The sequence below is a fragment of the Notamacropus eugenii genome, chromosome 1, assembly GCF_028372415.1.
Source record: "Notamacropus eugenii isolate mMacEug1 chromosome 1, mMacEug1.pri_v2, whole genome shotgun sequence".
NCBI classification, from domain to species: Eukaryota; Metazoa; Chordata; class Mammalia; order Diprotodontia; family Macropodidae; genus Notamacropus; species Notamacropus eugenii.
The window spans coordinates 396,288,710-396,865,425 of record NC_092872.1 but is presented as its reverse complement, the minus strand read 5'-3'; the positions used below and the strand labels follow the sequence as shown (position 1 = coordinate 396,865,425).

General features: G+C 35.8%; 1 pseudogene; it reads right to left on the bottom strand.

Moving 5' to 3' along the window:
* Positions 1-345,477: 345,477 nt before the first annotated feature.
* On the bottom strand, positions 345,478-346,509 carry LOC140517937 (farnesyl pyrophosphate synthase pseudogene; annotated as a pseudogene).
* Between the last annotated feature and the right edge of the window lie 230,207 nt (positions 346,510-576,716).

Here is a 576,716-nt window from a genome sequence, read left to right as displayed (position 1 = left end):
TTACCTTACTCAAAGCAAACTACCTTTTTCTTGCTGATGTTCAGGTGTTTTTTGGTTGTGTCTGACTCTTCATTTTCCCATTTGGAGTTTTCTTGGCAAATATACTGCAGTGGTTTGCCATTTCTTTCTTCATCTCATTTTTACACATGAGGAACTAAAGGGGTGAATGACTTGCCCAGGGTCACACAGCTACTAAGTGTCTATAGATTTGAACATAGGAAGATGAGGCTTCTTGACTCCCAGCCCTGTACTCTATCCACTGTGCCATTTAGCTACCCCTTTTTTATATATGTTTGATTTCTTACTCACTGCTACAGATATATATGCATATATATCATACTTAAAAAGAGTAAAAAAAATCTTTTTGACTCTGCAACTCTATCCAGTCATCATCCCATATTTCTCTTCCCACGGATCAGTCAGTAAGCATTTAATAATTACTAACTACATACAAAGTAAAGCAAAAAAAGAAATGTTCCTGACCTCCAGAAGCTTCCATGATATACACAAAAGAAATGTACAGAATAGGTGGAAGGTGATCTGAAAGGGGAAAGCACTAGCAGTTACGCTGATGGCACAATGCACAGACCAGTGGGTGTGTAGTCAGTTTAAATCCAGTCTCAAACAATCACTAGATTTGTGACCTTGGCTAAGCTACATAACCTCTATTTGTCCAAGTTTCATCTACTGTAAACTTGAGGTGATAACCCTGCCTAAAAGGGTTACGGTGAGGTTCTAATGAGATATTTGTAAAATGCTTAGCACAGTTCCTGGCATAAAATTATCCTCTCCCCCTCTCCTAACAACTGGGGCAAAGGGGGATCACTGAAGGCCTCCTGCAGAAAATGAGATTTGACATGAGTACTGAAGGAATCCAGGGAACCCAAAGGGTTGAGGTGAAGGGGGAAAACATCCCGAATGTGAGGGAGAAGCTGATGCAAAGGCATAGAGATAGAAGACAGAGTATCACATGTGAGGAACAAGTAGGCCAGTATGACTGGACCTCAGGGTATGTGGAATGGAATAAAGTGTAAGGAGATTAAAGAATGAAGAAGGTGACAGGTTATAATTAAACTTCTAAAACAACTGTCTACATCTATTATCTCTACTTCATCACTACCAACTTTTTATTTAACCTCTTGCAAAGGAGCTTCTACGACTTTATCCCTAAACCACTGATAGTTTCTCCTAATTTTATAATTCAAGGGATGTCAATATTGACCTCTTCCTCCTCCCCTACCCCATTGCCTGATGGATACTCTTTTTTTACTTGAAATCAGAGATGCTCAAATCTTGGTTCTCTTTCTGTCTCTGAAACCCACTTCCCTCTTCCCCCATCCTTTCTCTAATGTCTTAAGTGTGAATATTCTCCAAGGATCTGCCTTTGACCTTTTTTTCTCTCTGTCCTCCCTCTCTCCCTGTGTCAACATGCCACAATGAAAGTCATACTTTAAACTCTGAGGTCATGAGTTTGATCATTGCTGTGCTCTTCATCACAAATCACTTAATCTTCATGGGTATTAGCTTACTCCCTTATAAAATAAAGAGGTTAGATTACAATCTCCAAGATCACTTATAATATGAAATTCTGTAATGTATATACGGAATTTTTTGATTCAGAAATATAAGGCTTGTATCTCACATTACTAGGCATTTTCATCAGAATGTATCTCAGGGAACTAATTTAACATGGCCAAAATCTACTTATTATCTTTTTTTCTGAAACTGCTCTTCTTTCAGGCTTCACTGTTTTTGTTTTTGGCATCTCCATTCACTAGGCCCACTATAGGTACTTGACTATCATTCCTTCTCTCATTTTTCAATAAATCATTGTCTTATTGTTAAAGATCGTAAGATCTTAGATGTCAGTCACCAATGTTCCAGACATCATAATAAGTCCTAAAGATAAAAAGAAAAACACTGAATTAATAAAGATTGATTAAGTGTCTACCGTGTGAGAGGCACTGTGCTAAATGCTGGTGATACAAAGAAATGCAAAAGATAATCCCTGTTCTCAAGAAACTCATGATCTAATGGGAGAGAAAATACTCAGATAACTATGTAGAAACAACCTATATAAAGAACAAATTGTAAATAATCCACAGAGGGAAGGCATTAGAAATGTGAGATTAGGAAAGCCAAAAGCAGTCTCTTAAAAGTGGAAGTTAAGTGAGAGGTCATCTACCTAAACCCCTACATTGGGGGGGAGTGGAGCCAAGATGGTGGAGTGAGAACTCTAAACTTTCACTCACCTAAACTCTAAAACAAAATCCTTCAGTTACCTCTAAAAAGAGAATCTGACCAAATTTTAGAGTGATAGAATCCTATAGGAGACAGAGGGTGGCAGATTTTCAGCCCAGGACAGCCTGCAAGGTCGATGGGAAGGATCTGTTGCACGGGATCGGAGGAGCGCACAGTGCAGAGCTCCCAGTGCACAGGTTGTACCAGGGCGGACCTGCCACAGTGAAGCTCAGTAGGAAGTCCCAGGTGGTCTGAAGCAGCAGCAGCACTGTGGATTATCAAACCTATCAGCCCAGGATGGGAGTCTAGTGGAACTGAATGAGAGAGAAGCACAGAACCTCAGCAGCAGCTGCTCCTGAGATTATCAGCCCACAGATTAAATGTCTGTAAATCATCTACTTGAATTTCCAGGAACCAAGATGGCAGAGTAATCAGTAAATGCTATCCCCTTCCACTTGTTGACCTTGAAAAACCCAGAGAATATTTCCCCAGGAAAAAATCCAGGAACAGTGGGATTAGCTGAAGGAGTAAAGAGTCTTTTGCCATGAGGTTAGGAAAATCTCAAAGGGGGGCCCCTCTTGCTGTGGCTGAAGGGGACCAGTGCAGGACTGGAGCTGTCCCAGACAGCCCCACCTCAGCTAACTGGGAGAAGATCCTGAGCCCCAGGGGGGTGGAGCCCATAAGCACCAATAGCAGGACCCCAGGTTCTGTAAGAAATGACGAACAGGAAGACTTCAGAGAGGCCTGGAAGGACTTATATGAACTGATGCTGAGTGAAAGGAGCAGAACCAGGAGAACTTTGTACACAGCAACAACCACAGTGTGTGTGGACTGTTTCTGGTAGTCATAGCCCTTCACAGCAATTCAAAGACCTGAAAAATTCTCAATGGACTTTTGAGGCAAAGTGCCTTCCACATCCAGAGCAAGAACTATGGAACTGGATCTCAGAATGAAGCTATCTTCTCTTCTGTTTTGTTTTGTTTTCATGGTTTCTCCCATTCATTTTAATTCATCTATGCAACATGACTAAGGTGAAATATTTAATAAGAATGGATATGTAGAACCTATATAAGATTGCATGCCTTCTCTGGGACAGAGGGGCAGGGAGGGGGGAGAAGAAAGGAGAAGAGAGAGGGAGAAAATCCAAGATATATGGAAGTGATTGGAGAAAACTAAAAACAAATTTATTTTAAAAAAAGAAAAAAAACCCTTCATCTTACATATGAGGTAACTGAGGCCAAGAGAGTTTAAATGACTTTTTCAATACCACATGGATAGTGGAATACAAAGGTGGAATTTTTCCCTAAAGCCAGATTTTTTCCTACTGGAGCCCTGTGCCTCTCATCTCCCTAGGCACGATCTCTCGCACACAACCCAGAATTTCTATTTACCTTTATTATGACCTACAGGTTTTCCTTACCTCCCACCTGTATTATCATGCCCTAATAGGTTTTCATGCTGCTGCTTTCTCTATTTTTCCAAATTTTTATTCATCCTTATCAGAATAATCCTTCTAATCTATGTTTGGTCATGTTATTCCTCTGGTCGAAAATATTTAATGGCTCCATATTGTTTCTGAATACAATGTGCAAACTCCTTTGTCGAGGATTAAAGGACTGGGCAATCTTTCAACATGGTACTTTTTCATATTGCTTCACTTTATATACACTAAGTTAGTCTAGTGAAATCAGACAGTTTTCATTATCCATGCTTTTGATTATGCTGGTCTCAGTCCCTTGAATGGGTATACCATTCGCATACTGCCTACAGAATTTCTAACCATCTGAATTTCTGGCCATCTCTAAAAATTTATTTAAAATGTTACCTTTGTGAAGAAAAAAAAGTCTTGAAAATTCATTTTAAAGAGCCACAGAAGTCATATAAAATAGTATTCTAACTTTCTAATTCTAATTTTTATCAAAGATTCACAATCTAATCAGGGAGAAAATAATTAAGAATAGTATAGACAAAAGTTAATCAATGTTAGGAAACAACCAATATTATACAGCTATAAGGGACCTTGGAGGTACTCATATCCACCATCCTCATTTTAAAAAATGAAGTAGCAGAGGCTTAGAAAGGTAAAGTAACTTCCCCAAATTCACAAAGGTAGCAAGAAATGGAAGTAGGATTCAAACCCAAATTGTTAAACTCCAAATATAACACTTTTTCCATTGTACTATATCATGTGCAGTAATGCGGTGCATCACATTATTCTTATAGTACAGATACATGCTTTTTGTTATTAATATTTTAGAAGACATGGCAAAAAATGCAATTCACTCTTTAAAAAGCAAAGCTATTACTAAAAAGACATGAAAAGAAAAGAAAATGAAAGAAAGAAAAATAAAAAGGAGAAACAGAAAAGAAAGGAGGAAATAAAAGAAAAGAAAAAAGTTGAGTATCTTGAAGGTAGCAGTTACACAGAAGTGAGGAGGGAACCACACTTCCCAGTCACTCACACACTCTTTACATAGTCCTTAAGTAACACACAGTATGTGTCTCACATTTACTCAAATAAATTGGCCTGAAAATGTGTAAAAGTGAATATTTCATTGCTTGCCTCTGAGAATGAAATAAGTTGCACAGCATTCTAGCCCTGAGTACCATTTTAGCATTCAGCTAGTGCTTCCTTCATGGGCTGTAACTTAGCTCATTCATCAGTCTGAAATGGGCTAATTTAAAATAGACTGAGAAAGAAAAGGGGAAAAAAGCTAATTGTCTGCAAAGAGGTGTTAAGAATGAAATAAAAATATAGGAAATTAGGAGCTGAAGAGGTATCCTTTACAGCTGTTTCAGCTAACTGTCTGAGGATTTTTTACCAGCAATTTGTGAAGATGTGTGGGTATTGAATTACTATGTGCACAAAGCCAGTGTAGTGAATGATAACTTCAGTACCAGCTTTGACTTGAGTGGATTAGGTGTTAAGTGGGCTTAACAAAATTACCCAGAGCATTACATCATATTCCTACCACTTTATGTGACATCAACTACTCTTCCTGTGGGAAGAAACTGACAAGAAAAAAGAAAGAGGAAAATCCTTCTTCTCATCCCCACTTTGGAAAATGAGGACTGCTTTCACTAAATTCTGAAGTGCCTACTTTTAATTATCTTATGATTTTTTTTTTCAGGAATGAAGGGGATTCGCAGCAGGTTCTTGCAGAAGACCTTGTAGATCTTTCTGCTCCATAAATATTTGGGATAAATGAGTGATAATGTCAATATTTATCTATTATATTTATTTTATTATCTTTTATAATAAACACAACAAGCCTGTAAAGCATAAGAAAATGACTTGCTGGGCATTGGATGATAAAATAGTGGTCTCCAGGTACTTGAAAATACCTGTGATCAGTGACAATTCTATTGTTAAATAGATTAGACAATAATAATTACTCAATTTGCATAACACATTAAAGTTTGCAAAACAAAATTACTTTCCTTGTAACCACTATGATGTAACCACTGAATTATTATCAGCATTTTTGTTTCCACTCTAGACCTGTGAATTTATTAATTTGTAGAATTTTCTTTTCCAGTGATGCAGATCAAGAACTGGCCTGTAGTTTCTAATCTTTGAGCACTGACTCAGGCATTGAGAAGTTAAATGACTGGACCATTGTCATAAAGTTGGTATGTGTTAGCAGGAAGACTTGAACTCAGGTCTCCCCAGGCTGTAAGGATGGTGTTCCATCTATTCTATGTTATATTTCCACTCTTCCTAATGTTTAAAGATGAAAAAGAGACTAGCTGAATTTCCCTATGACAACAGATGACAAAAGAAAGTGTAGAATTCACTTAAACCTCATTCTACTATACCAGGTTGCCACTTCAACAGAATTAACAGAGCTTGTTGCCCAAGGTAGTAGTAATAGAATTAGTATTAGTTAGCAGACTTCCCCTCTAAGAGAAAGACAGAGGTATTTTCCACAGCAAGAGTAAGTACAGTTGGTGAATCTGAATTTATTGGGACTAAAACTTATAATGTTTATTGTCCTTTTCTTTATATCCTCACATTCTCAGTCGCTTTTTGCTGAATCCTTGAGCAAGTGGCCTTTGAATTTTAGGTTCTGAGACACTATCTCATTTGCAGTACTCAGTCATACCAAGTACCTTCTAAAATATAGGAAGTGATCCCAGAGACTTTATCAATCTCACCTAAGGCATGCTGACTCTAGACCTTGCTTCCACCACAGCTACACCTGAATACCTCTAACAGATGCTATAAAATATCTATGGAACCTGGTCGTTTCTTAATCTAAGAGCCAGCAGAAGATAAATTGACTCCAAAGAAGAAGAGGCAGCTCCTAGATAAGATATTCTTTTCCACACTATTACACGACAACTTCACTACAAGTTAAAAAAAAGCAACAATTATTTCTCAAAATGTAAATAACATGATATATTGTCATAGTAGCTTCTGATTCATTGAATATGTTAATGACCACTTAAGAAATGTCTAGCATCATGTAATTGATACATACTTCTTGGATTTCCCTAACTTTATCACTATATTCCACTAATTGCCCATTTGCACTATTAAATCAAAATATTGAAAGCTAATGTAATATCTCGCTGCTCCAAACTCCTGCCCTCACATCCATGGAAATTGAGTGATAAAACAAAGAATTATGTACCTTTTATGAAACACATGGTTGACAATGGGATACAAGAGTGTCATGACTGATTTTCTGAGACTTCTTATTTCTGCTTAGAATGGAGAGATGCATAAGACAAGGGAAAACGTTAATATTTTTCTTGTCCAAGTTATTTCATAGTAACATAACGCCAGAGCTGAAGGGAACCCAAGAAACCATCTATTCTAATCTCCTCATTTCACAGATGAGTAACCTGAGGCCCACTATTGACTTGCTCAGGATAACACAATGAGAATGGCAGGATTGGGACTTCAACTCAAGTCTCTTGACTCCTACTTCATTCCTCTTCTCCCCACAGCATTCTGTCTTTTGGATGGTTCTGTGTCATTATATGATTTCTATTTCCAAGAACTGCACTACTCTAGGAAAGGTTTCCCAAGATGAATATAGAAGAATATTCATTGATCCTAATTAGTTACTGGCTAATAGCTGTAACTTGGTAAAATACTCTATTCCAATTTTTAATACTAATCTAAATATCTACATTGTTGTTTTGGGGAAGCCTAGAAAACAACAAGGAATTATTATATAACCTTACTTCATTATGACAAGTTTGGGTGCATCCATCAGTGAAATGGGTTTTAGTTTCTTTCAAAGGAAAAGTTAGTGCTTTCCAAAGAGTTAGTAAAAAAAGACGAGAAATGCTTTATCTAGTTTTTTAGCGCAACTAAACAGTTGGAAGAAATTTATCCTATTAACTTAGTTGTGTTATTTTGGAAGTAGTTCTTCAATTTGAAACCAAGCTGTGTTTTCTCGTACTTCATAAATCAGCATTATTTTTCTGTAATTACTGCTTTTCCTATTTCTATTTTTTTTTCTGTGTAGAAAAGGCAACACTGAGACAAAATGTCACAACTAATGGAAGAAGAAATGATTATTAGTAAGAATTCTGCAATGCCGAATCAGTAACATGCCCAGAAATAGCTTCATGTGGATGGGGAATCTTTCTGCTGCCAGTGGTTTAACCATTACTGACAGAAATCCCCTAGGGCCATGCAAGTGATGAACAGTACAAGGAGCGGGCACAGCATAGCTATGGACAAATGCACAAGCCCTTGTCAAATGCAAAAACTGCCCAAATGCATCCATGTGTAGGAGCCCAAAGCTGTACCCCCCAGCCCACCCAACCTGATCAGTTTAGAGATCACACATCAATGTCTCTGATGCTTTTGTTGCCAGAAGAAGGCATCAAGCTCCTTGACGGATTCTGACCATGGGAATGACACCAAAGAGAACCCTTTGGGTTAGGCTACATCATTGCTTAGCCAATCTGCCTCTGTCATCCCTCAAAATAAATGTTCCTGTCTGAAAAAAGGCAAGCTAACCCTGTAGTTCTATGAAAACCTAAGGAAGGAAGAAGTGAATACTCATCTAAAATGAACCATACTACAAAAATCTTTTCTATTTGCCAGTGGTGCTGGGGCTATACTTTGGCATCTGCCTCTACTTAATTCTTATCCACCGGAGGTAAAAGGAAAAGTAATCATGAAATAACACCAAATGATGACTCTTATACTTACTGGACTATTTTTTATACTTTTATACTGTTTGAAACGTTGTTGATTATATTCATAAAGGAAGGGGACATTCCCACTGAGTATATGAATACACTAAGAATTCATGTTTTCAACAGTGCAAGCAACACTGAGGGTACAAACTCTCTCTACTCATTATAGTTCGCTTTTAAAAAAGTTTCTTGTAAGTATACCTGGGGAAAAAGTGGAAAATGAATCAAGTTCAGGGAATTCTCAATAACTAAATAGAATGGAGAAAACTGGTGTTAAGATTTCCCCAAAATGATAATTCAATTTGTTGGAAATTAACAAAAAGGAAGAAGGTAAATATCTTTTCACAGCCATTTGATGAAAGGTACATGGGTGCTATTTAATCTAAAGCATAACTTGACAGAATTCTCTAAAATCATTTTAAGTGCTTTCAATTTTAATTGTAAAGCTTTATATCTTATCTTGTAAACACAACGATGTACAGAGCAAAGAGCCTTAATCCTAACACTGAAAGATCTGGAGTCCAGTTACCCTTCTGATAGTTACTGTCATTTAACCGGTCATTTAGGACCAGAGAGTTTATCTGGTCCTTAGTTACCTCATCTGTATTAGAGAGTTGGATTCCATGAATACTAAAATCTTCCATCTCTACATCTGTGATTCTATAATATCTTCTCTCATACTGGAAATTTCTATTTCATAAACTTCTCTTTGATCAAGTTCTCTAAATATCATATGATTCTGAACATTCAAGTGAGGGAGGTAAATATTATGGTCATGAAGTTTAGCAACGTTATGAGTTCAATTCCAGCTACACTGATTTGTTTTGATTTATGAAAGGACATTTGAATAGATGTTTCATTCTGGAAAATAAAAACATCTTACACAATCATGCCACTGGCCACAAAAAAAAAAAAAGATGAATGGTCTTAGTGTAACACCTTTCCAATGCCTTTGGGGTGGGGAGATTCAAGATTGAGGAAAGAAATAAAACTGCAAAGCACACAACCAAGTCATAGTGGATCAGGAAAAGAATTTCCATAGATGAAGGACAAGCTTGTAATTGTTACTCTGCTGAGGAATATGTGTGCCCCAAGGCAGGTATCTACAGGTGTGTTTGCCTGCAGGAAGTAGGTGAAAGTCAATCAAATTATGCCAGTTCTACTAAAGTTAAGATGAATTTTTGAGTGTCTTGTCAGCACTAGAAATGGGATAGCCTTATTCTATTTGGATCAGATAGATATCCTTATTTTATTTTTAATAGGTAGAAAGGAACACTAATAAATACATTTTCTTCTTAAGCAGTTTTCATTTAACCAGGGAAGTGGATTGAATTACTTTCAAATTGAAGAAGAAAATATACTCTTTACAATCAGGGACTAGTTGAAGGAGCTTTTTTTTATTATAGCAAATATTCAACAAATTAACCTTACCCAAGTAAAACTGGCAACAGGAGAGAAGAAAGTGAATATTTTCTGAAAGATCAACTAGATTTAAATTATTTTCAAATTGGCTCTACCTTCTAGAGACTTCAGCACAATCAAGAATATAAAAATTGCTTGATTTAAGTGGAGGGAGAAAAATGAAGGCAGATTCAATGGTCAAATGCAGAAATATTGAATACAATATTGACATGAAAATGGGAATTGAGAATTTCAAAACCCAGGAAGCAGAGGAAAATTTTGAAATACATTTTTACATATTGATAAATCTGAGTTCAAATTCTTCTTAATAAAAGAAACTGAAATAATTTTTGTGAAACTCATTTGCCATCAAGATAAATCACCTCATGTTTGTATCATGCTGTAGATACTTTGGGATTAGCCTTTACAAATCAGTCAAGTATCTATTAAGCACTGGTATTGTGCTAAGTATTAAGATACCAAAGATAATAAAAAAAAAATTTCTACAGGCAAGGAACTTGTGGAGCATGAGCCAGTTCAAGAGCACACATGTAGGCATTTGGTTAATTCAGATGAACAAGGAGCAATCAGGTGGTGAGTTGCAAATAACAAGAAACCAGAGAGAAAGCTAGCTTTCCATCTTAGATTTCATGATAGTCAAAGGGAAAGATGAACACAGATGTATATATAAACATTTAGAGGAAGAAAATTCAGTTGAGAGAAAAGATCGTAGGATCATAGACCAAGAGCTAGAAGATCCCAAATGGCATCTAGTTCAATATCTTTATTTTCCAGATGAGGAAACTGAGGTTTAGGGAGACTATGGCTTATCTAGGGTCATAATAGGTAATGTTTGATGAGCAATTTAAGCTGTGGTTCTCAGATAAAATGTCATGCCCTAAGGTACTAAAAGGGAGTTGAAAGATAAAAAATAGATGTTTGTAGAATTATGCATATATTCAGACACTATTAATGAGTTTGAAATGTTTTCTTCCTTTTATTTGTTTCAAGGGAGATCTTAGTAGATAGGGAAGGGGAAGGGGGATCCATTCATCAATGAATGTGATGTAAAAACAAAAAGGGGTCAACAAAAAAGAAACTGAAAAAATATTATATGGTTAATTCAATGAATTATGATCATCAAGAGGAAGAAAAGGAGAAAGAAGGTAAAGGAGCGATCAGGAGCTCTCAAATATGAAAGGGACACTGACAAAATGATCAAAGTATAGTTATATAATTTAGTTGGGTTTTTTTCTTGTCCAGTCCTCCTGCCATTTCTTTGATGTTAAGAAACTTCCTAATCAATAAGTTTTTAACAGCTTCTCTGCAACTCTAATCCTGTAAAGTTTCTCAAAGAACTGAGAGGTCAAGCATCTTCCCCAAGGTCACACAGTCAATATGTTTGAGAAGTTTTACTTGAACCCAGGTCTTCTGGCTCCCAGACTAGATTTCTATCTGCTTCATAAATGACTAACATCTATGAGAACAACAACTCACATTCATATGATATTTTAGGGTTTACAAAATACCCTGTGTACATTTTTTCATTGGTTACTCAGAATAATTCTGACAGATGGACACTGTTATCTTCTCCATTTTATTGGTGAGGAAACTGAGAAATGAAAAGGTTCCCTGAGTTATTAGGGCTATATAATAATTGTATTTAGAGACTGAATTATTGCTTTTCCCAGACTGGTAAGTAGTGTGTAGTAAGAAAAATGGATTTAGGATCAGAGGACAAGGGATGGAATCCTGGCTTTGCCATTCTCTACCTATACGATTCCTTTGATCCCTTTGGGTTCTCTCATTTATAAAATGAAGGGATTAGATGACAGCTGCGGTTTCAAACACTTGACCCACTAGCTATATCCAGCAACAATACCCTAAAGAATCAGATTAAAATGGAATTAGGAAATGTTTAATAAAAACCTATAATACATATATGTATGTACACACATGTACACATTTACATACATATGTATATACATGTAAACATATATGTATATATGTATACCCATATATATATATATACACACATAATGTGATTTTCTAAGTCAATATGATGCTCACAGGGATCCTTATGTATGGTTTAGTGGTCCTCATTTCTATTTGAGTTTGATACCACTGGCCAAGATAATCTCAGAGGTCTCATTCATCTCTAAATCTATGGCACTATGTCAAAGAATTGATTCATAACTCTGGTTGGGGTCAAAGAAATAACCTTGAAAGTACTTTCCAATTCAAAGATTAGATGATTCTGTTTCATAGAGTCAATGCTTCTTTCATCTGGGACAATTTTATTCACAGTCTCACTTCCTCCATTCAGAGATCAATCAATTCATGCATAGAAAAGCTAGATACTATTGCATTTTTCAATATGTTCAGAGATGTTTCCACAACTTCCATTAGAAGCCCATTCCAGTCCTTCTTTTTACAGGATTTGTAATCTTTTCAGCTAACCAAAATTCATATTTCTGCAAAATTAAACCTCTTTCCAATCATAGCACTAATAGTGGAGATGGGAAAAAAATAATCATTAGCATCCTTCATATAATACTGTGACATATTGAATGACAGCTATTGCCATCATTCAGACATATCAAATCTGTTACCCTTTATGCAAGTCTGTCCATCAGCAACTGCAGTGCTTCCCTAATGTTAGCATGACAAGCCAGAGAACTTCAGTCCTTCCTTTTATAAAAAGTAAATTATTCTAAAATGCATTCTTTTAGTTAAGTGTATCAAGAGTAATTATATTAATGATATTTTGGCAAAGTGTGAAGATGCAAGTTTCCTTTATTTTGATATTTTTCTTGTCACCTAATAAAACAATTTACACTTAAAAAATTCCCATCCTGTGTCATATTGTGTTCATCATAAAACCAATGTTTAAAACCTGGCAGGCTGTCAATGAGCACCATGGACGTGACTATTTTTAAATCTTTCACCTAGCACATGTATCAAGTTTGATAGTTAACATTCTGAATCAGAAGTAAAGCATGACAAACTCATTATATTTCTAGAACAAAAGAGAACAAGAAACAACTGTTTTGTTTAAAAACACGAGAAAGAAAAAAAATCACACTATTAACTTGCAAATAAAAGAATTCTCCTTATTCACATTTTCCATTTTAGCAAGTTTAATGGAAATGTGTAATGGCTTAGGTAAAATTAATGGGGCATGATTAGTAGTCTGACACTTTCTCTTAGACAGTAATTATCAAACTGTTGTCAAATATTTGGTTTATTTGATGTTACAACAATGAAATGGCCCTCTTCATTTGGGCGTTTCTTCTTCCATAAATTGTTAACACATTAGATGGTGCTCATTCCCACCCTACCCCAAGATGAAATTTATTTTATATGTTCTTTATACTTCCTTTGTATAAAAATAGGGACCTGCCCATGAAACATGCTTGGAGCATTCCTGGATCTGCTTGACCACATGTGAATCCTTGTTAAAGAGTTTCTTTAAATTGTGAAAAGACAATCTCCTTGTTGGCCTAGATTAGCCATTATAATCAATGAGTTAGTCAAAAACATTTATTAAAGGTCTGCTATGTGGTAGTAACTAAGCTAAGCACTAGGGATACAAAATGAGGTAAAAGATAGTTTCCATCCTCAAGGAGCTCACATTCTGAATGGTGAAGACAAGCAAACATATATGCAAAGCAAGCTATATGCAGGATAAATAAGCAATAATTAACAAAGGTAATGCACTGGAATTAAGAAGGGATGGGGGAGATACCCGTAGAAGATGGCTAGTGTCACTGGATCAAAGAGTGTGTAGTATGGAATAAAGTATAAGAAGACTGGAGAGATGAAAGAGGGCTACATTATGAATTTGAATGCCAGATGGAAGGTTTTATATTTGATCTAACAGCAAATGGGCAGACACTGGAGTTTACTGAGTAGAAGGTGAAATACTCAGACCTGTACTTTAGGAAAATCACTTATGTAGTAGAATGGATAATGGATCCAGGGAGACAGTTGAGGCAGGTAGACCCATTAGCTGGTACTGAAACAGGGCACTTCTGATGATGAGGTTCTGCCTCAAAGTGGAAATTTAGAAAGGCAAATGTACTTTAGAGATCTTGCAAAGGTAAAATATTTATTAATAAATGTTTTTTAATTAACTAACTATACTGAATAAGAGGCAACTAAGTGACATAGTGGATAGAGCATAGGCTGTGAAGTCAGAAAGACTTTAATTTAAGCCCCACTCCAAAAGCATTGTAATGAATGTATTGTAATAATATAATACCTTTCTGTTTTTTACCTCCTTGTGGTATATTCCCAGTGAACAGCACGATTCTCTAGGTCAAAGTACATAGATGTTTCAGTGAATTTTTAAGTAGAATCCTATATTGATTTCCAGAAATTTTGAACCAGTCCACAGCTCTGTCAACAGCATATTTAGAATGCCTATGTTTCTGTAACAAACTGTTGCATTCGTTATCTCCATTTTTAATTATTATTGTCAATTTGCTAGGTATGAGATGAAACTAGATCTCTCTCTCTCTCTCTCTCTCTCTCTCTCTCTCTCTCTCTCTCTCTCTCTCTCTCTCTCTCTCTCCCTTACTGTTAGTGATTTGGAACACTATTATATCTGTTAACATATTTTAAAGTAGCTATTATGAACAGATTTATTGGGGAGACTATAATCCAAATCATTATTCCAACTAATAAGTTGGGTAGAGGAGGGCTGGCTATATGTATCCTCTCCCCAGGGTTCTCCAGGGGTACTGAGGGATAGTGGATTATTTTTTCAATGCCATTGACAAAAGACCTAATTCTTGTATGTTGCCCCCTCTCAAATTAGCCAGGATGGGAAAAAGAGGTCATTTGTTCCCCATAGTTTTATGTTTTAATGTTTAGTTGTGGCTCAACAGTCAATAGGAAAACCGTTACTCACAACACAATAAATTGACAGGAAGCAGTCCTGTCATATGCATACATGCATATGCAACAAAGTTAGCATAAGTCTTCATTACTCATGCCTGGAAACTGACTCACCAAACGTCCACATGTTTCCAAGACTGAACCTTCATTAGCTCTCTCCTCCCCTCCCCAATCCTCTACACACACAAATGTAGGTATGAGGACAAAAACAAAATAGCCCCATATCCTCAAAAAGCTTGTAGTCAACTCAAAGAATATAATAATTGCATTGATTTATATATGTATATATCATATATAAATATATGATATACTAAATAACTCCATTTCAGAGAAATAACTGACATCTAGGAGGAGGAGATGGGGACAGAGAAGATAAGATACCAAGAAAAAGCTCTTATAAACTGACGACTGAGCTGTATTTTGAAGAAGTGGTAGGGATTGTAAAAGTAGACGAATTTTGAAGGGGAGCCTGGAATGCACTGCAATGCTTAACCAAAACAATGGGTATGTATATAATGTCAGAATTTCAATCTTTAGCTGCAGTCCAGGAGGAGACATCTATTCTAAGGACTGTTTATAAAGCGGGAGATATTCACAGAGTAACCCTAGAGTTGTAGCTGGCATTTAAGGAGGCAGAGGATGAAGTATCTTTGTAACTATAAAAAAGCAAATAAACAAACAAAACCCTCTATGCACTCTTAAAGCTGAAGTTATGAGTCTAAGAATGAAAAAAAGAATGGCATGAATGTTTCCCATTTGGCAATGTGTGAATGAAACATTAGAGAAATTGAACACAGGAAAAATTTATGAAGCTTACTAGGGATACCATGTAAGCTTCCCTTAAAAAATAACCTTTAAAATGGGAATTGAAGAAAATAGAGACAGTTGTAGGGGCTTGTGTAGTGATTAATTGGCTGTGGCCATTTCATAACAGCATGGTCCACTAGACTTTACCAATAGAGGAATTAATTGTCTGGTACTTCTTCAAGGATCTCACTCCATGGAGTCCCAGAAATCTCTGAGATATGCAAAGTGCTAGGACACAGCTGTGCAGAGCATTGACTGCTGAAAACAATTGCTCCCTCAGAAAAAGAGCAATAATACTGGACTGCGCTCTTCAACATAAATCTGAATCATGGAAAAAGAGGAATTTTAGTGGAACATCTTAATACCCCAAAAAAGTAACAAATGCATAGAATTTCTAGAATATTACAGGTCGGGAAACCATAGCTTTAGAATTGGAAATTACCCTAAAAGCTATCTAGTACAACTCCTTCATTTTACAACTGAGGGGAAAAACAAGACCACATAGGTTAGGTCACATGACTGAGGTCACACAGGAAGAAAAGTAAGAGAATCAATATTCTTTCCCTCCTTATCACAACCTCTTGGTTTCCCCTTAAATCTCAGGTAATTTATACCTTCTACAAGAAACCTTTCCAAAGTCCTCTTTAATCTTAGTATGTTCCCTCTAAGATTATCTACAACTTGACTTTATTTATAGATAGGTCATAATTAATGTCAATAATGAATTGTGGGAAGTGCAGGTATTATTTGAGTTCACACCAGAATCAATTACCACATTTTACATATATTTATACTTTGAATACTGTGAATTAGAATTTATGCAACCACTTCATGAAATTTGTTGTTAGCACTAACGGGTCCTAACAGTCTCTTCTTTGTTCATTATTACTTGTGTGTTGCCTTCCCCTTGTGTGTTGTGAGTTCCTTGATAGCAGGGACTGTTACCTTTCTTTGCAACCCAAGTATTTAGCACAGTGCTTGTCAGTGGGCACTTAATAAGTGTTTGTTAATGAATTAAGTCAAAGGATTATAAGTTAATAGGCATTTAGGTCCTAGAGTGGACCAGAGCTCAAATTTAGCCTCAGAAACCTAGTACCTGGGTAAGATACTTCACCTCTGTCTATCTGCCCTAGAATCCTCAACTGTAAAATGGCGATAAGGATAGAACCTACTTCCCAGTGTTGCTGCAAGAATAAATTGAGATTTTTTAAAAAAAAATTAGTATCTTACTTTTTTTAATTAAATGTAAAAACAAATTTTCCATTTATTTTTAATTGATTTCCAAATTCTCTCTTTCCTCCTGTTCCCCCTACCCCATGCCTCGAATCAGAAATAACAAGAGATTTGATATAGATTATATATGTGGAGTCCTGCACAATATATTTCCATGGGAAAGAAAACATAGAACAAAAAATAAAAACAAAAGAAAACAAAGAAAGTTAAAAAAATAGGGCATGCTTTGTTCTAAGGTGGATAGCATATTTCATCATGTCCTTCAAAATTGTTTTATATATTTTGTATTGTTTAGGGTAGCTAAGTCATGCACAGCTGGTCATCATACTATGTTGCTGTTACTGTGTACAATGGTCTCCTGGTTCTGCTAATTTCACTTTGAATCAATTTATGTAAATCTTTCCAGGTTTTTCTGTAAGCATTGTGTTCATCATTTCTTATAGCACAATAGTATTTCATCACAATTAATAAACTACAATATGTTTAGCCATTCACAACTGATAGATATCCCTTCACTTATCAATTATTTGTCACAACAGAAAGAGTTGCTATATTTTCCCCCTTTTTTTATCTTTTTGGGATACAGACCTTATAGTGGTGCTGCTGGGTCAAAGATTATGCACAGTTTTACAGTCCTTTGGGCAGAGTTCCAAACTGCTTTCCACAGTGGTTGAATCAGTTCACAACTCCACCAAGAGTGCATTCACATCCGTATTTCCCCATATTCCCTTCAACATTTATCATTTTCCTTTTCTGTCACACTAACAAGTCTGATAGGTATGAGGTGGTACCTCAGAGTTGTTTTAATTTGTGACCCTTCTAGTGATTTACATCATTTTTTCATATGGCTTTGTATAGCTTTGACTTCTGACAACTGCCCATTTATATCCTTTGACCATTTGTCAACTAATGAATGACTTGTATTCTTAAAAGTTTGACATTGTTGGACTGTGTTCCACTCCCACTGCAGTGAGACAGAACTTTCCTGCCGACCTGCTAAGTTGTCTTGGGTTAGAAAATTATTTTACCCTGTCTTTTTGTTGCCTTGTTTTGAGGCATTAGTTCAGCATTGATGGGAGGGGGATTTTAAAGATATTTCTAATTATTTCTAAAACTCTCCTCACAATACCTGGCACATAACAAATACATGTAGTATAATAACAAAATAATAATAATGTCACAGATTTAAAGCTGAAATTGATATTAACAGTCATTAGGAAAGTCCTATTATTTTATAGACTAGAAAACTGAGAAATAGAGAGTTAAATATTAGAAGAAAGATCTAAACTCTGATCTTCTTGACTCCAAGTACAGAGCTCCTCTTCTCTGTCACCTAGCTGCCCACAACCCTTAGAGTTATTTATTTTAACCCATTCTATTGAAGAAAGATCTTTTCCCCTTTCCTCATTTTCTAAAAGTCTGAATTTAACTTTGTACAGGTCACCAGACTGTAATACTTTATTTTCCCCCCTCTTCCATCACATACCCTGCTACTATTCACCATATGGCACATTGTAGTTGTCCAGCGAAGCACATCTGTCTTTCTCTGGGATATGATAAACAGATTTAAATCCCTGAAAATCTGGCTTTTCTCAGGCTTTTAACAGAAGGTATCACAAGATTGAAATGTGCCATTGCCTGGATATATCTGGTAAGATTTCATTTGAAGATGTTCGGGCACACTGTCTCCACAATCTACATTTATATATTCTGCATTTCAAAGGAGTAATAGCGAAGTCCAAAAGAGACCCAAAAAATACTGAAGAAAATAATACTTTTAAAATAAGATGAACTGAAATTGCAAAAGAGGTCCAAGAAGTCAATGAGGAGAAGAATGCCTCACAAGGAACAAAGACAAAATACTGGGCATCTGAGAAAGCATACCCCCAAGATTTGAGGAGTTATCTATATTTATACCTGTTGGTTAAAGTACATTTTCTTTTTTTTTTGTACAAACATCAATAATATTAAACAATTTAAGAAGAAGAAAGAAAGGCAGTAGTTCATTTCTGTGTCATGAAGTGAATCATACGTGAAGTCAGGGACTGCTTTGTAGGGATCTTGAGTTCCTACCAGATAATAATTGCTATCTTCATTGTTTCCTCCAGAAGGTATCTTTTAGTCTATCCCAACCCCATGCCCACCTTGTCTTTTTGTTTTTTATTAGATGGGAAGGAAGAAGAAACACAAAAGCTAGCTGTAAATGAGAAGCCCTGTCTCAGACATCAATCATCCTAAGAAATGAACGATGGCGATGGCTGGACCATGATGGTGAGATAAAAATGGGGACCTGATTGAGCTCTTTCCCCAAACCCCTCACAAAATCTGTAAAAATGACTCTAAACAAATTCTAGAACAATAGAAGCCACGAAATGACAGAGTGAAGCAAATTTCCAGTCCAAGAAAATCTGGAAGGTTGATAGGAAGGGTCTATTCCACCAAGCTATAAGAGGAGCACAGTTCAAGTGTGGGCTGTGCTGGCAGCATGGACTGAGCTGGAGCAGGCCTTAGGGAAGTGAATCACTGGTGGCTGTGGGCAGTTTCCAGACTTCTCAACACATAAATGCCAAGGACAACTTTGGAGGTTAGCGGAAAGGATCTCTCACCTGGCTGAGAGGGGAGCATAGACCAGTCAGCCCCAGCCCCAGCTGTGGCTGCTTCTGGAGTCCTCCACTTAAGAAAGAGCACAAAAGTGAAGTAATTGACTGGGAAAATGAACAAATGAGTAAAAATGACAGACTACAGATAATTTCTCAGTGAAAAGGTATTTTCATATATCATTGGTGAGAAAGAAGATCAAAACGTACAACCAGAAGAAGACAACAAAGTCAAAGCTTCTGAATCAAAAGCTTCCAAGAAAAAAGAAATTATTTTGTCTCAGGCCATGGAAGAGATGAAAAAGGGTTTTGAAAATTGTGTAAGAGAAGTATAGGAAAAACTGGGAAGAGAAATGAGAGCGATGCAAGGAAATCATGAAAAATGAGTCAACAGCTTGCTAAAGGAGACCCAAAAAATACTGAAGAAAATAATAGTTTTAAAATGAGATGAACTGAAATTGCAAGAAGTCAATGAGGAGAAGAATGCCTCACAAAGCAGAATGGGACAAATGGAAAAAGAGGTCCAAAAGTTTAATGAATAAATTAATTCTTTAAAAATTAGAATGGAGCAAATGGAAACTAATGACTTTATGAGAAATCAAGAAGTTATGAAACAAAACCAAAATAATGAAAAAATAGAAGACAATGTGAAATATCTCATTGTAAAAACAGCTGACCTGGAAAATGGATCCAGAAGAGATAATTTAAAAATTACTGGACTACCTGAAAGCCATGATCATAAAAAAGAGCTTAGATAACATCTTTCAAGAAATTATCAAGAAAAACTTCCCTGATATTCTAGAATCAGAGGGAAAAATAGAAATGGAAAGAATACACAAATAACCTCCTGACAGAGATCCCAAAAGGAAAACTCCTAGGAATATTGTAGCCAAATTCCAGAGTTCCTAGGTCAAGGAGATTATATTACAAGCAACCAGAAAGAAACAACTCAAGTTTTGTGGAAATAGAATTAGGATAACACAAGATTTAGCAACTTCTACACTAAGGGATCAAAGAACTTGGAGTATGATATTCCAGAGGTCAAAGGAGATAGAATTAAAACCAAGAATCACCTACCCAGCAAAATTGAGTATACTGCTTCGGGGGTAAAATGATATTTCAACGAGGATTTCTAAGTATTCTTGTTGAAAAGACCAGAAATGAATGGAAAATTTGACTTTCAAATACAAGAATCAAGAGATGCATGAGGCGGAGCCAAGATGGCAGAGTAGAAAGACGCAAATACACATAGCTCCGAACCCACAATCCATACAACATCGGTATAAAGTAACTCACAGCGAATTCTGGAGCAGTGAGGCCACAGAACAGTGAAGAGAAGGAGATTTCTGTTCCAGAGGGACCTGCAAACCTCTTGCAAAAGGTCCGTCGCGCTGCAGATGTGGAGCCCAGCCCAGCCCAGACCTGCTGCGGCCGTGGCACCAAGAGAAACAGACCCAAGCAGGCTTCAGGGACGGGATCTCCAGTGGGCCGCACAAGTCCCTCCACCCACAGGTGATGGGGGTCGGTGAGAGAGTCTCTTTGGCGGGTCGAGAGGGGAGTGGGGTGCCCCCATAACTCGCCCCCCCCCCGGGAGGTAGAGGCTGGGAGGCTGCTGCAGAGCCTGGATCCATTGTTGAAGGTCTGTGCATAAACTCCCTGAGGGAACTGAGCCTGAGAGGCGGCCCTGCCCTTACCTCAGCACCTGAACATAATCTAACACTGAATAGCTGCCCTGCCCCCACCCAAAGCCCTAAGGCTGGAAGCAGCATTTGAATCTCAGTCCCCAAACGCTGGCTGGGAGGATCAGGAGGCGTGGTGGGTGTGAGGAGAATATTCAGAGGTCAAGTCACTGGCTGGGAAAATGCCCAGAAAAGGGAAAAGAAATAAGACTATAGAAGGTTACTTTCTTGGTGAACAGGCATTTCTCCCCGCCTTTCTGATGAGGAAGAACAATGCTTACCATCAGGCAAAGACACAGAAGTCAAGGCTTCTGTGTCCCAGCCCACCCAATGGGCTCAGGCCATGGAAGAGCTCAAAAAGAATTTTGAAAATCAAGTTAGAGAGGTGGAGGAAAAGCTGGGAAGAGAAATGAGAGACATGAAGTCAAAGTATGAACAACAAATCAGTACCCTGCTAAATGAGACCCAAAAAAATGTTGAAGAAAATAACACCTTGAAAAATAGGCTAATTCAATTGGCAAAAGAGGTTCAAAAAGCCAATGAGGAGAAGAATGCTTTCAAAAGCAGAATTAGCCAGATGGAAAAGGAGATTCAAAAGCTCACTGAAGAAAATAGTTCTTTCAAAATTAGAATGGCACAGATGGAGGCTAAGGACTTTGTGAGAAAGCAAGATATCACAATAAAAGCCCAAAAGAATGGAAAAATGGAAGATAATGTGAAATATCTCATGGGAAAAACAAGTGACCTGGAAAAGAGATCCAGGAGAGACAATTTAAAAATTATGGGACTACCTGAAAGCCATGATCAAAAAAAGAGCCTCGATATCATCTTTCATGAAATTATCAAGAAAAACTGCCCTGAGATTCTAGAACCAGAGGGCAAAATAAATATTCAAGGAATCCACAGGATACCGCCTGAAAGAGATCCAAAAAGAGAGACTCCTAGGAACATTGTGGCCAAATTCCAGAGTTCCCAGGTCAAGGAGAAAATATTGCAAGCAGCTAGAAAGAAACAATTCAAGTATTGTGGAATTACAATCAGGATAACACAAGATCTAGCAGCCTCTACATTAAGGGATCGAAGGGCATGGAATAGGATATTCCAGAAGTCAAAGGAACTAGGACTAAAACTAAGAATCATCTACCGAGCAAAACTGAGTATAATACTTCAGGGGAAAAATTGGTCTTTCAATGAAATAGAGGATTTTCAAGCATTCTTGATGAAAAGACCAGAGCTGAAAAGAAAATTTGACTTTCAAACACAAGAATGAAGAGAATTATGAAAAGGTGAACAGCAAAGAGAAGTCATAAGGGACTTACTAAAGTTGAACTGTTTACATTCCTACATGGAAAGACAATATTTGTAACTCTTGAAACTTTTCAGTATCTGGGTACTGGGTGGGATTACACACACACACATGCACACGCACAGACACATAGAGACAGAGTGCACAGAGTGAATTGAAGAGGATGGGATCATATCTTAAAAAAAAATGAAATCAAGCAGTGAGAGAGAAATATATTGGAAGGAGAAAGGGAGAAATTGAATGGGGCAAATTATCTCTCATAAAAGAGGCAAGCAAAAGACTCATTAGTGGAGGGATAAAGAGGGGAGGTGAGAGAAAAACATGAAGTCTACTCTCATCATATTCCACTAAAGGAAAGAATAAAATGCACACTCATTTTGGTATGAAAACCTATCTTACAATACTGGAAAGTGGGGGATAAGAGGATAAGCGGGGTGGGGGGGATGATAGAAGGGAGGGCATGGGGAGGAGGGAGTAATTTAAGGTCGACACTCATGGGGAGGGACAGGATCAAAAGAGAACAGAAGTAAGGGGGACAGGATAGGATGGAGGGAAATATAGTTAGTCCTATACAACACAACTATTATGGAAGTCATTTGCAAAACTACACAGATTTGGCCTATATTGAATTGCTGGCCTTCCAAAGGGAAGGGGTGGAGAGGGAGGGAGGTAAAGAAGTTGGAACTCAAAGTGTTAGGATCAACCGTCGAGTAATGTTCTTGCCACTGGGAAATAAAAAAAACAGGTAAAGGGGTATAGAAAGCTATCTGGCCCTACAGAACAAAAGAGAAGATGGAGACAAGGGCAGAGAGGGATGATAGAAGAGAGAGCAGATTGGTCATAGGGGCAATTAGAATGCTTGGTGTTTGGGGGGGGAGGGAATAAAAGGGGAGAAAATTTGTAACCCAAAATTTTGTGAAAATTAATGTTAAAAGTTAAATAAATAAATTTAATAAAATAAAAAAATAAAAAAAAAGGAGATGCGTGAAAAGGTAAACAGGAAAGAGAACCCATAAGGAATTTTTAATTAAAGTCGAACTCATTCCTTTATCAAAAGATGATATTTGCAACTCATGAGACCATTCTCAATACTGGCAAAGTTGGAGGGAATATATATGAGTGTGTGTATGTGTGTATGTATGTGTATGTATATGTATGTGTTTTTATGTATATGTATATATAGTAAGTACATATGTTTGTGTTTATATATGTATATATATATATATTGTATATATATATATATATATATATATGTATATATATATATATATATATATATATATATATATGGAGAGAGAGAGAGAGAGAGAGAGAGAGAGAGAGAGAGAAAGAGAGAGAGAGAGAGAAAGAGAGAGAAAGGGTGGTACAGGCTGAGCTGAATATGAAGGAATAATGTCTAAAAAATTTAAATCTTAAGAGGAATGCATTGGGAGAAAGAGAAAGGGAGGGGTAGAATGTACTAAATCATCTCACCTAAAAGAATCAAGAAAGAGGTTTTACAATGAAGAGGAAGAAGGGGGAAAGTAAGAAGGAATAAGTGAGCCTTACTTTCAATGGATTTGGCTTCAGGATGGAATAACATACACACTCAGTTGGATATGGAAGCTTATCTTACCCTACAGGAAAGCAGAGGGAAAGGAGATAAGGGAGGAGATAATAGGAGTAATGACATATTGGAGGAATGGGTAATTGGAAGCAAACACTTTGGTAGAGGGACAGGTCAAAGGAGAGAATAGAATAAATAGAGGGTGGGACAGAACATAGGGAAATATTGTTAGTCTTTCACAACATGATTGTTATGGAAATGTTTTGCATGATTATATATGCATAAGCTATATTGAATTGCTTGCCTTCTCAGTGAGGGTGGTTGGTGAGGGGGAAAGGGAGAGTATGCAAAACTCAAAGCTTTAAAAATTAATGTTAAAATTATTTTTATATGCAACTAGGATTGCATAAGATATATAGGCAATGGAATATAAAAATCTATCTTGCCCTACAGAAAAATAGAAGTGAAAAGGATGGGGGGTGATAGAAGGGAGGGCAGATAGGAGGAAAGGGCAATCAGAATACATAGTGTCCTGGGGTGGGGGGAGGGGGGAAATGGGGAGAAAATTTGAAATTCAAAATTTTGTGGAAGGGAATGTTGAAAACTGAAAATAATAAATTTAGTAATAATAAAAAAGTAATGAATGATGGCTAATCATCAGTGGATAGGTGATTCTCATTTCTCAAACCCTTAATATTTGCAAAAGTGGCAGGATTTGGCAAGAAAGGAGGGGGAGACCATCCAACTGAAATTATCTTCCGAGGGCTGATCATCACTAAAACACTTTTTCAGAAATTAGAAGTAGTATGATACAGTTGGAAAGCTCTGAAAAAAAAATAATTCAGAAGATGTGAAGTTTAGGCTTGGTTCAAGCACTTGTCATGTGACTTTAGGTCCGACATTTTTCCTCCCCAGGCCTTAATATTCTCATTTGTTAAATAAGGGGTTTGAACTAAGTCTGTATTAAGATTGTATATAATAACTTCCCTCTTCCAGTTAGTTTCAGGAGTTAATACAAAATTGGATTCTACGGTTCTTATCTGAGCCACTGGTGACTTCCTGTCACTTAGAAATGGCTTTATAACCTGGACTAATAATTCTTGACATACCTTTGCAGGTAATAACATGACAGGATGAAGAATTTAGAGCTAAAAGGAGCTAAAAAGGTCAATTAGCCCAATATACTCATTTGAAAATGTGGAAACCAAGTTTCTTTGATATCCCTGTCAAAAAATCAACAGACATAATCCAGCTACTGAAAAAGCATAAAATTTACTCTCAAAGAACAGGTGGATTTTCTTCTCTTTATTGTGTCACCCTATAATGTATCTTTTACAACGGCAAATACTTTCAAAAGTAGATTTTTCTAGAACTCCCAACAAGCAACAGTTATCACAATTATGTCATAGTACCAATCAATCAACAAGCATTAATTGCATGCTTATCATTACGTTAGGTACAGCATCTGATACAGACATTTTCCCTGCCCTTTAGGAATTTGACTATTGAGAAGATAAAATTCTTTAATGTGAAACAACTGATGAGCAAGATAAAGCAGCCTATAATGTAACTAGTTGCCAGATTTCTGTAGTGCTAGACATGAACAGAGATAGAATAGATAAATTATCAAAATAGTGTCATGTCCTACATTTTCTTTTTGTTTATTCGAATCTCCTCTTTGTTTTTGGGAGGCGACTTTTTGGGTTCAGTTATAATTATAGTGATAAAATGAAATAGAAGACAGAATCAATTTTAGCAAAACCTTGGTTAAATACATTATTTGGATAATGGAGCAAATATATATATGTATATGCATATATGTATAGATTTGTTGACTTTCTGGTCCACAAAAAATATTTTTTTTCAAAATTACTTATCAGAAATATTTAGAAGATGATTTTTTTTACTTACTTCACTGAATAGAGTGGACATATTTTTAATTTTTAAGCATTATAAATATCTCAAGGCCTCAGGATCATAACTATCAATATCCATGATCATTGTGTAGGTCTTGAGATGTGGATGCAGAAGGTACAGAAGATTGACCTGAATCTGGACTAAATCCAGGACCTACTAGGAGTAATTTAACTCTTTTCCTCATCTTGCTTTATTAATATTTTCCTTGTTCTCCTAAAAATGTGCTACAAATCAAACCACAAACAAGAATATGGCCAATGGAGGATGTTGCCTACTTTGGTTCTGGCTAATTTGTGCATTTTAAATTAAAAATATATCATTTTTCCTGTATTCTTGAATTTCATGCGAGAAATTGCTATTGAATTCAGGGACGATACAGGGACTGTAAGTAAGAGACGTACTGGCCTCTGTAATGGGACCTCAGAGATAATGTAGAGTGTGGTAGAATTCTTCCGCAGTTAGGAAGACTGGTTCTGCCCCTGATACATACTTGGGAAGTATACATCACCCTCTCATTGATTGCAGGCAAGTGTCAAAAATTATAAATTGCAAAGAAGGTGCCAATCTACATTGATAGAGGAAGTTCTTTGGGAACTTTTTGTATCAATCAAATCAAACAAAAGTTTAAAAAAAGTATAAGATAAACGAGGGACGCCTTCAGTACTATTGATAATATATCAAAAATTCTAAAAAATAAATATATTTTAAAATCAAGGTAACAATGTTAAAATGGAATTGATGGTAAGATTCTCACAAAGTTTTGTTATAAGACTATTAATTCATATCCAGAAGCAGCATAGAATAATGGAAAGAGGTCCAGTCTTGAAGTTAAGATGAACTAGGTAAAAATCCTGCTCCTGACATCAGCTGTGTGACACTGGGAAAGTCATTTTAGCTCTCTTAGGCAACTCCCTAAAAGCATAAATCACAGAAGAGTTGCTGTTTTTCTTTAGTTGTGGGAATTTTCTCATCAGGTTTCCACTACACCAAATGAACTCACAGTCCAGACTTATGCCTCATCCCCCCAAAATGCTTAGTATCTCAATAACTAGTTGAAAACTAATCTATTTGACATTCAGTCTCCCCAAATAAAATTTATGGACTGCTAAAATCAAGTATATAACCTGAAAATGGGAGTCATTACATGTTGAGCTCTGCTATTAACTTTTAGAGAAAATATTAAACTGTTTTACAGTGGGAGAGGGGAAAAAATGGTTCTGGTATCAGAGAACCAGATTCCAAATCCTGCCTCTAATAATTACTACCTGTGTGACCTTGGACAAGCATATAGGTTTCATGTGAATCAGTTTCCTCATCTTCAAGATGAGGGGTTAGGCCTAGATGGCCTCTCGGACCCTGTCCTACCTGATTTATGATCTAGTATAGTTTAGTATAGAATTATAGTTTCCACAGGAACTGTGGAACTGTGCAACATGATCTACTGGGGAGAGAGCTGACAATTTATGTCAAGAAAGACCTGAGTTCAAAACCCATCTCTGACTCAAACTGGCTTCGTAACCCTGAGAAATTGCTTAACCTCTCAGTATTCTAGGCAACTTTGTAAGACTAAAAGTTTTCAAAGAAGGTGTTGACTTGCATTCATAAAGGAAGTGTCCTCACCCTGAAGTTCCTTAATGATGAGCTCATAAGTCCAATCTCAGACTCTATCCCTATGCATTTAGAAATATACCCCGTTATATATACCCCACCCACCTCCCACCTACATATACATATATAAGAATATATATACATACATATATAAAGAGAAAAATACATATTTATATATAATACATGGATTTTAACCTCCTCATGGTCAAAAATATATACAAAAATGTTTTAACTAAATTTTAACCTAACCAAAAAATTTATGTGCCTTAATCTTTAAATTTTATAACTATGGTTGCAAAACTTGATGTAACATAAAATGTACATAAACCAAATAAACTGATGTGAGCATGTTATCTTTTAAAAATATTCAGGTGTAGTATAATATTTATTAACATTTTAAAGCATTTATTAACATCGTAACGTTTACAGCTAGTAGTCCAACCTTCCCCTCTTCTCATTGTAAGGGTAAAGAAACCAAGGCCCTGGCAGGTTAATTTGTCCAAGGTCATATGGTTACTCAGTAGTGGAGGCAAGTAATATTCTCTAATTCTAAATCCAATATTGGTCCCACTATGCTACACTATCTCTCCATCTATAAGTCTTTCTCTCCAGATAAATGTTCATATGTATAAACCCTTTTTTGTTAATCCTTGTAAACGAAAATAATGAAAGGTAGAGTTATTTTCAGGAGTAAAGGAGAAGCTTTTGCTTGGTGATGAAGATCAAAAGATTCTAAATCACTGCCCCTGGTATCTGGGTAACAGCAGATGATGATATCTGTTGATCCCTTATTCATTTGCATGATTTACAAATAGATATCTAGGAGACTTAATCTTTAAGCTCTCTTACCATCACATACTAATTGATTCTGTGTGTGTTCACATAGGTTGTGAATTCAGAGGAATAATTAAAGCAACCATGACAATAATAATATATGAGAATAGATACAGTCTTTAATGCTTCAAATGAGTAATCGTGAGTAAAAAGTTGACTTATTCAGTGTTTTCCTGATGTCTTTTTATGTATAAATAAATCAAGCTCTGTTACTATTCTTATTTATATTTAGACTATAAAGGCAACCTCTAATGTGCTCAGCAATTTGGCAGCTACTAAAAGAAGATGAATTAAGGATAAACTTGTGTCTCTACACATCTTGAATTGTTTAATATAGCACCTCATTTTCAGGATATTTTAGGGAAACATAGAAAGTAGGATTAAAAAAAAAACAGCTCAGAGGTTATCTCATCCAAATCCCTCCTATTATGGAGGAGGAAACTGAGTCCCAAATATCTTGCCCAAGATCACTGAACTAGTTGTTGTCTGTAATTCATCCTGAGCTTCTCTTTTTGTCCTTCAATACTGTTTCTTTGGTTTTTATTTTTACTTCCTTATTTCTTATAAGTTTCAGATAAAACCATAAAACTGACCAAACAAAACATAACAAAAACAAACCTTACTATATCTGTGCTCAACAGGAGAATACAAGAAATTCTGACCTTACTGATGAGGCTGGAAATGATTTATTCACTTCTCTTCCCTGGGAGGGTAGTATTATTTGGAGCTTGTCACTCTGTTAAAGCTCAGCATTCTGATGTCTAACTTTCTCCCAGGAAAACAAGGGAGGGAAAAGAAGATAATAGTGTCACTTACGGCAAGAGAGCAGCATGTTCACATGTTGACAAAACTGTAGCATTCCATCATCATAATCAAGAATTATTGGGAAAGCTCTCTCACTTTTGTTTTTGTTTTTGTTTTTTGTTTTCTAGATCTTCTGAGGAATGTTTAAAGTCCCTTTCTAATTATCCTAATTCACTTAATATAAGACTGGAATAAATGCTGGAATTTCTACTTTCCTTTATATAGATTTACTTCTCTTATCAGCCAATAAAAGCATCACTGGGACTTGGTGTGTATCTCCCATTATTACATTACAGTAACTGACAATAATAACAGTAATAATTATCCAGTTTCAAGACGGAGAAGTACTTTTGACCTCTATTTGTTCCCTTTGGTCTATCTAAGTCTGATTCAGCATTGATTTCTTTCCTGGGAAAGTTGCTATAATCATGTTAGGGTTGATTTATCACAGTATGTTCACTGGCTAGTAATTTCTCAACTTGAACTTGCATTTCTCATTTATTTCTTCTTTGACTAAGATATATATTTAAATGGTCTGTGTTTTATTTATTTGTTTACTTGCTCCAAAAGTTGTGCACATTTTCTGGGTGCTTCTGTCATTTGCCATTTCATATATCACTCAGTAAGTAGTGGAAATTAACCTGTAACCTTCTGAAGGTACTACTCAGTAGCCACTCTACATGAGATATTACTAAACCATCCTGAGCTTCATCTTTTGAAAATTATTTTTTCCCATAATAACTTTGAAAACTGTCTTATCTAATTTAGCTCCTAAAAGAGTCTTAAGGAAATATACCCATCTCTTCTCATTAGAGAAGAGGGGACTATAGATATAGGATATGGTACACACTGTCAAATGACGTCATTGTGTCTGATGGCTTTGCTTATTTTTTAAAATTTCTTACAAGCAAGGGTTCAGTGCTATGGGTACACATTGATTGCAATATAAAAATGAAAGACAACAATTTCAAAAATGACAATAATTTTCTCTTATGATTAAAACAAGAAAGTGATTTAACGTATGTCCCTCTCTTATGTCAAAATAGAAATAAGATCTAAATTAGAAATAAGATCTAATTTCCTTTATAGTTCTAAATTCTGTCTATAACCAAATCTTAGTACTTGTCTTCAGTAACAAGCATATCTCCATTAATAATACAATGGGAGTGATGGAAAGGAATACTGGTGGCAGGATATAAAGGGAAGATCAAAGAGTAGAAGTTACTAAAGTCTATGAGTTTCATGTTTTCTCTGCAGGGTCTGTCTTGTGAATTACATGATCTCACCAAATATCTCATTTACTTTATAAAACAAAGAGTATGGTAGGAAAATATCTCCCAGAGTTTTTTGCCATAGAGCCTGAGCTACCTTTTCCTAAGATCCCTTAAAAAACATTGAACTTGTCCTCAAAATATAACTGGTTTAGGGGGCTAAGGTTAAAGTCACTATTTCTGTTGATGGACCTGCTAGGTGACCTCTGCCCATACAAATGTGGCTGATTGATTATTTAGGGGAAATACGGATACTCAAAAAGACCCTCTCACTTCCATAATAAAGTGTATCTGGTTAACAGAGTATCATGACATATATCTCTTTAAGATCAGAACTCACTTCAAAGAAGTCTAAGGTTATCAAGAAACTGCATCAGCAGTGAGCTAAACTCCTGAGTCTATCAAATCCTGAGGACAGTTCCAAAACAGTTTCAGGGGAAACTAGTCTAATCTGAAAAGTACAGAGTCTTAGAAGAAACTTGCTTAGCTCCTGTGACCAGGAGCAGTAGTAGATAATATTACTCCTAGCTCAGGGAGGTTGAACCAGATAATCTTTAAGGCCCCTTCCAATTCTGAATCCTAGGATTCCATAATTATCACTTTAAAGAAATAGATAGCTTAGACTCAGAAATTCTGAATAAGTTTTTCCAGGCTAAAAAGAATCAAGAGTCAAACATAGGTCTTCAAAGTATAAATGAAGTACTCTTGCCCTTACATTGCTGTTATCTCTGTAATATAATCATATTATCTTAGATTTGTAATGAAACTCAGTTTACTTAGTAGCATGATTCTCCTGCCTGGATCTTAGTCAAAATAATTTTCTGGTTAACTTCAAAAGTTTGTTAATTACTATGTTTTATGTCTTTTATTTCCTGGTCTATAAACTCTTTATGCATCTTTATTCTGTATCTTGTATAGTTTGAAATAAAGACCATCCTCTACCCAAAATGTATTTATTATACTACCTGCATATATAGCCCCTTTCTTTACATGTATGGAAGTTTTTCCACGTGCATATTTTTAGATTCCCAAATAAACTCTGGAAGGGGGCAATGGGCACAAAGAGAAAATAACCCATTATGGTCTGCCCCCTGACAAGTGTTCATATAATTGGGCTTAGAACTTTATTAGTAAAAGTAGTTGACCATGGGAGATTCTCTTCCACCTAGCACTACTCCTTCCAGCAATAGTGGGTCCATAAATAGCCAAGCTCACTTTCTCCAAAAATTTTAATGAGGAAGAAAATCTGGAGTAATGATAAGGGATCAATGAGGATGAAAAGAGAATTAACAGATTTTTTAAAAAAAGATATATACAGAATATGGAAGCAAGGCTATATAACACAAATGATACAGATGTATGGCACAGTATTCTAAGATAAAGAACTTAAAGGTCAGAATAAGATGAGTTTGGAGAGAAAATCAGTGTAACAACAGTAAAAAGAAGGATAGATATGTTTAGTGAAAAGAAGATGATCAAAGAACGAGACATATTCCCAGCATACATCAGATTATCAAGATTAATAATGGAGAGAATACATGTGTTCTTCATTCTTCTTTTCTTTTGTTTTTTTTCCTCTGCCAAAGAGACTGGTTGGAAAGAACAGAGGAAAAAAAAAGACTAGCAAGGGACTGATATACAACATAAATAAAAAGATAGCAGGGGGCACCAGCTGCCACTGAGGTTATCATGTCACATATTCCAGATGAAATACATCTTCACATATGGAAATAATTGGATGATGTAATGCCTTGATCAGAAAGCACATGGTGAATGAGATCATTACCCACAGAACTAACAGAGGACAAGAGTTGTCCAATTTTCTAAAATAAAAGAGAGTAAAAATTTATAAAAGTTCCAAGTTACAGGCCAGGAAATTTTGCTTTGATCTCAGATCAAAATCTAGAACAGATTATTAAATATATCATTAGTGTACATCTAGGAAAGGAAAAGAAATCACGAAGAGACAACATGACTTCATCAAAAACAAGTAATGCCAGACTAATTCTCTTTTCTTTTTTGGAGAGGGAAACGCTATCGTTAGCTAATATATATTATGATATAGTAAGACATTTAATAAAGTTGCTCATTCTCTTCCCGTGGAAAAGATCAAAAGACTAGATGACAATAAAATTAGGCTGATCAAAGACCAGTTGAACAGTTGTTTTCAAAGAGTAGCCATCCTTGATGCCATGTCAATTCAGAAGGAAGTATTAAAGGACTACCCTGGGAATTAGGGCTTAAACCTGTGCTGTTATTATTATTCTTTTTTGTAACTTGGAAAAAGGCATAGATAAAGTGTTTCTATAAATTTATAAATGCCACAAAGCTGGGAGGGATTGCTAACACGATAGGTGTCAAACTCATAGCCTGTGACCCCCACAAAACTACTGAGTGGTCCTGAACCAGATTAAAATGCAATTGGGAAATGTTTAACAAATATAATATATAACCAGGATTAATACAATGATAACCAGGAATAGTACAACAATTAATATAACAATATAACTAGGATTAATGAGTGGAAGTTACAAAGAGGCACATTTAGGTCTAACAATAGGAATATTTCCTAATAACTAGAGATATTTTTTAAAAAGCTACCTAAAGTAGGACAGACAGGTGGTACAGCAGACAGAGTGCCAAACCTGGAGTCAGGAAGATTTATCTTTCTGAGTTCCAATCCAGCCTCAGACACTTATTAGTTGTATGACCCTGGACAAGTCACTTACCTTGTATGCTTTAGTTTCCTCATCTACAAAATGAGCTAAAGAAGGAAATGGAAAATCACAAATGGTGTGATGAGGAGTTAGACATGACAAATGACTGAACAGCAGCAGTAACCTCAGGAAGCAGATTTTTCTTCTCATCTAAAGTCTTAAACGACAGGTTAATGTCATTTGTCATTTAGACTATAGTGGGAATTCTCATTTGGTATGGCTTGTATTAGGTAGCCTTTGAGTTCCTTTTCAACTCTGAAACCCTGTTTTCAGTATTCTATTTGTTTTGGAGAAAGTTGGTAGAGGGGACAAAGAGAAAGAAGAGAAGGGGGCAGAGTGAGAAACAATTTTTATCTAATAAAAAAAGGAAATCTAAATAGGCTATGTCATAATTATAATTAAATTTATATTATTTATAATATCATTATAAGCTCAAATGGAAGGGGAGGGGAAGTAAGACTTACAGTAAACTTCATATTGATTAATTTATTATGTGTAATATTATCTATATTTTATATTTTACTGTATTATATTTTTATTGTTAAATATGTCCCAATTACATTTTAATTTGGTTTGGGTAGTGTTCAGAATATGCCAGATTGTAGGGAGTTTGACACCCCTGAGCTGTATAGTAATTGATAAAAAAAGACTAATTTTGTCTAATATTAATTAAATTTGAGTTAATATAAATTACTAGCACTCCTCCTGGCTCTGGAACTGTGACCACATCCTTTGTTGTCCTGCAGCCACAAGTATAGTGTTCTTTGCCTTGGAACTGTGACCAGAGCTCTTGCTCCCTTTGTGAACTCTCCACTCTGGAACTGCAACCCAGAATGGCTTATGAGCAATACAGTTGCCAATAGGTGCCAGCTGCACCCAGTGCCTGCAAAAGGTTTCCTTTGCAATCTCTTTCTGAACAGTTGTCTGACCCCCTTATCATCTCTGGCCTGAGAGCTCCCAATACTGCTTCGACTGGTTCAGTATCAAAAAGGCAAAACAAAGAATTTTGCCTCTAATAGAAACAAATGCCATCAACATGATCATGTCATCGAATACAGAGGTCTTTGATATTATATCCCACTCACTCGTTTATATTGAAACACTTAAGTTTTTTGGGGTGTAAAGGATCTGTTTAACATGATAAATAGCATATATGTAAAACCACTAAGTGTTTACCCAACGAGGAAACACTGAAAGTGTTGACATTTTTTTAAAGTGTTAAACAGGAATTGTCATTTCGGCAACTACTACTAAAATCGTAAGAAATTTTAGCAATATTAGACACCTTAAAAGTGACCAAAATAATGTTTATCCATAGTTAGTGGTTAAAATACCTGTATTTGCAGACACATATTCAGAAAATGCAACATAATGAAGAAAGAATGGAAGCAATATCAAAGAAAATGATCTGCCTTTCTATTTATTACCAAGGATGAAAAGAAACCGACAGACAAATGCCTATTAAAAATGACAAAATTCATCAAATGACTTATCAAGATGTTCAAGAGATGCAAATAAATTCAAATTCAAATTAATTTGCCCAGAAATCAAGGAATAGATAAAGGAATATCCCTTGTTTACAGTCATTTCAAGATATACAGTTTTTAAAAGCAATATTTCTGAAATACATGTATTAACTGAATGTAATAGCTATCAAAATTTCCTGCTTCATAAAATTAAATGAGGATACAAAAATTCTTATCAGAACTGATAAGATAACTTATAATAGTTTAAAAATAAATATGAAAAAAGAAACATTGAAGAGGGACTAACTAGTAGTACCACATATTTTAAAAAAATGCATTTAAAATGATCATTATAAAAACTCTCTAGTCCTGGGGAAAAAAAAAAAAAAGAAGATAGACAAGTAGATGAAGCAGAAGCAAGAACCCAGAAATAGAACCCAATGAATACAAGAAATTAGTGTTTGATTAAACCACACTCAGAAAACACTAGGGAATTTACTCACTATTCAATTAAACTCTCCTGGGAAAATTAGATGACTATATGGCAAAATAAGGGTTTGATTCCTTATGTTTCCCCTGTACCACAATGAAATCTAACTGAATCAATTGCCTAGATATATTTTAAATAATTAAAGATTGGGGACTAAAAAAAAAGAAACCATATTTGCCACAATTAAGGAGAAAAGGACATTTTTCTCCACTAATGAGAAGAAATCTTGGGGACAAAACCATTTTGTACCACAAAGCATAATACGCTTAACATTTTAAAAGAAACAGATTGGAAATGTAGTTGGAATAATTATATTAGATGGAAGTCTGACATTCAGAACTTACAAGAAATTGACATTTATCTATAGGATTAATAACAAAATAGGGAAATGTGAGTTAAAAATACTTATATGAAGTGATACAAAGTGGAATCAGTTGAACCATAACTCGAGTTCCTGATTTAAATCTCTCTCCTCTTCCTTCCATTCTCTGCACTGCTGCCAAAATAATTTTCCTAAATTATCGGCCAGACCTTGCAACCCTCTCCTAAACAATTTTCAGTAGCTCCCTATTGTCTATATGATAAAATACAAACACCTTTGCTTGGCATTTGAAATTCTTTGTGGTTTAGTTCTACCCTGCCTGACATTTCACATCACATCTTTTCATTTTAAATTATATCTTCATCACCTCTCTTAAATTCAGTTCACTCACACCAAGTCCAGACATCACTCTTGTGATGTGATTTGTCCATTCAGCAACAAACTAAACGTCCTCATCTGGGATTGCTGAATTGTAGGAAGACCCATGATTACTGTTCAGCCCTTTCCTTCCCTTCTTCCTTCCTCTTAATCCTGAGTCAGTGTCACAACCAGTGTGGGATGACTGGGCAACAGAAAAACCTTTCCCCACTAAGGGAACCCTTCTTTTTTGTCTTTTACCTTCACGGAGGTCAACTGACTTCTCAAAAGACATATGATGGGAGTCAACAACTTTATTCTTTCTAATTTTCTATCTGACTTGCACTTGCTCCAAAGATTCTCCAGACCTTATCATTATCTCTGTCTCTATGTCCAGTAGTTATACATCCAGCATTGTTATCTGTTCTACCAATATCTATATTTAATTTTGCTGAGGACCACTTGCTTTGCCATCTGTGACACTGCTGAATGGTCACAACTTCTAGACTTGGCCATCTGCTGTGCTGCTGAGTTTTCTTTTACATGATAACTCCCTTAATTAGAATATGAGCTCCTTGATAGGAGGACCTGTTTTACTTTCCCAGTTGCAATTCAGGTACTTAGCATGGGTCTTGGAATTTTGAACAGACTTAAGAAATGCATTTTTATTCATTTCCATTCATTCATACACTGCTTTGGATAAATTTGCTTTGTTCTGAAAATTTCTCATTCTATTACATACCTCAGTATTACCTCTCCACTTCCTCATCTTAGCATCCTTAACTTCCTTTAAGACTCATGTCATATGTCACCATCTCTGAGAAATACATTTTAATGATTCCTTTAATTAGTACATGTACCCTCTTCATGATATATTACATTGATTGCTCTCCATAAATGCTTTATCAGGTCAATAGGAACCCATGAGAACAGGGACTGATTTCCTAGAGCATTTTTATCTTCAATAACTCAATGCCTTGACAACAGGTAGGACTTGATGAATGTTTAATGAACTGCACCATTAATTGTGTATTCTTAGTGGCTTTAGTGGTGCTTAGTGGTGTTTAAAGGATGAAGCAACAAAGACAACAACAACAAAAATAGCTAGAATTAACGTAGTGCTTTAAAATTTTGCAGATGATTGTCATATTATCTCATTTACTCCTCATAGCAACCTTCTGAGGTGGATGCTATCCCCATTTTACAGGTGAGAAAACAGCCTGAGAGAAGCTAAGGGACTTGTTAATTTCACATAGCTAGTTAGTGTATGAATTAATATGTGAACTCAGGGACAGCCTGCTCCATCATATACATCCACTGCCCCATCAAGCTACACAGACAAATTGATAACGACATAACAAGATATTCTTATTTGTTGCTGTCATTTCAGTCATGTTTAACTTTTCATACAAAAGAAGAAAACCTCAAGGTAATAAATTACAGACGTTAGAAAGCTCCTTGCTGGCAGGACTGTGCTGAAATAGGCATTTTATAATAATGCTGTGTTAACAGGATTGCAGAAAGATGCTAATATTTGGAAAGCCAGATGCCAATATGTGATGAATCATAAAAGTGACTGAATAATTCATGGCTATACTTCTATCCCAAGAATATTATAAAGAGGGGGAGGTGTTATTGGACACTTTTTTCAAAAAAAATTCATAGCTTTTCTATACAATAGTGACAATTTCTATAGAATAGTGACAATAAGTGACATCATCAATATGTTTAACAAATGGAGATTGTCTGAATAAATAATGTTATTTACATATAAATATTATAATATTGTATTATACTTAGAAATAGCAAGGTGATGTAATGGGTAGAGCACTGGGCCTGGAATAAGAAATACTTGAGTTTGAGTCTAGTCTCATACACTAACTAGATCTGTAACCCTGGACAAGTCACTTAACCTGTTTGTCTCAGTTTTCTCAAGTGTAATATTAATATAATAATAGGACCTGTTTCCTACGGTTGTTATGAAGATAAATGAGGAAATATCCCTCAAGAGGTTAAGTGAATTGCCCATAGACATAAATGTGTGTATGTGTATGTGTGTGTGTGTGTATGTGTGTGTGTGTATGTGTGTATGTGTTGGAGGTGGAACTTGAATCCAAGACTTTTGGGCTTAAAAATCAAATCAAATCTACTTCCTCAGGGATCACCACTGCATTCATATGTAGCTCAGTTTAATTGACCATTTCCCAATTGATGTTTCTAGTGCTTTTGTTTTGCTTTCCTGCCACAATAAGGGCTGCCCTTATTATTTTGTATATGTAGAAACTTAGTGTCAGTGATTTCCTAATATATATATAAATACATATGTATATATACATATATGTGTGTATATACATATATATGTACATACATATACACACACGTACATGTATATATATTTGCTCATCTGGGTCACAACACTTGCAAATACCAAGACTGGTTTGATGAAAATGATGGGGAAATTCAGAAGCTGCTAAACAAAAAACAAGAACTCCACAGGATTTATCGGCAAGATAGTTCTATCTCTAAGAAGGCAGCATTTAATACCATCAAAAGTAATGTACAAGCAAAGCTTAGAGAGATGCAGGACTGCTGTCTCAGTAAGAAGGCAGATGAAATTCAGTTTTATGCTGATAGTAACAACCCAAAGTGCTTTTATGATTCTCTGAAAGCTATTTATGGACCAAAAACCCATGGTGGATCACAACTATTCAGTGGTGATGGAACCACATTGATTAGTGATAAGCACATGATCCTAGAGAGATGGACTGAACACTTCCATAATGTTTGCAACAGACCATCATCAGTCAATGCTGAGGCCACTGATCACTTACCTCAGTTTGAAATCAATCCCTCCTTAGCTGAATTTCCAACTGAAGAAGAGGTTTTGAGGGCCATTAGGCTCCTTTCATGTGGTAAAGCACCTGGTGCTGATTCTATTCCACCTTAGATTTACAAGGTAGGGGGACCATTACTCATACAAAAGCTCACTGAAATTTTCCAGGTTATATGGCAAAAGGAGGTTATCCTCCAGGAGTTCAAAGATGCCTCCATTGTCCATCTTTATAAAGGTAAAGGGAATAGATTGTCCCACAACAATCACAGGGGAGAGTCTCTCTCTTAGTCATTGCTGGCAAAATCCTTGCTGGAGTCCTCCTTAATGGGCTGATTCTTCAACTGGAAGGTGGTCATATACCTGAGAGCCAGTGTGACTTCAGAAAGTGTTGAGGAACAGTTGATGGTGTTTATTTCCTGACAACCCCAGGAGGAATGCCAGGAGCAGAACAGAGGTCTGTACACTACATCTGTAGATATGACCAAGGCCTTCGACACTGTTAGTTGTGAAGGTTTATGGAAAATTATGTCAAAATTTGGCTGCCCGGAGAATTTCATCAGTATTGTAAATCAATTTCATGATGGCATTTTTGCCCAGGTTCTGGATAGTGGACAATGCTCTCATGCCTTCCCAGTCATCAGTGGAGTGAAACAGGGCTATGTGGTTGCTCCCATGCTGTTTATCATAGTGTTTTCAGCCATGCTGTCAAATGCTTCCAATGAGGATGAACATGACATCAAAGTCAACTACCTTACGGATTTTAAGTTCTTCAACTTGAAAAGGCAACAAGCCAAGATCAAAGTGGAGGTAGTGTTGGTGAATGATTTTCTGTTTGCAGATGACTGTGTACTCAATGAAGCCTCTGAAGTTGAGATGTAACAAAGTATGGATCAATTCTCTGCTACTTGTGCTAATTTTGGCCAAATAATGAACACCAAGAAAACACAGGTGCTCCATCAGCCACCATCACACCATCCATACATGGAACCATCAACTGCAACATGTGGAGAAGTTTTGAATACTGTGGATAAGTTCACTTACCTTGGTAGTGTACTTTTCAGGTATGTACACATTGAGAATGAGGTTGATGCATGCATTGCCAGAGCTAGCTTAGCGTTTGGGAGGCTCTGAATAAAAGTTTTGGAGAGAAGAGGCATTAGACTAACTACAAAACACAACAGAGCTGTTGTGTTGACCTCCTTGCTGTATGCCTGTGAAACATGGATAGTCTACCAGTCCTATGCCAGGAAATTGAATCACTTCCATTTGAACTATCTTAGGAAGATTCTGAGGACCAACTGGCAGAATAATGTACCCTTGCCAAAAAGACTACTTTATGGAGAACTTACATAGGGCAGGCAATCACATGATGATCAGAAGAAGCAATACAAGGACAATCTCAAGGTGTCTCTCAAGAACTTTGGATTTGACTGTGCAACATGACACAGGACCACTCAGCATGGCATGCCCACATCAGAAAGGGTGCTGTACTCTATGAGCGAAGCAGAATTGAAACAGCACAAAGTAAATAAAGGAAAGCTCAAATTTGGAATATCCACCCCAAAAATTCATAAGGACTATCTGTGTCCAACCTGTGGCAGAGCATTCCAATCTCATATTGCTCTGATCAGCCTCAGCTGGACACATTGAAACTTCACTTTATCATGGTCATGTCATTTTGGTCCTCTTCAAAAACGAAGGACCACAACCAACAACAATATGTATATCTATTTCTGTAGACATATATGTATGTATATATATATATATATATATATATATATATATATATATATATATATATATATATATATATATATATATATATATATATATATATATAGACAGATTGACAAACAGGTAGATAGATAGACAGACAGAGAGAGAGAGAGAGAGAGAGAGAGAGAGAGAGAGAGAGAGAGAGAGAGAGAGAGAGAGATAGACTCTATAGCATAGTGAGATTATTGAGTAATGGGATTTTAACAGTTTGGTCACTTTTCTAGTATAATTTGAAAATGTTTTATAGAACACTGGGATAAATTCACAATTCTATGCACAATGCATTAGTTTTCCTCTTCTTTATCATGAAAGCAGAGTGTGCAATGGTAATACATACCCTAATTTCCACTTTAACAAGTAATTTCTTCACAATCAAAATCAGGTCAAGGATACTAGCTTTTCACGTTATATCCTCCACTGTTTGTTGTTGTTGTTTAGTCATTTTTCAGTTGTATCTGATTCTTTGTTATGTCCTCTTGGGGGTTTTCTTGGCAAAGAAACTGCACTGGTTTGCCATTTCTTTCTCCAGCTTGTTTTTACAGATGAGGAAACTGAGATAACCAGGGTTAAATTACTTGCTCAGGGTCACACAACCAAGTACATTTTTGAGGTCAGATTTGAACTCAGGTATTGTTGACTCTAAGCCTGGGACTCTATCCACTGGGTCACCTAGCTACTCTCTTCTGTTTAAAATATGTGATTGTTGGGGGTGGAGTCAAAATGGTGGAGTGAAAGCTAGGACTCTGCTATAAACTCCTGCTCATATCTCTAAAAAATGAATCTGAACAAACTTTAGAGTGTTAAAATCCTTCAGGAGAAAGAGTATGGCATATTTCCAACCTGGGACAATTTAGAAGTTTGATGGGAAGAATCTGTTACATGGTAATGGGGGAGCACAGAGTTCACAGGGTGCACCAGTACAGACTCATCTACAGCCATAGTGGAGCAGGAGCAGCCCTTGGCAGACTGAATCAGAAGCAGTAGTACTGATTCCCAAGCTTCCCAGCACTGGACGGAAATCCAGCAGGACTGAGTGAGAGAAGTACAGGGCCCCCTGCAGCCACTCCTGTTTGAAAGTCACCTATTTGAACTTCAGGGAGCCAAAATGGCAGAGTAAACTGTAGTGCTCTCACCCTCCCCTTGTTGACCTCAAAAAATCCAGAGAATATTGCCTCCAGCAGAAAGGGAACAGCAGTCGTTCAGCTCCAGAGGCTAGAGAGATAAAAGAGAAGGGTTCTTCTTGCTAGGGGTGAAGGAGATTAGTGCAGGACTGGAAGCATCACAGCAAGTACCACATCAGTGGACCAGCAGAAGAGTCTGAGCCCATGGGGGTGGAGATGGTAAGCACCAACACCAGGACCCCAGGTGTGCCTTGACATAGCCAAGGGTATTGGGCAGACACTAGCAAATATGGGGTTCACCAGGCACTGAGCCTGCCTGTGCTCTAGCTCAGCCCTAGTGGAGGAGGAGACCTCCTGTGGCCAGACCAACCTTCCCCCATGCCAAGAACTTCAGTGTAACCCTGGGGAAACTCAGAAAGACTCCGCCTGGCCTCAGCCTTGGCATGGCCAACAGTCATCTCAGCATCAGGTAAACTGCAGCATTATATAGTTTCTAGCTGAAAGAACCCAATGCCACAATATACAAAGCCAGAAACCCCAGCATAAGAAATGTGGAACAGAGTTCCCTGTACAGCAGAAACAAAGATCCACTTGAAAAGCCAAGTAAAAGGCAAATACCATAAGTCAGGAGGACTTGAGTTCAAATCTCACCTCAGACACTTGACACTCACTAGCTGTGTGACCTTGGGCAAGTCACTTAACCCCAACTGCCTCATCCTGGATCTCCAATCATCCTGATTAATATCTGGTCACTGGATTCAGATAGCTCTGGAGGAGAAGTAAGGCTGGTGACCTGCACAGCCCTCCCTCACTCAAAACAAAGTCAAGTGTAAGTCATGTCCTTATTTCTCTGATGGCATGGTCTTCTTTGGTAATGAAGGACGAACACACATCTGAAACCTCAAAAGGGTTATCAACTGGTCTCAAGCCCAAAAAGCATTCTCAGAAGAGTTCAAGATAGATTTTAAAAGCAAAATTAGAGAGGGAGAAGAAAAATTGGCCAATTATTTTAATAATACAATTGAAAAAGTGATAAAGAGTTCACTGCAGAGAACAGATCCTTAAAAATTAAAATTGATCAAATGGATAAGGAGGTACAAACTTAACTAGGAAAATTGTACAAAGAGAAAAGGAGATGAAAAAGTTAATTGAAAAAATTTATTAAAAATTAGAATTGGAAAAGTAGAAGCTAATGACTCTATGAGGCATCATGAATCAGCCAAACAAAATCTAAAGAATGAAAAAATAGAAGAAAATGTACAATATCTCATTGGAAAAACAACTGACCTCAAAATAGATCCAAGAGAGAAAATCTAAGAATCATTGATCTACCAGAAACCCATGATGAAAAAAGAGCAATATCTTTCAATAAATATCAAGAAAAACTGTCCTGAGGTCCTAGATCCAAAGGCCAAAATAGTCCTTGAAATAAAACACTGAACACCTCTGAAAAATGATCCCAAATTGAAAATGCTTAGGAATATTCTTGCCAAGTTCCACAACTATTGGGTCAAGGAGAAAATACTGTAAGAATCCAGAAAGAAACAATTCAAATATCAAGGAACTACAGTCAGGATCACACAGGACCTTGCAGCTTATACATTAAAAGATTGGAAAGATTGGAACATGATATTTTGTAAGGTAAAGGAGCCTGGACTACAACCAAGCATCTGTGACACAGAAAAAAATTGAGCATAATCTTTCAGGAAAGGAGATCAACATTCAATGAAATGAGGAATTTCCAGACCTTCCTGATGAAAAGGCAAGAGCTCAATAGAAAATTTGGTCTTCAAAATGAGACTCGAGAGGTATAAAAAGATAAACAGAGGAAAATATTGCTACTCAATATAGGCCAAATGTTTACATCCCTATATGGGGGGATGATACTTGTTAATCTTGAGAATTGTATATTTATTATGACATTTAAAAGGGATATACATAGACAGAGGGAGTGGGTATAAATTGACTGATGTGAAGATAAAAAACATAATTAATGCGTATGAAGGAATTGTAATGAAGGAAGAGGAAAGGAGAAGGCAGAAAAGGGTAAATTATATCACATAAAGAGGCAAAAACACACATTATAGTAGAGGGAAAGAAACAAGGGAGATGAGTATTGTCTGAGCTTTTCTTTCATTGGATTTGGTTCAAGGAAGGAACAATATATTCAATTAAGTATAGAAATCCAACTTGTCTTACAGTCAGGAGGGGAAAGGGGAGAGAAAAGGGAGGAGGTGGTTAGAAGGGAGGAAAGAAGAAGTAAGAGGAAAGAGAGAGGAGGCTTATAAAAGGGAAGAAAGACTGAGGGAGGCAGTGGTCTAAAGTAAAACTTTTGAGGAGGGGAAGGGGGAAGGGAGAAATAAAAACATAATCAAGAGAGAAAATAAGGTGGCAAGAAAGACACAGAGAGTAAACATGACTTTGAATGTGAATGGGATGAACCCTCCCATAAAATGGAGTCAGATAGCAGACTGGGTTAAAAAGAACAATCTTATAATATGTTGTTTGCAAGAAACACATTTGATACAGGAGCATATACGCAGGGTAAAGGTAAAAGGATGGAGTAGAATATATTATGCTTCAGTGAATATAATAAAAGCAGGGGTAGCAATCCTAATCTCTGAGCAAAAGCAAAAATGAATCTAATCAAAAGAGATAAGGAAGGAAACTATATCCTGCTAAAGAGATACCACTGAAAATGAAATAATATCACTACTAAATATATATGCACCAAGTGATATAACATCCAAATTATTACAGGAGAAGTTAAAGGAGTTACAGGAAGAAATAGATAGTGAAGCTATACTAGTGGGAGACCTCAACTTCCCCCTCTCTGAGTTTGATGAATCTACATCAAAATAAACAAGAAGGCAATTAAGGAGGTGAATTGAATTCTGGAAAAGGTAGATATGATAGACCTCTGGAGAAAACTGAATGGGAATGGAAAGGAATATTCCTTTTTTCTCAGTGGTACATGGAACATACACAAAAACTGATCATGTACTAGTGCATAAAAACCTCACAATCCAGTGCAGAAAGGCAGGGACAGTCAATGCAAATTATATTCAACAAAGTGCTCTGGAAAGACCAAGTAATCTATTTCTAAAGAATGAGTGGGTCAAACAGCAAATCATAGAAACAATCAATAATATCATTCAAGAGAATGACAATAATGAGATACCCTACAAAACTTGTGGGATGCAGTGAAATCAGTTCTTAGGGGGAATTTTATAACACTGAATTCTTACAAGAATAAAATAGAGAAAGAGGAGATCAGTGAATTGACCTGCAACTGAAAAAGCTAGAAAAGAAACAAATTGAAAATCCCCAATTAAATACCAAATTACAAATACTGAAAACCAAAGGAGAGATTAATAAAATTGAAATTAAGAAAACTATAGAACTAATAAATAAAAGAACTGATTTCATGAAAAAAAAATAAAACTGACAAACATTTGGTCTATTTGATTTAAAAAAAAGAAAGAAGAAAACCAAATTATCAGTATCAAAAATGAAAAGGATGAAATCACCTCCAATGAAGAGAAATTAAAACAATAATTAAAAATTACTTTGCCCAACAGTATGCCCATAAATTGTACAAGCTTAGTGAAATGGATGAATATTTACAAAAATATAAACTGCCCAGATTAACTGAAGATGAAATAAAATACTTAAAGAACCCTATCACACAAAAAAGAAATTAAGCCATCAATGAACTCTCTAGGAAAAAAATCTCCAGGGCCAGATGGATTTACAAGTGAATTCTATCAAACATTTAAAGAACAGTTCATTCCAATACTATATAGACTATTTGGGAAAATTGGCGGAGCCCTACCAAATTGTTTTGATGATACAAATATGGTGCTGATACCTAAACTTGGAAGAGGCAAAACAGAGAAAGAAATTATAGACCAATTTTCCTAATGAATATAGTTGCAAAAATTTTAAATAAGATATTAGCAAAAAGATTACAGCAACTTATCAAGAGAATAATGCATGTTGATCAGGTAGGATTAATACCAGGAATGCAGGGCTGGTTCAATATTAGGAAAACTATCAACATAATTGATCATATCAACAAGTAAACTAACAGAAACCATATGATTATCTCAATAGATGCAGAAAAAGCTTTTGACCAAATACAACACTCATTTCTATTGAAAACACTGGAGAGCACAGAAATAAATGGAAGATTCCTTAACATAATAAGTAGTATCTACCTAAAACCATCAGCAAGCATAATATTTAATGGGGATAAGCTAGATGAATTCCCAATAAGATTGGGAGTGAAATAAATATGCCCATTTTCACCACTGTTAATCAACATGGTACTAGAAATGTTACCTTTAGCAGTTAGAGAAGAAAAATCAATGGAAGGAATTAGAATAGGCAAAGAAGAAAATAAGTTACCAGTCTTTGCAGATGATATGATGATATGCTTAGAGAATCCTACAAAATCAAGTAAAAAAAAATGACTTGAAATAATAAACAACTTTGGCAAGGTTGCAGGTTACAAAATAAACACACATAAATCACCTACATTTCTATACATTACTAACATATCCCACCAGCAAGAGAAAGAGAAATCCCATTTAAAATTACTGTATACAGTATAAAATATTGGGGAGTCAAGATGCCAAAACAAATCTAGGGACAATATGAATACAATTGTGAAACACTTCTCACACAAATAAAGTTAGATCTAAATGATTAGAAAAAACCATCAGCTGCTCTTGGGTAGGACAAGCTAATATAATAAAAATGACAATTCTACCTACATTAATTTACTCATTCAGTGCCATTCCAATCAAACTACCATAAAATTATTTTATAGAGCTCGAAAAAAAAAATCAAAATTTATCTGGAAGAAAGAAAGGTTCAGAGCATCAAGGGAATTAATGAAAAGAAATGCTGGGGAAGGTGACCTATTCATGCCAGATCTTAAATTGTATTGTAAAACCACAATCATTAAAGCCACTTGGTACTGACTAAGTAATAGAGGTGTAGGTCAGCGGAATAGGTTAGGTACATAAGACACAGTAGTCAGTGATTGTAGCAGTCTACTGTTTGACAAACTCAAGGACCCCAGTTTTTGGGATAAGAACTCACTGACAAAAATTGCTAGGGAAACTGGAAAGTAGTGTGGCAGAAACTTGGGATAGACCAATGCCCGACACTGTATATCAGAATAAAGTTCAAATGTGCACATGATCTAGGTGTAAAGAATGATACTATAAACAACTCAGAGGAACAAGGAATAGTTTATTTGTCAGATTTATGGAGAATGGTGGAATTTATGACCTAACAAGAGATAGAGAATGTTATGAAATGCAAAAAGTATAATTTTGATTACATTAAATTGAAAGGTTTTTCCACAAACAAAATGAATGCAACCAAGATTAGCAGGGAAGCAGAAAACTGGGAAAGATTACAGGTATGTGTGTGATAGAGGCCTCATTTCTGAAATATATAGAAAACAAAGTCAAATTTACAAGAATACAAGTCATTTCCCACTTGATAAGTACCCAAAAGTGCAAAAATATTTATAGCAGCTCTTTTTGTGGTGGCCCCAAACTAGAAATCGAGGGGATACCCATCAATTGGGGAATAGATGAACAAGTTGTGGTATATGAGTGTAATGGAATACTATTTTGCTATTAGAAATGATGAACAGGGGGACTTCAGAAAAACCTCAGAAGATTTATATGAACTGATGCTGAGTGAAATTAGCAGAACCAGGAGATCATTATACACAGTGAGAGCCACAGTGTGTGAGGACTGTATCTGATAAACTTGGCCCTTCACAGCAAAGCAAGGAAGTAAAACATTTCCAAAAGACTCATGATGCAAAATGCTATCCACAAACTATTGAGGCAGAATGCAGAATGAAATAGACTACTTTCTCTATTGTTATGATTTGTTTTGGTTTTTCTCATGGTTTCTCTCATTCATTTTAATTCTTCTATGCAACATGTCTAATGAGAAAATGTGTTTAATAAGAATGTAAGTGTTGAACCCATATAGTATGCATGCTATCTGGGGAAGGAGTTGTGAAGGAGGGGGAGAAAATTTAAAACTTTTGGAAGTGATTATTGAAAACTGAAAACAAATAATTTATTAAAAAAAAGAAAGAGAATTTAAGGAAAACAATATGCCATTATTACTAATGTAAACTAATAATTTATTTACTCATCTTTTTTTGGTAGAAAGTGAGTTCTAACAGTTGACTAATAGGTTAGTAGTAATGGGTGAGCTACTGGATCTTGGATTCAAATTACTCCTCAGTATAGCCTTGGGAAACTCATCTTAACCTCTTTACGTTGCGGTTGTAGTGGAGATCAAAGATAATGTACTTAAAGTACTTCTGCATGCCTTAAAGTTTTATATGAGTCCCAGATTTTGTTATTATTATTACTTATCATTCCTCAGTGCAAAACTTGTGATTTACTAATTATCAAAGTCCTTATTTATTTCTTCCCTTTCTCTTGATACCCATTAATATAATTCCTCAATAATGGACATTTTATTACTTTTTCTGTTCATCTCAATCCAAATGTTCTCTGTAATACTTTACATTTCTGCTTCTTTGTTTTCCTCACAAAAGAGTATCTTCCTAGTGTGAAATGCCACACACATCCCATTTGTCTATTCTGTTCCTTTTAAATATTATGCAACTTTTCCAAGGTCATATTCCAGTCATGAGTTTCTTTCCACTACGTCTTAGTGATGCCTATGAGTGTTCCATGCTTTAGGATACCTACTTAAGCTTGTGAAATGCCATTCATTACATCTGCATGTGTAGATATATATATGCATATGTCCACATGTACATCTATACATGTACATATCCATACATATATGATAACATAATTTGTATAATATGTTGTACAAATAAATGTGATGTAATACATGGTGGTTGTGTCCTTCGTTCTTGAAGAAGATCAAAATGACATCACCATGATAAAGTGAAGTTTCATTGTATCTGACTGTGGATGATCAGACCAATATGAGCTCGGAATGCTCTACCACAAGTTGGGCACAGATAGTTTGCATGAATATTTGGGGTGGGTATTCCAGATTTGTACATCCTACATTTACTTTGTCCTGTCTCAATTCTGCTTTGCTCACAGAGCACAGCACGCTTTCTGATGTGGGCATGCCATGCTGACCACTCCTTCGCCCATTTCCCCCCAAAATTATTTTTTTATATTCCCTCTATTCTTGTTCAGATAGATTTTATTTATACAGGGAAATTTTAATCTAAAATAATCAAAATTATCCATTTGATACTTCAACATTGCTCTCACCTTCTAATATGGTTTAAAGTTTGATGCCACTGAATCAAGTTCCTGTACATCTTCCCCCCAGTTCTCCCTGAAATTCCTGACCCTATGCTCTTCCAAATAAACCTATTATCAGTTTCCATTTTATGGGTAAATTCATCCCATTGACTTTCTAAACTATAATTACTTGTATATTTTCCCCTTCCTATCTTCCTCACTATCCTTCATACATTATCCTATCCTAATGCCATTCACTGAATGGGCGTTACCTCACTCTAAGCAAGTACCTGAAAAGGCTTTAGCCTAAAAAGGTCAAGGTCTCCCATTGCATCCTGGGCAGTCTCCAATCATCCTGATGAATATCTGGCAACTGGATTCAGATGGCTCAGGAGGAGAAAGTGAGGTTAATGTCCTTGCACAGCTCTCCCTCACTCAAAACAAAGTCAAGTACAAGTCATGTCATCTTTTCTCTGATGTCATGGTCTTCTTCAAAAACAAAGGACAAAGACAATAACAACAACAACCTATCCCTCCATACTCTTCTACTTTTCTTTTACCTGCTACTTTGCCCTCCTATTCCTTAACTGACCCCCCCCCAAGAATCTCTCCCTTATCTTCTCCTCCTCCCTATCCCCTTGTCCTCTTATTTCTTTCTGAATTTAGAAGACTTTTATAACATTCTAGGTATATATGCATTGTTCCCTTTTTAACCCATTCCCAATGAGACTAGGGAATGAATTAGAACTAGGGAACTAGAACTAGAACTAGAACTACCTTCTCTCCTCCCCTATTTAATTCTTCTGTATCAGTTCTTCCTTTGACAACCCATTTATATGAGATAATTACATTTTCCCTTTTCCTACATCATTTTGCTTTTTAGCATCACATCATACTCAGTTCCACCCCATTCTTTCTTTTTAACTGTACAATTACTAATGAAAATCTTAGATATATGGCTTACATTTCCATGTATAAAAAGTAAACAATTTGCACTTATCGTGCCCCTTCCAGTTAGTCTTTGATGTTTACTTTATAAATCTTTTACATCAAATTTTCTACTTTGTTCTGATCTTTAAAAAAAAATCACAAAAGTCTAACAATTCATTGACTGTCCTTTTTTATTTTTCAGAAATGTACCTAACTTTGCTGGGTATGATATATTCAGTTATAGCACAAGTTATTTTGCTCTTCTGTATAAAGTGTTCTAAGACCTGTGTTTTTTTAGTGCAACCCCTGCTAGGTCTCATGTAATTCTATTTGTGGCTCTATCATATTTGAATTTTTTTTTCTTTTCTTGCTGCTTGTAACATTTTCTCCTTAAACTGGGATTTTTGGTGTTTGGTATTTGGTTAGGTTTTCCTCCAAGAATATCTTTTAGGTGGTGATTGGTGGATTGTTTCTATTTCTACTTTCTGCTTTACTTTCTTCCAACACTTCAAGACCATTTTCTTTAATTACTTGTTGTATTATTGTATCAAGATTCATTTTTCAATTGTAGCTTTCAGGTAAGACAATTATTCTTATGTTTTCTCTTCTTCATCTGTTCTCTAGGTCTGTTGTTTTCTTATGTTTCACATTCTCTTTTATTTCTTTAATTCTTTACATTTTATCTTGTTATTTCTTTGTCTCTTATAACTTTGCTGGTTTCCCCTAGCCCAATTCTCATTTTCAAGGAGTTGTTTTCTTCCTTCAGATTCTGGATCGTATTTTCCAGTTAGTTAACTTTTTTCTTGTAATCTTCTTATTTTTCTTGGACTATTCTTTCTTTTTTAATTTTTCCCACAATCACATTTCATATTTGAAGTCTTTTTTTAAAGTTCTTTTATGAATTTCTTTTGGGCAGGTGACCATTTCATGTTTTTATTTGAGGTAGGAGGGGTCTTTCTTTCTTTAGTTCCTTCTTTCAAGATGAACCTTGGTCTCTTCTCTATCCCCATAGTAATTGTTAATGGTTGGGCCTTTGTCTGCTCATTTAAAAAAAATTAGCAACGTATTATTATAATCTCCTCTAACTGGTGTGAGAGGGATTGTACCTCTGGTCTCACCTCCTTCTTACTGTTAATTTTTGAGCTTTGTTCTGGGTCCAACTTCTACATTTTCCCCGCTCCAAGCTAGAGTTAGGGCCCTTTGACACAATATGCTAGAAATGCTCTTGCTCCCTGAGAACCTTCCAGCAGCTATGACCTTCAATTCTCCCCTCCGCCTGCAACCAGGATCAAGAACACAGCCCTTCTATAAGTGCCCACAACACTTACTTCCTAGCATCTCTGCTCCACTGCTTCTATACTCACTAGGTCCATGCTGGTTTTTTCTCATTCAGGACTAAGTCTCAGCAGCACAGCTAGGTCTGATGTGCCTTGTCATCAGAGGCTTCTTCAAACTTCCCCTACTCAGATACCCAACTCCCTACACTGTCTGGGAGGTGAAAATTTCTGTGACTGAGGTCGAGGCTACCTCCCAATCCAAGTGCGCACAAGGCTCCCCACTTATTGTTTCAATAGAGCTAGCCTGGAAGTGTTTACATTTCACTCAGGTCAAACTTTGGTCTTATCATCTTTCTTCAGATCTTTTCAGGTTGTCCCAGGAGGACCACAGTTCTACTCCAACTCTTGTTTATTTTAGCTGCTCTAATTTGACCGTGAGACACTATTTTGTCTTGTTTGCAGAAGAAATTTGGAGAGCTTAGAATTTTCTGACCTTCCTAGCATGCATTATTAAGTCATTGCTAAAAGACTTTCCAGTTTAATAACTTCAAAGTGTGATTGTAAATCACATAAACCAACTGTTAATAAATCATGATGTTCTGATGTCTCAGATAAACAGATCACAGAACAAGTAGAATTATTCAGAGTAGCCAGGGCCACAGATTCATGGCCCTCTCTTGAAGCATCAGAGATGATGTGACAGAAAGTCAGATTTATATCAGAGGAACTGGGTTCAAATTTTGACTTTGCCATATACTACCCAACTGACCTTGGGAAAATTATTTAGCCTCTTAGTGACTAAGAGTCCTCAACTATAAAATAAGAAGACTGGATTAAATAACCTCTATAGTCAATTTCAGCTCAAAAATCTATAATCTAGAATACTGTAGTCCTATTTGTGTGGTGATCCAAATGACTATGAAGCAATCTAATTCATGCCAATGATGCCCTAAGTGAATTGCGTGCAAATTATGCCCAAAATATGTCTTGAGTTGAATATGGATAAAGTCCAAGTCAGACAGAAGTTATTTAAATAAACCAAATTAAGTCAACAATCTATACTGAAGAACTACTAAATGCCATCTAATTATTTTCTCTTTGCATCCATTTCATTAACTGAAAATAAGGCACAGGGAAAAAACTGATAGTGTGTAGAGCTAAACAAAAGATGTCTTCCTTAGGGAACATTCAGGATCTAAAATTCAAAAATCTTTAAGAAGAGGGACTATTTCATTTTTATCTTTCTCCCTTCAGTGTCTCCCCTACGGTTCACCTTTTGGGGGGGCGAGCGGGGTTTGGACCTGTGATTTCATTAGAATAGTCAATAAGCATTTATTAAGCTCCTATTACATGTCAGACACTGTGACAAGCTCTGGCTATACAAATATGAAAAAAGGCAGCCCCTGCCCTCAAGGAGTTTACAATCTAATATGGAAATTCAAAGCATGAAAAGAAAGCTGGAAAGTCAAGAATAGTCAGGAATGAAAGGAGGAGGGCATGGTAGAGGTGTCAGTAAGAAAATTGTAAGGTAACAGCCAGTTGAGAAATAAGGAAGTATCTGCACTGAGGTTTCTCTTTAATGACCTCACCTTCCAATCAGCATAGCAGAGGGGAGGGAGGTGGAGTACCAGGGCTGAGGACAATGAGATTTTCCCAATAATGAGCTTCCTGGGGCATAGTGGGGAAGTCAGTCAGAGAAGTCCCAAGGTAATGCATTCAGGTGAGAAATGAGGAGATGTCTGAACCAAGGTCTCTCCTTAAATAGAGAATGGGGAGCTCTCTATGAATTATTTCCTCTACTACCCTTTTCCTGTACCTTTTGTATAATTTATAGCTTTAGAGAGCTGCTTAAAGCAGTGGTGGCAAATAAATAGAACAGGGTCACTAAGTAAGTCAAGGATCCCCGAAAACTGTATATTGACTTGTTCTTAAATGCCAAATTATCTATGTTTATTTTATTCTTGTTATTTTCTTAAAGATTTCCCAATTACATTTTAATCTGGTTCTAGTACACTTGAGAGTGTTATAATGGCCATATGCCAGGAGCATGTTTGATATCTCTAGTTTAGAGCACTGAGAGGTTAAGTCACTTTTCCAGAATCACACAGCCAGGATGTGTTAGAAATGGGACTTGAACCCAGGGTTTTAATCACTACTCTATGCTATTTCAACGTTTCTTTAATTGGATTCTAAGAACTTATAATTCTAAATCATTTTCTACATTTTCTCATTGGATGATTTTTTAAAGAAAGAATTAAGTTCATGATGGTAAAGGGTTTTGTGCCCCTCCGATAAAAAGGTAGCACATGAGCTAATCATTAGTATAAGGAGATTCATTCCCCCATGCTAAAAGTGGTAGAATTTCATTGAGAGTGAAGTGATTTCTATACATGCTGTATAAAGCTTTTCATAATCATAATATTTGGAACTTCGGTGGAGATTTCCCCCTTAAAAGTACTTTAACAAACATTAGCTATAATTGTAAAGAGCTTTAGAATCCTTTGGGATGAAAAGTATTATATAAATGTGCCATGTAACTATGCCTATTACTTCTGTACATTGCTGCATAAATTATAAGACAATGAGAGAATGAATTTCAGTCCCATGCACTTGAATGTTAATTGGGAAGAAAAATCTCATTTTACTCGTTTGGTGATGACAATTATATCAAAGCCTATTTGCTTTAGCAGGCATTCACTCTTTGTTAATCTTGACAGATTATAACCTCAGGTGTGCTTCGTGTCTGGGAGTCTTTGTGTATATCTTGACACAAGGTTTAGTGTCAATTCCCATGCTCATTCTGCTGTGAAGACATCTTACAGTATCTTCAACCTCACGATATATCATTCTCCCACATGTACCTAGACTCTGCTGAAGCAGAGAATCTAATCCAAGTGCTTATTATTTCACTGTGGAGGTGTAATGCTTTGCTAGTTCTTGCTGTGGTTTATATATTTATCACAATAAAGAAACAGAAGGTGTTTGCTAAGAAAAAAATGAAAATTCCCTGCAGTTTCTTTAAAAAAAATTCTTTATATTTATTAAAGCTTTTTCCTAGGCAACATCACTGAATTACTTTTATTTATCTTAGCAATTTAATTTCTGATATATAGAACATATTTATTTATATTTGCTAATATGTATATTTCTGATTTTATCAGAGCTGTAATCTCATAGATGTGTATAGTCTATCCATTGTTACAAATCACATCCCATACAATTCTTCTCATTTGGGGTGGATATTATTCATGTTTTTCTCAGTTTCTGATACAAAGACAAAAATAAAAATCGGATCTACCCTTATAGGAACTTATATTCCACTGAGGGCACATATCATATACACAGCTAAGAATACACTAAGAATATTTACAATTTGGCTTCACTGAATAACGGATAATTTTCCTTGTTTCATAGGCTGCTATGATCTAATAATTCTTTACCTAGTGGTCAGTTCACTGTTGCTAAAGAAAACAAAATGAAAACATGTAAATAACTAACATTTAAACAATAAACTAGACAAATCAGGTTTAGGATAGCTTAATATCACCAATAATTTAAAATTTTAAGAGAACTATAGGTTCAGAGAAGGTAAATCACAGAGTTGATGCTTTATGCTATAGAAAAAAGCATTAATATCAACATTGAACATCTATATACCATATTCTTGAAGGAAAAGGTAGATAAATTAAAGGAAACAAATAGTAAAACTATAGCTGTGTGATATTGAACTTATTTTAATGTGTTGCTTTTCTAGTATTTTCTTTTTATTTGCATGCCCAATTTGTTGATCCAATTTTTCTTTTTTATGTAAACATTCATAGATACAAATTTTCCTCTAATTCATTTATTAATATCAGTTAAACACCAAAATAGAAATAATGAAGATCAAAGGAAAGATAATAAAACTGAAAGTAAAAAAATTGAAATGATAAACAAAAATAGGAGCTGGTTTTATGAAAAACAAATCACAAAATAGATAGACCATTACCTAATCTGATTTAAAAAAAAAAAAAGAAAACCTAATTGCTTGTATCAGAAATGAAAAGTAACTTACAACCAATAAGAATGAAATTAAATCAATTATTTGGAACTACTTTGTCTAACTTTATGCCAGTAAGATTGAGAATCTAATTAATATTTACAAATGAATATTTACAAAAATATAAATTGTCCAGATTAACAGAAGAGGGAATAGAATACCTTAATAACCTTTTCTTTGAAAAAAGAAATTGAACAAATGATAAATTAGTTCCCTAAGGGGAAAAAAAACCCCATAACAGATGGTTTTACAAATGCATCCTACCAAACATTGAAAGAAAAATTCCAATATTATATAAACTATTTCAAAAATACATAAAGGAATCTTTCAATTTTCTTCTGCAATACAAATGTGTTTTTGATACCTGCACCAAAGAGAGCAAATACAGAGAAAGCAAACTATAGTCCAATTTCCCTAATGGTGATTGATACAAAATATTTAAACAAAATACTAGCAAGGAAATTACAATGATATATCACAAAGATCAGTTACTGTGACCTGGTGGGATTTATCTCAGGAATGCAGGACTGCTTAATATTAGAAAACAATAAGCATAATTGACCATCTCAGTCACAAAACAATAAAATTCAGATGATCTTATCAACAGATGCAGAAAGTTTTTCCTTTTCTTAAAATGATAAGTGGTATCTATCTAAAACAGAAAAAAAAACATTTTCTGTAATACTGATACACTAGAAGGGCTCAGTAAGATCAAGGGCAAAGCAAGGATGTTCATTAAAATCATTATTATTTGATATCTTAGTAGAATGTTAGCCATGGCAGTAAGAAAAGAAAAAAATGAACAAGCATAGGCAATAAGGAAGTAAAACTATCACTTTTTGCATATGATATGATGGTATACTTCCAGATCCCTAAAAATAAAAAGTCTAAAAATTAACAACTAACAAAATTGCAAGATATAAAATCTCTCCTCACAAATCATAAGCATTTCTGTATGTTATTGACAAAATCTAATAGGATAAGATGGAAAGAGAAATTCAATTTAAAATAATGGCAGACAGCATAAAATAATTAAGAGTCTACATGCTAATATACACAGAAGAACTATAAGAATGCAATTGCAAAAGAGTCTTCACACAAATAAAGATCCATCTAAAGAACTGAAGAAATATTAATTGCTCACGGGTAGGTCAAGCCAATATAACAAGTATGAGAATGCTACCTAACTTAATTTAGTTATTCTGTACCATATCAATGAAACTACCAATTACTTTATAGAGTAAGTAAAAGATAATTTTAAAAATCCTTCTCTAGGAAACAAAGGTCAAGACAATCAAGGGAATCAATGAAAAAAATGTGAAGGAAGTGAGCCTAGCAGTATCAGTTATCAAACTATATTACAAAGCAGTAATAATCTTACATGAAACAATAAAGGTAAAATTAGGGCACAGGCTATCTTTCCAAGTTTATCTCCTCTTAAGTTTCAGGACAGAAAGATAATTTACATATTGGATAGAGACTCCATCTCATAGTCAGGGAGACCTGAAGTCAAATCTTACCTCTGCTACACATACTAGTTGTGAGACACTAGGTAAGCCACTAGTCATTGTGTCAGGCAACTAACACTCTAGACTACAGAAGGTGCCATCAAGAAGGAGCTTACTATGTAGTTTCCTATGATTACATCATAGGTATTGGCCTAAAACATACGTACAAACATACGCAACACTCACACAAAAACATACTAGGTATCACTTTGGCGGCTTTGTGGAGAGGATAGACTAATTGGTAAGAGATTTGGGTCAGGGAGCCTAAAGAGAAAACTTGTAAATTAGTATAGGCAGGAGGTGATAAGGACCTGAATTTGGGTGGTATCTGTGATAACAGAGAGAAGGGGGCACAGATGGCAGATATTGTGGAAACAGAAATTATAAAATTTGGCACCTAGTTACCCATTGTGGGGTTAGTAACAGTGAGAACTTATGAAGCTAGATGACTAAAAGAAAATTAGTATTCTCAACAATAATAACAGAAAAGAATAAAAGAGAGTTGTTGTTGAGTATTGAGTTGAGAGTATTCAGTGATTAAGGCTAGGTAAGAAATGAGGCAGAAGATGGCTTCTTTACTTAGTCAAAACAAACAAACACACAAACAAACAAACTAAATCCCAACAATCCTGGAGGGGAAGACTCTCAGGGTTTCTGGCCAAAACAGAGACAATTGCTATTTAGGTGCACTCAGCCAATCATGGCCTGAACAGTGATCAAGTATGGCCTGGAGGAAGGAAGGAAGGAAGGAAGGAAGGAAGGAAGGAAGGAAGGAAGGAAGGAAGGAAGGAAGGAAGGAAGGAAGGAAGGAAGGAAGGAAGGAAGGAAGGAAGGAAGGAAGAAAGGAAAGAAAGAAGAACTGTGTTGCCCAACTCGCCAGTTCCATTTGGGTTCCCAGTGGGAAAGCATCTATTTCTACTCACAAAAAAGATAATGAATTTTGTTTTAAACATTTTAAGTCTGTAACAGATCCAATTCATGATGTTTAAAAGACAGTTGTGATATGAAACTGGTGTTCAGAAGCAAAATTGTGGCTAGATATATAAATCTGGCAGTCATCTGAATAAGGGTGATAAATGAATCCATGGAACTAATGATGTTACCAAGTGACAGAAGATGAAGAAAGAAAAGAGGACCAGAGACAGAGCTTTGGAGCACAATCATAGCAAGTCCAGATGACATGGATTATCACAAAGCAAAGGCAGTGGAAAAGAAACAGTCAGATGGTTACCACGAAGACCAGAAGAGAACTGTGTCATGACATCTAAGAAAGGAAAGATTATACAATAGGAGAGTAAAGCTGAGTCAAATGTTGAAAACTGAACAAGATTGAGGAGTGAAAAGAGGGTATATATGGCAAGGAAGTGATTGTTTGTACCTTTGGAGAGATAACAAGTTGAGTAAGGACTTTGAACTTCTGACTTCAAAGGTTTCAGAAGAGAATGGAGGCATTAAACGTAGGTGGCTTTTGAAAGAAACTTCAGTGAGAAATGAAAAAAAAAAGAGGACAATAATTAGGTGGGATGCCAAGGGATGCCAAGGGATGCCAAGGATGGGAGAACCTCAGGAATGTTTATTGGTAGGAGAGAAGTAATTGATTGATAGGGAAATTTTAATTGGAAAAGTAGTGGGGTATACATATAGAGGAGGTATGCTTGGGGAAGAAACTAAAATAAAGGAGGAAATTGTAGAGGATATTGCCCAGGAGTTGTAAGATGAGAGGGAGGGGAAAAGAGGAAATTCAAGGTAACATCAGTTGAGATAGTAGTGTAGTAGTTCACTAAAGGGATTAAGAAGGGAGGAAAGCGATGAAGATCAGAGACTATTCTTCCTTTTAAAGAATTTCATGGAACATTGAGAGGTTAAGGGACTTGTCTAAGGTTGCATAGCCAACATGTATCCTTGGTGGGGACTTAACATGGATGAGATGTATGTACGTTATATGAGCACCCATATAGCTAAATTCAGAGAGGATCACAGTTGCTACAGGGAAATGACTAAAGGAAGCAATTCTTGAGGACCATCTTCTAAGTAATAGAAGAATTGCAACCAGTACTAGTGGAAAGATTATACACAATACAGAAATCGCAGATCCTTGAAATGAGAAATATTTGTGCTAATAGATCAATATTTCAATGGATCTGCAAGCAGCTCACCTTGTGAAATTATTTTGCATGATGTCCTGTAAATTCCCCTTAGAAGACTAAGCCCAGAACACTTGGAGGTGGTCCTCCTTTCTTTCTTTTCATCTGTTCATATTCCAAATAATGAGAAGATCTAGGTGAAGATCTATTCCAGTTTGAGAGTTTCCTGTGAATGATTTGTGGAAGAACATTGACATAAGGCTTTAGCTGAGATAAGCCATTTATTGACATGGTATATTCATCTCTCATTGCCAAAGAAGACCACGCCATCAGAGAAATAATGACATGACTTGTACTTGACTTTGTTTTGAGTGAGGGAGGGCTGTGCAGGTCATCAACCTCACTTCTCTTCCAGAGCCATCTGAATCCAGTGACCAGATATTCATCAGGATTACTGGCAATTGGGCTTAAGTGACTTGCCTAAGGTCACAGAGCTAGTGAGTGTCAAGTGTCTGAGGTGAGATTTGAACTCAGGTCCTTCTGACTTCTGCTGGTGCTCTATCCACTGTACCACCTAGCTGCTCTATTAAGGCATTTATACTCATTAAGTAAGAAGGATATGAGAAAAAGATTTGGGAGAAACTCCATAAGATCACAGAGAACCTGAATGGGGCTCATGTGGATAGAACACCACCAAGAACAGTAGAAAAACTGAGAAACTGAAAAACTAGCTTTTATTATACTTCATAATTTCCTCTAGGGCAAAACCCCACTATTTCCTACTGGTTTACACATGGTCAAGTGTGCTTTGCTTCATAATACTGTTAAAACAGCTTTTGTCTTAGAGGCAAAACAAAAGATGTCAGAATTCCTTTAAATGTGTGAATCCCTAGAGGAAATCTATCATCAATATGGTGCCAGTTTCCCTTTCCTGAAACTCAAAGCTACATGTACTCTGAATGTGCTAATGAATTCAACTCTACCACCTCTTAGGCTAGTCTGAGGGCCTATCTGAACAGAGGTAGCTGCATATTTGGGATGGTCAATGAAAAATCTGTTAATTCTTACATAACATCTCTGCCAGCATTTTTATGGTATCTGATAATCTTACCACAAAATACGTTCCTGTGTGATAAGACAATATCTTTTCAAAGAGCTTTAAAAAGAAAATGTAGTACCTTGATGTTACAACCATTAATGTATTAATTCCTAATTAGTATATATCAATTTAGAGATTAAATGTTTGAAACTTTGCAAATCAGGATGATCAAGGAATGAGAACGGATATTTTGATGAAGACAGGGAGTCTACAGAGGACTGGAGCATGGAACACTGCAAAAGGAGGGAGAGTCTATTGAGACAATGCATTAGGACATTAGGTACCTGGTACGTGAGGAAGGTGTGAAAGATGTTGAAACTAAGAAGGGCAGCATAGTATAGTATAAATAACACTGGAAACTTCAGTATTTTGTTTTTCCCCCTTAGTTAGTAGAATGGCCATGGTCAAGTTTCTTCTCTCTCCACCTTTTCTTATTATCACAGTTGTTGTTTTGTAATTCTATTTATTTTTGATATATTTGCATTTGCTAATACGTATAAGTGGTGTTCTCCCTTCTCATCACCAATCCTGCTCAAGAACGTAAGCTCCTTGAGAGAAATTACCACTTTGTTTTTGACTTTGTATCCCTAGAAGCACATCCTGAGTGCTTGATGAATTGTTAAATTAAATTACCGTATCATTCTCCATAAAAGTAGGGATTGAATGCAAACAATTATGCCGAGAGAGAGTTGCTTCTGGAAGCAGAGGACCTGGGTTCAATTCTGACTGTCACTTACTACTGTGTGTTAAATTAGTTAGTGGGCCTAGAAAACCTCTAAGTTTGCTCTCAGCTCTAAATCTATGCGGTTTGTTTTTTTTTTGTTTTTGGTATCTGAACAATTTATCCCTAAGGTCCCTTACAACTCTGACATCCTATATTTCTAGTTACAAGGACAAACATTTCTTATTTCATAATGTGGTTAAAGTTGTATGTGACTGAAGCCTTTTGGACCCTTCAGCAATTAGGTAGTGAATTCATTAGCTAATTGGTGTAAGTAGGGAAAAATAAAAAGGTGTCTTCTATTGACCCATTCATTTCTTCAAGGAGATCCATTGAAACTGGTTAGAGTAGACTCTCAAATTCACTAGTCATTCAACTTGACTCTGTCACTAAAAGTTTGGCCTCTAAATCCTACAGGGCTCTTAATATTATAAAACTTCTCAGTGATTGAACACATGACTTACATGCCTTTCAGACTCACATGTTTGAGAAAATTAGTGACTTATGAAATAACTAATATTAAGATAACTTCAATTCAGTACTGGAAAACAAGAAAGGCAATTAGTGGCAACAATACTGCTGAGCAAGATTCTCATAATTTGCTGGGTTATGGCCTATAATTAATGTATTTTGTATATTTCTTCTACAAAGATAATTAATATAATGCATAATATAAGTTGCTTTAGGGACATATCTTTCTTACATACAATTACAATTAAGCAATAATCTCATGCAGATAGACTATCAAACATTTCAAAGCAATGGATCTTCATATCAGTGCCATGTGATTAAAAATATATTAAAATAAAATGGCATTTTAAATGCCACTACTGTTGTTTTCCAGAGGGACAATGTGCTAAAATAGAAAATTACATCAGATTGCTAGAAAAAAATGGGGGGGAAACATCTGCTGAAGTTGTTAACAGAGGATGGTAGGATTTCAAATTTGTAAAAGAAGTATATAAATAAAGAAACCTGCCCCTCCTCCTACATTAACAACAACCCAGGAATACAAAAACAAACAAACAAAGCAACAACCAATATTGTAGGAAATAAATTCTTTCCTGCATTTAACCAGCCCTCTCTGGTTGTTTGTGGTCCCATATCCTATTTAGAAGTGCTCTGGGAACTTGGATGAATTTACAGAGAAAAAGACTTCAAGTAGCAAGTAGTTTGGTATTTGGAAAAGTCTTGAAAATAATTTCATTTAGAACCTAGGGGCTTTGTTCAGGAATTGTCCTGTCACTTATAAATATGCCTGCTCTGGCTCTGATATAGCTTCAAGCAGCCCCTTGTAAGCGACTGCAGCCAAGGTGAAGCTGGCATATGTCAAAGTGATGGGTATGAAGAGACTCAGTGTCTTAAATAACACCATTCCTTTGTAAGGACTAACCTTATAGAGAAGGCTTCTACAGTCTAAGTCTTCCCAGCAAATCTCTCCCAAATCCCTTCATGATATTCTCAAGTAATGCTTGATTGTGGTGGAGACACAATTGATGAAGGGAAGGTGAGCACAAAACACAGAAATCTGGGTGGGAGAAATATGAGAGTGAATCTCTAAGGGGAAGAGAAATATCTGGATTTTTAAAGCATGTGACAGCAAGGTAAAATAGAGAAGATGAAAAAGTAGATACATATGTGTATACATGTGGTGTATACATGCACATATGTACATATGCACACACATTTTGTATGTTGTTATTCATTTGTTTCCATTGTGTCCTATTATTTGTGAAACCCATTTGAGGTTTTCTTGGCAAAGACAATGAAGTGTTTTTTTGTTTTTTTTTTTGTCAATTCCTTCCCCAGTTCATTTTATAGAAAAGAAAACTGAGGCAAACAGGTTCAAGTGATTTGTCCAGGGTGACTCAACTAGTAAGTGTCAAAGGCCAAATTTGAATTTAGGTCTTTCTGACTCCAGGTCAGGTGCTCTATCCACTGTGCCACCTAGCTATCCCATATATTATGTGTGTATATGTACACATACACACAGCCAAGTTAAAACAGAAAAGATGAAAAAAGATATACACATATGTATATTTACCTATATCTAATATCTATACTTATGTCTATATAACTTTATCTACATAAAGAGGTACATGAGAAGCCCATTTCTTTTCATATGATACTCCAAGGACTTGTTAGTAGAATATAAATTGAACAGGTAAGCCGTTCAATGAGCATGAAACATTTACATCCAAATTTCTTTCACTTTCTCAAATGAAGTTTTTCACATAACCTATGTAAAAGGGATTCTTTTAGTTAAGTGTTACAAATATTATGTAAATTTCATATTTTTGTAGTCTTATGAATGAAAAGTACCCTGAAAAACAGATGAAGTTATGACTAAATTATGTCTATCCCTCAAAGCATGCAATATTTATCCCTTTAAAAGTGATATTTTCAGATATACCTTTGAAGAGTTGGGAGCAATCTATTGAAAATACTTTCCAACTGCAGAAATTAATTTTCCCCCTTGGGTTCAGGAGATAACTAGATAGAAGAAAAACTTTGAGAAAACTGAAAGAGGACATGACTCTGGATCATACTCTGAAAGCTTCCTGTAATTGTCAGTTGGGGCAAGTAGGTGTTACAGTGGATAGGGTGCTGGACCTGGAGTTGGGAAAACTCTTGTTCATGAGTTCAAATCTGGCCTCAGACACTTACTAGCTGTGTGATCCTAGGCAAGTCACTTAACCCTGTTTGCCTCGGTTCTATAAAATGAGCGAGAAAAGGAAATAAATCACTCAAGTATCTTTGCCAAGAAAACCCCAAATAGGGTCACAAAATCATATACAATTGAAAAATGACTGAACAACTAAAAGAAACAGGGAAAACAGCAAAGAAACTGAAGTGTAAAACAAGTCTGTGAAAAGAAAGAGTAAGAAGGGCGAGAGAGGGAAAAAGACAAATAGAGGGAGAGAATAAGCAAACTGATGACAGTATAAAAAGCATGTTAGTGAAGGAAGCTTATCGGTGAGTTGTGTATGTCTCGCTGATTGAGTTTCGATTTTTCTCTAAGATGAACCTTGACTTATGGGTGTGAAGTACATGATTATTAAGACACAGAATGTAGGCTGGTACCCTTCAGTGGCAAGCAGGATTGAGTAAGTGCAGTTGAAACCAACAGAATAATTCTAATCTTATAAGGACAGTGCTTAAAGAGATTTACCAGTTACTATAGCTAACTGTCACACTTCTCAATCCCCCAAATAGTTATCAAATGAGGAACATGGGGTGGGTGGGGCTGGAGGAGATTCAAGTGACCAGAAGCTTGGAGAGTGATTATGATATTTGTGAGTACGAGTTAACATTAGCAGAATGGTAGGAAGAAGGGCTGGCATAGGCAATAGGACCATTGCCATATACTAGCTTGGAAACGATAGAAAATATGAGAAGAAATATCCTAGTACACACAGCGACTTCCTACAAGATGCAAATTCAGTGGCACTAGAAGGACTATATGACTATAAAAAATTCTTCCCACTTAAAAAATGCCAATAGCTCTTTAACACAGCTTTTAATTCCTGTTAGAAAAGGACTCACCTTTGATAGGATAAAACTTTAAATTTCTGGGTTCTCTTTGCTCTAGAATTTAACGTATGCTTTCTTCAGTATAGGAAAACTATAAGAGTTCTAATGAAATTCCTGTGGTCACACAGGATGTGTCAGAAACAATTCTAGAACCCCAGGTCTTCCTGCTTTTACTGACTATTGTTAGTCATTTAAGCCTTAATGGGAAGGAAGAATATGATAGCAGGTTATCACCAAATTAGTAAGGAAGCTCTCCAAGGTTTTGGGCAATTGAATAGAAGTAAGACTCAGGAAGGGAGGGAAATGGAACAGAAACAGGTCCATGATTACTAAAGACACTTGCAAATTTATTTTTTTTCTGAGAGCTTTCATCACAAAACTAGTACCTATTTTTATATTCCTAGGTATGGAGGGAAGAAATGCAGTACAACTGGACAGACAACTTAAATTCCTTTCAGATGAGATCCCTTTCACTCTGAACTAAAGCTGCATGTTAAATCGCTTTCCAAAAAAAAAAAAAAAGTCAAACATTTTAGTAATGAAACTTCTACTTTGTTTAAATAGTGACTTTACTTGCTTTTGTTTGAACCAGTCAAGGCAATGAATCTTGCTTAGAGGTGGGTTATAGTCAGGAGCATGATCCAAAGGTAAATTGGAGAAACTGAGAATGCAACCAGTATCAGATAACTTTTAGTAAACTCACAACTAAATTGAATGCCTAATGATTATTGAAGATTTTCAAAGAAGTGAAGACCTATACCATTTAAATCTTGCTAATGTCAATGCAGGGTGTGAAAAACGACCTATTTTAAGTATTTATTATAGATATTTCTAGTCATCAGCGATATTTACAACCTCTGGGATAGCTAGATTTTTATTTTTTTTTCTTTTTACAATTCGGTCAGAGTTAACCAGGATATATGGCAATTACTGCATGTAGAAAAGATTTCAACCTTGTGATGACCTCATTGGGGAAGGCTTGTGTAATAAGCAAAAATCTATAACTGCATAAAAATCTGCTATGATTTTATATATCTTTATCTATCTATCTATTCTCATTTGATTTTCAGTACAACTCTAGAGTTTTCATAATCTCCATTATACAGATGTGGAAGCTAAGGCTAAGAGAAATTGAATGCCTCGTCCAGGGTCATCACAAGAGTATGAGAAGGATTCAAATAAAGGTTGCTTGCCATTCTAATGACTGGTGGCCTAAGCTTCTCAGTGTTTTATAGATAGAGAGACAGATAGAATGACAGATGATAGATATAGATAGATATACACATCTGTATGTATTTAGGCAACATATGTATATATACACACATATATACATATATGTACAAATAATTTGAATACATTTTATATTGGGCTAAGTGGGGAAGGCAGAGATTCCATAGAGAGGCCTGTAGAAATGAATGGAGAAGGAAGTTCAAAAGTGGGGAATGGCTGGTTTTCCAGTATTTTTAGAGGAAGGCAGAAAGGATAAGCACTTACACAGTGTTTATTATGTGCTTAGAAGTGTGCTAAATATTTTTTATATATACTATCTCAATTGATGCTCACAACAAATCTTATGAAGTGAGTAATGTTATTTTTCCTTTTTTTTAAATTTTTTTTATTTTTTTATTTTTTTTTTACCATGGAAGGAATCAAATCAGACATGACTCATCCAGGGTCACACAGCTGGTAAGTGTGTGAAGCTGAATTTGAACTTAGGTCATCTTGACTCCAACCTCAGTGTTAAATTAAATTAAATGTGCTACCAGTTGCCTTCATTTAGAACACAATAGATTAATGGATAGTAACGTATAACAGGATAGCAAAGATTTGTTGGAGACAGATTATGCAGTCCCAAATTCCAGGCGAAGAAGTTTATATTTTAGTTTGGACAATGAGGAATCATTGAAGATTTTTGACCAGGGTTGTAAAATGTTTCTGTCTCTGCATTAGGAAAATCACTGTGGTGTAGCAATGAAAGGAATGCTAGATTTAAAGTCAAAAGATAGGACTGAATCTTAGCTCTGCTACTTCCCAATTGTATAGCCTTGATCAAATCACTTTCATTTCTTACTGTGCTAAGATGATCTCTTAGGTATCTCCCTCTAAATCCTTTTCTTTTATTATCCTATAAAATCACTTTGATAGTCTGAAGGATCCGAGAGGGGAATGTCTGGAAGCTGGGCTACTAGTTAGGAGGCAAATACAATGTAATGTATGTACTTAAAACCACCCCCTACAAAGAGAAGACTGAGAAGGAACATGATCACCCTCTTCAAGCATTTGAAGGGCTAACACTTCAAAGAAGAGATTCAACTAATTCTGCTTTCGCCCCAGAGGGGTTCTGAGCATTATGTAAGAGAATGTGTGAGAGAGAACTTTGTTAAAAAGAAATGCTTTGGAGTGAAAGGTAGGATGATGATAAGTGCTAAATGAGTGATCAGAGTGCAAGTGCTAAGGGTAGAGATAGAGGCTTTAAGACATCCTTGAAAGACTGTTAAGAAGCAAAAAATAAAAATAAACCTTAAAGATTGGCTGGAAGAGAGATCGTGATATGATGGAAAGAACACAGAAATAGGAGTTAGAAGACCTGGGTTTGAATCCTACTCAGTACCTGTAAGATCTTGGGAAAACTACTTTATAACTTCCCTGAGACTCAGTTTCCTCACCTATAAAGTGAAGATGTTGAATTGGAATGTTTCTAGCATCCTCATGTTAGGAAATAAGATAACATGTGGGAATCACAGAGGGAAAGATTTTGTCTCAGAAGAGAGCATTGCTCACAGTTTCAAGAGTACTGGGTTTACAGTCAGAGAAAGTAGGTTCAAAACTCTGCTCTGCTTCTAGTTAATAGCTATTTTATATGGCTGAATCATATCACTATGGTGGTACACAACTTTCTCATGCGCAAAATGAGAAGGTTGGGTTAGATGATCTCTAAGGTCCCTTCTACATCTCAATTTTGAGATGCTATGATCTTTCTTCCTTAGAATGAATAGAAAAGGAACTCAGGAAAAGTGTCAGTGGCAGTCAGAAGAATAGAAAAGAAGTATCAGTTAATAGCATCAAAAAGGCAAAAGGGCAGAACATATTAACGTATGAGAGGTATGGTCAACAGTGTTAATATCACGACACCTTAAAAAATACAGCACTAGCATGTCATTGCTGTAAAGAATTCCTGGTAAGAAAATTTCTTATGTCACAGCAAGTTTGCTTGTGCTCTGCAACTGATGGTATTAGAAAGTTATTGACTGTCACAGAGAGGGTAAATCACTTGCCCAAAATTACAAAGTGTCTCTCTCTCTCTCTCTCTCTCTCTCTCTCTCTCTGTGTGTGTGTGTATAAATGTTGAACTTGAATGCACATCTTTTTAACTCCAAGCTTGGCTCTCTCCACATTATGTTACGTGGGTTTCAATCTGTGATTTTATCAGTATGGTGAACTCCCGATGTAAGAATTTTCTTCACAAATGAAGATTATACAATATCCTCCAAAAATTATTTTTCTAAAGAGTTGAGAAATGATTCACTAGCCCTTCCAGGAAACATTATTACTAGAATAGTATTTATGTTGTAAAATGCATCAAATTTACAATTATATCCTTTCTATACAATATAAGCTATTATTTCCTTGTAATAAATTCACAGGGTGGAGGGGTGATAGATTTATTCTAAATTGTTTTCACCATACATTGTTTTCTGAAAATATCATAGGTAGACCTTGATACTTGACTAAATGATAGGGTTTTCTCTAAGCAACACATAGCAATGAAAAGATTTGTTTTAACTCACAGGCATTAGATACCCTGCCATTTGTATTTTCACTAAAGCAAAATTAAACAAATGTTTTCAGATTGACAGAAAATTTACTCTCCCCTCCTTCTTTTGCTTTTGTTTCTTTTCTGATAGGCATAAGAACTCTTCTGTCAACTCAGAAACTCTTACTGTCACTAGGCAGAAAGAAAGCACCTCACTATATATGAAGACTGTCATATGCCAATAGATCTGGCTGTCAGCCACTGAAAAGCACTGTCACTCAGTGTCAGAGTACTAACAACAAAGCAATTATCAAAAAAAAAAATTCAAAAGGCCTAAGTTATGTAGATAAACCTCAATCAGTAAAAGATTTAAAAAGTACTTCTGGAGGCTAAAGAAATACATCTTCCCCCTAAAAAATATTCTGCCAAATCATCTGGAATTAAAAAAAATTAAAAATATCTTTATCATCTAAATGTATTTATGGTTTTTTTAGATTGGCAAGTAGGTGGCACAGTAGATCCTGTGGTGGAGGTGGAATCAGGAAGCTGTGAGTTCAAATTTTGTCTCAGACACAAACTAGCTATGTTACCCATGTCAAATTACTTAACCTTTCTGTGCCTCAGCTTCCTCATCTATAAAAGTGAGATATTAATAGAATCTAAATCCCTGAGTTGTTGTGAGGATAAAAAGAGTTAATGTGAATAAGGTACTTTGCAAAGTGATATACAAATTCTGATGATGATTACTAGTTTTTTAAGTATTAGGTTTAATGTTCTTTTAAGGTAGTTTAGAGTATAGGCCTGATTAGGAATACCAATTCTGTTGTCTGGTAATATGACAGGATGAGTCATACTCCCTCATTTCCTCTGTTGTCAAAAAGAGTTAGGCCAGGGAATATATAATTTCTTCTACCTCCATATCCCATGATCATGTAATATTATCTATCTATCCATCTATCTATTCATCTATCTTTCTATCTATGAACACATTTGCTATTACTTGTTCTACTTCATTTCTAGGAAAATAATCTCTCAACTATGAATTACAATTCATCCAATCTTTATGACTCCATTTTTGAAAGACAAGGAATACAAGTCACACATAAGTTAATTATAAATAGATGGGATGTAGTTGGAAGTCAAACAAATGAATAGTTGAATAATCAATGTTTTGCAAAGTAAAGGTGAGTAGGTGATATCAGGTGAAGTATATCCAAAGGTTTCAGTGTACTAAGTCATAATTCACAGTAGTAGAACTGGAATGGCCTCTCTTACATATCATAGAATGTTCTTCAGATTATCACAGGTATCCTTGATTTAGAGCTAGAAGGGAATTTGGAAGCCACCTTGTCCAATCTCCTCATTTTAGAGATGAAGAAAGATTATATGATTGTTACACCACACAGAGTAAGTAGCCACTGAATTTTGTGCCCACAATCACTAGTTCCAAATTCAAGAATTTTGTTGAAATTATATCACACTGCCAAAAGGTCCCCTAATAGACCATACTGGGGTGCAGGTTGGGGTACAGAAAAAGCAAACTGTATAATGAAATAAATCCTGTTTCAATATATTACATTTAAAATGTATTTAAATAATTTGCACATTGTTCTACTTTTTCAAAGTCAGAGAAGAGGAAAAAAGAACACTGAGCTAGGTATGGGGAGATCTGGTTTACATCCCAGATCTGCCAGCTTCTAGCTGTGAGGCAGTGGGCAAGTCACTTTTCTCACACCCCCAGATTTTTCATCTGAAAAATGAGTTAGACTAAATTAACATTGGTTTCAGCTCCAATATACAATGAATATACTTCTTAGGCAAAAAGAACATTTGAAGTTTTAAATATTATGTGCATATATTGAGGATGAATGAAGCATAGCACAGAAATGGAACATGGAAACAATGACCTGCAAGGAGGTGGCAAAAGTTGTTCATCTGTAATTATTTACTTAGTCATTATTGCCTTCTGACTTCCTTACTTCCTACACAGGAATATTTCGTATTGATATAGCTAACGAAACTATTCAAATGAAAGTATTTGATGAAACTACTCAAATAAAAGGAAAACTCCCTATATTGTGGATAATATGGAGTTTGCACAACCACTAATTAGGTAGATTGGTTGTCTAGTTTTGATTGAAAGTCTGGAGCCCTGCTTACTGTACCATTTCATTCTTAAAGTACAGATCTCTTACAGAAACATCAAATCCATTGCTATGTTCTCTGGCCACAGAGATCTGGATAAAGATGGATCTAATTAGGAGTATATCAAAAGATTAGCTTACATGCATGCTATCTGGAAATCTATTTTATGTTTTTACCTATAATCTATCATGCTTATATGAAACTCTCTGAAGTACAAGATACAGAAATGAGGTTTGTTTGTTTTTTGGAAGAACAGAAAATTTTCATTTTTTTGAAAGTAAGAGGCAGATTTTAGAAACTTCTTATAAGCAATTAGTGAGTTTGCCTACTATAGACCTAAAAAAAAATAAGTTGAAGAGTATACAATTATCTTCTATTGCTTTCTCTGTTATTTTATTTGATATTCAGAGTAGCGTGTCCTAGATACTAAAGAGTAAAATACTGTAAGAAGAAAGAATAAAAACCTTTCATGTAGGAATCCAGTACACTGATTTTTTTTCATTTCTTTCCTGTTTTCATCACATTTTCCCTGGAGGTTACTAATAGATTTGGTAACCTTGCTTTGAAAGTAAATGGGTATTCTGTCTTACTATATAACAAACAGTAAAATGGGACATGGATGATATAAATTATGTGGCCAAACACCAGATGCATGCAAGAAAAGCTTTCATGAGAAGAAATTTCAAAGGAGCTGTATTTCTGCTACACAAAATATACATATTTTTCCAAAGTAATATTAGATTTTTGGTGAAGAAGTGTGAGTACTGATTTGTAGATGGAAATCTTCTAAATATTTCCTTTCTAAAGGTAGAGTAAAGCAGGGAGTAGGTGGAGTGGAAAACACTTATCCTCAGAAGAGTTGCTTCAGTAGGAAAATAAAATAAGCAAACCACTGGTCAAAAGATATGAGTTCTATTTTTAACTCATCTGCAGAATTAGGAGCTTGGACTATATCTACTTCAGCATCTCTTCCCACTGTAATATTTTGTTGTGTTGATGTGTTTGTCCTTCATTCTCGAAGAGGATCATGACATCAAGATGATGACATGACTTGCAGTTGACTTTGATTTGAGTGAGGGAGGGCTGTGCAAGGTCACCAACCTCACTTTCTTCTCCTGAGACATCTGGGTCCAGTGGCCTGAAATTCATCAGGACAGCTGGAGAGGGCCCAGGATGCAATGTGAAACCCTGGTCCTTTCAGGCTAAGGTCCTATTTTGGGTGAGATGCACCCATTCAATGAATAAACTTCCTTAAGGACTTGCTCAAGGGATGGCCCCTTTAATCAAAAATAAATAAACAAAACTGGGAGAAAACCCTCTAATATTTTATTTTTCTAATTGATATGACAAACTTGTTGAGTGGTTTAAACTTTGCATTCAGATATTTTTTCTCATTGTCCTAGTGATAATTAAAATTTTCAAAAGCTTACTTTGAATTTTGAATAAATGCACATGCAGATATCGATACATATGTCTATATGTGTAAATTATAGAATTGTTTATAAAACTGGAGGCAGCTAAGTGGTTCAGTGGATAAAACACTGGGTCTAGAGTCAGAAAGACCTGAGTTCAAGTCTGGCGTAGGACATTTAATAACTATGTGACCCTAGGCAAGCCACTTAACCTCTGTTTGATTTAATACACTAGAGAAGGAAATGGCAACCACTCCAGTATTTTGGCCAAGAAAACCCATTGGGCAGCATTGGTGTACTATGATTCACCATGTCATGAAGAGTCAGATGCAACTGAACAACTCCAATGCTAATTTATGAAATTGAGAACATAACTCAGCGGACAGAGAGCTTGCCTTAGAGTAAGAAAAACCTTCATTCAGGTACTGACTCAGACTGGTACAAGCTCCGTGACCCTAGGCAAGTCACTTAATTTCTTGTTGACCTAGGCAGTTCTCTCAGGTTACAAATTGCAGAGCAGGTACCAGTTTGAATTGGCAGGAAGTTCTTTATAAATAATTCCATAAGGTAATGAAATCACAGGATAGGTAGGTTAAAAAGAAAAGAAAAAGAAATTAGGCAGCCTTACTTAATGAGAATGGTATCAAAGAATGTCGTAGGTAGAGTCTTTCATCTGGTTATTGCAACAAGCCTTTTTAAAAATTCAGGGCATGTGATAACATCTGATGACATACCTACAACAACATTTTCTAATGCAGAAAATGAGTGAGCTCATAGTCTATAGCCAAAAATTTACATTTGTTTTAGGCACTTATATCATTTCCAATTGTGCAATCTATTCATCTTTTATTGAAGCTGGAGGGAAAATTAAAAATTGAAACCATTTCCAAATATGGTAAAGGTTAGCTCCTAGGCACGGTTATTGAAACTGTGCCAGCATTGATACTGTTATGTTTGAAAGGGGAGAAAAACAATGACAAAAAAATACATTGCTACCTGGTATTCAATTTTTAAAATGTCTGTAGCATCTCATAGAATCCGATTGTTATGGGAGAAGTGCCAAGTCTTAAAAGTGTATGTGAGGACAAGCACAGCTTAAAGCTTTCTTAATCTGTTTGAGTGGCTAGTGCTAGAGTGATGTGATTCTCTAATATTTAAGAGCACTAACGTATTAGAAATGTGAGCCAGCTCAAATATACATGTACCCTGTCAACTTGAATTCTGTGGCAATAAATGCCAGTGATCGGTATTTGGGTTGGCATGAATTCAGTTTTAATACCCCACCCCTTTCTAGAAAGTCTTTAATTTCAGTTGATAAATATTAGCAATTTCTTACTGGTTTGGATTTTTGCCACTAATTCTAGTTTCCATAAGAAGCTGTTGTCCTTTAAAAATGATATCCATCATCATCAAAATGCAGGTATTTGATCCAAATTTTCAAATTTGAATATGCTGGGGGCTTTCCAAATCCAGTCAGACAGGCTTGGGCCCTCAGGGCTCAGAGCTTGTAACTCAAAATTTGAAAGTTTGGCAAACCATATCAGACAGTGGTGTTGAATAGGAATGAAAATAAATTCGGACTAAACACATAGAGATGATATCAATTGTGTGGACATAGCAGAAAAGACACAAGCCACTCATTAGGGAATATTGCTAAAAATTAGAAATAAAAGCCTCAGACCACAGTAAATGTATGGAAAAACTCATATTTCAATAACATATTTCAATAAAATTTCTTTCAAAATTATTCTGATGGAAAAATTATTAAAATGACCAAAACACTGGAATGCTTCTGGCTTGGCAAATTTTGAAAGAACACTGATTTATTTAGGGCCCTCCAACACAAATGAATCGCCTCATTTACATGTGGCTCAGTTTAGAGGTAAAAGGCAGTAGAAGCTAGAGGACAGAACTCTAGCCACAAACATAGAAGAATGTCATGGTTTTAAGATTCCCCTCTGATACATACTGACTTATGACCTTGGCAAATCACCTAACCTTGTAATGCTTGAGGTCACTGTAGGACTATAAATTTCAGAGAAAATGAAGATCTGATTTATTAGGGAGTTTCTTCTCCTGGGAATTCCCTATATAAATGAAATTTCAGGTTCAGCTTTATCCAGGAAAGAGGTAATTGGTAGTCAAATGTAGCTCTCCTTCCCTATCCCATGGGAGCATCTTGGGGTTTCAACTACATCCTCTTATTATACACCCTGCACTTCCAGAGCCTAGACATGAAAGGATATGAGAAGTTCAGAAATGTTTGTGTGTAATCCATTTGCATGGGTTTCTTGGAGTCTTTGCCAGCTTGGGCATCACCCAACTTGGAAACTCTCCCAGATGGCTGCACTTAAAAAGTTATGTCATCCTCCAAGTTGTTGTTGACAAATGTTTCTGCAGATGCTAATAGACTTAAATGGCATTTCTGATTTAGCCCAAGTATGGAAGTAGAACATTTACAATTACATATTAGGAATTCTTCTCAGTGAGGAGTGGAGGAGGGTCTGTGAAAGAAGCAAATGCATTAACTTTTTATAAAGCAATTAATGCTGGTGAAAAACATGCCAAAATGTCACTTTCCCAAGGTGTCTTGCCAGAGCTCAGAAATTTGGCTTGATGACATTATGGCAAATATTTGCTGCTATGCAAAGTGGAACTGAGATGAGAAGCAGCCAGGGAGTTAGTTGGTTGAATCTGGTCATCAAATGGAAAAACCTCTGTTCATTAAATTGAACTATGTTTAATTGATTTCCCCTCAGAGGCATATAGACCTAGGCTCAATTTGTGGGAACATGAAGTCATGAGCCAGAAATACTAATGATTTCCAATGTCTCCTCAGACCACTCAACTACTTCTAGAGAGAGAAGAGCAAGCATAAGACTCTACATATGCTAGTGGCACTGTATTAACCAATCCACATGGTAGATGGTTATCATTAGCATTCCGGAGTATCAATCCTGCTCACTAACATGAAGCTGGAGGCAGAATTCTCATTCCCTAAATCAGGCCCTCTGCCAACCTCTACCTCAGCCAGAAAGACACTAGAAAGAAGCATGAGGAGGGTGGCAATGGTTAAATTATTATGTAAAGGCAAAGGGAATACAGCCTCCCAAAGGGCAAATTGTGAAAAATATTACATTTAACTGTAAATGCATTTATTAATTATATATTAAGTTATTTGTATAATGACCAACTGAGCTTCTGTTCTAATTTGCTTCTAACTGTTATCACCTGCAACCTTAATGTTATCCCAGTCCTCGGGATGAATTTTGGTGGAAAAAGTATGCTGTGAGGTCCCCGTAATCTATATTTAGCATTGATTCTCCCTCCCTGTAAGTTCTACTCTAAACTTGTATCCTGGTCTCACATTATAAACCTTGTGTTATCTGTAATGACAAAACTTAACTCTGACCCTTGTAATTCTTTACCATGCCTTAGGTCCCTCTCTAGATACCCTAGTTTCTGCCCTAGTCTTGTTTAGAGGTATCCCCAAAGACTGAAACATTATTCCTGATTGCTTTACAATACTTTTTTTCTCCCATCTGCCACTTGATTCTATGCCCTACATATGATAGGGACACTGTGTCTCCTCTCCCTTTACCTTCTGCCTTGGAGCTCCTTTAGGTCACCACCAAAGGCTTGTTGTCACACACTGCTGTTGCTACTATCCCCAGCTTTCCCTCCTGATAACTTTATTACTCACCCACACTTGCAGTCTAATATCTGGGTTGCAGTCATTCTGGGCCCATCTAACCACCTGCTGGAACACATGTGATACGAAGATTAATATTAATGGGACAGAAAAATCCCAAAGGGTCCATGCTGTTTAAAACTTGACAGAAAATTATTTTTGTTTGTTTGTGAAATTTGTGCAATTGCTGCTTCAAATACTTTTTTGGTGATGATGATGATGATGATGATGGTGATGATGATGATGATGATGATGAGGGCTGGTGTTTTTAACGTGCTTTAGCACTGGAAAAGCATTTTATCTAAACTGTCATTTAGAAGTGAAGGGAAAAATAAAATAAAAACCATCCCATTACAAATGGCTATCCTATGAGTTGACACAATGCTTTCTCCCTCCACTTTTGGAAGTATTCCTATTTGTTTTGGAGGGGGAGGTTGACAGAATCATTGGGAAAGGTATTATCTCTTTTGAATAATAATTTTAAAAAAGACAGTTCATGACTTTGGGTTAAATCATTTCTTCCACTCTATGGTAATTAGAATGAATTTCACTATTGAGCAAAGCTAGCAGTGTAATAAAATGGTCGTGCGGAAACAAAGATACTCACTTACATTGGCAAATAGGAGAAGCCCTCCACCCACCAGCTATATGACTCAATGCAAAAGTGGTCACTACACTGGCAAAGGATGGATAGCCTTTTATCAGTTTTGGAAAGACAAAGAAATAAAAAACAATTACAGTCTATAAAAGTAAAAGGAGAGAGATGATGTCCACTTAATTTTTTAAAATCTTTTATTACATTTTATTTTACATGGCAGAGAATGTTGCCAGAGGTTTTTTTTTTTTTTAACATACATGATAAATCTCACCCTCTAGTTATTTATTGGCAAATGATGGAATTCAGAAACAATTTATCACCTGCTGGGGCCACGCATATATAAAACTAAGCCTGCTGTTACCCACTATGCTTTAAATCAAGACCACATATCTAATTCACTCACTCTCTCTTTCATACATAGAAGAAAATAAAGGCCAACATAATAAATGTCTACTCTGAGACAGGGACAGTTCCATAGTAAACACAAACTTTTTTTTTTTTTCAGATTTGTCCAATTCTTCCTTTTAGAAGAATGAGGCAAAGTCTATGATGGAATTCTAAATCTGCTAAGAAGAAAGAAACTCACTTAATTTGCTCTTTAATCAACTAATAACCTTGTACTTTTATGATTATGTAGTGGACATACACACAGTTTGTTACACAGTGTGCCCGAGTTATTGTCAGGTTTGTCTCTGTCTCTCACTTTCTCTCTGGCTCTGTCTCTCTGACTCTGTCTCTCTCTCTCTGTTTCTGTCTCTCTATTTCTTTGTCTCTCTGTCTCTATCTCTTTGTCTCTCTCTGTGTCTCTGTCTCTGTATTTCTGTCTCTGTCTCACAAACACATATACACACAACACACACATACACACACAAGAATTGAGAAACAATGCAGACTTTCACGTTTTTGCAATGCCTGACAAGTATTATTAATTGAGGACATTAGTGCAAGAGTACCGTACTCTTTTCTGTCCTTGGGAATGAGTGCTCTGAAGGTGAACGTATGAGTAGCTCCTTTTACACCTTTAGGTGTTATAGTTAAGAAGCAATTTTAGTTCAACATACCTGAAACAGAAATCTTTAAACTTAAACCCTGCCATACTGGTAAGCTGGAAATTTTGGCTCCATTTAGGATGGTCATATACTCTACGGGATCTTAATTTTACAAGAGGAAAGCAAGTTTCATTTCCTATGCATGCTCAGACCATGACAAGGGTGGGTTCAATGTTATCTTGAGTCCCTGTGGCTATCAGCCATTAGTTCCAGTGGAGAAAGATAATGGCTCTGAAGCAGAGCAATTTATCTTAGTACTGCTAGGAGAGAATCCCATATTGAACGACTACACATCAAATCTACTGACCAAAGGCACCAATGCAGATGAACAAAAAAAAAAAATGTAAAAAATCAATTTTTGTGCATGATCTATTTAGCATTGTTGATCATTCTGAGAAACTGGTCACATACAGTCATAGAATTATGTAGTATTCATGGGAAGAAATGATTCAAGTGAGTTATTTCATCCTGTTTGAACATGCCACCCTACAGCTCTCACTCACCAAGGTGGACAATGAAAGTTGAGCCACAAGGTGGCTCTGAGGTTGATATGACTTTCTTCTGAAGTCATTAGAATGACATACTGCCCTCCATAGAAATGATGGTGTTTCATCATTCATTGTGGATCAGTAATGGAGAAAGTTTTGGGTTCTTTCTGCAATAATGAAGATATATTTATGTGGAATAAAATCACTTTAATTCCACTCAACTCGATCTAACAAATGTTTAATTAAACATCTACTATATGCAATGTACTGTGAGAGATCCTAAAGGAAAAACAAAATAGGCCCTCGAGGAGCTTATATTCTCTTGGGGAGAGGGTAACAACAAGCTTATTTAACAATCTTATTTAATGTCTTATGCAAAAAGTAAAGTATATTCTCATAATTGCCCTCTGCAATCAAGGGAGTGGTCTAGCATCACGAAGATTGGATTCAACCAAGTAATCCTGAGTGGGGACCAGATCACAGGTATAGTCTCATCAACCCCAACGTTATTACTAGCTGAGCCCCAGATGACAATCATCAATAGATGAGCTAAATGTCCAACATTATGGCTAAGGCAAAGAACCACTTCACCAAATTGATTCTCAGGGACGGGCTGGCTGTTATCTGAGACAGTAAAGAGATTTATTGTTGCCAATACTCATATCTAGCAAGTACAACTCATCAATGCCATTTAGAGGCCAGTAAGTACATAGGGTAAACCAGTCACAAAGTTGGTTTTCAAAGTGGAAAAGAGTATTTCTATAGATCAATAATTTATTTCCTATGCACATATATATGTTTATATCTACATACCCCCATACATGAATATATGTATATGCATATATGTATGTGTGTATATATGTATGTGTGCATATATGTATATACGTGTATGTACAGATACCGATATAGATATGTATTTGTGCATTCAAAACCCTATATTTGATAATGCTCCATCTACCTTTCTCAACTATCCCTTTCCCTGGTTTTCTAAAGCATTAGAGAATAGGAGTATTTGTTTGTTTTTATAATGAAAAAAAACTACTGAAGAGGCCTTCAGAAAACCAAATATTAAAGAAAAATTGACTTACTTTAGGCCTACTTGATAAAATTTCAATCTTGAGTAAGTGGGCTTCTGATTATTTTCATGGTTAGGTTAAGTTATGCTGATGTGGTTGAATGGTAGCATACCTTCCCATGAGTACTTTGATTCCAGAGCTCTTCATAATTGCTAATGAATAATCCCCTTTGGCTGTATTTACAGAAGGTTGGAGTAAGTGATTTTAGCAGTCCAGGATGAATGTCTGATTATAGAGCTGGCCCAAGGGAAAGAAAGGAACGCATTTACCCCAATTAGAGTTCCACTGGTAATTTTTGATTTTATATTGAAACTTCATTAATTTCCTTTTCAGGGAATTCTTAAAGCCTATATGAGAATTCATCTTATTATTATTTCTTATGCATACCTGAAAAATTTATATCTGATTCAGTTCCCTTAACCAGCTCAGATATTAAAAATTGATCTATGGAACTTCTAATTATCTAGTTTAACAACTTGATAATATGTTAGATAGAAGCCTGAAGATTTACAAAACATCCTTAATTTTGTTATTTATATGAAATAATTTTTCACTTTATATAATTTGCATTTTCCCTAAGATATTTGATTAATTAATTTAGGTACTTCCAAAGTTTTTATTAAAGTATATGTGCATATGTACACACATGTGTGCACATATGTATATATACATACATGACAATAAATACATTTATTTTTGTGAATGTTACATATATGTATGTGTCTCTATAAGGACACATCTGTGAAGAGGAAGAGAGGGGAGAGAGAGAAAGAAAATGAAGAGGAAGAGGGAGGGAGGGAAGAATTGAGGAGAAAGAGGGTCAAAAAAAGGAAGGAGAGGGAAGGGAAGGAGAGGGAAGGGAACAAGAAAATAGGAGACAGAGGAGAGAAGAGGTGCAGAGGAGAGGTAGATATGGGGAGAGGGGGAAGGAAGAGGGGAGAGAAGAGGGGAAAAGGACAGACCGATTTTGATTTACTGGTTTATGAGCTTTAATGACCACCTGTTACCATAGAATATTTTATTTGGGGAAGTAGTGTAATTGAGGCATGATGCTGTGAGCTTTGGGTCCTGCACAGTTGCAGCCTCTAAACATATGTGCATAGTTAATTCCTACAGGGAAGTATATCAAAGAAAACAGTAATACTTTAAAACTAAAACAAACTCATCTTCTTGATATAAGTTGGAGGTGAGTATTTGTTTTCTAGTTAAAAGGTCAAACAATTCACTAAGGACTAGCTCCTCATCAGGCTACAGGACTTTTGTAGACAATGGAAAATATAAAGTAATTGGTCCTCATAATGCATTTACACAGAAGCAAATGCATAAAAAGCTTAATTTTTTCCTATTACCAAAATATTTTCTTAGGATTTCTGAAGATACAAACTAAGTTTAATGTTCTGTATGCATATGTACACACACACGCACACACACTCGCATACACATAAACACACACATTTGTGTTGCTGCTGATCTCAGCAGTAGTGTCTGTAGCTTTCACTAATCATCCAAAGGAATATTTTTCATCTGTTCATTGACTTGAATCATGTGTGAAAGTGTTGATTCACAACAGACTCTTTCATTTTATAAGATTCCTATTGAACAGTGGTGCGATTTTGCCATTTTAATATATATATATATATAATTGCATTACAACTTCAAGAGTGATCATAAAAAAATTAAACAAAACATCAACATTTCATAAAATTCCAGAAAAATCAGAAATCAGAAACATTTGCTTTTATCGTAAGTCTATATATTCCCTAGTTTATTCAAATTCCTTATGAATTTTGCTTGTTTAGACCAACACTTTGAGGGATTACAAAAATACATGAAGTTTGGCAGCAAGTTTCTCACTTACCTTCAGAGATGGAGTCAAAACTGAGTCACCTCCCCATTAGGTGATTTCCATTGCTTTGGGGCCTGTAGCCATCATTAAAGTCAGGACTTGTAAAAGTTGAGGTTTTGAGTCCTTGACTTCCTAATTTCTATCTCTATCCCCATTTTTCCTCTTTTATATTCCAGTCTCTTCAATTTCAGTACCACTCTATATTCCTTCAGGAAGAATGCCAAGTGCAGTTACTAGATAAGACCATTTCTTTGTGGCAATGGTATAAAATATACATTCTACTCCACATTACTCTTACTCCTAATTATGGATGCTCTAAATAAATATTGTCACTTCTTTATCCACTACGTATTTTTCAAAGTGTTTTATGATAGCTTCACTCCTACCTCATTAGGGTTTTACCCTTGGTATTCTACAGTATGACTTTTACAGATGAGGTCAATACGGCATTGGCCTATTTGGAATTCTAGAGTTAGTCCAGCCATAACTAGAATAGGGTAACTAGCACTCTGCCCTAGGCAACCCATGAAAGTTAGAAGCAACTAGCAGCACTTGTAGTTTAGTAGCAGTACAATAAACGATAGAACTTAGCACCTATTGAAGAATATTTTTTTAAAAGGGAAGCTATGAGGTAACATATCAGGGTGAGCTCCTCTACAACTTGGCCTGCTCTGCAACAGTGGCCTCAGACTTCTGTTCTGGGCCCTCTGTCTCCCCTTAACTGAACAGTATCTTTATGTCTTTCCTGGTAGTCACCAAGGGCAGTTTTTTATGCTACTTTCTCCAGCTATTGTTCGCAGTACCTGCCCCAGGAGGACAAATTCCTAGTTGTAGCTGAGAATTAGTATACTTGAAAATGGAATTCATTGAGCCTGATGTTTTCCCCTACCTCAGTGACTTTCACTCTCTAAGAATAAACATTTAGGACAGTGAAGTTATGTTTTATTGAATGTGTCCTTGGCACCTGGAAGAGTAAATGAGCCTCCCTGAAAGTCTTCTGGGAGTGATTCAGGCTGTGGGGACAATTCCTAGAACCCACTGGGCTAGATTGTTACTGCTCAACTGAGACTTGTGGACATGGATCCAAAAAACTATATTGCTGTATAGCTGAAAGAACAGAAATCTATAATGGGATTCTGTTTCTTGAATAGTAGCCATTTAGGCACACCCAAATGTCACACAAGTCCACAGGCTTTATAGCATATGCAAAAATCAAGGCTTTATGAAAAAATCAAGTTTGTTCTTTTACAATAATAGGATATATTCAATCCAGCATCCTCTAGTCAGCTAAATGATACTTTTCTAAGACAAAGACAGAGATGGATGTCACAAGGATGTATTTTAATGCTTAATACTCTTCTATTTGTAATACCTAATATTAGTCTAATGAACACTAGTCTATTACCTGGTGATAGTCATTAATCTCACAAAAGCACTGCAGGTGACAGGAGCAGATTGCTTCCTATGCTATTTAATTCAACAAAATCATTTTGATTTAAACAGAAAAAGGTGGGTGTTGAATCACTCTGATTTCCATTTTCAATCAATAACTAGCCATTGCTGTCTTTTACATTAACCTGCTGTGGGAAAATCTGCCATGTGTGATCTGCGGAATGTTGCTAAGAGGCAGAATGGTTCTCTTTGGATCTGAGTTAGGCTTCCTTCTGCAGTGATGCTCCATGATTGGTGTGCTTGAACTGCTTTGAGCTCTTGAACTCTGCTGAATAGTATGAATTTTTCCACTGTGAGACCAGTTCATAGACCTCTCCTACAATCATACCAGTCATCATGGAGACCCTCTTAGTTTCACTACTAGTCAGCAATTTCTTCTGTGTTCACTCTTTTCACAGCAAGTTCTTTTCTCTGGTAATAATAAAATAATGACTAGCAAGGTTGTTTATAATGTAATGTGTGTGTGTGTGTGTGTGTGTGCACGCGTGTGTACGTATGCGTATGTTAGTATTTGTCCCTTGCTAGTGGTTATTTTAATAGAAAAATTTGCTATCTCAACTATGCCTGGCTGCTCTCCAAGAATTAAATACAGCATTTTGTTATAGTAATATTCCTCCTGAGCCCTTCAGCTAGAACACAAACTATTTATGGTGAGTTATGTTTAAAGGTGTATTTTATTTTTAAGTTTCATCTGTGGCAAAGAGAATATTCCAAACTACCTCTCTCACTTGCTCTTCGGGATCACAAGTCATTTCCTTCAATAGCTTCCTTCCCAGTCCCAGCATATTTCATTCTGGGGTGTTTACCATTTGAATAATCACTTGTCTGAATTCAGTTTGGAAATGGTTTTATGTCAGCCTACTGGGCCAAGGGAAAGGGTTTACCCACCTGAGACTGTCTGCACTATCTGGGCAGGAAAAAATAATTATATAATGCACTCCTTCTCTAAATGGACATTGACCTTTCTGAATTCTTCCATGTTTCAAATCAGATTTTAGACATACTCTTTAACCATTAAAGAAAAGTTACTCCTATCTAATTTGTTGTGGCTTCTCTTATTCTTGAAGAGGTCAAGTATTCCTAAAACTCTGACAACAGTTCTGTTGTTTATTCCTTTTCTATCTTTTTTCCTATATTGCTTTAATTATTTTTTCAGGGTATCACATCTTTCTACTCTTCTGATTTCCTTTTTTTTAAAATTGGTTTATTAGACTTGCAACAAGATAGTTATAAACTTGGGACTGGCAACTAACTCTCCAAACATCTGGTCTAGCATCCTTTCTCTGATATCATACGGTCATTCTTGGGGTTAGAATTTTCCTATTTTTGAATAAAATGGGGATTAAATACAACCTTTGTTTTCAAATAGAAGATTTATATCACAGTACTGCAATTACAAAGAAGGTCAAAAATGCTACTCTCCTCAAGGAGCTCACAATCTAATGGGGAAAACAATTATAAAAAGAAGCTGAATGGGGTGGGACAGGGAAGGTGACTATGATGAAGTTCTGTATGTAGCTGAGGTGGAACTTGTGAGATGACTTCCCTAGGCATCATCCTTAAATGAAGAATCTAGTAAGAGCTCTGCAATGTCCACTCTCCCATCAAAGGAAAGGAAGAGCCCCAGGGGCGCAGGGACTGCAGCAGTGGGACTTTCAGAGTTGATGTGATCTTGAAGAAAGATGAAATTCTGGAGACCTTGATTAGATCCAAGAGAGCCGTTGAGGGATTGTGGGGGAATGACGAGCAAAGACTTATTAATTGGTTAGCTAACTAATTAACTAGTATTTTTAGCGTCCCATTTATTGAAACTTATTTATTTGTAATAGATACACAAAAGAAATAAATTGAAAATGAATTTACCAAAGGAAGTAACCCCAAATAAATTTTCAATAACAAGATTAAATACTAAACATGAAACAAAATCAGTTTTATTAGAGTTTGAACAATCTTTGAAAACCTTAAAAAAATGACCAACAATCTCCATTTAATATGGCTACAATTGACAAGGGGGAGGGTCTGTTTTCATTTGTTCAAGTCTTCTCTCTCTATCCCCAAGCTTACTTCTATAGGGCTTTTTGCAGATCAGTGAATGCACAAGTTTTTTTCTTAACCTATTTATTTTCTACTTACTGAAAAAGGTCATCCAGAACAAAGCCTCCTCTACTTCATTCCTCCCTGGATTCACTCATGACTCCAGACCTTTTCCTATCACACTACAGAAAACACCACCCTGGAAACTCAAATCAACCCAGAGTTTCCCACATTAAAAGTAGCTTCTGTCCCTATGGTCTCTCTGTTTCCTCTCAGAAAATCCATTTTAAGGAATATATACAGACCAACTATGTCTACATTCCTCTCCAGCCTGTGCTCTTAACACTCTGAACTTTTTTTTTAATCATGCTTGGAATACAGTTATCTATATACCCTTTCCAAACTCTGCTTTAGCTTCTTTTTATTTGAAGTCTGCCCTCATTAAAATGTCATTTTCTTGAGGACAGGAACTATCTTCCGGTTTATTTTTATGTTGCTAGCACTTAGCACAGTAGATAGCACATAGAACTGTCCTTAATAAATGTTTGTTGACTCCAAACTATAAGTCAGCCTCATGATAGGATATGTAAATTTCATCTGCTTTATTGAATAAATATGTACATATAGAAATATCAAGAAAATAATTTTATTTTTTTCAGATCGTATTACTTAATTGCAGATTCCCAGAATCATAGAAATCTGTTATCATACTGTTATGCAACAGTCTACCCTCAGGGAAGCCAGAGTTGGTAGATAGATAGACAGACAGACAGACAGACAGGCAGGCAGACAGACAGACAGACAGACAGATAGATAGCTTTAGACTATAGATATACATGTGTATGTGTGTTTAATTGTGGTACAATCCACATGACAAAATAAGAATGCAAATATTGCCATTACATCAGTCATTCACCATAATTAAACTAATACATTTCAAGCTTTCTAACTGAATCAATATAGTACCAATGTTTGGTGTGGTATTGTTGTATTTCTGATTACCATCTAGGGTGACTTTTTAATTTTTGTATGAATGGAATTTTTTCAAGAGAGTTTAATTTACTGGTTATTTCCGAACATGTTAAAAAACAGGAGCACTTGTTTCTCAGACTTATGCGGTGCAGATACTACTCCATATTCCTTTGGTTCATCAGGCCATACTCTCTAGATTAAAATGAGTTCTACAAGGCTCATAAGCACATCTCTACATTGAGCTTTTAATGGACATGTTATTATAAAAATGTTAATTTGTGAAAGGTTTTGGTTCCAAAGACAGTATTATCACCTCACAAAAACAAACTTCATTGGTTTTGATATTAGTTCATAACCAACAAGCCAGTATATCATGAAAATAACTCTTCCAATGAGGGAACTCTTAAAGTGTGTTAGAATTCATTGGCAATATTGTTCTTTGGAAGATTTTTATAGTTTCATTCATGTTTGGTTAATTCCTTCTTCTTCCTCTGGAGTCTGCCATACTTTTCATCTCTTTAATCAACCATTTTCCTTACCTCTTTCCATTCTATTTTCCTTTTTTTCCCTTTTTATTTACTTTGTCACCCATCTAACCTTTCCATACATATTGCTATCGGTCTCTTTTCTCACCCTCTTTTGATGGCTGCTCATAAACATTTCTGCAGTCTTGATCTCAAACACTGTCAATGATGTCATGTCTCTGTTGGACCATCCCAGTCAGTTAGTGTGATGTACTAGTGGAGAGAGATCTGTTAAGTCTATGTATAAAAGAGACTAACTAAACTTATTTCATTAATACTATGCCTTCTCCTTTTAGATAAATGCATTCACTGTGTAGATTATCCTGGTTTAGAAGGTTACCCAAGGTCCCCTTCCCATCTAAACATGATTATTTAAAAAGGAATTTCAACTATTTTTATATGGAACAACATTGTTTTTTCATGTGTATCCTACATGTGATAATTGACAATATTAATTGTATGCCCAGTGCCTGACATTTAGGAGGTGCTTAATAAGTGTTTATTGCATTGAATGGATTGAACGACCGTTTACTACTATGTGTTGTAGATGAGAAAATTGAGCCTTACAAATGTTATATATTTTACCCAATGTTAAAAATCTACTTAGTGGTATAATGGGACTAAAATGCCACTCTCCTAAAGCCTAGATCCAAACTTGTTCCAGTTCAGTATGTTGAGATGGCTTCACTCTTGCCTCTGTCTACTTTTCCATAAAATGAAGATGAAACATCTCTCCACTTCAAACATCATAAGACTAAGGATAGTTATAAAAAGCATGCATGAGACTCATGCCATATGGCAGTTAGCCACTACTCCTACTATGGCTGGCACTACTACTTCTGCCATTTCAATAGAGAACCACTAATCTTCAATTAAAATGAGAAAGATTATACACATTGTATTTTGGGGCTAAATAAAAATTGAATTTGTTCCGTGTTTTTTAATATAATACCAAACCTTAATAGGAAAGAAAAACAGTAATAAACATATATGCATATATATTACATATATATGTATATTTTGCATTTTAATATATTGACTAGAATCAATATAGTGCTTTATAATGAGTTTTTTTATATACAAATATATCTCATTTGAGTCCCACAGCACTCCTGTGAGGCAAGTATTTCAATTATTTTTATCCACATATTACATGTTAGAAAACTGAGGCTGAGAGAGGTTAATTTACTTTGCTGCTACTTATAGAGCTTAGATTTTAACCCAGATATTCCTGACTACAAGTCTAACACTTTAATCACTATCCCATTTACTTAAAAAAGTATGTGTGTTTATGAAAGAGAAATTAATGTAATGGCACATAGGTGTGTGTGGATATACATATAAATCTATATCCCCTCACACACATATATGTATATACATGAGTCTGTGCACATATGCACACACAAACCAGAATGGACTATAGAACTGGAAAGAAACTAAGAGCTCACCTAGTCCCACCTCCTCATTTAGAGATGAAGAAACTGTGCCCCAGAGAGAGAAAGTGACTAGGAATTCCCTGGGTGATCTGTGTGCTAATCTTTCATGGTAGGAAGGGCAATTCTTTTATCTAATACATCCCCGTGGAGTTATTAAACCAAAGCAAACCATTATGAAGTAATTCATCTTCGCCTTTTGTTAACTACAATATAAAAAAATGAAGTGATAGAAATGGAGACATGAGGATATGTCTATATACTCTCATATAAGGCACAGCCTATGAGTTGTTCGTGTGAAGGGTTTTGCTGAATTAAGTGTTGTTCTTTTGTCTGTGGCCTGATTTTAATTCACAGCCTCTCCATTCTATAGCTGAAGCAGTCACTCCACATCATTTAATCAATAATACCCCAATCCAGGAGAACCTGACTTATAGCAAAATCAACATCTGTCCCTCTCCTTATATAGTTCTACTTATATTAACTTCACATTTTAAATAATGATGCATATCATACATTACTTTGTGCAACTAAGTGGCACAGTGGATAGAATGTTGGGCCTAGAGTCAGGAAGACTCATCTTCTTGAGTTCAGATCTGGCCTCAGACACTTATTAGTTGTGTCACCCTGAGCAAGTCACTTGACTCTCTTTGCCTCAGTTTCCTCATCTATAAAATGAGCTGGAGAAGGAAATAACAACACACTCCAGTATCTTTGCTGAGAAAATCTCAAATGAGGTCATGAAGAATTAGACACAACTGTAAACTATTGAACCACAAGTACTTTACTTTAAAGATTACTATGCACTTTTAAATTTATCTTGTTTATTCCTCATAACAGCCCTTTGAGGTAAGCAGGGCTTATTTTGACCTTCATTTCACAGAGCAAGAACGCAGCTTCAGAGAAATTGTGACTTATCCTAAGTCACACATAAGTAGAAATAGCAGGATGTGAATTTCTAACCACAAGTCCAGTGCTGTTATCTTCATGTTCTAATACCTATCAACAACCATTGCGAAAAGGCTACCTTCTCTGCAAACGACAGGCCTCAGATCACTCTTCATCTAAAACCTGCCTTACAGATTATCTTCTAGCTCCTCTCTCAATCCTTGTGTATTCAGAATATTCTTCAATAATTTTAAAGCTTTGTTGAATTTGTCTGATGTACAAATTGCTTTGGGAACATACAAACTTTGCTCTGATTTTATCTCTGCATTTTTACCTCTGAGTTGAGGTTGGCTTTTCCTCTCTCTTCCTCACCTGAAAGTATGAGAGAAAATTTCTGTTCACCAAGAAAGTAACCTTCTATAGTCTTATTTTTTCTTCCTTTTTTTGGCATTTTCCCAGTCAGTTACTTGACTTTTGAGATCTTTGTCAAGAGGCGTTCTCAGTTCCTCCAAGGTGGCACAATCAAGGGAGAGGGGTTTACTCCTCTTCTGACCTCCACATTGGTTTGGGAGCAACAAAAAACTTTTCTGCCCAGAATCTGCAACTGAATTTCCTCGCTACAACTGCCTCCAGCTCTAGCTGCCAGTGCTTCTCCTCACCCTGGGTGGAGCTCAGGGCTGAGAATCAGATCAGTGGCTCAATTCCCCAAGGGGCTTTAGGCAGAGGTCTCCCAGGGCTGCCTCTCAGGGCTGAGATTAGATCAGCCCTTCAATTCCCCCAGGGTCTCTAGGTAGAAGGCTCAGAAAATGGCAGCTGCCACTGTAGTGCCTGCTGCTGGAGGTCCAGACTGGACTCCCCTCTCCTGGGTGAAGGAGCCCTCCCGCTGACCTTTGAAGCTATCTGTGGCATTTGTGGGTTGAGGAATCTGGGAACTGCTGTCACTGGCACCATGAAAGCTGTTCTGGGTCCTGTCTCTGCTGCTCCATGGTAGTCTGTGCTTGTTGCGCTGTTCTCTGCTTTTCCTCTCTCAATGCTACATTTTCACTTGGAGAGTCCTGAAATGCTTTGAAGTGTCCCCCAAAAGGGAGTAGGTGGAAACTGAAGCTTTTGCCTGTGATAAACCCAACCTTGCCCCTTACACAGGGCAGGGCCTTCATTTTCACCAATAAGGAAAGAGTCCTATGCCTATGGTCTTTGGGAAAGAGGTTACCCCTACACAACTAGAAAATCAATTTCTCTGGACTAGGGATTGGTAGTCATATTTTATGGTATTTGCTCTGTCAAAGTACTTAAGTTCTTTGTTTTAGGTACTCAATAATCTTAGTGGAATAAGACCTATGAATGAATAAACACTAGTCCATCTTATTAACTTGTAGGATAATGGGTCAGTCTTTGCTAATTGGGACACTCCTTGTCCCTATAAAAACTAAATCAAATCAAGTAGTCACAAGAAGTATAGTGACAACTTGGTTTAGAACTCACTTTGAGGACTTTAGAGTAAAAACTCTAAGAAAAGAAGGGATATTAAATGACCATCTAGTGAGACTAAGGCTGACAACTTCCCCAAGAGAGTAGAATCTATCACTGTATTTTAAAGAACATGTGAAAAGGAGATTCCACACTCTCCCTTGGACACCATTTTGCTTGTTTAAAAACATTCAGGGTTTTCTACACTTTCTTAGTCTGTTCACATGATTAGGAGTGGTTGGGGGAAGGGGAGAGGGGCATCTGGAGAAGCTCATTTTCTCAGTCTAGACAACTTGCTAATGAGGTTTATCTCTGGCCCTCTACTTAGGCAGAGTACTTAGTGCACAAATGACTTGTGAATGGGCTCCATACTGCAGTCCATAGGCAAAATACAACTGTGCAGAAAAATGGGGTTTTTCACACTTTCAAATGAATTCACTGAGAAAGTCATGTGAAACCAAACCTGATTTTCTACTTTCTGGTCCTGCATTGCTGTGAATTTTGCTGATGTGGAAATTTGCCTAGCGGGTGGTATTCTTCCTCCTCGTTCCTTCTTGGATCTTTCCAATTATGATGTTTCTAGACATTTTGCTATTGAAGCTTTCCAGTGAGTTTCGCTGAGGCCTGACTCTTCATGGCCATTAAAAATCCCCTGACACACTTTAATGAAGTAGCACCATTAGGTGCGTTTAGGATAGGGAAAGGGGGAGTATTTTGATCTTTCTTCAGTTTTGTTCATTCCTGCTGATTCCTCCTGGTTTCAGATTATTTCTGTGGCCATATGGGAATCAATCTCAATGAATACATTACTTAAATCAGATGAGGTACGAGGACTATAGCCCCACTGGTACTGATGATGCATAACACTGAACAATGTCCCAAACTACTGTCAGTTGTTAGCAATTTATGAAGATGACATACTATCCTAAATGTTCAGAATTGAAATGGTTCATTAATAGGGAAACCCACAATTAGAATTCTAAGTCTTTCAAGAAATTTCCTGAGATAAGCTTTATCTTTTCACTCCTATATGATGAAAATCAGAATTAAAGAATCTTAAATTTTTAAATAATCTTAAAGCAGAGATTCTCAACCTGGGATCCATGAGCCTAAATAATCACACACACACACATTTAAATATAATTTATATATTATATATTTATGTATTATATATGTGTGTATAGATACATTGCATTGCATTATGACTTCCTTTGTAATTTTATACATTTTATGGTAGGCATTTAAAAATATTCTGAGAAGGGGCTCATAGGTTTCACCAGATTGCCAAAGGGGTCCATAACACAGTAAATAATTATCCTGCCTTAAAGGTTATCTTACAGTCCCTTTCTGAAGCATGAAACTCTATCTTGATCTCTTCCTCCACTGAACATGCTTATGCAACTGTTAACATTGGATTTAATTGGTATAGGGAATTGGGGATGAGGATATTTCTTCAATCATCCCAGATTAGCAAATACTCAGTACCTTTAGTGAGATGTCTGAGGCACTAAAAGATTCATATTTGCCCAGGGTCAATGCTCATACATATCAGTGGTGGGGTACTTGAACTGAAATCTCCCACACTCTTAAAATAGCTCTTTCTCATATACCATGCTGCTGCTTCTCCTTAGCAACTTATCACTTCTGCATTCATTCATTCATTCATTCATTCATTCATTCATTCATCCTATTTATACATAGGATGAATATCTTCAACAAAAATGCATCATACAAGGCTCTCACCATGAATTGATAGCACTGACAGATCACATCAAGCTTAAAAGATCTTGAGAAAAGAATGTTCAGACAGAGTCATTAACAAGTTGATCTCAGAGCTATGCCCCCTGTATAGAACAATCAGCTAACATGTATTTATTAAGCACCTATTAGATGGTAAACATTTTGCTAGCCACTGAGTATACAAAGACAAAAATGTGAGGAGGCAGTTATACAGGAAAGGGAAAGAAGTTGTGTGTGTGTGTGTGTGTGTGTGTGTGTGTTTCAGAAAACACACAAAATAGTAGAAAGGTAAAAGAACACTAGTGGAGGGGGTGGAGATGTCAGGAAAAGCTTAAAAGAGAAAAATCTCACTTGAACTGGTCTTTGAAAGATAGTAAGGATTCTAAAACAACTCTCAAAGGTTTTCTAGACTTGGTGATGTATAGATATATTTATTGTATCTAGTATCTGTTAGATCATAGGTATACCAAAATGAAAACTGGCAGTCTTTACACTCATAATTTCATACCAGAGTCATATGTGATGTGTGAACAGATAAATGAAACAAAAAAAATACAACAGAAGTGCAAAGGGGAGATAGTCAATGGTGACTTTTAAAGGGAGGAAAGATCACCCTTAGTAGTAGAAGGAGGACTTGATGGAATTTTTAAGCTAGCTAAAGAGAATGTGCTATCTCTGTTTCTGCTAGCACCAACCAAGCAATGTCTACACATCTATTTTCTTAGTTTACTTCCTAAAAGAGAAGGTGAAAGGATTAAAACATGCCTCTCAGTGTGCCACTATTCATTGCTACTCAGCTCAAAAGCTTTCCCAAACCTTGTCATCTCTTCTCAAACCTCCCACATTTCCTTTCTCCCCTCCCCCTGCTACTCTTTCAGCTAAGAACTTTGACTTATATTTTAGTGAAAAAAATAAAACTATTCCCTGGGGGTTCCCTTTCCTTCTCTGTTCCTCATTTCACATCACTCAGATGCCTTCTGCCACTATCTCTTTTTTCAAATGAAGATATGATACCAGTTTTTATTTTTCTGAACACCAGGTTTCAAGAGAGGGCATGCATTGTTCTAGACTCTTCAGAGAAAGACTCCTAAAAGGAGAGAAAGACTTTGGAAAACAGTGGAAATGTTTAGGAGTTGGCTCATCACGTATCATCTTGATTTCTGATTTGTCACATTAGAGATTTAGGGAGTTTTCCCCCTTGGGTGAGATTAGGGACTCTTGGTTGAGTTGCGCTATCTCCTTCCCAATGGGAGAATTAACTTACTCTGTGAAATGTCTATTATATTATCATCTATGTAACTTCTCTGACTTCAGTTTTCTATCACCTTGAATGGATGGGTTTATTTGCTATTTGGGATCATCTTCATGTAATTAGTATTTAGTGAGAGGAGAGTAAACCTTTGTATATAGCTTGAAGCAACCTTTTTCCCCTTACCAGCTATACAAGTGGTTTGAGCTTCAAGTCATTTTGCCTAAAGTAACAAAATGAGGAAAGGAGATAAATATAATTTTAGCCTAATACCCCATCTATGAGAACAGAACAGCCAGCTGCATAGCCCCAAACTCCAAGGAATCAGTCTCTCTTTGAGAAGGGAGGGTGAGATTTTTGAGATATCTCGACAAACTCATACAGATATACCTGTAACCTGCATAGAAAACATACATACCAAACATAGACTTATGGAAGCAGATAAAACATAAAGAGAAAGGAGTTGAGGGTGCAGGGGGGTGGAGTGGTAGATGGATTTTTTTCAGGATGTGGCAACCCTCAGCAGGTACTCATCCATCACTGAGTCAACCTCAGGCAGATAATGATTTCAGGGGTTCAGGCAGACTATGTAGAGAGATAGATGTAGGATTGTGCTGGCAAATGTCTAACACATGGCTCTGGTTTAATCTGCATTATTAACATTTTCTTCATCTCTTTCTTAAGTCTAGATATTCAGCAAAACAATAAATTAAGACATAATTTGTTGCATTTGTCAATCTAGGGTATAAATCTTCACAATGAAAATTTTACAATCAGCTCGCCTGAATGGGTGAAAGATGACCCAGCACAGGAGAGTACTGGATGAAGAACAGTGACATGGTGGTGACAATTGTTCTGTGGCTCAACTACACTGCTTACCATATGGCGCAGTGGATAGACCATTGGACTTGGAGTCAGGAAGACAGGTTCAAATATTCCTTCAGATATATGACTAGCCGTGGGATCCTGGACAAATCACTCACTTGACTTGAGTGTCTCATATAGTTTCCTCACCTATAAAGAGGGCATAATAACAGCACCTATTTCTCAGAATTGTTATGATTGTAAAAAGAAATAATATTTCTTGTGTTCTGTACATCTTAAAACATTATATAAATGCTAGACTAGCATTATTATTGCTGTAATTATTACATTATATCTTATTTTTCAATGCCTTCTTGGGAGTCAAAATAAACTCCCTTCTCAACTCTGCCATAAAATTTTTTTTAGGCTTTTTTGAGATTTAAAAATTTTGAGATTTAAACAAATCTCAGTTTGTGCCCCTTCCTACAGAAAGCCTATTATGATCACTTCAACTTCTAACCCTTTCAAGGAAGTGACTGTGGCATATTTGGTTTTTAATGTGCTTTTTATCTCCTCCCACAAAAAAAAAAAAAAAATATAAGCTCCTTGAGAACAAGGATTATTCCTTTTTTTCCCCTCTGTTTATCACCATTACATATCACAACATCTCATATATAATAGTTAATTTTTAAAAGATGCTTGGTGGATGAATAAATACCCTGACCTATAAAAGGAAGTCATTGGACTGGACTAGAAGGTGCCACTTGTCTCTCACATTTTCTGCTTCATTTTTTACAGATGTATACTTGTGTGGAGTGGGCTACTCTTTAATATCTACCCCTGTCAATTATTTTAAAATTGCATTTACTGCTAAGTCCATGGTTCAGTGCTAAAGCACATGAGTGTTCAATAAATCCTTATTGACAAACTAAGTACCTCATCTCAGAGTATCACCAGATGTCCTCTTATGGCTGTGATTGTTTTTTAACGTGAGTTTTCCACGGGTATTTCATTTTAATGTTTTTGTTAGTATTTAGCACTTAAGAAGCACTCATCTGAATGAGTTTGATAATTATTAATGAAAGATGGGACTAGTCCTCTATGACTATGATAACACTCCTCCTCCCCCACCCCCCCAATTCCATATCTTAGCCCCTACCCTCAACTGATGCTTGGAATTCTGCCTTTGGGATTCATTGCTTTGGCATAAAAGGTCATTCATTTGTTAAAATGCAAATGTACCCAGGGCAGTGTTATTAGGGAAGTCTGTAGGGATTACAGTCAAAAGATAGTAAAAAGAACATTGTACACCTGCCATGAGGGAGGATGACAACTCCCTCTACCAAAGCAGATTGAAACCTGAAAAGAAAGATGTATTGATGATAATAATTATTATTATCTTTGATATAGGGCAGCCAGGTAGTGCACTGATTGGAGTTTAGGGATAGAGTCAGGAAGACCCGAGTTCAAATCCAGTCTCAGACAATTCCTCGCTGTGTGACCCTTGGCAAGTCACTTAACCTCTGTTTCCCTAAGTTTCTTCCTCCTTTAAAAGGGAATAATAATAATAGCATTTACTTCCCAGGATTGCAGCAAGGATGAAAGGAGATACTGTTTGTACAATGCTTAGCACAGAGTAAGTGATGTAAAAATGTTAGCTATTATCAGCTCTTATTATAACCTTTCTATGATTTAGTATGTAAACACTTTATTTGTATAAAGTATTTGTTTAAAAAAACCTCTTTTTTAATTATATGAGTATAAATACCTTTACCTAGTGTCACACAGCAAGAAAATGTCCAAGGTGGGATTTGAGCCCAGACATTTCAGATCATAAGCCCAACCATCATTCTATCTACTCTACCATCCTCTTCCTCTCCCAGGAGTATATATTCACAAGTAGAAGGGACCACAGAGGTATTCCAACTACTCCATTCCACAGCAAAGGAAATTGAGGTACAGAGTAGCCATGTGACCAGCTCAGGGCCTCATGGGTAAGCTATATCAGAATTGAGATTTCAACCTAGGGCTTCCTGACTTCCAAACTTCATATCAGAGGAAAGAAATATAAACACACATAATTGTGCATGTGTATTTGGCATTTACATATCTGCGTATATGTTTTTCCCATCAATAGAACGTGAGCTCCTTGGAGACAGGGGAATTTTCTTTTTTTGTCTTCAGGTCTCTAACATAGTGACTTGCATATCGAACTTATTTTTTCTTTGAATTAATTTGAATTAAATGTCCCTTTTGACATCAGTGTGTGTGTGTAGGTGTGTGTATATATACACACACATATATAGTCTAGATATATCAGTATATACATACATTCACATATGTATATATGTATATTTATATATACATACTGCATATAATATATAGGCTAGATATCACAGTATGTATACACATACATGTATATATGCATATGTATGTGCGTGTATGTGAATGTGTACATAAATGCCTATTTCTTATTTAGATAAACCATAATTTAATAAAAATGATTCATTATGATCATGATTCACCATGATTTGGCAAAAATGTAATTAAACAGATAGGTTGTTAGCCCAACCTCACTTATACTTACAAATGATTAATTTAAAAAAAAATTGTGGTAATATAATGATTCTTATTTCTATGACATTTCAAGCTTTGCTAAACTACTGATTAAACTGGTTTTATTTCAGAATTTAAAAAACAGTATAATAACAGCATATAGTGTATAGCATTAAAAGCTATCTTCAGAATTGGAGAATGGTCTTCCTTAAATATATTTTAACAGGAAGTAGTAAATAACACTGAATTATTTTCTATGGTACTAAATAGTCAATTACTGGGGAGTTTACTAATGCTTTGCTTCATAAATTCTATAATAATCATGGCTGGAATAAAATAGCATAACACAAATTTCATTTCCTTGCCTTGAGTTTACATGCATTTTCTTTTCTGAGAAAGCTTAAAGTATTGCAAATATCTTTCCTGTTATTCCTCAAAACCTCTTAACAAGGAGAGAAAAGGGCAGACAATACTGCCCTCATTCTATAGACAGTAAAATGAGAACCAAGAAGGTAAGTCATTTGGCTAAGGTCACCAAGCATCTTAGAGGAAGAACTGGAGAAGCCTCAGGGCATGTCTTCATTTCTAAAAATAGGGCTTTCAGAGGCAAAAAAAAAATGCGCTTTTAAAAGCACCTCAATAGGGAGTACTACTGTAAAAGGGAAAAATGATTATGATTCAGAACTATAAGTATCATTATCATATCTTCTATTTAAAATGTGTGCATGATTCACAAACTGCATAGTCCCATGCATGTTTATGACCAGTGCAAACATCTTGTAATCTCAGCTGAGTGCATTTGCAACAAGATCTACCCATTCTTCTTAGGTATTTTCTATGTCGTCAAGGTAAGCAAAGGTTTTGTGCCTACCTGCTTGGGGTTGTTTGTTTGACCATTGATCATATATGTACTTTCACTAGTGGGACTCTAGCCTAATTCTCATCTAGGTTGTGACTCTTGGTTCTAACCCAAATCACCTCTTAAAGATGCCATAAATATGGCTTACTTTATGTTCCTGATTTTAGGGAAAAAAATATCACTCCTTCCACTATTCAGTGTTTTTCGTAATATAATCTCAACTACTCCTTCATTGCCCCTGAAAGCCAATAATGTTGATTTTTCTTTTTGGCTTTTTTTTATGTTTTTGATTTTTCATCACCTTTATTTCTAAATTTATCCCTCCTTCCTACTCAAAAATCCACCCCTTGTGACAAAGAACAAAATATAAAAAAAAAGGAAATGCAGAACTATGAAACTAAATAAATATGTCATGATTTAGACAGTATATGATGTGTTATTCTTCTACTGTCATCAGCCTCTGCAAAGAAGGGTGTTTAATTCCTCATCTTCTTCCTGAGGCAAAGCTTCTCCATTGTAAGCATAATGTTTAATTTAAATTCATAGTTCAATTTGTATTGTGTGGTAATTGCATATATTGTTTTCCTGATTCTGCTCACTTCACTCTGTATATGTTCATATATCTTCCCATGCTTCTTTATGTTCTTTAAAGTCATTATTTCTTTTTCCAAAAAATTATTAATGTATTTGTTTTCAGTTTTCAACATTCACTTCCCTAAGTTTTAAATTTTCTCTGCCTTTCTCCCCACTCCCTCCCCAAGACTGTATGCAATCTAATATGGACTCTACACATATATTCCCATTAAACACATTTTCACATTAGTCATGTTGCATAGAGGAATTATAGTAAATGAGAGAAACCATGAGAAAAACAAAACAAAACACAGCAGAAGAGAAAATAGTCTGCTTCATTCTGAATTCCAACTCCAGAGTTCTTTCTCCAGATATAGATGGCATTTTGTATCATGACTTCTTTGGAAATGTTTTAGGTCCTTGCATTGCTGACAAGGGTTAAGTCCATCAAAATCAGTCCTTACACACTATGGCTGTTACTGTGTATAACCTTCTTCTGCTTCTGCTCACTTCTGTCAGCATCAGTATTTCCAGGACTTTCTGAAGTCCTCCTGTTCATCATTTCTTATAGTACAATAGTATTCTGTTACATTCATATACCACCACTGTTCAGCCATTCCCCAATTGATGGGAATCCTCTCAGTTTCCAGTAGTTGGCCACCATAAAAAGACATGCTATGAATATTTTTGTACATGTGGGTCCTTTTCCCATTTTAATGGTCTCTTTGGAATACAGCCCTAGAAGCAGCATTGCAGGGTCAAAGGGAATGCACATTTTTATAGTCCTTTAGGCATAGTTCCAAACCGCTCTCCAGAATGGTTGGATCAGCTCACAACTCTACCAACAATGAACTCTTCCACATCTTCTCCAACATTTATCATTTTCCTGTTTTATCATGTTACACAATCAGATAGGTGTGATGTGGTACCTTGGAGTTGTTTTGATTTACATCTCTTCAACCAATAGTAATTTAGAGCATTTTTCATGTAACTATTGACAGCTTTAATTTCTTCCTCTGAAAACTGCCTGTTCATAGCCTTTGACCATTTATCAATTAGGGAATGAAAGTAATTATTTTTTATTGCATGATAATTTTCTATAACTATATTTGTTGAGACATCTCTCTGTCTATAGCCCTCATCTTTCAAAAAATCAAGCTGTCATTCTTAAAGAAGATGAGTATTTATTCAGCAGATCCTGCTGGGTATAGGAAATAAGTAAATTCTATAGTTCTTGCCCTGAATGAGTTTCAAATAATCACTATCATCTTCAGTAAAATTATTAAAATAACATTTATCATCATAAATAAAAAATAATATTAAGCACCTACTATGTGCCAAGCACTATGCTAAGTGTTGGTGATCCAAAAAGAGGCAAAAAACAATCCCTGCCTTCAAGAAACTTCCAATCTAATCAGGGAGTCAACATGTGAACAAAATATATAAAAAGTGAGTTATATGCAAGAAAATAGGAAATAATTAACAGAGGGAGGTCATTGAAATTAACAAGGGATAGGGAAGACTGTCTCTAGAAGGGAGAATTTTAGTGGGGAAAGGAAGGAAGTCATAGAGGTCAGTAGGTGGAGAAGAAGAACATTCCAGACACAGGGGACAGGCAGAGAAAATGGCTAAAGGTTGAGAAATGGAGTGTCTTTTTTGAGGAATGGCCGTTAGGCTTTGACTTTTGAGGGTGGGGTAGGATGGAGTGGAGGTGCTCATAGAAACTCATAAAGACATATGAAGTATAAAATGCAAATCTTTGGAGAGACTCTCAGTCACTAAACTATTAATTAAATCAATTAATGCTTTAATGTAATTAATTAATTTTAAATGGACTCACCATATGTAATTATTTTAAAAAAAGCATCTGAGTTATTGCAGTACAGAGAGGAATGTTCATCTGGGCAACCCTCTAAATCAAAACCATTGACCAAAAACTGAGAACTCTCCAGACCACTCTATCCCCATAAACAAAAATTCAGCCTGATAGTTAACTTCATAATTTAACAAACAGTCACATAACAAGGCATTCTACCTTTCCTCTATGCCATCTATCTCCTTGCCTCCCGCAAGAGTTGAATATACATACTCCTTACCTCTATTTGGTGAAATAACAACTTTCTTTAAATCCCAGTGCTGATATTTCCTATATGAGGATTTTATAAGTATTACAAATACTCTCTTCTCCTTTTAAATTTTTTTTATTCTTTGTTTATAATTGGCAATTACATATGTGTGTAAGTATTTTCCCCATCAATAGTAGGTGAGCTTCTTGGGGATAGAGAAATCTTGTTTTGTCCATAGATCTCCAACATAGTGCCTTGCACATAGAACTTATTTTTTTCTTCGAATTAATTTAAATTAAATGTCCCTTTTGACATCAGGCAAAGAAAAGTCAACAAGAAAATAAGAAGAAAAGGATGATTTCCTTCCCATGTATTGAGCCTTCAGTAAATTTCATGGGAAGTAGTGTAAATGATACTTTTTTGGGAATAAGACACTTTATTTTTTATTCCGGATTTGTTGCCTGATCACATGATCTTGAGCCAGTTATTTAATCTCTCTGAGCATCAGTTTCTTCATATGTAAAACAAAGGGGTTATACTGCATAATCTTGAAGGTGTCTTTCAACTCTAACATTATATAATGATTTTTTTTCAATATTAAATGCTTATGAAATCTTGACATTTCTCTTAGTTCAGGATACTTTAAAAATACCTTATGCCCTATATGGAAACAATTCCACTGCACTAGGATGACAGCACTTAATCATTACTTCTTGCTTTGGTATGTTCTCCAATCAGAGGAATTATATACAGCAATAACTTTTGTATACTTGCATGAGGATTTTTTTTCTTTTAAATGGATTGTACACCTGATCTGTTGACATATTCACAGATATATGTGTATTACATATGATAATTACCTTAGAATATGACAAAGAGAACCCAAGGAGATAAACTCTGACACATATCAGAATTATGTTTATATAGTAATACGACTGAAGTTATCTATTGACATGAAGAAACATACATGAATTTACTACACTGTGAATCTTCTATATATTTTACACAATTTTGTGTTTATGCTTATATTAGTAAAATGCTTTTGCCCTTATAATGGTCCATATGCATCACGCATTATTAGAATGTTTATTAGAGTCTCTTTTGGTAGCAGTTCATTTGTAAATGTTTGAGCACAGGCTAATTGTACATGTTGGCTTATAGGAAGGTTGGTTTAGATGTTGCCAAGGAATGTAGTTTAATTTAAGTAAAGGTGCCCATGCTCCATACATCACCCCTCCTACTGATTATAATTCAGGGATTACTGATGTCACACAGGTCTTTCTTTCATCCTTCTTGCTGTCTGTAGCTAAAATAGAGGAAATAGCAATATGTTTATCTTACCACATATTTCTAGAATACAGAATATCATACCTTAGAACTAATAGGGGAACTAAAATTTGCACAGACAAATATATGTGTGTACATTAGTATATTATATATATACATATATATACACAGTATGTGTGTACATATATGTATAATCAAGATATACTCAGATCATTTTATTGACATGATAATAGTCAAAATTTATATGATAATTTGAGGTTTATAAAGCATTTTGCATACATTTTCTCATTTCAAACATTGACTTTGCTACTTACCACTTCTGTGACCTTAGTCAGATCACTTTACCTCTCCATGTCTTAGTTTCCTCAAGTTTAATTAATTAATCAACAAGTACCTTTTAAGAGCTTCCTAAGCATTAGATATCCTGCTAAGCATGAAAGACACAAAGACAAAAGTGAAACAGTTCTTGTCCTCAGGCACCTCACATTCTAAGATGGAAGCAATACATAACTAAGTATGTATAAATGTGTGTATGTATGCATTATAAGTTAGCCCTTGGAAGGAAAGCACGAGTAGCTGCAAATGCCAGAAATGCATCATATTAGCTTAATGAGGAAACCCCTGATTTCAAAAGACAAAAATTAAGATAGCATTAGAGGAATGGAGAAAAAGAAAAGAAAATATGAAGATGAAAGACAGATTGCCAAGTATGAAAACCAACATTTAGGCTAGTATAACTGGACTTTAGAATGTGTGGGAGGAATAATATGTGAGAAGGGTATAAAAGATATAAAGGCACCAAATTGCAAAGACCTTCAAATGTCAAAAGAAAGAATTTTCAGTTGATCCTTGATGTAATACAGAGCTACCAGAATTTATTGAGTAGCGGGAGGGTGGCATGATCAGATCTGTGCTTTAGGGAAATCATGTTGGCAGGTATGGGGAGGGTGGACTGAAATACTGAGAATCTCAAGACAAGGTGGCTAATTAGAAGGTTTTGTCAGTAATTATGGTGAGAGGTCATAGGGCTTGAAATTAGTGTGGTGGCTGGCTGTGTAAACAAAACAATATAGACATGCAAGAGATATTGTGAGACACAGATAAGACATCTGGCAACTTATTGCATGTGCAGACTGAGAAGTGATGACACTTAGATTATGAACCTGAGTGACAGGAAAGATGATGGCATGTTTAATAGTAATAGGAAAGTTTATAAGAAGGGTGACATAATAAAAAATAAGTTCGGTTTAGGACACATTGAGATTGAGATATCTCCAAGTCATTTAGTTTAAAATGTCCAATATGTAGCTTAATATATTTGACTGGAACTTCAGACATAGAATATAGGACTAGATATGGAGATCTCTCAACATTTGCACAGATAATAATCAAGCTCACTGAGCTAATAAAAGCAGGTACACAAAGAAAAAGGGAGAGGGGGCAAGATAGAACTTTGATGTAAACCCATAGGTATTGGTCTAAGGATCCAGCAAAGGAGTCTGAGAAAGAGTGATCAAATATGTTTGAAAACTAAGAGATACCAGTATGAAGAAAACAGAGAGGACACAAAAGTAAGTGAAAGTGGTCAATAACATCAGATGCTGCAGGGATGTCAAAAAGAACCAGAATTGAGAAAAGATTGCTAGATTTCTCAATTAAAGAATCAATGGTAACTTTGGAGAAAGCAGTTTTAGGTGTGTTAATGTAGGGGGATATAGAAGACCTCTCACTCTAAATGTATGATCCTCAAAGTACTGTGAAATTAACCCTATGAATATTACCATTTTACAGATGAGAATAGTGAACTTCAGAAAGGTTAAGTGACTTGTGTGTGGTCACACAGCTAGTGCAGGTCAGGGAAGAGGAATTCAAATGTGGGTCCCACTGAATGAGTCTAAAACCTTTCAATGCTGGTATTGTTCTCTGAGTTATATTTTCTTTCTCTATAAAGGGAGAAATTAGACTTGATGTTTTGTAAATTCCTTTCCAGTTCAAAATTCTGTGATCTTATTTCAAAGGAAAATGTGTAAGTTTGTGTAAAGGCAGAAATGATCCATTGTGAATAGCCCAATGAGCCTCAACCAAATGTGGACGACCTCCTCAGGGAAGTTGCCTCAAAGTCCTCCTGGTGCATGACTCATGAATTTAAAAACACACTTTTTAAAACAGCATTGATGTGATTGTCAGGGTTATACAAAGCTGCACTTCTCAGACTCCTGAGTCAATAATCTGAGGAGAGGTTTATATTTTAGATGTTGGGTGTCAATTGTTTCTGTCAACATTATATTTGCCAGGAAAATCTGTCAGGGAGATATGATAATATGACAGCTGGGAGCATCACTTACTTTTCATTGTCTCATGTCTCACAAAAGCATGTACAGACCAAAAGGTGGTATTGTGTGAAGTACAGAACAGGAAGAGTCAAAGAATGTAACTTTAGTGTCTATAGGACTTAATTTTCTCTCCACAATAGCAAAAAATAAGAAAATATAAACATTCAAAGGAATGTTTAGAGGCACATGAGAGAAATTTATTGTCATTGTAAAGAACTATCTCCCACAAAACTATTTCCTTACCCCAAAGTGTAAACCATAGTTCCACTGTTTTGTTGATCTGGGTATAATATACTTTTATATAGAAAGCTATCCTGCAAAATATATGTTTTCTCTTCTTTATGTCATAACCCTTACTCTGCAAGAAAACAACTCTATTGTATCATATTTATACATATAAATATGTGATAGGTAATATGTGATAGGTAATGGAAGGCTGGGCTATTTCTCAATTATTTCTTCCCCGAAGCCAGAATTTCTCACCTAATTCATTGCTACATGATTACCTCACTTCAAAAATCCCCCCAAATCTCTTTTGCTTAACACTCAAACTGACCTTTGTTCTCAACACTGTGGATATTCTCTCTAATGAAGTGCCTCATAGACCAGGACAGCCCCTTTTGTATACCTCCTATCCATATCTTCCCATAAATTCACCGTGAAGGAGAAAGGGGTCCAATCAATGTGTTTGAGTCTTCTTCACTTACTCTTAACATAAGGAAAATGTGAGTGGAACGCTCTATACATCTGCCATTTGTTACCCTTATTGTGTGATCAGACCATTTCTCCTCCCATCATTCATTTCCATGGTGACATCTTTTATAACTTTCTTTTACCATCTTCCTTGTAGGCTATATATTGGAGCCTACTTAGACAATATTATACTTTTTCTTGATTGTATTGTGTGCAATATTCATTCTCAGTTTTTCAGACTTGATTGAATACCATGCTTTGCTTCCATACAAAACCATCCCTCGAATGGTGTTATATGGGTCTTCGTTTCTGAGAGAAGTTTGGGGTCATTAAGAGAGCTCTTGTCATTTTCTAAAGACAATCTAGCATACTCTCCTGTTTAACTCTGAGAATTCATTTTTCATTTGTATGTGTGTACATATATATGTATGCATAACTACATACACATACACATAAAACATTTATTAATATGTATATGTACACATATGTGTGTGCACATATATGATTCCTATTACATCACCATATATTAAAATATGTCAGTATGGGATATATATCAGTATGTGAATATGTATGCGCACATCAGTATGTATCTACAGGCAGATGATCCAACACATATCAAATTCTGGGCAATAAAAATGCTTTATTTAATTGGTCTTTGCTATATAGATGGTCAAGCCAAACTTTTTTGAGGGATTGCAGATCATTTCCAAAACTTTCTCTATGTTCTAGATTATAATACAGCTAGGACAATATGATCTATAAAGAGGAATATCCAAAGAAATTCACTATCCACAAGCAATCCTTTTCCAAGTTAGACTACCGAATCTTTGAAGATATATGTCTCTGTTCTATGCCTCACCTCAGGTTTATAATCATAAAATCATCCATCAAGGTAATTTGTATTATATTTTTAACTAAATCTCCAGTCAAATTGATGTATAAATTAGACAACTTATTGGAAGAGATCTTATGAGCTGATGTTCTATGCTGCTGAATCAAATGTATGTTTATAATCACTAAACAATAAGCAAAATGGGATTTTTGATTTTCTATACATTTCATTCATTTCTAAATTTGTAAAAAATGATGTTTTATACAATATTACTGGCAGAAGCCCGCTCACTGTCTACTAATACTGCTAGATGATCTGGGTTCATGTATAACTGAGTCTCAATAAGATTTTGTTTAGATTCTAAAGTAGGTATCTAGGACAGTACTTGTTATTTTGTTTGCTTTCTTTTTTTTTTAGGATTCTGTTTTCTACATCTTTGGTATCTGCCCTTCCTTCAAATACCTTGGGAATCAATCTCTCAATATTCTCATAATTGAGTTGCCTTCAGCAGAGATATCCTATAGTTATAGTACTTTAAACTAATTTTTTCCTTTGACCCTCCCAGGGCTGCTATAGAGCTGAACTTTATATTTGTTGCCCCCCCCCCCCCCAATTAGAGGATACATTCCTTGAGAACAGGAGCTGTCTCTTTGTTCTTGGGTGGGTCACCCAGTATAATACAATGCTTGACACATAGTAGATGCTTAATTATTTTTTCATTATTTATAAGAGTTTTGAGAGGTTGATTCCCATGCTTCTATAGTCTTCTGATGTTAATGCTCTATGTGAGTTACATTTGTCTCAAGACTCTCTCAAACTGATAACACAAGCTTATAATTTATTAGTATGGAAGGAAAAAGCAGAGTTCACTTAAGATTAACCTCATTACCTTTTTTTTAAATAGAGATATTAGTCTGGATCAAATTCCAGAATGCCTAGGTTCTAGAAAATTATTTAACAAAGTCTCTTGTTACACTTCTCAAATAAGATGGAGAAATGTATCTTAGATCATAGGACAGTTAGATGGATTTAGAACTGTTGAATGGCCTGACAATAAAAATAATTCATCATTAATTGCTCTATGTCAATTGTAAGAGTTCTCCAGTGGAATGTCCTAGGTATTGATCCTTGATGTCATGATGCTTGAACCTTATCACCGCTGATGTGAATAAAGGTAAAATTGAAATATTTTACTAGATTTTCATATGATGCAAAACAAAGTAGAATGGCTAAGATTTTAGGTCATAGAATCAGGATTCTAAAAGATCTCTGCAGATTAGAACAATATGAAAAAAACTAATAAGATGAGCTTTTATAAATATGACTATAAATTCCTAAACTTATATAAAAAATCAACTTTAAAAGTTCAGAATAGATGAGATATGACTAGACAATATTTCATATAAAAATTTAAAAAATTCAATGAACACAAAATCAATATGAGTTAGTAACACAAACAACCCTCTTGCCCAGTCAGACTTTATCTATAATAATATATCCACTTTTTGGATACCCCATTTAAGGAAGGGCAATGACAAGCTATAAGGAGCCCAAAAGAGGAGAAGAAAGAAATTCAAGACAATAATACATGAGGATTATTTGGACCTGAGAAAGTTTGTCCTGAAGAAAAAACTCAATGTAGGATATAAAGTTGTCTGTAAGTGTGTGAAGATGAAGAAAATGAATTTGATCATTTTGACTTCTGAATTCAGAACCAGGAGGAATGAGACAAATTTGTAGATAGGCAAATTTTCACTCAACATAAGGGAAAACAAACAGCTTTTATAAAATTAGAGCAAGCCAAGAGTGGAAATCAATTTAAATTAGAAAGACAATTTTATGCATAATTTATAAAAGTGATTCTTGGACTGGTTGGCCTTTGAAGTCATTCCAACACTGTGATTCTATTACTAACAAAATATAAAATATTAGTGCTGGAAGAAATGTAAGGAGCCATCTAATATAATCTTTTCATTTTACAGATAGGGAAAGCCCAAAGAAGGCAAATCACTTGACAAAGGACTAAGGTACATGGAGAATCTGCTTTGGGAAAATTACACATATTGTTATCATTTTCTCATTATTTTCCAATACTTTAAAAGATATGTCATTGGTATGTGTGCTAAATCCATCAGAGTAGATCATAAATTTTCCATACATACCATAAGAGATATTATTCTTGATTAATTTTTCAATCATCTTGAGGTAAAAAAGATGATAAATTTCTGATAGTATATCAACACAGAATTGTGTTTTGTAATTTTCTAGCACCCTTATTACTCAATAGAATAAATTGCAGTTATCTGTGTTGGCTTACACATCTCTCTAAAATCATAATATCGATGAATGCAGGGACAATATCTTATCTAAATTTTGTATCTCTCTCAGCACAAAGTCAAACAAACAGTAAGTGCTTAATAAAGGTATTTGCTGATAATCATGTCGAGGAGCTTCTTTCAAAGTAACTAACCTGACATCGTTTGTAAAGGAGAAGTCATAACATTTTAAAGGTTGCAAAGTGTTTTACACAGATTGTCTCATCTAATCTTCACAAAACCCCTGGGAGATAGGTGTTAGTATCTTACATTTTATACATGAAGAAACTAAGGCTGAGGGAGTGGTTTTTTTAGGGGCATACAACTAATAAGTGTGTGAAGCAGCAATTGAAATCAGGTCCTCTTAGCTCAAAGTCCAATGTTCTCGTCACCATTGAACTACCTCATAAATCTATAGTGGGAAATGTCCTTAGAAATCATCCAGTCTGCACATGGAAAATCTATGTCAACTTACTTGCCTTTTTAAAGAGAAGTGTGGCCTGGGAGGGAGAGAATTTAGAACTCAAAAAAATATTTAAAATTATTGTTTATATGAAATTGAAGGAAAAATAAAAATAAATTTGAAAAATCATTTATCCAACATGGTCATGTTAAAAATGAAAAATTTGAGTACAGAGAGGTCTACTTAGTTAAGTCTTGCCTGAATTTCATGCTTCACAGGCAAAGACTTCCATATCTCAAGGTCACATCTACAACTCAGTGAGGCATCCATGTTTGTCTTAAGTTGAAAATTTCCCCATTTCTCTAAACAAAATAGGAGGAAATCCATCTCTTATTTTTCATTATACACTATCTTTTAAAAAGACTACAGCAAACAGTATTTCATTTTAATACTTACTGAGCATCAAACTAATGAAAATGTTTTTGCTTTAAAGAAATAGAGAACAGTATTTTGGGTCTGCGTAAGAACAGAATTAAAAAAAAAAACTTTAGCATTTTTACAGAAGATTTATGCATTTTGACATGCTGAGCTAGTTCAAGGGTCCTCATCATCCATAGAGGTCATTTAAAATCTCAGTTCTGCAAGGATGATTTGAAACTCATTCCCTCTTACTATAAATTCTCAGGAGATTTTTTTTTTAAAGCTCAGGGAGATCAGACACCTACATATTAACCAAATTTTCCACTAACTATTTTAAAATGAGATAAAAAACTACACTGAACTAATTCCATTCCAATACTTTAAGCTTGATGTTACCACATGTACTTATCATTCTGCTATAAAACTGACATGTGTAATCTAAGAAGAGTCCTCTAAAATAGTTTGAGAAGTAGAGCTTGGATAAATTTTAGTTTCCCTCCCCTAACGACAAGCTCAAACTCTGCATAGTAATTCTAATGTGACCCTTCATTTTCAGAGGACATACCAATGGGACATAAGTTCATTGTTGGTTCTAATAGACTAGAAGAGTATTGCATATGATGGCAGATTCTATGAAGATTGTACTAGATAATGGCAGACAGGCTCTTATGCTTAAGTTGACATCGGATGATGGATTATTTGACCATAACAACTCATGGAACCAAGAGAAATATAAAATTGTTCTCAAAACATTGTAATCCTCTTCTACTTCTACAATGCAGAAAAAAGGACAGGGTATGTTAAGAATTACACTAATTTTTCTCGTCAACAACATTATGTAAAATATGATCTTATCTTTTATTCAGGGACTGGTTGGTCATAGACTTAGGAGTTATTTAAATATGAGTTCATGTCATCTAATCACAACAGATGGTAAAAGCAACAAAAATTACAAAAAGAATAGATGTGAAAAGATACTGTATTCAATGAAAACAGTTCTAACATGACCTAGTCAAATAAATTGGTGCTGATGTTGAAACACTGGAAATGGATTAAGGCAAAGACATTAACATTTGATTATCATCATTTCAAATAGAAGCCAATTTTGCCACAATAAGGAGTCTAGTAGAGTCCCAAAGCCAGAAACCATTTGACATACTTGCCTAGTGTTGCAATGAAAGCTAAAACAATACTAATTTAGAACATAATCAAATTGACAAAATATTAAGTAGGATAGTGAAAGTGGAAAGTAGTACAAGGAAAATTTGCAGAAATTTGCAAAAAAAATTTGCAGAATGTTATTGTCATCCCAAGGAAATTCATGGATGAAACTCTGAGACCATCGGGACAATGATGTAGAACTGTTGTACCTCAATAGCAACTTATTTACATCATTAATAGTGGAAAAACCACATTTGAACTTTAACACCTTGGACATTATTCATTATTTATGAAAGTAGAGATTAAAGATAAGGTCATGAGAGATTACTAAACTAATCCAAGTATCTTTACTGGATAGAACATCATTTTGAAAGCATCAATTTTTAATGGAGGAAAAGACTTAGAATAAACTACAGAGAAAAATCAGGGTCAAGTATATCTCCCCCAAAAGGTAACTGAGGGGTAAGGACAAAAGTAGGTGTTGAACCACATACTTTTTATACAATATTTATTAGAATGATCAACACATATCAAGGGTATTCTTGATAAAAAAAAAATATGAGAAAGTAATAGAGAGGTCTTTATAGACATATTTCTGTGGAAGAACTAATCTTCACAGTCACTGAGTTGTCATACTATTCACATAATTCCCTTTCAGTAAATTTGAAGAGAACACAAAATTCTCCTGAAGTCTTCACTTTTTTTTTTGAAAGACTAAATACTTCACATTTATTGACAGTAAAAGATAGGAGGAGGTAGGTCTGGTAATCAGCACAGGCTAAATGTCAGAGGCCTATATTTGCGGCTAAGCAGGCCCCTCTTTTCCCCCCCATTCTCCACTTCAATCAACCCCAATAGATCCCTTCACCATTGCCAAAGGCACCTCCATGCTCTCCCCCCTTTAACAGATGGTATTTGTCTTTTTCTCTGAATCAGAATATTCCATGGGTCTCTCAGGAGGAAGGGAGAGGTGGGGTGTGTCACCTAGGCCGCACCCTGAGAATAAAAAAAAAAAAAATTGGCCACTACATTTAAAAAAATACTTAGAAAAACTGTTAGGTTGGACTCCCCCTCAGCGCCATCCTGGGGTGGGAAGGCTGGTGGCCTGGGAGAAGGAAGGCTTCTGCTTCAGTGGGCTTGCCTCTGCCCTCTGAGATGACATACTCAGGCTGGGCACACGTACCATTTTGCCCAGGCTCCATCATAGATGGCCACAACAGGCTTGTCACAGAGATATGCACTCAGGACTACATGGCAGGCGGTGATGTCTGAGTCACAAGTTGCCACCAGGGGCTTTGAGAGGTCCACCTTCTTCTCTTGGAACAGTCTTTGGATGGCATCAGAATTTTTCTCCAGGCCTTCCTCAGTCAGGAGGAGCAGGCCCAGAGCAGGCTTCAGGGATGAAATCCCCAGAAGCAGCAGTGGTTTGCAGATCCCTCAACCTACAGGCACCAAAGGTCAGTGAGGGGGCCTTTTCAACATGAGCCAGAAGGGAGCAGAGTTCACCACTGGCTCTGGCCCAAGGAAGTGGCAGAGGCTGGGCAACAGAGGCTTCTAGAGGTCGTGGCAGGCAGGCAGCAGCCAGTGTCCATTATTCCACTGGTGGAGCACTGAGCAAAAAGTCTCTGGTGGAATTGGGCAGCTGATCTGAATCTCAGCCCTGAGTGGCAGCCCTGTCCCCATCTAAAGCCCCTGGGGGAATTGAGCAGCTGATCTGAATCTCCACCCCGAGCACAGTCCTGGGGTGAGCAGGAGTACTAGGACCCTCGTCCTGACAAAGGGTTCAGAAGTCAAGTAACTGACTGGGAAAATGCCCAAAAAAAGGAAAAAAGTAAGACCATAGAAGGTTACTTTCCTGGTTAACAGGTATTTCCTATCATCGCTTTGGATTAGGAAGAACAAAGCATACTGTCAGAGGAAGTCAAGGTTTTTGCATACAGTACCTCCAAAATGAATATACAATAGACCCAGGCCATGGAAGAGCTTGAAAAGCAAGTCAGTAGCTTCCTAAAAGAGACCCAAAAAAATGCTGAGGAAAATAACACCTTTAAAAATAGGCTAACTCAATTGCCAATGAGGAGAAGAAGGCTTTAGAAAGCAGAATTAGCCTAATGGAAAAGGAGGTTCAAAAGCTCACTGAACAAAACAGTTCTTTAAAAATGAGAGTGGAGGGGGCAGAGCCAAGATGGCAGAGTAGAAAAAGATGCACATACATTAGCTCTTCCCGTACAGCACATAAAATACTTGTAAAGAAAGTCTCTCAACAAATTCTAGAGCAGCAGAAGCCACAGAACAACAGAGTTAAGGAGATTTCCAGACCAGGGTGACCTGAAAGGCCAACAAGAAAGGTCTATAGCACTGCATGCAGACCAGAGCCCAGCCCAGGCCTGGCTGTGTGGCACAGTGCTGGGAGGAGGACGTGAGCAGGTCTCAGGGGCAGAATCCCCAGAGGCAACAGCAATGGTTTGCAGATCTCTCAACCAACAAGTGCCAAACATCAGTGACAGGGTTTTTTCAGCTGGCAGAGAAGGGAGCAGAGTCTTCCCAAAGCTCCAGCCTCAGGCAGAAGCAGAGGCACCATCAGGCAGCAGCAGCTCCCACAGTAGCCCCCACAGCAGCCTGTATCCATTGTTGGATAGTAAAACACCTGGGGGCACTGAGCAGCTGATCCTTAACTCAGCCTTGTGTGGAGCTCCTGCCTTACCTAATGTTCCTAGAAAAATTAAGCGCTTATCTTTATCTCACACTGAATGGTGGCCCTGCCCCAGCCAAAATCCCCTGGGGGAATTGAGCAGCTTATTTGAATCTTAGCCCCCAGTGCTTTCTTGGCGGACTGGAGGCCAGGTGGTTATGGAGAGGAAACTGCTACTCATAGATTCTGGGCACAAAAGTTTCTTGTTGCTCCCAGACCAGTGTACATGCTTGATTGTGCCACCTTGGAGGAACTGAGATCTTACAGATCCCCAGAGTATACCCTACTCTTGACAAAGGACCCAAAAGTCAAGTAACTTGTTGGGAAAATGCTTTAAAAAAGGCAAAAAAAATAAGACTACAGAAGCTTACTTTCTTGGTGAACAGATACCTTCTTCCATTCTTTTGGATAAGGTTGAACAATGCTTAAAATCAGGGAAAGACATAAAAGTCAAGGTTTCTGTATCCCAAACATCCACAATGAATATTCAATGGTCTCAGGCCATGGAAGAGCTCAAAAAGGATTTTGAAAAGTAAGTAAGAGAGGTAGAGGAAAAATTGGGAAGAGAAATGACAGAGATGCAAGAAAATCATGCAAAATGAGTCAACACCTTGCTAAAGGAGACCCAAAAAAATTCTGAAGGAAATAACCCCTTTAAAAATAGGCTAACACAATTGGCAAAAGAGGTTCAAAAAGCCAATGAGGAGAAGAAAGTTTTAAAAGCAGAATTAGCCAAATTGAAAAGAAGATCCAAAAGCTCACTGAAGAAAATAGTTCTTTAAAAATTAGAATGGAACAGATGGAGGCTAATGACTAAAAAAAAATGAGAGTGGACTTCAGGGAAGCTAATGACTATACAGTAAACTAAGAAGTTACAAAAGAAATCCTAAAGACTGAAAAAATAGAAGATGATGTGAAACATCTCATTGGAAAAACAACTAACCTGGAAAACAGATCCAGGAGAGACAATTTAAAAATTATGGGACTACCAGAAAGCCATGACCAAAAAAAAAACCTAGACATTATCCTTCATGAAATTATCAAGGAAACCTGCCCTGATATTTTAGAACCAGAGAGCAAAATAAATATTGAAAGAATCCACGTATCACCTCCTGAAAGAGACCCAAAAAGAGAAACTCCTAGGAATATCTACATAAAGGGATTGAAGGGAGTGGAATATGATATTCCAGAAGTCAAAGGAACTAGGACTTAAAACCAAGAATCATCTACCTGGCAAAACTGAGCATAATACTTCAGGGGAAAAATGGTCTTTCAATGAAATAGAGGACTTTCAAGCTTTCTTGATCAAAAGACCTGAACTGAAGAGAAAATTTGACTTTCAAACACAAGAATCAAGAGAAGCATGAAAAGGTAAACAGGAAATAGAAATCATAAAGGACTTTCTAAAGCTAAACTGTTTATATTCCTGCACGGAAAGACATATGTGTAACTCTTGAGACTTTTCTCAGTATTTGGGTGGGTGGAGGGATTACACACACACACACATACACACACACACACACACACACACACACACACACAGTGAGCCCAGGTTGAGTTGAATCAGAAGGAATGATATCTATAAAAAAATAAAATTAAGGGGTGAAAGAGGAATATATTGGGAGGAGAAAAGGAGAAATGGAATGGGGCAAACTATCACTCATAAAAGAGATAAGAAAAATCTTTTTCAATAGAGGAGAAAAGGGAGGAGGTGAGATGGGAAATATGAAGCTTAATCTCTTCACATATGGCTTAAGGGGGGAATAACATGCTCACTGAATTTGGTATGAAAATCTAAGTTACACTACAGGAAAGTAGGGGACAAGAGGACAAGTGGAGTGAGGGGAATGATAGAAGGGAAGGCAAATGGGAGAAGGGAGTAATTAAAAGTAAACACTTTGAAGAAGGGACAAGGTCAAATGGGAGAACAGAATAAATGAGGGACAGGGTAGGATGGAAGGAAATATAGTTAGTATTACACAACATGGCTATTATGGAAGTCTTGTGCAAAATGACACATATATAGCCTATATTGAATTGCTTGCTTTCTCAGTGGGGATGGTTGGGGAGGGAGGAAGGGAGAGAAGTTGGAATTCAAAGTATTAGAAACGAATGTTGAGAATTGTCATTGAATATAACTGGGAAATAAGAAATACAGGTAATGGGGTAGAGAAATCTATCTTGCCCTACAAGAGAAAAGAGAAGATGGGGAAAGGAGAAGGGTGGGGTGTGATAGAAGGGAGGGTACATTGAGGGAAGCAGAATGCCATGTGTTATAGGGTGGAGGGAGAGGAGAAATGGAGAGAACATTTGGAACTCAAAATTTTGTGGAAATGAATGTCAAAATCTAAAAATAAATAAATAAAACTATAAAAAAAAGATCAAGATAGTAGGTGCTTCTCTGAAGTCCCACATGTTACTTCTTCCTCAATTTCTTGGCTTCTTTCAAGACTCAGCTCAAATAGCGCCTTCTGGAGGAGGATTTCTTTCATCCCACCAGCAGCTAATACCTTCCCTTTTCAAATTGCTTTCATAATACTCTGTCTACATCTTGAATACATCTGGATATTTACATGTTACAACTTCCATTAGAATTCCAGTTCCTTAGGGCGGAGCCAAGATGGCGTAGTAGAAAGACGCACATACACATAGCTCCGAACCCACAACCCATAGAACAACTACAAAGAAGTAACTCACGGCGAATTCTGCACCCAGAGGCCACAGAACATTGGAGCGAGGGAGATTTCTGTTCCGGAGAGACCTGCAAACCTCTCGTAAAAGGTCCTTCGTGCTGCGGACTGGGCACCGGGACTGGGAGCTGAGTATAGCCCTGCCGTGGCTGCGGCACCGAGAGGAACAGATCCGAGCGGGCTTCAGGGACGGGATCTCCAGCGGCCGCACAAGTACCTCCACCCACAGGTGACGGGGGTCGGTGAGAGAGTCCCTTTGACGGGTCGAGGGGGGAGTGGGGTGCCCCCATGGCTCGGGCCCCCTCGGGAGACAGAAGCTGAGGGACAGCGGCAGACCAGGGCTCTCCAAGCAGGCAGGAGCCTGGATCCATTGTTGAAGGTCTGTGCATAAACTCCCTGAGGGAACTGAGCCTGAGAGGCAGCCCTGCCCTCACCTGAGCATCTGAATTTAATCTCACACTGAATAGCAGCCCTGCCCCCGCCCAAAGCCCTGAGGCTGGAAGCAGCATTTGAATCTCAGACCCCAAACACTGGCTGGGAGGATCAGGAGGTGAGGTGGGTGTGAGGAAAATATTCAGAGGTCAAGTCACTGGCTGGGAAAATGCCCAGAAAAGGGAAAAGAAATAAGACTATAGAAGGTTACTTTCTTGGTGAACAGGCATTTCCTCCCTTCCTTTCTGATGAGGAAGAACAATGCTTACCATCAGGCAAAGACACAGAAATCAAGGCTTCTGTGTCCCAGCCCACTCAATGGGCTCAGGCCATGGAAGAGCTTAAAAAGAATTTTGAAAATCAAGTTAGAGAGGTGGAGGAAAAGCTGGGAAGAGAAATGAGAGACATGAAGTCAAAGCATGAACAGCAAATCAGCTCCCTGCTAAAGGAGACCCAAAAAAATGTTGAAGAAAATAACACCTTGAAAACTAGCCTAACTCAATTGGCAAAAGAGGTTCAAAAAGCCAATGAGGAGAAGAATGCTTTCAAAAGCAGAATTAGCCAAATGGAAAAGGAGATTCAAAAGCTCACTAAAGAAAATAGTTCTTTCAAAATTAGAATGGCACAGATGGAGGCTAAGGACTTTATGAGAAAGCAAGAAATCACAGAACAAAGCCAGAGGAATGGAAAAATGGAAGATAATGTGAAATATCTCATTGGAAAAACAACTGACCTTGAAAATAGATCCAGGAGAGACAATTTAAAAATTATGGGACTACCTGAAAGCCATGATCAAAAGAAGAGCCTAGACATCATCTTTCATGAAATTATCAATGAAAACTGCCCTGAGATTCTAGAACCAGAGGGCAAAATAAATATTCAAGGAATCCACAGAACACCGCCTGAAAGAGATCCAAAAAGAGAAACTCCTAGGAACATTGTGGCCAAATTCCAGAACTCCCAGGTGAAAGAGAAAATATTGCAAGCAGCTAGAAAGAAACAATTCAAGTATTGTGGAAATACAATCAGGATAACACAAGATCTAGCAGCTTCTACATTAAGGGATCGAAGGGCATGGAATAGGATATTCCAGAAGTCAAAGGAACTAGGACTAAAACCAAGAATCACCTACCCAGCAAAACTGAGTATAATACTTCAGGGGAAAAATTGGTCTTTCAATGAAATAGAGGATTTTCAAGCATTCTTGATGAAAAGACCAGAGCTGAAAAGAAAATTTGACTTCCAAACACAAGAATGAAGAGAACCATGAAAAGGTGAACAGCAAAGAGAAGTCATAAGGGACTTACTAAAGTTGAACTGTTTACATTCCTACATGGAAAGACAATATTTGTAACTCTTGAAACATTTCAGTATCTGGGTACCGGGTGGGATTACACACACACACATGCACACACGCACACACACATAGAGACAGAGTGCACAGAGTGAATTGAAGAGGATGGGATCATATCTTAAAAAAAAATGAAATCAAGCAGTGAGAGAGAAAGATATTGGGAGGAGAAAGGGAGAATTGAATGGGGCAAATTATCTCTCATAAAAGAGGCAAGCAAAAGACTCATTAGTGGAGGGATAAAGAGGGGAGGTGAGAGAAAAACATGAAGTCTACTCTCATCACATTCCACTAAAGGAAAGAATAAAATGCCTACTCATTTTGGTATGAAAACCTATCTTACAATACAGGAAAGTGGAGGATAAGGGGATAAGCAGAGTGGGGGGGGATGATAGAAGGGAGGGCATGGGGAGGAGAGTGCAATTTGAGGTCAACACTCATGGGGAGGGATAGGATCAAAAGAGAATAGAAATAATGGGGGACAGGATAGGATGGAGGGAAATATAGTTAGTCCTATACAACACAACTATTATGGAAGTCATTTGCAAAACTACACAGATTTGGCCTATATTGAATTGCTTGCCTTCCAAAGGGAAGGGGTGGAGAGGGAGGGAGCTAAAGAAGTTGGAACTCAAAGTGTTAGGATCAACTGTAATGTTCTTACCACTAGGAAATAAGAAATACAGGTAAAGGGGTATAGAAAGCTATCTGGCCCTACAGGACAAAAGAGAAGACAGAGACAAGGGCAGAGAGGGATGATAGAAGAGAGAGCAGATTGGTCATAGGGGCAATTAGAATGCTTGGCGTTTGGGGGGGGAGGGGAGAAAAGGGGAGAAAATTTGTAACCCAAAATTTTGTGAAAATGAATGTTAAAAGCTAAATAAAAAAAAAAAAAAAAAAAAAAAAAAGAATTCCAGTTCCTTGAGAGCAGAAACGAAAGGTTGGTTTTGTTGTTGTTATTGATTTGGTTTTAGTTTGTTTTGTTTGCCCTTCTTTGTATCCTCAGTACTTGGAACAGTGCCTGGCACATAGTAATAGCTCAATAAATGCTAGTTGACTGGCTGGTTTTGATTTCTTCTGTTATGTTCCTATTTTAGTTATTAATTTATTTTCAGTTTTCAACATTCATTTCCACAGAATTTTGAATTTCAAATTTTCACCCTATCTCTCCCCTCCCCACACCTCAGAACACTGTGTATTCTGATTACCCTTTTCTCCAAACTGCTCTCTCTTCTATTACTCACCCGCCCACACACACACACACTCATCCCCTTCTCTTCTATTTTTTTATAGGGCAAGATAGAATTCTATACCCAACTGCCCATATTTTTTTTCCTAGTTGCATACAAAAACAATTGTTAACATTCATTTTTAAAGCTCTGAGTTCCACATTCTCTCCCTTCTCCCTTCCCATTCACTTTCACTGAGAAGGCAAGCAATTCAATAAAGTTATGCAGTAGAATCTCAGTTTACAAATTTCTTTTATGTTTGTTCCAAGATTCTATTCATCATACAATTCGTTCATATTGCAAAGCAAGTTTTCCCATAGGAAATAATGTAAAGTCAGATGATCAGTACCGCATACCCAAAAATATTCATGTAAAACAATCTTATATAAGTTTAAGCAAGATTTTTGTTTCTAATGTGCCCAAAATACAATAGCAATGATTAGTACACAATGTAAACTGAAAATAAAATAAAGTAACCTGCACTTTACCTTTGAGAAATGTCATGACTGGCAAGAGGGAAGCAAGAAGGAGGAAGAGGAGGAAGGGTTATTGCTTACAAGGAGATTCTCCTTCTACGAGAACATCAAGTATTTCAATGTCAGGAGTGTTCTCTCTTAGGCTACTTTCACTAAAAATGAAACTAACACTACTACCTTCACTTTTTTTGTTGTTTTTTAGAATCACTTTTACATTTTGACTCTCTGATTTTTTTTACTTTACTTTTGGTTCTGACTGGGAATCTATCTAACAACACTTGCATTTGATGTTTTGTCAGAATGTCACAGAAATGTGACATTGCATTATCATTAAAAATATTCATGGCTCCCATTATTACATCCATATTTGGGTGATGTTTTTCAACAAAATTTTGATGCTCAAACTGCAAATTGTCCATGTGGCTGTACCCATGCCAAACTGCACTCTTGTCCCAGTCCAGTGCCATAGACCTTTCCAGTCAGACTTCAAGGCTATCTCATGCCGGAAATCGGTTTCACTCCGTGATTTTGTAGCTTCTGCTGCTCTAGAATCTGTTTAGAATCATTTTTATAGATATTTTTGAGGGGCTTGGGGGGTGAGCTCTAATGGGTCCCTGCTTCTATTCCACCATCTTGGCTCCCTCTAAAATCTATGTTGCTATTTTTAAAAAGCTTTTCATACCATACAATTTAAAGGCTATGAGTGATTAATATGGTGACATGAATTAGAAAATACGGTTCTTAAATGTTTATGGGATATTTTGTTTCTGGGTATTTACGGAAAAATTTTTTTTTGGTTTGTTTAAAATGATAAAATGTTTCTAGTACAACTTATTTATGGAATTTTCCAGGATATGCTGTGCTCCCTCCAGCTACCCCCTACCCACATATCAGAGGAGTAAAATCATTCAGGTATGCAGTTCCCCAATCTGCCTCCAGTTGCTGGGTAAAGCACTGTTGCATATGTTACTTTTCCATCCCTCATTGGAGGATTCCTTTGCAACTTCCTATTTAGGGACACTCCTTGTGCAGCAACAGCACAAATAGAGCATGACCATTTCCAGGAACAGATCTACAAGTAGACAGAAAAATTGTGGACCTCCCTTAACATCCTAGAGTAGCCAGAATGCCCTAATAAGCAACAAATTAATTGCCATACTTCCTTAAAATAAGAAAATATCATCCTATAGGTCTCTTAATTTTCTCAAATAAACTAGAAAAATCTGGCTACTCTCTTTGCCTGCATTTTCTCTCCTCTCACTCAGTTGTCAATATATCAGTAAGCACTCCAACATACACTGGTGGGGGGCTGTTATCACAGGTTCTTAGAACTGCATTCATAAAAGAAAGCAACTTTCAAAGGGTTAACAATCACTTTAATCAAGCACATGTATCATTCCTTTAACCAAGCACATATACCATTCAGTTAGTTCAGGGAGTCAGCACCCTGCATTTCAAAGAAAATACAGAGAAATCAAAAGATCAACAGACATGGCTTCCTTTGCCTGAATTCAACAGATAATAGGACCCTAAATGTCTGACCATAGTTACTAGAAAGAAAAGCATGACATCTGGATTCTCAAAGCTGGGGGGGGGGGGGGGGGGGGTGTTCCTTAGCAGCTTCCCAGAGTCTTCATCTGGCCAAACAAACACTTTCTGTCATTAAGACCCAAAGTAATCAACAGACACGTCTTCCTCTACCTGACCATAATTCAACAGACAGGTACTGCTGTCTGACCATCATAACCAGAGAGGGAAGCATGACATCTGGTCTCTCAAAGCTAAGGGAAAGGGGCGGGGGTCCTCAGCAGCTTCCCAGAGTCCTCATCTGGCACTCAAACCTTCTTATCAAAAATTAAGCCCCAAAGTTAAATCTCACCCTCAGAGTATTTATGCACCTTTTAGAGCCAGAGGGCATAACCCTCTGACCCAGTACCTGAACAGAAAAAAAAACCCAAAAAACAAAAGGTACTTGGGACCCTCCTACAAAACAACTCCTCTGATCAAGTTTCGCACAATGGACAGGCCCATCAATGGTTGGGAAAGATCTCTAATCACATTAAAATTATTAACAATACAAATACATGTACTGTTTCTAGTTAAAGAAACTCTTGTTTCTGTAAGTCTTTACTCCATATAAAGACTCATGATTGATAAAGGTAAGATTCAATCAGAGGAACTTGATTATACTAAAACAAAAACACCAAAAGATCGTCTTTTGATTGCCATCACAGTCAACTCCTCCCAATCTGGCTTCAGATCCTACCACAAGGATCTTGTGGTTACTCTTTTCAAGATTAACAAGGATATCTTAATTTTCACTTTTGATGGGCATTTCTCAGTTTTCCTCTGCATCCTTCTTGGCTTCTCAGATTCATTTGACATTGTTGATGTTACTGTTCTCCTAAAGAAATACTCTCTCCTCCCTAGAATAATTCATATTCATTTCATCTGATTCAACTCCTACTTGTCTGACTTCTCAGCAGCCTTTGGTGGATAATCATTTATTTTTTTAACCCTTGACCTTTTCATCTCCCTAAAGGTTATACCATCTTATCTCTATATACCTTCCTTGATGATTTTATTAGCTCCCCTAGGTTCAATGATTTCTTGAATGTGATTCCTATACATCTAGCCCTAATCTCTATCCTGAGTTCCAGTCCCATTACCAACTGGACAGTGTCAACCATATGTTCCACTTGCAGCCTAAATAAAACATGCTCAAAATGCAAATCTTCATCTTTCTTAAATTTTCTAAGCTTCCCCATTTCCATTGAGGCCACAGCCATATTTCTAATCATTCAAGTTCACAACTTCTGTGTTATTTTCAACCCTTTTCTTTGCCTCAATTAATATATCCAGTTACTGAGATTTATGAGGTCTGTATGATACTTCTCAGTTAAAGGTTCTCACTGTTTCTTTTCTACACTATTGAAACACTTGCATTCTAAGACTCCAAAATCCTCTTCATTTGCTACTCACCCATTACTGGAAAGATCTTCATCCTTATCTGTTGGAATTATTAGTTTGCTTTATGGATCTGCTTAGCTGTCACCTCTGAGAGGAAACATTTTCTTATTCCCCTAACAGGCAGTTATGTCTCCCCTTTGTCAAATTATCACACCATACCACCCCTAAAATGTGTGGTGATTGAGGAGCTTTTTTTTTCTCTTTCTGACCCCAGCTCTAACCTGAGTACCTTGAGCATGGGAGAAACAAATAGAATAGATTGGATGTGAAATAACTAGATGATCCTCAGATCATTCCATTTCCTTTCCCTGCCTCCTTATGCTAGTGTCCTACAGTATATTACTCAAAACACATACACGCACACACACACACATACATATTTACCACACCTACCTTTTTACTCCAGACACCAAAAGTTATAGCCACAGATCGAAGAGATAATATGTTTGATTTGGGATATATTGAGTTTGAGTGGGATATACAAGCAGGGATGACAAGCAGGCAATAGGAGCTGTACATGTGAAAGTTCAGAGAAAGGCTGGGGTTAAAGATGTAGATTTGGGAATCATGGATTGAAGAGAATCTATTTATTTACTTGATAAATCAAAGGAATTATAGTATCATGATATTACTTTAATGAAAACAAATATATGATGGAAATGTTTTAACCATTTTTCTCTCCAAACAAGGCCAGCAGGGCAATAATTCATATGCTGATGTCTGACAAATTATGAAAAACAATCTTGTAAAAATGTCCAATTTGGTAATTTGGTAATGACTGGAGTTATTTCATTGGGGCACTAATCAATCCTCTAATCTCCACCTGATCAAGTGAGAAGAATTATGGTGAAGTTACCTTTCTAAACATTGTTATTTTGTTGTTATTGTTATTGTTGCCAAGAAAGAACTGTTCACTTAGTTTCTTTCCATACTCCAGTTTAACAAAAAGTAACCTAAATTTATCCATCCTTATTATTTGTCACCTAAATCTCCCTTCCCCTGTGTTGGTCAAGTTTCTCAAATCATGCGGTGCTTGTACGACCATTAATCAGGGATAAACAAGAGTGTTGTCAAAGATGAAATTTAACTTATAATAATTCAACTTGAGTAAGTTACATTTTTTTGAACTAAGCAACTTCACATACCCCGTGTTGTTATTTGGAAATGAAAAAAAAAATACAAGTAAAGTGACTGATAAGCAAAAGTATTAATGTGAAATTTTGAGCTCACCATGAAATATTGAACAGATACATTGAGCAAGAATTATCCACAACATTTGTCTACTTAAAGCTATTGGTGCCTAGGAATTACTTAGGGAAATAGCGGGCTTTAAATTTGGACGTGTGTTTAAAAAAGAAGGAAAATTGTATAAAAGTAGAAGCTAAAAATAGCTAACAGCCTTGTTTTATTCTGACATTTCAGCCAGCAGCTCTAGTTATCTTTGGGGAAAACAAGTAGCAAACAGGAGGACAGTCACTATGTTCCTTGTTTATAATCTACTGGGACTCACTGACTGGTAGGAACACTTTAACAATTTAAAGAGCCCGACCTCAGTGTTTTAAAAGGATTCTAGTGAATATTTAAAAGTCTCCGGGAGGACTTCAGTGTTTGGGAACACAGTGGCAAACTTATGACTGAGGGCCCATATTGATTAACCTCTTTAAAGTTCTGGAGCTGACATTTCTGCCATTAAGCAGTTTGCCCATGTACTTAATATTGGGAAAATTGAGCACCAAGCATCAAGGGCTTAATAAGAAAGGGCTCTTTTGTATTTTTCACAGTCCCACAGAAGGAGTATAAAGTTTCTCCAATATTCACACCTATCACCAGCTAAGATGCATACATGGTACAGAGGTAACATAACCAAATAGAAAGAGCATTGAAGTGGGAAACAAGAGACCTCTTCTTTTCCCATATCTACCATTTAGTGGCTATATGACAGTGGGAAAATCACTTGAGTTCTCAAAAATTAAGTCAGTGCCCTAGCTCTCCCATAGGAATCTGATGAGTGAATAAAGTTAGAGCTGCAAAACACCTTGAGATAAGCTAAAATAGGAACTGCTGTGCCTTGGATTGTACTGAGATTCATTCCCTCTGGCTTTTATTTCTTGATCTTAATATAAATACAGAAATATTTGGTCTGGTTCCACTATACCTAATTTAATTAAAATAAAGACACAAGAGTATGATTTTCTATCTTTTGGTGGTTGAGGGAAGGAGATAGAAAAAATGTTATCCTAGAAAGAGGTAATTTACTATCTTTCCCAAAACATGCCTTATTAAACTAAAAAGAAAAAAAGATATTTTGAAGATAATTTGATTCAGGGCTCCATCCTTTAGGCAGATAAAGTATCATCACCATTTTCTACATAAAACAACTGAAACTCAGAAAGTTTAAGTGACTTGTTAAGATAGCCAAATCAGATATAGAATAGGTCATGAGGGCATGATTTCTTATTGCTTGATGCATTTGAGGGACAAATCCTAGTCTCTTTTTTTCATTGTAAAAAGCTAAGGATAACTTTATCACCCATTATTTAAGCTTTACATCTTCCCTCACCCAGTATGACCACTCTCCTCCATCCACTGAAGCAAAATGAATCACATTCATTTGAAAATGTATATAGGCTCATGAAATGAGCAAAACTGACCCAAGTTCTGAAGCAAACCATATCAAATATGTTTTGTATTTCTTCTCCATTCATTCTTCAAGTATTTGTATGCCTACTCTAGACTATCCATTATAATGGATAATAAAGATAAAAGCAGGTGAAAAACATAATCCCTGATTTCAAAGAGAAGCTTAAGTAGGAGTGGGGATAGAAAATCACCTGAACTGGATGAAGAATTGTACTTTCGGAATTAGGAGGCTGAATTTGGGGATAGGAAACTTGGTACAACATGAAGTGAAGTCAGAGAAGAATCTGAAGTGAAATAGGAGGACTCAGGTTGAAGGAAGAGAAGGGTCTGAGAAGGAAACAGGCTAGAGATAAAGAAATGACAATTCATACTAATGGAGGAAAGGAGTTGGAGAATCAGCATCTAAGGAGGAGAAATAAAGTTCTGAGAAGGTAAAGAATTTAGTAAAAGGGACTTGAGAAAGTGAGGGGAGGAACAAAAAGCACTTGAGTGGAAACAAAAAGTGAATCAGGAGGAAGAGTTAGCTGATAAGAAAAGTCGGGAAAATTCACTCAAGTCCGTAAGACAATAGTAATAGGAAACATTCAAAGAACATTTTAAAGGTTACAAATAACTTTATATACATGATCCCTTACTTTTATCTTGCATACAGCAAGGATTACAGAGATTAAATAGAAGAAAAAACATAAGACCTCGAGAGGATACACAACTTCCTCAGGGGTTACATAGCTAGGATTTGAACTTAGGTCTTCCTAACTTCAAGGTCAATACTTTCTCCCTATATCATCCTGACTATCACAGTAAAAGATAAAAGGATAGGAAAGGAAGGGAAAGGGAATAGAATAGGGCTGTTAATATATAAAAAGTAATTGTAAAGGTTACCTAAGTATAAATAGAAGGGATTTTAAATATCAGGAGAATAACTTGTAATCATTTTCAAGTAGTGTGCATGTCAATTGTCCTCCTGGGGCATCCATTTTTGGAAGCAGTCTCAGCTAGCTCAAACTTCATTCCCCTCCTGGCTGTGATTGAGATTTTCTGGACCTGGACACTATGTCTTATCTGCAGTCTCTCTTTATAACGTTCCTTTTATCCTTTGTGACATCCTCCCTCTCGAATAACTCCTCTGTTATGCTGCCTCTTTGTGGCATTGTTGAGTTCTTCTTGAGGGTCTCCACTTTGGATAAGGCCCAGTTCAACCAAACTTCCTTTTTCTCCTGTTGATACTTATCACTTTCCAGACTTCAACACCATACCTTATCACTGAGTACCTTCGCCTCATCTACTTGCCATTCCCTACTTTCTATCTCTCTTTTCTATATTTTCTCCCTCCACTGATATAAGCTCCATGACAACAGGGATTTTCTTTTTTGCTTGTATTTATATCCCTATTGTTTAGCATAGTGCTTAGCATACAGAAAACACTTAATGAATGCTTATTGTATTGGCTATGGGGGAAAAAAGGCAAAGACATGGGGATCTCACTTCCAATGAGTATGGAGGACAAGTAAAATGCTGCTTTGACCTATATTGTAGTGTTCCATCAAGAAAATTCTATGTTCACAGTGTAAGTGGGTCTTTCTCCTAAAAAATAAGTAAAAAAAAAAAAAACAAAAAAATATTTCACTGTGTTCTAGGTTTTCAGGGAAAATGAAGTATTCCTTAAAAACAAACAAACAAAAACAAAATGAATTCATTGTGAAGACAGGACTAGTAAGGAGCTAAAGAGCCAGAAGCTCAGATAGCCTCCCTCAGTGGACAGAGTGCTGGACCTGGGGTCACGAAGTTGTTATTCCTCAGTCATGTCTGACTCTCTGTGAACATATTTGTGATTTTCTTGGAAAAGAGTGATTTACCATTTCCTTCTCCATGTATAAGGGATAATATTCCAACTATATTGCAGAGCAATAATCATGAAAAAAATATGGTACTGTCTAAGAAAGAGTAGTAGATGAGTGGGATAGATTAGGTACACAATACATAGAAGTAAGTGGTCATAATAATCAAGAATTTGATCAACCCAAAGATCTACATTTTGGGGGTAACAAGTCACTCTTTGAGGAAAAAATGCTAGGAAAACTGGAAAGTAGTTTAGAAGAAACTAGTCATAGACCAAAGTTTCATGCTTTGTATCAACATAAGACCAAAATGAATAAATGATTTAGACATAAAGGTTTCTATCATAACTAAATTAGGGATAAAAGAAGAGTTTATGACCAAAAATGTGATAGAGAGATCATAGGAAGTAAAATGGATGATTTTGAATACACCAAATTAAAACAAGATTTTACCACAAAAGTAGTGTAGGTAAAATTAAAAGGTAGACAGAAACCTTGGAAAAATATTTATATAGCAAATTTCTCTGAAAAACTCCTAATTTCTCAGATATGCATGGAAATGAGCCAACAATATAAAAATGTGAGTCATTATTCAACTGTAAAATGGTGACAGGATATATACAGATATTTTTCAAAGAAAGAAAACACATCTATCAATAATTGCATGAAAAATTCTCTAAATCACTATTGACTATTAAATCAACTCTGAGATAGTATTTGATGCCTCTCAGACTGACCAATAACAAAGAAAAATGACAAATGTTGGAGAAAATGTGGGAAAAATTGGTACAGTAATGCACCATTGGTAAAGTTGTGAACTGGTCCAACCATTCAGGGGAACAATTCAGAACTATGCCCAAAGGACTATAAAACTGTGTATACCCTTTGACCCAGCAATACCACTGCTACATTTGTATCCCAAAGAGATGAAACAAAAGGGAAATGGACTTATTTATACAAAATATTTATAGTATCTCTTTTTCTGTGGTGGCAAAGAATGAGGGGATGCCTATTAAATAGGGAACTGATGAACAAGTTGTGGTGTTTCATTGTGCTGCTATGCTATTTTGCAATAAGAAATGATGAGGAGGATGGTTTAAAAAAAAACCTGAGAAAAACTATGTGAACTGATAGCAAGTAAACTGAGCAGAGATAGGAAGAAATTGTACACAGTGACAGGAATATTGTAATGAAGATCAGCTGTGAATGACTCAGCTCCTCTGATCAAGACAATGATCCACAATTCCAGAGGATCAAAGATGAAGAAAATGACCTATTTCCTGGCAGGTGATGGACTCAAGGTGGTGAATGAGGCATACATTTTTCTATATGGCCAATGAGAGAATTTGCTTTTCTGGACCATGTACAGATATCGTTAGCATTATTTTCCTTGCTTTTTTGCTGCTGTTCATTGGGAGTGAGGAGAGTTGTATGCTTGTTAATTGTGCTTTGTTAGAAATGCTTTCATATTAAAAAAAAAAGGAGTATTAAAACTGCCTAGGCTTAGGTACCAAGCTAGACAAAATTCAGAGAGTAATTGCATTTCAGAAATTAAACTACCGAATACACCCAGAGGTACACTGGATATAGAATCCATGAATGGAGCTAGAAATAAAGCCCATGGCTTTATATTAAAATTCTCAAAAATAAATAGCTGGACTATGAGTCTAGAAAGCTATATGTTATTCAAAAGATACCAGGTACCAAGGAGATGGGGTAAACAGAGATGGAATTAAGAAAGAAATATTTCTACACAGTGAAGGAAAGATGGAAGGAAGGAAGGAAGGAAGGAAGGAAGGAAGGAAGGAAGGAAGGAAGGAAGGAAGGAAGGAAGGAAGGAAGGAAGGAAGGAAGGACTAAAATAGGCATTTATTATGTACCTACTACACATCTGGCATTTGCACTATGTTAAATACATTATAAATGTCCTCACATTTGATTCCCTCAAGAACCCTAGGAGAGGATTATTATAATTTTCATTATACAGATGAGGAAATTGAGAGAGTCAGAGGTTCAGTGGTTTCCCCATGGTCACATAGCTAGGAAATGTCTGAGGCTGGATTTCAACTCAGATCTTGTTTATTCTACCCAGGCCCAGCACTCTATACACTGCCACCTAGATGCCTCTAATAAATGGAATGATTGTAACTGCTAACAGAAAAGAAGCGTGTACTGTTTTTCCTCTCTTTTCTTGTTTTCTTTACTAAAGACAATGATCTTTACCTGGAAAGAATAGAAAAAAATATGGCTAACAGGAGTTTGATATACTAGATCAATAAGGTGGTAGTGAGAATATCTAGCTGCCCTTGATAATACAAGACACCCAGCTCAAACAAACTATACCCTTGGGTTCCAAAGGCATTGCTTGATATGATAGATGAACTACTCTCCGTGACCTTTTAAAGATCAAGGAGAACAAGAGTAGTACTACAGAATTTTAGAAAGACAAATGCTGGCCCTATTTCCCCCAAAAGGGAAAAGAATGAAGTCAAAAGAGTAAAGACTAGGGAATAATTTTTTTTTTTTAATTGCTGGCAAACTTCTAGACTGTGATATGAAGCAGACTGTTAAAAAAACACATCTAAAAGGCAAAATTGCTCATGAAGACGATGACATAAGACCCACTTTATTTTCAGATGACCAAACTCATTATCCAAGAAGATCTTGGGGTGCTATAAATATGCGAAAAATCAAAGAAGATGAAATTTAATAGAGAGAAATATCATTGCTTATACTTAAGTTCCACAAATCAGTTTCACCAGTAAAAGATTGGGAATCCATGGGAAGGCATCAGTTAATCTGAAATAAAGGTCTTAGAGTTTTCATGAAACACAAACCAATATATCACATGTCCCAAGAATGTGTTCAGATATGCAGGAAAGTTTTTGTAATCTTAGAATGCATTGTCAAGAAAAACTTTCCCATGGAAAGTGATAGGAGAGGATAGTCTCGCTGTGCTCTGTCCTAGACAGGCAAAACGCAGAGTAGCATGGTTGAGGAAGGTCCTCAATAAATTGTCAAGCATTAAGAAGGGGTCAAACCATCCAGTAAAGGTATATCTTTATAAAGCAAGTATCTTGAGATCATGCCAAGAGAGAATAATTAGAAAGGACTTGAGAGATATTTAGTAAATAAAAGAAAAGACTGACGGGGCTAATATCAATTGTCTCAGAATATGTGAAGAGCTGTTAGGTGAAAGGATTAGATTTTTCCTGCTTAGCCTCAAAAGACAAAACCAGGACCAGTAAATTTGGGTTTAAGGATAAATTTCCTAACATATGGAGTTACCTAAAAGTGGATTGGCCTTCCTCAGCAAATAGCATATTTCTCCTTATTGGAGGTGTGTGAGAAGAGAGGAAGAGACTGGATTGGGTGGTCATTTGTCAGGAATGTCTTAGAGAGCGCTCATTTCTTCATTCAGGTATTACTAGATGCTCCCTCATGTCCTCTGAAATCCTAAAATTATATGAAGACTCCTTTTGGCATTCTACACTGCAAAACTGAACATGATGCGTGCATTTGACAAGTATACCTAACAAGATCATAGAAGAAAGATAGCATTTGATCTGAAATATGTGGGCAAGATTCCAGGCATTAGTGAATAGACTGAGAAAAGATGTAGAGAAGGGCATGGTATATGTTTACGAAATAGTGAATAATCTAGTCTGGTAGAAGCCTAGATACCCTAGTCAAGTGAATTGATATGAGATAAAATGACAAAGGTAGTTCAGCTTTCACTAGTGTTTAAACAAAGGACAAACCACTCTATCTGAACTTTGACCCAATCTAAACAAGGCAGAAGTAATAAATCTCTGCCAGTACAAGCCAACAAATAAAAAAAAAAATAGTTTCTGGTTATCCCAAAGGGCAGCACAGAATAATGGAAAGAACAATGAACTTGGCCTCAGAAAACTTAGGTTCAATTCACAGGTCAGGCAATGTGTGTGATTTTGGTCACGTCACTTGAACTCTCAGTCATAGTTTCCTGCTCTGAAAAATAGGGATAAACATATTTGTACTACTTAGCTGACTGGGTTGCCTTGAAGTTGGAATAAAAGAGTGTTTGGAAAGATTTTTTTAATCACAAAAAGCCATAAAATATAATCTATTCTCTTCCTCTTTCTCAGTCTCATTATTTCAGATTTTTATTTTTGAAAGTTCATGAAATTCACTTTCCCTCCCCCAAACAAATATGCTTTGCCACAGCTATCAAAGCTACAAATATCCACACTTTTCACAGAATGTATCTTTAAAGTTAAGTTTTGAGAATCAGCTGTTTCAAGTGTGCCTACAAGAGAATATTCTATCCAAAATGATCTTCCTTGGACAAGACAAAATAAAACATCAGAGGCATTTTGCATTTAGACAGCACCTTAAGCAGCATTTTCTGTCCCACTTTATCAGTGGAAATACTCTCACAGCCCTGGGGGGATAAGTTCACTTACAGCTAATAAGGATAGGGTTCTATGTGATATGGACATCTGTCTACCAGGAATGAGCTGGAGACTGTCACCTCGTTCACACACAGGAGACAACCAAACATCTTTGAGACTATAATGACTCCTGTCACAGTCAACGTACCATAAGCAGATGGAAACAAGTGACTTAGAGTTGAAAGGTTCCATATTCAATTTCTAATCCCAGATTCTGTGGATCTTATCCTTGCAACCCTCCCACTTTTAACGAATGTGATGTTTCAATTCATTATTGATGGGTGAGAGTATATGTGGTCCCTTCATTCAAAACTGGTAAGATCAAGGGGAGAAGAGGTATGAGAAGTTACTGCACACAGTGATTATCACAGCTAGACCTAAAACACAGGAAAATATTGGCGGGAGAGGGAGAAGGAAAGGGATGGAAGGGGGGACACACACAAAGATAGACAAGAAGAGATAGCAAGAGACAGAGAGACAGATAGAGACAGACAGATACATGTTCAGTTACAAAGAAAGTAAAAATCAGAGAAAATGCTTATATGAAATATCAAAATCTCATAATTACTTTGATGTCTTATATGCATGAATATTTTATAAACTGGTAATATCAGCACTCTCTACTCCTTAATATTTGCCTAGTATGTTTTATGTCATTGCTTGGCAAACGATTTTAACATTCACTTTTCACCTGATACATTTTCTTGCTCATACAATTCATTTCAGAGGCATAACTTGTTTTCTTTGCTAAGATTTCATTTCCTCCCATCTCAGAATTTGATGAAATCTATTTCTTAGTTCCTCATCTCCCAGTGAAAGCCGACAACAAGTATCAGACAAAATGTAGCTGTCCCATATGAAGTAATTCATTTCTGTCAGAGATTAGACATCATTTTTTTTTTCCTTGACACAAGATGACTGATATTGTTCTGTGGGATCCCAAAGTAGCAGCTTTACCACTTAAGTACTAATATTCATTTAGGAAAATTCATTCTGCTCTACTACTTGGATTTTGATTTGAGGGTAGACAATCAGTCCTGGTCAGGGAACTGGATAGTAATAGGGACTTTATTTTTAAGCCTGATTTAGTGCTGTGTTCAATTAGAAAGCAGTTAAAGATTCCTTTAAGTTTTAAATGGGCTTTTAATTGTTTTACTCTTGTATCTATCTATTCTCTACTTGTTGTTGAAACTTGACTACTCTCAAAGGGTGTCTTTATCAGGCTGAACAGCGATGGGACAAAGTTCATTCATTTCAAGGTACAACAAGTAATTTGTTAAATTAGGTGAAGTTGTCAGGTGCTAAGCAATCATACCCCTTATTTGAATTTTGAGGAACTCAGAAACAGAGAAGGTAAGTGGCACCAGTAAGGAATCTTTTCTCTTATTTTTCCACCTATGTAAGCATTCTCTTACATACGAAACCTAGGAGTATATTCTCCCCCATCTACATTATAAAAAGTGCTCTTGGAAAGAAGCTAACATAGCCCAAGAAACTGGAATCAGGAAAGGGGGATTCTAGTCCCCAGGGTTTAGCTTTGTGACCGTACACAAGTCAAAAAGTAATAATGCTAATAATAATAATGCTAATAATAAATTTATAGTGTCCTAAAAGTCCTAATGTTTTAAGCTATAATAGTTTTAAGCGATTACTGATAAAGAGGCCAAAAAGCACTTTATACACATTAACTCATTTGATTATCACTAAAACTCTATGAGGTAGGTTCTACAGATATCATTAGCTGCATTTTACTGATAAAATTAAGGCTCAGAGAGATCAAGGCATTTACCCACAATACACTGCTAAACGTCAGAGACAATGTTTGAACCCAGAGACCTTACATCAACAATATGTGATGTATCCACTATATCAAATGAGAGATTTGTGACATGATTAGCATGATGCTTGGCATATAGTAGGTGTTATATAAATGCTTATTATTTTTCCATGGCAAATTGCTTTCTTAATATCAGATGGGGTGGGAGTGGAGTACCTATCTTGCATACCACTTAGGATACTTACAAAGATGTAATGATAATATAAATGTGAAAGGGCTTTTGAAAAACAAATACTGTGCAAATGTAAAATAAAGAATGATGCAAGAATTTGTGAAGATATTACTGAGTACCAAGTACTGTGCTAATTGCTGTGGATACAAATGCAAGCAAAATGAAAGAGAACCTGCCCTCAAGGAACATATGTTCTAATGAGTAAAGACAATACAAAAAGGGAATAAAAGCAGAAAAAAAGGGAAATACCTAGTGTGGTTTTGAAGTGTGAAATCTAGGAAGAGGAGTGAGAGAGGAATGAAGGCTAGTTCCTCTACATAACGGAGGCTACAAGAGGAACTCACTAATGGGAGAAGGACACTGGATTTACTGGGTGATGTTCCAGGTTAAGAAAGTCCAAGGATAATTGAATGTTCCAGGGTGAGGAGGCCCCAGATGCTGAGGGAATCAGCAGGATGAAATAGCATGGTTTGAAAGTCAGGGAGTCAGGAAGGTAACAAAGGCTCACTTGGACTCCTCCACAAATTTCCAGGATGATTGGTTTTCTGTCGGCTCTGAGTGCCTAAGATACTCTATTTTTGCAGGCATGGAAGAGTGAATTCAGTTTTGCATTTTATTTCAGAATATCTAATCATTTAAGAGCTTAGTAATTCCAAGATTAGCCATTCAAACTCCAAAAGTACTGATTAACTTCATTCTGTTTCAGTGAGAAATTGCATCCTTAACTAATTTGGAAATACCTTCCAAATGAATGTCATGGTGACAAGCATAACCATTAAGAGTATGTGTAGGTTAGTAGAAATCCATTTAACTAGAATACCAGGACTTACTCAGTATGAGCTTCTTGTCATCTCTCCATCTCCTACCAGAAATAAGGATCCTCCAGAAGCTGATCTCCAGAGATCAATACCCCTCATCTCAGGACCATTAAATCTACTCATATTTGAAACAACATACTAGAATCCCTAAAATTCACTCCAATCCAAGACATCTAGACAGCCTTAAAACATTCTTCATATGCCATATAGCCATCCACCAATATTTCAAACTCAATTCAGTATAGAAATCTTATCTTTTGTCCTGTTGCCACATGATTATTCTGTACTCCTTTTCATCACTATCTCTAGAAACAATATTAAAATTAAAACTACCATTTATATTGGGCAGGGCATGAGAAGCTACTGACCTATGATTGTATTCTCAGTCCCCATGACTGCTTAAACCAAAACTCCTTTCTTTAGCTGCCATTCCTTTTTGTGTATTTTAAGTCTCTTAGAAATCTCATTGAGGGAAGGTTCTGAATCAACTTTGTATTTTCATACCCACTCCCAAGAACAATACTGATATACTAATTGCTGATTGGTTGATGAGAAAAATGTCCAAAACAAAAGAAGTGGCCAATGTAGGATTAAGATTTAGAAGAGACTTTAGACTGTACATAGACCAGCCAGCTAATTGTACTCAGAAGAAGACTGAGGACAAGAAAATAGAAGTAATTTTCAGGAATTTTTGGATACCAAACTATATATTCTATCCAGTACATCATGCTGCCTGCAGCACATTTGTTGTTATTCAGTTGTGGCTTTCTTACTCTTTGTAACCCCATTTGGGGATTTTTTGGCAAAAATACTAGAGTGGTTTGCCACATCCTTCTCCAGCTCATTTTGCAAATAAAGATCTGAAGCAAACAGGGTTAAGTGACTTGCTCAGGGTCACAGAGCTAGATTTGAACTGAGGAAGATGAGTCTTCCTGTCCTCAGGCCCAATACTTTATCTACTGTGCAACCTAGCTGCTCATTATTTTGTGTAATATAGGCATTCCATCCCCTAAGGACCTTTGCATAAACTACCTCACTATGACTGTAATGCACTTTCATCTTATCTCTACTTGATAGAATCCTTGGCTTCCTTCAAAGCTTGGCTCATGCACAAGTCTTTCTTAATTCTCTCAGTTGCAGTTAATGTTTTCTCTCCTGAAATCATCATATATTTGGTTCTCTGGTGACCTATTCTTACTTCCACATCCAAGTACAATTCAATATCTTGGAGATTAGGGGCTATCTTCCTATTTGTTGTTGTAGTTTAATCTATAGTGCCTAACTTGATGCTTTGTATAAAGTAGGTGCTTAATAAAAGCTTGTTGAGCTGGGTTGGAGATCAACTTTGCATGATATATGTAGAATAAAGGATATCACAGAATAAGCCCTTATAGATGAGGATTTATCTGAACTGGACATTCATGACTACAGACCTTATGTTAGACTAAATGAAACATTTTACCTATTACCACCAATACATATTGTGCCTCAAAATTTTAGATACTATCTTTGAAAATGAAAGATACCAACCATTAATATGGTTGAAAGTTCAAATACATTTATTATAAAATTTTAAGCAATATCATGTCAAAAGCCAGTTTAACCTACGTAAAGAGAGTTAATGGAAAGTCAGTCTTGAAGCAGGGAAGACCCAATTCCCGTTGTTGACATATGCTAGCCAGGTAACCCTGGACAAGTAACTTAAATAAGTGTTTCATTCTACTCCTTAAGTCTTTATAAAATCACAAATGAGTTTTACTGATCTGCATTGGGAAAGGGAGTTTCCACAAGGATGAAATCACCAGTTCAATAAAAAAAGAACAGCAATGAGAAATAACCTATCAATAAAAATAGATTGAACAAAAATATTACTTTACTACATCTAAAGTCTCAATTTGCTAAATATGTCTACTCTCACTTTTTCAACTTGGCTAGATTATTTCTGAAAAATAGAATGTCTAAACCAGTATAAACTTTTAGATGTGGTCCAAATTCCTTGAAGTACAATCGCCCAGTACCTTTAGCCTAATATGTTAGTCGTGGTAAAAGTCAGTTGCTAATCAGGTTTTTTGGCTTCTCTATTCAACAATGAAAATTCAAATGTTCGATCTACTTTATTTATCCTTATCTCCCCTTCCCCCTTTAACTAATTCAGTGCCATTTAAATTGAACTTAGCTTGGTGTTTTCTCTTCACATGCATCACTTGACATTTACACTCATTAAATTTCATATTCCACCCCTGAACTCTTGAGCTTGATCTAGCAAAGGGCTTTCTAAAAAAACAACTGACTTCTTCTGTTTAAGTCACTCCATTTATTTTATTGCCAACAGTAAATTTGGCTGCCTTCAATAATTTAAGCAATGTATTAACATTTGTTAAATACAAATATGTGTCACTTTTGCTTCACTCCTGTTTTCATACAATGACATTGGTGCTTTGATTTACACTCAAGGAATAATTCTTCAAGAAAAGAAAACAAAAAACAGAACAGAACAATAATGTACCATCCATATTTGAGACATTCATCTTCAGTTCAAACCCCCAAAGACCCTCTGAAAACTAGAGATATAAAACTAAACATGAGTCCAACACCATCTACAAAAAAATTTGCTTAATTAAACAACAAAAAATCTTTACGATTATTTACTTGCCACAAACAATGCCAATTTGTCCTTAATCACCCATGTAATGCTATAATTTTTAAAAATATATTATGAACTCTTAATATAATTTAAAATACAGTATTTTTCAAAATAATATTTTAAATGTCATTTATATATCTCTAAATCTTAGCCATTACTCTCAAAAGTGTCACTGAGAACCCATCTAAATATATTGCTTTACACTTGGCTAATATACTTGAATGACTATTATTTTTTTCTAAAAATAAAAATTACTATAATACATTTATGGAAACACTAAAGACTGGGAGAAAAAATTAGGTGTCAATATGGCAAAATGAAATGAGTCACAAAATAGTGCATACCTTCTGATCCAGCAGCTCCATTGCTGTTTTATTACACCCACCTCCATTAAAAATAGCACCATATCTAGCTACAACCAAATTTCTACTTTCTATTTGCAATATCAAAGAATTAGAAATAAACTAATTAGTGAATGGCTAATAAATTCTAATATATTAAGGTAATAGAATATTACATAAAATACATAAATGCTCAAAATGAAGGATAAAAGGAAATAAGGAAAGAGCTGTGTGAAATGATGCAAATTTAAATGAATATAACTTACACTGTTTACACTTTGATTACATGTTTGTAGGAGTGGGGAGGGGGAGTAGATCGGAAGAAGAAGAAATACACAGCAGATCTTCAAAGTAATCCCTTCCATTATGCATTACTTAAAATTGTAACCTATATAGCCTTTAGTTAACTAAATTAAGTAGGAACACTGATTGCTGTTCTGATCATCTAGATCTCACCCTTAAACATATCTCTATGAATCTAATGCTTTCTTGTTTTTTTAATCAGATATTAACGAGAACTTCTACCAGTTTCTGTCACCACCATTTTATTTTGCTATTCCATTAGCTATCCATTTGTCCTTTTCTTAATTTTTGCTCCCCAGTATTCTTTTAAAAATATATTATCTTTTTAATATTTATGTTATTAGTGATATATTTCCCATGCATTTCCTTAGAATACATTCTCTATACTCCCAGAGTTTCATTTTATAAAACTCTCAATACCAGAGCAGTTTATTGCCCCTTAGAGTTATTTTGGAGCTATGGTTTACTCACAATTAGCTTTAAAAATCTGCCACACATAAAAATATTTGTGCTTAGTTTACATATACTCCCCTAGAGATAAGGAGATAAAACCATGTGTACTCCCCTTGAGATGACTCTAGCATGTCATTACATTTTAACCAGTTTGCTTCCTAGTACTTTCCCTCTAATCTACTCACAAGGTAAAGTTTCTTTTCTAAATTGAAATCAGCATTTTCCACCTCTGATTTACCTGTATCTATATACATTGATATTCATGCATGAATAAAGACTCAACTGAATACAGGGCCTACATTTTGCAACTTAGCAAATTCTTGAGTTAGAGTTCTGTTAGTTGTTTTATTTGGATGGATAATTAATTATTAAAGTGAATAGTATGCCTCAATTATAACATCTTTAGAAAAAAAAAAACTAGGGACTGCTCCTAGATCACTATTATAAAATTCAAAATGCAAATTTATTAATATCATTCCTTGGCATACACTAATGATAAGAATTTGATATTGACATAGAGTCCAAAATACCACACCTCAAAAATGCACATTTTTAGTCTTGAGTATAGAAATATAATAATTAACAAAATTGCCATCTTGTCTTACCTGGTGCAGAAATTTACCAGACTTCCATCTTAAACCCTGACTGTGCTTGTGCAAGACTTTCTGTGTGTTGTGTGTATGTCTATGTGTATTTGTGTACCTGTAAAAAGAAAGAAAGCAAAATAGAAAAAGGTACCCTTGCAATCTTATTCCAATGTGATCTTATGTGCTTTCAACTAGTTGTTTACTCTATTTCTTAAAGACCTTTATGATTTGCCAGGCTATTCTTCAATTTGGTAATTTTATTTGGAAATCACATTTTTCTCTTTATGGTATAACTCAGGAAATAAATGAAGATCAATCCAAAAGGTTAATACCATTTTAGTAAGCAAAGTTACAAACACCATAAGATGATTTTGCTTTAGTTCATAAACATAAAAAATTGTTAGCAATAAAAATTAAACATTAATTGTACCTGCAACTTGCTGGATAGTTCTTTTGAGATAGTCCTTGGGCAGTGAGTATATACTGAGTGCCTACTTACTACGTAACAGGCATTATGTTTTGTGGAATAACACCAGTACACTCAAAAATATAGATTACATTTACACAAGATTTTATGGTTTTTTAATTCTTTTCATGAGGCAGTTAGGTGGCACAATAGATAGAGTGCTGGGCCTGGAGTCATGAAGACCTCTTCCTGAGTTCAAATCTGGCCTCAGACACTTACTAAATGAAGGGCTCTGAGTTAGTCACTTAGCATTTTTGCCTCAGTTTCTCAGCTGGGGAAGGAAATGGCAAACCATTCTAGTATCTTTGCCAAAAAATAAAGCAAAACCAAATGAGGTCATGAAGAGTCAGACATGACTGAAAATGACTGAACAACAATGACAAATTCCTTGCATATGTTATCTTCATAATAACTCTAGGAAGTAGGCAAGGCAGGTACCTCTCCTGTACAAATAAAGAAACTTAGGCTCAACAAGATGAATTTGAACTACTCAATTTTACTCAGTCACTAACTATGTGGACTAAGATTGGAACCCATGTTTTTTAATATCTAGTCCAAACCTGCTTGGTTTCTCAAGACAATATTGGTCAATAGGTAGAAGTTAACAATGAAGAAAAAAAGTGGTTTAGCATAAAGGAAAAAAATCCTAACTTTTAAAATTTTTGTAGAGTTGCATGAATTATTTTGAATTTTACTAGAGACCTGCAAGCAGAAGTTGATTGACTACTTCTTGGGAACACTGTGAAGAGAATTTATGGTTTTTACTTGTTAGTCTATGTGACCTGTTAGGCCCCTCCTACTCCATCATTCTCAATTGATGAATTGGTGAAAGACAGCACTGTAGAGTGGAAAGGGCACTGAACTTAAATGTTGGCAAACTTGAATTATACTTATATATGTGCCATTAATTAATCATTGAATGTAAGCAAGTCAGTTAACCTTAGTAGTCTCAGCTTGCTCATCCATCAAATGTTTTTACATCTTGAATATTAAGCAAACATTTTTAAAATAAAAGGACATTTTGTATGTGGAAAACAAATTAAAATATGTAGAAACTCCAGTAGAATGTTTTCTTTAAGAGGTCTGATTTGGTGGAAAAAAAGTGATATGTTATAGAGTGATAGATTGTGTTCATTCAGTCTTTTAAAAAAAGTAAATAAATAAAATACAGCTGACCAGAAATGTTGTGAATACCTCTCATGAAAATATACAAAAAAGTATTAAAAGAGTTCTACATTTGTTTTTTACTAAATTATTTTATTTGTTTTCAGTGATCTACAACTACTTCCATATATCTTAGATTTTTCCCCTCCCTCATCCTCCTTCTCCTCTCCTTCTCCACTCTCTCCAAGACAGTGTACAATCTTATATAAGTTCTACACATACATTCCTATTAAATACATCTTCACTTTAGTCATGTTGCATAGAAGAATTAAAATGAATTGGAAAAACCATAAAACAAAACATAATACAAAAGAAAATGGTCTGCTTCATTGTGCGATCCAATGCCATGCTTCTTTCTCTGGATGTGGAAGGCATTTGGCCTCAAGAGTTTATTGTGAATTTTTTTAAGTTCTTGCATTGCAATGAAGTACTAAGTCTACCAACACAATTCCTCTCACACAATACTTAATACACAGATCAAAAAATGGACAATGGAGGTGGAGCCAAGATGAAAGAGTAAAGGCAGAGACTCACCTGAGCTTTGTCCCAAAGCATCAAAATCCTATAAATAATGAGTCTAAAATTCTAGAGCAGCAGAACCCACAAAAAGATGAAGTAAAACAATTTTCTAGCCCAAGGCAACTTGGAAGGTCTGTTGTATCAGTGTGAGAAAGGAGCACAGTCCAGCGTAGGTCACACCAATAAAATCCAGCAGGCCTTGGGAGGTCCTGACTCAGCAGTGGCAGCAGCTGATTCTGGAGATCTTAGCCCACAGACAGTAAGCAGGTAGAACAATTGCTCAGAAGAGATTATAGGGGATCCTTTGCTAACACTGAGGCAGGACTTTGTTACTTTGCCCATCACATCTAGAGTGCAATCCTGGGTGGCAGTCCCAGGGTGAAGAGGAGCACTAGCACACCTGAGCTTGCAGCCACAGTGGAGCAAGGACACTTGTCACATTTCCAGGGGAAAAATAGTGCTTGTGGTCACACAAAGACCAGAGTACAGGCCAGGAGAGCAGTAAACACCTCTCCTTTGATCTTCACACCTTGGAAGAAATGAAAATTAACAGATGCCCCAAAATATCTCTGAAAACAGCTACACCAAACCCTTGAACCTCAGGACAGGATACTCTTCACACTGGAAGCAGAGCCCTACCTTAACAGACAGTTAAAAGTAGAGTAAAAATAGGCTGAGAATATGAACAAACAGCAGAAAAAATTCTGGCTGTAGAAAGTTACTATGGTGAAAAGGAAGGTCAAAGCACACATTCAGAACTTAATGAAGTCAAAGCTCCTACACACAAAGCCTCCAAGGAAAAATATGAATTGGTCTCAGGCCATGGAAGAGCTCAAAGAAGATTTTGAAAATCAAATAAGAGAGGTAGAGGAATAATTGGGAAGAGAAATGAGAGTGATCTAAGAAAATTATGAACATCAAGTCAACAGCTTGGTAAAAGACACACATACAAACACACACACACACACAAACACACACACACACAAACACACACACACACATACACACGCACACTACTGAAGAAAACAACATCTTAAAAAGATAGACTAGGTCAAACGGTACAGAGTTGCAACAAGCCAATGAAGAGAAGAATGCCTTGAAAAGTAGAATTGGTCAAATGGAAAAAGAGGCACCAAAGCTTATTGAAGAAAATAATTTCTTAAAAATTAGAATTGAGGAAATGGAAGCTAATGACTTTATGAGGAATCAAGAAACAATAAAAATCAAACTAATAAAAAAATAAATGACAACATGAAATATCTTATTGAAAAGGAACTGACCTTGGAAAAACATTCAGGAGAGATGATTAAAAAATTATGGGAGTACCTGAAAGCCATTGTTAGGGGAAAAAAAGCCTAGACATAATCTTTCAAGAGATTTTCTATGAAAACTGCCCAGGTACTCTAGACCCTGAGAGTAAAAGAGAAATTGAAAGACACAAACTACCTCTTAAAAGAGATCCCAAAATGAAAACTCCCAGGAATACTATGCCAAATGCCAGACCTCACACATCAAGGAGAAATTATTACAAGCAGCCAGAAAGAAACAGTTCAAGTATTCTGGAACTACAGTTAGGACAACACAATATTCAACAACTTTTACATTACAGTATCAGAGGGCTTGGAATATGAGATTCTGATGGCAAAGGAACTAGGATTGTAACCAAGGATCATCTATAATCCTTCAGGGGAGAAAAATGTACATTCAATGGAATTCAGTAAAAAATTCAATAAAATTTCAATCATTTGTGATGAAAGGACCAGGTTTGAATAGAAATTTTGATTTTCAAATACAAGACGCAAGATGGTACTTTTAACTCACAAGAACTTTCTCACTTTTAGGGCAGATAAAAGGAGTGTATATAGACAGAGCAATGGGAAAGGGAGAGATAGAATAGAATAAGTTATGTCACATGAAAAAGGCAAGAAAATGTTTTTACACTACAGTAGAAAGGGGGGTAGATGAGGTGGATTCAGTGAACCTTACTTTCATTGGAACTGGCTCAAAAAGGGAATTACAGACATAATTAATTTGGTCCAGAAATGTAACTTACCCTACAAGATCCTACATAAGAAGGGGAGCAGCATGGCAGGATGTGGGAAAAATTGAGCATTAATGCACTATTGGTAGAGTTGTGAACTGATTCAACCACTCTGCAGAGCAATTTGGAACTATGCCCAAAGGGCTATAATACCATGCATAACCCTATTACCTATCAATACCAGTATTAGAACTGTATCACAAAAGAGATTTTTTAAAAATGAAAAGGACTTATATGTACAAAAACATTTATAGCAGCTCTTTTCTCATGACAAAGAACTGGAAATTGATGGGATGCCCATCAATTGAGGAATGCCTGAATAAATTGTGATGTGTTATTGTGTTGGAATACTATTGTGCTATGAGACATGATGAACAGAATACACTCTGAAAAGCCTGGAGACACTTGCATGAGCTGATGTAAAGTGGAATTTACTGTGCACAAAATAATAGCAATGTTGTAAGATGATCATCTGTGAATGACTTAGCTATTCTCAACAATACAACCCTCCAAGAAAACTCTGAAGGACTTACAATGAAAAATACTCTGCATCTCCAGAAAAAGAACTGGTAGTGAATGAATACAGAATGAAACATAATTTTTGCTTTTTAATTTTTCTTGATTTTTTTTGGGGGTCTATGTTTTCTTTTGCAACATGATCTTTATGGAAATATTTTGCATGAAAACACATAAAATCTTTATTGGATTGTTTGCCTTCTCAAAGATGGGGGGTGAGGTAGGGAGGAAAGGAGAAAATTTGGAACTCAAAGTTTTAAAGGATGAATGTTAAAAATTATTTTTACATGTACCTGGGGAAAATAAAATACCAAACATAATTATTTTTAAAAAATAAAATAAAAAAGAAGACAATGAATAAAAAAATATTTGCAATACCAGCAAGCAAAACCTTAAAGAAAATCACAGTTTGGGTATAAATTCAACTAGAATTCCTGGAAAAAAAGGGAAAGTGAGAAATAAAAGTAAAATGTTTTGATTTTATTGTGTTTATAAAAGAAATTAAAGTTCATAAGGAAAAAATATAAAATAAATGAGAGATGTTAAAGAAAGAATTATAAACAGAACCAATCATTTTGGCTAATAGGTATAAAATCCAATCAAGCAAGTAACTCCCTAAATATTAAAACAGAAGCCAATGACTCCACAAGAAAAGAAGTCATATTCAGACAATGTGAGAAGGTGAAAAAATAGAAGAAAATATAAGGGATCTCATTTAAAATTGACTGATCTGAAAACAGATTGATGACAAAAATTAATTTAAATTTAATTTATTGGACTATGTAAAAGCCATGACCCTCCCATTTCACCCTGTCCCCACAAGAAAGGAGCATGGATATCATATTTCAGGAAATCTTAACACAGCCAAGATGACAAAATGGAAATAGAATCTTTTGTTTATCCCCTGAAAAAAATTAAAAGACCCAGAAACATTAAAACCCAGAACTTTTAGGTCATATAAAAAAAAAAAAAAGACTTGTAAGAATGAAAGACTACAAATACTGAGAGGACACAGTCAGGATCACACATATATGAAATATTAGCCATCACCAAAAAGGAGAAAAGAATTTAGAATACAATATTCCAACAGGCAAAGGATATAGTCTTACTGTCAAAGATTGCTTGCCCAGAAAAACAGTATAATCCTAAAGGAGTTAAAATAAACTTTTAATGAAAAGAAGACTTCACATTGTTCCCAATGAAAAGATCAGAACTGCACAGAAACACTGGAGTACAAACACAGGAATTAAAAGAAATATAAAAGGATCATCATGAATGAATAATAAATCATAAGGGATTAAATAAAGATAAACTATTTATATTCAAATACATATAGTTGATATATTTGTCTCCTGTGAACCCTATTATTATCAAGGGTCATAGAAACAATCTAATTTGATAAAAGGCTAGTAAGTCATTCCGTTTAATCAATGTTCTTCAAAGAAGAACGGAAAGAGAGGAAAAGAGGAAAAAGTTTGGAGGAGAGGGAAAGGAAAATTAGGGGGATTTATAGTCAAAGTGTATAAATAGAAGTCTATACAAACAGTAGAGGAAGAGTTGCTGACACTTAAACCTCACTCTCATCTGAAATGAATATAAAAAAGGAAGAATACACACACATACACACACAGACACACACTTTTTCTAAAATAACATTTCGTTAACATTTATTATGTGACTGGTGTTATAATTCTGTATATTTATTTAATAGAATTTAATAGAAATAATATTTCTATTATAAGTGCTTTATAATTCTAATCTCATTTGATTGCAACAACAACCCTGGGAGGGGGGCGCTATTATTGTCCCCATTTTCACATGAAGAAATTTAGGCCAACAGAAATAAGTAACTTCTCTAGGCTTATATAACTGGTAAGTATCTGAAGCTTGTTTTGAATTTAGGTCTTCCTGACTAAAGGTCCTCCACCCACTCCATTAACAAGCTGCCCCAATTGATTAGAGAAATACAGTTCATATAACTGTGAAATAAGAAAGAAAAGGGACAAATATAGAAAGGCATAATTAGAGGAAGGGTAGATTAAGGAAGAAATTAGTCCTAAACAAAACATATTCTCCCAATGTTCAAAAAAATATTTATAGCTTTTTTGAAGTAGCAGAGAGTGGAAATCCCAAAGGGTGTCCATCATCTGGGGACTGGCTAAACAGGTTATGATACATAAATGTGATAAGATACTATCATTCTGTAAGAAATTTTGAAGTGGTCATGTCAGAGAATCCTGGAATGACTTATATGAATTGATGCAGAGTGAACTGAAAAAAGCCAGTAGAACAATTTATAATATCCTTCCTAAAATATAGCAACCAAAACTGAACATAGTAGTGCAGATGTGGCCTGATCAGGGCAAAGCCTAGCTGGTCTATCATATCCCTAGTTCTGGTCTTTATATCTCACTTCATGCAGCTTAGTAATCCATAATTTTTATGTTTGCTGACTTACACTGAGTTTTCAGGTCACAAGTACTCTGAAAGAAATGGAAATATTTTTTTCTTTTCCTATTTTATCCTTATGAACTTTTTTCCTTCATTAGCATGCTATCACTGTTTCCTCCATAGAAACTCCCAGGATCTCTTTCAAAAAAAAACAAAAATGTTGTTTCATTTAAAACTGCAATCTTCAGTAGTTCCTTTTTGTTTGTTTGTTTGTCCCCTCCCCCCAAATCCCTGGGTATGTTAGGGGTAAGCTGTGTAATAACACAGTCTGTTACTCATAACATGCCACCCAATCTACTGAATTAAAGATCTCAAACAGCGCACTCTATGGAACTTGCTCCATCTTTTAACTGGCCTCATAGCCTCCCACACACAAAGCAATCTTTCCTTAAAATAAAAAAAGATCATTTAATATGCAGCCCTCACTAACATTCTCTACTTTCTAAGTCATACATTTTGTACTCTGCACTCCTGGTGTGCTGACCAAACCACAATTGATCTTCACCTTTCTACCTTCATTAAGCTCAGGAACATTCTGGGCAATTTGGACTTAATTGCTCTTCCCTGCCTGATTACTGTCAGCTGGTGGTACTGCCTGCACTGAAGCTCTATATCAAACAGCACAATATACCTTATTTTCTTACATAATCACTCTCTACCCACCAGAATCAAGAACATAACATACTAAATTACTATGATTGTTGGAATATCATTTGGGAAATACAGGCTGAAAAAACACTGGGCTTGGAGAAGAGGACAGCTAAAATTGCTTTTTTTTAAAAAAAAAATTTTGCTTTTGTTACTGTCTTTGAGTTTTGTTTTAGCATAAGACTTAGCATCTGAGTGGAGGAAAAAAAAGAAATTCCAAATCCTTACTAGTTTCAGAAAATGATGAAAACTCCAAGCATCTAATGTGACGGAGTTTGGGATTTTAAATTGTATGTCCATATATCCTGAAATTACTATGTTGAAATACCTAAAGTAGGGTGACAGTTCACAAGGTGAACTGCGAAGAGGAGTTTCCATTAATGACAAAATAAGTCATTTCACATAGTGATTTATCCTCCTTCAATTTGCTTATTTTCTTAAGTCATATAGTTGCTTCATTTATCTCCTTGTGATTAACATTTTGACAAATGCTAGATATGTATACCTAATTGATTGTTGGTGACTATGAAGTCGATAGAATACACACAGGGGAATAGCCCGTTTTATTTCAGGAAATGAGGTTTCGGGTATATTATGCCTGTATCCACCTCTAGGCAAGACTCACACATTCCCCACTGCTAGATCTTCTCTTTATATTGTTGGACCCATGACAGGGGTCTGGTCAACAATTGGGAAATCCAAGTGGGGGAGTATAAAGGGAAGTGGAGAAGAGAAAAAGAAGTAGCCCAAATGGACAACAGAGAAGTGTGGCTAGACATGAGATAATTCTTTCTTGTCAAGGAGTCATTCAATTCTTTCTTTTCTTTGGTGTTACCTGAAGGCAGTTCCTACTCACCTCACTGTCACTCTATTACCTTCAGTTTGATCCCCTTAAGGTACGTCTGTGTGAAGCTCAAGCTGACAAAGTAACAAAAGACTATAGGGTGAGTAGCTGTTTATCATGAAAGGTGCATGATGATGCAAAAATTCTTACTTAAGAGGTAGGCAGATTGTGAGACAACAGACACCTTTGAGATACATTATTCAGCAGAATAATACAGTTGAGGAAACTAAGATAAACATCAGTTAAGTGACTTATCCAGGCTCAAATAGCTATCAAGTGTTGGAGGTTGGATTTGCATTCAGATTCAGACTCCAGGCACAGTACTCTATCCATTGCACAACCAGCTGCCTCTTCATGAATATTATTAGTAAGAGGACTGTGTCTTTACAAGTGATAAAAATGTATAGAGGTAGTATTTCAGACTTAGTATAAACCTTGTTGCATGGATTGCTGTCTGTCCTTTGTTCTTGAAAAGGACTATGACAGCAGAGAGGTGATGCCATGCCATATGAGTGAATTGGATTTAAGTGAAGGAAGGCTGTGCAAAGTCACCAGCCTCACTTTCTCCTCCCAGTGACAAGTTATAGTATGACTGGAGGTAGCCTTGGATGCAGTGGAAGGGAAGGGAAGGGAAGACCCTTAAAGTTTCTGTCCAAAACAGAAATAATTGCTATTTACTTTTACTCTGAGCCAGTCAAGACTCAAACAATGAACAAGTGGGGCCTGGCCTCAGACTTATTGTTGACAAATCAATGAGAGTCAGAATGACTTGGGTTTAAGGCATGGTCCTTAATGGAAAAAACAACAACAACAACAAAAAAAAACATCTAGCAGTAAAACTCAACATATCTTTCCAGGATTCAGTGGATCAAAATTTACATTTCTTTAGACACAGCACAGGTAGGTAAGGGTATGAATCCCTATATGTGGACAGAGGGAAGGGAAGGGAAGGGAAAGGAAGAGAAGGAAAAGGAAGGGGGGGAAAGGTGAGGAGAAAAAGAGCCAGAGGGGAAAGAAGGAGGGGGAAGGAACAGAAGAAGAAAGGAAGGAAGGAAAGGAAGGAAGAAAGGAAAGAAGAAAGGAAGGAAGGAAGGAAGGAAGGAAGGAAGGAAGGAAGGAAGGAAGGAAGGAAATAATTAAGTGTGGTGTTGCTCAACTGGCGGGTTCCAGTAGCATGAATTACAAAAAAAGAGTCAATAGCATAGCTCTGTCCAACTGCAATCTTTCTAGCTACTCAAATTTGGCACATAACCTCATTCAAATAGTAAAGTTTAATTCAGAGCTTTAAAGGGGCGAGGGGAGATTTTCCCATACTCTTTATTATTTTTCTTATGAAGGGTTTTGTTTGTTTTCCTGATATCAAGTCTAAATTTTCCTTCTTGAAAATTTACTATATAATAATTTTACTTTATTAAACTCCTCCTCTGAATCCTCCTTATGTCATGGTAGTGACTGTAGGTTCTGAAAGCATGTCACTGAAGTTGGCAGGTTTTTCCAACCTGCAAAGCCTTTGAGTATGGGTTTGTTGACAGACTTTATATTTATTGTCAAAGTACTGACCTGACTAAGCTTGGGGAGGTTTATCAATTGGTGTCTACTTTTCTTCCTACCCCACCCCTTCCTCTCTTTCTCTCTCTCTGCCTCTCCTATGTTTTATTTCTTCCTTGCCTTTCTTTTTTTTTTCCTCTCTTCCTTCCCACAGAAACTCATCAAATTACCTACTAAGACACTGAGAGCTTTTTGATCTCTTTGAGGGGAAAGAATACCCCAACATATGATATCTCAGGTCTTTGAAATAGTGAAATAAATAATAAGCACCTGTGTATTTTATCTATCTTTTAGAAGCCAGTTCCTTAACAGCACCTTTCCTCCCCACCCTTCCCTATTTTAATAGTTTAACACATGAATCTTTAATTTGTTAAAAGATTTCAAATACAGGATTAAAGATTTGGAGTTATATACAACCCTGCATATTATTGAGACAAAAGCCCTCATTTTAATAAATAGTAGAAAGTGAAAACGTGAAAGGCAACTCACCCAAGCTCGCACATGTAACAAGTAGCAGAAAGAACCTACTTCTCCTGACTCCAAGATCTATTCTATTTTCTACTCTCCTATACCACCTCGATATTGACTTTTTTTAAAAAGGGAGTACATTTTGCTTAAAATGTAGATCTAGAACTCAGAAGGAGTCATCATCATCATTGTCACAGTGGTCAAATAATTATTGTTTTGTATGCCCTGAATCATGTCTTTCTCTTTTATGGATCACAGTCTATCTGTGAAATCGCAGAAATCCTGGTCAAAGAACAGTTAAGCAGGTATTCACAAATAGCTAATAATATATACATAGGGCAAAAGTTGAGTACCTATTAAGCAAGACACCTGGATTGTAAAACTCATGTTTCTGTACTCCAGATTGTACTAAAAATTCTCTAAATAACAATTTTTTTGTGCCTGTACGTGTAATTATGACTGAAAAATAACACATAAGTATCATGTATATATGTACATACACATACATATATTTGTCTTAAGTTTATACATTTGGCTAGAATATAGGAAATCAGTTCCTTTTATTTTATGGAATTGAGAAACATAATGAAACTGAGAGTTTGAAAACCATCTATGAAATGAAATCTGAAAGTTAGAGCTTACATTGACTCTTTTAAAAATCATTAAAGAAGTTATAATAAATTGTGTTCTTTGAAATGGAAATAGCATAGCTTCCAAATTCACTTTTTCATGGACGTTTATATTTCTTATGGATGATATGCTTTAGTCCAGCCAACACTTTCCTCCTCTTCTACCTCCAGGTTTTAATCCCAATCAAAGCTAGCAGCCCCATCCCTGTAGGGCACTAAAGGGAATTGTTTCCCATTGTTACTGGGAGGATTTGTGACTTTAATTATTTTTGCAATTATTTGCTACAATTCAACTCTGATTTTATTCTATAATCACAGTTTTAGTTCCTGATCAATTATTTGATGCCTCTTCAAAACAATTCGACTAATCTAACTTTGGGCTTTATACAATATGATGTTTCATAAGTGCTCAGGGTTGGGTTTCTGGTAGGGATCCTTCAGAAAAGCAATAAGCCTTCCCTTGGGGCTTACGTGGCTTTGCAACTTTTCCATAACAATTTAATTAGTAAAATTATCAGGAAAATACTTTATGCCATTGCGATGTTTCAGCTCATTTTAAGTTTCCTACCAGCAATCCCCCCTTCTGTAGTCTAATACTCAAACCTAGATCTTTATTAAGTTATTGACTTGCTCAGTGCATTACTTATTTAGGGCGAAGTGAAAAAAGAGCCATTTTGAAAGTTTAAAAATGTGGGAAATGAGTTCAATATAGACAAGTCTTTCAGGTCTATTTTATTGAGAAATTCCATATATATGATATTTTTTTTTCCTTATGCATTCTTTTGTTTAAGACAGCAAGGATATTCTATCCTTGTGGGTCAAAAAGTAAAAAAAAAAAAAATGAGTAGAAGTGGCAGAATCCAAGAAAACATAGAAGTGATAAAAAAAGGCAGAATCTCAGAGTTGGAAGGGACTTCAGAGGTAATCTAATTAAGCAATACATACCTGAGAAAGAATCCTTTCTGTGATGTAACTCACCTAAGGTCATTAGGCTTGTGATGAAGAGACTAGAGAGATAAAAGTCTAACCACCTCCCAAAGCAGTCCTTTGCATTTTTTGCACTTCTATGATCATTATGAAACTGTTCTTTCTATTAAGTTGAAATCTGCCTCTTTGTAATTCCCAACATAAGGATATAAATCTAACTACTACTATTTATTCATTCTGTCCCTTCAAGTTTTGGGAAGCCAGAACTAAAAGGGAGGGCAAGAGACTTGAAGGGAAGAAAGAGGAGAGCAGCTATTGCTAATTCAACAAGATATATTTTACAGAGTACTTGCAGACTTCTGAGGCTATATAAGCCTGTATATTGTAATACCAATTTTAATGGAACTCTTCATATTTAAAGAAGGGACTCATTTGCTGAAGATTACTTCTTATAGGATCACATACACCCTTTAAATGAACAAAGCCACTATTAGGTCTGTATCCCAAAAGAGATTTAAAAAAAAAAACAGAGGTAAATGTAAAGGACCTATATATACAAAAATATTTATAGCAGCACTTTCCTGGGAGCCAAGAATTTGAAATTGAGGGGATGCCCATGAATTGGGGAATGGGTTAACAAATTGTGGAATGTGATTCATGATGGAATGCTATTGTACTATAGAAATGATGAGAGGATGCTCTCATAGAAACCTGGAAAGACTTACATGAGATGATACAAAGTGAAATGTACTTTGTGCAAAGTAACATCAATGGATGATCAGCCTTGAATGGCTTAGTTGGCGGAGCAATGCAACAATCCAAGACATCTCTGAAGAGCTTATGATGAAAACTGTTACCCATTCCCAGAGAAAGAACTGATAGTGTCTTAATGCATATGGAAGCATACTTTTTTTTAACTTTATTTTTCTTGAGGGCTTTTCTTTTGTCTATGCTTTCTTTCACAACATGACTACTATGGAACTGTTTTGCATGTATACACATGTGTATATCTATGTAGACATACACACATGTATAATCTATATCTAATTGCTTACCTTTTCAATGTAGGTAGAAGGTGGGGAAGGAGGAAGAGAAAGAATTTGGAACTCAAAGCTTTAAAAATGAATGTTAAAATTGTGACTGAAGGAATCTTAGATATTGACCAAGACAGCTTCCATATTTTATAAATGAGGAAACTGAGATCAAAGAAATCATGTAAATCGCCCAAGGTCAAACAGATTGTAGATGGCAGAGCTGGGTTTGAAATCTAAATCTTCTAACTTCAGACCTACTATATTTCTCTTGTATGATATGTCGCCTTCAGCTTCTCATAGTGAGGGATCCATTTGGCTCCTGTCTATATGGAAAAAGTACAAAAGTAGAGAATGTTAAAGTGAGGGTAGACAGAAAGGGACAGGTTCCTTCTTTCTCCTTAGACAGAAATATTCCAAAAATTGTACCTATATTTAGTAAGGAGTGCTGGAGAACTGTGAATTTACAAGTACCAAAAAGAATTTCTTTCTCAAGATTTTGCTGAGGGTTTCAGAACTTCTAGCCATACCACTGGGGAAAAAAACAAACATGAGGACTTTTTGAAATTACTCTTCTTCTACTCCAAATCAAGCAAGATATCAATAGGCCAAGCTTGTAAAAAAAAAAAAAAAAAAAAAAAAAAGAACTGCAAGTTTGGTCTTGAGTTGACTTTTAAGAATGTGAGAATCTGAATTAAAATTTAAGTAGATGTTGAGATACTTTTCAATTCAAAATCAGAGTAAAACTCAACACTAGAGAAGAAAGAAAAACAGATTTTTATGTGCTTTCAGCTGATAGATCATCTAGGAAGAGTTAGAGGAAACAAGATAAGAATGATGATGATTGGCAGTTCCCTGTTGAGGAGTATGGAGGTAGCTTGACATTAATAATAATAATAATAATAATAATAATATTGTTGTATTTCCAGGTTATATGCCCAAGACATAACAGAAAACCTCCTAAGACATGTCAAAACAGATGTTTACTATCCAGTTCTAGTGATTAATCTGGACACAAAACATTTCTATAAGGAACCTATAAAGTGTTTACTAAGATTATGAGGTCTTGGACAAGAAATTGAAAACCTTAGGGGCACAGGTTATTTTTAAACACTTATGCCCACTGGAGGTATGGAATTCAGGAAAGAAAAGCTGGCATAAAGAGTGAACAACTGACTTAGATGGTGTCAGCAGAGGGGTCTGACATTCTGTTAAATGAGTTAAACATAGCAATGGGCATTTTCTCAACAGGAATTGAATGATTGAATGTACATAATAGTCTGTCTGTCTGTGCTCATCCTGTTTTCGAAGATGACCATGACATCAGAGAAATGTTGACATGACTTGTACTTGACTTTAAAATTAGACCAAAAGATATTTGCTTAACCCTAGTATCTTGTGAATTTAATCAAAAAGCCTTTAAACATGTGTTGTGTGTGTGTGTGTGTGTGTGTGTGTGTGTGTGTGTGTGTGTGGTGGTAAGAGAAAACTACACACATTTACACACACACACACACACACACACACACACACACACTTCCATCAAGAATAATCTCAACTATAAGAAGAATAGCAAATGAGACACCTATAAATGAATGGAAACAAAATCCAAGATAGGAATCACCACTACAATCCATGTATGATTAGATAACATAAGCAAGATGAATTAGAGCAATGGCCACTAAACTTTTTTAATTACATATTCCTTTTAGCAGAAATATTTGGAGTATCCCCTCAATATCTATATATTTGTTTATGAATAATAAGCATGTACTATTGAGCTAACATGTATATTATAAAACATATGCAAAATGGAACTTTTATGGGATGAGAGAAAAATGATTTAAAAAAATGATCTTGTTATGAATGCAGTAAAGGAGATTGTTCCTCCTAAAATATGATTGATATTAAATAATTACTATTTAAGTGGTAGCAACATGATTGCTTAATAACTAAAAAAAAAATCATTGTTCATGTCCTGGGGAAATTAGGCAGACTTCCAAATAATAATGGTTTGTTAGCAATTCAGTTGCTATTTGATCAATGTTTTTAGCCAATTGGATAACTGTTGTTTTTTTTTAAGATCCTCTTTGAAAGGTATAGGCTGGCTACTAAATATAATACTTTATAAAATAAATCATGTTGCATTGTTTTGGTATTAACTATACAAAATGCAAAATCATTGAAAATAAGTGAATTATCTCTTATTTCAACATACCAGAAAGTTTTAAGTATAAATCCATTGTATTTACTTTTTATAGTTCTGCCCAATGTACACTATCATGCCTTAATTTCCTGTCATGTCTGAATATTTTTATATGTACTTTTTGTGTGAGAGCAATAGTGGGTAGTCCAGTTTGGCTGGATCATAGGGTACAAGAAGGAGAGCAGTGTATATGTGATGGTGAAATAGGCTATCAGCAGCTTTAAATGCTAAGAGAGAAGTTTGGCAGGTCTCAGAATCAATAAGGAACCACTGAAGTTTCCTGAGTGGGAGATAACATCATTAGACCTGTGCTTTAGAATAATCGCTATGGCAAATATATGGAAGTTTGTTTGGAGTAAAGAGAGATTTGAGGCAAGGAGTTCAATTAGGAGGCATCTGCAATAGTCAAGATGAGAAAATGAAAGCCATAACTATGGAGGTATCCATATAATTTTAGAGGAGACAGATGCAAGAGAGAATGCAAAATATAAAGTGACATGGTCTGGTAAGTGACTAGATAGATGGAGTGAGAGAAATTGAAGAGTGATGACAATGAATTTACAAACCTGAGTGACTAGAAGGATGGTTATGTATTAAACAGAAATGGAGATGTTCCTTGAAGGAATAAATTTTGGGGACAAGATAATATAATAAGATCTGCAATACAAATTGCAATTCATCAACGTGTATTCATCCTGTATAACTGATTCTGTAAAACCCAAAATGACAAGGAGTAGGAGGAGAGGCTCAGGCATTTTTTAGCTCACCCTCCAAGGGTGGTATAACATCAATTATTAAACGGCCAATCTCTTCTAAGTATTTTTAGGGGCCACAATGCAAGAACATGAGAGAGAGCATTTGGATAAAGATCAAAGGAGGCACAAAGAGAAATTTTTTAAAATTTTGAGTATGTACCCTATGATCCAGACAGAAGGAAAGAATACATGACTTCAGGAAAAAAAGATCTCAAGCTTGGAACTAAGGCATGGTCTATATATATATATATATATTACATATAATTATATATATAATAGTATATAATAATTATATATTTGAATCATCCATATCTTTCCCTTTTCCCAAAGAAGAGAAGCTAATAACTTTTTTTTTACTTCTTTAAAGATGCTTTCATCCTTCAAAGGGCAGAGTTCAACAATGAAATACTGTTCTAGATCTAAAGATAATGAATATATAGTCAGTGGTTGTTAGAATGGAAATGGCAGACACCAGGGTAGGTGAGGAAGTGGTTGTGTTTGGGAGATACATTCTCTCTTGGAACTGGTGATAGAGATGAGGAAAACTATAAATAGTCTAATGAGCATTCTATATTTGAGGACAACAGGTTTCAGTGTAAGTTCTTTGAGGGTAATGACTTTTGTTTCTGTCTTTATAAGTCCAGCACTTAGCATAGTGCCTAGCATGTAATAAGTGCTTAATAGTTTTTTACTGACATAACTTCCTACAAATTAGAGCTGTCAGAAATAAATGTGGTCTGATAAGTTCTTGTTACCAGAGATATTTAAACTTTCTGACTACCTAGGAAGGATGCTGCAGATAGGACTTCTGGGTGAGATATGAAGTTGATGAGATTATCTAAAAGTTCCTGTGGTTCTCTAAGGTTCCTGTGATTCCAACATATAGTTTAACATCCATAGACACACACATACCCACACATACACACACTCACACAGAAACAGAAATAGACAGAGACAGAGAGAAAGTACATAGGTCATCTCAGATGAAGAGGTCTAGCTTAGGAGAGGGGATGGAGAGAAAAGATAGGCCTCCTACAGAAAGTAATATTTAAAGTAAATCTTGAAGAAGGTCAGGGAAGCCACAAGATGGAGGTTAGCAGCATTTCAAGCATGGAGAAAGCCAGCAAAAGAAGTGTATGTGGTGGGGAGGGACATAGCAAGTAAAACTGCTTTAGGGGGTAAAAATGATTGGTGGGGAGAGACTAGGGAGGAAAATCAACTGAAGGTTTTGCAGTAGTCTAGGAATGAGTTTGATGAAAGTCTGGACCAGAATAGAGCCTATGTGAGAGGAGGAGAGGGGACATGTGAAACATGTTATGAAAATCAAAATGGCAAGACATGGCAACAGATGGAATATGTAGAGTGGGGGAAAACAGTCCATGATAACAAAGTGGGTGGAAGCCTGAGTGAAGGGGAGGATGGTGGTGCCATTAACCATAAGAGAGGTTTGAGAGAGGGAAGAGACTGGGGTAAAAGATAAAGTGTTCTCTTTTGGATGTTCTTACATAGTAGTGGTATTGCTGGGTCACAGACTATGCACAGTTTTATAAGCCTTTGGGCAAAGTTCCAAATTGTTCTCAGAATGGTTGGATAAGTTCACAATTCCACCAACAGTTCATTAGTGTACTCATTTTCCCATAACTAATCTATAATTGATCATTTCTGACAGGTAGAGTTCTTTCCATTTGAATTTCTTTAATAAATCATGATTTAAAGCTCTTTTTTCATATGGCTATAGATAGCTTTGATTTCTTCTTCTGAAAACTGTCTGGGATGCTCTCAGAGAAACCTGGAAAGACTTCTATGAGCTGCTGTAAAGTGCCATGTACTGTGTACAAAGTACAGGAATATTGTAGGATGATCAGCTGTGGCAGCTGTTCTCAGCAATAAAAGGATCCAAGATAGCTCTGAAGGACCTAAGATGAAAAATGCCATCTATACCCAGACAAAGAAGTGACGGTGTTTGAATGCAGATTGAAGCATATTTTCTTGAGGGTTTTTTTTTTTGATCTGTTTTCTTTCACAACATGACTATTACGGAAGTGTTTTGCATGACTTCCCATATGAAATTGCTTGCCTTCTCAATGGGTGCAGGATTGGGGAGGGAGGAAAGGAGAAAATTTGGAACTCAAAGTTTTGAAAATGAATGTTAAAAATAGTTTTTACATGTAACTGGGGGAAAATAAAATACTCAATTTTTAAAGAATTTTTTTTTAAAAAAGAAAACTCTTCCTATCTCTTTTTGCTTTGCTATTGTTCAGTAATTTCAGTGATGTCCAACTTTTTGTGACTTTATTTGGGATTTTCTTGGCAAAGATACTTGAGTGGTTTGCCATTTCCTTCTCCAGATAATTTCACAGATGAGGAAACAAAGGTAAACAGGATTAATTGACTTGTACAGAATCACACAGCTGGTAAGTACTGGAGGCTAGATTTGAATTCAGGATGATGAGTCTTACTGACTTTAGCCCCAGCACTCTATCCATTACACCACCTATCTGCCCACATCCCTTGACCATTAACCAGGGAATGGTTCTTATATTTATAAATTTGACTCAGTTCCCCAAATGTTTGAAAACATGAGGCCCTTATCTGAAAAAAACTTACTGTATTTTTTATATTACTTTATTATCTATGGTACCTTTTGTCAAAATATAGTTTTTCTGGCTACATCTTTTAATTAGGTCTATTTTTACTTCTCCTTACTTTTGCTAAGATCATGATGGCTACCCTTGCCTTTTTTTTAACCTTAACTATAGTATAACAGATTCTGCTGTAGTCCCTTATTTTAACTGTGTTTCTTCTTGTTTCAAGTGTATCTCTTGTAATTAATACATTATTAGATTCTAGTTTATAATCCATTATCTGTTTTATTGGGTGAATTCATTCCATTAACATTTAATTTTGATCGCTAACTCTTGTTTTTCACAATCCTGTTTTCTCTGTTTATCCTTCTCTCTCTTTGTTTACCCTATTCCTTCTCAAAAATTTATTTTGTCTCTAACCATTGCTTCCCTTAATTCCCCTCCCTTTTATAACCCCTTCCTACTTCCCTGTTAAGTGAGATGTATTTCTATACCCAACTGAGTGTGTATATATTTATTCTTTCCTCTTTGAACCAATTCCAATTCCGATAGTTTCAAACATTGTTTACAACTGCTCCCATTTTCCCCTCCATTGTAAAAGCTTTTTTCTTGCATACTCCTTGTGTAGTAAGATGAGAAGAATATCTTGGAACTAGAACTTTCCTTATTCTGGAAAATATATTTTTATTATTTATTATTTAGCTTATAAGCAACTAATACTCCTCTGTCCTTTTAATATAAACTGTTGTTTACTCTAAAAGTAAATCTAAGTAAGATGTGCCCTATAAACCTACAGAAGACTAAGTAAAATCAAGATCTTGAAGGCAGTAGGCAAAGTGAGATTTGACAAATCTGATCCTGGAATTATACTTTTTCAAACTGTTGGCATTCATTGGTATCAGGTGCATTGTTATAAAAGCACTTGTATGTTTGAGGAGGGCAAGTGAAAAAGTTCATTGCCTAGTAAATTTTTGGCAGGCTAATGACATTGGAGAGTCCATTTGCAAAGCTGCTTTATTGAGACTTTCTATAAACCTTGAAAACCAGGCTCTTCTTGGACTATATTAATATTTGGGGTTGGAGCATGTTTTTGCTTCTTCTACAAGCTGGTTCATGTTCCTATTTATTTCCTCATTTGGAAGGCAGATAAGAGCAGATCCAAAATACTTTGAACTTTTCATAAACCCTTTCAATTTCATCACCAATTTTCTGGACAATTTCATGTCTATGCTGTTAAGAATGTTGTACCTTAATCCAACCAAAAATAGCATTTGGTTGTTGCCTCTTATTAACTTTATCAAACTGTATTTGAAAATGCATGTCAATCAGGGGGAGAAACAAATATGAATGTAATAGAAGGAAAGAATTCAATCAAACTATTTGGTGAAATAAAAACTAGGATGGAATGCATATTTTACTCTCAGCCCCAGACTCCCAAATCAAAAATCTCATCCCAAAGCAAAGATAGATTCAAAATTCATTCTTTAGACCTAAAAAATAAAGACAGGGGTTAAAAAAATATAAAGTGACATATTTAAAGGGAATCAAATTTTTGCCAGTTCTATTCTGTCCTCCCTCGTGACTTACTTATTCCCTTCTTATTGAAGTCTATTGAATGGAAAAGGCAGAGAAACTTATACATATGACCTGAGTGACCCTGAAGACTTAATTTCACTAAGGTTAAGTATTTTCATTAGCAAAAACAAAAAAGAGGAGTGAGAAGATGGTCTCTATGGTCTCTTCTAGTTAAAAAATTCTATGATGTTATGATATAAACTGAATTCTGGATAAAATTAACATCTCTCCTTCTTTACCTTCCCTTTCACCGTCAATCCTGGTCTGATGAGAGGCATCAGTTTTGGTTTTGGAACAAGAGAGAAAGTGATCTCAGGAAACAGCTTCTCACTACATGTGCAGAAGGGTGCCATGTTAGTCACATGCATCACCTTGCTATCTTTCTCCATGAACTACAGGGCAATGATCTGAGTGTAGACAAATAAGATCAACTGTCTCTGTCAGCAACAGGACACCAAAGAAAAATCAAACCACTGACTCCGGGAAATTGCACCTTATGCTGTTTACCTAGATCCCAATTTCATCCCCTATGAGATTAGTCTCAAGTCTAGAGTTCTTGAAAAATGTCTGTCTTTATGTGATGGTTAACCCTGATTGCTTTTTCAGTGAAACACAGAATTTGAACTCTGTTGGATTGTCTACACTCCTTTTCCCACATACAGGAGGACTGATATGGTCATTTACTAGAATTCCATATTCCAATTAGTTTCTGACTGTATAGGAATTTCTTAAGTCTAGTAATGTCAAGTAGGTCATCACTCTGTAGATGTGTTATTACGATTCATTTTTTATTGTTATATACTATATATGCTTATTAAACCTGTGTTGATATTAAACACACTTCATGTAATTAAGTTTTTCTGACTCTTTGGAGAGCTGAGCCCATTTTACCAAGGCAAGAGTGTGCTGATAAAAGTCTAACAACTGGATCTCCCAAAACAAAAACAAATATGCATGACATACAAATTTGATCTTCATTTTAAACCATTTTCTTAAGTCTAGAAAATGAACAAAATTATAAATCAAGTCCTGATTTGTAATGTTTAATGAATTCCCACATGTAAATACTCACACTGATAATTTAATAAATGGCTCTCATGAGTGGGTATGATCTGGCTCCAGCATATTCTTATGCCAAGGTCACATTCCAAAAACACAAGTCTGAATGTTGTTACTATTCTGTTGAGGAAAGCTTCAGTGGCTCCAATTACCCTTAGGATAGAATGCAAGCATGCTACTGGAGTTGTGAACTGATACAACCATTCTGGAGAGCAATTTGGAACTATGCCCAAAGAGCTATAAATGTTGTACATATTCTTAGATACAGCAGTACCACTACTAGGTCTATATGCCAAAGAGATCATAAAAAACGGGAAAGAACCCTCATGTAAAAAACTATTTATAGCAGCTCTTTTTGTTTTAGCAAATTATTGTAAACTGAGGGGATGTCCATCAGCTGGGGAATGACTGAACAAGTTACAGTATATAAACATAACAAAATACTATTGTTCCACAAAAAATGAAGAGGAGGAAAATTTCAGAAAAACCTAGAAAGATTTACATGAACTGACGCTGAGTGAAGTGAGCAGAACCTGGAAAATATTGTACATAGCAACAAGATTATATGATTATTAACTATGATGGACTTAGCTCTGCTAAGAAATGCAATGATCCAAGACAATTCCAAAAGACTCATGATGAAACATGCTAACCACATCCAGAAAAAGAACTGATAGAATCCTAATAAAGCTGCCCGCAGCCCCAGTATTCTAACTCCCTTAAAGGCCCCACTGAATAGCAGGCCCACTGCCCATATCTAGCCACTCACCCCACACACATATACATACTCTATATCTTAACTTCACATATGCTTCACTGCTCACTAGAAGAACAGCTGTGTTCTTGTACTCAGCAGAAACAGTAGGTATGTCCATGTACTCAACCACAACCACACCCATCTAGTTTCAGACAGAACCACAGTAGCCATCCAATCAGAAAGCAGCACCACCAGGATGCCCAAGCAGGATGTGGACCCCAAAATAATAGAAGGGACTTTCCCTAAGTAGGCACTTGCATAGTAATAGTAAAGAACTGATCTCGAGTGAACTTATCATAATATCATTATCATACATGCATACCCCCCAAATTTTTTTCTTTATGCATTGTGAGTAATCACTTGAGTATTTTCACTGTGGCTAGGACCCCTCCCCTATTACTTCTTCCCTTTACAAAGCAATCCTGCCTTTCTAATATTCTTAATTTCTTTTATGTAATTACATCTTTACCTTATAAAAATTCCCTCTTGCTTTCTCTGAAGTTACTGGTTCCTCTTAGAACTTAGTCTGCTTCATGAGAGTCGTCAATCTCAAAAAATGCCTATACTTGGATTAGCAGTGATCTGATGCTGAATTCTTTGATACAGTTCCACCACAAGACATCATGAAACTCCAATAGTTTTTGGTGTCCCACAGTTGAAACTTCAACAGTTTTTCGCATCCCTGGGTGGGCAGAGCCTAAACCCCAAGTGAACGATCTAGTCTGAATTCAGATTGAAGCATATTATTTTTACTTTGTTTTTTCTTTCTTGTAGCTTTTCCTTTTTGCTCTGATTCTTCTTTTACCACATGACTAATGTGGAAATATGTTTAACATGATGGTACATGTATAACCTATATCAGATTGCTTGCTATCTTAGACAGGGGAGAAAGAAAGGGAAGGATGGAGAAAAATTAAGAACTCAAAATTTTACAAAAAAATGAATGTTGAGAAGTATCTTTACATGTAATTGAAAAAAAATACTACTAAGGGAAAAAAAAGCAATGGAATGCAAATGCCCTGCACTTGACATTTAACAACCTTCATAGTCCAATACTAGTTCTCATTTTAGCATGATGACACATTACTCCCTACAACAAACTTACTGTCATTGTTGTGGTCTGTCCTTCATTCTCAAATATGATCCTGTCATGAGGGAGGTGATGCCATGACATGCAAATGAATTGAATTTAAGTGAGGGAGGACTGTGCAAACTCACTAGCCTCATTTATTCCTCTGTGTCCAGTGGTGAGATACAGATCAACCACAAACCATTCTCCATATAGAATGAACTACTTGTAGTTTCCCATACATAATATCTTATCTCATTTTATGTGCCTTTGTAAAGGCTCTACTTCATACTTAAAAGACTCTGCCTTAAAATGTCCCTGTCTTGGAAACCCTAGTTTCTTTTAAGGCTTACTTCAAATGCCACCCCATTTAAGTCACATTTATTGATGCACTCTCTTGTTAATGTGCACCTCTCAAATTACTTTGTATGTATATGTATTGGTGGTTTATTTTACATATGTACTTATCTAGAAGCATATAATATTCCTCTAGTAGCATATAAACCATGTGAAAACAGATTATCTTACTTTTATATTTGAACTACCCAGAACCTAGGCTAATTCTTGAGATATAGTAGGTGCTTCAAAGTGCCTGTTGATTGGTTTATTGATAGGGTCCATTGAAATCTATTCAGCTGACGGAGGATCCAAAATTTTCCAATTGATGGAGACTCATAATGGTTCTCATTGAATAATTCCATATATCCCTAAATAAGGAATTGGTGCTTCCCTAGAGAAAGAGGAGGAACTCAGGGGAAAAATGTCCACTCTGTAAGAGCTATGGGCAGTTCTGAACTTCCTCAGGGCTTCTACTTAGCAAGATGGTGGAGCGTAAGTGAGAGTTTGTGAGGCAGTTCTCATTTTCTGGATTTTTGTTGTTAAACAGGAACAGGATAGAAGCTAGGAGTGTCACTTGGTGATTAAGCAAAAACAACATATGTAAGATTATCAGTCCCCTGCACTCTCTCCTCCCCCCCCAAAAAGGTCCTTAATTGAGTAGAATATGTCTTGTCATTTATGCGTAGGTACAAATTGAAAGCAAAAAAAAGTCTGGTTTAGTGAATACAGTGTTGGTCTGGGCAACAGGGAGGCCTAGGTTCAAAATCCATCCCCAATACTGGATCAGCAAGGACCCCAACATACAGGGAGGGCCTGCTACCACAGGTTCTTCGATCTGCATTTATAGAAGGAAAGCAACTTTCAAGGGGTCAAGAATCACTTTAATCAAGCACATGTATCATTCACTTAGTTCAGGGAAAAATGTCAGCACCCTGAACTTCAGAGAAAAATACAGAGAAAGACAGATCAACAGACATGGCTTCCAACTGTCTGGCATAAACAATACTTACATCATAAATCAACGGACAGATCCAACTGTCTGACTGTTACACACATACATGGTTAGCAGAGAGAGAAACACCAACATCTTGGTTTTCAAAGCCAGGAGACTGCTTAATGGCTTCCCAGATTCTCCTGTGGCACACCAACCTTCTTCCAAAACTAAGCTGGAAAGTAAAACCTCACCCTCAGAGTATTTATACATTTTGTTTTAGAGCCACAGGGCATGACAACCCTTGAGAACAAGTGCCTCATTAGAAATTTAACCAAAGGTGTGGACCTTCCTGCAAATCTCTCCAGGCCCACTAATGGGTGGGGAAGATCTTCTTTAATCACATTAAAATAATTAACAATATTAACAAGGACATTGAAGTCCTTGCTGGAGTGGAACTGCCAAGCATTCAAACTATGCTTTAGAGAATGCAACTCCTATGGGATGGCCACAATGTGTGAATGCAAAATGTACCCTTGCCAAAAAGACTATTTTATGGAGAACTCACATGGGTTAGGCGATCACATGGTGGTCAGAAGAAGTGTTACAAGGACACTCTCGAGGTCTCTCTCTAGAGCTTTGGATTTGACTGTGCAACATAGGAGACACTGGCATAGGACTGCTCAGCATGGCATGTCCACATCAGAAAGGGTGCTATTCTCTATAAGCGAAGCAGAATTGAGCCAGCACAAAGGAAAGGTAGGATATGCAAATTTGGGGTACTCACCCCAAATACTCACATGGACTATCTGTGCCCAACCTGTGGTAGAGTATTCCGAGCTCATATTGGTCTGATCAGCTACCATTGGACACACTGAAACTTCACTTTGTGATGTCATTTTGTTCCTCTTAGAAGACGAAGGACAACAACTAACTGTTTCTAGTTAAAGAAACTCTTATTTCTGTACTTTAATCCTAGTAAAGACTCTTGGTTGATAAAGGCAAGATTCAATTAGAGGTGCCTGATTATACTAAAACAAAAACAGCAAAAGATCCTACTTTGCTTGCCATCACAAATACAAAAAGGAATAAAAACATCTTTAATTCTAGGTTTCATGAATCATAAATTCTAATATTGACTCTTGATAACTACCTATGTGAACATCTGCAAGTGATTCTAATTCTCTGACCCTCAGTTTCCACATTTATAAAATAAGGTAGACTAAATGATCTCCAAGCAACTTTCCCAGCTTTAATATTGTTTTCTTTTTTTTACTACTTCTAAGTTATTATGTGTTGTATTTTTAATTCTTATTATGAATCAAATGGAAATTATCCTGCATCATACTCTTCTCTGTACTATAGAGGAAGAAAATGAAGTATCCTAGGCCAGATTACATTTGGAAGCTGTATTTGTTTATTCAGCTTAACAACAAAGGAAGCAGGCTTTTTTTTCTCCTTAGTCAATTTTTTCTCTGATATACTATTTTTTTTTTTAAGAACATAAAGACAAACTCCCCAGGAGCAGAACTATAATGTGAGCTAACCTGCCAATCAACTTACTAATCCTTTAAAATCTCAACTGTCAGGAGTTAGATACCTGGAAGCTGGTGAGCAAGAGATAAAGAGAAACTTTGGACAGTAACCAAAACATGTTCAAAAGCAAACTAGATTCTTATGTCCTGATACTGTTTTCCACCCAAAATGTTTAAAAGGCTGATGTTGTAGTTTTTTCCCCTCTACAGATTCACTCTTTATGTATGTGTAAGAGAAAAATCAAACATGCATACATGTTTGTGAATTATCCTTAGATGGGAAGAGTTTTTTATGTTCATTTTATTTCATAAAAAACAAAGCATCTTGTCTGTAAGTAAAGTTGACTTTATGGAGTCTATTAAATTGTGAAAGCAATGTTTGGTATCTATAGGAATCAAATCTCAACATGTGGGGTTTTTTTTAATCAGTTAAACTTCATACACTCTCTTTATAGTCAGATCAAAATGAAATTTAAATGTGGTAGAGGCAAAAAAAAATATATAACCAGAGGTAGTGTCAAAATGTGATACTTACTTTGATTTTTTTTCTTAGATGCATATTTCACACTTAAAGCACAGAAGGAAATATTCTCTCTTTTCAACTAGGGCTAAGGCTGGAAAGAAAGGTGAAAACTCAAATGACAACTTCATGTAATCATCATTTTTTTTCAATACAGTAGTGATCAGGTATCTGAGTAATGTTAATCCATACAGACTTCTTTATTTCACTTTGATTGAGCCTAATTGAAATATATGTTGCATAAGAGAGCATATAAAATAATACAGCTATCCCATGAAAACATATTATTTTAGTCTCCAATTGGATCTCACCTTTATTAACGGACCAATACTGAGATTTTGTGTTTCTAAATGTTCATAAACATAGTCATTTAGGGTCCATGAAAATACTTTTTGGTGTTCGGTCACTTTAGTCACGTCTGACTCTTCATGGCCCCATGTAGGTTTTTCTTGGCAGTGATATTGGAATGGTTTTCCATTTCTTTCTGCAGCTCAGTTTATAAATGAAGAAACTTATCCAAACAGGGTTAAGTGGCTTGCCCAGAGTCACCCAGCTACTAAGTGTTTGAGGCCAGATTTGAATTCAGAAAGATGTCTTCTGACTCTTGGACAAGCACTCTATCCACTGCATCACTTAACTAATGGTCATCTGCTTTATAATCTTGTATTAAGTAGGAATCACTTGTAAAACACATCTAACTAGTTCTTTACTTGAGCACTCACAGTCAAAGAAAATTCATTATTTTACAAGACAATCTATTCTATTAATTTTGAGCTATTCTCAAAGTAGGAGAATGAGGAGTGGTCTATCTGCAAGATTTATGTAGAAGGGGAAAATTTTTTATAAACAAAAAAAGAGATGGAGAAAAATATGAAATGCAAAATGAATAATTTTGATTATATTAAATTTAAAAAGATTTTGTACAAACAAAACAAACGAAACCAGAATTAGAAGGAAAATAGAAATCTGGGAAACAATTTTTACAACCAGCGTTTCTGATAAAAGGCCTCCTTTTTCAAACATATAAAGAACTGAGTCAAATTTGCGATAATATCAGTCATTTCTCAATTGAAAAAATGGCCAAAGAATATGAACAGGCAGTTTTCAGCTCAAATAAATCAAAGTTATCTGTAGTATATAAAAATGTTCTAAATCTCTATTGATTAGAGATACACAAATTAAAACACTACAGAGACACCACCTCACACCTGTTAGATTAGCTTATATGACAGAAAAGGAAAATGACAAAAGTTAGAGGGGATGTGGGAAAGCTGGGACACTAAAGCATTGTTGGGGGAGTTATGAACTGATCTGACCATTCGGGAGAGCAATTTGTAATTGCCCAAAGGGTAATCAAACTTGCTGTATTATTATTAGGTCTCTATCTCAAAGAGATCCTAAAAAAGGGGAAAGGATCCACATGTACAAAAATATTTGACAACTCTCTTTGTGGTAGCAGAGAACTTGATATTGAAGGGAAGTCTGTCAATTGGAGAAGGACTAAACAATATAATAATATCCTTAATTCCAGATTTCATGAAACTAACTCTTGATAACTAGCTGTAGTAACATCTACAAGTACAATGATGTGTGGTCTATGAACATAACATAAAAAGTGCTATTGTGCTCTAAGAAATGACAAGCTGTCAAATTTCAGAAAACCTGCAAAGACTTAAATGAACTGATATAAAATGAAGTGGACAGAATCAGGAGAATATTGTACACAATAACATGTTACAGTGCAATGATATTGTGTTGTATAATGGTCAACTATGAATAACTTAGCTCTTTTTCAGCAATTACAATGATCCAATATAATTCCAAAGCATTCATAACGAGAAATATCATCTATATCCAGAGAAACAGTGAATGGAATCTGAATACAAATCAAAGCATACTATTTTCACCCTCTTTATCTTTCTTCATGTTTTTTTTTTCCTTTTGGGTCTGTTTGTTCTTTCATAACATAACAAATATGGAAATGATTTACATGATTGCACATATAGAACCTTTTTAGAATTCTTACCGTTTTAGGGAGAAAAGAGAAGAGAATGGGAGGGAGAAAATTTGGAACTCATTTTTTAAAAATTAATTTGTTTTCAGTTTTCTACAATCACTTCCATATATATTAAATTTTCTCCCCCTCCCTCCCTACTCCTTCCATCCCTCCCCTGTCCCTGAGAAGGTGTACAATCTTTTACAGGTTCTACATATGCATTCTTATTAAATACATTGACACCTTAGTCATGTTGCATAGAAGAATTGAAATGAATGGGAGAAACCATGAAAAATAACCAAAACAAAACATAACACAAGAGAAAATAGTCTACTTCATGCTGTGACCCAATTCCACAGTTCTTTCTCTGGATGTGGAAGGCATTTTGCCTCAAGAGTTCATTGAGAATTTTTTAGGTGCTTGCATGGCTGCGAAGGACCAAGTCTACCAAAAAAATTCCTCATACACTGTGGCTGCTGCTGCGTACAAAGTTCTCCTGGTTCTGCTCCTTTCACTCAGTATCAGTTCATATAAGTCCTTCCAGGCCTCTCTGAAGTCTTCCTGTTCATAATTTCTTATAGCAAAATAGTATTCCATTACTTTCATATACCACAACTTGTTCAACCATTCCCTAGTTGATGAGCATCCCCTTGATTTCCACTTCTTGGCCACCACAAAGAGAGCTACTATAAATATTTTTGTATACATGGGACTCTTTCCTATTTTTATGATCTCTTTAGGATACAATCTTAGACGTGATATTGCTGGGTCAAAAGGTATGTACATTTTTGTAGTTCTTTGGGCATAGTTTCAAATTGCTCTCCAGAATGGCTGGATCAGCTCACAGCTCCACCAAAAATGAATTAGCTCATTTTTTTAAATGAATGTTTAAAAATTATTTTTAAAGGGCAAAGGAGCAGCAACCTAAAAAAACTGGCCCATTCTAATTATTAGAAAATTATTTTTATATTGAAATGGAAATTCCCCATCTGTTAAATTTTACATGTTGCTATTGCTCTGTGGACCTATAATGTTTATTCCTTCTGCTGTATGAAATCCTTCAGATGTGTTCCTGCTAAATCGGTATCACCATTTTACATACATTCAGTCCTTCCAATGTTTCATTTCTTTGTTTATGGCATGCTTCATATCTTCTTACACTGGCCAATCTCCATTTGGATATGATTTAATTCTTCAATTTCAATGAACTCAGTGAACAGTGGACTCAGAACTGAACAAAAAACTCTAAAAAAAGTGATCTGAGGAGCATAGATCAGAAAAGGACTTCTGTCTTCCTTGTTTACATATCTACACTTCTATTTATGTAGACTAAAATTACATTATCTTTCAAAACAAAACCAAACCTATCTCACACTGTTGCCACTTATTGATCTTGGAGTCAACTACAACACCAAATAAATAACCCTTTTTTTCTTTATAGAAATGAGTAAGTATACGATTTTTGTTTGTGATTATATTGATGATGTTTACATCATATGCTCTTTGACTCCCAGAGTTCTGCAAAGATTGGTACAGATCTTACCACCTGTGTGCTTTCCAAAAGTTCCTCTTATATTTTTTAAATATGCTAATATATTTATATGATGTTTAACTTGAGAGAATACATCCTTGAGAACAGGTATGATTTCATTTTTATCTGCATTTTCCCACTACTTAGTATATATTAGATCATTAATAAATGCTTGTTGACAAATTTATATATTAACCAACCTAAGGTTTATTTCTCCCATCTACAAGTTGCAGGAGTTGGGGGTGGGATGGAGAGAGAAGAATTGACTAGAAGAGTTCTAATGTTCCATCTAGCTTATAAACTCTGGTTTATACAGTGGTGTTCTAATTAATTTAATTTAATTACTTGGCATAGGAAGTAATATTAATATGGTTTCATTTTGTGAGTGTCATAGTCATTCTGCATGTGTGCTTTTGCAGACACAAAATTGACTCAGAATATTTGACCTTCACTAGATGAACTACATTGGAGCTATTTCTCCATATTTAGTTAATGTTCTGTCTCTTGAGTACTGGATTGTGTAGCATAAGTCACTCTCTTTTGTTGTAGTTTTAATTCTGTAGTTTTAAAGAACAGATATTACTTCAAGACAACATGAAAATGCTGTAGCTCTTAAAGAGCACACTTCAATGAGTGTTAGAGATATTGCATGACCATTGCTATTATCCAATTATCCAATCTTTCAAGGATCATTCAAATTCAGAATAATAATCATAATAAAAAAGATCAGTTACTTCAAAATCCAAAGTAATGTGGGGTCAGAATGAAAAACAATGGCAAGAACTGACAAAGTATTATTCTGAAACAGATTCATCATCAGAAGAGAAGAAAGACTTGGAGAACAACCTGATAGGTCAAAAGATTGCCATTGATTCCTCTATAAAAATACAGACTTCTCAGATTTTGAAGAATAATACAGAAAAAGTTGTTAACTGTTGCTACAAAGGAAAAGGACTTGTAATGGACAAGACAAGAAAAAAGATGTAACACTGAAAAAATTTAAAAGACAATTTTCACTAATGAAGCTCAATTTTTTATTCAAAGCTAATTGTCAAAATACTTGTCAAAATCCAGATAAAGATCCAGATAGCTTTACAAAACTGTAAAACATCCTCCCTCAAAAAAATTTTAGAGACTCTCTTTCTATACACACACACACACACACACACACACACGCACACACACATTTCCTATAGTTTTGGAATTCTCATGCCCATATATGGAATAATGAACTCAGAAAACTATATTTGTGTATCAGTAAACACCCCAGCATACGCAGGAGGGCTTGCCATAGAGGTACTTAGATTTGTTTTCTAAAAGGCAGGAAACTTTCAAGGGGTCAATAGTCACTTTAAGCAGACACATATACCAACAGGGAAAATGCAAGCAGGACCAACAGATAGGGCTTTCAACTGTCTGACCATAGGCAATATGTACATCACAGATCAATAGACAGATCCAACTGTCTGACCATTATTTACATACATAGTTACCAGAAGGAGAAGCATCAACAACTGTGTTTTCAAAGCTGGGGGGTTTTTTAGTGGCTTCTCAGAATCTCATCTTGCCTAATCACATTAACATTCTCCCAGTGATTGAGCTCCAAAGCAAAACCTCACCTCAGAGGATATATAGAGACAGAAGCTATCACAACCCAAGTGCTTTAGTGCCTAATTACTAAAAGGTGTGAAAGTCTTCAAGCAAACAAGCCTCCCCTAATCAAGCTCCACCAGTGGCCTATTAATGGGTGGGGAAGATTTTTAACTCTCATTACAATTTGTTTGATGAAAGACTAAACTATTTTAGAATCAATCAAAATTCCAGAATAAGGATGAGATGATACAGAACAAAACAAAACAAACCTTGTGCCATGTCATATGTTGCAAAAAGTTATGAAATATATTAAAATTCTAGAGAGAAATAAGTTTCAGTACCTTGGGAACTTACTCATTTATGCCATATTGAAAAGCCTATGGGCTATAATTAAGGCAACTGTACTTAGGGAAGTGTGTAATATTCAGTATGATAAAATCTGTTTCATGATAAAGAATCAAAGAATGTTTCTTCAAAATCTTAAAACTCAGAGCTAAATCATATAATACAAGTGATTTTTTATCAAAAGGAAGATATATATAACATTAAATATTTTGACAAATAAACAATAGTATGCAAACAGTTGTAAGGTTTATAAGTAAATGATCTGAATTATTTTACTTTTTGTAATCAATCTACACACTACTGTAAGGGGAAATATTATATTTAAGAAACTGGTATATTTTTTTAAGGGTGGCTGATTCAACAAGTTTGTTATAAAGCACCCAAATGCAGTACATATTTGTTGGTGATTTCTGCTTTCAAAGAGGGGGGGAGATAAAGTCACGAGAGAGGGAAAGAGAGAGAAAAGAAGATGGAGAGGAGAGTGAAAGGGAGAGACACATCAAATTATATTTTTGTACGTGCACTCCAAAATCTTAGAGCAATAGATTTGTTTTTATGACTCAAAAAAACCAGACAGTGACAATTTTTCTTTAATAATTAAAACTAAATTAAATTCATATATATTTAATAATAAGCATAATACTTTTTCAAGTATTCACCTGTTGGCTTCTAGAATGCATTTGCATTCAATGGATATACTTAAGACCCAGCATTCATTTGAGATTGGCTCTCCTAATTTCATCTATTAAAAATAAACTTTAAAAAAATAGATATCCCAAATGATGGAGGGAACTATTGATTTGAGAGATACAAGTTATATGAAACTATAAAGTAGCATAACTGAGCAAAGCAATTTTGATAAGGAAACTAAAAGCGGGGAATCATGTAAATGTGATGATTCCTAATTAGAAACAATGAGTAACCAAATCAAATTACACAAGGAGGATTTGATTAAGATCCCTAAAGGAAGGTAATATAACATTTGAATTTGTCTCAAGCATTTTTTCCCACACTTATTACTTCTCAATACTTTCTTAGACTCTTTAATTGTGATTAAGATGACTAATACCACTGATGATCTTAGTCTAATCCCAAATATAAGCCTTTCCTAGGTGGGTTGTAGTTGATCTTAAACAAACAATAGGACAGAGTTTCTAGAAGGAGCAAAGTTACTTCCTAGATATAAATGAAGGCGTGTGATCATAAGGAAATGTAATGGCAAGTAAAGTAGGATCTTTTGCTGTCTGTGTTTTAGTATAATCAAGAAGTATAATGCCTCTATTTGAATGTGACTGGTGAGGATCTTTCCCACTCATTGTTGAACCTGGGAAGATTTGTAAGAAGGACCAGACCTTTTGTTAATGAGGCACTGGTTCTCAAAGGATGTGATGCCCTCTGACTCTAAAAAGTGTATAGAGACTCTGAGGTGCAGGTTTTATTTTAGGGCTTAGTTTTAGTAAGAAGGTTTTAGTGCCAGATGAGGACTCTGGGAAACTGCTAAGGAGAAAGCAGATGTTGTGTTTCCCTCTCTGGTAACTGCTCAGACAGCTATAAGGGTCTGTTGAATTATGGTCAGGCAAAGGAAGCCATGTGTGTTGACTTCTCTCTGTATTTTCTTTGAAGTTCAGGTTGCTGACTCCCCTGAAATAGGTGAATGATATATGTGCTTGGTTAAATGATTGATACATGTGCTTGATTAAAGTGATTGTTACCCCCTCAAAAGTTGCCTTTCCTTTTATGAATGCAGATCAAAGAACCTGTGAAAGTTGGGGTGCTTACTGATACAGGTGAGCCATCAACTAGAAGTCAGAAGAGTTGGGTTAGAGTCCCAATTGTGCACTAGTTATGTGGCCTTGAGACAGTTGTTACTTATCTGTAGATCTGAAATTCCTTATCTGTAAAAAGCAGTCTTTGAAAATATTTGAGATATGAGGCAATCTCTCAATAGTCAAATAGTATAATGGAAAAAACAGGAGACTGAGATTCAGAAGTCATGGGATTAAGTTGTGACTTTGCTCACAAGTGACTACACTTGTAGGGTTGTTTCCAAATCTATAAAATGAACAAATATGACTAGATGATTTTTACCTTCCCTTCCATTTTTAAAATTCTATAAAACTCAAGTTACCAGCCGACTTCAAATTATATTTGTGTGTATATGTTTATACATGCATATATGTGCATGTATATACATATATGTGTATAAAACATTAATATATTGAATTTCTTTTTTTTATTTCTCTGTATAAGCATAAAAGTAAAATGAAACCTTACTGAAAAATAATCAGGCTGTAGGGGGAGAAAATGAATGAGCTAAGTTCTCTTCTCCAGAGACCAAGGCTAATTTAATTTCCAGCACATAACCCAGGTAGGGGTGATACTAGAAGGTAAATTATTGATTGGACAGGATGATGTCCCCAGTTCAAAAGCTTCTTCAGTGCTCCTAAGATATTCCTAAGAGTTTCTTAAAGTCATTAAGATAATTGTCCTGGGTCATTGTCTAGAAAACTTAAAATGAATATTCCTCACAATCCTGAAATCACTAGCACCTGTACAGCTCCTTCAGGTTCACAAAGCACATTATATGTGTTATTTTATTTGATCTTCACAACAACCTATACTTTGAAAAGTACAGCTGAGATAGTGACTTGGTCAGGGTTATACAGCTAGTAAGTGTCTAAAGAAATATTTTAATCTAGGTCTTCCTGGCTCCAAGTCCAAAATTCTATCCATTACACCAAAGTTAGCCATTCAATTGTGATTGAAAAATTCAATCTGAGCTTGGTGAAGAGGATGATTTGTTTCCCTCCTGTTGGAATTTCCTATGCCAGGTCAATTAAGATCTTGCAAATTCAACCATGTTAGAAAGTCTCTAAGTACGATTCTGGAAAGAAACTGTATCTGCCTTCTGAGAAACTTTCTGGCTAGAGAAGTGCATCACTTCGTAGAGAGAAGTTGAAGACCTGACCACTTTGTCACAAATTTTAGGACAGCCATTGAAGCAAAGCAAAACACAAAATGACCCTCAGGCCTAAGTGTCTTCCTGCTTCTGCAGAGTTTGTCTGAGAGTTGCGTTATCTAATTATATTTCTCTCCTACATGTTACCTAGACGATAACCAAACTGTCTAACATTACAAGGCTATTCCACATATGTAGTTTTCCATCTCCTGAGACATCTATAGTCCTTTATACTTGGGATGCAATCTTTCTTATTCCTGTCATCTAAAATAGTTAGCTTCCTTAAGCACAAAAAAAGGGGTAGGGGAGATGTATAAAAATTAACTTAAGAAAACAACTCCTTAAAAAGCAGAATAGGTCAAGTGGAAAGGGAAGTACAAAAACTAATGAAAAAGAAAATAATTCCTTAAAAATTAGAACTGTGAAAGTTGAAGCTAATGAATCCATGAAACATCAAGAATCAAACAAAATCAAAAGAATGAAAAAAAATAAATGAAAATGGGTAATAGCTCATTGGAAAAACAACTGACCTGGAAAACAAATCCAGGAGAAATAATTTAAGAATTATTGGATTTGCTGAAAGCCATGATGAAAAAAGAGTCTAGACATTATGTTTCAAGAAGTTATCAAAGAAAATTGCCCAGATATCCCAGAACCAGAGGATAAAATAGAAATGGAAAGAATCCACTGATGACTTCCTCAAAGAGATACAAAATGAAAACTCCCAGGAATATTATAGACAAATTCCATAACCCTCAGGATACAAAGAAAATATTGCAAATATCCAGAGAGAAACAATTCAAATAGTGTAGAGCCTCAGACAAGATTACACAAGATTTAACATCTTCTATATTAAAGGTCAGAGGCCTTAGAATAGTATATTCTAGAAGGCAAAGCATCTAGGACTACAACCAAAAATCACCTACACAGAAAAATTGAGCATAATTCTTCAGGGTGAAAATGAATATTCAGTAAAATCAAGGACTTTCTAGCATTTCTGATGAAAAGACCAGAACTGAAGAGAAATTTCAATTTTCAAATACAAGACTCAAGCGAAGAATAAAAAAAAAAATAAACAGGAAATGAAACAAACATGAGAAATTCAATAAGTTTAAATTGTTCACATTCTTACATGGAAAAATATTTGTAACTCTTTAGACAGAGGAGGAGGATATAAGTTGACTTTGATGGGATGATATAAAAACACAAGGAGATGAGAAAGAGGATTGTACAGGAAGAATAGAGAAGGGAAATGTATAATGGGATAAATTATATCACATGTAGAGGTACAACCTATTAGAGTGGAAGGAACTATGGGGACATACCTTTCATGGGAATTGTCTCAAATTGATAATAACATCCACTGTTCAGTATAGAAATTTCTCTTTTCCTATAGGTAATGAGGAAAGGAGGGGGACAAGAACAGGTGGTGGGGCTAATAGAAAGGAAGTCAGATTAAAGAAATGATAATCAGAAGTACAACATTTGTGAGGAAAGGTAGGTTGAAAGGAGAGAAAGGGAAAGAGAGAAGGATAAAGAGGGGAAAATAGGATAGAGGAAAATATAGAATCAGGAATCATAACTACGAAGGTGAAGGGGATGAATTCACCCATTCAGTGAAAGTGGACAGCAGAGTGTAATAAAAAACAGAATCTTACAATATACTGTATACAAGAAATATTTGAAACAGAGAGGCACACATAGAGTAAAGGTAAAAGACTGGACCAAAATCTATTATGCTTCATCTAAAGTAAAAAAAAACAAAAAAACAGAAAAACAAAACTGGAGTCATTATCATGATTTCAGAACAAGCAAAAAGCAACAATAAATCTAATTAAAAGAGATAACGAAGGAAAGTACATCTTGCTAAAATTTATCATTGACGAAGAAGTAATATCAGTATTAAACGAATGCACACCAAATGGCTTATCATCAAAAATCTTAAAGAAGTTAAATGAGTTACAAGAATAGTAAAATGATGCAAGTCAGGGACCTCAACCTTCTCCTCTCACAACTAGATAAATCTAACCACAAAACAAATAAAAAAAGAAGTTAAGGAGGTGAATGGAATTTTAGAAAAGGTAGATATGATAGCTCTCTGGAGTAAACTGAATGGGGATAGAAAAGAAAGTACCTTTTTTTCTCAGTGGTACATGGCACTGATGCAAAAATTGGATACTGGGACCAAAAATAATCTCATAATCAAAGGAAAAAATATTAAATGCACCCTTTATAGATAATGAGGCAATAAAAATTAGATTCACTCACAGACCATGGAAGGTTGGGTTAAAATTAATTGGAAACTAAATAATCTAATTCTGAAGAATGAATAGGTCAAAGAACAAATCATAGAAACAATCAAAAATTGCATTAAAAAGTATGACAGCAATGAGATAACATACGAAAATGTATGGCATGCAACCAAAGTAGCACTGAGGGGGAGATTTATCTTTCTAAATCCTTACATCAATAAATTAGAGAAAGAACACATCAATGAATTGAGCATGCAACTAAGAAAGCAAAAACTACAAAAACTAACTAATGAAATGTCCCCAATTAAATATCAGTTACAAATCCTGAAAATCAAAGGAGTGGTGAATAAAACTGAAAGTAAGAAAATCAATGAACCGATAAATAAAAGTAGGAGCTGGTTTCATAGGGAAACACAATAAAATAGATAAACGATTGTTTAATTTGATTTTAGAAAAAGAAAACACATTACCATTATCCAAAATGTAAAAGGTAAATTAATCACCAAAGAAGAGCTAATTAAAGCAATAATTAGGAACTTTTTTATCCCGTTATATGTCAATAAATCTAACAATATAAGAAAAGTGGATGAATATTTACAAAAAATTATGAATGATCCTTTTTAATGGAGAGAAAATAGAATACTTAAATAATCCCAACTTAGACATGAACAAATATAAAAACAAAGATCAGAAGTAGAATTTGTTAGGGAAAGTATATTCCTACATATGTATATATGAATGTATGTGTATATATGTTTATGTGTATGTATATATCTATATAAATATGTCTGCATTTAATTGTAGTTTGGGAGGGGAAAGAAAGAGAAAAAAGAACAAAGTAAAAAGTATACTGCAGGGAACAAAAGAAAATGTACAAGTAAGCAAAGAAAAGATGTGCAGCTCTTAAGGCCAGGTGTAGAATTTATTTTATAGGCTTTCTTGAAATGCAAATTTCTTGCTATATATTTTGAATCTTTTACATTGTACTGTGTATATAACATGATTTTTTAAATTTTTTATTTAGGTTTATAATCTTTTTTTCTTTTCTTATGTATTTAAGTTTCGGTAATAAAAAGAGGAAAATTTAAAATTTAAATTCTAACTTAGAAAAAGAAATTGAACAAGCTATCAATGAACTCCCTAAGAAAAATTCCCCAGGGCCAGACAGATTCACAAGCCATTTATACCAAAAATTTAAAGAACTATTAATTCCGATAGTATAGAAACTATTTTGGGAGAAAATAGTTGAAGAAGGATTCCCACAAAATTCCTTTTCAATGCAAATATAGTGATGATACTTAAACCAGGAAGAGCAAAAACAGAGAAAGAAAACTAAAGACCAATTTCCCTAATGAATATTGATGCAAAAATTTTAAATAAAATACCAGGGAGAAGGTTATAGCAATATATCATAATGAACACACACTATGACCAGGTTGGATTTATACCAGGAAGGCAGGGCTGCTTCAATATTAGGGAAAATATCAGATATTAACCATATCAATAACAAAACCAACAGAGATAGTATGATTGTCTCAATAGATGCAGAAAAAGCTTTTGAAAAAATATAGTACCCATTCCTATCAAAAACACTAGAGAGCATAGGAACACATGAAGCTTCTTTTTTTTTTAATGAGAAGTATCTGTTTAAAACCATCAGCAAGCATTATCTGTAATGGGGATAAACTAAAAGCCTGCCCAATAAGATCAGGGGTGAAGCAAGGATGCTTATTAATACCACTTTTATTCAATATTGTACTAGAAATGCTAGGTATAGCAATGAAAGAAGAAAAATAATTGAATGAATTAGAATAGACAATTAGGAAACAAAACTATGAGTCTTAACAGATGATACGATATTCTTAGTTACAAAGTGTGTTCGTCCTTCGTTGCTGAAGAAAATCAGAGAAATAATGACATGACTTGCACTTGACTTTGTGTTGAGTGAGGGAGGGCTGTGCAGGTCACCAGCCTCACTTCTTCCCCAGAGCCATGGAATCCAGTGACCAGATATTTATCAGGATGACTGGAGATGATCCAGGATGAGGCAATTGGGGTTAAGTGATTTGCCCAAGGTCACACAGCTAGTGAGTGTCGAGTGTCTGAGGGGAGATTTGAACTCAGGTCCTCCTGACTCCTGCACTGGTACTCTATCCACTTCACTACCTAGCTGCCCCTGGTTACAAAGTACATGCTACTAAATACATCAAACTCAATAATATTGTAGAGCTTCTGATTTAATATCTGTAATCTTACAAAAATCATCAGTCAATCTTCCCAGGGGAAGAAAATTTTGGATTAAAATATCTGTTATCCAGATTCAATAATAATAACGAAAATAATAACCAGTACTTTTATCATGTTTTTATATTTGCAAATCATTTTCACATATGTTAACACAAATAAAAATTGATCTTTTTAATATTACTATTCTTCTATTGGTATAATATGGCCTTGAATCATGAATATCATAATCTACAAGAGATCAAAATTGTAACTTGTAACTTACCAAAAAGGCAATTTTGTGATGCATGGCAGCTATAAATAGTGTAAATTGTTGTCAGTGATGATGTAAATATTATTACATATTGTCAATGATGAATTTTTCATACAGAGTATCATCAAAAACCTTATCAAAATAGAGAGAAGAAGAGAGAGAAAGTAACCATATAACAAGAACCAGGGAAAATATGGATAGATAACTCACACACTGCCTTGGTATGTGTATAATGCCAACAGGCCTAAAAACTTAGTACTTTGGATAGACCTCCTGTGAAGATGTCCTGGACATGAACAAAATCCATGTAGGATGAGAAGACAAGGATGTGCTATGATTCATATAATTAGATTATGTTCCTACAATCAGTCATATCACAAATCCATTAAAACATTATACTGCACTTGGCGCAGTTATAACCTGGTCCAACTATTCTAAAGAACAATTTGAAGCTGGGCCCAAAGGACTATAAAACTATTCATAAATTTTGACTCACTCATACCACTACTAGGTCTGTATCTGAAAGAGATTTTTTTAAAAAGTGACCTGTATGTAGAAAACTATATAGAACAGTTCTTTTTGTGGTGGAAAAAAATTAAAAATTGAGGAGATGTCCATCTGAGGAATGGTTGAACAAGCTGTGAAAGATCATTGTGATGGAATTACTATTGTGCTGTAAGAAATGATGAGGGGAATGGTTTCAGAAAAACCTGCAAAAATATATGAACTGATGCAAAGTGAAGTGAGCAAAACAAGGAAAATGTAAAAAATAACAGTAATGGTGTAACAAAGATCCACTGTGAAAGATTAGCCACTTTAATCAATACAATGAACCAAGACAATTCCAAAGGACTCATGAGAGAAAATGTTACAGACCTTCAGAGAGAGAACTGATGAAGTATGAGTGCAGACTGAAGTATTTTTTTCACTTTATTTTCCTTTCATTTTTTTGCAACATGGCTAATATGGAAATATGTTTTACATAACTTTACATATGTAACTGATACCATATTGCTTGTCTTCTCAAGGAGTTGGGAAGGGGCTATAGGAAAGGAAAAAAATTGAAACCTTAATTTTTTAAAATGAATGTTAAAGCATAATTATTTTTAATGAAGTGTAATTTTTTCACTTTTTAATTAGGTATGTATGGTCATAGATTTAGAATTGAAAGAGATCTGAGACATTATCTAGGCCAACCGGGTCATTTTATATGTAAGAACACTGATACCCTGAGAGGGTAACTGACTTGCCCAAGGGCACACACAGGGACTAAAAGGGAAAAGTGGGAACCAAATCAATGTCTTCTGACTACAAATTTCCTGCTCTTGCCTTTGTTTCAAGAATGTTTATTAATGAACACAGAAATAAATGACTCTGTCATTAGTAATAACTGAAGAAATTTAACACCTTTTTTTTGTCTCCTCGGTCTTTTGTTTTCTTTGAAGGAGCTGTGAAACGACATGATAAGAAAGGATATTAGGCCAAGAAGATGACAGTCATTCCCTGATACACTTATCAATACATGGTCCATTGTTTAGGTTGTTTAGAGACTAAAATATGCATTATGCACTTACTTTCTTCATATGCTATTCATGGAGAGATCAAGATTATCAGGACAACTTTTAATATACATACTTACCACATCTTCAAATGTACTCTGCGTAAACTAGGTTCTCTGGTACTATTTCAGTATTTGCAAACTGAAAGGTGATGAGGAAATGCCTTATTAGAGCGATCTTTTTCTCATGTTTTTAGCTTTAAGAATTAAACTTCCTGGCTAGAGGGACTAATCATTATCTAAGGTTTGCTTAGATTCCATAACCATCCAAAATCTAAGCTGGCCATAGTAAAAGGGGAAAAAAAAATATTAAAGGTGGAGTCATAAGACCTGGGTTCAAATTCCAGATACAACATAAGTAGGGATAAGTAACAGGATCATGTAGTTATAGAATTAAGGCTTTGGAAGGGGTTTTCCTGTCCAACCTCTTCACTTTATAGATAAGGAAACTGTGACCCAGAGAGACTGTACCATCCAAAGTCACATAGCAAGCATATGACAGAAATGGAATTCAAAATCAGATCGTTTGGCTCCAAATCCAGCATTCTTTCCACAGGACCACCTCTCTGAGTCTCATTTTTCTCATTTATAAAAATAGGCTCACAGTATTGCAATTATCTAACTTACAAAATTCTTTCTGAGAAAAGTACTAATATAAAGAGAGGTATAGAAATGATGAAAACTAATAATAATAGAAAAATGATAATAATAATGATTATAATAAGCAAAATCCCCAAGCATTAAAGCTGCGTTAGAAAATGGCATAAGGAGAGTCCATTTTATCACTTTCACAATATGAACAACTTGTGGAGGGCCTCATTCATCTTTTTTGCCAGTTGAGTATTATCCTACACCTTCTAGATGCTAAATTCCAAGTAGCATGCTATGAATCATGCGGCAACTTACATGACCACTCTTACATTTTTAGTGCTAAAAAGATTCCCTATCCTGAAAATTCAGAGTATTTTGCAGAAGAAAATGTTAATAAGTTGAAAAATGTCAAAATTTAGGGCATTAGGAGAAAAATTATTCATCTGTGGCAGTAAATTATTGGAGATGGTTCCCCAAAATAGTCAGTGCCAGAACATGCAGTTGTGTTGGAACTTTGTACCAGGGAGCTCTCAAAATTTGTCAGTACAGAGATTAGCTAAGGAGAGCCTATTTTTTTCCAAAGTGCAGTTAGAATTTCCTGCATGTACATATATGTTATAAATACACAGGTACACATACACTCAGTTTACAAATGGACATATCATCATACAATTCCAAAGTAGGGAGACCCTTAGAAGTAATCTAGTTCTAGTCCCTAATTTTAAAAAAATCTACATTTCTTATTAGTTTTCTTGCATCAGCTGAAGCAATTAGGTGGCACAGTGGATAAATTTGGACTTCACTCAGGAAGAACTGAGTTTTCCTTGTACTTCAGACACTAGTTATGAGATCCTGGGCGAGACATTTAATCTCTCTTGGCCTCAGTTTTCTAATTTGTAAAATGGGGATAATAATAGCTCTTAGAGTTTCTGTGAGTTTCAAATGAGATAAAATATAAAAAACACTTTGTAGAACCTTAAAGCATTAAATGAATGTTATATATATTATTTTTTTTATTAGAGAACTTACTATATCATGTGCTTAGCCATTTAATTTTTGGACAGCTCTAGTTATAATACGGATATGTGTTTATACTAGTATCAGGAACTTGCAGGTGAGGAAATTACAGATTGATATTTATGTTATAACTTTAGAGAGTTGAGTGGAATATTGAGAGTTTAAGTGACTTGCCCAGGATTTCCCAACCAATGCGTATCAGAAAGACTTGGACCTAGTTATTCATGACTGAGGCCAACTCTCTAGTTTCTGTGCCTAGCTTCCTCTAAGAGTAGGAAATGCCATTAAATTCAAACTGCTATTAATGTGCATTCAAGGAATATGTGTAAGACAACAAAACTTGGAGTATAATTAAGCCAGTCGGAAAGTTTTCTACAAGATAGATTCAAGACATGAATACTTTATATTTCATATTAGTACTATATAATAACAAAACTAAAAATATCTTACCACTTATACTCAAAGACTTCATCTTGCTATTTGTCAATAGCAAACTCATTTCTAAGTCACACAACATATTGCTGACAAGTTCAGAATGACCATCAAATGGAATGCAAACTTTCACCTCTAATTCTAGATTGGATGAAATGAGATATAACCAAGATAAAAGAATTTCTAAGATAACGAAGGGAAAAGGTTGAATATCCTTGCATCACTGAATTTAAGGAAAACTCCAGAAATTGTAGTTAATAACAAAATGGATGATAAAAACATAATGAATGTCTCAAATACTTTTGAAAAGGAGAAGGATATGCTTAGATCAGAATTCCAAAAAGCCCTTTTTGAGTCTTACAGAATAAATCCAACTAGAAGATCAGTTATAGCAAAACAGAAAAAAAAAAAGCTGATAATAATTATAGCAAGTTTCAATGAGGTTATTTTCCCATAGTATTTGTCAAAAAGTTCCCAAATAGTTCAGGATCTATACTTAGAAACATGTATAGGTGTCAGTGCCCAAGGTATGAACCAAAGGTCAGATGTCAAATACCACCATGTGGAAAGTGACTTGAGAGAGATTTTGAGGATGTGTGGGGAGGTAGTAGAAGATATTATCCGCATCTCTAGCTAGTACGTGCAATGGAAAACTCAAATGCTATATTGCCCAATTAAAGGCAAAAAGAGAGGGGAGATGGGACATAAGAAAAGAAGTATAGAAAGCAAAAAGCATACCCCCTAACTTTATATTCCATTAATCAGTTTTAAATAGTGGAAAAGGATCCCATGAAGTCTTCATCTGAGTTTAAATACAGTCCCAGAAACTTACTAGTTGTGTGATCCTGGGTAAGTAATTTAACCTCTTTTTGTTTCATTCTCTCAACCATACAATGGAAATAACAGGAGCACCTTCCTTTCAAGGTTGTCATGAAGATCACATGAAATACCATTTTAAAGTGCTTAGTATAATGCCTAGCACTATGGTCTTATGTAAATGCTTCTTCCATTCCCCTTGCTCCCCACTCTTCAAAGAGCCGTAATAAAGTTGTATAATTGGTACATGCAACAGGACTTATCAAGTATAACTAATATAGATTTACTTCTGAAGAGAATCTTTGAAGCAACTAAGATCCAAAAATATAACTGAAGGTCCCTCCATGAGTTACATCCATAAGAACTCAATCAACAACATGTCTGTGATTTCATTGATAAAGGAACTCCCAGATGAGGAAACAAGATAGATAATGACTTTATCACTAGGTTTGAAACTATATAAAGACTTGTGTTTGAAGTTTGCTTCAGACATTTACCACTTATGTGACCTTTGGGTAGTCACTTAATTTTTTTAAGCCTTAGTTTCCTTATCTGTAAAATGAGGGGTCTGGAATCAGTTGTCTCTAAGGTTCCTCTGAAACTAGGATCTATGACAGGGGTGGAGAACCTGTAGCCTCAGGGCCACATGTGGCCTCTAGATCCTCAGAATCTAAACTTCACAGAACAAACACCCTTCACAAAGGGATTTGTTCTGTAACAAAGGCTACACCCAAGCACCTAGAAGGCCACATGTGGCCTGGAGGTGTAGGTTCCATACTCCTGATCTATGATACTGCCTGTACCAATGCAGATTACCTCCTTCTCTATAACTCACTATCTTAAAAAGTTATCTAGTATGCTGAAAAATTAAAATAAAAAATTAAAGCCCCTTGCCAAGGGTCACACAGCCAGTTTATGTCACAAAGAAGCATTTGAACAAATAGGTAACTCAAATGTTTTTTTTTTTCTGAAGAAATGAAGGTATTTAAAATATTGTACAAGACCAGATCAGTGTTATTTGAAATAATATAAAAATTATTAGGAAGATCAGACTTACTGATTGATGAAGGTCTTGCAAAGCAATGGAGGAAAGTGAGCAAGTTATCACTGCAATTTTCAGTTTTGCATGAGCCACGTACCTAGAAAGTCATAATCGAGAGTTGAGAATTATATGCTAGAATTTGCTCCCCTTTAAAAAATAACAAGAAAAATCCCTGTCCAGACCCATAATCCTCCAAACATACTTTAACATTCAACCAAAGCATGGTTACAGGGAAAAAAAAAAGAAAAAACTATTACCCATCATTGCTTAAACAGTAACACTAATCCATTGATCCAACTTTAAAAGCAAATTATCTAGTAAATGTAGACATATTTGATACTAGTAGCCTCCAAAGTACATAGAATAAAAAGCTCTCAAATTGTCACCCCAGAGGAAGAAGTTAAAACCATGTGGACGCAGGATAAAGTATACACAACCCTCATCCCAAAGTTGCTTTCTGTGACCTTGAAAAAAATAAGTTCACTTCCAATATTTTATCCCAATATTATTCCAATATTTGAATGATTATAAACAAAACATTTATTTTACCTATATAATAGTCTGCTGAAGTGTGAGTATTAAAGAAGTAAGATAAAAACTGTCCTAGGACAATTTCTATATGAACTCAAATAAATGTAAGTTGAAAAGAATAATGAAAAATATCATAAGAATATAATAATAATAACTGACATCTAGGTAGTAAAGTTTCCAAAGCATACATCAATTATTTCAAATAATTCTCATGATGACCCTGTGAGATTAAAGATGGTAAATAGTATTATCCCTTTTTTTACAGGAGTTTCTGATGGAGATATTAAGTGACTTGATTAGAGTCACACAGATATTGAAGGTCAACCCAGATCTTAAGCTCTCAAAGCCTCCATTTCCTTTTATATAAATCAATCTAACGATACCTGTTCTGCTTACTTGTAAGCTTATCATAAATTAAGCAATTTATTCTTTAGATAAGGAAGTGATGAAGATGAAAATTTTTTTTAAAGTATAAAATGCTACTTTTATTTATATTTTTTTGGAAACTATAATAACATGTTAGGAGAAGTTCCCATTGTGAAAACTCACGGCACTGAGAGCTTGTGTCACTTGGCTACAGACAATGTAAGGAATAGAACTTGAACGAAGATAATTTTGAGTCCAAGGCCAAGCTCTTATTGAATAAGTCATGCTGCCTCTTAAAAATGTTATGCAGATATAAAATATTATCATTAATTACCTTATTTCATTTCATAAAACATTTGCATTGGCACATCATAATTTCTTTTTTAAACAATTGGGGTCATGACTTGCCCGGGATCATACAGCTAGTAAGTGACTAAGGCAAGATTTGCACTCAAGTCCTCCTGACTCCAGTGCTGGTGTTGTATCCACTATGACCTATCTGCCCATTATAACTCTTTTAGCAAGAAAGTAACTCCAAAGAAATTTTTAATTTGGACAGTAATATGATATGAGATTTAAGGCAGATATTCATAGTTCTGAGAAGAGAGTAGATTCAAGATTAAGGTGAGCTAATGTCAAGTGCAGGAATAAAGGGGTAGGAAAATATTCTCTTATTCAAAGAAAATTACTTCACAAATGTTATAAAAATCAAATCATATATGATGACAAAATAACTTGTCCCCACCTGGTTCCTTTTAGAAAGTATTGGAAGGAGATGCTGTATAATACAAGATTCACTGTTAGCTTTAATTGGTAGGAATAAAGAAAAACCCATGGCCTTGCATTTACAAAGTTTGCCATTTAGAAAACTGAACTGTGGATCTTAGAAAGTGTTTCCTTGATAGGTTTGAATACAACTGATAAAATGAGTATTAACAAAAAAAAGGAAAAGATTTCATCTACTCAAAGAAAGCAATGAAAACTGTTTTCAGCATGTCACGGAACTCTTGTCAGATACATAGAGTATAATTAACCTGATGTATGTATATATGAATTGTTGTAAAAGGTGCGATTACACAGTAGATGAATTATGTTGTTTCGCTAGTTGTGAAACCATCTAAATTAAATTTATAACACACATATATTATTCAACTCCCAGTGATTTATAATCCAGTATTTATCAAATTTATATCTACAGTCAACACAAAAATCATTATTTTTTCCTCTTTTATGAAATCTATCTCTTTTACATACAAAAGATGTTTGGCACTTGAAAAGAAAAAGAGAATGAAAGGAAAAAAGTCAGCACAGGATTTTATTCAGGATGGAGTGATTCTATAAGCTACATTTTATAGTGAGGAAAACAAAGGAATCACCTGATAAAGTCCCTCATCATTACTCTCCGTCGAGGACTAGTACATAATCTATAAGAACAGGGACAGCTTTGTGGGCCTCTTGGCAAGTATTAGGTTGAGTTACTTGAGGAAAATAAAACTTTGGGGCATACATGTATGTCTTAATCTAAGTAATGGAATAACAGAAGTTTTTAAACTCTCATGCCTTTGATATAACCTTCACAAGCAAATATGTGATGTATTCATTTTAAAAACCAAAATAATTTAAGGCTTCTCAGAGTTAGCAAGACATACACTCCAAAGAAAAGTGGTGTGTCCACATTTAGCTGAAATTAATAAAACTATAATTGAATGAATGGTGGGAATAGGGCTTGGACATAAATTTTGAGACAGATCACTCATTTTGCTCTGTTGTTTTTATCATAAGGCATCATGAAACCAGCATGAGGAAATGGACAGAGTGCTGCATTTGGAATCTAAAAAAAGCTCTGTTCAGATCCTAGCTGTGTAACCCCAACAAGTCGCTTAACCTCTCTGGGAAACAATTTCGTCATCTAAGAAATGAAGGGGTTGAACTAATCTAGCCTCTGAGGTATCTTCCAACTTGCAGTTTAGGATTCTGCGGTATTCTTCAGTAGTATGTTTGAGGTCATGACTGAAATATTTATGTTTTAGCAACAATGTCTTAAAAATCTCTTCCCTACTCAGTGTTTTATATATAGCAGGCAAAAAGAAACACATTGAATACAGACAGAGCACTATATCATAGAGTATCATTCACATGGACATTTTTTTTCATTTAGGCCCAGGCTAACGATCATCTACTGTAATTGTTGTCCTGATACATTGTTTGCCCTGACAATATAATACTAATAAAATGCTAATGTAATTTATATTATTATTGAACTAGAATTTGTCTAAAATATTGATACATGCTCTACACTCCTCCTCTCCGTCTAACCATTTCTATTTTGTCACTGTAGATGAAAAACAACTTTATTTTTTACTGGGTCTGTAATTTTACTGACAAAGAGAACTTCCTAGGGAGGAAACTCTTTTTATTGATGCAGATTACTGGGCATTTTCATTTCTCTTGGGACATAAAATCTGGAGGTCATCTTAGTTATCTCCAATTTCTATTGCTTACTAATCCTATCTTTAATTTCCACATCTAAAAACTAAGGAAAATGTAATAAAAAAAAAAGATTTCAGAGGGATGCTGATTTGGGAGGAAAAAATTTCCTCAGTTTGAACACATTGTCTTCATCTTCTTGTAGGAAGTAAGGAGATCCTCATTGGTGAAGTAGCAAGACATGGCTTTCACAGATGTGACAGTGTGCAAAGTTCCTTGAAGGCCAGGTTGTGGCCTTGAGGTCTTTCCTTTCTGTCCTGCTGCTACTGTGTTGAAGGCTTTTCTCCGCTACAGTGATCAGGGCAGTAGGAGATCATGAAACATGTAACCAGGTCATATTTGACTTGACACTGTTGAATGGCAAAAAAATAATGACAGAAGTGTCTGAAAACTTAGCTGCAGTGTACTCTCAGGCCAAGCAATGTGTGGGCTGAGTAAAATGGATGGTAGGAAGGCACAATTAGCTCTTAGCACCCTGAATTGGAATCATGATAATTTTGGGGGTTTTGGTCAGCTGTTTTTCAGACATGTCTTCTTCTTCATAAGCCCACTTGGAGTTTTCTTGACAAAGATACTGGAGTAGTTTGTTATTTCCTTCTTCAGCTCATTTTACAGATTAGGAACTGAGGCAAACAGGGTTTAACGGTTACTGAAGGTCACACAGCTAATAAGTGTCTGAGGGCACTTTTGAACCCGTCTTCCTGACACCAAGGCTGGCACTACATCTATTGTACCAACTAGCTGCTCCTTATTACTATTACTCCTCATATTAAATTCACCCACGAATTTCAGGGTGATTATCTACTTACATGATAGAGTAAGAATTGGATATTCAAACAGAAAATTGTTTTCTATAAATTTAACTTCTATTCTCATGAATATTTGTAGGAAATTTTTAATTAACTGCTAATAAGATTAAATCCTAACATAACTCATTTACAACTTTCTTTTTGTGTGTATGTGTGTGATATAAGGCCATAATTATGTTGTTTTTCAGATTACTCATCCTGCACAACTGTGGTTTGTAATTAGTAATATTTGGCAGTACTTCCCCTTAAAACTTCCCACTTTCACTCCTTCTCTACTTAGAGGAAAAGAGTTACAGTAAAAATCACAGGGAATATTAAGAGCTTTCTTTGTCTCAGATATCTCTCTGTCAAATACGTAAAGAATGAGTAATAAATAATGTGAACTAGAGAGTTTACCTCAAGCTTAATAAAATGCTATAGGTACTGCTGATAAGTGAGGAGATGGGACTTGGGACTAGAGACTCTATCAATGAAAGTGCACATTTTTTCCCCAAGTGGAACAGATTTGGTGTAAGGGGTGATGAAGCTGTGCTGTTTGCCAATAAAATATACACCTCTTTGTAAGTACATAAACCTGAGGTTGAAAAAAGAATAGAAGGTATTAAGGTTAGGATGAAAAGGAGTGTGATGCAGAGGAGGCTTTTTTGGGGGGGAACTACTGACTATCACACTAAGTAGGGGACAAAGAAGGTGTTTTCCTCATCTATATTATAAAGTAACATTATAGTAAGATATGACAACAACGGGGCACTATGAAATTCTGGAAGGTAGTAAGAATTGGAATCAGGAGACCTGGCTTTGAATCCTACTTCTAAGACTTCTTAGTTGGATGACCAAATTAGTTGAATGAGCAAATCACTTAATCTCACATTTCTTCATTTGTGGAAATGGAGGCAACTATACTTATTTTAGAGGGCTATTAAGAGAAAAGTGCCTCAGAATCATGTTTAAAAATATAGGGTTGGGACTTTTGACATCATTGATATAGGGAACTCTTGGATGAGGAACTCTCTCTATTAATACAGGTTGAAACCTTCTCTGCAAGTTGTAATCTTAGAGACTGCCCATAAATAACACTGGGAGTTGAAATGATTTGTCTAGGGTAACATTGCCAGTATGTGCACGAGGTGAGATTTGAACCCAGATCTTCCTGTTTCCAAGGACAGATCTATATTATTCATTACACTGTGTCTTTAATACTCAGAAATGCTAAAATGTTATATAAAGTCAAGTTAATTTCATCATGAGGGAGTTCAAGATTTCTCATTCTTCTAAAAACAACACAACTAATAATTTCTTAAGTTACTTTCCTGACATCATTTCTCAGGAAACAAATGGGTATCTCTTACTATAGACTTAGTTTTTAGATTCAACAGTCCAATGTCACAAGTGTTTAATAAGCACTTACTTTGTGATAGACACTCTTCTCATTTCTAAGGAAGCAAAGATGAAATGAAGCAACATAATAGGGGGAATTTCTCACGTCTCTCAAGCCAAGGAGACCTAGTTTCAAATCCTACCTGTTCCATGTTATGTGTGTTTAGCTAAGTTATTTCATTGCCTTTCTAAGCTCTACTTTCCTCTTCTCCAAAAGGAGAGATTGGAACTAAAGATTCTCTGAGATTCCTTCCAAATTCAGAACTATGAGCATTTGACTAGGTGTCCTCTGTGGTTCTTTCTAGTTCTACATTAATAATGTTATCATTCCTGTCCTCAGGGGCCTGACATCAAGTCACAGAAAATAAGAAAAACAGGTGACTGAGATGGAAAACTTGGGATAAAATGGTCATATTACTTTAGGATTTGTAACCAAATAATGGAATTTTGACCATGTTCAGACATTCTAAATAAGGTCAGAGGGATGATAGACTTGATCTTACCATCATTCTCATGTCTCAGACACTCCTGCCTCAAGTCTCTCCCTCACTCCAGTTAATCCACTTAGCATCTATAAAATTTCTTAAAGATCTGATCATGTTACTTCAACTCAATAAGTTATAGACCTTCCCTTTTACCTCCAGGATCAAATACAAAATCTTCAGTTTGGCATTAAAAGCCCTTCATGGCCTGGCCTCCTTCTTTCTAAATTTTGTACACCAAACTCACTTTGCCTCTTTTCCCCATACACATATTATGTCATCTAGTGACACAGCCCTTCTTGCTGTTCCTCAATAAAACACTCTATTTTCTGAATCTCAGCATTCCCACAGGATATCCTGCATGCTTGGGACTCTCTCCCTCCTCATCTCTACCTCCAGGTTTTCCTAGTTTCCTTCAAGTCCCAGGGAAAATCTAAACTTCTATTCAAAGCCTTTTCTGATCTTCCTTACTGTCAATGTTTGCTGATTATCTCCAATTTATCCTGTAGGAAGTCTTTCAAAGAAGGGGTTGTCATTTGTTTTAGTTTAAACTCCCAGCTCTTTTTTAAAATTTCATTTCATTTATTTTTAGTTTTCAACATTCAGTTTCACAAGCTTTTGAGTTTTAAATATTCTCCACCTTCCTCTCCTCCCTCTCCCCAAGATGATATTCAATCTGATATAGGCTCTACATATACATTCATATTAAACATATTTTCACATTATTCATGTTGTAAAGAAGAATTATAACGAGAAAGAAGAAACAAAACCAAACCAAACATAAAAGAGAGAGAGCAAAAAGTATGTTTTGACCTAGATTCAGACTCCATAGTTCATTCTCTGGATATGGACAGCATTTTCCATCATGAACCTTTTGTAGCTGTTCTAAGGACATTGCTTAGAAAATGCAACATTCTCAGTTGCATTGCTGAGAAGAACTAAGTCCGTTAAAGTTAGCCATCACACAATGTGGCTATAACTGTATACAACATTCTCCTGGTTCTACTCCCCTCACTCAGCATCAGTTCATATAAGTCTTTCCAGGTTTTTCTGAAGTCTGTCTGCTCATCATCTCTTATGGAACAATAGTATTCCATTACATTCATATATCACAACTTGTTCAGCCATTCCCCAATTGGTGGATATCCCCTCAATTTCCAATTCTTGGCCACCCCAAAAAGAGCTGCTATAAATATTTTCATACATGTGGGTCCTTTTCCCATTTTTATGATCTCTTTGGGACATAGCCCTAGAAGTGGTATTGCTGGGTAGAAGGGTATGCACATTTTTATAGCCCTTTGAGCATAGTTCCAAATTGCTCTCCAAAATGGTTAGATCAGTTCACAACCCCACCAACAATGCATTAGTGTTCCAATTTTCCCACATCTTCTAAAACATTTATAATTTTCCTGTTTGACCATGTTAGCCAATCTCACAGGTGTGATATGGTGTCAGAGTTGTTTTGATTTACATTTGTCTAATCAATAGTGATTGAGGTATCGATTTTCAATTATCTAATCAATAGTGATTAGTCATATAGTGATATGACTATAGAGAGCTTTAATTTCTTCCTCTGAAAACTGCCTTAAACCTCAAAGTCTTAAGACAGTTTTAGGCACATAAAAGGCACTTCAATGCTTATTGACTGACTGATTTAATAGGAGTGGAAGCCTCTTAAAAAAAGGAATTTCTGATAGTAAAGTGGAAAATAATCACAAATGACAAAGTAACTCCAGTAACAAAATAGGGGGAAGGGAATAAATGTTTATATAGCACCTGTTACATGACATGCCCTTTACAAATGTTGTATCATTTGATCAGATTTTTCAAAGCTCAGATTTTTAAAAGACATGGACAGAGACAGAGAACAGAACCCCAATAAGTCATTTATCCACTCTAGAGGTTAATAAAGAATGTTGAATAGACCCTCTGTAGTGAAAACAGAACAAGATGTAAACCTGTGTCAGTGGAAAGAGTACCCACATCAGCAAGGTTGTGTATATGTCCAAGTGGTTCACATTTATTATATATTTATTTTGTGCAAAGAAGTAGGCTAACCACTGGTAATCTAAGAATGAAATGAAACAGAACCCTACCCTCTCGGAAGGTATAATCCAATCAAGCAGAATAAGATATTTAAATAGATAATTATAAAATTATAATTATAAAATACAGTAAAATGTGCTTAAGTACAAAGAAGACCAACAAGCTTTTAGAAATTTGATAGAGAAGAGCTCATGATCAATTGGGATGGGGATTAGGAAAGCCTACCCATGTTGGAATTTTAAGAAAGGGAAAAAGGAGTTTCAACGAGTAAGGGATGGAAGATAGTGAAACTCTATCATAGGCGTGGGAGCAGCCTGAACAAAGATAGGAAAATAGAAGTCAAAAGGATAATGCAAGACAGAATATATAACTAAAGACAATTACTAAAGTGTGAAACATATATGTTTCAGTCCTCACTGCATAAATATTCCCATCTCCTCTAACCTTATCATTTCACAAATGAGAAAACCGAAGACCAGGGAAATTATATGACTATTTAGAGCCACAGTACCTGAGTTTGAATTGACTCCTCTTGGTATTTGCTTGACTTTGGAGAAGTCACAAGCTCTCAAGGACTCAATTTTCTCATTTCTAAACTGAAAAGACTGCTGTAGATGACTTCTAAGTTTCTTTACACCTAGAGATCTATGATTCCCTTAAAGTTTCGTACTTAGAAATTGAATCTGAAACTTCTGATTCTCATTCAAGTATTCTTTCCACTCTATAATGCATAAAGAAAAAGCTGTGTGGAATAGTATAGATAAATAAGGCTCCACAAAGGTCAGCCTGGAAATGGGTCTTGAAATAGACTAAAGGGCAGCCCAGAAAGAAGAAAAGCACAGATATGAGAGTAATCATTAGAGTATAAGTTATGCAATTGGATATAAAAGGAAATGAGATTATTCAGGTAATGTTGATTGAGAGCTTCAACATCTAAAATTTGAAATTGAATCCTAATGTGGTAGGCAGTAGGCAAAATAAATAAATACATTTATTTGGCACTTTTACGGTTTACAAATAACTTTACAAATATTATTTCATTTTCTTCTCACTACTATCCTTGAAAGTAGGTGCTATTATTATCCCCATCTTACAAACAAGGAAACTGAGGTGCTAAGTGGTTAAGTGCCTTTTTAAGAGTCACAAAGCTAATAAGTGTCTGAGGTCAGATTTGAACTCAGGTCTTCCTGACTCCAGGTCTAGTACTTTTCCAGCTAGTAGATCCATAATAGACTCTTAAGCAGGATATTTATTATAGATATGTGCACGCTGGTCTATGCTCAATAAGACTGACATGATGCAAGTTGTTGTAGGCAGATGCTGATCAGTGAAATGCCAGAGAAACCTAAAAAGAGGAAGCTTGAAAGCAGGAAGAAATATTATGGGATTATTGTGATAAAGATGATAAGAAAAGTCAAAATAAAATACATGCTTGACCCAAAGATTTGTCTTATAAATATAGGACAAAAAATAGAAAAGCATTCCAGTTGGGATGTATAAAATTCAAGAACAAGCCATCTTCTGTGACAAAAATGCAAATGATTACAACTGTTTTTACTCAAGCTACCTGAATTAAATTTCAAAATATAGGATTGAGGAAGAGGAAAGAGATGGCATGTAATCAGGTTCAAAGACAAAACACACTTCATACCTTTTAAGTACAGTTTGTCCATGGAGGGATTAGTGGACATTTTGTCAGAAATGAATTTGAACCAAGCTCACAGACTGTGTTAGGCTACCAAAGCCCACCGATATGCTGGTTTATAGAAAATCTGTTAAGCAAAGAGGGTGAAGGGTCAAATATAAGACAGCAAAAAACAGGAAATCAGGCTTCAGTAGTTTAAACAGAAAAAGTTCTTCTGAACGATGCTACTGTATAGGGACTGATATGGAACACCCGCACCTACATTGCATGTATACCTACTTATAGCAATATTTCCATCATAAAACTTGAATCTATTTACTTGACTCACAAATATATTAATACACAGTTTGTATTCTTACTGGAAACATTAGTATTGAGCCTAGTTATAATAGGCTATTTACTTAGGGAGAGGCAGTTAAAAAACAGACTTGCCATTTGGAAGACATGGATTCCAAGCGTCCTTCTGACACTCATTTCTTCACTTGTAAAAGGAAGGTTGGAACATGTGTAGGGCTTTTCTCAGTTTTGTGGTGAGGCCAAATAAGAAAAAATATTCAAAACATTTGTTAGAAGTCAAATGAACATATGAAAACAAACACAGGAAGCACAATGCTGATTTAGCTACTAATCTGAAGGTGGGGGTAGCGGAGGTGTTCTTTCACTTCTATAGATCTATGATGTCCTGGGCTCTGTTGCTTTGGTTGGAGAATCAGGGTCCAAACAATAAAGGTAATCATTTTGAACTCTGCCACATATTTCTCTTTTCCTATTCTTTCAATTGTCAGTAAGCTGGAATGTATTGCTCAATCAGAAAGGGCATGCAATTATTATTAGATGCTGATTATTATAGGACTTTGGCATGGAACAGACTGGGCAAAAAAGAAAAACAAAAAAAAATATGTGTATAGAGACATCAAAACCGCTCAGGTTGTTCCAAAGAGGCAGATCAATTTTTAGGGCCATTTCACAGTCTAGCTACAAACTTACATAACTAGTTCTCTGACCTTGGACGAGTCATTTAAGTCCCTTGGCCTTCAACTTTCTTATTTTTCTTTAGAAAGGAAATTATTAGATTAAATCATCTCAAAGGATCTTTCCATCTCTAAAACAGTCTTTGTATCTCTACTTATTACCGGCATCAATTCTTTTCCCAGATTTCCCTCCTCTCTTGCCTAGAACATGTTCTCTCCTACCTTTGCCTCATAGAATAACAATTTCCCTTCATAGCTCAACTCATGTACCACATTTTTTCTCCATCGTCTTTTTCCTTATTCCCTTAGATATCACAGCATTCCCCCCTCAAAATCAGTTTGGGTTTAAATATTTATTTTGTAGATATTCTGTGCACGTTATCTCCTCCAAAAGAATGTATACATCTCAAGTCTGAGAAGTGTTTCTTTTTGTCAGGGTATTCCTGCCTCTGGCAGAGCACTTGACACTTATTAGGCACTTAAGAGATAATTACCAAATGATTGAATGATCAAAAAATGAAGAATACACTATGAAATTATTCCCCGGAAACAGCACTGTGAATATTGGCTAAAGAAATTGAGGCATTGTCGAAAATGTTAAGCAAAGAGAGGCTACCCAGCCCAAGACTTTTTCTACTTGTTGATTATAGTGATTAGTAAATAACGATTTTAAGGAAATCAAGGTGATAGCATCTTCATCTATATATAAATCAATCATTAACGATCAAGGGATACCACTTAGAGGGGGAAACATAGGGTGGTATAATGGAAAGCAAAAACCAAAACAGAACACTAGTAGGTTTCAAGTCAGAAAAACTGAGTTTGAGTTACAGGTCTAATTCTTGTGACCTTGAACAAGTCACTTCAATTTAACTACCTGCTAATTATGAAGAACTGTAAAATAAAATTCTTTGTACATTTGAGTTTTTGTTCTTTAATAATGATAGCAGTAGTATCTATCTATCTATCTATCTATCTATCTATCTATCTATCTATCTATCTATCTATCTATGCCTATACATATACATTTATAAAATAGAATGCCTTAAATGCATTAATTCATTATCCTCAAAAGATAAACACTATGATTATTACTATCAGGTTATGAATAAAGAAACTGAGGCACAAGAAGTTATTCAAGGTCACACTGTAATTCTGTTGTGAAAATAAAAGAACTAATGAGGATATTTTCAAATCCAAGTGTTTTCTTAAAAGCATGACTTTTGAAGATGAGATTTAAGAGTGTTACTAAACCTGTACATAAGAAAAGAAAATGCAAATCTTTTCTATATTCATAAGATTTTTTTCTAATCTATAGCAGTTGTGAATTTTAGAAACATTAAAAATTTGCTCTGATTTTAAATTGTCCCCAAAACATACAATAAAATACTGATTTATCCTGCAGCTGAGGATAACATTCTTTTTGCACATTTTTAATACATGTGTAGTAAAATTATGAGTAGGCAACAAGAGAATACAGACTCTATAAATCTATCTTGGGCTATCATAAATGATCAAGGTAGATATATAAAAAATCTAGGATTTTTCTTTCATCTAGAAGTTTTAGGATTAGTCTTTTTTGTATACTCCTTCTTTTGAAATGTTTGGAAGCTTTGAATACTAAAAGTGAACTTGGGTCTTTTGGGGAAAAAATGAGTCAACTCAGGCACATGATGGATATGCTGTATTAAACAGTTAATTTACAAATATTTCCATTGCCCTGGAGGTGGAAGGGAGGAATATTTGCTATCACCAGCTCTGGTTGCAATGTTGAAAAATATAAAGCTCATTAATCCATCCAGCAGGTAGGTACAACCAGCCAGAATCAAACAAGGTTTTCGTTAGAATTTCCAGCTTGATGCTTTCTCTTCTGGACCCTTCAAGTTTAGCTAGAGTCCCTTCTGCCTAACCATTCTTATGGCAGTACACTGGACTCATTTTGTTCTGTGTCTCTATGCAGCTAAGCTATCACTCAAGGCTACTCCTGAGTTTATATCCTAAATCTTTCTTCTTTTACAAGAGGGGATCCTCACAGATGCCTGTCTGCTTATAACATCTTACTTTAAAAAAAAAATAAAAATAAAGGGCACCATAGACTGGAAGTGTGATATTATCCTCACACTCAATTTGTATTACAAAGGCCATATTCACCCAGTAGCAACAACTGTGAATATTCCAGGTAGTTTTTTGAACCTGTTTGTCATTATTATTTATTTGTTTTGTTTTGATTTTATCTACATATTGTCAACCAAATAGTCTGGCAGATTTTTCTTTTTCAGTTAATGTACCATTTGGTTGTACTCACTGAGGCAGTTAGGTGGCGTAGACTGGATCTGAAATCAGAAAGATCCAAGTTAAAATTAGGCCTCAGATACTTATTAGACTAGCTATATGAGCCTGACCGAATAATTTAACTTTGTTTGACTCAATTTCCTTATCTACAAAATCAGGATAGTAATAGCAACTATATCCCACGGTTGTAGGGAGATCAAATGAAATGATCTTTGGAAAGTAATTCATAATTCTTAAAATATTATATAAATGCTATATTGTTAATTATATGTGTGTATCGCATTTTATACATAAAACATTACAGAATAATACTATGTTGTGGTTATATTTAATATGATTTTGATTATAATTATTAATTATCTGAGTTATTAATAGATGTAACCTAGAGCTATTTAGTTAGGAAACCATATTATATTTGGGATCCCTTAAGAAAAACTTTTTTTTGAAGAGATTAAAAACCAAACAGAGGAATTTATATTTGGTATTGGAAATACTAGGAAAACACTGGAATTCAATGAAGAGGGAAGGAGGAGGGGTTCACGTGGTCAGAACTTTTCTTTAGGAAAAATCTTTTCAAAGGACATTTTGGAGTTGAGGAAAGAATGATGTATGGAGACAAAACAGGAGGCAGCAACAGTTTGGGCAAGAGGAAGATGAAGGCCTGGATCATTGGAGCTGCTGAGAAAGTAGAGATAAGTGGAGAGATGTGAAAAATGGGTGCTATGGAAACAGAAAGACATTACTTGATAGGTTAATGGATATGCTGGGTGATTGTGAATGAGGTGATCTGGATAAAACTGAGGTGGTGAACCTGGGTAATTCTGGGAGGATGGTGGTACCCTTAAAATGACAGGAAAGTTCAGAAGTTGGATGGATTTGAAAGGGGACAAAGGATAATCAGTTCCAGTTTTGAACATGCTGAGTTCAAGATGACTATGTGGTGTGTAGTTCAAAATACCCAGCAGGCAGTTTATAATGTGGAAATGGAATGGTACTCTCTAAGACTATAAATGGTTGAGAAGGTACCAGTCTTCATTACTAGAGAGGATTTTCTTGCTGGTAGTTCCATATAACCAAAGAAATAACAAGTCAAGCTCAACTGAAGGGAGGTCATTGTTCTTGGTGTAGCCCAAGAATTCAGAATTAGGAAAGAATTTAAAAAATGAAAAGCTAGCTTTCCCTACTCCCAGGTAGTATCTAGTACTAAAGGGGTGATATGTAGTTCAGAACTTACCAAATTAAAAAGGGAGAATTAATTTATTCAACAAGTATTTATTTAGTGTCTACTGAAAAGAAGATGACCAAACTTTCTGTCAGAGCCATAACTATGTTGAGGTGGCTGAGGAACACTGACAACACTTGCTCACCTTCAGCAGCATATGAAACACGTTTAGAGCTCTGTTAGCAGAAATAATTTTGCTAACTAGGAAGCAGTGAGTTATAGGCTAACTTGAAATGCTTACAAACACACATACTGTCTCTTCATCAGCCGCCTCATACCCACATCCTTGAGTCTCTGTCCCACTGTACAATTCAAGTAAGACTAGTTGTCCTAGCACAATTTATGAATCATACCCTGGACGTAAGCAGAACTGAGGCAGAAACATCGGGGATCATGTATCTGCATAGAGTCTTCAAAATGGCAACAGTTTTAATTGTGTCGCTAAGAGGCTGAGCAAATGTCTATGCTTAAATGTGCCTTTTATTTTCTCATACTTAAGATATTTCCCTAGGGGTTAATAGACAATGGATATATCTTGATAGTATAATAAACATACATCATGGACTCAAATATTATTACCTAGCATTAAATGCCAGTTTTACATGACTTACAACAAACACTAAATGTCTGCCCTTGAAAAAGTTGCATTTTAAAAGCCCTGCTAAAGAATTCAAAAATATGAGAGAAAGCAACATTAACACTTAGAGATATATTAGTTAACTTGTTACACAAGCATATCTTTTTTTCTCAATTGTACCTCAAATCTCCATGAGGGCAGGAACTAACCATGCCACGTCAGTTTCTCCAGGTGTCAGTGAGCACCTAGCATAGCACTAGACACAGGTAATTGTTTAGTAAATATTTGTTGTTAGATTCCTAAAATGAGATTTTTGCAAACATTCAACCCTATTTTCTCCATGCACTTGAGCCTCAGGTGCAATCAATCAATCATTATGTATTCAGTGATGACTATATTCAGTTGGCAAACATTTATTGAGCACCTACTATACTCCAGGCACTGTGCTAAGAGCTCCAGATGGGAATACAGTAAAAAGAAAGGCAATCCCAGTTCTCAAGGAGTTTACATTCTAATGGAGCAAGATCACCCCCAAAATGAAACTGATAAAGGGCACAGGGGCACAATGGAAAAATACAAAGAATTTCAAAAGTTTTATAATTGATGGGAATTAGAGATGACTCTGTTAGGCTCCTTTCTTAAGTGGAAGTTTTGGAGCTCATGGCTCTACCCTCCAGTCAGAAGGTCAAATCAAAAGGGCAGAGGGTACAATGAGCTTTGAGTGTCAAGGCTAATTCAGTCTTCCTAGATAATGAATGATGCATCTGAGAGATGCAGGAAAGATCCTTCTGAGGAGATGACATTAGAGACAAGTATTAAAGAAAGCCGGGGGTTCTAAAAGTCAGAGGTTGGGAGAAAGCTCTTTCTAGTTGCAGAGAACAGACAGTGCAAAGACATAGAAAGCAGTACTCATTCTCACAGATGAGTAAGAGCAAGAAGGCCATGCTGGACCATAGACTGTGTGTACAATGCAACGCAACAAACATTTATTTAGGTATAGGGTATAGGGCACTATACTGGGAACTGTAAAAGATAGAAAGTGTAATAAGACAAGGTCCCTGGTAGCACCAAGATATCTATAGTCTCATGGGGATAAAAGACACCCAGATAGTTAATGACGATGTAGAGCAGTAGTCTCAAACTCAGATAGAAACAAGGGCCACTAAACCAGACATGAGAACCCCTGCAGATTATATATTGACTGTGTTCTCTATGCTTTGTTGCATTTTTATGTTAAATACAAAAATTCCCCAATAACATTTTAATCTGGTTTAGGGTAGTACTCTGGAATATTGTGGGTTCTAAAGTTATGTGTCTACCTCCTCTGATATAAAGTTACCAAGAACACAGCAAAGAACTGTTATTTCCTTGGTCTGGGAACTCCCTCAACCACCACAGACAACTGATTTTACCCTGTGTACCCATTTGGAGATAAGTCTTGGAGAGATACGGAAGGCCCAGAGAGATTAATGACATGATCAGCCAGCAAATAAGCATTAAAGAAAGAAAGAAGGAAACAGGTATTTCTTAAATGCCTACTATGTCCCAGGCACTGTGCCAAGCGCAATTTTTATCTCTACGAGACAGATGAGGAACCTGAAGTAAACCGGCATTAAATGACTTGCTCAGAGTCATACAGTTAAGTAAGCACCTGAGGCCACATTTGAACTCAGGTTATCCTTACTCTACACATTGTCCCTTATTTCCTGATAGAGCTAATTCAAACCTAGCTCTTTTTGATTCTAAGTCTAAAGCTCTACTTACTGTATCATATTGCTTTTCTCAATATCAGGGAAGGGGAACCTGCAGCCTCAAGGTCACATGTGGTCCTCTAATTCCTCAAGTGTGGCCCTTTGACTGAATCCACACTTCACAGAACATACCCCACGGATTCCCTACCCCTGGATCTACACAACAGCAAATTCATCAGTAATAATTTATTAAGCTACTACCATGTGACAAACGTTAAACAAACACTACATTCAAAATAGTCATTACTGCTAAATGCAACAGAAAGATACATTAGCTACAAGGTTGAATGTAGTTACTAGGGAAGATCAAGGAAGCCTTTAGGAGGCAGATGGCATCTTTTGCCAAAAATAAAGAAACATAAATTTCCTGGAATCATCTTCACCTAAACGTTATTTATATCAGCTTACTTCTAACTCCAGTAAAGAGAGAAAGAGAGTATCCAATCCAAGGAGGGGACCTCAACAGCAGAAAATAATTGGACTCTCTAAATTGTAACATTCTCAAGAGGAATTACTAGAGCTCACTTCTCCTCCCGTGGACCACGCTGTGTATCCCTTGGAATCGCTACAGAAGCATTTTATTGCTCATTAAATATTTTTTAATGTGAATCTGCTCTTGGCATTTCTGCTTTATAGATTCTCTCACAAACCTTCCCATGTTGCAATGCCCCCTTCCCCACCATGCGTAATTTAAAAGAAATTATGTAAGCTTATTTCTCTGATTAAGAAAGCCTAATGCACAGACACACAAAGGATATGACCAGTGCTTGCTCAAGTTGCTAATGAATCTGGCAGTTTTAAGCTCATTCCCAATAAAAAAGGGCCTCACAAATCACTGTAAAAAATGTGTTCCTTGCCTCAAGAGGCATAATTGTCACACGTTTACAATTCATAACCTATGACTGCAGGGTGCTTACTCTAAGATAATTCTCTACAGAACAGTGGATATTGATGCTGTTTAGAAGGGGCACAACAAAATCATCTGTCACTTGAAATACTCATTTGGGAAGCCTCCCACACTAATAAAACCCTGAAATGTAGCAGTGTGAAACATGAATGCTTTCTTCCCCCTAAACTATGAGATTTGAGAAGTTTAAAGGTCTGAGCTGCTCAGGAACCTTAGCTGAAACACCCAGCTACTTACAATCGTATTTTTCTAATTAGTGCAGATGAAAAGGACCAATGCATTGAATTAAGACACTTTTAACTGATGGCATGACTATTATTTTAATAGGTTCTTTCTGATTTGGCTTTGAAGGATGGTAGATCCCAGGAAGCTGTCCATCCCACTACTATTTATCATCAAGTCCAAATCTCATAGTGTAACAAATAAACACACATACAAACAACTTCCTAAAGGCCATAAAAATAGATTAGTTTCATCTTCTGCATTTCCATTCAATAGAGAACAAACTCTAATCCAAAGATTGCCATAAGAGCATAAGTTTCTAACAACAACAAATATCAGGTCCAGTGACTGGGATATCTAGACAATATTCCAAAGGATCTATGAGTACATCAGTGTCAACATTCTAATCTATATTTGCCCATCCCTGTGACTCATCAATATTTTGCACAAGTTTAACAAAATTAATCCACTCAATGTGCTGGTGAACTTCTTTGAGTTGTCTTGATATATGGAGGATAACAATGGAATCAATAGGCTAAGGTGGCCATTGATTACCCCTCATACTTACTACATGACAATTTCATCTTTGTCATTGATACATCTATCTGATGACTTTATTTACATCACTTTTCCTGTGTAAGTCCTTGTTTGGAAAGTGTTAAGTTCTTCTTAATATAATCACTTAGGCTATTAAGTAATACTCAGGATATTAAAATACTGAAGCAACAACAACAAACCTAAACAATGAATTTGTCACAATGACATTTTACTTATATAATCAAAATAACCCATAGTAAATACAAGTGTCAAACCTGATTGTCTTTAGTGGGGTGTTTCAGTAGTGTCCTGTTCAGTAGACATCAGTCATTCAATTGTATCCAACTCGTTATTATCCTTTAGATCATAGCACACCAATACTGTCTATGAGGTTTCTTGGCAAAAATACTGGAGTAGATGGCCACTTCCTTCTCCAATGGATTAAGGAAAACAGGTTAAGTGATATTCCAGGGGGTCACACAGCCACCAAGTATTTGAGGCTTGATTTGAACTCAGATTTTCCTGACTCTAGGCCCAATGTTCTATTTGCTAAGTCACCTAATTGCCTCCATTATGTATATAGTGGGTGCTTAATAAATGTTTCTTTTTTTAAAGTGTCAATAGGATTTTATTTTTTGTTTGTAATTAAATTTATTTTCAGTTTTCAATATTCACTTCCACAAAATTTTTAATTTCATATTTCCTCCCCATTGTCCCCCTCTCTCCCCCAGGACAGTGTGTATTCTGATTATCCTTTTTTCCCATCTGTCCTCTCTTCTATCACCACCCCCCTTATCCCTGGCACTTCTATTTTCCTGTAGGGTAAGATAGATTTCTATACCCCCTTGCCTACGTATATATCTTATTTCCTAGTTTCATGGAAAAACAATTTTAACATTCATATTTAGAGCTTTGAGTTCCACATTCTCTCCTTTCTCCCCTCCCCACCCACCCTCATTGAGAAGGAAAGCAATTCAATATAGGTTATACATGTGTAGTCATGCAAAACACTTTCACAACTGTCATTTTGTGAAAGACTAACTATATTTCCCTTTATCCTGTCCCACCCTGCATTCTATTCTCTCCTTAGACCTGTCCCTCTACAGAAGTGTTTCCTTCCAATTACCCCTTTCACCTATTTGCTGTACCTTCTATTATCCCCTCTCTCTTATCCCCTTCCTCCTTGCTTTCCTGTGGGATAAGATAAACTTTCATACTCGATTTAATTTGTATGTTATTCCCTCCTGAAGTCAAAACCAATGGAAGGAAGGCTCATTTATTGACTGTCACCTTCCTCTTCTTCTCCTACATTGAAAAAGCTCTTTCTTAACTCTTTTATGTGAGATGATTTGCTACACTCTACCTCTCCCTTTCTCTTCTCTTCCAGTACATTCCTCTCAACACTTAATTGTATTTTTTAGATATCAACCTTATATATTTAGCTCACATTGTGCCCTTGGTCTCTCTGTCTGTCTGTCTATCTCTCTTTGTCTCTCTCTGTCTCTCTGTTTCTCTATCTTTCTGTCTCTGCCTCTCTGTCTCTCTCTGACTCTCTCTCTCTCTCTCTCTCTCTCTCTCTCTCTATATATATATATATATATGTATATATATATTTATATATATATATATATAAATACACATACATATATACACACATACATACATACATACTCATAGACACTTAGACACATACATACATATATGTATATATGTGTGTGCATGTATATGTGTATATGTGCATGTGTGTATATATACATACACACACACATACACACACAAATATATATTCCCTTCAATTACTGGGAAAGGTCTCATGAGTTATAAGTATCATCTTTCCATGTTGGAATACAAAAGGTTCAACTTTAATAATTCCCTTATGATTTTTCTTTCCTGTTTACCTCTTCATGCTTCTCTTGATTCTTGTTTTTGAAGGCCAAATTTACTATTCAACTCAAGTCTTTTCAACAAGAATGCTTGGAAGTCCTCTATTTCATTGAAATTCCATTTCCCCCCCTGAAGTATTATACTTAGTTTCTCTGGGTAGGTGATTCTTGGTTTTAATCCTACCTTCTTTGACCTCTGGAAGATCATATTCCAAGCCCTCTGGTCCCTTAGTGTAGAAGTTGCAAGATCTTGTGTTACCTGATTGTGTTTCCACAATATCTGAATTGTTTCTTTCTGACTACTTGTAATATTTTCTCATTGACCTGGGACTCTAGAATTTGGCTACAATATTCCTAGGAATTTTCTTTTTGGGATCTCTTTCAGAAGGTGATCAGTAGATTCTTTCCATTTCTATTTTGCCCTCTAGTTCTAGAATATCAGGGTACTTTTCCTTGATAATTTCTTGAAATATGATATCTAGGCTCTTTAAAAAAATTAATTATTTTTAGTTTTCAACATTCACTTCCATAAGTTTTAGGGTTTTAAATTTTCTCCCCATCTCTTCCACACACTCCAAGACAATGGGCATTCTGATTACTCCTTCTCTTAATCTTCCCTCCCTTCTATCATACCCTTCCTTCCTTTCTCTTATCCCCATGCCCTCTATTTTGTTATAAGGAAAGATAGATTTCTACCTGTATATCTTATTTCCCTGTTACAGGTAAAAACAAATTTTCATATTTGTTTTTAAAATTTTGAGTTCCAACTTCTCTCCATTCCTCTGTCTCCACTCATCCCCATTGAGAAGATAAGCAATTAGATAAGTTATCCATATGCATTCATGCAAAACACTTCCATAACATTCACGTTATAAAAGACTGTATTTTCCTTCATCCTATCCTGCCCCTCATTTATTCTATTCTCTCTTTTGATCCTACACCTTCTCAAAAGTGTTTACTTCTATATTCCCCTCCTTCCATTAGTCCTCTCTTCTATCATCTTCTCATCCCCACTTATCCCCTTCCCCCCTACTTTGCTGTAGTATAAGATAGATTCTCATACCAAAGTGAGTGTGTATGTTATTCCCTCCTTAAGCCAAAATCCATGAGAGTAAGGTTCACTCTTTCCCACTCACCTCCCCCATTTTCCCCTCCATTGAAAAAGCTTTTACTTGCGTCTTTTATGTGGGAGATAATCAGCCCCATTCTATTACTCCCTTTCACGTTCCAATATATTCTTGTCTCACCCCTTAATTTTAATTTTTTAGATATCGTCCCTTCATATTCAATTCACCCTGTGCCCTCTGTCTATATGTATACAATCTGCCCAACTACTCCAATACTGAGTAAAGTCTCAAGAATTCCAAATTTCATCTTCCCATGTAGAAATGTAAGAAATTCAAATTTAGTAAGTTCCTTGTGATTTCTCTTTTCTTGTTTACCTTTTCATGCTTTTCTTGATTATTTTGCTTGAAAGTCAAATTTTTTCTGTTCATCTCTGGTCTTTTCAACAAAAATCTTTGATGGTCCTTTATTTCATTGAATGACCATTTTTCCCCTGAAGTGTTATACTCAATCTTACTGATTCTTAGTTTTAATCCTAGCTCCTTTGACCTCTGGAATATCATATTCCAAGTCCAGTGATCCTATAATGTAGAAACTGCTAGATCTTGTGTTATCCTGACTATATTTCCACAAAACTTGAATTGTTTCTTTCTAGCTGCTTGCAGTATGATCTCCTTGACCTGGGAGCTCTGTAATTTGGTTACAATATTCCTAGGAGGTTTCTTTTTGAGATTTCTTTCAGGAGGTCATGGATAGATTATTTCAATATCTATTTTACCCTCTTGTTCTAGAATATCAGGGCAGTTTTCTTTGATAATTTCTTGAAAGATGATATCTAGTCTCTTTTTTTGATCATGGCTTTCAGGCAGTCCCATAATTTTTAAATTATCTCTTCTGGATCTGTTTTCAAGGTCAGTTGTTTTTCCAATGAGATATTTCATGTTGTCTGTTGTTTTTTCATTTCTTTGGTTTTGCTTTATACTTTCTTCATTTTTCATATAGTCATTAGCTTCCATCTGCTCCATTCTAATCTTTAAGAAATAATTTTCTTCAGTTAGTTTTTGGATCTCCTTTTCCATCTGCTCAGTTCTGCTTTTTAAGGTATTCTTCTCTTTATTGAATTTTTGGACCTCTTTTGACCTTTAGGTTAGTCTATTTTGTAAGGTGTCATTTTCTTCAACATTTTTGGGTCCCCTTTAGCAGGCAGTTGACTTGGTTTTCATGATTTTCTTGCATCACTCTCATTTCTCTTCCCAATTTTCCTCTACTTCTCTCCTCAAAAAGGATTTTCAGAATCCTTTTTGAGCTCTTCCATGGCCTGAAACCAATTTATATTTTTCTTGCAGGTTTTGGATACAGGAGCTTTGACTTTGCTCTTGTATGTTTTGATCTTCCTCGTCACAAATGATGTAAGAAAATACCTTTTCACTGAAGAAGTAAGGATTGATAAACTGTTTTCCCCCATTTGCTCATTTTCCCAGTCAATTACTTGACTTTTGAATTCTTTCTTAAGTGGAGGGTTCCAGAAGCAGCCATGTTTCAGCAGTAGCTGTCACTGTCCTGGGGCTGGGGCAGGGCTGTGGCCAGATCATTCTCCCCTCTCAGCTAGGTGAAAGACTCTTCCCACAAACCTTCAAAGCTGTCTTTGACATTTGTGAGCTAAGAAGTCTGGAAAACACTATAACTACCAGAGATTCAGTCCCCTGAGGCCTGCTCCAGCTGTGTCTATGCCAGCGTGGGTCATACCAAACTCTTTTTTGCTCCCATCCCATTACAATAGACCCTTACTACAGATCTTCTAGATTGTCCTAGACTGGAAATTTTCTTTAGTCTTCCATTTTGTCATTTCTGCTGCTCTAGAATTTGCCATAGAGTCATTTTTACAGGTTTTTGGAGGGATTTGAGGGGAGAGATCAAGCTGGTCCTTGCTTCTATTCTGCAATCTTGGCTCCGCCCTTAATAAATGTTTCTTAAATTGAATTGACTTGGGGTGGAAACAAGATGGCAAAATAGAGCAAGTATTCAACTGAGCCTTCCCCACATTCTCCTCCAAACAACACTGAAAAATATGCTCTCAAATAATCAGGAATGTTAGAGGCAACAAAAGGTCAGAGTAAAACATTCTTAATCCCTAGACAACTTAGGAGTTCAGAAAGAGAGATCAGTGACTGAGGGGTGGAGACTATCCCAGAGCTGATACCCTTAGTGATGAGACTAGGTGGCAGGGACAGAAGCAGCAACAGCTTCAGGAGCTCCCACTCCAGAGACAGTAAGGAGATCTGACAACTGGACAGAAAAAAAAAAAAAAACTACAGGGAACACCTGTGCTAGTATTAGATGAAGGGCCAGATTCTATGTGTTAATGTCATTGCCTACAGCTGATTCCTGGGACAGGGAGGAGTTATTTTTGGTTAAGAGGGATGGGAAGCCAAGAGGAGCCACTATTTGGCAACCCTATTTTGTATAGTTGCTTCAGGGTTATAGTTCAAGGGAAGGGAGAAGCACTTTTGGTCAAGAAGGAATAGAAACCCTGAAAAAAAAAAGTACCACTCCTTTTTCCAAGGGACCAGGGACCATGAGAAGCAGTACTGATTGCAATCTCAAGGGATCAGGGGCTATCCCTTGGTAAGTACCAGAGTGCAGAACAGGACAACGGCGACCACTTCTCTCCCCAGATCACATCTCCTTAAACACCAAAAATTTGCAAACCCCAAGAACTACCTCAAAAAACAGCAGTGTAAAAAGCCTGAAGCTTGAGACTATTCCTGTGACAAATGTCATACCCTTTTATTATGTGGGATTTATATGAGGAATGTAAGGCTGATTCAATATGAGGAAAACTATCAGCATATTGGCCATATTGATAATAATAACAACAAAAATCCCGATTGTCAATGGATGCAGAAAAGACTTTTGACAAAATGTAATATCCATACCTATTAAAAACACTAAAAAGCATAGAAATCAATGTAACTTTCCTTAAAAATGATAAGTAATATCTATTTAAAATCATCAGCAAGCATTATCTTTCTGTATGTGGATGAACTGGAAGCCTTCCCAATAGGAGCAGAAATGTCACAAAGGTACCCCTTATCACCACCATTATTCAGTATTGTATTAGAATTGCTAGCTATATCAATAAGACAAGAAAAGGAAATTCAAAAAAATTAGAAAATGAAATGAATAAACAGAACTATCACTCTTTACAGATGATATGATGGGTATACTTAGAAAACCCTATAGGATTAACAGAAAAAACTAATTGAAATAATTAATAACTTCAGCAGTGTAGCAGGATGTAAAATATACCCACAAAAATGACGATCATTTTTTACTACCAATAAAACCCAGTAACATGAGATAGAAAGAGAAAAATAACTTAAAATAACTACAGACAATACAAAATATATGGGACTCTACCTGTTAAGACAAACCCAGGGATTATATGAACAAAATTACAAAATACTTTTCACAAAAATATATTCAGATCTAAATAATTTGATAAATATTAATTGCTCATGGGCAACCTGAGACAATACAATAAAAATCACAATTCTACCTAAGCTAATTTACTTATTCAGTGCCATCCCAATCAAACTACCAATAAATTATTTTATAGATTTAGAAGAAATTGTAAAAATAAGTCATCTTGAGGGATGAAAGATCAGGAATATTAAGGTATAACAGCAAGGACCCTGGCATACAAAGGAAAACCTGTTGTACAGTTTCTTCAATCTGTTTTTCTAAAAGGTAAGTAAGTTTTGAGGGGTTAACAATCTACTTTAATCAAGCATATATATCATTCACTTAATTCAGGGAATAGGGAAAGTTCAGTTCATCCTAAACTTCAGAGAAAATACAAACAAAGAAATAAAGACCAACAGACAGGGCTTCCAACTGTCTGACCAGAAGCAATATTTACATCATAGATCAACAGACAGATCCAACTTTCTGACCACTACATTCATACATAGCTACCAGAGAGAAAAAGCACCAATGTCTGGGTTTTCAAAACTGGGGGGCTCCTTAACAACTACCCAAAAATTTTGTCTGGCCAAACAAACACTTCCAATGAGTAAGCCCCCAAGTAAAACCTCACCTCAGAGTATTTATACACTTTTCAGGTCTGGAGGCCATGATGCTCTGACCCAGTGCCTCCATAGAAATTAACAAAAGATATTGAGACCTATTAATTGGGGTATTGGGGGGGATCTTTAATTCTTCCCCACCATCACCATTAACTTTACATTAACATTACACAAGAAAATCACTGAAAATATTCAAGAAAGTAGCCTAGCAGTTCTGGATTTCTGACTACATTACAAAGTTGTGATCATAAAAGTAATCTGATACTGGATAAGAAACAGAGTGGTCGATTAGTGGAATAGATTAGCTGCCCAATACATAGTAGTAAGTGATCATAGTAATCTAGTGTTTGATAAACCTAAAGATCCAAGCTTTGGGGGTTAGAATTCAATATTTGACAAAGATTGCTGGAAAAACTGGAAAGCAGTTTGGCAGAAATCAGGAACAGACCAACATCTCACTCCATATCCTAAGATAAATTATTTACACATAAAGGGTTTTATCATAAATAAATTAGGGCAGCATGGGGAAATGTACCTGTCAGATTTATGGATAAGGGAGCAGTTTTGACCAACAGAGAGAGAGAAAGAAAATCACGAGAAGTAAAATCAATCATTTTGATTATGTAAATTTAAAAAGCTTTTCCACAAATAAAACAGACAGGTAAAATTAGAAAGAAAACAGGAAACCCAGAAAAGATTACAGCAAGTTCCAACCTCATTTCTCAAATATATAGGGAAATGAGCCAAATTTGTAAGAATAAAAGCTGTTTCCCAATAGATGAATGGTCATAGCATATGAACACACAGTTTTCAGAAGAAGAAATCAAAGCATCAATAGCTATGTGAAAAGAAAAATATCTTCTAAATCACTACTGATTAAAGAAATGAAAATGAAAACAATTCTGACTTACCACCTGACACCTATCAGATTGGTAAAATGATAGAAAAAGAAAATGACAAATTCTGGAGGATTATTAGGTCTCTATCCCAAAGAGATTAAAGAAAAGGAGCAAGTACCTATTTATAAGAAACTACTTATAGCAGCTCTTTTTATTGTGACAAAGAATTGGAAATCAAGGGGGTGCCCATCAGTTGGGAAATGGCTGAACAAACTGGATTATGTGACTGTAATGGAATACCCTTATGGTATAAGAAATGATGGGTAGGATGGTTTCAGAAAAACCTGGAAAGACTTATGTGCACTGATGCAAAGTGAAGTGAGCAGAACCAGGAAAACATTGTTCACAGTAACAGTAATATTGTAAGGATGTTCAACTGAAAAACTTTGCTACTCCATTCTAGGCAATTGTCTAGACAATACATTTCTAAAGGATGTATGATGAAAGATACTATCCACCTCTGGAAAGTGAACTTTTGCACTTTTTTTTGACTTTGTTTTTATTGTTTTATTTTGTTTGTGTTTTCTTTAATAAAATGGCTGATAAGGACATATGTTTTGCATGACTTCACAGGTATAACTGATATCAAATTATTTGTCTTCTCAAAATGAGTAGAATTATTGAAGGAGGAAAGAGCTGTTGGAACTCAAAATTTAAAAAAAAAGAGAAAGTTAAAAGTGTTTTTATATGTAATTGGTAAATGTTTAATGAAACAAAAATAATTTTGAAAATTAAAATAGAAAATGATGAGGCTTTTTGATATTATTAGTAAATGTCTGCTTCTCTTACTGGATACTCCAGTTCAGTATAGAAAGAGTGATGCAAGTAGTCCATAATGCTTACATGCAGGGAGGGAATTAATCTTAATGGTATATCACCATCTAGCATAGTGAAAAAAGGTTTGTTGTGTCTTAAATGAACTTAGCTCTCTGTCCCTATGACCCTAAAAGCTGTCCTTGATAACCCATCTTTTCCATATATGGCTTTACTGGGGAGAGAAGAAACATAAAACACCTGAACATAAGGGAAGAAATGAAATCAGTTGCCCTTCATTTGACCCCTATATAACTTGTCCCTTTATCATCTTTTTTTTTTTGTTCTAACCTGCCGCTCTCTATCATCCATTACTCAGTGCAACCACTCCTTAGATTTTCTTGTATAAAATCATCATAGTTTGTGATTCAAAAATAATGATCCTCTGCCTCCTGGGTTTCAATTTTAACCACACAAGCTTTTAAGTTCAAGAAGCACAGAAACAGAATCAAAATGCATTTATATTCCATATTACAATAAATGTGAATATCAAAATATTCACCTACAGTTGTACAATGGTTGGCATTAGTAACCAGCCAGAGAATACTAGAATAGGAAAAAGGAGAAGTGAGGTTTTGGTTTCAATCAACTCTGAGGGGTATTGCTTCCCCCCATCCCTACAATATTCTCAGCTCTGCTTGAAGGTCTTACATGTCTGGCAAACTAAACTTAATTCCCCAATTCAGTCAGTTATTTCTAGCATCAGTGGATAAAGGGGTTGATAAGAAAGAATGGCCCATCAAGTGTTTAGACTCATTACTCTTCATAGAGAAGAAAATGATACTCAAGTACAGCTGAAGTTGGACGGAGTTTTTCACAACTCCCTTTTCATGCCCCTGGGTGCACTAAAGGGAAAGCAAGATACTTTCTTCACTAAAATGTAAAGTCTTTTGTCAGCCAATTCAGCTGGAACAGGGATTCTGTACACTGATCTTCCACGTTGCTTATATCTAGCAGAACTGTGAGCAAGCTTTCCAGTCTTGCCTGACTAGGAATCCAAACTTTAAAGTTTGAATGCAGCTTTACGTGGAAATTGATGGTGTGAAAAAAAATAGACATTCTGGGTGAATCAGGTGGATGCTCACCTGGGGGCTAAGATATGCTACCTGGGGAATATTTAGGGTGATTTGCCTTCTGAAAAACTTGAAACAAGGAAATAGAAATCAGAATATATTCTCAGGAAGTAATGAGAGATAGCAGAAAGCAGTAGATAGTACTGATCTTTGAGTCATAAAGACCTGAATTTGAATCCCACTGCTGATACTTATAAACTGTATGGCATAAACAACTCATTTAATGACAATGAATCTCAGTTCCCCAATCTATAAAATAAATTCCTGTAAGATAGACATAGTCTTATACTGTCTACTTCAAGGGATTGTTGTAAGGATCAAATTCAACAATCCATATAAAACATTTTATAAACTTCAAAGAACCACACGAATGCCAGTTTTCACTACTAATATGAAAGGATACCAGGGGTAGAGCCATGTATGCTATTTGAAGAAAAAGTCTGTGAAGATTAACTTTCTTATAGTCCATTTGTAAAGTTTTAACTTTGTACCAGTTAATCCACAAACATTTATTAAGTGTTTCCTATGTGCCAAGTTCTGTGATGATCATTGGGTATACAAAGACAGACAAAAACCAGACCTTTCTCTCAAAGAGCTCACACTCTTTTCCATAAGGTGACATGCAGACAATTATGCATAATTGAGATATATACAGGATAAATCAGAGATAATCAGAAAAGGAAGGGATTTCCCTTTAGGGGGACTAGAAAAAGTTTCTTATTTTAGCTGACCCTTGAAGCTAGGAGTCAGATGAAGAGTGAAACAACTCTAGGTTTGCTTATTTTTGGGGAGAGGGAGAGATCAAAGAAAAATATGTTCCACTCTAGGAACCATAGAAAGAAAATGTCACTGGATTATTTGGAATGTGGAGTATGTGGAAGGGAATAAGGACAAAGACTGGAAATGTAGGAAGAGGCCAGGTTGTGAAGGACTTTAAAAGAGAAATCGAATTTTACATTAGATTCTTGAGGTAACAGGGAACCATTGGAGTTTACTGAATGCAGCCAATATGACTAGGTCAAGCCTTGTTTTAGGACAATCCATTTAATAGCTGAATACAGGATGGACTTGCATGGGGAGAGATTGGGAACAGAGAGAAATCCCAAAGTTACTGCCGTAGTCCAGTCATAAGATGCAAAATGTCTATGCTGGGGTGGTGGCAGTGTTAGAGATATTTGCATCAGTGTGAACGTGAATACATGAGAGATGTTATGAAGATAGAATTTATTGTACTTGCGTACACGCTGGATATGTGGAGGGGGGAGAAGGTGAGAGAGTGTAGACTCAAGGATCACACCAAGGTTTAGGAGCCTTGGAAACTGGGAGGATGGTGGTACCTTTGACTGAGAGGAAAATTGTCTATACTTTATACCTTCTACTTTCCTCCTTTCACTCATATCTAAACCTTTTGAAGGCTTCCAACCTCATTGCTCAACTGAAATTGCTTTCTTCAATGTTGCCAATGATTTTTCAATTGGCAAATGTTGTAGTTATTTCTCACTATTCATCCTTTTGAGACCCCTCTGTAGCATGTGACACTTGTGATCATCCTCTCTGTTCTTGGATAATCGCTACTGGAAGGCTTTTCATAGTGTTGTACCTTCTCCATTCTCTTCATTCTAGTCAGCTCTCTTCTCGGTTTTCTTTGCTGGTTAATTATCTAATAAATAATAAAATCTAATAAATCTAATAAAGAGGGAACAATCCAAGGCTCTGTTTGGGCCCACTTCTATTTTCCTGCTACATACTTCCACTTGGTGACCTCAACAACTCTTCTCTATGTTAATGTTTTTCAAATCTACAGTCTTCTCTGAGTACCAATCATACATTTACAAACTTCTATCGACTGTTTCAAAGTTGGTGTGCACCAGGCATTTTAAATTTAATGTGTCCCAAACTCAATTCATTATCTTTCCCCTAAAACTGACTTGATTTTGAGCTTAACAATTTTTTGCCACGAACATCACCATTCTTCCAGTATCACAAATTTGAAACCATGGTGTTATCCTTTGTCTCCTTACTCTTTCTCATTCTACATATCAAATCAGTTTTTAAATCTTATTTCTGACTCCACAATATTCTGATATCCATATCCTTCTCTCCACTCACATGTTCACCACCACCTTAATTACCTTTCACTTGAAATATTGCAATGGGATCCTAACTGTTCTTGATCTAAGTCTCTCTTCTCTCCAATTTATCCTACACATTGCTGCTAATGGTATTTTTCTCAAGCACAGATTGACCATGCCACTACTCTATTTGCTAAACTTCAATGAATCTCTATTATCCCTAGGAGTAAATAAAAGTTTATTTTTTTCAGCTTTAAAAGTTAATCACAGTCTAGTCCTAACCATCAGATCACTCCACAGTCTAATCAAATTGACATTCCTTCTGTTACCCAAACGCTTCTCCCATGCCCATGCCTTCCTTTATATTAGCTATCATCTATATCTGAAAGGTGCTCTAATCTCTCTTTTGCCTCTTTGATTCCTCTGTTACCTTTAAAATAGGTGTTGCGGTGGAAAGAGCACCAGTGCAGGAATAAGGAGGACCTGAGTTCAAATATCGCCTCAGACACTTGATACTCACTAGCTGTGTGACCTTGGGCAAGTCACTTAACCCCAATTGCCTCATCCTGGGTCATCTCTAGTCATCCTGATGAATATCTGGTCACTGGATTCAGATGGCTCTGAAGGAGAAGTGAGGCTGGTGACCTGCACAGCTCTTCCTCACTCAAAACAAAGTCAACTGGGAGGCATGTCATCATTCCCTGATGTCACAGCCCTCTTCGAGAATGAAAGATGAACACACACACACACCTTTAAAATACTGGTCACACAGTACTTTCTACATGATGCTTTTCCTAATTTCTCCAGATGTCCTCTTCTGAAGTGTTCTCATCATGTATATTTTATGTACACATTGGTGGATACATTTTGTATCTCCAAAAGGAATATAAGCTACTTGAATGAAGAGACTTTTATTTTTGCCTATGCATCTCCAGTGCCAACAATAGTACATGAAACACATTAGATGCTTAATAAATCCCTATGATCAATTAGTATGCAGATATAAGGAGACCAGTAAAAATTGTCCTGTCTAGATTTTACCTCCAAATCCAATAGTTTTATTTCTGACATATGTTGATATTATGGTAGGTGAACAGCAATGGAGATGAATGACTTTATAAGTTTTGCACAGATCTTAATTTGTGCCTCTAGGCCCATTTGAATGACAATCAGGGAGCATCATAGGAGGTAAATGATCACTTATCACTCAAGATTTGTGGGACTTTATCTCATTGGAGGTTTTGGAGTACAGTCCCCAAAAGGGACTTAGGGCACACAGACATAAGTAATTTAATAGGAATTCAAAGGAAATTTATATGCCCAAGTAACATAATAATCAAGGGCCAAGGACTAGAGAGAGAGGTAAAAATAATAGATTTAATCTTAGCCTGGGAGCTTCTATTAGACTTGCTACTTGTGCGCCTTGGTGGGATGGTTTGTAACTTCAGGTTCTGCACTAAAAGCTTTTGCTCTCCCTTTTCAGAAAAAGACTTATTAACCATTGTAACCCAATAGATGGTAGTAGAGAACAAGTAGATGGCTTTAAAGATGTTTCACTGGGCTGTTGTTCAGCCAATTTTCAGTGATGTCTGTTTCTTTGTGACCCCATTTGGAGTTTTCTTAGCAGATACGGGAGTACTTTACCATTTCCTTTCCCCAGCTAATTTTACAGATTAGGAACTGAGGCATACAGGGTTAAGTGACTTGCCCAGGTTCCCATAGCTTAGAAATGTCTGAGGTCAGACTTGAACTTGGCAATATGAATCTTCCTAATTCCTGGCCCAGCACTCTATACACTGTGTCATTTAACTACACTGGGATAAAGTGGACTAAATCCTAGCAGTCAATAGCAGAGAATAACTAAGTACCCAAAATAATTTATGAATTCCTACCTCATATTTTACACTTACCTACCACACTAATTTTTTAAAGACATTTAATCAGCTATATTAATGAATTAAGTAGCAAGAGAATATTCCCTCTCACCCTCCCGATTTTTTGATGTACATTGTCCCACAGGTTATCATCCTATCTTTGGCAGAGAATATATATGCATATGTGTATGTATGCATAAAATATACATATATACTATAATATATTATATATGTAAACATATATGTATGTGTATATATTTTATACATAATATAAACACATATACACATACCATAAAATGTGTGACCAGAGATTATGCATACAAAACACATACCTATATTTATCCATATTTCTCTACGTAACTATAGCTACATAATTTCTTCTTGACCCCAGAGGACAGAAGTCAGAGCAATGAGTATAAGTTATGGAAAGTAAGATTTAGGTTTATATAAAGAAAAAAGATATCTGCAGGAATAGTGGATGAGAACTGGCTTTAACTAGGTTTTTGGAAAACCTAGACTCACTAGGCTCATTTCAGTCTTTGGTGTTCATTTGTTCTGTGATCATGGACAAGTCATACCAACATTGAAGAGAAAGTGCTAACAGGAGCCAGTGAATGGAGATCCCTCAGCAGGATTTCCTCATAACAATTAGATCACAGTCCTTAGCCTCTTACTAGTCCCTGAAAAGGGAAAAAATAGCCAAACAAATAAAACGTTTTTTAATCTGCAGAGCTATTGCAAGTGGAATGGCCTGCTTGTAATGGTAGAGAGTTCTTTGCTCAAAATCCTCAGGAAGAGGCTAAAGAATTTTTGGGGAAAAGGTAGAAAAGTTTCTACTCATGTGTGAGTTGAATTAATTGACCTTTGAGGTCAGTGCTGAGAAACTGATTCTATGAGAAATTCATACTGTAATTATTAGTGTAATTTCAACCAACAGTCTTTTCTCCTAACTGTACCTTTTCTTCGTATAGAATTATATTGTCACAATCCTCCAGCATGGTTCTTCTTTAGGTAAAATGATCCCAGCCACTTTACATTTTATTCATAGCTCAAACTTTCCATATTCCCATCCATAAATGAGAATGTAAAGCATGCTGCTATAACTTGCCCCTAGACTGGTCCCATTGGTAAGAAGGGAGTTAAGAAGCTTGCTTTCCGTAGTTATGTTAACTCTCTCAAGTATCATTAATTTTATTAGATCTAATGTGCTAAACAAGGCTTTTGATGGCCTCAAAAAAGTTAGAGCCCTTAAAATTCAAGCCAATTGTCACTTGTGAAATCAAACCCAAAGTACTTTGCAGTAGTTACTTAATATTACTATTTAACTACTTGAATCACATCTAAAACTTTTTTTAATCTCCCTGTCAAATATAAATGTAAATTCAAAGAAAGGTAAAGCTGTTATAGAATTCTCCCCATTATGCTAGTTTTTGCAAAGCCTACTATATTCGATATTTCAAGTTTAGTGTATAATTATAATTATTCTGAAATCTACTGATTTATTTTCTTATTTAATAAGAGACAAGTGGAAGGAGAAATAATGCATAAGGAAAAAAGATGTGATCGTGTGGAAGGCAGGATACATGGGGATTTTTCATTGTAGTGAAAAAGTACAAAAATAATCCATCTAATTTTCCTTTCTCTATTTGTATGCAACTGCCCTTGACATCAATCTTGAAAATAATAGGGGAAGGGACGACAGCAACAATCGAATAGTTTGTGCTTAAACTAATGTTATTGGAGGCAGTAGAGTACAATAGAAAGAATGGTAAATATGGTACCTTAGGACATGGGTTTGAATTGGGACTCTACAACTTACATAAGCCAAATCACAACTTATCTGGCCCTCAGTTTTTCAACTATAAAATGGGAGCAGTTAGAATAGATGGTCTCTTGGGTCCATTCCAGTTCTAAATCTATTATTCCTATTTGATACCATGTCTATTCAAAATAGTAAATATAAACACACTTTTAATGAGATAGATCAATGTAAGTGGGTTTTTTTTTTATGTGGACTGTGAGATGATTTACTCTCTGAGTTTGTGAACTCGATAAAAATTAGTATAAGTTATTGATGAAAAGCATTGTATAGAAATAGAGATTTACTCAAGGTTTATATAATTACTGAGTCTTCTGAAATATTCTGGGGATATGTAAGAATCTGTATCACTTATTTGAACATTGCTATATAACTGTCAATAATTTTACATCTCTTACATCTCTTGCTACTCTTGTTACTCATCCTTAGTTTTTGAAGAGGATCAATGACATCATGGGGTGATGTCTTGATTTATTTGTAAATTGGATTTAAGTGAGGCAGAGTTGTACAAAGTCATCAGCTTCACTGTTTCTTTGAGAGTCATCAAAGTCCAATACCAAGACAAAAATCAGGATGACTGGAGATGACCAGGGATGCAGTGGATGAACTTGTCATCTTCGATGTGTAAAGAAGGTTTAAGTGTTCCACAGCACCTGTTTCAGTCACATTTATGAACTCTGGTTATATTATAGTTCTTACAAAGGTACAAAAATCTGATTACGGTGCTTCCTAATGAATGCCTCTGCTGACTCATTTGATAATACTCTCTTACATCCAGACAGTTGAAGGCAATACTACTCACAGTCAAGACTAAATATTACAACAATCTTTTATAACACACTATTTCCTAGAATAGTTTACATCATTAGGTTATGATAGGGCATATAGTCTCTCTCACACAATGAAACAAATTCATTTATTTCATGTTTTTTTTTCTGAGTATGAAATGGGGTGAGGGGAAGGGCAGAAGGAGATGGAGGGCATGAATCATAATTCTATGGAAAAAATTCAACTCCATAGCCTGCTAGGAGCTGAATGAGTTTCTTCAGGGTTCTAGGATATATGGAGAAGGAAGGGAAGCTGTTACACTGTCATAGTTCCAGCTAAGGCAACTATCCTTGATAGGTCACATAGCAGTTACAGGGTCAAATATCCTCCCTAGGTTATTTAATCCATTCTTTACGCATCTTTACATGTTCTGTGTAATATAGATATTCCATAGGTAGCTGAAATAAGATGGCTATATTATCAGTAGGGCTGGAATACCCTAAATACAATGATGTTCTACCCAAGATAGAATCTATTACACATTATGTAACTCATAAAATTTATTTTAATGCATCTATTCTATCATGTCATGTTTCCATCACTCATCTTACATAATGGTACTGTGTGGACTCTACAAAATCTGTAATATATAAATTCAGCAGAGGAAAGTGATAGCTTTGATCTGAATCATCCTGAAGGCAATGTTCCTCCTATTCAGTAATCAATTATCCTGGCTTAGATGTGTTGCAGACTATCCTGTATATCTTTTATGTGTCATCTTCCCAGGTACAAGTGATCATTTGAACTGATCTCAAAGCATTCTTAATTACTAACTATGCAACCATAGGCAAATAAATTCTTCAAGCCTCAGGCAACTCAAAGATTAAAACTTATAGAGATTTTGCATTTTCCTACACCAATTAAATCACAAGTCCTTTACCTATTCACTGACTGTACTATAATTTGTACTATATTTATGTGTGTTCATATGTATATACATATCAATAATTTCCTCTCACCTCTGATTTTTCTTACTACCTAAGAAGATGGTCAAGGCTACCCTAATTCTTTAAAACAAACAAAAATATCTTCTGACAATTAAGCTGCAGCCCTTTTTTTCTCCTTTCCATAGGAAACTCCTAGAAACCATCTACCTTTTCTGCTTCCATTTCTTCACTGATCATTCATTTTTTTCTACCCTTTGTATTATGGCTTCCAATCTCACCAAGAGAATTGCTCGCTTCAAGTTTAACAAAACTCATAAATATTAAAACTGATGGCCCTTTTCAGTCTTCATTCTACTTAACCCCTTTGCAGTTTTTGATACTTTTGACCAACCACTTCTCCTGGATACTCTTGTCTCTCTTTGCTTTCCTGGAAGTGGTCTTCCCTGGTTCTCCTATTTTTACAATAATGATTCCATCTTTGTCTCATTTACTTGATGATCACATTTATCCCCTATTCTATTCCAACACTCTGTCTTAGGCCGTTTTTTCTCTCTCCAATAGTAACATCATTAACTCCTAGGAATTTGAACATCATTTCTTCTCAGATGACTAAAATGTGTATCTATATTTATATATCTTTATATATAACCCTAATCTTTTCCTGAATTCCAGTAATCATATCAACTGCTTATTGCAGGTTTCTACTTGAATATCCTATAACCATTTCAGACTCAACATATTCAAAACAGCACACAGTATCTTACTTTCCTGTAATGGTAATATAAATGGGAAGATCTTTCCCATTTAATAGGCCCATTGTAACCTGCTTAAATCACATGGAAGCCTAAGTCACATATGGTGAGATGAAATTGCTGAACAGGTAGAACAGGAAGGATGGAGCAGAACTGAGAGGAAGTTGGTCAGGCTGGTCAGAACTGAGGACATAGGCAAGCAGGCCCAACTAGCCTCTTGAGGGTTTGTTTGTTAGTGGGAAGGCCCCAGCAGGAGGGTGCTGGGGGAGGAAGGCATGGAAATGCCTTTGTCCCTTGCAGTGCTAATGTGTATTCACTTCTTGGTTCCTATAATGAATTTGGCTTTCTGGTGTTGGGATGTGGATTTCTGGTGTCTGGATAAATGTTTTCTTTCTGCCATAAGATATGACTTTCATATGACTCTGTATGGACAGTCTGTTATACTTTGTAATTCAGAATTATATTGGCATGTTCATAGTTGCCCTCAGGGCTGTGAATATTGCCTTGGTGATACAATATGGAACACTTGCGGATAAAAGGTTGTACAGAGAAAAGAGAAGATGGAAAGTTGAACATTTGTGTGTTTCTTCCAATGAGGGAAAGGCTTGGGGAGTTATGCGCTTTAGCTGGGTGGGAAATAACAGAAGGCTGTTTTTGTCTTTTGGAGATTCTGAATCACTAGGATTATAGGAGTGGAAGGTATGAATTTGACAGTCATAGAACTGGAAGAAAATCAATTTGTTGGGGTCTCTACCTCCCAGGGGCAGCTGGTACAATAGATAGAACTCTTGAGTCAGGAGCCAGGAAGACCTCAGTTCAAATGCAATCTCAGACACTTATTGACTGTATTACCCTGAACTAATCACTTGATCCTGTTTGCCTCAGTTTCCTATATCTGTAAAATGAGCTTGAGAAGGAAATGACAAACTACTCTACAGTATCTTTGCCAAGAAAACCCCAAATAGGATCAGAAAGAGCTGGACATGACTGAAACAATTGAACAACAATACAACAGTGTGTGTGTGTATATATGCATATACATAAACACATACACACATATGTATTATGTATGTGTTGTATATAATTCCTGCTACTGTACTGTAAGCTCTTTGAGTCCAAGTACTATGTCTTCCAACTTTAAATCTCTTCCCTTTACCACCACCCCCACTCATATACAAGCTTTCGAAAAGCTTATTCTGAATGTTGTGATGGGGAATCTTCATCCATATGAGAATCTTACAAATTGATTCCTAAGATATTTTAAAGATCATATTCTGTAATTGTTTCGCATGTGTTATCTTGCTTAGAGAGTTATTATATTTTAAAAAGGACGTCAAGGAGGCAGTAATGTTTAGACCAAAGAAATATAGCTCTTAATAGGGAAGTTTAGGCATTGTGGCACCTGTGCAGAGGAGATATTTTTCCATGGAAGTAGAAAAGACAGCTTTGCTTTCCCCAGTGCATGCTATGTAGACAACTTCCCAACTTTCTTTTGTTAATAGTCTAGTCCTTTTAATACAAGATTTTCGTCTCCTTCACATTAATAGTATCCTTGGCTGATGGGCCTAATTGGGCGCCATTTAACTAAGCCATGTAACTGGCCTAAGCCACCAGTAATTAATAAGTTAACAAACTTCCCTACCTACCTTCAAACTCTGTTTCCCAAATTCTCATCATAGACTTTTACAAATGTTTCAGTTAACCTGCTTCACAGGTTTATGGAATGAAGGAATGGCCTTTGAATTTTTACAACAAAAAATGCTTCAGAAATACAAAATACAATCATCATCGTTACCACTACTATTTTTTTTAGAGAACCCAGGAATTGATGATGGTCCTAAACACCATCTGCAGGTGCAAATCAAAATAAATACGCTGTTCAAAGCCAAGTGCCCTACTTGGTAAGGCATATGTATAATCACAAAAAGACCCTAACATAACAACTTTCATAAGCAAAAAATAGAATTGAAAGGGGAAGAGAGATAGTGTTTTTGGGGAAAAAAATCAACATTTCTTCCCCAAATTGAGAGAGGTTAGATCAGAAATAAATGTTCTTTAGATTAAATCTTTAAGCTCTCACCTTTAAAAAATTTTATTTCCACTTTATGAAGCCCCCATAGGAGTCTAAAGCCTGAATCAGCTTTTATGAAACTGAACGTATCAAACTGAGATGCTCTCAGTGGGCAGATCATTTGAAGCTGGTGCTGCCAGTGGAGTCACATGTCTTTTTAGAAACGTTTGCATTTTAGAAAACTGACTCTTTCCTTTCCATCCCCCCCCCCAACTACTAAATTGTGAAGTTTTCAGACCTTGCATCTGACAGTGAAAAGAAAAACCTCTATGTTTCTGAGGCCTTTTTGTGCATGTATAGAAAGAAACTACAGTGTGTAAAAACATTAGCATTGTCCACAGCTGAAATACTTCTATCAGACTAAGATAAATCAACTGCGACTTGGGAATAGTGGGAAGGGATGTAATACGATATTTTGGGCTAGATTAACAGGGTAGTAGGGATTAAATTATTTGTAGTTTGACTAATGGGTAAAATATCTTTTGTTATGAACGAAGTTATTTGCTTAAAACAAGAAATCCTTGAATGAAAGCACAGGGACAGTCCCTGATATTTTTATAATCTCTGTCAAGTGTAAACTCCTTGAGGGCAATCCATCAAAACATCAATAAGCATTTATTAAAGCACTCTCCTAAACACTGGGGATAGATAAAATAAAAATGAAACAGTTCCTGTCCTCAAGAAAAACATATTCTATTGGGGGATACAAACATAGAGAATATGTGTAAAATAAATACAAAAACGAAGATAGAAAGGTGATAGAGGTTGATGTCATTCTAGAATAGACAGGACAAATTGAATAGATAAAGAGGAAAGAGAGGGAAAAGGAAAGAGAAGAAAAAGGGGAAGGGGCAAGGAGGGAGGGAAGGATGAAGAGAGAGAGAAGGAGAGAGGAAGAGATACTGAAAAAGGCAGAGAGATGAGAGAGAGAGAAGAAGAGGAAGAGAGAAAGGAGAGAAAGGAAAGAGAGGGAGAGGGGGAGAGAGAGACAGACAGAGAGAGAGAAAGAGAGAAACAGAGAGAGAGAGAGAGAGAGAGAGAGAGCAGCTGAACATTTATCAAGTGCTTCTATGGGCCAGGAATTGTGCGAAATAAATTTAGAGAAAAGGTACAAGGGAGTGCAGGAAAGACCTCAAGTAGTAGGTAACATTTGACTTGAGCTTTCAAGCTCAGAGTTTTAACAGGTAGAGGTAAGGAGCGAATGCATGCAAGAGGAGACGGATAGTCAATGCAAAGGGGGGAGAGCATATATTATATAAGGGGAAAAATTAGGAAAACCAGTTTGACTGTACTGAAAATTGCATGAAAGGGAGTAACTTCCCACTGTTCCTTTGTATTTGAATTCCCAGTAGATTAATCACAGAATACCTTGCACATAGTAGGTACTTAGTAAATATTTGTTGAATTGAATATATATGTTCTTTAACATCTGGAGGTAATTCCTGAAACCAGCTATGGAGAAAAATAATGACAATAGAATAACAATAATGATTCCCATTGTTGGGTACTCACTGTTCCAAAAACCCTTTCCTCACATCAAAGGTATTAAAGAAGCACTGCTTGCATTATTCCCCATGTTACAGAAGAAATTGACTAAAACTCAAAGATGTAAAATAACTTGCCCCAAATCAAACAGCTACTTGGAACCTTGGATATAAACTCAAATTCTTTTCAGTACTATATAATCTTATTTTTCTTATTGTTCAGGATTGTGAAGATATGGAAAGGATGTGTAATTTTGCCAGTTTGGGGATGGGGTACTCCCTGTGCAGGAATTCCTGCCACCACACCACCACCAGCCTATGACTTAGCATATGTGTGTGTGTGTTCGTCCTTCATTGCCAAAGAAGACCATGCCATACATGACTTGCACTTGACTGTTTTGAGTGAGGGAGGGCTGTGCAAGGTCACCAGCCTCACTTCTCCTCCAGAGCCATCTGAATCCAGTGACCAGATATTCATCAGGATGACTGGAGATGACCCAGGATGAGGCAATTGGGGTTAAGTGACTTTCCCAAGGTCACGCAGCTAGTGAGTGTCAAGTGTCTGAGGGGAGATCGGAACTCAGGTCCTCCTGACTCCTGCAGTGGTGCTCTATCCAGTGCACCACCTAGCTGCCCCATGACTTACCATATACATCCTAGGGGACCAATTGACATACGTGGGGGTTCAAAGATATCACCAGGGTCAGTTTAATAAAGAACAAGGGTCAGAGATACGATTTGCACTCTAATCTTTCTGAATACAAGCCCAATGCTCAAGTGACTACAGCAAGTTGCATCATTATTGAAGTTCATCCCATTCTAAATATTGTTTAGAATCACAGCATTAACTGGTACATTTTTATACGTAACCTTGGTATTTCGTTCTGAATCTATCAGCACCTCAAAATGTCCGGAATGTCATATTGAACCTAGAAGTTTGAATTAAGCTATTCAGCCACTGTTTCAAAGACTTGAATTTGACTTTCTGAGCTACCGCCTGGGAATGCTCAGCCCTAGCTCCAACCTTTTGCAGCACAAAAGATAGGAGATAGGACATTTTAATTCCATTTAACAGCTATAATAACGTCCATCAAGACACATTTCTTCCACCTTAGCACCATCACACGTTTCCATACTGTGTTTTTGTGCTCTGTGGCAGCATGAAAAAAATTCTTTTGGGACAGAAAACCCCATTAAAGGATGTTGGGATCCTTCAGCGGCTTCCTCACTTGCAGAAGCCACTTTATTCACTACTACATGTTAGGCACTGCTCTTCACTTAGACAGTTTTGTGTCTTGCCTTAAAAATAATTAGTCCAGAGAGGATACAGAGCTATGTATTCCACTACTGGCTATGTTTTATAACACCACATTTATGATTTGGATATTGTGATTGTCTTGGTGAGTTTCATATTAAATTAATCCTTGCCACTTTATGTGTTTAACAACGGTATAGTAAGAAATACCTTTTTTTCCCTTAGAGATGAGCTAGGAGCCATGCCCTGGAATCAGAGAGGCTGTGTTTTATCACTTGAGTAAACCTTTAACATATACTTCCCCTCCTCACCAATTCACTCATGTATTTCCAAAAAAGATGTTAAAACAAGTTTTACATGAGAAATTCAGCTATCAAAATGATTAGGTATCTTCCTTGGAGCTGTCATGATTAGAGAGAGAAATTTATAGAGTTTAATCTAAGTGCACAAGGATCCTGGTTTTAATTCTTGTGAAAGAATTAATCTTGCTTTGTTTTCTCTAATCACATCTCATGCAGTCATTTTTCTGTCATGTCTTATGACTCTTCATGACCCCATTTGAGATTTTCTTGGCAAAAATACTTGCTATTTCCTTTTCCAGCTTATTTTATAAATGAGGAAACTGAGGCAAACAGGGTTAAGTGACTCATCCAGGGTCACACAGCTATTAAGTGTCTGAGGCAAGATTTGAACTTTGGAAGAAGAGTCGTCTTGACTTTCGGCCCAGAACTCTATCCACTGCATCACCTAGCTACCTTTGTCTACGTGGACAAAATAGAAGTTATTCAACTCCACTGACTCCCATTCACTACAGGCTATAAGTTATATATGAGTCATAACAGTGCAGCAGAAAGAAATCTGAATGTGGAGTCAGAGGAATAGGGTTCAAATTATTGCTTTTTCATTTACCACCAAATCCTTAGCTTTAGTTTCCTCATCTATAAAAGAAGATGGTTGCGCCTGATGACCTCTAAGGACCCTTCCAGTTCTAAGTTTATGTGTGATTCTGTGACTTCCCATACTGACAAAATCATAGGTCTTCCATGTTTTAATGTTGCCATATGTTTAAATTTAACTTCTCACTTATTTTCTTGTTTTCTGTTTTTTTAATTTATTTGTTTTCAGTTTTCTACAGTCACTTCCATAAGTCTTAGATATTTTCCCCCTTTTGTCCCCCTTGCTCCCTGACAAAACATGCAATCTTATACAGATTCTACACTTACATTCTTATTAAACACATTTCATATTGCACAGCAGAATTAAACCAAATGGAAGAAACTATGAGAAAAAATAAAACATAACACAAGAGAAAATAGTCTGCTTCATTCTGCATTTTGACTACATAGTTCTTTCCCTGGATGTGGATGGCATTTTGCCTCAAGTCCTTTGGGAATGTTGTAAGTTCTTACATTGCTATGAAGGGCTAAGTCTATCAGAAACAGTCCTCACACACTGTGGCTGTTACTGTGTATAATGTTTTCATGGTTCTGTTCATTTCACTCAGCATCCGTTCATATGAGACTTTCCAGGTTTTCTGAAGTCCAACTCTTCATCATTCTTATAGCACAATAGTATTCCATTATATTTATGTATCACATCTTGTTCAGTCATTCCCCAATTGATGGGCATTCTCTCAATTTCCAGTTCTTGGCCAACACAAAAAGAGCTGCTATAAATATTTTTGTACATGTGGGACCTTTTCTCACTTTTATGATCTTTTTGACTTACAGCCCTGAAAAGCGGTATTGCTGGATCAAAGGGTATGCACATTTTTGTAGTCTTTTGGGTACAATTCCAAATTGCTCTCCAGAATGGTTGGATCAGTTCACAGCTCCACCAATAAAGTAATGGTTGGATCAGTTCACAGCTCCACCAATTCTCCCACATCTTCTCCAACATTTATTATCTTCCTGTTTTACCATGTTAGGCAATCTGATAGGTGTGATAAGGTACCTCAGAGTTGTTTTGATTGGGCTAAATAATTTCCAATTATCATTTTAATTTTCATTTCATTGGAGATGAATTCACCCTTTTTCATTTTTGATACAGGTAATTTGGTTTTCTTCTTTTTTTAAATCAAATTGACCAAAGGTTTATCAATTTTGTTGTGCTTTTTCATAAAACCAACTCATAGTTTTATTTATTAATTCAATAGTTTTCTTAATATCAATTTTATTAAACTCTCCTTTGGTTTTCAGTAGTTCTGATTTGGTATTTAATTGGGGAATTTTCAATTTGCTCTTTTTCTAGTTTTCCAGTTGCATGCCCAGTTCCTTGATCTCCTCTTTCTTTATTTTATTCATGCAAGTATACAGAGATTTAAAAAATTCACCTAAGAATTGCTTTCACTGTAACCCATAAGTTTGGTAGGTTGTCTCATTATTGTCATTTTCTTGAATGAAGATATTGATTGTTTCTATGATTTGTTGTTTTACCCACTTATTCTTTAGGATTAAATTATTTAGTTGCCAATTAATTTTGGTCTATCTTTCGCTGGCCCTTTATAACATATAATTTTTAGTGCAACATGATCTGAAAAAGATCCATTAACTATTTCTGCCTTTTTACACTGGATTGTGAAGATTTTATGCTCTAGCATATGGTCAATTTTTGTGTATGTGCCATGTACTTTTGGGAAAAAAATGTATATTCCTATGTATCCCCATTTTGAGGTTAGATTTATCAAGTTCAGAGGGGGGAGGCTGAGGTCCCCCACTAGTACAGTTTTGCTGTCTGTTTCTTCCTATAACTCTCTTAACTTCTATTCCAAAACTTTGGATGCCATACCACTTGTTGCACATATGTTTGGTCATATTATTTCATTGTTTATGGTGCCTTTTAGCAGGATATAGTTTCCTTCCTTATCTCTTTTGATTTGATCTGTTTTTGCTTTTGCTTTGTCAGAGATTAGGATTACTAACCCTGCTTTTTTTTTTTTTTTACTTCAGTGAAGCATAATATATTCTACTCCAGTCTCTTACCTTTACCCTGTGTGTATGCCCATTTCACATGTGTTTCTTTTAAACAATATACTGGAGCATTATGGTTTTTAATCCATTCTGCTATATGCTTCCATTTTATGGAAGAGTTCATCCCATTCACATTCACAGTTATGATTACTATCTGTGTCTTTTTCTCCATCCTATTTCCTCTCCTGTTTATGCTTTTATTTCTCCCTTCTCCCTTCCCCTCCTCAAAAGAGTTTTACTTTTGACTATCACCTCCCTCAGTCTTCTGTCCCTTCTATCAGCTCCCCTCCTTTTTTGTTCCCCTTTCCCCTCCTACTGCCTGCAGGGAAAGTTAGATTTCTATACTTAACTGACCAAATCTGATGAGAGTAAAACTCAAACAATACTCAGGTCCCTCCCTTCTTTCCCTCTACTATAATACATTTTTAGTGCCTCTTCATGTGATGTAATTTGCCCTTTTCTGCCTTCTTCTTTTATCTTCTCCCTCTCACACCTTAGGTTTTTTTATTATCATACCAGGTAATTTATATCCATACCCCCTATCTATGTATATCCTTTTTAAATATCATAATAAATAAACAATTTTCAAGATTAACAAATATCATCCTCCCACATAGGGATGTAAATAGTTTACCCATATTAAATAACAAGTTTTTTTTTTCTTTTTTCTTTTCCATTTATCTTTTCATGCCTCTTGAGCTTTGTATTTGAATATCTATTGAGTTCTGCTCTTTCCATCAAGAAGGTCTGGAAATCCCTTATTTCACTGCATGTTCAGCTCCTTGGTTGTAGTCCAAGCTCCTTTGCCTTATGGAATATCATTGTCTAATCCCTCTGATCCTTTTAATGTAGAAGCTGCAAGATCGTATGTGATCCTGACTGTTATCTACTCAATATTTGAACTGTTTCTTTCTGCCTCTTTGCAATATTTTCTACTTGACCTGATAGTTCTGGAATTTGGCAACAGTATTGCCTGGTGTTTTCAATTTGCAATTTCCTTCAGGAGGTGATTGGTGGATTCGTTCAATGATTCTTTTTTCCTCTGGATCTAGGACCTCAGGGCAGTTTTCCTTGATTTTTTGGAGGATATTGTCTAGGCTCTTTTTTCATCATGGCTTTCTGGTAGACCAATAATTCTTACATTTTCTCTCCTGGATCTATTTTCCAGTTCAATTGTTTTTCCAATGAGGTATTTTATGTTTTCTTCTATTTTTTTCATTCTTTAGATTTTATTTGACTGATTGTTGATGCCTCATAGAAACATTAGCTTCTACTTGTCCAATTCTTATTTTTAACAAATTGTTTTCTTCAGTTAGCTGTTGTATCTCCTTTTCCATTTGTCCAATTGTTCCTTTTAAGAAGTTATTTTCTCCAGTTAGATTTCATACCTCCTTATCCATTTGGCCAATTTTACTGTAATTCCTCATTACTTGAATTATTTCTTTCTGTTTTTCTTGCAGTATTTTCCCCTTGAGACCAGTTCATATTCCCTTTTGAGGTTTCAGATGTGGGTATAGTGTCAATGCTGTTCTCTTCTGAATTCAGATTTTGTTCTTCCCTGTCCCTGTAATAAGATTCTATGTTCTTTACTTTTCTCATTTGCTTCATGCTCATGGTGATTGCCTTTTTCCTGGATTTTAAAGTAGAACTCTGCTTTGGGGGCACAAGGGGCTCTGTGCCACATTTCTTGTGCTGGAAGCAAGGGCCCTGGTTACTGACTTTGTATTCTGTGGCCTCAGGCCCTTTCAACTAGAAACTATATAATGCTGCAGTTTACCTGGTGCTGAGCTGGCTGCTATGTGCCAATCACTATATGGCTATCTAAATTTTCCCAGGGTTACACTGAAGTGTGCAGCTTGAAATGTGGAGGTAGAGGTAGTCTGACTGCTGGAGGTCTCCTCTTCCCCTAGGACTGCACTACAGCTGGGCAGGCTCAGCAGGTGGTGAACCCCATATGGGCTGGTGTCTGCCCAGTTCCCCTGGTTGTGTTAAAGCATGCCTGGGGTCCTGGTATGGGTGCTTACAGGCTCCATTCCCCTGGGGCTCAGGATCTCCTGCTAGTCCACTGAAGTGGGGCTTGCTGGGATGCCTGTGGTCCTGCACTAATCCCCTTCAGCCACAGCAAGAGAGATCCTTCCCATCAATCTCCCCAGCCTCCAGAACTGTACTGTACTCCTTTTACTACCTCCACTACTCTAGGATTTTTTCCTGAGGCAATATTCTCTGGGTTTTTCAAGGTCACTTAAAATTCACATCACTATCTTGGCTCTCAGGAGTTCAAGTAGGTCCCGGCGTTCTCTCTCACCAACTCTGCCCTGTGCTGAGGACAGAGGTTTCGGAATCCCACTGCTGCTGATGACTCAGACCACCTGGGCTATTCCCACTCTGCTATGGCCAAGTCTATGCTGGTGTAGACCATGCTCTGCATTTCCTCAGCCTGGTATAATAGATCCTTCCCCTTGACCTTTTGGACTGTCCTGGGCTAGAAATCTGCCACATTCTCTCTTCTTCTAGTGAATTCTGCCACTCTAAAATTTGTTCAGATTCACTTTTTAGAGGTATCTGAAGAAATTTGTAAGAGAGGTCAGGTAAGTCCCTGCTTTCATTCTGTCATCTCAGCTCTGCCCTCATAAGTTCTAACTTCTCACTTGTAATAGTTACCTTTCACTTTTCTACTAGATTTCTCTTGTTGTAGATACTGTGGTAACATCATCAGCAGTGCTGAGAGTAACCATAAATAATATTATGAACCTGAAGTCTTTGAGAAATTATTTGACACCATGGACTATGCACCAGTTACACTTTCAACCCAAATAATCCTTAAAAATAAGTCTAATTTTAATGACTGCCAGGCAAGCATGCCAGATTGTATCAACATGTGGGTAAAATTGGTTTCTTTTTGGAAATTTCCTTTAAGATGAACAGGGTGGTACTGGTATGTTATAGGTCTTTAAATCATTTCTGTACTTGGAAAATCCATCGTCATTCAATGACTAGTCTTGAGTTTCTATAATGGCATTTGATCATTTTAATAGTATGATTATTGTTATGTGCCTATTAATATTTCTTAATAATTGAACTGAAGCTTATAATGATGTGACTAATAATGCTATTATCTAGATTTAGGATTTGATGATTGTTTGGGGCTGAACTAAAATCACATAGAACCTTCATGACTGCAGCCAGGGATAATCAGGATGCACAGCAGCAGCCAAATGTGAACCCAGCCATTTGTTTTCCAGCCAATCTGATTTAGGTGTAATTCATATTATAGTAATGAGGTCCTTTCTGTCTCCTCCTTTGCAAAGACTTTGTTCTCAGTGAAGGACAAAAATATTTCTGAGAACACAGGAGACGGCTTACTCATAGGGCACTGGTCTTTACCAGAGCAGGAAAAAAAGTGCATGCTTTTGTAATAATCCCAACTCTCAACCTCCCCAATCATCATCTTTCAGTGTGAGACAAGAACTGTAGCTCACCAAAATGAAGATTCGTATTTGATGTTCACACAATGATTTCCTGAAGGTTTAGTCAAAGAAATGTTTAGAGGCTACTGCTACTGGTAATAATCTTTATTTAGAAATTAAGAATTAAAAAAAAGAACTGGATCCAGGGGAAGAAATGGGAGCAGGAGGAAGGTTTCTATTAATAAGAGCATCTGATTGTATAAAAATAGATTTTTTTAATATCAAAATGAATAGCTAGGCTAAGAATTCATGTCACTGGCATTTATGAATATTTGTAAGTATCAGAAGTTAACAAAATTCATTGTTCAACCTGTATGGTTGCCATGTAAGAAATCATTTTTTTCTTATGCCTTGTTTAATTCTTTTTTTATTTAGTCATTTATCATGTAGTCTTTGTTATTTTGTTATATCCTCAAAAATTGAAATAATAAAACATTGATAATTATTTTAAAGTATATAAAGTCTATTTTGACTCAGATTCTGGCATATTTACTTAAATATAGAAATCATCATAGTAATGTAACATAGTGCTAATCTGTTTTCTCTTAACTAGTACTCTTTACACTGGTGATCCAAATTCTCCCTATCTTCAAGGATCTGCTCAAATTCATTCTGTTCCATATAATCTTCACTGACCACAGATCTAGCCTCTGGATTTTCCCTTTTTTAATGTCTGTATCAACCAGTTGACTCTGTATTCTTAGTTATATCCTCATGTTTACATCAACTCCAAAATTAGAAGGCTTCTCACTCCTCTACCTGATCTGATACCTCATCAGTGCTTAGCATACAGCAAACACTAGTGGACAGAATCACATGTTAATAATAGCACAAAAAGGAAATCACAAGATAGGAACAAAATATTGCTGATAAGGTGAGATTCCATATTAGTAGATTTAGTGAGTTGTGTTGAAAGAAACTACTTTAATTATGCCCAAAGGGCTATAAAATTGAGCATACTCTTTGATCCAGTAATACTACTACTAAGAGATCATAAAAATGGGAAGAGGAGCTACATGTACAAAGATATTCATAGCTGCTTTTTTTGTGGTTGCCAAGAATTGGAAATTGAGGGAATATTCATCAATTGGGGAATGGCTGAACAAATTGTGGTATATGAATATACTGGAATACTATTGTGCTGTAAAAAATGATGAGCAGGCAGATTTCAGAAAAACCTTGATAGATTTATATGAACTGATGCTGAGTGAAGTGAGCAGAACCAGGATAACTTTGTACACAGTAACATCCACCTTGTGGGATGACTAACTTTCATAGACTTGGCTCTTCTCAGAATGCAAGGATCTAAGAAAGCTCCAACACTCATGATGGAAAATGCTGTCCACATCCAGAGAAAAAACTCTGGAGTATGGATGCAGATTGAAGCATTCTATTTGTTCTCTTTTTTTCTCATTGTTTTATTTCTTCTTTCTTGTGGTTCCTTCTGTTGTTTCTAATATTTCTTTACAACATGAGTATTATAAAAATTAGTTTAATATGAATGTATATGTAGAGCCTTTATCAGATTGCGTGCCATCTTGGGGAGAGGAAAGGTTGAGAGAGGGGGAGAAGATTGAAAACTCAAAAGCTTATGGAAGTGAATGTTGAAAACTAAAGCTAAATATTTTTTTTAAAAAAGAAACTCCTTTAGAGACTATCATTAACCAGTTCATAGTATAATAGTGTTGCAATCACATGTGGAATATTAGTGTCCTGCTTATCACATAGGAGATTGTGACAAATTCCTTGACATATTTGTATTTTGATTAGACCTTCTGTAAAATGGGAATAAAAGACACGTTCTCATGCTTCTTCATGTCTTAGTTGAAAGAGCAAAGATTCTAAGTGCCTCTCAATACTGACTGAGAACGAAATAGAAGCTCCATATGTGCAATTGATAATTATGCTTCATCAGTATACTTTTTTTTCTATGTAGTAGCTGAATATTTTCTCCCTGAAATAGGCATAGTAGCAAAAAAAGAAAAAGAATAAAGCAGTCTAGTAAAACTATCCTAGGTGCTACTGAATTATCACTATAGATCAAGAGATATTTAAGGATCTTTAGCAAGATAGTGGTCACTCTGCTACTCAAAAACCTTCAACTCCCCAAAGTCTCTGTGATAAAATTTCAACTTCTTAGCTTGACATTTAAGGTCCCATACACACTGGCACCTACTCGCCTTTCTACACTTAACTCATATGACTTTCTCCTCACACACACACTAGTTTCCCATAAAACTGAACTCCTCCTTAGGTTTAACACTTCATTTTCTTCATCCATGCATATACATAAGATATCCTCTATACTTGGAAAATACTTTCCCTTATCTCAGCCTCCCAGAATCCTAGATTTCCTTTTAATGGCTCAGGAGCTGCCTTTTCACTGAAGTCTTTCTCTCTCCATCAGCATCCCTCACCCCAAGTAGTGATCCCTCCTCCAATTTGTTTTGCCTCATAGTTATTGCTGCACATGCTATATGGTCCCAGTAGAATGTAAGTTTCTTGAAGGACTGTTTCATTTTTGCACCTGTTTTGGGGGTGAATTAAAATGAATCAGTGATATTTCCTAAAGTCTAATACTCAGAATATAGTTAAAAGCTGAAGAAAAAATATTCCTGGGAAAGTGTTCCTATCATTAGGATGGAATCAGCAACATATGATTCCTCTATCCTCAGAATTATATTCAGAGTGCTATACCTGGCTCCATCTTCAAGCTGTAATCTCTAAAGAAGAGAGGGACTGAGGAGGGACAGAAAAGGAATAGGGTGGAACTGTTTTTACCTATTTTTAATCATTCTACAGGATGTATTCTTGCCTGTATTTCAATTTCATAGTTTGTCTCACTCATTTTAAAATATGAATTGCTAAGGTTTTCTCTATCACTGTTGCTTGAGAGACATAGATGGACTCTTTCTAGTACCTTGGATGATATATAGATCAGAGCAACCAGAATCTGTTTTTGTAACTCTTCTTGGAAGGAGCCACATGAAAGAATGATGGAAAAATTTGACAATTGCATGCTGTACTACAATGCTAATACTAACACTTATATAGCACTTAATATGTTCCAGGTACTCTAAATACTTTACAATTAACTCTTTTGATCCTCACAACAACCCTAGGGGGTAAGTGCTATTATTTTCCCCATTTTACAGGTGTAGAAACTGAGGCAAGAAGGTATTAAAATGACTTTCCCAAGGTCACACAGCTAGTAAGGGTCTGAGGCCAAATTTGAATTCAGAACTTTTTGACTCCAGGCTCAATACTCTATGCCACTGGGTCAACTATCTTTATTTTTAGATACAGTGGCCAAGCTAATGGAATGAAAAAGTTTTAGTTAATTCTGAGAAAATTCAGCTTCTGAATTTGTTTCAGAATTAAGTCTCTCAGATTACAATGTATGAATTAAGATCTTTAGTGAAAATCATCAAATCATTCAGGAATCAAGGACTGTACAAAATAGCAGTTGCTGTTAGATGGACCTCCCTTGCTTTGTTCCTGTCACCTGAGGAAGGGATCATCCCAAGTGTCAGTAACTGGACCTCAAATAAAATGAAGGTCTCTCCAGGGCAAAGATGCAATAACTACCCTTCCTGCTTTGGCTTTATTCTACAAAAGGCATATGCTGATCAGCCCACCAAGGTTCTTGGACAATTGTCAAATCAAATACAATGTGACTTGGAACAGCATGTATCTGGACTCTTCTTTCCCATTTACAGCCTTGTTATTGTTGTTTTCTGGACCTTTCCCTCCCTTCTTCCTTGTTTTCCAGCTCCCACCTGGTTAAATTCTTTCTGTCTCCATTACTCTTGGGATACTTCTTCATTCAAGGTAAATTTACAGCAATCAGATTTCAGTCATTGTCACAGTAGGGAGAGCCAAAGCTTACTCCAATATTCAACCTACCCTCCTTTGTTGCAGAGGTAGGGAACTATGGATATGGACTATTTAATATGCAATCAGATCTAGTTAATGTGTTGGATAGTTCAACTAAACTGCTTTCCCCACTGCTTTTTTTTGTTTTTGTTCTTTGTTAAAAAGGATAAATTGATGGGGAGGGCAGGCAGAAGGATGTATCAAAGAAGTAAAGGTGACACAAAAACAAAATATATCATTTATATGATATATTATTTAGAAAAAGAAAGGATGTTCAAAATTTGAAAGGAAATATTCATCACTGAAAATGGAAGATCATTGCCTGTGGCCACACTTATGGCATATTTTAGATAGAGATCATTCACCCATTCTTATATTTCTCATAACATGACCCTCATATTACAGTTACCTTCTTGCTAAGTATTTATATCCCTGTCTCCTTCAAGGAAGATATTTGCCCAATCAGAAGTCATAGGGCGTATACCTGGAAGAGACCTTAAAGATTATCATCCTTAAACACCACATCTTAAAATGGGGAAACCCAGGCAAAGAAAGGAGGTTAAAAAATAACTTTTCCAAGGCTACACATATAGGAATAAGAAGGCTAGGATGTAAAATCACAACCTTTTGCTCTTTCAATTAAGCCATTGTTACTGGAAATTCCCTTATTTAACATTCTATATCAGCTTTCTGTACCAGAAAAGTTATAGGTACTATACGCATGGACATGTGTGTGTGTGTGTGTGTGTGTGTGCATGTCTGTGTGTGTGTGTGTGTGTTTAATATATATTTCAAGAGTCTCTTCAACTTGGAATCTTTCATTGGCAAGACCATATCTTGGTACAAGGCATATGAAAACATACTGTCATAGGAACTTCTTAAAATGGAATAAATTTAAATTCTTTCTAGGGTACTTAGCCTTCAAAGCTCTGGAAGGTTCACCCTGGAGCCTGCACTGTCCTAAGAGATGAGTGTATTCTCCTTTGCTGGCCTCAAACACTCCATCCTCTTCATTTTCAGAATCGCAGTATTTGAGAGTTTGAAGAGATTCAGTAGTGATCTAGCAACTAGTTCAATCCTTAAATGAAGGAATTTCCCATTATAACACAGCTAACAAGTAGTCTTGTAGTTCCTATCTGAAGATTACCTAAGAGGGGAAGTCAATCACTTCTCAGAAGACTGTTCTACTGTCTCTAACTATTACACTCTAATGATTAGAATTTTTCTTCCATCATACCAAATTTTGCCTTTTTGCAACTACTACTCTTTGTTCCTGGTTTTACTCTCCAGGGCCAAACAGCACACATCAAATCTCTCTTCTACTTGACAGTTCTTTGAATACTTAAAGATAGCTCTCATGTTCCCCTGAGTCTTTCTTTATCCATGTTAAAAATCCCTAGTGCTTTCAACATACACTCATATGACTTGACCTCTAGATCTTTAATAATTCTGGTTGCCTTCTTCTAAAAACTCTTTCGGTTATTAATGTCCTCCTTAAATTCTGGTTCCCCAAAATGAATACAATCCTTGGGGCAAAGTAGAATGGGACCATTAATTTCCTGCTCCTAGAAGATATCATGCCCCTCAATATAGCTTATAAATGAATTAATTTTTTTTAGCTAATGTTAGTTCACATTGAGCTTCAAGTCCACTGAAATACCTGTTTTTTTTTTCATTCAGAACAACTGCTATCTGACTGCAACTCCCTCATCTTATAAATGTAAAATTGACTTTTCAGATTCAAATGTTAGACTTTTATTAATATTGTATTTCACCTTCTTAGATTTACCCCAGTGCTCTGGACTATCCAGTTTCTTTTGGATCCTGATTCTCACCTGGAATTTATTGGTGATTACCTGGTTCTATGTCATCTGAAAATTTTATAATCATATCCTTATGACTTTTTTTTCACCCCATTACATTGATACATATGTTAAACTGCACAGGATCAGCAATCAATACTAGATTACTTAACTGGTGACCTGCTGCTATGCTGACACTGAATGGCTGCTCTTTTGAGATCAAGCATCCAATCTGTTTGGTATACATTTTGACTGGATTATTGTCTAATCTATAGTTTTCCACTTTCTCTATAAGAAGGGTACATGAGTGGACAGAACAAAGATGGCAGAGTAGAAGCAGAGACCTGCCTGAGCTCTCCACCTAAACCCCTCAAAAACCTGTAAAAAATTACTTTGAACAAATTCTAGGGTAATGGGAAGTCACAAAATGACAGACTAAAGCAAATTTCCATCCCAAAATAATCTGGAAGGCTGACTGTTGGGGTCATTGCAATGGGTTCAGAGTGGATACACAAACAGGACTGATCTTTGAAGCTGTTTTTGGTGTTTGAGGGTTAAGAAGTCTGGAACCAAGGTGTAGTGATTCGGTGCCCTGAGGCTTGCTCCTAGAAAAACAACTGACTTAGAAAATAGATCCAGGAGAGATAATTTGGTTTACCTGAAAACCATGATAAAAAAACAAAAAGCCTAGACATCATCTTTCAAGAAATTATAAAGGAAAACTGCCCTGATATTCTTGAATCAGAGGGTGAAATAGAAATTAAAAGAATCTACCAATTACCTCTTGAAAGAGATCCTAAAAGGAAAATTCCTAGGAATATTGTAGCCAAATTACAGAGGTCCCAGTTCAAGGGGAAAATATTACAAGCAGCTGAAAAAGAAAGAATTCAAATATTATGGAAACACAATCAGGATTTAGCACCTTCTTCACTAAGGGATCAGAGGGCTTGGAATATGATATTCCAGAGGTCAAAGGAGCTAGGATTAAAACCAAGAATCACCTACCCAGCAAAACTTCCGGGGTGGGGGTGGAGTGGAGGAAACGGAATTTCAATGAAATAGGGGACTACCAAGGATTCTTGTTGAAAAGACCAGAGCTGAGCAGAAAATTTGACTTTCAAAATTCAAGAGAAACATGAAAAGATAAACAGGAAAGAACAGTCATAAGAGATTCAGTAAAATTTAACTGTTTACATTCCTACATGGAAAAATTATATTTGTAACTCAAGGGACTTTTCTCAGTATTAGGGTAATTACAGGAAATATATATATATATGTATATATGTATATACATATATATATACACACATGCATGCATACACATAAACATATAACACACATAAATATATACACACATATACATACATATGAGTATGTATGTATATGTATATATGTATATGTATATTATATATGTGCAGGTATATGTATATATGTATAGGCATGTAAGTATATATGTGTGTATGCACATACAGACATATACACATACCTATATAAACATATATACACATATACACATACACATACAAACATATATACACATATACATATTATAAACATACAGAGGGTACAGGATGAGCTGAATATGAAGGAAGAATACCTAAAAAATAAATTTAGTGTTGAGAGAAGTGTAATGGGAGAAAGAGAAAGGGAGAGGTAGAATGTAGTAAAGCATCTCACAATAAAGAACCAAGAAAGAGATTTTACAGTGGAAGTGAAAGAGAATTAGTGAGCCTTATTCTCACTGGATTTGGCTTAAGAAGGGAATACCGTACATTCAATTGGGTATGAAAATCTATCTTACCCTACAGGAAAGCAGAGGGGAAGGGGATAGGAGAGGGAGGATATTAGAAGGGACAGCAGATTGGGGGAAGGGGTAATGAAAAACAAACACTATTTTGGGGGGGATAGGTCAAAGGAGAGAATACAATAAATGGAGGGCAGGGCAAGATAGAGGGAAGTGTGGTTAGCCTTTCACAACATGACTGTTATGGAAGTGTTTTGCATGGCTATACATATATGACCTATATCGAATCATTTGCTTTCTCAATGAGGGTGTTTGGGGAGGGGAGGGGAGGAAGGGAGAGAATGTGGAACTCAAAACTTTAAAAATGAATGTTAAAATTTGTTTTTGCATGCAACTGGGAAATAAAGTGTACAGGCAATGGAGTATAGAAATCTATCTTGTTCTAGAGGCAAGTAGAGGCAAGGGAGATGGAAAAAGGAGCAGTGTTAGAAAAGAAGGCAGATTGGAGGAAGTAGTGGTTGGTGTGCATGCTGTCCTGGGGTGGGGGAAGGGGAGAAATGGGGAGAAAATTCAGAATTCAAAATCTTGTGGAAGTGAATGTTGAAAATTCAAAATAAATAAATTATATTTAAAAAATAAAGAACGTTTTGCAATTAAAAAATAAGAGTAGATGATAATTCATTAAAAAGAAAAACTTCGCTAAAACCTATATTATATCTGTAGTAATATTCTCATATACCAATTTAGCAACCTTGTCAAAAAATTAAATGAGATTAGTCTATCATGGCCTGTTCTTCATGAAGCCAGGCTGCCTCTTTATAGTTACTACTGATTTAGATCTTCACCAACCATCCTGTTAACGATCCCTTTTAGAGTTTCCCCAAGAATCAAAGTCATGCTCATTGTCTTATAGTTTGAAGAGTTTGTGTTCTTTTCTTTTGGGGAAACAGAATGAAGACTTGCCCTTCTTCAATCACAGATTTTCTCCCCTATTTTCTATTATCTTTTAAATATAACTGACAGTGGCTCAGTAATCATGTCTATTAGTTCTTTCAAGTCCCAAGGAGACAGTTTATCTGCCACAGAAGAGTGAAATTCATTATGTTACTCTACTATTTTCTTCTTATTTGTCTTGGATATCAACTCCCTAGTAGTCATTTTGGTTCTCATATTTCTTATAAAGGTCATTCTTGTTTGAAGAGAAAAAATCCCCATAAATACAAAATAAGCATTGAAAAGATCTTTCCTTTCTGATATTCGTTATCATTATCCCATCTACTCCAAAAAAAAGTCCTCTCCTTTCTTTAATCCACCATTTTCTTCTTAATATAGCAAACAAAAGCCTTTTGATTTGCCTTATCTTTCTTAGATAGATTCAGCTCATTTTAAGTTTTAGCGTTCCTTATCATATTTTTACTTGGCCACACCATGTTCTTATTCATTCTGATCCCTGGTCTTGTTTCAAAGTTAGATTTTTGTTTAATCTAAATTGTTTAGTATTATGGTATCAGAATGTCAGGCTAACTTTGCATTGTTTTGTTGTACCTAGTTTTTCTTAACAGTGTTTTGATCCTGGATAGAATTTCATGCCAGCCAGTCAGTTAATAAATAGTAATTGAGCACCTACTATGTACCAGGCATTATGCCAAGCACTGGTGATGCAAAGACAGGCAAAAGACAGTCCTTACCCTCAAGGAGCTCTTCTTCTACTGGGAGGAGAAACAACATGTTTATGTGTATATATCTTGTTTTATCATGTGTATCATACATTCATGTTTATCATATATGTGTGTATCATACCTACGTATACACACACATACATATACATGTATACATATAGATTCACACACAATATGGCCATTAACAGAAGGAAGGCACTCACTAGAACTAAGAATCAAAAAAAGATTCCTACAGAAGTCAGATTTTAACTGATTACTTAAAGGAAGTTAGGAGACAGAGATGAGAAAAAGAAACTATTCCAGGCATGGGAGACAGTTAGTAAAAATACTGAGTAGGATGACAAAGCATTTGTTGTTTTTCTTGTTGTTTGTTTGTTTTTGAGAAACAACAAGGAGGCCAGTGCTGTAAATTGGCAGTATATGTGGGGACATATGATTAAGGCATAAGGTATAAAGAGACTAGAAAGGTGAAAGGGGAGAGATGATGAAGGACTTTGAATACCAAATAGAGGGTTTTATATTTGATCCTGGAAATAATCGGGAGCCCCTGTATTTTACTTTGTGGTGTGGCGTGGTGTGGCGTGGCATGGTGTGTGTGAGTGTGTGTGTGTGTGTGTGTGTGTGTGTATGTGTGAGAGAGAGAGAGACACACACACACATACACATAGATGGATAACAGACAGAGGCAAACAGACAGAGACAGACAAGTGAAAAGAAGAGAGAAACAGAAACTAACAAGAGACAGAGAACGACAAAGGGAAATGGTCAGATGTTCAGTTTAAGAGAAAGACATGGAGTAGAGAAGAGACCTGTGGCAAGGAACTTTATCAGCAGACTATTGAATTAGTCCAGGTATGAGATGATAAGGTTGGTAGTAGTGTCAGAGGAGAGAAAGGGGTATATTTAGAAGATTTCATGAAGGTAAATTCAACTGGCTTTGGCAACAAATTGGGTATGGGACCGTGTGACAGAGAGTAAGGAACTAAGGAAGAGATCCCTAATTTGTGAGTCTGGGTGACTGGGAAGATGGTGGTCTCTACAAGAGTAATTTGGAAATTAGAAAGAGGGGGTGGTTTTTGTAAAAGAGTTTAATTTTGGACATGTTCAGTTTCAGTTGTCTTCAGGACATCCAGATTGAGTTATCCATTAGAAATATCAGATTGGAGATCAGCAGAGACATTACTGCTAGATAAGGACATTTGAAAATCGTCATCACAGAGACGATAATTTAATGGTTGGGAATTGGTGAGATCATAAAATGAAAGAGTACAGAAGAACAAGCATGTCCAGGATAGAGCCCTTCAGGACACTAGATTCCTAGGAGTGATCTAAAGGAAGATCCAGCAAAGGAAATTGAGGAGAAGTCAGATGGGTAAGAGAAAAACTAGTAGAGAGATGTGTCAAAAGAAAAAACAATCTAGAGAAAAGAGAGTGTTAAGGAGAAGAGGGTGATAACAGAGGTAACAGAGAAGTCAAGAAGGCAACAGAGTAGTCAAGAAGATCAGGGGTTGAGAAAAGGTTTTGCAAATAAGATTTTACAATTAAGCAACTATTAGTAAATTTGGAGAGAGAAGTTTCAGTACCAGACTTGGCAATTCATGCTATGTATCTTCAGGCTACAAAGAGCATGAAGTCAGACCTATAATAGTCAAGCCTGTTTTCAAATAGTTGAGAACTCTCCCTTTCAAAGAAGGAAAATTGCTGGTTCTTCAGAGAAATCCTGCCACTGCTTTTGTGATGGCATTTCTGCAATGGCATATGTGTGTGTGTGTGTCTACACACATATACACACGGGATGAATATAATAGATATGTCACTCAGCAACATCATTATAGTTCTGTATGTCTTTAATCATCATTAAAAATAACCCACCCCAAGTATGGTGGGCACAATGTATGGCTACTTATTAATCTTTTATTTATGGGATCATTCTTAGATAGCATAAGAGATATAGAAAATATAAACCTTTTTTCTCATTGGAGCTTACGTTGGTATTGTGCAAATAATAGCGACAAATGTGAAATAGCAATGATAAATAAGAGGCAGAATGTAATTAGGTGATAAATTGGATAACATGATTTATAACTGATTTACAAGTTTATCCTTGAACTGATCTTTGAATGCTGGGCAGGAAGTGCATGCACAGGGAGGAAAGAAGTGTTTTGCAGAAGGGAAATGGGAGAGATGTATGACATGAGTGAAGGAGTGGAAATGGAAATAATCAAAGGTTATTTATAGGAACAGAGGAAACAGTATGACTGGAGCAGAGGGCTCTATGATGGAAAATAGTGGAAGATAAAAATTATATAGGTAGGAGATCAGAGATGGATGGAAGTCCTTGAAAGCCAGAATGGCCAGTTCATACATAACAAAGTAGAAAGTAGGGAGAAGTTTCAGTGTCTCCCCTACAAAAATTAAATATTGGAATCCAAATCAATCACTGCTTAAGAACTCAATCCCTTTCCCTGCTAAGAAATAACTTTTATCATTTTCTGCTACCTCTAGAAACACTAAGAACTTGATACTGGGCAAGCAATAACATGCTTTCCTGTCTCCTATGTGAAAGTAGTCTATGGGGGACAAGAAAGGAGAGGGTATAGAATAGAAGGGACTTCCTTATTTTAAAAAGTTTTTTTTTCCCTTTAAAATAACATTTATCAGAATCTCTTCTGGCTTTAGTTTAAAGGGTAAGGAAATTTGGAATGAAAAGAAAGGAGGGGCATATTATTTGGTAAATTGCATTCATAGATCACCATATGTTATTCGTTTATCTAAAACATATTTGAAACTGATTCTATTTGCATCTGTGCTACAAAAGAATTTTCACTTCTAAATCAATGTGCCTGCCAATAATCCACCTTATAGTTTTCTTTTTAAGTCTACCCCCTTTCCAGCTGCAGATTTGGCCTTTTCTCTTTGTTGGGCACGGAGCTTGCTATTTGTTTGGATTCAATTTACATATATTCATCACTGATCTGTTTCAGAATAATATTTTCATGAACAGTGGATAAGCACTGATAAAAAAAACTATATAACTGAATACACATAAATATGTACATGAAGCTATAGATATGGTGTGAAAGGATCAATGTGTACCAATGTGTACCAATACTGGTAAAAAATAAAGTTAAAAAAGTAGCATTTATATGGAGCTTTATGGCTAATAAAGTGCTTTACAAACAGTATGTTATTTTTTCATCGCACCAACCTTGGGAGATAGATACTATTACCCTCATTTTACAGATAAACTGAGGCAGGCAGCATTTAATTGATTTTCCCAGGATCACACAAAGAAAGTAATATAAATACAAGTTATAAATGCCTTAAATATTAGATGATATATCTGTTTCACAGTTGTACTTGCTGTACATTTTCTAAAATGGGGGAAATAACAGGACTTGCATGAAATGAAGTCTTAAATGATTCACTTTTTTTATTGCTAATTCATATTGAACCTCAAATTTCATCTTCATTTTTATATACTCTTAAGCTTGGGTATTCTAATAAATTTGTTCCGAGAAGAAAGTACTGAAATAGAAGCTCATTAGGGATAAAAATACAACAAAATATTATACATCACATATTATAATTGTTTCATGTATTTGAATATTCTGTGAGACATCCCCAAAGCATGACTACACAGAGTAGAAGGTTGATATTATACTGTAAACTGCTGCATGGGGTTTGCCCTTTCCTCTTTCTAGCAGCATCATAAAAGGATACAACTGCATAGTAGTTAATTGATCTATAGTGTAATTGACTGTCAAGTTTTTTTTAAAGATCGCCTAAAATATATTTTTTTAAAAAATTTTAACTATGTCCTCAGAATTCATTGGTAAATTTTTCATTTTTTTCCTAATGATATATGCAGGCTTAATTTAAATCTCACAATCTGGAAACTCACTAAGTCAGACACCCCAAATGCAAGCCAAGATCATGTTCATTCCAGTAGGTCACAAAATCTCATTTTGGTAGACATGCATCGTCTGTGATAATGCCTTGATTAAAGTGACCTTAAAGGGGCAAATGTGCATTTGGTCTTTAGAAATAAGCACTCCTTTCCTTTTGAACAAGTCAAGCAAGCAGATTTTTTATCGGTTCTCTCCTCCAACCAGAGCTAGGGCTTTGGAAGCAGAGCTTTTCCAGTGAGTGAAGAACTAATGCCTTCCTATAGTGCAGAAGAAAAGGAAATGTTTTCCCCTTACAGAAAAATAAAGCGAACCAGATCCTAAATCCCACTGCAGTCTTTAATTACTGGGTATGGGTACATCAGAAGAAATTCTGAGTTACTAGTGAGAGGATTCAAGGTTCAGAATCTGTCTCTGATACTTGCTACCTGTGTGAAGATTGGGCAAGTTACAACTTAATGGTCCTCAGTTTTCTCATCTGTAAAATGAAACTGGACCTCCTGGGTCCCTCTCAGTTTTAAATCTATAAATCTATGAAATGTTTGGTACTCAAATCTCAGAAACACTAATAATTCTGGCATCCAGCATTTAGGTGTCTCTTAAGAAAAAGTGCTTAAACATAGTTTAGGGTTTGTTATTATACCTTATAAGACAGCTAGAACAAAGAGATATTAAGTCATACACAGTAAAATCAGGTGTTTTTCCTAAGGTCACACTTCTGAGAAGTGACATAGTAAGGTCTAGAAGCCACATCTGTCTACAAGCCCCTCGTGAATTTTCCACTACAAATGTCCCACTCTGGTCACAATATCTCCTTCAGAATTCCAGGAACTGTTACCTGCCCTGCTGCCACATTCTAAGGTCAGCCAGACTCTCTGTTTATCCTGCAGCTGAAGTGTATGTATTTTCTCTCCAATTAGAATGTGAGTTTCCCAAAGGCAGATTTGTCTTCACTATTTGTGTCCCCGATCCTTGCACAGGGTTTAGCATATATTGCGCTCCTAATGTTTTCTCCATTCATTTTTATGTGGACGATTTCAGAAATCCCAGCCTCCCTCTGTGGCTATTATTCATCTTCGTGTTCCCCTCCCCCCTGACCCAGCACTTTGGACTGTTTTCTGCACACAGTAGGAATTAATGTTTGTGAGTCGGATTTGCTATCATAAATCTTCAATTTATAGCACCACCTAACCAAATAATACAATGGTAAACATTTACGTAGTGCTGCAGTTTACAGACTTCATTTCATCTCAGCCTTACCACAGTCTGGTAAAGGAGATACATGAGGAATCCTTACTCGATCCACAACTTGAGAAAACTAAGAATCAGAGGTGAAAAAAAAAAACTAGCCCAAGGTCATGAGAATTAAATTCTAAACTGACTTCAGGTTCGACATATTTTTTTCTGCTAGACCACAATGTCCTTCAAGTGTTCATCACGCTCGTTGGCGTTGCTAGAAGCCAAATCCGTCATAACAGAATTGCACCCACTGACCCTGTGTTTAGGAATACCATGGTCACATGGATTCCCCTTTTCCCCGTTAGATCTGCAGCCCTCATTTGAAATCCCATGACCTTTGGCAAGTCACTCACCCCTTTGTAGCTTAGTTACCTCATCAATCATATCTGAATAATGCAACTACCCTGCCTTTCCAAAATTGTATGCAGATTGAACATTTTTTAAAAGTCAAAAAGAGTACAGAAAACAAGATTAGGTATGAATAAGAGCTGAAGGACAGCAAGAAAAAAGCACCCGAAAAGAGCTTTAACACTTTAAACGGACTCCTTGATTACAATGCTTTCTGCAGGCAGGGGGAGGGATGTATCATTATTTCCAAAGCCATGAAAGTTACATTGCCTAAAGAGCACACACAGAGAGGCTAACAATAGATTTTTAGCGTTACCTTTGCCTTTGCATAGCACAGTCAATATCAAGAAACAAGCTGAGGACCATGCTGAAAGATTTGCAGCTTAGATATCTTCTAAAAAGCTGTGTGAACACAAAAGATGCCACTGCTGCTCTAACATACAAGGCTTTGATGTTCCCTCATCTTTACATCATAGAAGGAGCTCAAAGGGTTAATTAAAATTTAATGATATCGGCAGTACTTTGAAAAAGTTATGAACTTGGGCAAGATCAATCACTTTCTTGGACTGCCTGACTTCAAAGCCGACATTATGCAAAAGGAGGAGGGGGAGCTCCCATTCTGAACTGAATTCATAAGCAAGGATTTTCTCATTAGTGATCTGTGTACGGAGGAGATTCCAAGTTCAAACGAGAAGGAGGTGAGGTGCCAAAAAGTGGTTAATCTGAATTTTAAGCCTTTGATGCCGATCACATTTTTGTTTGAATGAACACATCACCACATGCCAGGGAACGCTGAAACACCCCAAAACAGGATACTTGGAATTAGGGGATAAACAGCTTTTGGAATCACATTTTGTTTGCGTGGATTGAACAAAAAATCCTAATTAACTTGTTTACTCATTCTCAGTGACATCCCCCAGAATGCCATCTGAAAAGATGAACAGAAACTTTTCTTAAAATGTACACTTTTGGTTGTCTTTTGGGCCTTTTCTTGATCTGTGCTAACCACATCTGAGACCTTGCAATTCCATAGTCTCACTCTCTTTTCCATCTTCATTTCCTTAGAAGCACAAAGGGCAGTTCTTCTTTTCAAAGTGAATTAATTTAATCAGATATAAGACTATGATTTATTTATTTTATTTTTGTGAATATTAAAGCTAAAATGGGTCTGGTCACACATTTGACTTTGAATACAGGTTTAGCAGTGTAGGATAAGTGCCCAGGTTAAAACAATTATGAATTTTTTCTTTAGTCAGAAAAAGCTCTCATTCTGGCTCTGGAAGGACCAAATTGAATAAACTGCTCCTATCTGGCATTACCTTACTTTAGAAGTGTGGGTAGCAAGGGATGGAGCAGGATTAAGCAGAACAAAAGCATCAGAATCTTTTCCTCATAATAAATTTGGAAATGAAATTTAGGTGAAATATCCCTCCATGAGGGCTTGAGGGAAAAAAAATATGCACAAACCCATACAACCTATTTTTTTTTTAAAAAAAAAAGCAAAATAAAATAAAATTGTGTCAATGCCAACTTTAGAGAAAGCGAAAAATTTTCCGGGTTTCTCTAAAAATCATTCCTTACCTTTGAAAGTTAAAAGCATGGGGCAGGGTTGGTGTGTTCCTAAAAGCATAGTTTCACCGGGGTCAGATTTTCTGTCAGATTTTCATTAGCTCATTTTGAAAAGTTCTTAATTTTTTCCCTTTTTATTTATTTAAAAAAATTTCCCAGGTGTATTTTTTATTCCTTCCAATAATATCTCATCTCACCTACATAGTACGGTTTTTTTTTTATCAATACGGATTATTAAGCAAATTATTAAATGGCTGCCTTACTATAAGATTAGAACAAAGAACTTTAGCATAAGTAAATATTTTGTGATCATGCTGTACAATTGAGTTTTGCCCCTTCAGGGATTCCAAGTGAGGAAAGTCCATTTAAAAGTTCAAGATATTTGACTTGATCCAAATTGGACTTGTCCCTTGTCTTAGGGTTTCCTTTTTGCTTCCCTGGTTACATTTCTTCCTCCCTCTGCCTTTATTTTACTCTCTTCTAAAATGTTCCCTGAATATTAAAACAATGTAGTGGCTGATTAATGCCCTCTAAAATTAAACTCTAGGATCCATTGTCAAAGTGAATATGAACACAACATTTTTGATTCATTCATCAATTTATTTTTACCTGAAGTAAGAGAGCAACCAGGTTGGCATGAAACCCCAGACCAAGAGCCAATTGTTTATTGACTGTTAGCCAATATATCCATCACAATCTCTTTTCTTTATAGGGATAATATATGATTCTGTCTTGAGCTGGATTGATTTGGATGCTGTCAGTCTTTGAAAAGCAGATTTTTTTCTAGTTGTATTTCAATACTCTAGAGTAAATCAGCTAGATGCTTTTGAAATAGACTCCATTAATACCACTACATATTACCTTTTTTACACATGCACACACACATGCCCATACACATTTACACAAATATACATAAAACATACACATATCTATAAAAGCAAGAAAATTCAGTGATGACCAATTATAATTCTCTCCCAGTTTCATAGAATGGTGCTTTCCCAGACCGCCTATGAATCTCTGTAGTTAAGGTGGAAAAATGATTCTGTTTTTAGTGTCTGGCATTTAAAAAAAACAGGTATGCACAACACATTTCCCTGGGACTGATTGAGCTAATTTGTGCACAATTCAGATTTTTCTTTTATTTTCAATATTCTATACTGTCAACTTCAGTTTGGTCTAAGAAAGACAAACCAGAATTAGGTTGCATCCATAGTTTTATTTCTCTCAAAGTGGGCAATCATGCATTGCATTGGAGCTGCAGTGATGAAACTGAGCTCCATTTGAAGATGGAGGTATATAGTTTTTAAACCCTTCTGTCTGGGGCTAATCTAATTTCATCATCATTTCACCTCTAGATAGAGGAAATATCTCTTCTATCAGACCCTCTCCCCCAGCCATACCAGACTACTCCCCACCTTGAACTGTTTAGACAGAAAAATCTGTCTTCACTTAAGCCTGAGCAGAACACAGTGGGGCTTCCATGTCTTACTTATATTAAATTATTTGAAAGCCTGGGTTGGGGTTTGATCAGGGTAAGGAAAGTCAATGCAATCTCATCAGAAAAGTCCTTCTGAAGAAACACTAAACTTAAAGTCAGGATTGAAAGGGGCTAGGGGAAAGCTCTGAATCTAATTTTTCACAATACATTTGGAAGAATATACCCATTGAACATGGGTTTCTTACTACTTTCTAGTCCTAACCCACTTGTAACAACAATTCCAAATAATAACTAGATTCCAGGATGCTGAAGAAGATGAACCTGCCGCTTGCAAGTAGGGCTGAGGTTCTCACAAATATAATTAGGAGTGCTACATCTGGAATCATTGTATGAAATGATGAGTAGCCCAAAAGAGACAGATGTAAACAGAATAGTTAATAGCATTCAAAAGCCGTGAAAGGAACCAACCACAACATTTCCCCATGAAGTGCATATAATACAATGACAATAATTTAATAATAAATCAGTCTCTATGAGTCTTCAACATGTGAAAAGAAGATTGAAAGGGATAAAAAATAAGTGTGAGAAATTCTGAGAAAGGAGAAGGAAGCATGGAACAGTGTATTTTAAAGAGAGTACTCCTGAAAGCATACATACGTAATTGAAATTAAAATCTAAGAATATTCTACCATGTGACATAGAATGATTGGTCACTATTAGACAGCATTGATCAACCATGAAAATTGGTGTAACATTAACATGGAAAACAAACTATGCTTTTTAAAAGAGATGATTTATTTCAAAAAATATATTTTCTCATTTGAGTGTAGATAGAATATTTTCCACTGGGTTAGGAAGAATGGATTCAAATCCAGTGATCTTATTAGTCAACCTCATTTTCATATTCATATGGGCAACTCTGCACATTCATCCCAAGTTTGTGGAGTGGCTGCTATCCTATTAGGGTGAATTGACATACTTGAATAGCTGGCTAGAGACATTGAGGCTGCTGATCCCACCATCAATCACAGACTTAAGAATAAACATCAGCTCACCTCTGCTACACTCCCATATGCAAAGACCCTTCACTGATAGATTATTTCAAGCTGCTGTGTCCTTCACAACTTCTAAGGCCATCTACTTTGCTGTAAAGAGCAGGAGCGTCCATATGGAGACCCTGTTGAATCTTCTGAAAGCAGCAACTGAAGTTCCAACAACTTTTTTGGTTTTCAAAGGGTGGCCAAATTAGAGAGGTTTATAGCAGTATAGCATACAGTACAATGAGCTCACATTGCCATCTGCCACAGTGGAAGGTAAAAGTCAGATTAAAAAATGTTTTAGTTTAAGAATTTTATTTGTTATATAATATTTATAGTACTATAAATTTCAGGTGCTATGAAAAGTGAATGTTGTCTGAAAGCATTTTTTAATTGAAATGTTAGCACAAAGGTCACAGAATTTTAGGGAATTACTAGCAAGAAAAAATGTTTTGCATGTTACCAATTTTATTTTGAGTACTTAATTTTATGAGTTATTTCATAGTTACTGTGTTAGGAAAAATGTATATTATCAAAAATAATACTTTGTTATAAAGAACTGTAAAGATAAAAGTGTACTCTCAGCAATTTCTAGCAAAAGTTAACCACCTATTTCCCATATGTTCAATGTAACAACATTTATGTTTTTGGCATTCTCTCCATTTTCTCAGAATATTACCCCATGAAAGGTAATCTGATCATTCATTGCCACATTATTATTGTTTTATCATCAGCATCAGCATCATTATTGCTATTCCTATGAAAGGCAGTATGGCATGGTGGATAGAGACCTAGCCTTGAAATCAGGAGGTTCAAGTGTAAGTCTCTGATACGTGCTAGTTGGCTGAGCATGGTCAGGTCACTTAAACTCTCAGTGTCCTCCACAAATAAAACTTTAGGTTACTGATAAGTTATCAATTGACATCTATGAAAGAAGTTTTCATAAAAAGAGTTTCTCCACACAAGTAACATCACAAATCTATATTATCTCCCTCTGCACTTTCCTAACCTCCCCTACCATTGTCTCTGTCTTTATTTGCCCCTCTCTCTATCTCACTTACTGTGTGTGTATTTATGTACAGTCTGGTTTGAGCTTATGTTAAATCTATCTTCATGGAAGTCCATTGTTGTCTAGTGATGGTTATTCATAGCCAGAAGCATGTATGTGACATATATATGTGTGTATAAAATCTTGGCTCAAATCTATGAAACAGATTTATAAATCTGGGCCAGTACTCATAAATAATTCTTCACTTAGGTAGTTATGAAATGGATGGTGATAATGCCCCCAGTGAGAGCACACAATGTTCTTACAATGGGGCTGGGAGTTGAATTCCCATCCCTGTGCTAGCAAAAATCCCTTTTTCCTTTGGCTCCAATTGTGCCATCATGCCCCAAACACAGGAACACCCGACAACATAAGGACAGGATTATTTACAGGTGTTTATGAGAGATAATATTAAATCTGTCAAATAGATTCTTTAACAGAATAAATTTAAGGAAAACACCAACAGAAATAAGGTTGGAGCAGGGTAGGGCTTGTCCATTCCTCTCAGTTAGGTTATTCCTACTCTTGGATAGAGGGCCTATGTAAAAAACCACACAGTCCACATATAGACCTCAAAGTTTGGCCTTTTAGATAGAAATTACTTCTCATTGTCTTAAAATGGAGAAATGCAGATGTGACAGAGACTACCTCCTCCTTCAGTCAAGCTGCTACCACAAGCAGACATCTATCCTTTCTTATCTTTTCCTCTCAAGATTCTCCAAAATCTCTATGCTATTTCCTCTGCCCCCTGAATCTTTAAATGATTTCCTCTCTTCCCAAGCTAGAAAGAGCTACATTTTTTTTGTTTCATACCTAGTGCACATAGGAAAATATTTTAAATATATGTGTGTTTGCATACCCACATTTTCTCATATTATTTCTACTTCTTAAAATAATATCCATTTGTCTCTTCTTCATAACCAATTATATTCTCATTTTAATCTATACACATTTCTCTCTACTTGACAGAGATAAATTGTTAAGTTGGACAAGTTTGTCTTTCATGCTTTTTAACATTTTACGCTGTCAACTCTCTTTTTAACCCTTCTCAAGGTATCCATCGTTTTTATGTTATTAGGTTCCTCTTGACAAGAAGAAAAAAAATCTGCTAAAATACCTGGGATTTGGGAATAGCAGAAAGAATCAGGAAACCTAGTTGCTGAGATAAATCTCTTATTAATTTGTTAGCTGTGGACAAATTGCTTAACCTATGTGACCCTCAGGTTTCTCTCAATTCCTTTGCACTAAGGTATTCCACACTTGGTATATTATTCTTCCCAGGAGTATTTGCATCTTAAAGAAGTTGCCTGGAGAGGATTAATTACTATTAACACAAAGAAATGGTAGGATTTTAGCCATTGAAGAAGTATTTAGGGGCAAGAGTCTTTCTTAGATAGACGGAATGCAGAAAAAATTGAGGAAAAAATTTCATAGGCGATCGTTCAGATAGAAAGTGATTGGTTCAAAATATTCTTGCATAAGACATGATGAGATAGATTTAGAAAAATACAGAAAGTCTTAGATATATGAAGAAAGACGCTATTCAGAGGATCAGATAAGTGGAAATAAGCACAATGCAGTCTTACGTATATGTGCTTGAGTGTAAATGTGTATATATATGTGTGTTTGTGGATGAATATCTATGTGTGTATATATGTATATATGTGTGTATCCATACATATGCATATATACATACGCATAAATATATGTGCTTAATTGTAGCTTTCTAGGATGGGGAGGAGAAGGAGAGAAAATCAAGTAAAAATTGTACAGCATGGGACAAACATACAAGGAAGCAAAAAAAAGATAGTTTTGAAAATAATGTGTAGGATTTATTAAATAGGTTTTCTTGAAATGGAAATTCATTGCTTTGTATTGAATCCTTTCTTAATGTCCTGCTGTGTACATGGCATTTTTTTTTCTTTTTCTTATTTTCTAAAATTTAAAGCAATTTCCAATATACAGAAAAAGTAAACGGCTTTTTTAAAAAGAGTTTGTCTTGGTACTCTCAAATCATTGAGAAAGACTGACCCTTCCTACATCAGATAATTGGAGACTCCTCAGAACCATTCCACCAAAGGAATGTCTAGTCCTTACATTTTCTAGATTTCACTAGAGTTCCTTGGTCATTTCCTCAGTCTTGCTGCATCTCTTTTCTCTGTTACTGTCTCCTGAACTAAGTCCCTTTTTTCATTAGGCTAGCATGTTCTCTAAGGTTGGGTCAAACAATCAACCTAGAAAAATGAAGTTATTAATGACTCAGGACTCTGTCCAGGTACAAAACTGCACCATATATTCCCTCATGACTTATTATGATAGCTGAAACTTGAGATGAGTAGTCTTAAAGATAAATTAATTATTTAGAGGCAGTTGCAATATGAATAACAACACCTACTCTCAAACACCTAAATTGTTTTCCCCATGCCAAAAGAGAAAGTGTAAATATTTTCTGTATTTCCCACCCAATTCCCAGTAAATTGTAGGCTTCTTGAGGGCTGGATCTATTTCATTTTTCTCTCTGTCTCAACAAGGTAGTTCATAGGTTAGGAGTTCCCTTACATAAATGCAGTTCAGCATTTTCTCTGTAATTTATAGTTTTAGAGATGGAGACATTAGGACAGAGAGATTAAATGCCCTGTCTGGAGTCACATAGGCAGTAGGTATCAGAGGACAGTCTTTTACCCAGAGGTCATTCTGGCTTCGATACCAGCTCTCTTGCCTTGTTCATAATAGATGTTTAATAAAATTTTGATAAATAGAATTCAATTAAACTTCTTTTTTGTGTCCCAGTCATGACAATGAGACAGCATAAGATAGTGGAAAGCAGAGGTATAAATAGGGCAGAGATTTGCCCTGGGTGCCTAAATTAAGAGGATGCTGGCAGCTTCTACATTTCTCCAGGAGAGTAGAAATGAAAGAACTCAAAACTTAGTTATAAAAAATAATTAGATAAAACAGGACGCTACCAGATGGCACATTTCCTCCCCCTACTTGCTAAATGAATCTCAGGTGAGCTCCTTTCCCCCATATCCTGCAAAGGAAGGGAGAGTAGCCTTGTATCCTTGGTTTGCTACTTCCCAGGCCACCCCTAACTGAATCTGTCTTAGTAAGTCAATTGACTTAGTAAGTCAATTCAAAGGCATTTCATACTTCTTGGCCCCAGTTTCTCATTATATAACACCTGTTACAGAGGCAAAATATGTCAGTGGAAGCTCTGGTGGAAGAATACTGGATTTGGAGTCAAGAGACTGAGGTTCAAAATCAAGAGAAGGGGGCTAAATGCTCTTTCCATGCTATACTGTCTATATGATGATGGGCAAACCCTTTTTGCTCTCGGTAGGTCTCAGTTTCATAACCTAAAAAATGAGTTTCTAATAGGTAATGTGCAGTTTTAATGCCTTTTATAACTCATTTGATAAGAGTAGGATGCCATCTTCATCCTAATTAATTAGCCAAACAATCACTGAGTCAATGGACAAGCCCTTAACCAATTTGAAAGAAACATAGCACTTGGGATATTGGGTTAAAATGAATGATGCCTCACAGGAAACATCTTGTGATTGATTGAGATGATTAAGTCATACTTCTTGACCTATTTCTATAAACAGCAAATGAGTTCAGTGACTATTTGTCTCAGTTCCCTCATCTGTAAAATCAGCTGGAGAAGGAAATGGCAGTCACTCTATAAAGCCAAAATGGCAATCATTCTAATAGCCAGAAAAAGAGGGGGGAAGGAGGAATCACAGAGTTGGACATGACTGAAATGATGAGACAAAAATAAAAAAACCAAATTCCAATGACCTAACACAAACATTCTGACAAAACCCAACCCTATACTCCAATCCCTCCTCCCTCTTTCCAGTATTTTGGAGACATTGGCTTCAAAGGGCAGAAGTTTATTCAATGTCAGCCAGTACATAACAGCCAGCGTAGCTGGAATCCATGAGCAGCAAGTCTACTTGATGTCACAGCAAGCAGTCAGTACTTCAGCTGGCAAACCATGGCACTAAAGCTGCAAAGCTCTGAACTGCTGATAGAGGCCCCAAAGACTAAAGAATAGAAGGAGTGGGAGTGGAACGGTATGAGTGTGTGGGGATGTGGGGGAATGGGTGGTTGGACTGTGCAGTAGTACAGTACTTAAGCCTGAAGAAAAATACTCAACATCCCCCTGGGGGCCAGTTCTCTCCATTCAAAGGCCATTTTGGGCAGAGGCCTAAGCTGTGAATTGCCCAGTGTGAAAAGCAGCTGAGACACTTTGAGACCTAGCCTCCAAGTAAACCACCATCAGAGAGGAGAAATTCAGAAAGTGAACAGTAATAAAAAATATATATTTTTTAAAAAGACAGAAAATATCAAAAATTCAGGAAAAAGAAACCTCAAAAAACCAAAACAGACAAATTAACATGGAAAGCACTAACAACAAAAGGGAGTAAGTGCATTCAGCTACCTGTACATAAATAATGAAAAAAACAAAGGGAAACAAACTAACACTTGAAGAGACAGATATGGATGTAAGAAAAACATGGTACCACAATACATTGTTTTTGAGTGGTTCAAAAAAATGAGAATTATGAGAATAATTTCTGAGATGTAGTTAAAATAGTACTTAAGTGAAAAATTATTTCCCTGCAAACATACATTAAGAAAATAGAAAAAAAGAATTAATAAACTGAAAGTGCATTTAAAAAACTAGAAAGCCAAAAAATAAGCCTTAAAAAGAACTACAAAAGGAGAAATATTAAAAATTAGAGGGGAAATAGTTAAATTGCAAACAAAAATATGAATAAAGCTAAAAGCTGGTTCTTTGAAAAGACTAATAAATTTGTATTAACAGCTAATCCAAATTTTTTTAAAAAGCAGAAAATTAAATCAATAAAATGGCAAATTAGCAAGATGAAATCACAGCAAAATAAGGTGCAATAAAAAGAATAATTAGCATATATTATGCACAGTTATATGCTAGCAGAACTAAAAATATGAACAAAATATAAAATACAGACATAAAATATCCTAATTGTCAGAAGATCAGATAAAGATCTTAAGTGACCCAATCTCAAAAAAGGAAATAGACCTGACTGTAAATGAAATTTCAAAGGGAGGTGGGCAGGGAAGAAACCTCTTTGTCCTGGTGCATTCACAAGAGATTTCTATCAAAATTTGGAAAGAATGAGTTGTACTCATACTTTAGAAATCATTCTCGAAAACTGAGAAAGAAATCACCCTGCTAGAATCCTTTTCTGAGATAACTGTAACTGTAATATCTGAACCACAAAGATGGAAAACTATAGACTGATATCATTAGTGAACACTGACTCATAAATTTTAGACAAAATCCTGTGAAATAGACTACAGAGATTTATCTAAGAAATTATTTATTATGACTAAAGGGGATTTATGCCAGGGATGGAAGAATAGTTCAATATTAGGGAAATAACCAACATAATCATATTAAGAGCCTAAATATCCCAAACAACTTGATTATCACAATTGATTCAAAACATTTGGCAAAGTATAGCATTCTTTATGCTAAAAATCTTTACAAAGTAGTAATAGAGACCTTTTCTTAATACCATTAAATAAAAATTATCTAAAAATAAAAGTCAGCATTATATGTAACATTAGAACTTTCCCCAGTAAACACAAGAGTGAAACAAGTATGTCCACTTTCTCCAGTATTATTTAGATAATTTTTAAAATAGCAGCAACAGCAATAAGACAAGAGAAAGAAATCAAATCCTCAGAGATAGGTAATATCCTTATTGTTGATGATATGATAATATTCTTGGAAAATCATAGGGAATAGCAAAGTTGCTAATTGAGAGAGTTAATAGCTTTCACAAAATTGAGGGTTCCAAAATAAACCTCAAAACTCAAGAACATTTCTATGAAACAATAATAAAACACAGGCAATAATAGAAAGGGATATTTAATTACAAATAATTACAAAATGAAGAAAACATCTTGAGACTGATTTACCACAGCACATAAAAGACTTGCATAGATTCAATTGCAAAGAATTTCTTGAGAAAAAGTGAAAAGACAACTTAAAAAACTAAAGGAATATTCAGTGTTCATGACAAGGCCATGATGATATGACAAAGCTATCATACTACCAAAATTAATTTATACTTCTAATGCCATACTACTTAAGTCACCACAAAGAGATAATTTTTAAAACTTAATAAGAAAATTCATTTGAAAAAAGAAAAAGTCAAGAATGTCGAGGGAAATGATAAAGAGAAATGGGGACAAGAGAGGAATAGAACTTTTTGACTGCAAACTAAATTATATAGCTGCCATCATCAAATCTATGTGATACTACTTTAAAAAAAAATAGATCAATGAAAGAGACTAGACAAGGGAGAATCATAAACAATAGATCTCAATTTTCTTCGATAAAGTGGAAAATATAAATTACCTAGAAAACAACTCCATTTCTGATAAAAACGTGAAGGAAACAGAAATCAATGTGGCAGAAATTAGGTTTAGACCAACAACTTATAACATATAACAATATATACTAAATGGCTATTTGAACTTCTAATTGAAGATCAAAATAGAAACAAAAATTAGAAAAAAGTAACAGATCATATGCCTCTCATAGTTATTGCAGAGGAGATATATTCTTAACCAAAAAAGAAATAGAGGCAATTACAAAAGATAAAGTAGATAACTTTGTATGAAATTGAAAATCCTCTGCACAGACAAAAATTAATCAATCTAGCATAAAAAGGGAAGTGGTCAAATGTGGGAGGGTAGATTTTGTGTTGAATTCTTTAATAGGAGTTTGACATTAAATACATACATGCATATATGCATGCATATATGTATATATACATATATATACATATATATACATATATATGACAAATACTACGTGTGTGTATGTGTGTATGTAACAACTTATAGCTATTTCTAATAAAGAAGTAGCCAAATGAGCAATGTGAAGAGTTCTTTTAAAAAATATTAAAATACATTTATAATTTATTCTGCCATTCATTTTCAAAATTTTAAGTTCCAAATTCCTCTCCTCCTTCCCACCCTGTCCTATGCATTGAGAAGGCAAGAAATGTCATATTAATTAAACATGTGAAGTCATGCAAAACATATTTCCCTATTAGTCATGTTGCAAAACAAAAGCAAGAAAATTTTTTAAAAAGTGAAAAAAATTATGATTTAGTCTGCACTTGGATACCATCAGCTTTTCTCTGGAGGTGGATAGCATTTTTCATAATATCTTTCAGAATTGTCTTAAATCATTACATTGATCAGAATAGTCAAGTCACAAGGTGATCATCATCATGACATTGCTGTTATTATATACAATGTTCTTTTAGTTTGGCTCAAGTCACATCAGATCACATGTCTATCCATTTTTTTTCTCACACTCCCCCATCATTTCTTATAGTATAATAGCATTTCATCAAAATCATATGCCATAATTTGGTCAGTCATTCCCCAAATGATGAATATCCCCTCAATTTTCAATTCTTTGCCACCACAAAAAGAACTTTTATAAATTTTTTTTGTACTTGTAGGGCCTTTTCATTTTCCATTGATTGTTCTGAGATATAGACCTAGTAGTGTTATTGTAGAATGGCTAAATAAGTTGTAGTATATTAGACTAATGAAATACTACTGTGATATAAGAAATGATGTATGTGATGAATATAGAGATGCATGTTAAGATCTATATAAACTGATGCAGGGTGAAATTATTAGAGCCAAGAAAAAAATATACACAATAAATGCAATATAAATGGAAAGAAAAACTACATAACAAAAATCATAAGTAAATTAACAAAATTACAAAGACCAAGCAGGATTCAAATGAAGAGATGAGAAGGTACTCCTATTCCATCCCACTATCTGTTTGCAGACATATGTCCAAAGGGTTTTGTTCATTGCATAGGTTTTCAGACGTTCTTTCAATGTATCAGTTAGTTTTGCTGATTTTTTTTTCTGCTGAAAACATATTATTTGTTTTATGGGATGGTCCTCTGGCAGGGTAAGAGGAAAGATTCTTGAAGTAACTATAATGATGAAAGAAATAGAAGACATCAATAAAAAATATAATAAAAAGACTTTACTCCAATAAAGAAGCAGAGGTAGGGCTGGAGTATGAGAGTAAAATACTTTTCCCCTGTATATTTAGGTCTATATTCCAACAAACTTTTTTAAAATGCCTACTATGTATCATGCACTATACTAAGACTTGTTGCTATTAAGACAAAAATGAAATAGTCTCTAGCCTTAAATAGCTTATCAGTGGTGCCAAACTTAAATCTCAAAATGCTATTTTAATTTGGTTTGTGCTTAACTCAGGGGTGGGGAAAGAGGGAGAGAGAAAAAGAGAAACAAGGAGATAGAACAAGAGAAAGGGAAGGAAGAAGAAAGAGGAGAAAGAGGAAATGTACTCAGGTGTCTCACAGCTTCTCCTTTCTGAAAGTGCTTTTTCTTTTCCTGTAATCCTCATGTATTTTTCTGCTATGCTCCAAATGTTTGGTATGTGTGGAGGCATTTTTCTGTATATGTGTCTAGTCAGTTGATCAACTACCATTTATTTATCACCTATTATATTTTAGATACACTTTAAAGCAATGGAGACTAATAATCATGATAATAAATTTTTAAAAGCCAGTCCCTGCTCTCAAGAATCTCATGGTCAAATGGGAGAGAGAACATATAAACAATTATATATAGATGAGATATAAACAGGATTAAAGGAGAGATTAAGAAGTGTGGAGAAAGGTGGGACTGGGCATTTTATTCTAATTATTTTTTTAAGATTTATATTTATTTATTTTTAATTTTCAACATTCATTGCCACAAGATTTTAAGTTCCAAATTTTCTCCCTATCTTCCCCCCTCCCCATCCCATTAGCATGCATTTAACTCTTCCCCCAGTGTGCCCTCCATTTGATTACCACTGCCCCCTTATCCCCTTCCCCCCTACTTTTTTGAAGGGAAGATAGATTTCTATACCCCATTTATTTTCCAGTTGAATGTAAAAACAATTTTTTAACAATTGATTCTAAAATTTTGAGTTTCAAATTCTCTCCCTTCTTCCCTACTCACCCACCCTCACTGAGAAGGCAAGCAATACAATATAGGTTACACATGTGCACTTTTGTAAAATACCTCCACAATAGTCATATTGTGAAAGACTAATTATATTTCCCTCCATCCTATCCCAGCCCCTCAATTATCCTGTTTTCTTTTTTGACCCTGTTCTTTTTAAAAGTGTTTGCTTCTGACTACCCTCTCCCTCAAGCCCTCCCTTTAACACTGACCCCTCTTATAGTCTTCCCCCTTTCTTTCCTTTAGGATAAGATACTCAGTTGAGTATTTATGTTATTCCCTCCTTAAAGCCAAATCCAGCCAAGGTAAGATTCACTCATTCCTTCTCTTCTCCCCCCTCCTTGCCTCCATCATGAAACCTTTTTCTTGCCTCTTTTATGGGAGATAATTTACCCCATTCTATCTCTCCCTTTATCCTTCTCCCAATATATGCTTCTCTCACCACTTAATTTCATTTTTAGATATCATCCCTTCATAATCAACTCACCCTGTACCATCTACCTACCTATCTATCTATCTATCTATCTATCTATCTATCTATCTATCTATTATCTATATTTTCTCTGAATGACCTAATATTGTGAAAGGTCTCAGGGGTTACAAATATCATCTTTCCATGTAGGAACATAACAGTTCAACTTTGATAAGTCCCTTATGATTTCTATTTCCTGTTTACCTTTTCATGTTTCTCTTGATTCTTGTATTTTAAAGTCAAATTTTCTATACTGTTCTGGTCTTTTCATCAAGAATGCTTGAAAGTCCTCCATTTCATCACATACCCATTTTTCCCTGAAGGATTATACTCAGTTTTGCTGAGTAGGTGATTACTGGTTTTAATCCTATTTCCTTTGACCTCCAGAATATCATATTACAAGCTCTTCAATCCCTTAATGTAGAAGCTGCTAGATTTTGTGTTATCCAAACTGTATTTCTACAATACTTGAATTGTTTCTTTCTGGTTGCTTATAATATTTTCTCCTTGCCCTGGGAATTCTGGAATTTGGATACAGTATTCCTAAGAGCTTTCCTTTTAACATCTCTTTCCAGAAGTGATCAGTGGATTCTTTCTATTTCTATTTTACTCTCTGGTTCTACAATATCACAACAGTTTTCCTGATAATTTCTTGAAAGATGATGTCTAGGCTCTTTTTTTGATCATGGCATTCAGCTAGTCCAATAATTTTTAAATTATCTCTACTGGATCTATTTTCTATGTCAGTGGTTTTGCCAAAGAGATATTTCACATTGTCATCTATTTTTTTTTCATTCTTTAATTCTGTTTTATAATTGCTTGATTTCTCATAAAGTCATTAGCTTCCATTTACTCCATTCTAATTTTGAAGGAATTATTTTCTTCAGTGAGCTTTTGGACCTCCTTTTCCATTTAGCCAATTCTGCTTTTTAAGGAATTCTTCTCCTCACTGGCTTTTGAACTTCTTTTGCCATTTGTGTTAGTCTATTTTTTAAGGTTTTATTTTCTTTAGTATTTTGGGGGGTTTCCTTCAGCAAAGTGTTGACTCATTTTTCATGATTTTCTTATATCACTCTCATTATCATCCTGATTTTTCCTCTGCTTCTCTTATTGACTTTCAAAATCCTTTTTGAGCTCCTCTATTTTCTACAACCAATTCATATTCCTCTTGGAGGCTTTTGATGTAGGAGCTTTGACTCTGCTGTCCTCCTCTGGTTGTATGCCCTGATCTTCCTTTTTCACTAAGTAAGTGACTGAGTTCTGATATTTCCTCATTTTCCCATCCAAATACTTGACTTTTTCAACTCTTTGTCAAGATAGGACTTTGCTTTCAGCTGGGGTGGAGGGGGGGGTTGGGGGTGTCCCAGGCTTCAAGAATTTTGTCTCAGCCATCTGTGGGCCCACATCTAAAAAATAGCCTCTGCTTCTGCTGCCACTACCACCATCACTCCCACTGCCCTGGGGCTAGGGCCAGACCATGCCAGACACCTCTTTCACCTAGGTCCCACAGAATTTTCCCACTAACCTTCTTGTTGTTTGTGGGTTGAGAAATCTGGAAACTGCCACTGATTCAGTCCTCTCAGGACTGCTCTGGCCTATCTGTGTTGGTGTGGTCCATGTGAACTTTTGCTCCATTCCCTTCCCAGTGTGAAGGACCCTTTCTCTCAACTTTCCAGGTTGGGATTTGTCTCACTCTGTCATTTTGTGGGTTCTGTAGCTTTAGAATTTGTTTAGAGTCAATTTTTTTATAGTTGGAGAACTTTTAGGGAGAACTCAAGGAAGTTCCTAGTTTTATTCTGCCATTTTGGGACTGGCCATTTTATAGTAAACCACTCTGTAAATAAGGAACAGCTAGGTGCTAGAGAGCAGTGACTAGAATCAGGAAGATTGGAGTTCAAATCCAGTCTGAGACACTAGCTGTGTGACCCTAGGCAAGCCAGTTAACCTCTTTTCCTCTGTTTCTTTTTTGTAAAGTAGAGACACACCCAAGAAGGAAATGGTGAACCAAATTCAGTATCTTTGCCAAGAAAACCACATGGACAAAAGTCCGTGTGATCATGGATATGACTGAACAACACATTGTAATCATTATTACTACACATCTTAATCATCATAAATCCTCACCAAAGAACAAACCTCACATGGTCCAAAACATAAAAATGTTCCTTCCCTTAAAAATCTCAATATGAAAGTGCTATTTACATGTTGTCTCTGCTTCTAATGTATGTGTATGATTTACCCCCAAAATATAAATGCTTTCTTGTCATTAGCAATAAACCCTTTGTTTTATATACAGAATGTCAAAAGGCATAAAATAAATGGAAAGAATGAAATTGTTTTCTATTGAATTAATGACTATGTGATCAAATTCTTTTTCTAACAGATTTTATATATATATATATACTCACTGTTATCATTTCAGTTATTGATAATTACACTTCACTAAGAAATCATAAAAATGAACAATTCATAAGTGTTTTCTTGACAGAGGGAAACAGAGTATGTTTTAAAAAAAGACTGAATGCGTATGTTAGAGTAGCTGGATATATTGGCAGGAGTTTTCATTTGTCATAAATGGCTCTATTGCTTGCGATAACAGAGTGAATGCTTCAATAAATAATAATGAACATGCTTTTTAAAAAATCCAATCATTGTTATTTGTTTCAAAATGTATTCGTTTCAAGTGACATCATTATGATTTTTGATACCATGATTATTACAAGAAAAATTTCTTATTATTGTCTAGCTTTTCCCATTATGAGTTTATAAAATTCACATACTTTTCTACATGTATGTGAAACACATGAAATCAGAGCTGAAAAATCAAGTAGTTTCTGACATGAACTGTATTTTCAACATCATGAACAGATTTAGACCTCAGTTGGCTGCCTTTTCACTTTCAACCTCAAATAAGAGTCAGGAATTAAGATTTGCAAGTTAAAGGCAACATGATGAATAGCTTTAGGCCTAAGGAAAAAAAGCAGAGGAAAAATCTAGTTTTACCAATCTTCCCCATCTATGTGCAATAAGGAATGCAAAATCATGATCCACTCCAACAATTATGATTAGAAAATCTTGAAATTCGGGAAAGAAAAAGTACGAAGCTAGATAACCTGTTTTGTTTAACTACATTATTTATGATCCTTTCATTTAAATTCCTCATAACCTTCCCTTCCATTTAAAGACCGTTGGGGTTGAAATCTTTTAAGCTTTGTCTTAAGCCTTCCATCTTTGGAGATGAAATTTTGTCATAACACATGGTTGTTAAGTATCAGAAGTTATCACTTTCCTTTATTATTTCATCTTTTATTTTTTTAAATGAGAGAGAAAAAGAATAATTGCAAAAAGAATATTGAAAATTATATCCTTCTATGTTATTCAAAGCCTGAATGCAGTGCAAACATACAAGATGGAAGGATCTGTTCTTTTTGATGACTAAGCTAGGTCCTGCAAAAAGCACCTGGTTGTACAGTGGATAGAAAAGTCTCTTAATCTCTATTCACTCCAGTTTCCTCAGTTGTAAAATTCTGATAGTAATAATACCTACCACAACATTATTGTGTGAATTATATGGGATAATATTTGTTGGAAAAAAACAAACAGACCGATACAGTGCTTGGCAGATAGCAGATGCTATATAAATGCTTATTCCCTTCCAACCTTTCTTGCTAGCACATAGCTGTCTTCAGAGGTCCCTAATGATTTGAGAAAGTTGCTCTAGTTACCTAATTCCCTAGCTATCTCTCCCTCCCCCTTCCCCACCTCCAACCCTCCCAAGCAGTGACTTTGGTACTGTGAAGAACCTGATATGTAGTGTAATGTAAAATGCTGTTTAGTTTTGTTGTTGCTTTGGTTGAGTTGTGTCTGACTCTTTATGACCCCATTTGGGGTTCTCTTGGCAAAAATACTGGAGGGATTTGCCATTTCCTTCTCCAGCTCATTTTAAAGTTGAGGAAACTGAGGCAAACAAGGTTAAGAGACTTGATCATGGTCAATACAGCAACTAAGTGTTTAAAGGCGCAAATTGAATGCTCCCTGACTCCAGAAGCAATGAATATCAAAACTGTGGCAATGAGCCTAAAAATGTTCAGTCCTTAATTTTTGATCCAACTGATGCAATTAGGTTCCATACTAAAGTCAGCACAATTTATTTTTTCATTATTTATCTCTTATAGGGACTAAAAATTCAAACTCATGTTTAACATAAGCTACAAGCTATTGAACTGCCTCTGTATCCCATGCTCATTTCCATATTTTACCTCCTTTTGCCCATGTCAGTAGAAAAAAACCTGAGATTTAAAAGGAGAGGGCCTCTTCTTCATTCCCTTTGTGATCTTCACAAGTCACTTTACCTCCGTGGTACTCAGTTCCTCATCTATAAATTGGTTTGGTTGGACTATCTGACCTCCAAAGTCCCTTTCAGCTCTAAATCTATAATTCCCTTAGGAAGCCAATGAAGGAAACACTTGGGCAAGAAGTAATGTGGACAAATGGAAAATAATCTGTGCTGTGTATGATCATGGACAAATTCTCTAATATCATTAAACCTCAGTTTCTTTACCTGAAAATAGAAAATCACACATAAGGGAAATACTTTGTAAACCTGGAAACTCCAGATTTAATGAGCAATGAGACTAACAATTCCCTTGTTCACCACGCTTAATGTTATCTAATTTTGCTTTAGCATTTCTGGCTGTTATCACATATCATAGTATTGATTCATATTGAGTTTGCAATGCACTGAGATGAAGCATGTGAGTTGTTAATGCCATCTAGGTATCTTTATCCAGAAGAGTAGGCTGTCAGAATTGGAAAGGACCTCAGAGATCATTCTAAGTTGAAACTGTATGTGAAAATGAATTCGCAAAATCCATCCCAATAACTTGGCCATTCAACCTTTGCAAAGACTGAAGAAGGCCTTTCTACCTCTGTAAATAGTTTCTTCCACTTTTACATAACACTGATTTTCAGGAACTTATCCTTACATTCAGTTGAGATCTACTCATCTGTAGCTTTTGCCCATTCTCTTTGCTCTCTCTTCAGCAGCCAGACAGAACAAGTCTCTTCTATATGGTCAATATGCAAATATTTAAAGTTAGTGATCATGTGTCCAGTTACTATCATCATACTATTGTCCACCGTAGGCAAAGGGCCATTTCCCTTTCTGGACTCTCCTTTTTTGCAGTCTAGCCAAAATTATTTTGGAAGAACAAAATGTCAAGGTATCAAGAGAAACAATGAACAAAAATTAGGAGTAAAGAGGAAAAAGAACATCAGGCATTTCACTTGAATTAAGGAAGATCTGAATTCAAATTCTACCACAGCCACTTACTAGTTTTGTGATCCTACTTCAATTTTATGTAACTGACAATGTCTATTGCATATTTTGTGATCATGTTTGTTCACAGGTTCTTTTAATATCCTTTTCTCTTACTTTTTCCCTAACTATTGATATGTAGATTGTTTGCATTTTAAAATGATGACTAAACCTAATTTCTGTCAAATTGTTTTCCAGTTTTTTGATCAGTTAATATGGATTTCTTCCTTAAATAACTTTCATAAATAATTTCCTTAAATAACTTATCCTCACTCTTTTGGATGCTAGGTTATTGAGATGGATTATTTCCACTTGTGAATGAAATAGCTGAACGGGAAAAAATTTATTAGTGCTTTATTATTTGCTAAACAAAGCGATGTGTTAAGTGATAGAGATATAACTACAAAGACAAAGGCAGTCCCTGTCTTCAAAGAACTTATATTTTGGTAAGGGGAGACATACATATTTAGGGGGTATAGCTGTCCAGGAGGGGAAGTTTGATCTGAAAATTAGCAGCATAAATGAGTAATAGCACAAGAGAGTAGACTGACACATCCCTTCTTGGTCTATTGGCAGAGTTTATTTGATAGAAGATAGTAAGGGAATAGAGAACAAAGTGAAACCTAGCTGAGGCCTGCCAGTCAAGAGCAGACAGCAGTTCTAGTGCTGAAATTGTTAAAATCTCTAGGGCATAGTCTTGGTTCCAGGTGGCAAAGCAGCTGGCCAGAAATTGGCCATAGAATTGCTTATTTACTTTGTTCCACTGATTTATTTGTCTATTTCTTTACACAATACCAAAGATTTTTAATGACCATTATCATGATATAACTTGAATTCTTTAACAGTAATAACTTAAATGTATGACAAATTATGTAGTAATAAAGACACAATTTAGAGTAACAATAATATCCAGAATTGATCTAGAGTTTTAATGTTTTCAAAGGACTTTACATTATTTTGTCTCATTGGATCCTCACAACAACCTAGTGAGTAGGCAATATTAACACCCCTCTTAGAAATGATACGACAGTGACTATAAGAGCTCATATTATTTGAACCTCACTCCAATATGTCTCAATAACACACAGGAGATCAGATTCCTCTCATCAAATTATAGTGTCTAGTCATCTGGAGTATTGGCTTGTTCACAGAAAATTCTGTACATGACTATTAGGAAGAATGAATATGACTAAAAAACTCTTTGATTTCTGAAGTCTTTTCTTTTGTTGGGCAGAAGAAAATAATATGCTACATTAATTTCTTTAGTTTCTTGAACAATATTTCACAATTCTTAGTAATGATTTCACTATTCCTTCTAGAATTAGAGTTCCTTATGGAAATAAAATTTGTTCCTCTGTTTATCATTCAAAATGGTTATTAGTCATGAAATTTGGTAAATCTGATCAGTTTTTCTGTCAGGTCTTCAGTGTTTGTTATAGAAAGATCGCAGACTTTTCTTTCCTTAGGTTGGATTCAACAAATATCACTACATACTCTTCCTCCTGTCACACTTTCTTCACCTTTACCCTGATTTCTTCCTTCCTTCTTTTCTTCCTTCTTTCCTTCCTTTGTTCCTTCCTTTTTTTCTTTCCTTCTTTCCTTTTTTTTCAGAATGAAACTGTGATTTTATTGCTCGAAGGTATAGTTGAGTGGAGATACTCCTTTTCTAATACAGACTAGCAATTGGTTATTGAGATCAGAGGTATCAAACACACTGCCCACTTAACAGGCACAACACTGGAGTATAGCATGAACCAGGTTAAAATGCAACGGGAAAATAATTGGCAAAAATAGATAAAAATATAATAAAACATACATGATATTAATACATGATTTCCTAAGTCAATATATATTCAACAGTGATCCTTTTACTCATGGCTTGGCACCCCATTTCTATTTGAGTTCGACACTACTGGCCTAGATTGCTGAAAAGTTAAATGACTTATCCACAACCACTACATGTCAGACGCAAGAGTTAAACCAAGTTTTCTTTGCTCTAATGCTAACTTTCCAGCTACTATGCCAATCCTGGTTATACAAATTCATTTATAATAGCTCTTTACCTCCTCTTTGCACTTCTTGCTAATTTAAAAATGGTTCAAGAGGCATAGTTTCTGGGCAATTTAATCATTTTATAAATAAAGCCAATAGGTTATTAATAAAAAGATGGTAATCTGGCTGTCTCTCTTAGACCAAAGGTAATGATGGTAGTGGACTCCGTTTATACACTCTTCAGAACAATAGCAATTCATCAAATAGCAGTCAAATCTAGTAAGTTAATATGACTGGAGTTGGGCTATATTTGATATATTTTGTACTTTCATTTTAGAAAGTCTTACCCTGATTTCAGTAAATTTCAGTATAAAATAAAATTCACCTGTGAATTCACAAAATAATTTCTTGAGGCAAAAACAGCTACTTCTTCCTCAGAAGGTCTAGTTCCTTACTTTATACTCCCTACACCTGGGTGTCCCCATTCGCAAAAAGGAGTTTGAATATTAAGAACCCTTCCAATAAGAGTCTTTGATACAGTGACAAATTGGGTGTCCTATTCAATTTTCATGAAGAGTTATCACAACATCTATTACCTGACTTACCAAAAATACAAATTACAGAACTTTTGGACTTGAATACTTGACTCATTGTTATAGGATGGAAGTATCATAAATTTAGCTCTGATAGGGATCTAGTCACAGACTCCTGGAAAAGCTGGGAAATAGCTTTAGAAATCTAGTTCAAACCTTTCTCATTACAGATAAAGAAACTGATCCAGAATAGCAATAATAACTAAATGACTTACACAAAGTCACAGAAGTAGTGAAGAGGAGAGAGAGAGAATTTCAGCGTACTGTACAGCCTTAAGGTTTCTTGTAATTGTAGTAAACTGTAAACATTTACCCCCTCTCTTCTCCAAGAAGCCTTTCCAAATCCTCCTTAATTGTTGTGTCTTCCCTCTAAGATTATTTCTGATTTATCTTTACATTTCTTATTAGTGCATTGTTGTTTGAATGTTGTCTCCCCTATTAGACTGTGAGCTTCTTGAGAACTGGGATTATGTTTTTTGTTTGTTTTGGTTATTGTTGTATGTTTTAGTTTTGGGTTTTCTTTGGAGCTTAGAACAGCCCTGGCATATAGTAGGTAATTAATAATTTTGTTTGTTTGGTTCAACTTGACTTAAATGCCACCTGACTTCAAATATAGTACTCTTGACTATAGGCTTCATTGTATATACTCAGACTTTTTCTTTATTTGTAATATAAACACAATATCAATTGTTCATTCATTCACCCAATTATCCACTATATTTCATTTCTTAAAGCTTTTACTGTATTGTTTGAAGAGGCTTAGTGAGGGCAACATGAGATAGACAATCAGATATTTTTAAATTTTAAGTGTAAAATGTAATAGAGTTCTAAGGATCACCAGATACACTATCACCAAAGCAAAGAAATATGCCTAGCCCTCCTTCTTCCTCCTTCTACATACAGCCCCAAGGCTTCCCTTTTAAAGATTTATTTTCTTCTTCAAGGCTGTCCTTGTTTTGATTTGAGGGGGAGAATTAAGAAATTAAAATTAACAAGATGAATAAATCTTGTTTTACACTTTTTTTACACACTCAAAAGCATTGCTATTTAATGATTACTTCAAGTCCATTTAAATGAATTAATTTTGAGTACCCCCTATTTACAATGTTGTTTAATGATGGAAAAAGTAAACATCAGTCAAAACTTTTCAGATTTTTTTAAAAAATAAGACATGTGCTCTGGACTAGAACTCACAAGATTTGGATTCAAGTCCCAATTCTGATGTTGACTTTCTCTATAACCCTTATTAAGTTTCTTAATCCTTGTGTGGGATTAAGGAGGAATTCTGTTTCTACAGGATTAAAACTCCTCCCAACATTAGCAGAATGTCAATCAGATGTGACTGGTTCTAATCAGAGCTGTGACCTAACAGAACCAGGCTTCTGATCCAGTATAAGGTCAGAAGCTTGCATAGATGTTTAAGGAGCTGTTTGAAGGGGAACCTATCAGGGAAGAGAACATGAAGTGGGAGGTTCAGGAGGTTGCATCTAGCCAATGGAAAGCAAGGGGGGGAAATTCAAATTGAGACAGCATAACAAGCATTGCCTTTGCCTGAGCAATCATATTCTCCATTAGGAAGAGGTGCATTCTCTAGGAATTCATCAGGATAACTACTGCACTCTGAAACTGGGAGGCCAATGGGCCCCTGCCTAAGGGCTCCTCTGGACCTTCCTAGATTCAGAGTGATTATCAATAGTAACTTTTGCTGTTTCCCTCCCAGCCTAATGTCTTTCTTTTTCTTGGCCTCATTAAAGGGGCCATGCCCTGGCTACTTCTTAAACAGGCCAATTCAATGAATAGGCATTGCCTCACCCTAAGTGTACCTGAAAACACCTTGGCCTAAAGGGCCCAAGGTCCTCAGTGCATCCTGAGTCATCTCCAGTCATCCTGATGAATATCTGGTCACTGGATTCAGATGACTCCGGAGGAGGAGTGAGGCTAGTGACCTGCACAGCCCTCCCTCACTCAAAACAAAGTCAAGTGCAAGTCAGGTCATCATTTCTCTGATGGCATGATCTTTTTCATCAAGGAAGGACAAACACAAGAATAATTGGATAAAATAAAATGAGAACCTTCCTGGCTTCACAGTGAACACTGTTCTTTGTTTAGAGTGAACACGTTTCTCACATCGCTTAAGACTCTGGTTCTTTATTTATAAGATATACTATACCTTGTATTATATAATCTCTAAAACCCCTTAAAGTCCTCTCTTTCTCTCTCTCTTTCTCAATATATATGTATATATACATATACATATACATGACAAGGCATAACTTTTTAAAATTGGCATAATAGTTTGGTTACTGTATTTTAAATTCTATAACATTATAAGATAAATGTTGTAAATGGCTTTGGGCCATATCTGTGGTTTATTTGACACTGAGTCCTTGGTCAGGAATAGGACCACAATTACAGTTATTGTTTCTATGGGAAAATGTCATTTACTTTATAACAGTTCCTAGGAGCATAAAGAGGATACGGATACACACATACACACACACACACACACACACACACACACACACACACGTATCACCTAAGAAAACAGTTTAATAAGTGTAACCAATAGCTCTATATAATGAAAAGCTCTTTAAAAATACTAACTTGGCATTTTATCCCAACTTTCTTCTAATCTGACACCAGCAGAGGAGAAAATACCTAATGGGCATGATAATAAGGTATTATTAATAATGCCGGTGAACAGATACATGAAATAGTAGAGAAACTGCTAGCTTTCCAGTCAGGAAGTTCTGGGTTCAAATTACACTTCCATTGAATATTGACTGTGAGTAACTATGGACAATTCACCTACCCTTTCTGGAGATGATCTATTGATCTGTCTCAGCAAAAAGAATTCCCAAACAAAAGTTCTCCACATCAAGTCACAAGTCTAGACTTAATTATTTTTTAAAGGAATACTATTTTAATTGGCTGTTACCCTGGGATGAAGTTTGGGGTCAATATCCAAATACTTAGGATAGGAGGAGGCCATCTTAACTGTTGGTAATGGCTAGCTGAAGAAGAGGGACAGGCAGAAGGGACTAAAAGAAAACAAAAGCAGAAAACTAAGAGGAATGACCTCCAAAAGCAATCCCAAAATGTTAGAACTGATAAAGAACCTCAGGATTTTTTTCAAAATTGAGGAGGAACTTGAGTGAGATGAAATGACCAAAAAAATTACATTCATAATTAGTGCCAGAGTCAGTATTAGAACTTATGTTTGCCAATTTACCATCCACTGTACATTCTACTAGGCTACTCTTTTATTTTTCTCTCAGAAACTCATATTCCTGTAAAACTCAAATCCCTCAAAAACTTGAGAAATGACCTCTTACTAGTGCTACTGCTTGCTCCAACAGCCTAAGTTCCTCTGAGATTCCATACTCATTTGAGAATTGGCAGGCAGATAATTTGATATTTTTAGAAAAAAAGGTGGCTTGTAAAGATAATAGCAGATGTCCTCAAAACAACACCAGATGTAGCTTATTTCCCACACGTTTCTCTATTTTAGTTCATGGACACTTAGCCATTCACTTTGAAGATGACTGAAAGTCCCTGAATGATTAGTTTATACCTGCATTGTGAGTTTGGCATAATATACATTTGGGCACTCTTCAAAATGAATATGTATGGATACCTATGTATAATATGCAGATGTAAAATAAATTCACATAAGATATATGTATGTCTATATATAATATACTTATTATGCATGCGTATGTTTTGTAAAGATACCTATACCACAAGCTAGGTGGCATAGTGGATAAAGTGCAGACCTGGAGTCAAGGAGACCTTAGTTCAAATCTGACTTCAGATACTTCTTACCTGAGTGACGCTGTGGAAGTCATTCCCCTTCTGTTTGCCTCAATTTTCTCAACTTAAAAATGGGGATAGTAGTAGCATGTACCTCTCAGGGTTGTTTTAAGGATCAAAGATATAGTATTCATAAAGCTCTTAGCACAGTGACTAGCACAAAATAGGTATTATATAAATGCTTATTCTCTCATCCCATACACTCATATACATCCGTTTAATATATTCACACATGCATGCATACATGTTGGATTGCAAAATTTGTTTGTATTTATGTTTATCTATACATACACACATAGGAAAAGGATATTACCATTGTGAAGTTTATAATCTCTAACAATCTATAATAAAGTCCATGATAGCAAAACCACATCAAGTCAGCTGGCATTAACTTTACTGTCAATGTTAAGAAGCAACAGATAGTGGCAGCAGATAGTTCAAGGGAGAAAAAGTGTTCCTTTCAGACATGGAGGAAGGGGCAGAGAAGTAATCAAAATCTGATAGTAAATAAGCATGACGGCACTGATAGGTGTATGAGTTGTGTCCAGAGTTTTGGTTTCTTAAAGTCATCTCTCCAACAAAACTTACATACACGTGGTTCTTGAAATCAAATCAATTATTCACAAACACTTATTATTATTATTTTCTGCTCATGGAGGTAGACACTGGTGATAGAAAGACAAAAAGAAATACAAAATTAAGGTCACATTTTAATGTGGGGGTGGGAAGTTGAAAACATGTATATAGGTATATGCAAAGCACAAAACAGATCCAAGGTAACGCTGGAGGGGATGGCTGTAGAAAGTAAGGGGACCAGAACAGGCCTGCTGCATTCATCCAATGTAGATTTCATTATCCCACATATAAAAAAGGCAAAAATAAGTAGGTTCTTAACGTATAACAGAATCTCTTTGAAATATTATAATTAGGGGGAATGTCTTTCCATATATTTCATGTTTTTATTGAATAAAGTTGCTATGTTTGAGAAGACAGGATTTGACCTAGAGTATAACTAAATCCATGGGATAGGTAATAAAAAAAGAAAGAAAATTATTTCCATGTACTTTATAAACCTCAAGAATGGATGGAATAAAAGTAAATATATATCAACTTACATGAGAGGATATTCCCTAGGCTAAATAGGTTCATCGGACTTATCTAAAGAAGTCAGTTCTATAATTCTATGGAACAAGACCCAGTAGCACCCCAGAGTAAAGGGAAAGAAATTCCTACCCATGGCTTTTGAAGCACCTGCAATCATAAGTATGAGTACATTTACAGTTTTATCAACAGATTCAACCAATCTCTTCTAGATAAGAAATCAATTAGAAATATATGGAATTTTTTATGAAAGCAGGGCAAATAACTTTCATAAGAAACATATAAAGACTGACATCTCCTGCTTTACTTATTTAGTGGAAAATTTGTCCTCAATCACCTTTCTGCTTCCTATTCATGACTGCTTCTGTCAGAGTGGCTGAGACTGTGAAAGAATACATAGCAGTAGTTAAGTAATCACATCTTTCATAGAGAAATTTTTTAACATACGAAATAGGAAAGAACTAAATTGTTGGAGGATAAAGAAATATATATTTTCTTAAAACAATGAATTTATTTAATTGATCACTTTCATGACAGAGAAAGGTAAGTGTGCATAATTGACAGGGTGACTATTGTTTAGAATCAATATAGCCTTTGACCTCTTTCATAGAACTGTGTTAAATAATCAAAACTGTGATAAGAACTGTGTTTGTGATATCTATTGCTTCATTATGCAAGAAGAACATTTGTTCTAATTTTTGTACGGTATTCTGCAAACTCAAGGTTTGTTTCCACAGCCAAGGGAAGCTTCACTAAGAATGTTCTTTAGAATAACATTACTGTCTTAATAGAAATATGCAAAACACTTTTATTTAAAATGAACTTTTATCTCTATCCTAAACAGAGGTTTATCAGCAATGATTCACATGGAAAAGAGTTTCTATTAGGAAATAGGAACTGTTATTGCTTTAAAAAAAATCCCAAAATAATGCTATTGGCCCCAGCAACAATTATATTGCTTGAATCCAGGCACAGTTTATTTCTAAATCCTTTGCTTAGCTGCAATTGCTTTAATGTTTGCCAAAGGAAAATGTTAAAATATTAATAAACCAGTAACCTATTCCATGACAGTGAGTCACTTGTTTGAACTTTGAGTTCAATCACAGAGGGGGAAAAAGAACTAAAATTTAATATAAATACGGAAATGGAAGCAGATATATTATGAAAGAAGGAAAATCAAGTCATAGAATTCCCCACTGCTTAGAGTAACAACAAGTCTACCTTTAGCAAAAAGAAAAGAAGTGACTCACAAATAAGATCAAAAAGTTGACAAAAATGAGAAAATGTGTGGTTTTAAAAATCATTTGCAATTTCTATGCATATGAAATGAGTCCCTTTTAATCAAAAAGAATAGAAAGCATATTTTAGAACAGTTCATTACAGAAAACATTTTATATATATATATATCATTATTTGAGAACATGTAAAACAGTAAATTCTATACAACCACTGTAAATGCTACTCTTTAATAAAGAGAATATTAGCATTTTGTTAAAAATGCATAAAGGAGTAAAATATACATTCCATACTTATCGACACTTGTAATTATATAATTGATCATATTTCTTCATGTAATTTATTCATAACACTAAATGAAAAATTAGATAACTTTTCTATGAAGGAGGACTTTTGAACATATTGCACACTCAAACTTAACTACAGTTACCATATCTGTGATTTATATAACTGCTGTGGTATTTAGATGGCTTTTCCTCTTCTTTATTTAAATAATACTTGTTATGTCTGATTATTTCTTCTATTTTTTCTTACAAAAAAAACAAGAACAAAAACAAAAAACAAAAAAAAAAGACCAGTTTGCTATAAGCAAACTCTGACATTTTCCAAACATACAGGCAGACATTATAGAGATGTGATCACAGTAAAATTGTTGCCACAGAATCACGGAAGCTGGAAGCTCTTCGTAGATAAATAATCCAACCTGACTCTCCTATACAATGCACTAAGAAGGGTACAATGAGCTAGTATAAAGATGTCCCAAATAAGAAAAGTCACTCCGTTTATGAGATAGCCTTTCTCACCACTGAATAGTTCTAACTATTAAGAGCTTTTCCCTTATATCCAGTTGATATTTGCCTCTTTGCGACTTCTCTCCATCACTCCCAGCCCTGCTCTCCAGAACCAAGCAGAACAAGTCTTTCAAACATAGCTTGTCTTTTAGCTATAAATAATTTCAAGTGCTTAGTCCTCAGTTTCAAGAAAATAATTGTTTTGGCCTGAGTTTTCCTGGTAATGGCTTTAGTTCCTTATTTCACTTTCCACATGAAGATATGACTTGTATATTACTATAATGCCAAAGATTCATATGAAAAATTGACTAAGTTTTCAATGAGTTGCTTCATATTCCTTATCTATAATCTGAGGAGAAATGAAAGGAAAATATTTACATTCTTCTTTTCCTGTGCTCTCCTTTACTTATATATCACTCAAAGAATCAGCCCTGACAGTTTATCCTGAAATTCAGGTAGAATTGAAACTGCTCACTGTATTCCTTAATCAAGCATCTTCTCTAAATGTCAGGTGTGAGCTCATGTTCAGACCAGGATCTCCCCAACCTACCTTTACTATTTAAGGTGAAGATTATCTGAGAGAGTAGCAAGTAGCAAATTCTAGTAGTTGAGACACAGGCAAAAGGAAGAAATGAAAGAAATGTGAAGAGAGGAAGCAGAGGTGATTTCAGAACCGCAATCACAACTTGCTTAAGCTTTAAGATCTTCCACAAATGACCATAGTACCATACCTGTGACAAGAAAGAGTAGTATCACGATCCCCAAAATTACTGTTGTGCCACCCAAATACTTAGTCATTGACTATGATGAATCACAGAAGTATGTGCTCCGAAGGTGGGATATCCTCTAAATGTGTTTCTTTTTAACATTTGCCTCAGGTTTCTCTATATCTGGAGAGAAAACATCTGTACCAACAACAGTCTTGTCATCACAGGAGTCCCAACTAACTGTGGTACCTGCTCAGGTATGGCTATGAGATTCACACCTCTTGCTTCCCTGATCCCCTTGATTCAGAATTGTCATCCACTGGGTGAAAACAATAAATCAATAACAATAACAAAACCCTTCCTGTAATAGCTGCTAATTCAGCCTCAGTACTCTTTAGTTTTTCTCCTCTTCTGTACTGAGCATAATTCATTTTATCATTAATAAATTCTTTTATCCTGGATTTTTTCTTTTCGTACCCTTTCTATCTTCTTTCATTCTAGAGTCCTAGATGCTTACCTGGCAACTCTCTGTAGTGCAGATTACTTCTTTATACCAGTGCCTGTCACACTAGACCATGTGGAAGAAATTGGAAATTCCCTACTCTCCAGTGAAACATCTCAATACTTCCTCTGCCACTGTCGATTATGCCATCTTTTGGTTAAATTCCATCTGCCTGCAGTTCTTAGCCTAAATTATTGTTACTTCCTGGACTTCAGATCACTTTCCTTTTCTCAAGGAATTTGGTACCTAAAATTCCATTTTTCCCTCTATCCCAAATCTCATACTCATCATTAGGCAATGTGATATAAATACTGATTTATTTTTTTCAAAATTCTGGATGGAGTCAGATTGAGGGAGATGTTAACCATAGTTCCATATAATTATTATTTTATACTAGAGAAAGTAGACAGAGAAGGATTTTGGGTAAGGGAATAGTATGGTCAGATCAGTGCCTGAAGAAGGATATTTTGGGAACTATGTGGAAAGAACAATTAGGAAATTATTGTAATTGTTCATATCATAATTGTCTTCACAATGATTATGACAACTTGGACAATCAGAAATGGACAGGTTTTACGTAGGCAAAACTGATGGGATTTTTATCTGGCATGGTGGAGTGTAAAGAAGAAAGAAAACTCATAGATACCTTTGAATGAATGGTTCTGGGTGACTGAGAGAATAGCATTGCTGTCAAATGAAACTGGGAAATCTAGAGGAGAGATGGAATTTAGTGGAAATAAAATTCAATACATTTTGAACATATTGATACTGGTAGTAAATTCAAGTAAAAATATGAAGCAAGCAAATGGTGATGAAAACTGAAGCTCCAAAGAGAAAGAAGGATTGCATCTACAGAGTTTGGAGTCATTTATTTAAAGATGGCAATTAAACTCAATATAGCTGATGTTAGAAATGATGACTTAGGTCATCTAGTTAGAAATGATGAATATAGAATTCTACAGAATAGAGAGAAAAGAAGGACCAGGACAAAATATTAGAAAAATACTCACATATGCTGGGTAAAAGGAAGATGGTGATTTGGTAAAGGAAACTGAGAAGGAGCACTCAGACTGTTAGTAGGAGAAGCAGGAAAGGACAATGTTATTTAGAAAATGCCATCAGATTTGGCTGTTAAAAGTTGGTAACTTTGGGGACGGGACACGTCCAATACAATATTAGGGTCAGAAACAAGATGGAATGAGTGTGGAGAGTAGGTAGTAAGGAAGTGAAGTTAAATAAAGGAGAGGACATGCATGATAGCTTGATATATATATACATATATAATATGTATATTTATATATATGTATATATATATACATATATATATACATATATATATACAAAATGATAGCTTGAGGTTACTAAATGATTAAAAAATTTTTAAAAAATGGAAAAGAACTGAATTTGTCCATGGGTGGCAGGAAAGAGAGTGAAAAAAATGAATATTTCAGGGTAAGAAAGGGGCAGACAAATAGAGGAAACAGGAAACAATAAGATCAAGGGTACAATCTGAGCAGTTAGTTATCTTTGACAAGCAGAAAAATCACCTCTTCCTGAGAGATTAGATTAAGTGACCAGAAAACAGGCAAGTATGTAAACTGGCTTTAAGTTAAGAAATGTGGTTTTACTTGAAGTTTTCAAAAACGTAGCCACCAATTATTTGAAGCAGGTTGAAAAGGGAGGTCATATGACATTGGAGGCTTCAAGAGGTGAATGAAGATTTCATATAGTTATGTTAGGGAAGCAATCAGGATAGCCTAACAATATTTTTGTAAAGGCTAAAGGTTCAGGTGAGATTAAATCATATGAATTCAAGTCAGAAGAATTTTATGGCTTCCTCCAGTAGCATTCTTGAATTTAGGGAAAAGTGTACAGATGGTTGATGTTGAAGTTGCTTCTTGCCAAAGAATTGACAGAATGTGAAATGCAAGACATCAAGGGTATCAAAAAATAAATTGGTTAAGTATAGGGTCAATAATGAGAAAGACAGGAAGAAAGGACAGAGAAAGAGAAGTAGACTGTGAACAGGAAGGGGTGGTAAGGACAACTTTGGAAGGATTGAGTAAAAGGAAGAAATCTGAAAGGAGTATTTTTGAAGAGACTAAGGCGTTTCAGAGTTCTAAATGCTAGAAATGGCACAATTTTGGATTGATGGTGAAGCCTAAGGTATGGCCATCCTATGGTAAAGAGTACAAGTGGAGATATTAGTCCAGAGTTTTAAGGTTGCTGTAAACTCAATAGTTCTCTTAGGATGAGAACTGGGGTTCAAGTGAAAAGGAAAACTGAACCAGGTTAACAGCTTGGAACATTTGCAAAGGACATCTTCATGTCAAAAATCTATAATCTCCCTGTCTTCATCTGCTGAGTTCAAGGTGCCAGCTTTTTCACAGAGAAAAAAGAAAACCTTTCTCACCTACCTCAGTAGAAGTGATCTCTCCTTTTCCCATTCATTAGTATAACAGGCAGGGTTTAAAGGCAACCCATCTGACCCAAAAACCAGTGAACCTGACTCTTCTTTTTAAAATATCTAGTTATGTTTATTATGTATATTACATCCAGTGCTCTGTGTCTTTTTAGAGGGTAATAGAGGGTTTTTCCCAAGAGATCACAGATACCTTAAGTTTCCTGATTAAGCAAGTAAAGGCTGTGTCTATAGGAACTCAGGTTAATAATAATACTATAATAACAATAATAGATTATTTAGCAAAATTTAATGTATAATAAAGTATATAACAATATAATACTTAAATACTGTTTTAAGGCTTGCAAAGCACTTTACAAATATGATCTCATTTGGTCCCTGTAACAATCCTGAGATACAGATACTATTATTATCTCTATTTTACAAATAAGGAAACTGAGTCAGACAAAGGCTAAGTTACTTGAGCAGGTTCAAAGAGCTAGTCTAGTTAGTATATAAGGTCAGACTTCAACTTTGATCTTTCTAATTCCAGGGTTGCATATCATCCACCTTGCCAAGTAGTTGCTTCAAGAAAAGAACACTGAAAGAATAGTCAAAGAAGAAACTAAGGTATCACTCTTTGCAGATGATATGATGAATTACTTAGAGAATCCCAGAGATTCAAGTAAAAAATTACTTGAAATAACAAACAACTTTGGCAAAATTGCAGGTTACAAAACAAACCCACAGAAATCTTCTGCATTCCTATATATTAGCAACAAAGTCCAACAGCAAGAGATAGAAAGAGAAATCCCATTTAAAGCTAGGGTAGACAGTATAACATACTTAGGAGTTTACCTGCCAAAACAAACCCAGGGATTATATGAACACAATTACAAGACACTTTTTGCACAAATAAAGTCAGATTTAAGTAAGTGGAAAAACATTAGTTGCTCATGGGTAGGCCGTGCTAATATAATAAAAATGACAATTCTACCTAAATTAATTTACTTATTTAGTGCCATACCAATTAAACTATCAGACAATTATTTTCTAGAGCTGGATAAAATAATATCAAAATTCATTTGGAAAAACAAAAGGTCCAGAATATCAAAGGGACTAATGAAAAGAAATGCTTGGGAAGGTGGCCTAGCGCTACCAGACCTCAAACTGTACTATAAAGCAGCAGTTATCAAAACCACTTGGTATTGGCTAAGAAACAGAGAGGTAGACAAGTGGAACAGACTTGGCACTCAAGACGCAGTAGGCAAGGAATATAGCAACCTTCTGTTTGATAAACCCAAGGACCCCAGCTTCTGGGATAAGAACTCACTGTTTGACAAAAATTGCTGGGAAAACTGGATAACAGTGTGGCAGAAATTAGGCGTAGACCCATACCTGACACCACACACAAGAATAAAGTCCAAATGGGTACAGGATTTAGGTATAAAGATTGATACCATGAATAAACTGGAGAAGCAAGGAATAGTGTATTTATCAGATTTATGAAAAAGGGAAGAATTTTTTACTAAAGGAGAGAAAGAAAGCATTATGAAATGCAAAATGGATAATTTTGATTACATTAAACTGAGAAGTTTTTGCACAACCAAACCCAATGCAACCAAAATCCGGAGGGATGTAGTAAATTGGGAAAGAATTTTTACAGCTAAGCTCGGGGGTAAAGGCCTCATTTCTAGAATATATAGAGAACTGACTCAAATGTATAATCATACAAGTCATTCCCCAATTGATAAATGGTCAAAGGATATGAACAGGCAATTTTCGGAAGAAGAAATTAAAGATATCTATAATCATATGAAAAAATGCTCTAAATCACTGCTGATTAGAGAGATGCAAATCAAAACAACTCTGAGGTACCACATCACACCTATAAGATTGGCAAACATGACAGAACAAGAAAATGATAAATGCTGGAGAGGACATGGGAGAGTTGGAACACTAATTCATTGTTGGTGGAGCTGTGAGCGCATCCAACCATTCTGGAGAGCAATTTGGAACTATGCCCAAAGGGCTACAAAAATGTGCATACCCTTTGACCCAGCAATATCGCTACTAGGACTGTATCCCCAAGAGATCATAAAAATGGGAAAGGGTCCCACATGTACAAAAATATTTATAGCAGCACTCTTTGTAGTTGCCAAAAACTGGAAGTCAAGGGGATGTCCATCAATTGGGGAATGGCTGAATAAATTATGGTATATGAATGTAATGGAGTACTATTGAGCCATAAGAAATGATGAACAAGAAGACTTCAGAGAGGCCTGGAAGGACTTATATGACCTGATGCTGAGTGAAAGGAGCAGAACCAGGAGAACTTTGTGCACAGCAACGACCACAGTGTGCGAGAGTTTTTTCTGGTAGACTTGGAATTTTGTAATAACGCAAGAACTTCTTAAAAAATAATAATAATAAAATCCCAATGGTGGTTCTCTAAGGCAAAATGCCTTCCACACTCAGAGAAAGAAATATGGAAGTCATTCGCAGAATGTAGCAGATCATGTTTGTGTATGTGTATGTTTTTGTGTATCATGTTTTGATTTGTTATATGATTTCTTCCATTTATTTTAGTCCGACTACATAGCATGACTATAGTGAAAATGTACTCAATAGGAAAGTATATGTAGAACCTATGCAGAATTGTATGCAGTCGTGGGGAGGGAGGGGGAGTAGGTGTGGGGGGGATAAAATCTCAATTGTATGGCAGTGATTGTTAAACATTAAACATTAAAAAAACATTAAACATTAAACATTAAAAAATAATTTAAAAAAAAAAGAAAAGAACACTGAATGATCACTTGTTAGTAATGCTGTAAAGGGAAGTCATGCTGACATGCAATTTGAAAGGGATGGCCTTTGTGGTCCCTACCAATCCTAAGATTCAGTGAAATAGATGCAAAGTAGAGATTTTTTTAGAAATTTTAAAATTTTTCACATTAAAATAATATAGAATATAATGAAAATTCTTCTTCCACAAAAAAGTAGGTTCCCTCTAGGACAATAGGACAATAGGACTTAGACTATGAAAGGTCTAAATGAGTTATTTAAGCCAATCCCTTCACTTGACAGAAGGAAAAAAACAATTAAAATTCTGCTAATCATAAATTCAACTCAGTGTCCCTGTTTATGTGCCTAGCTTTTTGAAGTTTTTGACTCAATGGAAATAATGAGAAAAATTTCTGCCAAACCTATCAGAGACCTTTATTACTTTTGCCTTTTCAAATTGTGAAAATTTGGCAAATTCCAAATTGACAATAACATTTATAACACACACACACATTATATATGTCCAAGACTTTAATTCCTGGTGGCAACCATAAGTTTCTTAATAGTGCAGCTATTGTATATTTTCTAAAATCATATAATTTCAAGACCTCAGAAATCTTCTAGTTTAATAATTTTACATATTGGAAAACTGGAAGCCAAAGTAATGATATGTCTAATGCCACAGATTTATTTGGTGACAGATCCAGACCAGTGGCAATGATGGAACTGAATGGAATGGAAAAAGATTTGTCATGTGCCAAGCACTGATCATGATTGTACTGATGATATTGATAAGCATTCACAGTTATACAGGACTTTAAGACTGGTGAAACAATTTCCTTACAGCAATCTTGTGTGATCTAAGAATAATTATCCCCATTAGATACATTGGGAAACTGAGAGTCTAAGAGATAACAATTTCATCTGTGCTCATATCTCTCATCAGTGTAGGTGGTGTTATTCAAAGTCAAGACTAGAATTCTTTCTGTTATGTCACAGCTCCTTTCACTTCTAGTTTATTCCCATTATATCACTTTGTCACACTCAAATAGATATTAGAATGATACAATCACAGACACTCAGACATGGAAGGAACCACGGAGTCCTCTGTGTCTAGCTCTTCTTTTCATAACTGAGGGAACTGAGGCCAATAGAAATCAGCTGTGAGACTTAGAGATACTCGGTAGCAGGTCTTAGACTAAAAACAAACAAACAAACCCTCAAGTCTTTAGAATGCTAGGTCAGGGCTTCCTCTTATACCACGTTCACTCATCAATAACATATTCCAATAGTTATCCTTATTGTCTCATGACTTACATGTCATGAGACATGTTGACTTACAAAAAAAAAAATCACATTAAAGCTCCCTAAAGGAACTTAAAAATCATGCTTGACACTTTATTCAGAAATTTAAACAAGAGAAAATAAACAAAAAATAAAATTAAATAAAATTAAATTTTAAAATTTAAAATTAAATTTTAATTTAATTAAAATTTTAAAACCCAACATTTCTGAAACTCTGATTTCATCTTGGTACTTGGATTTCAGTTTGCAGTGGACACTCGAATTATGGATATTTTTGGTCATATCACATTGACTCCCTTTAATTTTAAGCTTAGCCATTCATGTGGAAATAGACTAATTCCACTAGAAAACAGCTCTGAGGACTGCAATGCTTCATATAACAAAGGACAAAGTAAAATGTGCAAATTGATCTTTTCACAAGAGGGAAATTGGCCAAGAAATGATGGCTAGAAATCATGCCTCTATACTTAAATTTTGAAGATAATGTCTCTTTAAGCAGAAGTGGTCCAAGACATTTGGCAGCTATATCTTCGTCATATAGATTTTGGCTGTCCCTGATCCACAGACCTTCTTAGATTAACACTAGTTTTAATATATATGTGAGGAAAGAGGCAAAAAAGGGTAACTTTTACAGGATGTGATTCCAAGATCCCTCCCAAAGCATAAGAAAAGTAGGCAGTTCTTTCATTTATCTCATGTCTCAAAGTCTGACCATAAAACCATACCTAGGATGAATGAACAATTGGCTAACCTCATGATTAGAGCTAGTATTTGATAGTATGATTTATAGCCAAATTTATATCAATGAATCTATAAATGCCTTTAATTATTTCAATATATTGGACTAAGGTTCTAGAAATATGTGACCATCATAATCAAATATCTGAAGTCATAAATCATAGAGGAAATGCTTTTAATCATTTGTTACTTATATAGAATACTTACATGTCAGGTTTAATGTTTAGATTTCTTGATATGGAAAGTTACCAACACAGTATTATCACCACTACCAAATATTTTATGCATTCATTAAGATGTATATTTCTACAAGTTACAAGATTCAAATACATCCTTTCAAATTTTCCAAGTACTCACCCCAGAGCTATTTTTAAACGGACATTGTAAAATAATTTGTTAAGCTCAGAGGTTATCAATAATTTAAAATATTAGCTACATCATTTAGATCATAAGCTAAAGAGAGAACTAGAAGAAACTAAAGGCATTTTCTTTGAAAAAAACAAGCTTGTATTTATATCTATATTGACTTAATATTCACAGTCTCTTTTCACTTCTAATTTGCAACATACTATCCATATGGATACAATGTACTTAGCAACTATGGATAATATTCCTCATTTCTCAACAATCGCTTGAACCCAGAAATGCCCGTGGAATGGAGGCAGCCAAAAACTATCCAATAAATGTGTATGTGGTTATCACAAGCTTTGTAACAACTTTGCAGTTAAATCTGAGAGATGTTCTGAGAAATAACAACATCCTAGGTTCCCAAAATTGGTGATACTGCCCCATGGGGGGCACTGGAATGATCCCAGGTTTGGAGGCTGCAGGGGCTGCTTAGTATAGCCTCAGGTGCAATTGTATACTTAATCTGAGACTTCTTTCCTAGTTTATAAGATTTCCAGGGGGTGCCAAGTAATTATTTTTTCAAAATTGAGTGGTAGGCCAAATAAGTTTGGGAACCTTTATTAGATGAATGATTTTTGGTAATGATGTGTGCATGCATAGGTACTTCTGCATCCATTTATGTGTCAGCAGCCCAAATATGCAAAAACAAAATCTCACATATGTTGCTCTAATCAGCCAAGAATTTTATATGGTAATTTAGGTGATGGAAGCACTTGTCATTGCTCTGGTGACCAAAATACTTTGCAACAATCAGTGGATTCTAGTCATGGTTAACTTCCACCAAATTCCAAGGAGCCTGTCCATCTTTCATCAAAACCCGTCCTATAAAAAAAGAGACCTCCTTTTTTTCTAAACCTTGAGGGACAACATCTTAAATTTCAGTCCAAGATGAATGGCCTTGCATTTTTCAATACAACCCCAGTGTAGAAGAAAGTTCTCAGATAGCCTGTAGTGATTCTATGTCCCAAAGCAATAAAAATATTAGAAGAATTAACTCAAACTCAAGAAAAGGGTTGTTGTTCTTGCTTTTTTGTTTTTGTCTTTATATTATCTATGATGAATTTTCATTTTTAAATAAAAATGGTGGGCTAAAAATATGCATATTTCATCATGAAATGATGCTTGTTGTTTGTTTGTGTGTGTGTGTGTATAATCTTTGAGAAAGCTTATAAATAGGTAAGCTCATGAGATTATCCTAGTAATGTTATCAAGCTTAATGAAATCTCAGTTATTCATTTTTGTAAGTGTTATTCATATAACAGTCTGTGGAGCCAATTACATGTGAATGATGACATCCTAAGAAATTCTGAAACAGATCTGGCCAGAAGAGATTATATCTGTGACTTCTTATTAGGTATTTATTTTTATTCTTGGCTATTTGGGGAGGGAAAGGGGAGGAGGAGGATTGTTATTATACATACCAAATATTGATTAGTTGAGCCATTCATTAATGCTTTAGCTCTCTATATAGAATGTAGCCCCCGACCAGGATCATTTAGCATCTCCATTCACGCTCAAGGCCTATGGATATTACCAACAAGACTGGGGCAATATTCATGAATCACTTTCTCACACTTGTTGGCATTAGACCTATTGTAGCACAAACAGCAAAAATCATGATGAAGGACCTAAGGAGAACTAAGCTGCCCAAACTCAGCACATGAGACACAGCAAAAACAACTGAGTTAAGGGAGGTAGATAGGATAATGGGCTATGTGTAGTGTTGAAAATTCATCTCTTCTGGTGCCGAAGTTATCCCTACCGTCAATCCCTCAGCTCTTCAGCATTGTAAATAAGTGACATTAAATGAAGTTGCAATCCTGCAATTCATAAAATCATCATTAATGGGCAAACAAGGTGGTCAGAAGAAGTGATACAAGGACGTTCTCAAGGTCTCTTTTAAGAACTTTGGAATCGATTGTGTTACATGAGAGACGTTGGCAGAAGACCCCATAGTACAGTATTCCCTCATCAGAGAAGGTGCTGCCCTCTGTGAACGCAGCAGAATTAAAGTAGCACAAAAGAATGCAGAATGTGCAAATGTAGAGAATCTACCCTAAATGTTCCCCTGGATTATTTGTCCAACCTGTGGTAGAGCATTGCAAGCTCGTATTGTTCTGCTCAGCCACAGAGGTATGCACAGTAACTTGACTCTAGCATAGTGAGAACAGATAACAACCATCTATGCATAAGGAGCAATGCTAGACCCTGGAGATAGAAAGACAAAAATAAAATGCCCCTCACCCCTAGGGTCCTCATTTAATTAATAAAAAGCAGCATATGCATATTTTACTAGTGCCTTTGGATATAAAGCCATATGGGGTTTAGAAGGGACCTGAGACAGAAAACGTCTCATTTAGGAGGTGGTATTCAAGTTGATCACTGAAGTAAAATAGGGATTCTGAGCGATCCTATTAATAAAGATCTCATTTTCCAACATGAGTAACATCCCATGGGCAAAAGCATAGAGGTCAGATAAGTAAAGTTAATGTTTAGAGAATACTTATTTTTCAGGCATGTCTGACTCTTCATGACCCCATTTGAGGTTTTCTTGGCAAAGATACTAGAGTGGTTTGACATTTCCTTCTCCAGCTCATTTTACAGATGAGGAAACTGAGGCAAACAGGGTTAAGTGACTAGAGTCACACAGCTAGTAAGAGTCTGAATCTTGATTTGTACTCAGTAGGATGACTCTTCCTGACTTCAGTACAGGAGCTCTATTGACTGTGCCACCCAGCTGCCCTGCTGAGAATACACATGTAAAGCAGTGTCAGTAGAGCTTGCTCACTTAAACTATTCCTCATTCATAGTTAAAGGCCCCAAATTTCAGATATAGTATATTGACTTCATTCCTAAGTCTTCTACCAAGACCATTATTTCAGTGATTTATTGTATGGTTCTTCTTGGCTTCCCCATTATGGTGCTCTGCTCCTATAAACTACTTAAAATAAGGACAGCGTCATTTCTTTTTTTACCTTTGTTTCTTCAGGAGATAGCACATTGCCTAGAACGTAATATGTCCTGAATACATGTTGAATCATTGAATGCAATTCAAACATTGAGAAAGAGAGTAATATCAGCACAATCATCTCTCAAACCTTTTTAACTCATCAAAGCTCAGTTTATATCCTTTTATAGTAATCTGATTAATAGAAATACATGATAAATTTTGAGACTTTCACATATTCATTAAAATGACCACCCGATTTAGCCACTAAAACAAATAAATGAAGGAATGAAAAACAAAAACATTCCATGAGGTTGACCAACCTTGGAGAATTGCATCAATTCTGTAGAACATCTAAGAAGAGAATTCTCAGTTAATAAATTATGATCTGCTATTACAGCTTGAAGCCTGATTTTATTATTTTCTAATACAAGACAATATGTTAAACCTCCCTTACCTCTACAACCTCCAGCCTAAATATGACAGTTTTCAGTGGGGAAATAAAAACTGTCCAGCAATTGGTCTATCTATTTCTATCAATGACCTGTATTTTTAGGGCACATACTTCTCTCCATCTATCACTAGTCAACAATCATAAACTTGGGACAAATAAAAAAGCAACTCTTCATCATTACAGAAACTGGTTAATCATTTATTTAGGGAATGATTGGTAGCTCTGAAGGTATAACAGCTGATTTAAATGAATCTATTTTCACATGCTTTTAGTTAGCAGATAATGCAATTCAGAGATCATAGGTTCATAGATTTAGACCTGGAAATCTACCCCTTGTAGCAGCAGCACCCTGGCATACACAGGAGGGTCTGTTAGCATAGGTTCTTAGATCTGCTTTTCTAAATGGAAAGCAACTTTTGAGGGGTCAACAATCTTCTTTAATCATATATCCCAACAAAGGAAATACAGGCAGAGAAATAAAGACCAACAGACAGGGCTTCTGTCTGACCATAAGCGATACATAAGACAGATCCAGCTGTCTGACCATTACAAATGTACATAGTTACCAGAGAGAGAAGCACCAATTTCTGGGTTTTCAAAGGGGACAGGGTGAGGCTACCTAGTCACTATATATACATTTTTCAGGGCTGGAGGGCACAACCCTCTTGACCCAGAGCCTCCTTAGCAATTAACAAAAGGTGTGAACCTTCCTATAAAACAAGCCTTCTCTAATCAAACTTCCCTTGATGGGCTCTATCTGAAGCCCATTAATAGACCAGGAAGATGTTTTAACTCTAATTAACATTATATTAACATATAAAATAATCTATAATTTTAGGGATGAGGAAACTGAGGCCCATGTAGAATGACAGTGATTAGTTTAAGATCAGATAGGCAATAAGGGGTGGAACTCTTCCAGGTTCAGCATAAGCAGGTTGATTGAAGATATTAGCAAGCTAGTTATTTGTATCTTTATCTAGGAGTATTCATATTTTTAAGTATAGTGGATACTATTACATCTTTTGCTAGGCACAATTTTAGTTCATCCCACTTAGCACAGCTGAATTTGGTTTTAAGGATAACTTTTTTAAAGACACTACGGTATTAATCGTGGTTACAATATAAAGGATTCACAGTATCCTGTCTTCTCCACCTTGCCCAGCCTCAGAAGACAGAGAATTAAAAACATTGAGAAAGAGAGTAATGAACTCTTAACACTCTAACCTTAACTTTTGAAGGAATCTTGGAAGTCATGTAGCCCAATTACTAACCTAGCAAACAGAAGACACATAAACGATCATCTGTCCTCTGACCTCAAATACGGAGATTAAACTTCTGGATTTCCTGAATTTGTGTCTAACCTTATATATTAGCAGAACAGGTAAATTACTTATACAGGACAGTGTTTGAAGGGTAAAAAAAAACACAGCTCACTCAAAAAGAAAAACTCTCCCACTGTGGTTGCCACAATGACTGGATCAGCTATGATTACTGTCACATTTGTATTTAACTCATGTCTATTTAAAGCCTTTGTTAAAAAGTGCATTTTTTTTTAAAGTTTGAGTTTAGGGAGACTACTTCTTATTAATATCACAGAGCACATTCTAATTTCATTGACCAGATATCAACTTGAAACATAGATGCCAGTCTCCAGAAGCAATAGGATTTTTGAAGAATGAATTTTTATTCAAAGTATGAAGTGGAAAAAAGAGTTTGATAGCGTACTATGAAAGGTGTTCTACTAGCTTTCCCATTTTGACTAGACATAGTTAAGATGCTGAAACTGAAAGTATTATTGTTATTAATTATTATTTTAATGGACATCTATGCTGTCATAAAAGTATGGAATGTTTTTAGCCTGTTGGAAAATGTATTGATGTACTTTTGTACTTGAAATGAATATTCAAATTCTGTAAGTATCCCAAATGAGTAACTAACAGGCAGTTTTAATAGTAATTACTGAATTCCAATATTTATAGAAAACTGACCACCATGAATACATAATTATTCTATTATGTCCACTCCAGTGAATAGAAAGTCTATTTATTAATTTACCATGACACAAAATCTTGCTTTCCTCCTTACCATGCAGAAGCAAACTCATAGTCTTAGTGTGGAAAAACGTGCGTTGCATTTATAGTCCCGAGAAATTACTTCTGTAATAGATTAATATTCTGTATTTGCAAGGGAATTTGCAAAGATGTATAATTTACTTCAGAAGTAGCAGACACATAAGAAATACCTCTCCCTGAGTTAAAACTGGGCAACACTATGAAGATTTCAATGATATAAGTTGACATAAACTTCCCTTTAAGAATCTTAATATTTCAAAATATTTGCTAATTTTGTGTGTATGTTTTTGCGTGCATGTATGTGTGTGTGTGAGAGAAAGAACCTTCTGGATATCATTATGTTACAGGTAATTCCATGTAAATTTGATGTGGTAAAATAAGAGTAGGTAGGAATTCCTAAAATGAACAATTTCCAATGAAAATTCAAGGAAAGGTATTTTAATGAGGTTTCTAAGACTAATTCTCTCATATAATTTATTTTACAAAAGAGTTTCAGATGAAAATGAAGAGGAATTGCCAATATATCTTCTCCTCCAAATCTGAAGTGTGTTTCTCTGGATGCAGTAAGGCCAGAGATTTAAAAAAAAAAAATCTTATTTTAAAGAAGTGAAGCATGGTACAATGGCCAGAGGGTTTGAATCAGAATCAGGAAGACATGGGTTTAACTCCTGCGTCTGACACGTAGTATCTGTCAGACCATAAGCAAAGCACTGAAATGCTCAGTGCCCCAAAGTGATTCTGTTAAGACTCTAGTTCACTGAGTGTACAGGTGTGGCCAGTTTCCAAATCAACAGTTTCCTACATTGAGAAAATCAGAGGCCCAAAAAAAGTTGGTTCAAGAATATGATCGCTATTTTTCCATTTAAAATTCAGGCATGCATTACTTTTTTTTTCATATATCTGTATTTGTGTGTATACATAATACAGTAAAATACTGATGAGTTCTTCATATAGGGACATTGACTGATTTTCTACCTGCACCTATTTTGGGGGTTTGAAGGAAAAGATCTGAGACTTCAAGTATTATGTTAGGAAAGCATATAGTCATACGCACACTTTATTTTGTAGGTGGGGTGGGGGAGACTCTGTATGTTTTCCATATTAGTACAATAATGCTGATCACACAGTCAGTGATTAATAAATAGTAGGAATGAGTTCCCCTTGTTCATGATAGAGCTGTTTGTGAAAATTCTTTTTCTCCAATTCTCTGATAAATTTATTAACTTAGCTAGTGTTTTGTCTAAGACCTCACAGACCTGATGATGTTTTACTAATTATTCTTCAATTTATTCTTTTCAGCTCCTTTAATATAATGTAATAACAGTTTTGTTTTCAATTTTCTTTTTGAGCTTTCAGATTGATATTCTATTGTTAAATGATTAGGTGAACAAGTAAATAAAGTCTTTGAGGAACTTTTATTGTCATAGATGAACATGTCCTGGTCAATGCTGTCAGGAAACAAGTTGGATATATTCCTAGTAGACTTTGTATTAGTAGAACTCTCCTTATTGAGATATGGATTTGCAGGAAAGCTTAGAACAGGAAAAGGGTGGGTAATGTCAGAAGAAGGACTCCTATGCTGGGATCAGTTTGGGAAAATGAGCATAAAATTATTTTTGCCTTATTCAATTCAAATCACACATATACACACACATACAACACACTGAAACTAAAACTCCTAAAACCAAGTTCATACTTTCTGTTCTTGTTTTCAGTTTTCTAATCCATGCAAGGGGTAAAGACCAGAAGTACTGACTTTTATGAAAAAAAAAATATTAAAATAACTTAATTTAGGATTTTGTTGTTTCATTGAATCATCCCAATGATTCTTATATATTTTTAATAGAAGAATGAGAGGGATCTTTTTGGCAGAGAGCCTTCAAGGGAGCACTTTTTTATTTTTTACCAAGTCAAATGTTCTTTTTAAAGTCTACAAACAATAAATACAGTGGAATCTTATATACCCTGAACCTTTTGTGTGATACAGGTGTGATCAGTTACAGAATATCATTCATGAAAGGTATTCCTTCCTCATGACTTGTTTTTTAAAATCTGATATCACGGCTATCTTTCATCAATCAATTTAATCATTACTTCAAATTACAAATATTTATTAAATACCTACTTTGTGCCAAAAACTGGACTTTTGTTGTTTTTGTTCGGCCATTTCAGTTGTGACTGACTTTTTGTGTCCCCATTTAGGATTTTCTTGGAAAAGATAATGGAGTGATTTGCATATTTCCTTCTCCAGCTCATATTTCAGATGAGGAAACTGAGATAAACTGGGTTAAGTGACTTGCCCAGGGTCACACAACTAGTGTCTGAGGCTGGATTTGAAATCAGGTCGTCCTGACTCCAGGCCTGGCCCTCTCTCCACTGTACCACACAGCTGCCTAGGAACTGGGCTAGGAACTTAGAATAATAAAAAAAAAAGGACCAACATCTAACCTTAAGAAGCTATTGAACTGCAGGAAACAACATGTACAGAAACAAAACATCAACCTGAACTTCGCTGGTTTGGAGAAACCATTCATGTTTTCCTCAATATGGTACCTTTCAAAAATCTTATTTTTCATGTTTGAGCTAAACACTGTTATTGATGACAACACTATGGTTCTGGCTTTACTTGTAAAAAAAAAAAAATTTAAAAACCACTAAGTTGAATCTACTACTAAGATATCATGTAATAAAATTGTATATTGAGGATTTCAACCCAATCTAACAAGTATTTATTGTGTGCTTCTTATATCCAGGGTTTTGTATACTGGACAAAACAAAATTGAAAAAAGCAAATACCTTAAAATAGATTACTTTATAGTGAGGGGGCCTGTGCTGAATATAATATGTACACTGATAAGTGATACATAGTAATTTGAGAAGGGCGAGAACATTAAGGACTCAGTAGATCAGGAATATCTTCCCATAGAAGGGTATACAATATAATTTTTCAATGAAGATAGAAATTTGAAGACATAAAGATTAAAACATATTGATAAAAACATGGATAAACTTGCATGAAATAATGAAGAGGGAAATAAGCAGAACCAAGAGAATGTCACATACCATAATAGCAATATTCCTTTAAAAAACAACTTTGAGCAAATAAGTCATTTTAACTATTATAAATATCCAAATTAACTATAAAGGACATAGGAAAGATGCTATCTATCTTCATCCAGAGGAAGAACTGATAAATAAAAAAATATGTACACAATTATTTTAATATGTACACATACTTGCATCTAATGGTAGCCATGTGTATGGTGGATTAGAAGGGGAGGGAAGAAGAAAAGGTGGAAAAAAAAGCATGATTACTTTACATTTAAAAGGAATAGAAAGTTGTACGTAACAGATTTGCAGTTTTATGTGCATTCATCTTCTTTATTTTTGCTATGTTATGGGAATACTTGTGTCATTCTCTAAATTAAAAAGAAAATAAATTTTAAAAGAAAGATAGAGGCAAGGGTGGAAAGGAAAGGTGGGCAGAAGGCTTTCTAGACTTGGAGACTATCTTGTACAAAAGCCTAGAGGCAGGAGCCACATTATTAAATGTGGGGAACAACAAGCAGGCAAGATTAATTAGAGCATAGAATATGGGAGGGGTGATATTTTGAAATAAGCTTAGAAATAAGGCTAGAGAGGAATTTTAGAATTCAAGCTACGCAGTCTCAACTCTTTTATCCTAGAGGCAATACTGAGAACTATAGCACAGGAAAACAAAATGTTGTATACTCTTTCAATAGAATTGTGGTCTTGCTCTAAATCACTACTTATTAGAGAAATGCAAATTCAAACAACTCTGAGGTTCTCCCTCACACATATCAGACTGGGTAATATGACAGAAAAGGAAAATGATAAATGATGGAGATGTTGGCAAATTGGAATATCGATACTCTCTTGTTGGAGTTGTGAAATGATCCAAATATTATGCAGTGATCAACGATGATAGACTTAACTTTTCTCAGCAGTACAATGCTCTAAGACAACTCCAAAAGGCTCATGAAAGAAAATGCTATCCATATCCAGAAAAAAGAACTCTGGAGTCTGAATGCAGACTGATGTACACTATTTTCACTTTTCTTTTGTTGTTTCTTTGTTTCTTGTGTTTTTTCCCTTTTGTTCTGATTTTTCTTTTAGAACAAGACTTATATGGAAATATGTTTAATATGATAGCACATATGTAACCTGTATCGGATTACCTCCTATCTTGGGGAGGGGGAGGGAAAAGGAGGGGGAAATTTGAAACTCAAAATCTTATAAAAATAAATGTTGGAAATTATCTTTACATGTAAATTGGAAACAAAATATTAAGTGCAAAAAATCAAAGAATTTTTGTCTAAAGTTGGGGGTGGAGTGGTAGTTATATATATATATATATGTGAGCAGGAATTAAGCAATTAAAAATCAGAAATGACATAATAATTGCCTCTTGTCCCCCACTCCTGCCAGTTATGATATAAGGTTTTTTTTCCCTTGATATCAGGGACTGTGTAACTCTGTTATTTATATCTCAAGTGCTCAACAGAATGATCAGCAAAAATAAATGCTTTATAAATGTTTTTTAATGTACTTTACTCATCGTAAAATACAAAATAAACATTTAAATACTTAGGGAACATAAAGAAATAATCAAAGCATATAATCAAGAAAGGCTTTACAGATATTGAAGAAGATGATTGATATTAACTGGCAAAGAGAATTTTATACTGGAAGAGTGTTAAGAATAAGCCTATGGAGGCAGAAATTGGTGATACTGATGCATTCTTCAACAAGAGGAAAAGTTTGGTTAAAGAAGAATAGAAAACTTTGGGAAAACAATGACAAAGAAAGCTGGCAAATTATGAAGGTTGGAGAGATGGGCTAAAGGGTATATAAATTTTGTGGATGAATAATTGGAATTTTTATATAACAGATGATAGAAAGTGAACAGAGGACCCTTAGCAGAGATAGACTATGAAGAAAATTATAATTTGACTACTCTAGCATCTGTGGTTGTAGGAAAGCAGAGACTCCAAAGTAGGTTAGCCACAAAAATATTAAAGGCCAGGTCAGGAAAGAGGTCTTGAAAGACGAACAGACAGAGAGATTGATTCCCTTTGTGGGCAAAACATAAACATGAAGGCCTCACAAAGCATGTAGGTTTTAGCAATTGAATCAAATATTTTTGAATATTTACTTTTTTACAAACATCTCCAATCTCAAAATAATAAATTATGCATTAGATACAGAGTAATACATGAAAACCAATGTTTCTTCCAATTTATTTTCCCTTGTCTTATTAAAGTAGCTATAATTTCAAGCACATTTCTAATAGTAATGATGATGATGATGTACATCCTTGCTTTACCCCTAATCTTACTTTAAGGGACTCTAATTTAACCCTATTAAGAATCTGTAACCAGAAATGTTGTGAAAATATAGATAAAAAGATAGAATAACATGGCCCTAGGAATGGAGACTAATTATGTTAAGAACACAGATTAGGCCTAGACTTCATGAATTAAGAGAAAAAATAATAAGACTGCTTCCTTCTAACATTATTTCTCTTGTGAATTGATAACTCTGAGTATCCCACAGCAATTAAAAAACAAAAAGGAAAATGGGATAAAACTATAAAGGCAAATACTTCATAAACTCAATAGCAGAGGGAATTCAAACCTGGTACTTGAAAAGGTTTAACCCCATGATAGAAGGAAAGATAATTAAGAAAGAAGATTATAGGCCAGAAGTCCAAAATGAAATTCAGAGTGGAAAAAACTGACAAAGCAAAAGACAACATCTGGGAAAATATTTTAGTAAAAGAAAATGACTAAATTAATAGGAAAATATATGTGGTGGAGAGTATGAAAGATTTGCATATAGTTCTACAACTTGGGTTGAAAAAAGAAAGGACATATGGGGAAGAAATTTGATAAATAAGAAGACAGTAAGAAACAGAAAGAAAAAAGAGGAGAAAAATAGACAGAGTAGGACAGGGCAGACACTGGAGATGGAGAGGCAGAGAGGATCTAAAGAGACTGACATAAAAGCAGTAAAAGCAAAATTAATCACTTGGATAAAGTGGTGATTTAAATGAAAATGAGGATGAAATCTGACACAGATGAAATAACTAGAGGACAATCCAAGCCTAATAATTATAATTTAAATGTAAGCAAATAAAATACAATAATTGTAAAGTGCTTAGCAGTGTACCTGGCATATAGTACCTGGCATACAGTAAGCACTGTATCAATATTAATTATTGTCATTATCATTATTATGAACAGAGTAAGCAATCCAAACAATAAAAGTGTGATAGTAAGGACAAGAAATAAAACCCCAAAGTTTGTTTTATACAATTAAAAAAAAAAGACAGGTTGGAATGAAATTTACTATTCATTCAGAAAATCAACCCTCTCACCCTCCCAAAAAAGAAGCAGTTACAGTCATGTCATCGGACAGCCATATCAAGGAACTCTAGGCCATAACAAAAATACTAGCTCACTAGCTGCATATGGTACTGTATATACTTTTCCCCAAAAAACTTCAGAGCACCTAATAATTACAGGAAATAAAACTGAAACAAAAAAGAAAAATAAATATTCTTAGAAAATTTGGAGCTGAAAGACTTATGGTATCCTTTGAAAGAGATGATTTAAATTGCACATGTTTCATCCCCACAGGGTACTTTTACAAAAAAAGACAAAGTATACTGTCATTTTAATTTTAACTGTGATAGGAGGAAGAGCCAAGATGGAGTAAAGGCAGGAACTCACCTGAGCTCTCCTCCAAACTCCTCCAAATACTTTTAAAGGTGACTCAAAACAAATTTTAGAGCAGCAGCGCCCACAAAAAAGATGGAGTGAAACAAATCCCCAGTCCAAGACAATTTTGAAGTTCTGGCAGGAAAGGTCTGTGGACCCAGGTGAGAGAGAAGTGAAGTCCAGCGCAGGTCAGGCCACTGCAGACTGGGCCCCAGCAAACCAGGTCCTAGCAAACTAGAAGCAGACCTCAGGGTGATTGAATCACTGACAGCAGTGGCAGTTTCCAGACCTCTCAGGCTAGAGATGGCCAAAGACAGCTTAGAAAATCAGCAGGAAAGGTCTATTGCACCTGGGTGAGAGTGTAGCATAGTCTAGTGAAGGCTGTCCTGGCACAGACCTGGCACAGACCTGGCCACAGTAAACCAGGAGCAGGCCTTGGGAGTTACTGAATTAGCAGCAGCAGGATGAAGGGAATTAGTTAACAATAGTAACTATGAAAGGAAATGAAGCAAATTTCTCTGATAAAAAACCTCATCTCTCAAATATATAGAGAACTGAGTCAAAAATGTAAAAGTAAAAGCCACTCCCAATTGATAAATGATCCAGAGATATGATCAGTTTACAGATGAAGTAATCAAAACTGTCTATGACCATATGAAAAAATACCCTAACTCACTCTTTATTAGAGAAATTAAAATTAAAATAATTCTGATGTATTATCTCATACTTATTAGATTGGCTAATAGGACAGAAAAGAAGAATGACAAATGTTGGAGGGAATGTGGGAAAAATGAGACATTAATGCACTATTGGTGGTGTTGTGAACTGATTCAACCATTGTTTAGAGCAATTTGGAAATATGCCCAAAGAGCAATAAAACCATACATACGTCTGTATCCCAAAAGACTTAAAAACAAAAAGGAAAGGTACATATATGTATGAAAATATTTATTTCAGCTCTTTTCTAAGGGCAAAGAATTAGAAATTGAGGGGATGCTCATCAATTGGGGAACAACTGAACAGTTGTGGCATGTGAATATGATGAATATATTGTACTATAAGAAATGATGAGCAGGATGTTCTCAGAAAAACCTGGAAAGACCTGCGTGGGCTGATGCCAAGTGAAATGTACTGGGTACAAAGTAACAGCAACATTGTAAGGTGATCAACTAGGAAAGACTTAGTTATTCTCGGCAATACAAGGACCCAAGACAGTTATGAAGGATTTATGATGAAAATGCTATCCATTCCTGGAGAAAGAACTGATGGTTTGTGAATAAAAATTGAAACATACTTCTTTTCTTCTTTATTTTTCTTGAATTTATTTTGTCTATGTTTTCTTTCATAACATAACTATTATGGATTTGTTTTACATGACTACACATATATAACCTTTATCAAATTCCTTGCCTTCTCAATGGGGGTGGGGAAGGAGGAAGGGGGAGAATTTGAAACTCAAAGTTTTAAAAAACAAATGTAAAACTATTTACATGTAACTGCAAGAAAAATTCAATACTAAATAAGTAAAATTTTTAACTGTGATAAGAACAAAATGACCCTAAAAAATTCCTCCAGATCAAATCAATAAACAATCTGATATTTGGTAATATCAATGCAAAAGTGGAAAAGGTGATAGTTGGGATACGAGGGGTTGAAGGCTTATAGATTATATGGGAGTTTCAAACCATTATATCATGCATTTTCCTCCTCTTCCTCCTTCATCTCTTCCTTTTCATTCTTTTTTTTTTCTTTTTCAGAAAGAGTTAATGGCTGAACAAGTTGTGGTATGTGATTGTGATGGAATACTACTATGTTGTAGGAAATAATGAACTCCATGATCTTAGAAAAACATGGAGAGACTTGCATGAAATAATGAAGAGAAAAATGAGCAGAAACAGGAGAGCATTTTTTACAATAACAGCAATATTGTTTCAAGAACGACTTTGAGTGAATAAGTCATTTTGACTATTATAAGTACTCAAATTAAGTATAAAGGAAATATGAAGGAAGAAAATGTCTGTATCCAGAGAAAGAACTGATAAATAAAAGTATGCATAGAATAATTTTGCATATATATATCTATATATATGCATATGTCTGTATATATGTGTGTGTGTGTGTGTGCATGTGTATGTTTGTATACCTATTAGTTTCTAATGGTAGCCATATCTAGGGTGTGGGGGAAGGGAAGAAAAAAAGAAATTTACATTATAATTTTCTTATATGTTTGAAAGGAATAGGAAGGTGTGTATATTAGATTTGCAGTTTCATATGCATTTTATTGCAATGTTATGGTAATGCTTGTATTATTCTATAAATTAAAATAAATTTTAAAAGACAAAGAGAAAGGATTGAGAGATTTCCCCCCCAAAATAAAGAATTAGCAAATTAAGAGGCTCTGGGCACAGTGAGAATCGAATGCACAGCAGGAAAAAAAAATTAAAAACTAGCTTTTAATGAACAGGAAAAAAACTGAACAGAAATGTTATTTCTGAATTAGCGGACTGGGCGTAGTCAAATGATATGTTACAATTAAGACCAGAATTTATAATAAATAAGAAGAAATGTGTGTGTGTTTGTCCTTCATTGCCAAAGAAGACCATTACATCAGAAAAATAATGACATGACTTGCACCTGACTTTGTGTTTTGGTTTTTTTTTTTTTTTTGAGTGAGGGAGGGCTGTGCAGGTCATCAACCTCACTTCTCCTCCAGGGCCATCTGAATCCAGTGACCAGATATTCATCAGGATGACTGGAGATGACCCAGGATGGATGAGGCATTGGGGTTAAGTGACTTGCCCAAGGTCACACAGCTAGTGAGTGTCAAGAATCTGAAGTGAGATTTGAACTCAGGTACTCCTGACTGCTGCACTAGTGCTCTATCCACTGCACCACCTAGCTGCCCCAATAAAAATAAATAATAGTAATAAAAAAGAGATGTGAGTACAATTAAGAAGATTCACCCTTAAACAAAAAATGGGAAACAGACAACAGAAATGACATCAACACTGATTACAAGAATATCCACTAGATTCTAAATTGGTTCTAATTAATTGCTACAACAAAAAAGAATATAAAAAGAAAGGGAAAACCTTTTTGCTAGCAAACATTTGACTTATTTCCTAAACAGAAACATGGCTACAGATGAGAACACTGGCTTATTAGTCTCCATTTTTACAAGAACTTGTCTCTAAAACCTAAGAAGAATAAGGATGAACAATTACGAATGATATTTTACATAAAGCAGAGAAAAAGCAGTAATGGGTAAAACTAGGTCCTGGGAGAGATCTATTACCCAGATGTCAATAAGCATCTGAAGGGAACTTGTCCAAACTTATGTATGCCTGGAAAAGACAGTAGAAATAGAAAATTAGTTAGTCCCAGAGTAGAAAAGGAAGACGAGAGCAGCCTAAATTGCTTTTGGGAAATTGCAAAGCACTTATACTGACTAAAACCATACCATAACAACAAAGGTCTGTCTTTTCAATTCAAATGTTTTACTGGTATTGCTGTAAGGTAGTGAGACCTGGAACAACACTGCCACCTGAAGAATCAAAGAGAAGCATCACACAGAGAGCAATAGAAAGAAAGACACATGGAGAATTATACATAACAACCAGATGGCTCAGTGGAGAGAGTGCTAGGCCTGGAGTCAGGAAGACCTTAGTTCAAATCTGGCCTCAGCCACTCACTAGCTGTGTAACTCTGGGTAAGTCATTTAATCGATTGGAGAAGGAAATAGCAAACCATTCTAGTATCTTTGTCAACAAAACCCCAAATAGAGTCATGAAGAGTCAGAAATGACTGAACAACTGAACAACATAAGTGTGTGTATTTATATGTATCTCTGTGCGTATGGATGTGTGTATATATATACATGTATAATACACATATATACATCACACAAATACCTATGTAACATACACTGCTAGATATCACAGTGACTAGAATGCTTGGACTACAGTAAAAAAATCCGAGTTCAAATTCTGCCTTGGATAGTTCCTAGCTGTGTGACCCTAGGTAGATCACTTAACTTCAGTTTGCCTCAGTTTCCTCATCTGTAAAATGGAGATGATAATAATAATAATACCTAGCTCCCAGGGTTATTATGAAGGTCAAGTGAGATAATAACTTTAAAGCATTTAGCACAGTGCCTGGTTCATAATAAGTGCTATATAAATGTTAGTAATACACACACACACACACACACACACACGCGCACACACACACACACACACGCGCACACACACACACACACACACACACACACACACGCACGCACAGACAACCAAATGGCCCAGTGGATAGAACACCAGGTCTGGAGTCAGAAAGACAAGTTCAAATCTGGACTTAGTTACTTGGTAGCTGTATGACCCTGAGCATAAACCTGTTTACCTCAGTTTCCTCTCTTGTAAACTGGAGAACGAAATGGCAAACTACTCCAGTATCTTTGCCAAGAAAACCCCAAAAGGAGTCACAGAAAGTTGGACATGAATGAACAGCAATAATACACACACACACACACACACACACACACACACACACATACACACACAGTAAAGGATGTCATCAAGGAAGGTGAGATGTTAGAACAGTATGAGCAAGGAATGGCAGAGGGATAACCTGAGTAATCTACTGACTCTCTCATGACATGAGGAGACAGCAAAGAAGGCCTCAATCACAGCCACAGATCACCCATGGCAAACTTTTAAAATTAAATGGATAACTATCACACAGGTGGGTCAAGCATGGATGAGGTACTACCTAAATCAATGGAGGGAATTCCCAAATTAAAAAAGATGACAAAACATATGAGTGTTTGAATACTAAATACTTCCTTTATAAATCTAATGCAAAATAATAGTAATGATAAATACAAACAAAAGATAGACATAAATGGAGAACTTAAAATTATATTCCAAAAGCGTAACAGTAAGCACTCCAACATGCACGGGGGCAAGGCTGCTATCACAAGTTCATAGAACATTCATAAAGGAAAGGCAACTTTGGAGGGGTTAACAATCACTTTAGTCAAGTACACGTATCATTCCTTTAACCAAGTATGTATATTATTCAGTTAGTTCAGGGAGTCAGCACTCTGAATTTCAAAGAAAATACAGAGAAATCAAAAGACCAACAGACATGACTTCCTCTGCCTGAATTCAACAGACAATTGGACCCCAACTGTCTGACCATTGTTACCAGAGAGAGAAGCACTGACATCTGCGTTTTCAAAAATGGGGGGTTCCTTCAAGGTTTTCCAAAGTCCACATCTGGCACTCAAACCTTCTTGTAAAAATTAAGTCCCAAAGTAAAACCTCAACTCAGAGTATTTATATCTTTTTTAGAGCCAGAGGGCATCCCAACCCTTTGACCCAATGCCTCAGTAGAAAGAACAAAAGGTACTTGGCACCCTCCTACAAAACAACTTCCCTGATCAAGCTTCTCACAATGGGCAGACCCATTAATCGCATTAATAATTCAAATACATATACTGTTTCTAGTTAAAGAAATTCTTGTTTCTGTACTTTACTCCTAGTAAAGACTCTTGATTGATAATGAATCAGAGGCACTTGATTATACTAAAACAAAAACAGCAACAGATCCTGTTTTGATTGCCATCACAAAAAGTCATAAAAATAATTGATGTCTGTGTGGAAGGAAATGGGAATAATAAGATAATATCAATTCTGCAATATGCAACGAAACATACATCAGAGGAAAAATTACATCTCTGAGATATAACATTAACAAAATAGGAAAAGGAAGTAATGGAATCTGCAATTTTAAAAATTAGAAAATTGACAAATAAGTTCAAAATAAGAACAAAAGAATGAATATTTAAAATGAGAGCAGAAATAGATAAATTTGAAAAAAATTACAACAGAATCAACAAGTAAAATTCAAAGCTGGTGCTTCAAAAAGAGTGACAAAATCAATAAAAAAAATCAAAAAAATAGCTGATGAGATCAAAAAGAAGAGGGAAGCAAATCAAGTCATGACTTTTTTTTAAACAAAAGAAGTAAAGGTTAAAAAACAAACAAAAAGAATTGTCATTATCTACTATACACAATTTACATTAGAAACTGGAAATGTTTTTACTTGGGATAGAGCAGATTTCAAATTGCTGCAATAAAAAAACTGATAGGAATACCTGTGGCCCATGTCTGGCTGCTTGCCAGCAGGGTTCAGGATTCCCAACACTAAGTAGAGAAGGTGTGGGTATAAAATACAAAGCAAGAGGAATTATATCATGAATGGCCAGTGGGACAGTCCATTTATGAAGCTCAGGTTGGTCTCTGGTACCATTTCTGGGTAGCAGACTCTGACTTTGTGGGAAACATTAAGAAAAGGGGAAATTCTATACTATTGGATAGGAGAAGCAGGGGACTGTTCTTTCTCATACATCTCTTCTTCACTAGTATCTTACCAAAGGAGTTCTTAATATTTTTTGTAAAGTGCACCTTTTTTTGGAACTCTGATGAAACCTATGGATTCCATTTTTGAAATTGTTTTAAAGCATAAAATAAAATACATAAGATTGCAAAAGGAACTGTGGGTAATAAAAAATAAAGATGCATTATTTTCCAGTTTGAATTCATGAACGCTCTGAAATCTGTGTATGGACCATAGACTAATAATCTCTACTATGAAGGATCTTCCTTGAATCTAATCTGACCAGAAACTAGGCCTTGGAACATTTTAATCTATTTAGTTCCATAACTTCTGCCTAGAAGCCATGCTGTCCTAGGTAGTGACTGCCTGCCCTAGGCAGCTATTTTAGGTTAGAGGTTTCCCTTCACCAACTCTACCCTGGCTAGCTTCTAAAAAGTCTTGCCAGCAGAGTACCCTCCTCCCTTGACTCTCTAGGCCTGGATTCATGATCAAATCTACTGTGCTATTGTGTCTCAAAGGGGTGTCATATTCTACTCCCCTATGGCTTCACTCACAAATCTCTGAAACTTTCCAGACCCAGAGTGGCATTTCTTGATCACCACTTCCCAATCTCTGTTGTCTCCTTAATTAGAATGCAAGTCTCTTTGGGGTATGGTTTGCATTATCTTTGTGCTGTCTAGCCAGAGTTTAATCAGTACAAGTCAAATAATAAAGAACTCAATCAGTTTTTATTAATTAATTGTTCACATGGGTGAATTGGCCCAGAGGATCCATTTATTGATGAATACACAGATATTCCCTGCCTGGTCTCAGGCTACCACATGTAAGCTTGGAGAAAGGATACTTCCTTTCATGTACACAGTGACTGGTATAGATCCTGATAAAGGATCTCCTAATTTGCTATCGTGTCTGAAAAACTGATGAGTAGGGATTTATAGCAGCAAACTTGTGGGTTCTTGGATTCTTCTTTCATTTCTGGAAGCAAGTTAAGGTAGGACTGCTTTGAGTTGCTTTCTAGCTGCCACCCAGGTTCCATGCATTTGGAACACTTGGCAATTACATGTACCCTACCCAAGAAAGCCTGAGATGGGGGTGAACTGCTTCTTTTGTGTTCATTTTCCTGAATAGGTGACCAGGGAGAAACTCTGAGTATGATATGTCTAGGAAGTGACTCTGACTTTGAACAGATATGGAAGTTTGCATCTATAGCAATCTTAATGACATCAACTAGAGTAAAATGACTGATAGCAGAGAAAGCAAGTGTTGCCTAGTTTCTGGGGCTGACAATTTGCCTCCTGCACTAGGGCTGGAGGCCTCACAGCTGGCTTGCCATGCTCCTGGCCTGCTCAGCCAGGACCTACCGGCAAGAGTTGCGGATCTGTGCTGTGGTTAAAAGCCTTCCACTGGCTTGCTCCATACTTTCTGCACTGGGCTGCACTCCCCTTTTACTCAAGTGAGACATATTTTTACTGAAATCCTTATGTTAAGCTGGAAATTATTTCACTTCATCTTTTTGTAGGTTCTGTTGCTTCAGAATCTATTTACAGGCTTGATTTCATGTTGTTTCTGAGGGAAACTGGGGAAACTCAGGCAACTTCCTGCCTTTTTTCCACAATATTAGCATTACTTCCGTGGGGAAAAAAAATCTTTTAATAAGGATTGAGTGCACTACCTGATTGTTAATGGGAGGTATACCAGAAGACTGTACCTATACCAGAAAATGAATCTGAACTAACTGTAACTGTAATATCAACACTAGGAGAGGATTTGGTCCAGGACAATTTACAAATGAAATTTTTGAAATTATTAAAAACAATTAACATCTATAATACAAAATTTGTCTCAAGAATTGAGTGATACTCACCAAACTGTAAAAATGCAAGTACAGTCCTAATATCTACAGGAGAGAACAAATCAAAGAAAGAAGACCATAGAATGATAAAACTGAGCATGTTTTTAAACATATTTCACATTTTATGAAAATACTAATATAAATAATATGAATATTAAAATATTTCATATTTTTAAATAAAATTCTATTAGGAAGACTTCCAGAATGCAGTAAAAAATAAGTGATCAAATGAGATTTATACCACAGATTCAACGATGGTTCAATATTAATGTAATAATTAACATAAGTAATTATATAAAATATGTGATTGTATCAAGACCTGTCAAAAATCTTTAAAAACGCACAATATTTATTTCTATTCCTGTCACTTATTTCATATGCCAATGATTTTGAACCCTTGTCAGTCATCGTTCAAATCCTCCTCCATAATTTCTTATTCCCAACCTTCTTACCTCTCCCACCTCAAAGTTTCAATTAACCGAACAATACCTGGCCTTTCCATTGCTGTCTGTGGAAAGCCTTTCCTATCGGCAACAAACCTCTCTTAATGCTAAATCTTTTTTTCTCCCACTCCTTCCACCTATGAGCTATTACTGAAACCTGTCTAATCCCAGATGACACAGGTCCACTTAAATGCCCTTTCCAATACTAGATACACCTTTGCTCATCAAGGTGGAGGAGTTGGAATGTTCCTTGTTCCCCATTGCCACTTCTAAGTTCCCTGCCTCCCATCTCCATCACTCTATAATCTCTCTGCCTTTGAAACTTGTAAAGATGACAAAATATTCATCATTTCAGGGATATCAGAAATATAGAGACAGTGATACACATGAATTGGTCCAGCGATTTCTGAAAATAATATTAAATTTTCTTAAGAAAAGACTAAAATATTCATATTCACATCCTCTGACACAGAGTACCCACTGCTAGGTATATATCGAAGATAGTCAAAGACCGAAATATTCTGTGAATAGAAAAAAAATATTCATAGCAGCATTTTTGGTGGCACCAAAGAACTAGAAACAAAGTAGATTCCTCCATATTGGTGAAGAGCTAAAAAAATTGTGATACATGAATGAAATAGAATATTACTAACCATAAAAAGTAGTGAATATAAATAATTTAGAAACATAGGGGAAGAATTTTATGAAATGAGCCAGATTAAAATGAGAACTGGGAAAAATTATATACACCATGACAGTATTGCAAATGGGAAGGAAAAAAGCTTAAAAAAGGAAAACTATGTAAGTAGGTAGTCAGAGTTCATGATTGTGGACTCTTGCATGTAATTTCAGACTTGATTTATACATCAATTAAGTTTACCAAATCGGTTTTGTTTTCTTTATTTAAAAGATTGTTTAAAAACTATGTATGTTCTGAAGTGAAGGCGATTTTTTTTATAAAATATTTTAAAAAAACAACCTCCAGTGTTATGCACTATGGGAGTAAGGAGAATGCTGGTGACATTCATGGCTAATATAGGAAATAGTAATCCCCTCACTGGTACTATATTTTAATTATACTACTGAAAGAAAGGGAGTGGAGGAGGCAAGAAGATTTCCCATTAAATATAGAAAAATATGCACATACCCACAGAAAGGGAGGGATTGTCTTTTTTTAATTCAGTAAATAGTATTTTTTCAGTTACATATTAAGATTCAACATTCATTTTTATAAGATTTTGAGTTTAATTTTTCCCTCTTTCCCCTCTACCCCCCTTCCCTAAGATGGCAAACAATCTGATACAGGTTATACAATGTGCAGTTACGTAAACATTTTTCCACATTAGTCATGTGAAAGAAGAAACAGAACAAAAGGGAAAAGTCATCCAAAATATGAAAATAGTGTGCTTTGATTTGCATTCGGAATCTGTATCTTTCACTGAATGTGTATCGCATTATCTGTCATGAATCTTGGACTTGTCTTGGATTGCTGAGAAGAGCTAAGTTAATAATTGCCATTGCACAGTGTTACTATTACTGTGTGCAATGTTCTGCTTCTACTTGCTTCACTCAGCAGCAGTCCATGTAAGTCTTTCAAGATTTTTTTTTCTGAAATCTGCCTGTTCATAATTTCTTATAGCACAATAGTATTCCATTACATTCATATACCACGACTAGTTCAATCTTTTCTAATTTAATTGATAGGCATCCTCTTAATTTCCCATTCTTTGTCTCCACACACAAAAAAGCTGCTTTACATATATTTTGAACATACAGATCCTTTCCCCTTTTTATGATCTCTTTGTGATATGGACCTAGTAGTGATATTTCTGGATCAAAGGGTAGGCAGTTTGATTGTCCATTGGGCATAGTTCCCAATTGCTTTTCAGAATGGTTAGATCAGTTCACAATTCCACAGACAATGTATTAGTGGAGGGACTATCTTGTCTTTCTTAGTATTTCACATATTTAGAGTAACTACTTTGTGCCTGGCACATAGCAGGCACTTAATAAATCCTTATTGACTAACAAACTGATGAAATGTATGATCTGATTAGTTTTGATGTACCATTTTACTGTTTTCTTAATTCCTCAAAAATCCAGGTCATAATTACACATAAACTATTCTCTTCAAGAATGTGAGAAAATAGGTACAGGAGCTTTGAACTAGTCCAACCATAATGGAGAACAATTTGGAAGTATGTCCAAAGGGCTGTAAAACTGTGCATACGCTTTGACCTAGTAATACTACTACTAGGTATATGGCCCACGGACTTTGGGAAAAGAAGAAAGAAAACAACCTATATCTTAAAAAAAAAAAACCTGGGAAGATTTATATGAACTGATGTAAAATGAAATGACCAGAGTCTGGAGAATAATCCTACATAGTAAAACCAATATTGTAAAGATAATCAGCTGTGAAAGACAATTCAATAATAATCAATAATAATCAATTCAGTAACATATCATAAATCCAGAGGACTCATAACGTTAAATGCTATTGACCTTCAGATATAGAATTGATGGAGTACAGATTGATATATGATTTTTCCTTTCTCTTTCTTGTTTTTTTGAACATTGCTAATGATTTTCATGACTTTAAAAAAATTTTAAAAAATTCTCTAAAGTTACCAACGATCTCTAAAATGCCAAATCCAGGGCTTTTTCTTAATAATCATTATCTTTCTTGACCTTCTGCAGTTTCTGTCACTGTTGATCACCCTCTAAGTCTCCTTGATATTCCCTTTACTTTTGGTTTTCAGAATACCACTCTCTTCTGGTTCTCCTACTTATCAGGCAGCTCCTTCTCACTCTCACTTGCTAAACCCTCAATGAGGTCATGCTCTCTAACCACTGGTATCAACAAAGCATTCTGCTGGTCTCTCTTTTCTCTACTTCATTTGGTGACCTTCTTAGCTCCTATGAATTTAGTTACCATTTCTGTGCTATCTACCTATCCTGTCCTAACTGAGCTGACTTCCCATCTCACATCTACAATTTCAGATGACTTAAACTGGATTGCCAGTAGACATCTTAAACTCAAGATGCCAAATCTGAACTTATTTGTTCCCCCCACAATTTCCCTTTAGCACCTTCTCTATTACTGTTGAGGGCCATGCCATGCTCCCAGTCCCTCAGACTTCCAATCTATGAGTTATCCTTTCCTCACAACTATCTCATCGCCCCCATCTCTACCCAAGTTGTTGCCAACAATCAATTTCACCTTTACAACAGCTCCCAAATACACCTCTTGCTATTTTCTGATACTCACCACTCTCATGCATGCCTTTACCTGTTGACTCTTTGTCTTTTCTAATAGCCTGCTGGTAGGTATGCCTGCCTCAATTCTTTCTCTACTTCAATTCATTCTCCATTTACTTCCAAACTGATTTTCCTAAATCACAGATCTGATCATGTCAACCCCCTAATTATCAAACTCTATTGACTGCCTGCAGCCTCCATGATCAAAGACAAAATCTTGTTTGGCATTCAAAGTCCTTCATAATTTAGCCCTCCACTCCCACATTTCTATTTTTCTTATACCTTACTCCCTACCATGTACTCCTCAATCCAATAATACTGACATCCTTACTGTTCTACAAACAAGACACTCCATCTCTTGTCTCAAGGCATTTTCTCTGGCTGTCCCCTATGCCTGGCATGGTCTTCTTCAACTCTATGTACCAGCTTCCCTGGCTTCCTTCAAGTCCCAATTAAATAAAATTCTACTTCTACAGGAAGCATTTCTCCAAACCCTCTTAATTCTAGTGTCTTTCCTCTAAATTATTTCCTGTTTATTCTGTAAGTTGCTTTTTTCTACATATATTTTGCTTGTTGTCTCATCCAAGAAATTATGAGGCCCTGGAAGGCAGGACCTTTCTTTGCCTCTTTTTGTATCCCCAAAACTTAGCACAGTAGGCACCTAATGAATGTTTATTGACTGATCATATCTAATTATTAAGGAATAACAAAAGTGGCAGATGAACATTACCTTATCACTAAAGACAATTATAAAGAATAAAAAGAAATTTTACAGAAAGACTTATCTAAAGTATTACAAAGACAGATTCAGAATATCAATGAACACATTGATTAAAATTATATAAATAATACTAAACTAATCAAACAAAACCTAGAAAATGAGTTTAGAAGGATTAATAGAAATGAATATCATATTTTAATTATCCTGTCAACATATTTGCACTTTTATTATAAACATTGAATTTATAATTTAATATAAACACTTAAAATTTTTTATTTGTATATGTGAATGTTAGCCTGTGTTGTTAGTTACTAAGATCAGAACAAATTTAATGAATTTTAAAGAGCTGTAGAAAAGCAAAGTATCTAGAAAAACAAATTGTAACTAGAGACAAATAATTTGCCTCTAAATGTAAATACCTTTATTTTCAATAACCTATGCTTTCATCCTGGACATTTCGGCAAGGATATTAGGTTCATAACAAAAGAAAGTAGGATAAATAACATATAAATTATTCCTTTTTTCCTCTCATTCAGGAAACTTTCCTTGACAACTTTCTTTTCAAGTGTTCCTCCTTAATATAAAGGAAACACTAAGATTATTGTTGATGTTACAAAGAGATCAATAGAATTTAATTGTTGGCATCTGAAATGAAGTTTTTGAGAAATATCAAATTCAACTTTTAAAGAAACATGCATTTTCCTCTGAATAATTTTAGATGGTTGTGGTTTTGAATTGTTCATTGTATTATTTTTGCTGCCTATCTATATAATACATAGTTTATCCTTTCCATTTCTAATAGATCTGGTATGATTCTTCTTTTAGGTGTGGCAAAGTTTCATGAAATAATTCGATTTGTGTTGTCTATTGTTTGTCTAGTCTGCATGTAAATGTCACCATGAAGAGGAATTTAAATAAAATTCAGTAATATTCTGAACAGCAAAATTAATGTGTTTATTATGAACTTGGCTTCATTTTCCCTTTATGCTTTGAAAAAGCATAATTCAGTTCTGAATTTTGGGTGGGGGAAAAATAGAATAGATGTGCTGTATTATCTGGTTCTATAATAAAATGATAGAATCGCAGATAATCAGAACTGGAAGAGATAGTCAAGGTTGCATGACTCATCCCCTTAATTTTAAAGAAGAGGAAACTAAGGTCCCCAAAAAGAAATTATTTGGCCAAAATTAGGGTGCAATAGGCAACAACTACAAAAATGAAATGTGTGTGTGTATAGATAGAGAGCTATACACACACATATATATACACACTAAGGTTAAGGAGACAGAATGTTTACATATATTTACACACATATATGTTACAGGAAATGTTTTTTTACTTCATTCATTCAAATTCAACAAGCATTTTTAGAGGGTTTACTACAAGCAAATCACCATAGAAAGCATAGATAGAAGTTTAAAAAATGGCCCTAGTTCTGAAGGACTGTTTTAACAAAGGAGATAAGGCATATATCACACTACTCCTAAATAAGGTAGAATATGAAAGTTCAGTGAAAGTACAAAGTATTATGGGATGTCAGAAGAAGGATAAGTTACTTTGATAGGTGGGTAACAGAGAAAGCTTCTTGCCGGAAGATGTATTTGATGTAGGCCTTGATGGATGAAAAGGATTTTGACAGATAAGGCTGAGGGTTAGGAGTAGGGATTCCAGGTGGAGAATGTGGAATACCAAAGCCAAAAACTGAGAGGTGGAAAAGGAAAGAATGCATTCAGAAAATGGTGAAAATGCAGCTTAGCCAGAGTGAATTAAAAAAAAAAGTAGTAGTTGGTAATGAGACCAGAAGAGAAGGTAGGATGTCTAGACACTGGATCAGACATACAGAATTCAACTTTCAATATTATCTCTAATAATAACTAACAATGGGAATATGTGTGTATGGGGGGTATGGGTGTATATACATATGTATACATATGTGTGTCTGTATATAGACACATATACATACATACACACATACATACACACATATGATCTCTATATATGTATATATGTATATGTGCATACATATACTCTGTCTTTCTCTATCTCTGTCTCTCTCTATCTCTCACTGTCTCTGTGTGTACCTATATACCTATCAATCTACATCTATCTATCTATCATCCAAGAACTCAACTTTCTTTCCTATTAAAAAAATGGAATTGGAATGAATGATTCCTAGAAACTTTATAATCCCTTATCAAGTTCCATGACTGAGAAGCATCACTAGGTAATGGAAAAATACCTAAACTCAGTCACATACCACACATGAATTCAAATGTCCAGATTGATCCCCTTATTTTGGAACTTCATTTCATGAGCCCCAGTTGTCCCATCTGAGCCATGGACATGCCACTACTTTACTGGCATGCCTATCTCACAGAACTGTTGTGAAGATAAAATGAGAATCTATTGTTCGGTTATGTCCAATTCTTTGTGACCCCATTAGGGGTTTTCTTGGTAAAGATATTGGTATCATTGGACATTTTATTTTGCAGCTCATTGTATAGATGAAGAAAATGAGGCTAACAGAGTTAAATGACTTGCTCAGGCACACACAGCTAATAAGTGTCTGAGTTCAGATTTGAACCGAGGTCTTCCTATCCACTGGGTCACCTACCTGCCCTCAGATGATAAAAGGTACATGAAAACCCTTTGCCATCAGTAAAGCTGTAGAATGGTAACATGATATTATACCTGAATGACAGGGCAAAGGACTTGAAACTTATTATATAAATAACATGGAAACTATAAGTTAGATTTTTTTATTTAGAAGGAGATATGATCAGAGCAGCATTTTACATGGGAAGAAAAACAACGTTGCTACAATAAGCATTATAGTGGAGTTACAAAGTTATATTCAGATATTCTCATAGCATAGCATTCAAAAAACTTTTTAACAAAATCCAGTCCCTTCTATTGAGTCTTTTCGATTCAACAATCACCAATTATAGGTCAGTCTAGGCACTAGGAATGCAGTAAGAAAGGGACAGTCAGAAATGGAATAATCCACGTCTTCAAGGTGTTTGCTCTCCAACTGATTGACTAAAAGTATCCATGAGGACTTCATCTGAATCTCAAAACTAATTTCAGGAAATATTTATTTTTTGGCAAGACAGATCTTGCTTGGATGCAATGTGAGTATATGTATATGTATATGTGTATGTATATATGTATCATGCAAGTGAAAGTAAATATGCATACATAGCCTACATATATGTATTTCATGTTCTTCATTTATATTGTACAACTTCATATGAATATGATCCTATATATGTATACATCTTTATAGGCCTGCATGTCTCTGTATAGAGAGATTTTAGGAAAAGTTATAAGAAACAGAAGGAAAATGGCAAATAAAACATTTGAAACATTTTGAGGAAATATCACTTCCAATGATCAGTGTCTTCCAAGTCTTTCTCGTGCATCCATGCTGAAAACTAAGTATTAGAGAATCTAGCACAGTGCCTTGTTATGCAGATGTTTTACTCTAACAAGGAACACTTAATTTAAGTATAATGCTGTTTGCAATGTGCAAAACTGAAACTGAAACGTTTGTAAAGGTTTCTTTGTACTGTTTCTAATCTATAATTTAACACATTTGTTCCACTAGAACAAACATTTGCTGAATGTCATGGAAATGGTTTTGAAAAGTATGGTGTCAGCAAGATTGCTGAACATAACATTTGAACAAGGCAGCACCTGTATTCTGAAATACATGCGCGTGCACACACATCCACACACACACAATTAGCAGTATGTACAGACAGTCTGCTTCTTAGACAAGTAGAATCCATTTAAATATTTCTTTTTCTGTCCTAAGGATGTGCCCTCAGACACTTCCCTCATATTCTCCACAGGGACAAAGAATTAATCACAAATGTCTTCATGACTCCTTGTCCAGAATTGTAGCCTATGTACCATCCTTTGAATATCTTATCACCCCTGACCTTTTTGATCAATAACATGAATGATGAAGCCAAGACTTATGACTTAAATCTTCCTAGAAGTTGCTATCTCATCTAATATTATTATGTTAAAAGGAACAATTCCTATAATATTATGTATTGCCTGCTACAGGTGATGCATGTGTATGTGTACCAGTTTGTTATGTGATGTACTCCATCTCCTTACCTTTAATGTTAGGTCTTGTTTAGGGGCTGCTCTTCTGACAAGCTTTCAAAAGCCCCCTACTATGAGTGTCGAATTAAGTGTCCTTATGAATATGCATGAATATAAAACTCCTGTACTCATTTCAGTGGCTACTCACTGTGCTGGGTTGCCCTAGAAGCCATTCCAAATGGCTTTGATTTTGCGTTTGAGATTCTTAATGGTAGTAATTATCTGTTGCAGCCATGCAGTACCAAACATGATGGGTGTAAGAGATACTTTAAAAAATAATAATAAAAAAACCTAAAGATGCTAATTCCCACATTTTAGTTCCTACAGGGCAATTAGCCCCTACTAATGATGTTTATATTTATATGCAAATGTTCCAGCAAAAAAAAATGAATCTTAACAGAGACTTCATACTAATACTACTGGGGTATGAGAGCATTCCATCTGTCTGTAGGAAATGTCTGCCATTAGCTCTACATGCAGCCTATTTCTGTAATAGGAACTATTTAATCTTAAGTAATTCATTCTTCATTTTATATGGTTTTTCCCCTTTTCCTTCTGTTCTTTTATCAAGACCCTTAACTAATGTACAGTATTCAATGGCTCTTCAGGGTGGAAGCGTAGGTGCTTGCCACATTTCCTTCTCAGCGTCATCTGCTTCTCTGACTTATTACCTAATATATCATATTATCCTTGCCACTCCTCACTTTGGGATAATAACTGAGTAACTGAAGCAGGTTTCTCAGAGGCACTTATTTGTTAGTATCTCATATTCTAAGGATTGCTATAATATGCAGAGAGATGTAACGATAAAGGTGAGCACCGAGGAACAATCTTTGCGTACTGATTGAGCTCCTGACAAAACTTTTTGCTCAAAATGATGGCTTTGCTGAAGGCACCAAGAGGCAACTCAAATAAATCCCATCTTACTCTCTTTTCTGGTAGCTAATTGCTCTAATCTGCCATCTTAAAATGGGGGGAGAAAAAAAAGTAAAGCTTCATTTCACAGAGAGGTGTTATTTCCATGAAAGAGAAACAATCAATGTACCTTAAATAACCGAACAAGCAGATCTGCCTGAAATTGCATTTGCCCCCTCCTCAGATGTTTTATAGTATCTAAACTAGTTCAGTCCAACTGATGCCAATTAAATTATTTAGGTAGACTCATTGAATGCACTGCTTACTTGTACTGCAGTAATTTCATTTTCTTAGAACAATAAAATAAAATCTATTACGTTATTTAAGAATCATTATTAGCTCATCTTCAGAGGTCAGCAAATCCTCTAACATAACCTTATCTAGTATCTTACCTCTCCCTTAAGAAAATATAGAATCTTGAAATTTATTACACAATTAAATATAATAAATTCTTTAGCACTTTAATCCATTACAGGAATTTTCTTAGGTCTACTGGCTTTCTATTACCTTCAAGATCAAATAAAAAATCCATTGTTTGGTTTTTAAAGTTCTTCATAACCTGGCCTATTTTTACTTTTCTAGTCTTTTATACCTTAATGCTACACCTCACATCAATCACTGTATTTTGTGATGTTGATCTTCCTGAATAGGACATTCTATCACCTGATTTGGGTCATGTTCATGGACTGTCTGTCTACCATGCCTGAACTCTGTGCTTCCTGGCTTCTCTGGTCTGTTCCAATTTTTAATAAATTCCTACCTTTTACAAGAAGCCTTTCCTTGTCTAAGTTATTGTTAGTACCTTCCCTTTGAGATTTTTTTCAACACATCTTGTTTTACTTGATTATTTGCATGTTGTCTACCCCATCAGAGTTTCTTCAGAGGAAGGACTTTTTTTAAAACTTGTTTTTTTTAACAATCCCCAGACTTTAGTACAGTGTCTGGTGCATAGTAACCACTTCATAAAATCTTGTTGACTTGATGAGAATCCCTAAAATTGAGGAGGCATTTTAGAAGTCGTAAAGAATAAATCAGAAACAGAGTAAGAAGACTGAATTATAATGGTACTGGTTCTCCAATAGCAATTTTAATAGAAACAATGACAAGTACAAGACAATTAGTTGAATAGCCATTGATGTTTTAGCATATTCCTGAACTAAAGTTGACTGTGTTTTGACATTTAAGATGGTCATATATAGCTGAACACTTTTAAACACTTAACCACCAAATCTTAGAAAAGTAACTGAACACAGGCAAAACTGAATGACATTTTTGTACTTATCAACTCAAGGAAAACTTGCATAAGGAAGATCACATTTGGAATACACTTATAATCTTTAATCAATCATTAAAACCTCAAAGGGGGAGGGGAGGTGAGAAGAGTTGGAATTCAACTTAAAATTTTCTATTCAATGAAAAAAATCTCATTATAAAATTGAGCTTTATTCATCACTTCTGACACTATAATTTAATATTAAATTCCATCAGTGCTATCTACCCCTAATTTTTAAAATTTAAACGGAAAAGGTGATTTCTTGTTCTCCTAAGTTATGAATAATGGAATCCTATACATCAAAATCAATTATATTATTAATTAGAATTGAAAAGAAAACATGCCAAAGTTTCAAGTTTGGGGCCTGTAGATGTGGAAGTGTTTCCTATAGCTCAGCTACCTTCTTTTGAACACATTAGAATGTTTGTCCTGATGCTCCTGGAACTAAAGTTTAATCTTTTTTTTTTAATCAGTGAAATACATAAATGTAAAAGTTTTTCTTGTAGGACTTCTTTTGGAGGAGCAAAAGATAACCAAAACTTCCAGCAAAACCCACTCAAAGTATTATTTTAAGGTTTTTTTGCCTCATACTAGAAAGTTTTTCATTTGGGACACATGAAACATACACAAATACCATATCCGTTCACTTATTTCTAGATCCAGGTAGAGAGCCAAGTAATGTGGGCACAGAGAACATAACCAAAAAAACCTAGGCAAATGCTTGCTCCCCACACTTCACAATTAACTGTTGGCAGTATCTTACTATGTACAGTCAGAGGCAGGATTTCTTGAACATCAATGCTTGCTACCTTCAGTGTCATATTTGCATACTGTATCTCTGACTTCCTGCTATACCAATTCGATAACACAGATCTTACAGCCATTTTAAAAGAACAGAAATCCATTCCTACCTCCATTGAACCAAATACCATTTTAAGTGCCATATTTTATATTGTCAGGTGACCCACAACACACACTTTCCAAATATTGAAATTTCAAGAGATTGAGGACTTAATGTCATCTAGCTTGTTAGTGAATCAGGTCCAGGAAAGGTGACCAGTTGAATTTTTTAATATCAAGTTGGAAAGTCAGCAACTGCTCTCCCTCACCCTCTTCACTTAGTAGACTATTCTTTGATTGGCTAAACAGCCAATAAAATTTCTTTTCTTAGCTTTTACTTTCAATTTGGGAAGCTATTTTTTTTCTTCCCCCAGAATCCAGTCTTTCTTTAAGGCTTAGCATGAAGCTTTTCCCTTCAACTTTTTTTCTGAGTAAAGGATGACAATGAAAACCTGTTTTCATAATTATCATAACAATTTGAGAACATCAAGGCAGCTTCCTGTGAAGCAGGAAGCATTTACAAAAATAATATTCTTCTTAAGAGAACCTTAAAATATAACTTAAAAATAATTGAACATTAATCTACTTTTGGATTTACCAGCATTGCCAATAAGAACGCCACAGCATCTGCCCCATTGAGGTCTTTTTTTTTAAATAAGTTAAACTGATGGCCCAGTATCACAAAGACACCACCTTAACATTCTGTTTTCTTTGGGGGTGTATAACTTGTGCTATACTCACACACATACACAAACACACACATATACATATATGCACACATATATATGCATTTATTTACATCTTTATACACATAAAGACATATGTATATATTATGTATTTCATAAAATGGTAATGGCATATAATATAATAAAAGCCTCTAGGCAAAGACATCATGATTCCAACACAGTAATATTATCTGATTCTTATATTAACAGTTATACGTTGGAAAGCCTAGCCATCATTTTTAGATGATGGTTTTCTATTTATTATCCAGATTTGAGAAGCTTGGGAAAAGCACTTACCTTATAAAGTGATTCAAGGCCCTCTTCCCACAACTGACCAACCAGGATCCATGACTAATTCTTATTAAGCACAGGGGCTTTAGTTGCAATTCCCCACCTGTTGGAAAGTTTAAGATTATTATTAACTCTTAGAGTGCAGAGAAACAGCAGCTTCTCATGTTTTACATTCATTAACTGATTTTAAAAGCTTTTAATAGAATTGTATTCATATCCAAGTATTTCAATGATAAATGATTCCATTTTTCCCTCCTATTCAGCCAACAACACAGAGAACAAAGAGAATGTTCAGGGAAAAGAATCTTGCATAAAGGTATACATTTTTATAATGCTTTTCTTTCAGAGATGTTCTGCTCTGAGGTTCATGAACAGACTCTTCAAAGATTTCACCTTCACCTTGAATGTATCAGTGACAAGTTAAGTCAAGGTCCAGTGATTCCAATTAGAGCAGTTTTCTGGGAAAGGCATTGTGCTTCTTGACAATATTAGGGCAAAAATATCATGAACAGGTTTATCTTTAAGGAGGACAGTACTAGCTATAATCATCTTTATTCTGTGACTTAAAATTTTGACATGCAGCAACAGAAAGCACAAAATATCTGTCAAGCTCTATCTGCCTCCTCTAACAGTATCCTGAAGTAGAGACCATAGGATTCCATAAATATATTTTTTTCCTAAATAAGGGAGACCAAAGGAGATCATATATGCATTAGACTATTCTAGATAGTGGAGAATAGCTATTCACTTGTGTCTTCATGAGGAGACTGAAAGGAAATCAAGGAGATGACAATGTTCCCTGACTTGGATGACCATGGTCAGCATGACTCTTACTGCAATAGTGATAGCTTCCATGGCAGAGAACAATATCAATTTTCCCTTTAGTTTCAGTATGTCTAAACATTCAATCATGTTTGACAATAGACACAAGAATATGGCTGACTAGAATGATTTTTCAAGTAATATAAAGGCACTCATATATTCAGGGGTTCTGTATATTTCTCTTCTTCCAGCACAGTCTCCCTAAATTGTCAGAAAAACATAGATGCTGGATGTATATCTCAGCTGCTAAATCCAATTTTTTTTTTCTGTTCCCTTTCTATTGGACTTGAGAGCTACTGATATTATCAGCCACTCACATCAAACTGGACACACCCTCATTTTTAATCTTTCGTTTTCTAAGTGTGAGTATCTCCTAGGTCAGGAATTTTAATCTGGGGTTCACGAACAGATTTCAGGACATCTATAAACTTGGAAGAGAAGAAAAATTACATCTTTATTTTCACTAACCTCTAACAGAATTGTGAAAACTATGTACCCATCTTAGAATAATATTACTAAATATACAAGATTGCAAAGGAAAAGAAATATGTTGAAATATAATCATGTACACACATATACGTATACACTTATGTGTGTACATTTATATGTGTTTGTGTATGTCTGTGTGTGTTTAAAGTTAATCAATCCCAGGTTAAGAACCCACCTGTACTCTGACATTTATCACTTCCTTCAATTATTCAAAAACACTATTTTGAGAGGGGATACCTAGATTTCACCAGACTTCCTAGCAGCACTATGACACTGAAAAGGTAAAGAATTGCTGCCTTAGAGCTTTGTCCTGGGCTGCTCTATACTCAATGCTCAATACTTTCTCCCTTTGTAATCTTATCTTGGGCTCCCAATTAACATCTCTATGCAAATGACTGGCAGATCTACATATTTATTTCTAATCTCTCCATTGAAATCCAGTTTAATTTTTACCAAGTTTCTGCTGGATATCCCTACTTGAAATAACCCAAAGGTCTCAGCTCAACCTGCCCCAAAGAAATTCACCCAAACCACCTTAGAATATTTCTGGACTTGTCCCTCTCACTGTAATTGAAATAATTGGTTAATCTTGACAATCCCACTTCCAAAACATTTCTTGTGTCTCTTCCTTTCTTTCCCCTCAAACTATGTCTATTTTAATTCTCATCCTCAGTACTGTTTTCTAGGACTATTATTAAATAGTTTTCTGAATGTTCACTCTGACTCCAGTTTCTCCTCTTTGCATCCCATCTTCTAAATAGCTGCAAAATTGATGTTCCTAAAACATGTATTTTCATACGTCTTCTCCTATTCCCCCTACCAAAAAAAATCCTCAATGGTTCTCTATTGTCTATGACAAAAAACAGATTACTCAATTTTGTGTTTTTTAAAGCCCTTTAAAATGTAGCTCCTCCCTACATTTCTAATCCATCTTATGTTATATGACTCTCTTTTACACGTATTTCTTTATAGCCAAACTGGCCTGTTAAGTGATCCTCATAAAGCAGCATACTATGTGCTATTTCTTTGTCCTTTCACAAGTGGCCCCCTAGATATGGAATCCATCTCTTCCTCACCTCCACTTTATAGAATCTTTGTCTTTCTTTAACACACAGCTCAAGTATAATTTCACTGCCCCACTTTCTTCATGAAGTCTTGCCTCACCTACTAATTTGTAAGCACTTTCTTTCCCCTTTGAAGTTATTTTGAATTACTTTGTATATGCTTGTATACATGGCACTATCTTCCCTCCTTCCCTCAATTCTCCTCCTGCCTGGATAATTTCCTTCGAGGCAGGGTCTTTTGATTTTGTTTTTATATCTCTAGGACCAAATTCATAGACTTTCGTATAACAGATGCATAATAAATATTTCTTAGGTTAAATTTAATTATTTTCCATTTTGTTAATTTGTGCAAAAGTATATGCCTATGTTTTAATATGTAGGCAAAATGTAATATCACAGTAATTCATAGCAACTGTAATAGTTTCCCATTTATAAACATGGTCTGAGCTTTTGTCTGATCTTATGCTACTCATTAATTGTTTCATATAGGTAGGTATGGGTAGGTAAAGACTGAATAATGGCTAATGTCTCCAAAAAAATTTTGTTGATTTTCTGAAAGTTGTCTCTTTATAAGCACGTATTTCAATATAAAAGCTGGAACTAAAATCTACAAACTATTCTATTACAACGAAAAATGTGAGGATGCCACAGAACACAACTATATTGACTTTTCTGTTGATTATAAGTGAGATATACATGTTTAAAATGCATTTATGGCCACAAATAGGTAATTATTCAATGTAATAAATGCATAGGTCCATACAGCAATAACTGTAATAAGGGCATCATTTCTTAAAATGCATTGGTTCCCATATTTTTAAAAAAAAATCTAGAGTCTGACCACTACTTCTCTCAAGATTTATTCTCTAAAAGGTACTTCTTATTGGGTATTTGTTCCTGTCAGGTTCATATTTTCACAGCTAATATTTGGTAAATATAATCAATGAAACATCCACTCTGGGTTTTATTTGCTGATTCTAAACTCGGCTGGATGGAGTGAGTCACATAATTATAACAAACACTCCACTTGATAGCACATGCTGGACATGAAGCTCTAATATAAACATAAACTGTATTTGACCAACATTATAGGGAAATGCAAAGACCCTCTCAGGTTCTGTAATACTCTTTTCTACCTTTCTAAATTGAGTGGCTTTAAATAATGTTCCTAAAACTTCTCACCTCACATAACTTCAAAGTCCAGTGCCCACACATGGTCACTTTTGAATAAGGATTATTAAAGGTTCCCATTGGAACTATGGTCTCTTCATTTTCTGTGTAAACCAAGGGGATCCTGAGATGACAGTGGTGTGCCAACACTAACCAAGACAGCTGCTGTACTAAAGCTGCTCTGAGTGCAGGTGGGGAAACAGCTTGTGATATTAACAAGACTAGATCCTTCTTGTGGCTTTCTATAGCCTTTATTTAAAATACAGAAAAATGCTTTCAAAGACTTATTTATAACTGTATCAAGCACAGATTGCACCAACATTATGCTGCAATAAGCACATGTGTTATTCATACTGATATTAAGTAGCTTCCTTTTTTGAACTAGTAAAAGGAAAAAATAGTTTCTTTACCTAATGGTTTAAGATAGGATCTGCTAGATGTATATATCAATTAAAGCACCTTAAAGATTATTTTTTTTGTATTTAAAAAGTGAAAAACCAAAAACAAGAAAAATTATGTAAGATAAATGAAGGAGAGGGAAGTAATCCATATTATTTGTATGGATGTAAAATGTGACTATAACAATTTGGTTGTTATATCATATATCTCCATCTTGTCTTGATATTCAATTCATTTTCTGACTTAAATCAGCCTCATAAGCTGTTATCAGAATTCTGATGTATGTATATACATATGTGTGTATATATATGATACACACATATATATATACATATACATGCACTCATATGTATGTATATGTGTCTACCTGTATGTATACACGTGTTTAACATCTTGAAATAACCTATACAAAAGTGTAGCTTTTTATAATTAAAATACATGACAATCAACATGTGTATATATGTATGTATACATACATATGTGTATATGTGTGTGACAACATATGTAGGGCAATAATAGCCAGGGAGGGGTATTCTGGTCTAAGAAGTCACAAGGATCGTGAATAATATCAAAAGGCAATTTATTGCCCAGTCTTTTTATGTCAATGAAAATGTTGGTTTGATTACTATATCTGGAGCAAAGAGTTGAAAACAGATGAGGGATAAGAGGAAGTATACAATGAGGATGACCAATTTGCATCATTGATGGATTTTTCTTGTGCTGGAACTGAGAGTATTCATATATGATAAACTCTTAATCAATCAAGCAGTGCTTCTTAAACTGTGGGTCATGACCTGTGGGGTTGTGACCCACAGTTTGATAAGTACTGAAAGGGTCATGAACGGAAAAAGTTTCAGAAGCCCTGAGTAGAAAATAGAGTTTCAGGTCAGAAGAATACATAAGATATGGATGACTGAGAAAGAAGTAAGGGTAGCATTACAGGAAAGAACACTATGAGTTGGTAATGAGCAAACCATTTTGAGGGCAATGGAAATAGCAACCTGACATAGGCAGAGGACTATTGTTGGGAATCATGACAAAGACAAGTAGAAAGGTAGGATGGGGGAAATACTGCAGAATGATTTCATAATAGACTAAATAGGAAGAACCCAGGAACAAAGACGGTATTATAGATATAAGGCATTTAAGGATTTCCACTCTTTATTCTACTTCCTTATACTCCAATTAGCCTTAAATAATTTCTGCTAGTGTTCCTTTATTTGATGTGTCACTTCAATTATCATGACAGTTTCCTCATTAAAACTTTGTTCTTTTAAACTCTTTAAATATAAAATATATAAAATACAAATATGAAAATACATAAAAATGTACATAAAAACATACATAAAACTGTATCTTCATTGGATGAATAGTCAAGAATTATGTTCAAATTGTTCTCAGAAGATGATATACAAATTATTAAGAACTAGAAGAAAAGATCAAAACAATTCACAAGCTGTTAAAAACACAAATAAAAATAATCCTGAAGTCTGACCTTACATACAATAAATTGACAATGATGATATTTAGAATGAGAATAATCAATTGGAGGGACTGTGGAAACTAAGAAACTAATCAATGCACTGTCAATGTGGCTGCAAATTGTCCCTATCATTCTAGAATCATGTTAAAAAGTTAACGAGAGAAGGCTAGCAGATTACTTGACCAACAAGATCATCACTATTTTCTCTATTACCTACAACTCTCAAAAGAGGATGTGAGGGGAATTATTCATCAAAAGTACACCTATTATGACAAATCCTTCAAAGATTCTCCATCTTGAACCCTTAGAGAACAAGTTTAACTATAAAACTGTCTTCTTAAGTTCCTTTACCATCCTTATGCTATTACTGATCTTGTCCTGCCAAGCTTCTGCCTTGGATTACTCTTACCTTGGATGACTCCTACCATCTGCTGCCCTTGCTCATACCCACTGATGAATAAAAATGGAGGGAAAATGAAACCATGCTGACTGGGCTCATGATAAGTTTATCTTACATAAAATGTGTAAAATATGCCCTTGATGTAGCAAAGCAATCTTTTTATAACTTTCTAATTGACTCACTGTCCCACTAACCACAGTGGTGATTTGAAAACTTTTCATGCCCCCTAAAAACTTCCACAGCTCCTTTCTCCCCAGTCTCTCAGAAGAGAACCTTACTTCTAATTTCAATGAAGAAAAATTGAGTTCTTTTTCTAACAGCTTATTTTTTCTTCCCTCTTCTTCATCTCACATCATTAAGATACTTTCTGCTGTATTGTCTTCTTCCATCTTTGTTTCCTTCCAAGGCATATTGCTCTAGATGCCCAAGGGATCCCATTCTATCTGAAAGTTGATCCCTCTAATCTATCTACTCTCTCACTTATCTTCAGTATTTCCCCATCTACAAACTTCTACACTGTTGTCTACAATCACTCTCCATGTCTCCTCCTCAAAAAACTCTCACTTAATCTACTGATAAGTGATAGCTATAATTTTATATCTCTTCTCCTTCTTGTGCCTAAACTCCTTGAGAAGGGGAACCACCATTGATTCCTCTAGATCCTATACTCTAATGTTCTTCATCTCTCTGTAACTGTTGACATAGTCAGATCGTCAGATCATCATCTTCTCCTTAATATTCTCTTCTAAGTTTTGATGATACCACTCTCTCAGTTTTTCTCCTCCTCATTTGACTGCTCCTTGTCAATCTCCTTTGCTAGATCTCCAGTCAGGGCATGCCTGCTAATTAATAGTAATAACAACAACATTTATATAGCACTGTGCTTCGCTAGGTACCTTACAAATACCATCCCATTTGATTAGAACATATCAATCCTGTGAGGAATTTGATATTATTATCCTTACTTTACAAAGAAATTGAGGCAAAGAGAGGTCATCTTGTTCAGGATTATACAATGAGTCTGAGGTTGGATTTGAATTCTGATCACCCAGAATCCAGGCCCATGCTCCATTCACTGTGCCACTTCTAGGCCAAGCAAAGTAGCATCTTTTGCTCTTTTTTGTTTTAGTATAATCAAGAAGTATAATGTCTCTATTTGAATGTGATTAAAGATCTTCCCCACCCATTGATGGGTCTGCCTATTGCTGGAAGCTTGATTAGGGACATATTTTGTATGAGGGTCCTAACTACCTTTCATTTTTCCTATTGAGGCACTGGATCAGAGGGTCATGTCCACTGGCTCTGCAAAGTCTATAAATACTGTGAGGATGAGGTTTTTACTTTGGGGCTTAATTTATGGAAGAAGGTTTTAGTACCAGCTGAGAATCTGAGAAGCTGCTAAGGAGCCCCCCACCCACCCCTCTAGCTTTGAAAAACCAGATGTCAGTGCTTCCCTGCCTGGTAAAGATATATGTATGTTAATGGTCAGGCACTATGGAAGCGCTGTCGATTTTTAATTTCTCTGAAATTTTGATTTTGATTTTCTCTGATACATGTGCTTGATTAAAGCGATTGTTAACCTCTCAAAAGTTGCCTTTCCTTTTAGAGAAGCAGATCAAAGAACCTGTGGTAACAGGCCCCCCTGTGTATATTGGGGTGCTTACTGATACAGCCGCCTAACTGCTAACAGTGTTTCCAAAAGGTTTGTTGTAAATAAAAAAAAAATTCTCCCTCTATACCATTTCATGGGCAATCTCATTACCCCTCTTCCCAGTAATTAGTAGAGTGTCTAGCATACAGAATGCACTTAATACATGCTCACTGAGTTACTGACCTACAAGTGCCTCATTTTGTCTCAGCATCAAACTTGAACTATGAAGGTATTGATCTGATTCTGGTCTACTCCTATTATTTTGCTTATTTGATAACTTGGATGAGCTAGCCTTCTGGTTCATATTGTAGTTGAAGTAGGCGAAGGATGCTGCAAATAGGAAAAGTGGGCTGATCAGATGATCAGATATAGCATCTCAGCACTCTCTTGCATTGGTGACTTTGTTTATATATGAGGAGTGTACTCAATAGAACAGAGAGTAAGCCTCCGCTAATGTGGATCCACAGGCTCAGTATGTGCTTGATGAGGCTTCCAAAGAGTAAAGAAAGGATGAGGTTCATCATTGTATGAGCCTTGTTGACCTTTCTGCAGAAGATGGACTGCTAGCACGATAAAACTGAAAATGGACTGGCCCCACACATTTAGCAAATTGAAATAGAGCTCAGCTTCCAAGTCACCTTCATTGAAGACCAAGGAACATCTAACAGAACTAGTGAAAGGGTAAGTAAAAAGAGCTAAAATGATAGGGATAGTGATCAACAAGAAACCTCTAGGAATCCATGGGTCTGGAGAAAGACACATATTCTTTGATTTAGAGAATTCATTGCATATTTCTACAACCAGATCCCTAAGATAGGAGAATGAGAGCAGAAGTGAGAAAGACATTGGGAACTCTTGATACTGGGAAGAAGGCACCAAGTTTATTTTATTAGTGCTGCCCAGAATAGAGTTATTTCTTTTCCTAATGGGGGAGGGAATGGATCAGGTTTCACTCCCAAGGTACTAGGGGAGAATACAAGAGAATTTCAAACAGCAATCTAAGCCACTGGATCAGTGGTTCCTCAGGATATAAAACTGTACAGGGGAATTCAGCACTGGGGTTCAGCCTGGCCCACTCCTACTCATTTCTAAAACGTCTACCTCACAGGTTCATACAGAGGGCAGGCCATGGAGAGAAAGGTTGTTGAGACTTCTTGAGAGCCATTATTTGTGCCTCCCTTTTCATCAAATGTTTCAGTGAGGTTGTTAGTGGTAGGGCCAGATGGAACATGAAATTGCCCAAACCATTCCATGTAGTTAACTCTAAACAATATTAGTTCCTCAGGGGGTGAAAGATAGTTATTCATTAGTGAAGTCAATGAAGGAAGCTGGAGTTCATTATATCATTATGCTTAAATCTCTAAGGCCCATAAAGGAAGACACAAGGCACTTGGTGGCTTACAGGGGACTACAACGAGAGCTGCAAAAAAAAATCATCATGCCCATTACTACAGCTGTTTCTGACCTTTTTGATGTTGTAGCCTGGAAGTTCAGGTCCAGGGTGTGTAGTGTTGGGTTTACTTCATCAGTGGTTTCATCTCTATGCCTGTGGCTTAGTCTAGTTAATTTGCTTTCACCTGTCCAAGAATCTATTATACTTTCATAGTTCCTCTCTGGGATACCTGAATTTTCCCATAGACTGACACAGATGAGTGCCTGAAATCCTGTATCAGATGGTAGCCCACATGGGGAAGCAAAGGTGGGAAATCATCCCTAAGAAAGCCCAGGTTCAAATCAGCTCAGTCAAGTTTAGAGTAATACAGTGGATGGGGAAAACTCAAATGACTCCAGGCAGAATCAGAGGGGGGCGAGGAAGGGGTAAATTATTGATACTTGCTTCTCCATGACCTCAGAAAGAAACCCAGAGACTTATTACACTCTTCAGGATTTGGAGAACCCATATTCCTAAGCTAGGAATCCCGATGGCCCCTTTACTGAGTCATTTCCAAGTTGGCCCCTTTCAGGTGGAGACCAAAACAAATTACAGCACTGGAAAATCCAAAAGCAAATCTAAATCCAAAATAGGCTGTCTAGCAGGCTATCCCATTGGGTCATGATGATTCTGCAGGGTCCTTGTTTTTAGAAGCATCTCTCCATCAAAACAAAACAAAACAAAACAAAACTGAATGAAGCCTTTGGCAGGCACCAAGGCAAATGGTGACCAGAATAAGGAACTGTTAGGTTTCTGAAAATACTAGTTCCCCAAAGCAGCAAGTGATTGTACCACTCTTGAAAAGCAGTTGCAAATAATATCAATACTAAACATATATGTACCAAAGAACATAGCATCAAAATTCTTAAAGGAAAAGTAAAATGAATTACAGGAGGGAATAGTGAAACTACATTAGTCAGGGACCTCAATATTCCCCTCTGACAATTACATAAATCCTACCATAAAATAAATAACAAAGAAGTTAAGGCAATTAATATAATCTTAGAAGATATGATAGATGTCTGGAGAAAACAGAATGGTAATAGAAAGAAGTATACCTTTTCCTCAAACATATGTGACACCATCACAAAAATTCACCATGTATTATCATGTAAAAACCTCATAACCAAAAGGAGAAAAGCAGAAATATTAAATGAATCTTTCCAGACCAAATGCAATAAAAATACATTAAATAAAGGGCCATGGATTGAAAATAAATTGGAAACTAAAGAATCTCATCCTAAAAAATGAGTAGGTCAAAGAAAAAATTGCTGAAATAATAAATAATTTTATTAAGAAAGAATCATAATAATGAGGCAACATACCAGAATTTATGGGATGTAGGCAAAGCATTACTTAGAGGAAAATTTATATCTTTATATCTCCACATCAATAAAAGACAGAGTAAATCAATAAACTGATTATGCAATTTTTTAAAAAGGCTAGAAAAAAAGACAAATTAAAAATTCTGAATTAAACACGAAATGAAAATCCTGAAAATCAAGGGAGAGATTAATAAAATTGGAAGTAAAAAAACAAACATTAAAGTTATGCATAAAATTAGAAGCTGGTTTAATTAAAAAAATAAAATAGATAACCCATTGGCTAATCTGATTATTAAAAAAGAAGATAAATTATTCATATCAATAATTTTTAAAGGCAAATACATCACCAATGAAGATGAAATTAAACCAATTATTAGGAGTTATTTTTCCCAGTTATATGCCAATAAAATAAAAAAATCTAAGTGAAGTGGATGAATATTTACAAAAATATAAAATATCCAGATTAGCAGAAGAGGAAACACAATACTTAAATAACCCTATCTTGGAAAACAAAATAATTGAACAAACCACAAATGAGTTCCTTAAGAAAAACTACCCAGGAGGAGATGGATTTAGATTTACAAGTGATTTCTACCAAACATTTAAGGAAGAACTAATCCCAATACTACATAAAGTAGTTGGAAAAAACAGATAAAGAAGGAGTCTTACCAAATCCCTTTCCTGAAACAAATATGGATTTGATACCTAAATCAGGGAGATCAAAAACAGGGAAGGAAAACTACAGCCCCATTTCCTTAAAACAATACTAAAGCAAATTAAAAAAAAATACTAGCAAAAAGTTTACAGTACAGTACAGTACAGTATATAACAAAGATCATATACTCTAAGTATTACACTAGGTATGCATGGCTAGTTCGATAGTAGGAAAACTATCAGCACAATTGACCATATCAATAGCAAAAACAACAAAAATTCTATGATTATATAAATAGATGAAAAGGCCTTTGACAAGATTTAAGGATCATTCATATTAAAAATATTAGAAAGCATTAATTAATTAATGAAGTCTTTCTTAAAATGATAGGTAGTATATATCTAAATCCATAGTCATGAATTATCTATAACAAGAATAAATTTGGAGTCTTCACAATGAGAGTAGGAATAAAGCAAGGCTGATCATTATCACAACATTTATCCATCGTTGTGCTAGAAATACTATCTATAGCAATAAGACAAGAATGAGAACAACTGAAGGAATAAAAATAGATGATGAGGACATAAAATTATCCCATTTCACCAATGATATGGTTGAATACATGGAAAACTCTAGAGGATCAACTAAAAAACTAGTTGAAACAATAAACTTTAGCAAAGTTGCAGGATATAAAATAACCCAAAAGAAATCACTGGAATTTATATATTACTAAAAAAATGCAACAAGAAGAAATAGAGAGAGGAATTCCATTTAAAATAACCACAGACAATATAAAATACTTAGGAGTAGACCAGGACAGACCCAGGGATTATATAAACAAAAGTGCAAAACATGTTTTAACACAGACATATGAGAAATATTAATTGTTCATGGATAGACTAAGCCAATATAATAAAATGACAGTTATACCCCCTAAGTTAATTTACTTATGCAGTGTCATAGCAATCAAACTACCAAAGAATTATTTTACCAGAGCTAGAAAAAATAAAACAAAATTCAAGTGGAAAAACAAAAGGGCAAGAATATCAAGGGAATCAATGGAAAAAATATGAAGGGAGGTGACCTAGTAGCATTTCAAACTATAGGACAAAGTGGTAATCATCAGAACAGTCTGGTACTTGCTAAGAAATAAAATGGTCAATCAGTGGAATAGACTAGGTACAGAATATACAAAAGTGGTGATAATAATCCAGGTTTTAATAAATCCAGAGATTCAATTCTTGGGGTAAGAACTCATCATTTGACATAAAATGCTTGGAAAACTACAAAGCAATTTGGCAGAATTTAGGCATAGACCAACATTCCACACCAATAGCAAGATAATGTCAAAATGGATATGTGATTTAGACATAAAGTGTGATATAAGTAAAATAAGGTAGCATGGGAAAATGTACCTGTCAGATCTATGGATAAGAGAAGAGTTTCTGATCAACAAAGAGACAAAGAGGATCAGAGGAAGTAAAATAGTAATTTTGATTATGTGAAATTAAAAGTTTTTGCACAAACAAAACTAATGCAGCCAAAATTAGAGGGAAAACAGGAAACTAGGGAAAATTTACAGCCAGTTTCTCTGATAAAGGTCTCATGTCTCAAATACAGTGAATCAAGCCAAACTGACAAAAAATAAGAGACATTCACCAGTTGATAAATGGTCAAAGGATATAAAAAGGCAATTTTCAGAGGAAATCAAAGTAATCAACAGTCTCATGAAACAAATGCTCTCAATCATTAATGACTAAAAATATACAAATTAAAACAACTCTGAGGTACCATCTAAGATCTGTTAGATTGGTTAAAATGACAGAAAAGGAAAATGATAAATGCTAGAGGGGATATAGAAAAATGGAGACAATAATATTCTCCTGGTGGAGTTGTAAACTAATCTAATCACTCTAAAGGATAATTCAGAACTATACCCAGAAGGCTATAAAAATGTACATACTCTTAGACCTAGCAAAGTCACTACTGGTTCTGTACACCAAAGAGATCAAAGGAAAGGGAAAAGGATCAATTTGTATAAAAATATTTGTAGTAGCTCTTTTTGCAGTAGCAAAGAATTAGAAATTGAGGGAATGTCCATCTACTGTGAAACGGTTGAAAATGTTATGGTATTTGATTTTGATGGAATACTGTTGTGCTATAAGAAATGATGAGAGGGAGGATTTCAGAAAAATCTGGGAAACTCTATATGAACTGATGCAAAGTAAAGTCAATAGAGCAAATAGAACATTGTATAACAGTAATATTGTAAAGATGATCAACTATGAAAGACTTAGTTGCTCGAAACAAGACAATGGTCCAATATAATTCCAAAGCACTGATCGTGAAGAATGCTCTCTACCTAGAAAAAACTGATGAAGGCTCAATGTAGACTGAAGCATGTTTTTTTTTTTTTAACTTTATTTTCTTTTTTTTTCCTCATGCTTTATTTCACAACATAGCCCATGACATCACATATATAATCTATTTTAAATTGCTTGGGGAAAGGGCTAGAGAGAGAAAATTTAGAAATCAATGTTAAAAAAACACATATAATTGGGAGATATATATGTATATATGAATGTATGTGTACACACACAGGAGTGTGAGCGCACACACACACACACACACACACAGAGTTGTTGATTGAGCTCTAGTTTCAACTGAACAGATGGCACAGGGTCATACTATGGCCCATTTTATAGTTTCTTATTATTTGTTGAATGATGCAGGCAGACCCCTTTAATAAGATGGCTAGGGAATGGGAGACTTCTATTCTACATGGAAATTGTACATTTGACATCATGCTTTCCTGGGTCCCTCTAGTGTTAAAATCCTTCACAAACAGCTTGGCAATATTAGAAAATAAACCCTGTACCTTCATCCTTAAAAGCACTTCTCCTCCTCTACTTGAATAGGCCCCCACTTAAAAAGACTTAATTCTTCAAAAACACCATCTTGCCTTATTTACTGAGAGTTTCATCTCAATAAACATTCAGTTAAGCCCTATTGTGTGCTAGACATTGTGCTTAGGCAGACCTGTACAACTTGGCAGTGGGTAGGGGCCAAAATTAAAATAAACTCAACTCCAGGCCATAGATCAGGTTTTAGTGGCTCACTTTCCATGGAAAGATATAATTAATAATTAAACTATTTTGCAAATAAGTGATATTTTAAAAGGGGACATTTCAATTAATTTCAATTAATTACACTTATTACTTAATGTTTTTTATTTATCATGAAATCACATTAATTTTAAAAATTACTTTGTTAAGAAGTAAAAGTTTTAATACATTTTTCAGATTTTCATACTGTTTACATTTAGTTAATGGGACTATTACACTTCTCGTCACAAGTCAGTGTATCGTACTCTGGAATCATGTTTTAAATCGACATTTTCAAAATACCTTCTAAGTGTTCATTGGTTAGAGTTGATTATAGAGTTTTTAATTCAAGTTCATAATGAAGAAGATTCATTCACACACACACACACACACACACACACACATATATATATACTCCCAAATATACTGAAAACCTGTAAAGTACCATCTCACAGATTATTAAACTTTCCCTTGTCAAAATTCTTGTATAAGTCTTGAAGTCTGTTTTTTCTGTGTTTATTTTGATAAATTGTTGAGCACTGAAGTTCAATAACCTCTAAGACTTCCTGTAGATCCACAGAGAAAGGATCTTCAATTAACTTATATTTAATGTCTTCTTTGTATAGTGACAGTCTTCTGTCAAACTCCTGGATCAAAACTTCAATGTCATTTGAATATTTTTCTCCTAACTTGGCGTGCTTACACAATGGAATGTTTCATATACATAGTAAAGTGTTACATTTCTCCTTTTGACACTTGGCTTCTGAATAGCCTCAGTTTCATTTTGAAAGCCTTTACTACAACAATAATTTGAAAAGTAAGTTGACTTTTCCCTTGAACTGTAAATTTCAGTTCATTTAGATGACTTGTGATGTCACATAAAAAATAAAGGTCATTATTCCAAACTTCATTATGCAGCTCTGGGAAATATGTCAAGTCATTCTCTAAGAACTGAACTATTTCTTCCTTTAGGACAACAAAACATTGCAATACTCTTCAACAGCTCAACCGGTGAACTTCTGTGTGACAGAATAGATCATTGCAAGCATCATCCTCTTCAAGAAATGCTAAAAATGGCCTATGTTTTAATTCCCTTGACTGATATAATTTACAATCCAAAGTACCACTGAGATTACATGGTCAAAATCCAAAACTTTGTTGCATAATACTTACCAATGTACAATGCAATGATATTTATTTATTTGCAACAAACTCTTCAGCAAGAGTTACTGCATCAAGGTTTTTCCTGCACATAGAAGGAGTGCCATCAGTGCAAATGGCCACTAAGTTTTCAAAAGTTATGCTAACTTTTCAGTTATACACTTATTTACTTGATTTGAGATTTCTTTAAAAGTAGTTACTTCAAAGTTGTCATCAACACCTCAAATGAAAATTAGAAGCTGAACAATATCTAGCAAATCAGTGCTCTTGTCATTACCAAAGAGTAACGGTTGAATTCATTTACCTTCTCATTTAACTGATCGCTAAGGTTATTGGATAAATCAGCTACTCTTAGCTGCATGTGCTCATATGGGACAAACTTATACATTCAAAAACACTTTTTTTTTTATTGGGACAGAAACCAGAAACTGCAATCAGCAAATACTTTTTTTAATGATGTCACTTTTAGTGAAAGACTTCCCAGTAGGAACAAATTCTTCAGAAATTTGAAAACTAATTTTGTGTTTACTTTCTTAAAAAAAAAAAAAAAACATTCTTCCCCAATGAGATTTTTCAGTAACTTGAATGCTTTAATTTGTTTTCCATTAGTGTCCAATTTGATTAAGTTTTGATTCAAAATGGCAACAAACATTGTATTCCTTTGGAATGAGTGATATTCTCAGTAAACAAGGCATAATATTTGTCTCTTGTGTAAGTAAACAAGTTTGTCCACTCTGGATTAGACATTCTATGTTTTGATTCCATCTTCCATTTCTTTTTTCACCCATTTTACAAAGTAACCCCAAAAACATTCATACTAGAAACAAAGAAGTTCCATGACAACTGCTCACATACAAAGAAATACTCAACTGAGTGTCTGACCTTGGAGCGAACACCAGATAGTCATGTAAGTTGGATGGCCAGCCACACAGCAAGGGAGGGGGAAAAAGACCTTTTGTTGTTGCCTCTCATCGCGTAGCAGACATCAGCCATGTTGAGGTATGTCTGCCCTCACATTGTTGTCCCTGTTCAATGTCAGTGATGACTGAAAACACAGCAAAAATATGCAATTCTTGCTCCTCTCAGACTAGAGACAGATTGATGATGGTAGGCTGTGCAGATTACGCTAAAATCAGGAGAGAGTATGCTGTGGCAACCCACTTGCCAAATTATATGACCAGCACAAGAGTGACTACTGGATATTGGGTTGAGCAGGACATGGAAAAAATACTCATTACGTCTTTCTTTTACATCCTCTACATTTTGGGGGGATGCCCCAAGTCATGGAGTCATAAAATTTTTGCTATATAACTATAGTTAACGTGTTATTTACTTGAAAAATAAAGAATGCCTTAGTTGACTTGAAGATGGTTCCAAATCCCAGAGAACAGTAAATGTGACTATTTGTAGAGACTCTGTGGAACAAAGGAAGAGAAACTTCAGAGAGATATCTTAGGGCTTGAAAATTTGGTGCCATTCCTCAGATGTGGCTGTCAGCAAGGGAAGTAGGAGATAGAGGAGAGTGATCCTGGTAATACTAAGGGGCTCATGGTATTAAGAAAATCTCAGGAGCCAAGATGGTGGAGCAGAAAGATACACATATGCTAGCTCCAAACCCACAGCCCATAAAATATCTGTAAAGAAAAACTCCCAACAAATTCAGGAGCAGCAGAAGCCACAGAACAACAGAGTGGAGGAGATTTCTGTTCCAGAGAGCCCTGAAAAACCAACGCAAAAGGCCTGTTGCGCCCCAGACCCAGAGCAGAGCCCAGCCCTGCCTTGGCCACACAGGACCAAGAGGAGCAGATCCGAGAAGGCTTCAGGGACAGAATCTCCAGCAGTCACTCAGGTCCTTCCACCCACAGGTCAGTGAGAGAGCCTTTTTGGCTCACCGAGAGGGGAGCGGGGTGTCTCCATAACTCAGGCCCCCTCGGGAGGCAGCAGCGGAGGCAGCAGCAGACAAGGGCTCCACAAAGCAGGCAGGAGTTTGGATCCATTGTTGAAGGTCTCCACATAACCCCCCCCCCCCCCCCCGAGGGAACTGAGCCCTGTGAGGCAACCCTGCCCCCACCTGAGCACCTAAACTTAATCTCACACTGAACAGCAGCCCAGCCCCTGCCAAAAGCCCTGAGGCTGGGAAGCAGCATTTGAATCTCAGATCCCAAACTCTAGCTGGGTGGATCTGGAGGTGTGGTGGGTGTGGAGAGGACACTCAGAAGTCAAGTCACTGCTTGGGAAAATGCCCAGAAAAGGAAAAAAAAAAATAAGACCATAGAAGGTTACTTTCTTGGTGAACAGTTATCTCCTCCCTTCCTTTCTGATGAGGAAGAACAAGGCTTACCATCAGGGAAAAACACAGAAGTTAAGGCTTCTATATCCCAAGCATCCAGAATAAATATTCCATGGATTCAGGCCATGGAAGAGCTCAAAAAGGATTTTGAAAATCAAGGTAGAGAGGTGGAGGAAAAACTGGGAAGAAAAATGAGAGAGATGAAAGAAAAGCATGAAAAGCAGGTCAACACCTTGCTAAAGGAGACCCAAAAAAATGCTGAAGAAAATAACACCTTGAAAAATAGGCTAACTCAATTGGCAAAAGAGGTTCAAAAAGCCAATGAGGAGAAGAATGCTTTCAAAAGCAGAATTAGCCAAATGGAAAAGGAGGTTCAAAAGCTCACTGAAGAAAACAGTTCTTTCAAAATTAGAATGGAACAGATGGAGGCTAATGACTTTATGAGAAACCAAGAAATCACAAAACAACACCAAAAGAATGAAAAAATGGAAGATAATGTGAAATATCTCATTGGAAAAACAACTGAGTTGGAAAATAGATCCAGGAGAGACAATTTAAAAATTATGGGACTACCTGAAAGCCATGATCAATAAAAGAGCCTAGACATCATCTTTCATGAAATTATCAAGGAAAACTGCCCTGAGATTCTAGAAGCAGAGGACAAAATAAATATTCAAGGAATCCACCAATCACCTCCTGAAAGAGATCCAAAAAGAGAAACTCTTAGGAACATTGTGGCCAAATTCCAGAGTTCCCTGATCAAGGAGAAAATATTGCAAGCAGCTAGAAAGAAACAATTCAAGTATTGTGGAAATACAATCAGGATAACACAAGATCTAGAAGCTTCTACATTAAGGGATTGAAGGGCGTGGAATAGGATATTCCAAAAGTCAAAGGAACTAGGACTAAAACCAAGAATCACCTACCCAGCAAAACTGAGTATAATAATTCAGGGGGAAAAATGGTCTTTCAATGAAATTGGGGACTTTCAAGCATTCTTGATGAAAAGACCAGAGCTGAAAAGAAAATTTGACTTTAAAACACAAGAATGAAGAGAAGCATGAAAAGGTAAACAGCAAAGAAAAGTCATAAGGGACTTACTGAAGTTGAACTGTTTACATTCCTACATGGAAAGACAATATTTGTAACTCTTGAAACTTTTCAGTATCTGGGTACTGGGTGGGATTACACACACACACACATACACACAGAGACAGAGAACACAGAGTGAATTGAATAGGATGGGATCATATCTTAAAAAAATGAAATTAAGGGGTGAGAGAGAAATATATTGGGAGGAGAAAGGGAGAAATAGAATGGAGCAAATTATCTCTCATAAAACAGGCAAGCAAAAGACTTTTCAGTGGAGGGAAAAAGAGGGGAGGTGAGAGAAAAAGATGAAGTTTATTCTCATCACATTCCACTAAAGGAAGGAATAAAATGCACACTCATTTTGGTATGAAAACTTATCGTACAATACAGGAAAGTGGGGGATAAGGGGATAAGCAGGGTGGGGGTTATGATGGAAGGGAGGGCAATGGGAGGAGGGAGCAATCTGAAGTCAACACTCTTGGGGAGGGACAGGATCCAAAGAGAGAACAGAAGCAATAGGAGGCAGGATATAATGGAGGGAAATATAGTTGGCCTTACGCAACATGATTATTATGGAAGTCATTTGCAAAACTACACAGATATGGCCTATATTGAATTGCTTGCCTTCCAAAGGGAATGGGTGGGGAAGGAGGGATGAAGAGAAGTTGGAATTCAAAGTTTTAGGAACAAATGTCGAATACTGTTCTTGCTACTAGGAAATAAGAAATACAGGTAAAGGGGTATAGAAAGTTATCCGGCCCTACAAGACAAAAGAGAAGATGGGGACAAGGGAAGGGAGGGATGGTAGAAGAGAGGGCAGATTGGTGATAGGGGCAATTAGAATGCTCAGTGTTTTGGGGTGGGGGGAGGGGACAAATAGGGAGAAAATTTGGAACCCAAAATTTTGTGAAAATGAATGTTAAAAGTTAAATAAATTAAAAAATAAAATTAAAAAAAAAACATAAAAAAAAAGAAAATCTCAGTACCAACTTAATCCTGGGATAGGTTGCATTCAAGAAACTTGTGACCTCTTAGCCATGTTACTACAGTTAAGCTTGACACATGATAAAGAATTGTTGACTGTCAGAGTTGACATTAACTCTGCTGTGATCCTTATATTTCTGGTGATACTCTTGCTACCCATGACCACCTTGCATCATATGATTCAATTTGCAAAGTTCGGACTTCATCTGCTACATGGACCAAATTGTTGAGATCTGAGGCTTAGTTCTTCTGATGAAAGAAGGAAAAAAATCATAGATTTCAGGGATTTTTTTTTTTTCCTGTACAAGATTTTATTCTTTTCCTTTTTTAATGACTCTTACACAGAGAGGAAAGTACTTTAATAATTTTTAGAAAATGTTCTGGTTTTTGTCTCCTTTTTTCTTTAACTTTGTCAATGCTGGGATGTCTGTCCAATAAAATTTCTAAAAATATTTATGTAGTATAAGGTTTTCTAAAAGATTTTTGTTATATTTCCCCCTATGAGGCAGCATGTGATAGAACCCGTATTTTCCTTTATCCCATAACATGAATAAGGCTAGGTTTTCCCTAAAAGGCAATAGATCTGTCCTCATTATTTGACTGACCCAGTGCCAAGAATCAAGTTGTGCTTCCCTTGCCATAACTTCTGGCCATATTGTCAAGAATCCCTCATCAACTAAGGTGATAAAAAAATAAAGACCCATCTATGTCGAGTCTTGACCCTGTACAGTTAATATATATCCTACAGTAGTGGAAATCAGCCTATGATGCCCAGTGACCAGAGATTTTTCCATATGTCAGTGAGGAGAGATATGTCTATACAAGTAAATTCTGGAATATCTATGACATGAATAAATCTCCTTTTGGTTAAAAGTAGAATGAAATCTGATTTTTATCTCAGCCCGAGTTGAATCTGTTCTTATTATCCAAATTCCTAAAGGACAAATTGAAAGACTGACTATAATGTCCACAGTCTTTGACTATCTAAGTATATACATCAAGGAACTTAAAGCCATAATAAAGGTCTCGTATATACCAACAGATAGCAGAATGCTTTTTGCATCAAAAACAGAAAACAAAGTAGACATCCATAGATTTGGGGAATAGCTAAGCAAATTGTGATATATGAATGTAATGAAAGAACACTAGAGCAAAATAAATGATAAACATGAAAAAAGTTTTCTCAAAAAGTTTTCTGAAAAACTTGAGAAAACTTACATGAACTGATGCAAAATGAAGTGGTCCTAACCGGGAAAACTACACATATAGTACCTACAGTAATGTAAATGGAAAGAAAAATGATAAGAAAGGCCCTGAATGCTATGTAGTTATCTTTGTCTAAGACAGGAAATGATGCCTCTGCATTCCTCTTACACAGAGGCAGATAGCTATGGGTTATAGGTTGTTTTATATACCATTCAACTTGATTGATATATTGGCCAGTTTAGCTGAACTATTTCATGTTCTGTTTCCTTTGTGTTCCTTTTTTATAATATGCCTTGCTGGATTGGTGGAGGGTGTAGGGACACTTTCATAAATGAATATGATTAAAAATGAAATACATCAATAAAATGATATTTTAAACTCCTTTATTGGTTGATCAATATTTTCCCACTTAAGAAAATTCACACAATTTTTCAAAATATATATATATGTATGTATAATAAATAATTTATTTATTTTTCAATTCTTAAAATTCACTTCCACAAGAATTTGAATTCAAAATTTTCTCCCCATCTCTCCCCAACCTCCACTCCAGGACAGCATGTACCCCATCCACACCTTCCTCCAGTCTGTCCTCCCTTCTATTACCTACCCTTCTTCCATCCCCCTTCTCCTCTCTTTTCCTGTAGGGCAAAATAGATTTCTATACTCCATTGCCTGCATACCTTAATTTCCAGTTGGATGCTAAAACAATTTTTAACATTCATTTTTAAAGCTTTGAGTTTCATATTCTCTCCCTCCCTCCCCACTCTCAATGAGAAAACAAGCAATTAAATGCTTATTCATACAAGTGTAACGATGCAAAGCACTTCCATAATAGTTATGTTGTAAAAGACTAACCACATTTCCCTCTGTCCTATCCTGTCCTTTATTTATTCCATTCTCTCCCTTGACCTGTCCTACCATAATAGTGTTTGCTTCTGATTATCCCTTTCCCCAATTTGTTGTCACTTCTATTATCTTCTCTCTCCTCTCCCCTTCCCCCTTGCCTTCCTGCAGGGTAAAATAGATTTTCATATCCAATTAAGTTGTGTTATTTCCTCCTTAAGCCAAATCCCATGACAGTAATGTTCAATTATTTCCTCTCATCTCCCCCCTCTTCCCCTCCATTGTAAAAGCTCTTTCTTCCCCCTTTTATGGGAGATGAATTGCTACATTCTACCTTAATTCCATTTTCCTCCTAAACTATTATACTCAGCTTTTTTTTGCAGGTGATTTTTGGTTTTAATCCTATTTCCTCTGACCTCTGGAATATCATATTCCAAGCCCTTAGATTCCTTAGTGTAGAAGCTCCTAAATTCCATGTTATCCTGATCGTATTTCCACAATACTTGAATTGTTTCTTTGTGGCTGTTTGTAATATTTTCTTCTTGATCTGGGAACTCTTGAATTTGGCTACAATGTTCCTAGTAGTTTTCCTTTTGGGATCTTTTTCAGGAAGTGATTGGTGGATTCTTTTCATTTATATTCTACCCTCTGGTTCTAGAATATAAGGGCAGTTTTCCCTGATAATTTCATGAAAAATGATGTCTAGGCTTTTTTTTTTATCATGGTTTTCAGGTAGACCAATCATTTTTAAATGATCTCTCCTGGATCTATTTTCCAGGTCAGTTGTTTTTCCAAGGATATATTTCACATTGCTTTCTATTTTTCATTCTTTTGGTTTTGTTTTATAATTTCTTGGTTTTTCATAGTCATTAGCTTCCATCTACTCCATTCTCATTTTTAAAGAACTATTTTCTTCAGTGAGCTTTTCAACTTCTTTTTCAATTTGGCCAATTCTGCTTTTTAAAGTATTCTTTTCCTCATTGGCTTTTTGGACCTTTTTGGCCATTTGGTTAGTCTATTTTTAAAAGTGTTATTTTCTTCAGCATTTTTTGGGTCTCCTTTAGCAAGCTCTTGATTCACTTTTCATAATTTTCTTGCATTGCTCTCATTTCTCTTCCCAATTTTTCCTCCACCTCTCTTACTTGATTTTCAAAATTCTTTTTGAGCTCTTCCCTGGCATGAGACCACTGCATATTTTTTTGGAGGTTTTGGGTGTAGAAGCCTTGACTTTGATGTCTTCTTCTGATGATATGCTTTGTTCTTCCTCATCTAAAACGATGGAAGGAAATATCTTTTCAACAAGAAAGTAACCTTCTACAATCTTATTTTTCTCCTTTTTTGGGTACTTTCCCAGACAGTTATTTGACTTTTCAGTCCTTTGTCAAGTGGAGGGTATACTCTAAGGACCTGTAAGTTCTCAGTTCCTCCAAGGTGGCACAATCAAGGTAGTGGAGTTTATTTCTCTCTTGGCCTGTACTCTGTTCTGTGAACAATGACAAGCACTCTTTTCTGCCCAGCATCTGCAAATAGCATTCCCTCTCCATAGTCACCAGCAGCTCCTCTGCTCCAGTGCTCCAACTCACTCCAGGACTCACTCAGAACTGAGACCCAGATCAGCTGCTTGAATACCCCTTCCTTCCTTCTTCCTTCCTTCCTTCCTTCCTTCCTTCCTTCCTTCCCAGATACTTTCTGTTATAGTTCATCTGGACTACAAGTTATTCCCTGATCTTGCCCTGCCCTCTTCTGCCTACCTTTAATTACATGGGCTATCCTTTATCCCCAAAATGCATGCCTTCCATAGATCCCTCTATCAAAATCCTTCTCTTTTTCTGGAACTCTTTCATGTGTCATCTCCTCAACAAAGCCTTTTTGTATCCCCAAACTGAAAATGACCACTCACTTCTTCATGTTTCTTACCAAACTTTGTCTAGGCTCTTCCTTAGTCCTTATCATCTTCTTTCTTTGCTTCATATTTATTGGTATTACTTAGCACTCCCCTCCCAAACTTCCCACTATAGTGTAAACTCTTTGGGAAAAGATCCTTTAGTCTGTGTATTCCTGGACCCTACCTCTTAGCAAAAAGTAAGAATACAATGACTATTTACTGAATCAATTTGAACAAAGTACTTTAGCGATCATACTCTGTGCATGTAAGCATAATTAAAATTATCTAAAATAAAGCAGACAGAAAGACAAATACATTAAACCCTAGCTTAACTATTTTTTATTGTCTGCAGGCTTTATTTTTAAAAAATCTTGATAAATGGGGAAAAATTAAATCATTATTTTCATTTGTATAAATACATTTCTAAGTTATTCTCAGGAGCATACTAAAATTCCACCAACTGGACCAAACATTTAGTAGATGTGAGAGATTAGCAGGGGGAAAAATTACAATGTGGTTTTATTTATTAAACAGAAAATAGCAGCTTATAGTAATTGGAAAGATATTATCTTAGGGTAGAGAATTAGAAAACAGACCCAGATGGAATTCACCAATACTTCATAATTAGCTTTTTTTCCACACTAACATCTGTTTTTATCAAATTATCTCACTATCAAAATTGATTGCAAGTATCAGATACTAAAATGAATATATTATCCTTTAAATTTTAGACACCATGTGGTGTTGTGTCACTTATGCTAAATTGCATTATATTTTATGACATGCGACCTGACACATACCATGTAAATGAGTATAAACAAGTTAGCAGAACTGTCTGTGGTGCTTATAAAAATACATACAGTAAAATCTGCTGTTTTACAGACATGAAATATCTTGGGGCAGGCAAAGTGGGTTGAAGAAATGAATACGAAACATTTTAATAAGGTGACAAGGGGATAACTTGGTAAGTTAGGTTTTATGTCTTCAAATATGACTACAAACCTTTATTCAAAAGACAAAGAAGGGAAAAACTCCCCTTACTCAATTGTCAGAAGATTTTTCATTCAGTTGGAGTAGGCAACTGTTGTTTCCTTTGATTTCCTTTAAGAGAATCCTAGGTAGTACTCTAGTTTGCCAATTGGAAGGATACAGTGTTCAATCTCTCTCTTCAATTTGAATTTGTAGTTGCTAGAGTTATTCTGAGATCTTATGTTAGGCTTATATCTTAAATAAATTCAAATGTCTAAAATTCATAAAAATCAGTATTGGTATCCCTCTGCCCCACCTGGCCCCTTTGTTACAGTATTATGATCAAAGAGTTCAGAGAAATATCCATATCAATAGGAGTATCTAATGATTTGCCTCTTTAAAAAAATTATAAAAATAAAAGACCCTTTTAGCAAAGTAAGGTTCAGAGGAAGTGTTATCACAGACTCGGTGGGAAGATAGAAGAGAATATTCAGTGTTAGTACAAGGACAAACTCAGAGAGACTTTTGATGTTACACTTCTTGCCACTGTCCCCACCTAATTCATCTCTAGTTTGTCATTTCTTTATCAGCATATAACTAATCTAATAGAAAGTGTAAAAATTGTGTTACAGGTAAAATTAATTCAGTACATGACAGCAGGGGCAGACGAGTATCTGTTTTAGACATGAGCACAGCTCATGAAGGATTTAATAAATATTGATCCTGATGTATCCAGGGTCTGAGCTACTCTCTGGTAGGAGTCTGGACAGTCTGGGAAGTGGCATTAGTTCTCTGAGGTCACTGACATTCTAACACACACTTAATGGATTACTGGTCAAGTGTATTCCAGGATGTTTAGTTCATTCCTTCTCTAACTTTTGCTATTAGTAGTAACCATATTTTCAGTACTATGGTAGCCCCAGGCTTCTTATATTCCAATCTTTACTTCTCATTTTATCACAAGAAAATTGAGACTCAGATATTAATCCATTTAATCAATGACAAATAGTTGCTTAGTAGAAGAGTTGGGAACAGAAATTCAATCCCCTGTCTTCACTTGGTAGCTAAAACACAAGACATTTCACTAGGTATACATATTATTATGGCTAAAAGTAATGAATTGTGACTACTGGGAACACTAAGATGGAAAATGTACCTGCCTTGAGGAAAGGAAATGGACAGATGTAGAATTTACCACAAATGAATGCAGACTCAGAGAGAACGGGCCCTTTAAACTGACAATGTTGCATCAATGAAAAGAAGATCTGGGAATTATGTAAAGGTTTATTAGTTTTTTGCTGTTTTTATTAGCTTCAGGGCCTTTTTAGTTACCTCTGAAAACTCTAAGCAACTAAATGAAAATTACAGGGTGTTTTTTCCCCTTTCTATTTACATAATTGCTTGTTTCAGTATTTGACCAGATCAGCCATTGAAAGTTTTGTGGCTATACTTCTATTTTTCAGTATTAAAATATTAATATTGACCTCTCATATTAGCCTTTTCACTTTTCTCATCTGCAAAACAGGGTTACCACATGGGATTTGGGGGAACATATTTATTAGGAAGAGAGGCAGTAAGACCTTAGTGGATTGTATGCTGGATACAAAGTGAGTCAGATGTGGGTTTGAATCCCAACTGAAACATTTATTAGCCACGTGACTCAATCAACCTCTCTCAGCCTCAGTTTTCTCACCTGTAAAACAGAAGTAATAATAGCACTAATTTCACGGAACTGTTGTGAGTATTAAATAATTTATACTAAGTGCTTTGAAAATTTTATAGTACTACATAAATGCCAGATAACATTATTATCACTAGTATAAGAACCCCCACTTGATCCTTCCATCCCTGCTATCATACAGTCCTGCATCTCCTCTGTCTTTTATGGTCACATTCCTTGAAAAAGCCATCTGTAATAGGCACCTCCACTTTTTCTCTTCTGATTTTCTTCTTACCTCTTTAAAATTCAGCTTCCAATTATAACTTTCCATTGCAACTGCTTTCCCCAAAAGATATGTTGAATGGCAAATCCAATACTGTTTTCTCAATGCTTATTGGTCTTCACCTCTTTGAAGGCTTTGACATTTCTTTTAAAATTATAATTTAATACTTATTTTTCCCCAATTACATGTAAAAACAATTTTTAACAATCAATTTTTAAAACTTTGAGTTGCAAACCCTCTTCCCTTTCTCCCCTTGCCCATCATTGAGAAGGCATTGTTAAACATTGAGGTAGGGTCCAGGAACACATAAATGAATGATGACACAGGTCCTTTTTCCAAAGAGTTTATAATATAGTGGGCAGTTTGGGAGGGGAGTGCTAAGTAATAACAATAAATATGAAACAAAGAAAGAAGGCGATAAAGACTAAGGAAGAACGTAGACAAAGTGTGATAAGAAACGTAAAGTACAAATTGCTAAATCTTGTGTTATTCTGGCTGTGGTTCCACAATATTTGAATTGCTTCTTTCTGACTGCTTGCAATACTTTCTAAGACTTTCTAATACTTTCTGGAATTTGGCTACAATATTTCTGAGAGTTTTCATTTTGGGACCTCTTTCAGGAGGTTATTGTCAGATTCCTTCAATTATTATTTTACCCCATAGTTCTAGAGTATCAGCATAAATTTTATTGATGATTTCTGGAAAGATTCATTTTTTATCCTAGTTTTTATGTAGTCTAATAATTCTTAAATTATCTCTCCTGGGTCTATTTTCCAGGTATTTTTTTTTCGATGAGACATTTCACATTGCCTTCTATTTTTTCATTCTTTTGATTTTATTTTATTGTTTTTTGATGTCTCATTGAGTCATTCGCTTCCACTTGCCCAATTCTAATTTTTAAGGAATTATTTTCTTCAGTGAACTTTTCTACCTCCTTCTCCATCTGACCAATTCTGCTTTATAAAGAGCCTTTTTTACCTTTCAGCAATTTTTTTCTTTTTCCTTTGGCCATTTCTGCTTTTCAAGGCATTCTTAACTTCTCAGATATTTGTGCCTCTTTGACCATTTGGTTCATTTCTGTTTTGTTTTTTTTTAAGTGCCATTTTCCTCAAAATTTTTATGCCTCCATGAAGTTGTTGATCCTTTTTATAATTTTTTTGCATCATTCTCATTTCTATTCCCAATTTTCCCTCCCTTCTTTGGTTTTTAAATTATTTTTGAGCTTATCCATGACCTGAGACTAATTCACTTTTTTCTTTGAGTCTTTGGATGTAGCAGTTTTGCCTTTGTTATCTTCTTCTGAGTTTGTATTTTGATCTTCTGTCATCACAGTAACTTTTTATAGTCAGTACATTTTAAATTGCTCATTTTCCAACCTATTTCTTGACTTTTAACTTTATGCTAAACATGGTTCTGCTTGCAGCATGTAAAGGCACTTTCTCAAGCTTCAGGGTGGTATAGTGTATGGTGTGTGTGTGTGTGTGTGTGTGTGTGTGTGTGTGTGTGTGTGTGTAAGTGTGTGTGTTTAGCTGTTTTCAAATCTAGCTTTGGGAGTCTGTAAGTTTTCAGTTTTTTTCTGAGGTGGTATGATTTAAGGAGAAGTGCTTACTTCTCCCTGACCTGTGCTCTGGTCTGTGAGTGACCACAAGCATTCCTTTCAGTCCTAGAATTGTGAGTGGGGTCTCTGCTTCCCTGTGACCACAAGCTCTGATGTGCCAATCCTCCTTCTAGCTCTGAGACTGAGACTCAGGACAGTGACTCAGATTCTAGTATGAGAGTTCAACAAAATTCTGCCCCTAGTATCAGCAAAGGGAACCCTACTATTTCCTTATGAACAGTAGTGCAATCCCCTTACCATCTACGCACTGAGAGCTCTGGAGACCACCACTGCTGCCACTGATTCAGTCATCCCCAAGGTCTGCTGCTGTCTCATCAGGGTCTTGTCTAAGCTGGCACAGTCTGTTCTAGACTGTGTTCCACTCTCACCCCAGTGTAACAGACCTTTTCTGACTACCTTCTACGTTGCCTTCTGCTTCCCAATTGTTTCACCCCCATCCTTTTGTGGGTTAGACCACTCATAATTCCCAGTTGGTTATTATTTAAAGTTGTGTGAAAGGGAATGTCCAGTTCCTGCCTTTTATATATCATCTTGGCTCCACTCCCCAGTCTTTGACATTCTTGATCACATTCTCCTCCTTGATTTGCTCTTCCCAATAGATTTTCAGGACTTTATTTTCTTCTGGCTCTTCTCCTACTTATGGGACAGTTCCTTCTCAATCTCATTTTGCTCATCATCTAAGAAATTGTGCCCTATAATTGTTGGTGTCACATAGCATTTGTTGTGGGTCACTTTGCCCCTGGAAGTTTTCATTATTTAAGTTCTCTTTTTAAAACAATGTAAAAGCTGGAATACCTTTCTAATGATGAGAAGCAGAAGGAACCATTCCTAACTATACTGTGAAGGTTGCCTAAAAATGCAGATTAGATCTTTCATCAAACAGAGGGCTTCCTAGGATTGTCAGAGCAAGTTTTCATATTTTTAAAGCATCTCTGATATTAAAAGTATCATCTTTAAATGCAGAAAAAGCAAAACAAAGCAACATGCTATGTTGCCTGTTTTCACTTTTACAGATTCATTTATAAACTTTCCAAGAACTGAGAATTAAAAATATTTCCCCATTAGAAAACAAAAACAAAAACATCAATAGAAAAATGACATGCACCAAAGGGGCAATGAAAAGAATCCACAGTTCCAGTTTACAAATGCCACAGAGTTAGAAGCAAAATAGGTCAAATAATAGATAGTAGACGAAATGTTTCCAAAGAAGTACTTTGGTGTGAGTGAACATCTAGTTTCAAGGGTCACCATTCTTTTTTCCTTGGTTTCGTTTAATATTTTATTTTCCCCCAAGCACATGATAAAATAATTTTTAATATTCATTTTTAAAACTTTGAATTCCAACTTCTCACCCTTTCTCCCTCCCCACCACCTTCCTTGAGAAGGCAAGCAATTCAACATAGGTTATGCATGTGTAGTCATGCAAAACATATTTCCAAATGAATAAAAGAAAATATAAACAAAAAACCTCAAGAAAAATGAAGTTAAAAAATGTGCTTCAATCTGCATTCAGACATCAATGGTTCTTTCTCTGGGGACAGATAGCATTTTTCATCATAAGTCCTGCAGAGTTATGTTTTATCATTGTATTGTTGAGAATAGCTAAGTCATTCAAAGCTGACCGTCTTACAATGTTGCTTTACTTTGCACACAGTATATGTCACTTTGCATCACCTTTTTAAGTCTTTTCAGGTCTTTTTGAGAGTATCCTATTCATCATTTCTTATAGCACAATAATTTTCCATCACAATCACAAACCACAATCTGTTCAGCCATTTCCCAATTGACAGGAATCCTCCTAATTTCCAACTTGCTGCCAACAGAAAAGAGCTACTACAAATATTTTTGTACATATAGGTCTTTTTCATTTTTTTCCCTCTTTTTGGATATAGCCCTAGTAGTGGTATTGGTAGGCCAAAGGGTTTGCATAGTTTTTGTTATAGCCCTTTAGGCATAGCTTCAAATTGTCCTAAAGAATGGTGGAATCGGTTCATGACTCTACCAACAACAATGCATTAATGTTCCATTTTTCCCACATTCCCTACAATATTTGTCATTTTCCTTTTCTGGCCTAGTAGTCAATCTAAAAGGTATGAGATAGTATTTTAGATACTATTGTATTTTATACTATTTTAGATATTGTTTTATACTATTTTATACTATTAGATACTATTAGTATTTTAGGTAGCATTTTAGATAGATATTTTAGATAGTATTTTATACTATTTTAGATACTATTAGTATTTTAGGTAGTATTTTAGTGTTTTAATTTGCATTTCTCTAATGAATTGTGAATTAGAACATTTCTTCATTTGACTATAGATAGCTTAGATTATTTCATCTGAAAACTGTTCATATCATTTAATCATTTATCAGTTGGAAAATGGCTCTTCCTTTTATAAATTTGACAATGTTCTCTACATTTTTAAGAAATTAGGTCTTTATCAAAGAAATTTCCCTCCAAAGTTTTTTACACAGTTATGATTGCTAACTGTATTTCTTTCCATCCTATTTTCCCCTCTGTTTATTCCATTCTTTCTCTCCTTTTACCCTATAACTCCTAAAAATGTTTTGCTTTTGACTACCACCTTCCCCAAGCTCTGCTCTGTTCTGTCCCCTATTCCCTCCCATTCCTTTCTCTTCTCCCCTTCCCCTCCTACTTTCCTGTAGGGTAAGATGGATTTCTATACCCAATTGAGTATGTATGTTATTCCCTCTTTGAATCAATTCTAATGAGAAAGGTTCACTCACTCCATCTCATCTCCCTCATCTTCCCATCCACTACAAAAGCTTTTTCTTGACTCTTTTTTAAAAAGAGCCATAATTTATTGAGAGTATATCTTCTCCCAACTCCACACATGATGCCCTGCCCTCCCAGCCCCCCTCCTCATGTCCAACCCATTGGATACTTCTGACATTTGTAGACCTTCTTTGCTGTCTCCAAGAAGATAGATGGAGGAAAAGGGGATGAATGCCTTTTAATAAGCCCCATCAATCTACTGTAACTTTCTTCTTCAAACTTGGCGAAATGAGCAGGCAATTCAAATTTCTCATACAGTACCTTCACTTTGGCAACCTTCTCTAGCTTCTGTCCATAACTCTTCTCCATTGTCTTTCTTTGCTCAGATGATGCCAGATAAAGGCACTTCACCACCAGTCAGCTGCATTTGTTTTCCTGGATGTCAGTACCAATCTTGTCAAGTCATGCTGTGGTCGTCTAAAAGGTCAAAGTAATTGTCCTGAATTTGAAAGAAATTTCCCGTCTCTGGAAGGATGCTCTTTGCATTGGTATGTTCTTTCTCCCCATCTATGTCTGCCATAGATATAGCAGCAGCAAATGATAAGTAGAAAGAGGAGAAAGGCATCTTGTATTTGACAATGATCTTACATCTCAGCTCAATGAATCTGGTAAGATCAGTCTTGCCCTGAGGAGCTGTGATAAGATCAAAAGTTTGGTCAGTCTCAGTCTGGTAAGTGCTCTGTAAGAGTTCAACTGAAGTTCAGGTAATAGGGCTGGCCATGGCAGTAATGCTTCAGCATTAGATGTAGGCTTCCAACAACATGGCCTCATCAATGGAGTTCAAGACAATGCCAGGTTTTTTTATACCAGCATGGCTGTCCCTGGAGGTTGAGAGAAGCATCCATGATTGTACCAGCCCACTGCTAGTGCTCTCTGTAGACTGTCAGCATCCTGTTTTCAAGGTTTCACCAGCTCCCAGACTACCATGAGCACTGACAAGCCTCAGTTGCATTTTCCCCCAAGGGCATTGTACTCTAGGACCTCCATAAGCCTGGCTATAGCATCTCCCACATCAGGATGGCCCATCCCATGTTCTGTCAGGATCTTTATAATCTGGGAGAAATGTTGGATAAAGTCTTGCTTCTCTTGGGCAAAAAATGATTTCTGATCTCAGTTCATTTTGATACATGGATGCAGCCACAGCCTTCTCTGAGGGGGTGGGGGCTTCTTGCCTCCTTTATGTGAGATAATTTTCCCCATTCTACCTTTTCCTTTGTCTCAGTACATTCATCTCTCAACCCTTAACCTAATTTTATTTTTTTAAGATATCATAAGGGTCACCATTCTTAGATTCTGTCTAATATTCCTGAATATCATCTCTTCTTCCTCAATACTATTTTGCTTGGTGATCTCATCCCCCATGGTTTTAATTATCATATCTATGCTGAAGATTCTTAAATCTTCCTATTGTACAGTAACATCTCTGCTGACCTGTGATTACACCAACTGCGTTTCAGACATTTCAGAATGGGCATCCAGTAGATATCTTAAGCTCAACATGCTCAAAGATGGATCCATTAGGTTCCCTAAAAACTCCCACTGCTCCTATCTTCCCTATTACTATTGAAGTCAACACCATTCTCCTTGACCTAGGCTTACAACCTAGCTGTCATCCTCATCTCCTCACTGTCTCTCAGCATCCATATTCAATCTATTGCTAAGCCTTTCAATTTCACCTTTACAATGTTTTTTGAATAGACCTTCCTTCTATTCTCTGATACTGTCAAGAGACTTTTACAGACTATCTTCAATGCATACTTGGACTAAGGCAATAACCTGCTGATGAGTCTACACATTTCAAGTCTCTCCCCACTGCATCCCCATTCTTACTTTAGTCACCAAAATTATGTTCCTAAATCACAGGCCTATGTCACCACCATAATCCCTCAATCCCTAATCCTATTCAATAAACTCCAGTGATTCCTTATCAACTCTAGGGTAAAATATAAAATCCTGGCTTAAGGAGAGAATAATACACATACTCAATTGAGTATGAAAATCTATCTTACCCTACAGGAAAGTAGGGGGGAAAAGAAATGAGAGAGGGGAGAATGATAGAAGATTGACAGATTGGGGAGAGCTATATAAGAAGCAAGCATTTTTGAAAAGGAACAGGGTCAAAGGAGAGAATCAAATAAATGCGTGGGATAGAATTGAGGGAAATATAGTTAGTTGTTCACAACATAACTGTTACGGAAGTGTTTTGCATAACTATCCATGTATAACCTATAATGATTTGTTTGCCTTCTCAATAAGTCTGGGTGGGGAGGGAAGAAGTGAGAGAATTTAGCGCTCAAAGTTTTAAAAAGGAATGCTAGTTGTTTTTACATGTAACTGGAAAATCATATATACGGGCAAAGGGGCACAGAAATCTATCTTGCCTTATAAAAAGGTAGGGGGGAAGGGATAAGAAAGAGGTGCAAGGTGATAGAAAGGAGGGCAGACTAGGGGAGAGGGTAATCAGAATGCATGTAATCTTGGGGTAGGAACAGGAGAGATGGGGAGAAAATGTGGAACTCAAAATCTTGTGGAAATGAATGTTGAAAACTAAAAATAATTTAAAAATTAAATGGCATTTAAAACCCTTCACAAGCTAGAATGCATGTGTGTGTGCAGATGTGTGCATACCCACACACACACACACACACACACACACACACACATACATACACACACACACACACACACATACACCTTTGCAGTATTCTTATACTTTATGTTACTCTGGTGACACTAGCCTCCTTACTACTCCTCACACAAAATACTCCATCATTCTACTCTGGGCATTTTCTGTGGATGTCCCCCATGCCTGGAATTCTCTCCCTCATCCTCTGTCCACTGGCTTCCCTGAATTCCTTCCACTGAATTCCCTGAATCCCATCTTTCACAGGAAGCATTTCCCAACTCTACTTAATTCTGCTTTCCTTCTTTGAATTATTACTTAATTTTTTTTCTGCATATAGCTTGTCTGTATATATTTGTCATTTGTTGTCTCTCCCAAAAGATTTCAAATTTCTTAAGGACAGGGACTGTCTTTTTCCTCTTTTTATATCCCCAACACTTAACACAGTGGCTAGCATATAGTAGGTGCTTAACAAATGTTTACTGACTGACTGGTTATTACTTGCAAAACCTTTATTAAAAATAGAGGCAAAATAAAGTAAAGGATGGATGACTCAGACTTGGATTCAGGAAGTCTTTAAGTAAAGATTTGGCTTGTCTGTTATGAAGAATTATGAACTGAAAATAACTTACATTTTGTAGGGATAAGGACAGGAAAAGGGATTGGATTTATAATTTCATTGACACAAAGAGCTCCCAGAGAGGACACTGACACATACTACTGTGAGAACCTAGGCAAATAAATCACTTAATCTCTCAGTGCCCCAGGTAAATTTCTAAAATTGTAAACTGCAAAACAAACACTGGTGTACTGTATTTGTAAAGGGAATTTTGAAAGTTAGAGTTCCATGTGAAATTATAAGTCTGGATTCTCAAAAACATAATATGAATATGAATTATTATTATAATTATTATTAATCTGCTTCAAAATTTTACATTAAAATGGCTAATATATTGACAGCTTTCTATATTCAGATTTCTTTAGGTTCCTTTCTGGTTCCTGTCCTAATATCTAATGCTACCCCTTGCTTTCTACACAAACATAATTAATAAGAGAGCTTGGTTATTATTTTTATTTTATGGCTGAAGGCAATGAAACTGTCATGGAAAAAAAAAATCACGTACGCATGTACATCCTATTGTTCATATTACTACCTAAAACATTTAAAAACTTCTACCATTTTCCTGAACTTTAACATAATCTCCTGCTCACAATTACCAATGTGTTCCTTAAGAAAAAAATTAGCAATAATTAGAATCATACTTTAAATTAAAATATTTTGTCAATGTATAGATTTTTTTCTTACAAAACCTGAAGTTCTAGAATTAGCACTTTAAAAATAGAATCCAATGGCCCAAAATATACAATTACCATAAAAATTTATAATAGTCCTTTTTGTAGCAGGAAAAATGGAAAAAAAGTTGATATTTAACAGGTGGGGGAATGATTACACTAAGATATGATGAATACCAAGAATATAAGGAAGTGTGAAATGAGTTATATGGATTGATGCACAATGAAGTGAAAAGAGCCAGGGAAACAATACACATAATGAGTACAGCAATGTAAATGTAAGGTCCATCCCTCCCCCCAATACCCTCCCATACACACATAAAAAGATTTTAAAACTGATTTCTGTGTAATCATAATGATCAAACTTGACACCAGAGGATGAAAATGTACATCCCTTTCCTTGTGGTAGAGATTGGAGACTGTGGGAAAGAAACATGGCATGTGCTCTCAGATCACACTGATAGGTTGATTATATGATAGAATTTATTTTTTAATCCTTTTTATTTTAATTCCTCATTTAAAGTAATTGCTCTCTGGGTAGAAAATGGTAAAAGACATATTGGGTGATAAATTTGATATGAAATAAAAGCAATAAAATTTAGGTAGAAAAAAATTTATAGTCAATTGGATCTCTCTTTAACGTTTTTAAGATTTTTAAAAGGTATATAGGAACTAAAGAGAAAAAAAAATAATTCCAACATTAACAATATCACCATAAACAGAAATCTTTATAGAGCTCCTTTTCAATTAACATTTCAAGTGTTTGAAATGTGGAGTGCCAATATGACCCCCATGTCCATTTACAGATGGTAAAGCTGAGAGAAAAGTCAAGTGTAATTTCTTTCCTAGGTTTCAGGAATAGATCAAGGAAAGAAAGAATCTAGCTTTTCTATACACTCTTCCAACACTCATCATATGACATTAATATCTCAAGGTTGAATGGTACTTCATGGGCAGTAGTTCAGTATGGATCTACAGTAATTCTTAACCTTAAAATAAAATATGGGTGTAAACTCTTCTGCCCAGGCATATATTTGCACACAATGACAACCTGTCACCTTCCGTCTTGTTTTCCTATATCTGACAGACACTGGCTAGAAGTTTGGTGTTACAATGACACCTCTCAGTAATAAGATGTGCTCTATCTGTAAGGACAATATGGTTGGACAGCAAAGGCAGGTCTGGCTTGTCTTGTATGAAGAGTTATGAATGGAAAATAACAAGTTGCACTTTTGTAGGGACAAGGACAGGAAAAGGGACTTGACTTACATTTCAGTGGCATAGGGATCTCTGAGAGGAATTTCCTCTGTCAATGGTCAGCATCTTCCTGCCACTTGCAGTCTCACAGAGCTGCTTAGGACACAAAAGTCTTAAATAATTTGACCAGGGTTACATAGTCAGTATATGTGAAGCAGTATTTGAACTCAGGTTTGTTTGTTCATTTTTTCTAGCTCCAATGCCAGTTTTATGCACAAAGTAAATTTTGACATAATTTTTAAATGTGTATTCATCAGTACAATTCTGTAAGCAAGGCAAGGCAAAAATTATTTTCCACATTTTACCAATGAAGAAACAAAGTCAAAGGGGTGCACTGCCATGTCCAATGTCACACACTGTGAATTAAAAATGAACCTTGAATTCATTGGCTTTTTGCAATACATCATGTTGCTTCAAAGAAAATAAACTCAAACCAAGGCAATATTCTATCCCTTCCAAGTATAACAAGACATTTATTCTCACCTGGATGTATTTGAGAAGGGGAAAATGAGCTTTAGAATATTGAGGAAATTTGATAATGATCAAACACATTTGAATAAACCAGATAGTGTAAATTTTATCACCAGTTGTCACATGATAAACTTATTGTTGCATGCCAATAAATACCTCATATGTTCTAGAAGATAGAAAAGATTATCACCAATATTAAAAGTTATACTTTTATTACTATAGAAGAAAGTCATGAAGATAGAAAGTCACATAGCTGGTTACTAAAATTTTGATCTTACTACTGGGAAAAATAAAATTTACTGATTGTTTAGCAATACCATTAGGTAGGAACTTAAAAAAAAAGGTTATTAATGTTCTTTTTAAAGAACCTCTGAGAAGGTCTTTTTTTTTTTGTTAGTATAGTAGTAAGCATCTGGGGTCCAATTTCTCCCACAAGGGGCAAATTTCTTCTGCCTTTCTAGTAAGTTAGACTCGAGTTGGGACTTTTAACTAGTGATAAATAAATTCCCAATAATCATGAAGAGATTTTGTGGTGGGGAGGGTGGCTGTAAATACAAATGGTTAAAAAAATCCACCCTTTTATTTTCACTAACCTCTACTGATATTTAGCACTTCCTATGATTACGATTTTTTTAAAAGAAAATCTATTATGAAAAGAGCCTAAAGATTGCCAGAGGGGTTCATGACAAAAACAAAAAAAAGTTAGCAATCTAGAATAGATAGATGTTCTCTGGGGTCCTCCCACATAAAACAAACAAAAAACTTTAATTCTCTTGAAAATACTTCATTTCACCTTCATTTTTTGTACATGGGGAAAAGCATTAAAAACTTTTTCTAAAGTTTCTATAGTTTTTCTAAAAACTATTTCTAAGTAATAAAATGTCTAAGTTGGAATAATTTGCATTACTTGAAAATGATAAAAAGATAATAATTTAAATAGTGAAAAGATGGATGGAGGTGGAGTAAGACTATCTGCTTTCCAATCCCAACTTTTTAACTTACAATTAGCACGACTCTGTAATAGTCCCAATTTCTGGACCTCTTTAACATTTTCTTGCTTTAGTTTTCTTATCAGACAAATGAAGCTTAACTCCATGACCTTTGATCTCCCATCTAGCTCTAAAATACTCTGTGGGTTCTCAGTTTTAAAGTTGATCAATATAAATGATTTTCAATACTTCAAGGATTCCCAGTTTCTCTGGCATAAATACTAGGCAATCTCTCTACAGTTTATGATATGATGTCTTTATGAATTTCTGTGGTTAAAAATTTTCACCAGTTTGTGGTCAATATTCTAGTAATAGATCTTTCCAAATTTAGACTGGTCTTTATACGACAAGCTGGTCACAGGTCATCATCAGCAACAGCAGACAATATAATAGTTTTTGCAAAGCACTTTACAAACATTCCCTCATTTTATCCTCACAAAAACTCTGAGGGGTAGGGGCTATTATACACAGATGAGGAAACTGAGGCAGATGAAGGTTAAATGAATGGTCTAGGATCATACAGCTGGAACGTGTTTAACATTGGATCTGAATGCAGCTAGTCCTAATTCCAGGTCCAGAGTTCTATCCATTGTGCCACCTAAAAATCTACATTTATAGCCTTTCTACTTTGAAAGGACATGCCTGCTTGTGTCCTGCTTTCCTAATAAAAAAGTCAAGTCACATCCATGGTACTATGAAACATCAATGTAGGAGTTTAATGGAGGATATATGAGTAATTTCCTTTAGATGTGGTCTAACATAACACTTATTAACATTGTGAGTTCAACATAACTTAATTTTAAGAGATTTTAAGATAGCATCTGATTTTTAAACTTGTTTTCCTTGCTTTCCTTTTCGTGTATTGCATACATACACAGCACCATCACTATTACCACAACTACACAATTTAATGTTCTCCTTCTGCTATTGTTATTGTTTTGACTTCTGTTATTTTGAGGGACTTGTGGGAGATCTTGCATCCACTTCAGCCTGATCATCTCAAGGTCCAGATACTGAATCGCTTACCTTTTCAAATGTGAGCTCAGTTATTAACAAATGTCCTTTATCCATTCCACTTTTTAACAACTCTAATATTTAGAGCATTTTTTCTGACCTCAAATTTTGATTCTCATCTTGGAAACTACCAGTCTGCTCCTTGCTTTTCATTTTACTCTCTGGGAAGAAAAGAACAAATGAGATCCCTACACAGCAACTTTTCAAATACTTCACGATAGACATCATGCCCTCCACTTCTGTTCTCCAGACAAAACATCTCATTTCTTTTCATCTATCCTCCTTTGATATGGACTCAAGAGCTTTCTCCATTCTCATTGCTTTCTTGTCACTCTCCGGCTTATGAAGGTGCTTAGAAAGTAGCACCCAAAAGTGAACACAATATTTCAAATGTAGTAGTCAAACTGACCCATTTTATAGATGGAGAAACTCAAACCCAGAGAAGTTTAATGAAATATTTAAAGTTACTGAGTTTGTAAAAACTGGAGGCAAGGCTCAATTCTTTTTATGACAACAATGGTTAATGGACCTTTTTAAAGTTAACCAATGGGTAGCTATGTAGCACAGTAGGCAGAGCACTAGGCTTGGAGTCAGGAGTCAAATTTTGCCTCAGACACATACTAGCTGTGTGACCTTGAGCATGTCACTTAATTCTCTTAACTTCAGTTTCCTCATCTGTAAAATGTAAAATCTGCAGAAGAAATGGCAAACCATTCCAATATCTTTTCCAAGGAAACCCCAAATGGAGTCATGAAGAGTTAGGCACAACTCAACAACAAAGTTAAGTGATAAATAATAGATATTAGTAGTGAATTTTGAAAAGTTATTGATACTAACCAAAAATGAGGTCACAACCCATCCCCCCAATTCAAATCAACATGTTTCTTCATTTATAACTTTTTAAAAGAGTTTTTATTTTTTCTTTTATCGTAAAATCTCCCCTTTAAAATGCTTAACATCATTTCTCACCTATAATTCAATATTCTTACAATAATCTTCCTGCCTCAAATTTTTCCCTGTTCCAATCTATCCTTCACGCTGCTGCAAAAGGTGGTGATTGTTTTAGAACTTAGGGATAATCACGCCAAGCATGCTCACTCCTTCCTCCCCACAACCTCTCTGCTCAATGAGCTCCTTTGGTTCCCTGTTACTTCCAAAATCAAATACAAATTCCTCTGCTTAACGTTTATATCAATTAACAGTTTGGACCCTTCCTATTCTTTCAATCTTTCTATTTCACCAATCTGTCTATATTCTATACTCCAGGCATCCTGACCTAACTGCAGTTCCTGAAATGTGACACTTCATCTTCTATATCCATGTATTTTCTCTCACTGTCCCCCAAGCTTAGAATACTGTCACCTCACCTCCATCTCTCAATTTCCCTGCCTTCCTCCGTTCAAATCCCAACTTTTGTAAGAAGCCTTTATAGCTCCCTCTCATCACACTTTCCATCTGTTCTGTGTATATTTGCTACATAGTTCATAATTTACATGTTGTTTCTCCTTCAAGAATAAATACCCCATAAGGGCAGGAACAGTTTTGACCTTTCTTTGTATTCCTAGTGCTTAGCAAAATGCCTGACACATAAGCACTTAATAAATGTTTGACGATGGGCTGACATTAAAACTGCCTTTGCCCATCCACATATCTACTTCAAAAGAGAAAATAAGATTAATTCTGAGATGATACGCTATTAACTAGTGAGTAAAAACTATCCTTCTGCTGTATAACAACCGCTTTGAGTAATAGTGTTTTTTTTTTTCTTCTTCCAGTGGATGGCCTACACCTATGTGTGACAAAATTATGAAGCATTTTTTCTGAATTAAATTCTATTATGAATCTCCTCTGGGGGTTTATTATGAATCTCTGAAATTGCTGTGTTCTTTTGCCTGCCGTATGACAGGTAAGATTGATATAGTTGAGGTCTATACTTGATTAAAATAAATGGTACTCAATGTGTATGAAATGTGGATGTCATTATGAATAGGTCTGTACATTTTTATTGTATTAAGAGATAACCTCTCTCCTTCCTATCTTTCCCACCCAGGTAGAAAATATATTTTAAAAATAGAATCTTTTCAGACACCTGGGCTCTGAGTCTCTTTAGGGTACTGTATCAAAATGCAAGAGTGAATAGAAATTTGTTGATCTTGCCCTTTTCTGACCAGTGAAAATCAAAATATCTGTTGGAAAATTCTCATGTAGTAGGTAGACCAGTGAAAACCACAAATCCATTTCTGATTCTATTTAGAATCAGTGTTTAGAATGCTGGCTTAGGAATCAAGAAGATCTAGATTCAGAATCCATGCAACAGTAGCTTTGTGACCATGAACAAGACCCCTAATCTCTCTGAAACTGTTGCTCATTTATAATCACTTGCCTCCAAAGGATGTTGAGAGGATCAAATAAGAAAATGCTACTAAGTGCTTCTTAAAACCTTTAAGAGCCATAAAAATGCAAGCAATTATCTGATTTATTCTAATTTTTGTTTTGGGCTCAGATAAACATTCAAAGTACAATGGAATTTGGTTTAAATTAAAAGTTAATAAGTAAGTTCTTTCATTATAGGCATCACCATCATTATCACTGGCATTTATATAGCACTTTGCAAAATACAATAAAATATTATCTAAACATTATATAATTTTATCCTCAAAACAGTTCTGGGAGGCAAGTGCTATTATGGTTTTTATCCCCGTTTTACAAATGAGTCAGTAGAGTTAAGAAGAAGTTGAAATTTTCTTAGGGTCACCCAGTTTCTGTCTGAGGGAGGATTTATCCAGGTTTCTTGACTTCATGTTCAGACTTCTGTCATGTGAACTTAGGAATGAACTCTTGGGCATTTGATTTCCACTTCTGCTCAGTTATATTTTCAGTTATCCAAATTTCTATCCATATACACCACAGATACACTTTTGATTATAAACGGCATTTAATTTTTTTAAAATTAATTATTTCATTTTTTCCACAATTACATTAAAAAAAAACAATTGTTAATATTCATCTTTAAAATTTTGAGTTGAAACTTCTCCCCCTCTCTCCTCATCCCCCTCATTGAAGAGGCAAGCAATTTGATATATGTTATATATGTGCAGTCATACAAAACATTTCCATATTAATCATGTTGTAAGATAACATATATCCAAAAAAACCCAAAGATAATAAAGAAAGTTTTTAAAAAGTATGCTTCAATCTATATTTAGACACCATCAGTTCTTTGTCTGAGGATAGATAGCATTTTCATGATAAATCCTTCAGAGTTGTCTTGTATCATTGCGTTGCTGAGAATATCTAAGTCATTCGTAGCTGATCATTTTACAACATTGCTGTTACTTTGTATATGGTACATATCACTTTGCATAACCTCCTGTGAGTCTTTCCATGTTTTTTGAGAGTATCCTGCTCATCATTTCTTATTGCACAATAGTATTCCATCACAATCATATAGTACAATTTGTTCAGCTATTTCCCAATTGATGGGTATCCTCCCAATTTCCAACTCCTTGCCACCAGAAAAGAGTTGCTATGAATATTTCCATAAATATAGGTCCTTTTACCTTTTGTTTTTTTTTTTTATCTTTTTGGATATAGGTAGTAGTGTCACTGCTAGGTCAGGTTTAACAGCTCTTTGGTCATAGTTCCAAATTGCTCTACAGAATAGTTGAATCAGGTCACAATTTCACCAACAGTGTATTGATGTCCCATTTTTCCCACATCTCTTCCTACATTAGTCATTTTCCTTTTCTTCCATATTAGCCAATCTAATAGGTATGAGGTAGTACCTCAGAATTGTTTCAATTTGCATTCCTCCAACCAATAGCAATTTAGAGGACCTTCTCATAAGACAATAGATAGCTTTGATTACTTCATCTGAAAACTTACCATATTTTTTGATCATTTATTAATTGAAGAATGAATTCTATAAATGAGGCCTTTATCAGAGAAACTTGTCTCCAATTTTTTTCACTTAGAATAGCTAAATGTTATTTCCCTCTGTCTTATCTATCCCCATTTCTTCTACTCTCTCTCCTTTCACTCCGTCCCTCTTCAAAAGTGTTTTGCTTCTGACTACCACCTTCCTCAAGCTGCCCTCCTTCTTTCACTTCCATTCCCTTCTCTTCTCCCTTTCCTCTCCTAATTTCCTGTAGGGTAAGATAGATTTCTATACCCAATTAAGTGTATATGCTATTTCCTCTTTGAGTCAATTCCAATGAGAGTAAGTTTCACTTTCTCCCCCCATCTTCCCTTTTACTGTAAAATCTCTTTTATGTCAGATAATTTATCCCCCATTCTACCCCTCCCTTTCCCTTTCTCTCAGTGCATTCCTCTTCCTCACCTCTCAATTTTATTTTTTTAGATAATCTTGTGATTACCTTCAATTCCTTCCTCTGCTCGCTATGAATACTCCTAACTGCCCTGATAATGAGAAAGTTTTTTTTGAGTTACAAGTATCATCTTTCTCATGCAAAAATGCATTTAACCTTATTAAATTGCTTATGATTCCCATCTCCCATTTTTTTTGCTTCTCTTAAGTCTTGTATGTGAAAGTCAAATTTTGTATTCAGCTTTGATCTTTTCATCAAGAATGCTGAAAGTCCTCTATTTCATTGAATATGCATTTTTCCTCTGAGGGATTATGCTCAGTTTTGCTGGGTAGGTGATTCTTGCTTATAATGCTAACTCCTTTGCCTGTTGGAATATCATATCCCAAACCCTCTGATCCTTTAAAATAGAAGCTGCTAACACTTGTGTTACCTGGACTATGACTCCACAGTACCTGAATTGTTCCTTTCTGTCTCCTTGTAGTATTCCCTTCTAAGTCTTGGAACGCAAGAATTTGACTATAACATTCCTGGAAGTTTTCATTTTGGGATCACTTTCAGGATGTGATTGGTAGAATCGTTCAATTTCTATTTTACCCTCTGGTTCTAAAATATCTGGGCAGTTTTCCTTGATAATTTCTTGGAAGATGATATCTAGGCTCTTATTTTTAATCATGACTTTCAGGTAATCCAATAATTTTGAAATTCTCTCTCCTGGATTTGTTTTCCAGGTCAGTTATTTTTCCAATGAAATATTTCATGTCGTCTTTGATTTTTTTCATTCTTTTGGTTCTGTTTCATTGTTTCTTGATTTCTCTTGAGATCATTATCTTCCATTTGGTCAATTCCAATTTTTTAAGGAGTTATTTTCCTCAGTGAGCTTTTCTACCTCTGTTACTTTTTGGCCTAGTTTGTTTTTTAAGGTGGTATTTTCTTCAGTATTTGTGTATGTGAATGTTTCCTTTACCAAGCTATTGACTTTTTTTTCATGATTTTCTTGCAAATTTGTTCAGCTCTCTAAGCTTTAGTTTCTTCAACTTTAAAATAGGAATTCTTGGTAATACTAACAACCTCACAGGACTATTGTAAGGAGAAAATGAGATAAAATGGTAAAGATTATTCAAGGGAAAGGGCTTGCATAACCAAAGGCATAGTGAAAAGAGAGGATACATGTCATGTTCAGCAACCAATAAGTACTCCTGTTGGTCTGGAATGTTGCCCACATATGAAGTAATTATGTAATATTAAGCTTGAAAGATTAGTTGACCCATAATATATGTGGCATTGAAGATCAGCCTAAGTTGTTTGGATCTTATTTTAGAAAGCAATGGGGAAACACTAAAGATTTTTGAGAATTGTGGTAAAATGATCAGATGTTTACATTAGGAAGAATAATATTATTGAAAAATTGAAAAAGAAAGTGATTAGAAATAGGATATTTAAAGGCTAGTTTTGCCTTGTTCAATATTATGGTAATGGGAGTCTCAGAATAGTGTTTTATTAATAAAATTAGAAGGGCAGCTACTTGGTGCAGTGGATAGAGGACGTGGTCTGGAATCAGGAAGAGCTGAGTTCAAATGTAGCCTAAGGAAGTTAATATCTGAGTGACTCTGGGCAAGTCACTTAACTCAGTTTCCTCATCTGTAAAATGAGCTAGAAAAGGAAATGACAAACTATTCCACTATCTTTTGTTAGGAAAATATGAAATGAGTTCACAGAGAATCAGATATGACTGAAAAGACTGAACAGTAACAACAATATAGGGATAGAAAGTAAGTGACATATAGAGACAACTAGACAGAAGTGCAAGAACTTGGTGACTGAATTGATGGAAGAGAAACATAGAGGAAGGAGGAAATATTTTTTTCTTTTATCAAGTCTGAATAACTGAAAAAATTCTGCCATAATAAACAGGAACAGTAAAGTTGAGTAGGGAAGGAGTGAGTTAAGTGAGAGACAAGATAAGTTCAGTTATTGACATACTTTGCCCAAAAACAAAATTTGAACCTCATCATAACTTAAACAGAGTAAGCATTTAATATTAGTTTAAATAAATTGAATTTCATAGATGTTTCTTGGATGAATTTGTATTATATTTCTCCTTGAGTTTCCACAGAGGTACATTTCACTAAGATGATATATTAGTGTAGTTCATTTCCTATTTAGAAGAAGTTAAACTAGTTCTCTCCTCTCAGTGTCATTTCTAACATTTCTATATTTCAAGAAATTATTGAAAGGTATGAATTATAATCATAATTTTGTTCAATATTAATATGTATTTGGCACAAACTTTTATTTTAAAATAAACCCAGGAAAAATTTATATTCAATCTCATATTATAGATAGGATTCCCTGCAGGATCTGCATTGTACAGAGAGTTATCTCATGGCTCTATCATTTAACTGTTTCTAGGAAAACACAAGGCTTCATCATCAGATATGGATGAAGCTCTGAATTCTCTTAATAAAGTTTAGGATTTTTGCCCAGTATTCTTTATCAGCTAAAATTGAATAATAACTTCAAGGACAAATGATGCTTTAATGATATTATATAATTCATTAAGTAATGTTATAAGGATGGGACAGTGTTTTCATTATAAACTCCATTAATAGATCCATTAAGGGATGCTACCATTTTCATTATCGACTCTGTTAAGGGTCTATTGACATTTTCATTATAAACCCCATTTTTCAGGGGCTGGTAACTAAGTAATTTAAAAGTGTTTAGGTCTTTAACTTTCTGTGTGCATTGTTCACATGAATGCTTTTTAAAAAAAATAATGAATGTGTATTTTTGTTGGTCGAAGTTTTTCTTTCATTGTTAAATGCTTTTTTGATTAATCAACTCATTACTAGCAAATTGATTCATTAGAAAAATACAAGTTATTCTATTCAAATATTTTTATATGTGTGTATAGAAGGCTATGTTTCATCTAGTCATGATAAATTGTATTTTAGTCTTGAGCTCTTAACCAAAGTTTGAAAGGAGAATTCATGTCACAGAAATACGATACACTTGACTCTGTGCCATCTACTAATTTAACCATTTTGACCTTAACAGATATAGCAATACTTTCCATAATAAGTGACTTTTATCACAAATTAGTTGACATAGTAACTGATTACTGAAGGGAATGGAATTTTTTTTCTAAGAAAATCCACTTTTAAAAATGATAAACACTCAAATATTCTCCTTTAGATTTTCCCATTAATTATTCTAAAGTAAAAATTCTAGTCTATTTGAAGGATGAATTTTGCACCAGCTACTGCTTTGTAAATTCAAAAGAGATGTAAAGAATGATATAAAATCTCTTAATTTTTCTTTCAAAAAAAGTAGGATAGTTAAAAAAGGAGGGTTAAGTTGATTTTTTCAGTTCTTTTTTTTTTTTTTTTTTTTAACGGAAGTTCAGAATATAGTGAGAGCAGAAATCTCTTCCTCAAAAGAGAGCAGGCACTTTTAAGTCCTGGTTATAATTAAATTCATATAACTTTATTGTAAAACAAGGAAATTCACTTTTAGCTCTGAGATAAAACTTTGGATATAAAGACAATGGCTATCATAATCATAATACCTAATGCTTTAAAGGCTATTGAGGGATTTAACGATCTATGTCATTTGATCTTCACAATAAGTCTAAGAAGCAAATAGGACATGCATATATTATCCCCGTTTTATAGATGAAGAAACTGTGGCTCAGAATTGTCAAAATTTGCCTGAGATGGGAAATCTAATGATTATTAGAGGTAGAATACAAACCTGGACCTATCCTGACTCCAAGTCAAGTGCTCTTTCCATAACACTGTGCTGCGTTATTTAAATTACTTTTAAATCATGTATGGTAATTTTGATTGAACACTAAAGATGTAAGGAATATAAGCATTCTATTCCTTTACTCAAAACAAATTTTAAAGTCACTTTGCAGTGATAACTGACCACAATTGCATGGAATTAATGAATTAAATAGTAAAAAAATAGAATATATGTATTCTGTTTATTTATTTACTAATAAATCAATAAATTTGCTCAAAGGGCAATGGAGAAGTTCATGGTAAATTTAATTAGCAAATGAAGGACTAGAGAGAAGTGGAATAAAGGATGACATCAGAGAGAAAGACATAACTCAAAAAACAAAAAGAGAGGTACAACACAGTGCATGCGTGCCTAAGCCACATTAAAAAAAATGCGTGGAAGAAGAACCCCTGGATCCTAGAAGCGCCCTTTCTGTTGGCTATCCAGGAAGTCATGGACAAAACTTTAACAGAAACAAGAGGTCTAGATGGGTTTTGATCCGATCTGCCCTTCTGAATAAGTTTAGCACATTGACACCACCATAGGTACATTAAAGTGTGAATGGATAGAAAATGAACATGTTGATGAGTCTTAAACTATTTTATTATATTGTTAAAAAGGCAGGTAGGTGGCACAGGGGATTAGAGCAGTGGGCCTAGAGTCAGGAAGACTTTAGTTCAAATCTGGCCTCAGACACTTATCTGTGTGACCCTGGACAAGCTTCTCAACCTCTATCTGCCTCAGTTTTCTCCCCTATAAAATGGAGATAATAATAGTATCCTCCTCCCAGGGTTGTTATGAGGATCAAATGAGATAATAATTGTGAAGCAATAGGCATGATACCTGCAATAGAATAAACATTATATAAATGTTAGGTATTGTTACCATAATCATTATTTGTTGTTGTCATGAATAGTTGTTGTTTTTATGCCACTTTAATTCCTAAAAATATTGCCTCTTCCCTTCCTCCTCCCTACCCTGATCAGGGAATCATCTTATGCAAGAGAGACAAATATATAAAAAAGAAAGAGAAGTGAAATATTCCTCTGCAAAAGTACCTTACATATCAACCAAGTCTGACAGTCTAATCAATGTTCCACACTCATTTTCCCTCATCATTGAAGATAAGGGATGGAAGTATATTGTCTTATGTATTTAAAGCATGGACAACCATGGTTTGAGATATTGATAAGCTGGAGAGGATCCACAGGAGAATACAAGTGGAAGCATGTCATATGAGGATGAGCTGATGGAAGTTTAACCTTAAGAAGAGTATGATAGCTATCATCAAGGATCTGCAGGATTTTCATCTGGTTAAAGAATTATGTGTTCTCTTTAGCCCCTTAGGGCAAAATCAGTAGCAATAAATGTAAGTAACAAGGAAGAAAAGTTTAGGCTTGATGTCAGGGAAAAAAAATCTAACAGTTTTTAAAAGTGGAATGTTCTCCTTCTTGGAGATCGTCAAGGAAAGGCTGGACAACTGGTACATTATAATGGGAATTTGACTGATGTATCATTTGGGTTAGATGCTTCTGAGGTCCCATCATGTTGTGATTCCTGAGGGACAAGTGTAACTCTGATTCTGCCTAAGCTTGAGACCATTTCTGGGAAGAAAACCACCCCTTCACTATTATGCTTTACAGCTAGATGAAAATTAGGAAAATTTCTAATTATCTGAGAGAATTCTTAGTGATATTCTGTATTCCTGTTATTCCTGATGAGGAACTTACTTCAATTTGTTTCTAAGACATCAAGGTAGAGCCTTTGGGAAAGTGCTCAAGAGAAAGAGACATTTAAATTGCATACTCAAGCTCTCAGATTGGCAGGCATGTATGGTATAAGAGCCGGCTCTATCATGTTCCTTGATATCCAGGCTAACAATGCTAGAGAATTTCTAAAAGTGGATCTCCCCAGGGTTATATTGTTCTTTCTTGAGTTATGAGATGAGATATGTCACTTCCAGCTTTGGGCTTCCTTTGTTCTATTGCATCCCATGAGATATTCGTATCTGGACAACTTCTTTGATATTTCCCCGCTATTTTGCTTGGTTATGAGTTTACCAGTGTTTGGTTAATTGGGGCTTTATTGGTGAGTTTAACCTAAGGGCTAACTTCCTCCTTATGAGTAATAATGGAAGTAGCTTTCATTTGGAATCCACAAGCATTATCTCCTTAGACAAGAGATATTTGATGAGTGGTAGAATGATATGCTAGTAACTAATCCAACACAGTTACTGACATACTTTATTAGCTAGGTCATTTCAAAAATCCTTTGCCTTTTTGTTGATGAAATAGCATGTAACTGTGTTATACCCACACATTTAAGATGTGAAAATTCAACTATTCATGTACAGCAAATGAAAGAGAGATAAAGACAGAGAACAAATAGGCATCTTCATATATCACAAAATTCCTGCAACCCATACTGGACCCAGGTGCTGGTATCCTGCACCCCACACAATCCATTGTTTCCCCTACCCCCATACACACACACACACACACACACACACACACACACACACGCACGCACGCACGCACGCATGCCCACACACTCCCTGCTCTGTGAGGGATAGGAAGCATTTTTGTACCAATTGTCAAGACAGCAGAGACATTACATCTATGGCGGGTGGACTAGAGAGTTGTGGCTGTAGCAACTGTAATCATGAGCTAAGTCCTAGACTACAACTAGGCATTGCATAAGTGTTCATCACAGGCTAATTTTGAATTTTCACTATATATCATTTGAGTCTTACATATCAACTTTAGAACCAAATGTCCATAAAAGATATGGCTCCTGTGAGTAAAGAAGCTTGATCTCAGAGCCTCTGATTTTGGCTCATTCATTAAAAATAGTTGTTTGGTTTTTTTTTTAAATATAGTTTTTTGTGCCAAAAGCTGTACTTAGTAACAGGGATAAAAAGACAAAGAAGAAAGATACATATTCAACCAGTCAATAAGACATTATGAAGGGCTTACTAGGCCTTAGACACTTGCTAAGTCCTGGGAATACATATATCAAAGTGAAATGGTCCTTGCCCACAATGAGTTTATATTCTAATGCAGAAGGACAAGTATATAATTATATGTATATACAGAATACATACAAAATGAATACAAGGTAGCTATGGGAGATAAGGCATCAGGACATAGAGGGAATTAATCAGGATAAATACAGAATGGATTTTTGGAGTACACTCAGAATTTAGGAATTACATGAAGAATGAATTATCAAAGAAAACTGAGGGGTGGTTAGATAAGGAGGAGTGGAACCAGGAGAAATAGTTTCATAAAACCCACTGAAGGGAGAATATCTAAATGAAAGCAGTGTTCAGCAAGGTCAAAACTAAAAGGAGTCAATGAGGTTAAAGGTAGTAAAATGATCATTAGATTCAATATCTAAAAGATCATCGGTGGCTTTGGTGAGGGCATTATCATTTCAGTGATAAGTCAAAAGTCTTAGAAGACTAGAAGAGTTTAATTATATCATCCGTGAAGAGAAATTGGAAGTCTATATAAAAGTAAATACTAAATTCTGAAGATCAAGACAGTGGAGACCAGTGCCTCTCTGTAGTTCAAACATTATCCAACTCAGCTTGCTCTTCACATTACCCATCTTTGGCCAGATTTCAAACTCAAAATAAATTTCTCTCTTCTGAGTTCCAGATTCTGGAATCTTGCTATGCAGTCAGCTAAAGGTATTTGCTTTGAAGAATGTGGTTGACACTCAATTCACAGGTGAATGTGCAAAACATGAAGGAAATTGCCCAAGCTACACTGTCAATTTGTTCAAATACCATTTTTATTTTCCTCCTTATTCCTTTTACATCCTCTAAATTCTGGAATCACCCAGACACCTTTCATTCTTGGAAGGTATTCATTATATTGTCTCCTCTTTCCACATCCCCATAGTTTACTCTGAAAAAATAAAATCAATAACATGACTGAGTTGGGAGTGGGGGGAGTATGAAATAAGATGTAAAACTCTATCAAACTCCAGGTAAATAAGCATTTCTTCAGTAATGCAGAACTGCTCCTCCATGTTAATATGGAGCTTCTAAATCTGACACGAAACACCAAATATGTTGACTTCTAGATTGCTTTTATTTAAAGTAAGAACAAGATATCATATGTAATGCTATACTGCTATACTTTCCCCAAATTCTTCCCTATTTTCAGTCCCTGTCATTTAAATAAGCTGTGAAATTAAACACACAGTTGGCTATTTTTAATTTAATTAACTAATTAAGAAAAAGTTGTTTAAAGCATTTCAGATGCTACCAGCTATTAAAATAATTTAGCTTTTAAAAAAAGACAAGCATCAAAATAAATCTGCTAAAATATAAAAAGGGGCTTGAAATTGTGCTTGCAACATTCTATTTTGCCTTTCATTTTGCCAAAAAATTGTCAGTCAAAAATGAGGGAAATCAAAAATGTCAAACGTTCTCATCACAAATACTTGGGAATAAAAAGGAGGCCAAGATGGCTGAGTAAAGGCAGGGACTCATCTGAGATCTCCTCCAGACCTCTGCAAATACCTTTCCATAATGACTAAACAAATTCCACAGCAACAGAACCAATAAAAAGCTGGAGTGAAACAATTTTTCCAGCCCAAGACAACTTAGAAGTTCAGCAGGAGAGATCTATTACAGCAGGGTGAGAGAGTTGCACAGTTCAGCACAGACTGGGCCTCAGAAAATCAGATATGGGCCTCTGGGGCTGACTGAGCCATGGGTACCAGTGGTGATTTCCAGACCTTTAATCCCCTCTATGGTAAGGGATTTCAATAATTGATCAGAAGGAGATTACAGGGTCCCTTTGCTGGCTTCAGAGACAGGAATCTGTTACATTGCCTATAGTTGGATTTGGGTCACAATCCTGGGTCTCAGTCCCAGTGCAAGGAGGAGCACTAGGACAGCAGAACATGTGACCACAGGGGAGCAGGGACCTGGTCACAGTTCACAAGATTGAAGAGTGCTTGTGATCACTCATAAACCAGCGCACAGTACAGGACAATAGTAAGCACACCTCTCTCTAGACCATACCACCTTGAAAGAGTCAAAAACTTACAGGTCCAAAGAATTACCTCTGAAAGCAGCCACACAAAAATCCTGAAGCATGGGACAGTGCCCCTTCTACCCTGGAAGTAGAGTCCAGCTTTAGCACAGAGTTAAAAGTTAAGAAATAGGCTGGAAAATGAACAAACAACAGGAAAGAAATTCTGACCATAGCAAGTTACTATGATAACAAGGAAGATCAAAACACATACTTAGAAGAAGGCAAAAAAATCAAAGTTCTTGCATTCAAAGTCTCAAAGAAAAATATGAATTGCTCTTGGGTCCTGCAAGAGATCAGAAAGAATTTTAAAACTCAAGTAAAAAAGGTAGAGGGAAAATTGGGAGGGGTAATGAGAGTGATGCAAGAAAAACATGAAAAAATAGCTAACAGTTTGATAAAGGAGACACAAAAAGTAATGAAGAAAATAATACCTTAAAAAATATAACCTGCCAAATGGTAAATGAGGTACAAAAATCTGAGAAGAGAAGAATTACTTGAAAAACAGAATTGGACAAACAGAAAAATATATACAAAAATACACTGAAGACAACTCCTTAAAAGTAGAACTGGCCAAATGGAAAAGGGAGCACAAAAGCTCACTGAAGAAAATAACTCCTTAAAAGTTAGAACTGGAAAAGTGGAAACTAATGACTTTATGAGACATCAAAAAACAATCAAAATCAAAACAATGAAAAAATAGAAGAAAATATTCAATATCTCATTGGGAAAACAAATGACCCGGAAAATACATCCAGGAGAGGTAGTTTGAAATTATTGGACTACCTGAAAGTTGTGATAAAAAAGAGAAAATTAAACATCACCTTTCAAGAAATGATCTAGGAAAACTGTCCTGACATTCTAGAACCAGAAGGTAAAACAATAATTGAAAGAATCTGCCAATCACCTCCTGACAGATATCCCCAAAAAGAAAACTGCCATGTATATTATAGCCAAACTCTAGACCTCCAAGATCAAGGAGAGAATACTGCAAGCAGCCAAAAGGAGGCAATTCAAATACTGTTGACCCGCAATCAGTATAACATAAGGTCTAGCAGCTTCTACGTTAAAAAAAAAAAAATCAGAGGGCTTGGAAGACAAGATTTCAGAGGGCAAAAGAGTTAGGAGTACAGGCAAGAATCACCTACCCAGCAAAACTGAGCATAATCCTTCAGGGGGGAAAAATGAACACTCATTGAGATAGAGGACTTCCAAGCATTCTTGATGAAAAGACTAGAGCTGAATAGAAAATTTGACTTTCACATGCAAGACTTTAAAGAAGCTTAAAAAAATTGTAAACAAAAAAGGGGAATCATAAGTTTAAATTGTTTACATTCCTACATGGGAATATGATACTTGTAACTCATAAGACATTCCTCATTATTCAGGAAATTAGAAGGAGTACATATAGACAGAGGGCACAAGCATGAGTTGAATATGAAGGGATGATGTCTAAAAAATAAAATTAAGGGGTGAGAAAGGAATGTACTGGGAGAAAGGGAAAGGTAGAATGCAGCAAATTATGTCACAAAAAAAAAGAAGCAAAGAAAACTTTTTACTATGAAAGGAAAGTGGGGGGAGTTGATGGGGAGTGAGTGAACCTTACTCTCATCAGAACTGACATAAAGAAGGAATACTTAGATGTTTAATTGTAGCATGCTTTTTTAGGGATGAAGGGGAAGTAAAGTAAAAAGTGGACAGCAGAAGACAAAAGAAAACCAACAAGGAAGCAAAGTTGGGCAGTTTGAAATCAATATGTACTATTTATTATATAAGTACTCTTGAAATGAATATTTATTGTTTTATATTGAATCTTCTCTTATGTACATGGTAATGGTTTTTTTTTCTTTTCTCATTTTTAATTTAAGTTTAACATAAAAATACAATAAAATAAAACAATAAGAAAGAGAATGAACAGGGTAAAAGGAAAGAGAGAATAGGATAAATGAGGAAAATAAGATAAAGGGAAATAGAGTCTGTAATCATTACTATAAAAATATTACAGTGATTTTCTCTGATAAAGACTTCATTTCTCAAACATATAAAACTGAGTCAAATTTATAGAAATAAGAGCCATTTCTCCTTACTAAGTGGACAAAGGATATAAACAGGAAGCCTTCAGACAAAGTAATCAAAGCTATCTATAGTCATATAAAAATGATGTAAATCACTATTGGTGAGAGAAATCCAAGTTAAAACAACTTTGAGTTACTACCTCACATTTGACAGATTTGCTAATGTGAAAGAAAAGGAAAATGGCAAATGTTGGAGGGTATGTGGGATAATAATACAAACATATTATTGATGAAGTTGTATACTGATTCAACTATTCTGCAGAGAAATTTGGCACTGTGGACAAAGGACAAAAATCAAAAAGGAAAAGAACCTATATGTACAAAAATGTTTATAGCAGCTCTTGTGGTGATGACAAAGAATTTGTAATATTTGGGAATACCAAACCTTTCTTTAGTCTTTTACATTACTGGTCCTACCGAATATCTCTAGTTCTAAATTCAGAAATGTGATATTATTTACATTAGGACTCCACTGTGTTATTAAAACTTTGAAAGACCCCCAAAGAAACACAATCATTTCATTTTTTGTGCATTTTGACTTTGATGATAACAGCTTTCAGCAGACATGCTCCCTACCCCTCAAACTCTGAATCTGTATTCTGAAAGAGCAAAAAAAGATTGTTTGCTTTTTCTTATTCATGCTAATCTTTCTCTTTCTAGATTTTCTCCCATACCCATTCTGAAATGAAATGGTAACACAGAAAATTAGAATCTCTCCCTTAGAGAGTAATGGGGAATTTTCCCGCTTGCCTTTGAATATGAGAGGAGTTAAGAAAAGGGAAGAAGAGATGACACTCAGTCTGACTAAAGGGAGTATGAAGTTGAGGAAACTTCTTTGCTTACTTTCTTGAAGAAAGATCTCTATTAAAATAGATCATGGGAATTTCCCACTGTTTGCAGGACCTGGATTCACTCAATCTTTTGTGGACAAAGTCCAATTCTAAGAAACTCCAAGAACCCATATGACTTAGGGCCTCAAGAGTATTTACGGAAGATGACAAATGTGCATATTTGTGAATATAATTATTTAATATTGCTTTAATCATTTTAATATTTTTTTTCATTTTTAAAGACATCTCCCTACCCCTTAGATTAGTGTCTCACTATATCCTGAGATAACATGTCTGTATTGCTTGCTATTTCTGGAATATCTATTGAGGTCTAGCCAAAGAGACTCAGCAGATGTCATGCATCTACTAAGAAGGCATATTTATTTATTTGATTCTGTACACTGGGCTACAAGACATTTGGATATACTGTAGCTTAAAATAGTGCAGTTGCTTAGAATTTTAAATTTAAAAATTATAAATTGGCAGCCATGACAGCAAGGCATTAAGTATTTTAAATTAAGAATTCAAAGGTGGGAGATGTTTGTCTGAGGGCCAGAAGAGAAAAAAGGAACTTCTCAAATCATAGTCTTAGGCATGGAGCAATTTTGATGTTTTTACCCACCTTTATTCGCTCTATAAAGCAAAAAGGAAGTTCTGCATAATTAACAGCACTTATTCTTAACATCATCAAGACAATATTATATACCATATATTAAAACCATATGAATAGCCTCACTATGATCTGGGATGCTCAAAGAACCTCAGAACAGATGACAAGTTTGGAAGAGCCCTTAAAGGCCATCTAGACCAACCATCCACATTTTATATGTAACCCATGTCCCAAAGTTCATTGGTAGGGAACTCTCTCCCTTCTTATTAGTGAAAATGAAATGAGAGAGTTTTAGTTCACATACAATCTCAAATGGGAGTTCCCTTTCAGGACTTCTCCAATCAAGAGTTTTCTTAGACCACATTTCTTCTTAATAGAAGCCTTCAAGTTTTGAGAGAGTAGTTGACAGAGACGCATACCACTTCAGTTTGCTGAAAGAAAAGATTATAGGGGGGCGGAGCCAAGATGGCGAAGTAGAAAGACGCACATACACATAGCTCCGAACCCACAAACCACAGAATGGCTAGAGGGGACCAACCCAGGGCGAATTCTGCACCCAGAGACCACGGAATATTGGAGCAAGGGAGATTTCTGTTCCAGAGAGACCTGCAAACCTCTCGCGGGGGGTCCTTTGCACCGTGGACTGGGCGCCGGGACGGGGAGCAGAGGGCAGCCCTACCGCGGCCACAACACCGTGAGGAAAAGATCTGAGAGGGCTACGGGGAAGGGATCTCCAGCGGCCACGCGGGTCTCCCCACCCACAGAGGGACCTGCAAACCTCTCGCAAAAGGTCCATCGCGCTGCAGACACGGAGCCCAGCCCGGACCTGCGGCGGCCGCGGCTCTGAGAGGCACAGATCTGAGAAGGCTCCAGAGACGGGATCTCCAGCGGCGGCACAAGCCCCCCCCACCAACAGGTGACTGATGGGGGTAGGTGAGAGAGTCTCTTTGGTGGGTTGAGAGGGGAGTGGGGTGCCCCCATGGCTCGGGCCCCGCCAGGAGATAGAAGCTGAGAGGCAGCTACAGACAAGGGCTCCCCAAATGGGTGGGAGCCTGGATCCATTGTGGAAGGTCTGTGCATAAACCCCCTGAGGGAACTGAGCCAGAGAGGTGGCCCTGCCCCTGACCACCTGAACTTAATTCTCACACTGAATGGCAGCCCTGCCCCTGCCAAAACCCTAAGGCGGGAAGCAGCATTTGAATCTCAGTCCCCAAACGCTGGCTGGGAGGACCAGGAGGCGAGGTGGGTGTGAGGAGAACATTCAGAGGTCAGGTCACTGGTTGGGGAGAATGCCCAGAAAAGGGAAAAGAAATAAAACTATTGAAGGGTACTTTCTTGGAGAAAAGACATCTCCTCCCTTCCTTTCTGATGGGGAGGAACAATGCTTGCCATCAGGCAAAGACACAGAAATTGAGGATTCTGTGTCCCAGCCCACCCAATGGGCTCGGGCCATGGAAGAGCTCAAGAGGAATTTTGAAAATCAAGTTAGAGAGGTGGAGGAAAGACTGGGAAGGGAAATGAGAGGGATGGGGGAGAAGCATGAAAAGCAGATCAGCTCCCTGCTAAAGGAGAACCAAAAAAATCTTGAAGAAATTGGCACCTTGAGAACTAGCCTAACTCAGTTGGCAAGGGAGGTGCAAGGGGCCAATGAGGAGAAGAATGCTTTCAAAAGCAGAATTAACCAAATGGAAAAGGAGATTCAAAAGCTCACTGAAGAAAATAGATCTTTCAAAACTGGAATGGTACAGATGGACGCTAAGGACTTTATGAGAAAGACAGATATCTCAGAACATACCGCTCAGATTCGAAAAATGGAAGATAATGTGAAATATCTTATTGGAAAAACAACTGACCTGGAAAATAGAATCAGGAGAGACAATGTAAAACTTCTGGGACTACCTGAAAACCATGATCAAAAGGAGAGCCTAGACATCATCTTCCATGAAATTATCAAGGAAAACTGCCCTGAGATTCTAGAACCAGAAGGCAAAATAAATATTCAAGGAATCCGCAGAACACTGCATGAAAGAGATCCAAAAAGAGAAACTCCTAGGAGCATTGTGGCCAAATTCCAGAATTCCCAGGTGAAAGAGAAAATATTGCAAGCAGCTAGAAAGAAACAATTCAAGTATTGTGGAAATACAATCAGGATAGCACAAGATCTGGCACCCTCTATCTACACTGAGGGATAGAAGGGAATGGAATAGGATGTTCCAGAAGTCAAAGGAACTAGGACTGAAGCCAAGAATCACCTACCCAGCAAAACTGAGTATAATACTTCAGGAGAAAAAATGGTCTTTCAATGAAATAGAGGACTTTCAAATTTTCCTGATGAAAAGACCAGAGCTGGAAAGAAAATTTGACTTTCTAACACAAGAATAAAGAGAACCATGAAAAGGTGAACAGCAAAGAGAAGTCATAAGGGACTTATTAAAGTTGAACTGTTTACATTCCTACATGGAAAGACAATATTTGTAACTCTTGAAACATTTCAGTATCTGGGTACTGGGTGGGAGTACACACACACACATACATAGAGAGAGAGTGCACAGAGTGAATTGAAGAGGATGGGATCATATCTTAAAAAAAAAAATGAAATCAAGCAGTGAGAGAGAAATATTGGGAGGAGAAAGGGAGAAGTTATATGGGGCAAATTATCTCTCATAAAAGAGGCAAGCAAAAGACTTATTAGTGGTGGGATAAAGAGGGGAGGCAAGAGAAAAACATGAGGTCCACTCTCATCACATTCCACTAAAGGAAAGAATATAATGCACACTCATTTTGATAGGAAAACCTATCTCATAATACAGGAGAGTGGGGGACAGGGGCACAAGCAGGGTGGGGGGGAGGATGGAGGGGAGGGCATGGGGAGGAGAATGCAATACGAGGTCGACACTCATGGGGAGGGAAAGGACCATAAGAAAATAGAAGTAATGGGGGACAGGATAGGATGGAGGGAAATATAGTTAGTCCTATACAACACAACTAATATGGAAATCATTTGCAAAACTAAACAGATATGGCCTATATTGAATTGCCTGTCTTCCAAGGGGAAGGGGTGGAGAGGGAGGGAGCTAAAGAAGTTGGAACTCAAAGTGTTAGGACCAAATGTAATGTTCTTACCACTGGGTAACTAGAAATACAGGTTAAGGGGTCAAGAAAGCTATCTGGCCCTACAGGACAAAAGAGAAGATGGAGACAAGGGCAGGGAGGGAGGATAGAGGAGAGAGCAGATAGGTGACAGGGGCAATTAGAAAGCTTGGGTTTGGGGGGGGAAGGGATAAAAGGGGAGAAAATTTGTAACCCAAAATTATGTGAAAATAAATGTTAAAAGTTAAATAAAAAAAAAAAGAAAAGAACAGATTATAGGAAAATATGAGAGGATCTGGAAGACTTCTTCTTTGGGGAGTTTCCCCTTGAGTGAGATCAAGGACATTTTCTCTTGGTTGAGTTGATTTATTTCACTCCCTCCTCACTTTATAGTGTCCAGCATATATTCTCCTATCAGTACTTTCTTTGATGCCTGTTTTGTTATGATTTGGATGAATGGTTTCTTAACTATTTGCTATGTATGCTCATTATGCAACTGATATTAGGGGAAAAGGTTCAAGCCCTGGATGTAGAGTTTGGGGTACCCTTTTCTGCCAGAAATAACAAAAGGATCAAAAGTTAGCTTGAATCAGATCAGAACCCTTAGACCAGTAGTTAAGGGATCAGATAGATATATTTTGATATCCCCTCTCTCTCTGAGGAGAGCATATTGGTGGCTTCTGATCGTAACATTCTGCTTCTCCTCCCAGCAGGAATGAAAATCTTTCTTGGAGAAGAGGCTAGAGATGTCTGCTCTGCCTCTTATTAATCCATGTACACAAAGGTAGAATCCTCACTAAACATGGGGAGCCCACTCACTCTATTTCAAGTACTTGTAGATTAGGATAATGAGGTTGATGAAGTAACTTGCCCAATGTCACAAAGTGAGTAAATATCAAAGGTTATATTTGAACCCTGGTCTTTTGACTCCACAGTCAGTTCTCTTTATACTATATACCCTGTATGCTTCCTATAGCAAATATATTGAGATTTCAGTCTTCTCTAATATATTAAATTTCCAAATATACTTATGCTTTAAATTAATTCAAATAATTAAAATTATTCAATTCTCATTTCTACATCAGAATCACTGAATTTTAGGTTAGGAAGATTTTAGATACAGTATAGTTCAACCTATAGTCAAAAGAAGACCCCAGTTATCATATCTGCAATCAATCTAAAAGACTCTCAACGGGAGGCAAAACCACACCTTCTTGGATGGCCTCAGTTGTTAGGAAGATTTTTTTATGGCATTGATTTCAGAGGTCTTTTTTCTAATCTCTACCCTATGCTCCTAATCTTGCCCTTTGGAGACAAATAGAACAAATTTAAACCCTATTCCAATCAATAGTTCTGGAAATACTTGAAGAAAACTTTTATTTCCCTCTTAAGTCTTCTCTTTTCCAGGCTAAATATTCCTAGTTCTTTCAACAGATTCTCATATGAGCTGAACTCAAGGCACTTCACCATCCTGGTTTTCTTCCTCTGGAGACTCTCCAGTTTATTACTGTCCTTCTTAAAGCATGGCACCCAAAACTACACCCGAAGATATCTGACTAGGGTGTAGGGGACAAAGGACCATTAATATTTTTTCCTTTAGAAGTTATGGCTTAACTTCTTGGGTTAGCAACCCAAAATCACATACAGGTCCAATATCCTCAGGCCTATCAGATGACACATAATTCATTCTACTACTGATAAGATTCACTAATTTTATTTTTTTATTTGGCAAAGCATCCAGATGAACTGTGAAAATGTTCATCTACTTTTCATGCTGCTTGAAAACTGGTAACTTGACATTGTTTTGGCAACATATCCAAATCATTGTCTTTTTTTTTTTCACTTTTGTAATCACAGAATTTTAAAATGAGAAGGAACCCTGGAGGTCATCTAGTTCAACCTCCTCTTTTTATAAAGAGGAATTTGAGAATTAGAATTCTAGTGACTTCATGAAGATAATACTGTTATCCAGTAAAAGGGTTAGTATTAACACGTTGGCCTTTCCTCTCCCAAACTAGAATTCTTAACGATTCCACAAGCACTTATATGCATGTAATGTATTAGGCACCAAGGACAAAGATAATGAAACAGTCTCTACCCTTGAAAGGCTTAAACTGTGCTGAATGGATACAGTAGATGACAACTGATGCACATAAAACTAGATAGAGAATAAACTGATGAAACCATCAAAGAAACAATTGAGATTGCTAATAATCTTGGTTAGATGTGGGAAATCAGGAAAGTCCTTATGGAGGAGTTTGCATCTAAGTTGATGCTTATGGGAATCTAAAGTTTCTAAGAAGTCGATATGAGGAAAGAATACATTCTGGCACAGGTACAAGATGATAGATATAGCAAAGGTTCAGCACCCAGTTTAGGGAATTGGTTGCTTGTCTGGAACATTGAAAACTCAACAGGAAATCATACAAAATGTGGCTGGAAAAATGAACCAGGAGCTATATTATAGAAGACTTTCAATGACAAGCTGAGGAGTTTATATTTTATCCTGGAGGTGGGTAATAGGTAGACACTGAATCCTGGAGCTACAGAGTAACGTGATCAGACTTTTGTTTTAGGAAGATTATTTTGGCTGCTATGCAGAAGATGGTTTGGAGATAGAAGAGAATAAGAGGAGGAAGAACAAATTGCTCCTAATGTTTAACACCACACTGAAAAGCATTAAATGGAAATCCAAATCTGGTGAGCTGTTTAGCAAATAGAATGAGCTATAGATTTTATGGGAGAAAAGGGAAAATGAATACTTTAAAGCTTTAATAATTTAAATTCTTAAATTTACTTTGTCTCTTACAGAAATAAAAATTTAATCTACCTTCTAAACATAACACACATGTTAGGTCAGGCAAAATGCAAAGCAGCAGGGAAGTCTCAGTCACATGAGATGGACACAAGAATGTTCTCATGTTTCAGAATGTTCTTATAGGGCAGATTGTTCATATCCCTCCTTTGTAGTCACTTTTTTGAAGTACCTTGAGTAAAGTACCTCCCCTATACAGAATCTCAGAACCATGTACCAATTGAGATGGCCAATATTTTAGAGATCAAGGACAAACTACTCATTCTGTCAAAGCAAAACAGAATCCTAGAGAAGTTAAGTGACTTACAAAGTCCCTTCCATTTCAGGGATTCTATAATGAGGATGACTCAAAGTCATAACATTATACAAATAATAGAAGGGGAGGGGAAAGAAAAAAAAATTTCAAGTAGAATGTAAGCTCCTTAAGGGCAGGTACTGTTTTCATTCATATCTTTGTATCCCCAGTCCCTAGCACAGTTTCTGTCATACTATATGTGCTTAATAATTATAAGTTGAGTTGATTGCTAATCTCAGAACCATATACCAATAGAGCTGGCCAATATTTTAGAGATCAAGGATACACACACACATGCACACACATATACATATATGTATATATATGTATGTGTATATATGTTTCATAGGTAACACAGATACGCACCTATGTTTCAGAGGTAACACCGACTACACCAGGTATAAGACAGGGGGGAGATATGGGAGGGCTGCTAGCAGGTGTTCTAGCACAGGTTCACTCTCGACCAGGAAGACAGGAAGAGAGATACAATAAGGTGTTACATAAGCTAGCTTATGGTATTCTAGTCTTGCCTTTTGAAATGGGTTGCTGATGGGTAGCACCAATTTCTACAGCTTCCCTAATCACTCTTCTTGCAGGGGTAGGCAAGAACTCCTACATATCCCCTAAGCTTCAGTGGCGGCAGGTCGAGGCAGGTACATGCATGCTTCTCTGCATTACCCAAATCCCCACTTATGGACCAGTGCCTACTTGATTTATAAGGCAACAGACAAAGAAGGTAACTTGCCAACATTAAGCTCACAGATTAACTATAGAAATATCATCATTCAGCACAAACATAGTAAATAATTACATTGTCATCCCCATGTCTCACTGGGCAGTTACAGTAGGACTGTTTACAAGTCATGAGGCTGGAAACTAGAGATGGTTATAGCCATGGATTCTGGGAACCAGTATCTCAAAAGGAAGACCAAAATCCTTCTTACTTACAACATACACACACACACGTATGTGCATTTATATGTATGTGTGTATAAATACATATTTATTTTATTTAGTTATTTCACCTTTCAAGATATTTTTAATGAGACTTCTCTGGAAAAAAAGAGATCAAGAATACATATTGCTTCAAATTCAATATTAGATAATTTGATACTACATATTATGATCACCTTACAGGAATTAATTTGTCATTCATGAATCTGATAATTTCCTAAAAACAGATCTCAAAAATGTGTGCAGTAACATGCATATGTTCCAGGAAAATTTTTTTTGTTCATCTTTCTCATGCTTCTACAAAGCAAGTTCATTTATTTCAGAACAAAGCAAGATCTTAACAAAAAGGGAACTTGCTTGCAACACTTGAAAAAAAAGATTGACTTTCAAAGAGTAATTTGTAAGGTATGCTCATTCATTAAACTGGGGGGAAGGGAAATTTCACCAAGGCACACCAGGTATTAATTCAATGAAAATATAAGGCAAGGCCAAGAGGAAAGTCGTGAATAGAAGACGACTGCCTGGGTTTTAGGTTTGTTCTAGATTAGTTCTATCTTTTTTCATCCCACTCCTGTTTCGCCTCTCTCACAAGATCTAATGGAAATATGGTGGTAAATAAATATGTCCCAGATTATGAGGAAATAAGTTTGTCTAGATTTGGCCTGAGGTTTCTCTAGGCAATACAACAGACTGAATAATGTTTAAATATAGATGGGAGGGGAATTCCTATGAGGTATAAGCTGTTACGGGAAACCTTAAAACAAAGAGTGTCTTGGAAAGCTCTAAATAAAGGCCCTGTGTGTGTGTGTGTGTGTGTGTGTGTGTGTGTCTGTGTGTGTGTCTGTGTGTCTGTGTGTCTGTGTGTCTGTGTCAGAGTCTGTTTGTATTTTCTACATGTTTGTGTTTGGAGAAAGAATTACTTAACTGAAACAAACTGGCCAAAAGGATACACAAATAATAGTTGACATTTACAGGATGTCTCACTTTAAGGTTTGCAAAGCTCAAGGGCTTTCCATACATTATTTAATTTGATCATTATCTCCCAGATTAGAGGACGTAAAGAAACAGAAGATTCCTTAAATGAAGGGACATTAAAGATCACCTGTTCCACTAGCCTGATTGTAAAGGTGAAAACAACAACAAAAAAATGTAGCTTGTGCCTTTCCAAGGTCACAAAGGAGGTTACTACCCCTCTGCCAATCGTCTCTGGACTGACTGGGCTGGGCACTTTTCAATGTGTTACGTTGTCTTTAAGTTACATCATTCATAAATGAATGTAAAATAAGACTAGGAGAGCACTGGCTTTTGTAAGAAATTAAAGATGCAACTTAGGTTAAAAGTTTGCAGAGGTGGAATTCAACATTCATATGTGATTTCAGGGGCATCCCAAGTGATTCAGTGACTACTTTAACTAATGATTCTTCTATCTAGTCAGTGAATCCACAAGCATTATTAAGCTGCCAGGCACTAAGCCAAGTGCTAGAAAGACAAAGGGAAAACATGACCTCTGACCTCATGAAGCTTCCATTCTAATGGAGAACACAAAGCACAAACAGCTGTGTATATATGTGTACACAGATGTACATATGTACTATATACACACATACATACACACACATATATATATGTATCAGAAAAATAGATATTTTTGGAGTTTGGACCACTTCATTTCCTATTTGTATTATAGTTATCTATTGTAGGATCGTGGTAAGGAGAGGAGATGAACCATTCATAGTGGTGAGGAGTTGTAGGGGGAGGTTACACGCAAAAATACTGTACCTTGAGGCAAACAACTCATATACTTCAGGTAGCCCTGGAAAGAACCACATTTCTTTGTCGTATGGCTTCCATTTATGAGCATCCTCTACTTTCAAAATTAAATGCTTTCTGCTTCGATAATTGGTGAGTGTATATTTTTTCTTCTCTTGACAACAAACCACAACTATCATTTATTAAATACCTATTATATATCCCACTCTGTGCTGGACACTGGGAATGCAAACAACTAAACCAATAAGCAGTTTCTCCCTTCTAGAAGCTCCCATTCTACTCCTATAAATGTTTTTTTTTATCCTCAAAGCAACAACAAACAGGAATTATAGTGCTTCTTTTACTGGCAGAAATAAGATAAAATATTATTTGACCAAACCTTGTCAAATGATCAATCTCACTGAACTTGGTAAAGCTAAGGTGACACATGTTACAAGTCAAATGAAGCATTATCTTTAGAAGTGGAAGAGTGATGTCTCAAGGCACTGAATCCTTCAGTTTTATTGCCACATGAACTTGATGTAACCAATTCTTAGCATCTCATATTGACATAACACATCTTCACAGGTTATTGACGAAAATGATACTCCAAGGCAAGTAAATATGGCTGCATGACATATAAATGTCTTCAAATCAGGAGCCAAGTTTTGGACATCTTATATACTTAAAACTTCTAGCTGGGTCGGTAAATCCTGAGGTAGAGAAGACATTTTAAAGAAGCCCAGTATTTTCAGATCTGTGATGTTTTTCTCATCCAAAAGTGGTTAAGGTAGAAATGTAATAATGAATGACTGCAGATTTAAATAACGCAAGTCCATGTGCAATGGCAATGTTTCCTTGTTAACAATTTTTAATGTAATATCTCATCAAGAATCAGCAGATACAGAGTAGTACACTGTAAATGAGCCTTGTTTTCAACTTACCTCATTTAGCTTAACTTGAAGATTACAAATGAATTTATCTGACATGAAACAGAATATTTTAGAAAATGGCTTTAAAAATCCTGTTGAAACCTTACCATTAGTCAAAATCTGTCACTGAAGGACATAACCTTTTCTGTCATGATTGCAACTCTCATTGCAAAATGAGAAAATTAAATCACTTGGGAATGCTACAAAAGACAGAAAACTTTAAACTAAATGCCACTCATAACACTACAAAGCTGAGTAAATGATGTGTTGGCTTTGATACAAGAAAACATCTACAGCATTATCTATCATTAAGTAGAAAAATCTGCCAGGTATATTTTTCTTACAATGATTGCTTCTTTCTAGCAGGCTGAGATTGAGCTGTTTAAATGGTAATTGACACAAATTCAACTTTAACTTAAACTTCATAGCCTATTTTCAAGATTACAACAACTGATGACCCAGAATTTCCAAATCAACTAGCCATTTCCAGAACCTTACCTTTAATCCTGATCTGCAGTCTTTGCTACTTATCCATGGCTACTAGCAGGAGGCTCTATTTGCATCCAAAATGTAGATTTCTTTATTTTTTGTTTGCTTTTAAAGCTTAATATACAGTTTCCCAGTTTCAACTATGCTGTGATTAATTTTTTTTGTGTGGGGGGGGAAGATTTATAAAACCAGATTAAAAACAAGACTGTAGCTTAGAGCAGGGAAGGGGAATCTGTGGCCTTGAGGTCCTTTGAAAGAATCCAAAGGACTGCACTTGAGGACCTAGTGGGCTGCAGGTTCACCGCATTCCTGGCCTAGAGGTTACAGAAGAAACTGAACAATGGAGTCAATAATGCTGGGCATATCTATTAAGGCAGTTTAATTTTGGAAGTGAGGAGAAACAAATTTTCAAGTGATTTCAACAAGGGAAGATAGTAATGGTGTTTTGTTGGTTTTTTTAATAGACGGTGGTTTTTAATACCATAGATGGCATTTTTAAGTAATCATAAAATGTGAATAACTTCCAGCAAAAAGTCAACTTTCTTATCAGTAAAAAAATATGTAAGAGCCTGATCTATATACATATCATGGATATCCTTGATGAAATATGAGAAAGGAATTGGCAAACTTTCCAAGAAATTCTCTGTAGTAGACACACACGAGCACAATCACACAACTGTCTGAGACGGTTAAGATAGCTTTAAAAGACAGTCCTTATCACTTTTAAAATCATACTCCCTTCTGTGCATATTTTAAATTATATGAAGAAAAAAAGTCACATCCTCCCTTACTTAGTTTCTTCCTTAAGTGTTGTGCTGTGCTCTTTTTTTTCACTTAGTTTTGGAACTGTTATCAAGTAATTTCAAATCTCTATGTAGTTGTGACTAGGGAAGTCTACAATAAACTTTAAAACAATTAGAGTGAAGGGATGCAAAGTCTCTTTCACTTTGATCATTGTTTATTGAGTATACGGAAATTTATCTCAATAAAACAAAATACAATCATAAAGACTTTCCTCCAAGGAAATATATGTATATGTGTATGTGAATATCATACAGGATTCCCCAACAGATGCAGATACAGATAAAATTTTATTCTATAATCATCTGATTATTATAGTCAAGCCAGGAATAAAATAGCCAGACATATTTCTAATAAAGGAGATTAGCTATGTCATGGTAGAGCTCATACAGCTCAAAATAAAGAAGGGTTCTCTATGGCTGTTGATATCTTTCAAGATGATCTTGTTTGGGAATTATATTGCACTCATTAGATTAAGCCCAGATTCCGCAGAACCTCCTCAATGATATCTATAATTACTCAAAAGAGAATGAAAAAGAATCTATACAAAGTAAACAAATGGATGTAAAATGCCTACTACACTTTCTATGTCATGTAACTGAATGAGCAGAGTTCTGATTTTGACACTGGAAAAACCCTGTAAGTAGACTATTAGACTCAGAAAAGAACAGAAACAAAAATGATCAGTTGATTTGAATTTGGGAATTCATAATAGTGGTTTAAAAATCCCAAACTCTTCCCAAACACACACATACACACATGCACCACACAGAGACAGAGACACACATAAACTTATACATGTTTTTTTTTAAGCAATCATATTCTCTTGGAAATATAAGACAAAGCTGCAAATAATGAAATATCGTAATCTCTGAAAAATAAAAAAAATGTAGTAAGTTAATGGAAATTAAATATATGGAGAGAAAAAGTAGATAAAATTTATTATCAGTGATGAATTCAAAAATTATGTGAAAGACATCCAAGATATCAGTCAAGAATCACATGATTGAATATCATAGGATGAGAAAGCATGGGTGGTATGGTATCTGTCCATTGGAGAGAATACTGACTTGGATGAGGTCATGGAAGCAATGAAGTAGGCTAGCAGAGTTATATGATCATAATCTGCACCTAAATGGGACCACAGTACAAAACCACTCATTTTACAGATAAGGAAACTGAGGTCTACTGAAATGAAGTGACCACCCAAGTTCACACAACTAGAGTCAGAGTTAGAATTACTCTAGAACTTGAGCTCATTTAACCATATTTTTAAAACACTTTTCCATTTCCATATTTGAAGAGGTATGTTCCAGAAGAAAACAATACATTTCATAAAATAAAACCTAAAAGATCATTCAAAATGTGAAAATTTAAGTAATATGAGATGGGGACCTTTTAAAATTTCAATTTAGAAAGCTTATTTATAAGATAACAAGTAGGATAAAACTTCAATATTTGAATGAAGATAATTGAGAATTTTTAAATATTTAATAAGGATCACAGATTTAGAGCTGAAAGGGGCTTTATAGGCCACTGAATCTAACTTCCTCATTTTACAAATGAGACACCTGAGTCACATAGAGGTTTAATAATTTCTCTTGGGTCACAGACTAGTTAGTAAGTGTCTGAGGCTGAATTTAAACCCTGGTCTTTCACACTCTAGCTATAGTATTCTATCCACTATTCCCTCTTGCCTCCAGCAATACCTAAATATTTTTGAGCTTTCTATGAGAAAATTAATTTCTGAGCTCATTAAGAATATAGAAAGAAGATAAACTACAAGGCAATGTTTCACACACTCTCAAGCACTTAGATTCAGTGTTTCAATGAAATAATTGCTAACAAAGATATGCCATGTTGACAAATTCATTAAAGTAAGCTCCTTAACTCTCTGTACTAGATTTCTACTTGTTATCCTAATTGTAATTATTATATTTCAAAATAAGGATATCTTTTATTTTGAAAATAATATCTTCTGTTCTTTCTTGCAGATTCATGGGCTTTTGATTTTTTCCTTTATCCAATTGTATGAAATGACCTAATGTTAATTTCATCATTTTAAAGCATAAGAAAGCGTCGATCACAAAATGAGAGAAAATTATATTATCTAGATTTGAAATAAAAATTAAGTATAAGTTGATTTCAAACAGTTGTGTATAATTATCATCCTTTGTGACATGGTTACATTAAAACATTACAATGGAGAAAGTTTCCATGGCTGCAAGTCATTATTTCCTAGTAAAATAATGACCTGTAACTTGACCATTTGCAAAAACTTGTGGCTAGGCAACAATTAACTGGTCTGAGCCCTTTAAGTGGTATGATCAAATCCAGTCAATAATGAAAAGTGAGTCATTAAGGTTTTATACTCCCCTTGATCTGTGCAAAAAAAAAAAAATCACCTATTAGTACCAATGTATGAGGAACTACGTATTCCCTAATGTTGGAAATTGTCTCACTATTAATATAATTAATTTTGTTCATTGGCAAAGGCAATTCAGAGAAGTGCATGGGGCTTTTCAAAAAACAGACGCCTGTATTATATTGCTAAGCCATTTGAATCTATTTTTTGCAGATTAACATATCTTTATTACTTCTAAAGTTTCATTTTTCTATTTTATGGTAAATATTCTCAAAAATTATTAAAATACAAAGATATATACACCTAGTATGAATACTCTAATATGTTAAAAAAAAAATACTACTCCAGAATAAGCTTATTCATAGCTGTTATTTATTGTAGGAAATGTTATAAGTTGCAGGTTAGGGAGGTCTAGAGTTGGACTTTCATCAGTATATGGAAATTTCAGTTTGTAAATTCTCTCCCACAATGCAGGTGAGTAATTCATCTTTAATTAATAACCTATAAGCTTTGCCCAGAGCACTGTAAAATTAGTTTGACCATGTTTATCGAGTTAGTATACATCTAAGGCAGAATTTGAACCCATCTTCCCATCTTTATGGATAGGTCTCTGTCCACTATCTAACAGTAGGCAATGCACAGTAAAGGTGGAAGACTGTCATTTAGATTCCATTGGCATGTTTATAAATGTTAGGTCAGTTTTTGCTGGTCATTTTCCATCATCCAAAGATATTGATTTGCTTTAGTTTTTGACTGGTCCTTGAGAGATATTTGAAGATAAAGAATAGTTCTTTCAATTAAAGGCCTAGACTAGAGGGCATCTTAAATTCTACCTCAATGGATTATCTTGATAAGCTAAATGCTGAATTAAAGAAGACACTGAAAAGTGATCCATTTTTACCAAATGACAGTAAGGTCTAAAGTTTAAAAAGGTTTACTGTGAAGATTAAAAATGCGTTCAATAAAGATTTAGATTATTTAGTGGGTAAAAGGAGCATAGCAATTTATTAAATGAAAACTAGTGATATTTCAACAGTATATCAACATATAGAGAGTGTTCCAAAAGTCTGAGAGCTGTTTTAGGCTTTAAAAATTTTAAATTACACTCGGACTTTTGGACACCTCATATCTGTATTTATCATTGAAGGAGACCATTAGGCTTATTGAATAATGGATGAAATCTGTTGTATCATTTCTCATGTTCTTACTACATGAACTGAGGTTCAGAATGCTTGTTTCAAGCTTTCATTTTTTCTAATTCATTTAACTAAAGTATTTTACTCTCCCTAAGCTTTCTAATCATTGATGGTTCTACTATGTTTTGGAAATAAGTCAATAAAGTTACTATTTACAAACAAGCTATTTCCAACTTAAGGGTAGCAAGTATAGATGAAAGAAAGGCAAATTGAGTCAGGAGGTCAGAGTTCTCCCTCTTACATTAAGTGTCTATTCAACCTTGGGCAATCATTTTTCCTTTCTGAGTTTCTGTTTCATAAATTGTAAAGTAAGGGTAGTTGGACTTGATTAAGTCTATCTACCACCCCCTGGCACCCTAACAATGTGATTTCTAAATAAATTTGTATGCAGAATCAGCCCAAGATGATGAAGAAAATCATAAATTTTTACCAAAATCATTTTTTGTCTCATCATCCACACATATAAAAATTGAATTAAAATGACCACATTCCTTCCTAATTTATGACATAAGTATATTTTGCTATTTAAATGATGAAGTAAGAGTCTCTAAATCACTTTGGGACACTTGATGATTATAAATACAAGATGTTGTTCTTAAGAATAAATCTGATTTTAGTTTAAATTGTCCACCAAATCTTTTCTTTCTAATGTTTATGTTGAGATAGAGCTCTTTTTTCTTCCTTTTACAGATGTTTAGATTCTGAAATCCCCTGAGGTATCAAGGGTCTCCATATCCCATCTGCACTGACAAGTGATTGGAATTCTATAGAAAGCAAAATAATAATACATCATTAACTCTACCAAATATTTAGCCTCCATATGTTGTTTCTGCTCCAGATCATTCTAACATTGTGCTATAAAAATTTTGTTCAGAATAAATAATAGATAAAAGCAAACAGTCATATTTCAGTTTAGATGGTGCTCAGGATTTTTGTTGCTGCTATTATTTGGAGAGGGACATATTTTATTTGCACGAGGTGATTTAATACCATGCTCTCCCCCCTCTCTGGATTTCTTCTTGCCTGTGTATAAACTGACGGAGCATATTTCCCTATGTACTCCCAGTTTAAACGTGGTTTTCATCATGAAGTGTAGTTTGCAGAGGCCCACCATATCTTTCATTGCTTCTAATAGTATGTTTGGCATCAAATTGAGATTAATTCAAGATGCACTGAAGAAACTGCCTATATGTCTCCCTGATTGGACATTCATCAACAGTGTTGGAACACTAAGCAAACTCCATTTTTTTCTACCCTGTGTGCAACTGCATAAAGGCTCAGTTTTGCTGGAGAGTTTAAATGCAATTTTATGTTTAATTTTATCATTTAATATATAAATCAATTGTTAAGCAAAACCTATATGCATTTTATTACCTATAGCAACACAACAAAACCCAAAGGTGAAATGAACTCAAAATGAGGAGCCTTAACAAAAAAACAGTACAGAAGAGAAAAGAAAAGAAAGAAAAAGAAAAGAAAGGAAAAAAAAATTTTCTTGGTGCCAGATACTGCCCCCAAACAATGGTAGTGAAAATAAAATGGAATTTTATGATGCAAAAGAGAAAACCTGGCTCTCAAATTTGGGGAGTGTCTCCTGAGGATGGTCAAGTGAACTGTAGCTGTAAGGTGGTTTTAATTTCTAAGCTTTATTTTTAAGATAATAGCTTATTTTTTCTGTTGTTTAGATAGGGCAAGATAGGACTTTTGCCTTGTACGTATGCCATTTTGTCATTCATTTCATGTGAGAACAAAAAAGTTATGGAATGGATTAGTAAATGAAAAGGGTAAAGGGGTCAAGGTATTGAGAGTAAGTAAATGATACCAATGGGAATACGAGCTTTGTTAGAAATACCATGTTGTAGGCTTGATTTGGCAGAATTTGAGACCCATCTATTTTGCTATGAAATATAAATGCAAATTTACCTGGGAGGAAGGGGAATGTTAATATTTTTCTTATTTGATGATGGCTTTAGAGCCCTTTAGTGTTCACTAAAGGCAACTATTTTAGATACTTATTTTTCATAAAATTATGTAAACCAGAATTGGAAAAAGTCTCTCTGGTCTGACTATTCATTCTCATGAGACCAACATTGACAATATCTCCATACAATATGTGTGTGTGTATGTAGATATTTTATCCAGAAAATTCTTAAAGTTTCCCAAATGCTCATGCTTTTAGGCTTTTATTTACATGCTTATATGTTTCCATTATTTTAATGTCTTTAATTATTAAATTATATAATATATACATTAATAAATTCAATTTTATTTTAATTGAATTTCATTAAATATATGATTGCCACCTACGCTATCTGATGACTTTCATAAGAAGAAGTTATTTACTACTCCTCAAACAAAACTACATAATGCACTAGTTTGGGCATTACTTTTTGTCAGTTTCTTTTGAATACCACAGAAGCTGCCCAGTTATTATTACATGAGTTAGAGCCTTCATTAAAGACAAAATGCAGTCATGGAGATAACCAAATTCAGGAATGATATCCCCTCCAGAACTCTTCATCTTTTAAATTGATGAGTTATCGTACCACTAATCCCACTGGATCCAGATGGCTCAGGAGAGGAAATTGAGGCATGTGATCTTGCACAGCCCTCCCTCACTCAAAACAAAGTCAAGTGCAAGCCATGTCATCATTTCCCTGATGTCATGGTCTTCTTCAAAAACAAAGGACAAACACTGATCTGTGAGTAGAACAAGTTGCCTGAATGGGAACCCAGCTATCTGGGTAATAGCTCATCCGCTCCCTTCTGTGACCCCCCTTCCTTCTCCTCTCCAAAGGAAGGTAAATTTGTGTGACCAGAGGACACTCAGTTAACTTTGGGTTTACTGGCCAGGTTTCTGTCTCTCTGTCTCTGTCTCTGTCTCTCTTTCTCTTTCTCTCTCTCTCTCTCTCTCTCTCTCTCTCTCTCTCTCTCTCTCTCTCTCTCTCTCTCTCTCTCTCTTTCTTGTCATTCCCAAAACCTTAAGCCCAGTGCCCTTTGAAGCCCATACATCACACAACAATAGGTCGCTGCCCAAACTCCACTTAATGTCTCTTTTCAGGACCTTCCTGACTTCAGAGGGATTATCAATAGTAACTGTTGCTCTTTCCCTCCCATCTTGATTTACTTATATTTTTCTTTTGCTCATTAAACCCACTACATCCTGGATCTTCTCCAGTCATCTTGATGAATATCTGGTCACTGGATCTAGATGACTCGGGAGGGGAAAGTGAGGCTGGTGATCTTGCACAGCCCTCCCTCAGTCAAAACAAAGTCAAGTGCAAGTCAGCATCATCATTTCTCTGATACCATGGTCTTCTTCCAAAACAAAGACTGAACACACAGATTACATATGATGACAGAAATCAGGTCATTTCTTTCCATTTGAAAGATATCACTTATTCTAGTTGCAATGTATTGGTCATGGAGTTACTAGGCATTTCATTTAGAATATTATTCACATAATGAGTCATTCAGTTAACAGATATTTAATAAACCCTTACTCTTGACTAAGCAGTGGTAATACAACTGCAAGCACAAAGAAAGATCATCCCTGCCAACAAGAAGCTTACATTTTAATGGGGGAAGATAAGTGATAAAAGGAAGCTAAAAAGGAGGAGGTACCCTGAATAGAGGCACAATGGAGAAATCTGGGGGAGTACAGGCAGATGGGAAATGAAGAGATGGCTTACTAAGGAGCTTTACTTAAAGACAGGTTCTAGGGGATGATGTCCAGAGGGAAAGGCCCCATAAAGAAAAGGTATTACTGAGGTGCAGTTTCCAGGGCTGGAGTGATCCTTCAAGCTGAAGAAGTTTTGGAGTATGCTGGAGAAGTTCAGAGGTGTATGGCACATATCCGACCAATGAGGAATATCTTTTCCTCACCTTAGAAAAAAATGTCTCCTACACCAAGTGCTACAATGACACTTGATTCTCGTATGGAGGTAAACTGAATTTAGAGAGCACATGCCAATAGACCATAACTACAAGTCCATTCCACTATATCATGTCTGCTGTTTGAGGACCAGTTCAGGTATAGGAAAGCTCGCCAATAGATGAGAAATGACTTGGCAGATTCAGTCCAGAAAATAAGGGGGAGGGGAAAAGTCTTTAGCCTTATGAGTCATCCATCTGCTTCTCTAGTGACAGTGGCAAAGAAAGAAATAGGCATGATAGAGGCATAATTTTTAGAATATTCAAAATACTGATTTAGCTATTAGTGCTATAAATATGAATTTTATCACCCCCCCCAAATTCATATGCCATCAAGAAACTGAATTGATTTCAGCTTTCTTACAACAAATGAGACCAGAAAACAAAATGAAGTGGATTCTAAATGGACTGATGTCTTAAAGGGCATCTTAAGACCTACAAATAAAAATGTGTTTCCTTGGTTTTCTCACAAGTCAAAATATAATGAGTGATATGAAATATTTGGTGTCTATGTAGTCATGACTAGCACATGCACGTGCAAAAAAGATTGCCATGAATATAAGTTCAATATCTGAATCAACATATATTGTAGAGGACGGAGTAGCAAAATAGCACTTTAGATACGATACTGGGCCTGGAATCAGTTCAAATATGGCCTCAGACACTTACTAGCTATGTGACCCTGGGCAAGTTACTTAACTCTGTTTGCCTCTGTTTCCGTATTTGTAAAAGAGGGTTAACAATAACACCGACTTCCAAGGGTTGTTGTGTGGATAAAGGAAAATAATGTGTGCAAAGTGCTTAACACACTGACTGGTACATATTAAGGGCTTTATAATTTTAATTATTCTCAGTAGTAATAGAGAAATTCTTAGTATTAAAGACCTCTAAATTTTAAAATCATATTTGTTAATGAGAAGTGAAATACTTTGGTGGATTAAGAGCTAGTCTCAGAGTCAGAAAGACAAAGATTCAGATCCTGATTTGGAAATATATTGGCTATATGACCCTAGTTAAGTCACTGTCACCCTCAATGACCTCAGCATTTCATGAAGATCATACATTGCAGAGAAGCTGCTCATCATTCATAGAAGGAATGTCCTCAACAGGAGTTCCTTAGACTACTGAAGTCAGCTCAAGTCCAAAGAAATAATAAAATGAATAATTTCAATGCAAATATGGGTAAATGAGATGATAGTTAAAAAAAGATTGGAAAAATTGCGTTTTTTTTGAAGTTGAAAAATATGGCTTAGGATTAGGAAAAAATCAAAAGACTTATAGACTATACAGAAGTCATGCATATCTATCTGTCTATCTAGCCATCTGCCTATCTAATATAGAGAGATAATTACATACATATATGCATGTACATGTATATATATGTTTGTATATGTATACATACATATATAACTATATGTGAGTTTATACTATATACATATATACATACATATGCATATACGTATACATACATAAATATAAGTGTGTGAGTGAGTGAGTGTGTGTGTGTGTGTGTATGTGTATTACTGTCTTTAAGAAGTTTAGGAAGTACTGGACATAGTAAGAATCAAATAACAACACCAAAATAAAATGAAATTGATTCTCTTTTGACAGACAATTAATGGTCAACAATGTGGGAGCCATTTCTAAATCAGCTGTTTGTGTGTAATCAGACCATCGACTTGTTAGAGCATGTTAGATCAAAATCAATATCAGCTTAGGAGGAAAAAGTGAGAGACTGCAGGATACATAAATTAAACAACTCAACCCTTATTCATATCCTATCTGTTGCCAAAAGCTGGAGAGTCTTCCTCTAAAACATTCCTCATCACCGTCACCCTTTTGCTCATTCATATAGCCTAACTCTCTTGGACACTCATGATCTCCTGCCTAAACTACTGAAATAGGCAAATTGGTCTCCTTGGCTAGAGTCTCTCCACTCCTCCACATGGTCAGCAAACTAACATTACTAAAGAACACAGGTGTATCTACCTACGATGGGCTACAAAAGAAATAAACAGCCAAAAAAAAAAAGCCACTTCATTGGCTTCTTATTATATCTAGGATAAATGCAAAGTTTTCTAACATTAAAAGTCCGTAAAAAACTGGCTACCATCTATTTTTGCCTTCATATTTGTCACATATTTATTAGCCCTACGTACTTGGTTACCCTGTCAAATTGTCCTAGTTGCTGTTTTCCCAATGACACAATCTACCTTCCAGTTTTGCTTCTTTCTACCATTCTTCCCTCATGTGAGAATGTTCTTTTATCTCACTTTGAGCTTGTTGGATTCCCTAGCTTCATTCAAATCACAATTCAAGAGTCATTTCCAAAAGTAAGCCTTTAATAATATGTCCTAGTTATTGGTGCACCCTACCCCACCCCACACACACACACTCTGCCTTGGAAATAATTTTTAACTTTATTTATATTTTTCTATACTTACATCCACATTTGTTGTTCCCTATTCCACCCCTAGTAGTATATAAATTCCTTTTGGATGGATGGTTTCATTCCTGTCATTGTATCTACAGTGTCTATCATAATGCCTAGAAAACAATCACTGTTCATTAATGTTTGCTTAATTAAATCGAAGTCTTCTACAAGACTTTACAGTTAGAGTGTCATTAGTAGTCAAACTGAATTTTCTTGTCATCTCTACACTCAAAGGCTAGCCCACATACCACTGTTTACTTGGTCTGATATTCTAAGAATCATACATTCTCAAATTTAGAATAAGAATAGAACCTTCTCTGCAGCATCCTTAGCACATGGTCATCTAGCCTTTGCTTGAAGATTTTTCATTTATAGGAAACCTGCCATTTTCCCAGGACAGCCCATTTCAATTCTGAACAACTTCATTTTACAAAATAACTTTTATTTAAACATCTTATTGTACTCATAATGAACCTACTTTCTATCAAATAAAAAGTATTAAATAAAACCAACTGATTCACTATCTGCAACATTCTGCACCCATAGTCCCCTGCCTAACTCTCTATGGAAAAGGAAGGAGGTTTGTTTCACTATCTATTCTATAGGACCAATATTACTACTATAATTACTCAAAGCTTCAATTCCTAGTAGTCCTGTCATAGTCACTGAATATAATGTTTTCCTTGTTCTGATTTCTTTATATAATTTCAAATAAAATCTTTACAAGTTTCACTGATTTTTTTTAATACAATAACATTCCATAGTGTTCAGATATCATGATTTGTTCAGCCATCCTCAAATAGATGAGCATACAGTTTTGTTTTCAGGTTTCTTCGTTTTGTTAAGACACACACATGCACATATTGTGGTCTATGACAATTTTAGCACATATGAAGATTTTCTTTTGTCTTTAACTTCCGTTGGGCTAGCCATTTTATTTGGGGGGGATAGGTTGGGGGTGGTGGTGGTGGTAAGGAAATTTGTTACTAGGTATTTGTCACTTTTCTTACATAATTCCTAATAGCTTTCCCAAATCATTGTACTAGTTCACAGTACCATTAACTGCATTAGCATTGCTGGTTTCCCATATCCCCTCCAACATAATATTTTATCTTATCTCCCAATTTGATGAGAATGAGATGAAACTTTAGAAGTCAACTTTTAGGAAGAATAACCATAAACTAAGTAAAAACCTGTCTCTCTACAAATTAAACTCATAATTCCCAATTCTCCCTGCTGATACCAAGCAAGACCTTCTTCATTTGAAGATCCTTCTTCATTTGAAGATCTTTGGAATACTTGAAGGTAATTTATCCCTCCCCCATCCCTAGCCTCCTCTATTCCAAGTTTTATCTTTAAGGTAGGAAGTGATCTGAATTTAACTCATGTAAAAAAAAAAGTTTACCAAAAACCACCTGAGAAGTTGAATATAAGTCCCTTATCGAGGGATTAAAGGGATATTTCATTTTTGTGGTTGTATCTTCAGGGCCCAGACCAAAAATTTATTAAGTTCCTACTATACATCTGGGTCCATGATAGACCTTGGGTGTGCAAAGAGAAACAATAACTGCTTTTGAACTCAAGGAGTTTACATTCCACTGGAAGTAAATCAAGTATAAACAGGAAAACGAATATGAATATGAGTACGAATAAAGAGATGAGGGGGGAAGAAGACTGGAGGGGAGCGGAAGGGAAGAGACTGAGGAAGATAGGATTTCCTATAGGAGGTAGAAATTGAGCTAAACCTTAAAGGAAGCTAGATATTTCCAGAGGCAACAATTCTTTAGAATCCCTAGCTGTAGGAAGAAAGGAATTTAGATATGGAAGTGAGGAGATCAAAACAAAGGCTGAGAGACAGAGAACAAATAATCATAGATTTAGGGCTAGCTAAATAAAAATTTAGATGTCAGTCATTCCCTCTTCCTCATTTTTAAGTGAAGGAACTGAGATAGTGTTTCTGTGTCTTAGCCATGGACGTACAGCTAGTAAATATCCATGGTAGCATTTGAGTCCAAGTCTTCTTGACTCTAAGTCTGCTGTGATGTCCACTACATGGAATATTGTATTTGTGAACCAGGGAATAGGTGAGGATGCCAGTATCAGTATTGAATGTGACCTTAGAAATCAAGTCTCACCCCTTTATTTTTCAGATGAGGAAACTGATGCACATAAAGGATAAATGATACCTAAAGTTTCAGAATTACATTTGTGGGGCTAAGATAAGAACCCAAGTCCTGTACCATCAAGCTGATCTTTTCCATTAGATCCTGCAGCCTCTCAATAGACTAGTGTTTGAACTGAGCTCATTAAAAACTTCAGTTCTTTTCCACATTAATGCTTGTATTCTTTAGTCAAGCACATTTCATTTTATAATTTTGTGATTTTTATAGAACTCAGATGCAAGACTTTATATTTACTTCCATCAAACTTTATTAAAACGGGTCCATTGCTTCAGAATATCAAGCTATCCAGAGACTACTGCCTGGGCAAATTAATAGGAGTATTAACATTGCCTTTTCTAAAAGTGTGGGAATTCTGTGATGATGGGGATAAAGTTTTAGATATTTTATAGTCTGAGTAGTACCTTCATACCAAGCCCCTAGAATAAGTCTGGGTACTTGATGATTGACAATGACATCTTTTGGTCAATTTAACTTCTATAATGAAATGCTCCTTCTCAATTGATAGGAGCAGATGAAATATTTATAGGCAAACATCTAGGTGAATGTTGTTTCGATGAAGTTGTCTTGAATATTGCCCATTTTTTAATATTACTAAAAACCACATCAACTCTAGGACTACACAATGTATATTGTTAGCCTAACAACTCTAGAGGTATAGTTCTAATTAGCCATATCTATAAGAAAGTTTGAATTGTTTATTTCAACTTATTTTGAAGATCTCTTTAATTGTGATATTGGAGTCCCGCCCTTTTTTTAGGAATTTCTATGTTTTTGTGTGTGTGTTTATTTGTGTATGTTGTTGTTTTTCCCTTTTTCCTCTTCTTTTAGGCAGATTTTGAATAACAGGGCAATTAATCTAATAGTTACGCTACCTGCAGATAGGAATGTCTAGAGAAACCCAACCTCCTGCAGTATATTATTACTCCATTTGTGATATGATTTGTAATGAGAAAAATAAATAGCAAAAGCATATGATTATTTCTGTAATTTAACTTACATTTTCTAAAACTGGTAATAACCAGGGTAATTTAGATCCCATAAAAGAGATAGAGATGCTCGGCTGAATCTAAAATCAAAGCCCACGAAAACCTTTTATATGCAATATAATCAGCCATGTTTAATACAAGCATCTGCCAATCTAATCTGATAATTCTTGCCCACGTTGTATTTTTGCCCAGTTGGCATGTTTTTATGCAGCAATTTATATACAGCACTGGATCAGCATATATGGGGGTATACAACCAGCTGCATCCTATTATATCATTTACAAAAATGTTTGACAAAGAAAACTGCTTCCTAATGAAATATGAAAGAGATTCAAAGATAAACCTGTTAGTCCATTTGATAGTAGAATGCAAGGCCAAACTCTGCTCCACCAAAACCAAGAGCAACAGTTTTTAGTGAAAATTACCATGGCCTTTCAACAGTAGATTTTGAACTTATGAATGAGCCTTCAGCTGTAAATGGACTTTACAGCAGAAGAAAACAGTAGCTATCTTACTCCTGATCCCCCAAGAGAGGGTCGTTCTGCAAATGGCTTTCTGTTTTTTTTTTTTTCAGCCTGAGGTTTGTGGTTAGTTGTAAATAGTGGTGGTGAATTACAATGCGCAATCAGTAACTCAGACTGTGTAGCAGCTGCCAGCAGTTTTGATGCAGTTTCTACCCCCTAATTTCTATGGCAATTATATGATTTTGTGTGTGTGTGTGTGTGTGTGTGTGTGTATGTGTGTGAGTGAGTGTGTAGAGAAGGGTGGAAAGAGGTCAAGGTCAAATAATACAATGGTGTAAAATGAGCATGGCTACTGATGTCCTTATTGGTAACATCAATCATGTATGTAGTGCTTGAAAGTTGGCCAAGCACTTTACATAAGTGATCTCACTTGCAGCTTAGACCTACAATTTGTGAAAAAAAAGTGTAGTATAGGTATTTATAATCCATGTTTTACAGAGGAAGAAACTGAGGCTCTGAAAATTAAAATGACTTGTACATGACTACAAAATACCAGAAGTGGCATTGGGATCCATAGATTCCTGCCTCCAAGTCCTCTGTCCACTTTATGAGATTTCCTTTCTTAGTTTCATGGCACATTACTTGCTTATCTTTTGCTAACTAGAGCACTGAGCGTGGGGGCTGAAGGACAAGATGAGGAGAAGGAAAGAGTTTCCATTAGTAGAGAATCAGTCTTTGTACGACTGACAATTGGAACTTTTGTGGACTCTCTCCTTGGTTAGCAATGTTAAGAGATTAGACAGTTATCTCTGATCTGTACATTTAAATTCTAAATTATAATTTTATAAGAACAATTAAGGTTTTATCAAAATATTTCATCTTGAGAAAGTCCTTACGTGATTTCATTCTTCAATGATTTTCTGTCTTTTGCTCTTTCCCTATGTCTTCATGCTACCCATCCAAGTTGTCCTCCCAGGTGATAATATTTAATATAAATTTTAGACTTTAATAAGAGCCAAAGTGTGAATTAAGAAGAGCCTGGACCTAATAGTCTCCTTTGTTTAGAGGATGCCTTTTTGATGGGCAAATGGGACTTCCTTATCAGACTTTTCTTCTAGCATCCTAGTGTTAAGAGAAAAACCCAAATACCTTGGGGTATGACTTCAGCTTTTGTCAAACTCTGTTAAGATAACAACTTCAAAAGCCTGTTTAGGACAGGATGTCTGTTAACTGGGTGATGGGACCTTTTCCTTATCTTAAATCACAGAGATATGCTACAGAAAGAAGATGCCCATAGCTTGGGATCATAAAACCCAACTGAGGCCACTTTGTTTACAATGTGTTTATCTAAGAGAACTCCTTCCTCATGGCAAAATGTACTTAAGACAGTCAATTTCTGTACTAAGTCAGCCAGTTCTGATCCTGGCTCCATAGTGCTATGTAACGGTTTTCTTTATGGGGAATTGATTAATTAATTAAATCATAAAATGTATGCATTTAGCCTGTTGCCTTTTCTTTAACCAAGTTTTCAGGTCAACACAGGTAATGAGGGAGATCCCATACTTTCCAAATATAAGGAACTATGGGAACATAGATTTAGAGATCATCTACTGCAGACTCATGTTACAGATGAGGGGAAAAATGAGGCCTAGAGAGGTTAAATACCTTTCCTAAGGTTGTCGCTGTTTAGTTGTTTCCAGTAGTCTGAGTCTTTGTGACCCCTTTTGGGGTTTTCTTGGCAAAGTTACTGGAGTGCTTTGCCGTTTCCTTCTCCAGCTCATTTTACAGATGAGGAAACTGAAGCAAACAGGGTTAAGTAACCTACCCAGGATCACCCAGCTAGTAAGTATCTGAGGCCAGAAGATGAGTCTTCCTGACTACAGGCCTGGCACTTTACCACCTTGCCTAAGGTCACATGAGTACTAAGCAGAAGAACCACAAATTGAACCTGTATCCCATCTCTATAAACCCAATGCTATTTCCGTTATCTTATGCTATGTTAACTTAGCTGAACCTCGTCTCCTTCTTTTAGGATTATGTATCTATTCCCCATGCCTGGGAAGCTGAGAAATTGAGTGTTTACTCTGGTGTGATTATAAGTTATTTTTCTTTATTCCTTCCTTTTGTTTAAAAAAAATGTTTAAAGCTTTGAAATAATTTCTCAATAGAAATATGGATCCCATGGGCATGAATTCCCTACCCTTATATTGAGCTATGGATGATAATTTGGGTTCATAGTCATTATTAAGTGCCTACTGTGTACTAGATACTTTGCTAAAGGCTGGGGATACCAAGAAAAGGCAAATGACAATTTCCGTCCTTCAGGATCACAATCTAAAGGGGGAGACAATATGCAGATAACTGTAAAAATAAGCTACATATAGAATAAATAGGAAATACTAAACACCAGGAAAGCATTAGCATTGAGGAATTGGGAAAGGCTTGGTATAGAAGATAGGATTTTAGCTTGGGTTTGAAGGAAATCAGAGTAGTTAAGAAGATGAAGAGGGAGAACATTCCTAGGCATAGAAGACAAATTAAAGCAATCAGTCAGGTGATCAGTCTTGTTTAAGGAATAGCAAAGAGGCCAGTGTAGCTAGATAGAAGACTATATTTATGGGGGTAGGGGCTGGGAGGGTATAAGACATTAGAGAAGCAGCCACTAAACAGGAAAAATTTAAAGAAAGATAAATGAGAGATTAAGGATGATTCAGTGGGCAATGTGTTGAAAGAAAGAAATTGCATGTAGAGAGGGATTAGTTTTACAAATAGAAGGGTTATCTGTTCATGCGAGATAGGTGTGAAGGAGGAGAACATGGTAGAACATGACATTTGGGTGATATAAGATGAAGAGAATGGGAGAAGAAGGAATGCTCTGTGAATGGCTTCAATTTCTTTCAGTAAAATATAAGCTAAAGGTCTCATCTAGGAAGGTGGGGATCACACAAGCGATGGGAAGTTTATGGGAAGATGAAAAGATTTCGAAGAGCTTGTGTGGAGAATGGTATAGTGAATTAATTTGGAGCGTGTGAAAGAATTGCCTTGCAAAACCAAGGACCCAGTTGAGGTTATGTAACATAAATTTTTCAAATGTCCAGTGATTTTTCTCACCTTTATATAGGAGCAAAAGCAGGTAGGTAGGAGGTCCAATGCTGTGGTTTGGAGGGGAAAAATGAAGAATGTAATAAAAGGGCAAGAAGAGAATGGGTTAGATTTGAAATGGTTCACTAAGGGTTCTAAATGGGGAAAGGACACTATATCCACTGCAGGGCCACTGGCCCAGCAGAGAACTGAGGAGTCAGAGGATCAGAGGTAGTAGTGTGAATGAAGAGCCAGGTTAGGTTTTGGAAGACAGAAAGGAGAGGCAGAATATCAACAGGTTGATCAGATAAGAGAAACTCGGAGTTCCCAAACATGGAAGTATAGCATTTATGAATGATAAAGTGATCAAGAGTATGATCACTGTGTGTGTCTAATGTGGTGTGAAGGTAGATCATTTCAAATGAGTAAGTTGAGGACCTGGGATTTTAGAGTGTTAGAGGGAGTGTAAATATGCATGTGGAAGTCCCCTAGTTCAAGGGTAGAAGTTGGGGAGAAAAGAAAGATTGTGAGTCAGAAACTGAACTCATTTAGAATTAAAGGGGCTATCCTGGAGATCAATAGACAATAGCTTCGAGAACTATGGTTGGCTGGTAGATACAGATTGAGTGAAACTAAAAGGAGTGCTGGTGGCAGGGGAAAAACCCAGAAACGGCAACGGGGAGCAAGAAGTATTCCATCTCCCTCACCTCAAACAGTGATTGGAAGTCTGGGTATGAATGAAAGTGTAGCCAGTGCTAGAAAGGGCAGTCAAGGAGACTGTGTCTTCAGAAGGAACCAGGTGTCAGTGAGAGCCAGAAGACGGAATGAGTAGGATCCAAAAAGATTTAAGATAAAAGTTGGTGTGTTGCCTATTAGGGAAGGAATTCCTAGGAACACAGCACGCAGGGAAAGGAATGGATAGCTTTGGGGTGGGGTACTAAAAGACATGAGGCTTTGTGAGGGTGGGTTGAAAGGAATGGGAATAAGTTACAGGGCATTTGGGGGACTGGGCTTGAATGATGGATTTTGAATGATCTATGGGGATTCAAAATCACTGGGATAGGGAATATGACCATGGGGGAGTTTGTTAATCATTAAGGGAGAATTAGATAACTTTTCTAATATCCACATGCTTTTGACCTCAAGGTAAAAAAAAATCTTTGCAGAGACTTGGGCACAAGTACTTGAAGCAGAAGGAATGGTCTGCATTCATTCATTCAATGTATACAGGTCTTTCTCAATGTTTCATAACATATAACGATGATGATGATATAATAATGATAAAATATAACATCACTATCATCACCACTAACAATAGCAATAATAATACAATACAACCAGTAGAACAATATCAAAGCAAAGAAATTAAATAAATTTAGCATTCACTGTGATAATTAGCAATAAGCATTTTCTCTCTTAGTATTGGACAGAAAGTATAAGAAACATTTTTGAATCTGCACACAAGAGTATATTTCCAAAGCAAGAACAATAGTGGAAAAGTGGAAGTTATGAAGATATATTCGCATCAAGTACCATCATGATGTATGCAACTTGAGAGCTATTTTAGATCTGCAGAAAGGCATTAGAAGGTTATATTAATGTGACTAATATATATGTTAATGTATATATATACATACACATATACATATATAATACATTTACACATATAAAATCTATATTTTTTATTGCTCAATTAAAGCAACAAAGATACATAAAAAATAGAATCCAGAACACAAAACTTTATCAAAATGTATAAATTCCCTTAGTCAGCAATTAAAAACCATCAAAGCTTTAATGTGAAACGAGGAAGCAATGCAGACTGAAGATTAAAATAAACAATTCAACATCAAAAGAATTACTCTAGGTGCTCAAAACTCTTCTATTAAAAAACTGAAGGAGAAAAAAAAACAATGAAGGATGGGGAAAATTTTTGGTCATATCTGTGGTTATAAAATGTCCATACAATAAAATTTCAAGTTGGATCAAATGAAAACTAGGAAGTACCATTAATATATAAACAAAAGGAAAGATCTCAAAGAAGTGACTTAAACTGGCTTTAAAAAACACTAGGCAATGGTGAAACTGGAGAAGATCCATAATTTTTGGCTCAAATGCTTCACAGTAGTGTGTCAATTACTAGCAAAACACCCTTCCAGCTTCACCATATGAAAGTTTAATCCCAGCTTCCTTAACAGAAAATATTACCTATGTTTCCCAAAGGTGATTACAACAGTAATTCCTCCAAACATTGACCAGTTGTGGATCTAAGTATTTTAGAACAGTGTTGTCAAAATCAAATAGAGAACAGTTGTACATAAAAATTCCTGCAGGTCTCATAATGACTTAGAAAACTACTTCTTAACATTATCTATGTTTCCTTGTATTTTCATTTATTTTCTTACATATTTTCCAATGACATTTTAATATAGTTCTAGTCACACTTAAGAGTGTTGTCGGCCACATCCAGCCCCTGAGCAGTGTATAGGACACCTCTGATTTAGACAAAGCATTTACTTTGTATCACAAAAAATGTCTGTAATCATAAGAAAACAATATATTGGCTGAGGAATAAAAGATGTCTGTTGAAAAGGCACAGGGGTATAAAGAGCAATGACTTAACCACTGGTAAATATTGATCAAGTTGCTTTAAAGTCCTATTCTATCTACACCAATTTTATTTATTGCAAAGCCCATGACTCAGTTCTGCACTTAAAATTTATACTGGAAATATCCAATATATAGAAGTACTGTAAGAATGTTGGAATACTTAATATTGACCTTGAAAATTATTCCCTACTTTAAAAAATCAATTCTCACTTGAGTTCAAATCCAGCCTCAGACACTTGATGCTTACCAGCTACATGACCCTGGGCAAATCACTTAACTCCCATTGCCTCACCCCCCAAAAAAGAAAAAAAAAAATAATTACTGAAAAAAATCAATGTGAAAATGATGTCTAGAATAATTGATATGACATAGTATTTTGTGGGGATAAAAGTTTAAATTCATTATGATTTGCCCTAACCTATAATACATTATCTCTTCTTAAAAAAAAACAAAACAAATCAAAATTAAGAGCTTCTAAAAGAGTAAAACCAAAACCTCCTACTCATAACTTTATTTACATTGACGATATCAAGACACATAGCTTCTCCTAATCAGCTCCATCATCTTGGGGAATCTTTCTCGAGTTTTTACAAAAATGTTATTTGGACCACATAAATGTACCATTCTTAAGACATACAAAAGAAAGATAGAGACTAAGAGCTTCAAACTTGAATCTGGTGGTCACACCAAACCAACTGATACAAGCAAAACTTTCAAACTCTTTGTAATTCTCCAGGAAAAACACACTAAGCAGATAACTATCAAGAGGAGAACTATGGCTAAATATTTTAAAACATGTAACAAAATTTGATGGGAAAACATTTAAAACTATTAAAACTTATGCACTATCAAGCAAGTACACTTTTGTAACTACAAAATCCACCATAATATATTTTGAAAACATCTAGACAAAAACCCTTACAATATTGATGATACATAAGGCCCATCACCCAAAAGGAAGCAAAGGAAAGATTAATACTGCATCATCAAAAAGTAAGGTGATTGATAGATATTCTCGGATTATATGATAAATAGATTGGATACCTACAGAAATACATTAAGAACAAGAAGACATCAGTTCACTCATCCACAGAAAAGGCTGATACAAATCTCTGGATTTGTTAAATGTAACCCAAAGTGATTTACCACTGTGCAGAGCTTATTAAATGACAAGTCATGAAGTGAACGAAAAAGTTATCCACAAGCAATATCTGTATACACTTGACCAACAATATGTTCAGAGAAAAACATTAAGCAAATGGTTATGTGATATGGACCTGCTTGTGGAAACAGAGAGAGCCTATTATCGCACTCCAAGTGACAAACCTGTTACCATGAGAAATTACAGAGGGGTTACCCTGGAAAAGGAGGGATTTAGTGACCAATGTAAATTATATTGGGAAAGAATGGAAACTCTTTCATGGATATAAGTTTTAGCATTTAGCAAATACCCAGCAAGACATGCCCTGGTGCCTAGCTGGCAAATCATCATATAACAGATAAAGACTTCACAAACGGCACACTTTAACTGAATCATTTATATAAAAACTGGCATCTACAATAGATTGTCTAGACATAATATTTATTTGTAGAAGCTTAAGAACAATATTTTAATAGATGTTACCATAAGAAATGTCAATAACCTCCAAACTACAATCTTTCTAACTATAGAGACATGGGGCATGTAGGTGGTACAGTGGATAGAGCACCAGGTCTGAGTCAGGAAGATTCATTTTCTTGAGTTCAATCAAGCCTCAGAAATTTATTTGCTGTGTGACCCTGGGCAAGTCATTTAATCCTGTTTGCCTCAGTTTTTTCATACTCAAAATGTGGTGGAAAAGGTAATAGCAAAACACACCAATATCTTTGCAAAGAGTCCCTCAAATGGGGTCACAAAGAGTCAGACAACTGAAAAGACTCAACAATAACAACCACAAGCAAAACTATAGTGACATAGCAAAGGAGATCAAACTCATGTTGGAAAAGAATAATCCATCATCCCTATTACCCTGCTGCTATTGGAGTTTTACCAAGGATGCTTTAGGTAAGTTTACAGATAAAAAGTATAAATCCTAATATTTTTATTCAACTATAAAAACACAGCTATTTTAATCTGTGTATTCCTTGGAACATTAAATATAAAAGATAATAGCAGAATAGCAACTTTTCCCAGGATCATTTATATTTGAATCCAAATAGAAAAAAAGATGAGAATGACATGAGATTAATTTTAACAATCATAATAATAATAGCAGCTGACATAAGTTGACATGTTGCTGCAGGCATTATTATTTCATTTTCAAGTTGAAGAAACTGAGGTTAATAAAGTGAAAGTTATTTTTTCACATTTACATGGCTAGTGAAATTGGCAGTCTGAATTCAAACCCAGGACCTCTAAACTGTTTCCACTACTTCATAGTTGCCTTGATGTAGGTAATCCAAGTGGTATAGTCAAACCTGCTTGACAATATCAGTGTAAGAAATTAAATCCCAGTTTCACTAACCCTCAAAACAAAAAGGAAATATGGAAGCATTAAACATACAAAAAACACTCCACAACCATTATAACAGATCAGTGGTAAGAGAGGTTAGTCTATGGTACAGTAGAAAGATTAAGGGCTGTAGGGTAAGACGTTGGATGCAAATGCCACCTTTGAAACTTAATACTTGGTTGACCTTGGGTACACTACACATCTTCCCTGGGCAGTTTCCTCATGTGAAAAATAAAGGGATTGGACTAAACAACATCTAAAGTCCATTGCAACTCACACTATGTGATACAATCTGTTTTTATTTAGTATAGCTAATCTTGAACTCTTGATATACCTTTGTTTCATGTCTTTCAACTCAATTTCACTTGGTAGGAAGTTGAAGTTTCACCCATTTTTGTTACATTTATAACTACACTTTCCATATTTATAATTAACCATCAAGATCCTAAAAGGCTCTGATCCTTAAAAATACTCCTTTCCCAGGGACTGAGAAAATCTCCACCTATCAAATGGGAGTACTATCGTTCTAGGTAGGATTTCCCACTCATTCAGTTTTCTATTCAAAGCTTGTTGGTTTTCATAAAAGTAGAAAAATATAATGTGTATGCATGTATCAGGACAGAGTAATATACATATATATATATATATATACACAAACACAGATGTATGCACATGTATAAAATCAAGAAAGTAGAAAAAGATATACCTGCATATGTGTTTATATATACATATACATACACATGCATACATACAAAGACACATATATATATATATATATATATATATATATATATATATATATATATATATATATATACACACACATTCTGCAGAAAACAGATATTCCAGGATAAAATATATTGTGATTTAACAAGACTAAACACAGTATGACGGCATGATCTAAATAAGGAAGCTTATGTGGATTGCTCTCTTAGATTCCATACTTCCAATTAGTTTAGGTCTGCCCAGGTACCAAAACTTGGCAAAAAGCTCAGAATTTTTTTTTTTTCCAATTCAAGGGAAAATTAGTATTCAAGCACATCTAATGTAATCCTTCTTCCTTTGAGTCAAGACTAAGCTTCATATTTGTTAGTCAAAATCACCATCATAGAATGATACCAAATTCCATAACAACATATGTTTGTGTGTTTATGTGTCTGTATGTGCACATGCACATACATACACATATGCACACGTATAACCTGTACACTGGAAAGAATGCTGTCTTTGGAATACAAAGAACTGCTTTGAAATCTAAAAGCTTGCTTCTCACAACTTGCCTAAATTTAGACAAGTTGCTTTATCTCTTTAGGCCTCAGTAAAGTCATTGATAGAAAGTGAAACTTTTGGATTAGATGCTCTGTAAGTCTTCTAACTCTAAGACAGGTAAGTGGCCCAGTGAATATAGCACTGGGCCTGTAGTCATCAAGTCCTGAGTTCAAATAAAGCCTTGGATACTCACTAGCATTATAACACTTTGTAAGTCGCTTGATCTCTGCCTCATTTTCCTTATCTATAAAATGGAACCAGCACCTACCTCTCAGGCTTATTGTAAGGATCAAATGAGATGTTTTGCAAAGCATTTAGCACAATGCTGGTACATTAGTAAGAGCTTAATAAATGTCCTCTGTCCTCTCTCAATCTAAAAAATGTGAATTCATATATTGAGTTAAGATTCATATATAAAAATATAGTCGATTTAAGAAGGCCTGGCCTTGGGCATATTATAAAGCAGGTGAAGGTCATAGCTATTATTTAGTCCAGGATCTTTCCCAAACTGGAGAATTTGGGAATTCTAACACCCCAGAAAGTAGGTCTGTCCCCTATCCTACCACACATGCAGCTTTGCATGCTTTTTGAAGCACACGTTCTAAAACAATATTGTAATAATCTGTTGAATGCTAGTTTTCTGCTAGTATGGGTCAGCCTACCTCTAGTCTGCAATCAAGCAGCATCTGGAATTTTCCATCTATTCTCTGTGGCTGAATAGGGGTCTGAACTCAATATCTTTAAGAAGAGCTAGGAAATAAGTGAATTTGCCTCCTCTACATCAAAACAAGAAGCAACTGCCCACATGCAGATGTAGTGCTGCCTTTCTTTGCCGAGCAGTTAAGATCCCATGACCATTTTTCTTTGATCTGTCTCATGGTCCTGCTATCACTTTGAAGCAGCATGGAACACACTCTAGGTACCAGCTTATTAAATACAGGTTATTGTTAAAAGAAAATTCCAACTGAGATTGAACTGAATTCATGTATGGTCTCCCTTGTTTACTAGGAATACTTCTGACTGAAAAATATTGAAAGGAAACTTGCTTTTTATTTTTTTTAAAGAGAAGTTTTAACTCTCTTTTAATACAACGACAACAACAAAAAATCTTCCAACTTGATTTTCACCACTCATCTCTAAAATATGTTTAGTATCAAAGTTTTTGAATCTTACAATTTTTCTAGGCAGAGATGATTTTGTTGAAATACTTCCTCCTGCACAATTAATGAATATTGTCTATTCTCCCTTTAAAGCAGAAGCTTGTATAGAAGAGAAGCAAATACTTCCTTTGAAGGAGATTGATGGGATTCATGACTCTTGGCTCCTTTTATCAGCATTGCCATTGATTAATGTGACAGTAGGCCAATCAGCGGTCTTCTGCAGCTTTTTTCCCCCCTCTGCTAGGTCATTACATCGATTTACTACATTGGACATTATTTAACTTTAAGATATTCATAATGACCAGGTAGGGAGAGATGTTAAAGGGGAATAGACTTCTTTATTTATTTAGTTAATTTAGGATTTTAGCTTCAGATAATCTTGATCTAATACCTTCTCCTCTTGTATCTCATACCTGTCAGAAGATCTCCCTCTACTAAGGAACTTTAAAAAGAAAATAAATCTTTGTACCACAAAGCTGAGCAACAATGCCCCCATCCCCCCAAAAAATGCTAATAACTATTTAGGAACATTTGGGAAACTTTCAGTTCAGACCACCCAATTTCTCCCTTTTTTAAATTAAACACCTCATATCAAATAAGTCAGTGGCTCTTGAGTTTCCATTTCAATGTTTAACATAGGAAAGGGTCATAAGGGAGGGTAATAAGCATTTATATAAGACCTGTTATGTGCCAGGCACTATGCTAAGCATTTTTACAAATATTATCTCATTCGATTCTCATAGCAATTTTACCAGGTAGTTGATATATTATAGTCTTCATTTTAGAGTTGAGGAAACTGAGGCAAATAGAAATGAAATTGCTTATGCGGGGTCACACAGTATATGTCTGAGGCCAAATTTGAATATAGTGAGATTTTAGCTTTCTTATGACATGGTTTTCTCCTTGTGCTATTTCAACTCAGTAGCAATTTTCTGATCTGACTTAAATTACAATGAATGAAGTATTTATTCAGATCATTTGTGTGCATACTTCAATGGCTCAGTTTGCAAGATATGCACACATTGGATGATTCTCTAAGAAGCCCTTGGATTCCCAGTGGGAGAATTTTTTTTCGGCTATTAAATTAACAACCAATTATTAAATTAGAATTCAGGTTTTTTCTTCTTTATTTCTTTATTTAGGGACAGACCTTGTAGGTCAGTCAGCCACTCCTTGAAGGACATGGTTGACAGATGAGATTGCCCTAATCATCAGGGAACATGTTCCTCAATCTTGGACAGGATCCCACTCAACTAGGAATACTTATTTCTGTTTAGAGTGTAAAAAGAATCTAATCTAGCTGAATTCTTGCCCCAAAGCAATGAGTCCATGTCCTTACACTCCTCCATTAGAATTCAGAGTGACCCAGCTCATGAAGAAGAAAATCAATCACAGTGATCTGAGTAGAGGTGAATTCCTTTGTCCATATTGCTGGAGGTGGCTGAATCTCATGATCAAGCCACATTCTCAGCAGGAGAAGCTGAACACATCAAGACCACTGCTCCATGAAAATATCCACCAATCAGGGTGGATTTTTACTTGTCAAGGGCTCCCCCTTTTCCAAAAACACATTAAGATTTTCAGCCTCACCATGGTTGTTTTGTCTTTGGTTATCGAGAAAAACCATTGACCATCAATTTATTATTAGCCAGCCTAATTACCAAATTGATTATTAATGACTCCAAAACCCTGTTTCTTGGGTTTTTCTTTTGTCACATCAGATTAAGTGTGAAGTCTGAACATACACACACACACACACACACACATATGTGTATGTATGTATGTATATATATAATATATATATAATATTATTTACATATATATACGACCATAGACAACTCTTTAAGCATTTGGGTTTGCTTCCTAAATGTATAAACTGGGAACAACATTTGTGTCATTCTGTCACAGCATTATTTTGAAGGAAAGCCTTTGTAAACCTTAAAACAGCATAGAAGAAAGGATAATTATTGTGTTCAACTACATATTGCTCAGACTTTGAGTAAATTATTTAACTTCTCTCATCACTTATTTCCTTATCAAAAAAGTAAGCCACTTGGGTTAGATAATGCCCAAATCTTTTCCAACTCTAACATTTAATGGCTACATCTATCCTTTCCTTTGAGATGCAAGGAAAGGTGGATTACTTAGGAATTACTTAGATACAAGGAAACGTGGATTGACTTCTAGAGTAAGTACATGTGCGAAAACGTAACGTGTAGTATTGGATAGAGAACGAGCCCCAGAGTCAGGAAGGTATGGACTTAAACTCTGCTTCTGAGACTCACTGGCTAGGGCTTGGGCTCTCAGTGCCCTAGGAAACTCCAGTGATATAAGTTAGAGAAAAGCTGCTGATTTACATTATTGGAAGGAGTTTCCTGATATCCTCCACTCTGCTTCTTGTACGTTTGTAGAAGTAGATGTAGCAAGCACAGACATGTATGTTGGATATTGTCAAAGCTTTAATGCAGTATTGAACTATTAACACTTAAAAGCATAACACTGCATTGAGTTTTACTTCATACAGATAGATGTACATACATATACATATATGTAAGCATATATATACGTGTGTACATATATGAGGGAGAAAATAAATATATAGGGAAGTAGTGACAAGGGAATAGTGTTTTGGTATAGAAAGTTACAGTGATGGAGAGTGGCATCACAGCAGAAAGGATACAATGGCAGACTTTGACAATAGTTCCAGAACTGAAAGCAGGAAGGTATACCGAAGGCACAATAAACAGAAAGGAAGATTTCTGGTTGAGAAAGCTTCATGACTTTATTTTTTCAATATAACAACCTACATATAAAGAACTTGATGTTTAACTAAGATTCTTCCTCATAACCATTCTGCATTGAGTTAGTGAAAACAATATTGATTTTATAGAAATTATTTTCCTAAAAGTCTTATTATGTTACTGGTTTGACCATGTCACAGCTCTGACATTTTCCTCTAGGACCAAATCCTGTATTTGGCATTCAAAGTCCTTCACTACCTGACCCCTTCTTACCTTTTGAGTATCTTTACCTATTTCTCCTTTCCATGTACCCTATGATCCAGAAACACTGACCTACTGTTCCACACACAGACATATGCACACACAGGATATTCCATCACCCCTCTCTGTGATTTTAACTGAAACTTCTTCATTCTAGGGATATTAGCCCCATTTGTCTCCAAACTCCTGACTTCCTTTACAAGTCAGCTCAAATCTCACTTTCTGTAGCGGGTCTTTCCAAATCTCCCCAACCCTCACTAGTGCCTTCCTTCCACTTTTACCTTTAGTTTACTCTGTGTATACATCTCATATGTGTATATATAAACACATACTATATAATATATATATGTGTGTGTGTGTATATGTGTCTATATATAACCACCTACATATATTCATGTATATGTGTACATATATGATATGATATATGTGTGCATATTTGTGTGTATCTATCCAGATAGATATAGATATGCTTTTATGTCTCCTCCATTAAAATATGCATTCTTAAAAGACAGAGCCCTAGCATGGGGATAGGGGGTTGTCTTTTTGTGTACTTTGTTCTTAGCACAGTGCCTGACACATAAGAAATGTTGAATAGAAGCTTGTGGAGAAATGGTTAGAAAAGTTCAGTTACTTGCTCACGTTGACATTATCAGCATGCATTGGAGAATGGATTAAAACCCATGTCTTCTTACTCTGAGACATATGTTCTTATCTCTTACTATATGTTGTCTCTACATTACATTACTGCAAATTGGTTGGTTAGTTTGTTAATCTTGAATTCCTAATATTTAGTTAAACTGACAGACCCTAAGTGATGGAAATGCCTATTTGTTTTTCTTAGAATTATGTATACCCCAGTTTAATTGATTTTACCAAGCATTATTATGCAAGATGAATGAATTAATGAATGAAAAAAGCATTGCTCCATTGATTGCTTACTATCTGTCAGGTGTGATGCTAAGCTCTACAGATATAAAAACAAAAAGAGAAAATCTTAAGGAGTGCACTTTCTAAAGAAAATTTAGGGAGTAATTGCCAGAGAAGGGAGTTTTGGTATGGGAACTCACAAGAATGATGAGTTTTTTATAAAGCATCCAATTGTCATCACATTTCCATAGCATTACTGATTGAATTACTTTTGTGGCAGAGGAGACTTAGGAAGGAAGCATTCTTAACAGCATGAGATGGCCTCACTGGACAGCAGGAAGGTTATGTGTAGGTAAATAATGCTTCTTATACATGTCTAAAATAATCATAGCATTATAGATTTTGGGTTAGGAGGATCTTAAAGGTCCTCTATTCCAATTTCTTCATTCTATATGTAAAGAAACTGAGGTCCAGAAAGGTTGTGACCTTTAAGTCACCTGGAGAAAAATGATACACCTAGATTTAAACCTAGCCCTTAAATCCAAATCCAAGGTACTATTCATAGAGCCTTTTCTAAATTCCGTTTAATCTTATGGGAGAGTCTCACTTAGCATTATGCAAAATCAAACATCTTTATTGGTGGCACTATTAATAAGTTTGCTTTTTACTAGAAATCTGCTTTGTAAAACAATGAAATTGCAGGAATGGTCATTTCAAAAAAAGTCAGTTACTAACAGAAACAATTAGTCATTTTTCCTTATGGGAAAGGTGGTGGGTTTGTATTTGGGTTGAAAGAGAGGAAATGTACTCTAGGACACTGGAAGATTTTTTTAGTGGCTGAAATGAAAGGAAGAAAATTCAGGAAGAAAGGTTACAGTCTTCCCCATCCCTTTGCAGGTTGGGATCCATTATGGGAGTAAAAGTCTCTAGGCGACGATCATTGTCTTCATGAGGCCAAGGTAGGGAGTACTTCCAGAGAGGCAGTGGGTCACCATTAGGGGCAAAGTCTAGGTGCTTCATACTTTTACAACTTAATTATTTTTTCTTTATTTTATTTGGGGGTGGATGGGATGGGAAAGAGATGGATTCATAATCTGAAATTTCACCAGAATCAAGAACTCCAGAAATGGAAATGCCAAATAGAACTAATATAGAAGGGGGTTAGGCAGGGAGGAGTTGCAAATATTTATTAAATTCTTACTATATGCCAGGCACTGAGTGAAACATTTCACAAATATTATTTGATTTCATTCTCACAACAATTCTGGGAGGTAGGTACTATTATTATCCCCATTTTACAGTTGAAGAAACTGAGGTAGACCGAGGTTTAGTGGCTTGTGCAGGGTTGGCATAGGTAATAAGTATCTGAGGGTAGATTTGAGGTCTTCCTGAATCCAGACCCAGCATGTAATCCACTGTACTACCCAGCTGGGCATCTGCTCTGCAGCTCATGTATCATTCATGGTACAATAACTGCGTATTATGCTTCTCTTTTTATTTAGGTGTATGTGGCTATACAATGAAATGCATTAATGATATAATGATTTGTAAGTTGATATGCCCCTAGTTTAAAAATAGCTACTCTCCTCTGTGGAAGATTAATGACAGTATTAAAAATTCAACTTTACTTTCGTCTCTGATTCTGGGAGATGATCACTGGTTCGTAAAAATTGTGTAAACCTGGAAAACTCTAGTGTAGAGAGGTTTGACCAAGTTGGGAAGGTACTGGTTCCATCAAGGCACCCAGGTATGACCCCATCATTAGCCCTAGGTGGAGAAATTGGTAATAATGTCCATGCTACTAGATGCACTTTTAAATTTCCTCTGTGTGTGACTGTCTCTCTGCTAGATCTGTGATTTTTTTTCTTTTTTGGTAGGATGAATGTATGCTAGTTATTTGAGCATCAGCCAAACTAAAGTCACAAAGGCACACCATCAAGCTGGCAACCAGGAAATGAATTATTTAAGCCAGAGCAAATCTTTATGACCATTGACTAAATTAGTCCATTAGTATAGGGAGTACTCACCCTGACATCACAGATTTTTGAATTGTTAAATAATAACTATACCATTAGCTATATCAGATTTATTCTAAAGCCTTGCTACAAATTCCTAATAAGAACAACAAAAATTAGTACGTGAAATACACATTCTGTGTGTAATGAAGAAATAGTTAGTTTTGCAAATTTATTCTGAAGAATTCACCATTTACCATTAAGAATGTGAGCCAGCAGAGATTTGGAAACAAAATCAGAGCAAAGTTTTGTGGTCACTTGGGCCAAGGGGGGAAAAAAAATCCCACTGTTGAATTTTTCAAAACAAAATATATGTTGTTGCTGATCTGTTTAATTTCCATTTCAAGATTTAAGGATCTCTTTTCTGCTAATAAATGTCATTCCATGTTCTCTGGGAAAGTCAATTTGTTAACATTCTTCACAATAATCAGACCTTATATTTTCAGGGAAAAAATAAATTATTTAACTTAAAACTAATGATCAGGACATTCATTTAAGATTTTCCTTCCTGCCTAATTGAGAATACCATTGAATTAATAAAAGTAAGAGTATATTACACAAACTACCACAATTTAAGAGTCTGGGAAATGCTTCACTAACTTAAAAGCATACAAATAGTCCTCACATCTGCAGCTAACATGTTTTCTTCCAAGAAATGTTTTATTCTAAACAATCAGTTCAACTCCTCTCCAAGAACACCCCCTGTATGAAGATTAAACAATTATGGGCAGCAAATTTGTTTTGCTATGTACGTGAAGATGACAGACATATAGCCTACATGGTATAACACAAAGACAGCTAAATTTGGAGATATGGTACTTGAGTTCAAATCCCACTTCCTCCACATGCTGTCTGTGTGACCTTGGGCTAGCAAGCAAATCCTTTTGGACCTCAGTTTCCACTTCTGAAAAATGAGGCATTTGAAGTAGATGATCTCTGACATTACTGTGTAATGTCAATAGAATAACGTGTATTGCTCTATTAATAAAGTTTTCATAGACTTGTAATTTTCAAATGTCTTTCATTTGAATATCACAAAGTCAATAATCCCTAATACAGTGTTATTGTCTACTATACCACCATTATCCTTTTATTTACACAGGTAATCAAAAAGCATTTTCCTTTATTTATCTTACCCAGCATTTATCCCAGAACCCTAACTGACCCCCTTCAAAAAAGCCAAATCAATATATCTTTAACTAGTTAAAATAAAATTGAAAATCAGATCCTGATCATGAAAAAAGAAATTTCTCTAATTTGGGCTAATTTGATTTCATTTCTTTAGATGCGCACTAAAAATTAGTAATGCCAATATATAGCTATTGAAATCTTTCACTCACAAATTGAAGTGAGCATACTAAAGAAACATTGCCAAATGTATAAGAATTCAAATCCAAGTGGTTATGATGATTTCTGAGAGTATACTTAATAAAGGTCAATTGTAATAATGATGACTTAGGACGTTCAAAGTAGTTCTGTGGCTATAAATGTAAATACTAAGGGATTTGCCCTACTAAAGAATTTCTCCTATACATATACATGATTTTATATATATATATATACACATACACACACATATACATGTGTATATGTGTGTATGCATGTATGCATATATATACACAAATATGCATACATACATACATATATATGTATGTTTGGGTCTTTGCACAATATCCCCAAAATCTTAGTGTAGTTTTAAGCTTCAGTAATTTAGAACTGTCCTAGGACTTGTGCGTGTGTGTATACTACATATGAATACATACATATACATACATCCATGTATATACACATACATTTAGATGTTTGTATTACATAAATATGGATAGATAGCTAGACAGGCTGAGAAAAATCTTCATAGTTCAATGGGTTACTTTTGGTTCATAGTTCATATGTTTAATTAGTTATTTTCTGGAGGATTTTTTCCTTTATTTCTCATTTTATATTTAAAAATATGAATAGCAATTCCCACCACTACAGCAAGATATCAATGACAAATAGATAACAGTGCATAGATGGGTGGATTTAGAATCAGAAAGACCTAGATCTTAATCCTACTTCAGACACTTAATACCTCTGTATCCTTGGGCATATCAGTTAAGCTCAGTTTTCTAACTAGAAAATGGGGATAAAAATAGCAGTCACCTCATAGGTTTGTTGTGCGGATCAAATTGAGATAGCATACATAAATCTACTTCAAAACCTTGAAGAATATAGTGGAAAACAATAATAACATTCATGTTATCATTTACATATGAACATTTATATTTATTCTATATATTCAATTATTTATTACATACCTATTATAAACATTTATTAGTTATATGTGTATACACCTCTCTCTATCTAGACTGAAAACAATGAACCTTTTGAAGGTGGATACTGTTTTTGCATTAATTAATTTATTTATTCTTAACCTAGCACAGTGTTTGGCTCATAGCAGCTCTATAATAAATGACTTTTGACATTTTAAAGAAAAACAATTTGGAAAGACAAAGATTCTTCTGAGTGAAATTGACTAATCTGGACTCTAGAGTACTGATGTATACGTACATGTTATCCATGTCCTGACAAATAGGGGATGTATGCAAAGTGTCAGATTAGATATACATTTTTGGATATGGCAAATGTGGTTATGTTTTGATTGACTATGCTCATTTACTATACTTGTTCTTTTAACTTACCAAATAATATTGACACCTGTTCTGTAATAAATAGTCCTAGGGAGTTTTGTGGGTTGTTCAGAGGTTGTGACTTGCCTGTAGTTAGAAAACAACCATGTGCTAAAGGTAAATGTTAATCCCAGGTACTCTTGGCTCTACCCATTAACTCACTCCGCTTAATTAGCGTATAAAATGAGGTGCTATGACTTATCAAAAACTATCAGACATAGAGAATTTCCTAGGGATTTTCCATCAGTGTAAAACTGAGATATCGCAAGATATGGTCATCAATTCCAGATGGGGATTAATCTTTAGAAAATGCCTTCTGCTGAGACTTCTAATAATATCATCAAGAAAATGCATACCAGATGCTTTTTTCTTAATTGTACATAAGGGAGAGAGGGTAGTCAAGTTGAGATTTTGAGAAAGGTAGAGCTATTCCATTTCATTTCAGTCTCCTGACTTGGTCTCTTCCCAGAAAGGAGACCCTTTCTGCCTATAAGGGACAGGGAGAAGTCATTCTTTCCTATGAGGCTTATCTCCTGGGTTTACCTGCCTACAAGAAAAGTAAAGAAATACCATTTCCTCATTTCTCCCTACTGGTCCCCTGGCCTGCCTAGAATGCTTAGGGGACACCACTCTGAAGCCAAATCTCTAGTGAAATTAATATGAACCTGACCTCATTCACAATGATTAACATACCTAGGTTATCTACTTGCTAGCTTGATGAACCTAAACATCTATATGGCTTTATACAAACTCCACTTTCCTTACTTTCACTCGCTTTTTTTTCCATTCCCCTCAATCCAACTATCCCTTTTCCATTTTGCACACTAAAACTACCGTCCCTTCCCACTCTATCAAGTATTTGCTCTGTAGGTAACAAACTTGATTTCATCTTAATTTTTTTTTCTCTTTTTTACTACTTTTGGATCTCATGAAGATCTGGTTCTGTTCTGATGATGGCAGTCTCCCTGGCCTTCCTTTCCACTTTCACTTATTCCCTAACTAATTGGTTAAGGGAGCTGGGGAAGTTGGAATACTTCTTGTTCTCCATTGCCACTTCTAGATTATCCCTCTATCTTGAATACTCTCCTCTGAGATTTATTCAGTAAAGATCTACCACCCAATCAAAATTCTGATAGCTGCTGTACATTGACTTTCAGTACACTCCCCTTGCTTCTTCCATGAATTCAGTGACTAGCTCACACTTCTCTTTTCCTCAACCATTACCCTCATGTTAGGGGATTTCAACATATATACTTATACTCCCTCAAACACTTTTGCTTCCCAATTACTCAACTTGTTCCTTTCCAACCTATTCCTGCATCCCACCTCAGGTACACAGAGAGACAATCATGCTCTTGATTTTGCTGTCACCCACAAACATTCCACTTCTGTATTTATAAACTCTGAAATTCCTTTACCTGATCACAGTCTCTTATCATTTTACCTTTCCCCCTGTCCTGTAACCCCAAATCTTGTTCTTTTTTCTCACTATCATCTCCAATCTCTAGCTCCCTTAGTTCTTTCCCTGTTGGTCACCCTGGAATTGTCTGCACTCTCCACCTTTCTCCACTTTGAAACCTTAGTGAATCAGCATAACTCTATACTGTCCTTTCCTCCTAAATTGTTTGCACTTTCTCCCAGCTCTCTCCTTAGCTTGCCAAGTTTCAGCCCTGGTTTATTTCTACCATGCACTGTTTTTATTCCTTTCTTTGTGCTGTGAAAAGATAGTGGAAGAAATCACCATGCTGACTGGGTTCACTAGAAGTTTATGTTACATATCTTCAAGTAGTCTGCTGCATCAAGGCAATCCTTTTATACCTCTCTACTTGGCCCACCATGCCATTCATCAATGGCTTTGCCAAACTTTTTCATTCCCCCTCAACCTCATACAGCTCCCTGTACTTCCATCCTCTCAGCTTTGAACTTTATCTCATATTTCACTGAATAAAGTGAGACCACTTCCTGAGAGCATCCTCTTCTACCCTTTTCCTTATCTCACATCGCTCAGATGCCTTCCATATTGTTCTCCTTCATCCTTTTCTCTTATAAAGATGTGACCCTTCTCCTTGCTAAGGCAAACCCTTATAGAAGAGTGCAGCTGAACCCATTGTCATCCTGTCTTCCCCAGCTGTTTTCTTTCTCTAGTATTCCTGCTCTCTCCTTTAGTTTCAATCTCCCTCTGTCTATTGGGTACTTTTCCCCTTTTAAACTATTTTCACTTGGTGATTTCATCAGCTTCTGTGGATTCAATTATTATCTCTATCCTGATGATTCTTAGATCTACTTATCTAACCCCAAACATCTCTGCTATTCTCTTGTCTCTCATCTCCAACTGTTTATTTGACATCTTGAATTGGATGTCCCATTGTTGTTTAGTGATTTCAGTTGTGTCCAACTCTTTGGGACCCCTTTTTAATTTTTCTTGGTAAAGATACTGTAGTGGTTTGCCATTTCTTTCTCTAGCACATTTTACAGATGAGGAAACTGAAGCAAACTTAGTTAAGTGACTTGCCCAAGGTCATAAGGCTTGTAAGTATCTGAGACTAGATTTTAACTCAGGTATTCTTGACTCCAGGCCTGGCACTCTATCCACTGGTGCCACCTAGCTGTTCCATAGACATCTTAAACTCAGTATGTCCAAAATTGAACTCATTATCTTTCCCCTATATCTCTCACCTCTTTCTAACTTCCTTATTACTATTTAGGGTACCAGTTACCCATACTTACAACCTGGGTGTCATCCTTAACTCCTCAGTCTCATCTCCCATATACAATTAATTGCCAGAGCCTATCAATTTCATATTTGTAACATTGTTTACATATGTCCCTTTCTTTCCTTCAACCCAGTCTTTCCTCTTCTCATCTGCCAAAAGAATCATCCCAAAGAGGGTAACCAAATAAAAATGGTAACATAGCTTTATACATGTTAAATGGTTAAGAAGTACATAAAAGCCATAATACAAAGTGACCATATCTATAGGCCTTGAGTTGCTGCTGTGCCAGCCCCCTAGGCAGGCTGCCACTTCAGGCTTCTGATTGGAAGTCATGGCAGAAAGAGGCATAAGTTGAGGTTGTGGGGACCAGACCTTCTCCCCAGAGCTCCTACTATACCAGAAGAAATATACAACAAATATGGCACCACAACTTGACAATGACCTGCAATTTACTTGTAGAAGAAGGTGTCAAAAGGGCTGTAGCATGTGAGTTATTGTGAATGGTGCAGTTTTTGAGTTCTTTCACTGTTTCCCTTGAAAGAAATGGTAGGGAAAAAAATCAAAATTTGAGTTATGCTTAAAATATTCTCCAATATATCAATCTCATGTGGACAAATTCAAGCTTGAAAACATGCATTATAAACAAACTGAATGTAACAAAAATTATAATCCTTTCTTAAAAGGATGTTGTGAGGAACAAATCAGATAATGCATATGAAGTGATTTATAACCATAAAGCCATAAATAAATATGAATTATTCCTTTGAAAGATTCTAACTGAAGCATATTATTATGAATGGACGCAAAGGATTATTACTGTGTGATAAGAAATAATGAAAGGAATGATTTCAGAAAAACCTGGGAAGATTTGGAGGACCTGATATAGACTTAGTAAGCAGATGAGACCCAGGAAAACAATTTATCACTAACAACAAAATTATAAAGGCAAAAGCATTTAAAGACTTGAATATTTTAACAATGCAATGACCAAAGATATGATGATGAAGCATGCTACTCATTTCTGATAAAAAAGTGATAGATTCAAAATGCAGAATAAGACATGTATTTTTGAATATGGTTAATATAGGGATTTTCTTTGCTTAACTATGCATATTAATTACAAAGGTTTTGGTCTTAGGATGATCTGGACTGAATCCTGTCTCCACTTTTCATGTGACTATGAGCAATTAAAAAAATAAATAAACTTTCCTAAGTCTCAGTTTCCTCATCTATGAAAAGGAATGATAATGATGCCTCTAATATTCACTTTACTGTTGTAATGGGGCTTTAATAAAACATATAAACCATTTGGAAGATGTTAAAGGAGTGTAAAAATGTCAGCTACAGTCACATTGCTACCCTCCCCCGAAAGTGGAGTTGTATAATTCATTACAAATGGTTCAACACACTGATGGCCTTTACACAGATTTCAGTGTCATCCCCTTTCTTCATTTGTAATATTGAGATGTGTGAGGAAGGAGAGAATCTATCTAGGAACACTTTTCAATTTGGCACTTGCTTGAAACATGATTTCTTTGCCTAGTTAGTCACCAGGGCCCTTCCTCAGGGCTTACCAATGTACCTCCCAAGATAATGAGCACATCCCTCCTACAGTGTATCTATTTTTATCCAGGGAGATGCCCAAGTCTCTAAATCCATCTCAAAAACCTCCAGCCTCTGTAAAGGAGCATGATGTGTCGCCACCAACCAAGCCACTAAGTAGAAGCTATTAGGCAATTTTAGTGCTCCAGGAGCTAGTAATATTGAGCTGTGTGTCCTGGGGTATCTCGAAGCTCAAATTTAGCCAATAATGCCTCAGAAAACAACGTTTGAATCAGGTCTGTGGATATTACCTTTCACTTCTCAGTTGGCATAATAGGAGCTATATTAGCTTTTCTAACAAAGCAACAAATTACCGAAGACTAGTTTTCTTAAATATATTTTAAATGGATCTGCTGGGTAAGTAAGGATTTCTAATAAATGTGGAAGGGGGGAAGGGGAGAAAGAAATAACTTAAAAGACACACACTGGCAACCCTGCCTGAAAATCCATGATTTTACTTGCATTGCTATAACATATTTCAATATGTTTTTTGCATATTTAATTTCTTTGCCTATTTTAATTGGAGTGTAGGGATACATTTGTCATTAGGAAACATTCCACAGCTTTTTTTTTTTTTTTTTTTTTTTTTTTTAGTAAAAGCCTAATTAAGATAATATTGTTACCACTGTAATCAAAGGAGAAAAGTCAACATCACATTTATATTTTCATCAATCAGTTCATATTATTTTCTTGTCAAACATGGGTAAAGTAGTGTATATTAGGTATGGTGGGGAAACATAAAACTGTAAGACAATGCTCACATTTTCCCTCAAATTGATTTTCAGTCTAGAGTAGACAGATAAGGCATAGATCAAAACACAAATGAATACATATGTATGTAAAATGTGTATTATAGTTGCCAGTATATAAACATATCAGTATATACAATATATGTATGTATGTGTATATAAACGTATACATACCTATTGGCATGGAAACTGTGACCTTCTGCTTCATTTTCCAATATAAGCCTTATTCAAAAATCCCTAGGCAGTATGAGTGTGTGTATGTATTGCATACAATATGTATCAAGTACACAATGTATAATGGACTACATATATAAATTACATATCCATAGATATACTTTTGCATATAAATACATATATGTAGGTAGTCTCAGATTTATATAAACTCATAGCACTCTACTTTGTGACATCTAAAAACTTTTAATGTAAGATTTGTTTAATAAAATAAAAGAATTTTTAAAATTGATCTGGGGTAGATAATATATTGTTATTTCTAGTGCAGTGAGAGAGGGGTGGTTTGGGTATACAAATATCAGCTATGATTTCCCAATTGATAAATGGTCAAAGGATATGAACAGGCAGTTTTCAGAGGAAGAAATTAACGCTATCCATAGCCATATGAAAAAATGCTCTAAATCTTTATTAATTAGAAAGATGCAAATCAAAACAACCCTGAGATACCACATCATACCTATCAGATTGGCTAACATGACAAAACAGGAAGATGATAAATGTTGGAGAAGATGTGGGAGAACTGGAAGACTAATTCATTGTTGGTAGAACTGTGAGCTGATCCAGTTATTCTGGAGAACAATTTGGAACTATGCCTAAAGGGCTACAAAAATGTGTATACCCTTTGACCTAGCAATACCGCTTCTAGGACTGTATCCCCAAGAGATAATAAAAATGGGAAAGGGTCCCACATGTACAAAAATATTTATAGCAGCTCTCTTTGTGGTGGCCAAAAACTGGAAATCAAGGGGATGCCCATCAATTGGGGAATGGCTGAATAAATTGTGGTATATGAATGTAATGGAATAGGAAGACTTCAGAGAGGCTGGACTTATATGATCTGATGCAGAGTGAAAGGAGCAGAACCAGGAGAACTTCATACACAGCAACAACCACAATGTGCAAGGAATTTTTCTGGTAGACAATGCTAAATTGCAATGCAAGGACTTAAAAAATTCCCAGTAGTCTCTTGAGGTAAAAAGCCTTCCACATCCAGAGAACAAACTATGGAATTTGATCACAGAATGAAGCAGACCATTTTCTTTTGTATTATGTTTTGCTGTGTTTTATGATTTTCCCCATTTTTAAAAATTCTTCTATGCAACATGACTAAGGTGAAAATGTATTTAATATTAATGTATGTGTAGAACGTATATAAAATTGAGTGCCATCTCTGGGAGGGAGTGGGGAGGTAGGTGGGAAGGAGGCTGAGGGAGAGGAAAAATCTAAGATATATGGAAGTGATTGTAGAACACTGAAAACAAATAAAATGATGTAAAAAAAACCCCAAATATAGTTATACATCTGTGTGTCAGCCAGTGACAACGTTGTCTGGGCAGTGCCCAGTACTAACACACCAATACAGTGCCTGGAGGGACTTTATCCTCTTAGATCATTATAGTGTTTTCCCTTCTTCTCTGGCAGCCATTCAAATATAATATGAGGAAGATTTTAGAACTGACTCTGTAAATCTTCTACAAGCAAAAACTCACCAAAGGGTAAAATGGAAATATTCTCCATAGAAAACCTAGTCCACATGGATTTATTTCTGACTCTTTTAAGCCACAGTTCATCTTTCCAGCTGTTAAGTCTTGCCAGTACTACCTTCACAACATCTCTCATGTCCATTCCCTCCTTTCCATTCATTGGACTTCTACTCTAATTCAGTGCCTCATTACTTCTCAACTGGGTTATTATAACAGACTCTTTATCTGTTCCCTACACCTGAAGTTGCTTCCCTTTCCAAATCATCTTCCACACAGCTGTCAAATTGATACTCTTAAAGCACAGGCCTGATGATGTCACTCATCTGCTCAAAAAAAAAAAAGTTTCTGTGGTATCTTATTACCTCCAAGATGAAATACAAACTTCCTATTTTTGGAATTTAAACCCCTTCCTACTTCGGCTCCAGTCTACTTTACCAGGCTTATTACATATTACTACTCTTCAAAGACATACTCTTTGCCCCAGTCAGAATAACTTACATACACAATATTCCATCTCTATCTCTATTTCTTTTCACAGGCTCTCTGACAAATCTAGAATGTCCTTCTTCCTCACCCCAATGCCTCAGAATTTCCTTCAATGTTTTAAAAATTCAATTCAAATACCACATCTCATACTTTTTCTGGTCCCCATAGTCACTGGTACTCCCTTCCCCTAATTACTTGGTATATACTTTGTACATATCGCTAAAAAAAATTTGAAAATTTTAAAAAATTACTTGGATATGTACTTGTCAATTGCCATCCTTGAGGAATGCAAGCTTTTTGAGAACAGGGATAATTCCATACTTTTCTTTATATCTCTGGTGAGAGATGCCTGGCATACAGTGCTTAAAAACTAGTCATTGACTGATATACAATTCAATGGTTAGTATCAATTTATCTATCTATAGATAGACAGATATAGATATCTATCTATATACCTACACACACACACATATATAATCTGCATGTATAGTAGCTCTGAGGTTGACAAAAAGAGGAGCACGTGGAAAAATGAGACAAAAACAACATGGCTTTAAACTTCAGTCACTAACAAGGTGTTGGTTTAGGGTAGAATTAGTTTTTTAGAGCTTTTGGCAAATGAGAGCTATCTAGAATTAGGGCAGCTAGAAACCTCTACTTCTGATTTCTAAAATCTCTTCCTATATGCAAGTCATTCTTTCCATCTTTACCAAATTTTTAAGTGCTATTTCTGTACTGATACTGTTTGCTTAAAAAAAAATAAAAAAAAATAAAAAAAATAAAATGCTCTCTTTTAAACAAGAGCAGTGGGAATGGTGTTACTTAGGAAAAAGAGCTACTCATGTAAGCATTCTCAAAACTCAGTAAAATAAGATAGCAAAGGCATATTTTTCCCCCAAACTTGAAAAATACCAACTCATAGAGAGCAGACTTCAACACCAGGAAGAATTGGGTGCAAGTCCCACTCTTCCACATACTGACTTAGAGATCTTGGACAAATCTTAATTTTTAAGTGTTCTAGGTAATTCTATTAACACTATACATTGCAGAGGAAGTGCTAACATTGATTATTAACTACAGTTTCCTGACCAGGGATTTTCCTATAGCAGGGTAATCCCAGGTCTATTCCCTATTACAGACAAAACTTATCCTGAGAAATTTTTTAACACTAAATTAAAAAAAAAAATTTTCAGGTTATACTTTCTCCCTCCCCTATCCCTGGGAATAGCTATGTAAATAGAAAATAGGCTGTAATTACTTCTCTTCTACACCAAGGGAAATCATGACCCCCTCGCCTTATGTGCACATAGTCTAAGTGATTTGCCTAAGGACACAGAAATAAGTAGGGGCAGCTAGGGGACATTGGGTAGAGTGCTGGACCTGAAGTCAGAAAGATTCATCTTCCTGAGTTCAAATCTGATCTAAAACACTTAGTGACCCTGGGCAAGTCACTTAACCTCTATTAGCCTCAATTTCCTCATCAGTAAAATTGGGGATAATAATAGTGCCTACCTTCCAGGATTGTTGTGTAGATCAAATGAAATAATTGTAAAGTGCTTAGCACAGGGCCTGACATGTAATTAGTGTGATATAAATGTTTGCTATTATTATTACTATTACTTTCCTATACTGCCAATGTGAAAATTTCAGAAAAGAAAAAAATGACAATGGTTGAGGACTAAATGGAAATCCAAAAGGAAAGACTTGGTAGTTAACCCAGGAAAATGTATACAGCATTTTTTCTTTACCTTTGAATCTTCTTATGACAGGACTCTACATAATTTTGGAGAGGAGAAGCTAGTCCTGGGATTTCACTATTATAGGAAATATATATCAATATCACCCATTAGGAAATTTCCTCTCCTAATTTAAATTAGCAGCTGGCTCTGCAGCTTATCATGTTAGACAGTTGTTTATGAGACTGATAAGCTAAATGACTTACTTACCCTGGATCAGAACCAGTCTGTGATGAAAAGCAGACCTTGACATCCAGGACTCTGGAGTCAGAGGTTGTGTGTACAAATCCTGCTTCTGAATTTATTACCTGCAGGAAACTTGGATAAGTCACTTAATTTTCCTGGCACTCCTTCATTTTCTTCATCTGTAAAATGAGCCAGTTGGATGGCCTCTGAGGTGTTTTCTGGGTTCCAATCTATAAGCCTAAAATTTGCTAACTTAAGTACTGCTCTGCAGTTACTCCTTCACAATTTCTCTTGCCTTCCATAGAGGAGACAACATCCATCTCTTTATCTACCTATGCACATACACAAAAGCACCCACACACCGTGTAGAGGAATAGACAGACATTAGGAGCAGCTTAGTGAAACAGGGAAGAGGATTAAATTCAAATCAAACATAAGAGTTTTGTAATTCAAAGTTGGGCAGCTAGGTGATCCAGTGGAGAGAGTGACAGCTTTAGAATCTGGGAGACTTATCTTCCTAAATTCAATCTGGTCTCAGAAGCTTAATTAGTTGTGTGACCCTAGAAAAGTCTCTGCCTCAGTTTACTCGTCTGTCATTTTCTTCTTCAGTTCATTTTATCAAGTACTCTAATGTCTTTGCCAAGAAAAGCCCAAATGGGGTCACAAAGAGCTGGACATGACTAAAATGACTGAACAATGACAACAAAGAATTCAAAGTTAAAAACTGAAGGTATGGACTGACAAGTACTTCGAGAAAACCACACTGCTTCAGAGACTTTGGGGCTCCCCTAAGTATAAGAGTTCAGTGCTAAGAAACTGGCTTATAAATATTCAAGATCAGGTAAGTATTACCTTTCCTATTTAAGAAATGTAAGGAAAACAGAATTAAAATCCTAAAAATAAAATGGTTAAGAAGGGGATAGGATTTGGCACAATGAATAATATAAGGGTGAAGGGAGCATTATGAGATCACTACAAATGGGATGTGACAAAATCCCTCAATTATAACACATTTTGATAAAAGGATCTGAGGTCTCTAGTTCACAGTCAGTAAGATCAAATAACAAAGGGCATCTTTGGCACCACATTTCTAGAATTCTTAAAGTTGTCAGGAAATTGCATTCAGCAATTGCTGCATTCAGCAATTTAACATTTGTTGAGCAATATATATACATGTATATGTATATATATGTACATATGTATATGTATACATATACATATGTAAATACATACAAGTGTACATGCATGCTAGGCATTTGAGATACAAATGCCTAGCTATATGACCCTGATCAAGTCACTTAACCTCTATTTGCTTCAATTTCCCCATCAGTAAAATTGGGGATAATAATAGCATCCACCTCCCAAGCAATGGCAATATGGGTAGCATGGAAGTAAAATGAGGTCCTATACTTATTTAAAGAATTGGGATAGGTTCAACAGCCCAAAAAACTAGATAATCCAGACCAAAATCAACTGCCTTTTTTTTCCAGAATGGTGAAAAAGTTTTCAACTAAGTTAGTTGGGCAAAGGAGTTGGGCAAAGGAGTAGAGGGACAAAGACTGAGATTTATGTTGGATTTGTATTTAACACTCCCCATCCTAGTCCCCCCCCCCAAAAAAAAATTGGATAAGGAAGAAAGCTATCTTTAGCATAAGAAAGCATAGCCAAGAAGAGCCTGGGATGACTCAAGGAGCCAGAAGATAGGGGAGAAGGAGGTAACCTTGCCAGCAGGCTGCTAAGAAAGACCTGAGATCTTTATGTGCATATAACTAAAATCTTAGCAAAATAGGGCAAAATTCTGTATAACTGGCCTAGAACTCAGTTATCCAAACAACCAAACCCAAACTCTCAGTTTACCACAGTGATTTGTTGCCTTAAGTGACAACTTCTATTTTTCTTTTCTCCCTTCAAGACATCATTTTAATGGTTATTTTATATAAATTTAAACTGTACGGAAATATGAGGGGAGGAACAGGAAGAGACCCACATGTAATGATTTTCCTAGGGCCCTCTCTGCCTAAAGCAAAGGAATTGATCAAGTAACCAAAATGACTTCTACATTTGAATGCATCAGTTAGTGCATTAAAACAGTTTCTTAATTAACCTAAGTTAATTCAATTGCCCAAAATATCTCATTAATGATGGAGTAGCCTGGAGTACTTTAGGAACTAAAGAGAGTATGGACCAATTTTAATACTGTACTTGAAACAGCAGGAAAATTTACACTTTCTCTTTTGGTTTTTATTTCTATCTGAAACCTCCTCACAAAATTCTAATTCTGTATGGAGTCTGTGACCAAAGGTGAAATGCTAGGTTTTCAATAATTTAAAAGTAGGTTAAAAATGACACTCTTAATAATATACTTAGAAAAAAATATTACTTATCTCAAATCCTAACCCAAACACAACCATAAAACTAATGGACATAAAACCCAACTCAGACCACTAAATAAAGTAATTTAAAACTTCACAACAGACGACTGTGGATTTGTAATTCTTAATTTGTCTATATCTAAAATACTAAAAATCAGAATTAAAAATGAGCATGCTGGCCAATTATATACCTCCTCTCCATCCCCACCCCCTACCCCCCAAAAGACAGTCTTATATTTTCTGTTTTTATTTTGTTTACATATATACACATATATTTTAAAAATATACATTTTAACAGGCACACTGTTTCTTTTGATAGAATTTATGCTTCTCAAGGGCAGGGCAAAGACTTTTTTTTTTGTTTTTACTTTTGTGTTTCTATTTGTATCCCCAAAGCATACAGTAAGTGCTTAATAAATGCTTGACTGGTTAATTCAGGCAAATATCCAAATACTTGATTAAATTAATCTACTGCTTAATTTCTAGTTACATATACAGTCTCTGACTTAGGTAATAATCATTATTTAGGTCTTCACACAGCTTTTTTTTTTTTCTTTTCCTATCTTCTCTCCCTACAAAGGTCTCAGCTATTATTAAGTATTAAGAGTAGGAGAAGTGCCATGGGATTTTATCTTCTGAATTAAAAATGTTTGACCTCACTGTCTCCATCCTTTCCACCACCCCTAAAAACTGATAGAAGGAAAAAAAACACACTCACCACCTTGCCCCAACTTTTTGTCAGCTCTAATTAAAAGCTACATTTTGTTAAGCAAATTAGGAGTTACAATAAAGTGGAAGGAACATGTGAAATGAATAATTAACGTTGTATAGACTTCAGCATCATAATTAAGATTAAATACTGCATATATTCAAACTCGATTAGTTCAGCTATTGAAAGCCTCTATGTGCTCAGTGGGAGAGTCTATGCATTTGCTAAATAATGTTTTATGAAGAGTATTCTAAAAACATTAAGCATAAGGTTGTCATATATAAAATGATTAAAGTTTTATACAAAAGAAGCTGTAATTCCGGTAAATGAAGTAATTTCATTTCCCTGCTGTTTTCACCTTTAGAAATATACTGTAAATGAAAGTGGCTCAACGTGAAATATTATTAAGGAGAATATGAATTTCCTTGTTTCAAGTTAATGAATCTTGGATACCTAAATTTTGGGGTGAGGGCTATTTTCAGGCTTTTAACTTTCCCTTTGAGTTCCTTGAGAGGTAACCACATTATTATCAACACTCAGAGTAATGGATTGAGACCAGGGTTTCTGTGTAACCCTAGGCAAGTCACTTAATCTCTGTGTGCCCTGGGCAATTCATTAGGGTTTGTCTGCTAATTCAGAGACTGGGTTGCATTTTACAACAGTGGGGAGGGTGCTGCAAAACCCAAAGTTTCCACCCATGGAGGGAGACACAGTTCTTTTGTATGTTCTCATTACAATTTATAATCTTCTTTTTAGTGAAAATATGGGTTGTACTGGGCTTTCCCAAACAAGCATTTAGGGGATTTTTGCCCTCAAATTTTCCTGGCTACCTACATTTTAGTTTTATCCTGCATTGTACCACAAGTTCTGAAAAAAACCTACATTTCCCCTGCAGTTCGTTTTGTAAATTAGACATTCACATGCTTTCCCAGCATATGCATTTCATTCAGATTGACAGCTAGTAACTTTTCTGCTGAGGTTACATTTGACTCTGGAAAGTTTTATTAACTCTTTTCCCCTACTTTCTTTTGTACTGTCTTTTACAAATTGGTACTTTAAAAGAGCATCCAAGTGAAAGATAAGCTTTTTTTTTTTAATGTTAGCTAATGAGTACTGTTCATATTCCTTTCCGATGCTTAACTGTTTGATTTTTTTTTTTTTTAAATCAACTACCTACTTACTTTCAATCCTGGTGGTATCTAAAAAGAACAATTCAGAGTTTGGTGTCTAGAATCAAATTATAGATAAATAGAACTAATAGTAATCTTTCATCATGTTCTATACATTGCTGCTTTTGTGGCTTTGGGCAACTGACTCAACCTAGCAATGTAGAGCAGTGGAAAGTACTGACCTTGGAGCCACAGGACCCAACTTGAATGGAATCCTGCTGTTTCACTTACTTTCTGGGTGACCTTGACTAATTTATTAACTTCTCTGTGACAACTCAGAAATGCATGAATTTAAATCTTGTGTGTGTATGTATGTATGTATGTATGTGTGTATATATATATATATATATATAGTTTTACATTTTAAAATTGTCTGCTGTCATAAGTGTCCTACAGTGGAAGCAGGATAGGTTTCAGAGACAGCATTAATTTTTGTCTGTTAGTTAAGACTTGCATGACTTTGGCTAAGCCATTTAAACCCTCTACTTCTTCATCTGTAAAAGATTTAGACTAAATATGTTTTTAAGCCCCTCTCAGTTCCAAATCTATTATTTTATTAAACAAAAGTTTTTGTTCAAAGTGGTCAATTATAGGGTAAAATCATTTGACTCTAGAGGACTTCCAAAATTATATCTTGGGCAATATAAAGGTGATCAGGAATATGGTAGAAATCACTTCTCTGAAAACTTCAGGGGTTTTCCACAGGACTATTCTTAACTTATAAGCACTTTCTTTCTCTTTAAACATTTAAACCAACAACAGATAAACATATGATCGGTAGTTTTACACGTGAAGTCATGTTTTGGTTACTGGAGATTTTGAGTTGGAAAGTATGTCATCTACCCCAACCCTCTCATTTTACAGACACAAGGAAACTGAAAAGTAGGGAGGTTAAATGTGACTTTCTGAATACTGGTAGTTAGGAGGACCAGGAATGCACACATTCCTTCTGATTCCACAATTAGTACATTTTGCCTTGTACCACACAGAATATTTCTCACGGGGTGGTCAAAGTAAACACGTGGTAAAATTTATTTATTTTTAAAATGATTCCTAGGGAGAGGATAGCTAAAAAACAATAATTTTCCCATATAGTAATACCTATTTCTTCTGTTAATCTTAGAACTGTTATCTTAGCTAAGTCATGAAGTACTCTGAAAATCCTGTTAGAAGAGGAAGCATCATTAAGGAAAACATTTTGCTCATAAGGCTTTTCAGAAGCTAAGCCTCTTTTATTCAAGCTCTTTTTTTGTTGTTTTCCTCTATTTTTATTTCAGACCAAAGATTCCAAGTGAATTATGATTCATAAGAAATTGAGAATTTCTGAAGGATTTATATTGCCTATTTGTGCAAAAGTTATTTTTCTATTCAAATAACACTTATCACCCTTATGCTACTGCAACCAGAAAAAAAAAATTGAGAAACATAAATAGATTAATTTCCTGGGTCTTTAATAAATTATCAGGAACAAGGAAACTTTCAAAATACTACAACCTAAGAGGATATTCCAAAAGTACTAAAGTGAAATCCTGAGTTGAAAAGCAAGCAACTAAAAACCAACAAAGAGTAGACATTCATAATTGGAATTGGATACTGAAAACCACTAAGTTCCTTAGATAGAATAATAGATCCCAGGTTTAGTCAGGTATCAACTAGCTATTATTAGGATTACTGGTAGGCCCACATGACAGGGAATGTGAGCCAACAAAACCCTATGGAGACAGAGAAGCCAAGTTCCATTAACAAACACAGTAAGCATCTTTGCCAATTAAACAAAATTTTTATTTAAAAAACTAAAGTCTTTGGTGTAAAAACGTTATTGCTTTATAGATTTGTAATATACATTCAAGTTGCAAGATGAATGCTAGACACTATTAGTGTAACTATAAATTAGGTTTATAGCAATATAATTGCAAGTCCTAAGTCTAGGCAGTATTAATAGTTTTATCAATTACCATGTCATAAACATTGTTTATTACAGCATAAATATTTATATTAACGCAATCAAACCTCAGTAGCAGTTACTTGCAGTATCATGTAAAATATAACTAATCCGTTCAATGGAATATTTAACTTTTAACTTTCTGCGAATGTTGATTGCCACACAAAATAATTTTAAGTGTCACCTTAATCATGTTTAAATCCTGACTCCTACAAATAAACCGCATTGTACGGAAATACTCAGCACTGAAGTAGATTTCATTCTACACATGTACTTATTACGTAAAGGCATTCTGCACCAAGAAGACTTTGTGCCAAGAATTTTTGTTGTTATTGTTACCAATAGAATCACGCATTAATGATGATTCCGTATTTTCAATAAGTGGAAACTACTCTCATGGAACAATCAAATCTGACTCAAGCATTCTGCTTCTAATGGGAGGAGGAAAAGAATGATTGGAGGTTGACAAAAGTGCAGTTCGGCCAAAAACATTCACCTCTCTCTTCTACCTTAACTTTTCTTTTGTCAAAGCAATTGACAAACTGTATCACAATTAATCAGAATCCAATAAGTGGGTACTCCTAAAAATAAATATTATTATTGAACTACTGCTAAAATATGTCTCCATAATTTTCCCTTAACCTTTTATCCAATATTTGACTAATTGGCATTCAGAATACAAATGGTACCAATATTTTCCCAGTTCAGAAACATATTCTCCTTTCTTTGTACTTTGGAACATTCACACTTTGTCTTAATTATTTAGTTGCAATAGAATTTACACTTTTGTAGGGCTTCAAAATTTACAAAACAGTTTATTCACAATAGCCCCCATGATTCAGGTAACATGTGTATTGTTATGTCTGCTTCTTAGATCAGGAAGTTGAGGCTCAAAAAAAGGCTTTAATTCTCTGGTTACACAATTAGGAAGTCTGAGATAGCTTCTTCTTTAGTTGGGTTAGTTCTCCAAACTCAATTTTAGTGATCTTTCATTATACTCTATACCTGCACCTCTTACCTTTTGAGAACAAACCTGAAGGAGTGGAAACAGAGATTGTGCACCCTACCCCCAACTGGGAGCTGAAGCCAGCCAGTACACAAAATAGGCAATTGAATTTGCCTGCCTGCCTGTCCGTCCTTCCTTCCTTCCTTCCTTCCTTCCTTCCTTCCTTCCTTCCTTCCTTCCTTCCTTCCTTCCTTCCTTCCTTCCTTCCATCAGTGTTAGGTGACTTGCCCAGGGTCACACAGCTAGTGTCTGAGGCTGGATTTGAACCCAAGTGTTCCTGACTCCGGGGTTGGTGTTCTATCGATTGCCCTACCTAGCTGCCCCAACTCAACTTTCAAACTCTTTTGTATGACCAGTGAGTAGGCCCTGCAATCCTCTCAGGGGAAAAAAAACCAAAATAACAACCTGATTATCTATTACCTATATTATCTTATGCAGCTAGATGGGCAGCCTATTTTGTTAATCCGCATGAAGTCCATTTATAATACATATAGCTTGGATGGGCACTACAAATGGACAATGAACAGATTCTCTGGCATCGAACAGAAGCATGTGAGTGTGTTGGTTTCCACTTGGAATACTGAGTAACATTTTCAGTGTCCCAAAGTTGTTCCCTGCTGCAAAGGTCTAACTTTTTAATATTGAGCATCTCAGTGATATATCAATGAAAATATTCTGTATTTACATATACATAAGTATGCAAATATACATGTGTGCAACTATATCTGTAAGCATACCATGTAAAATCATTGAAGTATAGACATGTATATAAACATTTGCATATCCATATATATGGCATATATATCTAGATATATGTGTGTGTATATTATATATATATATATATATATATATATATATATATATATATATATATATATATATATATCTGGGAAGTTTGTATTCATTCACTCAAGTGCAACAATATGAAATAAAAAGATCTCAGAAGAGTTGAAATACAAGTGATACAATGACAATGAAATGAAAAGCTGCATGGTAGGTATCTGTAAACAGAGTGAAGACTAAATAGACTGAAGAATGAGGGTTTGCCTATGAAAAACTATTTAAAAGATATCATTGGAATGTGTACACACACACACACACACACACATATATACATGCATATGCATATAAGTGTATATACATGTATTTGTGTATACATAGTGCATATATACCCATGTGTATATGGCAAAAATGTGTGTACTTAAATATATGTCCAAAATATTTATTATGTGATGTCTGTTTCTACATCACTGATTTGACATGGCATACGTACATATATTTACACTGTACTTTGTGAAATTTAATTAATAGAATGAGGTCATTTCTCCAAGTATAATTCATTAATAGGGCATATGATCTATTAATAAAGGACAGGTCAATGGAGTCAAAATCCTAGCGCAAGGGCCAACTTGCCTTTTATACCTAGGCATGTCTTCCTTCTGATTAGCTGGACAGTGCATCATTGGGATCTCCCCTGGCAATCTCAACTGGTGGATATTTTAATGAGGAGGTAGGCCAAGCCTGCAGCCCCTCCTCATTACTTCATTGTGTGCTCATCCTTCATTGTCAAAAAAAAACCATGGCATCAGAGAAATGATGACATGACTTGCACTTGACTTTGTTTTGAGGGAAGGAGGGCTGTGCAGGTCACCAGCCTCACTTCTTCTACAGAGCCATCTAAATCCAGTGACCAGATATTCATCAGGATGACTGGAGATGACCCAGGATGAGGCAGTTGGGGTTAAGTGACTTGCCCAAGGTCACACAGCTAAGGAGTGTCAAGTGTCTGAGGTGAGATTTGAACTCAGGTCCTCCTGATTCCTGCACTGTGCTCTATCCACTGCACCACTTAGCTGCCCCTCATTACTTCATAGTTGTTAAGGGAAGGAAGTGGGTGATCAATCTACAACTGGAGACAATGACTTTCAAATATGACTGACCTCCCCCTCTGGTACTTATGTAACAGAATATTAGGTGGTTTATGGAATTCAGCTTGCCTCTAGTAAATTTGACTAGAAAAACATAAGCCATCTCCACCAGGTTTTTACTAGTTTGATCTCCCTTCTTTTAGACCAGGTCACCCCAAAACTTGAGGAGGGGAGGACTACATACCCAGGGAAAGACCACTGACTAGGTGCAGAAGTAGGTAAAGTCCTGGGCCTAGAATCAGGGAGACTTCTGAGCTAAAAATCCATCCTTAGACATCTACTAACTGTGTGACCCAGGGCAAGTCACTTAATCCTATTTGTCTCAGTTTCCTTATTTGTAAAAAGAAATGGAGAATGAAATGGCAATCTATAGCAGTAAGGACCCTGGTATACACAGGAGGGCCTGCTGTATAGGTTCTTAGATCTGCTTTTCTAAAAGGAAAGCAACTTCTGAGGGGTCAATAATCACTTTAATCAGACACACATACCAACAGAGAAAATACAAGCAGAGAAATAAAGACCAGAAGACAGGGCTTCCAGCTGCCTGACCATAAGCGATACATACATCATTGACCAACAGACAGATCCAACAATCTGACCATTACATGCATACATAGTTACCAGAGAGAGAAGCACCAACATCTGGGTTTTCAAAGCCTGGGGGGGGGGGGGGGGTGCTGTTTTGTGGTTGCCCAGAGTCTTATCTAATCAAACAAACACTTCCAATGAGTAAACCCCAAAGCAAAACCTCACCTCGCCGTATTTCTACACTTTTCAGAGCTAGAGGGCATCACCACCTGTGAGAACCAGTGCCTCATTAGAAATTAACAAAAGGTGTAGGCTTTCCACAAAACAAGCTTCCCTTAATCAAGCTCACCTTAATGGGTTCCACCTGAGGTCTATTAATGGGCTGTGAAGATCTTTAACTTTACATTAACATTACACAATCCACTCCAGTCTCTTTGCCAAGAAAAACACCAAATGGGGTCTTGAAGAGTCTGACATAACTGAAAAATAAAGATAAAGGTCCCTGTCCAAATAGATGCCTTGGGACCTGGGAGTACATTAACTTACTCAGTTACAACTTCCAAAAACTGCTTTGACCTTCAGAGGTTAGGGGTCTGAGAAAACAGATGGAATCACACAGAAAATTTGGCAAAAAATAATAAAATCCAACCTTGATTTTCCATAGCATACATGTTTATATATTTTGTGTATATATATGTGTATATATATATATACATGTGTGTATGTATTGTATATTTATGGGTGAGTGTATGTATATTGCATATATATGTGTGTGTGTGTGTATATATATATGTGGGTGGGGGTGGGGGTGTGTGTGTGTGTGTGTTGTGAAATAAGCATAAATGAAATACTTAGGGAACCAAAAGAAGGCCTTTTGTGTCCATCTTAGCTTTCCTATGGAATATTTAGGGAATCCTAATGGTATGAATAAAAATCTCAGGATAAGAAGGAACGATTGTGTTAAAAATCTACAAATGTGGCTGGAGTACCTCCTTTGAAGAGGAAACATCAAAGCAAGCAAAAAAATACATTTACTGTCTTGTTTATAATAGCATCATTATAGTTGAGGACATTAATCATCAATCCTTAGAATTTTCTTTTTTTAAGGACACAATCTGAAGTCCTTTTCTCTTTCCTCATAAAAGAAATCCCTAAGCATCTAGTTCACCTGGTGTACATTTCAGCATGTGGTCTATATATACATATATTGATTTACCTCATCAATGGACAAATGAATTATGTAGTACATGGCTATAAAGTTAAAAAAAAAAAGCACTTGCCTCACAATACAACCATGAAGTACATAGTCCAGTTAATATTATCCCCATTTTACAGATGAGGAAAGTAATCCTCCCAGATGGGTATTACTTGACTTAGGTCACTGAGTGACTAGATAGCAATTCCAGTACTTGAACCATTGCTTCAAGTTCATTATTCTTTCCGCTACATCATGCTACCTCTCTGTAGTAAAATAATTATAATAATTGATAAAGTTGGAGGTGAAGAAAACTGCTGATGCATGCTCAGATTCTAGTACAGTGCCACCTTAGAAATAATTGGAGGTTGTTTGTTGAATGTTGACTAGATTTTGTTTATCTCAAATGAGGATATGAGAAATGAATGGGACAAAAACCTATTTTAGACATTCAGAAACCATTATAATTGTACGTACACATTTATTTTATTTGGTTTCCACGTGACAACCATAATCATTAGGGAAGATCTTTATCGACTTGTAATATAAATAAATTGAGATTTGTTTGAGGATCTGAAAAGTTACATGATTTGCAGTGTTCATTCAGAAAATAACAATAACAATAAGTAGCAGTAGTAGTAGTAGTAGTAGTAGTAGCAGTAGTAGTAGTAGTAGCAGTAGTAGTAGTAGTAGTAGTAGTAGTAGTAGTAGTAGTAGTAGTAGTAGTAGTAGTAGTAGTAGTGGCACTAGTAATAGTATAACTAACATATTTACCTAGTATTTTAAGGTTTGCAAAGAGATTACAAATATTTTCTCCTTTTGTCCTCACGTTTTGGGGAGAATGGTGTTGTCATAATCTACATTTTACAGATGAGCAAACTGCAACAAATGGCTTAAATGACTTGCCCAGGTAATACATATCTGAGGCTAGATTTGAAGTCATCTTCCTGATTTTAGGTTCAATGATATGAAACCTAGATGCCTGTGGTAGCTATTCAATTGCGGATGTGGAATTCAAACCAAGGTGTTTCCACACTCACACTCAGCATTCTAAGTGCTATACTATAATGTTTTGCAGTATGATGTGTATTAACAAACTAATTACCATAGCTACTGATCATCTCAATCTCTTGATTTTCTTCTTTCTGCTTGCCTTTCTTTCCTGGTAGCAAAGGTAACAGAGGTGGACAAGAAAGAAGGAAATGTAAACTCTAAACTTCTTTTAGTTTCTGTAGCTATTTTTTTCTTTTTCAAAATTATCGTGGACCCTTTATCTCTTCAACACGGGCGTTCTCTCCAGGGGAATTAATTATTATCAATATATGCCACTTTTGCTCACATGATCCTCTCCGTTGTTTTTCCATTAATTTCTCCATTGATGGCCTATACAAAATACTACAGTCCTTTATCTCTATCTTAATAGCATGCAGTTATGTGTGATATTTAGAGTGTCTACCTACTATTGCTTACATTCTGAATCAAATTTAGAAAACAATGCAGTATTTTCAGGAATCTTTGAAAAAAGGACTACTTACTTTAACATCAACGTTTTCCCAGTTAAGGTATGTCTCTGTAGGTTATGGTATCTAACAATCTCATAAGAATCAAAATGCTGGGTTGTCTAGTGGTCACTGGAAAAATACTCTCCAGTAGGTCTAAGTAGCCTGTATCACATAACCAGTGAGTGGTAAAATAGGACATATCATCAATGTTGTGTATAAACAAAAACAAGATATGCTAGTCATATTGTCAGTTGTTTCAGAGAGCCATTGGCAGAATGGGCAAGTACAGTGCTGTTTAAAGTGAGGGTTTGGTTTTTTGTTTTTTTAATATATGTTGCTTTCCTTTGCATTCTTATCTGTCTCCAATGGGCATGGATAAAAGAGAACTAGCCATATTTCAATGAGTCTGTAGTTACTATCAATATATCAACTATTGCTAATTTAATTCCACCCTGGGTCCTAAGACACATCTTCCTCAACTAAACTCAGTACAACTCAAAAATGTTCTGAACAATTCAAGAATTTTTGCATGAAACATTTCTTTTCTGACATGAGGTTAATTTCAATACTGCCTTGTCATTACCAAAGTACTGGCAGATGCAAAGAACTATGGGCTATTCCAGCTTCCTATATCCTTATTCTTAAGAAATGGGACCAAAAGAACATTGTAGAAGGCTGACACATTTCATTCTTTCAGACATTTAGGTCAATCTGCTTAATACTTAAGAATTTTGAGTAATCATGTTACACAGCATTAAATCTTTAATTACTCACCAATTGGATGATGGTTCAGAGTAGAATTCTCTATTGACAACCCAGGATTCTAAAGCCAGAATTTCTAAATAAGCTATGGCTGTGTGGGGGTTGGATTCTCTCAAACCGGAGTTTCATTGTCATGTAGCTTAGGGATCTACAATGAAAATTCTCTCTCTGGAAAGGAAAACTTAAATGTCATCTGAATATCTCACTGATGCAAATCAGGGGACTTTACTTTTACACTTGTTGGACAGGGTCCTAATTGCTACTTTAATGTCTTCACATGCACATTTTAATCACTAAATAATTGACATAAGTAGAGAGAAACACAGTACATGAGTTAGACAATGAGTCTTAAACACACTCCATTCATCCATTAATAAAATGGGGAAGAAACAGTCCAATAAGTGTTAAAATTCTAGAAACTTACACATCAGTAATAACTGTCAGATAATTTATGCTCCTTTCATAGTTAGGGTTAAGTACTATAGCAAACGCACTTGTTCACCTTGGAGATTATGTTTCATTTTCAACATAATCCTCAAATTAAAAAGTTATACATGTTGCCATCAGCTCTGTTTCTTATGCATAGTAGCTCCCATTGTCCTAAAGTGTCCCCTCGGGTCATCTTGCTTTGGAAGCAGTTAAAATTACTCTCATTTGTAACCTAAAACTGCAGAGCTGGAAATCAGTTAAAAGCTGAAAATACTTTGCATACTTAGAGCATCTAATTGCATGTTTCGAAGTTGTAGAAGGAGAGCTGGTCACAGAGAAATGCTAGTGAGCCAATTGTTTAAGAGAAGGGGCATTATTTTGGGATATTATTCAGGGTTATGCAGCATAATTCCTTTCCACACTAGACAAGGTAAACTCAAAGTGGCAGGTTGCTTAGCTAACAGGCCTAATGCTAGACCTATTTTATAAGCCTTCTCTATTGAAATCTACTGGAAGGTTTTACCTGCAGATTAGCTCAAATACTCAACGGTAGTCCAACTGTCAATAAAAGTTGAAGAAAGACCTTGTTAATAATGCATCCAAGAAGGATATTTGCATAAGCAGTTTCCTTAAATTAAGCATTAAAAATGGGACCGTTGTTTAAAGCCAAAGTGGTAAGCAATTGCAGTCTAGACCCTAAATCTTTATTCTACCAGTTTGTAAACAAGCTAGGGAAAAAAAAAATCACTGTCTCTAATTCCAACTAAAAGCTTCCCACAAGACAATCCAAGGTTTGTGGAGGGATCTAAGTAGTTTGCGTTTAACTGCCAAGACAATTATAAACCCAGACTGTAGGAGAGGCATTTGGGATAAGGAACTCAAAAAAGGAATTAAATTACTAAGAGAAGAATGGTATTCACTGAGGGTTAGTATCTAAGACCCGCTACAGAAGTAATAGTTGCTACAAAGAGCATTTTTAAAATTCTATTATATGTCAACATTATCAAATATGAACAAGAATTTATTATTTTAATCTATTTGTGGACACTTTGCTCCTTCCCCTTCTCTCCATTCTAATTCACATACCTTTCAAACAGTTGGCAATTGTGTTTTTCAAAGGATAGTCGGCCTATGGACCCAGAAACTGTTCTAGAGAAATATTTTGTCAAGAAAACGTTAATTTTCCTTCTTTTGGACACACCTCAAGCATTGTGAACCTGTGGAAGTACTTGTTGGGATCTAACTTCCCCAAATGAGGATGTACCACAAAAAAATCGAAGTTTCCCTGGGATATCATAGCAGGGATGAAGCTGCCATGACATGCATTTTTGTTCTGCCAAAACATGCTTTGAAGATTTTGATGAGGGGTTTCTCTGGCTTGCCCAGAGAGCAAATCAATCTTTACCTATTGTATAAAAAAGGCCTCTGCCTCCAAAGGCATTGAAGTAATTGGCAACTGGTAGAAAGAAACTTGTTTTTCAGATGCCAAGGGCCTCAAGGGTTTAGCCAGTGGCTAGAAGATTTTGTAGGTCTATAACAAAAAAAAGTAAAAACAGAACAAAAAACAAAACCAAAAACTTTTCTCCTAGAATATTAATTACTTAACATAAAGTCATATCTGGGCATGTTAATGTCACAACTTTTACTAACTGCTTTAGCTTCTCATTGAAGTATACCTTGTTTTATATGACAGTAGTCAATGATCAACTTACTGTTTGTTCTACAGTTGATAAATGAAGTTAAATCATATTTAGATGATTTAATAGATAATTATATGTATTTAAATTATTGATGAAAATATAATACCAGAAAAATCTAAATTATTAATGGTACACTTATGAATAATTTCTAATAGTGAAATAGATTAAGAAAATGATTTGTCCTTAACAGTTGGCTTATAAATATTTAATAGCAATTACTACTGACATAGTTTATAATCACTACAAAACTCTGATTCTGACTCATTTTTGTAATGTGAATTCTATGTTAAATGTGTATACTTACATGTAACTTTGTATTTACTGTTAATATATTTAATTTTTTAAAGGCAGTTATACATAGTAGAAAGAGAGCTGGCCACAAAACAGGGAAGAACTAAGTTGCAGTCCCACCTGTGATGCATATTAGAAGGATGGCATTGAGAACTCTGATCATTCACCTCTTCCTGTAACACAGGTAACTTCTCCAAAACTAATGTGGAGAATAGGTGCAGATGTGCATCAAGAGAGGACATTTTTCACCAAGGAGATCCTTACAGAGATGAAATAATGTCTAGAACAGATCAAAATTTTAAAATGCATATATAAGCATATATATGTATATCTCTACATATGCATACACACATATATACATATTATATAGACCCATGCCTGCAATACATACATACACATATAGGGATGTACGTACACATGCATGCATATACACATATGCATGTATATACAAATATATACACTTTCTTTTGGAATAAAAGCATCAAAAATCATCATTTCCATTGTGTGTGATAGATGCCTTCCTGAATTCACAATCACCTCTCTTTTACATGCTAAAGTTGAGAGAATAGCATGTTAACTTTGAAATGTTTCCATTTGGCTATTTATTTATTATTACATATTACATATTTTATAGTCTTTCAACTGCAACATTTTTAAAAAAATTTCTAATTCAATGAATGTTGGTCCTAAAGGGGAAAAATGTGTTTGCTAAGTTATCTAGGAAAACTTAGATTTGGGGGGTTGGGAGATGATTTGTTTTTTTATTTTCTTTGGCAAAAAGCTATATTTTAAAAAAATATAACTTTCAGGGGCAGAGCCAAGATGGAGGAGTAGAAGCAGGGACTGCTAGAGTTCTTCCCGCAAATCCTTCAAAAAACCTGGAAAAAAAATGACTCTAAACAAATTCTAGAGCAGCATAAGCCAAAAAAATGACATACTGAAGCAAATTTCCAGCCAAAGACAATCTGGAAGGTCCACAGGACAAGTCTATCACACTAGGGTGGAAGTGGAACCCAGTTTGGCAGGGGCCACACCAGCATGGATAGAGCTGGAGTAGGCCTTAAGGGACTGAATCACTGGCAACTGCTGTGGTTTCTAGACTTCTCAATCCACAAATGCCAAAGACAGCTTTAAAGGTCAGTGGAAAAAGTCTCTCACCTGGCTGAGAGGGGAACATGGTCCAGCCTTAGCCCAAGGGTGGTGGCAGCCACTGCTGAAACCAAGGCTGCTTCTGGAGTTCACCACTTAACAAAGAGCTTAAAAGTCAAATAATTGACTGGAAAAATGAGCAAACAGGGGAAAAAGAAACAGACTATTGATAGTTATTGTCTCAGTGAAGAGGTATTTTCTTACATCACTGGTAACAAGGAAAATCAAAACATGAAACCAGAAGAAGACAACAAAGCCAAAGCTCCTGCATCCAAAGCCTCCAAGAAAATATTAATTTATCTCAGGTCATGGAAGAGCTCAAAAAGGATTTTGAAAATCAAATAAGAAAAGTAGAGGAAAATGGGAAGAGAAATGAGAGTGATTCAAGAAAATTATGAAAAATGAGTCATCAGTGTGCTAAAGGAAACCACCCAAAATGTGAAGAAAATAACAGCTTTAAAGTAAGAGTAACCCAAAAGGCAAAGAGGTCCAAAAAGCCAATGAGGAGAAGAATGCCTTAAAAAGCAGAATGAATGGGCCAAATGGAAAAAAGAGGTCCAAAAGCTCACTGAAGAAAATGATTCCTTCAAAATTAGAATGGAGCAAATGGAAGCTAATGACTTTATGAAAAATTAAGAAATTATGAAACAGAACCAAAACAATGAAAAAATAGAAGACAATGTGAAATATCTCGCTGTAAAAACTACTGACCTGACAAATAGATCCAGGAGAGATAATTTTAAAATTATTGGACTGAAAGCCATGATCAAAAAAAAAGAGGTTAGATATCCTCTTTCAAGAAATTATCAAGGAAAACTGCCCTGATATTCTAGAACCAGGAGGTAAAATAGAAATTGAAAGAATCCACCAATTGCCTGTGGAAAGAGATTCTAAAAGGAAAACTCCTGGGAATTTTGCAGTCAAATTCCAGAGTTCCCAGGTCAAGGAGGAATATTGCAAGCAGTTAGAAAGTAATAATTTGAGTATTGTGGAAATACAATCAGAATAACACAAGATCTAGCAGCTTGTACATTAAGAGACTGAAAGACTTGGAATATAACATACCAGAGGTCAAAGGAACTAGGATTAAAACCAAGAATCACCTACTGAGCAAAACTGAGTATAATCTTTCATGGGAAAAAAAAATAGAACTTCAATGAAACAGAGGACTTTCAAGCATTCTTGTTGAAAAGACCAGAAATGAATAGAAAATTTGACTTTCAAATACAAGAATCAAGAGAAATATGAAAAGGTAAACAGAAAGAGAAGCCATAAGGAAGTCATGAAAGTTGAACTGTATACATTCCTACATGGAAAGATGAGACTTTTCCCAGGAGACCTTTTTCAGTATTAGGGTACTTTAAAGAGATAGACAGATAAATAGACAGAGATATAGATGGGACAGGGTGAGTTGAATATGAAGGAATGATATCTAAAAAGTAAAATTAAGGGGTGAGAGAGGAATATATTGGGAGAAGGTGAAAGGGAGAGATAATATGGGGTAAATTGTCTCACAGAAAAGAAACAAGAAAAAGATATCACAATGGAAGGGAAGAGTGGGGAGGTGAGAATGAATAAGTGAACCTTACTCTCATCAGATTTGGCTCAAGAAGAGAATAAAATACATACTCATTTGGGTATCTTACCCTGTAGGAAAGTAGGGGAGAAGGGGATAAGAGGGGGTAATGAAAGATGAGAGGGTAGATTGGGGCAGGGGTAGTCATAAGCAAACATTTTAGAAAAGGGACAAGGTCAAAGGAGAAAATAGAAAAACTGGTGGGAGGGATAGGATGGAGGGAAATATAGTCAGTCTTTCATAACATGACTATTATGGAAGAGTTTTGTATAACTACACATGTAAACCTATATTGAATTGCTTGTCTTATCAATGAGGGTGGGTGACAAAGGAAGAAGGGAGAGAATTTGGAGCTCAAAGTTTTAAAAACAAATGTAAACAAATGTTTCTACATGCAACTGGGAATACATACATATATATGTATATATATATGTGTATATATATACACACACACACACACACACACACACACACACACACACACATATATATATATATATATATATATATATATATATATGTTTCTATGGGCCAGCTAGGTGGTGCAGTGGATAAAGCACCAGTGTTTGAGGCACAGAGAAGACAAAACTTGACCAAGATTACACAAATGGTATTCTCCATATGTACTTGACTCCAAACCTAGTTTTCTTAATGTATACATATATATATATATATGTATATACACATGTATTTATGTATATACATTTACATACATATAACTTTCTTCAGTTATATGTAAAAATAATTTTTAACATTCTTTTAAAAAATTTTGAGTTGCAAATTCTTTCTAACCCTTTCTTACCCCCTCCCTACCTAAGACAGTAAGCAATTTAATATATCGTACTTGTCTAATCATGAAAAACATACTTCCACATTAATCACATTATGAGAGTAAAATGATATATACTTACATATATACATATGTGTGTAATACATGTAATACACATATGTAGAATAAAGCAATGTGCTTCAATTTTCACTTAGATTCCATCACTTCTTTCCTTGGAAGTAGATGGGATTTTTCTTCAGAAGTCTTTCAGAATTGTCTTGGATCATTTTACTGCTAATACTAAGTCATTCATAGTTAATCATCTAACAACACTGTTGTTACTGTGTACAGTGTTCTCCTGGTTCTGCTCACTTCACTTTACATCAGTTCATCTGAGCCCAGGTTCTTCTGAAAGCATCCTACTCATTATTTCATATAGCAAAATAATCATAATCATATACCACAAATTGTTCAGCTGATCCTCAATTGATGGGCACCCCCTATTTTCTAGTTCTTTGTCACCACAAAAAAAGCTGCTATAAGTATTTTTGTACATGTAGGTTCTTCCACCCCCTTTTTTTGATCACTCTTTGAAATAGTGTGGTATTGGATCAAAGGGTATACATAATTTTAGAGCCCTTTGGGCATAGTTCCAAGTTGTTCCCCAGAATAGTTGGATCAGTTCACAACTCCATCAATGGTGCAATAGTGTCCCAACTTTTCCACATCTTCTCCAACATTTATCATTTTCCTTTTCTGTCCTTTTGGGTACTCTGATACTATGAAGTGGTACCTAAGAGCTGTTTTAATTTGCATTTCTCTACTCAATAGTTATTTAGAGTATTTTTCATATGAGTATAGATAATTTTGATACATTCATCTGTTAATTGCCTGGTCATATCCTTTGACCATTTCTCAATTGTGGCATGACTTATATTCTCACATATTTGACTCACTTCTCTATTTATTTAAGAAATGAGGCTGTATCAGAGACACTTGCTGTGAAAATTGTTTCCCAGTTTTCTGCTTACCATCTAATCTTGTTTGTACTAGTTTTGTTTCTGCAAAAATCTTTTAATTGTTTGATCATAAATTCTTCCCTTCTCCATAGATCTGACAGATAAACTACCATGCTCCCCTAACTTGCTAATGGTATCATCCTTTTTGTCTAAATCATGTACTTATTTTGTCTGTATCTTGGTATACAGTGTGAGACGTTGCTCTGTACCTAATTTCTTTCATACTGTTTTCCAGGTTTCTTTGCAGTTTTTGTCAAGTAGTGAGATTTTATCCCCAAAGCTGAGATCTTTGGATTTGTCAAACAATTGATTACTATAGTCACTTACTACTGTGTCTTATGTACCTAATCTATTCCAGGGATCCACTATTATTTCCTAGTGAGTATCAGTTAGTTTTGATGATTGCTACTTTATAACACAATTTTAGATGTAGTATAGGTAGACTACCTTTCTTTGCATTTTTTCTCCATTAATTCCCTTCATATATTTGACTTTTTGTTCTCCAGACGAATTTTATTACCTTTTTTTCTAGCTCTATCACATATTTTTTGGTAGTTTGATATGGAACTGAATCAGCAAATTAATTTAGGTAAAATTGTCATTTTTATTATATTAGGTCAGCTTACCCATGTGAATTGATATTTTTCTAATTGCTTAGATATGACAGGAACAACATATTATTATTTTAATCTCAGTCTTATGGATAAAGATTAGATATATTAAATGATTTGCCTTTGGACAAACTGCTACTACATATTCAAGACAGGACTCAAAGTACAAACCTTTTCAGGTATTATAAACTGGAAAATCTTTGAATATATGATGAACTACGTATCTTCTCATCTGTACACTAGCCTAGTTTGAGGTTCATCACCTGGTGAGGGTGATTTTTCTTTAAAGTCGTAGCAAGTCTTGAAGACAAAGTATTAAGTTCTTGAGGGATTGCCATCTACTTGAAGATATTGATGACATCATGAATCCTTGATATATTGTAATACCAAATCTGTTGTAGATAACACTAGAGTAATCTTTTTTTTACCAGTTGATGTATCTTGCTATGAAGTCATGGAATGATTCATTCCTATCCACTCTTCTTTAAGTATAACCTTTTTCCATCTAGTTCAGAAATAGAAAAAATTTCTTATTTTCTAATGAAAGTCACTAACGGACATATATAATCAAAATCACATGAAATTCATATACAAGAACTAATTATGATTCTCTTTCCTTCCTCACCTTTAAGGGGGCCTTTTAAATTTCCAGGGAATGTATAGTTTTATTCAATAAAAAGAGAAATGATTTTCTAAGACTGAGCCATAAGAAGATGCCAATCTGACTTGTTAGAGGGAGTTTCTTCACTTGGGAGTTCCATACCAAATAAAGCACAGGTCTAGTTCCTATCACTATTCAATAACTACCAAAGTCATAAAATGTGTATTCATCTGTAAATGACACTTATGAAACAAAGAGAAAAGTGAGTATAAGAGAAGATGAGGACGGAGACATGAAATGTCTACTTTTCATTCAGTGAAGGTTTTATTTGTGTTTATTATGCAATATGCACTGTTTTAAGTGATTTGTTGGGGGCATGGGGAAAATGTAAAGAAAAACATGATCTTTGTACTCAAAGAATTTACTATCTAGTGAAGTGAAAGGTCTATGTGCCTAGGCAAATGTAATTAAAATTAGAAACTATTAATGAATAAAAGAAGTTCAGAATGCTATGAGATCAGATGAGAGAAAACTAATATCTCATTTAGTTCTTGGTATTTTTCTTATGAACTTTTCATTATATTACAATTATTTTAGCATGTGTCATATCCAACATTTAGATTATAATCTCCATGGGGTCAGGCATATTTCTCACACATCGCTGTATTTTACAGTACTTAACACATTGTTCTGTACATAGTAAAACGCTCACAAAAAAAGAGGTTTAGTGAATTAAAATAAGATGATTGCCAGCTGGTGTGACTAGGGAACTTTTAATGAAGAGCAGAATGTCTGAGTCAGGCTTTACAGGGTGGTTAAGGAAAAAAAAAAAAAGTAGCTTTGAACTTGAAGTCAGGAAATATCTGAGTTTGTGCATTCCTTTGATATTTACTAGATGGGTACTCACGGGCAAGTCACTTCACCTTGATCCTATAAACAAATCCTATTCAATCTGCCAAGCATTTTTTTTTTTAAGTTTCTGCTGCTTTAAAAAAAATTAACAGTTTTATTTTCAAATATACCCATCTTCCTACTATCTCCCTAGGGTGACTTCACAAACAAGAATAAAGAAGAAAATAGTTAAACAAAATTAACCAAAACATTAAACTACCTTGGATTGTTATTGTGAGGATCACATGTCATTATGTACACAAAGTGTTATTTGTTCTTAGTCATTGATTTCATTCTGTAGCCTGGGGCCAATCATAGATCCCGGGGCACTCCACTAGAGACCTATTATATTGAATCAGAATCTTAATATCTTCTATAGGAGAGCTGGCCATTCAACTAATTTTATCTCTAAGTATAATATTGTCTAGTTCACAACTGTCCATCTTGTCCTAAAGAATATAATTTATCTTACATCACAAAATCTAGTACCAACAACATTCTCCTGCCTACCACTCTAATAATTCCATGTGATTTTGTTTGTTTCTTTCTTTTTTAATCAGCTTACTCTGGAGTGATCTGCTCTTGATGAAGAAGACATGCTAGCTCTTTGAACTTGTCTTTCTGTTGACAAATCTGTTCTTTTAAATAATATATTCAACCTAGGACTTGAAGTCAAACTAATTGACATGCAGTCTGTCATCAAAAACTGGAATATTAACCATTCTCCAATATTGCATAACTGTCCTGTTTTGATGATTTTTTTCAAATATCATTGAAAATGACCAAGCAATCACATCTGCCACATATTTCTGTAACAGAAATAGTTCATTTAGACCTACTGATATGACAAGAGTAGGTAGGTTTCATCTTACTTTCTCCTTGTTCTCTAGAATTTCAAATACCCTTAAGAAATTTTTATTTTGACCTTTCTAGTCCAAAGCTTCTTCTCTTTGGTAAAATGAACAATATTAGAACTGGGTAGTTACATTCTCTGTCCATCTTCCATTGTCATTTTCCCAACCCTCCAACAAATCTTTTGATGCTCCTCTTTTCCCCAATATGACTATCACCCAACATGGTTGCTCTAAACTTCATTTTCATCTTCAGTTTATTTGTAGCTTTTACATTCTTGAAAGGATTAGCATAGGACTATGCCACACTTTTGGAATTATCCTTCATAACTTGTCCTTGCTTCCATATTTGGACATGTTGTTTAACAGTCTAAGGTAGTTACTGAGTTCCCTGTATGGCCACATCAGTTTCTTTAGCTAGTTCTCTTTTATTTTTCCTATGTATTAAACTCTTTTTTTCTTGGGTCCTCAAAATTTTATTTCCAAAAATTTCCTGATTGACAGGCTATATGGCATCATAGTAATATGTTGAACTTGTCAATAGAGAAACCAGGGTTCAAATCCTGGCTTTGATGTATCACCTTGGATAAGTCACAATCTTCGTTACCCTTACTTTTCCCATATGCAAAATGAGAAGGTTGGACTTGATGGTCTTTAAGGTCACTTCAAGCTTTAAATCGCTAACCCATTCATCACTCCTAGGCTGACTCTTTCTATAGAATTTTATTCCATGAGACCCTACTTCGCTCCTTAGTCTGGACTCTTTGAAATCTGTTCTCCTTTAATCTATAGTGCAGGGCAGACTATATGCCTAACTTTGATCTCCTGAAATTCTCACTCTCCTCTCCACTCCTTTAAGAACTGAATCATTTCTACTTAACCAAACATAACTTCCTTGATAGAATCATGTTTTAGGTAAAGGTTGCCTTTGTTGTTCCTCTTCAAAGGATAAAATTATGTTAAATGGAAATGTTCTCCTTTTGACTTTGTAGACCCTGAATATTTGTTTGCATTTAGCAATACTGAGGAGCTAAATTTAGATTTTGCTTTTGCAATACTTTCTGTGTATGTTTGTATCGGTTTCATGAAAGAAGGAAATTATATTTTGTTTGATTTTGGGGGAAGTGGTTGTGGTGACAGAGGTATCTTGAGTTGTAATAAAACATATAGAAATGATGGAATATATCTGAATAGCACTTCTTTTTCTTTGCAAACATTTCTTGGTTAAATAATCTATTGATATTTACAACAACATTGTAAAGTAATATGCTCATTTTAATGATGAGGAAACTGAGCCTGGGAGAGATGAAACACCTTGTCAATATTACATAAGTGGTATAATGTTTTTTTTGTGTCTGTTTCGTGACTGTATTTGTATATCATATGTGTGTCATATATATACACGTATACACTATATATGTATGTATAGATACACACACATATACCTACATGTCAGCAAGCACTGAATAAAAATCCAAAATTGAAGCCATAACATCTGATGCATTTAGATGGTAGTTTTCTTGAGATTTTAAGAGCCAGTGAAGCATAGTGGATAGAGAACTGACCTTCAGAGCGTTTGAAGACATGAAGACTAGTTCAAGTACAATCTCTCATGCATACTAAATGTGTGACCCTGGGCAAGTTGCTTAACCTCATACTATCCCTGGCAACTATCTAAGAATATAAACATCAGAACAGGTACCTGTAATGATAAAGGAACATCACTGAAATCACAGGTCAAGTTTCTTTGTCTCTGTATATATGCATATGTATATGTGGGTGCATTTTGTATATGTATATGTATATTAGTGTGCATTTTACATACATATATGCATATATACATGCACATATGTGTGTATGCATATGTCTATATATGTCTATATTCATATACACACAAATATATACCTACATATCATATCTTTCTACATATAATATTATGCACTGTATGTATGGGCATGTGTGCATATATAAAATCATATACATTATAGACATACGTGTAGACATACATATGTATACACAAAACACATGTGTGTACATGCACATGCCACACTGTGTATATGCATACACATGTGTTCATATATGTATAAGCATATAAACATGCACATGCAAGTGTATATGTATATGCCAAGTGTTGTAATGGATTGTAACAACTAATAAATTTCTAATAGATTTTTGCTCTAGTTAAAATCATTTTTCTTAGCTCTAAAATGCTTGGTAATTCTTAAATTTCTTAGCTTCTGTCTTTGAAATTATAGATCATGAAAGCATCGTTTCTTTAAAGAGGCAAAAGTAAATAACAAACTCACTAAAACCAAGCCCTTAAGGAAGACAAAGCATTTTTTTTGGAGGAAGCCACAGTAAATTTTGCGATTTCCTCCAGATTATTTCATCTAGGAAGTAGTTACAGGACATCTTCACAGAAAAGTTTCGTAAAAATGAATGTAAACTTTAAGAGAGTACAAAACATGAGATTCTATATGTTGGGGACTTTTTAATCCTATATGAGCAAAAAAAAAACTATAGATAGAAAATGGAACTGCTATTTCATCATCTTAGGGAATTTCCACCGTGCAAATGCCTTTCCATGGCTCAGACAGCAACTCCTTCCATAGCTTGGTACATAACTCCTAGGGGGTTGCCTGAGGCACAAAAGTTAAGTGGTTTTCCTAGGGTCAAACAGCTAGTAAATGTCATAAGTGGGATTTCAATCTGTCTTCCAGATACAATGCCCAGCACTCTATCCACTAAGACAGGATGCCTCTCAATATATTTTCTTATGTCATGATTATGCAATTTGATTATTTGTTGAACTGCTTTTCTAAGCTAGTTGCTGTTAGTTTGATGAAACACAATAGAATAAAATTAATTGAAAAAGTAGCTGCAAGGCAATAGAGAAAAAATACTGATATTTCCCCAAAATTCTGATAATAGAAATAGACAAAACAAATAAGTGTTGGACCCATATTAGGATCAAGTCATGTTTCCAATCACTGTGAAAATACAAATACATGCATACATACACATATTTATATGTGTGTGTATGCATGTGTGTATATATGTATGTGTGTATATATGTACACACATGGAATGTATATGTATATGGAATATATGATATATATGTATATACATGTATATATATGTATGTGTGTGCACATATATATGTATAGGTGTTTATTAGTGCAATGCATTGGAAATGCATAGAAAAAAAATGGAAACCATTCTTGTCCTCAAGGAACTGAAAGAAATGATTTTTTCTTTCTTATATTAATAACCAGTTATTGAATTAATATTAAAGGGTTTTCCATTTCCTTATCCAGAAATCAACTATTGTAGGAAATCTTTGGAAAAACTTACTTAATTAGGCTGAGAGAATTGGTGAATTCCTGTTCATTGTGTTTAGTCAGACAGGTGTAAGCTAGAAGTTTTTTGACATGTATATTGATAAGCCTCTTTGACCAAGACTTAGGTGCTCCAAGTCATAAACCCCCAAGACTCTTATTAGAATGAGCTCACATCTAATCATAATATTCATTTTCTCATTAATTGTTAACCAGCTAGAGTTGATTGCCATGCTCAGGAACACCCACTTATCCAAGGGCTTATTAGTTGTGAGACTACTACCATGAAGGCCATGGGCATTCAAGAACACCACTGACCTCTTTTATTAATAAAATGCTAGCATTATTAATAAAATGATTGATCACCCAGAAACTATGTGTCTCCAACTTTTTAAACATCACATAACATTTCACTGGGATATATGTATACAGAAAAATAAATATCAAATACATAAGAAATGATCTTTTTTAAAAAATTATCTATTTTCAGTTTTCCACATTTGCTTCAACAAAATTTTAAACTTTAAATTTTCTCCCCATCTCCCCCCTCTCTTCACTCCAGGACAGCATGCATTGGGATTACCCTTTCCTCCAAACTGCCCTCCTTTCTATCACTACCACTCCTTATCCCTTGATCTTCTATTTTCTTGTAGGGCAAGATATATTTCTATACCCCACTGCTTATATATCTTATTTCTTAGTTGCATGTAAAAACAATTTCTAACATTGTTTTTTAAAGCTTAGAACTCCATATTCTCTCCCTTCCCCCCTCCTCATCCACCCTCATTCAGAAGGCAAACAATTTAATATAGGTTGTACATGTATAGTCATGAAAAACACATACACAATAGTCATGTTATGAAAGACTAACTATATATCCCTCTATCCTGTTCTGCCCTCCATTTATTCCATTCTCTTCTTTAACCTGTCCCTCTACCAAAGTGTTTGCTTCTTATTATTCCCCTCCCCAAATCTGCCATCCCTTCTATTGTCCCCCCATTCTTATCCCCTTCCCCTCTGCTTTCCTGTAGGGTAAGATAAATTTCTATACCCAATTGAGTATGTATGTTATTCCCTCCTGAAGTCAAATCCAATGAAAGGAAGGCTCACTTATTCCTTCTCATCTTCCCCTTCTTCTCCTCCATTTTAAAAGCTCTTTCTCACCTCTTTTATGTGAGATGATTTATTACATTCTACCTCTTTTTCTCTCCTAGTACATTCCCCTCAACATTTGATTTTCTGTTTTAGATATCATCCCTTCATATTAAGCTCATCCTGTGCCCTCTGTCTCTCTCTCTCTCTCTCTATGTATATATATGTATGAATACACATATGCGTGTGTATCTATATCTTTCTATATAGCTATACACACATACACATATTCCCTCCAACTATCTTAATACTGAGAAAGGTCTCATGAGTTGCAAATATCATCTTTCCATGTAAGAATGTAAACAATTCAACTTTAATAAGTCCCTTATGTTTTCTATTTCCTATTTACCCTTTCATTCTTCTCTTGATTCTTGTATTTGAAAGTCAAATTTTCTATTTAGCACTGGTCTTTTCAACAACAATGCTTAGAAGTTCTCTATTTTGTTGAAGTTCCAGTTATTTTTCCTGGAAGTATTATAGTCAGTTTTGCTGGGTAAGTGGTTCTTGATTTTAATCCTATCTCCTTTGACCTCTGAAATAACATATTCCAAGTCCTCTGATCCCTTAGTGTAGAAGCTGCTAGATTTTCTGTTATCCTGATTATGTTTCCACAATGCTTGAATTATTTCTTTCTGACTGCTTATAATTTTTTCTCTTTGACCTGGAACTCTGGAATTTGGCTATAATATTCTCAGAAGTTTTTCTTTGGGAATCTCTTTCAGAAGGTGATCAGTGGATTCTTTCCATTTTATTCTGCCCTCTGGTTCTAGAATATCACAGCAGCTTTCCTTGATTCTTTCTTTTTTTTTTTTTGTCATCCCTCTAGTTTTCTTAAAAAACATTATTTATTTATTTTTAGTTTTCAACATTCATTTCCACAAGATTTTGAGTTCCAAATTTTCTCCCTATCTCTCCCCTCCCTCCACTCCAATATGGAATGATTATGATTACCTCTTCCCCCAATCTACCCTCCCTTTCATCATCCCCTCTCTTATCCCCTTCCCCTTTACTTTCTTCAAGGACAAGATAGATTATAGGCAATGGGGTATAGAAATATACGTGTGTGTTCATACTTGGTTGCCTAAGAAGACCATGTCATCAGAGAAATAATGACATGACTTGCACTTGACTTTGTTTTGATTGAGGGAGGGCTGTGCAAGGTCAACAGCCTCACTTCTCCTCCAGAGCCATCTGAATCAGTGACCAGATATTCATGTAGGTTTGGAGTCAAGTATGTATACAGATTACCATTTGTGTAATCTTGGTCAAGTTGTTTATCCTCTCTGTGCCTCAAACAAGTCTCTGAGACTAGTGTACTATTCATATATGGACTGAGATCTGGACATGCTATTGGAAGATATTTTCACCCTCTGAGTTCTCTAGACTTTGTATAGCTTAAAATGACATATACATATAAAGCTGTTTGCTTGTTTTAATGTCATTAGGCATGGTCATAAGCCTTGAGCCTGGGGTATAGGGTATGTTCAAGGAGGACCAGTACCTTTGGTGTGATGGCTGTTGAGCCCTTTTTAGGGTTCTTTCCACATTTGGTGTCCTCCTGTTCTACCCAACTCTCACCTGTGGCTCCAAGAAGCTGCAGCATGCACAACGGTCACACTCCCGACAGGCCAAACCAGGTTGAGGGTAACCAAGGGGTCTCAAACCCATTGGTGAGTTAGGGGGGTGTCTACCCCAAGCATGTGAAGATTTCCCCTGGTGGAATGGGTGGATAAGAACAATTTGTTCCAACAGCCATGAAGGCAGATGAAGCAGGCCATGTGGAGTGCTTAGAGCTTGGTTAGACAGCAAAGACACCAAGATCATCCGCTGTATCTTGAGCCACTGCCAGCCATCTTGACTCTGTCCTGCCACTGTACTATGATGACTGCAAAGGAGAGAGTGAGGTTGATGACTTCATGCCATTCTGCCTCACTTAAATCCAATTTACCCATGAATCAAGACATCACCCATACCATTTTACTATTATGCCTCAAAGTCCTGTGGCAACAGGCAAGTGATGAAACAGCAGGTGCAGACACACTGGGGGCTGTAGCCACAAACCAGCACACAGGTGGCCCAGGCCATAGGGTCATTTCTCAATGGAAGCAACAGTGGGACTCAGCAGTCCCCAGGTGTCTGAACAGCCTTTTAAGGATCACACTGTTCACCTCCTGGTGTGAGGAAAGGGCTAGAAGAGGTGTCCTAAACATTGTCTGCTTACCCAACTCTGGCTTCATTACAGCAGCAGGCAGGGAATCCCACTATACGGTCGAAACACACACAAAAGAAATGTACAAAATATACAAAAATATCTGCAAAAATGATTCCATTCACCATTGACACATGGAACGTGTGCATACTTACAAACAACACAAAATCCAGTAGACCTGAAAGACGAACTGCTCTTATTGCAAGAGAACTCAACAGGTATCGAATCCAAATAGAAGCCCTGAGTGAAACAAAGTTGGCAAATGAAGGCCAGCTTACTGAAGTTGGAGTTGGATACACATTTTCTGGAGTGGGTGCAGTGAAAGGGAATGCAGTTTAGCTGGCATGGGTTTTGCAATCAAAACGAATCTAGCCAGCAATCTATGCCTGCCAAAAGGAGTGAATGACAGGCTCATGACAATGAGATTGCCACTTGCAGGAAAATGCCATACCATCATCCTCAATGCCTATGCTCCCACCCTGATGAACCCTGATGAGATCAAAGAAAAATTTTATGAAGACCTAGAGACCCTTATCATCAATGTGCCAAAAGAGGACAAGCTAATTTTGGGTGACTTTAATGCTAGAGTAGGCTTAGACTATTAGACTTGGCAGGGAGTACTAGGGAGGAATGGAGTTGGAAACAGCAATAGCAATGGTCATTTACTGCTGAAGACTTATGCATCGCATGACCTTCTTATCACCAACACTGTGATTAAATAAATCTTCATGGATGCACTCTCACAGCAAACAGTGGCATCTAATAGACTATGTGATTGTAAGGAGAAGAGACAGACAAGATATGAGAGTGACAAAGCCAATGTGTGCTGGAGAGTGCTGGATTGATCATAGACTTATTCTTTCCAAGCTAAATATTCACATTCATCAAAAACACCACCCCCAAGGCAAAATGACTACCAGAAGAATTAATGTCAACAAATTAGAGCTCTTCTCTGAGCGTGAACTGTTTGTTGCTAACTTGAAGGGAAAGTTGAGCCAATACATAGTCGGCAGTAGTGGAGCAGAAAAGGAGTGGGCAGCTTTCAGAGATCTGGTGTAGGGTACTATATTTGCTCATCTGGGTCAGAACACTCGCAAACACCAAGACTGGTTTGATGAAAATGAGACAAAATTCAGAAGCTGCTAAACAAAAAACAAGAACTCCACAGGATGTACCAGCAGAATAGTTCACCCACCTCTAAGAAGACAGCATTTAATTCCATCAAAAGTAAAATTTAGAGAGATGGAGGATTCCTGGCTCAGTAAGAAGGCAGTGGAAATTCAGTTTTACGTTGATGGTAACGATCCAAAGCACTTTTATGATTCCCTGAAAGTTATTTATGTACCAAAAACCCATGGTGCATCACAACTACTCAGTGCTGATGGAGCCACATTGATTAGTGATAAGGACATGATCCTAGAGAGATGGGCTAAACACTTCCATAGTGTTCTGAACAGACCATCATCAATCAATGCTGAGGTCATTGGTCATTTAACCTCAGGTTGAAGTATATCCCTCCTTAGCTGAACTTCCAGCTGAAGAAGAGGTTTGGAGGGCCATTAGACTGCTTTTATGTGGCAAAGTACTTGGTGCTGATTCTATTCCTGGTGAGATTTACAAGGTAGGGGGACCATTGCTCATACAAAAGCTAACTGAAATTTTCCAGATTATATGGCAAGAGGAAGTTATCCCCCAGGAGTTCAAGGATGCCTCCATTTTCCATCTCTATAAAGGTAAAAGGAATAGATTGTCCTGTGACAATCGCAGGGAAGGTCTCTCTCTTAGTCACTGCTAGCATGATTCTTGCTAGATTCCTCCTTAATAGGCTGATCCTTCACCTAGAAGATGGTCATATACCTGAGAACCAGTGTGGCCTTAGAAAGGGCTGAGGACTGAGGAACAGTCTATATGGTGTTTGGTGCCCAACAACTCCAGGAAAAATGCCAGGAGCAGGACAGAGGTTTGCACACGTTTGTAGATCTGACCAAGGCCTTTGACATCGTTAGTCATGAGGGCTTATGGAAAATTATGTCAAAATCTGGTTGCCTGGAGTTCATCAATATTGTATGTCAATTTCACAATGGCGTGTTTGCCCCAGTTTGGGATAGTGGATGATTCTCTCATGCCTTCCCAATGGAGTGAAACAGGTCTGTGTGCTTGTGAAACATGGACAGTCTACCAGTACCATGCCATGAAAATGAATCACTTCCATATGAACTGTCTTAGGAAGATTATGAGGATCAACTGGCAGGATAAGGTACCAGACACTGAAGGCCTTGCTCGAGCTGAACTGTCAAGTATTCAAACTATGCTTCAGAGAGCACAACTCCGATAGACTGGTCACATTGTTTGAATGCAAAATGTATGCTTGCCAAAAAGACTGTTTTATGGAGAATTCACATGGGGCAGGAAATCACATGGTGATCAGAAGAATTGATACAAGGACACTCTCAAGGTCTCTCTCAAGAACTTTGGATATGACTGTGCAACATGGCACAGGACTGCTCAGCATGGCATGCCCACATCAGAAAGGGTGCTGTACTCCATGACTAAAGCAGAATTGAGACAGCACAAAGTAAACATAGGATGTGCAAATTTGGAGTATCCACCCCAAATATTCACATGCATCATCTGTGCCCAATCTGTGGTAGAGCATTCTGAGTTTGTATTGGTCAGATCAGCCAGTTGGACACACTGAAACTTCACTTTATCATGGCGATGTCATTTTGTTCCTCTTTGAAAAATGAAGGACAACAACCAACCAAGTTGGTAGAACTGATGGGAGTATTTTAGTTAATAAGACAAAGATTGATAAAAATAAGTACTTATCTGGAGACAGTTTAAGAATAAGAAATTTTTTAATATTAGAAGGTAAAAATTCCAGTTAAACTACTGTAAGTTGAAACCATTCCATAAAAAAGCAATGATTTTTAAATGTAACAGCTCACTCTTTAAAACTTTAATGTGTATTGAAAAGACAATATTTAAAAAATAGCATACATCAGTCTAGAGTGACATAAATGTCATTATGACCTTCATGGGTTTTTTCGTAGCTTAAATAATCCCACTAAGCCCAATAGATTTAAGAATACATCTTCAATCACTTCACTGCTATTATGCCCCTGATTGTAGTTTTCTAAATCTTCCTCTAATACAACTATTCTTTTTCTTTAAGAAACATTAAAATAACAAAGCTTTTTTCTTTCTTTTAACAGAGTAACTTGTCAAGGAGAGGACTGTCTTCAGATCCTTATGTTATGGATTTAGTTGTTTAATTACATGAAATCTGTCTTTTCTGGGTTTCTGGTAAAGGTAATGTCAGCATTCTATTCTAAGCCTATTTCTGAAGGATTCATCCTTTTATTTTCAGTAACCACTTGAAGACTTTTTATTTCTGTTATTATTTCTATCAGACACATTTTTATTCTTCAATTATGATCAGTCTATTACCATCTGTGGTCCAAGAAACAAAATGTTGATATTTTTAAATGACTGTTAGAAAACGTATTTTCTTATGATTATTAGTTTGTCAGGTTAGTCTACAAGTGCATAGGTAACTTATCATGTAAGTAAACTACACTGATTAGACTAACTTTTAGATATGGGGAGCATTGGGTCTTTCAGTGTATTACGCACAACAGGGAAGAATGATAAAGAGGCTCCTAACTAAATTTTGAAGTATTTTACTTCTTTCCCTTGCTTCTCTTTCTCTGCTCCCTTTTTTTCATCTCCTAGTATTTTTTGCCTCAATCCTCTACACGACTGTCTTTTAGGATTTCCTCAACTCTCCAAAAGGCTACATGACCCAAAATTATCTATATTATACTATCATCACATCCCCAATGAAAATTTCAATTTGTTCAATATTGATGTTCCCAAGGCTATCATTACTTTCCTCCTAATTCATAGTAATGCTCCCAGAAGTATTCACATAAAAATGCTGGGTCTAATTCAAATAAAACTCTAATTGATAGAATTAAAAACCCCATAAATAGCTTAAAACAAAACTCTTAAGGGGAAGATAGTTTCCCCACATTGATTTCAAAGAGGTTTATTATAAAGTTTCCTGGTATATAACTAGGTGTATCTTCATGAACTACTACAAAAAAAGCAAACCCACTGTATTTAATATTTTATCTATAGGTCATGTGAGCAACAAGATAGAAAATTATACATTTTATCTGATCCCCTTGACCTCTCAACTTCTCAATATATGTATGCAAAAAATAAAACAATTCTAGCTGTCTTCACAGTCTAGGACAGCCAGATTGAGCAAGAATGTCAAAAACAAAACAAAACTTAAAAAATACATACACCATGAATTGACACTTAATAACCTTTCTCTAAAATATCAGTTCTCCACTTCCCACATTACTGTCTTGAGACTGAAATAGCAGAAGCAAGGATATGACAAATGCTTAAAGCAAAATCCACTCCTACATCCTGGACAGGTTTACAACAAAATCTGGCCCTATATCCTGGTCCTTTCTCCTTTCCATCGTCATGAAGACCCAGATCCCAGACTGAACAAAATCTCTTGGGAATCAAAAGCCAACTTATTTTCAACCCTTCATTAGCAAGATCCTCCTAGCCAGAGTCTGGAAGCATCAGTGCTTCAAAACTCTGAATTCCTGGTGCCAGGCCAGAGAACTGAGAAAAAGGAATGAGACAGATGACCAGCATGGGACAGTCTAAGTGTGGAAGGCTATGTTAAATTCCCCACAGTCTGAGGAAAAGAACATAGCCTAGAGGTTGGGCCAGTTCAAACCACCCAAAAGTCAGTTGGAGCAGAATTATAAACTAAGGAATTATGATTTGTCCAATAGGAGAAGAGACTGAAGTGCTTTGAAATTCAGCCCCCAAGAAAATCACAGTCAGAGGAGAGGGAGTCAGAAAGTGAATAATAAGGAAAGTAGAAAGAAGGCAGAGTCTGAAATTACCAAAGAGTTGAGGAAGAGGAAAACTCAAAGATGATGAACATAGACAGATTAATCGACAGGAAAAACTAACAACAGAAGAAAACGTGGCCTCAAAAACAAAAAAAAATGATAAAATGTGTTGGACAGAGGACTCTTTGGAATTAACCACAACAAATTGTTCCTGAATAGCTTAAAGGAGAAATGAGAATTATAACAAATACCCCATACAGTAAAATAAAGAAGAAAAAAAAAGATATAAAAACTGGAATCTGCAAATGGTCTCACCAAAGACCAAAAGAGAAAACAATAGATTAGGAATGTAAATATGCAGCAGTGAAGGGCAATCTAGAATAAAGAAGGAAAAAGACAATAACATTAGAAGAAAATAATCTTATTATGCAGGCAACACATATAAATTTCAAAGACAAAAATGTAGAGTCAAACTAAGGATCAGAGGTCTCCCAGAAGAATGTGACTAAAAAAAAAAAATCTTAAGAGCATAAAGAAATAAATAATAGAACACTCAGCACTTCTGAACATGGAAAATTAAATTCCAACTGAAAGAATTCATGATCACCTCCAGGAAATAAAAGACCTGCAAATTCCAAGATATATATTGGTCAAATTTTACAATTCATTTCAAAAACAACATTTTGCAAGCTATCAGAATGAAGACGATCGAATACATAGGAAAAGTCATGAAATAAATTCAAGACTACTCTGCACCCACTTAAAAAAGAGGAGGCAATGGAATCATGGGTTTTGAAGAACAACGGAGCTCAGTATACAGCTCAGGATAACCTTTCCTTCAAATCTAAGTTTCACCATAGAAGACAAAGAACTCCAGTCAATAATAGAGTTTGAAACATTTTTAGAAAGAAAACCAGAACTGAGGAGATTATTTGCTCCTTGAACACCCAAATATTCAGAAATGCAGAAGGCATGAATAAATGCAGTAGATGAGCATAGCAACAATAGAGACTTCTTGCTAAATGTGCACAAAGAGATTGAGGTGAAGGCATAAATCTGGTAGAGCAATCAGTGAAGAGACAAGCAGGGTGTATGATAGATACAGCCTGGTCACAACATGTCTACTGGTATTTCCTTTGTTTTAGCCACTATTACTCTATCAGAGTGTGCCCTCAATTCTGGTGGCCAGCGGGATCTCTGATAGCTTTGATGGATTCTTTTCTTGCCTGGGCACCCTCCTCCTTATCCCCTGAATATTAATTTATCTAAGATGAAAAGAGAAAAAACACAACAAAAACAAAGATGACTTGTGAGCAGAGACACATGACATCTGAGTGAGAGAAGGGCCCTATCTCTTACCTAGAAGCTCACAGCAGTGCTTCATCACTCATTATTAAGAAGGAAAAGGAGCAAAAATGCAGAGATCTGTTGCCCTGTTTATATGTAAACTCAGTTCCAACTCAGTACCCCTACAGTCATCAAGCCTTCTGGCTCATCCAGTTAGGTGGTTTCTCATCATTGAATAGTACCAGCCCCTCAGTCACATATGGCTAGAAACAGCCCTTCTTGCCCAAGTTACACATGGATTGGAGTCAGGCAGGAAATTTCTTTCCATGCTTTCTGCAACACATGAGGAATGGCAAACAGAAACACTCTAAGGACTTGAATCTCATTGGCCAGGTTCATTAGTCTCTGACAAAAATAAAAGCTTCCAAGCACTACTACTTTTCAAAGCTATTTATTCAAGTTAATTTTTATGAAGTCTTTTTTTTTCTTTCTCCAATACAAATTAGCACCTCTGTAACTTCTACCCTTTCTCTTCACCTTTTGGAAACTGTAGCCCTCTTCAAGGTTCATCTTAGGAGCCATTTCTTACAGGAAGATTTTCCTGATACCCACTAATTGTTAATGGTCCCAACCCCAGAAACATACACACACACACACACACACAGACACACACACACACAAACACTCCAATTACTTTGCATTTATTCATCTAATTACATGTTATAGTCTCCTCTCCAGCATAGACCAACCCACCCAGTATAATCCTTGTGGGCAAAGACATTTCATTTTTGTCTTTGTTTTCTAGCAAAGTGTTTAGCCCATCACAAACTCTTAATAAATACTTTTTAATTTTTTTTAAAAGTTTGTTTACAGGTTATTTATTTAATAAAAGTTGCCTTTCCCTGAGATAAAATCTAGAAGCTGCATTATCTGATTTATATTTGATCCTCATTATATAAATATAATTATATAGATACATAACAAGTCAAGCATGCTAAAAAAAAAGGGTCTTAGATCTTATTTCCCAATAACTCTGTGTCCCCACTCATTATTAACTAGAAATGAAGTTTGCTTTGTTTGTTCCATATCTATCTGACTATCTTAATGTCACACCAAGGAGTCTTTGACTTTGGTGACTTGAAGCAACAATTGGGTCCAAGTCTGTAGATTATTATGCAAAGGAAAAGGGTCACTATTCCATTTCTTAGGCAAAAAAAGAGAATGAAATGCATTTATTATTAACTTACTATGTACTAAGCATTGTATATGGTAATGTGACTTGGAAATAAGGGTTTAGTGAGAATAAGTTCCAATCCAGAGTCCTCTATATCTTGGGGAAAAGAGATCAAATAGGCATCACTGTAAATTAACAATAATAATGAATTTGCAGTTAGATGATTTGGGTCTGAATCTTGATTCTGCTCATTTGCATATTAATTTGGGTAAGTAACATCATTTCTATAGACTGTTTGTCTATAAAATGAGGGCTTTGGACTAGACAATAGTTATCTATCATTTCTTCGAGCTTTAAAATCTATGATCTGACAGTGTTATGGTTAAGGGAGGAAAGTGAGAAAGAATTAGAGTTAAAGATCAACCTACTAAGAGAGGGAAGGTTGTATGTAACTTCAAGAAGTTGATGAATATAGTCCTTCCCTTCAAGTGTATAGAAACTTGGTATTGAAAACATGGTCTTCAATAGCTATTGCTAAAACTGCCTCATCATTCACCTTCCTTCCACAAGGGGAGGTTTATGAAGTATCTTTGTGAGATACCTATCTAATGACCAATGAAAATTGGTAAAAACAAAAAACACCACATCCATGCTGAAATCCTCAGTTTTAAATAAAATCAGACAGGAGAAAAAGGTTTACGCTAAATAAAAGGGTAACTCACAGGTTTGTATCAAAGAGAAGACAAACACAAGAACTGACCAAGTAAGTTGCTTGATTTTTTTCAAGGGCAATAAGAAATAACTTTTCATGAGACCATTGTAGAGTCCACTGCTAGACCACTATATACCTACATGGCAGTTTATGTACCAACATCTATTTCATAGGATAGTTGGGTGTTGTCCTTCGTCTTCAAAGACCAATTTCATAGAATAATGAAAAGAAAATTCATGAATTAAATGGGATCCACCATAGTCAGCCAAAATATCCTTGGAATCTAATGCCTTTAGAATAAATGTGAAAGCAGGAAAAACAAAGGGGAAATATTATTGCATGTTACATATAGGAAAACCAAGGCACAAGGAAATTCTGAGATTTGCTCTAAGTCACATGGATGTTTGTAATGAAGCTACTTTTCTTGAGTGTCCTTTTCTATGCCTTCCCCTCTAGGCAGATTTAAATGCTCATGAAAATGAACAAAACATATGTATATGAACATATGGAGGGGTTAATTACTTCCTGAAATAGAGAATTAAGGGCTATTGCCTTTTTCTGTTCCCATAGAAAATAATTTGAAACCAGGCTTTCTAATGTTTAGATTTTGACCTTTGTGCTTATAACATAGCTTTACTATTTATCAACTTTCTGGAGCCTTTAGCCATTTGAAAAGTTAAAAATCTTGCTGCATTTTCCTTCTTGCTATCTTCTGTGAGGTTACAAAAAAGATATAGCAAAACAGTATTTATTAGAGAAAAAACCAATTTAAGAAGCTAATGATAAGAATAATAATTACTTTTCACTAAAGATGCAATTATACACAGATAAATTCCAATTACTGAAATAGTGGTGAGATGGAAAAAAAAACAAAAACAAAAACAAAATGGAAAATCGCTAAGAAAATATCCAGCAATTATTCCCTTTGCCTATAAATTCTAAACTCTTCAGTTTCTATGTGAAATAGGCCTTCGTTAGATCCACACCCAGCACCTGGGTATTTCAAAAACATTTCCTATAGGGCACACTTATTATTAAAGGAAAACAATCATAAATTATGAATTCATGAATATGTATTCTATAGTGCCATGTATTCCAGTTGATCACAATAAAATCCTTATCTAACATATCTATCAGGAGGATAAAGGAAGCCATGGCATGCTTTTAATTTGTCCTACATCAAATGTCCTGCCTATAGCCAAAGGGACAAATGTATTTTAAAAATCTTTTAATTTTTTGCTAAAAGTTCTTGGAGAATTAAATTTGCTTAAACACTACAGGTGATACATGAAATAACACTGGGGGAAAAGGAGTTTTAGCAGTGTATTGACACAGATTTACTTATCCTAGGTGTTTCTTTACCTGTGATATACTAAGTTTGCTATGCTCACTGACCTTCAAATTCATGTTTGCACAATCAGTGATGGAGAATGTTTTAGTAATGTACAGCTCTGTAAAAATGAAGATGACTAGGTTGGCTCTTTTAAAGAACTCCTTTCACATAGCCCATATTTTAATTTTATTTCTTGTGTTTCCTTTTTGGCTATTTCTTTTTTAAGAAAGCATGTTTTCTTTAATTGATAATATATACTTGGCATGAATTTTAAAAAAGAGTAATTAAAAATCCCATTTACCATTTTGTGATCTCAAGTATACTCCAAACATTAATAAATATTTCCGTTCCATAGAATATTGGAACTAGACCAGAAACCTTAGGTCATTCAGCCTAGTTTTTTCATTTGACAGATAAGGAAATTGACACTCAGAAAGGTTAATAATGATACTAATAACAACTGACATTTTATATAGCATTTTAAGGTTTGCAAAATGCTTTATGTATGCTACCTCAAGTGATTCTTCTAAAGCTGAGATGTATGTATGACATGCAATATCCCCATTTTACAGATGATTTCATGGAAGCCAGATAATTTAAGATCATAAAGCTAATGAAGGCAACTTTTAAACCTTGGTTTACCTCACTTTCACTATTACTGCTACTATTACCACATGCTTAGCACATCACCTGGAACATACATAAATGTTAGTTAGTATTATTACTAGCATTTATACAACACTTTTAGATTTGCAAAGTGCTTTACATAGGTTATCTATCTTTTTCTCACAACAGCCTATTATGATGCCCATTTTACAGGTGCGGAAACTGAGGTAAAGGTTAAATAATTATCCAGGTATTGTCTGAAGTTGGATTTGAACCTGGTATTTCTAGATCTAAATTCAGTGCTTTATCCACTGTGCCACTTAGCTCCGTATTTCCCCGTTGCCCAAGGTAAAGTGAGGTAATAACAAAAATAGCTAGATAGCATTCCTTTCTTTTAGTTCTTAGACCCATTTCCTTTCCATTATAACAAATGTAACCCAAGATGACTTGATTTTTTTCCCTATAAACTTGATATGCATATTATTCTCTTATGGCTTCTTAAAAATGAATTAACAATTGAGATAGTCTACCAGTTCCTAAAGAACTAGAATTTGGTTTGGGGGGAACAGAATACTTCATTTTCAATTTAGAAAGGTTGGAAGGACAATGAGATACTGTTGAGATCATCTTCAGTGATCATAAATATATAGAGTCTTTGATGTCTTTTTCAGTTTTCTTGTGTAACCGGTCAAGGCACAGAGAATACATGAAACTTTTGTGCCTGCTTCTGTCTGATCATATGATCTAGTTCAGTGCTTGGGCACTGTGAAGACAGAACGGTTCCTTTATTGGAAGGAGTCAATTAATCAGTGAATATTTTATAAAGTGAATGATCCAACTTAAAATATATATTTTCTTCTTGGCTTCTAAGAGTGAGTAGATTTTGACCCTCTTGCTAAAGGGTAGTGGTGGGAATTAGGTTGGTTATTCCTCCCCACCAATCTAGCATCATGATGACTATTCCCACACAGTAGTTAAATCAGGGAAACTTAACTAGATGAGCCTCATGACTTCTAATATGCTTATTTATTAGTCATAGATGGTGCAACAGACATTTGAGATGGATTTACCTAGGTCCTTAATATATGTTGATTTTCTTCCCTTCTTTTCCTTTTCATTCCTTCACAGCAAGTAAGTACAGACAGGCTTATCACCCATAGGTCATCTGCTAGGTAATGAATTATTTGTCTAGCATAGTCTGTGAAACAAAAGTATAAAATGTACTACAATCCTGGATGGTCTCTGAAATAAGGGCCATAATCACTCATAAGAGTGCAGCCTAACAATTTACATAACGGAAAAAGAGTAGATGAACACTACAGATCCCTATGGTCCAGAGTGTGATATACGTTTGGATAGATGGTTCCATGAGACAAACAATGAATTTAGCCCAGAACTGAAAAGGAAGTGGTATACAGTCTGGATTGTCATTTGAAGATTACATTATGATTTTAATAACACCCAGTATCTCCCTGAATCAAAGAATAATCTTTTAAAAATATCAACCTTTCTCCAATGATGTTGAATGGCTACAAGTAAGGGGGTACTATTATCTCTAATGAATAAATTTATGGGTCACTGAAAGTGTAATATACAGGTAAGATTTATACAATAAAATTGTATAATATTACTAAAAATGCACAGGAGAGTGTGTATGTAAAATATATCACCAGATAAATGTATACCTTAAAAAAAAAAAAGAAGAAACAGTGATAGAGCAAGAAAAAGAGAAAAGCAATGAATAGCTTGTGTTCTATTGGTGCCAATACAATGTTAAGAGATTCAGCATGGTGAGTGGATCCAATTGTAGGATTTACAGCAGTATATGAATAAGAGTTGCATGTGATAAGAAGGCATAGATGTATCACCATACTCAATCACATTGTTGAGATTATTCATGGGAGTATACAAGTAATTAGCAAGTATTGTAAAACATGTAGGCTCAGAAATACATAATTAGAGGTGTGCTAAAGTCACTGTCTTGTCAAAATAATGGCTTCCTCTTCTTGCCGTGATTTCCCCTCTCCCCAACTTTTCAAAAGGTGACTATTCTTTCTATAAGTACTAGTACAATGAAAACTACTAATGTACTACTGTGTGGCTTTCAGTAACTTATATTTCCACCTTAAATCTATTTCATTCATGATATGGATTCATCATCTATTACAAATTATGGAAACATTTTAGTAAAATTCTTTTTGCTTTCAAAGGAATGGTTTTATTAAAGGAGGCTCTGATATAGATATAGATAAGTATAGGTTGTTAATCTAACAAATTAAATTACTCCTGACTAAGTCAACCTTATAAGTAAATCATAAATCTTTAGGGCTATAAAATAGCTACCACCCACACAATTAAAATAAAACAAAGAAGCCTCTTATTGAATTTCACCACTTGCCTTTACCTCTTTGTGGTAAGTGAGTTCCTCTCAGTAGAAAAAATTTTAAAATTATCAGAATGTAAGAATACATGTTTAGCAGTGGTCATCCCATGGAACATTCATGACAATGACTCCCTTCCCTGGTCCTTTCAAGTGGGCCTCTTGGTAAAGAGTATCTGCCACCTGAGAATTCTGGTTAGTCCCCACGTGCACTTCATTATAATTTATAGGACACTGTGAAGAAGATGATTGGCCACTGAGAAGCAAAAAACATCCCTCTCAGTGGAGTTTAAAAGGAAACATGACTTAGACTCTAGAGTTCTTCTTTTCTCAGATCTGACTATAAATACAGCTTGGAACTCTAATGAATCATTTTTGCCCTTTCCAAGATTGGAGGAGATACTCCTCTACCCATCTCCTAGAAGCTAGATCATGGCAGAAAGTACATATGTCTTCATGTTTCCTACTTGGTGTTTCTTTCCTTGAGCACAAGTGATTGAGCAGTGGTCATGAAAACATTTCTGTTTATGTGTTTTTTTTAGCTAGATAGCTATCTCAGGAGTGCAAAATTTACCTTAGCTCCATAGTGAGTTTTGACTATCCATAGGAGAAATTTTGTAAAATTCTGGAAGTTGAGGAAGACTACCAACCAAGAGTTTGAATGCAAGGTCATCCCAAGATTAGTTTAACAGTAAATATGGAAATGGAAGAAATTATTCAGAGAATATAAAACCTATGCCTACTCATGATTTATGCTTTTTATATCATTTTAGAAATCTTTCTTATTCACTGTCTTTTGGGTTTTAAACATCTTTTTAGTAGAGAAAATAAATAGCTGAGATACATGAATGACACAAAAACTTTAGTTGTATGACCCTAGGCAAGTCATTTGCCCCTTGTGCCTCAGTTTCTTCATCTGTAAAATGTGCTAAATGGAAATGGCAAACTACTCCAGTATCTTTGCCAAGAAAAACCCAAATGGGGTTATGAAGAGTCAGACACATCAGAAAATGGCTAAACAACAAAAAGTCTTTAAGTTTAGTTTAAGTTTACTCTTTAAGTTTACTCTCCCCTCTTTTAATTGGAAAGAAGAGCTATTAAATAACCAGATTGTTGAGATCTGTGTGAGCTGAAGCAGGGAGAGAAGGGAATAATTATAGGAAAAGCATAAAAAAGGAAAACAAAGGGATTAAAGCTGGTCCTTCATATTGTGAAATTGAAAATTGATACCCTATTTTATTTTATATTAGTTGCAAATTATTTATTGAGAATTGTATCTAAACACTCAAATCAATACTTATGGATCAAACAGACTTAATTGTGTAGGCCTCAGTGGTAAAATTTGTCAGAGTTTATCTTCCTTATTACTGTGTACTAAAGTCTGATCATAATGACTCAAAATCTGTGAACTTTTTGCTGACCATGGAAGGGAAGATGGGGAAAAGAATGATAAACCAGCCTGGTCATAGGATATTTTACCATCACGAGAGTTCCCAGAGGATGTTAGTTAACTCTATGTTTTTCCTGTTGCTAAATCTCCTCTCCGAGTCAAGCCAAATGTAAGTCAACCCTCTTTCTCTGTGTCAGACCAATCACAGTCTTAGTTTAGTTTGCATCACTGGGCTATATAAAAGAGCTGCTCTGTCAAATGCATCCTTGGCTACTGAGGAATCTTGGATCCTTTTTATTGGCAACTGCTAGCATTACTAATAGATTGATCATGCTCAGAACTTTGTGCCTAATTTCAGTTTTCCTTTATATCCAATTTTTAGCAGGACAATATTATTTTATTAGGTCCACTTAATTCCTGCCCACTTTGAGACTCAGAGCTGATAGGTGGAAGGAGGTTTGAAATATAAACAATGAGACATTACTTGTTATAAAATTAGAATGTAAAGGGAATAGAGCTGGATGACCACTGTAAATCTTTTCAAGCTATATGACCATCATTTGTTTATTCAGCTTTAAGGGTTGAGGACTAATTCTTTTGAGATTAAAATATTACATGTGAGTCAAATACAAACTGATTATGATTTCAGCTTGAACAAATTTTGAAAATTGCATTTATTTCCTCCAAAATTTGTTCCCTCTAGCTCTGGTCTTTTGTAGAAACAATGGTTAGGGAATATGTATTCCCCCCCAAATAAAATGAAAATCTTTATGCTAAAACTGTTGCTGCTGTTTGTCCTTCCTTCTCTAAGAGGATCCAGGATGTTTTGAAAAAACCCATTGGGATTCAAATCAACCTACTTGACTGACCATGTCTTAAATTCAGATCACTCTGGCTCTCACTGATTGGCCAATAATAGGTCTCAGCCCAACCCTTACTTGATCATTGTGAGAGTTTTGATGACTGAGTGTTAACAGCTCTGTTTTGGCCAGAAACCCTGAGGGTCTTCCCCTTCCATTTTGATATATTTTTTTTTTTGAGTAGACAAACTAGACCATCTTTTACCTCGATTCTTACTTAGCCATAAATCATTGAATGGGTGTTGCCTCAGGCAAATGGACTCTTTATCTTAAAAAGGCCAAGGCCTCCTACTGCATCTGGGGTTATCTCCAATCATCCTGACCTATGTCTTGTCAAAAAACTACATCAATGTGAACACCTTTGAGCCAGTTTTAATTTTATTTTATTCCTTTTATGAGGGGGGAGGGGAAGAAATTGGGGTTATGTGACTAGTCACAGAGCTAGTAAGTGTCTGAGGCCAAATTTGAACTCCAGTCCTACTAACTCCAGGGCTGTGTCCACCTAACTGCCCCCTGAACCAATTTTTTTTTTCTTTTTTAAAGCTGATAAAGTACCAGGAAGTTAGTACTTTTGAACAAGGACTAACAGTTAATATATATACAAATAAGGCCTTTTTGACATAGATTCTTGATGGACATGGATTGATGACCTCACCTAGTTACCATTTTCATTCATGGTCTACAACGGATTACAGAAGGAAATGATTAACACATTAATGGGACATGACAACAAGTACATTTATCTTAAGTACTCCCTTTTTCCCCTTCTCATCACTAATAGACAAAACACTTGAATTTCTTATTGTATGCCACAGCCTACTAACCCTTCTATTTCCTAATCACTAGCTCCTACATATTCCATAGATTTAAAAAAAAAAAAGGGGGAGGTGGAAAGAACGAGAGATTATCCTTCTGAAAGGAATATCAACTTTGTAAGCTGCCTAACTATTTTTTCATAAGTAGAATCAATGCATTTTATTTACTATTGTTTATTAAAGAGAAATATCCCTCCATTACATGAACTACTAATTTTGAAAGAATATGAAAAGACATGAATAAGATCTTACAGCTCATAGTTTTAATATTAATTGACTTTATTTGAAGAAAAAATGATACTCAGTGCTTTAGTTATTATTTAAACTTTTAGCAACAAAGGACAAACACACCCTCATTACTTAATTTAACCATGATACCTTAAGAACTAAATAAATTTGCATAGCAGAACTTCTTGAGGTCAATAGCTTATTATTGCTATGGGGAATTATTTAGCAATCTGCTTCATTATCATAACTGCCTTGACATTGTTGCTATCCTGGCATCTGACTGGTTGTCTGATTTTTGAAAATAAAAAAATCTGTATTTGTTTGGACCTGTTATTTTCCAATATATCCCTCCCACTATGGGGTGGTACTCCAAGAGAACCATTCCTTATAACAAAGAATACAAGGGGGGGAGGGATAGGGAAGACAGTTAAACAAAATTAAGCCATATATATGTATGTATGTATGTATACATATATATATATATGTATGTATGTATATTTAAATCTGACATTCATTGTATTCACCATTCTATACCCATAGACCCCCACTTCTACAAAGAAGCAAGAAGAAGTTCCTTTTTATTTCTCTTTTTCTGGAACTGAAATAGTTTACTATAATTTTTTAGCATTCAGTTTTACACAATCTGGCCTTAAAACCTTCATACACATAGAAAAATTGGAGTCTAGGAAGGCTACAAACATCTTTCCCAAAGGATACTGACCCTTTATAGAGAAACATACCAGCCTTCATTTGAAATCATCCTGGCAAGTCTCTCCTTTTCACTGGTATAGGATTAGCAAGATTTGCTCACACCAGCATCTTTCCTGCTTTCTTTTGTCAATTGGTTTATGTTCCGTTCACCAGTCCTCATACTTGGGGGAGGCATTGTGCTCTACAGGAAAATCGATGTTCTCCCCAGACCTGAGTTGTAGGAGAAGTTGCTAAGCTGGGGTAAATTTATTTTTTCTAGTCTGTCTGTCTTTCAGTCAATGTTCAATTTCTGTTCTCATTTGTGACCAGCTTCCTGCTTCTTCAGCTGGGGAAAACACCTTTATTACAAGCTCTTCACGGACGTTTTATTTATAACACCTGGAGATACAATTCAATTGTCAATTAACTATACACCGAAAGCACTGCACATCAGGTGTATTTCACAGCCTTACCTGCCATGATAAAAGTCATTCTTTCCAGCTGAGGGGAGGAAAGCTGAAGACTAATGAGGAGAAAAAAAAGAAAGAGGGAAGATAAAAGGATTTTTTTTTTAAAGAAAGTTCCCCTTCCCCTGTCAATAAGTAATAGAGGGAACCTCAAAAGCTGCTTATACCACACTGAATTTTTTCCCCTCCACTGTCGCTGCTGAAACAAATGGAAGACTCAGCTTCATTTCACTTGGATCTTGCAAAGGATTTTAAGGCAAACTACAATATATGGGAGCTGATTTAAAGTATTCTGTTTTCTTTAGGCGTGAAGTACAATCTCTGAATTAACTTCAAAGAGACTGAATCCTGATGCAGATAAGAGGAGCTTAGATTTAGCAGCCAAGCAGCCCTTTCAAGACCTTCAATTGGATTCCATATGCTATAGCCACGTTTTCCTATGGGAGGGAGGAGGGGAAGGAGGAGGAATGAAGATGAATGACTCTTACCTGAGAGAAAGAATAGGACAAAAGTATTTGGGAGAATAAGAGAATAATTCTGGTGGTCTGGGCAAAGCACCTAACTAAAAATGAACCCTATGGAAGAAAAGGGAGACTTAATTGGTTTGTCAATAAACACAGACAATATCCTACTATTTTTCTCTCCTTCCTCTGACATCTCTCCTCCCCTTCAAACAAGGAACCACAGTTACCACATGAATTTTAGAGATTTCCAGATCATATGTGTAGATATATACATATACATGTATATGTATATATGTACACATATATTCACACATGCATATATCCTTTTTCTCATTAATATTTTCTGGGAGCAGAAACCCTCCTTTCTCATCACCATGCTATTTTTACTTGCAGATTTATGACATTGCTCTTAGAAAAATAATTCCTATTCTCTTGTGAGGAACAAGATTATTCTATAGTCAGCAGACCACATGCAACCAATTTATTAAATTAATTTTTTTTGATAAAGCCATTTTATGTCAACATATTCACTTCAACTCAGTTGGAATTTAAGATTTTTTTTCATAGCTTGCGAAGTAGATGAATCAAAAATGCAAAGAACTCATGTGTTTATCCATTTAATTAAAAACATAATCTGCAACATAACTGCAGAATATCACCTATGAATTAAAATGCTAATTTCTTTCAAGAGTTGAACTTATTTGATGTTCTCCTTTCCCACAGTAAGAAATACACAACAGAGAGATGTGGAAGTCTAACTCTCAGATGCAAAACTAATTAAGTAAAATAACCATTATTTGACAATCATGAAAACAGCAGTCATGCCATTGTATTTTTAAAAGCAAAGAGAATATACATTAAAGTTATCTGAACCCCTAAGCAATGTGCTAGAAAAAGTCTTGCCTAGAATGTGAATATTTAACTGTGAGCAACATAGAACAATTTAGAGCCATAACTCTTGCTCTGATGGGGAGAACTGCAGGTGTTCTTCGTCTACCCTAATACTTATTTTCCTTTGTTGCATAACCAACTGGCATATCTTAAAGAGAACAAGAATCTTAAATAAACCCCAACCCCTCAGTCTGTGTAAACAAATAAAACACACAAAAGATGTTTAATGGTACAATTGGCAGCAGTGTTATTTTCCATCTAATATGTTGTAAAGGGATGTCTTTTCTTAAAAAAAAATAAAAATGTATGGTCTGTGCAGAAATTTGCTTGAAACATTTTTGCTCCTTTCTAGGTAGACTTTCCATTGTAAACTGCTGCTATTCTTTAATTTTCTAAATTGGGGATTGGGGGAGAAAGGACATGAAGAGTAAAGAAATCAAATTGTCGTTTCCTCAGTATTTACTGTCTTTCTCTGTTCCCTTCATCCAAAGCACCTTCCCAACCACACTTCCACCCAAACTATTACTGATCCAAAAATACTGTCATTAATATCAGGGTAACAAAGGCATAAAGCACACATTACTTTAGAACTCTGGGTCTGCTTACATGAGGACTCCTTGTGATCTCAGCATGTCTTGCCAAATAGCTACCAAAGAAGAGAGCCAATCATATTTCTTCTCTTCAAATATCCCTGTGCAACTCCCTACAGATCTCATCAAATTCCAACATGATATTGAACCCATAACTGATAGAAACCTGGCTTCAGATTCTGCTGTTAACCTCCTAAGGTTAACTTGCTTGGAGTTTTCAATTTAACCTGTATTTCCTGTAGCTTCTTCCCTATTCCCGTGGACAAAGAGAGGTTTCTTCCCTTAAAAAAAATGACCCTGGGTATGTGCAGATTCCTGGTGTGCCTATAAAGTTACCTGTCTACTTTGATATCAGCTTCCTTTTTAATTGCAATGATGTTTGGTGGGTAGAAATGTCACAGCAGGATCTTTCCATTTGCTGGCTATAGGACTATGTTAGGGTCTGCCTTAATAAAGTCCTCTAGGAATATTTTCTCCACTGTGCAAGGGGGAGAAGAGGATATCTTATTAAATTTGTTTCTCACTATGGTGAGGAGGTGTAGCAGAAACCAGGGCAGGGCCAGGTTGCTTGAGAAGACGATTGTATCCGCCTTTTGAACCTCTCATTCTAGTGAGCACAGACCCTGTCTTTACAATTTCCATCCTCTACCAGGGAAGCTCTTCCACTGAGCCTGGCAGGGTGAGAGAGATAGTTACTATCTCATGTGGTGCTACTCTGCCTCTGGCTGCAGGATCTGCCCTTCCGTACATGCCAATGCCAGATTACATTACATTCAGAGATGGGTACTGACTTAGCAAGAGCCACGGTTGGGAGGTTGCACATAGAAAGCAATATCAATCGAACAGGAGGGAACTCTTACCTTAGAAGAGGTAAATGAGCTCAACAACCAGCTTTGTGTTTAGGAGTTATGTTCACAGGGCAGTCATAGCTCTACCATTAAGACTGATTAATGTTAAAATGACAATTATATATCTGTAAGACTAGGTGTGGTGGTGGTAACAGAGACTTCTTGTTCCTGAAATTGCCTAGATTTCCTTTTCATCCATCCCTGCCTACCCTCACTTACAGCTAGTCTGTGGATTTTAGCTAGGATAAAGGGTCCTATAGGGAAGACAGCTCTTTGTAGAACTGCAGGTTTCTTATGTAGCAAATCCCACTAGCCAGAAAGCAGTGATTTTATGATTTATTAGCATTCAGACAAACTCTATATAGATTCATTCCCAGTTTTGTCCTTAATATTCTATAGCTACTCCAATCTTATACGTGCCTAGCACGTATAAGCAAACAGATACATAAGTGAAACTCCAAAACCCTCCAGGCTCACTCTAAAGGCACTTCTCATTTTTACATGGTCATCTCTGCATTTGACTCAATAAAAATTATGAATTATTAAATTAATATAACCTTAAAAGGGAAACAGTGGGAGTTAGAGCCCATATAATAGGATATCTTTCTTTATACAATATGAAATTAAAATAAGCAGCATATTCATAGTTCAACTATAAATTAAATGTTGATACTCTTATTCATCTTTAAGGGATTTCAGCACATTTAACTTATTTTGTTTGTTTGCTTAAATGAATAATTTGTCTAAAGTTTCAGCTACTTAGTGGATTAGAACTCAGGTTTCCTTAATCCTTGTAAAATTTCTGTTTCATACTTCCTGTCTTAAAGTATCTAAGTATGCTTATGTTTTAAACAAACCAGGTTTATAATGTGCAGGCTTTGACAGCAGAAGGATTTCTCCAACTATATTTTCAAATCATCTGTGGGAGTTTTAAAATGCTTACCTCCTTTATTTTCCTTAGGGAAAAGAACACATTTGTATTATATGCCTATATTTTTAATGTATTTTTGCATAATGGGAAAATCTTTCCCATCCATTAATAGGTCCATGAGACCTGCTTGAGTTACATGGAAGCCTAAGTCACATGAGTCTGTGGTGGCAGGAGCTTGCCAAATGGGTGGAGCAAAAAGAGGTGGAGTAGGAAGGGTGGAGGAGAGCTAAGAGGAAGTTGGACACAGTATTTAGAGCAGAGGGAGAGAGAGGAAGCAGACAGGGAGCTGGGAGTGTTTGTTGGTGGGAAAGCCTTAGCAGAGGCAAGGCAAGAGGATGGTGGTGCCCCCTGCGTTGTTACTGTGTATAGATTTCTTTATTGTTATGATGGATTTGGCTTTCTGGTATTGGGATTTTGCTTTCTGGTGTTTAAATATTTTGGTTCTGTCTTCCATGTGGAGAGCCTTATATTTTGTGATTCAGAATTATGCCCAGCATGTTTGTAACTGCTGTAGATACTATGAATATCGCATTGGTGCTGTAATTAGCCTCATAATATATTAAAGCACTCTTCTCCACCATAGGTTTCATTTATCTTTCTTCTTTTCTCCTCTCTTTTCCATCCATTTGTAAAATCTAACATTTGGGCCAAGGTAGGAGTCAGACAGATTTCATTTAAAGTCCTTTATTGAGAGAGGACCCACTACCTACCAAATAAGCCCACTTCATTTTTTTTAATAACTCAGTTATAGGAAGATTTTCCTCATAACAAGTTTAAACATACCTGTTTACAACTTCCACCCTCCACTCTTAGTTCTGTCCTCCGTAGACAAGGAGAACAAGTGAATCCCTTTTTCTCATGAGGACTCTTCAAATACTTGATGGCAGATATCATGCCTCCCCTAAGTCCTCTCTTCTCCAGGCTAAAAATCTCCAATTCCTTTAAGTGCTTCAAGGTCCATCACTATTCTGATAGCAGTCCTCCAGATGCTCACTAGCTAATCAACAGTATTCCTAAAAAGTCCTGCCCAGAACTGAATGCAGTCCTCCAGAAATAGTCTCACAAAGGCTGAGTACACTAAGACCCTCACTTCTTTGCTTCTACACAAAATGCCTCTCAAAGTACCCTAGGACAGTGATTCTTTTTTTTTTTTTTTAATATTATGACTGTTACTGGGGACATGGACAAAAATGTCACATCTTTGCAAAATGCCACCTATATATACCTCCTTTGCTGTGTACCTGTGAAGTAACATTTTTTAACCCAAATTTACTTTAATATTTTCCTCTATTAAATTTCATTTGATTTCCTTTCAGCCAATATTCTAGGCTTACCAAGATAATTTGATTCTGACTTTTCTATTTTATATCTTAACTATCCTTCCCAATCCTGTGTCATTTGCAATTCTGATAAGCATGACACCTATACCATTATTGTAATCATTGACAAAAAAGTTAAATAGCATACATTCAAGCTCATATTTTTGAGATGTTTTATGAGAGACTTTCATTAAAATTGCATTCAACCCATTAATGATCAGCTGTTTATTGAGTCTAGCCATAAGATTGAAGATACAGAGTACATCTAATCTAATCGCTTCATTTTATACTTTATAGATGGCGAAACTGAGATCCAGAAAGTATTCCACTTCCAAAGGTTATAGAAGTAGTAAGCCTCATAGGTAGGATTTGAACCAAGGTACAGAGCCTGTGTTCTATTCACTGTACTAAACTGTAGTCATACCCTCAATTCTGAATCTACCTAACTATATCATTGTCTAGCTGATATTTTTCCATCTTATCTATGAGGATAAAAGAAGAGAATTTGCTGAAGAAAAATTATGAAGAAACAAAAATAATGTACTGTACAAAGTTATGAATTCTTATTCATTTTCCTCATATCAGTACTTTAAGGAAGGTAGCGCAATATAATCATTGTCAAAGCCACCAATGATATAATAGATGAATCTGATGGCCTTTTTCCCCCTTCATACTTCTTGACCTCTATGAACATTTTAACATCAATGACCCTCTGATCCTAGATACTTCCCTTTTTCTGGGGCTTTGTGACACTGCTATTTCTTAGTTCTCCCCTTACCTATATTGTAGTTCTTTTTGATATGCATTGTTGAATCATTATCTGTGTAATAACTATCTGTGAGGGTCCTTGAAGGCTCCATGCTATGTATACTTTCTCCTTTCTTTACACATTCTTTTAGTGATTTCATCAGCTCCATGGATTCAGTTATAATCTCTTCATGATGATATGTATAAGTTATACATGGATAAATATATATGCATATATACATATATGCATATGTACACATATTTGCATGTGTGTGTATGTGTGTATTTGTGTGTGTGTGAGAGAGAGGGAGAGAGAGAGAGAGAGAGATTATGGAAAAGGAGACTCATACCAGCACTCCAGTCCTGTCTATCAGATATTTTCAATTAGATGCCCCATTAGAATCTTAACCTTAATATGTTCAAAACTAGAGCTCATTATCTATTCCCCCAAACCCATGTCTCTTTCAAAATTCTTTATTTTCACCAATAGAATCACAATTTTTCTAGTCATTCAATTTTGCAACCTCAGAGTTGTTTTCTACTCATTCTCTTTACCACCTAGTGCCCAGCTAGTTGCTAAGTTTATCTATTCAAACTCTTTCATCTCTTCCCTTCTTTCTATCCACTTGACCACCTATTTCATTACAGTCCTTATCATCTTCCCCCTCACCCATTAAAAAAGCCCTCTAATTAGTCTTTCAAGTCTCTTCCCCTTTCAATCTATCCTGCAGAGAAACCATGTTACTCTCCTGCTCAGTAAATTCCAGTGGCTCCCTGTTTACCTTTAGGATCTTCTGTAGCATGTAAATTCCTTCACAAGATGGCTGCACCCAACCTTTCTAGGTATATCAAATATTACTGATCTTTACGCACTGTATACTTCAGCACTCTTGCTCTTCCTCACATAAAAATATTCCTTCTCCTACATGTGACCTTTCTTGACCCTTCTGTCTCTTCATGCTACCCCACACCCTTCAAATTGCCTTGTAGAAATGTATTACACATATACTTATATGTGCAAACAACCCCCACTTACCCCCTTTTGAATTTAAACTACTTGAGAGAAGTGATTGATTGCTTTTTGGCCTTATATCCATAAAACCTAATAGGCACTTAAAATGATTGTTGATTAATTGATACCCAATTTAGAGCTGAAGAAACTAAGGCTGAGAGGAGACATTATAATGAGTATTGTAATTTTACAGTCAGAGGACCTTGGTTCAGTTCCATCATTTGATCATTACTTCTTATTTATATAACTTTGGGCAAGTCACTTAAGTTTTCTTGACCAAAGTTTAGTACAATGCCTGGAATTATCAGCATTTAATTAAGTACATGTTGAATGACCACAGTTTCCTTATCTATAAAATGAGGCGCTGAACTTCTCCAAAGCTTTCTAGAACTCCAATCTGTGACATCTGAAGAACAGAGGGAACTTGGATGAGTTTTCCATTTCTACAAAGTTATGTTATGACTACTGAAGTATAACATCTCAGAAGTAAATCCCTGTAAGTCACAGAAAGTGACTTACCAAAGACTGCATATCTGTTAAATATTGGAGCCAAATCTTCATCTTAAATCTTCTAATGCTAAATCTATTATTCTTTGAATGACTATTTTTGGACCACACTTGATTTTGTGGGTATTAGAAATTCCCTCGACTAGTGAAGTTCAATATCTGCTCTAAAAGGTATTGCCTTCAAGAGTAACCATACTGAGATACTGTGAAACTGATAGACTATCTAAATATGAAATGATTGTACAGCATTTGACAAAATCATTCTATACTTGTGGACAAGAAAGATAGATGTAGGCTATGTAATAGTGCAGTTGATTGAGAACTGGTTACATGACTAGCTCAGTCATTGAAAGAGAAGTACTTAAAGATATGATAGCAACTTATAGACAAGACTCTAGTAGACTATCCTAGGAATCTGTCATTGGCTCTGTGCTATTCAACACTTTTTCAGATGTAGATAAAGTTATTGAAGGAGTGCTTGTTAAATCTGTAGATGACATGAACCTAGAATGGATGATTTACATGTTGAATGTCAGAGTAAAGATCCTAAAAGATTTGAAAAAGATAGAATAAAGAGCTAAATTGTGTAAGATAAATTTAAATAGAGTAAATGTATAATTCTACACATAGTGAAATAACTCTGACATATGGGGAGATAGAATTTTTCAGGGCTGTGCAGTTCCCATTCTCCCCAATCCCATCTCCCTGATTCCACTTTGTGTACCCTACTGATCTTTTGTTCTGAGAATAATTAGTCATCTAATTTCAAGGAAGTGAGATCTCCCTACTCATTTCCTTGATAATTGTGTCTTTGAAGCCTGTACAAATTTACTGGAGGTCATACCTTCATATAAATAACCTGATCATCAATTGGTACTGATATGTTAAAAACAACTTCTATTAAGAGACTCAAATATATATTATTTCTTTAATTTATCACCCACTTACGACATCTAAAGAGAGTTGGAAAACAGAATAAGTTTCCCATTTCCATAAAATGAAGTTATAACTACTATATTGTAATAACCCATGCTCATGTGAAAGTGACTTCTTAACTCATAGGAATGATTAAGAACTTTATGTAACCTGGATATTCCAAATTGAAGGTTAACATCTCACAAGACCATCTTGGAATCCCCTTCTTCCTGTGGTAGCCTGAAAATCATCCTACTTGAGGCCTGTCAACCAACTTTTTGTATATTACTTCACTGTGTGATTCTTCTGAAAATCTCCTTATCTCCCAAGACTTCTGGAATAGACTGGGGCATATGAGTGTAATGTTAATGTCATGTTAACAGGAGTTAAAAGACTTTTGCTGCCCATTAAGGGCCTCTGGTGGAGTCCATTAAGGGAAGCTTGATTAGGGGAGGATTGTTTTGTAGGAAGGCCCACATCTTTTGTTAATTGCTAATGAAGTACTGGGTCTAGGGGTCGTGATGGCCTCTGGCATAGATAGATAGATAGATAGATAGATAGATAGATAGATAGATAGATAGATAGATAGATTGATAGATTGATAGATATAGATAGATACAGATATAGATGTATATATACTCTGAGGTGAGGTGGGGGCTAACTCTTTGGAAGGAGGTTCCTGTGCCAGATGAGACTCTAGGTAGCCTTTAAGGATTACCCCTCCTCTTCCACCCCCGCATCCTCTGCTTTGAAAACCCAGATGTTGGTGCTTCTCTCTCTGATCCATTGTATGCTGGGGTGCTTGCTCTACAATGAGTTACAAAAATCAACTTCACAAGTTTCAGGAGGGGGAAGGGTACCCTACACAATAATTTCGGTAAAAAAAAATGGTGGAAGGAGGTGATTTAGGGAAATGCAAGCTAAGTATGAATTGTTTGTGTGATATGGCAGCTTTCACCGAATTAAAAGAAGCTTAGTGTCTAGAGAGAAAGATATAACAGCTCTACTTTATTCTGCCCTAGTCAGACCATATCTAAAGTGTTCGAGTTAAACCTTGAAGGAAACTAGCATTCTCAGAGGCAGAAGTGGGGATGGAGTTTACTCTAGGCATTATAAATCCTTCTACAAGATGGTTCTATGGAACCTTTTTTAACTATATCATATATTACTGATGTTCATGCACTATCTATTCCATCCTTCTTGCTCTTCCTCATATACAGTATCCCATCTCCTAGCCCCATGATGTTACACAGGCTGGAATACATAGTACATGAAAATCTGTAATATATGTATGATGTAGCTTGAAAGACTGGGTAGAATCATCTTGTGATGATGAGATTTACATGGTCTTGTGAAGAGATTTACTTGCCAAACAGAAGATTCTAATGGTAAACAGGGAACCACTGGAGTTTGCATGGTCTCTGGAGGATGGATTGGAAGAGATGTGAAGTGGAAAGACCAATTTTATTGGTTCAGGGGAAAAAAAAGATGAAGACTAGAATGAAGTCAGTGGCCAAGTGAGTAGACAGAAGGGAAGAGATGAAAGACATGTTGTAGAGGATGAATTGACAAACAGCAACTGGTTAGACACTAAGAGAATGAGTAGAAGAAAGTGAGTTTGCAAGGCAGAATAAGTACAAATATGGTTAATCCATTGACAAAAATAAGGAATTAGGAAAGAGAGATGGGACTTGGGGAACATATAATGAGTTCTGGTTTTGAACATGTTAACTTTGAGTTATTGAGGATATCTGGTTCAAAATGTCTGATAGATTGTAGTGATTCAGAAGTACTAGTATGAGTCTTCACATACAGACACACACACACAGACACACACACACACTAACATATACATATGGGCCAGATAATGATTTCTTATATAAAAAGTTCAGACTTGAGGAGATATTTTAAGAGTAAGGCCTTGGAGAGGAAGGAGTGATGACATCAAGAGCTAGCTTGAAGCACGTATTTTAGGCAAAAGAGAAAGCAGTTCTGAATTATGACAGAGAAAACAGACATCTGGGAGGGTCATTGCCCCACCGCCATATTCAAGGAGGAGGCTCAAGTTAACACCACCACTTGTATCTCACTTCTTAAGGACTGAAGGAGGTTTCAAGTAAAAGGTCTTTCTCCCTTCCTGTTACCCCCAACTATCCCTCTGGGCTTGTATTGCCTTTCTCCTTTACTCAAACATCTCTGATAAACTGAATTTTCTCTCAACCACAATGAACCTAGGTGCTAACAAGAGACAGATACAGTTGTAAAATAAAACAGAAAAATCAAACCTCTGACTAAATTAAATCTTAGGAATTTCCCTAATTGAAGTCTTTGAGTTATCATTTGTTTAATACAAATTCCCCAAAGCAGCAAAATAGAGGATCACATGGACACAAGAGGCCATTATATTGCCTCTCACTTGAGGTCCATTTAACTTCTTTTTTTAAGTAGATTTTGATAACTGTATTCAAAATAATTGGTCTACTTTTTGATCTTATGTATTTTATTTTATTTTCCTCATTTAAAGGCATTATTCTGAGCAGGTGTCTACAGGCTTTGACAAACTGCCAAAGGGGCTGTGATACACAAAAAAGTTTAAAAACCCCTGCTCTAGGCATAAAACAGCCTCATTATTATAATAGAGTATCCTATTTATGTACTGAATTTAAGGAAAAAAAGGAATAAGGAGTAGAAATTGAGGAAAGGCACATTAAGTTACTATGAAGAGGGGGGATATCCTAACAGCTTTTTCAAGTGGAGTGGATGGACTCAGTAGGTGGTAGAGTCCCCTTCAATGGAGATCTTTAAGCAAGGAACCTATAATTATTTGCTGGGGATATTGTAGTGATGGAGATTGTTACAAACTGCCTCATTGGACCTTTGTAAATCTGAGATCTTACAAAGTACTTTCTTGTTAGGAAATTTTGGGAAATGGGTAGAAAGAAAAGAGGTATGCTGCATACTTAGCAGAGAAGAAAGAACACTAAAAGATGATACCACCTTCATCTTCTCCAAACCTTGCAGGAGACCAGCTGAAAAAGTGAATTAACAAACATTTATATCACACTTCCTGAGAACCAAGTAATGTGTTAGTCACTATGGATGCAAAGGTATAAGTAAGAGTCTCTGCCCTTAGGGAGCTGAACAACCTAGCTGGGGAGACAACATATGCATAGGAGTAAATACAAAACAGACACTACTGTATCTGAAAGTATGTTCAACTCATAATTAGACAGAAACACAGCAGGACCATTATTGACTCTCTCAGTCAGCTACCTTTCTTCTCCTTAATTATAATTTCTATTCTTTCCACATAATCATCTGGGAAGGGGGGCAATGGATAGTAGTCAACCTAATGAAGCCATTTTCACTAGCACTACTGAATATTTTGCAACCATGTTTTTAGAACACCTCTTTTTGGTGATATATTTCACATGGGGTCATAGTTAATAGGACATTAGTTAATGTGATAAGGCACTCCATTGCTTTATCTGTTGAGAATTTCAGCTTTTAACGCTGCCATTACTTGCTGAGGAAATCAATAATTTCATCAGCCTAATAAGTCTGAATGCTCCAGGATCAAGCTGATTACGTGGAATGTCTGTGGGTGATATCGGAGTTGCCTTTGAACACTCTGCACGTGGGTCAACCTGAATATTTGTATCAAAATTCTAAAGTCAGATGGAGAATGCTCTTGAAGCAGATGAATAAATTGTGGAAGTATGTAGTTGGAACGGGGGAAGGAAAGGAGTTGTGGTCAGATGAATAAGAGAGGGCAGCTGGAAACTATATTCAATAAGTATTTATGTGCTAAGCATTGTGCTTAAGAGAAAGTGCTTAATAAAAACTTGTGGAATTGCATTGACTTTTTTTTTTTTTTGCTAACTTTGAACTAAAGCACAAATTAAATGGACATTTAATGGACATTTATTTCCACATAGGTAGAAAAAGGGGAGGAGGAAGGAGGATTGTACATGAATGTATAAATCTATTATATACAGCTGGCTTTCTATTTATACATATAATGGATACAATGTGTAATTGTCAAAATGGTCCTACTTTATGATTTTTCTGGCCTTCCATTTTTTTCTATGCATTTAAAAAATCCTCTTTTCTTCTTTCTTCTCCTTCCTTCCTTCTTTTTTTCCTTCCTTCCTTCCGTCCTTCGATCTTTTTTTGGCTATCCTGTCCTTAGCCCCCAAATAGAACTGACAGCTCACTGCCCCATAATTCTTGGTCTATGTAGTTCTATTTTGCCTTTTCATATAAGCTCCTTTAGGGAGCTGTTTACAGTAGCAATTTCCCAAGGCCCTCTATAATCTCTGCATCTATTTTTACTTGCTTTTTCTGTCAATACTTTTTTGTTTCCATCTACGTCTAAATTCACTATAAGTCAGGCTACTGAGACAGCTCTAGAATAGCATAGTGGTTCTCAAACTTTGGAGTGTTTTCTTTTAAATTTTTTAAAAATTGTTTATTTTCTTTTTAATTTATAAAACAAGCATTTCCATAAGATAGTACAAATAAAAAATAGGATTGCAAATGAAACTTCAAATCTATTATGTACAACTTGTTATTCCTTTTAAATATATAATAAATTTATTGTGTGAATTACTTTTCTCCCTTTTTTCTTCCCTCCCTCCTCCCCTACAGATGGTTATCATTAGACATAAATGTGTGTGTGTGTGTATGTGTGTGTGTGTATGTAAAATCATTCTATATATACTTCTGCTTATCAATTCTTCCTCTGGATGTTTTCAAACACTCTTAAAAAATTGTGGAAGACCCTCTCAAAGAGCTTTTTTTTATATGTATTGTAGCTATCAATATTCACCATATTAGAGATTAAAATTGTAATGTCTTGGTATTTTTATGAAAATACTTTTGTCCTTTTGGACCCCCTGAAAGGTAATTGGGGTCTCTCAGGGGTCTCCAGACCACACTTTGATAACTTCTGGTAATAAAAAGAGCAATGGATTGAGAGTTAGAAGGCCAGAGGTCTAGCCCTGGCTGTCCTGCTATCTGTGTGACCTTGGGCAAGGGATAACTTCTCTGAGGCTTGGTTTTAAAAAATCTGTAAAATGAAAGAGTTGGATGAAATGATCTCTAAGGTCCTTTGCAGATCTTACATTGAGTGAAATATCTCTTACATTATCTGGCCTTTAAAAAATGCTGGAAATACAGCTTCTTATAAAGTACATCTTTTTCTGATGATGTTTTACTTTGTGTGTTTCCTCAGCTTTTCCAAATGGTTATTTTCCTATAATTAAAAATTAATCATCTCCCATGAACTTCCATTTTTCTTTGTCTCTTCCCTCCTAATAAATAGGTAACCAGAATATAAGCAGACTATCACAAATAACTTCAGTAGCACTGAGCTCCATAAACTGTTTTGAGGAATTATTTTGAGAGAATTTTGTTTCTGTTAATTTCCCATTTAATTTCAGGAAAATCAAATGGGTATTGGGGGATGTAATTGATAAAGTGAAATTCATTTCCATACTCCCCATCCTGTAGAAGGGTGGAGAAAGCTTAGTAGGCTAAGCATCTGGTTCAAACATTTAGACTCTCTGGAAGCAGAGGCTCAGATCTCAGCAGGATCAACTCAGCCATTCATCCTTCCAAGGTAGATAAATTGAGTGGTGCACAATTTAGAATGTGTGGGTCTTTCAGATAAGGCCTTAAAAAGCAAACTCTGTGTGAACATTAAAGACTGCATAGCACTCTATAGAGGAGTCGGGGTTTGCCCTTATGTCCTTGGCCTAAATTCCTTCTCTCCTAAATGTGTTACAATTTGAACTATATCAGTGAGCTCTGTTTTACCGAAGCTATTTTGGTGTGGCTTTTCCAACTCTGGAAACCTTGAGAATGAAATGGACTTCATCAATTAAAGCTGATATTTGCTCATAGTAACCCCAAGTTGACTCTGGCTGCTACTCTCAGTAGCTGGTAGGTGAGAATTCAACCACTGAGGAGCCTGTTCAGAAGAAAGCCTCAGTATAAATGTGTTGAACAATGAACATAAGGGCATTTAGGAGGAAAAATAAAGGGGAGGGGGTGCATAGGGTCATTGAACTAATAATAAGTCTACTTTATTTTTTATTTAACTGGCTATCAAGTTAAGTAGTACATATCCTATACCTGGCCTGGAGTCTGAACACTGAAGACAGAAAATGAGTTTATGACTTGATTCAAAAGTCACAAAAGCAGAAGAAACTTTAAAGGTCCTCTAGTTCAATATCTTGATTCTCCAACTTTACAGAAAGGGTCAGATTTGGATTACCCACAGTAGCACAATTCATTAATGACAGAGTTGAGAGTAGACTTTCAGTCTCCCGAGTCTCAGCTTACTGATCTTCTCATCATGTCAGGCAACCTAATGTCCAGGGAAGTCTTTAATAATGATTCATATCCTTATGTTTGACTTGATGGTCTACTTTGTTAAGAGTCAGTATAACTCAATTTCCTCATCTATAAAATGAGGAATTTAGGAGGCTTAGAGTGGTTAAGAGAACTGCCCAAGTGGTACACATAAGACAAGCAAAGATTAAATCTTTTGAGGCCAGGTCCAGCATTCTTTCCCCCTTCAGGGACTATGTCTGTGATGAAAGTCACTTGCATATTTGGAGACAAATGCTTTCTTAAGCTCTAATAGCGAACTATTGAGCTCTATCATCAATGTTTTGTCTAGTCCTTTGAAGTTTGCAAAATGCTTTACATATATTATCTCATGTTATCCTCACCACAACCCCATGCGGGAAGTGATACCATGATCAGCATTTTGTTGATGAGGGAACTGGGGCTGAAAAAGGTTAAGTGTCACTCCCAGGATAACATAGCTAGTAAGTGCATGAGGTAAGACTTGAATCTAGGTCTTCCTGATTCCAATTTCAATACTTCATCCTTTATGCCACCTCGCCTCCTGGCATCAAGAAATCATGAGATAAATTGTAAGTCCAAAGAACCATATATAGATTCAAGCCATCAAAATAAACATGTAATGAAATTACCTTTCCCTGTAAGGACCAAATAATAGCAAGTAAGATACCCATGCATTTAAAGGAGTGGCATAGAGCTTGGGTGTATACCTGGCTGTAGTGATTATTAAGCTAAGGGCATGAGCTGCCATTTACCTCTGAAAGAGAGGAACATGAAAAAAAGGATCAGAAGAGAGATGAATTTAGGGGTCCTATAGAAATGGAACAATGTGTACAAGGATGGATAGGATAAAAGAAGGTTGGAAACCCATAGCATAGTGACTTTTAATCAAGCCAGAACTCTATTGGGAAGTACAGTGTATAACTTTAAGTTACAATGCAATGAAAATGGTACTGGGGAGTTAGAATTGATTTTGGATTTATTGGATGGCTCTTAATGCATTTCTATCAGGATATACTGACAATCCTTTTGTTGCTTGAATCCTGTAAAAAAAAAAAGTTACTCAGTTGTGATTATCTTCCCTATTCAAAGGATGTACATATATATATATATATATATATATATATATATATATATATATATATATATATATATATATATGTGTGTGTGTGTGTGTGTGTGTGTGTGTGTGTGTGTGTATATATATATATGAAACTGTATTGTATTTTTGTGTTTTGTAACATGAAACTTCATATACAAATTATTCAAAATTCTTACTGTTCTGCTCTATTAAATGCAGTAATTGCTAGATATAGCAGAAGAGGATATTTTCCTCTTTACACTAGACTCTTTAGGCCCGGGGGTAGGGAACCTACAGTCTCGAGGCCACATGTGGCCTTTAGGTCCTCAATTGCAGACATTTGATGCATTCCAAACTTCACAGAACAAATCCTCTTAATAAAAGGATTTGGATTCATCAAAGGGTCACCCCTGAGGGCCTACAGGGCTAGATGAAACCTTGAAGTCACAGGTTCCCTTGAGGCCACAGGTTCCCCAGCCTTGAGAGGAAATGCACTGGGGACTGTTTTGGAAGGAATTAGAAAGGACTTGCCTTACCAGCAGAGGCAGTGGTGAAGATTCAGTGGAGAGAAGGAGATGTGAACTGTAGATCCTAGTGATGGAGATGAGGAAGGGATGGAATTGGGTCAAAAAAAGGACAGGGTTGGAACTATACATCCAGTGTGTTCTAAATGGATGATTGAAGTCATCAGCTCTTGCTTCTCACTTGTACCTCTACCGTGATTCCCATAAGGTAAACTAGTTTGGAGTGTTTCAGCTGTTCCTCACAGGTGTATATTCATTCTCCTAAAAACCAAACAAAATAAACAAACAAGCAAACAGACAAAAAACTTTAGCATAGAAGAGAGTAATGAATACTACTGATTACAAAGGACTCTCATCAGTTCATTAATGGATCACAGATTAAGAATTTAGAGTGACTTTGGAGATTATTTGCTCCAGTTCATTTTATATGTCAGAAAACTGAGGCCCAGAAAGGTTAAATAATTTGCCCGAGCTCATCCAAGTATTGAACAGTAATCAGGATTCAAACTCAGATTCTCTAACTTCAAGTCTAGGTACTTTTCCAACCCATAGCAAAGGTAGGTAAAATAATTCTGATGCAAAACCATTCAGTTGTCTTATCTAATCAATCTGTTAATTTGATTAATGCCTCTTGCTCTCTGATGGGCTACTGCTCAAAGATATAAAATGTTGCCTTATAAAATGGTTAAAATATATGAAATACTTAGTAAAATGCTGAATAAATGTAGCTATTTATGATCCTAAATTGCAACAGGATAGTATTCTAGAAGGGCAATCTGGGGTTGAAGGAAATGGTTGATTCAGTCCATGAGGCTCATTTTGCTTCTGAATCAGCAGCTCCTGAGGTGGTTGAAGGACTTGGGTCAGCTGGGGTCAGCTGAATGGAAAGTCAAACCCAAGTCAACCATTAGGGGGTCATTAGGAAGACAATTAGCATAGAGATTAACTATGAGAGCAATGTCATTGACCTGAAATCTGGGGCAGAGCTAATGGACCACAGCACTCTGCTCCATGATCAGTCCATCTGAGTTGCCATCGAATGATAATCAAGGACAAAAGGGACAAGACCTGTTCACCCAGTCTCTTCTCAATCCCATCAACACCCAGTCATTGACAGAGACACTCGTGCCCTTTCAGTCTTGTGCCATACAGTCTGGACAAGCAGGAGATTTGATAAATTTGTGCTTCATTTGTTTCTCTTTACTCCTCTCTGATGCAGCATAGGGATCTAAGATCCCTCCCTACCCTCATCTCTCTGTCACTAGATTGTCCCACAAAGCCAGTCTTCAGATACCTCTGGGGACTCATAATCATTATCCTGGTAAAGGGTCAATTCTGACAGGTTCCCCCACTGGGTAAACAGAAGACACCCATCCCAAGTGCCTTATGTGGACTGCCCCCAGCTGTATGAAAAAGTGAGACTAGAATAGTGTGATAAAGGGTGGGGGTGGGGAGGTCTTATTTCTCCCAAATCATAAACTACTTTTTTTTTTTTTCACCATTCTCTATCTGACAACTCTCAGATTATCCAATACTTTTGAAAATAATATTTCTGATTGGTTGTTCATTCTGTTCTCTCTACCCGCACTGGCACTACTCTAATTCAGGTTCATATTACCTACTAAAAAAGTCTCCTAAAAGTCTCATAACCTGCTTCCAGTCTATTCCTCCTATAATTTTCTTCACCCAGCTTCCAAATAACCTTTCTAGAGCATAGGTCTGACTATTTATGACCATCTGTTACTGCTGAGTTAAAAAAAAAGAATAAGCACCCCCTCCAAAAAAGTCTGTCTTTAAAGACCTCCCCAGTATGACACGAATCTGCATTTCCAGCTATATTTCATACTCCCTTCCTTCTTGAGCTATACATTACAGACAAATTAGAAATCTAGCTGAAATGGTCAATTCAAATATTTGCATAAGTTTTGTGCTCCTTCCTTGAAATGTATACTCCTTCATTTTTAACTTCCCAAATCATTCTTATTTTTCAAACCTTGGCTCAAAGGCTACCCCTTCAGTGAAACCCTTGACTGTCCCAAATTGCCTTTTAATCACTAACCTGGGGGCAATTAGGTGGCTCAGTGGACAGAATCTTGGCCCTGGAATCAGGACCTAAGCTCAAATCTGGCCTCAGACACTTACTAGCTGTGTGACCTTGGGCAAGTCACTTAAGCCTGTTTGCCTCAGTTTCCTCATCTGTGAAATGAGTTGGAGAAGGAAATGTCAAGCTACTCTAGTATCTTTGCCAAGAAAACCCCAAATGGGATCACAAAGAGTTGGCATGACTAATTGACTAAATCACAACAATAAATTATAAGGAGGGGGGTGGGACAGAGGAAATAAGCATATTTATAGTGTCCACTTTGTGTCAGGCACTACACTAAGACCTTTTTAATAAATATTTTCACACTTGATCCTCCCAACAACCTTGCAAGGTGGGTGCTGTTAATTAGGAAACAGACAAACAGAGGTTTAGTGACTGGTCCAGGATTATACATCTAGTAAGTACCTGATTTTAGATTTGAACTCAGGACTTCCAGAGTCCAGGCCCAGGCAGTCCTCTATCTATTGTTCCACCAGTTTCCTCATACAATATATTTCCCTGTCTTTTCCCAATAGATTGTATGCTCCTTGGAGGCAACAACTAATTATTTTTTTGTCTTTATATAACTGTCACCTAGCACTGTGCCTTGCAGCTAGAAGGAGCTTAATGGGTGATTTTTGAATTGAACTGAGTATGCAGTCAGACACCACAGACTGTGTTTCCTCTTGTATCCCCCATAGCACCAAGTACACAGCAGAGCACACAGTGGACAATACATATTTACTCTTTGAACCAAATAAACACCATGGGGCTTACTGAAATGACTTTAAAAGTCATCTCGTAGAATAAAAACAATAATTGGCAAGGAATCAGGGCAACAATGCCATCTGAAAAAGAATTTGTTTGTAGCCTTTAAGCTAAGGGACAGGCAGAGTTACAAAAAGGAATGGTTTATACCAAGAATGGCCAGGCAGTGTGTTCTACTCAATTATCAATGAAATGAATTTGGATCATGTTTCAGATTTGACCATTACTTACACAGTTACATCTCCAGTGGAAGAACTTCCAAATGCAATAAACCATTATATACAGTATGAGGACAGATGATTCTACACTGGCTAACTTCAGCATGGTGTCCTTCAAATCAAATACAGGGAAAGAAACTCTCATACTGTATTTAGCATAATGCTATATCTGCTGACAACTTTAATAACCATAATTTGATGAGTTTATAGACATATAAAGTTGAGGCAGCATGGTTTATTGGATAGAGGACTAACCTTAGAATCAAGAAGACCTAGGTTCATGTGCTGACGCTGGCACATAATAACAGGTGATCATGGGAAATTCACTTTACTGTCAATTGGAAAGTTGCCCAAGTGACTGATAGGTTAAATTACCTATCTGTATTGGTGGAAAGAGTCTCCACACTGGAAGTTCCCTCCACTTATGAAATCATAGGTCTTGACCTCTCCAAAATATATTAGATATATTGATTATGGCACATACTGTTAGAAACACATCCATTTGTTTATAAAACAAGAGTGCCAAGAATTTATAAAGTTATATCAGTTCCATGTTTCTCTGAATCCTAGACTCAAGAACCTTTTACATTTAAAGTGGAAAATTACTCCTCACTTTTGTACTTGTTCCAGATTAATCATGGATAGGACTGAGTTTTGAGAAGCCTATAGGAAAGAACATAAGGCAGAAAAGATGCTTCCATCCATCTCTATCTTATGAAGCTTATTTATCCAATTGAAACACAACCAGTTAGGAGTTACCTGGAATAAGCCAATTTCAGGTGAAAATTATTTAATTTCAATCTTGAAAAAGTATGGAACCTTCCTACTTAAGAAGTTCCTCAATCAGGAAGGGAAGTTCGTTTGCTGGGACACTTTGAAATATACCAGAAAACAGGTTGGCTGGCAGGTTGGTTTGTGCTGCAAGATATTCTGACAGCCTGTCAAAGTTCCACTTTTCTCACATTCAACCAACTTCTCTTTTCTAAAGAAAGCATGAAATGTCAAAATGACAGGTGCCGAACGAAGCACAGCAGCCAGCTTCTGGGCCTATTACCTTAGGAAGAGAATAGTTGAAAAGTTGTGCAAATGACATATGCTGAAGAGTGATATAATTTGCCAGGTAAAGGAGTGGCTCTATGGAGCTCCTATTAACTCTTTTTTGGATGAGTGCTAGCAAGATGGGTTTGGGGGTCAGAGTTACTACTAGTAGGTGCTACTAGGAGGTAAAAACAAAACTAAACAAAATGATAGTGCTTTTATGGGGATTTTGCATTTAAATGATTGTCTACCAGATATTTTCATTTATAAAGACTTTCAGCAATTAATTGACCAAATTCAATTTAATCTGATTAAAAATTCAGTTGATATAATGTCATGATTTTACCATATTTCTAAGGTGTGGTAGGTCAGGTCAGTATAAGCAGTATATGACATTTAGGTCAGGGAAAAGAACTAGTCACTTCTGTCTTTAATTTATCATTTTTTAAGGATCTGGGCTCTATTCTATTACAGGCAATAATAACCATCGATAGGAAAGGAATACGAATTCCTATTAATTGAGGGGAAAGCAAATCTAAATTGGTGACAAGATTGTACTACAGAACGCATCTTTTTAAAATGGCCTTATTACATTCAAGAATACAGAGTAATCTGAACTAACTGCTAAATGTTTCCAAATAGGGACCCTGCTGAGCCTTACTTAATGAATAGATAAGAATCATTTGTAATTAGCAGCCTCTATCCCTATGCTGCATCCCCTGAAGTCCTTTAAGGACTTTTCCCCCACATTAAGCACTGTTAAATATAGTCCTGTCCTCTAACCCCTTCTCCAAATGTATGTTACTAACTACTCCACTTGTAATAGATTGTCTCTTTATACATTGTATGTAAATCTGGGCTGGCCCATAGGCAAGAGGGAGTTGGTAGGTTAACTTAATGAAATAGATGGATAGGGATAGGAAATAGATAGGATAGGGATAGACTTCTGATTTCATTGATCTAGACAGCTTACAGTCTGGGGAACTCCCACCAATGCAGGTTGGTTCCTTTTCAAGAGCTGCCCAGGGACACGGAGCCAGTTATGTGTAAGAGGCAACGCTTGAACCCACATCTCTTTGGCTTCAAGGCCAGTTCTCTCTCCACTAATCCAGTCTGCTTCAAACTCCTTGGTGATAATGAAAACAAAGACAAATTATATACTGGGCTTATGATGAAAGAGTGAAATTTGTCAAATGAAATGCAAGAGAACGAATCAGGTTATACGTAAGCAAATTGGGAATATATGTGTGTGTGTGTGTGTGTGTGTGTGTGTGTTTCTCCCCACCTAAAGGACTATATCTTGGCATATTGGACGGGATCTTCAACTTGGATCCTGGTACTTTTTAGATCTAAATCTTTAGAGATCTTCTAGTCAAATACCCATATTTTATAAATAAGGAAACTAAGAATCCTAGAGCTTAAATGACATACCCAAGGACCTGCAACTCAGCAGCAAAACTGGGATGTGATCCCATGTTTTCTTTACTACAAATCTAGCTGAGTTTAGTTTGTGCTTGCAGAATTAGTCAGAAAGGATTTTCTTTGCTCAGTGTCTAGAAAGGCTCAGAAGATGAAGATAAAAACATGACAAATGTTTTCTCATTTTTCTCAGATATCAGAAACTTAGAGCTGGAAGGGACTTCAGGTGTCATTTAGTGCAACGTCATCATTTTACAGTAGAAGACATAGAGACCTAAAGAAGTTTTAATTTGCTCATGGTCATACATATTACAAGTGGAAGAAGTGGGATTTGAATTCAATTCTTCTGACTCCAAATCCAGCAGACTGTCTACTAAAAACATGATGATTTCCAGGATTAGATTGGAAGGGGAGCATGTGTATGTATATCCCCATCTTGTAATGCAAAAGTATAGTTTAGCTAAATCCAAAATGAATTATTACAGATTATCACTGATTTTAGTTTCATTTATGAGATTTTACTATACTTAACCAAATTATGCATGTATTTTGCTTATATGTGAGGTTGTGACATAACTTCTTCATGGTTTGTTTTCTTTATTCCTTAAAACAGCATACCATTAGAAAAAATGCTGGGAAATTCTTTGGGAAATTGTAGTGCTCACTGGGAATACAATGCAAAGGCTCTTTTTGTGTATTTATGTATCTGCGTCATTTTTTTCACACATGAAAAATGGCATGAATTCTAAACAACACATTTGTTTTAAGAAATGTTAGCTATTTCATTGTTTAGTTTCTTGATACCACCAGGAAGGTCTAGAGAGGCCATTCTAGTATGACACCTTCATATAAAGCATATGTATATGCTTTAATTTGCATATGCATATATTTTCAGGAGTAGTCTATACACATATGTGCACATACTTCACAAACATAGGCAAGCACACACACATATACATTTCCATAAATGCCTGATCTCCAAGCATAAGTAAATCTCTCAAGAAAAACTGGGTCACTTTTAAGCCATGGAAGAATATTTTTTAAAATACTTCAGTCTTTGGATTCTGGATCTTTAGGCAGTAAGGGAAAGAAATATTAGATGAAGGGAATCTTCCCACAAGCTTTCTAAATCACAGCTCTAGTATGTGCTTTCTCCAGGGAAGGCAACTGTCTTTATGTCCCATACATCTCACTTTTCAGAGGGTAATATTTTTTGGCCTCTTCTTGTTTGATCCAGAAGAATTCGTTATTGGAGCCCAAGCTCCATACTTGTTCCTTTGATACTGAACACCTAAATACAGTGGGAGAACATTTTCTGAAGAAATGTTTGTTCCCCCGAGGCCTAGGTCTTTTGGCACCCTGTACTTGTTTTTAGAAACCTTAGGGTATAAACTGAGCTTATCAAAAAATGATCCTTCAGGCCATAGCAGCGATGGATGAAGTTCTGAGTAGCCTTACACCCTGCCTGGTTCTCCTCTTTGCCATCTTCAGCATGACTCTAGAAAATATCAAACACCTTAGCCACCATGTCCTCTCCTCAGATCTTTATTCTTCCAAAGCCAGCTGTGGGTGACTTCAGCCACTGAAATGCTGCTCCACGTACAGACATTATTATTTGCAGAACTAATCCTGGTAAAAATTCCCCAGGCTCATGCCTTACCAGCCTTAGCATTTAGACCAGAAGTTCTTACCCTAAGGCCTATGAATTAAAACAAAACAAAACAAATTAAAGAAAAAAAGCTTTAATATGGTTCCCTTTATAATTGTATATATTCTATACATTAAAAATATTCTCAGGGGGTCATAAGCTTTACCAGACAGCTGAAGGGGTCTATGACATGAGGAAGGTTAAGAAGCCTGAACCTTTCTAAAGTTAGAGTGAGATGAGAAACTGCCAAAAACAAAACCCCAAAAACCTGACCCTCAGGCCCTAATTGGGAAAACAGCATAATTTACTGAAGAGATTCAGAACTAGATGCTTTGGCTATTTTGCTAGGAATGCATATGATGGAGGATGAGGGAGAATAGTGGTATCAGTGTCTTTTATGGAATTCAGCTTGCTTATTAGCAAAATGGCAGATTAGACTAAATAATTCCTCCCCAGGAGTTTTTTAACTGTTAATCTATGACCTTGGATAAGTCAATTTATTTGCGGACCTCGGTTCCTTTCTCTTAAAAGGAGGTTAGTCTTCATGATCTCTAAGGTTTCTTCCAGTTCTAATATCCCAAACCCTGTCTTTATCTTTGAACAAATGATTAGGCTCATGAAACATTATTAGCCCCTTATAACTAATAACCTGAAGGGAATATTGACAGTGACAATAATGATAAGTAGTTGTTAAATTAATTACAAATAGCTCGTATTTACATAGAGATTTATAGTTAACTCTGTGCCTTATGCACAACAATTTTGGGATGTAGACTATTCAAGAATGATTATCACCATTTCAGAGACTGGGAAATCGAACTCAAGCCACATGGCCTTAAATATAAAGAGGTAGGGTGAGTGAGGATTTGGGAAACGAAGTCAAGCAATCTGGTAAAAAAGAAAAAGATAAGATTTGTATAGCACTTATTATATAGCAGGCGCTGTGCTAAGTACTTTTCAAGTATTATCTCATTTGATCTTCATAACCACCTTGGGAGGATACACTTATTATTATCCCTATCTCATAGGTGTGGAAAATGAGGCAAAGGGTTAAGTGACTTTTCCTGAGTCACAGAACTAGGGAGTGTTTGAAGTTGGATTTGAACTCAGCTATGCCTGACTCTCTATTCAAAGAACCACCTACTTGCCTTCTGACTTCCTACCTGACTTCCCGTCCACTATTTGTCAGCCTCCCTAAAGAATGTTGAATGAATGTCGGAAACTACATGTTGGGCTATCTCTGGAGCTTCCTGATAATTGTCTGTAATACCGTTTATGCCATTAATTACCTTAGCAAATCCCCACCTCCTAATGCAAAGGTATAGTTTAGCTAAATCCAAAATGAATTATTACAGATCGTCACCAATTTTAGTTTCATTTATGAGATTTTACTGTACTTAAACTGAATTATGCATATGTTTGCTTATATGTGAGGTTGTGAGATAACTTCTTCATGGTTTGCTTTCTTTACTTCTTATAGTCAGTGATGATCATATAAGAGAAAATGCTGGGAAATTCTTTGGGAAATTGTGTGTGTGTGTTTGTTCTTGGTTGCCAAAGAAGACCATGCCATCAGAGAAATAATGACATATTCACTGGGAATACTATGCAAGGGCTCTTTTTGTGTGTTTGTGTATCTGTGTCATTTTTTTCACACATGAAAAAAGTATGAATTCTAAACAACATATTTGTTTTAAGAAATGTCATCTATTTCATTGTTTAGTTCCTTGATACCACCAGGCACGTCTAGAGAGGCCATTCTAGTGTGTATCCCTAAATACTCTAGGAGCATCCTCACTAAGAAAGAAAGAAAAAAACTATAAAAATCATCTTTTCCTCATTCTTACTAAAACATATACAGAAAAGATTAAAAGTACCATACCTGTCTAAGATATATTATGATCTGAAATGAAACCTTAAAATCATTTTAGTCTGGGTCCCCATCATGACAAATGCAACCAGTTGAAAGAATACTCATAAAATGGCTAGGCATAATTCCAATTGACTGGATTGGAGCAGGCTGAATTTTTAAAAAAAACTAATTCTTTTATTTAACCACTTTATTCAGTATCTACTTCATTCAAGACACTCAGCACTGTGGGGTATCCAAAGAAGACAGTGACACAGATCTTGACTCTATAGAGATAGATATAATACAGTAGAAGTCATGGTAAGACCATAAAAAATAACACAAAGTATGATGTGAACATATAATAAGAAGTCCAAAAGGCTATATTAGTTCAAAGAAAGAGGAACCTACTCTATGGCTTCCAGGAAGACTTCATACGGAATATGTTAACTAGAAGATTATAGGATATAAAGCTAAAAGGGACCTTAGGCATAAAATCCAACCTATTCATTTTTACAGATGAAGATTCTGAAGCCTAGAAAAGTGAAGTGGTTTTGCTAACAGGTCACTCAGGTGATAAGGAAGTCAGAAACTTAAGGCAGCTCCTCTTCACCCAAATCCAGTGTTTTTTCATGACTACCCTGACTGTGTCATTATCAGTTGTTGGAATTACACAAGCAGAAATGGGGGCATGAAGAAAGAGGGCTGTAATGGGAGAAGAGAATGGGAGCATAGGACTTTATGTCTAAAGGGGTTCAGTACACTGAATTTATTAGTAGTTCTGTCAATATGTAGTGAGATCAGACAGCAAGTTCACCTTTGCATAGGAAGGTTGAAATGTTACTACTTTATAGTCCACTTTTAATAAATCATTGTGTCACCAAGAGTCAGACATGGCTGAAAACTACTGAACAACCACAGAACATTTGGGAAGCTTGGAGGTGTATAGATTAAAGTTTATTTTTCTTGTGAAGTACCCTATAATCATTACAAGTTGCAGGCCTATGTGGAGCCCAGAGAAATGGCCTTTGTTGGTAAAATAAATAATCTTACGTATCCCTAGGTATATCCAAACCTTCTCCCAGCTGCCCACAAATATATGATGATTTTCTTTAGCTAAAAGCATCCATTTCTGTACAACAATATATCAAACCCCTCCCCTAGCTTTAATTAAGGATGCTTGACAAGCTTAGGTTAGAATATCAATACGATAGTTATAGCCAAGTAAAGCACAAGTCATTCATTATTTGGTCTTAAGACTTTTTTTTTTTTTCCTAAGCAGGTTGAGTCACTTGTGGGGCTAGAGGAAAAAAAAAAAGTACTTCAGATTCTGTTGATTCTGTTCCTCTGCAGCAATGAGGAATGTCAAAGTAGACCTCCAGGCCCTATCGGCAATGGTTCAGCACTGCTCATTAATTTTAACTTGCAGGCTATTACATAGTGCTAACCTCAGTCCAGGATTTGAAACCTGGATAGGAAGAGGGGGAGGGGAGAGTGTTTGTGACAGAGAGGATATTTTCTCTCTCCCTCTCTCTTTTTTTAACACTTCATTTACCCTACAGACAAATTCCTCAGCTGTTTTAATCCATCATGTCAATCAATGAATTTTAATAGCCAGTCATTTTTCATAACGAACTCTAGCGGAGGAAGAGGTAAAATTTTAATTCAAATGAAATATCAGGAAGAAGTTACTGTACACAAAGGAAATATGGTCTAGTACAAAATTGCATGTTATTAAACATAAATTGTCGCACTATGGAATTTTAGAGTAGTGACTGGCCCCATGGATATTTTATCTAACGCTGTCTTTTGAGAGGTAGTGTGGCACAGCTGTAAAGGCATGGACCTGGAGCTAGGAGGACCTGAGTTTGAATGTGCCTCACATGCATGGAGTAACTTTTTGATCCTAGGCAAGTCAAGTAGCCACATTGTGCTTCAGTTTCCTCATATGTAAAATACAGAAATTGAACCTGATCATCCCAAAGGATTTTTCTAGTTCTAAAACTGTAATCCTATGATGCTGTGATTTTACAGGAAAGAGAGCTGAGAGATGTCTACTGCAAAAAAGCTAGTCAGAGGTAGGACTGGGACCATCCTCATCTCATGCTCTTTTCAGTAAATACAAAATCATCACTTGGTATTCTAAGCTCCTTCATAATCTGCGAACCCCGCCCCCACACACATCTTTCCCATCTTCTTACACCTTGTCTCCAACCACCACCGCTTTCCCCCAAAACACATTTACTTCATGATCCAGTGACAGTGATCTCCTTGATGTTATTCAAATAAAACACACCATCTTGGACTCTGCGTTTTTTCACTGGCTGTGCCTCATGCCTGGAATGCTCTCCCTCATCATCTCTATCTCCTCGCCTCCCTGGCTTCCTTCAAGTCATAGCTGAAATCCCATTTTATACAGAAAATCTTACTTGATCCCCCTAATTCTCCCTGTGGATTATTTCCATTTTATCATACACATAGTTTGTTTTCATATTGTCTCCTCAATTAGATTGCGAGTTCCTTGAAATCAAGGACTGTCTTTTGCCTTCATATCAGCAGATCTTAACACAGTGCCTGCCATATAGCAAGCTATTAAAAAATGTTGATTAACTGGCTGACTGAATATAGACTATACTATAATTCTCTGAAGGCTACTTTTAAATGAATTTAATCCTCTGAAGATATTTGGAGCAATTACCCCAGCTATTGAAGTATTGTGGTATCTGGGACCCTGCTTATACTTCTCCACCATCTTCTAATAGGAAAAGTTCCATTCTCTAACCTATGGCTTATAGATCAGAGTAAGTTAAGCAAAAACAATACTTTGTGAGTTGCAGAGGGGGTGTGAAGTAGATGACACATGGTGACATAAGAATGCTGTAAAACATCATAAATAAAGTCTTATACTGAAGATACCAAGTAAATGGTGGAAATGCATGACTGCACTGAAGAGAGGTTGGCTAGAAAACAATACAAAAGCAATGGATCCCTTGCATCCTCCTTTGGGAACCATAAAATATCAAGAGGTCTAGAAAAAGGGCTCCAGTATTTTCAGTTGACCGTGGTGGTAGAGTTAGGAAAGAATATGGATAACAGCCCAATAAAATCAATGGGCATGAATAGGCAATGATCTGCATAGATTGAGGGTAGTTGGTGAATATATCCACCTTGATGAGGTAAGAGATCTATCAAAATATCATCAAAGAACTTTAATAGTCCCAGGATCTTTCCTTGTCTTTCTGTGCATGTTCCTTCAGTCAAACAGAAATCAAAACCTCCTACATCTTCATAGATTGTCTTTGTGCGTTATTATGATTGAAAAATCCATTACCCTGGAGCCAAACTGGTGATAAGTCTCTCTAAGTAGTTAGGCTGATCTTCAATGAAGGCTGTAGTTTGTCATTAGACCCATTATAAAATAATAGTCATTAAAAATAAAATACAAAAAATAGCAAAATTGCAACAAGTATTATAACTGTCCTTTAAAGTTTTCAAAATTTTTATAAAGCCATTACTTTTTATTATCACAACTCCCTTGTGAGGTGGGTAGAATGGACACACGTTCCCATACACGTGAAGAAATTGAAGTATGATTATTACCCAGTTTAAAAAAGTGATATATTAGTAGCATATTCAGAATAAGGATTCATATCTCCTATTCTCCAATCCAGGTAGCCTTTCATCTCCGCCCCCCATATGTATTATACCTGACTCATAAGAGATGCTAATAAATGCTTGTTCAACTGAATTGAATTGATTTCTTTGTCTTTCCTCTAAAAAAACTTCTGTAGGTTCATAGTGATATTTGAGGATTTAATTTCCCCCTTCTACCCAACTAAGTGGCAGATGAAGGATTTTCTCTGCTGCAGTATTTCTGAGTGCCCCAGAATTAGAAGAGAATATCGAAGCTGGACTGTGATAGAGCATAATTCATTGCCTCCCCTGTGGTGATGGTTGTTCTTTTTATGTGACTTTTAAAAATTTCTTCTTTAGAAAATACCTGGAGGGCACTTCTGACTAGGCATAATTTTCAACCAAATGTCCTAGGTTTTTCATTCACAAAATGAGGTAGGGGTGTAAAGCTAATTTCACCAGGGAAATGTCGGGAGGGAGATTTTTTTTTTTTTAAAGAAGCATTGGCAGTAATGTACAGTAGATAATTCAATCTACAAATGTGTATCCTCTGTTTATTCAACAAATTTATTTAGATTTCTTCACACAGCCAGTGTCTTCCTCCTACTTCTATTTTCCCCTCATTTATTCTATTAGGATTTCAAGGTCAGATCCTCTTGCATCAGAATAAATCCCATTAGTTTTCTCCTTTTTTTCTAAATTTGCACAAAGACCAGTGAATTTAGGAGTGTTCGCTGTACCTTCCTCTCAGTATTCTAGGCTCCATCCAAACCTTAGCTTCACTGGGGTGTAGGATGACATAGCACATCAGCAGCCTTCTGATGAAGCATGATCCCACTTATTATCAGAGTGTACCTCTAATTTACTGAAGTCAATTAACTTCCTGGACTGTAGAACAGTTCTCTGCTTCAAGGACCCTGCTCACTCTTCTTTACCATCAGCATTTCAAGTTCTACATGTCCAAAAGAGAACTCATCATATTTCCCTAAAAGCCTACCTCTCTTCCCAACTTTCCTATCTCTTTTAAGGGCACCATCATTCTTTCTGTCACCCAGGTTCACAAAGTCAGAGGCCTATCTAGCTCCTAGAGTTCTCTCACTCCTACTATTCAGTCAGTTGTCAGGTCTTATCAGCCCCATCTTTACAACATCCTGTACAACTTTTCCCTTCTCTCCACTCACTTGGCCATCACCCTAGTTTAGGCCATCATCAAGGGAAGGCCTCGATTTCATCTGAATTGTTCCAACCAACTCCTAACTGGTATCCCTTCCTCCATCTTCTTCCATTTTCAGTCCAACAGCCTCAAAGCTGCCAAAGAGATCATCCTAAGACACAGATTTGACCATGGAGCTGCCTTAATCATTAAATTCCACCAACTCCCAATGATGATTCTGGATCAAATTCAAACTTCTTTGCATTTAAAATCCTTCTCAATCTGGCTTCAACCTATGTTCCAGGTGGATTATATACTATTCTCTTCCTTACATTCTGCATTTCAGCCAAACTAGCCTTCTTGCTGATTATCCCATGTGACATTCCATTTTCTCTCTCCACACCTTTGTGCATGCTGTCTCCCCTGCTTAAAATGTACTTTCTATGTAACTCAGCTTCTTATAACTTTTAGCTTTCTTCAAAGTTCAGCTAAAGTACAATCTCCTACCTGGGGATCCTTCCTGCAGCTGACAGTACCTCCCCTATGTCCCCCAGTTTTGACTTTTCCTCCCCTATTTCCCCATATTTACTGTACCCTTCCTTTATATATGTTTTGTATATGATATACACATATACACCACACACACACACACACACACACACAATTTTCCCTTAGAATGTAAATTCTTTGAGGAGATAAGCTGTTCCATTTTTGTCTTTGTAGCTAGCTTACTCCTAGAAAATAGCAAGTGCTCATTGATTGATTGATTCAATTTTTTAAGATTATGTGGACCCATACTCTAGATTACCGACATTTCTTAGTTCCCCAAAAAATAGAATAATAATGACAATAGCAGTACTATTTATTTCTAGCTTTTAAAGGTTTAAGCCTCACAACAACGTTATAAAGTAGCTGGTTTTTATTACCCCCATTTTAATGCGAATATAAATTATGCAGATAATGTTATTAGGCTCAGTGAATTAAAGTGAGGTGCAAAGTACCATACAATCCAGATATTCCTGACTCCAGGTCTAGACAAATATGTGTTGGATCTTACCTCCCAATTGGGAGAAGTTATCATTTATAGATATTGGAGTACACTGATGTGTTTCTTCATGATAGTTGTTTGAAGGGAGAGAAAATAGGGAACAAACTTGATCATTTCCCTTTTCTACTTGAATTCTGCTTATTGGATAAAACACCAGGCCTGGAGTCAGGAAGACCTTAGTTCGAATCTAGCCCATACACTTATTAGCTGTGTAACCCTAGGCAAGTCCTATAACCTCTCTTTGACTCAGTTTCCCGTAAAATGTGGGGATTGGGGTTGGGGGTAGAGGGGAATTACACGGGGTTTTCTTAGTGGGTGGTTGTGAAGATCAAATGAGATAATACTTGTAAAGCACTTAGTGACACATAGTATTTGATATGCAAACGTTAGCTATCATGATGATGATGATTATAATAGGAAAACTTCTAATCATTTTTGACTAGGTGACCTTTGACTAGTCAAATGGCCTCAATGAGCTTCATTTTTCTCATCTATAAAATAAGAGCACTGAACATTCTGTTTTCTAAGATGACTTCCAACTCAAGGAAGAAAAAAATCAAAACTTTATGCCAATAAAGTGGGGAGGAACTTAGATATCCATTTTATTTCTGACAAATCTTGCTTCTGATGTGGGAGGTAATGATTTTGTGTTTAAGAGAAATATGTATAAATGTTGGGAAAATGTTATTTCTTCTAGGCATAAGAGAGGTAACTAAGAAAAAATGGCTAAATTTGAGATATTCATGTTCTTCAGTTAGAAATGGTCTCCATGACATATTTGATGGGTACAAAGGCTTTTGGGAAATTCACTGAATTCAAAGGGTTTGAGTCCCTACTAGAAGGAAGAGTATTACCAGACAGACGGTGTAATTGATGTACAGCTATTTAACCAAACTGTTGAATCTGGTTTGGTTTTTCCCTTTGAAAAAGGGCAGAGAAGATTGTGGGAATCACAGAAAATGGTATCTAGATTGCCTCAGAAACCATGGAAAAACAGAAGCCAAGATCCCTGGTTTATTCCACCAAGGCCATTAATTCCAAGCTTTATATTTCAATATTTTGTGAATCCTTGGTCAGAACACAGACATTTAAAGCCTATACCTAAATTTTTCCTTCCCTCTCTCTTCCTGTTCTTGAAAAATGTGCTTTGATAATAGACTTATTATCCAGAGTTAAATGTTCAGAAACCTAGACTCTCATAAAGAATCATAGAAATTACTTATCTCCAACCCACTCATGTTAAAGATGAGGTAACAGACCTAAGTGGGTGATGTGACTTGCTCAAGGACACACAGCTTGTTAGTTCAAGAGCACCCACTGGTATCTAGTCTTCTTCATCCATGGATCTTCAATCACATTGCATTTACTTCTAACAAGCTGAAAAGGAACCAGGCAGATCTCTGCACAAGAGAAAACTAAAGGCTCACTTGTGGAATCAGTATGCATTTGCCCCCATGGAATTTGTCATCTTCAATTTTGTGCATGTTATGGGATTTATGGTCCTGTTTTCTGACTTTGCACTTGATTTGCAATTCTGGGCTGTGGCAATAAGCTTCCCCAGAGTACTGAGCAGCGGTCAGTGAATTTAAGCTCAGTCTCAAAACTCTGATATTTAAGCTAAATTGTTACATCTCCACCTAGTGGAGAAATGCACATAGAAGGAAAAGGAAAAAGAGATTTGAGGCTACAGAAGAGAAAGGGTGAGGGTGGGGCTGGCTCCATAAGGAGGGAGGCAGGGAAGGAAGGAATTAGATCACACAGATAAGACAATGTTGCAAAAGAATGCTTTGTAAACTAAAGGCTATGCTATGGAGAAGTGAACGTATAATTTTAGAAAGAAAAAAAAAATCCATCAGCTTCCCTATTACCTCAAGAACCCCTAGAGATTTTTATAACTCCTCCAGGATGCTGTTAGATATGGAAAGAGGAAAAATAAGAGGCAGGAATTAATGGAAAATGTGAGTGAAAGCATTTGGAGAACTTTCCTAGCATAGAATGTTGTTCATTAAAATTCAACCCTCAGATATCTGAAAGGTGGCCGGTGACCCGCTTTGGCATTAAAAGCAATGTAAAATCTGAATGAACTACCAAGTCCTGGTCCACAGCCAGGTAAGCAGCTTGATAAACACCACCAGCAACTTAACATGAGAACTCTCCTAAATGATTAATAGGACCCGTCTCTAATTTATAGGCAGCATCCTTTATTCCCTCTGTTTGCAGCCTGGCATGACCAGAAGCTCCAACAGGGTTGATCTAATATGCTATTATCTCTGGGGAACTGAAGTAGCAGCATTTCATGAGAAACACAATCTCCAGGGCATAACTGATTTGGGAGACATGACTAGCTCTCTTGAGATGGTAGCAAATCATGCCCCATCTGTTTGCGCTTGTCAGTCCTGGTTAGCTAAGTGGTATCTACTATAAAAGCATCATCCCTGTGCAAAAATTTCCCTGAATTACTCTCCTTGACTTTCACCTATTCTCCTTGGGAAGAAGCCCTGGTTGGCAGTACTGACTATATAGTATATTCAGAGAGTTCCTGTATCTACAGAATCATTAAGGGGGGAAAATGTAGATTCCTGGAAGGGAAGGGATGACAAAGATTATATCATTCAAACCTCTCATTTTACACATGAAGAAACTGAGACATACAGAAGGAACTATAGCAGCCTAGATGTAGAGAAGAGATCTTTGGTGCCATCTAAACTCATCCAAGTCATTATATAGTCAAGGAAATTAAGACCCAGAAAGGTTTCAGGGGTAGGGAATCTTGGCCTTGAGGTTACATATGGCCTTCTTGGGCCTCAAGTGTGGCCCTTTGACTGAGTCCAAAGTTCATAGCACGAATGAATCCCCTTAATAAAAGGATTTGTTCTGTAAAACTTGGACTCAGAAGTTTGAATTCAAAGGGCTGCACTTGAAGACCTAGAAGGCTACAGGTTCGCCACCGCTGGCCATTAAGTGGTTTGTCCAAGTTCACAGAACTTACAAGAAGTAAGAGTCAGGTTTTGAACCCATGCTGTCTGACTCCAAATCCAACATTCTTTCCGTTGTATCTGGCTGCTTTGATTTCTTATCTGCTGGGAAAAAGGGTCAAAGCATTGAAAGGGCCAGAAGAAATATTAACACATGGAAGTTAAATTAAGAAATGACAATATACCCTTTTTGTCAGAACCATGGCTTTGAGCAGAGACTGAATACACTAGAGCAACGAAGGCTAGGACCAAATGTTCAGACAACTTAATAGGGTACATGAAAGTTGAAGTTCTGGTCAGTGCAACATGGCCAGGGGGTATTACCAGGAAATTCTAGGGATGACCATTTGAAAATGTTGGGAAATGATCTGCCCAAAGTCACAAAGCTAGTATATCATAGATGAGGGTCAGAGAGTCCTGCCTAGGCTTCCTAACTCACTGTTTAGTTTTCTTTCTTAAACAGTCTTATTATGCTTGCCTTTGACATTACTGGTGTTTATGCTTGGGAAGGAAGTGCATACATACAACTACACATATAAACATCTATAGATAAATATACACAAAATCATATATATATATATATATATATATATATATATATATATATATATATATATATATATATATATATATATATATATATATATATATATATATATATACACATAGAAAAGACATAATCTATGCAATGATTGACACAGTTCCTGAAGATGACATAATGGCACATACATTTTTACCTCTATCTATGGGAACCATGAAGATCCGCTGAATTTTTCATTCACATCAAATTTTTCTCTAATGGGTATTCACTAAAATATTCAGAAAAGAATATATTTAGGACAAAGGAGAATGGACAAAACTCAATTCTCTATGACAGTAAAACATTCAATTAAAGAATAATTATTAATCACACTTTGTTTGCAATACACTGAGGATAAGCCAGTTTTAAATGAGATGTGGTCCCTGCTTTCATGAGCTATAAAGTCTTATAGGAGCATATATAGGCTTTATATTGTTACTCATATAGTTTTTTTTTTCTTTATAAGCATCATTTCTGTGCAAGTGTCCCCCAGGTCACTTGAATATTTCTCTTATTTTTTTTGAAAGGATGGATACACACCCATATAACTAGAATGCAAAATAATATAGTGGACCATAAGATCAAGTGAGATAATATGTGTAAAGCCACCTTTGAAAACCTTAAAGTGCTGTATAAATGTAGCTGATTGTTGTTTTCTTATTTTAAGAGGTAAAAGCTTTGGGGAGTCTGGTTAAGGTGCATCACTACCAAATGGGAGATCAAAGGAAACTTTGTGTGTGAGTTGGCATTTAAACTGGGTATAAAGAATAACTAGGATAGAAATCTAACGGGTGGAGATGAGGCTGTTCCAAGCATAGGATTTAGCTTGAGCAATTTCAGAAAATAGGAGAAATGTAGTGTTTATACGTGGGACGATATATAGTAAAATTTGGCTAAAACATAGACCCTGGAGGAGAGTAATATGGAATGATGCCGATTCAGTAGGATGGCATCAGATTGAAAGTAGCCTGAATTCTAAAGAAAACTTTTTCTTCATATGCAAAATAATACTAATGTGCCAAAATCTTCATAAGTTTCATGAGTTTGCTTAAAAAGTTATGCAACAGTCTTAAGAACAGTGATCTACTCAATGACATGATTCCAGATGTGCTAATGATGAAGTGTGCTAACAAGCTCCTGACAGAGATGGTGAAGAAAAAGACATATTTGTGTATGTAGGTATGTATGTATGTATGTAAGTATACATAGTATATGTATGTATGTAAATATACATATACATGCATATATATGTTTTAACATGGACAATACAGACATTTATTTTGCATACATATATACATATATATTTGTTATACATATATATTTATTAGGGATATTTTGTTTTTCTTTTCTTTATTTTTCTTCTTCCAATTTTGGGTGAGGGATAGAACGGAGAGATGACAGGTACTTGTCAATTTAAAAAAAGTAAAAGGAAAAACTATTCAAACAGCTTTATTGAGCATCAAATAATGTAAAGCACTATTACATGTTGTGGAAATATTCAAAGACAATAGGCAGTGCCAAGAGGCACTTTTGTATGGTGGTTTGTTGTTGTTGTTTTACAGCACTGACCTGAAAGTCAAAAGACCTGGTTTAAAATAAATACTCATTCTGTAATTGTTCGAACTTGGAAAAATCACTTCAACTCTCTGAGCCAAAGTTTACTAATCTCTAAAATGGGTGTGTTAATATTTGCACTACCTACCACTTGAAAGTTTCAGCTCTATTCTTAAGTGTTGGTTAATAAGTGTCAATCTGAAGAGTATATTTAGAGCATAACCATTTTCATTCTGATTCAAATTTTGTCACCTTCATAGAAAAAAGATATGAAGTCATTATTTTAAAATCCATAGAAAATTTTGAAAATTTAAAAGCTATAATAGTTTACATTCATAATAGGACTTCAAAGTTTATAGAACACTTGCCTCACAAATAGTATAATGGAAATTGGTACAGGTACTCTGGAATCAGTGGATATAGGATCAGATCCCTCTTCTAACATTTATCTGACCTTGGGCAAGTCATTTAACTTCTCTAGGCCTTGGAAAAATGAGGGACTTCTATGAGATGAACTGAGAGGTTCTTTCCAGCTCTAGATCTGATGCTTGGGAGTAAACTGACCTATAGATAGCTATATATCTGTTAAGTGTCAGTACTAGGAGTAGAAACCAGGTCTCCTGATTCCCTTTTTTATGGTTCTTTCTACCACTCATGTGACCTTGTTAAAAGTTATCTTAAGAAATTACTTAATGGTTATGATTTTGTTTCTGCAGATAAGAATCTTGATTTCTGAGGGATATTTCTAAGAAACTGACATATATTAAAGTTTTTAGGAAGTACTTTTTTTCACTGACTACCTGAATTTCTACATGGAACACAGAGAACAATGGACAAGTTGGCATTCTTCAGAAGGAAGACGAAGGGAGGTGTGTCCCATTATGACAAAATCATCTGCACATAGCCTGGTAACTTTTACCATAGTATTTGCTAAAGTGTAGAATTTGGTGGAAGAGAATCTCTGTCTTATCATTGCCACTTTAGTTGGCAGAGAATTAAAAGGAGTTCCTTTTATATGGAAGCTGCCATGTATTCACTTTTGTTCCTTTATCACATTCTTTAATCTGTTAATCAGCAAGAATTTATTAAACATATATTCTATACCAGTCACATTGCTAGATACTGAGGACACAAAGAAAAAAATTAAAATAGTTGCCATCTTCAAAGTGCTTCCATTCCAGTATATGAGGATTTTTTTCATTCTTTGTATTTGTAGACCAAATACCTACATAGTGATATCAATTTGGCATTGGTGTGGAGGATGTTTAAGACAAGGAATTATGGCAGGGTATAAGAGCTGTCTTCAAGTATTTGAATTATTTGTCATATTGATGAGCGATAAGACTTATTCCCCAGATGGCAAAACTAGACACTGGGAGAATACTGAAGAGAGGACGATACAGCAGGGAAACAAATTAAGAAGCTGTGAGAATTGATGTATTGGTGGGCTGTAGCTGACAGATGGGACTCCATGTTTGACCACGAATTGACCTGCCTATGTACTGGGAAGTTCCGTTGGATGCAATATTGTTTTAGTCAGCTTAATTTAGGCAAGTAAGATAAAGATCTCAGTTTAGTAAATCTAATCCTTATTGCAAGGTTAGCAAAGTACTCATCACAATGACCTTGTGGTTGATAAGGGAGGGTCAGAGATTGATTGACTACTCTTAGTCCTCTGGTCCCTATGAAGCTGTCAATCAACAACAATTGGATATTAGGGCAGAGAATCCAGACTTCTCAATTGGAGAACAAATCTGATGGCTATGGCTTATGGGTCCATGGGACTGGGGAGCCATAAGCTTGCATGCCTGTGAGTAGTAAACTGCCTCACTTGTGATCCTTTGAGGACTTACGCTTCTTCTTGGGACTTCACCCATGATCTCCTCACAAAGGCAAAAGTGATGAATGCCTAAACTTGAGTGATAGGCATGTGAGGAGATAAAAAGGAATAGATATCGGAAATGTTGTACACATAGAATTGACAAGATAATCTTGTCTTGCCTTAAATTTGAAAAGAACTCATTTTTCTATAACACTTTTGAAAGTTTACAAAGCACTCTCCTATCATTGGGTAAGGAAGGTAAAGCAAATATTACAATCTCCATTTTACAGGTAGGGAAGCTGGGACCCAGAGAGGTTAGAGAACTATACACGTTCAGATTTGGTAGGATTCTCAAACATCTAGTTTAATCTGTTCGTTCAAAAAGGAGTCCTGTCTACAATATCCATGACTAATGTTTGGGCAGTCTTGGGCATTGAAGTTTCCTAAACATTCTCCTGCTATCCATATTCTCCCCTGTAATGGGGTTCAACTCCCTGTTAATGTATCAGTGCTATTTTTCCTAGTCTGAAGGTCATTGCCATTGGCGGAAAAAAAAATGAATTAAACATTTATTTTCTTTTTTATCATCATTTTATTAATACTTATCTCAGATAGCTTGATGGCACAATGGATAGATCACTGGGTCTGGAAGCAGACCTGAATTCAAATCCAGGCTTAGACATTCACTAGCTGTATGATCCTAAGCAAGTCACTTGAACTCTATTTGCTTCTGTTTTCTCAACTGTAAATTGTAAATAACAAAAGCACCTACTTCCTAGGATTGCTAGGAAGACCCAATAAAATAACATTTGCAAGGTGCTAAGCATTATGCATATAGTAGGTGCTTAATAAATGCTTATATCTTTTCTTCCTTATCCTTTCTTTGATATTCCCTTCCCTCAACATAGTTTTTAAAAAATACCTTTTTGTTGCCCTTAGCACCATTCATCATGAACATCAAGTCTTTAAAGCTTGAAGATTTTTTTTACATTTTTAATGGACTATGACATTCTTTTGTATGTAACTTTTATCATTTGCTCTTGTTTCTTTATCATATATATGTACATATATATGCATACACACATATACACACATGTATATATGTATGCATTTTTAAAAATGAGTTGGTTGATAAGTTCTCTCTGCATCCACAATAGTTTTATTTTTAAACATGTATCCCTTTCCTTCCTTTTGGTGACTATTTCTCTTCATATCTTCTTGAGAACTTTCTATATTTTAGGCTATGTTCCAAAAACCAAAACCCCAAACCCCATTCTTAGCTAGTTGTTCCAAGATCTGTCATTGTCTTTTAAAGCTTCTACCTGCAATTTGCAACAGTGAAGGAAGCACCTGTGCTTCTGAGATCTTCATTTTCTTGTCCAAGATCATAATTCTTTGTAATGAGTTCACAGATTCATCTCCTCTTGTGCAGATAATCAGAAGTTCAGATGTGACAAGTTTCTAAAGGCTTTTCATCGCAACCCAGATATACAATGTAGGAAGATGGCATACTCTTTGACTATCAAGTCAACAGCCATAGTACCCTTACAAGACATAATGCATAAAATGTACAAAATAAAATATATATGATTACAAAGGAAATTAATGATATTAAAATGTAGCTTTCAAAATTTGTTTTCCTAAAAGTTCAAAGACCCCCCATGTTAAGAAATCCTGCTAAAAACATGATTAACTGATAAATTTAGCTCTTCTCAGCAATACAATGATTCAAGATAATTCTAAAAAAGTATTGATGGAAAATACTAACCACATACAGAAAAAAGACCTATGGAGTCTGAATGTAGAGCAAAGCATACTATTTTCACTTTTTTCATTTCATAATATTACTAATATGTAAATCTGTTTAACATGTTGTACATGTATAAATTATGTCAGATTGCTTGCTATCTTGGGGAGGAGAGAAGGAAAGGAAGGCAGGGAGAAAAATTTGGAACTCAAAATTTTATAAAAATGAATTTTGAAAATTATTGTTACATGTAATTGGAAAAAATATTAATACTATATAAAAAAGGAAATGCTGTTATAGGGGAGTTGCTAAATATCACTACTCATCTTTTCTTTCTCTTACCCTTACTGGATGATCTTTAATTTGATACTTTCTGTGAATTCATATCAAGAGTCCCCAAACTGAAGAAGCCCTATCTTCCTGAGATGGTCTCTCCTCTCTCTATGGGAACAGCCTCATGCCTCATACCCATTACCCAAAACAAATATCTCATACTCGCACTCACTGCTCCTCCTTCCTTGACTCCTCTTTCTCACATTCTGTTACCTACAGCCTGTTGACAAATTAGGATCTCGCTCTGTCTCATCAGCTACTTTTGCTGATTTGTTTCCACTTGAAATACTCCTTCCTTTCTTTCAAAAAAGACTTCATTCTCCTTGATAACTAGGGCAGTGAAGTACTCCTTCAGAACTTTCACTTTCATCTACCTCTGGAGGAAGAACAACCTTCACTACACACATATTGTGGTTACTTGTCACCAACAGGAAAAAAATAAAGGTTAAATGATTAGTTCATGATCATTGTCTACCTAGTAAGCATTGAAGGTAAGATTCAAACCCTTTTTCTCTCCGTTTTAAATCTAACATTCTGATTCATAGCCTCATTAGTGTGGTAATATAATAGTTGAGATTGCTATTCACAGAATTTATTATGGGTTCTCTTTGGTACCCTGTCTACCAGCTAAAAATATAACTCCTGGGGAGATATTCTAATTATCAAATTGATCTGTATTGTTTTATTGATCTATTTGTGATACTTTACTTCTTAATAACCTTCTATGATGTCCTAAATTATAGCTACTTATGAATCTTTCCTACTGGATTCTTCTATTCATCCATCCATCCATCCATCCATCCACCCATCCATCCATCCATCTATTCATTCATTCAAGAACTCACAACAATTGTTATTTTGAAAATCATTTAGTGCTCTGTGTCACCATCTTTATATTTTTAAGTAATTACTTGCTAATTATTCTCTTACTATAACTATATATTACATACTATCACATGTATCCTAGCTAAATTACAGTGCCTTGATGTCAGGTCCACATCTTTTACATCTTTTTTCCTTCCCCACTGTTCCTAGCAGAGCTCATTGCATGGTTCTTCTATGGTATTTTTTTTTGATTGATTGGTTGATTGATAGATTAATCCTCATGACCCCTTCATTCACTTTTTGTTTTTATCACTTCCTCCAAAAGTTTATGCCAGGCCTAGAGGCCTGTGTGGGCTACCCAAGTCTTCTTACCTCACCTCCGAGGTCTTCGGTTGGCCAAAACCGGATGCTCATATGAGAGAAAGGACGTTCCAGAATCGAACAAGGGTTGAGTTTTATTTCAGGGGTCTCGGTTACAAGTGCAGGGGGGTCTTCCTTAGGAGGAAGAGGGGGAGATTTCCTAAGGAGGCTAGGATCTTAAGGGATTGGAAGTAGAAGTACAAGCGGGGAGAGAGGGGGAGGGGAGAGAGGAAAGAAGAAAAGCGGAGCCTACTGTCCTCTTGGCTCCTCACGTGCTAAGAGAGCTTTCAGGCTTCCTCAATCCTACTTAACCTTCAGCCGCATAGTTTGCATCTGAATACCGTGCTGTTAGGTAACTAGGTGTGCCCAGATCCGGGACAATCTCGAGGGCGGGGAGATCTCTCTCCCACCACGTTTCTCACGGGAAGAGGCGGAATTACTCGAGATAGCTCGGTTCACCTCGATCCCCTGCCGTTTCCTGGGGGGGTCTCGTGAGAGCTCTAAGATTTAGAAGCTCCCACCTTTACCCGCCTGAGACTGTCCACACGGAATTGAGCTTCCAATCCCAACAAGTTTAAAGGGAAGATCCAAAAATTAAGTCACAAAAAAACGTGTGGTCTGTTTTTCCACAGCATAGGTGAAGCACCAGAATGGAAAACTTTAAAATATAGTCATAATAATAGCTATTTGCAGCAACAAACTAAGAGGTTCTCAGAGTTAGAAAGGACCTCAGAGGTTATCTTGCCTTACCCAAAGAGGAATTCCATCTGCACTGTCTCTGACAAGTAGTCATTTAGTTTCTCTGCAAGAAGACCCCAGGGCTGGGAAACCCACTGCCTTCTAAGGCAGCCCATTACACTTTTGGACAGCTCTAATTGTTTTGAAGTTTTCCCCTGTACTGGCCTAACTCTGTCGCTCTTCAGTCTCTATCTATAGCTCCTAGAGTTACCTTCTGGAACAAACAGAACAAGTCTAATCCTTTCTTTTTTTCTTAACAGACTTTCAAGTAATAATGATGATGGTGATAGTGACTCTTATAGCTAGCATTTTAAGATTTCAAAGCACTGTGCAAATACTAAAACATTTTAACTTCATACACACACATCTTGAAAGATAAGTGCTATTATCCCAGTTTTACATACAGGGAAACTGAGGCAGGCTAAACAACTTGTCCAGGATTTGAAGCTGGATTTGTACCTAGATTTTCTTTAGGTTTCCAGTTCCAGAGTTATATTCATTTCACCACCTAGTTGCCAGTCTTCCAATTCAACTATCACTTCTGCAAAGTCGTCCTCCTTCAATTTCTTTCCCACCCCTAAATATTCCCATTTTCTTCAGTAAATCTTCATATTTTTTGGTCTTCAAAATATAATGGATTAAATTGTGTGTCCTCCTTTGTATGAATTGCTAGGTATCTCTCAATGTAGAATGTAAGGTCCTTGACAGTAGACTTTGTTTCACATTTGTCATTGTAACCCCAGTATCTAGCACAGAATTTTTTACATGGCAGGTGCTTAATAAATGTTCATGAAATTTATTTTAATTATGAAAATTATGAATCCATATATGTTCTGTGCGTATATTCTAATGTTGTACTGTTGAAAAAGAAAACTTTTGATAGTCATGACCTAACATACACAACTTCTCTTCCCATCATTTTTTCTTTCCCTGTTTCCAAGAATGCCTTGGTTATTTCCCTAAAGGAAAGCTTTATTGAGTAGTTTAATGGAAATGCTAAGCTAAGAAGGGACCAAAATTCTTCCTTTTACCCTTAGTGCAAAGTTGTTAGTTTTGTGTTTTACAGGTTCAAATTTCTACATCCTGTTTTTTAATAACTAGATCTTCTAACCCATCAAATTTTTAAGAAACTATTAATTCTCCATGCCTTAGTACCCAAAAAGATCTGGCACATTAACATGCATGCTTTGAAAATTCAATAGCTCTTTGTTAATAATTGTGGGTGATTTTTTTTATGTGTTCACTTGTCTTTCTGACATGGGTTAATGTACAAAAGAACAGACACCTTGGTTCTATATACTCCTTACTTTGCATAACATAAAATACTGTCCCTACATCACATTAAAAGTATGCCTAGGAATGATCTCAGAAAGATGAATCAACCTTTCAATATTCTAATACCATTGCGCAAGATTTCTTTACTGCCTTATGATGCTGATGGGTTTTTGTTTGTTTGGCAATTTGGGAAAATTATACTCCAAGTATAATTTTCCAGGGTTGATAAGGACATGATCAGAGTTAGCCCAGTTGCCTTGCACCCCTCCCTCCTCCACCTCCATACACATTCTTAATGCTTAAACTGTGCCCTTGCGACTTTTCTGTTAGTTAAGAGATGTACAACACAGGGGCAAAAATCAATCTTAATTAAGGCGAACTCTGGAATTATGATCGAAGGAAGCTACATTAGCCCAGTGCTTCCAGACCCCCATACGCTGTTGTTATTGATGTTTGGACAGATGGGGAAAGTAAAATAGGAGTCAATATTTCGACTTACCTTGTTCTCTAAGGATCTGAATTTTTAACATATCTCTAATGAGTACTGGTGGTGTTTAATAAATACACTGTTCTACCTAGGAATGGCTTTGTCTGCAAAAAAACATCAATGCCCTTCCAATTCTGAGAAATGGAAGAAGGTAGTCAAGCTTCTGGGATTGACCCAAGGTAGAATTTTGAAGTTTGTCCTCAGGGACCTCATTCTTCACTTGTATTATACCCTCCGGCAATCCTGATTCTTTGCAGTATGGTACTCTTCTCAGGCTCATGCAGTATATTTATATTGCCCTCTGGGTTATGGAGGGTAGAAATCTGATAATATCACCACCATTAAGTCTTCTTAAGTCATTCTCTCCCTACATACACTATGATCTAGTGATAACTGCTCCCTTGTTATTTCCCACACAAGAAACTCCTCCCAACCAGCAACTGGCTGTTCCCTGGCATGCTCCTGGCATGCTCCCCACTTTCATCTCTGAATCCTGAATTCCCTGATTTCCTTCAAATTCCAGGAAAAATCTTACCTTCTACAGGAAGTCTTTTCTGATCTCCCTTAATTCTGGTGCTTTCTCTCCATTGATTATCTCAAATTTATGATAGGCAGATAGATAGATAGATAGATAGATAGATAGATAGATAGATAGATAGATAGATAGATAGATAGATAGATAGATAGACAGACAGACAGATAGATAGGTAGATAGACAGACAGATAGACAGATAGATAGATAGACAGACAGATAGATAGATAGATAGATAGATAGACAGATAGATAGATAATTGAACATAGTTGTTTTCATGTTCTCTCCCCTCCTCTTAGACTGTAAAATTCTTGAGAATAGGGACTGCCTTTTGTTTTTCTTTGTTCATAGATGATGGTTAACAAATGTTTACTTACTAACTGACTGAAGGATAAAGTTTTTAATGACTTAATGGTGTTCTAGTTAAGTCTGGATAATCCACTGCCTGCTAACTGTATATGAAATTCATGAATGGACAAGAGATGGAATTAGATGACCTCTGGCATTTTATGATGATTCATACCAAGGGTAGTTGGACTGCCAGGGAAAATTTCTTGGATGGCAACAGAATCTTAGTAACAAATTAATAAATCTTCTAGGACAAGATTTATTGGAAAATCCTGGGGAGGGACTCTTTATTGTCCTTTTCAAATCATGTCACCTACCAATCATCTACTCTGCCTATGTACTTTTTGTCCTACAAACATCTTTAAAGTTGTATTAACATCATCTGAACACCTGTAAATTTACAGTGAGGTACTGTGTCTAGTATACTTAGGTGTGGCAAGAATATTTCCTCTGCTTTTATCAGCCTTATATTGCCAATTTATCTTTAATTTCTAATATACCTCAATAGGTCTCTGAAAGATGATAGAATCATAGAGTTAGAGCTAGAAGAGATCTTATAGACTTTTTATTCCAAACTTCTCATTTTATAGGTGAAAAAACTAAGGATCATCAAGGTTATAGGAGCCACCCATGGTCACACATGGTCAGTAAACATCAGAGGAAGGATTTGAACTCAGATCTTCCTAACTCCAAGTTGACCATTCTATCCTTCATGCCTTGTTGCTAATGTTGGTTATAATCATAATAATTAACATTTATGTCATGGTTGCTATGTGCAAAGTGCTTTACAATTATCATTTCATTTAATCCTCACAACAACCCTGGGTGGTAAGTGCTACTGTTATCCCCATTTTGCAGATAAGGAAAGTGAGGCAAATAGAAATTATATGAATTTCCCAGGATCACACAGCTAGTAAGGGTCTAACACAAGATTTGAACTCTGGTCATCCCAACTCCAACTCTAGAATGCCTATGAGGTAGGGATTCTGCAGATATGGAATAAAGATTTTTTTTGAAGAAACCATAGAATTATAAATTTAGACACAAAAGTGAATGCAGAGATCATCTAATATCATGGTATCAAATTCAAGTAGAAGCAGGGTCCAGTATTTACTAACCCAAGCACAAGTACCTTTGTGAGACACATAATGACATAGAAAATCACATATTGACATTTTCTATGTTCTATTATATTTTTATTTGGTTAAATATTTCACAGTTGCATTTTAATTTGGTTCAGGCTGTAGCATCTTTGATAACTCTGATCTGGTCCTATCCCTTAATTTCACTAACAAGGAAACAGACGCAAAGTGACTTGTTTAAGGTTATACAGGCAATAAGCAGAACTACAATTTGAAACCAGATTCTCTGACTCCAAGTCCTACTGTCTTTCTCCTGTACCATATTTCCTCTCAAAAATGAAGCAACTCATCTGTGTGAAATAAGTATATGTTAGATACTTAGCTAAGGCACTTTTTTCTCTATAAAAATAATATTCTCTACGTTTTTTGTTAGGGAGAGGGATAAGGGAAGGCTTTCTAAAAGATACAGCATTTGTGTTGGACTTTACAAGATGGATAGAAATTCAACAGGTAGGGAAGAATGAGAACCTTTTAGGCATACAGAATAACACTGAGTAAGTAACCACAGGATGTATAGAGGATACAGCAAACCTGGAATACCACTCTCACTAAAAATTTATATTAGACAATTCCATAAAAGACTGGTGGATCCATCAGACATAGCCCCTGGTACTAGATCCTGTACATATCCTTATCTAGCCTATTTATGGTTGGTGTATTCCAGGTTTGGCTTTAGCTGTGTGACCCTGGGCAAGTCACTTGACTTCTGTTTACCTTAGTCTCCACATCTGTAAAATGGAGTAATAATTTCCTCCTAGGGCTGTTGTGAAAATCAAATGAGATAATATTTGTAAGGCATTTGGCCCAGTGCCTGGCACATAATGGGTGCTATGTAAATGTTTGCTATTGTTAGTTATTATTTTACAGATGAGGAAACTAAAACCCTGAGAATCTTGTCCAAGTTCACTCAAATAGTAAGTAAATGAACCAGGATTTGAATCAGGTCTTCTGACTCCAAACTGGCTACAGAAAGCCTGTATTGATAAATCTAAGAGAACAGAGCTCTGATCCATGACTCCTTGTGGCCAAGAAGATTTTAAAATTGTCTAATGTAGTGATGTATGATAGATAAGTGTATTCTACTGTGGAGGGAGAGCTGATGAAGACTTTGACTGAAGTGAGGGACATTTCAATTCACTAGGATCAGACAAGGGGGAGGATATTTTATTGGTAAATGGAAAGCTTTCATCTCAGTTCAGAGAACTTAAAGCCAATAAAATTAACAGGCTGCTTCTCCAAGAGGCAACAATGGTATCTAAGTATCTAAGGCTGAGAAGGCACATCTGCACATTCAAGTTCTGGAAAATAAAGTTGATTATCTTAAGGAAAATAAAAGTAATCACAGCAGTTATAGAGATGGAGAAGAACTCAAAACTCACCTCACCTCCTTGGAAAATGGGAGAAGGGAAAGAAATCTGTATGACCTGACATAGATCTAAGAAAGTTAGATGAATTTTAATCCATTTTATAAAATGTCTGGAGTTTTACTACAGACAAAATCATGTATTAAAGGGTTTTTTTAATGATTCTATATTATTCTGTTTGTGTCTGTGGGAGTGATTGAGTTTGCCTGGATACATGTTACGTGAAACTCTCATGAAGCATCAGCTACCAATTAGAGATCATATTTCAGTTTTTTTACTCTAGTTTAGTGAGAGAAGGGAAGAAGTGGGAAATGACTGATTTTGGAAATTAAAAATATAGAGTCTAAATTATAAAATGTTGGTAGACTCATGTGTCTAGTCTGTCTAAATAAGTTTCCAACTGATATACACATATATAGATATATATTTATAGAATAGAGTTTAGTACTATTTAAATTAATAGTTTCAACTGTAAATTTGTTAGGATGTATAGTTGTATGTTAGAATATGGTTTAATAACTCAACACTTTCAAGGCAAAGATAAACTGAGATTGCTGGTCTTAGCCTACTGTCTTACTGATTTACAACTCTTTATAGTGTTGTATTTTTTTTTTTACTTCTAAATGTGTTGTGATAGAGAAAGATCTAAATTTATACATCAAGATGAGCTTGTTTAACCAAGGGGAGTGTAAATCCTACTTTTTAAATTTATTCTACTTGTCTGCATTTCTGCTTCTATTAATTTAAATGATTTCACAGGCATTATTTTATTAAATGCGGATTTGGTAGATTACAAATTATAATGGGATGAAAATTGGGTTTTGATCTGATTTTCAGATGAACTAATGAAAGAGCAAAGGCAATAAAACAGCAATCTAATAGCAGTCATTTAAGTTGGCCTGGAAATCCCAGGGATGCTGCTGACCGAAGATGACATCAGTGTGCCAGGTGGAATAGCTCTCTCTCTGTCTCTCTGTCTCTGTCTCTGTCTCTGTCTCTGTCTCTCTCTGTCCCTGTCTGTCTGTTTGTCTCTCTCTCTGTCTCTCTGTCTCTCTCTCTCTGACTCTCTCTCTGTCTCTGTCTCTGTCTATGTCTGTCTCTCTGTCTCTCTGTCTCTCTGACTCTCTCTCTGTCTCTCTGTCTCTACCTCTCTGTCTCTGTCTCTCTGTCTCTGTCTCTGTCTCTCTCTCTCTTTCTCTCTCTCTCTCTCTCTCTCTCTCTCTCTCTCTCTCTCTCTCTCTCTCTCTCTTTTTCTCTCATCTCTTTCTCCTATTCAACTACAAATTTATCCCTACTTGAAGAAGATCACCACCACCTCATGGCAAACTGACTTCAATATAACAGCACCCTTCTTTCCTCTCAAGGGTAGAAGTATATTCCCACATACACTAATATTTATTCATTCCGTGTCTGTAGTCCACCCGTCATAATGGTTGCCACCATGGTGGATTACTCTTTCTGAGATGTGGTGAGACAGAATCCAAAGCTGGGACATATCTTAGGTATATCTCATTCTCTGTCACCTGGAAAGAAAAACCAAACAAAACAAAAACCTCATGGAGAGTAGAACTGGTTGCTGACACAGATCTTAAATTGCTTTCTGGCTTTATGTACCTCCTGGAATACTTTCCCCACTATCTACCGGCCGAATATTTAACTTCATTATGACTTCAATTTGGTAGTTACCAAATGGCAAAAGGAAAAGAAGGAAAAAGGTGAGGAAGCAGTTGGATGAGTGGAAACAATGATTCAAACATTGGTTTTTTTTTTATTTTTTCAAATTAAAATAAGGGTCAGTATCTCTAATATCCCTTTTGAAATATCCATATATTCTGATGAGTGACAGGGAAGGAGAACTAGATATTCCCGAAATTAAATCCCTGAAACTTTTTCCATCCCCAGACCCAAATCTCTGCTGGCTTTCTATGGGAGATCAGCTATCTCTGTGTCGTCTCTTCCAACTGCTCTTGGGAAAATATAACTAAACCAATCTCAGCAACACTGGGTGTGTTTTAATTAGTAGAGCAGTTTTGACAGAGAGTGTTTTGCTCCCTGGGAGAAATCTGGCCAGGACGAGTCAGTTAGTGCATTTATAAAGTACTATGTGTGTACTACGTACCACTATGTGCCAGGTACTCTGCTAAGTGCTGATAATCGTGAAAGCATCATCTGGGAAGGATAACTCCTTTGTTACCTGACAGCATTCCATACCACAGCTTGACCCCAATCAGATTCTCACAGATCAGTATTCTTAATTTAAGTTGTGATCTTCCCAAAGTTGCATATTAAATTGGTAATTCTATCCGCTTGTGCTATACACAGAAAAAATATAGAATCTCTGATGGATGGAGTCAGGGCAGAAATTTTCAGGAGTATATCTTTGGGTCATTTCAGAAAACCATAACTATCTCATCTTCTATGCATTCACCCAAGTTTCAAGGTGTTGACTATTTAACAAGGGTAGAACTAGATCTTACAGAATTATGTTGATACTTTCCTCACATTTGGAGGTCAATGATTTCAACTAGAGATATGATCCCATGTGCTCTTATACTTGATCTACTTATAGTCTGTTGACAGTGCTCAGCTAGGACCCTGGCTCTCCGTCTTTGGTCTCTCTGTTGATATATCTGTATCTATATTATCTATGACTATGTCATATCTGTATGTGTATATACATTTATGTATATTTATATATGTGTGTGTGCGCCATCTGTTCTTTTGGGTGATCTGCATTCTCTAGCTGTTGTTTCTTCTGACATATCTACAGGAAGTATGCACATATGTATACTGCATGGTTTAATTTTTTGTGTATGGGTATGGGTGTATGGATGATCTATATAATTGAGGACAAGCATAGTTTCCTCTGGTATCTGACATAATTCTTGTTCCATACTGAAGTAAATGCTTGATCAACAATTGCTCAATGAAAGAGTGAACAAAGGGATAAAAGAAGAAATGGTTAGAAAACAGCATAAGAGAAAAATAGGATGTCTTCCAAGCCAAGTGAGGAGAAGGTATCCAGAAGGTGAATTCATAAGTATGAAATGTTGCAGAAAAGTGAGGTTGGATGACGTGGGGGTTGGGGAGAAGGCCACTGGATTTAGTGATCAACAGGTCAGTCATCTTTGAAAGGGAAGTTTTGAGACTAATGAATAGTCTGGAAGATATAGTTTCTGTGTAATTAATAACCAATTTATTAATTAGGCTAGCAGATAATAAGTCAGTTGAGGTTAATGTTTCTCTTGGAAACCAAAGACTCTGCATAGAAGTGGAAATGAACTCTAATTGATTAACAATTAATAATGGGGTGGACATATTAATTAGGAGGTGGACAAAAAGTGTTCAGCTCCTCCTGCAATGAGTGTGACCTGATCATGAGAAAGAATCCATCTCTACCCAGACCACTCTGGTTGGGTTTCCCCTTCATAAACTTGGGTACCCTAAATTCTAATGCAAGGTTCCAAGGATAGGTGCTTTATTCCTAAGGGCAAGAACTCACCTAGACTGGATTGTTTGTAAGGTTTTATAGTTAGGTGAGATCCCACACAAGATTGAGAAACATGTTCCCAGAGAATTTGGGTACTCATTTATGAGCAATGTCCTTCACAGATTAGCTGGAATGACTACAGTTTTCTGAGTGAGAAAATAGGAAGGGAAAACAAATTCTAATTTAATAATTGGTTATTAATGTAAGAAAAACAATTTCAGTTTTAATACTGTAGTGGTTATGGAAGTCATATTTTAAATAATCAAGGATAAAGATGAACGTGACAGAGTAAAGATATTATATGCAAACTGTTTTTTAAACAAAGCTAATTCTTTTCTCACCATAATCACAGTTAGTTTTATGTTTTTTTGGATGTTTCATAGTTTATTTTGATATTATGATAGTTTATTTTGCAGTTTTTGTCCAAGACCCTTAGCTTATAAACTCCTTAAAAGCAAGAACTATCTTATTTTATCTTTGCATTACAAGTGCATTGGATGTAATAAGCATTTAATAAATGTTTGAATAAAATGATTACTGCTGTTCATTTTTCCCCCTATACAACATAAAATGTAATAAATGTGCTATCAAGAGAGAAGAATTTTAGAGCAAGATATCACTTTGAAATAAATTTTTCTACTGAATCATGGAATATTTGGTGATCTGTCTTCCCTGATGCCCCACTGTTATCTGGATGAAAGTTGAGGTAAGTCAATTTCTTCATTCTGTCTTCATTCAAACCATCCTCAGTTTTCTAATAATAATAGGAATAATAGCTAACATTTATATAGCACAGACTATGTGCTAATCACTTTACAAATATTATCTCATTCGATCCTCACAATAACCCTGGGAAGTAGGTACTATTATATCCCCATTTTACAGATTAGGAAACTGAGGCAGACAGAGGTTAACTGATTTACCCAGGGTCACACATCTAGTAAATGCATGGGTGCAGATTAGAACTCAAATATTCTGTGACTGCAGTCTGGTGCACTAGCCATTGTGCCACTTAGCGACCTAGCATTGGACTAGATGGTCTTTAAAGTCCATTCAGATTCTAATTACTATGATCTTAAGTGAAATATATGGGGCATTTTCTTGCCAAATCAGTGCTACTGTGATGCCAATGTAAGGTTCAAAGGTAGACAGATTTTCTCTGCCAGGAAGTGACAGGGGAGAGAAAATCTGTGGTTTGATATTCTATTTTGGACACTGGATGACTTATACTGATGAATTGCTTAAGAAAAAAAAAAGACCTGTTTTCAATAGGCCAATCCACTGAAAAAATAGAATTTTCATTGAATGTAGAAGAAGCAAGGTTACATTTTATTATATTATGATGAAGTATGGATATGTCATGATGAAGTAAGGTACATTTGAGTATATTATATTATCCAAACAGTGGCAGAACCAGTGTTTCATGTGTCAATTTTGAAAGCAAAATGGATCCCTTTTGCAGATCTCTATATGACCACCATAATTTCAACAATCCAAGTGATTGGTGATCCCATTTTGATATAGGTAGTATTCCCTCCAACTTTTAGTCAATTGACAAGTATTTCTTAAGTGACTGCTACATAATAATATTAACATTTATTTAGTTCCTACTAAAGTGCCAGGTGATGTACCAGCACTTTACAAATGTAACCTTATTTGATCCTCAAAACAACCCCGGCAGGAAGGTGCTATTATGTCCTTCTCAGACATAGCAAAACTGAGGCAAACACAAATTAAGGCAATTGCCCAGAGTCAAACAACTGGGTAGTGTTTGAGGCTGGATGTGAACTCGTCTCTTTAAAGAATCAAGTCTTTATCCATCTATCTGCCCCATGCCAAGTGTAATGCTAAACTATGGGGCTGACAACAACAGATAGCTTGGTATAGTGGAAAGAGCTCTGAATTTTGAACCAGAAATCCTGGATTTAAATCCTGTCTTGACTATTTCCCATCTGTGTGACCTTAGACAAAATCATTTGGCTGCTGTCTTTTTTTTTTTATCTTTAAATGAAGGGGGATTGTCTAGATAAACTCTAATATCCATTCCAGTTGTAATGCTAATGCTACGATCCCATAGTACCAAGCAGTGTCTATCCTTACAGAATATACATTCCATTTGATTAGAAAACATATTCATATGAGTATATAGGCAAGGAAATTTGAGAGAGAGAAAGAGAGAGAGAGAGAGAGAGAGAGAGACAGAGACAGAGACAGAGACAGAGACAGAGACAGAGAGAACATTAGCAAGAGAGAATACTGATTTTTTTCTTAGGAAAAAGAAAGTACATTTTTTTTTCTATGTGACTGGTGCTTTGCCAGATATGTTGAATGGCTTATATCTGTGATCACAACTCAGTTATTTATGGATTAAATCAATGTTTTACTTTATTTTAACATGTTTTAAAATACTACTTGTGTTTTTCTTTTATAACTCAACAGAGTTTCCAAGAGCTGATGGAAGAAATATAAATGAATTAAAGCTATGATTAAACAGACAAACTTTTTTTTTGGGGGGGGGGTAGGCAGTGTAGGAAGGCGAGAAAGCATGTTGGTACAGCTTAGAGCTGAAATCAGAGACCTTGTGTTCAAATCCTGCCTGCCTCTGCTACTTACTATGAGTGTGACTTTGGCCAAGCTACTTGAACTTTTTGGGCTTCAGTCTTCTATAAAGTGAGGGAATTAGACTAGAAACCCTTAAGCTTCCTTTCTGCTCTAAAGCTAGACACTTATAAGCCTAGGAAACCTAAGAATTCTTAAAAATAATCAATGACTGAAAATTGCAATTTGTTATAATAAATGGTAATTTTTGCTAAGTTAAGTAGTTTGTATAGATAATCTTCCTTTCAAAAAAAAAAAACCCTACATTTTCTTGTTCTGTCTATTGTGTTAACTGCTTATTAAAATAAATGAAAATATTTTTTATCAAACCAAACTCCTTATAGTTTCACCAAGTATACCATGAAACAGGCTTAGTGGGAACTAACATCCCACACTCTAGAATCTGTGAGATATCTAGTTACAGTTAAGCTTCATACCCTATTTGTGACTCTGTTAAATGAAAGTAGAATGAAGCAACAGACAACCAAGAAACACATTCCACCAGAGTCAATATGTTGTTAAAAAAAAATCTTGATTTACTCTCTACTCTGAAGGAATAATTTCTTTCATTGGCTATTTCAGAGCTTATTTCTTAAAGGCATTAGATTTGCTATCACACTGTTTAGTCTGGGAGTGACTGGGAATAAAATGAAAAAAAAAAAAGCCCTACTTTCAATCATGAAAGGAGAAGGATTCCAATGTACCAGACTCAGTAACAAACAAGTTTTTGGAAGGTCAAGAAAGTTGTTCTCTCTTAGTAGTTCTGTTTCTCCCTGCCTTTCTTTTCTCTTCCCACTTATATGAGGCCAGCTGGTGGAATATACAGAAAGTTCAACTACTTGAAGATCTCTAAGAAACCTTCAATTCCAAGACCGGATAATATTACATGGAACTGCACTTATTTCATTTTATTTGACTTGTTACCAGCCTCCTTAGGTGACCAAGACCTAATCATCTGTGCTTTGGACCATGCCTTTGTTTTAGGACAAGAAAGAGTTTGGTTTCAATACTGGCACATGCTAGCTTAATGATCTTTCATAGGTTATGGTGGGGTGCTAATATTCCCTTCAGGGTAAGGACAACTAGGTGACCTGAGTTAAAATCTGGCCTCAGATACTTATTAGTTATGTGACCCTGTTTGTCTTAGTTTCCTCATCTCTAAAATGAGCTAAAGGAGGAAATGGCAAACCACTGCAGTATCTTTGCCAAGAAAACAAAAGGGGTCATGAAGAGTCAGATACAAATAAAAATGACTAAAAAACAACCAGAGCAACGATGTGTCTCACAATTTACTACTCTGTCCAGAAATGAGGAAGGGAAGTGGAGAACAAATAAGATTATATTATCAGGAAGTTGAATGTACCTCAGTAACCATCATGTCTCACTGGTATTCTAGGTCTCACTGGTATTCTAGAGATCCTCTTTGTAACATGCTCACGGGTGGTCACATTAGAAGACATGTAATCAAAAGGAAGCCATCTCATTTAAAGGCAACCCATTATACTTTTAAACAGTTCTAGTTGGTAGGATTTATTTTAGACATTGCATAACTCATAACCCCCAATTATAACATTTACTTTGAACAACTGTCTCATAGAACGATTTCCTATGCCAACCTCAGCACATTCATTTCAAGTTATATCCCAACAAAAATTCCATGTCCTACAGGAGGTCTTCACCAATCCCTCAATTCCAGTACCTTCCCTCTGTTAATTATTTCATATGTATCCTGTAATTTATATATATTTGCTTGCATGTTGTTCCCCCCTTTCCCATCAGAACGTAAGTTCTTTGAGGGCAGAGGGACTGTCTTTTGTCTCTTTTTGTATCCCCAATGCTTGGCACAGTAGCTGGCACATAGTAGGCATTTAATAAATATTTATTGAATTGAAGTATTGCATTCAAAACAAAATCCCAATAAGCTTAAGACAACCCCTCGCAACTCATTACAATTGGATGTATCTTCTATTATTACTAAATTTAAGAGTCAGTAGGCATTAATGGATAGAGAGCAAGGGCCTTAATGTTAGAAAGATCTGGGATCAAAACCTCTCTTTGATACGAACTAGTTGGGTGACCTTGGACAAATCACTTAACTTCTAAGTGTTAGGCAGTTCTCTAAGACTGTGAATTTCAGAATAGGAGCAAATACACATTAATATAGAAAGTTCCTCAACAGGACCTACCAATATACATGAAATAATTGCTCTAGTTAAAAAAAGGGGGTGGGGGGATGGTAGGGAGAGGAGAAGGGTTTCAGGAGCCATTTATGCACATGGGAAAGCATTATTCTATCCCCTTCTGCAGAAAGATAGGCTCTGGTCCTTTTGATTTCTAAATTGTGCTCTAGCAATGAGTTAAGTGCCTAGGGAAATCTTTTCCTTGAAGAGTTAACGTATTTCCCTAAGCACTTGACTGATGAAGCCATTGTAGAATAGACTCCATATGTCTATTATTTTTTTTTAAAAATCAATATTACAAATGTAGACTGTTGGTAATTCATATTGTAGTCCTACAAACATTGTTTCCTCCTTCTCCCCAACTGTTTTGTACAATATTCTAATTTGGGACGTCTTAAAATTCCAATATTATCCTTAAGGGAAAAAAATGGTAACAAGAAATATGAGTTTGGAAAAACATCTTCAAAGTTTGTGTCCAAAGTTAATAGAATGTAAAAAAAAATTCTGATCATGGATCAGAATGATGATAACATAACAAAACGTACATTTTAATTGCCAGTGAAACCCTTCATTTTGTGTTGAAAATAAAGGTAAGACTTTTAGTCACATTCCTACATTCTTCTTCTTTCTGCAATTTGTTTCTCAGTTTGGTTTTCCTGAATGTCATGGTATTTAAAGTTCATTTTTCTGAAATTTCATGAACACAAATGAGAAAAGATTATCCTCATTTTTTTTTCCTAAATTACCTTTCCAAATTTTAATGCACTTACATTAGTTGAAAGAAACTATGGACAAAGATTTTTGAGTGGGGCTCATGGGGCCTTTTATAGAACTTGAATCCCTGGCAAACAGATTGCTACAGCTTTGACAGCAAAAAATAGCAGATGGGATTAATTAACTGGGTGTCAACTTTTCAGACCTACCTAAATTAATATTTTTCTCCAAACAATGTATTCTGATTACCATAAAACTAAGTGAAATTGATAGAAATAGATTTTGGTTCTAATGGTTTTTTAATCCATTCTTTCTCCCCCCACTCCCACCCCCTTTAGATATCAAGCCAATGTGCACACGTCAAAAATGAGAAAATTTATATTGAAGTTAGTAACCCCATTTTTAGCCAGTATGGACTATTTGTTGTGCCAGAGCTTGTCTTGACCACAGAGTCTCCATCTGCCACAAGCAGGGGGTGAAAGGTTCAGGACATTGATCAAACCATGCATAATTTCATCCAAAAACACCAACTCTGCAGATCAGTTAATTGCCTGCTCTATATGACCGACAACTCAACATATAAAAATCAAATTTTCATCAATGCTGTTAAATGTAATGGCCTACAGATTGAAAGGGCATTTGATCTAGAAAACAGTATGATAATTCCAACCTTACCCTGACAACACTCTCTTCCCCACTCTCAAAATAACAATGTCTGATATGGAACCAAGGAATAGGAAAACCCTACCCTAACAGGTTATTTTTGCTTCTGTCTCCTTATTTCCAGTTCCTAGCACAGTGATTGCTCTTTCTCCTTCTCTGCCTTCCATCCCTACTTTGGGACCCTGTGATTTGTTCAGTGTAGAAACTTTCTATTCCATAATCTCTACCAATTCCAACAGTCAATTTGTCTGTTACTTAAGTTTGTAGATTTGAACTGAAAAGGAAAGAACATTGCTATTCCTTTCATTCAAAGGAAAGAGTTCAAGCAAGCAGGTTATCTTGTCCTTCCTCCTCATTTTATAGGTGAATTGAGTCCCAGAAACATTAAAGCCCAACGTTTAACACAGTGCGGGACACATAGTAGTTGCTTAATAAATGCTTCTTGACTTGCCTTCAGTGACTTGACCAAGGCTACCTATAGTTTTAATTGTCTAGGAGCACCGGGTACAGGGTAAGTGACTTACTTGTTTGTAGTTATACAGTTAATATGTGTGTCAGAGGCTGAATCTAAGTTTTCCTGACTACAAGCCTTCTTCACCTTACCTCATGCACAACTTTGTCTCTGGCCTGACATATAGTAATTGCTTATTAAATGTCTATGCATTAGACTGACTAAGCAAAAGTTTAAATTTCCCAAAGCAAATATTTTAGAGAAAGATACATTGGTTATTTTTGCAAAACAAACACATTTAGGGAGGAGGACCCTTTCTGTATCAGCCTATCCTGAGTTCTTTCTCCAGAAATTTTGCTCAAGTCATCTTATGTTTGATTTAAGCAGGGGAGGAAAAGGAGGTGAATGAATGCATAATGTAGAGTACTAATGCCCACAGATCTTATTGGGGTAGCCAGAGGAAATGAGAAACTGGTTGTTCTCCCTCACTCACAATATTTCCTCAGGATAAGTTCACAGAAGTTTTTCCTTCTAGAGTCAGCATATTAGACAGGGTGACACTATTTCACATGTGATGTTGGAGACTTTTGAAATCTTAATTAACTTCTTTGGATCAGTAGGGTACCTACTATTTAGGATTCAATCAACTCTACAACCCAACAGAAATGAAAGTTTGCTGTAGAAAAAATAAATCTACACATACCAATCATTTTAGTCAATTGCTATTATTTTCCCATTAAATTCTTTATCAAAGATTTGGACGTGTTCAAAATTTTTATTTTGTTTGTAAATGAGTGAAATGGCCGTAGAGAAGGAATCGGGAGGAGAAAAAAGAGAGTTGAGGCCTCTAAGATTCAAATAAACTGCGTGATCTTGAACCTCATCTTTATCCATAGAGGATATCCATAGAGAAACATAGACTCTAGGCAACTGGACCATCTAACTCTAAATCTATGACCTGGAATTAAAATCCAGTGATCTAAAATAAATCAACTAATTCCTTAGTTAACTGCCTCCTTAATCAACTAAAAAATTTTGTTGTTGTTGTTAAGTGCCTGTTACTTGCCTGAAATGCTAGGTAAAGAATCAACAATCCCTACCTTCAAGAAGCCGCCATTGCGTTAGGGGAGGCATTAGAGTTACATACATAACACATATATACACATATCCATACAGATGTAGATACATTCACATTCTGGAAGAGTTAGTAAAGTAGCAGCAGTGTGGTACAGTGAGAAGAGAAAAATGATTTGGAGTCACAAAAACAAAGTTCATGAATGGCTTTATCATTTCCTACCAGAATAAACTCAGGAAAATCACTTCTTCTCTTTAGATCTCAGGTTAACTTGTCAAATGAAAGGACAGGCCTCTAGATGACTTTTTATATTCTCAATCTCTGATTCTATAATTCTAAACTTCTACAACCATTGCTTTGTTTATGGGGAGATATTTAATTTAAACATTTAGAAAGTCTGACTAATTATTGATGAAAACTACAATTCAAATGCTATTTTTCCTGTTCTATTATTATCCTTAAAAATATTGCTTATCAAGTAAGAATTTAGCATAAGATGAAAAGGCAGAGGGTAGGTACTGAAAATAGAAATATATGACTTAAAGTGAAGGGATGCAGAAATATCCCTACAAATTTTAACAAGATTATATACTTCTATGTAGTTGCTACTTATTTTTAATTATATTGTCTCTCTTTCTAAGATGAGGTCTTTGCAGTTGTTTTTAATATTCAAAATAGCCACATTAAGCAATCAAAATAACCACATTAATCGATGTTAGATTTGCCCAACACTTTCCAACTGAATTATTGACTCATCCAGAGTTAGTAGACTGGACCCTCGTGCAATACACTGTAAGCTTATTCAAACAATGTAGGAACCATTACACAAATAATTGATGAAGGCATATTTACTGAGATCCTCAGATTCACTGTCAATGTGCTTTTAGCCACTAATTGGTTTCCTCACTGAACTAAGAGACTGACCTGTAGGAAATAAAGTATTGCAAATGTTCATCTTACATTATAACAAGAGCATTTCATTTGAAAAGTGATCATCATCATAGAAAAAAACATTTTTTTTTCATTTTGGGCATTGGCATCTGTGATGTATGTATTTACCAGTTGTCAATACCTAAAGTTCCAACCAGCTTATCAAAAAATAAATCACATCGAAGATTCAGAACACAAAATGAGAGTATAAACTCTGACTTCCTCTGGAGCCCTTCTGGAAACAGATAGATAAATGTCTCACCAAGTGGAGAGCCATGGCTCCCACCCTCCGGAAGGAATGGAACACCCAGGATTAAATGAGCACTGACACGAAAATGTTACCTTTTACTATAGAAGTTCCTTTGGGCTAAGGTGGAGATATAATTGTACAACCAGGCACTATTCCTCCAAGGAATGGGAAGCTCCATGTGACAGATGAGATTCATATTTTGCTTTTGTGTTTGTTTTATCCTGTCAGCCTTATTGCCGCCATCAAATCTACCTATTGCCTCCTTCACTATATGAAATAGATGAATATATGGATTTCTCTACACTATATATTTAGATACAGATAAGGATAGAGAATGGGAGTGGACCTGAGTATAGGGAATTCCCTGGTGAGGAAAATTCCTCTACCAGTGCAGGTCAGCATCCTCTCTGAAATATAGTCTTAAGAGTGTATGTAAGTATGTACGTATGTATGTATAACATATGTATGTATAATATTTAACAATATAAATATTAAGGACATGTGAATATATAGCCTAGAAGAGAGGTGTCAAACACACTGCATATGATGGGTGTAAGAAACATGTCAAGGGTTTTCTGAGTATTAAAGTTTTATGTAAATGGGAACTATTATTATTTTTAGACATTATTATTACTAATATGATTAGTTATCACATTACTTCAGATAGTTTATGGTGCAAATTATGTTGTTCTAAAAATCACTAGGTAAAGTAAAAGCCTATTTATGACGACAGCCATTTATCCTAAGTCATAGAATCATTATAGCTGGAAAGAACCTTATTTGACAACTGGTCCAATGCTCTGAGACACTGGAACCAAGAGAGACAAAAGGATTTGCCCAAGGTGGCAGAGCGAAAACTCCCTACCTCCCTATAAGCACTGTTCTTTGCATGATATCGATTTGTCTCTTGTCTATGATAAGGCAGTTATTTCTGTCCAGAGAAATAATTGTAGTAAAAAGCTTCATAGCGCTAATTGTTTATTGATGTGTGGCATTCAACACACAATTAAAAAAAGAAATGGACATACTTCAGTATTGCTCTTTTCCCTAATTTCCAACACCAAAAGGGTAAATAAGCTGAATTATTTTCTATTCCCTGCCCTTGGCATGGTTTCTGACTGGTCTCTTACACATATTGCCCAAACACAGAAGGCGGGTTGTCAATGGAAGAAAAGAATTCCTTTCTCCTATTTCCTAACTCAGCCCCTGGGGCCTTGGCCTGTAAGCCTAAGAATAATGGGCCCTTTGAAGAAAGAGTGCGGTTCAATCAGCTTGGATTAACTTGATCAGAAGGCTGAGTTATTAGCAAATATTTGGGTCAGATTTTTCATTGTTTTCTAATTCAAATAAATATAAATACAATGCAAAAGAAATTTCAAAAAATCCTAGCAGAATCAAAGACTTAGCAATCTTCTCAAAGAAATAATTCTAAAGCTCTTTCACGTGCTTTGAAACACCCATTCCCAAGAGTTATTTACTTAGCACATTTTCTAGATAAGTCTTCTAAACAGGCTCTGCAGATTTTGTATAATACAGGACCAGAAGAACTTTCTGATTTCCTTGGCCAACTGAAATCACCTGGCCTCTAATCCACTTGTTACCCCCTAGCCCTTGCAATCCCTCTCTCAGGAGCTCTGTATTTAAATAAACAGCTATTTATTAAGCAACTTCTATGTGCAAGGTCCTCTCTGAAGCTCTTGGGGATACAAAAACAAATATTTCCTGACCTCAAGGAACTTACATTCATTGGAGGATGAAAGGGTAATATTAGTAGGGGGGACACGGTTGGGGGAGAAACAACATGAATCCTTGAAGTTACGTACAAAATTCTTTCTAAAGGGAAAGAGAGCTATCCTCCTTCTTGGAAATCAGAAAAGGCCTTCTGTAGAATGAGTCAGTGAATTTGGGTTTTCAAGGAAGTTAAAATTCCCATGAGCTGAAGCTGAGGGGAGAACATATTCCAGACTAGGAGGCCACTTGTGCTGAGGCCACAGTAGCAGGAGATGGGATGTTGTTGGCATGTTGCCTATATAAAAATAACTATCAGTCCAGCTTGACTGGGACACAGGGATAACAAGAATGGGGACAATTTAAAATAGCACTTGAAAGGTAGGTGGGACCCAGATTATGAAAAACTTTAAATGCCAGGCAGAGTAGTTTGTATTTTAGCTTAGAGAGAATAAGTACCTACTGATTACTTTTCAGGGGTGCAGAGGTGGTCTAGGGCAGGGTGTGACATGATTAAAACTGTTCTGGGAGCAGCATGGAAGTTGGATTGGAGAAAGGAATGACTGGAGGGAGAAACATGTGATTTATTTATTCTTTATGCATTCTTCTCCCCCACTCATTTAAAAAAAAAAATCACATGTAACCTATATTACCACAACTACTCATGATGACTTGGTTATTTCAACTTTAGTATTGTAACATACCTAGGGAATAAGGAACATATCAGGTTCTTTAGACAGGATGTGGTAACAGAAATACGTAGCTCATTTCATTTCATCTTTCTCTCCATCTCATTCTGTATGTGTATTCACCATCATTGCCAAAGAAGACCATACCATCAGAGAAATGATGACATGACTTGCACTTGACTTTATTTTGAGCGAGGGAGGGCTGTGCAGGACACCAGCCTCACTTCTCCTCCAGAGCCATCTGAATCCAGCGACCAGATATTCATCAGGATGACTGGAGATGACCCAGGATGAGGCAGTTGGGGTTAAGTGACTTGCCCAAGGTCACACAGCTAAGGAGTGTCAAGTGTCTGAAGTGAGATTTGAATGCAGGTCCTCCTGACTCCTGCACTGTTGCTCTATCCACTGCACCACCTAGGTACCTCTCATTCTGTGAATCATTACCAAATGTAGTTAGTTAGGTGACATGGTAGATAAAGTGCTGGACCTGAAATTAGTAAGACCTGAGTTCAATTCAGACTCAGTTATTTAGTACCGTGTAACTGTGGGCAAGTGTCTTAACCTTGTGTATCCCTTATTTTTTTCAGCTGTAAAATGGAGACAATAATAACTCTTACTTCATAGGGTTGTTATGAAGATCAAATAGAATTAATATTCATAAAATACTTAGCATTGGGTCTGGCACGCAGTATATGCTTAACAAATACTTATTCCCTCCCATCTTTCTTTTCCAGGGCATGTCCTTATAGATTATTCCCGTTCAATCATCTAGTTGATTTATTTCTTATACACAATCAAATTTGAAGACATACTCCTAGTTGTTTTGCTACTGAAGGAGAAATCTTACTAAATCCAGGTCTGAATTCTCTCAACACTAAAAACAGAAGGAGTCAGCAATGTATAAATGTTGGAAAAAAGCACTTGCCTGGAAGTCAGAATACCTAGATGAAGTTCTGGTTCACTCATTAACTTAATGTGACTTTGAGTGAATCAATTTATTTCCTCAGTTTTTTCAACTGTAGAATGAGAAGATTGTGTTAGATAAGACATGGTGTACAGCAGATTGTCTAAAGGGAATCTGAAGGTTTTTGTGGATTGGAAGCTGGAAGGAGCCCATGGTCTAATACTTTAACCAAAAATGGGGCGGGGGGGGGGGGGGAGGGAGGAGAGAAAGACAGAGACAGAGACAAAGAGAAACAGACTATGTACCAGAAATTGGGCTAACCTCTGGTGACATAAAGATAGACTGACAAGATAATTTCTGCCCTCAAGGAATTTGTATTCTAATGGAAAAAGACAAAAAATAAAGAGGAACTGGAAAACAATGAGTGCAAGTGAAGAGAGGAAAGGTACCAATTATTATACAGCAGGTGAAGAAGGGGACAATTTTGAAAAGAATCCTTTAATGAGTGCAGTACATAGACTGTAATCAAATGAATTTTTAAAAATGTAATATCCAGGACTACTCATATAAGAGTCCTGTTGGACTTTGTCTTGGTTAGACCAAGTTGAAAATATTGTATTCAGTTTGAGATATCAGACTTAAAAAGGTCATTGATAAGGTTGAGATTGTCAGAGGGAAAAATCATAGAGGTGAAAAGGACTTCAGATTATCAAATTTATTGTACAGATAAGGAAACTAGTAACCAGAGAATTTGTGAAACTTGCTCAAGTTCATCTGTGTAGTAGACAAGGCTAGAGATTCATAGACAGGTTCTTTCCCAAATCAATGTTCTTTCCACTGGACCTCATAGATAGAATGTTGAAGGGCCGAAACAATGTGCCACTTGAAGACTGGTTGAAAAAAATAAGAATGTTTAAGTCTGGATAACTGAAAAATGGTGTGTTGGTAGGACATGATAGCTGTATTCAAATATATAAAAAGCTGTCAAGGAGAAGAAAGTTCTGATTTGTCTACCTGTCCCCCAAAGGCCATAACTGGAAGTGAAAGGTGGAAACAAGAGGCAGGATTTTTGTTTCTGTTTATTTATTTATTAATTTATTTTTATGTAATTAGGGCTCTCCCAAAGTGCAAAGGGCCACCTTTGGATGGAGCTCTTACAAAAGGTCTACAGGGGCTATAAGGACATGGTTTCTCAATCAGGTAGGAATTGTACTAGATGAGCAAAATGGTCCTCTGCAAATCAGAGATGTGATTCACTGATCTCTCAAATCCCTTTCAGCTTTACCAGTCTACTAATTAGGTCTCAAATGTTTCATTTTCAAACTGCTACCACTTTTTGCTTGACTACTTGAACTATTAAGAAAGAATTGGTAGATGAACTTCCAGTGCCTGGCATGGTCTTGGCACACCATAAGTGCTTAATAAATATTTATTTGTTGACTGATTCAATAAAGAAGAGCAAAGTTGTAAGATTTACAAATTTTGGTTTAGTATTTAAATTGCAAAAGCTATATAAGGGCCATTGATAAGAAAATGTGTTTTAAACTATTATTCTGCTGTTAACAAACACCAGCAAATATTTCTGTATACAAAGTAGGACAAAAAAAATAGGATTACATGTAAAACCCTGAATCTGTTATATACAGCTTGCTTATATATGTGTATACATATATAATATAAATTTTAACGTTATTTTCAAAATGGTTCAGCTTGTCTGTTTTCTGCACTTCCTTCTGTTCTCTTCTGTGCATTAAAATAAAATGCCTCAATTGACACTCCTTTCTTTCTTTTCTTCTTCCAATGTGCTGTTATGTACATGTTTTGGTGGTGTAATCCCAAGTCCCAGTGTGTGTGCTTGCCACAGATGGGCAGAGAAGTCCCCACATCCCAGAATAGAAGAAACCTTGGAAGAAGGCAAATGTGTTTATACTCCACTCTTTGAGAATACCAATAGGTGGTGAACCCACTAATAACCATTTTACTAGGCTTAGTGGGACTAAGGTGCCTCCTAGACACCTGGCTAACATTCACAAATTCCCCCATGAGACTTTTTACAATAACCAATCAAATTTAAATAGAAGATGCCAGTGGAAAGAAGGACAATAGGAACAGCTCTCCCCATTCTCTTCTCTGTATCAACCTGAACCAACAATGCCTCCTATTTTAATAGAATGCTTTGTCAGAAACAAGGCCCCTTTCTTTTCAGCATCAGCTGGAGTGAACCTGTGCCCTGCTGTGTTCTGTCTTCATTTAATCATTTAATTGACTTAATTTATGGAAGAAAATGGAGATTGCAAATTCTGCTACTTATTTGGGGAAAGAAACCAAAGAAATGCTAAGTGACACACCATATACAAAGGTTAAATGAATTAGTAAAGTTTCTGCCACCAGTCACCAACTTCAGAATGAAGTATAAATTTAAGGCAAGTGGTTGAGCTGTACTTTTAAAAGCTGTTAATTTGGTGAAGTTATAGTACGTAGTTCATGAGTCTTGACTCTTTAGATCTTGTTTACTGCTGCTAACTTCCAAGCTAATGTAGATTCATTCAAACATGTAGATTAACCGAGAACTTACATGAAAAATACTGTGAAAATCTAGTTATATTTTGCCTTGTAATATCACAGAATTAAAAATAAACAGACCAAAAGATTCTATTAATCTAATACCTAAGTTTACATGCTATTCTAACCTCCCTCCTTCACTCTTTTCCCTCCTTTTCCCCTCCAAGAAAAATCAGTCATTTTCAATTAAAAATGAAGTATCAAACACTGAGAGAACCAACACAGAAGTTGCAAAAAGAGTTGAATTGTCAGGGGGCATTTTTAGCCATTTCCTAGATTCTATTTGCCTCTAAAAACGTGAGTTCTATACTGAGAAGTCTTATATCTTCCCTAGACAGGAGTGGGAAACCTGCAAGAAGGTTCAACATGCTGCTTTGGATGGATGTGCTGATATGATTAACATCCCTCCATCACTTAAAAAGTCAGAAAACTTATACGTCTCAGCTCTACTTCTCTCTATGGGGCAGTATCAGCTTGCTAATTGTTTTTGGATTTGTGAATTACCCAGTCAGAAAGTTGGCCTAATATCCATATAAGTAGAAAAACATTCTTAGATTCTACCTAAAGTTAGCTTTAAATATAGAATTAATTTACATAGTAAATAAATGGTACATAATAACAAAAAAGTCAAGACATACTAGGATATCAACTAAGTTCCTTGCCTCTTTAAGCCATCTAGACAGACAGCACAAAAGTGGCTTTGAATCCAGGATTTCTAGTACATACACCATTTGAATTTATTTAATTCTCTACTGTAGTGATCAGGTCAGGAGATAAAGGAGTGGTCCATTTAGAAAAGAGTGACCTTTAGTCCAAGATCCACTCTTTCAACAGAAACTAGAATAAGTTTAATTCTAGAACTGAGGGCACAAGGAGATGGTTGGGAGATCCTGTGTGAATTGGAACTAAAGAGTGAGTTAGTCAACAATTATATGTTATATTCTTGTTTTATACCATTCACTGTGCTAAACAACAATTCAAAAAGGCTGTTTGTTTTCCTATCACTCAGAGGTGTGATCATTGTTGTGTATCTCTGATTGTTGATTGCCTTGGCTAGCCCATTGTATATAAGGGTGATTCGACTCAGCAGTCAACCCAGTCAAGAAGCCATGCCACCATAATGTTGTCCTAGTGTCCTTGTGCTTAATATATCTGGAGTTTATCACTGCTCTATCCCCACAGTAGTTTAGTGGTCCTTCCTATCTTTCTTGCTTCCCAGTTCAAAATCTTTCTACTTCTACTTTCCTCTGCCCTCCCCAAAATCTCTCACCCATAGAGAGGAAGCTAAGGATAAGGATAATTATAGTCAAATTTGGTGACACCTTCGTAATGAAGGGAAAAGTTTTTGAGTCACTGAAAGAAAAGGCTACAGTTTCATAAAACCATATGTTTGAAGCTAAAAGAGAATTCAGAGGACATCTAGTCCAACTACTTCATTTTATAGATGAGAAAACTAAGCTAATTAACCAACCTAAGGTTACAAAGGATGTAAACAACAGAAGCAAAACTTAAACCCAGGTCTTCTACCTTCAGAGTTATGATCTTGACCCTATACCATGATGTCTTACATTTAGTAGACAAAAAAAAGGCTGAGGAAATTTTCCTACTCTTTCATGTGATTATTTCAGTCATCATAAGACCATGTGCAAGTCATAATCTTTCTAAACATCATTGCCTCATCTATAAAAGGGAGTTAACAATTTTAATAAGGGTTTCACCCATGCCCAGACCATCTAAAATGGTATCACCTAATGAGGAGACATTTGGGATCTGCTCCAAGGAGACAGGAGAACTAGACTCTGAATGAACATTCTCCAGTGGCCTACTAGGTGGTTGACAGTAGCTTCTTTCCATTGGCTGAACAGCAGGAACTGGATGTATCTTTAAATCTACCTGATAGATAGTACAGTGTTCTCTTGTAATATCACATTGTTCTCTTTTCTCCATTCAAATCTAGGGGGAAGGATTCATTCATAGCAGGTCATACTTTGTGACAATGAATTTTTGCTTATTGTTAGTGAAATATTGCTTCTTAATGGGAAGATCTTTCCCATCCATTAGTAGGCCCATGTGACATGGAAGCCTGAGTCACGAGTCAAGTCATATGGAATAGGAAAGGGTGGACCAGAAAGAGGGAACAGGAAGAGGTGAGCCTAGGACAGAACTGAGAAGAAATTGGTCAGAGCAGTCAGAACTGAGGGAGAAAGAGAAAACAAGCAGCTGACTAGCATGAGTGAGGCAGCTTGTTTGTTTTTTGCTTAAGGGAGCTGGTTTATGGGAAGGCTAACAGAGGGAAGGCTTGGGGATAGCATTGCCCTCCGCATTGCTATTGTGTATAGATTTCTTTGTTACTGTGATGGGTTTGGCTTTCTGGTGTTGGTATTTGACTTTCTGGTATCTGAATAAATGTTTTGCTTCTTCCATGTGGAGAGTTTATTGTATTTCGCAATTCAAAATTGCACTAGCATATTCATGGCCATTGTAGGCACTGTGAATATTGTGTTAGTGCTATAAATGGCAATGAGGACTGGATCATGAAATATTAGACCTGTATTTGAAGGCAGAAAGGCTTTAGAGTAAGAAATGGATATCTCAGAATGGGAGGATTTACCTTATTCCTCCCAAGTGAGGGAATGGGCTAAAAGTGAAAACTGGGAACCAAGGCTACAGAAGGGAGGACCAAGAGATTTAGAAAGATGTTGCAAGGAATACTAATGGAAGCAGGGCAAAAACTGGCAGGGGTATATAGGAGAGGCTGGACCTTGCTAACAAGTTATTGCCTTATGTGTAAAAGCAGAGATATAAAGGAAGTTGGCTAGTTTGTATGAGAAGCTTTTTAATGCTGCCACATTCAAACTCTCCTTTAGAAGAGCAAGCTAGAAAGTCTCAGGTGGTAGAAGAAAAAGCTGTTGCTAGTTTAGCTTAAAAAAAAAAAGAAGCAAAAAAGTAACAAGAGACTTGATTGGGTCCAAATACCTGCCAGCAGAATGCACAGGAGGCTTCTCAGGCAGAAGCATACCCAATATGGCAGGAGAAATCAGAGGGCCCCCACAATGTTTGGGAAGGTAATTGAGGATTTTACTCTTCAGGAGGTCACAAATACATTGAGTCAGTTCACTCAAAGGATGGGAGAATTGTTGGTATCTTGGATGGTAAGAATCAATGAAAAAGATATATTTCCTCAAGAGAGAAGATTAAATAGCCACTGGATTGAAAATTAGAGTAGATTGACAAAAAAAGAATTATTTACTACTCTATTGAGAATAGGCATAGATTTTGGAAGCATAGATGGCAATCCATCTAATGAACTATACAAAAATGTATGAAGAAAAGGAGCTTGATATTAAATTGAGCAGGAGATGAGAGTTGCCCCTACAGATCCTCCTGAAACATCATATCCAAGTTTGTCACACCTGTAAGGAGAACGGGAGGGTCAGCCAGGCCCCAGCTCAGATTAAAGAAAGTATGCCTCTAGCCAGAATGATGACTTCAAAACTGCAAATTGTAAAACAGCAAACAACAGTGAATGAGGCTATGATAATGGGTTCATGGACTCCAAGAAGTATGGCTGACCCTATATCTATTCTACTTCTGTTTATTGGCTACTTGGTTTTTTTGGCTTTTTTTTCTGTTCACCTTGTTTGTCAGATTTGTTTTCAGCAGTTTTAATACCCTCCACCTGCAAATGACTGCTTGCTTAAGCCAGATGTCAACCCTGGTCCATGACTATGATGTGTCACCCCTGGACTTGGCTTCGACTAAGCTCCTGATGCCAAGAACTGACCCTTAGAAAAGGACCTCTTAAGGCAGGACAGCTGTACATCCAATTTCAGCAGGAAGTAGCTATGGAGGAAAAGACCTTTGTCCCTTACCCCAAGGGATTTTGAGCCCCATTCATTCAAGGAGGGAGTGGTGGAGTGCCTGTGCTCAAGCCCCACCCTAAGATATTGTTTTATGTGCTTATTTTGTATGATCCCTGTTATATTGTTGTAAAATTCTATTGACATCCAGTTGCCCAAGAAATTATTTTATATGCTTATTTTTTGTTATCCCTGTTAAAGTTCTGTTGATACTAGTTGACCTATGTAATGGATAAGAAAGATTCTGGGGCTAAATGTATTGATGATACATTTTTGCTTATTGCTAATGTAATTTTGCTTCTTAATAGGAACATATTTCCCATCCATTAATAGTCTCATGTGACTTGCTTAAATCACATGGAAGCCTGAGTCACATGAGTCAAGTCACATGGAACAGGAAAGGGTAGAGCAGAAAGAGGAGAACAGAAAGAGGTGGGCATAGGACAGAACTGAGAAGAAATTGGTCAGAGCAGTCAGAACTGAGGGAGAGAGAGAAACAAGCAATTTGCTAGCATGGGTGAGGCAGCTTGTTTGTTTTTTTTGTTTAAGGGAGCCCATTTATAATTTGTTTAAGGGAGCTGGTTTATGGGAAGGCTAACAGAGGGAGGGCTTGGGGATGGTATTGCCCTCTGAATTGTTATTGTATATAGATTTCTTTGTTGCTATGATGGATTTGGCTTCCTGGTGTTGGGATTTAGCTTTCTGGTGTCTGAATAAATGTTTTGGTTCTGTCTTCCATATGGAATGTCTGTTGTATTTCACAATTCAGAATTGTGCTGCCATATTCATGGCTGCTGTAGGCATTCTGAATATCACATTGCTGCTATATTTGTCCAGTCAAGGAAACCCTAAGAAACTAGGGAAGCTGCCCTAGTAAAGGAAAGCTTCATATTTGAATTGATGAGACTGATGCTATTTAGCATTAAAAAAACAAAATATTGATCAGTTAACTCCTTACTGACACTACTGTTTCATCAGTTATTAGTATATTCTCCCATTACTCATATTGCTTGGTACTTATTTTTAAAGTTTTTTTCATTTATTCACTTGTAAATGTATTGTTGTCCTCCATTAGAATGAAAGTTTCCTGAGGACAGGTACTGTTTCATATTTTCCTTTGTCTCCCCAGTGCTGAAGAGTGCCTGGCACATAGTAGGCACTTAATAAGTGACTTTTGAATGAATAAACTAAGGAACATTGATCAAACCATGAGTTTCTCACAAGAACAAGATCCTGTAAAAAAAGAAATAGAGTCACTGCTCATTCCTTCTATAATATTCCAATGAAGTATGATACTAATTATTGGTAGCTTTAGGTGCTAGACAAAGAGAAAAAGTCATAAAGCCATTCAATGGCTCCTGATTGTTCAAAATGTCAAATCAAAATTTCTCTTGCAAGCTTTTAAGGCTTTCCAGAATCAATGTCCATCCTGTCAATGTAACTTTATCTTTCATTTTTTCCTAAATTCCGTTCTAGTCAGGATAATCACTTCACTTGCCCCATGAACACTGCATAATTATTTCTACTTCCATACTTTCACTCTTGCTCAAATCACAGTTGTTAAATCCTATTGATTTGGCCTTACAATCATCCTTACATCTTTCCTCCCCTTTCCATTCACTGAACCACTAATACATGATCTCATCACCACTTTCCTGTACTATTACGCTAAGCTCCTAACAGATTTCCAGACTTCTGTTTCTCTGTTCTCATATAAGCTCTTCAGCTGGATATCAAAATGATTATCATAATATTTAGGTATAATCCTGGCCAAACAAAACAGAACAGAACAAAACACCTTTCAGTGGCTCCTCATCACCTAGATTGTGAAACAAATATACATCCAAAGTTTTCTACATTTTAGCACAAACTTCTATTTTCTAATTTTAGTTACTCCCTTTCATAGATTCTAAAATAAACTGGAGTCCTAGTTCTTAGATCTCATCAATCAGAAAAACTTTAATCAAGGACTATATGCCTGCCATTATTCCATTTCACAGATACGGATAAGGTTTTGAGGTTGTGACAGCTAAATTCTACTAATCCTTGTAGGATTCTATGGTGGGATCAACATCCTAATCCCTTCCCCCATGCAAGTATGGGGAAAATTCCTTATTCTTTATTGATATTGTTTTAACCTAGCTATATGTGGCTAAATATTGTTTAATGCAGGATATGAAGGATGGGATATTATGACCCCAGAGAATCTGTAAGGGAATGGAGACCACTGTAAGGAATACCTAGATTCTACCTGAGTCTTACTGTGGGTCCACCCAAAAAGCTTGGGTTGTCGATCTGCCTATTAGCTTTTGTTTTGGCTTTGCCCACGTTTTATTGAATATTTACATTTACCTGCTGATATACAACAAGCAACAACCGGACCTTCCTTTTTTGGAAACTGGCTACATGCAGGCCACTCAGCTTGTACCCTTGTTTCAACTCCATATGACATGAGTCTGAACAGAGATTGGAGGGGAGACATGCCTTTTTTTTCTAGCTCTCTCCTCTGGTGAACTGACTAAAACTTTCTTTTGTAAAACTTTTCTAAGTTTTGGAGTTTGTCCTTGACTGACACAAGTTAGGATACATTCTCTTTAAAAGGTAGTGAAACCATCCTCAAGATTTGATTGGCTCAAGTGATCAAAGACTCAGATATTTAACATAATTTATTTACTATGTTACAGTCCTGAAGAACTCTAAGTGCCCTCTCTGATACTTAGCAAAACAAAGTGGGCAAATTGGGCAAGGGAGATTCATTCAGATGAATAAACTAGAGGTACCTCTATGCATATCCTTATTAATTATCCTTCTCTTATTGTGGCCAAATAATTCTCTCTTGATCTTTTTTCAAATTTAATTTTTTTCCAGTTCCATATTCACTTCCTTTCCCCTCCATTTCCCCCAACCTATTGAAAAAGTAAGAGAATTTGTATCTGTTGCAAAAATGAATACTCAAACAAAACAAATTACTACCTTATCCAGGTTCAAAAAATAGGGTAGAATCTGCACTCTTGAGTCTGTAACATTGAGTCTGTAACATTTCCAATATCTGGAGGTGGATAGCTTGTTTTTTTTAAATCATGAAATTTCCTTTTTTAACTATTGAATGTTCTACAAACATCTCATTTTGTTCCAATATTGAACCTAAACTATCATGGGATTGTCCTGAATCAGGCCCAGACCAGATGAGTATACCAAGTTCAAAGCATTCCCTAATAGCCAGGCATTCATCCTCAAGGAACCCAACTCTTATGACAGAATCATATAGATTTTTTGATTGAGAAGGGAGCTCAGAGGCCATCTGAGTCACCCACTTCCTAAACAAGAATTTCCTCTAGAACATATGTCATGAATGTTTATCCAGCCTTTGCTTGGATGAGGAAGAGTGAGGAGGGATCTATTTTTGCAGCTATAGTGCATTTGGATATCCCAAAGTTTTAATACTTCTTCATATATGGCCTAAATCTTACTATTCTCAACTTATAGTCAGGGGTACTGCTTTTGCCCTCTGAAGTCAAGCAGAACACATTCAATCCTGCTTCCATTTAACAGTCCTTTAGATAATTAAAGAAAACTATAATGTTTCCCTTTCCTTTCTCCTACATGTTAAATATATCCACTTCCTTCAAAGGAAACTCATATGGAATAATCTTGAGGGCTTTCTTCATCTTCATCTTCCTCTAGACAATCTCTAGCTTATCAATGTAGTTCCCAAAAATATTCAGAAGTATACAAGATACTTTAAATATGTTCAGACCTATACAGTGAGATTATTAATTCCAAAATTCTGAATATTTTGTCTCCCTTGATACAGACTAAGACCCATTGGCTTTTAGGTTGCCATATCACAGTATCATTGCACATTGTGTTTTAAGTCTACTGAAACCTTCACTTTCCTCCCCGCTCCCCACCAGATAAATGTCTATCTAGGCATTTTTGCCCTATCTTATGCTTAAAGTAGCCATATGGCTTTTAGAACTCATGATAAGATTTTGTATTTCATAATGCATCATCATGAGAAGATTGAGAGCTGACTGCAAAGCCAGAAAGACATACTTTCAAATGTTGCCTCTGACACGTACTGTCTTGGCTATGTGACAAGTATTGGCAAGTCACAGTCTCTCAGTGAACTAGGTAATACTATTACACTATAAATTGTAAAGAAGTTGCTAATGCATTTGTAAAGGCACATTTCTCATCCAATACCTTCACATATCAATGAAATCACAAGTGCAGTCTCTAACCTCTAAATTACACTGCATTCAAACTGGGTCAACAAGATGGTTGAGTTCTTTTTGGATCCTGATTCTATTAGGATGTGATGTGATGTTTTATTGTTATGTTAGCTATCCTGAATAGCTTTTGCATCATTTTCCAGTTTGATGAGCACATCATCTATACTTCTATTCAAGTCAGTAATAAAAATGTTAAACAAGCCAGGGCCCAACATTCGTGGGACTCCACTAAAACATTATACCTTTACACTAGAACATTCCACTTGAGCATGACAAGCCCTCCTTGTAAATTCTTCAACAACATCAACCCTGTTGCCCCTTCTCTACTCCCTCTTTGAGAGATGTGTGTGTGTGTGTGTATGTGTGTGTGTGTGTGTGTGTGTGTGTGTGTGTGTGTGTGTGTGTGTGTGTGTGTGTGCGTGGCAGGACAGTCAAAATCAGTTCCATCACCATTAAGCCTGGTAAATCTCAAGCCTATTTCTTGACCTAAACCACTGATGGAGAAGTTCTCCATGTTGGACTGCAGCCATAGTGCCTCCTGGTATCAAAACTATGTAAATTACTGGCAAATCTTAAGGCTGTCTGAGACGGTTCTTTGTAGATCTTATTTGTCCCTATAAGTATGGTCCTTCTCTAACTTCACTTTCAGGCCTCTCTTCTGCTCCTAACTTCAAAGGCCAGACGTTAAGTCTTACTAAGGTCTGTAGTTATTACATACTATCAGAGGATAAACTCATTCAGAAAGGTGTGAATCAAGGAATATCTTAGATGGAGGTACCCTTACGTATCTAACCACATACCAAGGAAAATTAGCCAATAGTTTCAAAAAATATCTTTAGAAGTATTTTTTAAAAAAGCTATTGTTTTGGAATAACAATAGATAAAATGTGGAAGGAAATGTTGCCTTTGATCATTTACTCCAAAAAATAGTCATGTAAATTCAATAGCCAACTTCAGTCAATTTGAATTATATTTGAGGATGTTTTAATATTTTCTTAAGCAAATTAAAAACAGGACCATTCTTAATCTATATCCAAAAAGCTATACAACTGATATCTAAACCTATGAAAACTAGATTTAAAAAAAAAAGAAACCTTTAATGCTAAACTGGTTATTGGTAAGAAATTGTTATCACAGGACAATCTAATTTTTAAATTAGATCTAATTGGACCTTGTTTCGTCATTCATATCAGTCTTTGGTGGGAAAAAACTTATTTGTAAAAATGAAAATACACTGATATAAAAGGTTGACAAGACAAATTTAATATTTCAAGGCACACTCAAGTAACTAATGCATACTTAAAAATCTTCAGATCATGTTCTTTGATGAGAAAATTTAATTTTAAATATTTCTATTTCTAATGGCAAGGTACTCAGTAGTAAAGTCATTCTTACTAAGATGACAATAAAATTAATGTGACAGTTAATTTTATCCTATCTTATATCATTCATTATTATTTTATGTGTCTTTGTCTTTCTCTCTAAGCAAATAGAAGTGTTCTGCTATCAGGAACCTTCCTGATCTCCCATAACACCTCTTAAAAGAGCAGAAACTGGAATTTTTCATTATTGTATCCACAGAATGGTACACATATTAAGCATTTAGTAAAACTTTCTGAATTAAGTGTTCTTGTTAATATCAATAGAGGCAGAGTGTTACAGTATAAAAGAGTCTTGGATTTTGAGTCCAAGGATATGGGTTCAAATTCTGTTTCTGGTATTTACTACTCATTTGATCATGGGTAAATCAATTAACCTATTTAGGCCTCAGTTAACACAAACATAAAACGAGGGATGGACTAGTTGGCTTATAAGGTCCATTTCAGCACTAACTCTATGATTTTAAACTCCAAATTTCCAGAACAGCTTCCCTTCCCAAAAAATGCTTACATTCTCCTTTTCTTACAAGACTCATACCAGGCATCAGTTCTTTCAAGAAGAAGTCATTTATGCCCTCAGCTTGAAATAATCAATCTGTCTCTGAATCTCTCATAACCTTCTATTTGACCTCTTCTGGATATTTAGTATAGGACTGGTGAGAGCCATCTGTTGTCTGAAGAGCAGTCTAGCTGAATTTGGAGAGACTCATCACCAGATTGGCCATAGAGTTTTGCCATTGATAATGATTCTCAAAAAAACATATATGTTAACTTACAGAGGGGTTAGAATCTGTAACAACAGATGAAAGATATATACATATACACATAAAAACATAACTCCTTCAAACATTGAGGAAATACATAATTTTTACATGATAATTTATAGTGAAATAATTTCTGGAAATGCTTTATCTTTGACTGGAATGGAAGCTCCTTGATGGCAGGGACTGCTGGTTTTATCTTTTTTCTTTTTCTTTATTCTTCATGGCCTTGTATAATGCCTTACACATGCCAAGTACCTAATAATCATCTCTTGAGTTGAATTGGCGTTAGTACCTTAGAAAGACATACTCTAATATGTTTGTTGTTATGGTTTGTTTTAGCTATTCAGTGGATGAAATAATCCTAAATTGACAAATTTCAATGTCAACAGGACACTGCTTTCTAAGACTGAGAAAAGAGAAATAACTTATATTAAGGTCCCATTCTGCTGAATTCAACCAATAAACTAATTTTTTTTCCTTCTTTTCTCTCCATTTACTTAGAGCCCTTAGAAACAAAATAATATTCTTCCCTCAACTTGAAGAGATATTTGGAGAGGGTTAGATTTTTATATATTTTTCTTTTTGCTCTAACTCTAAGACCAGAAATTGCCATTGCATAGTGATTTCCACCTGGCTAAATAGATTTAAAACTACTAGTAAGAAAATGCTTACATATATAACATTGCTACCTTGGGTTTGATCAATTATGGAAGAAAAGCTATCATTCCCACACCCTTAAAAATGACATTTTTCACTGTTCATATAGAGTTGGCCCCATGGGGTTCTTGGCAATTGAGTAGAAAAATTATCCATTTTCTTTTTTCAAAATTTTAGAAGAATGAAGGCAAATTTTCCTTAAGTCACTTTACTAAAAAATGGAGAAATAATCGTTTATGACTTCACTCTCATCACATAATGTCCAATCAGGCTTTCTTTTTTCCTGGTAAGAATTGTATGTACCATGTAGGACCATTTCAAACAATGCCCAAGCTACTCTAAAGGAAGGGAAATGAAACAATCTGGACACCCCAAGGAAGGGCTTTGAAGCAAAGATTTCTTAATATGGAAATGAATTTAGTGTATTTGGTAGATATATTGAGGACTGGTGATCACATTAAAATGCAGTACTGATGACTGAGAGGTTTTTGAGAGGAGAAGATATTTTAGGAGGTAATTTGTTTCTGGAATAAAGCATAAGCTGTAGGGTTAGAGGTCCTCAGATCATAGATTTAAGTATAGAGTAGATCTTAGATAATCTAATCCACTCCCTTCATTTTCCAGATGAAGACACTAAGGCTTGGTGAGCTAAAAAGATTTTCCCTTGGTCATATAGGTAATAAATGACAATTTTAGGATTTGAACCTGGATTCTCTCACTCCAAATCTTTCTACTACACCATACTACTTCCAGGTGAATCCTCAAAATGATGTGGATTTCTGGGTTTCTAAAGATTATGCACAAAGTCAAGTGCAAGTCATGTCATTATTTCTCTGATGGCATGGTCTTCTTTGGCAACGAAGGACGAACACATTTAAGGCTGCAAACAGGAAATTAAGAATTGTAGCAGTTTTCAAGGTTTTGTTTTCTAGGGAGTCATAGTGGGATAAAAACTCTGCTAAATTCTACCAAGATGGCAGTGTGGTACACGGCTAAAAATGTAGGATGGAAGAAAACAAAGTTCTAGTAAATGTCTACTGTTACAGGGACTATGTAAAGTGCTTTGCAAATATTATCTTCTTGGAACCTCACACTAACTTACTAAATAGATGTTATTATTAAATTCATTTTACAGTTCAGAAAACTGAGGCAGATAGAGATTAAACAGGGTCACAAAGTTAGTAAGTATCTGAGGTTGGATTTGAACTCGTCTTCCTGACTCCAAGTCCGGTACACTATCCACTGTGACACCTAGATGACTCTAAAAGAAGAAGGTGATGCATTTAGAGTCGGAAGACCTAGGCCATTAACTTACCCTATCTGGGTCTAAGTTTTCTGAGCAATATAAAAAATGTATTATTATCATAATAAGAATTGAACTAGAAGACCTCCCAGTTACCTTCTAGCTCTAAATATAGCATCCTCTTATCTTATATTGGTCCTTAGTGGTTTGGTATATATTCATTAAGTAACAAAATATTACCAAACTTATTTCCTGATCCCATTGTAATCTTGGATAGAACTGGGAAAGACACTGATATCTGCTTTGCGAAAGGTCCTAAGAGAAATTTCTCTCATTTTACAAAAATGCATTTTACTCATTTTGTGCTTTTAGGAAAATCTCCTACATTATCTTTACATTTGGATTAACAAAAATACAAAGCAGTAAAATCAAATAAAATTGATTGTTTAAATGTATCTCTCTTCCAGTAGAATTTAATATCACCCAGGCACAAGCACAAAGCCTTTCAATTCAATTCAACAAACAGTTATTAAATATCATTATGTTTCAGGTAATGTGCTAGTGGCTGAATGTGCAGAGATAAAAATAAAAACAACTCCTTCCCTCAAAGAGCTTATAGTCTATTGGATACACTCTTAACAGACGCTTACTGAATTGAATGGAAATGAAATTCTGGTAACCTAAGAATGTGGGGGATTCATATGTTTCAGGCAGATTGATAAGAACATTGCAAGAATGCCTATATGTGCAGAAGGTGGGAGACAGACTATGATGGCTCAAAGCCAACAAAATAAGTAAAAAAAAAAAGGCATTTAAGGAATGCACAAAAAAGGGATTGCTGGGATGTCAAACTTTTTTCTAATACTTTTTCCCTTTAAAAAGTAGGGAGAGCCAGTGTGTCCTTTGTAAGAATTTGTGATGAGATTTTAGTGAATTATATTAAGCTCCTACAAAGATTGACACATATGGGATGGCTTTTTTATTCGAAGTTGTGTTTCTTATACTAAGGTTCATCAAGCTGTTTCATATTTATTTCTCTGATAAATGATATGTCAGAATTCTAATTCTAGTACCAATTTATGCCTTGTTGGCAACTGGAGAATGAAACAGCCATGCAGGCAACAGGCAGTATTGATTTTTATCCATCTTCTTTGAACTCTAGTAAATGTTTCCCAAATGTGCTTTTCTGTGGCAACCAAACTAAATATTATAGTCTGATTTCTATCAACCATTAATTATGTGACTTCTGAGAGTTGCAGATTACTTAAAGCACAACACTGTACTTGGATGCTATGGTTTGGCTTGTCAGTCAAGCTGAATTATAGGTTGCATACATAAGTATGCCTACCATTAAGTTTCCTCACTCATAAAGACATATCATATAAAGGTTATTCTATGTGAATGGGTTTCATAGGATTGAAAAAATAGAACAAAGAATCTTAGAGGCAGTATAGTATAGTGAGAAAAGCACAGAATCTGGCAGCAGAGGACTTAGGCTCAAATAACGCTTCTCTCCTTTACTCTCTGTGCCGTCTCAGCCAAATTCTTTTATCTCTCTGGGTTTTGTTGGTTTCATTTTTAAAATAGTTGGGAGAGGGGCGATGAGGGTGGAGTGGGATAGTGACCTTTGAAGTGACCTTCAAAGATGACCTTTGAAGTTCCTTCCAGTCTCAAATCTTGTATCCTATGAACTTGTATGGTATGGAATTTAGTTTGGTAACTATTTATTTTTCCCAAAGGTAAAATGACAAAAAGAGGAGAGTAGGAGGGAATGGAATATTTTGGGATAGGAAACATCCTACCTCTTTGACAAGTAAAAATATCAGTGTGTCTCTTCAGAAGTTAAACGGTACATTCAAAGATATCCTTAGCACCATCAAAATGGAAATTAGGCCTGAGATTGCCTGTTTTTTTTTCCCCATTGTTATTAGGATTCAAGGCATAAGCTATTAAGTCAAATGAGAAAAAAATAGCTATTGGCATTTGAAGTAAAATGCTAACAAAGCCAGTTTCTCATCTCTCTCTTGCCTTAAATAAATAAAGAAATAAATATATCCCATCTCCAAACAAGCAAACAAAAAATTCACTTTGATCATAACAATTAATGAGCGTACTCTTTCAGGCACAGACATCTTTGTAGAAATCCAAATAGTGAATATAGAGTTAAAATGCATACCATCCATACACACACACACACACACACACACACACACACACACACACACACACACATATGTATGTATATCTCTTTCCACTTTACAGGCAATGACAAAACAGTTGTTTGAATGGTATTTATCAAGCAAGGCTGTTTGGAGGCCAACTGATAATGATTTTGAATTGGATTTTGAATGCTAGCTATATAGAGTGCACTTTAGTCTATTTCAAATCATTGTTGCAACAGGCTGTCTTATTCTACCAGGAGTTTAGCCTATACTCTAGTTAATTGGTGACACATAGGCTCACCTTCTTTTCATTAGTCAAGGAGAAACCTGAGCTCTGCATACACAATCAGCCTACATCTAGGGATTACGAAAGAATAAACCAGAAACAAACTTAAACTGTAGTCAAAACTTAAAAGTTCAGGAAAGGTTTAATTAGTTTTCAAGAAGAGATACATGTTGAACATATATAGAAACAAGGAGTTTGATAGTCACTCAAAGTTATCGAGTGGGTGTTATAAAGACAGATATAGTGATTCCACATCTCCTATGGATATAGGAGGAATGTGAAACTTCTATCCTTCACAGTTAAAGGATCTCTAGAAAATGATAAAGTCAGTAGTTTTAATTCTTTATTTACTTAGCAGTGAGGTGGAGGTAATTTAACATGAATTCAAATTAACAATCTTTTATTTAGGACCCACTTACTATGTACCAGTCTCCATGGTAGGTATTGTTTAGCCGTTTTCAACTCTTGATGATCGCCTTTGGGGTTTTCTTGGCAAAGATGCTGGAGTGGTTTGCCATTTCCTTCTCCAGCTTATTTTACAGATGAGAAAACTGAGGCAAACAGGCTTAAGTGACTTGCCCAGGATCACACAGCTGATAAGTATCTGAGGTAACATTTGAATTCAGGTCTTCTTAACACCAGGCCTGGAACTCTATTTACTGTGCTACTTAGCTGCAGCTCATAGTAGGTGAGGGAGGTACAAAGACAAAAATGAAACAGACCTTCCCTGCCTTCAAGAATCTTGTCTTAACTGGAGAAAAAAAAAAAAAGAAAGAAAAAAAGAGGGGGGTGGTGGTGGAGGAGGAGGAGAAAGAGTGTTGGGGAAAAAAAAAAGTCACATTTCTTTCTTTCCTTTTTAAACATATGCATTTCAGAAGGAAAGAAGACAAAAACAATAATCACATTTAAAATTCTTATGAAGGAATTTTTAGGGTTTGCTAATGCGTCAAAGGAATGAGTTGATCTTAGCACTCCAAAAGTGCTATTATCAGAACAGCTGAGGTAATTTTACACCATTTGTAGTACTCAGAACTCACATCAATTTTTGTCATCAGTACTAAATTCAGCATAGGTCATTTGGGGAGTTGGGATGTTCTTTCTAGGCCACTTATCATCTAAAATTATTTCAATTAAATTAAGATTCAGATATGAATATATACCTTGGCAGGAAGGGCACAGGTCTGAGAAAGAAAAATGGGGAGGAACAAGAAAGGAGACACAACATGATATGATGGCAATAGGACTGGATTTGGAGTCAGTAAACCTGAGTTTAAGTCCTGGCTCAGCCACTTCCAAACTTCTTAACTATGTAATTAACTTGTTTCTTGGATTTCTTTCCTCATCTTTAAAGTGATGAGACCAGACTAGATAGCCCCTGAGGTCACTTCAAGCTTCAATTCTTTGATGTTGTGATTAAGGAGAGGAAAAAAAAATCTACCTACCTTTAAGGAAAATAAATGAATAAAAGACATGTTATTCAGATTTTTTCCCCATGGTATATGTCCTTCTAGACAACATAACTATTTGTATAGTAGGAACCTGGAAGGCTAAGTAAGTAGAGATATTGGGTAAACTCTGAGAGATGCTTTTTATTTTGGGCTTATTTGGGCAACTTTGAAATGTTCCTTGTTATGTGAATCTGCAAAACTTTGCATTTGGAGATAATTTTGATTTTCATTTGTAAATGTGGGATTGCTATGATAATGTAACACTGGCTGTATTGAGATTTTACCGTATGGCACTGGGAAATCATGTGAAAGGACATCAGTACTTCTGCTTCCTCAGAGACATAGAAAACTATTCTGATTTTGGGACAAGGACTGTTAAGAAAAAAAAAATGGCTTTGTCTATTTGCCCACAGATTCAAATGGCAAAAGAGGTAGAAACGCGTAACTTTTCAAGGCATGCCCAGTTCGGGTAATACAGTAGTGCTCTTAAGAGGTCCTTGGAACATGTACAGATTGACTTCCATGGAACCATTTAGGTGGGTGGGGGTAGCCTGCTGGTATCCTTAAAACCAGTGAGACTGAACCAGTCACCCCTTTCTCTTTCCTGATGCTCTCTTTCTACTTTTATCTTCTTGGTGGCATCTAGTGAGTGAAAATCACAGTTCACTCTGAGGATGGGTTCCATAAGCTGAACTGTTGAGAGGTGATGACTTTCCTTCCCTTGCTTTTACCTCCTCTCCAAGCCTGAAATGCCCCTGGGGTGTTTGTTTCTGTTTAGCGTTTTTTGTTCTCACTGTCAGGTGCCCGAGATAAAACCAATGGCCCAGAAGTTTGAACTTCACTTCAGCACCAGGTTGACAGGCAGGATGGTATAGCCAGCCAATCAGCCAGACATGGAAGCCTTGAGAAACCAGGGTTATTTAGCCTGAGCTAATTTACAGCTCTAGTTTGTGGGCAAGTGGAGGTGCGGCTGAACTGGAATTATGCCTGTAGGAACCAAGTTTAACTGTGAACTTTAATCCCCTTCCCCTCCTTTAGGACTGAGTCCTTAGAGTAAAGGGGGATTATGCTTCCCATGTGTTTTGGGGAAGTAATTTATATATTTGTAATTATATCATCTGAAGTAAATATTTCTATGTAAAACTAATTTTTCAGTAGCTGAATTAAATTCAGGTACAGGAGACCTACCTCCTACAATTGAGAGAACATCAGTAAGGGTAGGAAACATTTGCTGAGATCTCGGACAGTGTCAACCCCCTTAAAAGTACCAAAGAACACTTCTCTAAGGAGAAGTGTGAAAGCTAACACACCTGGCCTTCAGGTGGTGGGGGACAGGGTGACCTATGTTGCATATAGATTTGTTACTTTGATGCTAAAAATATAAAACCTGGTCTTTGGAATATAGATTTCAAATCCAATTTGGTCTCAATCCAAACACATGGTGTCTTGGTTAGTGAACTGACCTCCAAGTCAGGAAGACCTGGGTTTAAATCCCATCTCAGACACATACTGGCAGAGTGACAGTGAGCAAGTTAATTAACTTCTATGTAATCTAGCTAACTCCAAGAGTATAAGTTCCAGAAGAGGAACCAACTTGAACTGCTAAAGGGAGTTTCTTACATGGGAGTTCCTTATCCTAATACTTAGACAAAATATTAAAGTCTAACTCTTAAGTGACCCATGGCATAGAAGGTGGAACTTATTACACAAGGAATAATAACATAAGAGGACGTTCCATCAATCTTCTCCCCTTCCATCTCATTTTCTTTTCTTTTTTTTTTTTTTTTGAGTGACTGATAAGCAGTGAAAAAAGTGCTGAATATGGAATCAGAGGAACTTGGATTCAAATCATGCCTTTGCCTCTTAGTGTCTGCATGGCCTTGGTCATGACATTTAACCTATTTTTAGGCCTCACTTTCCTGATCTGTAAAAGTAGGAGGTTGGTCTAGATGACCCCTAAGGTCACTGCTAGATCTAAATCTATGATTCTATTTTCTCCCCATTATACCCAAATGAGAGTCCAATTTCTCTATCTTTACCAAAGAAGGTAGTTGTAAAATGCTGCCCAATTTAAACTCTGGACAGAAACCAGGAATTTAAAATTCATGAATAGATAAGAAGGCTGTTTAGAGAACAGCCTCCACAGAACGAACCAAAATGGTGCATCTGTGATTTGAGAATTCAGACAGATGCACCTTACATTAAATGTTACTTCTGAGGAGTGGGGGTGGGGGAGTGGGGAGCAACTAACACATTTTCCCTCTTTTCTGGGAATGAATTACTGTAGGACCATTTTTTGTTTATAGTGATTGGGCATATTTTCCTATTTTAATGACAGTGAAGCCCTTGGTGAATAAAACTTGGTGAACTGAAAGAGGACCCCAGAAAGTGAATAGAAGAAAACAGCAAAAATGAATGACCTTAACAATTTGGACATGGCTATTGGATGTTGTCTGATGCATCTTCCCTGTTTTTCTTTCTTTTTTTTTTTTTTAATTCCATTTTGGCCATTTTCATCTTTATATCTTCTTTTTGACTTTCATGTCCCCTTTAGCTTTTTGCTACCTTACTGTTTGTATCCAGTGACTTCCTTTTAGAGTTGTAAACAGAAGGTGAGAGAAAAATAGCACACTTCTTTATAGAAATCTGTATTTAGTCATGTTGCACTATTTCACCGTACAAGGATAACGAACAATGAGGACATAAAAAAGGAGGGTAAATGATTATTTTCCTTCTTAGATTTCAAGAAAAATACAGCTTAAGATATGGATATTACCTTTGAGAGTGTCAGTGATTTATTATACTTCAATATGTAAATATTGCTTCCCTTATCCCTCAGAATATAATTTCTTTTAACACAAGAAATATTTCATTTTTATCTTTGTATCCTCAACAACCAGTTTAGTGCCTGACACCTAATGGATGCTAATTGATTCTTATTTATTGATTGATTAGACTGATGTAATAGGATCTGGGTTTGAAATTTAGCTGTATTTACTTGCACTTTGATTCAGGACAAATCTTTTAAATTCTTTGGGTTGTAAAATGAAAGGGTTGGAGTAGATATAGTCCAGATAGAGGGATTTATTTTCATTTGATAACAAATAGACTTTATATATCAGATTTGTGTATTTGTACATGACATTCTCTAATAGCATTGGCCACCAGAAGAGCATTACTGGGTCTCCTCAGTGAAAGTCACAGTCATTCAAAATAAATGGTTCTAACTATCCACAATTTAAAAACAAAATGGATGAAAAACATCTTGCCCAGGTAATGACATGATGCTGCATGGGCATTCTATTGGGTTTTTCTATCGGTATAAATATCTTGGACAAGTGCTACAGATGGGACAATGACAGGGGGCCAAAGAATAAATTAGAAGTAGGCAAGAAGAGGCAGGATGAAATTTAGGAAATTGTACACTAGGAAATATTTCTGTATTCTAGGCAAGAGGTGATGAGGGCTTAAATTAGGATGGTGGTTATGCGAGTAAAAAGAAGGGGTTAGATGATAGTGATAATATGCAAGTAGAAACAAGATTTGGCACTTGGATATGTGGCATAAGAAACACTGAAGAACAGAAGACATCCAAGTTGTGAATCTGATTGGATGGTTGAAAGATGGTAGTGCTTTTGACCTGAATAGGGTAGTTTTAGAAGAGGCATGGTTTTGGGGGCCAGCAAATTGTGATGGTTTGTAGTTAAGATTATGACTCATCCCTACCTGTTTACCCTGTGCTCCTTAATTTGTTCCACACAAAATGGAAAGGGCTAAGGGGAGTGGAAAATCTGGCCTTTCATTAACTGATCAGAGCTAAGACTTGCCCTGGCTGTGCATTTTGGGGAAGCAGATGGGTATAAACTGCCTTGGAGGGGGGTGGGGCTTAGTTCTAACTCAGTAAGGAAGAGAATGGGAGCTTGTACAGTAGGAGGAAGGGAAATAATTAGGAACTGTTGGGATATAGGCATTGGAGTGGTTGTATAGAAGACAAATCCCCAAATTAGACATTGTAGAAAAGGTGATATATGATTTATCTTCCCACCTACCAGTTAAATGACCAATCAAACCTTTGGATCATGGTAAATACCATCACTTTGGGGACTTGATGGAGAAATAGAAGACCTTAGGAAAGGAACCATCAAAATGGGATCCTGGTGATGAGGGTGATTGAGAAAATAGAATCATATTGAGGACCTTTGGTTGAGTTAAGATGAAAGAGTAAGGTCCTGACATAAATACATCCTGGCAGAGTGAATATGAAATGCTGTAATGACAGTCTCTGAGAAGGTGAAAAAAAAGAAAAGAAAACATAAGTTTCCAAAGAGCAATAGAATGGACACATATGTCCCCATGGAAGCAATATGTCATCTTGTTCCCCATACCCAAATTTCAGCACACTACAGAAAAGTTCAATGGCTTCTAGCCCTAGTTAGAACCCCAGTAATATAATCAAGTATAGCAGTAAGCACCCCAACATACACAGGGGGGCCTACTATCACAGGTTCTTAGATCTATATTCATAAAAGGAAAGGCAACTTTTGAGGGGTTAGCAATCACTTGAATAAAGTACATGTATCAATCCTTTAGTCAAGCACAGATATCATTCACCTAGCTCAGGGGAATCAACACCCTGAACTTCAAAGAAAATATGGAGAAATTAAAAGTCAACAGACACAGCTTCCTCTGCCAGAATTCAACAGTTCCAACTATCTGACCATAATTACCAGAGAGGGAAGCACGACATCTGGGTTCTCAAAGCCAAGGGGCTCTTTTAGCAGTTTCCCAGAGTCCTCATTTGTAAGCCCCAAAGTAATCAAAACACATGGCTTCCTCTGCCTGATCATAATTCAACAGACAGGTACAGATAGCTGTCTCACCATACCAGAGAAGGAAGCATGGGTTCTCAAAGCTAGGAGGCTCCTTAGCAGCTTCCCAGAGTCCTCATCTGGCACTCAAACCTTACCAAAAATTAACCCCAAAATAAAACCTCACCCTCAGAGTATTTATACCTTTTGTAGGCAGAGGGCATCCCAACCCTTGAGAAGCAGTGTCTCATTAACAAAAGCTGTGAGTGTTCCTACAAATCTTCCCTAATCTAACTCCCCTCAAGGGGCAGGCCCATTAATGGGTAGGGAAGATCTTTAATCACATTAACAATACAAATACAATATATTATTTCTAATTAAAGAAACTCTTGTTTCTGTACTTTACTCCTAGTAATGATTCTTGATTGATAAAGGCAAGATTCAATCAGACCCTAATTATACTAAAACAAAAAACAACAAAAGATCCTATTTTAATTGTCATCACATCAATCTACAGTCAAAAGTACAAAATGAATAGAAACACCATCACCTTGATAATCCAAGTATTCTGACATTTAACACAATACCTAGAGCAGTGTAGGTGCTTAATGAATGCTTATTGCTTATCAATGGGTTAAATGTTACCCTTTTATTTTAATGCATTGTCAATGAAGTTAGGTATAAGTAACTCCAATTTACAGCAAATAATTACTTTGCAATGAATGATCACATGGTCCCTTCAGATGGCAGTTGTGTATAGCAGTGACAATAGTGTAAAACATCGATTAATAAATATTTAAAATTTATAATAAAATAATGCAATGACATTAAAACAAAAATCACTTTTTAGGAAACTTCTACTGCCCCTCAATTTCAGAACTGTTTTCTTTTTAGTTTATGAAATCTAGTGCTATAATTTAGGACAAGGGAAGATACTCTTGTATTACAAAATACAGTCAGTCAAAAATGGTAAATCATTTATAGAAGGATTTTATGTGTTGATAAGGTACTTCCTATAACATACCAATATAGTATAGTATATAAGAGGATAGAAAGCTTAAAGTTTAGTAACTGCACTTTGCTTTTACATGAGAAAAGAAAAATGAGGAACCAAGGGATTGGATTAGATACAAGGATAAATTTTCCCAGCAGTAACAGCACTTAAACATTGGAATATATGGGCTATGGATAGGGGTGTTGTCATATCCATAATATCTTTTAAAGTAGGATAAATTGATTTTCATCTGTCTATGGTCCTTCCAGGAAACCTTCTCAAGGTTCCTTCTGGTCCTAGGAGCTTACACCACTAAGATGGACTTATTTTCTATGTATAAATGAATACAAGTATTACTATAGCTCTGTTTCATACTTTATCATATCAGCTATTATATGTATATTGCAATAGTGAAATTAATAAAACATTTTTTTTAATTGGGAAAATGCAGAGAAGTAGAGAGAGTCAAGGTTAGTCAGGAAATCAATTGCATTCAGAACTCTATTACAATACAATGATACCACTTTCTAATAAATACACATGAAATATCTTTTTCTGTTGTTGGTATTTTCAGTCTGTGAATGTTTGCTAACAGACCAGTATTCTACCACCCTATTCCTTGGCATTAGATTTTCTTCAGTTCCATGTGAGTAATGAACTTGGATGTCATCAACAGACTGAGATGTGTAACGAGTGGTTGAAAGTAGACTGAATGAGATGGGTTGCAAGAATTGTACCTCTTCCTTTTAGATCTGAAGCATGTGACAAAGGGGTATCACTGTAAGTTATACTAGGGGAGAGTCTTAATTAAGCTCTCCTTTGGCTTTCAAGCATAGCAAGTATAACTTTTTTTTTAATTGAAAAACGAGAGTTTGCTCACCATGACAGGATTTTTTTTCAGGCTCACACAGTTCTAACAGAAATCTATTAAAGATAAAAAGAAGTTTAAACAGCATATACAGTATTACTTCCTGCTTTTGTTTATACACGGTGAAGAGTATTCAGAGTGGACTACATCTTACACTTGTACTAATCCTTAAATAATTACAATTCATCTACTCAATGCTGGGAAAACCTCATGGAATGTGACTTTGTTCTGCTGGCTTGTCTAATCCAAGTCAATTACTTCAGTCTCCTCTCCCAGAGGTCTCACTCTCAGAAACTGAGCTCTGTGAGGAAGGTGGGTTGGGGAGGGGAGGGGATGGATGTATGTGAAGTGTTTGGTTCCAACAGAAATGAACTGTGCACTTTTTTTTATCATAGTCCTTTCCTAAATATCAGTCCATCAATAAACATGAGAAACAGCTTGTAATTCACAAAGCCTTCAGCAACTCTGTTGTGATAAGGGCAGATTGGTCTGACTGGAGAAATGCTGGAGATGGGAATAGTTCACTGGCTTGGACCAATTTGAATGGATGGAAATCACTGAAGTCCCCAAAGCTGGAGAAAAAAAAAATGATGCTGTGCAGCTGGCAGAAGCTTGTCATCTGCATGCAGGGAACGACAGGAATATTACAGATTTCTTGCACAAAGTGAACTATTTCAATCACCTGCAAAGAGTTCCCTTGTCAAATAGAACCATCAGAGCAAGGCTTCAACAACTAAGGAGACCTCCTCCCTCTCCTCGCCAATAACAGCCACCTGCCCGGAATTAAAACTTTGATTTAAAAAGAGAATAAAATATCAGAGTTCAGTGATTGCTCGACAGAATTTCATGAAAGAAATGGCAATCCAAAGAAGCACTACGAGGTAGAGCACACACAAGTAAGGATGTATTTGAGTCTGTGTGATCTTCTCTGGATGAAAAAAAGATGAATGCCTTAATTGAGCACCCATCTTTTTTGCCAGAACTCAGTTATATAATGAAATGAAACGATATTGTCATTCTGTTCTTGTACCCAACTCCTGACCCCTTATAGCATTATTTTCAAGGAATTATACCTTTCATCACAAAATCATCTCCATCACTCCCCTAAGCAGCCTGTAGTTGTTCAATTGAGGAATGAATAATGAAGCGAGGTGTATAAAAGGTGGATTTAGAGACAATGCTCTTTAAATGGAAAGCCAGTATCCTGTTCCCACACCCTGCCAGGCCTAACAATACAAAGCCTTTACTCTTGTGAACCAGAGATATGGTTCATAGGCTGCTACTGTAATAGTCAGGATAATTGGCAAAATATCAAGTATTCTTAAAGCAGCTTAATTTTCTCAAATAAACATCAGAAAATTTGCTACCTGTAAAACATTCCAGACTAATTTCAGTTCAATAAAACTTAATTCCTTTCCTTGCCAATCTGGCAGTCTCCAGAGGGGTGCTCCAGGGATCTGTGCTTGGCCCTGAACTGTTTAGCATTTTGTATCACTGCCTTGGATAAAGGCATAGATGACTGGCATATGAAAGACACAGATGACAGGAAAGTAGGAGGGTGTGTAAGACTCTCATAGAGAAGAACCAAGATCTCACAAGTTATCAAACAGTTAGTAAGTCAATCAATAAACATTTATTAAGTACCTACTATGAGCCAGACACTGTGCTAAGCACTGGGGACATAAACAGAGGGTTTGTGCCTTTAAGAAGTTTACCATCTAATGGAATAGACAATATGTCAGCAAATACAGACAAAGTCAGTTGTATGTAGATTAAATAGGAAATAATTTTAAAAAGTCAAGGCACTAAAATTAAGGGAGGGTGGGGAAGGCTTCCTATAGACTAGTTGGGACTTAAAGGAAGCCAGGGAGGTCAGTAGTAAGAACTGAGGAGGGAAAGAAGAGAAAATTCCAAAAGCTGAGAGATGGAGTTTCTTGTTTGTAGAACAGGGCAGTGTCACTGGAATGGACAGAGAGAAAGAGAGGGAGAGGGGGAGAGAGAGAGACAGAGACAGAGAGAGAGACAGAGAGAGAGACAGAGAGAGAGAGACACAGAGACAGAGAGAATACTATAAAGGTATGAGTGGGCTAGGTTATGAAGAATTTTGAAGGCTAAATAGAATTTTGTATTTGATCATTAGAGGCAATAGGAATCCCTGGGAATTTATTGGAAAAAGGAGAAGGTGACAGGAGTGGATTGGTACTTTAGGATAATCATATCAGTGACTTAAGGGAGGATAAATTAGTGTTGAGAGAAACTTTAGCCAGAAGACTGACCAGTAGGTTATTATAATAATCCAGGTATGAGGTGATGAGGGCTTGCACTAGTGTAGTGGAAATGTCAGAGGAGAGAAGGGAGTGTATTTGAGAGGTGAAATTAGCAGGCCTTGACAACAGATTGGATATAGGGGGTGAGAGAAATAGTGAGGAGTCAAGGATGACTCCTAGGTTGTTAGCCTGAGTGCCTGGGAAGATGATATTGCCCACTTCAGAAATAGGGAAGGGAAGGTGGGGAGGGGGAAAGATAAATTCATTTTTGAACAATGAGAGACCATGAAAATGTCCAAAAAGGAATTCATTTTCCCTTCCTTCCTTCCTTCTTTTCTTCCTTCTTTCCTTCCTTCCTTCCTTCCTTCCTTCCTTCCTTCCTTCCTTCCTACCTTCCTTCCTTCCTTCCTTCCTTCCTTCCTTCCTTCCTTCCTTCCTTCCTTCCTTCCTTCCTTTTCTCCTTCCTTCCATCCATCCTTCCCCCTTTAAAAAAATAAATGTTCATGGTCCTCTTGAGGTTAGCTTAGGTTAACCCTTATTTTTATTCAATGTCCTGCAGTTGTAGCCAAGGCTACTACCAATTCCCTGGATTGGCCCAGTGTCACTAGGGGGTGGTATTGTACACTTTGTGAACCTATGTAAGGGAAGATGCCTTGATACCTTCTCCCAACTGAGTCCACATGGCCCCAAAAGACAAGTGTTGGTCTCTGATGCTTGTATTTGTTCGTTTCTCTTTTAGGTAAAGGGGATTAGCACTTCCAGTCTTGAGAGTTTGAAAGGTCAGGAAGGAGCTATGGTATACTGGCATTCCATAGTCATAATCAGTGTGCCATTGAACCATGAAAGACAAGAAGTGACCTTCTGGATTTGAACTCAGTGGTAACTGAGAGAAGGGCTATTCTGGCTGTCACATCCCATTTACACTTGAACTTGATATGACCAATGTTTTGTAGGAAATGAGTTAAATTCTGAGCATTCTCGCAACTAGGGATCTAGATAGTGGAGGGAAAGAATGTTTACCATGGGTATATTGGGAGAAATGTTTTCATGTGTATTCATTCTGTATCTTTGATGTAAATATCTCTTTGTAAAAGTTACTTGATGGTAAGTGGTTAAATGGAACTGGCACCTAATAAGCAAGAGAATACTAACAGTAGGGCTTAATAGGATGGCAGTAAAGAAGAAAGTCCCCACAAATCCCTTAGGTACCTTAGCAACTTGAGGAGGAAATATAACTTGGGGAGAGAGAACACGAGCCTATCCATTACAACGCTCTAAAACTGTATGTTACTTTTCCCTTACTTGCCTTGAATTTCTACTTTTTTAAAAAATAGCTCTTCCCTTATTTGATTTTCATTTTTGAAAAAAAAAATGTCTTATACTTGTGTTAAAAACAATCTACTTCACAAGTACATTACGTGGGAAGTATGACTACATGATAATTGTTGTAATAAAGAGTTGGAGCTTTCCTTGAATTGTAATGTCAATATGAGTCAAAAGTGTGAAACGATAGGTGAAAGAACCAATTTGATTGGAGGTTGCATTGAAAGACGGTGTCTAGGACTCAGGAACTGGCAGTTTTGCTGCAGTTTGGCTTGGTCAGACTATCCATGAGCATTGTATTAAGTTCTGGGAGCCACACAGAATAGTATCAAATTGGAATGCATTTAAAGAAAGGTAACATGTATTATAAAGAAATTTTACACCAGGCCATGGGAGAACTGCTTGAAGTTGTGAGTGATGTTTAACTACACACTCCGCTCAGTATTTGAGTATTTCAAAGGCTCTCATGTAAAAGATGGCTTGAATGTGTTCTACTTGGCCCCAGCGGGAAGAATTAGGAACAACGGCATGGAAGAAGTAACAAAATAAATTTAGACTCCATTGAAGGAAAATTAATTTTCTCCAAAAGTGGAATGGGCAGCCTTGGGATTTCTCTTAACTAAAGATCTTTGAACAAAGACCCAGAATTCACATAATGAAGTAACAGGAGATAGAATTCCTATTCAGTTACAGCTTGGACTAGAAAGACTTTAAACTTCAAATTTGAAGATTTCTGTGATTTCCTAATGGCAGTAAACAGGTAGTCAGTGATAAAGAGCACAGATTTCTTTAGATGAATATCCCATTTACTTAGATCTTTGTTCTCATTTGTGGGAAGCTGTCTTCACAAATGGAGATTAAAAACCCTCTACTGACTGCAATTTGTGTGATGTTTAGTTATGCCATTACACAAGTCCTCCTTAGAGACTTTGAGAGACACATTGGGGACTTTCCTCTGTTTCTTTCAATATATCAAAGTTACCAATTGGTACCCAATAGCTCATTTTCCTCCAGAGATATTTAACAAGTGCCTACTATATATATGCATATATATATATATGTGTGTGTGTGTGTATATATATATATATATATATATATATATATATATATATATATATATATATATATATATATACATATATATGTATATAGGGTACTCTGCAGGATAAAACAAATGACAACATAGTGTCTTTCCTCCAATATAGTGAGGGAAATAGCTGGTATGCAGACAATAATAAATCAAAGGATTATGAAGGACCATGTGAATTAAAGTTTGCAGAGACTGTAGAAATCATCTAGTGCAACTTCTTCATTTTACAAATGAAGAAACCAAGGCCCAGGGAGGTCAAGGAACTTGATCAAAACCATACATTTAATTGGTAGAAAAGTAAGAATTTGAACCCAGATATTTGACCATAAAATCCAATGCATTCAATTAAATGGCCTTGGCTTCAAAGGATTTGTTTGATTGTAAATGTTTATATTATTATGGTTCTTTATTACTAGCCTCAAAATGATGGCTGTTTCATTATACTTTCTTTTTAGTAGCGTTCTTATTACAACAACTTTTTTTAAATTTATCATTAAAAAGCAGGAGAAAGAGGAGAGAAAAAGCTTATGGTTTCCAGAGGTGGTGAAGTGCTTTAATCAGTTCATCTGTGAAAAATGGCAGCTCTTATATATTTTTTATTTCTATAGCCTCTTCTCTCTGAGAGATTCTCAACCATGTTGAAAAGCTTCCCTCCTGCCGTGACTACTGAAATGCAGTCACTTATGGGGAGGAAGGCAGTAGCCAGGCAGAACACTGCCAATATGTTCACCCTGAATTCTCAGGTGGAAATCTCCTGATAGAAAAAATTCCCTCCAAATTGAAAAAGCTCTGTATGGATCACATTTGAAAAGTCCCTTTCAAGAAATGGAAGTCACTGAAGGGCTAAATTGTCCTTCCAAGAAGTCAAACTTGAGCCGTGAAGGAAACAGGGTATTTGAAAAATCTGCTGTTTGGAACAATAAGGCATTCCTTCTGGTCTGTGGATGGCTTCTCTTGAAAAATTGCTCTGGAGTGCAATGACCTTCAGCGCCTGCACGCTGCCACCAATTTACCTGTTGGCTAGGGCAGAGAGCCAATCTGCTGTAAACTTCTCCAAATTATTCATCTATAATCAGTGACCTTATGTGGCACTGCAAGTTCAATCAAGTTCCCTTATTTTTGCAGTCATCGAATTGGCCAATTTCTTTATTTCCAAGGAAACAAGCTCTAGAACAGGAGACCATTTTACTGTTAATTGGCGTCTTTTGTAAAAAGAACTGAAGCATCTTCAATTGGCAGGTGCTCCAATGGGAGCACCAGAAAATGGTCCTGCTTGCTAAACTTAGGAAAGTTCATCATGAACTTAAGTATGACATAAATCTTTGCTGACAGCCTCATTGAAAGATGAAGACTTGCTCCCCACTCTCTTTTAATGATGCCTTTATATGAAGATAAAGTATCATAAGCTAAAGAATTAGAGATGGAAGGAAATTTCAAAGTTATCCAATTCAACCCCCTCACTTTACAGATGAGGAAATCAAGTCCAAAAAAGTTTAAATGACTTGCCCAAGGTCACTTAGGTAGACTGAGATATGATTTGAAGCCAGGTCTTCTGATTCCACCACCAGAACATTTTCTACTACACCTAGCCCACTCAGAATTCATGTTTCCCTACTTTTACTATCAAACAATGGCTTTTGTCGATAGATCAATTTCAGCTTCTGTTCTGATTTTGAATAACTAAACCATTTATTTTGCTTTTTTTCTTCTTGTGTTATATGCAAGATAGAATGGCACAGTGGGATAGAGAGATGCTCATGAAGTCAAAAGTCCTTCTTGAACACTTCCTAGCAGTGCGGGCCCTAGCAGGTCATGTAATGTTTCAGTGTCATCCCAGGATCCTTTTGAAGATTATAAGCAACAGACAAGGTGCTTAATTGTATCGTTAGAAGAAATTCTCAGTGAGTGCTCCATACACAGATGAAATGAAAGGTCAAATCAAGAAAAGCACAAGATTATAAAGATAAAAGTATTTGGAGAGTATAGGAAATAGTAAAGTAAAAGTTCCACAGATGCATACTGAGTATGTAGGAGATAGGGGTTAGTGTAATAGGACCACACTGAAATTTATTGACAGTTATATTCCTTAGTGGCCAGAGCCCTAGACTGGGAGTCAGGGTGCCCTATGACCTCTAAGGTTCAAACTCTAAAGTCTTTTCCTTCTAAAACCTCATTTTACTTTACTGGGGGGTTATTGTATTAGAATATTGGGCTTGATTCTCTCATTTATCTCTAAAAGCATGTTCTTTCCCAGAGATATTCTCTCTCCCTCTTTCAACATTCTCCTCTCATTCTTTGTCCTTTACTCTCCCTTTTAAACTAACGCTCTATTAAACCTTATTTTAAATGTTTACTAAAGCTAGCATCAGACCGTGCTTCCTCCCTAGTGTTAAATCAACACTTCCCACTCCATCTAGATTTTTGACTGCTGAGTTTAACACTGGGAGGAGGTGAGGATTGCTGCGTGTGCCAATTGGCACTGTGACGGAGGAAATCTGCCACCAGAACCATTGTACATTTAAAGTCTGTGTCTCTAGGTCTCATCCCTGCCTCCCTCTCTTCCTTTCCATGTACTTTTATACCTTTTAAAACTTCAAATGGCACTCAGAAAAGCTAAAAAGAAACACTTTCTGGTACAGTATACTCCACAATATATCACATTTTTACTTATTTGCAGTAGAAAAATATCATAAATCTGTGTTGTTTGTAGGACTTATCTTGTTCTAAACAAAATGGACACTTTAAAAAAGTAATTAAAAGGAAAATCTTGAATACTTTGAAATTGAAGGGAAAGAGAATCCCAGAATTAACATAAATAATGGGATCCATGGAATCAACTATCTTACTGAAAATTGTAGTAAGAATATTTCAAAATATGAGTAGAAGTAAAAAGTAACAGTATAGTAAATTTTCTTTATATGGAACATTTATGAACCTGAATATTATAGCACAGAAATATAGACAGGGTTGAATCAACACTAGGGCAGTTGGAAATGTGTCCATTTTGGATATATCTCCATTGGGGCCCCAATAGAATTTTAATGGCATCAACTTTCACACTGGTTATTTATATCTGTACATCTCCACACTGCTTCCCCCAACTCCTACCTTACTGTTCCGGGGACACTAACATACAGAACTCCAGATTTTTAAGCAATTATAATATTTTGCAGTAAATAGGAGCTTAGAATTCATTTATCTCCAACCTCACATTTCACAGATGAGAAAACTAAAGGCCAAGAGAAGTTAATTTGTCTGAGGTCACATATCTAATGAATGGCAGAGTTGAGACCAGACTAAGAATCTCTTGAATGCTGGTCCAATACATTATTTGTGTAGTGTATGAAGAGTAATAATTGCCAATAGTTATATAATTCATTATTTCCTTTAATTTTCATAACTATCCTATAGTCAAGGAACTGTTAACATACTCATTTTATTGAAAGGAAAACTGAGGCTCAGAGAGGTTAAATGTACTTGTCCAGGGTCACCCGCTAGTAGTTTGATCAAGAGAGATTCCATTTTGAATCTTGTAAACTCCAAACAGCATTCTATATGTTATACATGGTCTCTCCACAGCTCAATCAAAAGATGGTTTTGGATCAGTCAAAATATCAATGTTCAACAAGATATATGCTATAACTAGGAAGAAATGGTAAGCTAAGGGGCTGATACACTTAGGCTATATGAACACAGCAGAAAAAATGGTACCCAAAAGACAGAGAAAATCCAGTTCACTCTAGTGCTGGTACTTTCAGGATTCCTGCCACTCCCTGAGCCAGGGAAAGTCACCATGCTTGATCAAGAAACCGAATCTCTTGTTCACAACTGATTCTGCCACAGTAGTTAGAGCCAAAGTCATTTGTTCTGGTGACAAATTATAAAATATAAATAGCACTGGTATTTGGCTGGACTAACTGATCTCTAAAGCCCTTTCCAACTCTAAAAATCCAGAATTCTATGAACTTTTCTTATGTGATGAATGGAAGTGACTTTTGTATCTATCTATCTATCTATCTACCACCAATCTATCTATCCATCCATCTATCTATCTATCTATCTATCTATCTATCTATCACCAATCTATCTATCTATCTATCTATCTATCTATCTATCTATCTATCTATCACCAATCTATCAATCCATCTATCTATCTATCTATCACCTATCTATCTATCTATCTATCTATCTATCTATCTATCTATCTATCTATCACCAATCTATCTATCTATCTATCTATCTATCTATCTATCTATCACCAATCTATCTATCTATCATCTATCTATCTATCACCAATCTATCTATCTCTATCTGTCTGTCTGTCTGTCTGTTTAATTATTTATTTATTCGTTTGTTTATTTGTGCTATTTAATATATGTTATACTTTGAATTCCGAAGAAGCTTGAAGGAGGGGTAAGATCAATTAATCAAAAAATATTTGTTAAGCAGCTACTATGTGACTGGCAATGGGGAGACAAATACGAAAAATAAAACAATAACTACTTTCAAGGAGTTTACATTCTAGTTATTTTAAAGTGTTTGAAATGCTCTTACATGGAAGAAGTATTAGACTTGGTCTATTTGACCCCAGAGGGAAGAAATAAGAATAATGGGTAGATAATGAAAAGAAGCAAATGTAAAACTTACAGAAGGAAAAGTTCCCTAAAAATTAGATTTGTCCAAAAGAGCATATTGAGTTATCATGTTCCTTTCTTTAGAAGTCTTCCAACAAAAAATGGATGGCTACTTTTCCAGTGCATTGTAGTGAGGGCTCTTTTTCCATTTGTAATAGTTTGTAATAGATGACCAGTGAGATTCCTTTTAACTCTGAAATTCTTTGATTTAGTGAACTTATCAGAAATCTATTTGAGATTGTGTTAAGTTTAAAAAAAAGAAAATTTGTTTTCCAAAAACATAATTTGCCCTTTTGTTTTGTGCAAAGGCAACTCTATAAAGAAAGAAAATGTACCCTCCCTCTCAAAATTTATGAATCACAATTTCTCCTTTACAGAGAGATGGTAACTGGGGATATAGAATGCTGTCTGTATGTATAATGTACTTAATATACATCCATATATTCTGTAAGAAGGGATCACACTGTCAATTTTACTTTTTCTTTAATACAGTGAGAAATAATTTTTTAGAATATGATTATAGATAAAACAAAGAAGTCATCATTAAAACTTTTAAAAAATGTATAGAAGTAGGACAGTGGTTGAGGGACAAAAAAAATCTGAAAGGATGAGTCTCCTCAATTGAAAATATATTTAGCATTCTTAGAAACTTTTTTTTTTAAAGAAGGAAATAAACTTTAGTTTTATAAAGACAGTTGATCACACTCATGGCCCATGAATTTGACTATGATTATGACCATGACCATGATTTCATATGTAAAATAAAATCTCTTTTTTATGACAAAAACACAGAAACTCTGGTGATACAAAGAAAATGAGTTTTTCTTTTTTTTATTGTAGAAAGATAGTGGAGATGAGCAAAACACAAGGCAGTGGTCTGCCAAGTTATGTACCTGTGTATCTGTTTATCTCTGCCATTGGTAAATTGGAAGACAGAAGGATACCCTGGGGAACAGAGAATCAGGGATGGAATAATAAACAAGGATGTGATATTTTTTTGTGATAAGTACAGAGAGTAGATAAATCAGAAACGGCTGACAATGTATCCCTGTATTAAATTACACTCAACAGAAGTGCTGAGGTCTAGTTTAATTTTTCATTATGAAAATGCATTTCTGATTTTTTAAGGAACAAAATAAGAAATGAGTTTATTCATTCAGCTATCGAAATAGGAGATTTAGCATTAAACTTCTCATCTAATCACAACTGAAGTTAAAGATGCAGTACAGACTTCAGGATAAGGATAAACAATTGCTAATATATGAACTATCAGATAGTACTACATGACACTAGCCTTAGGCCTGGGAATTCCTGGACTCTATAGAGAAGTGCCTGACTCTTTCCTCCTTGTCTCGGTCTTTTTACACCTCCATATGAAAACCCTGAGGTAAAGAAATATCCTAAGTCTGGGGAGTCCCAAGAGGGATAGAAAGGTTGCCTTGAAGAAATTCACTAAGTGTAAAAAGTCATCAGGACAGCTACTTATTTCTTCCAAGAGAAAAAATATGTTTTAAATACTAAAGATGCATAAAAGTATCAATGATGATTTAAGACATAGTACAATTACCTCTGAATTCCTATTGTACTTAACTGGGTGGTTGATGGTTAAAACATTAAAACATACAACATTCTGTGAGAATTTTATACAGCTGTTTCACCATCATGTCAACTCTTCACCATTTGGACAATTTCTTCATCATCCAAGTCTTTTGGCAAGCCTACGATTTGGGTCCCTTGTGATCTTATCCAACATTCAGTTGTGGAAAATTCCTCCAGATGCATGTCTTCTCAGACTGAGGGACCCAGAAACTACTGACAACTCATACTTATGAGGTTACCCACCAGACTGGATATGTCCATCCCTTGCTTTCTGAGAAGTCAGCACCACTCAGGGAAGGAAACGCGGCAGAGGAGACAGGCAGGGACCTGAGGTCAAGCAGTCAACAAGCATTTATCCAGTGCTTAACTTTGTAGAAGATATTGTGCTAAGCACTGAACATATAGAGAAAGGCAAAAAAGAAAAAGAAAAAAAAACAACAGGCACTTATAATGGTAATTTAAATGGGGAGATCTTTCATATTCATGAATAGGCTCATGTGATCTGCCTGGGAGAAGTTTGCTGAATGAGTGGAACAGAAAAAGGCAGCGTTAGAGCAGAACTGAGAGGAAGTTAGTTTTGAAAGTGGTCAGGGCTAAAAAGGATGCAGCAGCTGGCTAGCATGAGTAACTTTGTGATTGTAAGGTAGCCTGCTTGTAATTTGTTTAATGGAGCTGGTGTGTGGGAAACCCAATAGAAGGAAGGCTTGGGGATGGTGTTATTCTCTGCATTCTTATTGTTTATAGATTTTTGTTGCTATGATGAATTTGGCTTTCTGGTGTCTGAATAAATGTTTTGGTTCTATCTCCCATGTGGAGAGTGTGTGGTAGTTCAGGATTCAGAACTGTGTGGGAATATTCATGGCTGTGGTAGGCGCTGTGAATATTGCGACAGTGCTACAGCACCTTGTACCTTTACAGGCTTCTTCTCTCAAGAAGCTCGTATTCAAATGGGGTAAATGACAAGAAAACATCTATAACACATAAACACTATATTCAGGGTGAATGGAAAGTAATTTCAGAGGAGAAAGCATTAGCAGTAAGGGTACTAGAAAAAGCTTCTTGTTGAAGGTAAACTTTGAATTGGGTCCTGAAAGAATCCAAGGAAGTCATAGGGCAAAGTCAAGGAGGGAGAGTATTCCAGGCATGTGGGTCAATCAATAAACTGGCATAGAGTCAGAAAATTGAATATTATATATGAGAAAGAGCAAGAAGGCCATATGACTAGATAATAGAGTACATGGAAGCGAGAAAAAAAATACATGAAAAAGGGAAAGGTAGAAAGCGATTAGGTTGTGAATGACTTTGAAAGTCCAACAGAATTTTTTAAAATAATTTGATCCTAGAAGTAATAAGGAGCCACAGGCATTCATTAAATAGTGAAGTGATGTAGTCAGCTCTGTGCTTTAGGAAGATCATTTCAGCAGGTCAGGATGTACTGGAGTAGGGAGAGACTTGAGGCAGAGAGATCAAGCAGCAGACTTTTGCAATAGTACAGGCGTGAGATGACCAGGTAATAGCTATATTAGAGGAGAGAAAGTTCACATAAAAAGAAATGTTGTAAAGGTAGAGACAAAAGGAATTGGCAACATATTATATATACATGTACATATGCATTTACATATCTATAAATATATACCTTATATATGTATATATGTATGTGCATGTATATATGTATGCAGGTATGTGAGACACAGGATGGCACTGAGGTTGCAAGACTGAAAGAATGGTGCACCTTTTGACTGTAATGGGGAAGTTAAGAAGAGGGGAGGGTTTGGGGAGAAAGATGAGTTCTGGTTTGGAAATGTTGAGTTAAAATGTCTATGGAATATCCAGTTTGAGATATGCAACAGTCAGTCAACAAATCAAGACTGAATATCAGGAAAAAGTTCAGGGCTTAAAAAAAATCTAAGAATTATCTGCATAGAAAAAATAATCGAATTCTTGGAAGCTGATGAAGTTACCAAGTGAGATAATATGAAGGGACAAAAGAAGAGTAGTTAGAGAGGTCCTGGGGTACAACTTCAGTTAGAGAGCATGACCTGGGGATAGATGCAGCAAAGGTGACTGAGAGTGAGTGTTCCAAGAGGTACTAGGAGAATTGGGAGACAATAATCTCAAAAAAACCTAGAGAGGAGACAGTTGTTGTTTATCCTTTGTCCTTGGAAAGTCCCAATGGATTGAAATGAATCAGAGCTGCCCCAAGTGGTCAGGCTTATTCTCTCCTCCAAAGGAGACAGTCTTCAAGTAAAGAAGGTGATTAACATTTATTGCTTCTGCTGTTCATTCCTGAGAGAGGGCAAAAAAAGATGTGGATAGAAAAAAGGCCATTACATTTTTCAATTAGATCATGACCAACTTTGGAGAGAATAGTTTCAGTTGAATGATAAGGTCAGAAACCAGATTAAAGATTTAGCTGCACCCAGATGGCAAACATGGCTGCTGCTAGTCGTGAGCAGCCATCATAACAGGTGGGGATGGGGGTGGTGAGAAAGGAGCTGATTATCCCCTTTACATATCTTTACCTCTGTCTGTCTTCCTCTTCCTCCTCCTTCTGTTAGTGTTGGTATCCAAACTGGCCCTAAGCTATACTGGTTCTTTTTTCTAAAAGTCTTTTTATATTTGTCCTTTCTATCTAGTCATTCAATCATTTATTGCTCACTGTGCAAGCATAAAACAAACAAAAACCTCTCCTTCTTAGTTTCACTATAGAGATTAAGAAATGCTATTTCTCCAACCTGACATGCTTTCCAGACTTTTTGTTTTAGAAAGGTGAGAACATAAGACAGACCACTGCTTTGAAATGGAGTAAGGGTAATAACCCACAGTGACTCCTCTCTGGATAAGATTCTTCCCTTCCCATTCGCCTGCAGTGGCTGATACCATGACCCACCTGGGGACAATGTCTTCCCTTCAAGTTCAAGGTTAAGACATTGACCACAGGCAGGAAATCTTAAGGGGAAGTAGTCCAGGAAGGAACTAAGTGGTAGTTTCTTTTTCTTATTTACAATTTCTATAAATGCTATGTCATTTTTTTTTTTTTGCAGAGTCATTTAGGAGGGCATGAGGGGCTATGCCAGTTTGCACCTCTTTCTCTGTCGCTGTCTCTTTCTGTCTCTCTCCCTCCCTTCCTCCCCCCACCCAAGCTAGAAATAGTTGCAATATAAATTAATGGTAAATTCAATAAATTGTTTCTGGCAGTATTGAGCCTGCATTGCAGAGTACATTTTGAGTATTAATTTGTTTTCTTTCTTCAATAATATTGTAGACCAGGCACTCTTCTATGCAGACAGGGTCTTTTCTCTCAAAGAATACACATTCTAATGGGGGACACAACCTGAAGATAACCATGTCCATACAAGATAGATATAGTGGAATCTGAAGGTGAAAAGGGAAGGGAAGGGATTAGAGGAGGGGAAAGACAGGGAACAGTTCTTTTAAAGGAGGTAGGATTCGTGCTGAGTCTTAAAGGAAGCCAAGAAGCAGACATGAGGAAGAAAAGCATTGAAGGGGCAAGGGGAGAGTGTGGGTTGGGAGGGTCAGATAGCCCAAAAGAAAGATCACTGTTTATCTACTCAGGATGCCTGTTATAGTCCCAGATATGACAATATGACACCTAGGAATCTGTGACCCTAGGCAAGTGATAGGATGTCTCTTTTTCAGCTTTTCATCTGTAAAATGGCAAGAATACTCTACTCATGAATTTCACAGGATTGTTAGGAATAAATTTCTTTGCAAATTTGGTAAACTTTAACGTAGCACATGAATATAAGTTATTCTTGTTGTTTTTGTAAGTTGTATCTCTAATACCCGGAAAAACCATATAGCTGGCCACATAGCCAGTAGCACAACATAACAGATGGAACAGCCTTATTGAACTGTTATGCACAAATTTTTATAAGAACTAGAAGAAGACCTCTAGCACACTGGGCAGATCTTCTCTGGAGAATTTATGGAAACATATGGAGGAGAAGAGCATGAGAAGGTATGGATGGGCTACAATCTGAACCATTGAAAAGTATATCCATATGGAGGACGTCACATATCCATTGAAGTGTCAAAGGATTTTCATGGACAAGACTCTAGTTGAGGCCTTTATCCCATCAAGCCTAGTGAACTTCCTGACTGTTTTTTCCCTTAATCAGTTTTGCACACTGCTGCCAAATTTCTTATCCTAAAATTTCAAGTCCTGTTTAAAAAGTCTGTAATGGCCCTGTAAGAAAATGAGTGACTTCATTTTCTTTTAAATTAATAGAACCAGCATAGGGTAGTGGTTAATATAGAGTCTGTCTTGGGATCTGTCCTGGGAAGAACTGGTTTTGAGTCCTACTACTAGTTTTGTGACCAATAACAAGTCACATAATAATTTCATGTCCCCAGACAATTTTCTAAGGAAAAAACATGTATAAGGTCATGGATTTATTCCTGTAGCATCCTTCAGTGATTATCTAGCACTATGTATTTTATAATTTAGAAAGTGAGGCACCAAGAGTTGAAATTACTTAGCTAGGTTTACCCAGGCATGAAATGGTAGGGTTCTCTGACTCCAAATGTACTACTCTTGCCTCTGCATCATGTTATATCAATGTAGGGAGTTGTCACATTAGTAAGCTCTTCATTTAGATGGAATCATGAGTCCAGACTGCTCCCTCCCCCCCAAAAAATACAAAATCTGAATGCTATGTTAGATCACATACAAATGTGTTATGGTACTTACATTTGCTCAGAAAATAAATTTCCTTTAAGATACAAGTTTGATAAAAAATAATCATTCCTATCAGCAGGAAACTGGACTAGTAAAAATGGACCAACTGCAGAGTTAAAAACAGGACAACTGAATAAAAAAAAGAAAAAATATATCTCATACAAACAAATATGATGCTTGAGGAAAGCGTGAGTACTGAGTTGGGACAGAAGTAGAGATACTGCAGACACACAGCTGAACGGAAGAGATTATTTTCTTTGCATTTAGCAGGTATGGGCTGAGTTTTTTGATTGGGAAGCTACCTGATCATTGACATTGGATATAGAAAGGGAGGTGACCCATCAAGGGCCAGAGGAAGGACTAAACGGTTTTGATTAGGGGATCGTCCTTGTGTAATGGATGTCTTTGACAGTCTGATGAAGTCTATGAACTCCTCAGAATAATGCATAAAATAACTTACACAGAATTACAGGGAAACTAGTCATATCAAAAAACAGTTATGAAGATATTTGTAAGGTCCATGAACACCATGTTAAGAGTTTCCAAAAGTATTCTAGTCTTAGAAAGGTCAGTTATAGTTTTAATCTGTTTCAAAGCTTTCTCAGGGATGGGGTCTTGCCATGAAAAATGTGGAAATAGAAGTAAAAACCAAAGAAACAGAAAAGTTCTACTCCTAAAATTCTAGGTTTTTAGTCTAACTCAAGATTCAGAGACACACCCTTGGGAGACCAAAAAGGAATTGCATCTATTCTAGCAAACTGCAATACATTCAAGAGCAGATTACTGGACGGTGAATCTTTCTGAAACAAAAGAACAGTATAAATTAGATTTTCACTCTTATGGTCCAAGATGGGTTATAAACAGTAACAGAGGCAGGGAGTATCCCCCTTTTATAAATAATAGTCACAGAAAGACCTATAATATAATAGATATTTAATAAATTCTTATAGATTATCTCAGAAAGGCTATGTCTTGCCTGTGGTTACACAACTAATGAATGTCCCAGTCAGTATTTGAACCTAGGGCTCACTGATTTTAAGACCAGTAAATTAGAGTATAAGTAGAAATATTTACATTGATAATAGAATCTTAATTAAACTTCTCTTTACTTATTTTAAATTTTGCTTAAAAGGGTCATTTGCCATTTGGGTACCTGATAGATATACTTTTGGAAGAAGGATCTCTTTTGACTGAATAAGAGAAAACAATCTAATTCCTACAGCATTCCAACATGTAGTCTCTTGTCAAAGTCAAGTTCTTGTCCTCTGAAATTGTCATGTTAGTTACCATGATTTTGTCCACACATTCTTCCTGACTGAAGTGCTCTCCACAGTCAGTCTTTGTCTTTCCAATTCTTGCCCTTATTCAAGTCTTCTTTGCTTCATAAATTAAACATATGCATACATACACACAGATATATACACACCTACATGTATTCACATGTGTATGTGTATACATGTGCATATTATCTTGTCTCATTAGAATGAAAGGTCAATGTGGGAAGACTATGTGAGTACTTCTTTTGTATTTACCTTAGCACTTTGCCCAGTCTTAGGTTTGTTGCAAACATTCAGCAAAATATTGATCACTGAATCATAAAAAAAAAAAAAAAAATATACTGTTTTTTAAAGTCTCATCTTTGAAACATTGCAGTTTGGATTAAAACTTTCCTGAAATGAGTTTCTGGTTTTTTTGTGTTTTTAGGGTAAAGCATCACCAAAATCTTATCTAAATCTACCCCACCCTCATAATTGTAGCACATGGTTTTCACTGAGGATCAACTATGTTGGCTTTACTGGAATTTTAGTTTTATCAAATATTGTTTGAAATAAACTATCTCACTGTTGATTTGAGCATTTTCATTGTAATGATTTTTTTTATCTTATGCATTTCATAACAGGATCTGCTGTGTATTCTATTTTATTTACCCTTGCCACCCTGATAGTAATAAACAATGGAAGGAAATGGTCAGTTTTCGAATCAAGAAAGATTCTGATTCAAGCAACCTCTATTACAGAGAACCTTTCAAACAGAGGCTACTCTGGGCCTTTCACCAAGGAGACATGAAGTTCTCTGCAACAATTATGGAACGAGACTAACAGAAGTACACTTATTTAGGTAGATAAAGTGTGTTTGGTTTGCTGAAATGAATCTTCGCAGGAGCGGAAAAAACACCCTTGAGAATGCTGTTAAGACAATATAACAAGTTAGATTAATATAGATTTGACCAGCAAATGATTCCTCACTTACTGGCCTTTGGATTTCAATAATATTTAGCCAGAGGCTGTTTTTCAAGTACTGTCACTTGGGCTTTTGTAATGAAAGGCAGGAGAAGAAACTGTAATGAGCTCTGCATTAGTTCATAACATTCACACTCTAAACCAAGAAAACAAAGACAGGCACCTGTAGGTTTCTGACCTAGTGTTCCAATAGGGAATTCTTGGTAGGAGAGTAGAGAAGGGCAACTGGCAGGGGGGGTGGGGAGGGGGAGAAGGAAGTACTGTAATCTTGTTTTATTTGACTTATTATTAAAATCAGTTTTTGTAACTCTAGAGACATACAGTCCAATGTTAGATCTGAATATGCTGCAACAACCAGGCCAGGTGATCTGAGGGACTCTAGAGGGACTCTAGAAAGATTTTCCTGTCCCAAATATCTTCTTCCAAGATGCCTGAAATGTTATCATCATATATATATATATATATATATATATATATATATATATATATATATATATATATATATATATATATATATATAAAATTTTTTTTCTTTGTGTTTTGAAGTTATTCAAGCAATCAAGTCCCTTTACATGTGAAAATAATCCTGGGGCTGGGTACTTAACAACTTAAGCTGTTCATTCTTTAATGAGTTTTTATTTGTAACTTAAAAGCATTGTAAAACTAATTCAGTTCTTCAGTAGGATAAGAAGCAAGTCCCTATCAGAATGTGACATGGGAGCAAGAGGATGCTGGATGCCTAGAGGAGAGGCAGGAGGTGAGTATTTTCCAAATGACAATACTGTCTACTTCATTTTAGCTGTGCAAACATTAAGCTATATAAATGTAAGTTCTTATTCACAACCTTGTTTAGGGTTCCCTGATGCCAACGTATTTAGCTAATAAGCATGAACTGTTTGGGAAAAAATTACCTTAATTTACTTTGAAAATAAGGAAGATGGAAAATATAATTATTTTATTTCACATGATGGTTAACCATACAACACTGAGTGAAACACACAACCAAAGTAAACAAAGGCATCCTCAGACCTGTCTTACAACTGAATAGTGACATGCCTATTTATTCCCTAAAGAAATTAGCGGGGTTCAAGACAGACATTTTATTTGAAGATCAAGAGAAGAACTTGACACTTTCATTCCTTTCCATCTCACCCACTAAGTACACTGTCCATAGTGTGCACTTAATAAAGGTCTGTTGAATTGAATTCATAGGGTTTTATGTTCAAGGTCAAAGCATATAATTCATAAGCAGATGTGTGACTTTTGACAAGTTTGCTGATAAGAAAGCTGCTGATAGGTACAGTCCTAGAACTGCCTAGAAAGAAAGAAGAGTGGCTTATTTGCATAGAGAACAGGCTGCTCAGTGTGTCAGTTCTCCACATTCACAGTCACATTGAAGTTTTTTAGGTCATGTTTCTGACAATTCCGGTAAAACATTAGAAATGAATGCAAACGTAAACTCCTTTCTGTTATATGCAGTGTTTACATAAGGCCAAATTT